This window comes from Phaenicophaeus curvirostris, chromosome 2, assembly GCF_032191515.1.
Source record: "Phaenicophaeus curvirostris isolate KB17595 chromosome 2, BPBGC_Pcur_1.0, whole genome shotgun sequence".
Lineage (NCBI taxonomy): Eukaryota > Metazoa > Chordata > Aves > Cuculiformes > Cuculidae > Phaenicophaeus > Phaenicophaeus curvirostris.
In genome coordinates, this window is record NC_091393.1 from 57974389 (window position 1) to 58551104 (window position 576716).

The following is a 576716-nucleotide window of genomic DNA, read 5'->3' on the forward strand; positions in this document are numbered from 1 at the left end:
TCTCGCCAAGACAGCATCTCGTCAAGCAGAAAGCAGACACAGCATGGGAAATCAAACTGCCCCACTGAGCATCTGATGCTCAGCTCCAGTCCTCCTGCCACCTCACAGCATCCCAAGCTGCAGATGTCTCGCACCCAGTATCTCCACAGACTACATTGAGTGTGGCAGCACAGCCAGATGGCACACAGGAGCAGCAGACACTCCCACCACACCATACTTCTCATGTCCATCTGATAACAGGTGTGTCACATTCCTGGGGACACAATTCCATGTGGCCTGCACCTCTGCATTGCAAATTTAGATGTGCTCCATGATGGAGCCCCAGGGACCCTGCCTCAGGTCTGCTCCCAAAACCCATCAAGAGACAAGGAAAGAGAATCTTTGATACCAGATATATTAAAAGTAAGAAGGCAAGCTTCAAAATTCAGGAAATTTAGCATGTTTTCTCTAAGATTTTAATTCCCCTGATTTCATCGCTTTGCACTGTTATCTTGGTTACAGCTTGAGTTCATTTACCAATCAATTAAAATATGAAAAGAAGCTATCATGGAAAATACTTTAGCGTTGAACTGAGAGGCTAAAGCAATTCTAATTTGAGGAGATATTTTCTAAACACACACAGTAATTGGAAGAAAATTGTCTAAAATTAAGCTTATGTTGGATATTTTTTACAAGTTTGACTTGCTTTAGGAACAATTACTTTTCACTTTTTATGATAATTATGCAAGTCTTCTATAGCTATCAAGTTCAGTCAAAATAATCTCTAACTGAACACTATTTAAAGAAGAAGCACTTACATTAACCTGCACATCTAATTTGCAGTCTCTTTTTTATAAAACCCAGAATTCAGAGCCTTATCATAACCAAGTGCTAACTTACATCAAACTCTACTACTTCCTTTCACCTAGTACAACAACAACCGTTAACTTAACAGCTTACAAATGTTTGCAGCTCACATTCTGTGCATTCATCCCATCCCCTGTGGCTATTGCCCTTATACATAACAGCAACTCCTGCAGAACCATAAATTAAGTAATTGACAATCAAGATAACTTTCAACTATACCTGATTTTAAAGGTATTTTCTCACAACTCATTCTGCATTGGCAGTGTCATTGGCCAAAGAGAGACACCATTTATTTGTACCACATTTTGCTCTTCTGTCAGTATAAAAATATGTAGAAAAAGGGAAGTGACTGGCATGCACAACAGCTCTCTAACAATCCTGCTAGTATTAGCAGAGCTATTACTGATACTTCAGAAATATTCATATAACTTCACAGCAAAGTGTTCATAGGAAACAGCATAACAGTTTCCAAAGGAGAGCTGAAAGCTCACCACCACCCAGATGCAGTATCCATAAACCAAAACCCAGAAGTGATAAGAGTTCGCTCTCTGTAGCCATTGCAGACAAATATTGGTTCTAGATGCTGCAACTGTGTTAGTCATTTGATTGCAGAAACAACCATACTCTCATTCTAATTACTGTAGTTTATTGAAGGGATTAGCAAGCATCTCCAGTAAGCAGAGTATGTGTTGTATATCTTAGCAGCCAGGAGACAAATGTTATGACATAGCTTCCTCAAGCAGGATACTGGCTTAGCTCTCATGCTCAGTGAGCAAGCATAACTCTTACTTTAAGCATTACCAGTGGTCCCAAGACTTCAAATACTATTACTAAGTACAACGAGCAATAGCCAAATAGTCAAGACAATAACTTTCTCCAAACAGTTCATTCACAGATGTACATATGTGTATCATGAAACCATACAAAAAATCCTGTAATGTCTAGCTAATGTTTGGGTTGCCTCAGAAAATATCACATCTGCCTTTGTGGTGAAGGTAATGTTAGCAATATAACAGGAGCATCTGAGGACACCACACCACATAACATGCAACTATTACCTTACCTTCTAATTTGGTTGTGTGCCATTTTTCTGATGTTTCCCAGCAGGGCAAATCTACGTGGAAGGAGGCGCACAAGGCTTGCAGCCTTCAAAATCATTTTTAAAAGTAGTATGGAACTCTTGCCTATACTCATAATAGTGAAAAAGCCAAACAAAACAAAACACCCAAAAACTAAAAATGCAAGGCATTAAGTATGGAAGCCCAGCTGACTTCTGCCAGCAGAGTGACTAATCACTGCTTGCCAGTGTGTGTGCACTGCTGAGTTAAGGGAATATAAGAGGTGATCTTCCCACTTCATTCCTGGAGCCTTGCAGAGAAGCAGCACACCTGTCTCAGCACAGCAGGCACTGTGAAAGTAAGAAGCAGTGATGCTGGGACCTCTGAGATCATCTAATCAGAATGCGACTAATAAATTAATTGACTGTTGTTCTGCTGCTGCTGGGGTACCAGTGTTCTTGGTACTATTGGCACTGCAGAAACAGCTGCAGCAAGTTTCTGTTTAAGGTCCTCCCTTTCATAGTCTCTTTGACTCTTCAGGATTTGCTTCTGACTCCTGAGAAGTCAGGGCATACTTGGCATGTGTTCAGGCTCCTTTCCCTTTGCCAGGTTCCTGTGTTACACTCTGCTTTCCTTACAGGCTTGGGGATGTGGACCTTGTGGCATGAACCATGGCTGTGTGCCCCCATGGCCGTGCCGGATACTGAAGCTCCAAGCACTGCCTTGCTCTCAGCAAGAAAGAAGTAAGCTCCTTTCAGGCACACAACCACTCACTTTGCTCTCTGCTCATGCGTAGATTACCTGCCCACACTCACTACTTGGAAATTTCTCATTTTAACTACAAAACTTAAGTGTAATTCTTTGTCCCACTTACTCACTAAATGTAGTATTTCTAACCCAAAACATTTTAGGCATCAACAGGTTCCTGCATTCAAGATTTTAGGATGAAACATAGATAAGAACATGTTGCTCATACACAGTGAATAACCAAGAGAGCAGAAGATAATGAATATTCACCAAATACAGCTTGAAGGCTAAACCACTCTTTCTATTTCTTTTCTTTCAACTCACCAAAAAATATCTCCCAGATGAGTTCTAACCAAATTTCAGCATGGTATCTAATACAATATCTAGCATAGATATCTATTACATTTACGCTAGAAATCTTTGAATAATAGGTTTTATAAGTAAAGGGTCTGACCTAACCTTACTCATTTCTATCCTCCAAAATCATATCATTAACGCAGAACAATAATCCAAGCTATATATTTTGAATTGGTGGGGGGGTGTTAAGTTAGGGAGAAAAAAAGTAACAGAAAATTAGAAGTCTTTATTTACAGTGTAAAGCACAGAGTGGTACTCCTTTCTAAACTTTCCTTTATTGCTTTTGCAGGAAAAGGTATTACACAAAGTGCATTCCCATCCATTCATACAGCAGGGCAGCTTGTTAGCATGGAGCAGCTAGTTACACATAGCAAGGAGAAGTATCTCCAGTGCCAGTATTTATCTACTGCTTTGGAAAAAGATTTATTTTTTCTAAGCTCTGGTATGTAAGTCTGTCCCTGGAGTGACCCAAAGACCACACTTCAGGCTCAGTGGTTCAGTGGCCACTCGATCTGATGAAGTCTGGTAGGCTCTGATCGATTCACAGCACATACTCCAGGCTTTTGTGCTTCTGCGTAACACTTAATAGACCACAACAAACAAAGCAAACTCAGAGCTTTTAAAAAGATCATACCAGCACCTTATTCCAGCTCTAGAACAGCCTGTAATATCAGCTTTTCCCAGCTCAGGACACTTTTTTATAATTTTTCATACATTTGAGGTCCTGCTATCTTTCGAGTGAAACAAACACTAAACAGTCCCTAAAATGCAAATACTTTTCTGCAATGTATGTCATACATAGCCCACATGATGATAGGTGTTAGAAACCTTTTCTTGGAACTTCTTTCAGGTTATCACTATAATTTTTATTCATCTCTTCACAAATATAAATACACAATTTACATTTATAGACTTCAACTGGAAAATGAAATGTTATCTTTCTATTCTATATGTATTATTCATACCCCCAAGGTAACAATTTTGACTTGATTAGACTACACTGAATGAATCTAGATCAGTGGAATTTAGACTTCCTAAATTAAATTTATAATCCATGAGGGACAATCTCTTTATCTTCAGTGCTGTCTTTTACATCAGAAGCATGTTTAAACAACCCTTAGGGGAATAAAGATCACAGATAAAATACAAGATAATCAAATCCAGCACCAAACTTCTCAAAAGTAATGGTCAGCTCTGACCAACTGAAGCAGTGTTACAACAGGCATCACTGGTCGTGAGCCCTCAGCGTGCAGCTTGGGGATACTGCAGTGCCAGCGTGGTGGTAAAAATCACCTGATGTTTATGAGAAAAGAAGAAGGTTTTTTTTCTCTAATGTGACTTTTGAACCAAGATAAGCTTTCCCAGATATCTAAACAGGGTTGCATCATACATCTCCCATCTGTTCTAGTCACTGCAGGGATCCAGCTTTAAGCTGCAGCTCCATAATCAGCTTCTCACTTCCCCCAGAAAACAGTGAAATTGTACCAGCAACACAGAGGAGACAAAAATTTGGTTGGGAAGGGCAAAGGTACGACCAGCACCACAAGCAGATGAGAGCCGTTATGTTTCATACAAGCCCTGACTGGGGCTGTCCCAGAATAGGAGCAGCTGGCCTGAGCTCCAGTTGCAAGGGCTCAGCCACCTCCCAGCTGTCCCTGATCACAGATTCACTAGGTTGGAAAAGACCTCCAGGATCATCAAGTCCAACCATTCCTATCAACCACTAAACCATGCCCCTCACCACCCTTCTTTTAAACACCTTCAGGGATGGTGACTCAACCACCTCCCTGGGCAGCCTGTTCCAGAGTCCAATGGTCCTTTCTGTGAAATACTTTTTTTCTGATGTACAGCCTTGGAGTGCAACTGCTAGAAGATCAGTTGTATATGTGTGGAAACGATCCTTCCCTTTATCTTCAGGAGAGAGGAGGTGAGGAATCAGTGTCTGCCTATACGTCCCTTATCTGAAACACTGGAGTCAAAGCTGAAAACAATCTGTTCCAACTGCAATAAATTCATGTTGTCTGTCATTATGGTTTGGGGCACTTCATGGCTTCAGATGCCAGCACTAATGATTCTTAAGGCTCACTAATATACAAGATGGCTGAGATGCTCTGTTCTTGTGGAATGAAGTTACAGAAACAGACAATATACTGTTGGGATCTCCAGAGATTACCTATTGCTCTGGGCAAAAACTGATAACCTTCAGGCTTTGCCAGTAATAGGCACAAAATAAATAGACTATACTAAGATCAAATCACCTTGTATTTATAGGCAGGAGCTGAGATTTGATAAAGCATGTGTTTAAGGAACATTACATTTTTCTCTAAAAACCTTTGGCTTGAAATAAGGAGCAGATAAGAATAGCTCCCTTTCTCTGAGTCTGAGACTCTTGAAACTGAAGCCACCTGGTAGTACTCATCGCTGTGAACTCTAAAGCCAGGTTCTCTGAATTTAACTTACAGAAAGTGCTGCAGTAATCAGGTCACACCCCTCAAACTTCCTCTGACAATCAAAGAAATCTGGAACTTGGTTCCTTTCCATTTTAAATGTGGGTATTTGCAGTACAGGTACTTCAACGGAATTTCTCAGTTTGTGCCAAATTGAACATGGAGATGATTTTTCTGTTGACTCTTTCACAACTTTGGTATCTTTCTCTATTTAAAAGAGAGCTGCAGCTCACAACTTTCAAAACTGGCAGCCCGTGAGGCTAAGCTGATACTGAGTTTCCCAAAAGCAAAGCAGAAATGCAATCTGATGAACTTTTTCTCAGCAATTTTTTACTGAGTGGACTTCAAAGACTCGAGTTGTTGTCATCAACCAGGGAAGACAGCAGGGAGACTGTAGGGATGTCTGTGACTTAAAATAGAATACTTTATTTGTAAAAACTTTGCAAAATATCAGCTCTCTGGGCGTGTTGCTGTTATTTTCCCCTTGCCAGTTCAATGGAAGGTATATCAAGCTGTATCTTAGTCACAAGTTAGAGGTAGGATGTTAAGTTCTGGCAGAGCCCAGAGGGGCATTTGAAGAGGAATGTTTTCAGCCTAACAGTTCTTCAGTGCTCTGAGGCCCAGGTAAAAAGAAGACTCTTAAATTAGTAATGTATAGTTGGTAGTGGGAATTGGGGTATTTGTTCTCTTTTTGATTTTAGTATCCCGCTTATTAAGATTTTCTCAAATTCTGAAAACATTTTATTTTTTTTATATTACCATCCCTCTTACATACTCCTGAACAATTTCTAGAGGAGTTACTGGGTTCATTTACAGCTGTGGCACCGCTGCATCCAAAATTGTTGAGTGAGAGGTGGATGGAAGAGTCTGCCTCACTCATTGTTAATGGCAAAATTATTGGTGTGTAACACACTGTTGGTTAGCTGTGCAGCTCTCAAGTATGAAGGTTAAAATAAATCCAATTTAAGTGCTCCATATAAGATACAAATGCATATATGAAAATCATACCAGCAATTTTGTAACTTTGGCAACCAGCACTCTTGGGTTATGCCACACTTCCACCATATATTGATGTTCAGAATCTTCCTCTCTAGTGAAGAGGAAGGTGAAGACCTTCCATGAGTGAAGAGCAAGGAAGACAAGGGCCAAAGAGCTGTTGTGTTTCCTGGATTATGAAGCCAGATGGATAAAATGAAGGATATGCAGTAGAAAGCTGGGGCAATGATTCAAATAACAGGAGAAAGAATGGCCTCTGTTTCTAGGAAGCACTTTATTGAAGTGTGATTTCATACTTCATTAGTTTTTAACTGTGTACAAAGGCTTATTCATAGTATGAAGCCTTCTGCTGGTCTAAATAGGAAGCTTCTTAATCTTAAAATACTCCCACAGACTCACAAGAGTGGTTGAGGTTAGCCCTCTGGAAGTCATCTTGTTCAACCTCCCCTGGTCAAGGAAGGTCACTCAGAGTCAGTTACCCAGGATTGTAGCCAGACAGCTTTTAAGTATCTCCAAGGATGGAGACTCCACAAATTCTCTGGGCAGCCTGTGCCAATGCTTTGTCACCTTCACAGTAAAAAGTGTTTCCTAGTGCTCAGAGAGAACCTCTCATGTTTCAGCTTGTGTCCACTGCCTCTTGTGCTGTCATTGAGCATTACTGAAAAGAGCCTAGCTCCATCTTCTTTGCACCCTCCCTCCAGGTACTTATACACCTTTATATACATATTTATACTCTCCAGGCTGAAAAGTCCCAGCTCTCTCAGCCTTTCCTAACTGGAGAGATGTTACTGTCCCGTAATTATCCTGGTATTTGTTGGTAGTGTATGGGTATAAAGTCTAGCATGGGTGGAAAGCATCTGATTCAGATTATGCACAGGAAAGATACAAACTAGTGAGCAACTAACTTGAAATAAGACAGATTAGTGAAGAAAGCTTTTAATATGCAGAAGCATTAAATAAATGCAGAGAAGAAGTGACTGTTTTGTGAATAGCTGTAGATGTTGGATGAAATAGGATTAATTTCTTTTTATGAAATGCCTGGACTCTTCAGTCTACACACCTGATACACGGGTTTTTTCAGGTCTTGCTTTCCAAATGAAACAAATAGATCTTTTCTCAGCAGTTATTTCTGCTAGGGGAGCATCCCTAATGGTTGCTGATGTTTACAGTAAGAATTGTTTGGTCATTTAAATGTAGTTTGTATTTATATATATGTATATATTTAATGGCATAAGGGAGTTTGTTAAAATGGGCTGTGTAGCTAGTAGAAAATTGTGCTAAACAAAATCAAGACTGTGTTATACTTGGTCATTAGTTTCTTTAAATTACTTGGTGATTAAGTACTTAACCATGAAATATCCTGTAAATACTTTGACACAGATTGCTAACCCTGGAGTGCATATGTCAGTGTGAGAAGACAAAAAAATATCTCACAGATAGGTAGAAGTCATAATTATCGTCACACTTCCGTCCTTGAGTATTTGCAACATAAGAGGGAAATATGGAAATATAAAGATTCTGAGATTAATTTCTTATCAGGAAAGCTCTGAAGTTCTACCAGATTCAGGGAGAAGAACAAGAGTTACAGGTATGCAAGCACCAGTGAATGGAAGGGAATCATTAACAGTTAAAAACACAGTACAGTGTTTCTACTAAAGACAGGGTAAGGTGTGTAAAAAAGCTTGAGAGTTATTGTATATCAGAAGCAGGAATAGTATAATGCTGTTCAGACTCTCTTACTTTTTTTCTTTTCTCTTCATACAAACATGTTGATGTTGTTATATGAAGTCCTGTTGAAGAAAATACACCATGGCTATGAAATACATATATGAAATCCATGTGGGGTTAACATCCATCCATGGATGGAAAACAGAGTGAAATTTGAGTGTCACCTTTCAGAGGGCTTCAGAACCTGAATGCTTACGGAGTTTGACCTATAATGAATATTAATTTCTAAATGCTGGCTGCCTTCTGGCATAGGTAGAGCCATAGGCAGAGTCTTTGAGAACCATGGTTTTAGCCAGTGCTGATTAAGTAATCTGGTCAGTGTATTTCTTGGTGCTTTTTTAATATTTCTATGTAAAGGTTTGTAGTGAATTAAACATGCTAGAAATTAACTCAGTGTCAGTCAGTAAGTCACAGGAAATCAGCAGGCACAGAGGGCAAGTTCTTACTGTTCTTACTGCACGCAAGTGAATAGTCAGGACCTACAGCAAGAGTGAATCTCTGCTCTTCAGAGTCCTTGTAAAAAGTGCATCTCTGAAAAGTCTGTCCTTCTGATGCCATATCAAAAATGCCTGGTTTATTTAAGAAAAAAAAAAGGCAAACAAAAAGATAGAAAAAAGGAGACTGAATTTAGAGATGGTATTATTTTCTTGTGTGCTGCCCTAGAGTTGCCTTAATCACTCACTGCAACCTAATTTTCTTGAAATTCTGCTTCTGCTTCTGCTGACACCTTTGAAGCTACTTTAGTTTTAAATCTGCTTAAATCTGCTGAAGATGTCATGGGTAGAGCGATTTTGCAAATTTATTCCTTGACTCTTACTGAAAGTATGTGTGTGCAGTATAACATAGTCCCAGTTAAGTACGAGGAGAAAGGAAGGAGTCTTTTCAGGTACATGCTCAGCCTGGCAGAGCAGCCGTATTCTGCCTCTTGTGTGCTGTGGGGGGGAGGAGGTGGGGAGAGATGTCCATTTATTCCCAAAAGAGTTCTGGGGCTTCTGGAGGAAGAGGAGGAAATTTCTAGCAAAAAACCACTTCTCTAGTGCATGTTGAAACTCCTGCTGTAATTCTTAAGTGAGCAGTTTATCCGGATGCTCTACTAACAGATATGTGAAATTTGCCTACCCAATCCTCTCAAACTAAGAGATTTTGGGAATCTAAAGGGCAATTCAGTCCATGACATGTCCTGGGCCTGTAAGTATAAAACATGGTTTGTGATGACAAAAAAAAATAGTCTTTCTTACACGTTCCCACTCACAGAGAGGTGAATACAGATTGTAGTGGCGTTAAGCAATAACTCTCAGATAAATTTTAAATGCAGAGGCAGTTCCTACCTGACACTCTAAATACTAAGCTGAAGGCTAAACATAAATGTTTGCAATCTTCAATCAAGAAACTTTAATGGAGATGTGGGATTAGGTAATTGGCCAAATTATTTACTGACTTTGATACGAATGCTTATTTGGTATTTGGTTCCCTAGAGCTAAAGAGCAAGATAATTGCCCCAACCTTCAGTCTCTGTTCTTTCTCCTGCTCTAAGATAAGGGCATATTTCTAGGGTGATTAATACTTAATTACGTACATTATGCTGCTAATACTCACCATATAAATACAGCCTTCCTTTTTAAGTGTTGCTGATGACAGATATTAACAGATATCACCCTTCCCTGCCTTGCCTCTTGGAGGAGCTGATGGAATGGGAGCTTTGCAAAGCTACTGGTGTCTCTCCTGGGAGGAGTGACTGGCCACGACCCATGGAGGTACCAAGGTAACTGGCTTAAGAGCCAGCTGTGATTTTTTTTTTTTTCTAATTTTTATTTCATCATGGATAAAAGTTTGTTAAACTGTCTTTGGCATAACCTTGTCCTGTGATATACAGTTGTCTCCAGTATATATATATAAAAAATAACTGAAATAATGCCAGGTCATCATCATTTATATTGCAAGGAAAGTCCACACAACTGAATTGTTAGATGTGCTTCATGACAGTATTAATATTTCTAATTTTGACTTGTCACTTCTGCCAGTCTAGGAGGGGAAGACTGATAGGTGTGGAGTATATTGGTTTTGATCAGGTCAATTAATCTAATTCTTTTGATAGGTACATATTGTTTGAGAGAAGTATAAGTACTACGATTAGGAACTAGAAAAAAAAAACCCAAACAAATTGAAAAACAACTCCTACTCTTAAGCATCTGTCTATGCCAGCTATTAGGGCAAAATATATTAAGAAAAAAAGTCACTCTCACCATTTAAGCTATTTACTGAATTAACTAAACTGCCATATTTTATCCAATATCTGTGCAAACAGATGTGCTATAATCTTAATTTATTGCTTGTCTTGCCTTTGCAACTGGGTTAAAAACTAATAAGTAAATGCAGCAAATGTAGATGAAGCTGACAGGCTTAGGCTGCGATACGTATGCTAATACATTCTGCAAATAGCTTTGAAAAGCATGATTATACCTTCTTGATTTGGTTTATATTGAACCATAAAGACCCCTAAAACCAACAGTGCCATGAAGAGATCTCATTTGAGAGCATCTGTAGTAGTTCTTTAAGAAATGTAACTTTTTTTTGCGTATAATGACATTGTACTATTTATAAAATTGTTGTTTTAAGTCAAACTATCAAAGAAGCTTTCAATGGTAGTGTTGCTTTGGGCAAAGAAATGGAAGGTGTACCAGTTTTGTCCACTTGGAAGTAATTTCTAAGGCATGGGAGATGTCATAAATAATAAAGTGAGCAACAGCATTGACAAGCTTACAGAATTTTTAATTAAAAATCTAGATGTGGTTTGGAGGGGGTTTTTGTATTTAAATGCTGATGAATCCTGAACATTTGAATGGAACAAGCCAACCAAACCCACACATGAGTCTATGCCCAGGAAAGCAAGTCTAGAAGAAAGAAAAGCAGATGAGAGTGACATTTTAGAAAATATTTACCTCCTAATCCTAATTTTCTAAATAATGTTACACATGCTGTGATTTAAGGAAAACAGAACAAAAGTGCTTGCAATAACAAGAATGTAAGCAGTTCTCAGAGGAATTCTTTGCCAAACACTGTTGAGTTCTATATTAAGTAAGCAGAGTAACCTGTAAATCAACAGTCTCATCTATGACCTACAGCCTTTTCCGTGGAGGCTCTCTTGTCCTGAGGCAGTGAGCCCTGGCAGCAAAGGCAGGGGCTGTCCTAGCAAAAGTATAATCCACAGATTAAAGGAAGTGACTATTCATTTTTGTTTAGGGAGACTGGAACTGCAATGCTGTGTCCGAAACTGGACGCAGCTCAGCCCCTTGCCACTGGCTGAGTAGCAAAAGCTGTGCTTGAGAAACCAAATGAGAGTTCAAACCCAAGAATAATTCTCTTTCACAAAGGCTATCACTAATTTTCTTTCCTCAGCAAGCAAATGGATATTTTGGGGAGGAAAAAAATGCAAGTGTAGGCAGCAGACATGTGGATACCATGGTGTACAAAGCCTAATTCTTATTTCATAGTAAGATCAACTGTTGTTTTGGTGCTTTACTGCCATTTCAAGTAGTTTTACTTTTCAACCTGCAAGCACCATCTTTATACCAACTGGATTTAGAGGATGAAGTAACATTCTTATTCTGCTCATGTCTGAGCCATTCAGGTTTTCCATTTGTTCACATCTGTATTTTTATAGAAAATTGATAGGCCCTGCAATTACAGCCTGCTGAAAGCAAGTCAGGCAGAGCTATACTTTCTGTGCCAGAGGGGCTGCTGGGACTGGAGAGACAGAAATACGTCTGGACAGTTTTTCTTCCTGTGTGCCTGTCTGTGTCGCAGCCACTCCTCTCATCTGCTCACCAAAATACTTTGAGTTATTACACTAAATCAACCAAAGTACCTGTATTCAAAGGTCCCTCCCTACTCATCTGTTATACTACTCTCAGCAAAAGATTTTTTCACAGCATCTTGCAAAATAGCACGTTGGCTCAATGATGCTAACTATCAAGGGAAAATTTCTTGGAGTGCACTGATTTCTTAACACAAGTGATCAAGGAGCTGGTGTGGGGAGAGACCCTGCTGCATCTAGTGCCACCTCTAGTGAAGAAAAGTGAGTTGTTGTGCTACCTGTTTTTACAGGGCTTGTACAAACCCGTGCCATCCACTGGACTTCCACTTCACATGGGATTAAGGAAGGTTACTGTATTTGGCAAAGTGGTTGCCTGCTTCCATACAAAATTCAAATGAATTATCAGTCTTTCATTCATGTGGCTTTTTTTCCCCCTAACTCCACTATATCTACATTATGAGACTCTCAAATTGTTGGTAAGGGATTCTGTCCCTTTCTCTATTCTGCTCTTGTTTTCCAAAGACGTCAAAGAAGCACAAGGAAGTCCATCATATGCAGATAAAATATTGCTGAAATGCTCCTATGTGATTTTCTGTTTGGTTTTGGTTTTGTTCCATTGTTGTGCTTAACACCAAGCTGGGATATACTCCCAGAAAATAAATTCATAAGCTGAAGACAACTTCCTTTGAGCTAGTTATCCTAGGCTCTCCTTCCATCGTCAGGAAGTAAATATGTTTTAAGTACAGCTTCTTCAAGGTAAAGGAGTTACTAGAGGTCAGAAAACTAGATATTTTCAGAGTGCTTAGCTGACTATAAAGAGAGTGACTAACAAGAACATGAATAGTTCATCTGTAAATACTGTGTTTCAGAGATGACAATGAGATAGGACAGATAACGTCTATGTTTTGTTGTGGTATTTTTTTTTTTTCCTGTGTATGCACCTAGGAATTCTACTCAGCTCTCCTAGGCTTGTCACTTTTAATAAGCATACTAACAGAGAGCAGTTTTCAATTTAAAAGATCCCTTTGTGTTGGCTGCAACAGTTTGATACAGTGCTGGGATGCCTGGGAAAACAAGCTGAATCAGCCCCCTCTTGGCAGCAGAAATGTGCTTGGAAAACCATTTGATGAAAACACAACCTTGCCCTTCCAAAGGTGGCTGCTGTGCTTGCATGCAGCTGGTCTTTCTAATGTACAGACTTAAATTGCAAAGAGTGTAATTTTGGCTGGAACATCATGAATACTTAAATGGTATTAAAGGCAGAAGATAAAACTCCCAGTGAAAAGAGCCAGGGAAGATTTCACCTTTTTTGGCCACAGGAACAACATTTTGGGAGGATCATAGCATGCAGCTGATGAGTACTGAGAGCTCTTTTGCTTGTAAGATGGAAGAGATCTCTTCCTGCTCAAATATTCTTTTTTCCTCCCCCAAGAGGTTTTTCTATACCCTGCTGTTACTAATTTACACCTTGGCTGGATTTCTAAGACTGATTTTGTTGCTGCTGTGGGAGCAGAATTCTCAGCCATATGGCATGACATCTTCATTTTTGCATGACAAGATCCACTACTCAGTTTTGCAGTGGTGTTGATGTTTACCTTCAGGAACTTTTTCTTAGGTTAACTCCATACTAAAGTAGAGAACAAAAAATACATGGAATAAGAAAACTCTCTCTGAAAGGCAATTTGTACTGTCGAAGTTTAAAAGAATATTTTGCTCTTTTCAAAAATACTAAGTTTTCCCATTACAGTAGTACATTTTTTTAATTTGGCTAAATTCAGCTTTTTTTTTTATTCCTTTTTCTCCTCATTTTTCAGATGTAGAAATAGCAGAAGAGAGGACAGAACCCCTGACCCAGGACACTCAGGTGGTAGGGAACCTTCATGTGCATCCTGGCAGTTTGTTTCTGGGTCCAGTATCTATGACCTAGTGGCACTAGTGTCTCATAACTTAACTATAGTATTACTGAAATTTGAACATCTGAAGAGCCTTGTCTTGGTCCAAAAAGAAATAGTACCACCACCAAAGAACTGTTCCATAATGGAAGTTCCCCTTGAAAATGAAGCCCCTAAGAGCATAGGAAATTCTGCCCTCTGGTTTTAATTAGATGCATCAATTTCACATCATCTCTGAGAAAATGAACTGATCTGATAATAATGCTTCATCTCAAGTATATTTTGTAATAAAAAAATTGCACAAATACATTCTGGGCTGTGCAGGAGGGTGTCTCTTCGGATTAGATGGATAGACATGCATTTTGAACTGAGAGCTTTTTGGTAGAGGAACCTAATTCTTCCCTTGAAAAGTATCATGTTGGCTTTCTTTTGCCTGAACAAAACAACAGTGTAAGAGGCTGTTTAGTAGTCACAGGGGAAGGCTGCAGAGAAGCGAAGGAGTGCTTCCCATTGCATGGGTCATCAAGGACCTGAGGTTCCCACGTCCTGCCATGGATCTTCCCCAGCACCCTCAAGAAAAGCCCTATTGGCAAGCTGGTGAGAAGTGGGCGCTACTCTGTTCCCTTGGACAAGAGCCAGGACCTTCACAGCAAAACACTGAAGCATGATTTTAAGCTGAGAGTACCTTCCTCACAGGTGACCATGACAGACCTCTGACACCTGCTATCTTAGCAGTCAAGGTACAGACAGTTGAAGCTATAAATTTGAGCACTTTCATTAATTGTTCTCAAAGCTGGGGCTAGGTATTGACCCCCACCCCTCTTGTGTTGCCTTTAACTCTACAAACATTGAATTAAAATGTTGACTTTTTAAAAAATAACAGCTTTGTGGTTTAATAGATTCTTTAATCTACCATTCTCTTCCTCTTTAACATAATTATTGTTGTAAATACAGAACTTAATTATAGAAATAACAATATATTGAGTCAAATAAAGTTGCTTGTTAATTGCTGAATCACAGAAACGCCACACGAAAGCCCCTGCTCTTCCCTAAAATTTGCTTGTTAAGCATCCTTCCACAAACTGAGGTAAAATATCACTACTTTGACACTCAAGTTTTACATGTCAGAGTTTGAAAAAAAATATTTTAAAAAATACTAAACATGAAAAAAAGCGCCAACTATTACTATAAAGATACAGAATTGGGATTGTGGACTTTTTTCCCTCTTTTAGGCACAGTAGTTATAACACAGTCATTAACACAATTTGCATCAGCTTAATGCAAATACCTAAAATCAGCACAAGGTAAGGCTAGAAAGCACGTATTTCCTGACTGAATAACTAAGGCTGTGTTTCACCTGAGCACATTGTCTGAACATCATCAAATATTGAAGACTAATCTACAGTTCTAATATTTGACAAGGCTTCATGCATTATTGCTGTTTTCTCATATGTATACATCACATTTTTAAAATAAAAGCAGTCTGTTTCTCAGTGATCAAATTTAATAGTTGTCATGAAACCAAGAAAGATTCCAGATTAAACCACTAAAGATGGAAAACTGGAGGAAAATAAGCAGAGATTTATGGGGAGGAAACACTGCTTAATCTCATTTATATAAATGCAAACCACATTCCAAAAATGCTAGCACATAGAAATAGAGTATCACAGTGCTCCTGTGTTAAAATTAATCTTCTTCAGAATGAAATTTTCAGCATTTAGCAATGAGAAGTGCCATCCTTGAAGATCACAAAATCTGAAAGAACTCCATACTTTCTCATGTTACTGCAATATATTCCTTTTATTATTGTCTCAGAGGAAGAATATTACAATGTAGTGTTTGAAGCAGCATTTACTTTGCAGCAGAGGACAAAGGATGCATACAAACACAGGCAGAAAACCAACTTTATACATAACCTCATATTCAGAACAAAAATAAAAGCCACCAAATTCACTAGAGATCTTTTTTTTACTTGTATAGGGGTATCTTTTAAAGCATTCTTTGCCTAGAGAAAGATGTAGCTTGATAAAAGCAAACTACTTTGCAGAGAAGAGAATATAAAGCTATTTCCAATACTACTCACAAAGATATTCTGAGGTAGAAAGGTGGTCATGGCTTTCCACTTCTGTAAAATGTGGGGTTTTTTCTTCTCAAAATAACTATTCTACTTTTTTAATAGATGAAGCTATAGGAGCCAGCATCTTCTCTTCCCACCTTGACAATTTTGCCCCACCCATTCAGGAGTAGCACTTAGCATTTATATAGAGCTTTTTTGACACTAACTAAGCAAGCTCTACAACATCTTTGAGAGGCAATTACTCTCATCCCCATTTTACAGATGGGAAAACAGAGGCAGCATGGTTAAATAATTTGCCAAAGGGGTTCAGAAAGAATTGCCACCGGAGCCAGCACTAGAATGTGTTCAGTGCTGTGTCCAAATCACTCCTTGAGCAGCAGCGGTCCAGGAGTGAATAATGTGGGTGCAGGACAGTCTAGTTGGCACTGCTTCACAAAAACACTAGATAATCCTGACCTGCTATCTTAATGTCCTTTAGCATTTTCCGGTAGCAGTAGAGAATGTACAACTCTTCCAACACCATTTTGAGACATATATTTTTCTTCAGTAATAATTAAGAACAACATAGTTTAGTTTCTCTCCACTATACATGAAATATATTGCATGCAGTATAACCAGTTAAAGGTATGTCCTGAAATTAAAGTAAGTATTCATGCAGCATTGTAAACTCTGTGAATGCTTTAAAATCTCTTATGATAATTTTAAAACTAGAAATCAGCTGATCAGTGACATAACTTTCCTGTAATTATGCCTTAAAGTACATAAATAAATGATTTCAAAGAGAAAGATGAGTTCCAAGATTACAATGCCAAATAATAATATCTAAACACATTGCGGTTTTGAAAAAAAGCATTCCATAGCTAATAGTATTGGAAAGGGCTTTCTAATTGTCTCTTCATTTCCAAGAGGCAGACAAAAGAAGGGGATCTCATGGAAATAAGCTTTACTTTACAGACTGTATATTCCAAAACTTGAAGCAATTTTGGCACAGAAGAGAACAGCAAAGCTTTGTCTCTGAACAAAGTTAGGAAAGATTACACTAACTTAGACCTTTCTAAAACAACTTAAGCTATCATCTAAGTCCTCTTTTTAGCAATCTCCTGATTTAAAGTAAAGCAAGGCTTAAAAAATAAATCCTCCAAATGGAGTGTGTTGGCTGGAAATAACTAAAAGAAAGTTAAAAATACCATTTCGGTGCATGAGGATGATGACTATGACTCAAAATGAGAGTTTACTTTGTTTAATGGAGTTAAAATACTACAGCCTGCACCCAACAGCAATTTCTGTTAACCAGTAACAATAATGCAGATTATGGGAACTTCATATACTGAACCTGAAAACAATTCAAGGCTATTCTGAAATCCGCATGGTCAGACGGTTAGGGTATAAATAATCAGTACAGAATATTAAATGTGTGAGAATAAAACTAAGGGTATTTTACAATGTAAAATCAAAGAGCTGAAAGGAATGTATAAATGTAACATTTTGCTCCAAACTCCTTATGCAGTTCTCTTTACGATTATCAAAAAGAACGTATATAAAGCCCCTGCCCCTTTTCCCACGGCTGTATATTTATACAAATCAGTGACAAATACTCCACTGCTCATTAATTTACAGTTGCATAGAAAGGGAAGAAGAAGGAAAAAAAAACAACCCATACCATAAAACCAACATCCTCATCTTTGGGTATTCAGTGTTTTACTATTTCAAGTAGAACACACAGTCACAGCGAACAGCATGTTCCAGGGTCCCATGTAGCCTTCTGATGAAGTGGAACTCATGATTGGTGGTTTGTAGAAAAAGGCTGTACTACATATCAGGAAGCACTGGTCGACATCTAAATGAACACTTCACATTGCCTGTCATAATGAGAAATAACCATGTTAGTGCCTCAAAAGCTTGAAATACTCCAAGCTGGGTTCTTCACTGATGTAATTTTACAAAACCCCTGTATTCAGAAAATTAGATGTATTGACCCAAGACTCACCAAATCACTGAGACATAAGACATATAGTTAAGAGAAACCTAATTTTACTGTACTGCAGTGTTTAAAATTCTTGTTGAGTAAGGACCAGATGATGTTAGTCTACAAAACAGTAAATATAGACTTCCTGTTGTTCTGCACTCATGGGAAAAAAGTTTAGGCAAACTGTTGTCCTACCAGAAGCCTAAGCAGTAAAAATGGAGAATATACAGAGTATGCACTTGGACTTGGCCCCTTCAAGTGTGAAGCTTATTTCTAGGCTGCCGTTTCACGATTCTGTTCCCAAACAGACAAACATGACTTCCCTAATGGTTCTGGAAGGGTAGATTTGCAGTGAGTCCATTTAGGAATCATCCTGGATACAGAAAAAAATCAAATGCTTTTTCAGGATTATTGGTATTATTCACTGATAGCACTAAAAGTCATTCATGCCTGCTGAGAGGAAGAATTTCTGAAAAATGCTTGTTTAAGTCACTAATTTAACTTATCAAGAGACTGAAACATAAACCCTGAATTAACTGACTGCACGGTATGATTCATCCCATTTCCTTTAGAAATTCCTGTTTGGATGGGCAATCCTACTACCTCAGATCTTACAATTTCATGAAAGTATTTGCAGAGCAATATTTCTGAATTTTTAGATATTCATTTTGGGAAGGTCTGACTTTGTAGACTGTAGATTAATGGACAAGACGAAGCTATTTGGGAGAGTGAACAGACTCTTTCCCCCCCACTTCGTTCTTCTGAAGTCTCACACAGGAATTTGTGTTAGTCTTTAAAACTTAAGTCACACTGAAACTTTCAAGAACTCTGCACCCACACATTATGTTGTTCCTTATTTGTCATACTGGGGCTCCAATATCAAGTATTTAATTCTTGTGAACTCTCGAAGTAGCCAAATTTCTGCTTCAGGTTTATAAAATCGTTGCCTTGTGGAGAAGGCAGCTTAATCTAATGCCTAAGATGCTGTGTGGGTCTTGATTCTTTTGTCCTGGTGTCCATAAGCTCCTGAAGTGATGGACACCAGGGCACAAGGACATATGGATGCCTTTGCAAGGACCAACTTTGATCGTGCAGAGCTGATGCTGCCTTGAAATAAATTTGCCTTGATAGATCTCAGATGGTTCCATCTAGTTAGCATCCCAGAACTGCACACTGTAGTATCCTTGGTAATGCCTGAACTAGCAGGAATTTTCTGTTAGCTGGGATATTCCAGAATCTAGCCTTCCCACTACATTGGTCTAGTTTCCAAATAAACGTCTAGGCAAAAATAACAGAAAAAGCCAGCCCTGTCACTTTGTTTTAGTGAAACTTTTCCACTTGCTTTACTTTGCTTCCAATGATTATGTAAGTATATAAACATGTCTCATACCTGTGGTCTGCCAGTGAAACTTGCTGCAAATAGAAAAGAACAAAAGTTACAAATCTACAAGATTCTGCATCTTGGAAGTTTAAGAACAAAGCCAGTGTCAGGAAAATAGGTACTACAAAAGAACAAAAAGACTCCTACCTTAAAAAAAAAACAAACTAAAAAACAAAACCAAAACCATTTAACCAGCAGTGAGTTGTAATGGTCTATACACAACATTTTTCACAAATTTATAGCATTTTCTTATAATAAATTTATAGCGTTATGAATATACAGATGATATAAATTATTCCTTTTTCACCACTAGCAACCATACAGACCTACGAGTGCTGTATTGTAGTACCACTTGTTCAAAATGCTCTGTTCCGGAACTCAAGACTGTTGCAGAGTGATACACACCTGCCTAGTTCTGAGGACCAACCTCAAACAAACCCCATCACCATTAATATCAGCAACTGGGGTTGGTTTAGCCTGTAGACAAGGAGGCTGAGAAGAAACCTTATCACTCTCTACATCTAACTGAAAATTAGCTGGAGTAATTAGAAATACTAATTTAAAGATGAAACTTGGAACCCATAAAAACAAATAGAGCAAATCAGAAGATTGGATCTATTGTACAGTTGAGATGGTATAAAAATAATCTGTGTAAGGCTTGTATGCTAGTAATGGTCCTTAATGACAGCTCTCTTACTTTTTTTTTTTTTTTTTAAGAAACAGACGTGAATGTTGAACATGAAGGCTGTTCTACATTACTTTTTAATGTCAGGAACAGAGTGATGCTCTTAGATTGCTTAGGGAGTCCGTGGAGTCTGCATCATTGGAAGTTAGATAATTGTCAATCCAGAAAGACAGATCCATCTCAAACAGCCACAGGAAAAGATGATGGCCTAGATGGCCTGTCATGATCTTCCCTAGCAAAGCTCAGAGTTTAATGCACTCTGCGGAGAAGGCCAGACTAATAATCCTCATTCCAGGCTTCTAAAACAGTATATGAATCTCACACAGTTAAAAAAAAAATACACTTCCAGTAAATCTCCCAAGGAAAACATATTATAGAATGACTGAAGAAGAGCAAACATATAGAGTAGTAGCTACTAATTAGGGTATGCCAGTTTCATTTGATTTCTGCAGCAGCATGTCAATGACAAAGAAAGATCACATGAAATTTGGAACTGTGACTTGTTTTAATCTTAAATGCTCAGACATGCTCCACAAGATGAAACAATGCAAGGCCATGGTTTTCAATTGCAGTCCCCTTCTACTTCATTTAGAGTATTGTTTCATGGATATTTGATTGGGGCTTTATTCATGTTTTCTGGTTGTGTTGAACAGCCATCATTATCAAGCTTACCCAGACACAGGAATGCAAGTGAGTATTTTTGCAAGCATGCTGTAAATTCATTTGGGCCAAATATCCAGTAGCTTCTATACTCCTTATGCACGCAAGACAGGAATTTGCAAAAACAAGAATTGATATTTGACTTGCATTTTCTACTCATTTGTATGCACATACATCTCCCCTTGAGTTGTGCTGAGTAGCTCCACTAGCAGCTGACTTCAAGAAGAGATGCTTCTTAGAACACAATCCTTAATTTGCAAAGTGATGGGCTCTGAACTATTGAACTCATTGAAAATCTCAGGGGGCAGCTGAAACAAAACTTATTTTGCTAGACCCTAGTTTGCTTTCTCAAAATGTGCAAAGTGATGCAGTTCTTCACAGCCAAGCAATGTATGTACAAGTGATGAAAAGGTATTTTAACAGGGTTCACTGAGTATATGAAATAGAACATAGTTCAATCTCAATGCTTCCAAGAGAACTAGGAAAAACACTTCCTTTTCACATATACCTTTTAAAAATGACCATCATTATTACATTTCATTTGAAAGAACTGTTGAAAATTTTTGAATATATCAAAGTTTTCACTATTGTTTGTCTACGGCAAAAGACGTGAAGGTGAAGATATATATGTATGCACCTATTTTTTTTAAAAAAAGCATCTTTCAAGGCATTTAAGCAGGGAAAGGTGTTACATTGCTGTGTTAACAGTTATTTCCTCTGGTCAATGAGTTTAATAACTAGTTCAATAATCAGTTCAGGCAGGCAGAATCAGGCTACAGTCCCTCCTGTCACCTAGGGCCTTTTTTTCAGGTTTTATTAGAGGAACAGCATTCAGAATTTCTGTATCCACATTCACATAAGTTCTACAAAGGGTTTACTTCAGCAGCAAATGGAATCCTAGACCTGTTTTGTGAATACAAACGGAAATTTCATACGGGGCTATGGGCTTTTCTCATAGTAAATCACTTCCATTTGAAACACAAGAATATTTGTTTAATCCCTTCACAAGCAGTGACTATTGAGGAATTTTAAAGAACAAAATTATGTAGTTTGCATATCAATAAGAAATCATATCAGAGAAAAGACTTCTCCCTAGTCAGTACCACAAGAGTGACTTGTTTCTTCAAAAGACTGCCTCAAATAGAGTACTATTCTCAGAGACATATTTTATTACACTTACAGCAGCAAGCTGGAAATGTGCTATTGATTTGCTCCATAACATCTGTTAGATCTGTATTGGTATCATGAGGTGGAACTAACAAGTCATCTGTAGATATGACAACAAAAAAGAGCAATTAATTTAGTAATAAGAGGAGGGGGGGGAAAAAAGTACAACAGTCTGAAAAGCATTCTCATCCAATCTTCCTTTTAAATAACCCTTTATACTTCAAGGGGAACCACTACCTGAAGCCTTTGTAACTTAATATGTGATAACTGCCAGCCTTAGGAGAGGAGGTTAAAGTTACACTGGCGATTTGCAACAGAACTAATTTCTCTTTTATTAAAGCTTAACCATTGCATCCAAGATTTAAACTAGAAAAAATTGCCAACGAGGAGCAGTACATAACAATTTATAGTTAAAATAAATAAACGGTTTACAAGATGAGGGAATTGTACTCAGTAGCAGCTCAATTAATACTCTGTTCCATTTTCAGATTTGTCATTTAACTTCCAGAGTGAATACACCATTCTTTTCTGAAAAAAAATATTTCTCTTTTAGATGGTCTTTATTCAATATATACCAGCAATTTCACTAGTGTAAAAAAACTCTTTGCCATTATTTTTCTTTTAACAGTGCTTAAAATTAAGCCAAGTGAATGGGTAGGGAATATGACTGGCTCTGTTCCTGGCAGTGTTGTTAGACAGCGACTCCCATAAATCTACCATTGCATTAAATCAGAATTGAAGACTTCTAGATAAAGTAAACCCACATGTCAATGCTGAATGAGAACTTTTCAGTATGCAAGGTGATATTTTTCTTGTTTTCCACAGAAATAAAATGATTTTTTAATCTAGAATTCAAAGGCTTGAAAACAAAAATCAGAGAGGAAATTGCACATAAGATAATTTGAGAAAAAAACTTATATTTTTTCCTCTAATTTTGAACATTCAAAGGTCTGTAGTTATTTCTGCTAATTCCCAGTGGAATCAATGAGTTCTGCTATTACATTATTTAAAATAATCTTTCAAGAGAGAAATTCCCTCATCTGCAGAGGCTGTACACAGACATAATAATTCCTAAAGATTAGTGAAGTCTGAGGGGTGGGGTCATCAAAATACCAGGATAAGCAGAGAATACACAAGAATTTTTAAAGCATCCTATGGAAAGCCTCAATTACACATTTTGGACATTTGATCCTGTATCTGATAGATTACTTGGGGGTATGCATATACTGTAGGACAAACAGCTGTTGGCCATTTCAGTTCAACAAAATCTCCTTTCCCCCTTCAGTAAGGGTGGATTTGCCCAATAAATTCGGTTGCTTAAAATGGGTGAGACCAAGGAGTCTGTTGACAGAAATCCATCATTCAGAGTCACGTGGATTCTTGTGATACCACAGCTGTTTGCAAGCATGGGGAAGCAACAGCTCCAGCTGCTGTAAGTCTTGCTCCCAGTACCATCACAAAGATCAGTTCCTTTGTATTTATAAGTCTTTCCAGAAAGATGCCAACAAATGTATTTATTCAATAGTCACCTATAGGCCCAAGCAGCACATTATCTAATCAAAACACTTACCTGTCTGATGACAATGTGAGCTTGTCTCTTGCTCAAGTGGGTAACCAAGGGCAGAGTGCTGGGGCGAAGCACAGGGGGAGGCGCCATTAACCCGGGAATCTGACTCGGGCTAAATTAAAGACAAGGATACTCAAACTTAGATAAATCCACAGAATTTAAGTGTGGGCTTATATGCAGTCATCCTGCTCATTTCCTTTTTTATGTGTTCTTTCTTGTTTGCTCTCCAAACTATAAAATATTGGCTTAGGTTTATACAACTTTTTAAAAGAAAATTTAGACTCAATGTAATTCAATGTAACGAGGCTCCAGTTGATGGTCTTGAAAACAATGTTATGTTGTGAACATGTACCATAGAAATACAATGTAATGTACAAGCCAAATAGTCTACCAAGGCTCTCAGTCCAGCTACAAAGAAAGATGGTATTATTGCAGTGGTGTATATACATATACACATACACGAAGAATATTCAGCCAAGGTTCCCCAAGAAGCTTTCCTAGGATGACTGGTCATGCTTAGAAACAACTGTTCTATCATGAACAGTTTTGCAAAACTCAAGAGAAGTCTGTTAAATCTAAAAAGTGGTAGCTAGACATCACTCCTGCTGATGCTGCTTCTCAGTAGTGTGGAGGACACTAGAGGTAGCATATAGAATGGCACTTAATTTGTGCACAAGTTTGATCCCTTGCAGCTCACAGCCTTAAGGATAACATTCCATTTTTTTGAGACAACTTCCAGTTAAAAAAAATCTTCAACAAAGTTGAAGATTGTTCAACAATGAAAGATAATTTTTCTTCCATACACTGTGGTGAGAAATAGAAGGAAATGTTCCCTTGAGCACTCAGCAAATCTTTTTTTCTCCTTCAAATCTCATCTCTCTTTCAGCATGACAATACCGACTCCCAGCTTTGACTAAAAGAATAAATCAAGAAATATTGCTCTGCATATAGCAGACAAAGAAAAACTGAAATGTTTTCAAGCCAGCCAAGGATTTAATTGTCAAGACACTCCTATGAACAGTGAATGCCTATCAAGTAGTTAAGTAATTTGCCATTCAATATCAAGCTTCAACTCAGCTACAGGGTTTATATAAAATGAGTGTGACGATTTTAGGGTAATTAACCCAAGGTAATTCTCTACAGTCAAGAACCTCTGTTCAAGATGATGTTAGAGCTGTAATGGTGAAGAAATGAAGCAAACTCTCCAAGGGTTAAGAGTTAATTCAGTATAGAACAACAAGACTAACTCCAGTGGCAGAGTAGCCACTTGTCCACCTCAAAAACAGATGGACAGAGAGAATTTGAATAATCCAAAATGCAAACTTGCACCTGGACTGGATCTCTGTTGCTCTTCAAGCAGTAACTGTGGGTAAATGGTGCAGAGAAGACTGAGAGTGACTCAGGAAGGAATATCAGTGCTGGACTTGATACGAAAGTTCAATACAGCAACACATAAGCTGGATAAAGGATAATAAGGATCTGCAAAGTCACGATTAATTAGGATAGAAAGAAGATGCCTACAAACTTAAATGATGAGTTGGTAGTGAAGGTTATTTAGTACCACTTAGGAGTGCTATTGTAAATGACAAAAAAAAGCCCTGCAGAGCATGAGCACTCTAACAGTGGACAAATTAAGAGCAAACAAAACACACTTAGAATACTTTACATTGATGAATCATATATTGCTGCAGCAATGGGAATGAAACACTGCAGTTGGATTTAAAAAATATAAATAAAAAAAGCCAAAAGCACACCACCTAAACATACATCCCCTTCTAATCAGAGGACAACATCTGATGACTTCATTTTCATTTAAATATACTGATGTTACACTAGATAGTTCCAGTGACTGCAACAACAACAATGCCAAAATAACCCAAACCCCTCTTCTTCAAAAATCAAGACGGTACAGTTAAGCAGATAAAGATAGGGTTTTAGACCAGAAACGGAAGGGTTATCGTAGCAGCATAAATGCTTTAATATAATAACCAGATACTGAAAAATGTTAAATGCAAAATTGTCGAGGATACAGCTGCATATATTTACATGATTTAAAAATTTTACTGGAAGAGAACTTGAGGAAAAAAATGTAGAAAATTGTGTTCTACTTGACCCAAGTTGCATAACACCTACAAAATCTGATCACTTCCACGCTTCCAGCATCACGAAGTTCATGAATTCTTATCCAAAACAACCCAGCAGACAATCCTTAAGCTGGAAACTATAAGAAAATAGCCTTACATGTTACTATCTGCCTGCTTCTTCTTCTTGACTAAATATAAATAGGGATACCAAGCACACCTCTATAGGGATGATGGGGAAGTTTCCAACTCCAGTTTCTGGAAGGTTTTCAAACTTCTTTTCATGCAAAGCCAAATAAAGATACAAAGAAACAGGTAAGTTCTCTTCCAGAAAATTCTGAAATGGATGGATTTTCTGTATTACAGCAGTTCTAAAACTATTTCAAAGGAGATATCTATTTTAAGCAGTTTCAATCTACAATGCCTTATTTCATCATGCCTCCTGCTGATGTCTTTGCCAAAGAAAAGCCTGAAGTATTCTGTAGCTTAATGGATAAACAAGACATGCCTTTTCTTCTCTTGATTTCTGCTGCTTTCAGTAAAAAAAAACAAAACAACACTCCTCCCCCCAAATTCTGAATCACAGGAAAGCTCATAAAGGCCAATTCCCTTTCCATATACATTATAGATGTTTCTTCTCATTCCAGTCTTATTCTTCCAGTTATAAAAGAAATAAAGTCTCTTCTGGCCTTTTGATAAAGCTACTCTGTTTTCAGTTGGAGAGGAAGCTTTTTCCTATTTACTATCTTAAGAGTCTGAATCAAATGGCTATTGAGAGATGATTTTAGTTTCCATTAACTTCAATATCAAATCTAATATGAAATCTCTATTCAGTAGCTTAGGCAAGCAGAGAAGATTCCAAACATACTTTAAATGTCCTTCATAATAGGTTTTACTACTCCTTTTCACATGCAGTATATAAAAGGGCTGAAGAAACAATGGAAAGAAAATGGATTCTTTATTTTTTTCTGTGTACGATTAACACGTTGGTATCAAAGCTGTCACAAGCCAGTTCTGTTTCACCTTCCTCTTTGGCACTATAATCAATCAGGCAGACAAAAATGACAACATTGTGTGACAACTACTAATCCTTTGGGCTTGCTAAAATAAAAATAGTATGATAATGTCAGAATTGTGACCTGAAATAGGCAAATGAGCAGTAAGGATGCACGTGTATTTCTGCAAAAGGTGCCTTCTAAAGAATGTCCTAGAATACTCTTATCTAGGCTAAAGTTACGACAGGGAAGTTTCTAAGTTTCATTAATTGTCTACACAGTTATAAGTGTGTAGGTAGACTCACTCTATAACTTTTAGAGAAAAACATCCTAGTATTTTAGATTCAGTGGCAAGTTATTAACCCAAACAACAGTCAGGAGACTGAGTGGAGAAGAGAAATGGAGAGACTTGCTGTTGACAGAAGACAGAAATAAAGACAGCATGAAATGCCAGTCATGGCAAAGAAATTGCTGCAAGACAGACGTGTCCTTTAATATTGGCAATTATTACAGGAATTACAGAGCTCTTGCATATTTTGACATTGGGAAGTATGAGAAAACACATTCCTTATATTCACTTAAAAAAATGATCAGAACAGCCAACAAAAGCAAATGAAACAAATATATTTAGGTCCTCAACTGGCTTCTGATAAAGTCCTTTCTCAAGCAGTGAGAGAGATAAAGAATTTCATAGATATTAATGGCATAGGAAGGCAGAAATCATTTGCCTTACTATACTCTGACCCAAGTGTAATGATTAGTTCTGAGAAGATATTTATCTAAATAGAAATACAAATTTCTCTTTATCATTCAAGCTGCCACATGCAATATAACACAAACTAACAATCTCTAACAACACCTTGTAGATGTTGCTGATGTTATTTTTATAATCTAGAGGTGCATAAACTGACTTAAAAAACAATCAATATTTCTTTCTCCAACAAAGAAACCCAACAATCTTCAGCTGCTGGCATTTGATAAAAGGCTCTTGCTTTCAGCATTTACTTGTGCACAGACCATTTTGCTGTAGCTTATTTGCTTATTTGCCTAAATATGCTACTGAAGAGAAACTGGATTTTTAATGGAATGAATTGCTCCTTTGTATTTTAGAGGTATCTTTGATCTCTGTCTCTGGCATGTTAAGAAAGGTTTCAGTGACTAAACATGACAACAAATAAATTATTTAAGGAAAGATTGAAAAACTTAAGTCAAATATAAGGTACAACTGGCACCTCTATTTGGAACAGGGTATATATTTTCCACTCCCTGCTTTTTAATTCAAGAAAAAACACGTACTTGTGTTATTCTCAGTGTTTCCTAAGTTATCATGATGACTCCAGCAATTGTAATCATCTTGCGCACATTTGACTTTAACTATGGATTGTACTAGAGGGTAGGAAAAAATACCTCTTCATGCTAGAAATGACCAAGGGCAACAGACTAAGCTAGCAGAAGCAACACAGGGCAAAGACATCAGCATACATCTACCTGCTCAAGTAGCTGCCGTAGCCGGTGAAGCTGGGACTCCAACTGTTTATTGTGATCTTCCAATATCTGCATCCTTGCTTCTAGGCGACCTTTATGCTGCCTCAGGAGTTTAGCTTCAGCAATGAGCTCGGCATCTTCAGAAGCGTGCTGAGGTGGCACAGCAGAATCAGGAGGTGATGCAAGAGGGTTTATTCCTCTCCGAAGATGTTGTTCTTTCAGTTGCTCATATTCTATCTGCAGATTCCTGGTATATTGCAAAAAGGAGGATAACAATGACTTAAGCAAATTTAAATAAAAATCTTTCTTAGATCAAATGACATTATCACCACACCTCCAAGTAAGAACAGAAGAAGCTCATACAAAGACAACGTCTTGACTTATCATTTATGGGGAAAACCCCACACAAACAATATCACAGACGCATCCCTTCCTCCTAACAGATTCAGGCTATGAACAATATATGGCTTGATTGATTTTTTTTTTTTTTCCCTAAAATCATGACTGCTAGGTCCATCTCATCTCCAACAATTATACATAGTACACGCATGGCTCAAACAACAATAAGGTGAGAAATCAGACAGCAGGTAAGATGATAATCAAACCTTTGCTCTTCTTCAAGGTCAGCGATGATGCGCTCCAACTCTCCTCGCTCTTCCTTTTCCACTGACTTCAGTATCTGTGCAGGACTCTGTGGCTGACTCGCAGGCGACTCTCCTCCCAGCGTCTGACAATACTGCTGGATAAGGGCATGCTCATCCTCTCTAGAACAATAAAACATTTATTATGTGAGCAAATATCCTTGTCAAGCTGAGGGTTTCTTTTTGTTTGTTTGCTTATGAAAAAAAGACTAAGAACAGGAAAGAAGCCTAAAAAATATACTGTAAAACCCCCCCATACAAACATACAGCACACAGGGAGAAGATTTATCTGTAGTAGTACAAAAGAACAGTTTACTTTAATGTATGCATAAATCCAAATGCTGCTGGTGGTTTGAAAAGAAATAGTGAAAGCAAGAATCTGAGAAAATATAAAACAAATATGACATCTCAAAGGAAGAGAACACCCCAACAAGGAAATCCAGGGAAAATGTCTTTTGAAATATCCTAATCTCTTTGTGGATATATATTTTCAAGAGGTCTATTCCAAAATAAGTATTATGCAAGGAGGAAGCAAGAGGCAAATAATGTTGCATATTACTTCCCCCACATCAAGACTTCACTGTAGAAAGAAAAATTCATATTTCCTGACAGTCACTTATCAGCAGTGTACTACTTAATCTGATTAAGAAAATTTATTGTTAAATTAGATTTCAGAGAGTAAGTAAGATATGGGTATCTGTGATCCTCCTTTTTTGATAGTTTTCATTTTTCCTGTGGTGCTCACACTAAGCGGCATGCATCCCAGTCCAGATAAAGTGTACTTTGACTTACGGATGCTATGAGAAATATTAGGATAAAATTCAAGAAGGTACTCCAAAATGCTTTTCTTTAACTTATCTGTTCTTCTCCTAATTTTATCATTGCATGGAACTACTTTCTTATTGTGGCAACATGCCTTTTAACCACTGACATGTCAAAGTATTAAGATACTACACACTAATTTACAACACACTGAGTGGCAGTGCCAGCTAAAAGTACCACTGGCCTTTGCTGCTTGCTCCTACTCCTGCACATGAGTGCACAGCTCCTTAACAAACAAAATTTTGTGTATGTTCCATCTCTGCTTTCAGCTGAGTGTGAAGTGGCATCAACAGTGCTGTGGATGGAAGGCTACAAAGACAATCTGAGGGCTGGAGCACCTTCCCTATGAGGACAGGCTGAGAGAGTTGGGCTTGTTCAGCCTGCAGAAAAGAACGGTCCAAGGAGATCTTATAGCAACCTTCCAGTACCTGAAAGGGGCTACAAGAAAGCTGGAGAGGGACTATTCATAAAGCCTTGTGGTGACAGGACAAGGGAGAATGGATATAAGCTGAAGAAGGGCAGATTTCGACTAGACATAAGAATTTCTTCACCATGAGAGCGGTGAGACACTGGCACAGGTTGCCAAGGGAAACTGTGGCTGCCCCATCCCTGGAGGTGTTCAAGGCCAGGTTGGAAGGGGCCTTGGGTAACCTGATCTAGTGGGATGCCCCTGCCCATGGTAGGGGGGTTGGAACCAGATGATCTTTAAGGTTCCTTCCAACCCAAACTATTCTATGATTCACCTCTATATAGAAAATACTTATACCATGCCCAGTGCAATTAATCTTAGTATGGGCTAGATATGATAGTTTGTACATTACAGGAAAAAGAGAGTTACATTGTTGTCCTATTTTCCTAAGTTTTCTTTGCGTTTTGATTGTACTATACCATGTTTTGTCAAATTGTGAGACATAGCTGTTAGGAATGCTATTTATCATCACTCTTTGTTGTGAAGACTTCATTTTTTCCTTATGCTCACCTTCACTTGTGAAGAGCCCAGTCTACTTTAAAGATATAGATGTTTTCACATGAATTAATGCCAAAGAAAATTAATCACAACAGCCTAGCCCAAACATTTAGAACTCCCTAAAGTATGGAGAAGATGACATAAAGGAAAACCACTTTTATTCAACATATTTATACTAGAAAACTCATGTACAACAGTGTATTTGGTAAGAAACGATACACACTACAGTAGGGACTATGATTTTTTTTGCTATCTCCAAATATTTTCCATTTGAGGAAAATGCATCTTTTAAATGGAACTCACACACCTTTAGGAGAGGTGAGGGTTAGAAAAGTTTAGTTAGGAAGACAGAAATCACAATGACATTCAAGAGAACAGGTTAGATAAAAATCAAGAAATTAATTTGAAGAATGTTTTCTTAATCATATGGTATATTGCAAAACACTCCTGCAAAAAAAACCCTCACGATGTTTAAATGACAGCAGAAGTATCCTTATTGTCATTCCAATGTAGACAACTTCTTACTTCTTTGGAGCATGAAGAGTGTTAGAAGTATTGTTGATGAACTTGTGAACCTCAAAAAGACCAAAGCAGTAATTTTTCAATATTACGTGCAACCGTGCCTCTGTTTTAGGTTCACAGTAAATTGAAGGACTCTTACCTGATAAAAATAAGATCACATAACACAACTCCAATTATGAAAAGGAGATAATTTGATCTCCAAACCAGTAATCATCTCCTGAATGCTTGAAAGAATATAATAAAAAAATGAGACTTTGCTCAAGTTTACAGCAGAGGCATCTCAGCTGAAAAAATGTCCATCCAAATTTCAAGTTGCTCCTTCAAATTCAGTCTATATAGAATGACTACACTATGCTCATTTCTATGTGAAATTGCATTCAACAGTAACAATAAAGCTGAACTATAATCTGAATTCCCAGTGTTCCAGTGGTAGGGTGACTTATCATCCAATCTTCATAGCTCTGTAGATTCCAGGAATCATTGAAAGGGTTGTCTAGCCCTGGAACAGGCTGCCCAGGAAAGTGATTGACTCACCATCCCAGGAGGCATTCAAAAGACATGTAGATGTGGCATTTAGGGCCATGGTTTAGCGGTGGACTTGGCAGTGTTGGGCTAAGGGTTGGACTCTGATCTTAAAGGTCTTTTCCAACCAAAATGATTTTATGATAACAGTTTAAGTACAAACTTTAAATAACGGTTTTTCAGATTTTTGTGAGTACTTCAGTATTTACCTTAATGAAAGCATGCATTGTTATCTGCAAATAAAATAGAGTGCCATTGAATATCAAGTTACTTTCTTGTCATCCTTGCCCCTATATCTCTGCATATTCTGTTTGTGTAACAGTCTTCTTTTGACAATAGGACTGAGACCCAAATTCAGAGGTTTCTCTCACATATTGGTAAAGTTCACCATGTTCATTCATTTTCTTACAATAGAGATAATTTTTTTATATGCATGCAGGGAAATTGCACTAAACTCAACAGATTAATTCCCAGTAAAAATTAAGCATACACATCCCCTTTTACCATTGGGATAGAAGGTTGTTTGGTAGACTCATTAACTGCAAGAAAAACAACTCAATCAAGTGTATGAGCATTTAGCTGCCTTCATGTTCTCAGCTTTCCTGCCAAAAGACAGTATGCTTTTTTCTTTTTGGAAGAGAAATCAAAAGGGAATATTTTTGCTGCATTTCCCTCACTGATGAGTGTACGAATAACAAACACATGAAAAGAGTTTTATTAGTTATGTAAATAGAGTTAGTTGAGCAGGAAAGAAGAAACATTTAAAAGTGGTCACACACTTTGAATGCAAATGCTATGATGCAAAGCATTTTGTCTCAAATTTTTAGTACATTCATAGGTAGAATATTTTCATGATTAGATTTTAAAACACCGAAAGTATTATTAAGAATAACAGCATTTTCTAACTAAAGCTGAAGAACAATTTTTGCTTCCTCTTTAAAAACACTAATGTTGTTCATTAATAACTTAAGAGGCAGAGTCCTACTACACTTATTTAATTAACAGAATCAATGATACAGTGAGGTTATATTAATGAATAATTTTTACATTGCAAAAATTGTATTTAATTCATCAGTAATTTGAGGCGTTCTATGATTTTCAGGTTCATCAATACATTCTATGAAGGTTTTTACAATAAGTGACAATTCAAAAAAGAAAGTGGTGTTGGTAAAATTAACGTAGGGCTACACATTCCCATTAACAAACTGATGGAACAGTAGCCAGCAAACTGAGATACCAACCCTTTTCTGTCTCAGAGGAACCTTAAAAATATAGATGATTCTTTTTTTCAAGAAGAAAATTGTCACAGAAGTTTGGACAAGCTTTAGACCTATTCTGTTGTCCACTTTGACACAGGACTTTTTTTTATTTTAGACTATGAAAGGAACCTACAGAGCTGTGACATTTTTCCAGTCACATAAAATATCCTCACTTTTCAAGCAGAATGGCCAACAAATGTTCCTTTACATCCTTGAATGAATAAACCAATTCCTACAATTGGCATCTGGAATAATGAAATTTATGTAGGCATGGGGACATACTTATCAGCTGCTTTCGTTGGGATTAAGTTGTGCATTACAGCTTATGAAGATTATACCCTGCATCTATAGTCAAAGTTCCTGTCAGTCTTAAGAAATATGAGTTACTTACACGCTTCCTGTGGTGGAGCTACTGTCTGTGAGGAAGGAGCCATTGGTCCTTTCCATCTGTGCGAGCCTGAAAGTCAGGGAAAGAATGTAACTTTCAGAGAACACAACTTAAATAGAGGCACTGTGAAAAATCAATTCCACTTAAACAGCTCAGATATGGCAATCTTGGTATACACAAATAGGAGTAAACTTCTAGATTTTATGACAAAAACCTATAATCCAGAGGACTTTCATGAGCAACTTATGCTACGATTAAGTAATTCTACTTGCCAAACAACAAAGAACAAGTATACTTTCTATCTGTAGTATAATTATCATTAGCACCACCACAACTCTCATGGTAAAATTAGTTAAAGATGTGTTTTCACAGATGGTTTTCTTTTAAAATTTTAAAAAGCTGGACTAACAAAAGAGGATGAATATAACATGTGCCATCTGAAATTATGCTTGGCAAATAACACCATGCTGTGGACAGATAAGCCCTGGAAAAAACCCAAACACAAAATCCAGTGTAGTCACAGGCAGTTACTGCCTATGGTTCCTCATTTTGGAAGGAATTATTCTAAAAAGGGTGGAATATTACAATGCATATATAAGGCCATACAGCTCTTTAAAACCACAGCGGAGATTTTCTGTCTATTCTAGGAAAGATATAACTTATGAATACACCTTATAATATATACATAAAAGTCTAGGAACACTCAATGCTGTGCACACGTACAGTACTGCACCAAGCACAGATGTTTCCTCTACTACAATGATATCTCAATATCATACATATTTTGACAAGTGTGTTATGCATTATTGTAGACAACTTCAAACTTCTTTTTGAAAGCAGTATGCAAGGCCTTAAAGAAATGGGAACTCCTTTATCATCTTTTTGCATGGACCAAGCTTGCCTGTCTGTACATTTGTTAATATTCCTCAGGGATGAAGGAGGATAAACAAAAGCACACATAGGATGAAGTTGTCTTGATCGCCTCTTCCCATCACATCTGGAGTGGGACGTTGTGCTCCAACACTACCTCTGACGGGAAGGACAAGCTCCTAAGTGACTAGAGTCAATGAGATCATCTCTGTTCCAGTGCTTCTCAAACAGATCACAATGCTGTTAGCTCAGCATCTTTCTCTATGAAAGAATTTTCAAAATTAGCCTTCATAGATGCTCTGTCACACAGGAAAGTAGTATGAGATGTAGTAATTTTCAGAGAGGTGAGCCTGCCCTGAATCTCTTTGCAAGTAGTAGATATCCCAAAGCACAAATGTTGATTCTACTATTACCATCACGTTCTCTTTCTCCATAATTTAGTGAGGATTTGCTTGGAATAACATGTGGAACCAGGGGACAGTCTTGATCAGGGAGCAGTGGGAGACACAGAAAGGATTCTAGAATTGCAATAAGCCTTCAAGGAAGGATTAAAAACTGAAAGCTGAGAAACTGAATTAGAAGCAACTCAGAGGTGCTGCATTACAAGGGAATGGGGAGATGATGATTGCAGGTAGAGGACTTTGTTAACAAAAAATGAGTTGAATGATCTTCAACCAGTGACAATAACGGTTTTAAGACCTTAAGACTGCTGGTCACAGTAGTGACCATTTGGGAAGCCTTGATAATATTCCTTGAAGGTTACTTAGCTGAAAAGATTAGAACAATAAAAAATTTTTAATAGTTTACTTCTAAAACATGCATAATAATAGATCCAACTAGAAAGCCCACATTAAAAACTATATAAAAGATACAGAATTGTGTCTTCAATTTTTACGATTTTATTACCAGAAGAAAAAGCGTCTTGAATAGCTTTAGATAGCTTAGTTCTATAGTAATTAGTATTTGTTGAAGTTTGTGACTTTGCTAATCAGTGCCTGCACACAGCAGGTACATATTTAGCTTTGTATCCTGAAAGAGCCCTGAGCACGGTACACCTTCAACAATTCCAATCCAGTACAGAACTGGTAAGGCCTGAGGCAGAGGAGAGGGAAAAAAGGCACTGCACATAGAATGTCCTTTGATCCTTAATGAGAGTCCAGAGTTTGAGCTTCATGTGGGCACAGAAAGCCACAGTATTGTGGCACCACAGGCTGACAAAAGGACATAAGAAGACAGAAAATCCTTGAGTCTTCCTATAAAAGTTTAATTTATTTGCTCCATGGGTTTTAATTGATTACTGCATGGCCTAAGTCACAGATTCAAAGAAATGCTGGGCAATTTATATGAATGGCATGTTCCACATAATTGAAAAGCATTTGACTATGTACTATGCTGCTAATAAAGGATGAAAATATTCATTGTTGGATTAAAAAAAAATAAAATATTGAGGCTGACAGTAGGTAGTCCTTCAGCATTAGTTTCCACCCCACTTCTCCCTTGCAAAGAAAATGAGTTGAGTATCCTAGGTATTTAACAAACTACTTTGAAGATTTCTTATGGTGCTCATAAATAAGAATTCAGTTAACTTAAACATAAGCTTTGAATTTTTATCCAAAACACTAAAAAAGCTAGGTTTTTTTATTAGTTGTGGAGATCAGAAAAAACAGTAAAAACACCAAAAGCAAAATCAAGTCAGTTCCCATGGTAATACGGATCAATTTCTTTGCAGCCTAAAAGTTGGGTGGTGATACTTATTTTTGAGACGGTATCTGTCTGGTTAGTGCTTAGCTGTCACCAGTTCTGAATGTACAGAAAAGAGTTCAACAAAACACAGAAGCATTGAGATGGACTTGGCATAATAGATATTTTATCATGAAAGGATGAGGGTGACCCCATAAAAGCCAGAACATAAAAGATCTGTAATTATTATACGCTCTGCTAAAAGCCAGTCATAATGGATAGCACCAACATATCATAGAAAAAATGAAAACTTGGGCCTAAAATCCTATAGGGAAAAATTATATATCCAACAAGTTCGGTTTATTTCAAAGCTTAAAAATGAAGAAGCAAAAAGAAAACAGCATATTTTAGACATAATGCACAGTAATTCTGCAATGGTTTCTGCTTTGTATGACAAATCAACACATCTATTTTGCATTTAATATGACTATATTCCAAAGCTAATGATTTACAAACATTTTAATTACTTTTAAATACAGACAATTATATCTTTTTAATAAATAATATGTAGCCAGTAGAGGATATTAAATTCTACAGGAATCAATCACAAAATGCAGCATACTAGTAAGAAACTGTACATCTCTTACCTAGTAGCATACTGCTCTATCCTGGAGTGTGTGTCATCATGGAACAGCTGTGGAGACTGGGAAGGACTAATTAAAAAAAAAAAAATCACATACATTAGTGGTGTCTAAAGTAATTCGTGACATAGAAAACATTCTTCAAGTAAGTTAGACAAACAAATAAATGCACAATATTGCCAAGGGAGTTATTGCTTTGGGTCAGCCATGCCCTATAGCTCATGCACATCAGATTAGCTGGAACTGGAGCTACTGAAAACCATCAGTGTACCAAGCTTTCCCGACAAAGGGGTTCTGCATACTCACTCATATTGCTCTGGCCACATACTGATGAGAGTGATAGGACTGCAAGGAAGACAAAAAAAAAGAAAAAGAGAGAAAGAAAGAAACAAACTATGAAACCAAAACCTTTAGTGCCATTTAAGCCAGAGAAAGCTGGAGAAGCAAAATATTTTTAACCAGTAATCCACTCAGACTATTTGAATCAGCAACAACTGAAGCAGAAAAGAGATAGCAACATATATTGCCATGTATCATGGAGAGACAGGAGACTGACTTATACACTTAATTCTGTTAAACAAAAATCAATTAAAAACAAAATACCAAATCAAGTGTTACTGACTGGACTGCAATTCATAAACTATGATCAGTTCATTTAAATTCTGCTCAAGTACTGGACCATTCATTTTAAACTAACTAGAAAATAGAAAAAAACAAAAAAACCTAGGAGGAAAAAAGCACCGACAATGAAAAAAACACCATAAGTCAAAGTTATCAATACTTATTTTCCTACTGCATAAAAATAATCAGGAGGATATACATACTGTATTATAGTCTGAGACTTAATACTATTTAAGATTTTTTAATTTTTTTTAAGGAGCATGTTACTGAAATTTGCAACCTGCAAGGGAGAGAACCAATACCAACAGTTTCCTTAACACAATGCTGGCCATTATCTGTATAATTCCCACGTAACTGAAGCAAGAGAGTTTTATCCTGACTTGTGATTACAGTTTTAGCATTGCCATTTCTGGCAATATTTTATCACATCAAAGCAGCTTTTCTTTCCTGCGTTGGTGGCAGCTGAAGACTGCCCGGGTGAGTATCATTTTAACATTTGAGTGTCTGTTTCTTTCTTAGAAGCCAGACCATCAATAATGCAAGTTTTCAGATTATTTCCTCCTGTTTCTTAAACTGCTAGTGAGCAGGGTTTGTTTATGTATTGTAAATAAAATGCACAGTCCTCCGGTCATGCAAACAGAGCATAGACACTTACACTGGGCTGTAGCATGCAAGCAGAATGCAGAGGTTGAAGCTTCACGTTTGCTTTTGCCGGCTAAGTGGTGCTGTGTTCAGACAGCACAGTAGTACCACAGACTCCAGGATGTCAAGGAGAGTCAATTCGTGAAACTACTTCTAGCGCCCTGTCAACACATCTTAATTTCGCTCTTTGAAGAGTGTCCTTTGCTGACAACTACCAAGTAAGTAAACAGAGTAGAGTATTTCTGCCAGCACCATAAGTAATACTGTAGAGACAGAGGGCTCTCTTTTAGGCCACCTATATTTCTGAAGCTTGTAGGAACCCAATTAGTTCAGACATTTCTATCTCCAGGGTCTTTCAGATAGCAAAATAAGCAACACAGTTCAAAAAGCTGTCTCCCCAGAGCTATAAAAGTGTTCTCTCTAAAGCAGCCATTCAGCCCACTTTATGATAAAATGCTTACAAAAATCAAAGTATAAAATGTGTTACTTTTTCAAAAACAGGCAAGACCTGCAAATAACACGAAACAATTAATAGAAAATAATATGGCACAAGGCTCTACAACCGCTATTAATTATTTCTTAGGTTTCTATAACCAAACTTACGTCTCCAGGTTGTCACCCTCCAATACTGTTTGCACAGGTAGGTAGCCAAGCCGGGGATGCTTTGCAAAATACTTCTTTGACCGGAACTTATTCTTTAGCACCTTTGTGAAGTCCCGTACATCTTCTCCAGATGTTGTCTTATAAAGTTAAAAGAAATTAAATTGAACGTTGCTAAATAGTATTGAGGTAATAGTGCTATTATCCTAAAAAACAGATACAAGGAAGAACTTCAAAATGTTAATGATGCTAAAACTGCCTTTTTAGTGTCCTGAAATATTGTACAATAATAATGGTAATGCATCTACAAATTCTCCTCCATTGGAAAAACAACTGAGGCTTCAAATTCCCAGCAATAAATGCACTGGATTTACCAATTACTTTATAAATTAGAGAAAAACAAGTCTTAAGGTAAACACTTATAACTAGTCTTACAAAACACAAATTTAATTTTGCAGGGGAAAAAAGGGCAAATCAGTTTGCCAGATAAGGCAATACTCAGTGACAGAAAGCAATCTTGACATCTTGACAGTTACTTATACACCTGAAGCCTGTGACTCATCCCACAGACAGAAAAGCCTTGTAATGCTCTGCTGAGAAAATACAGCTAACAGTAATGGCTTTGAGTTTTTCATATATTTTTAAAAAAAAAAGCTAACACAGCTCACTCTACTCACAAAGTGCCTCAAAATAATCATTGCCTCCCATTCTATACCTAAACTTGGAAACTTTAGCATGAGATGCGAGCAGTACATTTTAAATCACTCTCTGCTGCAAAGGCCAAGTTTTGCATAAGCATTTTCTCAAGTTACCAGATCTCTTACTGCAGGTTTGTGCCCTTATCTGTATCACTCCAGAGCCCAAAAACAACTCCACAGATGAAGTGACAGTCATTGTACAGGCACTGTTCAAAGGTGCAGTCAGAAGCAGGCCTGATGAGAACAATCAGTGCCTGAAGTAACAAAAATGCAGACTGGTTCAGTTGCCTCTTTACTGCCACAGGATAAAACTAGTACAAAAATCATCCAAAAGATTCTGCAAGTCTAAAGTTACAAGTTAAAATCAGCAGCTCCCAACCCTACCCCCCAAGCAGGACTTTTTTATGGTCCCCACTGATGCAACCTCTTCCAAAAGTGACAGGTGCTTAGCCCCACCCCTCAACCCCACGTGAAATTCTGTTCTTTAGAACAGAATTCTTTAGAACAGAATTAAAATTGATACGACTGCTTTAAATGGCAATAATGGCAGCACTGCTTTGGTAATACTATTCAGTGAACTTCTGCTACAAAATCAGGGATACGAGGAAAACATGCAGGCATAATTTACAAGGTGAAAATAGCAATAAAGAGATCTGCAAGAAGAAACAACAGTATATGATATGCCATTAAAGTATATGTGCTTACAGATTGTACTGAGTGTTTAAACAAAACAGTCCCCACGTAGCAGTTACTACTGGGTATTTCCTTTTGCAACTACAGTAAAGAAAAACGTTGCCATTCACCCCCTGCATTAGCTGAAGATTTGCAATGGTTTCTACTGATTTCCAGCCCAAATTTTGTAACAAATTACAGATTTTATTTCTGAACTCTCTGCTTTGGGAGAAGCCTGTTAATGTAAAAGAAAGCCAAAGTGGGTGGTTAACCATAGGGGAAACAGAAAGAAAGACTTCTGTTTCATAAATTTTTTCCACTACATACTACAGAGTGGCCTAGAAGCATATCAGGTAAAATACTCTCTGATTTTATTCTCTATTGGCAAAACATAAAAATACTTCCCTACTCACCTATGTATTTCAATGTGTATATAATATATTCAGTTACAAACTCTGTAATGCAGACAAGATGAGCAAAAAAAAAATTGTAGATAATGAAACTGACGGTGTTAAGAGCTTCTCACATCTAGCTTTAACAACAAACTCAGCAAATTCAGGATTTAGAGGTGCTTGTACCCCTGAATTTTAATACAGGCAAATTCAGGGATGGCTTTAAAAAAAAATTAATTTTTGGAAAGCATCTGGTCCAATCACTGTGTCATTGAAACAAGGAATACGTTGCAGCTCAAAGGGCAGCTTGTTCTCATGCAGCAGCAATTCCAGCAGATGGAACTCTGTCCCAAGGCCAAGGAATGAAAGTTTTAGTACCTACACACTACAGAAATAAATGTCTACTGACATGCCAAACTTCTCCACATATGTATTCTTTATTTGGTACCACAGCCTGACTTAGTTCCGTGGAAAGACTAATATGACTGTATACTGACTGAGGACAATAAATACGTGCTATAAAATTTTATTTTCGAGAAAGAATAGCCAGGCACCGTTGTACAGAACTGATATACTAAAGTAAAACCAACACATAGCTTGTAAACTTCCTTACGTCATGACATTATGACTATTTCCACACAACTCAAGAGCAAAAATACCACCATAATTACAGAAACTTCAAAAGCAAAGCAAAGAATCTTTACATTCACTGAAAATTTCAGCCAAAAGATCACGCTTTTGAATTCAATTTAAAATTTCAGTTCTTAGAACCAAAGTTCAGGAAGGAATTACTAAGATCCATGACTGACATATAAATAACTACAAAAACATCTATTAGAGAGAATGGAGTTATAAGTCTCAAACTAAAGCCAGATAAAGTACCTTGTAAAACAATAGACATTTAAAAAAATGAGTTTTACATGGAAAGTAGTGGAAAAAACAGAATATGTTGAGACATAGATTCCATATGTAGGTAAAAAACCCAGTTGCTATATATTTTTAAATATTACAAATACAAGTTTTCACCGGGAAAAAGTAATATCAAGAATGTAATAAAGTAGTTGGAGAGTTCTAAATTAAATAATAAATAATATTTAAAACTGTATAAATTAACAAGTATATAAAACACATAACATAGGAATAAATATATATATAATACTTAATGTTTATATATTTTTTCTCACTGTTTTTCTTTTTTGAAAGAAAAAAGAAAGTGATAATGAAAGCCCACACAATTTCCTATTTCTTTCACTACGCCTACATAAGTAAAAGGACAAGTCTGCACCTAAATCAGCATTCTTTTAATTACACTTCTTATGCTATATCTGACACAAACCCAAGACTTGTTCTAATATACACACAGGAACTGATTCCCAGGACAGATGTGAACCTCACTAGTGAATGCTGTCATTAACCCCAGCCAGATATTCATGGGTTATGAGGAACCTGAAGAGAAACATACAAATATTCAGTACTCACAATAATCAAGCAAGTTCCAAGGAAATATACTTTGGTTAATAAGACATGCTCAGTGCTGCAAAACACTGAACTGTCATGCTTGGTGCATTGATAAGCATGTCAAGATGAAACCACTGATTGACTTAACGTCAGCTTGTTGCTTATAAAACACTGAGGCTGCTTAATGTTCAGGAATGTATCTGTCTTCTCTGGATGTCCGCAGCTATTAAATTTTCAGATGAGTTATCTATAGAAGAAGTCTTAACAGGCACTATTGCAGATAAGCTTTATTGTGCCTGGAAAAAAAAATTCAGTCTATGGCAAACTATCATTCAAACAATAATTTCTGATATCTTGCCTATCATGTTCCAAGCTCGTTCAGTGAAATAAATTCTGGTCATCTGGAAGATGAAGGGGATAATCTTTGCTACAACCGTTTTCTACAGAAAAGGCTACAAAATAAACCCCACAACCTAGTTCCTAAAATAATGGGCTGTGCCAGGTAAGTATTGTAGCATAGAACTATAAAAAATTATTATACTTTTCATTTAGGTCAGGAAGTAACACTACTTGAAATGAGATAATGTTCAGAACTGCTGATTTGGTATTTTCACATTACCTCAGAAAAGATGCTTTTAAAGTTTTACTGTAAAATGTAGGTGTTGCAAAGTGGAAACAGTTTGGGGAAAGAAAACTGAGGCAGTGCCTATTTTCATTGAAATTCAAAGGGCCTGTTGGTACAGAAAGCTACATTAATATAACACAAGTACTCCAAGTACCAAGAAAACTAAAAATGAAATCACGTAGGTACTTATCTAGGAGTATTTCTGACTTAGATTCTAGGAAAAACTTACAAAATCTTCTACATACCTTTGTAGAATTCTACATTAAAAATCTTATTTGTTCATCTTTTCAGAGAAAGACTATTTAAAGATGAAAAAATAACTACAATAACTCCACATTTCTATTACTAAGAGCCAGTAATGTTTTCAGTTTCTTAACCCACCCATCTCTAAACCTTGAATGAAAGAAAAAAGACATAACTTAAGCCATTATCAAAATGTTTTATATTTCCAGCATCAAAAAAGGTAGTGTGCATGCTAAATAGCATTACAGATTAGGATTCAATGACTACATATAACTTGGTATAAACAGCCCTACTCTGAAACTATAAAATAATTCTCACCTGATGCAAATAGGCAAAACTCATTACAACAGCGAATCATTCCCTTGCAAACTTAATTTTTAAAACAGATTCCTTTAGCCATTCTCCAAATTAATTTATATTTAAGTAGAATTAACTGAGAAAACCTTTTGAACTCTAGACTGAACAGTTTATTTGAAGAATAGGCCTTCCCTTTATCTGACACTAGGCTGTAGTTCTAAACGCCAAATTACTTAACCAGGGAAACGTTTGTTTTTCTAATTATTGCTAGTATTCTTTATATTGATGCATTAGTATACACTAACAGTAAGACAGAAGCTAGATTTTATTAAGGTAGTTTGATAAGTACATGTATTTCTACTCTGCTTTGCAACACAGACTACAAAAGGAACATTTTATCAACAGCCTTTGAATTTGGTTGAAAAGGTAAAGTAGGTGCACCCTTCCTATTCAGCCTACCTGTACCGTAACATAATGGATTCCAAGGAACAATTCATTGGCTTCTTTTTTTTTTTAATTTTATTTTTATTTCACATACCCAGCTCTGTGCTGGTTTAGGAGAATTATTCCATTTAAACATATAAACCACTCTAACTTGCTGCAAAGAATTTTGTAATTCCTAAGATTTATATTGCATTAAACTAGGTCAATAAATATGGAGGTTTAGCAACAAATTAGTACACCGAACAGTGCATTATTACAGATACTACTTATAAATGACATGGATTATTTTTATGAAATCAATTCTTCATTCCTGATCTAATTCAGATGAGGTTAAAAGGCACTAGATCCTGATTATGGAAGTCAAACAGTCATATAAGATGTCTGTTCACGTAATGGGTCATTTCCTTTCACAGAAATGGAGCTAGCAGAGTGTACTTACAGCAGGATCCAAGAAAAATTCCAACTTCTATATTCAGTTCCAAATTAATGAATGTCAGTGCAGAACCTCTAATTTTATGCATCACCTAGATTATATGTCATCTCTTTCACTCTGCTCTACTTTCAAACTGTTCCAATTTTCTTCCTTTACCTCCTGTATACTTGCATTCCTTCACTCACTTTAATCAAGAATGGCAGGGGGGTTGGAATTAGATTATCTTTAATGTCTCTCCCAACTCAAACCATTCTGATTCTAAGAATGTCATTATTGTTATTATCCCATAGTGGATTAATCTCATTCCTTCCATATTTAATAGAAAGAATGGACTTCTGCCTCAAGTAACCTTATTCTGCACTTTATATTGCTTTAAAACTATATTCTTTTTGTAGCCATCGCTAGTCCCAGGGTCAGTGGGCATTCCAACCACTTCCAGAATATACTTTTCGGTACGACAGCCTTCACTTCTAAATGCAGTGGCTCACAGTTACACAATATAAAGATGTTTAACAAGAACTGAAATTCAAGCCAACAACCAGTATCACTGTATTTTTAATGATGTCTAATATAGGAAAGAAAACACGGTAGTGCTCCAGATCCTGAGAGTTAGAACAATCACAGGAATATGGGCAAAACGGGGCCAACATCACACCACAAAACCACTATAAAACAAAACCACAAGGTGACCTAGCTGCGTGAAGAAATATTTTTAAAAGGAATTGAACTTCAACCCAAACCAATTTTAAACATCGTAAGTGCTAAGAATAAACATTAGTAATTCAGGAAAACACAGGACTTTTCTTATCAGGTACTTTGATAAATTAACCCACAGTTGCTAAAGTAATAAGACTTCTTATTACATTTATAATCTTAAACAAATAAGAATATAAAAATGTTAGCATAGGCTTTGCTATACTTTGAAATCTGATTTCTAATCATACCTAGACAGAAATCTGATATACAATCATGTCCAGATCTCTGACCTGCAGAGTCTACACCTAAATTCTGACCTGATGTCTTGTCTCTTTTATACAGACTGCTCAGCTGCAGCTATTAAAAAACTGTAATTATTAAAGACTTGTTGATTTTAGGTTTCTTTTTCTTAATACTTGTGACTGCCCTACAAATCAGGCACTCATTTGTGAAAAAAAGAGTTTGTGGGTTTTAGGGCAAATGAGCATCATCTGTATAGCTTGTTGTAGACAGATACTGTCAGGTAAAGGGTCAATGAAATTGGCAAGTTAGGCTTCCAGTCAGTTAATGTAGAGAACCACACCCTCAATAATATAATTTTAAAAAGAAGAAACCAAGCCATGCTAATAAAAACAGAGACTTCCTTATGTTGAAAAAAAAATTAAAATCTTGTTGTATAAATAAAGTTACAGGCCAGGCAATACCCTGAATTATGCCAAGGATATTTCTACGTCCATGAAGCAGTACAGATGGAACATCTTTCTGTACATCTTCAGTTGCAAGAAGAAAATATTAGACCATATGTCAAGAAACATATCAAACCTGTAGCTAAAGCAGATAAGTAATCTATATTTCAGAGAAATATCATAGCCTGTTTTATATAATGCATTAGCCACTGCAATGTAAAATTATGTGCTTTGCACATGCAACATTCCCCACCCCCAATATCGGCTGTAATTTCAAAACAGCAAATAAGTGTCTTAAGAAGTTGAGAAGGGAAAAGGAGGCAGAAAAAGAAAACTGGTGACAGAACATAACAAACATTAGAACTGCCTGAAATGCAATAAACCTACTTCAAAGAATTTCTTCAGAATGTAGCCTGGCATGTCAAGTTATCAATCAACTCATAACATTAGGTGATAGAATTAATGAAAATAAATTAAGATAACTCATCATTTCTTCTGATCACAAAGTGAAAACACTACTTAACATAATTTTTATCCATTTATGGGACGTATAGTGGATGAAAAAGCTCAGGAACACATTGGTAATAAGCCCAGCTACTACAGCAAAAGACAGTCAAATAACTCAAAGATTTTTCGCTAATGAAAGAACCCACATAATATTGTTACGTGGTTGGAAATAGACTCTACTTCATTAGCTCAGGTTACATTCTGGTCTGAAGTTGGTTTTCTGAGCCTACAGAACTTTCACCACCGTTGTTCAAATTGTATACCAATTATCCCATTGATTTATTTGCAACTGAGTTAAAATTCTTAAGAATGTAAACAACTGTCAGATTAGAAAAGTGAAAGAGGTATTTGCACAAAGGAAGTGACCCACTCCTCCACTTAAGAAAATCTCCTAGAAACTTATTTACAAAGTGTTTGAAATTTGATTAGGAAATTCTTGTGTTGTAAAATTGATTTTGTTGGCCATTGCAGGCAAACCTCTCATACTGTTTTCTGTTAGAAATTGTCAGTTCTGCTTATTTTTCTTCCAGCTACACAATGATTTTTAACTATCCCAGTAATCAGTAATTACTCAGGGGAATAAAACATGACAGTTTTTCAACCATGTTTTCATGTGGCAACCAAAACGTTGGACCTGAAAGCAAAGATCATGTACCTTTAAAAATACGAAAGTGAAGTACTAGAATATTATATATTCTTTACCATGGTACAGCAATAGTAAAGTCCCTTTCCTCTAACCTGTCTCACCACTACAGTGTGTGTGCATGTGCAAGTATACAAGTACTGCAATTATATTTAATATTCCAGCTTTGTTTTAACAAAACAAAAGTGAAATTAAGGTCCTCTCAGAGATGGACACTTAGGAACAGTCAGTAAAATAGTACTCACAGGTATACAGTACTCCACCATTGGGTAATGCAATTTATGCCCCTTTGCTGTACGGCCAGAAAAAAAGCAGCTCTGACAGACGTCATAGTTGAAATGTTTTAAGCTCCGGTACCTACGGGGACATTAAACAAAGCGTTAGAGCTTCCTAGGTTTAGTTCTAATGTTTACTTGTTATTAAGCCTCATGAGGCAAATAGTGTCACCTGCTTTTCAGCAGCACAAATACAAGGCCATAGTCAGTTTGTTGGGATTAGCTTAGAAAGCACCTTGAAATGTATGAGTGCAACACTACTGGGACACGGCAAGACCAACACTCGTCACAGCTGCAGACCCAGAGGCACTTGTGCCACTGTAGCAGCTACACAGGACACACAGAAAACCCACAGCTCTCACTCCATTTCACGCAAACTTCCTACACTACACTGGTTACAGCATTGAGTATGTAAAAGAAATTCCTGCCTCCTATAGCTGTATAGGGAGCCAATGTCAATCATCCATTGCCCAAGCTTCTTTGAAGCAGAAAATCCTGCAGGTATCTGCTTCATATACAGAGTGCAAAGGGTTCATCATTTTAAAGTTCAAACTGACTTCAAATTATATTCCTGTTTACTATTGAGACAGTAGATCAGGATATAACATCCATGAATTAAACTGGTATACTTCTATATGCCTTTATATTCACCAGTTAGTTTAAATGGATTTTATGCCATTTTGATGCTCAGAAATTCTAAACACATTTCAGAAAATAAAACTCTTGTGAATTCTTTAATTATAAAAATAATATAAAATTAAGTTGAAAAACTACATTGACTTATTTCTTTTAAGAGCATATATATGTATAAACAATGTAATGAACTTAATGCCCTTCTATTAAACAGAGCTACCAGGAGCATGATTATTTTATTTTTTTTAATAACTAAAGCTGAACAAAGCAACAATTCAACTACAGATCTTGCCCATTTCTTAATGTTTTATGGTTGTTCTGACTGGATGAGGTTATATCATTTGTATGAAACTAAAAAGAGTTAACTGAGCTACACTGAATAGCTACTGAATAGTTAAAGTTTAAACTAAATTGCTTCCCAAGAGCAGTTTTCAGTACCAAACTGCATTTTTCCCCTGCTGAGTTTTATGTTTTGCTTTGAAAGACAGCATGTGCCTATAAATGTTAAGGTTCACTTTTAAGGTTGCTGATGCAACTCTTTATAATCCTTATTCAGAGCCTGCATATTAAATGGCCACATCTACCTTCTGCTAAGAACCTAGATGCTTTTGTTGCTGCAGATCTCTAACTTCATTGTGGAAAGTATTTAGAACGAGCCACTCTTTTGTGTTTCTTCCTCTTCTTTTCTATCTTTATGCCCTCCTTCTTCATAAAATATTTCAATAAAGACAAGATCCATCAGCCCCAACTTCAGCATCTAAAACAATATCTGAGCTGGAGCTTTGTCACCCTATGCTCCCTCAGGCATTAAGAAAAATAGGAAAAGTTAGAGGAATTATTTTTGGAAGAGCTTGCATAGCTGCATTAAAAGAAGAGGGTTGCTAGCTCACTCTTATAAGTCTGACTAAAACCAGCATGCCCAAAGCTAGGTGAGATGAATCTGACCTCAGGATTCATGGTATTATCCTTTAAAACAACAGAAAGCAGGAGAAACAGAAAACATGGAGATCAAAAATTACTCATCTGCCTAGATACCTAAAGAAAAGCCTTAGAATCACTTACAAGAAAGATTGCTCTATATTGTTCCTAAATAATACACACTACTTCATGACCACAATGGAGGAAAAAGCCAGTTGTGTTTAGCTCTAATCCCTAGGGGTTTTTTTTGCCATCATTTTATACACTGCAGCAATGACTTTGCAAATGTCTGTTAGTTTTAACAGTACTGAGTAAGGGCACCAGCTACCTCATGCCCGATGATGACAAATCATAGTAAAATCATACAGTATAGGAAGATAACATGGAGAATATACCAGAGTATTTTTTTCTTTTAGAAGTCACAGCTTCCCTTGAACAGATGAAAGTTAGGTTATGTTCAACCCTATAGACAGGAAGTCTTCAAGTCTAGTCACAGTAACATATTAATGTTCATGCTAAGAAAGGAAAGATTGCTGTTGAAGGGTGCTTAATACTGCCTGACATGAGTAAGTTTTCCAAGCCCTATGCAGCAAAGCAGACAAACAGCATTGTGCTTAGAGAACACCTGGGGTGCATTTATACTTCATGTGCTACCTATTGGATCACTGGGCATCTCACAGAGGCACTACAGGACTCAGAAATGCACTGGCTCAGGCCAAACTATGGCCTTAAGCATAGGTGGCAGATCTCATATTGAAGCAAGAAAACCAAAGAACTGTAGTTGTTGGAAGACATAAAAGTGTGTATATTTTCAGAGGAACCTTGCACCCAGCTCCCCTCCTCTTACCTAAAGCCAACAATTGGACACTCTTTACAGATGTTGCACTTGGCCTGATGTTTTGCTGTTTCTGCAGCTGCCACGCGGTGTAAAACTGGTAGCCATACCATAGACTGTGGTTCTAAGCGCATCCAATCTATAAATTGCTTTACATTTATTTCTGGCTTGTTATGATTCTGTGGAGAGAAGAAATACCCACACATTCAAATTAAAAAAAACCAAAATCAACACACGCACAAACAGATTTTCCTTAGAAAAATAATAAACCCCCAAATCACCTGTGTCAATCCTTTCCGTGCCAACTTAATGTTAAACCATTTACAGAATAAAAGAAACAATGTCAATTAAAATCAAAAAACACTCAAGTTAGTAAGAATATAGAAGACTAAACAGCTGTGATAGAGGAGACAGATGGTAACACAGATGGAGTACACGGAAAAGTAGTGATGGAGTCCACAGTAAAGCCATCTTTGAACTCAAAGGACTTGAGAAAGAAGGGACCATGAAAGGGAAGATCATTCCACAGTTCAGACACGCTAAAGACAATGTCTGTCTTTTGAATTAAGATGGATGCTGCTAAAAGTCAGTAGCACTTGCATGTGTCTACTTATTGCCAGGAGACTCACGCAATATTTTAATTGCATTCTGAGCCCACGGTATCCTTTCTAGTTGGCACATTAAGCTCATATAAACAACCAAGTAAATAAATAATGAGAGAGGAAGAAATCTGCCACTTATTGGCAATCACTGCAAGAATGTAGCAGAGCTAAAGAATTAGTATGATTGTTTTAAGAAGCAAACATGCTTCCACATTCTATTTAAGTAGTAGCCAGAGATGCCTAGCTGTAAAGGTATTCTGTTCACCAACTTTGTCAGCAATAAGAATAAAGGTCATCTTTCTGAGCTTACTGGAAGTAAGAGAACATGACTTAAAAAGAAAGCTATTCTTAAATGATAACACACGACAATAAGCAACATGAGACCTCTTAACCTATTGACAGTCCAAGTCAATTTTTGTCAGTAAGAGGAAATAGTATGAGAAAAAGAATAACTTGCTTTCCCTACCACTTATTTATTACTTATTTTCACTAGACTGAAATAACTCTCATGCAGCTGCACACTTTCTCTGTGCTCTCTTAATGACCAAGGACTGAACTTATGCTATTCACGTGATACAAGGGATGGAATCTCATCATATTTATTTAATGCACAATATAATATCACATCAGTATTAGTACATCATCTTGCTAGTAGTCCTGGGAGATGGAGTAGATTCTTCAGGAACATAAGGATGATTCCTCTGTGACAGAAAAAGTCTGCCACTAACAAATGAAAAATTTAAGTGTGACTTGAACCACTTGAGGTCAGTTATAGATACGTCAAGCACATTCCCTTATTGTCTGAATCAGAAATGTTAAGACCTCAGGGGAAGTTTTACATGGTTAATTTGTCAAACCAACTTCCATAAGTATCTACCTAATTATTCATGATCTGAACAAACAATCTTCCAATTCCCATCATCTCGGAGTCCAGAAATGAATCTAATAGTGCTGAAAAAAGCTAGCACAACTGAGTTTCTCAAAACATTGGTTGATAATGTAGAAATGTCTATGCAAGAATGAAAAAGAAAAATGCTCTGAAAGTTCACTATAACATTTAATATTCAATTCAATAAGAACAGAAAGATTAAAGTCAGTAGTTTTGTATATCTCATAATGAATTTTTAATCCATATATCGTTTCTGACAATGCTCAAAGCAACCACTTTCACAGAAATGATACTCTCAAGCAGTAGAGTTATCACTAGCAAACAGTCAGAGCCTTAGGCATCCTTGACAAAGTCTAAGTTAGGTTGTGCTCCATTACAACATCCTCTTTTTAATTTTCATCTTCTTTAAACCAACAGACGCTCCGTGCAGCCTCATTAACCCCCCCGCATGTAGCGTGGAGCTGAACAGCAGGCTGTAAGACAGCTTTATTCCATGTTCTGATCTGCAGCATAAAGGATCATGATATATAAATGACTATGCTTGAAGTTTCATGCAACTGCAAGCGCTTCCGTCAGTAAAATAATGCTAGATTATTTCCTGATGTCAAAATTACTATTGACTCATTCTCTTGTTGAGATCATGTCTTGTTCCAGTAGGGAAAAGCACGTTCTCTCAGTATCAGGTTGCTTTGAATGATGCAAAGCAGAATAATTGGCTGCTACAAAAATTTTTAACAGCTTTTAGAGCAGCCAGTATTGTCAAACCCACAAAGACTTATATGTTCCTTTTTGCTAAGAAGTAATTTGCTTGATCCTCTCCAAAACCATAAACCATCTTTTACAGCTGCATTTTCACAATACCTCCTTGCATTTAGTTGCAGCACCATATTCATTTCTGTTAAAAAAAAATCAATGGATATTTTAAAATCCTTCTCTTTCACCATGTAAAAGTGAATCTTAAGACTTCAGAAAAAAAAGACCTTTTACTACTTTTTTTTTTTTTAAATGAAGGCCTTTGTTATCTTACCTGCTGGAAGCAGCTGCGTACACTGGGTTCAATGTTGCTGCCACCGAAGGCTGCAACTTCCCCAAGCTGCCGTGGGATCTGGATAGCATCATGAAGCAGCAGGCCTAGCTGCCTCTGGTCACACATTTCTGTGGGGCTTGCCACCTCCTTGAAGAGATCTGCAATACCAACAAGAGGCACTGGATCATTTCATTCCTGTGCACACCCTCTTTCATTCAGTAATGCTGCAGCTTCAGCTTTATAACTTTTGTGGTTACAGAAAGTGGTTACAGAAAGCCACTGTACTATTTACAATCCTTTACCCTCATCTAATCTTGATTACTTTCACTATTTTTTCTTGACCCATAATCACACAAATGAGAAAAGGAAAGCCAAATGAAAGAAACTACACAGCTTCTAATGGCATCTCTTGGTAAAACTGTACATTGCAGCTCCTGTTTTGCCTAGAAGCAGACACGTGACAGAACAGAGATCACAAAATCAGAACAGCTTTTCATTATAATTCATCATTACTACACTGTCCCCCTAATATTTACCAAGCTTCCTATGCTATCATTTAGAGAAGAAGGACATATTTCAGAAATCCATATCTTATGCTAAAGCCTATGTCATTGTTACAACATTCAGCTCAAATTTCTAATGTTTCTGCCAACAGTCATTCATGAACTTTGTAGCTGTGTAGATTAATATTTAGTCATTAGATCAATCTCTATTGAAAGTATTTTATACACTGAGTTCATCTCAGAAATATTGGTATAAACTACAGAAGAAATGGAAGTTAATTCTGCATGTTCATTCCAGTAGGCTTTTGCATTCTCCTTTTGCATTCAGAGGCTGACTTGGACTAAAGCTACAAATAATTAAAAAAAAAAAATCCACTTATACTATTCCATTACTTTTCATGTTTCCCATCAGAACAACCCCTAATAGATTAGAAACAAATGAAATTTCAAAATTCAGTCTGACTGCACTTCTGATTGAGAAACAGACAAGCTTTGTTCAGAAACACTCAAGAGAAACTCTTTTATTACAGTCCGTAAACTGTTTTGCCCTCCATTTGGAGCAACTGTCAAGCCTTGTCATTGTGCTTCTGGAAGTTTGATCATACTTTTTTTCTTGGCAAAGGGGGTTGAGGCAGAAGAAAGACTTTTTACAAGCTAGGAATCCAGACGACTGAATTAATTTTCACAGCTTCTTGTATCTTTCTTGCCTCTTACCTAGTCAAACAAATGCTACAGCAGCTTCAGCACTTGGTGGTGGGAAAAACAAAACACAGAAAACAGCAGTGACAGATCTAGTGCTGCAGGGCTGTGGGTTCACCTTGGCAACCCCAGATCCTGGCTAGCTTCTTCAGCTGCAGCCGGGATAGTTTTCCAATTTCTAAGAGTCGGTTTAAAAAAAAAATTATACAAAAATATGCCTGTTTTATTCCTTCTGTTTGCATGAGTCTACAGTGGAAACAGGCACTAAAGTAAGAACAATTCATTAAATGCTGTAGCTGGGAGGAAGATGAAGTAATTTCCTAAGCCTTCAATTGATTGGGGAGCTAGTATTAGGAGAGGGAATAAGGAGAGAGATCAGTTAGGGTTGATCGAAGTAGGAAATCAGCAAATACCTCTGAAGAGCTCAAATGCCTCCAAAATATGCCACTTAAAAAACAAGGAAACTTAACACTGGCAGTTGTGGCATAACCACTGAGTGTCCAAGTGCAAGGATGTTCATGAATGGTATCCTCTTTGCCCCAAACCCTCAATATCTCCACTGTGACACACAGGAGGAGAAGCTTCTCAACTAGAGCCAAGGAAAGCCAAAATGTTCTTGCTATCTGGCCAATCTTCTCAAAGTAACCCACAAGCTACTTCTTGGCAAAGAGGGCATGGTGAGAGAAGCTCTCAAGTGGCAGACATATGGGAGGATGACTCATTTTAGGTCCAACAGGGTGCAGCCAGGCACCATGCTTGCCAGCAGGAATGGAGACCATGAACGTCACCCACCCATCACCAACGCCAGAAGGCTCAAACTCATAAACGAGTTTGTTAATATGTATATACATATAGTAAGAGTGTATCCATCCAATGCATTGATAAAAAGGCTAAACCTTACGAAGGACTCTACCAAAAGGACAAGAATAATGACTGAGGAAGCAAAAGAAAAGATTATTCAGATCTGAGTCACAGGCAAAAAAACCCAAAACAAACAGAAATAAGAAAAAAGAAAAACCAAACAGTTAATTTTAAATTCAATTCAGCCTTACACTAGTATTTTGAGGATTACAGCCAGTAGGACTCAAACTGCAACTTAACTGGACAACCCGAAAAAAGGTAGTTACTGGCAGGTATATAAACTTTAAATGTTTAAAAGTTTATAAAATTCCTATCAAAACAGTAATAATGTAGACAGCAGTAAGATGTCCATGACATACATTTTGTGTCTTTTGCTGAAGTTGCCAAGATGTCAAGTCATAAACCTAGCACTGTCAAAACCTGAACCACCCATACAGCTTGAACGAATTTTGTGATAAAGTCTTTGTAGTTACACCAAAATATAAATACAAATATACAAAATGGTGTATGTCCCATCATCTGTTCATGTGCATTGTTACAAACAGGATGCACATTCTTTTTTCTTCCCTTTTTAAAAAAAAAAAATCAGTGTTAGTTCCAACAGGTTTGAAAATTAACAACATAATAACAACACTTAAAATAAATCATATTCCAAGGATGATACATATTTTTGAAAACTGAGCTGCATCACAGCTGGTGGTAAAAAGGAGCAATATGTTGTTTATTCTGAGTATTTTGGAACTAAGCCACTATTATCTTTTGTCATGTGCAGCCTCTTCTCCTCTCTTCCATTTTTTAAGGCTACTTCTACACTCATGAACTGAGTAGCACACCAGGGCACAGGTGCAGGTAATGGAATACTGTCATCCATATCATCAAGCCACTAGAAGTGCACCCATCGTGCTTTTGGATCAAGGTCAACTAAATCTCACTCCCAGAATAGCAGGAACAATGTAAGAGTAAGGTAGAGTCTGGGATTATTTCCAACAGGTAGCTCATATATGGCCTCCCCTGTTTTGGGGAGTAAAGAAAGCATAACGTGGATACAGACAGACCAGGCCATTGACATCATCAACAAAGACAGACCCTGGGTATTTGCTTTACAACCATAAATGTAACCAGCTTACAGCAACTCAAGTTCAGTTGCAGATCCATTTTTATTCACAGAAGCATCCAGGTCTGTGCTTGAGGTTAAGCACATCTTAAGATTTTCAAGAATAAGCATTCTTTAATTGAGGCTTCAATGTTTCTTCTAAAGTAATGGGGAATTTTTAATTAAAGATTCATTCTCATGTCAACCTTGAGGTATAGTATCTTAAAAAGCAGCTTAATTAAATTAAAAAATAAAAAAAAAAAACTTAGAAATTTCTCTGGCAAAATGTATTTAAAAAATAAGTCATGTGAAAAGATCCTACCTATACTGGAAATGAAGGTACAGTTAACTGAACTACTTTACTGGAAGTGAATGTGATTAAAAGTGGTTGTTAAAACCAAATTATAAATAGATTATAAAAAGGCTTCATACTAAAGAAAGAAAAAAAGAACAAAAGCCTGATGTCCCTAAAAAGGTAAGAGAGAAAGATAAAGGCCAATTGTAATGGTAAACTGTCAGTTTATCATACTATCTCATAAACCCAATGTCTCAGCAGCAGCCCAGAAATTATATTTCTTCAAGTTGATCCCTGAAGGGCTGGTCTCAGGGAAGTCTGAGGAAGAAAACACTTGGGCAAAGAAGTCTGGTTAACCATAAGGAAGAATTTCTTCACCATGAGAGTGGTGAGGCCCTGGCACAGGTTGCCCAGGGAAGCTGTGGCTGCCCCATCCTTGGGGGTGTTCAAGGCCAGGTTGGACGGGGCCTTGGGCAGCCTGGGCTGGTGGGAGGTGTCCCTGCCCGTGGCAGGGGGTTAGAAAAGGATAATCTTTAAGGTCTCTTTCAACCCCAACTATTATACGATTCTATGATTTTGCAAAAGACTGAAAGGTTGACCCAAATGATTTAAAAAGCAAGAAACTTGCCTGTTTTAAAATCAACTCTCTGAGAAGAGCATGCCTAAGACTACAACATCTAAGGCGTGGCCTGTGCCTTGTTAAGGGCTCCAACTGCAACCACAGGATTACTGCCATGTTCATAGGAGCCTGGGAGTGACATCATCTCAGAAACGCTTAGAAGAAATACAAACAAAAGGAGAAGCAAGTGGCAGGATCTGGTCTGAGGAAAGGTGAAAAAAACCCCAGAAGGTGGGCAATTTGTATTGTGGAGTGCCCATGCCTGGGGCTACTGCTCTTCCTTCCAAGTGACATTTTCTTGAAATTACTTAGCATTTCCATTATGGTTTTCAAATAAGGATCTGAAAGATCAATAGGTGCAACAAAATTTCTCTCAACAGTTGTTGATTAGTATGGTGTGGCAGAACCAAAACAAGCAAGAGAGCTCACACCAAAGATCAGCCTGTGACACTGCTGGTGCCAGACAACCCCAAAACACTGACTGCATAACCACCACAGGACAATGATGAGTACCTGACACCCTATTTCCTTCCTTCTTCCACAAAATTTTTTTCAGACTAAAGAGTTTCGTTTCAGCTAACAGGTAAGATATGAAAGCCTGACCCACTGAGCGGAACAGGAGTAACCACAACAACAAAGAAAAAAAGAAGGAAAAACGTTGTGTTATCTGACTGTCAATTCTTTGCTTTGAGAAGACAAGCAACTATTTCAGTTTCAGATGTATTTCAGATTGAAGTTACGATCTTTTGGTAAAGTCTCCTGAAAGTTTTTCTGCACTAATATTATAGGACTGTTCACAGCAATCTTCAGGAAAAAGCCCACCCTGTTACCTTGTGTTATTCAAATCTGCAGCCACCATCAGTTGTCATTTTTATTTTTCTACTAGACACAAAGCAACAACAAAAAAATGAATCCAGCCTGTACTCGATAACAGTAAGTATATCAATTAATTACTGATAGCAATTTAATGTGAGCTTATTCCCAAGTTTTGTGGTTTTTAAAACCACCTTTTGATAAGGTTATCAGTCTGCTATGCATAGCTAGCTAACTCCTATAATTTAAGAAAGTTCTTTATTTCACACCAAACGGCCAATACCTCCTGAATTGTCATTACTGAACAAAGGTAGGTCCACCAAGTTCTTTTAGTTATGGACTAATACATAGATGTGTCAAATTTCACAAGGGAATTAAAAAACCCGAAGTCCTAGTATGGGATCATACTGAAATATGCCTTGGTGCATAAGATACCTGTACTTTAGCTTAATGTTAAAAACCAAGATTACCTACAAATTCTTATAAGGAAAGCAGAAATTGTTCCAGAGCTCCAGTACTACATAGCAAATAGAGTCTTCATACATTTTACATGTGTTTCCACAGAACTACTGCAAAGAATAGTAATTCTAGGATTATATGCATAATGTATAACTGTTCTCCACCCAGGATGCTTTTATACAGTGCTTGTTCTGTATTTATTGGTGGATTTTGCCACAAAGTTACTCAATTTTCTTTTGCTCCTGCAATTATTGATATGAAATGTTTTTATACTACTTAGTATTTCTCAGGCTTGTAGGATTACTTAAATCAACATAATGTAAAATTTCATTGTATAATTCTGGCAGGAAGCACAGATATTGCAAAACTACTTTCTAAGTTCAGATCAAATTTCTTGTGAACCACAAAATACAATTGCTATATTTATATGTATTTCCTTGCTTTATAAGATATATCAGCCTGTTTCCATCAACACCAACTTGCTTGGTTTTTCCCTAAACAAACCATACATGCATAGAACAATCAAATAGAATACTACTCTACCTTCCACATGGCAACATTCTCCTTTGCTTTTGGGGAGCATTATAACAATGCATAATTGACAATAGTTTCCAGTCAGGATATAAATTCTACTTTCTCCAATGTCACTGACAATAATGAAAACAATTCTATTTTACTTACAAGAAAGCTGTCTTACTACAGGCATCAGAAATATTTCTTTTCTACAAATTTTTCTACAACACGCATTGTTATTGTACATAATTATGTGTTGTAAGAATTTTATAAAACACATTCATCCTTACATCTGTACTTCTCTTCCAGAAGGCCCTTAGAAAGAGACATCAAGCCAATTTTCAGGGACTGCACTCGAATTTTTCCAGTTCGACCACTGAAATTATAAAGACAAGACAATTTAATACAGTTTAATTTTATTTCATTTCAACTCAAGCCTATTCAAAATGCAAAGGTAAAATGAAAAGTGAGTTCTACTCCAAATACACTTCAAATCTTAAAACAAATTAACACTACAAATCACATTACGAATGCTTCCCTTACAAAAGCTCAGCTCACCTTCAAAGTAGTTTACATGTCAAAACAGTTCATATTACTCCAAAAGGGCAGACTTTTAGTGTTGTAAAGCTCTCAACATGATTTAATAGTGAGATATACACAGAAAAAAATACATGAGCACACAGCAGGAAACCCTATTACCCAGTGTGAAACACAAGGATTGCAAAATAAAACACAGGAATTCACTTTTTCACTTTAACTTCTATGTTTAAAATACTCTGACATACATGTGTATCAGGACAAAAACAGCCAACCACATGCTGTAATTAAATGATGCGGAGCTGTTGTCCTTTTTAAGCAATGTGACTTCAGGTTTATCTTGTCCAGCATGAAAAAACATGCCTTACCCTCCAAAAATGCATATTAAACTTCAAGGAACTGGAGAGCAGATAAGCAGATATCAAAGCAAGTCATTTTAGACGTGCAAGACAAACACTGCTCAGAAACCAAAAGCAACAAAACCAGGGTACGTGGAAAGAGACAATTTTAAAACTCAAAAGATCAGTGCAGAAACATATCCTTAAAGGATTGGGCAATGTCTTCTTTCAAAGACCAAATGATACCACACAATTTGTCATTAGATGAAACATGGCAAACAAATCATGAGAACAAATCATGAGAACAAATCATGAGAGTAGGTAAATTGTACAGACTATAGATAAACCCCTGCGTTTAAGGTTAGCTGGGTCCTTCACCAGTAAGACAACACTAAAATTAATAGCACCCCAAACATTATTTTGGTCCATTCTATCACGCAGAAGTGCTATATCCTTTAGTTAATTCCAGAGTAGTTACTAGATATCTATTTCTGTCCTATCTATTCAACATATGGTCTGCTGTCTGATTTAGTTCACAAATGTGATGAATACAGAATTATTAATTTACTCCTGGGCTTTAAGTAAATTGCCTAAGTGCCTTAAAAATATTAATACATCTGGCTTGACTACCATCACCTAATCTCATGAGACTAGATAGTATTATCTTCAGTTCCAGCTTGTGGAATAGAGACGTACAGAGAAATTATTGCCAAATTAATCAAAAACACTCATTATTTTTACTGCCTAGTTTAAAAATCAGGACCCAATTTTCCAGAATGTTATAAAAGTGCCACGTATTTCACACATTGAAGCTTAGCTTCAAATTACCTCTTTCGATCACAGACACTACATCATTCTGGCATACCTGAATGTGAAATAGCTCATTTTGCAACCTTGACAAAGTTCTTTTATCGTGTCTTTCTATGTAGGGTTGTTTGTGTTTTAACTTTGTATTCAACAGAAAAACAGAGCAGAACAATTTTGAGGGTTTGATTTAACTCAGGACTGACTAGAGCATTTCTTTATTAAAGGCAGAAATTCAGAAAAAATTCACAGCTAAAAGGTCAGAGCACATACATGGAGGCTTCAAATTTCTCCAGATTTCAGCAGATTGTTATAGGGACTGTGAAAACATTTCCTCAATAAATTATAAAGAAGAATTACATATCCTACAATAGTATGGTTTTCTAAAGAGCAACATATTTTCCCCTAGCTTTTTTTTTGGAAACAGTTAAATACTAGCACTGAAATCATATATACAAATAGAAACTCCCCACCAACACGACAATACCACCACCAACATCCCACCAAACCTTTAGACTTTGTAGCACTCCCACTGCCAATTCAATTGTTTGAATTTTCCTAGCTTAGAGAGTCACAAATCCACTGAGGTTGGAAGGGACTTCTGGAGATCATCTAGATCAATGCCACTGCTCAGTCAGGTAAAGCAGGCTACCTTGGATGGTATCCTGTCAGGTTTGAGTATCTTTGAGGATGGAGACCTCACAGCCTCTCTGAGCAAGCTGTGCCTCTGTCGATCACATATTAAAAGAAAAAACCTAATAATCTTTTTCTTACACATTTAAGCATCATTTCCTATGTTTCAGATTATGTCCACTGCCTCTTGTCCTGTCACTGGTCACCACTGAGAAGACTCTGGCTCCATCTTCTCTGCTGCTCCCAGCAGATATTTAAGCACATTGATAAGACACCCAACACCACCACCCCACCCCCGCAAGAAGACTTCTGTTTTCCAAGAGGAAGAGTCCCAGCAATCTCAGCCTCTCCTTGTATATCTGATACTCCAAGTCCTTAATCATAGAATCATAGAATAACCAGGTTGGAAGAGACCCACCGGATCATTGAGTCCAACCATTCCTATCAAACACTAAACCATTCCCCTTAGCACCTTGTCCACCCGTGCCTTAAACACCTCCAGAGAAGGTGACTCAACCACCTCCCTGGGCAGCCTGTGCCAGTGCCCAATGACCCTTTCTGGGAAAAATTTTTTCCTAATGTCCAGCCTAAACCTCCCCTGGTGGAGCTTGAGGCCATTCCCTCTTGTCCTGTCCCCTGTCACTTGGGAGAAGAGGCCAGCACCCTCCTCTCTACAACGTCCTTTCAGGTAGTTGTAGAGAGCAATGAGGTCTCCCCTCAGCCTCCTCTTCTCCAGGCTAAACAACCCCAGCTCTCTCAGCCGCTCCTCATAAGACTTGTTCTCCAGCCACCTCACCAGCTTTGTTGCTCTTCTCTGGACTCGCTCCAGAGCCTCAACATCCTTCTTGTGGTGAGGGGCCCAGAACTGAACACAGGATTCGAGCAGTCTCACCAGTGCCGAGTACAGAGGGAGAATAACCTCCCTGGACCTGCTGGTCACGCCGTTTCTGATACAAGCCAAGATGCCATTGGCCTTCTTGGCCACCTGGGCACACTGCTGGCTCATATTCAGTCGGCTGTCAACCAACACGCCCAGGTCCCTCTCCTCCAGGCAGCTTTCTAGACAGACTTCTCCTAGTCTGTAGCACTGCATAGGGTTGTTGTGCCCCAAGTGCAGGACCCGGCATTTGGCCTTGTTAAACCTCATGCCATTGGACTCAGCCCAGCGGTCCAGCCTGTTCAGATCCCTTTGCAGAGCCTCCCGACCCTCCAGCAGATCAACACTTCCACCCAGCTTAGTGTCGTCCGCAAACTTGCTAAGGGTGCGCTCAATGCCTTCATCCAGGTCATTGATAAAGACATTGAACAGGGCTGGACACAGCACTGAGCCCTGGGGAACCCCACTTGTCACTGGCCTCCGGCTGGATTTCACACCATTTACCACCACTCTCTGGGCCCAGCCATCCAACCAGTTTTCCACCCAGAAGAGCGTGCGCCTGTCCAGGCCAGAGGCTGACAGTTTCTCAAGCAGAATGCTGTGAGAAACTGTGTCAAAGGCTTTACTGAAGTCCAGGAAGACCACATCCACAGCCTTTCCTTCATCCAGCAGCCGAGTCACTTTGTCATAGAAGGCGATCAGGTTAGTTTGGCAAGACCTGCCTTTTGTGAACCCATGTTGACTGGGCCTGATCACCCAGTTCTCTTGCATGTGCTTCATGATAGCACTCAAGATCACCTGCTCCATGACTTTCCCTGGCACTGAGGTCAGACTGACAGGCCTGTAGTTCCTGGGTCCTCCCTGCGACCCTTCTTGTAGATGGGCACAACATCAGCCAGCCTCCAGTCCAGTGGGACTTCCCCAGTCTTCCAGGACTATTGGAAGATGATGGAAAGGGGTTTGGCCAGCACATCCACCAGCTCCTTCAATACCCTTGGGTGAATCCCATCCGGCCCCATAGACTTGTGACTGTCCAGTCGGGCTAGCAAGGCTCTGACCACCTCCTCTTGGATCATGGGAGCCTCATTTTGCTCCTCTAGCTCCTGGGTTTGTACACAGATGGAACAACCCTCCTTACAACTAAAGACTGAGGCAAAGAAGGCATTAAGTACCTCAGCCTTTTCCTCATCCCCTGTCACTGTTGTTCCTTCTGCGTCCAATAGGGACTGTATGGTCTCCCTAGTCCTCCTTTTACTATTTATAGAAAGATTTTTTGTTATCTTTCACAGACTTTGCCAATCTGATTTCTAGTTGAGCCTTAGCCCTTCTGATTTTTTCTCTACACAGTCTCACTTCCCTCCTGTAGTCCACCCAAGAGGCCTGTCCCCTCTTCCAGAGCCCACAAACATTTCTCTTCACTGTACATTTCATCTTCACTGAACATTTCATCTTCACTGTACTTCAGGACTTGATCCAATTTGTCCATATCTGTCTTGTCCTGAGGAGCCCAGAACAGAACCCAGCATTCCAGATGGGTCTCACCAGTACTTATAAGAGGGGAAAGATCACCTCCCTCAGTCTGCTGGAAATGCTTTTTGGAATGCAGCCTGCGGCACTGTAGGCGTATTTTGCCACAAATGCACATTGCTGGCTCATGTTTAACTTGGTGTTCACCAGGGCCTTTCCTGCTAAGCTGCTTTCCAGCCAGTCAACCCCTAGCTTGAACACAGGGTTATTCCTCTTCAGGGGGAAGGATTTGACATTTCTCTTTACTGAGCTTCATCAGTCTCCTGTTGCTCCTCTTCACCAGTCTGTCGAGGTCCCACCGAATGGCAGCACAACAATGTACGTTGTATGTACAAACATCTAAAAATCAAGTTCTTACTGTGGGAAGGTTCAGGAAACTTCTTAACACTTGAAATCATACAGAATTTATGGATCAAGCATTTAGAATTAAGGGCCAGCACACTATTCAGATACACTTTATAGCAATACAAGTATGTTTGTCATTACAAAATCAATTGATAAGACCATTTTAAGTGGCTCAGATATTTTTTGCTCTGATCCTTATGAAGGGAAGTCTGAACTGTTATGCTTCTGTTAACTGGTTTAGAGCAAACTCACCCATTCTCAGTCAATAAAATAGTGAAAGGCAGTATAAAAATGGCACATTATTGACCTCTGATCTATCTTCAAGTAAAAAATGGCAAAACAATTGTAGCTGCTTGTCACTCACACTGTTCTTGTTTGCTGAAGTCCATTCATTCCTCTGCATAGATCTGAACCCTCTTTCCCCAGTCAATAGGAAGTCTAGGGATTCATTACCAATATAGTGTGGCAATATATCCTTCTCCTTCCCCAAGTGAACTAGAAATGTATTGCTTTAGTGGGGAAGAGGAGAGGAGAAAGGCAAGGGGAAGGAGGAAATAAAGAAATCCTTGCTTTTGTAGCTGATTCTATTGTCTGTACTTATGCACCAGACAGACTCTGGCCAATATTCCTTAAGTATGACCTCCCTGTTGCACCTTCATCCACTGCCAGTCAGGAGATGCATTACTTCTTGGTTCTATGCCAACTCTTAAACCTGCCAAAAGAGGCATTAAAAAAAACCAAAGGTGCACATCATTTCAGGCACAGTAGGATAGTCCGTTCAAAACGTTTACTACAGAGTACTAGCTCAGTGTAGCATCACCCAACTAGATCATTTGGTTGAGGGCATGGGAAGGTACCATGCTGCACAGGTAGAAAAACTGGATTGGGATTGGAGCACATACAACTTTGTTGCATAGTTTGAACTCTCCATCCAAACAAAGTGCAACCATTCAGCTGTTTCATGGATCCAACACAGCTGCAGAGAATATCAAAGAGCTACTTTATATAAAAGCTGATGACTGTCACTACCACACAACAACATGAGTAAATTAGGGGGGGGGGGGGAATAAAAATAGTGAGGTAGAAATGGCAGTAGTATCAGAAGAGAAAGGGAGAATAATTTACCCTACATCTTACAAGAGATGCTGGAATCAGGGGATGCAGGAGATGGAGAGAAGAACAGGTAACACAGGTAACAGGGAAAATAGACATGAGCCACATCTCATAATTTCCCTTGTTAATCCCATAACAACTGGACTCCAAAAAAAAATGAAACTATGATTCCAACCTCACTACATCAGGCACAAGCTGTGTGGAGCACTTGGGAATCACATAATATAATTTAACAACTACTCAGCCACAGAAACATCTCAACTGCGCAACAGTATGCTAAATCCTAAAATTAATGTTTCACTTTCTGCCCAAATATCTAGGGAACTCAATAACAGGCAGTAAAGCAGGGTTAAAATTATCTTTCCATGAAAACAAACCTAGCAAACGTACCAAAAACATTCTGTAATCATGCACCTGTCATATGCAACTTCATTCCTTTTCCTAAGTAACATTCCAATACAGACTTAGGAACTAAAACTCCTGCAACAGGCAAACAGAATCTACACCATACTCAAAACGGAGGCTTGTAACATCTGTAAACTATGAAAGCACTGATCAGGATATAATTAACACAAGACTGTTGAATAACTTACAAAACTATTGTTACCAACAATGGCATACAAGTAGCCCCATGATGGCATGGCCAGCCATAATATATAAGCATGAAAACATCAGGCACTAGCAAGGAAAAATGGAGAAGATGAGCCCCTTTCAGTTCTGACTTCTGTCAAAGAGCTCTCAAGCTTGGTAAATGTTGACACTACAATTAAGGACCAACACAGACAGTTGCTATCAGTTATCTACGTAATCCAGCAACAGGAGGCAGTCTGGTATATCTCTGAAGGTCTCACAGATGCCATCCCTTGATCAATAACAGAGGAGTCAAAAGGGCTCATTTTCGTGCCCTACAGAGGGCCATGTCCTTCCTAGAGCACTTCTTACTACTATCACAGTTTGCCAAGGTGCTTCAGCGGAGTCCTCTATTAATCAAGACAGCTACCATCAATACAGGGAATGCAAACGGAGTGCATGAAGATAAATTTCATCAGTCACCATCAAAACCAGGGCATAAAGTTAAGGCGAACTGAGCAGATATCTAATCTCTCTCATTCCTTAGAAGTTCAGATTTTGCTGAACTTAATATCCCAGGCTCTGCCAGTATGTTAACTCAACCTGGTGTTAGAATATGCCACATGTATAAGCGCAACAAAACTAATAGCAAAGTTTTAATTCTGCAGGGGAAGTGTTGGCCATAGAGAATGATCATGAATGACAGCTTAGATCATACGGAGAAGGTTAGCATATGTACTGTACCACAGATATCCTTTCCTAGACTAATGCACCAAAGAAATTAAAAGAATGCATATCAAAAGCATTATACCTTCACAAAAATCAGAAAAACTTTAAAGTTGAAATACAGGAAGTCATATAAGCATGGCAAGACTTTAAAACCAGGGCATGTAAAAGTTTCGTTATGGACACTGGGTAATTTTGATTAAAATATTGTTATCACCCACTATTAGTGTACGTATTCTGTATTATGTATGAAAGAATTTAAAATATCTAAAATAAACAAAGGGATGTTGAGTTATTCCATTAGTACTTAAGCCTATCAGTCCATTTCATATAAATTACTTTTGGAGATTTTAGCAGATATGACAGCATATACCCCAGAGCAATAACCACCAGCTACTGCATTTGGATGATTTAAACATAGGCCTAGTCAAATTGATTCATAGAGCAAAATTCGCTCACAGCTTCCATTGTAAAATGCAACACAATTATTTATAATTTCATTTAAAAAAAACACCAACCCTATTTCTGGACTAACCAAAACAAGGAACTTTAACTTTGGAAAATGTTTACAGGGCAGATGCTTCTGCCTGGAACAACCTTTGAATCCTTGAAGAAGTAAAAGTCACCAAGTAAATTTCACGTTTCTTTCCTCTGTTCAGCTTGAAGAATGAATCAATCATTCCTGATGTGTTAGAAAATACCAGAACACAACATACTTGTAGTATTTCTAAAAATAAATAGGTTCTTTTTAAGGGCCAAAGACAACTGTAGGTAAGTCTGAAGAACTATCCATTTTGCCATCAATCTGGGAATCAGTAATTAAATCTCAAGCTAACAGCGTATGACTAACAGATGCTTTTTTTGTAGGCAGTTTAACCATTTGAAACATTGTATAACCCCAACGCAATAAACAATGGAAATGCCAACACACAAATTAGTTCCTTCCTAAAGGCCAATTAAAGAAAAAAGGCAGTTCAAAATTGATGCCTGTTCTTTCAGGTTGTTGGGGTTTTTTTGGTTTTGTTTGTTTGTTTGTTTTTTCCTGGAGTGGATTTGAAAATAGAGCAAGGAAATACACTGTAAAAGGTAATATTATCTCAGAAAGCGTTCATCCTCAATTTTTCAAAATTTGACTGAAGATTAAAGTCTTTCATCAGCTTGAAGAATTATCTATATAAAAGCTTTCAACATAATAATCAAGGGGAAACAGGAGCAACAGCAAAGGTTATTGAAAGAAAGGTTTGCCGCATACTATGTGCATCTTAAATATGAACAGATTAAATAACTGACTTCTAACTGAAGTTAAGAAGCAAAGATAAGCTGAAAAAGAGATAGCGGATTTGTGATCAATCTGAAAAGAACTCTAACGGGTACCTCCAAAAATTCTCTGACATTATTAAGTCTCTTATTCTAAATAACCAATAGCATTTAAGTCAAGCAACCCATTTCATCTACTGCTTTATCTGCAAGTGATGTGTTTATTCATCCACAATGCAGAGCTCTGCAAAATAAACGTAATTGCATGAAAATGTCCCAGTTATTATTTGATGCACTCTCCGATTTTCCAGCAGTAATTATAAGTCCAAATAACAGAAGTGTCACAACATTAAAATACAATATCCGAGTGCCAACTCATAATAGGTAGTCAGCATATAAGTGATAAATGGTTGTATGTACTCTGTTCTCTCCTTCCCTCTCCCTATCACAATATCTAAAGTAAAACTAAAATAAAATTTAAAAAGCCACAAAGTATAGGACTACTGGCACATAATCCTCAAGGGGGTGGGGAGGGAACGTACATGTGAGAGAGGGAACTATGAACTGTTAGAATTCAGCACTAATTGAGTGAACATAAGTGAAGATAATGGATACATCAAGAAATAGCAGCTCTCTTTTGCAAAGCCAGGCACAATAATTTCTGTCATTACTCAGGAAATACTTTTGCTCTTTCCACCTTCTGAGAGGGAGAAAGGAAACAAATTTGCTAACCAACCTCATACAGCTTAGAAATTCTGGTTTGTAATTCTGTGTACAACTCTGAATTAAAGCATATATTAAATTAGACACACTGACATCACCACGTCATTTACTGCACTACTCTGCAGAGTCCCAAAAAGCTTTTGCCTAAGCAATGGATACACATTTTAGACAATGGAGAAACTAATGGAAACCAAGCCTTTTCCCAGTTTTTACTACAGACAGGAGATGAAAATAGTCAACACCACTAAGAAAAACAAGCAACAAACTCATGACTCAAAAGCACAACTAAATAAAAACACATTGATTGCAGGTGATGCAGGCTGACAGTGAGGGGCAGGGCAGAGAGGTCAGAGTTCAACACTCAGAGGAAGTGTCTAGGGGCTCAGAAAGGATTGGCCAAAACCAGAAGTAGACCTTTTCATATCCTTTGAAACTCAGTGCTCTCTCTGGAAATAGCAGACGTACATTTAAATACAACTACAAGTTCTTAATGTAAATTTTCTGAAGCATTCTTGATGCAAACCCACAATTCACCAAGGAAATACAGCTTTGCTGTGAGGACCAGGGCAATCGTATCACATAACACCAGCACTCAGAAGTGATACGAGGCAGGAGCTGTACATGCTGGAAGCAAGCTGGGACCAGGACACCACTAAGCCTCAGAATCAGAGATGCTTTAGGGCTGAGATCAACACAGCTACCACACAACAGAGGATTTGGGACTGGAAGCTCAGTCAGGATTACAGCATGCAAGCTATTAAGTGTTAAGTAAACAACAAAACTGTCCCCACCTTTGGCAGAAATATGAACTTATACAAACATGAAACACACTGGGCAGTTTGGAACATTTACAATAGGAACACAGCTAAAGCAGCATATTCAGTTCTCTGCTCGCACATACACTTCCTGAGACACTATCAATGTTTCTTTGTTAAGCAGTGCAACATTAGTTCAGCGTATCTGAGCAGGACAGCATAAGAAACTTCCCATTTCAAGGAACTGTGCTTCCATTACTAAGTCAAAATTATTAAAAGATATGACTTTTTATTAAAGAACTTCCTAAGGCTTTATCATTTTTATGTATCATCTCCTTAGGAAAGCAACTCAGAAAAAAACCCACAATAGTCCTATAAGTCTAGCATTTTTGACAAGTCACACGCAAATCTTACCAACTCTGTCTTTATTTATATGATTTATACTTTGTTACTACTACACTAAATTCCCAGGGTACGCTCTGTGAATAATTTTTTTTTTTTCACTTACCTATCATATACATTGAGTAGCCAATTAAGACACATGTCTACACAGAGAGGGACATTCACCATATCATTGTGTTTCTCTTCAAGTCCACTGTAGATGGTAGTGAGACAGATGATCACATCCTGGACACCAATAAGCTGGTCATTTTGACTCAACTTGTGCTGTTTGAAAACGTCACTTGTTGTGTTCAGGTCCAACAGGTCCACTAACAAAAAATCATTTTAAAAAGAAAAAAAGGAAAAAGGCATGAATATACTCTGAAGCATTGTATTCACAATACTTGTTCACGTGCATATTGTAGCAGACACTGCAGACAATTAGGCAAGAAGTAGCTTTCATTTATTCACATAAAGAAAAAATGTTCTCTGTTAGAAATCAACAACATTTTAGTAATGTGTATTTTAAAAAACATGAATCAACGAGAACACCATAATGACACTGCACCACTCAGAACAACATTTAAAAAGACACTGAAGTAGTCTGTGTAATTAGAGAATCCTAACTTCAAACGTACGCACTCTGGGAGTCCAATAGGCTTAGGGGGTTCTCCACAATTACCATAAAACGGAATCCCATTAAATCACTATCACTTTTGATTAAATGTAAAGCAAAGTAAATTCTTATGCAAAAATGTTCTCTTGAATGCAGTAGGAAACTACTAAGGTCTGATTAACTGAACATCAGTTGCTAAATTAAGGCCTAAAAGAAAGCAAAGGAAGACACAGGGAATTATCTACTGTAGTTTTCCAGAACACAAAATGGTACCTTTTCATGAAAAATATTTTGATTTTCTTTATTACAGCTGGTGATGCTGTGGATACTATGGATATCCTAGATGTGCAAACGTTTTTTTTCCCAAAACCACACAAATGTGATTGCAATTGTGAAAATCTGGGGTTTGCATAGTGAAAATAATAAGCTGTTGATGAGCTCTACTAATTCCTTTTGTAAAAAAGTGGAAAAGAGGAAACTTATTTTGATGTAAAAGAAGGAAGAATAATGTAAGTCAAAGCACTGTATGATCATCAGTGACATTTTTCTGACAGAAGCAAGGACTAGCAAAAAAAAAAATAGCTGCAATGTATCAGTATGCTTGCTACAGTGTATACGACGTGAAGTTGAAGTACATTCTGAGCTCAGGCAGAGCTGTTTCTGGACAGCCAGTAACACATTTACACTATAAATGTCATCTCTCAAAGGAAATGAAACATGACAATCTCAGATGTGTTGTAAATTGCTCTGTACCGATGATGTTAAATAAGGAACCCAGAAGAGCAGTCTCTGAAAATCAGGTAAGTCTAGTTTGGACTGAAAACCTAGAAGTACAGTAGAAAACAAGCAGAAGCAAGACAACGCTAATGACTATGAGGAATTCTGTCAAGAACTCAATGAGCATCTACCAAAATACAAGGTTATGGGCCAAAAGTTTACATTCCCAATCATGTTTTCCAATCATGTTTCACATCACTGTAAAATGAGAAACAGTACCTCAAAGCCCTTACTTTTTCATTCCCTCACTGACATGTGTACATTCTGTCCTAACTTTACAGTACCAGACTTGCAGAGGTTTTTATTTTGCTTTTCATTTACTTTTTTCAAGAAGCCCATCTCCTGGGCCTGCAAGCAAATGCCAGCCAAATATTTAACAAACAGGCAGACAGCTAATTGCAACAAAACACCGTGCCACTAGTTTGGCCTGAGTTAGCCGAAGTATTTGGCAGTACACTGCAGCATAATCTTCTAAAGGAGCTGGAAAACATGCAAAACACTGGAAAAGACTCATAGGCATATTTAAAACCAAATCAAGCCAAAAAAACTAACCCCACACCACAATGCAATATAGACTACTTTTTTGAGGAGTGGAGCAAGGGGGTGAAGCCAGGTGCAAACTACAACATCCTATTCAGCCATATAAATATTATTCTCAGGAGAGACAAGCACTTTTCACACTTTCCCTTCATGATCTACAGATGGGGAAAAAAAGCCCTCAAAATTATTACATCCAGTTTAGTGGTGGTATTTTTTCTCAATGTGTTTTTGTAATGTGTTCAACAGTTGGATAAAAGCAGATAAGGAGCTACTTAAAACAGACTGACAGCACTGAAAAATTTCCTTTTTTAAAGCAATGAAAACTTGGAATGCTCTGGAATGCCAGGAAGTTGTAGCCCGCTTGGTTTGGCTTATCATAAGCACCCTTGCACCAAAACCAGCAATTCAACAGACACCGGAGTAAGCCGGCTAACTTCAGATCTTGATCTGCTGGCATTAAGAGCTCACATTCACATTTCTGCCAACGGATTCTAAAGGGAATTGTGAGATATACTTTCAGTGTTTTGATACTAAACCAATACTCTGCTGCTGTACTATTGCAAATTAAGCAAAGTTTACAGTTTTGGATGACACCATTTATGGAGAACAACCAGAAGAAACCACTCTCCCTGCTTCCTCTAGTAGTCACCTAGATGAATGAACTGTGGGTGCAGGCAGTTACCCTGCTATAGAATGGTCAACCCACTAGCAGAGCTCCTGGATCAGGCTGATGTAAAGAGGCATTATTTTCTTGTTACGTTTCCATTGCTGGAAGATTTAAAATAAACTGTGTTTATGCACATGGGGAAAAGCCAATCCGAGACTCACACACTGTTGCTGGCAAGAAGTCTACTGTACACAGCTTTTTTTTGTATTTTTGCAGTACCATTCTACATCTGCTGAAATGTGCTGAAGGATCAACCCTGCTATTAACCAGAAAACGGACACATGGGTCCTTTCTATAGCAAGGAGACTTTCCCAAAGGAAAACTATAAACAGAAACCACATCATTCAGCATGGTTCAAGCAGATGTGAGTGACTGACTCAGAGGCAAGTAATGACATGCAGCTGCAAATGGCAAATTTGAGGATGCTATAACCACACAGCAAACAAGCAGGCATCACTATGGAGTTTTCATATTAGAAAGGCCTTGTGAACGATAGCAGTTCCTGTGAAAGTCACTATGGCTGAGAGAAGTCTACATGGCTCTCACTTTTAGTCTGATGTGCCCTAATGTTTGTTCATTAGGCTTGTGCAATTGATATTCCTATTAGCATTCTTAAATTTTAAATCACCTAGAGGAGCTCAGTGACAGATATTCTGAGTATACATGCTTGTTTTGTTCACTTTTTCCCTTCCGATACTACACTCCAGTATCTGGGGCAATATAATTTCTTGAAAATGAGCTAAAATATCCTGCACAAGAATAAAAATTATAGTTGGAGCTTGGCGCTGCATTGCTGCCCAGTACAACCGCAACACAGGATAGTCTCTCTGGACCCATTCTTCTTCTACTACAGCAGGAAAGTGCCCTCAGTACATCTGCCTCACATAGAGACAGAGAAGCTAATCAAGATTTTTTTCTTTCCAACATACAACCTTCCTCAGCTTCCTGCAAAATACACATAGGTACATATACACATATAATAGTCCCTGCAGGGATCTATCTTTCATAAAACTAAACAAGATGAAACATGACTCTACTTGCCTGCTTCCAAAGGAGGGTGGGGAAAGTAGAGGGAGTAACTTCCCCAAAACTATGGGTTTGACACTTACTGGGGGAAGATCTAGCAGAAATTCAGCATCAATAAGTTTTACAAAGTATGGTTCTCAAATTACATACTCCTGAACCTGCTTGTATAGCAGTACTATGTTACCAGTCGTTACTGCAAAGCCAATATTTATCAGGTGCAAGTGGGACTTTGCATCCTGTTTCAGCTGTACCCTTGCAGTTCTCACCAAAAAGCCACTGCAGTTATATAAACACTGTGGCTGTGACAGCGATGTCGCATTTTACAGTTTACAATGATCTCATTTTCTTGTGATTTGCTTTGACATTTACTTTGCCTTAGCACATAAGGCTTTCTGAAGGATTCTGCATCCAAATACCTTTAAAAAACATCCACAGTTAAAATTACTGGAAATGCAATAGAAGGCTAAAGCAAATCAGACAGAATGGCAGTGGCACAGAAGATGGCTCCCTACCTTAAAACACCAACAAAAAAAAAGTCAAGAAAATAATTCTAGATAGGAAGGGGAGAGCAGTAAGTCCTAAAAGAGGTGGTGTTAGCACATGCTGTGTGTTGGCTATCTCAGCATTCATTTACAGGACAAAAAGGCCAAGAATCATCACAATCAAAGGGAATTTAACCTGCTTTGTTGCAAGAAATAATCTGCTAAGCAAACAACGACAAATGGAATGGCATTGATTATATTTTTGAAGGTGGTCATAAAACTGTGCCAGATCATAATGAGTTCCTGTTCACAGACAGAAAATTCTTGTAGGGTTTAGCTTTCTGCATAATCTGTAATGACTTCCTAAAAATACCACAAAGTTGCCTTCTGACAGATTACACCAATCCTTGATCAAATATCTGCATGCAACATTTTTTTTTGGCTGTTGTCTCTTTCCATGAGATGGAGCAAGCAGACAGTTTCATAAATAATGAGGCAGATTTGGTCTGTAGAGATGACAGATTTACTCTTAGCTCTTTCAAAACAGAATATTCTCCTTATTTCTTACTACTTTCCTCTGTCCTCTCTCCACCTCCCTCCCCTGAAACTGGAGACAAATATTCACTTTGATAGGAGGATGCTTTTGAAATCTGTGAATGAGAAAAGCTAACCATTGCAGTTATTACAGAAATTGATATATTATGCAGTAAAAGCAAAGAGCAGGAAGTATGATCCTCCTCAAAGCTTATTAGGAGGAATGAAAGTGAAGCTTGTTCCATACAAGTCACTAGACATTCTGTATCCTTGTCAGAAATAGACAGCATGATTAGCATCCATCATATGCAATGTCTTTTTTCACTGTTTCCTGGGGAGCAGCATGCACAAGAAGAATTTTACTTTGCTTTCTGGTTTCTTGCTTTGCTCTTGGTTTTCAGGTACATGTTGATGCATACTTTATACCCTGCACATTGATAAGCAGAAAGCTCATGCTGGTATACAAAACGGGTATATGAAACTCCAGCCTTGGGTGGGACCATATCTCTCGCACAGAGAAGCTCTAGGCTGTGCCAAAGAAATACAGATTTTCTTCTAATTCCATCAAATAATCTTTCAAAGGACACATTGTGCTTTATGCTAAATGTAAGACCTTGAACTTAAGATCTCAAATTTTACTTCAGATTCTGTGAGAAGCCAGCATAGCACTGGAAGAAGTGGCGAGAGGTACTCCCACGAGTCTGTGCTGTTGCATAGATGCACTCTAGCTCTCTGTAGCAGCTAGCTACCATCTCAGGCAGCTTCATTAGATATAATGCATATCTGAAGCCCAACCAAAAAGCTACTGCCAAGATCGGGCTGCTGAATTCTAGGCTGGAGAGGAAACTAAACACCTAGAGGGCAGAAAGGGACCTTTCTTTGCACAAGTCCTTCCTTGCTTGCATCGTTAAGATGGCTTTGTCCTTCTTGTGTTCCTACTCAAGAGAACAGTATTGTACATCTTCCAAGACTGAAAAGTGCTTTCACAGAAAGGACTCCCAAGTTAAACATGAAAATTTAGTAACATTGAGTAACATTTTTATGCCATCTGCTGAAAAGATCTTTCAAAAGATCTAAAATCCAGTATATCCACACTCATTCACAACTCGCATCTTCTTCCAAAATTGCCCAATTTCCATTTTTTTTCTACTTCACCCTGTTTTCTTTCTGGTATATGTGTGTCTTTATGTATTTTCTTTTCTGTCCACAGTCCTAATAATTTTTCAAATTCATAGTCTCATCATCTCAACAACTGAATTTTTTGCACTTTCTTTTTGTACATCTTAATTTTGGAAATGAAGTAGTTTAGACAGCTGAGCCTACTTGTTAGAGATCTATCACTTCCTGCTGATGAAATCTCTGTACTCTTCAGAGTGGACTGTGACTGAACCATTAGATAGCTTAAGAACAGGGATAAATGCAATACATGTCTGGGCAGAAGGACCAGTATCCATAAGAAATGCATATTTATTTCCTGTCCAACTATAATATCCTTCCCCACATCTCCAGTAAACATACACAAACTGTTATTGTTAATAACAATAGTTTGTTTTGTCAGAGTAGCTTCTTCTGATTAAAAGTACAGCAATACCACCTATCCCTAATCAGCCATACAGATCTGTACCCTTTCCTCTCACACTTTGAGCAGCCGCCACTCCTCTTTAACTGGAATTCATACAGCAAGGTATTCTCTCTGTGAGGGAGGAACATTTTCAAAGTTATCTAGCAGCAGTAAACACAAAAAAATAGAACAGAATGCTAAAATTATCCTACAATATCTGAGTTTATGTTAAAGGTCAAGATTGTAACTCAGTTTCACACTAGTCTGATGAGTAATAGTACACAAAAGTGAAAAGGTTCAATATTTATTTTCCTATCACTTTTCAAAGTATTCTAAGTGGGCATACAATTTCAACTTACCTGCTGCACCACTATTTTTCATTAATTACTTTTGTTAACTTGCAATAATGACACCTACTATTGGGAATTCTTCCTGCCATTTTGTTGGATGACAATCTGTCAAGGATGTATCTGGTCCCTTCTTAGAGATTAATGTCATTACGCTTAAGCTGACCCCCCCGCTTCCCCGAGTACTGTTGAGAAGCAATTTGTCTCAAAGGCCAAACTCACAGCACAGTGCTTTCTGCAGTCTTCGGATTTTGATGGCCGTACGGTAGGCAGAGAAGCGTACATTGTTCAAGTCAGCTGAAAGACCAGAAACAGAAACGTGAGCAGCACTAAAAGGACAGTTCGTAAGTTTCCTTTACATAAATGTTCACATTTTGGTAAAAGTCTGATATCCTTTCTCTTCTCTGTGATGAGTTAATAGGATGAATCAGAACAAACAAAACTGAGAAGCTGAGACCTCAGTCCAAACCACATGCATGGAAAGCCTCACAATTTCTGACAGTCTGGGGCCTTCAGAGACTGGCAAAACAGAAATCTTAACATTATCTTGGCATGTGTAATACACGTACATATAGTAGAGTTTTATATACATATTATGAAGCATTAAGTAGTTTGTAGGTAACTGCTCAAAATTTTGTTTCTCAAAATATACAACTCCATCAAACAAAATACAGAAAACAGAGAGCAGCAAAGGTCACAGTAACAGATAAAAATGACATTTTAAGCTGTATTTTTTTTTTATTTTGTGCCAGGACTTTGAAAACAGTGCTTCAAAAGGTGCCGACAGACAGGCATAAGCTCTATTTTAGAAACTGAGGGTATAGTAACATTTTTCCTCACTTAACAGGATTCTACCCTTAAGTTCCTTAGAAAGGGATATTTCACAGTAAATGTAGATGTTAGCAGGGCACGTTGAACTAGTTCTATCATAATACAGCCTAGCCTTTACTGAAAACAGTTGCTCTGATTTATTACAAAAAAATTAGTGCCCTGGAAGCTGGCATCCTGCTTTAAACATACAAACAGAACATATTGTTCAGAATTTATATTACTGAAAAGCAATACACTTGATGTGACCAAGACAGTAGGTTTTGTGCAAAGTGTCTCATTGCAAAAGTGGGGAATGCTCTGTTATACACAATTCATGGCAACTTGGATGTGGCCAGCATACAAATGCAGCTTTTACTTATGGAATGAGCATCACATAATGGTTTATTTTAAGAAATGCACTCACCTAAGGACTGGAAGAGATCAGTCATTTTAGGATGATCCCAACAGGTTGTTTGTGTCTCATGACTACAAAGGAATGAGGTAATCAAAGTTTCAGGCAACACACACACACACACTTCCAAAGAGCAAAACCCTGAAGACATTCTGATTTTATAGTTATTTTAGATATCTTCTTTTCCCTCTTTGTGATTATTCCCTAGCAGACTACTGAAGGGAGGGAGAAGCCTTGCACAAAATTACATTTAAACATCTTCAATTAGACCTTGATTGACTCTGAAATACAATAGTAAACCCTCCCTCCAATTCAGAACAATATAAAGGCACATCTTCACATGTGAACATTTTTTTCTGAACTGACACTTTTATTTCGTTTCAATTTGATAATGATATTACATGAACTGTATTCATGCTTCAAATTCCAAATGAGGCGGTCGAGGCTCTGTTATGCTGAACTCCAAAGATAAGGCATACCAGTACCTAAATCAATGTTTTTGCAGTGTCTAGGAAGACACTTTAAAAACAGCACTCTGTTTATCCTTGTCCAGAAAAGCCATTTCAAAAACAAGCAGCTTGACAATTATTTCCCCGGAAGGGGCACACCAATAAATCATCACGAACCTAACAGCAATAAAAATGGATATATCTGCATCAGGCACTGTGCCAAAGTAAAGGCAACTGACTGTCCAGTATTTTCAAAAACCCATGTATGAAAAAGTCTACAGCTTATCAGAACGAAGAACAACATATAAAGCTTCAGTAAACAGGAAAAGAATATACATAATATAATGGCTTATCTCTCAGTTCTTTTGTATGCCACGTGGATTACGTGAGAAAGAAAGCCCAGTGGACATCATTTGGTGGGCCTGAAAAAAGGTGAGAGAATCCCTTCATACAGGGCTGTCCATAACTATCAGTCACTACTAGCTGACAACTGCTAAATGACTACACAGGTGAACACAATTGTGCCAGCCTCATCCCAAAACACCTAGCAAGAAGCCATCCGTAACAGCAGAGCAATCCTGTACATGGATCCAGCAGAGAAGAGGACTGGACTTCAAGTCAATCACCAGCTCAGCAGGTCACCCAGGTCAAAGGAAGCAGCAACTTCACTGCCATGGTCTGTGCTGCTACTTCCACTGAATACATTCCACAGATTGGCTTCATTTAAGACAGAAGACACCAAAGCCAGACTGTACTGAACAGAGCTGAGATAAAAAAAAAGTGACTACAATTTTAAAAATTGCTGGGGGAGAGAGGATGAATCAGTCTCAACAGCAGCAAATAATAATGCAAAGTTTTGTTTGGTAACAGTTTCACAATATGCAAGGACTTGAGGTGCTGAGGGGCATGGTTTAGTGGTTGATAGGAATGGTTGGACTTGATGATCCTGTGGGTCTTTTCCAACCTAGTGATTCTGTGACTTTTATGCAGACAAAAACTGATTTTCACAGGAAGAAAAGAATGAGTGTGCAGATTACCAGAAAGGAGTCATTTTATTAGGCATTCCAAATAAGAAGCGTGCAAGACAAAGTGCTTTCTGGTGATTCCGTTTGTAAACCAGCTTTTTGAAATGAGATCCATCTTTCCCTGCTGTAGGTAGAGCAGCATCTTCGTAATTGATGCAAGACTAATGTAAGCAGATCAAGCACTGAGAAATGTGCACAGAAACTTTACAGTACTGGATGTTGTTAACAGATGAGACAGACTTGATAAAACTGGGGAGATCTTTGTGATCGGGATCGTGTACCTCCTTTTTATGCAAGTTTATGAAATAGCAACCTATTCTAAAGCACACACCACAGAAGTCACAATTGCCAGTCAGTTATTGCCCTGAGAGTAAAAGTGAGCCTGGACATTCCTCTGCTTCTCTGATCCCTTCCTCAGTAAACACAAATAATATACAAGAAAGCTGACCTACAAAACCAAGAGAAACAAAGAAAAGGTTACACATTTTCTTTGTATGTATTCTACGTATATGTACGAAAGATGTCATCCTTAGAGCAAAGGACCAGAAATTGCTAAATCGCTAATTATCAGAGTTGCTAAAACAAGGTAAGCAACTAAAGCAGTACGCACTTCCGTCACAGAAGTGCTTCAATCATTTTCTGAAGATTTCCCAGCAAAATTATTTTACCACATCAAAAAGGAAGCTCCAACTTGATTCCTCTGGAGGCCATAACTTCTGGTAAGTCTCAGAACACAATTAAGTAGAATTGGATGGTTTGTTTTTACCACAGAGACACAAAAGGAAGTTTTCAGATAATTTGGCCCTGCTAACAACTTTTTGCTAAGAACATGAATAATAGACATTTTTCTGTAGAAAACAATCTAGCTTCCAGTGATGGAAAACTAAGACTGCTTGGTGCTAATGGAAATCTAAATTTGGAATGATGCTGAAGTTAAATGGAAAAAAAAATAATTATACATGATAACTTGTAAAAATACATCATTTTTAGTTATCTCACTTGAACTTCTGAAGACTCAAAACAGGCATTTAACCAAGACCAGACAAATCTACAGTATTCCCTCTTTGCTACAACTACTGTGGGAGTTCTGTCCCAGGTCACAGTCACATTCACACCAAGCAGTATTTTCTCTAGCAAATACTCTACAAGCTACAGGAAGACCACTTGTAGAGCGAGGTCATAGGTAGGCTGAGTGAAAGTGAACAGCTGTTGGGCTCACTATTCATCTTGCACGTAGATGGCACTGGATAAAAAGAACTTTCTGTGTTCTACACGAACTTGTATCATTGTATACAGTGGGTTGCTTAAGAAAAGATTACTGCTTTGATCTGGTCTACTGGACAGCAACACTAGCAGCATAAGCATGTTACATCTTCCTACATGAATCAGGGAACAATTAAATGTGTTTCAGTGACTAAGCCACAAGAGAATTCATTCAGTGGGGGTTTTTTTGTGTTGCTTTGTTTTAAATTTGCTCTTGTTTAACTTTTTGTCTACAAGAAATAAAACTTGAGACAGATTTGTGAGGTTATTCATAATTTCTTAGCACAGACAATGCCAATGTCTGTGTTGATAATTACTGCAAAACACCACAAGAGCACACACTGAAACAGTACTCTGGAGCTACGTTCAGTAGTTTTCTGTTCCCATAGTCATTTGCACAAAACTAAATGAAATCAGGATCTTTACTCATTTCTACTGAAATCAATAGGACTTGGAACTCTGACTTTGCCATGCTTGCCAAATTTCAAATGGAACAATAACATCCCCACTTTACAAATACATCAGTGTTTTATCTACATATCATATATTTTCTTTCTTTTTCTTTTATTTTTTTTTAAGTCCATTAGAAAAGACTGGTTTGTGCTGAAAAAGAGTTGGCATAATGCATTGCAAGGGTAATGTATTTACAGGTTGGTGGAGCAATTTATATGCAGATGTTTTGAAATCCCTCCAGAGAAAATGTATTACTGCATTTCTTTAAAAGAAAAGTAAGACCAGGACAGGAACTAGTAATTGAAGTAACTCAAAAACTGAAACCCGTATTATCTGTTTCAGCAAATTGTATTTTATTTTCCCTTCTAAGGCAAATACTCCTTAATACTTAATGGGATTACAAATATAACAAGGAAAAAAAAAGGTTATGTTTCCATGTTCCATTAGTTCTCCTGTCTCTTCCCCATACAGGCATAAATGAAACATCAGGAAAGACTTCCTGAAGTCTTATAAAAAAAACAGAGAAGCAGAAAGCATTTTATTCCTGTTCCCCATAAAGCTAAACATGTTACAGGAGGTGGTAAAATGGGATTTTTAAGATGTTGGTGATGCTAACCTCTTTGCAGGATTACAGAAAAGTAACCAGGGTGACAATGGAGTTGGACATTGATCAATTTAATGACTACACCAAGAAATTGCTCTTCCTATGTAATGTCCTGCATGAGATTAAACTCACTGTGACCCTTTCTGTATTATCCTCTTGTTTCTTCTGCACAGTACTAATATCTAATAACTTATAGCAGTGAAAGGTACACAAAGAACACTTAAATTACAGTTAAAACAACAACAGTGAGAAATGCCAGAGAAACTTTCTGCGTTTCCCTTTCCTTTCATTGTGTTTTCATCAAGATGTTTAACAATCATATGTAGCATCATTTCTTCCTTATTCTTTTGTTTCCCGTCAGAATGTTTTCATTGAAGTGCTGTGTAATACAGACTTTATTTTTCATATTCTGTTATAGAGGCCAAACATGTCTTATGTGTGATTCAAGTAGTTATAAATAAACAACAGCAGAAAACCTTCCTTATTAAATCCCAAACCTCTGCAAATCAACCTATGAAATATCTTCAATGGGCCAGTTTGCTAAACCTTCTGTCCAGGCCTCGCGCTTTGATTACCAAAAGTGCATTAGTTAAATACTGCACCTGCTGTGCTGTATCCTCCCTCATACTGCTCATTAGTCCCTTTCTTTTTTATAAAATATGAAAGAGTAAGCTTTTTTTAACAGCATCAAGATTTTACAGATCCAGGAATTCATTCATTGAATTCCACTGCAATAGAGAAGACTCAGAGTATAGAAATACAAAAACTTCTATCAATTGCCATTAAGCAAAAAAAAAAAAAAAATCAAACAGGAGGCAAAAAGGACTAAACTAAATAAGCAGAAGTAAAGACATTAGGCAAATTTGGTTTACATAGTAAGACAATACAAGAGGAGAAAAGAGACAGGCTAAATGATACGTGTATGTTCAGTTCAACCAAATATTTGCCATAGCACAGGGTGCATAGACCTTGATAAACCTGAGCTCAATGAATAAGCCCTTCTTCCAGTCTTCCATAACCATCTCTCCTTTCCAAAATACCCCAAACACAGGCTGCCTCTGTCTGAAAGCATAGGACAGTTTATACACTTGTTCTTTAAATTTTCATGTTTTTCTGTTACCTGATTAAACAGAATATGCCAACCATTAGTAAATAGGGTGGTGAGAGCAAACTAGACTCCAAAACTACGATGCTGTGCTGGCACACTAAAGACCTCTTTCTCTGAGACGCTGCTCTCTATGTATGTAAATGCAAGTTGCCTCTGGCATCAGGAAACAATCAGAATAAATGCTGCTAATCTGAAAATACAGATATCTGGCATTGTTTTGACGTACTCCTTACAGATTCATTGGTACTTAAAAGTGCCAATAAAGTCCCTCCTGCCTTCTTAGCTGCAGCTGCTTTTTGTTTTTTTAAATTCCGTTCTATGTATGCAATAAAACTGTGAGTAGTGCTATATTTTTTAAAAAATAATCTTAACGGAGATAAACCTACAGCTATGTCACTTCTTGAATATTTTATATTTCTTATTCAAGGACACTCACAAAAAGCCACCAAAACGAAGTACAGGTATGGGTTTATAGTTGCCTAAGAAAAGTGTTTATTCTTATTCAGAATTGAGGTGGCCTGATTTCAATTAGCATTTTTTTCCCTTTCAAAATTAATTAAAAAAAAAAAAATCTCATTTTTCATCCACCAATCATTGAATCATACTTTTATGCTGCTTATTCTGCTGATTGTCCCCTTTATCCCCAAAAGATGAACAATTGGTATCTTAAACTTTCTCTCTAAACATACAAGTCTTGCTGCAAAAACACTACATGTAAATTAGTGGAATGATAGACTCATCATAACCGTTCCTTCTACTCATGCTATAGTTTACAGGAGCACGTTGTTCAGAAGTTAGCACAATTAAACAATAAAGATGATTAACTTAAGCTTTTGACTCTTTCCCAGAATTTTTTCTACATAAACAACCACTATTCAATCCTGTTGACGATTCTCTTCAATTGTATTAAAAAAGCCCATTTAATCACTCCAATCATATGCCAGTATCATTTTACGCTCTTCTTTAAAGTAAATCTAAAATTAGGGAATAGACAAAGACTTACAAGAAGATTTAAAGCCAAGAGTATTGTCCAGCCTGGTCATACCAAACCAAATAAAGTTCAGAATCAGCTCTTTTCTGCTTTATTTTCCACAACTCTGTTTTATCTACCTGCTGCTGCCAACACTGAAATTTAGATCAGTAAGCAATAAGAAACGAAGAAAACTGCCACAATCAGCCTGCTTGTCAGACTGCAAATCTACTGAAACTCAGTATTCTGCTCAAACTTTTTAAAATAAATAAGTCCTACTGGTTATATGCAAGATTATTCTTTACTTTGAAGACATAAAAGTCAAGACATTGCTTCAGCAGTATGTACTATTGTTGAAAGTAGGAAAAGACTACTAGAAAAGTCTCATTTGAGATACAGTAGTTAATTGTTGACCTCATTCGAGGCATCCTCAAAATCCACCAGTGGTCCTTGTTTCTATAAAGGCCTCAACCCTCAGAGAATTGACCTACACTTCTGCCCCTTTATGAAACTTCCTGTGCAAGATCATTAAAACAATTTCTGTGAGATGCTAGGGTTTCTTTCTCAGCCCTGACTAGCTTAATTCCCCAACCCAGCCCCAGGGCAGCCAACACATCACTACCACAGCAAGCCTACAGTATCAGTGAATACTTTGTAACCAAGCTGTGTGCTTGCAGGGCTGAACCTAGTGTGCACACAGGAAAGACCTTCTGAATTAGTCATGATAAAAAAAGATTTCCCAAAAACTGAACTCTGGCTGAAGTGAGGCAAGGGAGATGCCCAGAAACTCAAACAAATTAAATAAGCAGTATGAATAAAGGATACGCACATGAAATATTCAACTTAAAAATCTTTGCTTTGCTCAGCACAGATCAGAAGTTTTAATCTTAGTCAGTTCCAAAAATTCTGTCTTTGTTGTGGTGGTAGGACTATCCATCCTATTCTCTATCCTCTGTCTCTGAATGTACCCAGGAGCCCTACAAAACCTTTTGCAGGCCAACCTGGAGCCAGTAAACACTCCCAACTTCAGCCACCAGCTCTGATCAGGTACAGCAGGAACGTGAATCGACAACATTCAACACTCACTAAGGACGTATCCCCAAGAAAAAATTATAAGACTGTTTTACTGTGGTTTTCCTCTTGCTCTCTGCAGTTTGATACTTCAGTATTTTCTTTGAATTATCGCTGTAGGCATGATCAATTTAATTGCACTGCTGCCAGAGACTGGGCAGTCAGTGTGCCTTCAAATCCAGCGTCTGGCCTTTCCTCCTCCACCTGGGGCTGAGGGAGGAACCTCTCCTCCAGCATATCACATCTTTCTGTTGCCAGCTGCAAAACTTTTCAGCAGAGGCAAAAAATATTTTTATAGAGAAGTCAAGGATCTTCACAGCAGGTCTTTCCTTTTTCTAGTTACCTACCCAGACCCCTTAAAAAATTAATCTTCATATCACAGTTTAAAACCAACCATCATACCTCAAGAACGATGACAACAGGCTTGAGTGGCACAGATTTACTGTTACCTGCTTTTCAAAGCTCTCAAGCCCTCAAGTTGTTTGAAGCACAAAATATAGCTCTCAGATTTACAACAGATCAATATGGAATGACACAAAGTCATCACTGATGTTCCTTTAGAATTAATTGTCTGCAGGTCCAATTCATTGTCATCATGCAGACTTAAAAACCTACATTTTTTCCCAAAACTCAAACTGATACCGTTTTAACACAGATTTCTTCAGCCTGAAATGAACTGCTCTGTGTCTGGCTTAGTATATACACAGTAGCTTCTTAAAATTTCATTTGTCTCTCTGGAAAAAAGTTATCCTTCTCTCAAAGCTGCAATCTTTACCCAAGGATTGCTCTGAGTAAAACACATCAAAATTTCCATGCCTCCATAACTAAATATTTCTTAATAATTTCAAAATAAATATCTTGACCATTCCTCTTGATAATCAAGGTGCTTGTAAATTTTCTTTTCAGTTTTTATGTTAATTTTACATTAATATGAAGTACTAGAACAACTTCCATAAAGTAAAGAAAATGACAGTAGGACAATTAACATGTCTACTTCCAAAGGAGTTTTTCACAAAATGATGAATGGGCTCTATATATATTAGTTGCCGCTGTTCTGCTATAGGTTATAAACTTTGCATTTTTATATACATTATGTATTCAGCTTTCTCCCCTTCACCCTGCAGTTTCTACTCTCAACCACACTTAGAAGAGCAAATGTAGTTTGAATAGCGATACTATATTACACTGGAGTGTCTCTGCTGTTTCTTATGTGTTTGAGCGCGGTTTCTAGTTAGAGCCTGTCATTGATTTCTTTTTACATATTTCCAAATTATACAGTATGCAATGCAATAAACATGAAAATATATATGCAGCATAACACTATGTAAAGAAACTCGCAATAACATTTCTAGTTACTACTCAGTACCTGTATTTTTCTGCCAGGTTATGGTGATAAGTCTGTCTGCTGCTGTGCTTAAGGAAAAAAGAATCAAAATAAACTTACTTGATGTAATAGGGCACTTTGTTATGTGAAACAGATCTTTGCCATGGAAACTGTACTGAGGCTGAGGAAATAAACAGAATGTAATTATTAGGAAGCACCTGTTTAAAAAATCCAAATTTATTTTCTTTATTTATTTTACAATTAAACAGTTATAATAAATTAAATGTGAACACTTAAAATTTCCTAGTCAACTTTTAGTAATTAGAAAATCAGCTAGAGAAAATGATGACAATCTATCAAAATGATTCTAGGCATCTATTTGATGCCAAGCTGGAAATAAAACAAATGTGGTGATTCTACTTCAAAGGAGGACAATAAATTCTGAGAAAGCAAGCAATCCATCCAGGGAAAATGGAGACACTGGGTTTTGTACCTCCATAGAATTATTATCACTTAAAGCTTTGAAAAGAAATGCTTCCACTAGTATAATTAATGCTCTGTAACAGAACAAAAAGGAGAAATATCAACCTTATTTTATCAGTTACATCCATTAACTCCTATTTGCAACTTGAATTAACAGTGATTAACACTGTATGACCAACAAAAAAAACCGCATTAAAACCTGCCTTTGCAGTCATTGCTGAACAGAGGTAATCTTTGCAGAATTTATAAAAGTCCGATACATCAGCAGATATCATCCAGGAAATAAAGAAGCCTTCTGCACACTGAGTTACAAAATGCATGAAGGCTTACACAACACTACAACTCTGCTTATATATTTATCCCAGGAGATAAAACAGGAAAATGTGTTCAAGTCAACAGGACTGCTGGCGCACAACTTAGAAGCAGCTATTTACCAAATAACCATACATCCTACCAGAAATTACCAGACTAGTGCCTGATTAATTAGGAGTTTATCATAAAAGAAACTCAGTACACTAGATTCAGTACATAAACAAAGATTGAAAGAACAGGTTGGAATACCTGATCATCTCACTGTGATGACTTTATATTGCACACACATGCCAACACTTCCAAGACAGAGCGCCTGCTCTTGGATGCTAATACACCTGTTTGAAAACCTGGTAAACTGCAACATAGCATTGATCCACATTGAATCTCAAGTAATTAAACCATCAATTAATGTAATTTTCTGCAAGCATGATCCACTTTAGAGTTCATCCCTCTTTGCCAAAAGAATTCATTTGAAAGCAACACTCTCTTCTTCCCAAAGATCCTTCAAGGCTGCAGTGAAGTCTTGCAAGCTATGTAAGTCCCATAGACTGGTGCAGCTCTAGAGAAGGGGCAGGTCTCATCCTGCCCCCAGGCGGCCTTTCCCCCAGTTCCCTAAGCAGTTTAATGTCTGTGACCTCTTCCTGAAATTATAGCTTACAATTTTCTGAACTGAAAGACAGACTAACTGGGAAGACTGTTTGGGAAACTACAGGAACTAAGTAAACTACATAATTCACTGGAAAAAAAAATAAATTCTGTATTTAAAGAAGCAAATAACATTTTCAACAGAGGCTGGCAGTTACCTGGAAAAGAAAAACATAATATAGGCTAAATGCTCAAATAGAGGTAGTTAACCAAAAAAATAATCATCAAGCATTCATAAGCTGGGGGAGGGGAGGAGGGAAAAAGCAAAATCAACCAGATAGGTGAAGGTGGTCATCAGCATTAGGGTTTCAATTGTTTCATGATGCATTTTGGCACCTATGGTGGCTTCAGTACTACTACACTAATTATGCCAGCTAACTGAAAACTGGCCCAAGTTTGCTTAGGTAAGATTTATGTGCTATGATAGACTACAGATATCCTGCACTGACACAGATATGGACTGAACAACATAATAAATTAAATTGTTAATTATTACAGACCAAGTCACTCTGTTTATTTGGGAACAACCTTTCTAAAAACATTGTCAGTTCTCTGCTGCACAGAACTCTGCAAAATTAAATTCTAATTTATTTATTTTTTAAATCGTTTTTTCAAAGAAAACTGAACAGAGTAGTTATCAACTCTGGTCTCAATAGCAGGTTTGCTGATATCAGTTAGACTGGTCACCACTACTCAGAGATACTTTGAAAAGCCTACTTGAAGACCTAGGCTATTTTTTAGGGAATATGTGGAGTCAGCACTGCATGGGATGTTCATGGATTCTTCCAAGAAAGCATACTGGAAATGCAACAGAGAAGAGTGGATCTTGGGCCTTAGAACATAGATTAATTACATAAAACCCCTCAAAACAGACAAGTTATGGTTTCTAAGGGCAGGAGACAGCAAAACCAATCTTTTTGCAATGAAGAACAGATGATAAAGATTTCTCATCTTTATAGGTATTAGGGATGTATAAAGTTCATTGATCAAAAACTAACTTGCAAGGAGCTTACTTTCCATCTCAAAAGCAGTGAAAAAGTGAGCAATCAAATTCCATCTAACAGTGATGGGAAGCGAAAAATAGCTCAGAAAATAGAGAGAACAGATTGTAATGTCTACTAACACTATTTTCCCTTAGCCTCTTACTGCAGGACATTTTAGGAAGGGCGAATATCATTCTGTTTACTAGCCTTCAAAAATATTCTGAAGTACTTTCTTAGTGATAGTCTGGATGAATCCATGTAATTGATGTTTTCAGAACTCCAACAGCACAATTAAATGCTGCACTGTGTCTTTTTAGTAGAGAAACATTGCTAGCCACTGCAGAGGTGAAATCACTGGATTAAGGGGCCTGGAATCAGGGTGTTAGATAATCTCACCTAGGCTCCTTTTCCCATTAAAGCCTGGACCAGATGATCTTTTGAGGTCCCTTCAAACCTGGGTTATTCTACGACTCTATGAATCTGATGAACAGGCAGAAATGGATGTTTTGCTAGCACAAATTCCTGATTAAATGACAACTGGGAGGTAGTCAGTTGAAAATATTGTGATAACAGGCTATGGGCTTTTGCTAGGATTTGGAGGAAGAGTAACAGGTAAGCGAGGTAAATTTAAAACAGCTGCTGTCAAATGAGAGTAGATAACTTCCTCTCTAATTCAGAAGTGCAATTTTGGAGATAAAGTTTGCATGAGACATACATATCAAAGCCAGTTTTAGGATTCCGAGGTTATTTTATTCAGGCTACTACTCTACTTGTGCGTCACAGTTAGAAGTCATTTATGGCTGCTAAAAAGGTTTGAAAAATTTGATTTAGAATACATACTATTTCAACCTGTCATGATAAAACCTTCATTTTCCCTGATTTAATGATTTTTTTATTACTTTCTTTTTGAAGTCACTATCCTTGATTTTCATTTAACAAACTTTATATAGGAAGTTATAGGTATTAAGTTCTGTAACTCCTTCTGGTTCAAGCTCTTAAAACAGTTTTTTTTTTAAGGAGTTTTTGCTGTAGTTCATGTTAAGAATGAGGTTGTTTGTTTATAACAAAAAAATTAAATGGATAACTGCGTGTTGTTTGGCTTTGCAGTACTGCGGTATTTGGCTATAGCTCTCTGTAGTATCAACCAACATGCACTGTGGAAAATTTCCCTTCTTGACTTTTGTATGTAATGTAAACTAAATGTACCCTTAAGTCTGGAGAAGATGCCCTAAGCAAGGCTGAGGCATGCTGATAAGGCACCACATAGTCTCTTTGGACATAATTATGAATGTTTTATCCAGCAACATAGCCAGTTCACCACTCAGCCTTGTGAATGCATTTGTTGTTGCATGCTGTAAGCCAAATCAATGAAACTATCCAGGTCCAGGAAAACAAAAGCAGCCAACCCTGCCTGGCAGGCTGCTTTGTTTTACATGTGGGCTCTTTCACTGATATTCGTTTGTTTGTTTCCAGATCAGTCATTTGAACATTTGCATTGGTCCAAGTGAGGAGAGGGGAACCACTTTAACAGTGACACAGGAGTGAAGTCAGGAACTTCTCAAACCAGCTACAGCAGGAGAAACTGCATCTTCTCTACGTTGCATCCTAATCTGTTTTAATTACACAGATTTGTCTGACTACTTTTACATAGTAAAATACTTCAAATGGGTTTAAAAAAAACAAACCAAAAACAGAAACAAAAAAAAACCCCAACCAAACAACAACAACAAAATCATATTGTGGGGAAAAAATAAAATAAATAAAAACAATGTTTGTTTGTTTGTTCTGTCAGTTTAAAAGAAGGACAAAGTGGTTCCAGGAATTGTTATTTTGCACAACAGTTGTAATATTTTAAATACACTGCATCTTGTTTATCGTGATGTTTACTAAAAAACTAGTCATCAATTTAAAATAAGAACATAGACATCACATAACTCAAGAAAAAATCAAGGTTTATTTGTTATTTTAAATTATATTATCTTTTTAGCTATACAGTGACACAGAGCACTCGAGAATCTCTGGGACAGAGCAGCTCATTTTTATGTTCACTTCTAAAATCCGGCAATAATTTTATCTCTATTATTGAGACCCTCGGTTAAAAAGGAGAAAGCTGATTGAACTAACATTTTGTAGCATGAGCTCTGATGATGGAACAGAAGGTAGAACGCCAAAAAATAAACATGGATCTTGAGATCACAACCTATCTATCTGTACTGAATAAGTCAAGCGAGAACAAGGGAGTAAAAGCATCTGCTTTTGCCCCCTTAGGATATGGGACATTGTAGGCTTACGTCTCTAAAACTTTCACTAAACAGAAAAAGATGCAAGCATGGATCTCAAGAGGAAGTGATACAGGTTTGCTTTCCCCACCTCTATATGTGAAGTTCCAGGAATGTATGACATGAAGCCTTTAATTAAAAAAACCAAAAACATCATGGCAGCTCTTCCTTTGTGTCATCCCAGCAAGTGTGGAAGTGAAAGGAAACTGAGGAAAGAGGTATCAGGGAATAAGAAGATATGGTCACAAACACAAAGATTCTGGAACAGCCACAGGTCAGACCTTAGAGTAAACAGAAGACAAAGGATAAACCAACCAGGGATGCAGCCATAACAGCAAGATATTGCTGTGATCCCCAAGAGAAGCATGATAGCGAGAATGTCAGTGGAGTTATGAAGATGAAACACTCCTACAAAAACAACGAGGTAGAAAGCAACATTGAAGAGGAACTTCCTGTTCTTCAAGCCATAGGGAAACTTGAGTAAAGAGCAGTCAGTGTTTGAGAAAGTCACATCTCACACACATCTACTAATTCAAAGGACTTACTGGACAGAAAGTGCTGTGATGTAGGCCCAAAATCTTGGTGTGCCTCCTGTAACTGTTTAAGACGGTCCTCTACAGACACCTACATATAAACACACATACACAACATGTAACACCAGGGCCACGATAATAAAAACACTTGTTTGCATTAATTTTTATTTAAATAAATGTAAGCTGTCATATGTCATAGCACTTATTTGGCATCCAGCTATTCAAGGCTACTTTTTTCCTTTCATTTGCCTGACAAAAGTAATTTTCATATCTTGCAGTGTTCTCATGCAAGCATTGTAGATCAATAACAAACAATAGTAGTTTCATGGTGACCATAGCTGACTGCTGAAGTTTCTGATGTCCTCCCAACCTTTCTGTGGCCAAAACTTCCAAAGTCAGCAGGTATCAGTTTGAGTGCATTGATCTCACCGCTGCCTCTCCAGCACAGAACCACTTTGGAAGATATCAGTTCACTAGCTGATATGACTCCTCTGCAGTTATTAACTGAAACTGCACTAGCACACACAGCAGCAGTTTGGCTGCTTAATTAACACAATTTGAGAGGACATGAAAAATGCCCAACCAAGCAACACCACACACCCACAACCCCAAAACACACTACTAAATTACATTAGGAGAGGGAAAGTTACATTAATAGTTCTGCCTCTCAGGCACAACTGATTCAAAACTACTAGTCTAGAAGCTGATGAGGTTTTGAACATCCGGTTCCACTGCCCTTATCTAGACAGGCAACAGATGCTCCATGCTTCCCTCATTTTTTTCAGACACTTAATATCACTGAGAAACCAGGTAAAGAAATAAATAGCAAAAAAGAGAGAGCAAGAAAGTGCAAAAAGGTATAAATTAACTTTAACTGATGTAAGAAACTTCATTAAACCATTCACTGTGAAACTGCATGAGCTTAAACTGTAATCAGGCACATTGATTTACCTTTCTTAGACAATTTAAGCACAATGATCGTAACTAAGCAATATGAATGTCTCTCACAGCATACCTACTTCTGTTGTATAATGCTAAATGTGCTATTGCTCACATCTTGTTATAGCTCTACTAATACCTAAGCCACTAACTTAAATTCCCTGCAGAAACTGAACATTCAAAGCCAAAATAAAACAGTTTTCACAGGAGCTGGAAGTGCAACAGAAATATGTACATCAGTTTTCAGTAAAAATGATTTATGCAGTAAAAATACAAAAAAGCATGCAGCAATGGTTCCCACAAGTCTCCAGAGATTAATGCAGTCTCCTGAGTGTGCAAACAGCTGAGACAGCTTGAAAGGAAAAGTCTTTGGTCAAATCACAGAAGGAAAGACAACCCCTTTTGTCGCTTTGGTACCACTAAAAGAACCACTTAAAGACAGAAATAATGAACACAAGACAATAATGCATCTTTTAAGGTAAGAGAAGAAAGTGAGATGCATCCTCCCCCTGACCTCTGTACACATTCAGAAGAATACCTGTAAAAGTTTCCACCGCATATTAAGATCATCCAGTTGACGAGACATCTTTAATGACGGATAAAGGTCAAGTGGAGACAGCTGACTGGACAAATCATTCACTGTTTTAACTTTCAAGTTGATGGGAGCAATTTCTTCTCTAAAAGCCTAAAAGAGTAAGAAGTATACATTTATGTTCAACAGACATCCGAGCAGCACAAAAGCCACCATAAAGTCAACATAGTGCTGACTTGCTAGATGTGACAGCTTATGCTAAACAACTATACACAATTCCGTTCTGCAGCAAAGAATGTTCACTGACTTCAATATTCATATTGACTCCTTCATATCCATCCTTAGAGAAAAGCAATATGAAATTTACCCAAAAGCCCACATCCCAGTTGTGCCTCTGAAACAATTTAAATAAGGTTTTCAGTGCTGCCATATGGCTTTAGAGGTTTTCTTTCCAAAAAGAAACACGCAATGCTCTATCAGAAGCTTTAAACAGTATACAGCCTGTCAAGTGGTCTTAAGAAAAAAATGTTTGGTAACTACAGTTTTCCTGTATTAAGCAGCTGACAAAAATCCAATTTAAAAAACTATTACTGAATTAGCAAAGCATGAAGGAACAGATCTTCTAAGGAAAAGCAGTACAACGTTTTACCTGATTAGAACTCTAGAGTTAAACTACTATAATGATTAGAAAGAACAAGGTTTATTGAATCAAATGGAACTAAATACAGTATTAAGACAAAATTGACACAAGTTTTAGTTACAGTTGAAAAGATGCATCAAATTTCTTTCTTGCTGTGAGCAGTTAATTGTTCAATCCTATAAAAGGTTTGATTAAACACCATGAAACAAATCCTTCAAAATCTCTCTCATCAGGCCCAGCAGCAGAAGGAAACTACTGGCAAGAAAGAAAGGTTTGGCTTCTAGACAGGCAGTAGGCCCCTACTACTTCAGCAGATGTTTCAGGTTTTCCATGGCAATGGAAAATCTAAGACTTTGCTTTGCTTTACAGAAAAAGCCATCAAGATATGACAAATCACTTTTTAACAAGAGAACAAAGATCTATCCAGCATCAGTATCTTACTGCTTGCTTTAGTATCTATATTAAAATGTAATAAGGGAGGAGATGGATTGTTCACTTCAAATTGACAGCAGTCTGGATATAAGCTTTGACTGCCTTTGTTTAAAAAAAGAAAAAGATTTTGATTCCATTAAAATTGAAAGTAACAACAAAATTTGGAGAATGAGGATGCTTATATCAACATATGCTAGATAATGCATTCCTGTGTTAACTTCATGAGCCCACAGGCTGTGTATACATGGAGAGAGCATTTGCAGAAAACTGGTTGCTGCCTGTGGGCCTTGATTCTTCTAATACTGGCATCCAATGATGCAGACAGTGCCAGGTACATGACCCCAGGGTCCTCTAATGTCTTGTCAGATTCATTCTTGAGCTTAAAACCTTAAAAGTTGTGTTTGCAAAACAGAAGCTTGGTGATAAGTGCTAGATTTGCCTGAAACAGCAATTTCCTCTATCTACACATGTGTACCCATATGTTCTCCTGGAATCTCTGAGAAATCCAGGCATTCTCCCAAACACTGCGCTGTTTCCATTCAGCTCTCCTGGATAATGTTTGTTATCAAAAGGTATTACTTCTTTGGGGAGCTCTGCATGGCTGGGTCCCTACCCAACCAGTGAAGCTAAGCAGGAAACAATTATTACCTATCATGAGCAGCCACGTCTTGAGGTGCAGAGCCCTGCATGATTGGCCTGGAACTCTGCCTGCAAGAACTAGTATGCCCAAGAGAACATTATATAGTAGCATGTGTTTTTCACTTTGAAATAACCCTGAAGAGAAGCCAGGCTAAATTAAAAGCAAATAAAAATTTTCACTAATACAAGCTAAAATAGACAATAGATGTGTGAAGTCTGTCAAAGTTAAGGAAAATAAAATTGTGTATATACTTCTGTATGATTAAAAGGCCTCGGAATGTTTTTCTAAGAAGAAAGCTATATATGATGGCCAAACAGATCTGAGAGCTCACCACTACAAAAAGGAGGGGAGCCTAATGCCACTTGCCAGCAGGATAACTGACTCACCTCACTCATACTCCAGTGCCTGGGCAGAGCTCCAAACACATCCATGGCCTAACTATGGTTTAGACAGAATTTTTAAGGAGGAAAATATTTAAATCCTATAACACAATTTTATTCATTTAATGAATGCTATACGTCATATGCATCTGTAGCTTGCCGATACACACACTTATGCAATCACTGCTGACCCACGGAATGTTGTACTATACTTTGAGACCACAGATCTAGTCTTTATAAAGCACTTCAAACTGTACATTAGAATTTAAGAATACAATGTATACATATCTAACCCAACTAGGAGTAGAGGAATGGAGGAGTCTGACTCTCACAGGCTAAATAATTCCCAGGAGTTCTGCACTTACTGTAGTTTTCTCCATGTGATCTGGTAAAGAATCTATGACCAAGTCTCCCACAGGTTTCCAGCCATTCCTCACATTTTCAGCTTCCTTCAAGTCAGCATCAAGGTCATCCATGGCACACTGCAAGTCTTTCAGTTTTTCTAATGCTTTCTCCACTTGCTTTTGCCAGCTATTGGCACTGGCATTTAGGTTCTCCCATTTCTCTTTTACCTCTGATGACTGCTTACGCATAGCTTTGGCGATCCTCATGGCTTTCTCCTCAGGGGTCAACTCTGCAGAGGGAAAGAAAAGTTACACTCCTGGGGTTTTTTTTTTTGCTGTTATTCATGTCTAGTTAAACAGAGGGCGCTTCTGAGTTACACACTCAAGATATTAAGTCTTCATTTGGGTCAGCTGGTGATTTATTTCAGCAGGTACATAGCAGAAGAAAGTCCATCTTGCTATAAGTGAAATAAACCTTAAATCACTCCTGATGACAAAAATAAAGCTTGATCAGAAGACAGAAAACTATTCCTGACTTTCATGTATTAAGACATCATCAAAAAAAACCAAAAAGCCAAAACCAGCTTACTGCTAATTTGTTATTATGGGAGGCACAGGAAAGGGAAATAAAAAAGATTATTCTTCCCAACTTGAAACTGCAACAGAGAATCTAGGTCCCTTTAATGTAAAAAGAAGAACAGTGTTTTGCTCCTGGATCACTTACCACCATGTCTCACTCTACCCCCAGGACATCTCTTCCATTTCTATTTGCTAGCAAAACTCAGGGTGTACATAGTACCACATAGTAAGTAGTTCTGCAGCTCTACATCCATTTTTCTGTGTTAAAACCATAGCCCTAGAAGGCTGGTTTAAAGACGTTTTGGAAATCTAGAAGCGTTCAATCAACCTGTTGACTGAAAAAGAGCCAGGCTTAGGGTGAACTATTCCTCACAAATTTCAGGCTCACGTCTAAATTCCATCAACCTAGCAACCATGGAAATCCCATTCATGTTAGGAAAGACCAGCTGCCACTGAATAAGCATAGCCAAAGGGGGTACACACACAACCTCAGGACATAGTCACAGGAGATGATACTGATTATATTAGCAAATTGCTTATTTATAAATCCCTCGTCTCTCGTAAGTCTGGAAGTCATCAGACAGAACTCCACACCATGGATATGTTTCAGCTTTCTTTGACAACAAGAACTGAGGCAGCTGGTGCTACATCACTTCTCCACAACAGATTATTTCCGCAAACCAGTCGGGTGGTCAATCAATAAAAGAACACACTGCCTTTCCTGGGTCTTCAATTTGGGATTGAGCAAGACCCAGACAGTCAGAAAGCTAAAAAGAAAACCCTAACACAACCCCAGCAGATCCTGCTGCTACCGCTCAGAGGGGTCCTGCTGAAAACAGTCATGGATAGATAGCTTCCTTCACCAGGAAAGAGTTGCTTCCATAATGACAAACAAAACCAGTCTCAGAGGAGTCTCCTTCTTCATAACAACCTGCAGTTTCTGCAGGCATAGTGAGCAGAGGAAACACAATATAGAGCAGAAAGGAAAGAACAAAAGAAGGGGTAAGAGATATGTCATACTCTGAAACTAAGCCAACTGGCCTCCTATTAACTCCTACATAAAGCCCGTGGAAGAAGTTTATCACAGTATTCTTGTGATTAAAAATTAAAGTGATTCCTATTAATAAATTATACACAATCATGTGAAGATGAAAGCACCATGTTTGTCAGTTTTGTAAAATCTTATTAGCCCATATCATATTTGATAAATGCTAGACTACAAATATTAGAAAAGCGTGTATGAGGGAGAGGATGTTGCCAAATGATGAAGTATTGCCCAAAAGCACAAGGCAACTAGATAAGAAATGGTTGTGTAAGAGAAAAAAGCACCATCAACGGTAATCAAACAAGAATGAGACAAGGACAATCAACAAGACACATCACCACCAAAGGAGGACAAATACCTAGGCTGCAGGTTGCAAAGCATATTTTGACTTCTTTTTGAAAAGCTGTTTTATAAAAAGAGAGACACTTGAGTGGAGCAGAGAGTGACAAAAGAAATTTTGAGCTTACCAAAATACTTGAGTGACTTGCTGGGTGACATAAGATATCACATGAGAGCACTGCTTATGTGCACTCTGCCTGCAAAGACAGTGGCTAGCCAGGCTTGGGGACAGCACAATGGCAAGAGGGTATCTGAGAAAATGAATTTGGCAAGGAACAATTGTTGCAAAAACCTGCAATGCTTAACTAGATGTGAAGGGATATAAATTAGATATGTAGCTCTGGGATATAGAGACATGGCAGTAACCCGCAATTTGCTACAGTGACAGATCAGAATAAAGATGAAGACCAAAGATAGGTTGTGAGAAATGGTACCTTGTCTGTGGAATTCCAGAAATTCACAGTAGAATAAACTACATCATATGACAACACAGTTCTGGGATGATCTTTACACCAAGGCTTGAAACAGATTTTAGAAAAGGGGAAAGAAATAAAACCTAAATTCTAAGCAAAAAATCCTTTCAGATAAACCCTGTGTTTTAAACAAAAGCAACAGCGACAAGATGCTTATGTAAAGATACCCAAGAAGTTGCTACTGGAAATACTTTTAGAATTATTCACCCTTAAGAATAATAATATACCATTCGTGAATGAAAAAGAACATTCTGTTCACAGACCCTTGGTCACAGAGGGTGTAATCTAAAAGCCAGGCTAAACTGCAGCATGCAGGACAACTGCACCTAGTGGCTGAGTTCAGTAAAAATATATACCTCAACATCAAAGGCAGAGGTATCCTATGATATTCTATTTTACAACTATACGTTGAGGACAGCCAGGTCTCAGGAATAAAAACTGAAGAACTTTAAATGAGGATTCAGGGAGCACCTGAAGTTGGAATATTTTGCACAAGAAAAGGGAATACTGAGCTTCATTGAAAGGAGACAGAAAATTGCAAACAGTGCAGGAAGCCTTCTTTGTTAGCATAGAAACACAGAATCGTTAAGGTTGGAAAAGACCTCCAAGATCAAGTCTGGGACATACGCAGAAACTGGTCTAAGCAGAAGTTACATACACACAAAGATGAAATCTGCCCTTTTTGTCCAACTTCATCTGCTTGCATCATCCTTTACCAGTTATCAGAGCCAAAACCTACCAAACCTGAATAAAAGAGTAGAAAGTTGGAAAGGCTTAACAGTTTTAAACTAGAGTAATTAGCAGGTCATTTAAAATGATCAGTCACTTGGCAAGGAACATGCTGAAGCTTTAGTAAGAGCTGAAAATCTTGCAAAACTTTTTGGTTGTCTGTAAAGGTACTGACCCAACAGTTTCAATGAGCGTTTCTTGCTCCAGCAGAAGAAATAAAGAGGCTGTAGCAATAAATGGGAACAGATGAGGGGAACAACACCTTGACTTTGGTCAGTTAAAACAAGGCAGCTTTACTTATGACAGACTAGACACATATTTTGGGAAGGAATTCCAGGTTGACTGGTGTGATAACAAGTATCCCAACTGAAACTAAATATATTTTAGGACCACTTGTCAAATCCTTGTCATTGTGCAAGGGTATCTGCCATATATTTTATTTGAAAAATATTAATTCATTGCAAGACTGCTTTATTTTACAAAATCCCTGGTAGTGCTTGTAAACTTGCCCTATATAAAAAAATTCTACGTTTTTTGAGCTATAAAAACATTCAGTATTTATTCATTTAACAGAGAAATACATCTTTATAAGTTCATGTTTTCCATCACGAAAATTCAACTTTACTAATGAACAACACTTTTCTTCTAAGCAGGTAACACATTCTCCCAGATACTGGCAGCAGAGCATAGAATTGTAAATCCTAAAAAAAAACATGTCTTAAAAGTGAGAAATTTCTTCTATGAGTTTGGAATTTGTTTCACCAGTCTGTTCATTACATATACTGGTAGACAGTTTCTTTTTGCTATTAAAAAAACACTACACAGTGGGTGGTGAGTTTTTGTCCCAGCTTAATATAGCCTTCTCAATGATCAGCTTTTTTTTTTCCCCTTCCCCTCTCCTTTTTTTTTTCTTTTTGAATGGTCCCTCTTACTCTATTGCCACTTCAACAGCTGCTCAGAACTCAAGAAAAGCCTATATTCACTGGACCACCTGTTTACCAGAGAGGAAAGATATTAAATGACCCAGCAGTCATGGAGAAGGAGCAGTAAAAAGTAGTCTGCTTCTGTAGTGGAAAAAACTTGATTTTAACAAGCATATTTTGCCACAAACAAAAGAAATATGTCCTGGTTTCAGCTGGGTTAGACTTTTCATCCCAATACATTCTGTGTTTTAGAGTTAGTGTGAAAATAATGTTGATAACACCTCTTGTTTTAGTTGTTACCAGGTAATGTTTATGCTCAGCTGGGATAGAAGTAATTTACTTCCCAGCAGTTGCTGGTTGTTAAGAGTTCGTATGAGAAGAATGTGGAGAATACACAGATGTTTTTAGTTGTTGCTAACGTGTTTCCCATGTTTTGGTAATGTACAGGTGCAGAGCCAGGACAGCTAACGAACTGGTTAACAGAATAATACATACCATAACATCATAAAGCTTATTATAAAAACCAGGAATTTGGACACGGGGGTAGGGAGTGGGGCTGACAGGTAATCAAAGTTCCAAATTCTCTGTTCTGCATTCTGCTATCGCTGCTTTTGCTGTGATCTCTCCACTCACTGCTGTCACTGCACTCACAAAAATCTATTAATACTACTGCATCTTCTTTCATTGTTCTATTAAAACTGTTTTTATTTCAATCCACGAGTTTCCCTTTCCTTTTCTGATTTTCTTCTCCATCCCACTGGCTAGCGAGAGGTGAGAATGCGGCTGTGCACTGTCTGTTAAGCTGCCAACTACAGGCTAAACTGCAACACAATGAAGACACCAATGGCTTTTCTGTGTCTCTAGCAGAGACAGTGACATGGAAGGAAAACTTTCAAGCCTAAATTTTACAGCATATAGCTGCCTTATGTGCTTCCCCAGAATACTCATCCAAGAAACTCGTCAATGGAGAAAATCTCTTCTTGCTTAAGAACTTTTTAGATCTCAAACTATCCTTAGCTCCTGCAGTTCTGATTCTAAAGAACTTTGCTTGATCTTCATTATGTGGATTTGAACTTATCCCTCTTCATCTTACCAGAATTACATTAATTTCCTTACACTTTTAATATATTCTTAGTAAAATACACCAGAACTGGAGCTGTCATCATGCCCCGCCCCTTGCCCATTATGCCAAACGTGGTCTCTTCCTTGGTTCAATCAATCTTTGCTATAGAAAAAACAATGAGTGACACAGCACTTAAATCATCATGAACACTCCTATTATTTGAACAGACACAAAGGCACACTATCAGACTCCAAAGAGTTTGACAGAATCAAAAGCATTGCTATCATTGCATGAATAAGTTCTTTAGCATCACTCCAGTGAAAGCATTCTCTGGGTTTCTAACAATCTGGATAGAAAACTTAGTGGGCTGGGAATAGGAAGTTTAAAGAATAAGCAGCAACTGAATAATTTGGAAACACAGCAATTAGTCAGACCTCAAGCACCCAGCCATGCAAGCATAATCCTGTATGTCACCTTTTCCTCCTCTTCAAATATCTACTGTATATGTAGTTAAAGCAAGGAAAAAGCACAACCATTTTCATGTTACCAATTTAGGTTTTCTTCTATCAAAACTGAAAGTTCTTCAAACCAAAGAAATATAATTAGAGTGAAGCAAGAAAGCCTCTGCAGGATAAAAGACAAATTACCTGTGGTCTGCAGATGACAGAACTGCAAAAGCACGGAAAATGAAAGCTGTTAACCTCATGTATGATGAATACTTCTGGCAAGAGCCCAGAGTACGGGCTCCAGATAAAGACAAATGAGAACAATACTTTTGCACAGTGGAAGCCTAAAGTTTGCATTGCTCCAGGAACCTAAACCAGGAATGAATTCAGTTTTAGTCTGCTCCTGCCACATAGCCAGAAAAATCCAGATATAACAGTACTGTTATAGCATCATCAAGCTACTATGTCTTGTTCCAGTTCCCGTAGAACAGAGAGTACTAGTGGAGAGAAGGCTATCACTACTGTATCCTGGTTACTCTAGGTAAGCATCAAATTAATGCTATGTTTCTTTCCAAAGCACTATGACTGCAGGTTGTAACAGGCTTTTTATTTCTTGCAAAGATCAATAAATTTTTTTTCTGGCACAGCACATATGGCAGGTAGCTCCTCAGCAAGGCTGCAGAAGACAGACATACATTTCAAAGCAAAACAAAGGCAACTATTTTATTCCAAAACAATACAAAAAAAAGCCAGGAAATAAAGGCAAGTCAGGCACCACAAAAAAACAGGGCTCTGACTTGATGGCATCCTATAAAAACACCACAGGACTTTAAAAAAAAAATAAAAATCCATATTCTGAACTTTTTTGAATCTTCTAAGAAAGTTTCTTCAACCTGTTTTCTCTACTACATACTTTCTTGTTTAATATTCTGAGACTTCCAACTCACTTTCTTAAGCCTCATTTACAATGTTTTTGAGCTATGTTTGCACTAGACTGCAAGAAAGGAATTTTCTTTCAAACAAGGTCCTAACCTTTGACATCTATCACTCTTCTATGTTGCTAGTAGCATAATTGAAAATTCTCTTGCCAACAAAGCTGTACTGGTTTCTGGAGTCTTTAAAACAAGGTAACAGTCAAAACTTAAGAAGATGGCTTCCACCTGGGAAGCATCCTGTGTTTCAGCTAAAATCAGGCCATAATATAGCATACAGGTCAAGAATTAATATAAATCTGCTTATATCCCAAGATTCTCATAGGTTAAAAAAACCAAACAAAAAAAACCCAAAAAACCCACCAAAACCAAATAAACCACTATGGCCTCAGGCCATCCTGTTTCCAATACTGAGCTGTTAAAAATTCAGGCTTAAAACTCCTTTAAATTTGCACTCCACACAACACAGCCAAAAGAAACGAATTCCTTGAACTTCCCTAATATGACTCTGAGCAGGCAACCATGCAAGACTCTGCAGGAAGAAGTTCAAGGCTTTACCCAGGTGGACTAAACTTGCAGTGTCACCAAGACATCTACTTGAAAAGGAGAGATGCTTAGTTTGAGATTCTCTCATGAGTAATGACACATATCTCTCATCTTAAATGTCACAAGTAAAAAGTCACATCAAAAGTCACAAGTAAACAAGCTCCAGCTAAAACAGGCAGCACCGTTCGAAATAGTGTAAGTAGTTTCTGAGCAAGATTCCACTGACCTCCAGTGCACAATTTCTAATTTTCACACTCAAGACTTCATACCCAGCCCAGCTGCACAGCAGAGAACAAAAAAAACTATTCCAGTGGTGTGTGATAGCTAGTGGACAGGCACAAGTAGCTGGGAAAAGAAATCTTGCCTGCTATATATATTAGAAAAGAGTAAATTGATTATTTCTAGTTAGATCTTCCATGCTAAGAGGAAAAACTACCGCAGAAAATTTATCTGAATGTGACAGTGGTAGGAAGCAAAGAAGTTTGACTTCTATTTATGCCTGAAACAAGCAAATACGTTGTGTGTCTACGAGTTTAAATAAAGTATATCCATGTACTTCACTGATACCTATTAATATATTTCTCTTAAAGAAGAGACATGATTTATGGGGCTTTCTAAACTTTCAGTGAAGAGGAGATAACATATGGTAAATACTTAATTTTAAATTATATGCTTATCACAACAACCTTTGCTACCAAATAACAGCTTTCAAAGCATGGTACCTGATTGCCATAAGAAAACTAAAAGATACTGAAGTACCTCAACAATACTGCAGATTCCTGGAAACATTCACTATTGCAGAGGGAATGAGTGTAGTGGTAATCTGCCAAGATGTTAGTTTATGTTATCTCCGAAAAAAATTATCTCCACTCCCTCAGTGCATCAGTAGAATTTTAAGGACAGAATTTCAGCAAAGCCGTATCATCAGTTCCTAGAACCCTGGGGACAGAAGACATTATTTCTACTTGCCTTTGTGTTTCCCATGGCCTGTAACCTTACTAACAGTAGAGAGATCTAAGAAGCCAACTGTAACTATACCATAGAGAATTATAATTAACTTCTTTAGATCTGAGTTTTCTCCTATACCACGGGCAAGTGACAAGCTAAAAATAGAAGCACTTCCAATTTTCTTATCCTATCCATCTATACGATTCAGCAGTTGGCCTGCTGGTTTATCAATCAGCTCCATTCCGATGCTGAAGCTGCTTAAAGGCAAGAAGAACAAGAAGCTTTCTTTTTTTGCCATGAGGCCTCCCTGTGGAAACAAGGCAAAACAAAATTGGAAGAAAAGACTGATGGGAGATAAAATTACGTAGAAGGAAGCTTCTTGGAGGCCAAAGAACTGTGTTTGAATGTATCAGTTACTACATGGCAGAGTAGAAGGCCAACACAGAAAGCTTAAGGGCTGCAGGGGAAAGAAGAAACCAAGGCTTGCTTATAACTCAATTTTACATTCTTATGATATATTTGAAATTAATGAGGACATTACAGACAGTAATGGGTTACCATAAGGCATCCTATCAATATTTTTTTAAAGACAGGCTGTCAGCTTACAATCCAAAACCACAGTCTTTTCTCTTTAGCAACACAAAGTGTATATCACTGAAGTTAATGGGTTAACTTTCATCTAGTGCAGAGAATACCAGACATTGAGAGCTGACAGAAAATAATGGAAAGACATTTTCAAAGCAAACATAAGCCTGCACCCACAGCCTTCACTGAAAATGGTTAATCAGAAGAAAAATTGTGTGTCTGGATGTCTTCAAATCTAAAGCTGTGGCTTTTTGGAGATCGATGGCATTACTTGTCAGAAAAAAATTACTAGACTCAGTCCTAGGTGAAATTTAACAGCTTATAAGAGATCAAAGCAGATGATTCAAAGACTTATTTTGGCCTAGAAATCTATAAAGCTACAGAAAGTGCAAAACCACTCTGTGCAGGGTGCAGGTACTCACTGCTGGCAAGCCGGGGCAGCACAGGGGCCTCTGTGTGGAGAGGCGAAGGCCACCCGATACTGGTGACAGTCAAGAGCAGATCATCTATCATAGGGCACAGCTGAGGCTCTCAGCTATGCTGGTGGTACCTCAGGGAAAGTGTATTTAAGAAACAGCAGAAAACATCACAGAGGGAGAAAAAGGAGGGAACAAAAAGGAGAAAGAGCAGAAGGAACACGAAGATCAGATGAGGAGGAGCAGTTCCATGGCAGGGCAGATACTCCCCATGCAGAGCCCACGCTGGGGCAGAAAAAAGATGTGAAAAGAAAGGAGCAGAGAGAAACTACTAGACTGACCATGGACCCACCATCTCCCCACCCTCTCGCACCACTCATTGGTTTGTTGAAGAGGGTGAGTGTGACCTGGTGTCATAACAAGGAGAGAAGGAGATAAGAACAAAGGAGTTAAGTTGAGCCTGAGAAAGCAGGGAGAAAAGCTGTCGTTTTAGTGTTTGCCATTTTGTTTCCCACTAATGAAACAGTAATTAATTAATTTTAAATTACAATAAATCTAAACCTGCTGGCTTATAACAGTAGTTTGTAAGAGATCTGCATCTGTCCCCACCTTGACCCATGACCTTTCTCACTTCTGGTCTTCCTATCTTCTGCTTCCACCGAGGCGAAGGAATTGAGTGAGTAGATGGGTGGGAGTTTGGCTGGTAGCCAAGACTAACCCACCACGTGCTCAAAAAAAGTAAGACTGTGGAACTGCTGAGTACAAAAAAGGAAGAGGAAAATATGTTCAATGCACAGCTATGAAGCTTCTCAGTCTGAGCATATGTGATTAATTTTCAAATATGTTGACTAGACAAGAGACTCTCGTACATCACTTGCAGACCATCTGCCTGGCCATTATTGTTCCATAGTTTACTATGGCCATCAAATTCCCTATTATTCTGTTATCACTAACACCTGTGTAGAACAACATAGTAGCAGTAGTAGTAGTAATAATCATAACAGATTGTATTCAAAAAATATATGCTGTAAATCATCTAAAGCTTGCTTTTGCACTCTCAGTCAACACTACACCATTGATATCAACCCCTGCCAGAATATGAACATTTTACTCTGGTAACACTGCATGCATTAGCATCATTTGGGCTGGGTGGTTCTATGGCTTTTGAGAGGAGAGTCTGTGACTTGAAACTTTTGTGTGAATGAATGAGTAGATATAAATTGAGCAGTCTTTATTTTTCAACTGCAAGCTTGCTTGTGATTTAGACCAACAAAAATATTAGATGTTAGAAACAAATATGAAAGTAAAGACACAAAGAATGCTTTAAGGAGTCAAGACTTTATAAAGGAGGTAGAAAGATACATTACAGCAGCTCGATATCAGAACTAATCACAGAGGCAAGCTGCGCATAGGTTTTAATCACCCACTATTCAAACTTTATGACAAATTTGAATTAGGAAGAAGAAACTGTATAAAAGTTTTCATAGAAATAACACAAAGTATGGGCACAGGAAAGATTAATTGTTTCCACTGAACAAACCTTAGAAGTTTGCTATGGAGATGTATAGGAAGACGTACGGGAAGAAAAAACTAACTCTCTTTATAAAATTACAGCATAGCTGTTTCTATATTATACAGAATAGTAAATTATTCACATCTTATAGCACCCAATATTTCTGTAAAAGCAGATGACCACATTTTCCAAGAATTATTCTTGTGTTACTAGAAGTAAGACTTCTGTAATGTCGTAGCTTATATATTATTTTGTTGGTGTAGGGTGGAAGAAAATTACCACCTCCTCGTTGGTCTCTGAATTAGATATATATCTCAACTAATACCATGCAAATATCTGGGGTAGCTGTGGTTTATTCCTTAGTAATAATTCATCTAACAGTGAAGTCTTTAAGATTCAGTAATGAATGCCTTCCTAAATCTGATTCTATATGTTTCTAATTAGAAGCACCACCAAATACATTTGTTTCTATTTGTGAAGCAGAACTCTGCAATAATGACATATAGACATTTGAATGTGAATTCTTAAACTACTATTCTTACTACATTTAAGGTACTGCATGTCACCATGATAAGAAAAAAGAAAAGAACCAATGACTTAAGTGTTTTGAATCAAAAATTGGAAAAGGAAGTAAAGATTTTTCTACTTCCATTAAAACACGAGTACTTGCAAAGCAGAGTAATACTTGGGGGCTAAATCATCCAAATAAAAGCAAGCAGGATGTGGTTTGGAAAATTCTGAAGTCTAAACAAGTAATAGGGATATAAAATATGTACTAGAGACATGTAAGGCCTTATTCTTTTCTTTTACCCATTCCCAAAAGAGAACATTTTCTGACCTGTTTTTGAATGCAGGCTCCTTCTTGGTTCCTCAGGCCCCTCAATTGGTTGGTCAGCAAGGAAAACTCGTGCCTGGTCCACAGCATTGAGAACGGTTTGCTCTTTATCCTTCAATTCACGCCTCAGTGCCTTTGGGAACAGAAACAATAATGCCATTTGTAATTTGATCTTGTGACCAATAGATATTATACCATTTTCTCCATTTTCACCTCTCTGACCAACACTGTCTAGTAAGTCAATAATAGTCAGCATGTTATTCAGACTGCAAGATAAAATGTAAATTTTACAAAACAGAAATGGCAAGAAATTAATTAAGGCTAGAAGGGTATTTTTTTATGTAACTAAACTGAAGAATTGAATACAAGACATTATGATAGGTTTTACACAGACTAACAGAAACCAAAACTAAAATATTCAAATTCCAAAAAAACCCCAAATCCGAGTAAAATTAAAGTTTTTATTGGTATATTACTACAACAGACTATTTTTTTTCCTTTATTTAGTAGATGGAATAACAGAAAGTTGCATAAATTGCATCTACTGAAACTTCAGAAAAAAAAAATCACAACTACTAAAAAGAATTGCTGTACTTTCCATTCTTTAGAAAATGCGACCTCTTATCTATCTTCTAACTATTAGTATTTGTAGAACTTGGAAAATATGTAACCATAACATCTATGATGAGAAAACATTCTGAAAAAGCATCCTTCAAATTAGCCAAAAATATCTTGAGCCTCATTATGCAGAAACAATTGAGCCTTATATACACAGAAAAAAAGAATCAATTTTTCTTTGAGATCATTTCTTGTTAATTGAAATAAATTTCAGGATATTTTGTTCTCTAGCAATTATGACTTTATTCAAAGGGTTAAGGGTAACCACCTTTTTTTAAAACAAGTGTTCATAATAGTCAGCTGTAACATTTCTTATAAAGAATTTTCTTCTATTCATTTTTTTTAAGTGTAAATCTGTTCCACCTAGAAGGAAACCGCTTTGGATGTTTAAGTTGTGTTACTTTCTACAACTTGAAATATAAAAGAAGATACTTTAAACATTATTGAAAGGCTATGCTTAATTTTTAGCTCTACCTACAAAACCACTCCTTATATTGCTGACACAATCTGTTCAGGCCCCATTCTAGCTCAAGAAAAGCAGTTAGTCAGCATTCACAGCACTACATAATAAAATGAGTGCTTTCCACTACAGAAAATGTGAAAGTTACCACGGAAGTCTCACAAATGGTACCTTACACTTCTCATCAGTAAGTCTCTTGATGCCACAAATGCAAAACACAACTACATATTGACTTCAGCTCAGCGAGAGGCAAGATGTTATTTTCCCTCCCTTCTCCTCTACTTTATTTCTTTATCCTCCTCATCTTCCCAAATCCTTTTATTCCTTTTCACTCTAGGTATGCTGCAAATGAAATAAAAAAAGCACCAAACCAAATAAAACCCGATCACTGAAAATATGCCAGCCTCCATTACATTTAGGAACACGCATTGTACAGTCTTATTTTCAGTAACCATTAACTATTGTCTTTATATAAAAAAAATTTTCAGAACAGTATTATCTCTACATGCTTTTGCACAGCAATAACAACAATAGGAAGAATAAGCCTTGTTCTTTGTAGGATTCTGTACATACTATGTTCAAAAAAAAAACAACCCTGTAATTCAAAGACCATGCCCCACTTTGTAAAAAAAAAAAAAAAAAGAAAAAAAAACCACACAGAAATTCACGAACGGTAAAAGCAACACTCCAAATCAGCACAGGATGTATCGATATTTTAATTTCACATTACATATATTAGAATAAGACTCTTTGAAATCATCTATATTTTACAAATAATGGAAACATTATCTATGCAGGAATTTGTTTCAGGAAAGAAGGCAGGAAACCATTATCACCACTGTACAACTAAGGCTCAAAAATTACCCATTTAAAGAGGTTTAGGTTAGTAGAGCCTGTGTGGAGGCATCATTAAAACAGAATCTTTACTTTTAATTTTGAGGAATTTGTCAGAAACAGAGGAATGATTCCTTTACTTCAGTGTGAAGTAAGAAATCTTTCAAGAATTCCTTTTTTCCTCCATGTAATTTCCCAAATATTTCCAAAGGTACAAGAAACAGGGGGCTATGACAGACTTGGAGCCTACTAAGGCATTTCAGCAGTTAGAAATAATCTAGAGAAAGATCTCGTTTGCTGTGTCTCTCCTGTTTATCTTCACATATTGTGTTCATCAATTTCTCCTGATTGCCCGCAATAAAATTTCAATCAGGTCTGACCTAGGAGACCTTGGATTTAATTCTCTGTCCCCCTCCACCATCCATGCTACAGAAGTTGTTCAAATTGAGGTTGACAACACAAAGATTTTAAGGCTTTGGCTCATCAACTCTAAGTCATCCATGGCCTTCCCTATTAATATATCTTGACAAAAAAAAGTTTTGGCATGAAAGAAACCTTGCACATGAAATAATAATATTGAAAACATTTACTAGTAAAGAATCTCTTGAGCAACCACAGACTTCTTACATTATGGCTTATATATTGCTTTCTTATGCCACTGGTGCAAAATTTATTTTTGGAACTGCCACTCAGACTTGCATAACTTTATTTCTTGTTTCTTAGCAATATTTAATATATCTCCCTGTCTATCTCTTTCTGCCAGTAAACAAGAACTGCAACGAGTGTACATGATGAAGAATAATGAAATATATCAATAATCTCTTGTTCTTCCAGGCAAAACTCTCTGCAACAGAATAAAAGAGAAACCCACTTATAAATCTAACATCAAGCTCAAATATCATCTGCCTAGAATGGGCTAAAGAAAGATTTAATTGTGAAAATCATACCTACAAGAATACTACCAAGTAAAACTAAGTCATAAAGTGCCCGGCAAAGAACATAAAAACTGCAATACTGGATTTGATTATTGCATTGAAGATTTTTACATAATAAGAAGCACAATCATGCATTTTGGTATTTTATTTAGTTTTGCAAAAGGTATCTCCCAAATGGCTACTCAGAGTGGAGTACAGAATATACTCAGTAGAGAAGTACATTATTGTGTTGCTTCATTCCCTCTTGTTTGTGATTAAGAACTAAAATAGTTCAAGTTTTCTTACACCTTTGAGTGTAGCACCAGTTCCAATAGAGGGAATTTTTTTTTCCCCTCTAGCTAGCTATACTTTCCAGGGAGAAAAAAAAAATCAGGAGAAAAATAATACTATAATATCAGCACAGATTAAATACATGATAAGTGAAGGTATGGCAAATCTTGTAAGTGGAACCGTCCACTTACATATGGATGGAAGCATTTTTAAGTGCAACTTTGGCAGTAATTCATACCATCATACCTCATACTACAATCCTAAATTGTACAATTACTGTATACTTTAGGTAATAGTTTAAAATGCAAGCTTCATTTCCCTCATTAATCTATAGATGACAGACTGCCAGATCCAATGTCTACAATTACAACAGTTTTATTGCATTTGCAAATTCATTCTTACTTCCTACATAAAGCATGACATGGATTTTGAAAGATTTTGAAAGATTATAAAGTCTATGTCTACAACACTAATTGTAGGCATACTTGATTCTTATAAAAGAAGCAGGGGGGGAAATGGAAAAATAAAATCTGATACGCTGATGCAGTCTCAAACCAAACAGTTTTCAGAGCTGACCTTAAGTAATACTAACCAAGAAGAAAAAAGCCTCTTGTGAGACCTGAAAGAATTCTTCCCCTAGTTTATGGACAAAGGCTCAAAAAACTGCACTCTTGAAATGTTATGTTTTATCCATTATAACTTTGGAAATTATACACCATTTATTCCATTATACCAGGATAATGTAACTCATTTGCCCTCTCTTCATCAGAGATGCTTATAATTTCTAATATAAAAACTAATTCTTCTTAAGATTTTTTAACTTACTGTCTGAATATAGAAAAGGAATTCACTTAAACCAAGGCCTTCCAAAATTTCTGTTGCTAATGCTTTGCAGTGGAGGCCTTTTCTTCTCTTGAAAAATCAGAAAGCTAGAAAATCTTCTGCTATTCATTAATTTCTACACTGTTTAGTGTCTCCTATAACCACCTATTTACTTCAGTTGCAACTTAAAATTATTTTTCAAGCACAGTAAGCAGGCTTCTAAAATTATGCCACTGTTGTTTTACAGCCTCTTTTTTCCTCTTTTGAATTGTACAAGCTTGTATAGACTAATTCAAAGGAGCAGATCACCTTAATAGTTCTAACAGATGAAGGCAAAGCTCGTTTCAAAGAAAACACACAGCATGTTTCTTAAAAACAGAACATATTTAAATCAGGTCTCATTATACACTCTTTCAAGAAATAAAGATGTATGTTATTGTAACTCTCATCAGTTTATCACATTATAGCTTTATGTAGCAATCAGCAGCTTCTGTAGCATTTAATTACTTAGTCATCTTTATTTCGCACATGGCTCTTGAAAAACTCCTGTTCCTTTTATACACTAAAATGAAATGAAAAAAAGCACCCGTGACACATAATAGGAAGGGAAGAATAAATGGGATGATTGAGAAATGGAAAGAGGAATTGTTTATAAAGATCACAGAGATCAAGGTCTTGACCAAGTCTCTGCCAGATGTCTGCATCATTGAAGAATCAACTAGAAAGAAAATAAGTGTAGCATGTTTAAAAGCTGCACCTTCATTACAGACATTCTTCACTGTAACATATATACATAAAATTTCAAAAGCAAGCATTTTGGTTTCCAGACACATCTACCTGTGAAAGTCCATTTTATAATGTATCTGTCCTAGCCTATATGGAACACATTCAAATAAAGGACAATATTTAGTTTGAAATGGTGCGTCTCACTATGCACCTACCTTTTATTACTTCATACGTCATCTATGTGGTAAAAGAAACAATGAAGGAGAAAAAGGGTGCCTAGTATACAATCATTAATACCTGGAGATACATGGACACATGTGCAGCACTTGGGACTTCAAAGACGACAACAAATCCTTCATGCTAAAGTACAGGGAGGTGATTTGAGACAGCCAGCATGGCTTCAGCAAGTGCAAGTCCTGCCTGACCAATCTAGTAGCTCTCTGTGACAGGGTAACCACAGCAGTGGACACAGGAAAAGCAAAGGACGTAATCTACCTCGATTTCTGTAAAGCCTTTGACACGATCTCCCACAGCATCCTTCTCTCTGAATTGGAAAGAGATGGATTTGATGAATGGACTGTTCAATGGTCACATTCAGAGAGTAGCGGTCAATGGCTTGATGTCAAGATAGAGGCCAGCAGCGTCCCTCACAGGTCCATACTAGAACTAGCATTGTTTAATATCTTCATCAATGATATAGACAGCGAGATTGAATGCATCCTCAGCAATTTTGCAGATGATGCCAATCTGAGTGGTGCAGTTGCCACACTGGAAGGACGGGATGTCATCCAGGGGGACCTGGACAAGTTGGAGACGTGGGCCTGTGTAAACTTCATGAGGTTCAACAAGGCCAAGTACAAAGTCCTACACTCGGATGGGGTCAATGCACTGTTTCAATACAGGATAAAGGAACAACATGATTGCAAGCAGCCCTGCAGAGAAGGACTAGAGAGTGCTCATGGATGAGAAGCCTGACATGAGCTGGCAATGCAAACTCGCAGCCCAGAAGGCCAACCATATCCTGGGCTGCATCAAAAGAAATGTGACTAGCAGGTCAAGTGAGGTGATTCTGCCCCACTACTCCACTCTTGTGAGACCCCACCTGCAGTCCTGTGTTGAGTTCTGGAATCCTCAACATAAGAAGGATATGAAATTGTTAGAATGGGTCCAGAGGAGGGCCACAAAGATTATCAGAGGGCTGGAGCACTTCTGCTATGAGGACAGGCTGAGAGCGTTGGGGTTGTTCAACTTTTTACAAGGGTCTGTAGTGATAGGACAGGGGGTAATGGCTTTAAATTGGAGGTGGGGGCTGGTGGGTAAGATTTAGATTAGACATTAGGAAGAAATTCTTCACAGTGAGGGTGGTGAGGCACTGGAAAAGGTTGTCCAGGGAAGTTGTGGATGTCCCCTCCTTGGAAACATTCAAGGCCAGGTTGGATGGGGTCGTGAGCAGCCTGGTCTAGTGTGAAGTGTCCCTACCCATGGCAGGGGTTCGGAACTGGATGAACTTTAAGATCCCTTCCAACCCAAACAACACTATGATTCTATGTTCTGATATTTGGTGGCAAACAGTGACCAACACTAAACAAGGAAAAGAAGGCAAAGATCAGAGCAGAAAACAAAGAGGAATCTGTTTGCCTCTAGAATAAGTATATAAAGGTTTTAAATTATTTTTTTTAAAACAGAAGAATCTCAACAGATGTTCTGAAGGTTTATTCCATTTGCAAAAAAATGTCTCAAAAAGGGCCAAAGACAAGTGAGAGTCAAAGATTGTGTTTCTCTAAATTGTCTCTCAATTTACCACTTATTACTTGCTGCCTCTATTGCTGTAGTGGCAGTACAAAGTGTCTAAATAGGGCAGCAACTATGAGAGTTCAACATGAGAGCAGACCTGGAATTCACATCCATAGCAAATTCCCTTTTTTGTCTGCATGCACAAGGAAACTAAACTGGCAGGAATAAAAAGTATAGATGTGGGTAAAAGAGAGAACTAGACTATGCATACCAGTGACCTGTTACAAGGAGGTCAATAAATCCTAGCTTACTTAAGACTTTCCCTTTGATTTACCAAAAAAAGACGCTTCAGGCTAGAAAAAGGTTTTTCCTTCACTGAAAGTATTTGTCTCTTGATAATTTCTCTTCCTACCCTGGTCTATGGATAATAGTACGTGGTCATCACTATTTACCAAAAATATCACCCACCTCTGAATATGCATTAATAGATATGTATTACATAAAATAAGCATGTAAAACATTCTTAAATGAAGTGATTCACAGTAGCACAGACAGAGATAAAGGATGGAAAGTATGCTTTATCATCTACTGTCCAGACTTAAAGACATGAAACAGGAAGCTGTTTCTAACACTTTACAAAGAAATTTACTACCTCAAATTGCATCTATGTATTTATGTGGCTTAATTTATTATGTGCCTTAATTAAGTAACTGACTTCCTTCTGAACTTGTTAAAGTAGTTAAAAAATAGTAAGGCTATTGCCTTAATTTTCTTCCAACAGCATTTTAAAATCAGAAAAAGATGCTTTGAAGCCTGTTTGGAAACTTATGCACAATAACCCTGTAGAGACTTTGAAAGGACTCCTTTGTGCACTAGAAAAGAATCCTGTACTACATCGTGATGGCAGAGGTAAGTTTAATTTTCATGCAGATTGCATCAAAAAAGACATTAAAAACCTATTCTTGAATTAAGGAGTACAAGGCTATACTTTTTCTGAAAAGTTAAGATAAAACCTGTTCTTCACACAGTTAATGATTTGCCAAGAAATAACCTCTCTAGTCTTTTCCAAAGGAAACACTTCTGCAGATCCTGCATTCCCTAGGCATGCTACAAGATCTAAATCCAAACAGGGATGAAGGGAGATGCTGCTTAATTAAGCAAAGATTACAAAAAAATGAGGCATAATGATGGTCATTAACATATCTTCCAGCACCAGTAATCTTACATAACTGGATTTCTTATTTCCTAGCCTACTGAAATGAGACTTTGTTATTTGTGTTTCTAGGTCAGTGATAACCAAGTCTTGGATGACCTGTAAAGTTGGAAGGGCTCAACAGAGCGTGGTCTTAGGCACTGGGAAGTTGGAATGCTTGCAGCTACTTTTATTTTATTTTTTTTAAAATATCATTTGGAACTAACTATATTACAAAACAACCCACACTGCGCATCCCTGAGCTGTTGCCGAAGACATTATCTTCAAAACATTTTTTTGGGCTTGTTTTTTTTCTAAATACATATGATAAATGTTCTTAACACAACAGTAATCGAAAAGACGGATCTCAGTATGCTAACACAAATTCCCCACTGAACGAACTACTGAAATCCTCAAAATTATAGCCAATCTTGATTTCTCCAGAAGTCTGTTGTGATGGGTTTGCTACACACTTGGCACATATCCACTGAACTTGCCTTGTTGGGTCTTTTTCCCTTCAAGAAATCAATTTTTTGACTACTGAACTCCTACTTCACATTTCACTGTATCTAGAAAGGGATCTCTTTTTGACAGCTAAGTTTTCTCTCTTATCAATGACAATATTGTACAGGACTGTTAAAGGGACAGCAATCTGTTTTTCTTTTGGTTTTATGTGCCCTAGTTTTCTAGTGGAAAAAAATAAATAAAAGTACCATATAAACAAAGCCTGCTACACTACAATGTTTATTTTCTTCATGCAGCCAGTCACTAAGCTATGTGAGCAAATTTTGGTCTAAAGTCATTGTCATATGACAGCTAAAAAAGGGTATAAGATTCATTAAATTTGATGGCTTGAATAAAACTAAACAAAAGAAGATTTAAACAGGCTTTGTTTACATTATTATGCACATGAAAATATTTTTAACCTTGCTTTGAGGAAAAAAAAACCCTAACTGTTTAACATAAGGATTTAATATATAAATTCATCCAGGTCGCAGCCCAAAGATAGCATAAATGCCTGAGTCAGAGTGCAGAGCTGACAAGTGAGGGAAGCTCACTCTTCAACAGCAGTAATCATCCTGCTGGCAGTGGAACCAATTCAAATGCCTAACTGCTTGTAAACACATATTCAGTTTTACGTCAAAGGACTACAGTGTGCTTTTGGTGAAGGTAAGTGAATCCCACCAACCTTTACTATGGAAACGTGAAAACTGGCCTGAATGAACAGCCTTGAAAGACTAGACTCTCCATCCCTCCTAGACCCGCTCTGAGGAAAGTCATGACTAGGTTTTCATGGCAGAAAAAAAAAAGACCATGCAACTTCTGGCTTGGATTTTTCCTGGAGAAGATCACACAGTTCATACTAAAATGATTAACTGGCAAATTGTGATTGCAACACACACGCTTGTTTTTAACAATTACATCCCTCCATTTTAGATCAGATCCAAATAACAGCACTTCAAAAGTGAAATAGCCTTGATCATTAAGCCAAGGGTTCAAAATAAACCGGAAAGAAAATGCCATCTGGACATCATCTATGCGCTGCACAAATATTTTGAGAGGTTCTTTGTAAGACACAAACATATGTACATACACCTGTAAAACTGTTCACTGTGACCCAGTGAATTATAAAACAGCAATATGCTCAATGAAGCCACATGAGTCCTACAGTTACCACTCTGGAAACACATTTGAGGCCAGAAAGATTGCAAGTGCTCTGCATCACTGATGAAAGATCAGGTTACGCAGTACTTACCTGCTCCTTCAGGAAAGGCACACTTAAGCATCAACCACTATATAAGCAAAACTGAACAGCAATTTGAAACTTCCCATTTTATTCTTGACTACATTAATAGTTTTCGGAATGCCACTGATGAGATATGTTCCCATAAGGACCCAACAACGTAAAACTGAGCAGTTTAACAAATAATGTAGGTTCCAGCCTGTCCTTTCAGGCATTCAGGTATTGTTTTGTCATTTACTAATATCAGCAGACTAGAAAGGTGACAGGTGGTGATGTAGCAATCACGCCAATTATTACACAATTCATATATTTTTACAGTTAGCTGAAAGGGTGAAGTCAGCTAGGGTGAAATCACTTTATACCACCTCTCCTGTCTCAATCACTTCAGTAGGACACTAGAGTCTACTTTTATAAAGGCTTCGCCTTTACAAGTGACTAGATGGCAAAAGCGATTTAAAAATCTGACATGAGATACAACTAACTATGAGACTTCTAACATTAGTGTGTGATCTAGAAACTCTGTATTACACAAAAAAACCCACCTAAATCATAAAGCAAAGTCAACCAAATGGAAACAGTATACAGGAAACCCTAATAGTCTCCTCATTCCTCCATCTTCTTTTTTTCAGCCTCTTGTTTTCAGAAAAATTTGTTGGCTTCCATTGTTACCACAATTGTTCTTATTTTAAAAATACAGGAGTAGAAACTTTTTACTATCCATGAAGTGCACTGAAGAAGTGCCAAAAGAAATAAGAGACTTTCTATGATTTTATGTGAAATATACGAAAATCAATCGTTCCTATCAGAAAAAAGTTTTTGTTTAACGCTGAATATTGGCAGCATATACAAACTGAAGGCATTTTCCTATTTAGAAGAAAACTAAAGTGATTTGATGGTATCTGTGGAATTTGCATGAAAATGAATTGTCAGTAATTTTTAAGGCAATTCTCCATTCTCTAAGTATATGAAATTCTAATAAACTCCACTATCTATGCGACTCTGGGAAAAACACATCATGTATTTTCATGAAGAACCTAATTTCAAATTTTTGAAAGCGCAGTCTCTGAGGATTCTGTAATCCAACGCAAGCATCATGGTCATTCAGGTACATCTCTGATTGACAAAAGGTGGGAATAGATGCAACCTGCTCCAAGAAGTAACTTACTCCGTTTCCTTTTGCCTGTCCCCCCAGTCTCTGCTACTGGCACCTGTCAGAAGCAAGACAACAGCTTATATGAAACCTGGAGACAAGCCAGACCTTGATTATAAGACACGTAAGAACTGGTGCCCAGACAAAGGGGACTGACACAAAGAAATCAGAAAAGTTGCAATGCCATTCTAAATTGTCACCCAATAAAACAACAACCAACCTCACAGGAAAGCATCACCATACAAATCCAAATAAAGCACTGCAGTGAGTCTATTTCAAAAGCATTTCAAGCGATTACACTCTAAAAATCAATCTGCAAGACAGGGCAATATATAATCAAATTTAGGACCCTTCCCTTTCAGATGAAACTGCTTTGTAGAGCTATCTACAGAACAGAAGTTACATTTCTTCCACAGTCCTCATCAAAGTTTTCACTCCTTTGAAGAAGTAAGGGAAATTTGTCTCCACAATGCTATCTCTAATTAGCTTCAAACTGTGAATCTGTGCAGTGGTAGTATATAACAGCATAGCTTTGAACAAGTTTTACTGCTCAGTTACATAAACTCCAACAAATGAGGAGTGTCAAATTTGTGACTCTTCTTTATGGGTAGCAACTGGTATATCTTCTGCTTTTTATATCAGAAAAAAACTCACAGGGAAAGCCAGGGGGGAGGATAAAGAACAAAAAAGGCATTACTTTTTTTTATGCATCCTAAATAGACAATGCCTTCAGCCTGACACAAGACACATAAAACATCTGCTGTATATTAAATGGCTTATTACTTAATTTAGCAAGAGCACTCAGATATTCTATTAGCATTATAACCACACATATCTGCAGTGCCTTGCACTATTTCTCTGCACCATGAAACAGTAACCACCTACCTCTTCAACACAGAGAGAAATTGTCTCCCTGCTTGCAAGCAACACGCAGCCTTGGGTTTGTTTTGCCAGTATTATTACCGAGCAGCCATGAATGGTCAGCATTAACAGGCCATAACATTTTTGCTTCAAATTGAGATGATAATACCATTAACAAGTTGGGTGCAGAATCATTGGTGAGAGAAGTTAAACTCTAAACATTTTGGATGACTCTGATTTCCTCCACATTTCTTCAAATAAACATCAATGAGACAAGACTAACATGTTTGGTCTTGTAAGCTATTTTACTATTAAATGGCACCATTTTACTGCAAAGATCTTGAGAAAGATTTTTAGTAACGGCAGATCAAACTCCAGACACTCAAGAACAACTTCATGGTATGCAGCACTATTAATATTCCTTCAATATATGAAGATAGGATGCATATTGTGAGCATGCCCATGTCTCACCTACAAGAAAAGTTTCCTGTAACACCAGCCTCCCTAGTACAAGTGTACATCAGGCTCCTCACTGATGAACTGCTATCATACAAAAAAAGACAGGCTGTACTACATGACATCATCTATGAATTACAAATAATCAGAAAAGTGAGATCACCGCAAAAAGTCTCAGAAGAACATCTCCTGTCTGACAGTTGCACACAGAGAAGAATACTTCCCTCTGCAGGGGAAAGTACAGGCACCAGAGCCCAGTTGAATGCTAAAGCATTAAAATGCTAGAGGCCAATTGCAATTTGAGATTACCTTTAGTGTTCTTGTTTTGGTTTTTGGGTTTGGCTGTTTATGTATTCATACATGAAGAGGACTGCTACTGGAAATCCTTTCAGAAGCAGAAAACCTGACAAAGCTAATTATTCCTCTTTCTTAGAAACAGTCACTTTGGTTTCTCTTCAGAAGCAAGCAGTCTAGACAGACAACTGAATAATTACTAAACAGTCAACAATCTGTCCTCTACTGATGGATTCTCCTTATGCAGCAGAACACCAGTGTAGAGGAGAGGCAGCAGCAGAACAGCTACACTGGCTCAGAACAGAGGTCCTATCACAAGGACCAGCTGCAGAAGTTATGTCAATCAAATGATGCTCAAAGTAGAGAAAAAAATGACTTAAAATTATCAGAACTAAACCCAGAAAGTCTTCCCTGTCAAACTATAATTCCTTGTCATGCTTGCACCATGACCTGACGGTTTGTGTTACATACTCCGCTCTCCCCAATTTCTTTATCATTTCTCCCTGAGTTATTTTATATCACCAAAGTACACCTCTCCTCCAATCTCTTTCAGCTCTCCACTTTTCTGCTATAGCTTCCTGGTTTTAGAACTATCTGACACAGTCTTACACCACATAGTCGGTTACTGCAATATTATTGCTTATACTGGACCCTTGGTTTCGGTCAGTTCTGCAAAATTTACTGTCTCTGGATCATGCACTAGTGATCCAACATCTGCTCAGTGGGGAAAAATTACTGTAAAACCACCACTACAAAAAATAAGCAGTGTTTGAAATGGGAAACATTCCACTCCACACAATTCTCCAGGCATATCTGGGAGATAAGTAAGAAGGAATACCTTAAGGGCAACAAGACTGTTTCCCTCTGGTTAGTCAGCTCCTTCAGCTCATTCTAGTTACCATCAGAAGTTACAGGAACATGAAAAAGCAGAACTTGACACTTGTGCCATGTTCATATAAGGCAATAGCATTTAAAAAAAAGGGGGGGGGCAAAGAAAAAAGCAAGCTCAAATTGTAACATGTCATGTTCTAAGGAACAGCAGCAATGCAGCAGGTGTCACAACATAGCTGTGGTGGGCTTGGGTTTTTGTTTTGGTTTGTTTGAGGGTTTTTTTGTGGCGTTGGGGGCGTGTGTGTTTGTTTTCAGTGGCAGAGGATGTTCCCTCATCACTAATAACGTGAGAAACATAGCAAAAACTCAGTTGTGAGTTTAGCCCATTGTCAACATCCCGGCTCATCACAACGTGCAAGAGTCTATATTAGTTCTACTTCTATATAGGTTCTACTTCTGCCTCCAAAAACTAATCTCATCCAACACAACATTGCCTAGGCCTTTGCATTCTCAAATAGGTGATGTAACAATGTCTTATAAAAACAACAGAAAACCCAGATAGACCTGCAAGTTAAACTAAGCAGATAAGCAAAATAAAATAAAATAAAAAAATAGCTCCTTTCAGTCAACCCTACCAAGAAGTAGCTAAGATTAAAACATTGCTGGGCATTTGGTATAGATACATTAATAAAAAAAATTGGGTAAATCTACTTGAAAATTGTCACTGTTCTGCAAATTCTTCCAAGTCACAGGGTTGCATCCTTCTGCTACTCAACAGTTTTTGTTTGATTTCAATTTAACTTGTGGGTTTTTTCAGTACAAAAAAGACTGAAATTCAAATAATCCAGAGAAAGGTCTTCAAAATATCCATGTATACAAAAAAGAAATCTTTGCCTTATTTTCTCCATCACAAGTTCTAATAGTAGCTGTCAACATAAACCATATTTGTTGGTTAAAAAAAAAAATTCTAATAGAATGATTAATTGTAATTTGTGAAAAAAAAAAAAAGGCCCTAGTGAACCTTACTGCAAATGTTGTCATTAACCTTTCTTTTGGAGGACTACAAAGTGGTTTTCTTTTTTGGCTGAGAAGTAATTTAACTGGCACTAATTTGGGATCAATTAATGAAAGAGACTGGTACTTAAAAGCATACTTCCATGAAGCAAGGCACATTAAAGTTAACTCAGCTCCACAAATACTTTCCCACAGAAAGTGGTCATACGAAAACACAAAAGTTATTTATGTTCATTCACTTTATTTCCTTTCTCTGCTTTCTCTCTTTTGTTTGTCTAGTATGAAAAACATTTTTCTTTGGTTGGTATTTTGAAGCTCTTCAGGTAAAAAACTGGAATACTTCACATGTAGTAAATACAGCATCTATTAAACACGATTTCTTTTTTCTTTAGGAACTACAAATTTGAAACTATAAGCAACTTCTCTTCATGCAGCAAAAAAATGCATACAATCAAATTGTTATTTTTAGTCCTCAGCACTCAGAAGCAAGCTGTATGCCATGGCAAAGTTATCAGGTAAAAGTATGGAAAGAAAGAGACACAGAAAGTGAAATGTGAAGGTGTAAATAGTAACACTGAGAATCAACACATGCCATGTTTTAATCCAAAAACTAGACTTGGACTGGATGCCATTAAGAGTAACAAAAAATATTCAGACATACCTATAACAGTAGTTCTCAGAAATATAAATATCTGTTTGAAGCCACTTAAAAAATGAAAACTTGCAAACAAGCAGATACCTATGCACTGGTCCCTTACCTCAGAAACCCTTAATGAAAACTGTACACTATAAATACATATTTTAAAAACAGTAAAATAATTTCACTTTAGTTCATTTATATTGTATTTTGCAATGGGGTGCTCTAGCTTCAGTGTTGTGCCTCAGGAAAAAAGTCATTCCTTTGTTAGAAACCTCTTCACATTCATCTACAATTATAATCAAAATGTGGTAAGCATGTTTATTAGACATATCTACACATATATATATATATTCTTAAACCAGACACATCTACACATCATCTTAGTACCCAAACATTTTCCAGAATAGCATTAAACAGTGATTCACGTCTCCCCTTCATTTGTTCTTTCATTTTCTTTCCAGTAAGAGAAGTACTTCGTTTTTACAAAGTACACGGGGTTTTGTTCATTTTACATACTGTTCTGTGTTTACCACCTGCCATTCCTACATGTAAGTTTAGCAGCCAGAAATGTGAGAAGGAATAATCTGCATGCTCATACAGAAGAGTATAAGATCACCAGAAAATCATCCCAGGTGAGGCTAACCTATCGAAAATGAGTAATTTCAACCAAACATGACTGTCTTGTAACTTCAGACTCCTCAGAGCGTTTCTCTGCCTGTACACATCACGTCTTGCCTGTTCAGCTCTGTCCACTGCATCTGAGCTCTGAGTAGCACAAATACAGCATGACAGAGAAAAACATTGACTGCTTGCACATCACTGGTGTTGGAGAACCTTCTACATGGTCACTTCCCATACTACCTTCATGCAGACAGCAAGCACCACTGCAGAATGAATTGATCTTTACAGAACAGAAACAAAACTACATGTTGAGGCACAGTTTTCAAGAAAGTCTAGCACACAATGAAGCACCTCTACCAATGCTCACAGAAGAGTAGATGTAGCATGGTTTATGACTTCTCCTTAATAAGCAGTGTGGGTTGGACTTGAATATTTATTATTGCAAATAGTTCATCTTCTAGCTTAGTTTCTCAGTGAAGTCCTTTGACGTGGACAACTGGATATAAATCAGGTATACACAGCTCTACAAGAACCTTTTCAGCTAGCTTATATTTGTATATGTCCAGCACTGATCATTTTGTCATTAACAAAGCAATAATTTCATTTAAAGTACAAACACTATTAAGGATGTAAACAGAGTTAATCAAAGTCATGGTGTTATGATAGCTTTGCTGCAGTGACAATGGCAGCCTAGTCAAAAACGTGTGTACTCTTCCTCCCTCAACATCCTTCATACTCCAAATTACTAATATCATACTAACACAAAAAATGGGAAAAAATGTTCTATTTACTTTCTTCCTTCATTATTCAGAGAACAAGCCAAACAACACATCCATAACATGGAACGGGTGAAAATCACTGTAGATTTTCAATTTTCTATTTACTGTTTGCCTCATAGGCATTAAAGATGTGCTTATTCTAAAATATTCCTTTACAAGTCCAGGAAATATAATGAAACTGTTACGCTATATCACTGAATGTGGCACTAAAATGAGGAAAGATGAAGCATCAGTGCCATAAAGGAAGCTCCTGGCTTTTGTTAGGGAACAAACAAAAAAATCCTAGTACTTATACGAACCTGGGTTTGAGTACTTCCGAGTGCCTCATTCTTAGCTCTCCGCAACTGGGACTTCACCTAACTCAGACCTGGGAACATGAATTTCAAATTTTGCATGGCATTCACACTCATTCTCATATCCAAAAAAAAATGAACTAAATAGAGAATATCTAATCAGAACAAAGCAATGCAGTGTGAATGGACCCAAGCTTGTGTATGCTGCAAGAGCACTATATCTGCTGACAGCTAGATCTCTACACGGGCTAATTTCTCTTTCTGAAAAACTGATTCGTTAGTAGCACAGGTATCTCTGCTGCACTGCTGGACAGACAAGACCTATCTGTTATGTATGAAAGGAAAAACAGAAATAGTTTGATCATCAGGAACTCACAAAGAGCTAATAAAGATAGTCTTCTTAAACACTCCTCAGCAAGAGAAAATACTTCTGCCTGTAAGATGCTGTTCCCTCTTCCGTCTGGGTTCAGGACCTCTCAACTTTTTAAAATCTCAGCAGCATGGAGCTTTACAGATTTGCCCTGCCACTAGAAATCTATCTGCTTTTCAGTGCTTCCTATGCCTCTTATTCCCTCCCTGGGGAAGAAGCCTGATGGTATGGCTACTCTAGCTCTGGGAACAGCCACAGGAGCAAAGCAGAACATGTAGATGCTGATCAAGCTTTACATGAAACTACTTTATAAGTATGACTTCGTAAAATTTCTAGAAGCCTCCCAAGGCTTCACATACCGAATTGGATCCTTTCAGCTCAATCCACAAGGGTAGTGCCAGGAACAGAAGCAGTGTGTGGATGTGGACAAGACCCTCACACACAGAGAAGGGGCAACCTTGGCCTCTTGGCCAAACCTAAAGAACTCATATTTGTCTGAAGGAGAAGCTGCACTTGACATTTCTTAAGTGGACATTAAGCAGTGCTGACTAACGGACAGCTGTCAAACCTCAGGGACACCAGGAAAGGGAAAACACGCCAAAACACACAAAGAACATGATTATGTATTTTTCGATCTTGGCTTCCAGTAATATAAAAAGCATGCCTTTAAATTAAATCAATTCAGACCCAAACACAACTTTAAGCTCCCTTAGCAAAGATATTATAAGCATATTTATTACTCTAAGAGTAGAGGTCCATATAACAGATTTTATACCATATGTGACTATTAGCTTTTTGTTTTTCTCCCTCCTCCCTCACTTTTTATTACTTCCAGACTTTATTATAATTTGTAAATACAGCCTTATATTTACAAGCAAGTCTACAGTTTTAATACATTCCAGTTTGTGCCACTCAAGGCACGTTTTGGAAAAAAACCCAACCAAATCCCACATACTTTTACAATTTCCCCTCCTGCTACCTACACAGAATTCACACTAGCCTCTTTCAGTTTTTTCTTTCTTCCAATAGCTCGAAAAAAACCCAAACAAAACCATCATCACGCTTTACAATATCAAAGAAGAAAACCAAAATTAAAATAGTATTTTCTGTCAACTTCACAGCATCTTTTGACAAGCAACCAAGCATCTGTTCTGCCAGTTACATTTTTTGTCTCAATTTTGAAAACATTAGCAGTTTGGGGCCATATTCTCTGTCAAAAGCATAACAGACAAATTTTAAAATATTGAAATAGAACTCAATCTTTATGATGAATATATACATCTGTGTATTTAACTAGAAAAATATGTAGGCTTCTATGTACGTTAAAGTGCTGTTGAAAATAAATCAACAGATCAATAGCACTCTGTGTAACCAATCTAAGAACTGTCTGGTTTTATGACTCAGGCCTAGAAACTTCCTAAATCCTCACAATTAGAAGAAATATATATCATCCCAAGTTTTCATTAATTTCTATTCATACCAAAAAGCTGTCGAGATTACTAAGCACTTAGCTCTAGAAAAAGCCTAATAAACTTACAAGATACTACTTCTCAGATACAATACTTAGGTTACAACTGTTCAGCATTACTTTTTAATCCAATTTAGAGCATTCTGAGACACTACTGCAGCAGAGAAAAAGGGGTTAACAGGAGTCTACTTTTTAGTCAAAGCCTGGGAACTCATTTCTATATCAAGGCACTGAAAGCATCTATCCCCAGTGTGATGGTGCATGCTACCCACAGCACTGATGTCAGTGTGAAGCACTGTATAGTACTTATCTGCTTCAGAGCTCTAGATGGAAAATCATGCACAGAGAATGTACACGGCACAACTGTTAGACATCATCGATAATTAGAAATGAAGCTCTCCCATCCCTTGCATTTATTTGATGCCAAAATATTTTCACATCAGTCTTCCTACTTTTATTTCACAGCATCAAAAGGTTATATTTTTAGCATTTTGTTCAGGCGGAAGGTTGCTTCCCTGGCTTGAATCTGACCCCTTTGAGGTTGTGAATGCTTTCAAGTACATCTAGCCTATCTCTCTGAAGGAGGTTCATCACACAAAAAGGAGATGGAACTGCAAAAGGAAAATGTACAAATTGCTATTACTTTAAAAGGCAACCAAAACCCAGACTTCATGTCAGGTTGATTCCAAGATGAATGAATATAAACTGTAAAAAACCTAGAGCAAGGAGGGGGAAGAAAACTTTAGAAGATGACCTGAAGTAATATTTAACAGAAAAAAATGATGTATTTGTCCCAGTAATTTCTTTAAAACTCTCATTTACTATTCTCTCTTCAATTACTTCTAATTCTAAATTCTTCCTCACCTGTTTCACTCACTTAATGAAAAATGTACCATTAAAAGTAATGATTTGATTCAATCACTGAAGTCTCTGTTGGTATCAAAAATTTTAATTTAAACCCAAGTGAATCACACGTTTATAACCATATGCATTTTTTAATGACTGTTTGTAAAATCATAAGCATAGTCCTTTCATTAATCAAGAGATTTAACTTTAGATTTTAGAAATCCTTCAAGCATCTGAGTTGCAAAACAGTTGCTTTGAGGGAGCTGTGGGGTTTTTTAATCCATTGTATTATCTATATTAGGACTTCTAAACTAAAAAAACCTTAGTAATACAGAAGAAATTTATAAAACTCAATCCAATATCAAACCAAAGTGAAAATAAATACATCAGAACATTTGCTTAATGATCTATGGCTTTAATTTACTACTGTCCCTTTCCCTCCATTTAAACATTCATTTAACAAGAAAGGTCAAAAAGACAAAAAATATACTGTAAAATAAATAAGTTACTAGTGTCAGCATATTACATTCTTTGAGAATTCTCTTTCGCTGCAGGCTATGGCCTCAACATTGGCTACAAGTCCAGCAGAACTATGCAGCTTCCAAAATCTGCCCTTCAAGCTTGTCCTGCAGAGAAACAGGGTATAGGGATACCCAAACAACAGCCAGCTATCATTAACATAGTAGTACCATGGCACTTCTGACAATCAAAAACTAGAGTGAAGGCTGATCTTCATTCACTGCAGGACCAGAAGAGGCTGCTCATGTCACAGAAGTTACTCCAAGTATATTCTCTCTTTGGCAGAGCGGGCTACAAGGCTTCAGAGCCAGTTAATATAAAGCGCTAGCAATTGCTTCACCACCAGCCTGCACAATATTACATCACCACTAAATAACAAGATAGAGAGAACCTTTGAGAAATCTTTGCTCTTGTACTGGATGCTTTTAAAAAGTCCTCACACATTATAGGAGAGTAAATTATAAGATGAGCAACCAAGAATATAAAATAGCTTTTTAGTAATAAATGTGTGATTGTGCAGACACTGTTGCACTCCTTCCAGAAAAGGGTGCCTAAGAAACACCCCTAAACCAAAACACAAAACAAGAAATCCCCAAACCCCACAAGGAAGTAACAGCCACCTCACATAGCAAATACTTTGTATGTAAATTACAGCACGCTCAACAGATTTCAGTAAACTATTGATTAAAACAGTGATGTCAATAACTATATGAAGGATGATTGCAGACATCGCAGACCTATCAGGCACTGCAGTATATAGAGGAATTGTACTTAATACTTCATTATTCATAGTAAGAGTACCCCGAGCCTTCCATTGTGGACAACCACTGATGATACTTCATGTGATGCTAGAAAAGGCCTCAAGATGAGGAATCAGGTTCCAAATCTGATTAAAAGCAAAAAACCAATCTTTTCCCTATAACAGCTAAACCATCTGGATAAAGCTGTAAGTAGCACATAAGACATCTAGCAGGTGAAAGTGTAGGAGTGGAATCCTGAACCCAGTGTGACACCTTTCTGAAGCACAACGCTGAACTTAATTTGAAGGAAACTTGTGTTAGCACAAACAAAGCCTCCAGCAGCTTTCTTAACAAGAAAGCTTCAAATCTTTAGGCACCATTTTATGTTTGGCTGCTACAGCTGAAAGACCAGAACTTTGGAAAACACAGCTGCTTCTAGTAACTTTCCTAACAGTTTCCCAGCACCTCGGACCACCAAGGATGAGAGAAATTCACTGAAACTCAGATCAGAAGATATAGTTGTACATAACTTTCTAGAAATACCCAATAACCGAGTTCTTGTTAAAAAAAACAAAAACAAAAAACAAAAACAAAACCCACAAAACCAAACCAAACCCAAAACACCTCCTGCAAAGTTACCTTGTCCATTAAACCAATACTTATCTTTTCATTTTTTCTGCATTCTAAAAAAGCATCAGAACAAAAATGGGAAAACTAACAAAAATATGAGACATAACAGAATCTTATTCCCTCCCTTATTTTGAACATACATTTCAAAGCCTAGCCTTTAATCTCAGGAATCTGCATGAAAACAGGAGTGGGCGGCTGCCATGGAAACACAATTTTTCCAATTTATTGCTGATGTTCCTAGGGTGGATTACTGGCTGTAATAACATGGGATTGAGGATCCAATAGTTCAGGAGTTAACTGGAATAAATATTCTTCTCCCCTAAACAGCCTGCCAGCAGCAACAAGAAGCAGAATCTAGACTGAGACATCCTTAACAGAAAATATAACGGATTCTTAGCCAGTCCATGACTGCAAATGCAGACAAAGCTTTAAAACAATTTTAAAGTGGCAGCAGGCTCTCTCTCACTGCATACTTAAGAACATGGAAATTATCAAGAAGCAATACTCCCATTCAGTTTTCTCCAAAACAATACTGCAGAGGGGACTCAGCTCTTTGAGGACATATGAAGGAAGAGGATAAAACTTTCCAGACCTGCACAAAATTCATATAGAAAAGTGTCAGTTAGGTTCTTAAAAGATTTGGAGTAATCCCTGCAAGCTTCATTCTACACCATGAATGACAAGTGAACAGCTTTTCTAAATTCAGTATGTTTCTTCTTACTGGTCCAATGTATCCAAACAGATCACAAAGAAAGCGAAGAGACCTGAGAAGATTCTATGATTACACAGGAAGTATCTCAAACTGGTTTCAGAATGAGAAAGGACAAATAGTTTTCAGATCTACCTAACACAAGCTATGAAAGCTCCTTAAAAAAAACCATGGCAATGGCCACTGTATTATTTATTGTGGCTCTCTAGCAGTACTTGCAGTTGGAAAAACAGATTCGCTGCTGTGTTAGGGGACTTTTCCTGGCTTTCTGTCTCTGGAAAAACAGACCTCAGTAAAAAAATATTTTCATTCAGAGAAATGCCTGTTCTCATTTCCTTGTACCAATCCATTTCTGTGATCCAGAGTGGGAGCTCTGTTGATGTACCACCCTTAGGTTTCAGCTAATAACCAGCATTTTTTAATGCAATTGAAACACCATCTGACCTTAAAGCATACACTAGATAATAATCCCTATACACTTTTTTGAGCAGTTACAGCTTAGGAAAAAGGTGTTGGGAGTTTTGCTGAAAGGGTTCTGAAATAATTTGCTCAAACTGTACCTACAACAACAAAAAAGTGCCAATAAAATGTTGAGCATCATGGCAAAGGATAAGACAAAAAGCTATTGTTTTCTAACACAGTAAAACATTGATTCAACTTCATCCTCTGTATTACATGCAATACTAGTCACGATGCCTCCATAAGGATATAGTTGAGTCTGAAGAGCACAGAGGCGAACAGAAGTAGTTAAGAGAACACAGTTAATTGTCATATTGGTAGAGACTGAAAATAAGTCACCAATACATTTGTGTTTCATCACTTTCACTGGCTATGCACATGGCTCACCCCTGAAGGTCAGGCCACAGCCACTCATGATCTTCCAGCTGAAGACACAGGAGTGGAAACAGATGGTCTGGTATATCCTAGTGCATCAAAATGTTCTGAGATTTCATTGGTAGTAGATTGGCTACTACTAATAATGATGGAAGCAGAGTGGTCTTTTGGGACGTAAGACAAGAAGCACCAGACTTATTGCACCCTTTTAAGGAACAGGGAGAAATCATTGCGCTGTTTCTGCAACAAAAGCCTGACTACTGTCACACGTTTCCCTCCATAGCAATGTTGGAACACCGTCTTGGATATTTGAGGCTAACTATAAACCTTCAAGAAGAACAGGCTTTATTCAGTGGTTTAAAAACAGAACCACTGAGGTCTTAAAAGTTTATATAGGAGTCTTTCATCGTAAAAAAAGACACTGGATCCTCAGAAAAGAGCAACATGAGATGCATATACTGATAAATACTTGTATGGAAATGACAGTATTAAAGAGGCAAGCCCACAGAAATATTTTATTGTACTGAAAAAGTGCTTATCAACGGGTTTTTTTTTTCACAGTAAGACAACCAGCTTTACTTTGCATTCGTGACAGAATATTTTGTTCTTTCACAGTTCAGTTATTTACTAAGTACTGCTCCACCACAAATTTCCTGACTTAATAGAAGACAACCACACTTCCGGGAACAAGCTGAAATACAGCGAAAAGTAACTTTTTTTTTGTCAAAGTTATAAATACACTGCATCGACATTCTAATTTTACACCTCATCCCTTGTGCCATGCTTTTGTTTACACATCATTGTTTCAGAGAAATAGCCCAGGAAAGCAGTGTAATACACACCTGAATCATTCATGTAACACAAATCAGTTTGAGTAAATCCTCAGCAAGGAATCAGCTTTAAGTCAGATATGTCTCTACTCGAGAGCCTCCATTCAACTTCAGGCATGAACTACACTCTTCCTTTCCTATAACAAAACATCCCCACCCACAATTTCCACCTCTTCCTCCCAAACACACCTCAAAGAATGACGAGTCACAGTTAAAGCTTCATGACTTATACTGTCCCTGTACAGAACAAGTTCTTTGTATAGTACAATCTCTCTCTTTCACCAATGTTCAGGATTCTCAAATATGCAGAGCGCTTAAAAATTCAAGAGTCCTGAAAAAAACTGCTATCCATTACAAGTTTCCTTAAGGAGCTCTCAAACCATTCAGTAATGCTGATTGACTAGTGGGGAGGCTACTCCCTCTCTTGAAAGAGCATATAGTTTTTTGAGAAGACACCCTTACTGCAAAGAGCCACTTCACAGCAGCGTGGTACAGATTGCTCAAGATCCTACTTCAATCACACCCTTGTCCATCAGATCAGGTAGCATTTCTTCCTCTAACCAACAAACTATTGATTCTCTCCTACCAACTACAGACTGTTGAATTCTCCTTTCACACCCTCTCACAGCTCGCTTCCCAATCAAAATTAATATTTCTGCAATGTAGCTGACCACCTCTTCTTAGCACAGATTTTCTGCATGCTTCATATCTTAGGTGATGAGATGTTTAACAAATTAATTTCTAGACTGCAATTAAGACCAGGGACTAGGCCAGCACTGACACCATAATACTCATCTTTTGATTCTTAGAGTTAATTTCTAATGTGGAAGCAGATTCTAACATTGAAAAAAAGGAAAATCTAAGAAAAACAAATCTAGAATAATTAAGTAGGAATTAATGTAGGAATAAGCCCATTGTCTGAAGCCAGGCTGGCTCACCAAACTGCACAGAGAACTTAAGGCCAGAAAAATGTATTCTCCTCATGGACTTTTCCTGCTGGTAAAGAGAACAATGGAATTAAATGTACCATGAAGGGATAACAAGTAGAAAGCAGTTTACATTTGGCTGTACTAACATTTTTGAAAAAATGGCAGTAGATAAGTAAAATAGAAAAGTTCTTGGAACTTCCAGCATTTCATTACATTAACAAACCATAGACAGTAACCCCCAAAAGTCTGAAGTATCTGAAACATTAATGACTCATCCACAGACATAAAATTACCAATCAAACATTCACAGGTCCTTGGTCAATTTATTCTGAGCTCAAATGGACTAAGTTAAGCAACTCTGTGATTCAAGATTCATGCATTATTTAGCATTAGCTACACATTCGTTCATTTATGCAGACAGATGCCAACGGGATTTATGTGAGAGGATACCCATTTCTGCTTAATTTGAAACGTCCTGTTCTCTCTCTGAAAGCTAAACCACAGTGATTTATATCATTTAGGCAGTTTTTGTATTTTAGCAAAAGCACACTTTCAAAAAGCTACAGTCAGGAACCCTTCCAGTGGAAAAGTGAGATACAAAGGTCTCAGCACATCTCCAGAGAACAAGGTGTCAACAGCTGCATCCCTTCCTCTTGTACACAGGTGTGACTCTAGATATTTCCGTATGCACAAAACCAGCCCACTGATTTTTCACACTTTTTGTAGGGGAATTTTGGCAGAATAAAATATGCACATAAGGCTGGCATTACGGGTGGGGGGTTAGGAGGGTGGCATTTTTGGTGGTGTTGGAGATCTATGCAGCTGATAAAAATTTGCATGACGTTTTAAAATCCTAAATGAATATTCGTAAGTAAGACTGGGAAAGAACCATATGTAAGGGAAAACCTGAGCTGGTAAGGACAGGCAACAGTGAGATAATGGAATTACAGAAAAAACACAGGCAAACTCTGAAAAGGAAGCTGCCTTCACTTTCTTCTCCATATAAGCCATTCCCTGTGTGAGTACTTTTGCAGATGAGTTTTCTGCACTTCAGAGTGTGACTGTAGCCTCAGCTATAGGTACACTTCATACCGCTGACTTTTTAACTTAGGTACTTTTAAACTTTCTCTCAGCAGCCCAAAGCATTTATGAATTTTCCGGTATTCTTGGGACTGCCACCATAGCCCATTCATGAAAACAAAGAAATTTTGAGAATAATTTAAATAGGAAATTCGTGCTCCCATACTCCTGTCTTGCAGGAGGCATGGCAAGGGGAATCTTTAGGCCCAACTCAACACCTATACAAGATGTGCTCATTGCTTAACTGCACTTAGCACTTAGTATAAGACTATGAAGTACTACAGTTTGCCTGGACAACACAAAAATCAGTCCAAAATGTACAAATATTTGCTAAATCATGAAAGAATTCTGTTAATCTGTAAAATACAGGCTAAATCTGTAGCCCTGATTCAGGTGACTGACATACCTGTGGGCAATGTTTGATTTTAAAGCACAGAAGGCTGACTTTTAGAACCAAAACAAGTTTAAAAATAAAACTGCAAACCATTTATTTCCTCCTGTCTAAATAGAACTCAGTGGCACACAAACAATGTGAGCTAACCCAAACTGTCTCTATCTAGCACAGCTGAAGCCAAGCACCGAGTGGAGGAAATACTAAGAGAAGGAGCTATAAAAATTATTATCATTAAGTGCTATAAAATTATTGCCATTAAGAGCTATAAAATTATTGCCATTAAGAGCTATAAAATTATTGCCATTAAGAGCTATAAAATCATTGCCATTAAGCTGAAGCAAACAAGGCATCATTTCATGTATATGAGGAGGAAAAAAGGAGGTTAACAACGAGAACGTTTACTGAATAACTGGAGGCAAAAAGCAATGCTAAGATAAGAAGAACCGAGGACCCAGGAAGATGAAGAGCAAGAAATGAGACTATCATGGGCATATATTTTGCAGAGCAGAGCCACTATTTCACCACTTACATTTTGAAGTACTAGCAAGGACAAGATCAGGTAGGCAAGCTGGAAGTAAGAGCAAAGGGATCACAGAGATGTGGAGATGCAGAGAGGTATTAACTGCTCAATTTGCATAAGGACATTTTCAAAGCAACATGCAGATGTGAAACTAAAGGAAAGAGGAGAGCAGAGACACTCAATCCTTGCTCAGGGAGGTCTGGGGAGACCCTTTTCAAAGCCAGCTGATGTGGGGCTGCAGAACCTCAACATGGGATCATAAAAAAGTGGTTCATTACAAATTTTCCAAATAACAGAAAATGCTTAGAAGGTTTAACATTTGAAAAAAATGTGGGCAAAGAAGCATTTAAGGAAGTACCAGGACAGTCAGTGATGAGAATAAAGTGAGTACTATTGGTAGTAAAAGAAATCAAGTCACATGTCTGCAATATTTATCTGATACAGTTGCACCTCGAATCTTGATTGAAAGCTTTCAGGTTCACACAGGATAAATATTCTAAAAGGAACACCTTAAATGCAAAGCAAGTGACACCAGCCAGTAATATGTCCACAAGGCACAGAGTGACTGACAGAGTGGACCTACATAAAGTTATGTTATGAGCAATCTGCCAAAAGCGTAGATTTGCCACAAGATTTTGAAAAGAGTTGGGGGACTGGGGGGGCAGGCAGGCAAGGAATCATCACAGGCATGAAAGTCGTGTCCCTCAACCAAGGGCATCTTTATTCAATTTCCTAAACACACCAATAAATCACTTAATGACGCTGAGGAAGCAAAAGAAGGACCTCCCATGGGTTTTGGATTCGATATTTTTTTTTTTAACTTTTCTCCAGTTTTAACTTTCTATCTAAAAAAGCACTTTTCAGCTTGATGTAGCTTATTAGTAAACTGCAGCTTCAGGAAGGAATGAATAGTTCATGCTAAGAAACACCACTAAAGCACTGCATGGACAATCAAACCAATGGACAACTGCAGTCCAGCTCCCCTTCTCTGGCAATGACTAATAAACAACACTTCCATAGAAAGTGAACTTCCACATGCCAGTAACTTGTTTGGTATGACACAGTATCATCACATGATACATAGGAATCTCTCGGTTCCCACCAAAATAATTAGAAAATAATCATCCAGTCATCGCATAAAATATTTGCCATTGAATACTGTGTTCTTGTTTGCATAGGTGTACAAAAAACAGTGATGCACAGAGCCACTTTAACTTTGTGCTGTTGTATACAATTAATACAGTTCATATTGAATACTAGATTGGGACACCTATATCAAATACCCAGTGATATTGCAAGAATATTGCCTTTTAGAAAAATGAAACAATAACCTCTAAAAGCTCCTGAATGCACATTAGAGTCTTAACCTCAACACGTAACAAAATATCAGTTATTCCTTAAACATAAGGGCAAGGATTAAACAACCCAAAAGCAATCTCTCCTTCACAATGCTGCAGTTCACCAGTGACCCAAATGAGTCATACAGCATCACTTCTCTCAAATTTTTCTACTTTGGAATGATGTATAAAACCCTATCATTTTATAAATTGTTTTGAGATCTTCAAATAAGAGGCACTGGCAGTATTACAGTATATGCATGATAATAACAAATAAACTAGCATGAGACACAAATAAGCCCCTGATAAATGACCTGTAGAGATCTATCATCTCCCACTGACCTCCTTCAAAACATATTTGGATCTGCTCCAGCTTTTTATTGCTTTTTGGCATTAGTAATCCACCATTTGATCATTTTAAAATATTCACAGCAGACTTTCCTGCAGAGCAAGGTGTTTTAAGTGGATAAGAATAGGAAGAGATGAACTCTCAAGAACCAAAGATCCTGAATTTATTTTAATAACTTTACTTAAAAAAAAAATTAAAGAGAAAACTCTGCAGATTTCTTTAAGCTCTTCTAGTTTAGAGTTAAGTCTCAAAAGTGCTGCTCGTGTCAGCTACTTTTCCTGTAGTTCCTCACAGTATTCTAAATCAGTATTTCTATATTACTAAGTATTTTGTCAAATTCACTTTCTCCCCTGACTAAACATCACAGCAGAAAAGACATCAGTGTTGTGGTGGCAGAGGGGAACACAGTTGTGATGCACTTAGCTCTAAAGCTGCATTGGTCTATTTCCTTGTATACACCATGCAGAAGAATAAATACGATGACAAGATGGAACAAGCTTTACAAGGATGAATTTGTCCAACAGCAAATACTTCCTGACCAGTAACGAAGCTGGAGCTGGTGAGACACATTCTACAGGAATGAAGATATGTTTTACATGCAATAGAGCTTTTTATTATCTAAAAATACTTAGGAATCACTACCTGATTACATACAAAAGCAGAAAAGAACTAGCAAAACTAAATAGCTGGAATAGCATGTTATAGTTACAACAGTACAAGGCATAGGTATGTTTTAGTTCTCAAAAACTCTTTTGAGTCATCTTTCCAGTATAAATCTGTATGGGGTGGAGGGCTGCTTTTACTGGTCAATTTAGTAACCTGTAGAAAGCTACTTACATCATTTTACTGAATTTACATTCAGCATTGCTTTCACAATTATTATCCAGTTCTTACTTTTGTATGCCTTCCTTAACTTAAGGAGTAAAATAGTAGTTTTACCTGCTAGGAAAATCCCAAGTATCACAAAACGTTAAAAACGTTTGGACTAAACATATCTATGAAAACTTTTAAATGAAATTTTATTCAGAGTATCTGAGTTGTGCTTTACTGGGCAAGGTGGGGAAGCAAAAAGGGGTGGAGACCTAGAGCTTTTTTCTAGAAATTAGGAAGTGTTCATCATTTCTCCTGCACTCAAGTTTTCATTATTCTATTATTGACAGTAGCACATTAACCTAATAAAACTTAAGCAACTTACTTTGCAGTGGTCATATTGTTGCTGTAAGGTTGGAACATCCCCTCCAATGGGCATTTGCTTTTTTAGTTCTTCATCTTTTGCATTCAGCCATCTGATTAACTCTTCCAGCGATGTCAGCAATCTATTCCATTTCTCTGCACTGGCCTCCAGGTGAGTCCTGTGAAACATTAAAGCATCTTTAAAGCTTCGAATAGCAAAACCAGCACGGGAATACAGTAAGCATAAAATTTCTCCACCATTAAGATAGGAACGTTTCAAGAGTTTAACTGCAAAGCAACCTTGCCTTGAAAAAGAAAAACATTTTGTACAACAAATCAAAACAATGAAGGAAGAGATTATTTGTTATAAATTACTAACCTAATATATACTTGAATATTACGTATGTTTTTTGGTGATTTTAGAAGAAAAAAATAGAATTAGCTTGAATAATAACTTTTAGCTAGCCTGTGCCCAGAAACTTATGCTTACATAAGGAATTTTAACAAGGCTGCAGTTAGAAATAATGGGAAAGAATGTGACTGCATCTAATTAAGCCATACAACTAGGGCTAGTGCAATGATAAGAGAAAGAAGAACCAGCTAGTACCAGATGCAATGTTGAAAAGACGTCCAAGGAGCTTAAGAGCACTCACAAGAAGGAAAGTTGAAAAGTTCAGCTGTGAGGAAGACCTACGGCCTGCATCCAGAGACCCCCTGAAGAAGACCTCCAGAGGGCAAAGCGCATGCGCCAAGGGGAGGAAACTTACATAAATAAATTCCAAGAATTGATTATAATAGACACACCTGTTCCAGGAAAAGTGATGAATATGTATGCTTTGACTGTATACAGCCCTTGTGAATTACACTGGAAGTTGCATGCACATTAGGTGGAGCTATCTCCTGCATGCCCAACGTCGCATGAAAGAATACCTTACTTCGTAATCAATTTGGCATTGATTATTGAGTCTGGCTTTTCACAGCATCAATAAGCAAAGAAAAATTGGAGGAACACAGAAAAATATGTACCTGATGCCTTAACTTATCTAAAATCTTGAACATTGCATGTTTGAGCAATGTAAAGAAATGCTGTGTTTTGCTGTGACTCCACCAACACAGTGCACAAATCACAAGCATCATTTTATGAGCTAAAGCACTGCAAAACTGAACTCTTGAATGCCAAAACATTGACTCTCCAGGAGTGAAAGCAACAAGTTCTCTCAGCAGTGATCAACAGCAAACTGCCTGTGCTGCTGAAAATCTCAGTGACCTAGATTATTTAATACATCATCTTTAGTCAGTGGTGATTACTAGAGAATTAACACAATTACTCTGTCCCTCAGTTTAACTGGCAAACCCTCCAGATTCCACAATACCCTTTCTATCTCTTCCAAAATACCTTGATTTGATGGCTTCTCCCTGCAGTGCCTACACAGCTGCAGTCGTTCTATGTTATAAATTCATTTAAGACCAGCATGTACTTAGTTTGTACCAGTAAATAATTTCTTTCTCCACACAGGTGATGGAGAAAAGATAAGTCCTTTTCAGTGTAGTTTGACATCAGCTCCGTATCTTCCTGTCTGGTTTCTGACAGAGGAATGAACTAAACTTTACTATCATTTCCTACACTTTTCCTTTACTATTTTGTGCATGGATTTTTATCTTTTTTTCCTGACTCACTATAATTAGCATCTTGAAGCTTTCACTTCACTTCTCATATTACCATCTCAAACGGCATTCAGGTGACTGTTTGGGACTGATATGATAATAGTTGGACTGAAGGGGTGATGTGCTGCAAGGTTAATTTCAAGGCAAGCTTAGGTTTGGGTACACTGGGACCTCTAAGCAATGCCAGGATAGATGAACCAAAAAAAGCTGTCAGTAAAAGTGCATGAGGGTAGGAAGATACAAGGGAAAAATAATCACATTTCTGAAAAGGATAAACTAGCTACATTCAGGAAGAGAAGCCTATTCTCCTTTAAATCATTCAGGAAAGTGCTTAGGTAGCTACTTGGTGGGGGGAAAGATTGAAGTACTTGTTAGAAGAAACGTTTTCCTTCCTACTGTTTTGTGCATCATTATTTCCATTGTCCCTGATTGCTCTCACTGATATCTTTGTCTCAACACTGAATTCAAGCAAGCTGCTCATAGTCCAGGTCTAAACAGCTGAGCCAACATCCTGTCTCAGCTCTCTTGGTCTCTTTTCAGTTCTTTAAAACGCACTAACCAGAACTACTTTCAAGGCAATGAACTTGTTCTTCCCCTAAGGATGGTGGTAACACCACAGCATATTCATGCACAAGGTACCTGCTTCATGGCTGGAACAGTCACTGTACTTGGCCCCTGAAGCCCCCAGCCACACATAGGGTCAACACTCCCAACATCACAGGGTAGTCTACATACAATGTAGACCTCCCTTCCCCTAGTTTAACATCCCATCAGAAATGCCTTCAGAAATAACAAAGCTTCATTGCATATGTGTTACCCTCAGGTGCTGGATACTCAGAACCAGCCCTCCTTTGTGGAAGTGACAGTTACAACTCCCTAATAATCAGTCAGACGAGAGACGTTGCTCTCATCTAAGCCAAGACAGCTCATATTTGAATGAACAGTTCTGTTGCTAGACTCAAACTGCTACAAAAATTAACCATCTTTATGAATTTCCAAGAGCAACCACAATTACTATGTTGAGATCTACAGCTTTCACAGAATCACAGAATAACCAGGTTGGAAGAGACCCACCGGATCATCGAGTCCAACCGTTCCTATCAAACACTAAACCATATCCCTCAGCACCTCGTCCACCCGTGCCTTAAACACCTCCAGGGAAGGTGACTCAACCACCTCCCTGGGCAGCCTGTGCCAGTGCCCAATGACCCTTTCTGTAAAGAATTTTTTCCTAATGTCCAGCCTAAACCTCCCCTGGTGGAGCTTGAGGCCATTCCCTCTTGTCCTGTCCCCTGTCACTTGGGAGAAGAGGCCAGCACCCTCCTCTCTACAACGTCCTTTCAGGTAGTTGTAGAGAGCAATGAGGTCACCCCTCAGCCTCCTCTTCTCCAGGCTAAACAAACCCAGCTCTCTCAGCCGCTCCTCGTAAGACCTGCTCTCCAGCCCCCTCACCAGCTTTGTTGCTCTTCTCTGGACTCTCTCCAGAGCCTCAACATGCTTCTTGTGGTGAGGGGCCCAGAACTGAACACAGTATTCGAGGAGCGGTCTCACCAGTGCCGAGTACAGAGGGAGGATAACCTCCCTGGACCTGCTGGTCACGCCGTTTCTGATACAAGCCAAGATGCCATTGGCCTTCTTGGCCACCTGGGCACACTGCTGGCTCATATTCAGTCGGCTGTCAACCAACACCCCCAGGTCCCTCTCCTCCAGGCAGCTTTCTAGACAGACTTCTCCTCGTCTGTAGCACTGCATAGGGTTATTGTGCCCCAAGTGCAGGACCCGGCATTTGGCCTTGTTAAACCTCATGCCATTGGTCTCCGCCCAGCGGTCCAGCCTGTTCAGATCCCTTTGCAGAGCCTCCCGACCCTCCAGCAGATCAACACTTCCACCCAGCTTAGTGTCGTCCGCAAACTTGCTCAGGGTGCACTCGATGCCTTCATCCAGGTCATTGATGAAGACATTGAACAGGGCTGGACCCAGCACTGAGTCCTGGGGAACCCCACTTGTCACTGGCCTCCGGCTGGATTTCACACCATTTACCACCACTCTCTGGGCCCGGCCATCCAACCAGTTTTCCACCCAGGAGAGTGTGCGCCTGTCCAGCCCAGAGGCTGACAGTTTCTCAAGCAGAACGCTGTGAGAAACTGTGTCAAAGGCTTTGCTGAAGTCCAGGAAGACCACATCCACAGCCTTTCCCTCATCCAGCAGCCGAGTCACTTTGTCATAGAAGGCGATCAGGTTAGTCTGGCAAGACCTGCCTTTTGTGAACCCATGTTGACTGGGCCTGATCACCCGGTTCTCTTGCATGTGCTTCATGATAGCACTCAAGATCACCTGCTCCATGACTTTCCCTGGCACTGAGGTCAGACTGACAGGCCTGTAGTTTCCTGGGTCCTCCCTGTGGCCCTTTTTGTAGATGGGCACAACATCAGCCAGCCTCCAGTCCAGTGGGACTTCCCCAGTCTTCCAGGACTGTTGGAAGGTGATGGAAAGGGGTTTGGCCAGCACATCCGCCAGCTCCTTCAGTACCCTAGGGTGAATCCCGTCCGGCCCTATAGACTTGTGGCTGTCCAGTCGGGCTAGCAAGGCACTGACCACCTCCTCTTGGATCACAGGAGCCTCATTATGCTCCTCTAGCTCCTGGGTTTGTACACAGACGGAACGACTCTCCTTACGACTAAAGACTGAGGCAAAGAAGGCATTAAGTACCTCGGCCTTTTCCTCATCCCCTGTTACTGTTGTCCCTTCTGTGTCCAATAGGGACTGTATGGTCTCCCTAGTCCGCCTTTTATTATTTATATATTTGTAGAAAGATTTTTTGTTATCTTTCACTGACTTGGCCAATCCAATTTCTAGCTGAGCCTTAGCCCTTCTGATTTTTTCCCTACACAATCTCACTTCCCTCCTGTAGTCCACCCAAGAGGCCTGTCCCTTCTTCCAGAGGCCATAAACATTTCTCTTCTTCTTGATATCCCTCAAGATCTCTCTATTCAACCAAGCTGGCTTTCTCCCCTGCTGGCTTTTTTTCCGGACCACGGGGATGGCTTTCTCCTGAGCTGCTAGGACCACCCTTTTGAAGAGCTCCCAGCCCTCCTGGGCTCCCTTGCCCTTGAGTACTGTCTCCCATGAGACTTCACCAACCAGCCTGCTGAAGAGATCAAAGTCTGCCCTCTGGAAATTTAATGTTACCGTCTTGCTAACCACCCTCTTCACTTCACCTAGAACAGAAAATTTTATAATCTCATGGTCGCTTAGTCCTAGGCGTCCACCTACCGCCACATCCCCTACAAGGCCTTCTCTGTTCACCAACAGCAGGTCCAGGAGGGCACCTTCCCTGGTTGGTTCATTCACCAACTCTGCAAGGAAGTTGTCTCCCACGCACTCCAGGAACCTCCTAGACTGCTTCCTTTCTGCTGTGTTGTACACCCAGCAGATATCAGGCAGATTGAAGTCTCCCACCAGAACGAGAGGCATTGATCTAGAGATTGACCGCAGCTGTTTATAGAAGAGCTCATCTGCTGCTTCTCCTTGGTTGGGAGGTCTGTAACACACTCCCATCACAAAATCTACCTTCTGGTGGGCTCCTCTGATTTTGACCCACAGGCACTCAACCTCCTGATCGCCACAATCCATTTCAATGGAGTCCAAGTCCTCCCTTACAAAGAGGGCTACCCCGCCTCCTCTCCTACCCTTCCTGTCCCGCCTGAAAAGCTTATACCCCACCATAGCCGTACTCCAGTTATATGAGTTGTCCCACCACGTTTCCGTGATGGCAACGACATCATAGGCCCCTTGCCCTACGACAGCTTCCAGTTCTTCCTTCTTATTCCCCATGCTGCGTGCATTGGTGTAAATGCACTTCAGCTGAGCTGCCGAGCCTTCAGCCCTCCTAGAGGGAACAGGGTTCGTTCCCAACTGCCTGGTAACTGGAGTAGTTAACACCAGAGTGCCTGCATCTCCCTGAGCACCCCGAGGTGTGTTCTCCCCCACTTTTTGTGCGGTGAGGTACTGGTGGTCCTCGCCCGCGCACCCTCTCCCAATCACCAATTCCCCACATCCAGGCTCGTTCCTGTCTAGCCTGGGCTCAACCCCCTCCCCCTTCACATCTAGTTTAAAGCTCGATTTATGAGCTTGGCTAGGTTTCTGGCAAGGGCTTTAGCCCCCCTAGGAGACCCATGTGCCCCGCCCTTAGCGAGAAAGCCTGGGGGTGCGTGAGCCCCCCCATGATCAAAAAAGCCAAAGCCCCTCTCCTCGCACCAGGCTCGGAGCCAGGTATTAATCGAATTCTTCATCCTGGCTTCCCCCTCCTCTCTATTTAGCATTGGGATGGAGCAGAATACTACTTGTGCCCCAGAGCCCTCCATCATTCTCCCAATGGCCTTGAAGCCATTCTTGATGGCTTTGGCCTTTTTGTTTGTTAGGTCATCATTACCAGTTTGGACTACTATCAGAGGATAGTAGTCTGTCTCGTGGACCAGGGAAGGAAGTTTTCTAGCTACCTCCTTCCCTGATGCACCCGGTAAGCAGCAGACCTCTCTGTGGAGCGGGTCCGTTCTGCAAATGGGTCCCTCTGTTCCTTTTAGGAGGGAGTCCCCTACAACAATCACCCTCCTCTTCTTCTTGATGGAGGATGTTTTTATCTTTTTCTGAGAATGGTGCAGCCTAGGGAAGGATTCTAGGCTGTGGGAGCCACCATCCTCATCCTCAGGGCTGGGTTCCACCTGCAGCACCTGGTACTTGTTCGCCAGGGGGATCTGGGGCTTTGCTGTCTGGGTGAGGGGAGCAGGTTTCCTTCCTCTGGCAGGAACTTGCTGCCACTCCCCATCTCTTGTTCCCCCAACCCTGCAGTTTGCAGGTGGATGATGTTCGGACACCCCAGCCCCAGCAGGCTGCTGAGTTAGTGAGAGGGCCCTGCTCCACTGGTCAATCTCCCTCTCACACTCCCTGATGGTCCTCAGTCTCTTCACTTCCTCTCTTAGCTCCTTCACCATGAGAAGGAGTTCCCCCACTCGAGCGCAGCTTTCACAAGTGGGGCCAGGACCAGAGGCACGAGCCGGTGTGGGAGGGGGGCACTGCCTGCAGCCCAGGGTCTGGGTAGCTGCATGCACCCACTGTGGCTCTGTCTGGGTGGCAGCATCCACCCTGCCTGCTGCAGCACACGGAGCAGTTTTAACCTTCTGCCGGGTGGCCACCATGGTCTTCAGTGTCTTCTGCCTATTCCCTAGGTCCTCTCTGCGCCCTGCCTTCTTGCCCTGCCCGCTCAAACTGCCCCACACCTCTTTGCCACGCTCCTCGTCGCCGTGCTCCAGGTGGCGGTGCTCCCAGGGGCGCAGTTTAAATCTCCCGCGGTAGCTGCCGGGACCGCCCCCTCCCGTCAGGCACCGCGCGGGACCGGCGTGTGGGGCTGTCAGGACCCCTGCCTGTTTTTGTTTTTTTTTTTTCTGGGATTTTCCCGGCTCCGGGAAGCTCCCACCGCCTCAAAAAGTCCACCCCACCACAGAACTCACCGTCCTGCTGCACACATTCGATAATGAAAGTCTGTATTTGTCATGATTTGTTACTATACCTAGGGCATTTAAGCAGCTCTCACTTCTAAAAACTGGAACTCTCTGAGGCTTCAAGATTCTGCTCTAATTATTTAGTGGAAACCTTGTATACAAGATGAATTGTAGCTTTGTAAGTGGGGGGAGAAGGGAGGAACCCCTGCAACTAGTTACAGGGCAATTTAAGCATAACTCACTGTTATTTTAACATACATTGTAATAATATTAATAGTGAAAAATGTAACCTGATATTAATGTGAGTGATGTGGCATATGATACTAGATTAAATGCATTGTAATTTACTAATGAGTACCAATGTGCATGCCAGATAATGACAGTAGCAAAACATCACTAGCACATTGTTTCAAAGTCTAGTGCAAGCTAAACTTGTAGGACTGGAGCACTAAGGGCTACAGAGGAAATAAGCAAGGCTAACAGGGACTTTGCAATTCTCCTCTGAACACAAAGGGAGTTAACCTCTCTCTTGAACGGTCAGAAAGACGCTGTGGCGGGAGGGCAGGGAACAACAACATACAGAAGAAACTATATGGCATCAGCTTGGATTTTCCCTTAATGTTATCCTTCTTAGTTTATTGAAGCAATGCAGAGTTCAGGATTGTGCTTAGCACTAGCTGGAACAATATTCCCCAGCATCAACTACATAGTATCCAGAAGCACTCCTAAGGGAATCCTGGAAGAGCCTGAAAAACACAGAAGGCCCCTCCAGCTGACCAGCCTGAGAGCACCCCTCCTCCACCCAGACCAAATAAAATCATCCAGGAGAGCAGGATCTCTGACATAACACCCCTTCTGTTGACCTGAGAAGCTCTCTTCACAGCTGGAGGCCTCCTCAGCTTTTGCTTCTGCTATGGAAGTAACACTTGCCCTGCTGAGCAACAAGGGAACACATGGAATCAAAAAGGTTACTGGGTGGTCTAAGTATAGAGAATCCTCCTCTGTTTCTCTCATACTTTTAGTTCTTCCCTCCTCCAAACACTACCATCGTCACACCTCCTGCACCAAGAGAAATGAATCTCTCAAACATTTGGCCTAAAAGGCAGACCTGCACAAATCTGCAGCTTTGTTTTCTTCCTAGGAATAAGATAATAAAGAGAGAAAAGGAAAGAAGCGTGAATAAGTCTATGAGTAATTTCGAGGAGAGATATCATCCTCTCAGGTGGTGTCCGTAGTCACTAAAAGTACAGGTTAAGTAGTTTGCAAGTATTTAGAAGTATATTGTGGGTGCTTCTCTTTCAGTTTGGAACTCCCTTTAGCTACAGTAGCAAGGGAGTATAGTCACAGTGACTAGCATCATCAGCTCTGAGGAACGAAGTGATAAAGAAAAATCTCATGCTGTCCCTAAGGAAGAGCAGTACTTTCAGCAACTAAAAAGTAACATAATCAGAATGTACACATAGCTGAAAATATTGGAAAAACAACTTAGAGAAACTTTAATTTAGAAGTACTATCCCAAGCTAAAACCAATAACAAAACAATCAGATTTTTCAATCATCAGTCCCAGCATCTAACACTGTTATATGCTGTTCTCACAAGACTCATCCATACAGTTTTGTTTTCCAACTCATCCCTGAAATAAGGTACACCAAGAAAGTAAAAGTTGAAGGCAAACAGCTACATCAACACACTGACTTCATATCAGTTCTATGCTTTGTTATTTCCCTATGAAGGCTTTCATCACCCTTGCGTGAGATAGAAAAGTGAACTGCAATCAAAGAATAGGGCAAAATACATGAACTCAGAAATGCTACGCTGCTTTCAGTGGTGACTGTGATTTGAAAGGTTAATTTACTTCTCTCATATTTTCTCCAGTATTCTCTTACCTGCCTATATTCTACTTGTACCTCAGTGATATGCAGCTCTGCAGCACTGCAGGTACCAGCAGAGTAATACAAGCATCAATGCCGCCCGCTAGGATGCACATGCCATAATGACATAGAAGCGAAAAGATGGGTCCATATTCAGAAGACCTGGTATTTCTACTTTTTTGAGCATTCACTGCACAATTGCTGTCTCTGTATTACTGCCTTGAAACTCACAGGTGGCCAGGGTAAATGGCTTAAAGGCCTTTGGTTTTTGGCAATCAACTTCTCTCCAATTATGATCAACCTCAGAAAAGGCCAAGCAACTAAATTGCTCTTGCTAGAACTCCACAGTTGCTAAGTTACTACCTCATAAGCATGTTTTTGTCTTTCTTTTGTGTTGACTTATTTGTGAGAAAAGCTCATAATAGCCCAAGTTTAACAGCTCTTTCATTAAACCACTTGTACAGTGCAGACAGTCTCTGCAAGACCCCACATAAAACTGCTTGGTTCCTCTGTCTCTCCCTATTAGCTTTCATGGAGCTGATTTACTTGTTTCACTTAACTGTTTAGCATGTTAGTGACGGGATAAGTGGAGATGAAAAGTAAATGTTCACATTTTCCCCTCAATCTTGTGCTTTTCAAAATCTTGTGCCTGAATTCAGAGCTCAACACATTTTTCTGGCCTTTGGAAAATTCATATGAATGCTTAACAGTGTTCTATTCTATTAAAAGAATAGTTCGCTTTAATCGACAAGTAAGCAGTTGCAATAAAAGCTCTAGAAAGTCTTTTCTCTGTAATTAATTTTAATACGGAATTTTATGCACGTTAATGAATATGGTAATATCTGCTTCCAAAATGACATCCCAAAGATTTTAACAATGACTACACTTGAACAGTCAGTTAGCTTAGCACTGGTAGGGTAAAGAAAAAACTATAAAATGCATTCCTTGATTAGTATGTATTCTAAAACATTTCTTAACTGAATAGCAGCAAAAGAAAAACAATTACTACCAATATGGCTCAAGACACTTAAGATGCATGTCCTACCAAACTATTCATTTCAGTGGTAAAAACAATAAACCCCTGCTTTCTCCTCATAGTAACTGTGGATTCACAGAATTACTTCATTGAAACTGCTATCTATTTGCAACAAGGAAGGATTCAATATAGTCTCTGGAAAATTTAGTACAGACTGGCAAGTTACAGCTGCGCAGCCCTACAGAGAGAAGAGCAAGTAGTTAAGCCTGCATGGTGAGCAAGCGTACCAAGTTTATATATTTGGGTTCAACAGTCCTTTACAGAAGAAAACAGAAATTTCACTTCACTGACACGGTCATATTTCTCAAGCTTTTTAGAAGACAGCAACCGTTCCGCATTCATGTCTTGGTGTTTTCATTACTTACCTGATATTAGCTGATTTCGCCTTCAGGTCATTCCAGCGCTGGTTCATGTCATCAAGCCGGTGCTGGAGCACAGCAGCTTCCTCAGAGTTTCCCAAGGCTTTCACCATCTTCTGTCTGTTTCCATCAATGCTTTTAAAGATATCATTGTGGGCATCAATCTCAGCTTGGATGTCCTGAAATATCAGCAAGAAAAGTCCAAACACCTTAGCTATTTAGGCAAAGGAAGGGAGAGCTTATTCTCATTAGCACTCCTAAGCACCAGTACGGAGAATGTAGTCTGACTTTCTTAGGTGAATGAAAAAGAGTCAACCTATTAACATTGCAACCCTACTATCGTTGCTAGAAAAGGAGTTTGAAAATCATCCTTGACACCTGAAACAGGACTTAGAACTACAAACACTAAGTTTTCTATGTGTTTTTGTAACACTGAAGTCAACTAATTTGTCTACTGTTCTGCCATGCAGTTCACACTGCAGCATTTGCAAATGCACTAGAAATCATTTCCGACTCAGACACTACAGATTCAGCCTTAGCCATGTTGTCTCTTTCCATTGCAGCAACCTTACAAATCCCAGTGAAATTCAAACTCTGTGTAGTGCTTTAGGTCATACTCAATGAAAGATCTTAACTACAATCTATGTCCTTAAACTAAATGACTACGGCTACCACAAGCCCATTTTCACAATTCAACTACTGTACACAATGGCCTACAATTTATGGAGAGGTAGACATAAACCAGCAGATTTTGTTATAATCCAAATTTCATAAAAAGTACTGAAAATAAAAAGAAGTGATTGTGATTTCAATTCAGTCTACTCATTTCTTCTCTGCTTAGAAATGAAACATCTCTGATCTACTATCTGTCCGAAGAAACATTACAGGTGTTGTCTTTGTCTAACCAAGCACAGTATTATTTTAAAAACATATTAGAAGAGGAAATAAAACTTTCTGCATCACCACCAATGCTTTCTAGTATCCATATGTCTATATACACTCCAACAGAGCAATGTAAACGTGTGGAGAGGCAGGAGGTGTACTAGATGCCGCAATAGGATTAATCAGCAAAAATTGTGACAGGAACTTGATGCAGTTGTAAATAAACTTCTTTCATGAAGGAAAAAATTCAATAACTAAAATGTCTTAGAAGTTTTTATTCTTCCAGACAACTCAGTATTCTCCATCTGCTCCCAGGAGCAGGAAAGGAGGGGGCTCTTGTACCTCCCCATTCTCAAGGTGCAGTTCTGCATGTCAGAACGGCTGCTTGCACATCTACAAATGATAGTTGGAAATAGCAGAAAAGTAGCTATAAATTTGAGATAGTAAGAAAGGTTTCTTCAGCTAGGGAAGAAAGCAAAAAAATCAAGGATACAGCTGGAGAACTCAGGGGAGGAGAAACAAAGAGGGAAAAGGGGTGGGAGGATGAGGTGAGAGGGAGGCATCAACAAAGATCTAGTACTCCAGCTGAGCTACTATGTGACTTTGGACGGCTACCTTTTCTTTGCCCTGAGTTTCAGTACTTTAAAACAGGTTAAAATACACTTTTGCTGTCTTTTTTAACACTTTTTGCTGTCTTTGCTGCATTCAGTCAATCTCCATTGATTCTCCATATTGTTCTCCATTGTCCTCAATGTGGCAAAAAGGGATAAAAAAGTTGATTATCCCTGTTAAGATTGCAACTAAAAATAACTCTCATAAGAGTTAAAGCCATTTCAATGTTTCAATACTTTAAAAGCAATTATAAACAATTCCCTGTTATCACATGGACACTCCCATATCCAGAGTCACAAGAGCAACATATTGTAGGATGCAGGAGAGAAGAGGAAAAATAATAATAATTCTGTTGCTTTTGCCAAAAAAAGGGGGAGGGGGATAGAAGCATGAAACATCATCATTGTTCTTATCAAAATGAAAAGGGACTCTAGAACAGAGTGCTCTCAGTGCATGCAAAACAAAAAAGAAAAAGGTGAAAAGAAGAAGAAAATAAAGTAACCTAAAGAAACATACACTGCAAACAGGACTTCGTCCAAAAGAAATTCATAGTTTTTAAAATGTAGTTACGTAGTTTTATCAACCTTTTTTTTTTGAGGTATTACTATAGAGATGCCATATTTTGCTAATTTTGTAAATATTTATGTGCATACATCCATTAAACAGGATTGATATCAACAATTGTTTACATGCCCAAGTGTTTGCAGGATTAAGGTACTAAATTAACATAAAGCTCTTTAAGGAAAGAATTCATCCTATATATATATAAATCAAGGTGTGAGTTTCAAAGTTTTGAAACATAGAAAGGAGAAGTAGTAACTAGGTTGACATTTATATATCTACTTCAGCCTAGTTGGGCTATCAGAAGATTGCCACTTTCCTTAAAAAGCTTTTAAGAACTAAGATCAAACTGCTGCCCATCTCTTCCACTTTGGTCTAGTGATTTCAAAATCCTCTTATTTCCATTCTGAATCTTAGCCTTCTCTGCTTCTCTTCCTTTTAACCCCTCTCATGGCAGATGATTTACCTGCAGGACTCAAACTTTCATTTTATGCTTGGATCTGATTTTAACGCTTGTCTCTATAATAAGAAACCTACTTCAAGCTTTAATTTCAATAAAGTAAAATACTAAGTTATCATATAATGACAACTAAAGAGTAAGTGTCTCTAAAGAATGTATAAATACAGTATGTGACAGTCAATAATGCTATAGATGGCAATTCTGAAAAGGACCCAAAGACATAGCTGGCTCCAGTCAGAGTTGCTACTGGAACAGCCCAAAGGCAGACTGGAATGACTTGCCCAAAGTAGAAGAAAACACATGACAAGGATTTGAACAGAACCAGAATTTGTGACTCCAACTTGAAGGTCAACCAGCTATCAAACGTTTTCTCCTTCTTCCCCTCACTTAACAGCTGTAAGCTTATTCTAAACTGTTACAACAGCAGACATAACTGTCCTTTGGAAACCATTAACCTATTAAAGGGGGGAAAAAAAGAAGTCCTTTACAAAGACTGAAAAGACCAACCTACTCACCCCCCTAAAACACCAAACCAACAGCATTCCCATGACAATGGGCATTCTAGTGCCTTTTTTTCCAATTATGAGTCCAGAGGGCCTCTAATTAACTCTGCAACCCCACAAGCTGTTAGCATATTAACTTCCCCCCATGTTTTGTCAGATTTTATTTGTTCATTCCATATTGATTGCCATTAATACAGGCGAAATATTTTCCTCTTTAAAGGGCCTAAACCTTTCTGTTGAAGGTAAAAACACAACAGCTGAGAGAAAACTCCACATTTCCACACCAAAATTAAAGTGGAAGAAACGATGCATTTTATAACATGTAAAATGTTAGTCTATTCCATTCACACAATTAAGACTCCTAAAGCACTTAGTTTTATGATACAAAGATCTAAAACAAGGAAGTTATTTTATTCTGCAAGGTAAATAAACAGATGTGCTTATAATACTGCAGTTTCTATCATCAAGATAGCTTAAATCAAGTTTTTACTATGTATGATGACACAAAAGTTAGACTCTTACAGAAAAAGTCAATAGCATTCTATACCAAAAGATAACTTAATGGTTGTTTTTTTAAAAACGGTTAGATACAGGATTTATCAACATTTCACTCCAATGCCTTTTAAACATGCTACACAGCAAATTCCTGTATTACATCCAAATTTTTAAGTATTTCTGTTTATTGGGAACAGAATTCCACCAAATTTTTCTAAATATCTGACTATAGGGCAGGGATGGCACATTATAGTACACAGACCACGGGTGGCAAGAAAATGTAAGAAATGGATTTACAGGTCCAATGCTGATGCTGTGCCTCAAGACTGGCAGCGTTTTGTTTTGGCAAACAAACTGCTATGTAATTTTAATCCCTAGGTACAAGCCACAAAACAGGCAAACCGCTGTGGCTTTTAAACCACATGAAGATCTTAAGATGAGTTAGTAGGGTTGCGGTTGACTCCTCATGAATGAAAAATAACTGGAAAAAATGCATTTTCCCCAGCGAAGGTTACCCCTGGTCTACTTTGCCAGGACAATTTTATACTTCCACCCAATAAAAAACATGTCTGTGACTGGAACAGGACACTAGACTTGATACACGTACAAGAATTGGAAGTCCCACAAAAATGATCGCTAATGGCCTTCTCAGACAAAGTTGAAGTCAGCAAAGACTGCACTTGTCTCTTTTAGAGGTCAGGAATAAAGATGATGACTGCTTACCAAAGTATATGCAGGAAACTCTTCCAGCTGGAACAGCTGGAACAAAAACGTCAATGACAAAAGAACGTAACTGTGAGCCACAGACATCAGCCAGAACATCTTTCTCTGAGGTCTCACAGCAGGCAGCAAGGGAATGGGTATTTTTTTTTTTTTTTTAAATAGTATACTGTTTAGTCTATATTGAACCAGATATATTTTACCTACTGCTGCCAACCACCTCTGGGAACACTGCTGTGTCAGATGTTCCCTTTAGCCTCTGCTTCACTCACAGGTTTTCCCTTTTTGTGACTTTTAAGGACGAAGTAAGAATTGGGGCATGATACAGGTGTATGAAAGTGGCCATTGTGAAAGGTAAATGAGACTTATTTCTTCCTTACAAATGCTGGGGGCAGCAGGGAGGGAGGTATGCTGTTGTAAAAAGAGACAATTGAAGAAAAGTCTCTGAAGAATCCAGGTACTCATCTAAACCAGGGAGTCTCCCCTCTGGTGTCAGAGGACAGTCACAACCTTAGAAAGGCTCATCCCATGTAGTTTTCAGAGGCCTGCAGTGGCAGTTGCTGTAAGCAATCAGTTTATAATCAATTTGTATTCAGAAAAGTACTACACATGCAAAACCCCTGGGCATAATTGCCATTACCATAAATCCTCCAGTGGAAGGAGCGTGTATAAAGACAGACATTAAACCTCTCTAAAGCATAATACACAAACCACACTGGGTAACACTAAAGCCACTGTGACAATAATGTAAGATCAAAGCGATTCACTCAAGCAATTGGCTTTAGATATGACAAAAATTTAATTACTACATAAGCTCTCAGACATTTCAGGAAGAAAAGAAAAGTTGGGGGAAAAAACCACTTTGGGATATTTTTCATATCTGATATTCAGATGCTTGGACTACCAAAAGCCTTGCACTGACACTTCGAGTTTCCAAAAAGCTGTCTTGACTTGCACTTAAACCTAATGGATAGTACCTTAACAGGTGTCATATGGTGTGGGTAAGGACTCATTTCATCACAAGAATGATGATCACAAGAATGATGAGGAAGGATGAGAATGCCAGCCCGCCTTTGAGCACACTTGCGGCTCTGTCACATGGCACTGACCCAAAATCTGAGGGGCATCATAAACCCATTAATACTAATTCCAGCAGTCACATTACTGCAACTGAACAAAGCCAAGGTGTCCATGCCCACTCCACTGTAACATGACTCTGGTTTTGCATAGAGAGGGAACACCATGCAAGCTTCTGCAAATGCCATCTGGCTTCTGCATTACAACCATAGTAACAAGACTCATAATTCTCTCCTTACAACATATACTAATGAATCCAGAAAGTTCAAGTAGTTTGCAAGCCAGGATCACTCTTGTAACACTGTTTCTCCTGGCAGTAAACTCCACAAGTTAAAAAGAACAGGATGGGTGTGTGGGGAATCATGAAAGGAAGAGATGAAGCAAGGGAGGAGGGGAAGTTGCTCAAGGAAAGCAAAAAAAAACAAACACCAACAAAAAAAAAAAACCCAAAAAATACACTAAAAGAAACAGAAAAAGAAAACTTGCTCAGATAAGCACAAATTATAATTTGTGGTTGAAGTTCACCACCCAAGATGTTAATTTTCTTCTTCAGTACCATAGCATCCTCCTACATTTCAGCACATTTACAAATTTCAGCACAATAGGCAACAAAATGACTGAGTTAGCTTCAAGCTAAAAAATACAGAAGAGCTGCAAGACCTGTAAATTTTGCTTTTGTTGAGAATTGATCAGTTCCTTTGAGATGAAGACATTGGAATATACAAAATCACAGGGGAGATGCAAATGCCAGGTCTTCTATAATATGAACATTAGAAACACTGCTTTCAAAACTTGTGTCTTAACCATGTCATGAAGCATCTCGAAGAGTCCAGGCACATGTCCTACTTTCTAAAGGCTACCAGCAACAATTACAGCAGAACAGAGAAGCCCAGCTGACAAATTGGGAGCAAGAGTGGATAAAGTCATCTACACAGTGAAGAAAAACTGTCACAAATACTGTTACTACTACTTTTGGAGCGGTCAGGCTGGTGGGATACTGAACAGTATCTGCCTTATTAGGTCCAAAGTTTGCTACTGTAGGAAAGTAAAAATAAGAGTTTAAAAGATCCAACAAACCCAAATCAGTTACAAGTCTTCCAAGGACCAAGGTTTATTATGATTCTGAAATTAGGTAAAATCGTTATACAAACCCAAAAGTAAACAAAAAAAGGGCCTAATTTTATTTTACGTGACTTTTAGGTCCAGTTAGTAATACCCATTATACTACTATTCAGTGCTGATTTGTATTTTAAGAAAGCAAACAAAACATATTGAAGTTTATACCTTTGGAAAAGAAAAAGGCTTTACAATCTGCTGTTCTGTTTTGTGACCACAGTATTTTACATTTTTCATCTCAATGTGTAAATAAATTACCATCTATTTTGTTACAGACTCTGGTCTTGCAGGAAGAATGTTATTAAAAAAAATAAATAATATAGACGCAAAGCCAAGCATACGAACATACAGTCCAGGTTTCATTAGAAGTGCTGACAATTAGATGAAAACAATTTGGTTTTGAACAGTCTCATGTCTCTTGCTAATCAATTCAATTACTGCAAAACCAACCCTCCTGCCTCCCAGCATTACTGCTACCAAATGTTCTGGTAAAGCAAAAAGTAACTAGCTTGAAAGAATAGAAGAAATAATTGGAAAGTGGCACATTCGTGGGAGGTAATTCTAGTTATAAAAGCCATCATGAGATTTTCCAGTTCAACTAAGATAAGATTCAACTAAATTTAACAGCAAACTGCAGAGTACTTCCTTTATGTAATTAGTGAAGTAAGGTGACAGACATCCCAGGAAGTCTCCTTATGCTCTTGACTTAGCAAAACAGAAAATTCTCTATCATTTCCTTTGGGAAGAAAAAAACCCAAAAGCACAAACCCAAAAAACCCACTATGATCGGAGTAAATGCTCTAAAACTAATCTTGTAGGGCCGGCAATGCAGATGGGAAGAAGCAGTAGGCTTCCACATTTGAGAGGCAAACAGAGGTCACATGAGCACCTTAACAGCAACACAGAAAGCCTCCCAAGCTTAACATCAAGCTGTCCTATTTATTGGATACTTTTCAAAGGCATAACCTTTTCCAAAAGCATAAGCATATGAAACTCATTATCATACCTTTTCAAATTTTGCCAGCAACTCACGTAAGCTGAAGTTCAGGCCAATCATCATCAAGCACCCCGGAAGCCTACATTTTCCTGCTGCATGTCGAAGACAGGTCTAGAGCCTTCAAAAGGTTTTTCTTTTCCCACCTATAGTGTCTTACAACTTTCCACAAGCTCCTGCACGTGTCCCTCTCTCAGGCTGTGCTTCCCCGTGGGCAGTTCATGCAATGTCATTGTTGCAGCCTTCCTGCCCCTGCTCCTTCCGACAGCTGGGCACCTGGGGACCAGTTGCTGACACCCGGCAATGCTCCTTGCAGGGTTAACCTGCTCCCATAGCACAGTTTGGCTCTCCTTGTCTTCACACCTGAACAGGACCACCTCCAGCTCACCTCCACAATGACCTGCAGGCTCCAAGTGCTTCTTGAAGGCCTCAAGCTCAATGTCCAGTCTCAATTACCCCAAGTAAGAGAAGCTATACTTTGCTGGTATATGACTGATGCAGAGGGTGGGGAGCAGGACCAAGTCCTTCTGTCTTGCTCCACTCAAGAGAAAAAAAAAAAATAAAAGAAAAAGGAAAAAAAAGAAAATCCACCAAGAAACTTCTGCTTATAGAAAGCACCAAAAGACAGCTTTTCAAAGAAGTTGAAATGAGATGAGGCAGACTTCAGCCTAGGAAACACGGCAGCATGACCAGACAGGAGGCCACCTCTCCTCTCCCTTCCTTCTTTGCAGCTGGCCACCAGTGGGCTGGTGTTGCTATGGCCATAACCAAGCCACCTCCAGCCCGCTTCGCTTTGCCCAGGGGATGATGCACTGCAGAATAGCCAAGGCCCATTAAAAGAAATCTAAGAAGTCACTTCCTTTGTCTAAGCAAAAAAAAACCCCAAAATTTCCAGCACATGGTCCTGCTGCAACCTCTGCAGCCTTAGCTGGGGATTACCTCCTTTGGTCCTGGCTGCTCTGACAGCCATGTGGTAATCTATCTCCGGTATTTGTTTATTATTGTAATCGGCATCCTCCCTTCCAGCAGCCCTGGTTCTGCTCTGAAGCCAAGCTTACTCCCCCTTCCTGGAGGCCTCCTCACTGGAAAACCACTGCCACCCCTGAGGCTGCACAAACCCCAGACCAGAAACCCTCACTCGCCCCTTTTCCTTCCCCTTGAAAGAAAAGGAAGCTATTTAGTCACTGAACAGGTTTTGGAGCTGGAAAATCAATGCGTGCTCCACAAAGCTGACACAGACCTGCTGCTGCTCATGAGGGCAGACCCAGGGAGGGCAGATTGTTTTCATAGGAACCTTTGCTCGCCAGAAACCCGACACCCCAGGGTGCCCACTAGGAAATCACTCCATTTCAAGCCATTCCTACTGGAAAACCTGTGTGCCTGGGAAGGCTTATTTAAGCTACTATTTAATGCTTTCCATACAACCACACATTATTCAAATACCAAAAAGAGTTTCAGTAATAGTTGCCAGCAAGTCAGAAAATTTATAACTAAAACCAAACTAAAAACTCATCACTTGCAAAACCCATTATAACTTACTCCTATGACATGTTGGGAATCACATACTGCTGTTGCTTTCTTAATAAATTGGTCAGCTGTCATTTGAAGTACCAATAAAGTCACCAATGACAAAATCGTCTTTAAAAATATTCTCAGCTACTGGATTACATTACACTACAGCCAGTATGGGTGGGGATTTTAAGAATAAACTCTGGAGAAAATAAATAAATATTGGCAGTAGCAGGATTTTTGCTTCTTTTTTTTGTACTTTGCCGCATGTCTGTATGTTTATGTGGGCGTATTACACAAACTGCAGAAGTGCTTGCAAAATAAACTGAGAGAAGTTTTTGCAATAAGGAAGGCAGAACTAAGCCAGCTCTACTGCACAACTGACAGGTCAGCACAAAGTGACTGAATTTATTCCACTGCTTATGGTAGCCAAAAGCCCAATTATTAATGCAACAGTATCTAATATCATGTTCACACACTCTTCTTTTCTAAACTAACCACTTACAGACAGAAAAACATCCATAAGATTGAGAAAGTAAAAACATCCTCCAAGACATTTAACTAAAATTTCTATTTGAGAATCTCTCCTTTTTTTTTCTTGCAGGACAGACACAAAGTAGGGATCCTGATTCCCATACACAGTAAGGCTTATTTCTGCAGCTCTTGCAGAAATAAACCCTGCAAAAATAGGAAGAAAACAGCATTTAAATCCACTTCAAGGGTACTAGTGCATATAAAATGAAAATGAGTATCAGTCTGGATTCATAACGAGGCTTCATAACTCCAGGACTGTATCCAAATATACAACATTAATTTCATATTTGTTCTCAGGATCCATACTTAGATAACTTGCTTCCCAATTTTCTGTTACTATCAAAAAATCTTACATTTTAGATCTTTCAATACTATTAGATGCAAATGTAAATACCCACTGAGGTGAATAGGTACTATTTTGCTGAATTCTATCAAAGGTAACCAAATATATACATAAATACAACGTTGGACCAATGCTTGCAATAAAACTGCATTGAAAATTGTACTGGATAATACGAAAGCATACTGCAATACTTGACAAAGTCTGAATTTGTAGAAGAGAAAGCAACTGAAATAATCTCTACCTTGCCATATATTTCAGAGAGCCTGTACAAAGTCAGCAGTTCATAGACATGACAATGTCTATGTAATCTTCAGAAATACAGCATATATTAAGACAACTTTACATTACTTATTACTACTAAAATTTTCCTGATCAGCTTTGTCATTGTTTTCCATAAAAATAACTCTCCATCCATCGTTGGCAATGAAAATGGTGTTTTAAAATGGAAACTACAGATCACATACAGACAAAATATTTAAATGCTAGAGTCCAAAGAAATTTACATTCCAAGGGTGTAAGCCCTCATGCAAAACCAGAATCTTCAGCTGAAAACAAGCAGAATATCAACAGTGTTGATGGGAATTTAAGACAGTGGAGATGCTGATGCATTCAAGGCACTGCCGCAGAAGATTGTGTGCAATGGAACTTCTTGTTAAAATTTGTATTAGCACAGTTTGGTGCATTTTCTCATGTCTTAAATAATAACACAGAACTGGATGAAAATAACATAACCAGCTAACAGCACTTCATAGCCCTTAGTAATGTTATTAATGGCAGCGTGCACAATGCAAGGACCATCATATAAAACCACTCTCATCAGTGGCAGAAAAAAGGAAGATCTGCATAGCAGCCTGGGACACACAACTACAATCACATTTGCTAGCACAAATCCACATTAGGAGTGGATTCTGAACTGCACATCCTGCAGATCCAGGGTTAAGAGCCTCATAATTTAGCAAGACACTTAATGCAGGGATTATAAAACTAATAGCAGAATTGTACATCTAAAAATTTAGAACTATAGGGATTCAATTATCACCTTCCCCCTCCCCTCCAACATTTTATCAAGTATAAATCCAGAAGTAACTGAATGTTAGGCTACTGCAAACAAGTGAACCAGCAGAATCAATGAAACCAAAACTAGGCAAGGAAAAAATGTTATTCCATTGCCTCTGGAAGGAAAAATAACTCTGCAATGGTCTTACACCCACCTCTAAAGCTCACTTTCAGAAAAGAAAAGTCTTTCAGATGTTAACCTGCAAAACAAGATTAAGTATGTGCAAGGACACTATAAAGAATTTGCTTCATACTCGAGATGATGTGCAAAATTGCACTAAATTGGTCACACTAAGTACAATTTCACTTAATAATACAAATGAAATAAAGAAGAAAAGTCTGGGGTTTTTTCTAGAAGAAAAATGGAAAAAAACCCAGCAGCTAGAACCTTAAGAATGAACGAATCAGGTAGTTTATACACTAAGAATACCTCTATTTTATGTGACTCACAACAACTAGTAATGACAATAAAAAGAAGAGTGCTCCCTTGCATGACCCAGATGTAAATGACACAGAGGTCAAAAGGTGGTTACAGTAAATCAATACATCCTGGTTTCACTCAAGACATGCAGCTTCAGGCAGGAACACACACACAAAAAAAACTCCAAAAAACCAAAAACAAACCACTCGTTCAAAAGCACTGTGGAATTTTCTCCTGCCTTGCTAAATAGCTAGTGTCAATCTGATGAGACCAGGTGAAAGAGCTGCCCTCATCCTTCCACGGCAGGTCAGCATTTACTATACAGAGTTAACACACAGGTCCAGCAAGGTCAGTCCGACACTGATGCTCATTATCAATTGAATCCAACACCAGGGTTTCACTAAGCAGAGGTCTTTCGGAACAGCCTTGCTGATAATCTCTGCCACAAACCAAATCACTCAAGCAACACAGTACCCCAAGAACCAAGATTTCATCAAGATAGATGGACAAAACAAGCTCGTGCAATAAAAAGAAACACATGGCAAGATAAGACAAAAGTCATATAAATATGATTGCCTAAATTATTAGTTAGGTATCTATTATAGTCATGACTACCAGATAGATTACGAATTACATGAAAGGGTTTGCAGAGTTCCTAGAGCTTAGAGTCAATGTACTGCACTGTTAAACTTTCTTCATTTCTTTCTTTAAGACAAAAGGGTATTCACAGTTTGCCTTGAAGAAAGTATTTTTACATGGATCAACCCATCCCTTCTAGCAGTCTGCCCTGTGCAATATCTACCATATTCAATGACTGAGTTCTGCATTAGGTAAGCACAGAAAGACTGTGGCCTTCCTCAGAAAAGACTTTAAATCTCAACAATAAAATTCATTATGATGCCAGATGGGATTACGTAGTCTTGGTGACAGGCAATGTTGCGCTGCCATAAAATATTAGTAAAGGACTGTGTATTTCGGTGATGGCTCGTCCCTGCCTCCTCCTCCCTTATTTTTAACTGGTTTGGACAACACATGGCTTTCAGTGTTACAAATCAACCATGTTTTTCTAACATTTTGGACCCAAATACAAGTTATGTGTTTTGATATCTTTGAAGTTTCCAGAAGCACGCAGCCCTACAAGCAGAATATTTAAAAAATACTTCTTTCTGGTTTTGTGTTCTGAGTATCTCATTCTTGGAGTTTACCTAAAAGAGATTAGAAGTCAAAGGGAAGTATGCATGGAAGTACCACCATGGCATCTACTTTACACATTCAGCCATTAAAAAATTTACTGCATGAGAGATTGAAATTCCACTTGCAGGACGGAGCAGAAAGAAAGGTTTTAATCCTGACCCTAACTGACAGAATGAGGGAGGCAGCATGGAATATAGTTTTCATGCCAGGCAGGAAATTCATCATCAGGTGTTACTTCAAAGTTATTAATGGTGACTAAATAAAATGTTCCTATTGGTAGACAGTTTACAAAGAGTTCACTGGGAAAGCCTCCTCCTAAGAATGTTAGCTGCCTTGCCTCCTTTTCAGATATATGATACTGGCACTTGCTTGCAACAATCACACTGGAAATCAGAAACCACAAAGCTTATAATGGTCTTGATCTTCAATAGCATCTTTAACTCTGCTCTCTTTGCGCAGAAAGAAAACAAATGTCTCAAATGTACTTATTAACATTTTCATTAGAAAGGGTTAAACTGAAAGCGGGGTGACAGCCTAGTGGCAATATAACATGACAGACTGCCAAAGGAGCACAAAGGAAAATATTCTAGAGGTAGCATTAACTCACACCCAGAGTAAGCATTCTGTTCCCCAAGTTAAAAGCATGGGACTTTCAGTATTTCAGCCCAACCTGGAAACAGAAAATTCATTAAGATTTTCTTGACTGCTGTGAGAACAGTTTTCTAGCTCCCTGACAACTTAGTCCAAAAAACCCCCTCATTAAATCCATGCATAATACATGGTACAATTAAATACACTTCTTTAAAATAATTAGCTACACGAAGAAGGGCTTATCTATGTATTTATTACTTGGTAAAGGATACCCACATCACAAGATACTAAAACTGACCAAGGAAGAGCTGATTAATTCAGCAGTTTTCAGACAAGTACTCAATCCAAATAGTCAAAAGACCATGAAAATTCTATTTTAAATTCAGAGTTTATCATAAATAATTGACAGAGCATCTTAAATTCTACAGCACGGACTCAGTATCTGTGGCTTAAAATCACATGCAAGTAACATATTGCAAACTCCTCCTACTTTACTTTTAAGCAGTGATGTTAGACTCAAGTACCTAACAAGGATACCAAGGTGCCATTGTAGTTATACTACATAATTTGTCATTTTGCCACATTCCTAGGATAAGTACCTGAGCACAACCTTATGACTCAATGAGCCTGTATATTATTTTATTCTCTACTTAGTTTTATATTCCTAATTAACTAAGTGGCCTTATCTTGCAGGAAGGAGAATTACTACCTGGATTTAATTGGTACTGTGGTTTATGATTTTTTTTTGTTTTCGGTTTTGGTTTTTTTTTTTAAAGCCACTGGGAACAAGCCTCTCCCCATCCAATGCAAACTCCAATCTCAGCCACAAATTTTACTTCAGCTGTAAACCTTTTGGTCATGAACTTTTACTTCTATATTTTAATACTAGCCAAGCATTTGCTATATGTAAACAAATGCATTTTTAATTCCTAGCACAAACATCAGCAAGATGATAATCTGTGTTTTAAAAGAAAAAGTATTAAGTATGTAATTTGTATTATTTGAAGGAACATTTTTACTATGAAGTCAGAGCCCTTACAACATTTATAAAGTGTGCTTTTATATCACCTTTAACATGCCATAATGGAATAGCCATAAGACGAGTACTCTTGTGAATATAGCAAATGAGCATGTACTAAATAGTTCTATCAAACTACAGGTCAATCTCCTAACAAGGCAAGAAATACCAATGTTTACCATTCTAATTTACCAAAAAGCTGCAGTCTTTTTTTGTTTTCCAAGTTCACTAAGAAATATCAATAACCCTGAACTACAGGGATATTCCATTAACATTTAATTTAAATCTTTTCATGCTGTGGATACTGCACCAAAGTGGCAACCTTCAGTGTCTCACCCAGGGAACTGAACTTTTTGCTGTGAGTGGATAACGAAAAGTAGTATGTAATGGAGGGCTTACTTTAAAAGGCTTATGACTGATACCATAGGACAACCTTCTCTTCATCTAAATTAATTTTCAAACCACAGGATTAAATTCTAAAAACTGGTCATAAAATTAGGGTTTAAATGTTGCAGCTTAAGAGGAGTATTCATTCTTTTCGCTAACTATATAATGATCCCCTGAGTCAGCTCTGTAGTTATGTAATTTAAACAAACAAATGATATTCCTTTTTACCACATCTAATGTTCAATGATAGCACTGAAGCTGTCAGATATGCCTAATCACTGCTTAGCAACAGCTTAAGGGAAAACAGAAGCAATTCAAAGTTTCAGAAAGTAACCCTCTAAAATGCAGTTGTGGCTTGTTTAATTGAGGTCCTTCTAATTAACTGTATAAAGCTCGTAAGAACAGGAGAAGACTGGAGAAGAGGAACGAGACTACAGAGAACAAAAGTTCCACAGCTCCTGTGTGCAAGTCACAGTGCTGTGGGTGCTGCTGAAAGCAAGTCCATCTAAATAGGAAATAAAAGGGTAAGAAACCACCTTCCTCTCAGGCACATGACAAGTAAGGGTGAACATTTAGTGTATCTTAAAAGCTACAGCAAATGCTTTCCTACACTGTGCTGCCTGTCCCCCAGTACCTGGTAGGCATTAGGATTTCCAAGTTTATAATTGCCTCCAGGCACCCATGTTCCACGGAATACTACTTCCCTACACCGACAACAGTTCTGCTGCAGAAGACGCATAATTGAGCTCTGGATGCTCATATCTGCTATTTTTCTCCTTTTTGAACTTTAATTGATTTAGCACATTTGACAGATCTTTTCCCTGAAGTAAGCTCTCAGTGACTGCTCTGACAGGTGACACCCATCATCTCTACTTCATCCTGAAAAGAATTTGGATGCAGTAATACGTTTGCATAGCTTAAGTATTACAGAGAAATACAGCTACAAAACTAAGGAGAGAAAACTGAAATCTCAACTCATCTGACTGTATTCCATTTCCTAGTATGTATCTATGTCTCTGTTTACCTTTTGATCCACATTGTGTCAATTTTACAGCCAGATGAATACTCTCAATTATAATTATCTCAGAAGAATCTTCTTTCAAGATTAAGCCCTATAAAGGGGAAGTAACTCATCTGGTTATTACTGAACTCAGTAAATGCTTCGCTGACAAGAAAAACAGTTAAGCCAAATTCCATCAATCACATTACCACCAAGTGATTTGGACATAAAACTCCTGCACAATCACAGGCCAGAAAATGAAATGACATCAGACCTGTGATTACTCAGAAAAGAGCTTTGCACCTCCTTGGGAACTTTGTTTCACTCTTCTCCAAAAGGCTCTTCTGCAACAATGAAATCACCTTATACCCTCACTCCAAACTGCTGCTGAAGTTAGATTTGACACTACGATGCACAGCTCAACAACATTTGGCTCTAGAGACACAACAGAATTGGAGACTGTGCAAGAAATATATATTTTAAGATTTCTAGGAAATTCACACTTGATCTTTGGTCATAAAGGCTCCCACGTACCACCTCATGAATATGAAGGTGATCTTACAGCTTAAACATGCTCATAATACTCAATACACTTATAGTTTCTAACTGCAAGATACACTTTAATTCATTTTGTATCTCATCATTTTTTTATTCCTCCTCTTCCTCAGCATCAGAATCTCAAAAGCAGGGCAGAAAGGTAAGGGAGTTGAAGACAATCCTAATAATAATAATCAATGTTAGTAAACAATTATAAGATTGATGAAATGAATAGACCTATTAGCTTTAAAATAAATAGTCATAAATATGCATTAGAGATTAAACTTGTGACAACTACTGATGACTAAGTGAATACATTCTGATACTAGTTGTTTGGCAGCACAAACAGCTTTTAAAACTGTAAAATACAAGTAGCTAATATGCAAATAAACATGACTAAATTTTTCTGGTTCAAAGGCCATCAAGCAGAACGTCAACAATTTTGTGAATGAGAAGGAAAATTAGAGGCTTTAGCATTCACTGAGTTTTCTGTTTATGAACTTTTAAAATAAGTGCAATTTTCTTAATTAGCTTCTCTGTTTTACATCATGCCTATATTTTTTACCTCTATCTCCACCAAACGTGTAAAGAGAATAATATTTTAATCCTAAAACTGAGAAAGTTACAGAAGCACTTAATATACAAGTCAGTGTTACAGTTAATGAAAAAAAGCCTTCAAAAGTTAAGTCTTGATCAAGAACCAAAGAAGCTCAATGTTGCTGAGAGATGAAATTGTTCTATTTTGTAGCAGAGAAAAATGGGAAGCGTCATTCTCATGTTCATTGCCTAGACCTCCAATGCATTGAAGTTATGTGGGAGAGATCTCCACATGCAGGAGTGACTTCTGCTGTTCATACCTTTTTATATGTGCATGTAATCAGAAATTAATTAATCCTGCTTTGATCAGTGCATCAAAAGTGGAAAAAAGTAACGCAACACCTCAAGTTGAAGAATAAACACCAAATTGCACAGATCCTCTTAAAAAAATGCCTTTGTCTGACTGAAAATAAGCTTCCAAGGCAATTATGAAGCACTACAGAGAGTAGACACAACCCTTATCCAAATTTAAGTACAGTAAATAATAGACTAGACTTTTCAGAAGGCATTGGAGAACCAGTCACTGTTTTCTCGTTGCTAGATTTTAAATCTTATCCCCACATTCAAGCTTCCAACAACCATCACCTAAGGGCTTCCAAGGAAATATCACATGCTCTTAAGTAATGGGATGATTGAGACCAGTCTGCCATGACATGCTGTTGATCTTTCTGGCACCTCCCACAGTAAGAAGCGTTCTCTGCTACAGGACATGAATGTCTGGCCTATCAACTTTGCCTTAGATGGGCTGTTTTGCTCTCCACACTCTCCATTTCGTTTTATTAAATTATTCAAGAATTCAGTCTCTAAAACGATTCCCAGCATCTACCAGAGTGAGAAATAAATATTAAGTCTCAGTAAGAAGCACTCATTTAGATGCACTGGCCAAAACCATACCATGCAGCTCTTATCTATTTCTTTTAAGGTTTCTATATGTGACTGCTAGTAGCAAATTCATGTTTGCTTAATTAAGTGTCAAATTTGAAAACAAAATTAATGAAAAAAGCATGTTTCTCTTTCATTTGTTTTTACCTTTCAGTGTATTGTGTAGTCTGTCAGTTTAATTTTTTGAGTGGTACATAAAGGAAAGACAGGAAGGTGCTTGGACAAATTCCATCCTTCATCATTCTCATGAGATAAATCTGAGCTCAGAAGGGTTACATGAACATGATAAATAAACCAGTCTCCTTTAGTGCCTGGTTTATAAGCGTACTTTCCAGTTCTTAATTTATTCCACTAACCACAGTCAGTTTACCGGATTCCTTTCCTGGCTAAAGGCTACTTTAAAGGCTACAAAACCCAGAAAAGCAGACAGATGCCAAAGACTAAGTCTGTGGCATCTGTAGACTTCACCTTTGGCATCTGTGGCATCTGTAGACTTCACCTTTGGCATCTGTGGCAATCCTGAAGTCAGCCCTCTCACTCTCTAAATATATATAATTTTTTTATTTATATACATAAATAAATATATAAAAGCGTCAAGTGTCCCTAGGCGTGTTACTAGGGCCATCCCTTTTGAGGGATGCAGGAGAACCAGAATGAATGTTTTCAATATCTTCTCCAAATCAACAAGCTGTTGATAGTAATTAATGTTTCAAAGGATGCACTCATAGAAGACTTAAAAACTGCAGCAAATCTGTTCAATTCAGAAGAAGAGAGAAGGAACAGAGGGAATAGGAAAGCCTTTATCATCCTCTGCTATACACTTAAAACCAAAGTGGAAAGCAAAGGCCACAGTGGGCTCTGCCTACCATATCTGCTGGCCCCAATTCCAGTCCTGTGCAACACATCAATGGGTGTACAAAAATCTGGTGCTCTGTTATCAGCTGGCATGGTCGCCCCTTCATCTGAGGTAACCCAAGCCCAGAAAACAAGGTGCTCAGGGGAATGGACACGTGTGCTAGACAAGGCTGCCAAGGGATGTTAGCTTGATCATACAGAGGGACTTGGAATTTACCACTGGATTTCTCGCTGCTACTGCCACAAGCATGCTTTTCTTTTGAAATATCCCATCTGACTAAAGTTATTAAGCAGCGAACCAAATTTCCTCACAGAAGGTTTATTATCTTTCGGCATGCTGTGCCATTTTGTCAACTAAGAGGCTCACATAGAGATCTTATCAGTGGCCTGTTGACAAAAGTAAAGAGCATTTACAATTGAAATTATGATAATATAATCTTTACTCTTGAAATAAAATGTAAGCTGCATTATCCATAACTGCAGCCCTAGCTCTGGCTTGAACAAGAAGCTTATTTAAACACAATGTGCCTAAGGCTTTTCTAGCCCCATTTTATTACTAGTTACTTTACAAGATACAAATAGGTTTTCCAAATTTATTCAGGCAGAGATTTCATTGTTTAATGTTGGTCTGAAGCTCTATTTCCACTGATTTATTGTATGCCTTTGTTCTCATTTAACTCTCATTTAAAGTCAAGGGCTCCACCCACTTTTCAGAAGTGCCTGAATTCATGCTGGAGGAAGGGAGCTGAAGATTTGCATATAAAAGCATGGAATGAAGGTCAGTCAGCTTCTCCAGGACACAAGAGCACTGGGTAACCCTATGTACATACAGGAAAATTTGAGGAAAAGAGAATTTTAAAAATATCCACTGCTTTACAGTCATTTATATTGTGTTTTTTAAAACCTGGAACTCTGATAACATAAAGACTGGCATTTACTGAGGATTCAGAAAAAGACTGTTTAACTGTACGTATGAGTAAGAAAAAATACACTTTAGCAGGATGGCTGCTAAAGAAGAAATATACTAGTCCATTATACACCCACTAGCATTTGATCCATGTAGGATCAAATCCTGTTGGCCCTTCTGCATGTTTAAAGTCCCAGTGAGGGAAGAAGAGGGAAAGGAAGTACGTACAATAAAAACATAACAGAACAAGAATTTCTATTAAGTTGTAGGGATGGGAGAATCTACTGTATATTCATCTCTGTGTGAAATAAATAAGTACTAAAATGGACTTTCTGCAGAAAACCAACCCAGAAGAGCAAGGCTGAGCAGACCACCAAGACACAGCACACAGCACCTGTGCTGAGCACACACATTTCAAACACACTGATACAAACAGCTGTGAAGGGAAGAGGCACTTGCCCCCAGCACTTCCCTGACCTGTGGCACGCAGTTGGATGAAGACTAAGAATTGAATTGTGACAGAACAGGTCTCTTCTGGCACTAGAGTTTCCCCTTGAGAATTCTGAGCCTAATAAGCCTTCCAGGGATAACAAAGAAGGATCAATGTAGCTAAAGTTAACTCACTGTAAAAAAAGCAAAATGAAGAAACATCAGGAAGAAGATGCAAAAATCAAAGTATATACAGCTGAAGAAGAGCCCCAAGTCTTTCGTATATTTAGTAAAATCAAGTTATAAAAATGTCAGGGCATAAGCAATAAGGCAAATGTGCAAGATGCATTTCTGTCTAAAATCCTTCTTCATCCAATTCTGCTTGTCCATCAATAAAAATACACTTTGATAACCAAAGTGACTTGTCCCTCATATTACTGTTCTCTCATCACTTCAAGAAAAAACAACAGCAAAAAAATCCAGAATTGACTTTATGCTTACTAACGCAGGAGGAAGGTTAAGAGCTTTCATGCTTAGCCATTGTTTCCTTGAAAAGCAAGGAAGGGATATGAAGACATACCAGCCTTGAATAGGTTCTTCATGTCGCTAGCCTTTCCATGGGCGCTGACTGTCATCACAGGCCAACTCCAAATTCATCTTTGACACTCCTCAATAACTACCAAGGAATAATATACATGTTTGTGCATATGCAGTTTCTCCTTCCTCTGTCCTTCTCACCCATATGTAAAAATAGTATATGCAAAGAGCAAATATTCTTAAAAGAGCAGATTTGTAAAAAAGCAACCTTGGATCATCTGTCAAGGATGCTAAGTACTTGCAGCTCCTCTTGAGACTGCATACCTTAAAGGCAACAAGCATTTCAGCAAAGCCTAGTGTTTATATAACTAAAGCAGTAAACACAAGTGAAAGCCTGCCTGCAAGGAAATGAAGCCCATCAATGAATGATATTCTATAGCTCCAAAAAGTACCGTAAATAAATGCTTCTTTCTATTGTATCAGACACTTCAAAAAACAAAGCCAACTTCACTGTTATTACTGCAACCTAACACCTGCTAAAGGAACCTCTCTCCTGCAACAGGTTGTGCATTTTCCTCCAGTACTTAATAAAAGCCATATTTTCTGATCTTGCAGCTCCCTCAAGGAGTGAGCACTTTGGTGGCTCCAGCCATCTAAGGCTAAGGAACATGTGATTTTGTAACTGAATGAAAAAGTACCAAGTTCGTATTGGGGTCCTACTGGGATTACGACAAAGTGGTAGTTCAAGCCCTGCTACACAGAAACAATAACTAGCCCCATGGTCGGTCATTTTTGAATACAAAAAACTTGAAGGAGTTGTATGCCACACCATCAGACATGCTCACAAATACTACTTTTCAGAGCTATGCTATATGCTGACAGAATTGGTGAACTGTGGTATTTCCATATAATATTCACCAAACAAAATACAGAAGTGGCTACCTCAGTAATGCTTAACATGTACAGCAGTCTTCTACAGAGTAGCAAGAAAAAAGATCAATGATGGAAACATGAAAACCACTCATTTCTCAGAATGGGGATTCAGGAGGGACAATGAAGTTAAAATGTTCCATTTCAAAACCCATGCACTTGTGTGCAGACGGAGCCACCTCACAGAGGATCAGAAAACAACAAACATCATTCACGAGTAGTAAATTTTCAAAGTTAGTTTTCTCTGTGTGACTATTTTCTGTCTGTCTAGGACAGTAGAGAGAAAAGCCATGTTAGCAATTTTCATCTAAGGTCTTCAGGGAAAGAGGCTCTGCCTTACTTTGACAATAGGAGTTGCTGAGGTAAATTAGGTCTCTTGACAGGGATAAAATGAAGTTCCACTGTTAGCACAACAGAGCTGCCATTGATTTTGGCCTCTTTTAGTGGACATAAATAATCAAGTAACCATATATTTGACAAGGAATAATTGTTGCCTTGTCCATTACACAGTGTACTCAAAAAAGCATTTAAAACCACCTTGAGGAGAAGGAAAAGGTTAAAGGAAAGCCGAGCTCAGACAGTTCCTCATTAAGCTCTATTCTACAGTATCACCTGCAACCATACAACTTTCAGTGAAAGTGGAGGGGAAAAAAACACAAAAAAAAACCTAGTGAAAGTTTTGTGGTTTGGTGTTCTAAGTAGTAGGTTTGAAAATCCTTGCTCTAACAAGTTCAATGGCCTCTTAATTCTGCCAAAAAAGGAATTTATAAAGTTTCATTTGATCTGCAAACAAGCTCATTTGAAGCAACGGTGATCTGCAAACAGCAGATCCAGTGATGCGTGGCTCCCCATAAATTTCTCTCAAGTCAAACTCCCACATGGCTTCCCTGAGCCTTGATGGGAGTTCAGCTTGTGTTCTTATAGCCTTCATTAATGACACAAGACAGAGTTTTATTTAACCTCCTGTCCTGTATGCACAGGACTTTTTCTACCAGTCATCTCTGTTTCAGTCTAGACAACCATTACTTTAGTTATATTAAGGAAGCACAACAGGGCTCTTGATTGAGACACAGTTTTTAAGTGCTAAGGCAGCAAACACCTTCCTCCCAAGTGATATGCCACAGACACCCCGCAAGATCCAATATACTGACTATTGAAATTGAGCTAACATCCATGCCTGAGGAAGCAAGTAAACACATCTTCTCTGTATAGACTCTGAGTACCACCACTGAAAAATTACGGTTTTCGAAAACGCAGATAAGTTCTTTCCTGGCTAAGAAATTTGTCCAACTTCTGGAAAGCTGACAAATTGGCCTGGCACAAAATGTGGTGTTGCCTTCCTAATTCATGCAAACAAGCATACAGAAAGAAAACTCCAAATAAAGGGAGTACAACAATTATCTATGTTATTTCGTGCACCTACAGACTTCCAGCAACCTTTTCTTCAATTAAAGTTGATGGCTCAAGTTTTCTACAATGATAAACTAGTTTTAAACTTACATAAAATAGAGTTTAAAACAGTTGCTGCAAAAAGAGTTGAAAATTAACATTTGTATGTCCTAGAACTGAACCTAAGCAAGAGGTTTCTTACAAAACCTGCAAAGGTCAGTCTCCCATAAAAGGACTATATTCATTAAACAAAATCACTACACCCCCACCTTCCTCCTTTTTAAATAACTGTTTTGGTGATCTCTGAACTTTTTTTTCCGTCTTCAAGTACATCATTTTGCTAATGAAGAAGATGGCAAGTTGAGTACTCACATATCTAAAATGAGTTGCTTTTATTTAACATAATAGCATTGATGAAACTGCTAAAGGGAATGGAGAACCAGAATCTGTTTCTAAAAAAAAAAGAGAGGACCATCATTACTCACTATTTTATGAAGGACACTTGGGGATGCTTTGTAATTTCAGAAGATTTTATACCCACTCAGCTGTTGCCTTTCAATATCTCGAAAAAGTGGAGAAAAACTGCACTGATAACTGATGAGTAGCAACAATAAAAAAAAGCACTTCTAGTTGTCAGGAAAAGAAAAACAGTGTTTATACCAGCTTTTGTGCTACAAAGCAATAATATCTCAAAAACATGCAATTACGAAACATTTTAGTCTATAATTACAAATGAAATCTAAAAGTCAGTGAGAATGAGGGCACCAGGATAAAAGCCCACCAGACAAGCTCATATGACAATTTCCATCATCACGTATTGCAAAAAACAACGCTAAACAACACACATCCATATCAGTTTGGCAGAGTTAAACAAGGCACTGGTACTGTGTGCTCACAGCCCAGAAGGCCAACCATATCCTGGGCTGCATCAAAAGAAAGGTGGCCAGCAGGTCAAGGGAGGTGAATCTTGTGAGACCCCACCTGGAATATTGTATCTTGTTCTGGAATCCTCAACATAAGGAGGATGTGGAACTGTCAGAAGGAGTCCAGAGGAGGTCCAGAAAGATGATCAGAGGGCTGGAGCACCTCATCTATGAGGACAGCCCGATAGAGTTGGAGCTGTTCAGCTTGGAGAAAAGAAGGCTCCAGGGAGACCTTATAGCGACATTACAGTACCTGAACGGGCCCGGGGAGGAACTTTTTACAAGGGCATTTCCCATAGGATGAGGGAGAATGGCTTTAAATTGAAAGGGGGAAGATTTAGATTAGACATTAGGAAGAAATTCTTCACAATGACAGTGGTGAGACACTGGCACGGGTTGTTTAGGGAAGCTGTGTGTGCCCCCTCACTGGAGGTGTTGAAGAGGTTGGATGGGGCCTTGGGCAGCTTGAGCTAGTGGGAGGCATCCCTGCCTATGGCAGGGAGATTGGAATCAGATGATCTTTAAGGTCATTTCTAACCCAAACCATTCTATGAAGTTATGCAGAAAATAAATTCAAAAAGAAGTATGAATGACACTTGCCCCTTTTTCAGTGCATGACATCATTTTGTTGTGAGATCTTGTGATAACTCAGGTCAACCCCTGATTCTCAAGACTAGGATACATCAAACAAGGGCAATTTGGCAGTCACAATTAATTACCACATGCAAAGTACTTCACCATTGTGGATGGAAGAATTACTTTTTTTGCTACATTAATTAAATAAGGAGATGAGAGCATAAGATGCTCGTGAAGGCTTGGGTACTGAACTGAGGTTTATTTGCTGTATTTTTGGTATGTCTAAAGAGGCTGGTTTTAAGGTAGAAGACTTACAAAACTGTTCAAATATAGGAACCTTAAGAAACAGGAATTTTTGTAGAGTTGTTCTTTTGCTATTTCTTTTTGAATTTAATTTACATTTTGATGCTTCTGCAAGTATTGCATTGTACTGACCATTAAATTGATAGAAGTCAATACCCACTGAATGCACACGACGCTTTTGACAGTTGCTTTCTGTTTTCAGGACGGAAAAGAGCTTTATGCTGATATGCAGTTGTTTTCCCACAATGAAAATAAACCATCCAAATGTCACATCCACGCTGCATAAACCTCAATGAACACCATGTTTCCCATGTCACTGTCTGCTGATGTTCTGGATGTCTAGATAAGCATTTGGCCTTGTCTAGAATAACATAGATTTTTTTTTACTTTTAATTTATTTTTTTTTAATAGATCTCAAAATATCCACTTGCAAAAATCCAGGGAACAACAGCAGCAACACCCAAGAAATAATCCTTCAAACAGACAAAAAATGCAGAATTGGTACTGCTTTCTAAATGAAAGTCCATGTGCAAGCTTCGAAATACCAAAAACCAGCCTAATTTCTTCTCCCCCTGTAACAGACTGACCTAAAATAGGGCCCGTGGTATGGCAGCTTTAACAAAAACAGAGATCTCGTGTGGGAAAAGCTGCTGAAACAACTGCAACAAGAAACTTCTCATTTATCATTGCATTACAGGAACTGAGATATTTTAACTGAGATATTTTAGTATTAGATTAATGACTAAAAAGCTTGTAGCTTGAACCCCCCAGAAAACACAACCCTGTGTTTTTAAAATGTCAAAGATAAGCATGCAACACAAGGACAGGAATAGCAGATCAGATCCCCCAACAGTTAAATATTAAAGCAGCAAAACTCAGCTGGCAGACCTTCAACCTTTAAACAAAACTGTTGTATCGATACAGTCTATGCTATTCTTCATAACAAAAGTGACCAAACAAGCACTGTTGGGCATCATCTGTGGGCTAGCTTGACTGACTTTCAGTATTTCAAATTAAAATGATAATTGTTGTAGAAAAGTACATCAACCTATCAAATATCTGCAGTGAATCAAAGGCAGAAAGCAACCACAATATTATCTCACATGTGACTAGCACAAATTGTAAGAATTCATTTCCATGCAATACTCTTCAGTATGAAAAATAGTAATTCTTGGGCTTTTTAAAACAAGAAATCTGCTTTCAATCAGAATTTGTAACAATGTACAATTGTACAAATGTACATAAAGAATGTTGTAAGAGCTGTACCTTTAATCTTCTTCAGAATTTGTACATTGTTACAAATTCTGAAGAAGATTAAAGGTACAGCTCTTACAACATTCTTTATGCATTTTAGACGCCACAACCCAATATCTTATATAAGGTTAAATTACCCCTTTGTTTATGCAAAATCCTTCCAACCATTTCTGAGAGTTTGCCTTTACTGGCTTCATAATTCATGTCTCTGCTTAAAGCTACCTTATTTTAGCTGGAGACAATCCTGCTGATAATTAATGATCTAACTAGATTAAGCTTAGTTTAACTATTTCTTATTTTTTTACTAATTATGCATTGTTCAATTAAACTTAAACTTACAAGCAGAAATACTGCAATTTCCCAGACAGATAACAGAAAAAAATGACAAAAGCATTTTGCTGCAGGAGCTAAGATTTGAACTTCTGACCTTTAAAACTGCTGTACCTTATGAAGTACTTGTGCTCATTTTGGAAAAAAAACAATATCCTCTTTAGAATCTGAAATTGAATAATTGATTATATGATGCAGAAACTGTCTTCAATCAGCTGTACCATAACTGTACTCTACTACTCTGAAAAGAAATATGTCCCTTAAGGCATCAAGGGCTAGCACCATATACTGACACAGGGTAGCATCAGCAGCTGATACAAGTGGTCACCGAAATGTGCACTTGTCATAAGAGCTTATAAATATCTGTCTCTGAGCATCTCCAGATGATTTTTTTCTGTTTAAATATACTAATAATTATTAACACACTTGTGCACGTTTTAGTATAGTAACAATAGTTTTACAGAAGTCCTATTGAACATCAATTACATTTGCAGCAAAGATGCATTTTGAATACACACTTTCTCACTGCCGTAAGTTGCTTGAATTATTAATTTACAAACCTTAAATATAGTCGACTCCTAATCTAAAATGGTTGTATAATTATGCAAACCAAAACGAAACCTGTATTTGAGTTAATTGTGTCATCCTTTTTTCTTGTTAACTACATTGTATTGATAGCATTTTCATTATTTGGTCCCTGTTTAGGATTATTTCTGATTTGAGTTAGGGTCTTATACCAATACAGAAGCAGGAAGCTCCAGAACTGCTCATGAAATCACAGTTCAAAAGAGTAAGGGGTGAAGTTTTATTCATATGTTCAAATTGGGAAAGAATTCTTCCCTTCTCCTCTGCAGCATCCTTTATTTAACAACCATTTTTCAACTTCTGGCAAGTGTAGCACTTACATATGCTTATAATAAAATTTCATTATTCAAATAAATAAAAGAATACAAATGTGCCTTCTCAATTACTTGTAGCAAGCTTCACTGTGTTCATAGCTCTCATCCCATAGAACCAGTTAGTAAGACTATTTTCAGTAACAGACAGAATTTTAGTAAGTCATGTGGGATATCTGCACCTATTAGGCCAACGTCAGTAACATGCTGCCCACTGGAAGACTGTAGAGCATAGCTTAAGGTTGTCTTATTAACAGAAGCCCCCCCGTTTGATCTTTCCTTTAACTAAAGTTATGCAGAAAAATCTACTTAAATATCCATACAATTTAATGTATACATCAGGGATGCTAAAAGTAGACCAAATTAAGGATTGCACACATAGAGAAGTATCATATGATATCAAGAATACTTTTTTATTAATGGCTTTAGACTGAACTTAAAATGTTTATTCATCTCTTTCTCCCTCACTTTCTTAGATGCCCTTATCTGTGGATTTGGATCAAATCAACCTGGTTTGGATTAAGTTTTAACCATACTTTATCACGCAGTTTAAATTTTCTCATTCGGAGATATGCAAAACTTCCCTTTCAACACTTAAATTGCCAAAACATTCACATCCAATTCCATTCTGTTAATCAGAAAGAAATCTCGTGTCTGAAGCAGTCACCAATTCCCATCCTTTCTAACAAAAGAGAAGGAGGGACAAAGGCTGACTCATGCTATCAGAAAACACAGATGATGAGTTAATCCCATGAGTGATGGAAAAACGCATTTTTATAGTGATTACTTTGAGCAGCCTCCAGCAAGCATTCCCCTCTGAGAAAACAGAAGCTGCCAGACACACTGGAAGAGTGAAGCTCTTACTGGAAATCTCTGCAGAAATTCTCTAGAGTGAATAATGACTGGAAGATTATGAGAAACTTTAAACCAAACTAAAAAACCTTTTCAACTTACAATTGTGTTTATTTCATGCAATTGTATTAGTCTATAAAAATTACGTTGAACAAAAAGAAAACAAAACAAAAGAAAAAAAACCAAACCCATGCTAAATTATATACATGACTTGCTTTTCAAATATTTACTTCCCAACTGGAAGTATTAACTGAACACATGGGCTTTCAAAACTCAAACAACAGGAAGAAGCACATGTTTTGGGGAGAAGTAGTTTTATAACTATCTTAAGTAAAAAGTTAAACTTGAGATCCACTCTGGTATGCAAACAGCAGGGTTACTGCCAATGTACTTATTAGAAGTGGCTTTGGTTTATGCGTTTTCAAGCTAATTCAGAATCTTCTGCATTCTTTCATTTACCAGTCTTACTTTTTGGAAGTGAAATTGTAAAATATCGATCTCTAAAACATATTTAACTACTATTGAAAAAAAAAAAAAGAAAATATTTGAAGCAAAGGAATGTTATTTAACATTTACAAACTTCAAAATATTTTCAAATTTCTTCCAGCAGTGAGCTTTATTTTGGTGGGCTCTTTCGGTTTTATTGGCATTGTGAAGATACTGTAGGCCGTGCAGCACATCAAATCTGAGCTAAATTTGAGAATTAAGCAAGTGAGGAAAAAGTTCAGCAAGTATTGTCTACTGACTACAGAATAAGTATTGAGAGAAGGACATAGAGATTAATAAGTGGCACAGACAAATTATTTCACTTAAGCTCCAAATTACTGATTAAATGAGAAACATCTGCCTCTTAATAGCTTCTGATTAAGCCTTTATTTTTTTAAAGTCTCAATTGCCCTGACATTGTGTGTAATGTCCACTGAGCAGAGTTTTCATGGTTGTCCTTTTCCTTGTTTAACTTGAGTGATTGATGATCCTGGAAGAGAGACCTTGCAGAATGTGGGGAACGTTATTGACCTCAGGCTGGAATAAAAATGCCTCTTTAGAAACCAGTGATGTAAATCATGTTTTGGATCGAAACTGGGAAGACTGTACCAAACACACCTACGGCGATACTTTGCAATGCCATTTGGCAAGTGTAGGCTAACAGAGCAGCTAAAAGCTTCACCACTTAAAGCTGCTGGACATAAGACACAATGGAGATGAAGTGACATCAATTAATAGGAAGAAAAGATGCAGCTGAATCCAAGCCAAGGGCCCAGTATCACTAAAAGCAAGATTATTCCTGGACAATATTGTTCCACATATCCAAAAAAGAAGCATGATCTGATATTTAAAGAAGACTTATAATGGAGAAGGAGAAGTACAAAATGGCAGGAGCCCAAGGCATTAGCCAGTCATCAGTCAATGACTCCACCTGAAAATTAAGGAAAGAAATCCTCCAGCACTGACACAAGGAGGATGAATTACTCATGTAATCAAGTAACTAACTTTTCAAAGGAGTTCTAGAAAGGCAGATTACCCCACCAATCCTAATTCAAGATATTTTGCAGTCTTTTGATTACTGCAGATTTAAGTGACACAGCAGACTTTGGCACAGGGATCTGTCCCTGGCTGATGAGAGCAGTATAGCTTGGGAGCACACCAAGGCAGAGAGGATGATGATAATGTAAGTTAATTTAGAGGAAAGCATCTCCACCTAATAGTTCTCCAATGTACAATAACAGCCTCTGTTCAGTCTGACCAATACAGTGACTTAACAATTTGTTCTTCAATATAAGTTCCAGATCTATACTTTCCACTGAAAAGAGAAAGAAAATCACCCCAATTTGTGTCCGCATTCTGCAAGTTATTACAGTACTATATTCACTCACAATACTGTGAGAACCCCTGGGAATTTTATCAGCCCTGCAGTATGGCATGATCTTGTGATGCAAATCCCCTCCAGAAAAAAAAAAATTCCTTTGAAACCAATTGTAGAGAAAAGAAATAGTAGCAACTTCAAAGTTCTTTAACTAAATAAGGACTACAAAAAATATAGTCTTCTGCTTTTACAGATGAGCTTCCTTGCCTAAATGATGCTCATCAATAAGGCATCAGTAAATAACATCAATTCAAAGGAGAACTACCTGTGATGTTTAATACCTTTATAATAAATATTTATTTTGTAAAGTTTTTTGCAATTAAAACATCTGAAAATCAAGTTTTCTACTAGGTTAAGACTTAAAAAATACACAAGCCTTTATAAAATGCTACATTACAAAATGTTATAAGCAAAGTCCTTGTATTGGCAGAGGTTGTAAAAATGAATTATAGAAATGACTGAAAACACAAAGCAAAAATACGTTCCTGGTCTAGTATGTTTTTTATTACGCTTATCAGTGGAAGATTCTGCTATATAGCCTGGTGAGAAGCACTGAGTTTACCAGTGCCACAAGCCCACTGCCAAATCACCTGATCATACATCAAGCATGTATAAAAAAAGGTATGAATTTGCAGCAGATCTACTCAGGCGCTTCACAGCAGCAAGACAAAATCAGGTATTGAGTAATTTCTATACTCCACACACTAGCTGCTTGTTGAAGTAAGTAGTTCCAATGAAAGTAAAAACTGCACAAAGAGCGATCACACATATAGCTACGATTTTTGTGAGAAGAGGAGGGATGTTAATTACAGCAGCTTAAGAAGAAAATAGCCTCCTTTTTTATTTACCTTGTGCATGATCAAATTTAACACCAGTGTATGGGGCTCTGACAGCTATGGATCACCCCTGCCAGACTCCAGACACCCTCTCTCCTGCCATCCCCTGTCTTCAGTGTAGGCTGGCAGCAGGCAGGAAAGTTAACAACAGTTGCGAGGAGCTCGATGACCCTATTGAGTGATGTCTTCAACAAAAAAAGTTGCTAAAGATGACCAAACTGTTAAGAGTGAATATTTTGCCTACAAAGAGAGAAAAACATTACTGGTAATGCAAGATGTAGAGTGGAAGCAACAAGCATCTGCAAAGGCAGCCCTAGACAGTCATATCAGGGATCAAGCAAAGTCAAGAGCCAAAGCAGGAATGAAACTAAAAAGAACAACAACAAATAATTTTTGAATGCTCCTAATGCATTTAAATGTGGAAAAACTGAATAGAAAGTGTTCCTTGTCACTGTGGAAATTCCATGTGTGAGCTTATGAATAATATTAAAAAGAAAAGACGTTTTTAGAACACAAAATACAGCCTTTACCACCAGTGATACAAAAAATAGAAAACTATTCCACAGAACAAGCATTGTTTGAAATGTGATCATATCTACTCTGGCTCATAAGCTACTTACAATGTACCATCCCCAAATTCAACTTCTAATGTGAGCATGGCAACTAAATGAACACAGTATTTGAACAGTTCAGGGTTTTGTCCATTTATAAAATCAAAGTTTTATGTATAAAACATAAGGATGCATAGCTTTGCTACTTCTCCTTTCATTTTCTTTTTAAAAACAAATTATTTCTACTATTTTTGATCATCACATATATTCCAGTAAGAGGTTCACATCAGTACATTACAGCCACACAATTTTGATTAAGAAATATTGTTAACCCATATAATTCCCCAAAATGCCACTAAAGCTTCCAAATTTGAAGAATCATCCTCAGGGCATCACATATCTGATGTTTCCCAATTAATGCAGTATTTATGGTTGCTTACTTAACTGGAAAGTACTAATGTGTTTTAGCCGCTCTGTTGGTTTTTTTCCTTCTTCCCAGCTTAGTTCTGTCCCCCCATTCTCTCCATCAGTTTGCTTCCCACAATAAACTCCTCAGTACACACACCCTATTGTAGAGTCCAGGAATCCAGCAAGAGCCTTGTACAAAAGTCTTACAACTTTCTAGGCCTGTTTGTTCAACACTACAGGCTTAGGCAGTATGTCTAGCTTTCTGTTTTATTAGTGTCATCAGTGCCAGACAGGTATTTTTTCTGGTACTGTGCATGCTTTAAAAATGTCAGATTAACACCCCCAGCAAGGATGGCAGAGGCAGAAAAAGTATGTTTATTACATCAGAGATGTGTCATGACCTCAGAAGCTACAATTTTAATAATGACGATATTTTATTGATCTGTTTTCTTCTTAAAATTTAAAGAGAATTTATGCAACTCATGCAAAAGAAAGAACGCCTTACATACATCTGAACAGGGCAATATCCTGCTCCTTTCTTTTCCAGCTATGAATCATTCCTGTCCAATAAACACTGCCTAATTATTTCAAAAACTAATGTTCATTATAGTGAATCACCAAAAAGGAAGTAGAAACCTCAGGATAATTTATACATTTGTTCTTACTTTTGTTTAAGCATACTCTGTGAGGATTCAGTATCTTTTAAGAGTCGGTTGCCTCCTAGAGAAAAGATTGTCTTCATCCACTGGACATTCCTACATCTAATTCCAGTACTACAGAGATTTACAACATTCTTCTCATGTGATTCTTGGTGTTGAGTCACCATCCCTAGAGGTATTTAAAAGATAGGTAGATGAGGTATCTAAGTACATGGTTTAGTGGAAGATAGATATGGTTGGATCTCAGAGGTCTTTTCTAACCTGGTCATTCTATGATTCTGTGTTATATACTGCAACAACAACAAAAAAAAAATCTATGTATCAGGCTTTTTTAGAAGTGTAATGGGTCATTTGGTCAATCACAAGCAGCAAATCAGTGTTCCAATCACATTTGTCTCGTTCAAAAGGACATAAAATTCACATTGCTTCTGTTGGGCCTTTTTTAGCAGCACTGATCATCCCACTAGAAAACTGCTGCTCTGTTGGACAGAAAAAGATTTGAGAGGAGAGACGGGATTTCAAAATAGCTTTAATTAATAGATCCAACCTTTCCTTACTCTCAGCATCTGTTTAGAAGCAACTGTCCAACCAGCACGTCAGAAAATAACAATATTTTAAAGGAGAGGGAATGAGACAAAGGGCAAACATTTAGAGTAGTCTATGCTGCACAGCTAATAAGTCATAGAGCAGAGTAGTGTAAGCTCGGGCTTTCATTACTTATTTTGTCTCTCAACTATCACTCAGTCTCCTCCACCCAAAAAATATTCAAAGATGAGGGAGTGAGGCATAGTGGGTAGAACAGCAAAAGCTCAGAAGTTAACCTTTCTAATATAAATCAAAACAATTTGTCCCCCACCCTGGGCTGGAAGCAACCCTAGCTTTCAACAAAAAGGTCTGTGGTTGTGTCCAGCAAGCCAGCAAGTTCTTCATTCTATAGCAGGTCTTTTGCCAACAGCAGTACTCCCCACTAGAGTAAGAAAAGCTACAGCTTACAGAGTACTTTGTGGGCTCAGCTTCACACAGACTATAAGCAACCACAGTGCTGCAACAGGAGGCGGACTGTGCCCAGCACACCAGATTAGCCCTTTGAGAGATAGGATTCTTCTCCTCTCCTGCTGTGAAAACAAATCCCATTCTGTTGAAGAGAAGCGCTGCATCCTCAGCCAGCATAACTCACCACTCCCATGGCAGTTTAAGTTAGCTGAGGAGGTTGCTCTTTTCTAGAAAAGTAGAGTTTAATTTCACTTAAAATTAAATTTAAATCAGAAAACACAAAATGTAATATCTTGAGATGTCACAGAACGGATCTGATATCGACGAATCAAGATACAACCACAAAAGAACTTCTAGCCAGGCTGAGATAAGAATGCAGAGACAAACAATACGATCATGCAAGTCTGCTTGAAAAATGTTAATGCTGACCAAGCCAATGTCCTTGTGTTATTTAGCAGATGCAATTGATAACTCTTGGCCACACAACTCTCTTGCCTGTCACCATTATGTGAAACCAAGAGAAATAAAAGATACACAGATAGGTTTGCACACCCTTCATGAGCTCTGGCTTTGAAGAACCATGAAGTACTTGGATCCTGACTGACTGATATTAAGTCTAACACCTAAGTCAGTGTTTGAGTGTTTCATTCATATGTCTTTATATAAATACATCTACACAATATACAGTGTGCATATACACACATATACATACAGGACAATGTAACACTTGCTCTGCACACCCAGAACTCAGTTTTTGACCTTTATCTTTAAGTCTTAATTGCAACAAGGGTTGGTTAGATCTATGACTACTTCTTAATCTATGACTACTACTTAACTAGTAGTACTACTACTACTTTGGGTGGAAAACTGGTTGGATGGCCGGGCCCAGAGAGTGGTGGGAAATGGTGTGAAATCCAGCTGGAGGCCAGTGACAAGTGGGGTTCCCCAGGGCTCAGTGCTGGGTCCAGCCTTGTTCAATGTCTTTATCAATGACCTGGATGAAGGCATCGAGTGCACCCTGAGCAAGTTTGCGGACGACACTAAGCTGGTGGAAGTGTCGATCTGCTGGAGGGTCGGGAGGCTCTGCAAAGGGATCTGAACAGGCTGGACCGCTGGGCTGAGTCCAATGGCATGAGGTTTAACAAGGCCAAATGCCGGGTCCTGCACTTGGGGCACAACAACCCTATGCAGTGCTACAGACTAGAAGTCTGGCTAGAAAGCTGCCTGGAGGAGAGGGACCTGGGGGTGTTGGTTGACAGCCGACTGAACATGAGCCAGCAGTGTGCCCAGGTGGCCAAGAAGGCCAATGGCATCTTGGCTTGTATCAGAAACGGTGTGACCAGCAGGTCCAGGGAGGTTATTCTCCCTCTGTACTCGGCACTGGTGAGACCGCTCCTCGAATACTGTGTTCAGTTCTGGGCCCCTCACCACAAAAAGGATGTTGAGGCTCTGGAGCGAGTCCAGAGAAGAGCAACAAAGCTGGTGAAGGGGCTGGAGAACAGGTCTTATGAGGAGCGGCTGAGAGAGCTGGGGTTGTTTAGCCTGGAGAAGAGGAGGCTGAGGGGAGACCTCATGGCTCTCTACAACTGCCTGAAAGGAGGTTGTAGAGAGGAGGGTGCTGGCCTCTTCTCCCAAGTGACAGGGGACAGGACAAGAGGGAATGGCCTCAAGCTCCGCCAGGGGAGGTTTAGGCTGGACATTAGGAAAAAATTTTTCACAGTAAGGGTCACTGGGCACTGGCACAGGCTGCCCAGGGAGGTGGTTGAGTCACCTTCCCTGGAGGTGTTTAAGGCACAGGTGGACGAGGTGCTAAGGGGCATGGTTTAGTGTTTGATAGCAATGGTTGGACTCGATGATCCGGTGGGTCTCTTCCAACCTGGTGACTCTATGATTCTATGATTAACTTATTAGACTTAAAAGGCAACAAAAAAAAAAGTTTTTTAATTCTTTTGTAAGGAAAAAAAATCTTACAAAACTAGGAAGACCACTTTTGGGGGCAGACTCCCTTTTAAATTTATGCCCTCTGACAGTAAAGCAGAGCTTCAAGTCTGATCACATTATAGCTCCAAAACATATTTATGAGCAAAATCCATTTGTGAGCTCTTATTATTCTTGCTGGTGTTTTCTTTGACTATTATTTTGAACACTTTTAGGCTGACATTTGATCTGAAGACTTCCAATTGATTGTGACTGACTTATCTTTAAAATACTTCAATCATTGCCTGAAGGACCTTTGGTTTAATATGAACCTAGGAGACTGCTCAAACTGTTTGCAAATAAGCAGTATCAAAATACACACACAGTGGTCTCCAGGCAGGAGCCTAAGAAACCAAGTTCAAGTGTTGAAGGTAGAGTGAAACCAGTGCTCTACTCCAGTCTATTTCGTGGCAAGCAGAGGACTACTAGAATAGGAGACATACCTTGGAAACTAAGCAAGACTAACTTTACTTCTACTGCAACTACACATAAAATCTGAATTCGGATGGCCACTCGCATGGTAAGTGGAAGAGGATTATGGTCAACAATAACCTTTTCTTATCATATACAGCTATATTTTCCTTCCATTTAGCAAGACGAATGTTTCAGAAAGTCTTGTGCATTTTTCCATTAACGAGTAGCAAGAGACAGTTATTATCATAATTTATGCAACTCGGACTAAAAATAAAAGGTTAAGATGTCAACTTGCACAATTCATCATTTTAAAAATAGCATTACTCGCAGTTCTCTCCAATTTGAAGCTCATCCTCCTCTCTACAACAGAATTTTTACTATTGGTAAGGTCAGCTACATACATCCAAAGAGACAAATTGATGGTAGGATGTACACTGGGGGGTGGGGGTCATTAGAAAAACAAAAACCAAACAAAACCAACCAATCAAAAGCCATTTTTGTAACTGCAATACTTAAAAATCACTCATGGTGAACCATCACAATAATTCCTGATCAACCACCCTTCAATTTTTAGAAATATCTCAGAAGGCCTCTAAAAAAGCGTGGGTAAACATTTGGAAATAATACTCACTTTCTACAAGAAGGATGCTATGATTAAAATGGCAATAGCGAAAACAGATTAAAAACAATTGCACAAGAGTTATACCTTTATTTTGATGTAAATAAATCTCCAAAACCAAGCTGGTTTTTGTATCCATGTACCCTGCTTTTACGTTTCTTCATTCATCCTGCTATATCAGGTTTACAGCATTTAACTGCTAAGATGTAGAATTACATGAAGTTATACTATGAGGACTAGTCATCCTCTTCACCCAAGTCAGCACACTATTAAAGCACCACCACCCCCTGCCCTCCCATCCCAAAAAATTCAGTTAAACAGTGCTAAAACCTAGCTAGGTGACCATGGCTATTCAGTTACACTTATCACAGTTTGATACATTTTTATCAAGCAGTTTCATTAGAGTTAAAACAGGGGCAGCATTTCCTTGGAGAGAAGTGAACATAAATTCAGCTTTAATAGAATGGCATAACTATTTAAGGTGGAAAGGAGCTCTGCAGGTCAGCAGCTCAAGGCAGGGCTGATTTTAAAGCCAGTTTACATTGCTCAGACCATTGCCCAGTCTAGTTATTTCTCTCTATGTTCCACTTCTAATTAGCAGTTTATAATGACTCAAAGTAGTTTTCCCACATCATATTGTATTCTGCATTTTATGCAAAGACTTTTACCAATGCACATTAAATATAGCACAGACTGAAAGTAATTTAGATAAAAACCCTAAGGCAACTATGTTTTTGATGACATTTGCTGTCATCTTCCCCTCCTTGCACTACATTCATATGAACTACTGCAGAAATGTTTATTACCGAAAACACTGCACATTAAAGATTATGAGTATGCACACAGAAGCAATTAACAAATGAAATGCCATGGAAAATGCCATTTGAAAGAGATGATCTGTTGCACTGCAGCATACTATAAGGCAATTAAAAAGAACATTACTGAAATCTTGGCAAATCTGTGCTAAGACCGTCACTCTTTTGACAATGAAGACATGAAGAGAAGTAACTCATTTTGTGAAATCAGTGAGTTGCATATGAATGTGTAAAATTTCTAGCTATATAAAATCAACTTGGCAAAAATACAAAGTAAAAGCTTATTTCACTGTAAATTAGTTGCCTTGTCATTTCTACCATTCATTTTGCAAACAACTTGTATTTGTGACCACCTAGCATTTCCAATGAATTATGAACCAATACACATTATAGTTTAAATCTTGAAGAAAATAATTCAACAACTCTAAATTTAGTGGAAATTCTTATTTCTACAGAACAATGCAGTATGTAGACAGGATTTGGCACTTAAAAAACAGTGCTAGTGATCATAAATGGGAACTATTTTATTCACAATATGATGCTCCTTTCAAAATTAGCTTCTAAAACAATGCCAGTGAGAAGTCAAAACTAGCAGCAAATAACATGTCTATATCATGTGTATAACACATTCATACTTTCTGAAAAATATTCTAAATTAAAGCTTTCTCAGTTCTTTGAGAAACAGAATCAAGGGAAAACAGTCGAATACACAGGTATAAAATAATTAACAACTTTTTTTCCCAGAAAATCTGTCTAAACAAAATACAAGTTTTTAAATAGAAATGTATTCTTATAAAATTATGTAATTTACTCTGCAAGAAAATATGGCTGCAAGCTGGTTCTATATCACACTAAGAACCAGAAGCCTTAGAATGAGAGCTTTCTGTATATCAAAATCTTTTGAGGTATAAATCCAGTAAGTAATTTACATGCAGCATCACAAATACAGTACTGGAAATAAGTTCTTGAATAAATTATAGGCTAAAGAATACACAAAAGACTAGAAAGAGGAATCAACTGAAGGCAACAAACATGAACCAAGCAACGTGCTATGTCTCTTATTAGTTCCCTTCCTTTCACAGGGGATTTCTGGCATATTTCACTGCCGTGCAAGTGCTCAATTCTCTCAAAAAAACGTGAGCATGTGGAAGAAAAGATGGTTTCTTAAGTCTTCTTCCTAAAAATGCAAGTCCATTCCCTCCCTTCAAAAGGCAATGAAGGAGACTATCAGCTTATAAGGAGTGGCTGAGGGAACTGGGGCTGTTTAGCCTGGAGAAAAGGAGGCTGAGGGGAAACCTTATTGCCCTTTACAACTACCTGGAAGGAAGTTGTAGTGAAGCAGGTATTGGTCATTTCTCCCAAACAACAAGTGACAGGACAAGAGGAAATGGCCTCAGGTTGTGCCCAGGGGGGTTTAGACTGGATATTAGGAAATATTACTTCACCAAAAGGGTTGTCAAGCATTGGAACACGCTACCCAGGAAAGCAGTGGAGTCACCATCCCTGCAAGTATTTAAGAGACATGTAGATTTGGTGCTTAAGGACATGGTTTAGTGGTGATCTTGGCAGTATTAGGTTTATGCTTGGACTTGGTGATCTAAAAGGTCTTTTCCAATGTAAACGATTCTACAATTCCATCATTACTCAAGCTAAGCCGAGAGCCAGTGCCTGATAGGAAATAAGAAGAAGGGAAGGCAGCTCAATTCACCTACTCACTACCAACGTCTACTTGAACCTCTCAGGCAGTCCAGCAGTAGCTTCCACCCACTACAAACTCCAGTAATTGCAAGAATGTTACAAGGCAATTACAAATATTAAATTATCAACTCAATTGATTAGGAGAGATCACATCCAACTGCTTATTTTCTTTCTGTTCATATAGAAGTATACACTCAAGAGGGCAAAATGAATTAACTTCATGTTCTTTGCCAGTTATTAATTTTGTATTTCAGATAAAGAAGCAAAGACATTTTAATTAAAAAAATATATATGGGCAGTAAGAATTTCTAAGAAAATAAATCTGGTAAGCCTGCTTTAATGAATTAATAGATATATCGTCCATTATACCAGTAGATATCTTAATTTTCCTCTCATTTCCTTCAGACATTAAAGAAAAATTCTAAGTCAAATATCAGTACCAGCTTAATTAAAAGAAGGTTTACATGTAAATGAACTCATTCCAGTCACATCAGGCATTTTATTTCCCTTAGACTGATCAATGTTGTCCCTAAAAGTCAGTTTTCAGAAGATGTAATATACTCTAAAACACAGAAAATTTCTGTCCTTGCATATTACTTTTCTAAAATCTTATATTTGCTGCTTTCCCCACATGACATTTACAACAATGGCTCACACTGCTGAGACATACACACACAGAATCAGCATTCTACCGAAAAGCAAAACAAACGAGACTAAGATCCAAGTCATCCCTTGAAGAGTTTCAGTTAATACACCATCCATTAGGCCTCTCTTTCATTATACAATGCAGACCTCTAGATTATAGCAGCATTAATAACTGTCCAAAGACTAAGACATTTACATGAGTTTCTATAATGAAGCCACTATGCACAGTGCAACCCTTGGTGATTCATTTGGCCTTTACCATCATATAAAAGTAACTTCAATTTGACAAAAGATTCAGGTTTGAATAAACATCCCGATCTATCACTGATGACTTAAAGTCCTCAGACGTTCCTATTCAGCATTATTTCAATTTAGAGGCATGAAAGTAAGGCAGAAGTGGGAATTTCTTTAAAATTGTTCTTTTACCAACACCAACTCACAGGCAGCTAATGCTTTCTTTGCTTTCAGTGGGAATTTAATGTGGTTTTTATTAAAAAAAAAAAAAAAAAGTAAAAATCTGGGGTATTACAAGGTACTCAAAAGATCTTATTCAGCCAGGAGTGCACTTGAGCACTCCGGTTCATCAAGACTTATTGACCAAGTTAGCTCCAGCTGCCATATGCTCATGTTCACAAAAAGCTCAGTCTACAAGAGGGCAGCACCCTGAGAAAGCAGCACAGGTCACAGAGAAGGCTCATCACAGAATAAAACAGCAGTTTCTTTCTGTAAGCAAACACACCATTCCTGCTGCTTTTTTCTCCATCCCACACAGGTTTGGAAGGGGAACTTCAGTGACCAATGCAGGCTTCTCTCCTGATCCCAAACATCCTGAACCTCACAGCTGTTACAAGAGATCCAGATCTGGCCTGCAAGGACCATAAAGAGAGCCTACTTTCGAGCAGTCATGTCGCTACTAGGAAGCCCAACTACTCACTGACGAGAAGCCTCATTCTCAAACACATTCCTTGGTTGAAATACACACAGCTGTCATGCCTTCAGACCAGCGAAAGCATTATCTTCCTAGGAAGAATATTGAGCAGGCAACTATCACAGTAAAGAATCGGAGCTCCTAGAACTCAGCCTGCATTACCTCCATTTATTCCCTTCTTAAGTAATCTTTTGCATTGAAGTCCAGTTTTCATGATCTTAGGAAGCTCAGCCATAGTTTTGCTAGAAAATAATGGGAATTACAATAAAAACCTTTAATTAGTAAAAGTATACCTCTTGTTCAAACAACAATCACATTTTTCACCATCAGCTTGTTTCAGTAACTCAAAGACATGCATCTTTTTACCCATTGCAGTCAAAAGCTTATATTCTATAGCTTATGGTTTCACAACAGGAAAAGATGATCAATTTCTAAATCATTATTAGTAATAAGTGAAGATTGCTTCTATTTATCAAATGTTTCAACATTCTATTTAAACATGGAAGAACTCGATCAATACTAAATAAGTAGACCAGAAGAAAGTAGCCAAAGTATTTCCATGGAATAAATCTTCCATAAATATGGCAACAAGCGTTGATAGATGGTGGGCTCCATCACATACAAAGCAGCAGAGAGAAAAATAGGAAAAGAAATTAATGATCCTATAAGACTTTGTTTGCTTTTAAACCTAGTCAGCCAGCTGGAGCATTCTTCTATAAATACACCAAACTTTGACATACTTTTACAAAAGCCTTATATTACAGAAAGCTTCCTAAAACAGCCCACATTTTAAAGATATTTAAACCAATTTCAACAGAAGTTTACCAAAATCACAGAAAAGCATTACAACACTACCTCCTCATGTTGGTGACCCAATTTTTTGTGACCACTCAGTTTCCATACGCCATGACTTGAAATTAAAATAACTTTAATACACTTTTCAAAATAAAAAAATAAATATATGCATGTTCCTTCCAGATGTACAATACTTGTAAAGTACTCCAACCAATGCATGAAAACTAAGGTGTTGTCATTCTCTCTGAAACAGAAAGCCTTTTTCTCACTCTGCCCACATATAGTCAGCAATTAAATTAGAGAAAACCCCTAGAGGGACCAAGAGTCTATTTATAATGATTGTTACAGTCTAGCAGGGATGATTAATGTCAGCTGAAGTCATTTAATAATTTGGGAGTCTTTGGAGCAAGATATGCAATTTCTAACAGCAGTAATTAAGCATTCAGCTCCTTTTTTGTTGTGTCTCTGTGACTGCCTTGCACAGTTTGAAGGACAAATCTTCATTTCACTACCAGTCAGAAGTGCTGTAATCACTGTAACTGGACTCATAACATTAATACTCTTCAAGCTAAAAACAGCAAATGAACTGTGCACTGGAATTGTAGGTGCTTAATTCTTCCAGTGGAATCTAGAGAATCAAATCCATCTTTTCTGTAATAGATGTTCCATCAGTATCAAGTGCCTATTACATTACAGGAAACAAAGTTAGAACAAAGCAGCAAGTACTCCAGAAAAACCCTATTTACCACATTTCTGGTAATTTTGTAATAGAGGTATTTATAGTTTATAAAACTCACATCTCTTTAAGGAAGAAAAGAGAGAGACTATGGTACTACATAAAATTAAGAGCTGCATACATACGTTTCAAGGTAAACATGAAATCAAGTTATTCAAATTCCCGTATTTAATTTGATTTCACAATCCTTTTTATCTTGCTTATATATGTGTATTGACAAAATATGACTATTAATCTTAAATTAGAATATTTCATGCTATCACACATTTATATTGCAGCAAAAGATGAAGTGTACCAAGGTTCATCTGAAGTTAATGAAAGAATTAACTAATGATAAGAATTGTGTTTTCCTAATTTTTTTCACATCGCCACAGAACCTAGACTTAAAACATCAAATTATGTACTGCTTTCTAAGAATCGACCTTGTTTAAAGCGACAATATTTCACCCTATTAAGCACTTTATTTAGTCTAAAATTAATTGGCAGAATATTTGCAAATTAATACAAATCTTATCGGTATACAATCTATTTTCTGTTCATAGTTTGACCCCTTGATATACTTTTTTGTATTCCTCCCATCACTGCTCCTCAGAAAGCTGGCAGCAATAAAAGGATGAGATTCTAATATAACTAAGTAAACATGTAAGCATGTATCTTATTTGAAGGAGTCCATGCTTACATTCAAAGGCAGAATCAGATCTTCAACAGGTGAAATAAGAGCACAGATGATATCAGCCTCCACACTTCACCAGAAATATCCATTAAAACTTAAGCTTCACATACATTATTTTGCTCAGTCTTGGATTTCAAGCTCTTGAGAAAGATTGATCATTTTTATTTAATAGGGGCAAATTTTTGTCAGTGTTCTTGTTTATTCAAAAAATCTTGCCACAGAACACTTGCTCATGTTAGTATTGCTAATGGTTTTACGTCAATTTTGTCCTGTTTACAATATTACATATAACAGAACTTTGTAGGGGAAGTTGTCTTTTCTTTTACTTGCTTAGTAAGTCTTCTCTGCATTACTATTAGTATGACTTTATTTTTCTTGAACATGGAAGACCAAAACTATCTATAAAACAACAGATTAAGTCACATCAGCGCCTAGCATAGCAACACTAAAGCATTCATATTGCTAACTCACTGATTCACTCAAAAATGCATTCATGTTTGCTGCATCACATTGCCGGCATACTGCCAAACAATGAGTTAAAATGTCCTGATCATCTTCACCTGACTACTCCAGTTCAGCTATTAGCATAAATTACTATCAGTCCTCCAGAACACCAAACTTGCACCGTGTGTTGTTAAAAAACAATGCACTGTTTGAGTCCTCAATTCATCTAGTTTTTCATGGATAATTTTCCAATTCTTCTTCATATTCATAACATCTCTTAGCATTGTCTTAATAAATTTAATCAGTGGACACCTTTTCAGGCCACATTCTGAATTAAAATACTTCCACATACTGTCCCAGTACTGACCCCAAATGAATCTCCCAAATTACTGTCAACAATCCAAATAATTTCCTCTTTGGCATAACTCATCATGAACGTTTGATTCATATTTTACTACTTTAATGTGCTCTATTAATCCAAACCAATAAATGGATGTTAGCATTGTTTTTTATATTTTCACTGCCGTATTTGAGCCTATGTGAATGACAAACTATCAGATTTTCCAAGTTTAAATCCTGCCACATTTTTTCCCTTTTGTTTTCTTTATTTAAAAAAGAATACATATTCTGTCTGATTAAAGCACACTCTGCTTTCCATAATTCCTCAAAATGGCCATGAATAAGTTTGGCTAGAATAAAAGGACTTACACTGAAAACCTACAACAGCAGTTTATTTATTTAATCAACTGAAACACTAATAATCATTCAAAAGGCAAGCCAAAACAATTAAGTTGGGTTCCTAAATACTGAATGTGAACTACCCTCTCCTAGTACTTGCTCCTTTCCGTTAACTACATATGTGAGACTATGCTTCATTTAACCATTCAGGCTTTGAAACATCAGAAGAAAACCAATTCTAGCATAGTCTTCTGATGGAAACGGTAGGAGTGACTGAGGAAACTACATTGTAATAAAGCTATACTATTTCATCAAGAAGCTATGCAAAAAGCCAGAAAAAAATCTCTACTATGCAGCACATGTCAGTATACTTTTCACCTTAGTAGCTCATATGTATAAATCTCAAAAAAATAGTAATTTTTAATGAAAAATTAGAAATAGGGAAACTTCTTTTGTGATGCAGAATTTCTGACTTCAGTCTACAGTTGAAGAGGCATTAAAGCTATGTTTCATCATAAACCCAAAAGAAATAGACTTTGTTTTCGTTTACGTGCTAGCACTTGCCAGGATAAAATGTCTATTTAAATTATCTACTCAATTTGCATTATTCTTTTCCCATGCAGTGTCTTAGCCAAATACTAAACTGCTGTCATTTAGAAAAACGAGGAGTTTAAAAATCTACATTCTCTGTGCAGTGAACAGTAATGGGAGGATTATCAGAATAACTTTTGTTCATTAAAAATTAGTTCCTGGATCTGAACTACTGAGACAAAGAAAACAATAGCTAAAAATTCCCACTCCTTTAATCGTTGCTTTGCCTTTCTCAGAGGAGCCAGTGGATATCTTACAGAAACATGGAAGATATGGAATACAATCCATATAAGGCTAAATTGTGCCTAAGAGAGCTCTGGCATTTCCAGAGCATGGTCTTAAATATCCCTTTTACCAGCCACAATTTCAGTTTTGATTTCCAGCTATTCAATTAAACAGGTTATTCTATCAGTTTGCAAATGTCAAGTACTATTAAAGATTCAAAACCCACCAGTCAAACATACAAGCTTAATACTCTTCTGTTTTGAGTCCTTTTAGGATGCACTTTGTTCCCTTCACGCTTTTTCTTTAACGCTTTTCAAATAAAAAACCTGAGATTATCACCTAATAACATGCTCCCAGAGGAAGAGTGCAAACATTCTGAAAGTCAGGATGGTGCTGGCAGTACTGAGCTCAGCAGTAACCCAATTAGGAAGGGATTAACTGAAAATATCTGTGCATGCACACATCCACACTTTTTTCCCTCCCCTCTGTGCCAAATACTCCTCAGAGACCTACAGACACAAGGCTGACTTCCACCTAGCAATTGAGGGCTTAGAAATTTCTTTGCTTAATATGGTGTAGGGGGAATAAAAAAAGATACAAACAAACAACTCAGATAAAGTAAACAGAGCAAGTTCAAAGAAGTTTTGTCAGCTTTTCCATTTAACTTCATTAAAGAGTATAAGTCAGTGTGTAAGGAACAACGAATGGGGCAGCTTTAGCAAGTGAGCAATTCCTTATTTATCCGTGTGTGTCTCTGCAAGTATTTTGCACATCTATGCTGTAAACACATTTCTAGATCATTGCAAATCCTTTTTCTCTTTCCTTTCTGCTTCACAAACTGTTTTTCAGCTGGTTAGATCACAGATGTCAATCAAAACATCTTTTATCTTCAGAAGACAAAAATAGCTTCCTAGCCCAAAGCATTGCAAAATCCCCAAAATATAGAAGACTTCAATTTGACCTATAACTATTTCAAAGCAGGAAGTAGTTTTGAGCAGAAACCATAGCCTGCATTTTGAGAAGATCAAAATAGGGCATTCTGACTATAGTGCTACACTATCAATTAAAAGCAATTAAAACAAATAATGGGAAATCTGAAAAAGTCCACCAAATGCCATAGTCTTGCAAAAACAAGTTCTACAATCTTATTTATAACCTTACCTGCTACATGATAAGGTACTTCCTTTTATTTAATAAAATGCTGCCTCATTAGATATCTCCTCATTCTCATGTTGGGAGACACAAAGAATAAAACATTTGCTCTTCATCTTCTCCTTGCTATTCAAAATTTTGTAGATTCAACGAGATGTGTAAGGGCACATGGCTTGAAATTTGGGAATCGTAGTTTATTTACTTCCAATCCATTCAAAAGCAATCCAGGACACCCGATTGCTCTTCTTGCCTTTCTCAGCATCTTATAGTTGAACTTCTGAGGATGAGGTGAAAAGAAAAATCACACGGTACCCAGTAATAAGATTTACCAAGGGCATGCAGTAGCATAAATAATGCTTATAATTTTGTTCTCTTATAAGAAACCAGTAATTACTTTTTATTCCTGAAATTGTCTTTGCATATTTTTTAGACAACTTGGTATCTGAATTGACACTGAACTGAAACCCTGAAGGCCTTTTTTTCAAGTGTAGCAAATTAAGAACCAATTACTGTTCATGTAGTTAGGACTGTTTCTTTTGGCAGTCTTTCACAAGCCATTTTAATCACCTTAGAAAGCATTACAGCTCTTCACAGTCCATTATAGTTTTGCCATCTTTAATACGCACGTTCAGCAGTACTCTTCAATATTCCACTATCCAATCTCTTTTCACAAATCATTTACTAACAGATTGAACTGTAGATGTTCATCTAGAAATCTCATCCAAAAGAAGATTCCTTCTTTTTCCAAGACAGTCTGAGGAGGGGTTTTGATGTATTTTTTAAACTATAGAAATATCAGCCACAGTGGCTTCCCTTCTGCCTCCCCACTGAGTGTTTTTGGATTTTTTTTAAATATAGGGACCTATCAATAATTTTTTGTAACATAAACATACTATGTCAACTAAATCATCCTATATAGTGGCCTTCTGACTCTTTAAAGAATTTAAGATTTTTGTGGCATCTCTTTAAAAGCTTGTGACTGTTTCTCAATACATAACAGTTATTTAATATCTACTAATTCTATGGTTTTCAGTGGTGTCATTGCTATCAAAATTGGATTCTCTTGTCTATAATTTCCAGTACACTGGAGTAGTTTCTTTAAAACCTACCACAACATTAGCCACCTCTCCACAATTGGATAAGCAGACCAGTGAAGGACAAATGTTGCACGCCACAAACACCAGTTTGGGAGGAAACAAAACCTACATATCTGCTCTTGCAACTCTTGTGGAAGTGGTTATAACAGTTAATGGCCACTAGATCAAGTGCTGTATGAATCACCACTATGTAAAAGGCACTTAGGTAGATGAAACAAGAGCAGCTATGCTGACAGGAGGCCAATAATGTCTGTATGCCTATTTGATTTAAACAAAAACCACATTGTTTGTTTTGCCATATAAAATTTGACAAAATCCTTGCAGCAAAATAATGAAACAACTCATTAAGATGCTTTATCATGTCATGGTGTATACACATTTCTTCTTGCAAATTTCTTTTCAATCTCCAGTATTGACCTGTGACAGAACCAGATTATGGGATCTGTAGTGCAAGTGCATTTTGCAGTGAAAACAACAGTTTTGAAATAGTAAAAAATAACAAATTACTACCCTCCCTCAATTTACCCCCAGCATTCTTTTCAAAGGGCTGATGAGCACACTTTCTTTACAGAGAATGGTAATTATTCAACAAACATTATCAGGTGTGCAGAAATTACATTTCTAAAAAGATACCTAGAATAATTGCTGCAGGTTTTATCTAGCAAGAGCACGACAAGAAGAATTATGTTTGCACCAGGAGCATATGACTATGGAAGGGCTTCATGCTTCAACAGAAATAAGAACTAAAACTCGATAATCAAGATTAATATTAAAGAACTGCAGCAATAAAAGCATCAGCAGTGGGTACTACAGTGCCACATAAACAAATTCTATAGCATTGTAAAGAAAGTGTCTAACAAATAATATTGCTCACAAAACAGTTTAGTTGCTATGATCTACAAGGAAATGGAGCCACATGTTGAAAAACAAGAAAAAAAAAACCACTGAGTGGGTGTTCATTAAGCGAGTACCCACTTTCACACATTAAATGAGGCAAGAGGAAAGCATGGAAAGATAGCAGAAACTTTTCATTAAGGATTGAATTTTAAGGCACGCACATGAGGGAGGCAAATAAGGGTTACATACGCAACCCTAACTGTAGCATCTCAAAACTTAAATATTTAAAATGACAATATAAATAATGTTTTCCTAAAATTTGGTGTGCAATTAAACTTTACAAACAGTAAGAAAAAATAGTGAGTTCTCCAACCAACATAGTTTCTTCCTTTCAATCTCAGAGCCAAAAGAAGCGAGGCTGATGCTCAGACTTACACTACCAAACTTATGTCATTTCATTAGCACAAAGCTTGAATAAAGGAGCACATGACACGGAGAAAGGCAGGTGTAGTGGGTTGACCCTGACTGGACATCAGCTGCCCACCAAAGCTGCTCCATCACTCATCACACATCTCCTCAGCTGGACAGGGGAAAAAATGTAATGAAAGGCTTATGGATCACAATAAGGACAGGGAGAGATCATTCACCAATTACCATCACAGCCAAAACAGTCTCAACTCTGGGAAAACTATTTATTTACCATTCAGACCAGAGTAGGATAATGAGAAAATAGAAACTAAATCTTAAAAACATCTTCCGCACACCCTTCCCTTCTTCACAGACTTTACTCTCAAATTCTCCACCTCCTCCCCTAGCCAGCAGCACAGGAGGTAGGCGAATAGGGGTTGTGGTCAGTTCATCACACAGTGTCTCTGCCAATCCTTTCACCTCAGTGAGTAGACCCCTTACACGCTTCTGGGCTTCCACCATGGGGTCCCTCCCATAGGAGATGGTCCTTGATCTTCTCCAACAGGCTACAGTCATAGACTGTTCCTATGTGGATACTGCCAGAGCCACAAGTCCTGCCAGTAACTTGCTCCAGCATGGGCTTCCTATGTGGTCACAGCCTCTTTCAGGTGCATGCACCTGCCCTGCTGTGGGGTCCTCCATGGGCTGTAGGAAGATATCTGCTCCATAGTTAACATCTGTGGGCTGCAGGGGGAGAGCCTGCCTCACCATGGTCTTTACCACAGGCTGTATGGGAATATATACGTGAGCACTAGAACACCTTCTCCCCCTTATTCACTGACCTTGGTGCCTGCAGAGTTGTTCCTCACATAGTCTCATTCCTCTCTCTGGTTGCAATTTTCTGTTGTACGGCAACTTTTTTCTGTTCTTAAATACATTATCACAGCAGTGCTAGCACCATCACTGATGGACTTGGCTTTCACTCGTGGCAGGCTCATCTTGGAGCCAGTTGACATTGACTATACTGGGCACAGGAAGTTTGTAACAGCTTCTCACAGAAGGCACTCCTGTGCTACCGCTATAAAAACCTCGCCACACAAACCTAATACAGACATCAAGGAGTGTCAGTATTTCTGCACTGAACATACAGATGAGTGTCAGCTGATCTGAAGTTCTGAAGCACAACTCATATTCAAATCTCAGGAAACAGGTCTGTGCTACTGTACTACTATGGAAAGTGATATTCTTCTGTTGTATGACATGATTAAATGTTTATCTATCCTATTCATCTGTTTCAACAAGGAGGAAGATCGCTCTGTCTCCTACCACTCTGAATAACTACATAGGTCTATCTGTATCCACCTGTCTCCTATTTGGCACTTCAGATTAGCCAAAGCAGGAAACACATTTTTATACTGTTTGCGCAGCACCTGCCTCAGTACAACTCCAGGATTCTGAGAGGCTGACCTGATAAGTGTGCCATAACAGAATCACAGAATTGTTTAGGTTGGAAAAGACCTTTAAGATAGAATCCAATCATAAACCTAACCCTGCCAAGTCTACCACTAAATAGTATCCCGGAGCACAACATCTACAGATCTTTTAAATACCTCCACGGATGATGACACAACCACTTCCCTGGGCAGCCTGTTCCAGTGTTTGACAACCATTTAGATGAAGTAACATTTCCTAATACCTAGTTTAAACTTCCCTAGGCCCAATTTGAGGTAATTTCCTCTCATCCTATCAGTTCTTACTTGGGAGGAAAGACCAACACCCACCTTGCTACAGCTACATTTCAGGGAGTTGCAGGGAGCAATACAGTTTCCCCCTTCAGCCTCCTTTTCTCCAGACTAAACATCAGCTCCCTTAGCTGTTCCTCATAAGAAATGGCTCTAGACCCTTCACCAGCTTCATTCCCCTTCTTTGCAGACACTCCAGGACCTCAATATCTTCTTTATAGTGAGGGACCCAACAATGAACACAGTATTCCAGGTGCAGCCTCACCAGCACCGAGTACAGGCTCACCCTTACTCCCCTAATCCTGCTGGCCACACTGTTTCTGATAAAGGCCAGGATGCTATTAGCCTTCTTGCCCACACGAGCACAGTGCTGGCTCATATTCAGACAGTTGTCAAACCAACACCTTGAGGTCCTTTTCTACCAGGCAGCTTTTCAGCAATTCATCCTCAAGCCTGTGGTTTTGCATGGAGGGGTTGTGGCCCCAGTGCAGGACCTGACACTTAGCCTTGCAGAACCCAATACAGTTGGCCTTGGCCCAGTGATCCAGCTTGCCCAGATCTCTCTGTAGCTCCTTCCTTCCCTCAAGCAGATCAACTTGATGTTGTCTGCAAACTTACTGAGGGTGCAATCAATCCCCTCTTCTAAATCACTGATAAAGATACTGAACAGAACTGCTTCTCCTCTTTGACTTTCATGGTCTCAAAACTTCTATCAGAACAGTGGTTCTAACATCATTTTTTCTTTTTACGCATGAACACAGCAGCCAGACAGAAGATTGACAGTGGTGACCTCCACATGAGGAAGCATAGAAGTACAACTGGAACAGTCCTGTGGAAAGTAAACATTTAAGCTGAGGGCCACACGTAATCTTTCAGTGCTCAAGACTTCAAACTAGCTCTGAACTGGCCCTCCAGATTGCATGCCCACCAGTACCTGGATTATACTAGATATGCCTTGGGACTGCATCTTCTAGCTCAGTTGCATCCATAACAGTATCCTCTTTCTCCATTCTAAGTTCACAGGATGATGTGAACCAAAAAGCAGGGACAAGCCCGCTTTGAAAGATTTTCCTCGAGAGACCATTTCTGAGCTGAACAAATTGCTAATAGATGGTCACATCCCACTGGTGCTGACTAGTGACTACCAGCTCCAACCCTCTGCCTCACTCCAACTTTCCAGTTTTCAGGATCATTCCCTTCCTTAGCACAACTTCAAGGATTCTGCTGATGAAGCAGGTAAAGTATGACATCCTCTGTACAGAAGAAACTCATTAAACTTTTGTTGCTGAATTTAAATGTTGTACAATCACCTACAGAAAAACACCACATGCTTCTGAACAGTTATTCTTTGTGTATGCAGCAATTACATACAACTCATTAATTTTCATGTGGGTTTTGAAATGCTTGTCAAATTAGCCATTTGAATGCCAGAGTCATTTTTACATGGAGGGAAAAAAAAGAATTGAGTTAATAATGAACAAAATTGCAGTAACAATAGTTCTTGCTATCTTTATAACTGTCTACATCCCAAATTTCTTCATGGATGTTAATACGCAATTCCCATTTTTTTTGCCAGCTGAACAGATGGTGCTTTATTACGAAAAAAGGGAAACAAACACATAATATTGAAAGAGTTGTAGGTTTACTTACAGAAACAGACAGGAGCTTTAAAAAAGAAAAATCAATTATATTGGTGAAAAAAAATGGAGATATTAACTTCATGAACATACTTTAAAGGGAAATGTTTTACTTCTATAGCAATTATACTATCCTAAATTTTAAGAAATTGTTTACTTCCAGAGTGGCTCTGAATTTGATATTTAGCTGACCAGTAATTACTTCTAGAGGCTTTGAGGGAGATAAATAAAATGGAGGGAGATAAAAATGAGATAAATTTATAGCAAAGCATAATTCCTTTGTACATGGAGCATTTGGAACAGTCTGGATAACTGAAAATAGCCTGTAGTTTACCAAGAAATTGTTCTTCATGTAAATTGAGTAAAAAGTAGCAGTACCACATGAAGCTCCAAGATGTAGGATGCCCACAACAGAACTAAAAAAGTTGAATTTCTGCTTTCAAACACAAAAGACTCAAGAACTGTATTCTATAACAAACAATATTTGACAAGACTCATGTTGATTCTCTTAAATGGTACAGTTTAAACAGTTACTACTTCTATATTTTCTAGTTACCACAGAGGTCAAAGCTGTGGCTTAAAGCTGATTCAGTAACAATGAGCAGACCAATCACTTTAATTCTACTCAGCAGCTTCATAAACAACCATTTCACCCACTCTGTTACCTGCAACTATACTATGACTTCTTTTAAATCAATATTGTTCCCTCCCTCTAGGCTATAGTGTATGTATATACTCCTCATCAGCTGTTAGAAAACAATCCTACATCACGTTTCCTCCTTGTCTTAGCGGCAATACTTCCTTTCTGGTCATCATATTTCAACTAAATCTAATCAATATGCCTAACAGGAAATACTTTCTCTTCTAGCGCTCAAACTAATACGGCTCAATTTTCCTTTCAAAGCACTTTCACATATTGTTTGAAGACTCTCTTCAATCTCCAACACACACCTGCTGCACAGATACCAGGATAGGATTCTTCTTCTAATGCACTGAGCTTTCCTGCTTAAAACTTGTTGCTATCTACTACTAGCATCACTTTTTTTTTTCTCTTGCTAAGAAAATTTTTAAAATCTGTCAACAATGTAGTTGCAATCTAGTGAAGAATCCTACACAGTGTGTTTAAAACCCCTTCTCTTTCATTATGTTTTAGTACATTTATCACTTGTTCTGATTAAGACTGCAAGTTCTTCAGGTTTTAATTTCTACTTCTGTAAAGTGCCATACTTGTTCACTATAAACGCTATATAATGATAATTAAAACCATTAATCTACCATCAACAGAAAATTGCGCCTGGTCTAAAGCAGATTAGTTTGTTCTAAATGTCAGTTTGTTATTTGGTGGAAAATAACATCTAGGATGCCTGCCATATTTCTAGATTGGCTTGTTGTGTTTCCTCCTTATCCCACAGATTATCTCCTATAGCTTAGTATTTTTTTCTTTTCCATAAAGAATCAATATTTACAGGAACTCAATTTTATAACGGATTAGCTTTTCCAACAGATTAAGCATTACACCTTCATCAACAGTGTACCTGTGCCACTTTTCACACAGCTATTTTCATATTAATCTTGACCCTTGGATAATCACACATGCCATCCTGGTTGTCTTTTCCTCCATATCTTTCTTCCTTTATCAGGTATATCCCAATCCCGAACTCCTCTTGTCTTTCAACTGTACAAGTCAAAAGAGGCCTGCATGCGAGTTGGAAGCCCATGGATCTAGGAAATACCCCCTCTCTTTTGACTGGGCAAGTTGATAGCTCATGGATGTGGGATGTGACTACCCCTTCCTTCTCTCTTACTCAGCCTTATTCTCCTCATCCTCTCCCCTTGTAAGTGTCACCACTACAGACAGTATGGGCTTGAGTTTTGGATTTGAGCTCTGTGACAAATGTTTAAGTCATGGGGTGGAATGTAAAGCCTGAGTTTGCTTCTTTCTTCGCCTTAAATGTCTTGTCTGAAGGCTGCCCATTTGTGTGTTTGTTTTGTGACACCAGCAACAAATAATGGAGGTGGTGCAGCAGCAGATCTCCCGAAGGACAGAGCTTGGGATATCACCTGAGGGCCTCGTCTGTGGCACTGGGTTCAGTGGAGGAAATCACAGAATCATAGAATAACCAGGTTGGAAGAGACCCACCGGATCATCGAGTCCAACCATTCCTATCAATCACTAAACCATGCCCCTCAGCACCTCGTCCACCTGTGCCTTAAACACCTCCAGGGAAGGGGACTCAACCACCTCCCTGGGCAGCCTGTTCCAGTGCCCAGTGACCCTTTCTCTGAAAAATTTTTTCCTAATGTCCAGCCTAAACCTCCCCTGGTGGAGCTTGAGGCCATTCCCTGAGAAGCATCCTGTGGCACAGCTGCGGCACTTGAACTTACTGCAGAAAGTCTAAGTATTGCAGTTTGTAAAACATTTCTCAAGATAAAAGGGTCACTGACAACCCATGATTGGTCAGCTAATCTGTAATGACATGGCAAGAAACTCAACCAGCCTGCACTGGATCCACACAGAAAGGGAAAACTGCGAGACAGAGGGCATCTACAATCACTTCATGATGCAGGTCACTGGGATGATGTGAGACAGACAGGGTTCTTGTATCAATTTCATCATTCAAAGCAAGTTGAAATAGCAGCAGGTGGCCTGAGAGAGGAAAGAATCAAGAAATACATACAATGGCAAAATAACTCATTAAATTGAGATGCTAACACTGGGGGGAAAAAAAATGCACAACTATAAGCTTTCCCAATACATTAATATGTAGAAGAATACACCAAAATGCTAACAGCTTCTTAACTTCAACAACTCTTTTTTTTAAATGACACAGAATAGACAAAGTGTAAAAATGAAAAGACCAAAAGTTGTTTTTACCTCCTTAGAAGAAATCAGGAAATGTAAACTGATGTTACCTGTTACACAACACGACAATCTACACTGCTTCATAAATGGACACCCTAAATCTAGAATACACATCATGTCATTTAGACATAGCTTTCACCTTTAATTACTCTCTCTGTGCTTACCTGTCTTAGAACAGGCAGCGCTTAATTTCACATGTTGTTTTCAAGTTCCAACAATACTATGCAAAAAAGGGTTGAAGATCAACTCGCCTATCTGACAGCAGGCAACAAACTTTCAATCAAAAGTGAGAGTAATCAACAAGACCTGACATTTCTGTCAAGAAAGACACAGCGATGACAAAGCAGATGAACCACTGTTTGACTCGTGTCATTGCAACAAAAATACTTCCTGAAAAATAGCTTCATATTAAAAATACATTTCTTGATGCAATTCCAGGATATCATTTTAAACTTAAAGACAATATTTAAAACTTCAATGCTGTTCACTCTAAGAAACTGGCAAAGAAATCAGATCTTACTATTTAGTTAGCGATTAAACTTACGTTAACACAAAAGAGCAATAAGGTTTCAATTGGAAGCCAGCAGATTCTCCATCAATGTTTCATTAACCTATACTGACACAGAGGACATTTTCTCCAGTCACTTCCTGAAAGTAAATCCTGCGATTCAAATTATTATTGGACTGCTTCATAAATTTTGGTTTAAGTAGAGAAGCCGGGAGAGAGGGAGGGTGGGGGGAAATCAATTATTTTTATTTCCAAAGATGATATTCCCTCTGGGTAGAAACTGTTGTCTTACATAAAGCCACTAGCAGATATTTGCTCAAGGCTAAGTATATATGACTTTAAAGTCTTACAAGCATCTTCATTTCCTTTAGAGGAGGCTGATTCACAACGAAGCTCTTTCCTCCACCAGAATTAACATGATTTAATAGTTACTATATTAACAAATTAGCTTTTACCATAAGAAGTAAAAAACTACTCTGTCTCTCTACCACGTGTGTCTCTTCCCAAGCACTGAGAGCATTGAACATCCCAGTGTCCAACTCCATTGTCATGGCAGAAGCAGCGCCAAGTAGCTCTAGGGATCAGGATTTGCTGACATTACGTAACATTCCTGCTTTGTAGGCAGAGTCAGGGCACCTACAACAGTGGATTTTTTCCCCAGGTCTTGCAACAGTCTATTTTTAATTCTGATTGGGTTTACAGCTTATGACAAACGTAAGTAAGTATTACTCATTAAAGACATGACAAGACACTGTTGTGGACAATTCATCAGAAAACTAAAATCATTTAGTAACAAACAAGAACAAAATTATTTCCTAGTCTAGCTAGACAGTCCAGCCAGGAAAAAGCCTAAAAAGTCAAGAATCTGAAAATGCATGTTGGGAAATTCATATCCTTTAAGATCACATAAGAGTATTTGTCACACATTGACAGGAATTGCACAGCTATAACTCTAAATGACAAAACAGCAATATTCATATTTAAAGCCTGAAAAGTTTTGAACGTTTAAACATTATGAATACCTTTGTGGAGTGACTGATTTGTTTTGGTGAGATTTTTTTTTTGACAAGTCAATCCACAGCAGTATCACAGCTCTATTCAGTTACTAAATCTGCACAGCACAGACCAAAGTGAGACAACAGCCCAAGCTAAAAGTAACACAGCTTTAGACAGCTGGGAGAGTAAAAGAGACCATCAATATGAGTCAACACGAGAGGTGGCAATAACACATTTTAGTAGAATAAGCTTTTCCAATGTATTATAGTATTTTATAAAACGTATCTGTTGAAAACAAAAACTAAAGACTATACTCCTCTGAGATGCAACAAAAACTGTCTTCCAGTTTGTGAGACAGAACATAGATAAAAGGTGCAAACAGCAGTCAGGAAGATCTAAGAACAGCAAACCATTTTCACAGTTTATTTGCACAGTCAGGTGCAAATGATGGAAATCTTTCTGGTCTTTTTGCTGTTTATTTCTGATAAATATATTTTTCTCAAATCTTCCCTCAGTTTCACTGCCAGACTGAATTCCCAAGCTTCTATTACAGTTAGCAAGTCGTCAATCAAAAAGAGATCACCTATGCCAAAAGTAGTTAGTATTCTCTGCACATCTCTAAGTGTATTTCTTGTTTAAAAGATCATTAAACCAGTCTTCAGAGGTTTTTTTCGTTATTATCAGGTTGCTGTACTCAAGTAGCATTTGCCTTAGTTTTCCTTTTTATAATTTCTTAAGTAGTTTGCATGTCAAATTTCTATTATGTATTCCAGAAGTTTATGAAACTATCATGAAGTTTATTTTAAATTTCTTTGAACGGACTTAAAAAGATAAAGTGCCTTCAAACATTTATCACCTGCCTAAACAATTTGCTGCTTAGTAGTAAGCCTTTCACAGTCTTTAAAGGTAAAAATGTACAATTTCGTAATCTTTTTTAATCCCTCCACTTCAGTTTTCCATGCTTAAAGTGATCAGGACAGAATTTTTGTTGTGGTTTGTTTTTTCCTTTGTGCCTATTTTCCATTTACCATTCAAAAGCAACACATGTTCCATGATGTGGTCTATTTCCAGTCAGCAAAACTGTTAAAAAGTGCCATCTTTCCTATTGTGGATAGAAAGGAGGCGCAATCTCTGCCTACTTTTCAGTGCCAATTGGACACTGCATTATCATTTTAACAAGGTCTACGCAGACACTAACCTTTCTTGGAATGGAAATAGGAAGGTCGCATTGTTACCAGACATCATTTATTTCCACTTCTTTTAAGTTTGAAGACATTGGCAAATCCTTGACCTAAGATACAGGTGGACTTCATTCCAAACAGGTGTCTCTGCTTTCCAACATCATAAAAACAGTTCTTTTTGAAGTTCATACTTCAAAAACTGGTTAAGGTGTAATTCCACTACTTACACTACATAAATGAAAGTCCAAGTATGTTAATATAAGATAGCAGGGACATGTATTGCCTAGCAACTAAGTAAAATTAAGTTATTTGGGGATCTACACAGTTAAATTAAAAACATTGAAGAAAATAAACATATGGCATGTGTAAGCTTAAACCAAGCAAGACTCAATCATTTATAACTTGATTTTTAGGTTACTCAGGAGAGGACTATCCTGCTCCTGTTTTTTATTCCCCCACTGACCCACTTGCCATTTGTCTTCCACAGATGAACAGAGAAATGGAATGAAAATGCTTTATGAAAACAACACATCTCCACATACTTCTGTTCCTTCCTATGAGCAGAATGCCACCAGGATATTTTCTGACCCTTAAATATAGAAGTTCTAATAGACTTCTCATATCAGTGCTATGGTCATACAGCAACTACTGCAGGTCCTCATTATCAGGAAGCTGAACTTAGAGTAGCTTGCTAAGCCCAGTCATGCAGCTGAGCCATTATCTCAATGGTACAGAGAACTATCTGAACAACTTCAATGAGTTTACTAAGGTGTCTATTCATAGAATCATAGAATAACCAGGTTGGAAGAGACCCACCGGATCATCGAGTCCAACCATTCCTATCAAACACTAAACCATGCCCCTTAGCACCTCGTCCACCCGTGCCTTAAACACCTCCAGGGAAGGGGACTCAACCACCTCCCTGGGCAGCCTGTGCCAGTGCCCAATGACCCTTTCTGCAAAGAATTTTTTCCTAACGTCTAGCCTAAACCTCCCCTGGCAGAGCTTGAGGCCATTCCCTCTTGTCCTGTCCCCTGTCACTTGGGAGAAGAGGCCAGCACCCTCCTCTCTACAACCTCCTTTCAGGTAGTTGTAGAGAGCAATGAGGTCTCCTCTCAGCCTCCTCTTCTCCAGGCTAAACAACCCCAGCTCCCTCAGCCGCTCCTCATAAGGCCTGTTCTCCAGCCCCTTCACCAGCTTTGTTGCTCTTCTCTGGACTCGCTCCAGAGCCTCAACATCCTTCTTATGGTGAGGGGCCCAGAACTGAACACAGGATTCGAGGAGCGGTCTCACCAGTGCCAAGTACAGAGGGAGAATAACCTCCCTGGACCTGCTGGTCACGCCGTTTCTGATACAAGCCAAGATGCCATTGGCCTTCTTGGCCACCTGGGCACACTGCTGGCTCATATTCAGTCGGCTGTCAACCAACACCCCCAGGTCCCTCTCCTCCAGGCAGCTTTCTAGACAGACTTCTCCTAGTCTGTAGCACTGCATAGGGTTGTTGTGCCCCAAGTGCAGGACCTGGCATTTGGCCTTGTTAAACCTCATCACATTGGACTCTGTCCAGCGGTCCAGCCTGTTCAGATCCCTTTGCAGAGCCTCCCGACCCTCCAGCAGATCGACACTTCCTCCCAGCTTAGTGTCGTCCGAAAACTTGCTAAGGGTGCACTCGATGCCTTCATCCAGGTCATTGATGAAGACATTGAACAGGGCTGGACCCAGCACTGAGCCCTGGGGAACCCCACTTGTCACTGGCCTCCAGCTGGATTTCACACCATTTCCCACCACTCTCTGGGCCCGGCCATCCAAACAGTTTTCCACCCAGGAGAGTGTGCGCCTGTCCAGGCCAGAGGCTGACAGTTTCCAAAGCAGAATGCTGTGAGAAACTGTGTCAAAGGCTTTACTGAAGTCCAGGAAGAGCACATCCACAGCCTTTCCCTCATCCAGCAGCCGAGTCACTTTGTCATAGAAGGCGATCAGGTTAGTCTGGCAAGACCTGCCTTTTGTGAACCCGTGTTGACTGGGCCTGATCACCCGGTTCTCTTGCATGTGCTTCATGATAGCACTCAAGATCACCTGTTCCATGACTTTCCCTGGCACTGAGGTCAGACTGACAGGCCTGTAGTTCCCTGGGTCCTCCCTGCGACCCTTCTTGTAGATGGGAATATGAGAATATTGGAATATGTATTGGAGTTTTGGAATATGAGAAGCCTGATTTCCGAGAAAACATAAAGCAGGTATGTCTAAATTATACTACTTTAAAAAAAGCACTTTAGACTAAGTGGTAAAGCACAACATTCCCTTTTTTCAGCCTCAGAAAAAAATAAAAGGGACAGCAACATATGAAAACAGCATGACAACAGCAATTCTAAAGTACCCACATCTGCTAGCTACACAACGTAGACAGAAAACTCATGCATTTAAAAAGCTAAATCTGGGTTTTGAATCTACGGTACTTCACAAGAACAGGAAGAACGAAGAAGTAAAAGCTGAAATAGTTACCCTACTTGCTTTATTTCAGAAGACAAAATTACAACTTTTATACCTTGCAGAAACAATGAGAAATTTGGACACTCAAAATACCACGTAATATTACACTAAATAATATACTAAACATGTTTAAGGCTCAGATCAGACTGTTTGGATTGTTATTTCTAGACTCGGTTCCATACTGTCCTGCCAAAGATTGCTCCCCTGTCTGCAGATGCACCTTCTTAACAAAACAAAGATGAGCTGTATTCATTTTGGTGATGAAAATATCATATAGGTCAAACATATCACTAAGGAAACAGTTAATTTCCTCTTTAGAGACAAAGCCAATAAATTATATTTTAATTCCTGTATTCATCTATGAAGTTGCTTTTTAAAAACCGTAACTTTCATTCAAACCAGTAAGACTGGAAAAGGAAGCTATTAATGATGTTGAGAAGGCATGTTCAATACTTTTCTTTGCTTCCAATCTCACTAATGAGGAATATTGTGCTTCTAATAATTATTTAACCACGAAGATAAAGTACCAAAAGACCTGAGCTTCAGCTAGTAAGAAGAGACCAAAGGGTAATTGGGTAAGTTTGACATTTTCAGACAGGGTGGATCTTAACGAGATTTGCCAAAGATTACTTTAAAAAGGCTTTAAGTCTCTAACAGCTATTAGCGGTTATCTCTGAACCCCAAGAGAAGATGGCATAAAATGCAAATATAATTATTCTTTTTAAATTATGGGTTAAAGGAGGAGCTAAGGAATTCACTGTCTGTAACCTTTACTTCAATTGCTGTGACAAAAATAGAAAGCACATCGTAAGCACCTTAAAAATAAGAAAATTGGCAACAGCCAACATGATTTGTCAGGAATCAATCATGTCAGACTAACTTAATTTCCTTTAGTGACAGTGTAACAAGCATTGGGAATATGGGAATGGTAGTGTCATTTATCTTGACTTCACTAATTGTCAAAAGCTTTACAAGACAATCCCAAGCATACCTACCTGGAAACTATATTTAGTCGTAAATACTTCACTACCAAGGTTCATACAAAAAAAAGAGATCATAGTGATTTGTCTTGAGCCCAGTACTTCTGAATATTTTCATTAACAACAGAATAACGGAAAAAAATCAACTTAGTGATTTTACAAAATCAACTGAGAGGGGAGCAGCTAGAAAGAATCTGGAAAAAAGGTAAGAATTTCTAGTGTGTTTACTTTAGCTAGACATCAGGTGACCATCACACTGCTCTATCATTTCCATTGACATCAAAGATACTTAGTTTAAGATATCATACGTCTTCTCCATAAATTACATGAAATAACAAGTGTTCTGGGCTTTTTCCTTTCTCTGCTCACCAGGGCAGAACAAGTAATTTAGGCAAAGTGACTTCTTTATAGAAACAGATTACCTGCCTGGCTATTACTACTACAATTTTTCTTACCTCTGCCTTTGTCTTAATAACAAAAAAATTCTAACTCCACAACCCCAGCCTCTGGATTACATGAAGAAACTTGACATAAAACAAACTTGCAAGAAGTTACGACAAGCAGCTTAATAGTCCAGCATTTTACTTCAACTGATGTCATTTTATCTTACATAGCGTCCTTTCTCCTCTGCATGTAATAAGTGTGACATTTTTAACTGAATCCATCGAGCTTTACTCCACTTACAGGCCCAAGAGACTGAAGCCGTCAGTAAATGCTGGTTCAAGTACACCAGAAGGTAGATGGGTACTGTGAAAACTGCATCAGAGCTCTCTAGCCACAGGTGTTAGAAGACTGGCTTGCCCTTGAATTACAAATTTTACATTTGTGCTTGAAAGATTAGCTTGGCCTTGAGTACATTTAATGTTTTCACTCAAAAAAAAAGGCAACAGGAAAATAAATACACGTTAATTTGCTTTTTAATTCTCTTTCAGGCAAAAGCTTGAAGCGGGAATTTTTCCTGCAGATTCGACCACTGTGAGGCATAGATCTTTACTTTGGAATTACACCTCCCAGCACCCCATCTCATTGCTGCCGTGTATAGATCCTCCATCATTTCAACAGCTGTGAGCAAGAGAGATGTGTACAACTGTTACTGGCAGACCTGGAACTGGCACATTTGGCAGGCAAGCTGCTGCACAAGTGACAGGGGAAGGAAAAGGTGAGAAAAGGAAAGGGTGAGTCACCAATTTTCCTTGGAGGATGTATAAAAATTAATTTCAAATGATCACACAAAGGAAGTTGCCAGGAGCCAGTTACAGTGACAGGGGAAATCAGCATTCAGAATTCCTACGGCTGTGATCAAATTACAAAGAATAAAATTAGCCAGAGAACATCAAATGGAATGGCATTTATTTACTTTCCTTTGTTCTGCTTTCTTCCACTGAGAGAAATCAAAGGGTACTTTCCTTTACAAAAAAAGTCACAGGCAGCGATGTCCCGTGTATCTGCACAGATATACAGCACTAGAGTGAACAGAAAGGAGGCATAGCATCTTTTATCTCTTAGTACTCTGAGCAAACCCTGACAGCCTTGCTGTTTAAAACAGTCAAATCACAGAAACTAAAAGAAAAAAAAAAGTCTGAAAAGAGGCTGTACCAGAAACAAAAAGTAATGTTCATTTCTTGTTAGTGGAACTTTTAGGGGTCTGAGGAAGGGCAAAAAAGGTTAAAAAAGAAATCAACACAAGTGTCAACACTTGATTAGGGATCACAGCTCATTTGTTCTCTGACCTGAGAAATTCTCCAGAGCAGTTACTTCATGCAGCCCCGTCTCTCACTCTTCACCTGCAGTGACACTAATGTATTTCTATAGCATAGAGCAACTCTGTTTTCTGCAGTTTTGTTCAGAAGAAAGGCAAGCTATTATTTTTCACCTCAGAGTATCTACTTAAATGTTTCATCACAAGAACAAAGCAGACAGTGCTACAGCAACCAGTCAGACAAGTGTCTTCCATAGCTCGGTGCCCAGTTGAGCTATTTAATATGACTTTGTCTTTCCAACAGGTTCATTTACTCTGGCCACCTTATCTGTAAAAGTTTCCAGCTCCCTTAGGCTCCTTGCAGACTGAAGCCACAATATTTCAAGCACAGTAATGACCGACTTCCAGCTCTCAATTTAATAGTGTATCGACTCCAACTTCAAAAAACATCCCAAGCAATCACCATTAGGTGAAGCAACAAGACCATGAAATTCATGCCATCACTATAAATTGTAAGCCAGCTGTTTTAGTTTCTGAAGTGTCATTTTATTTTTCCCTAAGTCACTACCCAAATATTATTGCCAAGGACTTATGTCTTGCAAAGATGCTGGGATAGTACCAAAACAGTCATAAAATCTGAACATACTTTATAATCATATTAAACAATGCTAAACAAGACAAATTATACTCAGCTTTATGCCCTGGGCTTTCTAAGATGATCTAAATCACAGCTCCCTTTCATGTGTCCTATGAAATTGGACTGAAGCCTGAAAAAGTTATAGTTTAGAGCCTATACCTTCCCCAGTTTGTTTAATAGATATAGCATGATGCACATATCATGTGTAGTTGTTCTACTTTTCCAGGAGCTTTTCTGGGGGCTCTGGGTTCTTTGTTTCCATCTATTTGTGATCATTCTTCCCCTCCTTTTGCAACCTAAAAATTGTGTAGTGTTCAAGCACTTATTTTCAAACTGGCCCTTAATCACTACTAAAAAGAACATCTTTATGTTGTTTACACATAGACTGGCATAATTTCTAGCAGCTCTTACCTAGCACAAGAGATTTACAGTGAGCATACTGCCAACCAAGTTTATTAAATATGCAAAAGTAACACAGAGAACTTCATTGCTTCTGGTTTGCAGCTGTTAATATTTTGCTCAACTTATGATTCCTCTCTTTTTCTACAACATGAATTTTCTAGAACATTCATTAAGCCTTAGCACCGACCAACTTGAACCTCCAGGGAACATACAACTTCTCAATGTACTGGCCATCAATAACTTTAGAGACTGTACTTGCTCACTAGCAAAATTTTTATCGCTTCCTTAATCTCTTATTAGGAATCTTGAATATTATCCATTAACATACTTAACCCAGTGCATCATACAGTCATCGTAGACTGAAGCATAGCACTGGATTATTCCTAAATTGAACTGCATTTTGAGATATTACCACACATTAGCCAAAGAAAATTTTATTTGGTTTTTACATTTTCTATTGTTTACTTGTTGCATGGAATCACCATACAACTGTTCTTTTGTGTTTCCTTCTAGTATGAACAGATTATCTGTTAATCTAAAACCAGTTTCATTAAAAATGCATGGAAAAATATTAGTTATTCTTCAGCCACACAAGGTCATTCCACTGAAACACGCTATTGATCACTGCTACCGTCTGCAGATCGGCATGTGTACCAACAGCTACTCATGTTCCCAAACAAACATTTTCTTTTATGCCACAGGAAGAGGACAGTAGCCATAGACAAGCTCAATTAGCTGTTGCATTACACAAGCAGGCTTTTTACAGTTCTACCCTCCTATTTGAGTGACTTACCAGCAGCACCAAAATAAAACCACGCTTTAAGTTTTAGCAACACTATTCCTATTGACTCTTCTCCTTTACCAAACTGACCCTAATCCATAGCTGAAAATAAGTTTTAGCTGGTACCTTCAATTTATGAGACTGTTTTGGAATACAAAAAGCACTCCTGACATAGAGAAAGCCAGTCTATATTTTAGACTTTTCCACTCAGACATATTGTTGAATGACAGATTAAATAGGAGGGTTTTCCACAGTGTAAAGTCTGCTACTCCTCAGAACCTGATCATGGCTTCTAAAGATTTTTTCACAATCTCAAAATCCATGGGTTGGTATGGGGTTTGTTGTTTGGGGGTTTTTGTTTGGTTTGTTGTTTTGGGGTTTTTTTAAATACTTCTTAATTAAAACAGTTGTTGGCACCATAATTCAAAGGCAGTTCATATTTTAAATGCTGTTTGCTAGGAACATCCCTGCCCTACATCCACCATTTCCATCACACAATCATCAGAAACACTTACAAAATGTGTATTGAGGTTTTCCTGGCTTTGAGCAACCTGATGTAGTGAAAGGTGTCCCTGTCCAGGGGAGTTCAAACTAGATTATCTTTAAGGTCCCTTCCAACTTAAACCATTCAAAAATGCTATGTAACCTGAAACTTTTAATAAGCCTTCATGCTAATATCAGAAGAATCCAAACATTAAGAAGTCCATAACTTTTATTTAAACTCTGAAGTTTCAGTAATAGAAAGAGGAGAAAAACATAAAAAACATATATTTCAACTACTTTGCAGTGTTGAAAATTGCAGCAGATGATTACTTCTTTTTGAAGAGACCAATTAGAGAGCATTTAGCAAGAGAATTACAGTATTTGATATGGAACATTCAAATTTAAACATGAAGAGTGATTGATTAGTTCATGCATGCTTCCTTAAAAAAAAAAAAAAGAAAAAAAAAAAGCATAGTTCAAACTGAGTCCAAAGATGACCTTAGATGACTGTTCTAGGACTTCATTCCAAAACCCAGCACAATGAAGCACTAATTGGTCTCTCTCAGAAGAAATGCCAAGAATTGTGTAAGCATTGAAAACCAAAGATTCCACCTCGCCCCAGGAAGGATTCTCTCTTCAGGTCAGAAATTTGTAACACTAGTGCAGAGAAGCCAGCACTTTCCCTATCAGCACTACATTGAGCCTATAGATCCAGGGCTCATCAGGGACTGAGGAGCCTCTACAGCATCAGCAGCATTTCAATTTGTTACTTTACTTGCAGCACCTACCATGTTTACTATACACCAGAAAGTATCAGTAAAAATAGTTCCACAATGAATATGAAGAACTGCTTTCTGTAACACAGGACATCAATTATCAGGAACACCATTGACATCTTCCACCCACATTCAATTATCCAGCTATGCAGGACTGCCCAAGTTACTTCTCTTTTGAAGTAAAATGCTTCGCAGTAAAGTATATCAAGAATGCTCAGCATGAAAACATCACAGTACAGCCAGAAAGCCATGCAGGTCTGCAGGCAACGGGTATGAAATAGGAAGCCTGCAAGGCAACTTTGGAACATGAAGTCTCATAGCAGTTTGTCTTGATTAAAAACAGAGGGGAAGGCAAAAGGGAAGACACAACTCTCCCAGAGTCCCTGGTGACTAGCAGCAGCAGAACAGCTTTGAACAACACTATTTTCCCAGCTACATAGTGAGTACAGCTTTCTTAAAAATAAGCTCAAATTATCTGCATGAGGCAGAAGACAAGACAGACTGTCAGTTCTCAAGATGGAAATTCATGAAGAACTATGCTGGTTTAGGCACCTACTGCTGCAGGACTTCATTAATTTGGCAGGGTAATTAAGCTTTAAGGGAAAGGGTGTGGGGTGCATGGAACGCTCCCTGAAAAATGGCAGCAATCAAAAAGCTTTATGGTAAAATACTACAGTAAGATGATCCTATATTTCAAATATTGATCCAGCTCCTGTAAACACATGGTTTATGGAAGCAAATTTTCCCATTAATCCTACATTCATTCCTTAATAGAACTACCTCATATTTTATACAAATCTTCATTCTTGCTGCAATAGCAAGATATTTTCAGCTTTAAATGTAAGAGGATTCTAAAAGCATGTCCTGAAATATTTCACTCATCTCTTCTCTCCTTTCTTCCCCTCCAAAATATTACAGAAATGCTATTAAAGTTATATCTCAGAATCCATCTTCTCTCCCATTAAGCCACATTCTTCTTGCAAACACAAATGATTGGTGCAGCAGTTAAAAATACCAAATTTATTAAACTTTGCGTCCTCTCCCATTTTGTTTCTCCTTGTTCTCTCACTTTAGAGGTAGAACACCAGAGAGCAGTCTTCTGTAAAAAAGGTATGTACAATAAAGTACCTATTTGACGAGGTGCTGAGGGATATGGTTTAGTGTTTGGTAGGAACGGTTGGACTCGGTGATCCGGTGGGTCTCTTCCAACCTGGTTATTCTGTGATTCTGTGATTCTGTGATTTGTACGGTTTCGTTTGTCACTGAGTATAATTAGACAAATAACAAAATTGTTGTATTTAGGTCAAGCTCATCACTCAAGTTGTGAACAACCTTCCTCTGAAAGAAGATAGTGGAATGATATTCTTTTTGAATTTTGCAGATATCTGAAAAAGTAAAAGTAAGGGGCTGAAAGTCTTACACTATATTGAAGTGCCTTCTTGTCACAGCCACAAAATTTGCATACGCACCAAATGCCTGACAGTACCACATTGTTACCATTGAAGTTACACTACAGCAAAAGGATTTGAAAATGAAAACATGTTATGCCTGCATAGCAGACCCAGATTTAGATGAAAATTCAGGAGAGTAGTAAGAATTTTCCACACAGGGTAAAAATACCTTCCTTTTGATAGGAAATAAGGCAACACAGTCACAGCTGAAAAGTGTCATGCTATAGTTTTGACCATTTTAGTCTTCACTCACAAGCTAATAGGGCACTAGCACAGAGAATCATAGGAAAATTGCAAGCTGGAAGACCTTTGGAGGTCACACAGTCAAACCTCCTGCCAATTTCAGGAACCAATTTCAAAGCTAGGTCTGGTCACTAAGGACATTATCCACTACAGTTTTTAGTACCTCTAAGGAAGGAAAGACAACAGTCTCTTTGGGCAACCCACTCCACTGCTCAGTTACACATGCTGTGAAGAATTGTTGCCCTCATGCCCAATTCCCTTGCTGCAGCTTGTTCGCACTGCCTCGCTCCTTTCACAGGGCACCTCTGAGAAAAGCCTGGCTCCACCTTCTCTAATAACAGCCCACTAGGTAGGCAGGGACAGCATTTGGAAACCCCTGGAGCTGCCTCCCCTCTAAATCAAATGAAGCCAGTTCCCTCCACCTCTACTCCTATGTCATGTGCTCCAGACCCCAAGCACTGCACTCTGCCGAGCTTCTCAGTATCTCTCAAGCTGGGGGACTGAGACCAACCACAGTATCCTAGGTGTGACCTCTTGAGTACTAAGCAGACAGGAATAATCATTCCTCCCTATCTGATTGCTACAATATTTCTCACACAGCCTGTACTAATGCATTGGGTTATTCTTTCTCAAGTGCAAGAGTGTACTTTGATGTCTTTTCGTTGTTTTTCAAAAACTTCATGGGGTTCCTGTCAGCCCATGCCTCCCAACTTGAGCTGCCAATGAATGGGCACAATACTGACTGTTCCTTCACAATCTGATATCATTCACAAACCTGCTGGAGGTGCACTGTGTCTCACTCTTTGGGTCCATAACAATGTGAAATATTACCCGTCTCAGTCCCAATCCTTAAGAACACCAACGACCCAGTCAGTTTTCTTCTCACTTTTTCACTCATCTATGCTGTTCAGATCCCCTCCACTCGACTATCAAAGACTGTCAAATGTGTTTCTCAAAATCAAAATCAGGGAACACTACTGCTTTCCCTTCATGCAAAGAGACAGCAATAACTTTCTCAGACCAAGCGATCAGGTTGGGCACCCTTTCTAAAATCCATGGTGGCTCTTCACAATTGTCTTGTTCTTATACACTTGGGAACAGCTTACTAAACTGAACCACGGCCTGGGGACCTACTAAAACATTTTCTTTTAGGACTGAGGACACATGGGTTCTTGAGGAAAAAGAAAAAGACTTAGTGAGCTCTTAAATCTCACTGTCAAAATGTCTCCCCAATACTATACCTACAAGTTTCTCCTGAAATTCGGTCTGTTCCTCTCAGCTCCATCTCTAATCACAACCTCATTTTGCATGTGTGGCAGTCACTTGTCTTCATGAACCAGCTCATTCAATACTCTAGAAGAAGATGGGATTTCTCCAAATCTCATCTCACTCAAGTTTATCAACACAAGAAGATACCCCTCCCTCCAATATATATATATATTTTATTTTTTTTTACCAGACCCCTCTCAAATTCCAAAGGAATCAATCCATAACATGCTCACAGTTAACAGCTGACACCTTGCCTACCCACCAAAGCCCCTAACTGCCCTTCCGTGTCACTGAAGCTGCATACAAAAGGCACAATTTTATACCAACGGAGAACTACATTCCAGTGTATCTACTATATTTCTAATCTGAAGTCAACTTGTTGTCCATATTTCTAGTTTTTGTCTTTTGACTTACTGGATAGTCATTTCCATCCTCCACCTTTTTTTAAACCTATTAAAAACTTTCACCCTTCAGCCTTCTATAATAGAGTAATCACAGCAACTAGAGAAGCAATAAATGCAAGAAACAAATCAATTTTTATGTCCCAAGACTTCCAGATGCCTATCAAGTATTCTCCCACCAGTTTTCAGCTTTCCAGCTTAATCCATATCCAAAGAGAAATTATGTCCATTTCATTAATTTTAGATGATCATAAAATTACGTGCATTCTTAGCCTATGCATGTTTCTCCAAATGATAAGGTTTCTTGTCCTTTCAGTCACTAAACACAAACTTTTAAGTTCTGTAAGTCAGTTGTACATTAAGCCTATGTTCTGCTTTCCATACACTTGAGTCATGTTTCATTCCATCCTTCCAACATATGCTATCTCAGGAAATCACTATGGATGCCAGTTCTACTACAGTCATTTTTCAACACAAACAAGGTGTAGGTGTTTGGAGATGGAGTGGTTACCATTTATACTTCGGTTTTCTAAAGCTACAAATCCTAAACTCATTGATGTTTATCATAGATATCATTCACTAACTGTTTCAAAACAGCCTTCCACCCCTCTTTTTTCTGTATTTCAGTAGTTAACAGCCACTATATAGAAGGTTCCTTTTAATTCTTGCCACCACTCTTCTACAAGGCTTTATGGTAGATACAGACATAATCAGAATGTCTCTTATACTACTAGTACAGTATCGAGCAGTTCAGACTTAACTTTCTCACCTGAAAAAAATAAAACGCATAATTTAGAGATGCTTTTATGACAGAGGCACTGCTTCATTTTCCAGCCACTACCTTTATAGGGCAGCCTTCAGGACACTTTTCCAAAACATTTTTTCTCATTTCTACTATCCACTAAATATCTACTGCATCAGTGATGCAATGCCTCCTCTTCAACCACACTTGATTACCCGTATTTCATACCGGAACGTGATCAAGTGGCAATGATTCCTTTTCTAAATCAACTTTAAGTCATGTAAACACCAGAAAATTCATCTTTGTTGAATTCATTGGAACGAGGATTAACCTACTCATTTCTTAACATAGACTTACATGTCTTTTTTTTTTGCCTCACCCCCCATGACCTTCACAATTTTCAAAATTTCATAGTGACAGAGCCTTTGCTGCTACTATAAAAATTCAAAATAATGTAAATGTCCTCTGGAATGCAATCACCAGTCTCCCAGCAAAAAAGGATTTTGGTTGACCTCAGCATTCACTGCACTTTTAACTTCCTGTGGTTTTATAAATTTAATACCAGTGATTAAAAAAGGAAACCACAGAAAATGGGTGAACTGCATTTTAAGTTATGTGTTCTTAAAAAGAACCACAAGATACATGTTTCCAATGCATTATTTCTCTTCACAGCTGAGGAAGTCACGAACTCGGCTAAGTTACCATGTATCACTTCAAGAGCAAAGAATCATGCTGGATCAGGTTTGAGATTATTTCATATGAAGGGTGATATTTATTTATATTTAAAGAGGGTTCTTAAGAAGTCATCACAGAAGAAATGAGAAAATACTTGCTCAGCTGCTAGCTACGCGCCTCAGTCTGTCCTTCCATGCGTGACTGCTCCAGTCCCTGAATGCTAGCAACGTGTTTCAAAAACACCAGTTCAAGTTCCAAAAGTCTGATACACATTTTGGGGTAATTTATCACCTACCTTACAGAGATGCACTATTTTTTCACTTCTGTCAGGGTAGTTGGATAAAACCTCCCAATTTTCTACTTCATTTTCATAAATTATATTGTAGTTCTGCTCTCTCATAAGAGATCTTATTGATTTGTACCTTGCAATGGTTTTTGATGTTCCCAGTAAAAATCTAAATTCACTCTTGTCTGAGCTAGTTGGATATACCTAATAAAAGACGTTCTTTAAGGAACAATCACATAGTAGCAAGAATACAGAGCAGAGGACAGACCCTACAAAGGATTTTTCTAGTTACAGAAGAGTTATGAAACAATAAAGCAAAACTTACTCCACATTATGCTGACAACATAATGCTAAGTACATGCATTTTGCTCCGATATGCCACTAGTTTCAGTGTGAAAGAATAGTAGTGAAAAGTTACATCTGGCAAAACTCACCTCTGTTCAAAGGAATTGTTGATAGAAAAAGCAGCAAAAGAAGAAATATCCTAAACATCGGGGTTTCTGTTTTTCAGCAATGCTGTGATGTGTTACCAAAAAGTTTATTTTTGTTTCTACTTTTAAGAAATTTTCAAAATAAAGGCTATGAATGCTGAGTATTGCTTTTACATGAAGCTGCTAATAAAAGGAACAATTATGGTTTTCCCCAGTACAATAATAAAGCCTTGGTTATTCTTTTATAACAATGCAGTTTAAAACAAACGCTATCTTCAAGCACTTCATTGGCACTCTATTATGCTTCAAAGGGCACTTCCCATGAAACAGATGCTAGTTCATGAAGCAAGTACCCTGTACTAAATGCAATAATTCACACTCAAGTAAATAACTTCTCGTTAGCAGAACTGAACTATTAAAGCATCCATAGAGTCACAAGACACGTATGAACTTGGGAAATTCTGAAGACGTAAGTATACAGAGCACTACAAGAAATCCTTCCTGACATGCTGTCAGTTGCTTTTAATTTGTAATTTCCATAATATTTGCTCATCTAAGTATTAACATTTCCATCACCAGACTTCCATATATCATTGCCTTACATTGACATCTGCTGGAAGTGACTGGGATTGTAAACCCTTCCTTTTCTCCTCAATGTCCATCTGTTTTAACACTACAGGCAGATCAACAATTCTACTTTAAGCAAATTAAGCCCATACATTTGAAAAAACTAAGCTGTGGGACTTTTTAACAAGCAGAAAAGCATACAATATATAATTTTAACCCATAGAAAAATTTCCACGGCTATCACTACATGGATTCTCAATCACAAAAATATATTTTAATAACAGCCTTTGAGAAGATATTTCTTTTATTAACCTTTGGGTAGATTTAAACTCAAAATATCCAACCATTTACTAGGCTCTCAGGCACTAAACAGTTCTTGTTTGACAAACATTGTTACAAACAAGCTCATGCACAAAGACGTGACTAAGTAGGTTTTAAAGCACTTTCAATTTCCTGGTGCTTATGAGAAGACAATTAAACCTTTATCTTTACATTCATAAAAAAAGATTTGCCTTATTCCCAAAAGCAAACAGAGCTGTTAAATGACAGAATTGTAAAAGAGAAGAATAACTGAGGCATGCTTGTTAAAATAGCTTGTGTGCACACATTATGAAGAATGACAGACAGTTTGAAGATACACCCCTTAGTACAGCTTTGTAAACAGAAGCACACTGAAACACCCATTTGAAAACAATGTGATTTTTCCCCATGTGCCAGAACTTGCTCTACAAGCTTCACTTTTATAAACCAGAATCTATCCTTTTCTTATTCCATACTATACTACAGACATGGGTTCTTTTACCTTGATGTCTTTTTTTGTATTTCTCATAATAGAAAACACAATTCTGATTGAAACAAGCATAATGAATGGCAGTGGCTTTGCTTGATCGTCAGAACAAGACATGAGCATGCACATAGGTTTTCACACACTTTGTACACAAAACTCAGGCATAGTTTCACCAGATAAAACTGACAGTTTTGAAGTATCACAAGCAGCAAGAATAAAAAAAAAAGTTGAGGCAGCCAAATAGAATTTCTATAAGGTTATGTCAACATACAGCTGAAGGAAGATCTCTCCAATTTTATATTTTCATAAAGTCATGTAGCAGGATCCTTAAAGTCCAATAATACATCACAGTATGACCATTCCACATAGGCATCAACACCACAGAAGCATTAACTCATGGACTTCACAGACCACTTGTTTTGTTGTTTGGGTTTTTTTATTTTAATCTACTGAGCGATCAACCTACTTAATTTGTTGCTGTTTTTCTATTTTTAATTTGAGATTATAACCACACTATTAAAGTTCTGAACCTGTTCAAAAGAAAGAAGTAAACACAGTCTTGGTGGAAGCAGAAATAGCCAGCCACCAAAACAGGTAACAGAAGAAATATCAACATCAGTGGCAACCTATGTCAACTTGTTTTTCCTCAAATTCTTCTTTATTTTTTATCTGTGGAAGAACTCTATAAAAACAGGCAAGTGAAGTCAAAGTATCATGGCTGCATATTAGTCTGCTGAACTTATTCCTAATTAAAAGTTTCTTGAAGCTCAAAAGCAAAAACACTGAGCATGTAAGAACGCAGTTATTCTACATAATGGGTACCCAGGAGTTAAAGTACTACATCCAGTAAAAATTAAGCAACTCCTTTGAAAAGGAGATGCAGTAGTATTTTACAAAAGATCACTGAACATTAATATTCTCCTTCTGGACACTTCAATGATAGGCAAGAGAGCACTTTTTAAAAAATGCATCACTAACTAGCACAGGGTAGTTTTGTATTGCATTCTTTAACAAAAAGTGCACATGAGAAAACGTCAGGCTTTAAAAACAGACTAGATTGTCATAAATATCTAGGCTCTCATCCCATTCGTACATTCTTTTCTTTTTATCTCAGAAAGACAACAGATTAGCATAAGACACTCAAGATTTGGGGCTTGCATTTCTTACCTTACAAAGCTTCTGGTAACGGGGAGAAGAAACTGCCATCCTCTGTAAACGATGCAACAACACCACAACTTTCTGCAGAGACGTTCTCACCACAGCCATCATTTTAAGTTTGCCACACTTCTGAAGACACCTCAGAATTTGCATTATAAATGAAGAGCAACTATCATTTCCTCCCGGCCACTGGACAATGATTTGCCAGCTTTCCGAGCATGCTCTCTTCCAGGACTGCTTTTGCCAGCCACGAGCTTTATATGTTTCAAAGGCAAAGGAGGTTGATATAACATAAGTTTCTCTCCCAAAATAACCCCACGAAAAAAATACAAAAAAAAAAACAAAACAGCTTTCACAGATTTTTTTAACTGGCACTGCTGAGCTCTGCTTGTGCAGAGGGTAAACAAAGTTGTTGAGCAGCCAAGCGTCTGCCACCGTTCAGGAGTGCACTAAATAGCCAGGAAAGGTTATTAATTTAAGCCTGAAAGGTGCAGGAACAAAAAAAGGAATTCCTTCAGGAAGACGGCGCCAGTGTATCACAACAGTTGCTCTCCCCTACTAGCTGCTTCCTATCGGCAGACTGAGCATTTGCTCCTTCAGTCTGGAAAAGGATGCTCTCGCTCTCAGACTAAATGCAGCTCTGGCAGAGCTGTAGAGTGAGTGAATAACAGACTGTGTTATAAATCTTGAGAGAGGAGCAGAGGGATACCTGCCCTAATTATATCAGCCATATGTTAAAGACTAATAAATCACATAGGCATGTCTCAAGATTAGATTACCCAATACAAAAGGAAAAACCACAGGGGGTAAACCTCCCTGCTATGAAAACTCTCTTAAAGCTAATTTAGTCAAAGGGATCTCAAAGGATTCTAACTTGTGCCAGAATGTAGGAATGTTTTTCAGGAGCCGTTTCCAATTAAAATCTTTTTCCTGAGTGACTTATTAGGACAAGAAAGAATAAGGTTTTGACAAATTAAGAGCATGCAGTTGTTCCATCACCCCTTTTTCTAGCCATTCTTGAATCCAAACAGTTAACATCATTTTGATGCTTTTCCCATGACAAAGCAGAATTATTTGAGCCATCTAAGAATGGCAGTAGGATGTCCAAGAGCATGGAATTGTTTTGCTACCAGCAAGGCACTCCCAATGCAATACAGCTATTTATTAACACTTCCAATGGAGCTACGATGAATCTACGTCAAATTGTATTAGAGGGGCAAAGTAGTAGCAAAGATTCAGGGAGACCGTTGCTAATAGAGTAGGTGGTAGACGCCATTACAAGTAATTGTATTATTTAACATCCATGTTGCCACATGAACAGGTCTATACGCACTTCAAGCACACCAATCAGCACAATATGAAGGCACCAACTACTGGCAGCATGACAAGGTTCATATGATCCTAAATAATGCACAGTCTAGATGCCAGTGGATTATACGGCAGCTTGCTTCTTTTCAGGCAATTTTCATCCGAAGAGACAAATGCGAGGTGCAGGTTCTTCACACAGGACATAAAAAACCTCTTACCATCCAATTCCGCTAACACAACCTTTACATTCTTAATTTTAGAACTGACTTAATATTTCTATCAGTCCTCAGGCAAACCCCTTCTACTTGTTTCCCACTACTCTGTTTTCTTCCTGCTCTGTCCAGCACCAATAAAACTATTTTGAGGAAATAGCCTTCATTCTACCCAGTATTATACAGATCTTACCACCTGTATTCTCTGCCTTGTCAGACTTACCTTTTTTCCTCATCTCCACCACTCATTTGAACTATTCCCTTGCAATCCATTGCTCCTGGAGCTACTCTCCTCTCCCACCAGAACTCTGTTCCTTTAACCTACCAGCTCTAGGTACCACCATTAACTGAATACGCTGTTACCAAATATCTTTTGAGGAAACCTATGAAGCAGAACACGTCCATTAATACTGAGGCATTCAAAAATAACTGTATAAGAGCACAAACCTCCTATGTAAGACAGAACCCTTGATCCACATCTACCTCCTCCTTTCAGTTCTGCTTTTCCCCTTTCCAGCTAACATACAAGTTTGAATCAAGCAGTGAGACAAACATCCCACCAATTAGTCACGTTGATTTTCATTCACAATAAAACAAAGCTTTCAAATTATTTGGAACATCTTTATCTCTGTAGGCATAAGACTTCACACACATTGACTTAGCATTACTTCTTACTATTACCTAACTCATTTTCTGCATCTTGTTTCAAATTAGGATTTAACCTCCTTCAGGTGGCTGCTAAACATTTTGCAACGCAGACTGGAGGGTTTCTGAAAAGACTGAAAAGAAAGTCTTCTGCAACATTTAAATACTTAAAGAATTATCTGAAAGACTGATGCTATAATTGTGCATTTCCTCCTTTACAAAAAGAAATCATTACCACATTCGAAGCTTGCCTTATTTGCATAGATCTGTTGCTAGCCTCAGGTGTTGCAATAGAAGGCAAAACGAGGTTTCAACACTGCCCAGCTCAGATTCCACTTGTGGAGCGATTCGAGCTGCACCCGTGCAAGTTAGCCCCAAAACATAATGAAGGATAGTCCTCCCATGCACACAAACAGATGCCAGTTTAAAACATGACCCTATTTTGAAAATGCATGACTCATAACAACAACAAATTTATCACGTTTTAAATTCAGCACATATTTACTACACCTTAAAACTTACAGCACAGTTTTACTCAGTGCAAGTGCCTTGGGGGCAGAGGCATCATAACACATGGTAGAGAAAGTAACAAGCCCTGTGTTCTTACAACCATTTAGAAGAAACACTTCTTCTCATGTTCAAATCACAAAGAGAACACTGTTACTTTATATCACTCAACATGGGAAGAACAGAAAATGATCTTTGTTTAATTAGATATTAAGCTTACAAACTTGCAAAGGAATGGGCTTGATATTTTTAAGGTATACCAAGATGAGAGCTTCATTTTGTTTTCAAAAATTCATTTCAACAAATACTTAAAACCAGAAACATTGATTTTGCAGTGTTTTACCAGTGTCACAATATGAATGTCTTTAGTTATATTTAAAGTGAGTTTGAAAGATGATGACGGGGAAAGTTCATTTTGGAAGCTATCACAGTACAACAGTCTTTGACATGCTCTAATTCCTTTGGTAGCTGAACAAAGCTCACGACATTATGTAAAACCTTGGGTAAGTTAAGTGATTATGCTTCAAGTGCACAGTGTGGAGAGGCATACAGTCACAAGAAAAGGTAGAGAATATCAGGTAACAGAACGCTAAACAGGGGGAGGTCAAGGCCAAGTAGCGACAGCAGTGGTTACAAGCTAGGACAATGGGCACGGTCAAGAGCTGGTTATAGACCTTCTCCACACAGCAGACAGTCCTGCCTAGCGGTTCTGTCACACAGCACAACTCCAGCAATTTTAACCAGACTGCAGCTCAATGAAGGAGAGCAAACAATCGTCTGTGATCAAGGTACTTCACAGCTGCATAGAGCCAACAAGTACATCATAAAATAATAGCTTTGTCTTGGTATGATTGACTACACAGAATGCAAGGTAATGCAGAAATAATTCTATTTACACACAGCACCACCTCACATTGTCGGCTTCCTTTGGCCCTGTTTTTAGCTCTTTCACCTCCATTACACTTGTTGTCTGGTTTTTTTTGCCAACAGAAAGTATAATACTAACTTCTAGGTGCTGCCATTATAGACTAGTCTCAGCTTTTCACAAAGAGCCACAGCTCTACAGATGAGCTGCCTGAGTGACCAGAATCATAGAAATATTGGTGAGTGACATGTTATCTTCAACAGACATGAGCTTCCATAATATATTTTCCTCTTCCTTGTGATTACAAGGAGCAGCCTGATGTTTGATATTCAAGCTGTCCTGTTTTATTTAAATCCAACGTATATATGTTCAGATTAACAGCACTACTGAAAGCAGCACATTTTTTCATTATAAGCTGTTCAAACTCCATGAATATAGACCACAGATGACATTATTCCAAATCCAAAGTGTCAGATGTAATGACTAATCTAGCCACACAGTTCTGTGCATAACCAAAGAACTCTACTAAGTGAGGCAATCCAACTGAAGGAAAAAGTATTAAAACGTTCAAGAGAAAGATAACATATGAATAGCACTTACATCAGGCAAACAGGACAAAGGAAAATCATGTATCACAGAAGCAAAATCCTTTTAGCCTTAAGGACATTCAACCTTCTGCTACCACAGACCCCAAAGATACTAATTTTTAAAAGAGCTGTCAGGTCTTTGCATCCTTTCCTCCAGTCTTCTCCCCTCAGTACACTGTACCCTTAACACAGACTGAACCCAGCTCTTGTCTCTCCCTCCTACCTCCCCAAAGGAGACAAACGGGATATGCAAAGGTAAAACAGCCAGGTGATAAGGTACTCGGCTAGTCCTTGCTTCTTAGGGAGAAGGAATCTCCCTTCTAGATTTTAGGAAAGCTAGGGTGTCCATATATTAAAAAAGACTGTAAGTGGTGTCAGTCTTAGTTCTCAGGTTTCAGGTCTGTGGCCTGTACAGAAAGGAAAGCCAACTGTGGAGCTACTGGGGAGCAGAAGAAGGAGAAGAGGTGATCCAAGCATGATAATTTCTTGGACTGCTGGAAAAGCAGGAGGCTGGTGGCAGACAGGGGCAGGAGACAGTGGAGTTCAGAAGGGAACTTGGAGGGAAGTAGACTAAATTGTTTGGCTGGACAATCACACAACATGACTTGATTTAATCAAGTACACACGTCCTGAATACAGGCATCCTCCAAGGTTTAATATACTTCCTGAATACAGTTCAATGACATTTAAGAGCCCTTAGTGCCACAGATGTCTGCAAAATATGTATTTCAAACCTTAGGAAGAAAACTCTGCTTCCTTCACTCAACTGACTTATAAACTACTGGTTTCCAATCACCTTCCAAGAGACTGCAGGTTTCCTCACTCTAGTAGATAGCTTTCCTTTATAATAGTTGCCATTGAGAAAAAAGCATGAATAACAACAGTATTATTTAGTTTCTCACCTGCATCTGCTTTCTGAGTTCCCTTATGCAGGCACTGTCCTGAGCAGTGTTCTCACGCTGGGATGCATCTGCTAGAACATTAATTGTTGTCTCTGCCTCTTGAAGCCACTTGAGGAAGCTCTCCATATCCTTGTGTGAGGCCTGTAGTGTTTTCAGCTCTGTCTCCAAGAAATTCTGCCTATCAACAGCTCTGAAAATGAGACAAATGTGAGAATACTTCCTTGTAACATACAGCATTACACACATCATGATGAAACCACTAAAAGGAAATTTGAAAGTTATCTCTACTAAGAAATCATACATCTGCCATAACTTGTTTTATTATTTATATCATTGTTTCTCTAGTTATTATATCTATAGCTACCCACAGATATTCTGAGCTGGTTATATATGTCATAGTCCTTTTAAAAAGCCATGTAGAAGAAATGAAAATACCTAGCTTTCCCTTTTTGCATATTAGCATCACAGACTTATGGTCCCCCAAAAGGTAGTGTCATCTCTGCATGTGAAGTGTGAATGCTTTTCCTCATCAACAGAAATCACACAGAGTAGAAGCACTGAGGGTTTGGGGGATCTTTTTTCCACCTCTTTAACAGTGAGCAGAAGCACTTCTCTGAATTTGTAAGAGTTAAAGCACCAAGGCATGAGAAGCCAAATACCTGGTTCTCTCTGCTAAAAGACAAGACTTTTGACACTATCACTCAAACAAACAGAATAATACACTGCGATCATAATAGTGAAGTCATGCTCAATGTGCTTAAATCTAAAAAAAGACTGGCAGAATATAGTCCAAATTTTCAATCAAACCAAAAGATCTCTGGTTGGTACAAATATAAAAGTTTGCTTATAAAAGGATTTTTTAGGATGTAAGGAAATAATTTTAAACCTTTGGATTATATAGTTGCTAAGGAACTTCAAAAGATTTCCTAGAAAAAAGCTCACGTTCTATTTCTGCGTAATGCAACTGTTTCCTTGCCATTGAGATGAAACTCAGATGGGAAACTTATGCCCAACAATTCTAAAAGCACTGATCAACAAGGTCAATTAAAGCAGGACAAACTAAACTCCATCCATTTGAGGCTGTTATTCTGTATCCTTCTGGATCCTTTTTCCCAAAATCAGGACAGAAGAAAGAACTAAGCTGTCCCAAACCAGCACACCGTACAGAAATCCCTAACAGGGCTACTATTTAGAATGCTGCTGCTAAACAAGTAGGAAGTTCAATTTCATTTTCACATCAAGCACATCATATTGTAAGGTTTCGTGGGTAAAGTGATATTTAATTTCAAGCAAGACAAGGCTAATACACTCAGCATTGGATATTTTCACATATATTGAACAAGTTTCTCCAGACAGGCCCATCACACTTCTGTTTTCTGTCTCCTCCTGTTCCACTTATGCTTTCTTTCTTCCTTGCCGTGCAGTGGCAACAGTACTGCTCAGCAGTATTAATGAATCACTGTGTTTAGAATCACAAATTTCAGAATTAGTTAAAAATTCTTTTTAGAAAAGAAGCTGCAGGTGTTCAGTACCAATCAGGATGACATTTCAAAGCAGGTATTCTGGTTTACTAAGTCATCAGAGAAGACAGATGCAAGGAAAAGCTGTTTTCCTTCAAGGGCAGTAAGAAAATATCATGCAATCTCAATTCTACCAGACTTACATTCCTGAGTACCAGCAAAACCAACTTAATTTTTCTAGAGGCTACTTACAAAAAGATAAAGTTGCAATCTCGAATTTAGGAGCTTAGATCTTAGATCATTTGTTAAGAATTGTTTTATCCAAAATAATGTGAATCATTAGGCTCTGGAGCATGTCCAGAGAAGGGTGACAAAGCTGGTAAAGGGGCTGGAGAACAACTCTTACAAGGAGCAGCTGAGGGAACTGGGGTTGTTTAGCCTATAGAAGAGAAGGCTGACGGGAGACTTTACTGCTCTCTATAATTACCTGAAAGGAGGTTGTGGAGAGGAGGGTGCTGGCCTCTTCTCCTAAGTGACAGGGGTCAGGGGACAAGGGGCAATGGCCTCCAGCTCCACCAGGGGAGGTTCAGGCTGGACATCAGAAAAAAATTTTTCATGGAAAGAGTCATTGGACACTGGCAGAGCCTGCCCAGGGAGGTGGTTGAGTCATCATCTCTGGAGGTGTTTAAAAGACGGGTGGATGAGGTGCTGAGGGGCAAGGTTTGATGGTTGATAGGAATGGTTGGACTCAATGATCTTGGGGGTCTTCTTTCCAACCTGGTGATTCTGCAATTCCTGACTTCATGCTTGCCTAAGTTTAGGTTTCTGGTAAATGATTTGTAGGGCAAGAAGCTGTCATTCTTGCTTCTCACTTTAAACTCTGGAATGCGTTACCCACTCTTGAGAAAAAAAATAAATACCATGCTACAGATAACAAATGGTTTGATAGATATTGCCTAGAAAAGATAACAAGCACCAGCTCAAAAATGAGAGCAGACCAAGGAACTGTGAGAAAAATGTAAAGTAAAAGCAGTTATGAGCCCTGACTTCAAAACCCGCTCCCTCTGCAGGGATTTTCTTCCCTAGCAGGGGGTTAAGGCCAAAGGTGGAAGAACAGTAGTACCATCAGGAAGAACAGACTAGTAATAAAGGTGACCTTCAAAGAAAAAGAAAAGCCCTAAAAGATGAAACACTAAGTGACCCAGATCTCCACGTCTAAGTACTGATGTGTTAGATGGGAACTGAGACAACCCAAACTTTGTTGCTAACAAGATACATTGAAGAGTGTCATCTTCAGCCTAAAGTTTTAATTTCTCAAACTGCTTGATTGAAACTAAAGGAAAGAATGAAATCCTATTACAGTCCCACTGCTGCCATATTTGAATTAAAGCTGAAAATCATTCCTTTCACTAAATAGGTACTCCAGTAGCTTACATTAACAGATTTACAACTTTCTAAGATTTCATGGGTGCTTTTAAAAAGGACCCGCACAGCAGTAGAGAACAACGCTTTTACAGAACAAATACTTTCATTTCCTTCCAGAAAAAAGCCACAATTATAAAACAGAAAACAAAGCATTCTGTACTACAGATTAACAACTACCCCACGTTAGGAAAAGATCACTGCTATTTTCAATGAATTCTAATACAATTAGAACAACAAAAGACAGAGGGCCCCTTCCAAATTGTAAAAAATAAATGTAAAGAGAATATGGATAATGTGTCACAAAGGCAGCTCACTTCACTTAACACAGTGATACTACAGCACTTTTCAGCAGATTCTCTTAACAAAGACACATCCAAGAAAAATAAAATTGTAACTCTAAATTTTCATTGTAGTGTTTCAGGTTTCTATTCCACCCAATTAGTTTTTTAAGATTGAAACTTTAAGTTTGCAATACATAAGTGTATGATCAAAAGTCAGTCAGAAAATAATGTCCAAGACAGCAACTGTAATCCATTACCGAGGCAGCAAAACTAAAGAATTACTACAGTTTCACCCTAAAGTATAAATATAGAACATAAACAGCCACTGGTCAGAGTCTTCAGTTTACACAATCCCAAACTTCAATCTCTTAATGGCAACAGTTTCAAAATAAGCTCCTTCAACTTTACAGACCTTGGCTATAGTCCTCCCAGTAGTGTTCTTGTGCTATTCAAGATTGATCCTCCCAGGTGATGTTACTAAAGTCTCTTTCACAACCTCCAAGCATGGGAACAAACTGGTATTTTAAAGCATTGTGTTATAGATACAGAACTGCAGTTATAGAAACCATTGTTTCACACGTGCTCCATGTACAACCCCTGCATGTCCCAAGATCTGCCACAAGAAGTAAACCTTGTCACTCAAGGATCACTAGTCTTTATTTATTGCGTTTAAGTATAAAAACATTCATTCTCTTGAAAAGGTGCTTCCACTGCACATTCTCCCCTTTTAATTCTACTCTGTTTTCCACAGGGTTAAGTCAAGCAGTTTTATGCTCTGGCTACTAACTGGCTCTCAGAGTTCTCCCTTATATTCTGTCCCTAGTTAAAAAACAAAGCAGATACTCATCTTCCTAAGGTCGCAGATTGAAAAACAGTAACCCCAGTGATCACTGTGGAGATTCAGTTATACATACAGTGCAATTGCTTATTATTCCAGACTTTAAGGAGATTCAAAAATAATTACAGGCTTCTAGGCAGGAGCTGCTCTTTCTAGTCACCTGCTCTGAGTGGTGGACAGGGTTATGCCAATTCTAGCCAAAACACTGCAAAATTTGAATGTGAATGAGTCTACTACAGAGCTGTAGTCTACTGTTACTGCTAATCCAACAAGGAGCCATTTCACCTCACTCTCACATTGAGATGAAGCAAATCGCATTTTTGGAAAAAATAGTTTACTTTGAGGAAAGAAGGATCTGGTGCTGAAAAGGCTGCAGTCCCTAAACTTAATGCAAACCAATTGTCAGGAAGGGCCATTTCAGGAATTGACCTCATCACTATGACCTAGTTTTGAAAAAGTAAAAGTAAAAAGCCCAAGAAGTTTTGTCATCTGTCAAAGTCTTTCCCAAAGTCTAGTGGATGTTTTCTGAAGAACATGAAAAGAAGTTTTCTGCATCACAATTATGAAATGTTTTACTTGCTTGAAAAATCCTACGTCCTACAAAAGACAGAGATGATAAATTTTATTCTCTCTGAAACGATCCTACGGAACGTGCCATACAAAGTTTTGCCTGTTTTGTATCTCATCTCTCTCATTAGACATCATGAGGAAACCAGTTATAACATCCATTTCGGAGGCATTACCACCTAGGATTATTATTCCCTTAATTGACATCAAAAGCAGTTGCCCCTTTCACATGCAGCAATAACACACATATACATATTTTGGTTGTCATCTCCCCCACTCCTATATACACAGGATCAATTTTGTCTTCTGTCCCCATAACCACAAAGCATATCATCCTTTAAGCTGCAGGCACTGAGTCAGGTACTATTCTGAATGTTAATTTGCTATCAAATCCTAAAAAGAATTTCTGTGGAAATAAGATTACCTCGCAGGAAAAAATATGTTATGCATATGAAACCAGCATATCTTCATTAAGACATATTTGCAAACGTGTCCTAATAGAGGATGAATAGAAAGAAGCTTCAAGTAAGTCTCAGTTCCTACAGCTCAAGTATTTTCAAGATGGGAGTGCCAAAAGCATCACAATCGGGAACCCAAATCACAGCCCAATTTATTAGATGAAAGGCCATAATGATTAAAAGCATTTTAAGACCAAGCTAAATACTTGCAGTCCTATGAGAAAAAAAGCGCACCGGCACTACAAATACACAGAAGTATATTAGCATCAAGGAACAGGAAGGGAACTGTTCAGAGACACTTAGAGAATAGCCACAGGCAAGTCCAAGACCAAACGCAAGAGAAGCTTGGGTTTTATTTCCCCTAAAAATAATCTCACATAAATTAGAAATCATATAGAAGCCTTCCATGAAGAACAGTGGGAATTTTCATCATCAAAACAGCTTCACTATAATGCACAAATTAGACACAGTAGCCCTGAATGCTGCAGTAATGCAGAGGAGAGATTGCAATATTCACATGTACACAGGATACAAGTTTATGACAGAAATAGCTATATGTGGAGTGAAACTTTGTCATTACCTTTGATTCAGATTAATCCAACAAGTGTTCATTTGGTCAGTGATTTCCTTCACCCTTCTTGTGTCATCCTCACGATACTCTCGAAGAAGTTTATTAGAAAGATCATTGAATGCAGCTACCGTGATGTCACCTCTATGCAAATCCTGTACGAGCAGCTAAAAAGCAATAAGAACAAACATCAGAAGACAGACAAGAGAAAAAAAATCAAAAATCACATTATTTTTCATGTTATGTATTTTATATTATAAAACCCTTTTTAAAAAAAGAAAAACTGCAGATCTTTGAGCTAGAAGAAAAATATTTTAAAAAAAACTCTAGAAATACTACATGTACTAACAATAAAACAACCAAAATACAAATAGGTGAGGGAAAATTACATTTGTAAGAACTGCCAAAGGCTAGAAAAATCCTCTACTGTATTTTACTGCCAAGGGTAGTAAACATTTCTGTATTTTTAGTACCATGAATAAGTTTAAATTATTATAATACTGATATAAGCAGCAGCTAAAGTGGCATAAGTGAATTGCGCAACATAAGAATTTCATTTCATTGTATTGTGGATTTGCTTTTAAATTAAGAAAATATATTAGATGTGTTTGCTTCTTGCAAATATATTATCGCCTTGCTCCAAATACTGCACTGATAAGAACCCCTCCTTGCTGATTTGTCTCTTTAGGTCTCATCCTATGGCATCTACAGCCTTCCCTTTTTCTGTCAGTCACCAGGACAAAGGATATCAGACTTATGGATTTACCACAGCAGGTTTGCAGTTGCACAGACTGCGTGGGACCAGGGCAAGGCAGAAGCATTGCATATGCTTGGCATCCATAAGAAGTGAAATTCAAGGCAATTTTAAATAACTCGGTCCATTTGTGGATTTACTAAACTACTGTCAATAGTCTTACATGAAGTAATACACGCTACTTTCTCTAGCAGTACAATTAAACTTTTATCGGTCCAAAGTTCAAGCTGTTTGTGTAACATCATTTATTTAATGCTACACTATACTCATTTTAACAACACTTAGAAAAAAGACACACATGCCACATGCTTCCCCCTCCCAGAGGGTGATTCTCACGAAGTCTAATATATGTAAAGAGACAATTTAGACTGTATCACATCCAAAAAGGCACATAATTGCCAAATCAATCTTACAACTAAATTGCATATTCGCACATCAATTGAATCTTGTAGAATTACAGAGACTGAGGAGACTAGCAGGGAAGAAAGGCATATATGGTCTTACTTTGTTGTCTGAAATCTGTTTGGTAAGCATCTCTTTGGGGGCCTGTGGGAGCATACGCAGACGGATCTCACACTGCTCCATGAGGTGTTCCATTTCCTGCCTTTGCTCATCCCACTGCATGCTGTCTGTCAGCATGTACTTCAGCTGCTGCTGCCGCATCTCCACGCCATGTTGGGTATTGTCCCACTGATTCTTAACCTTCTCCACTAGAGAGGACAATACAGATGATAGAAAACTTGAGGCAAACAAGTAGATATAAATACCTCTTAATTCTCAGGACCAGAAGTGATGATATAATTCATTCTCAAATACAGTAGTTTCCATGTTCAGTATTTTAGTTCACATAGTTTACACATTCACACAAGCTCACATCAAATGCAGGCGTTTGGCAGGCTCTTGTATATGCAGATCAGTATACAGATAACATTACTGGAACATTTCAAAGGTATTATTTTACTTTTAAAATACACACACTTGGAAGGCAAATCTGCCACAGCTGCACAGCAAATTTATGCCAGCAACAGGGCTCTAAGGAACACAAATTTAAAGTGATGGCTATACTAGCAAGTCACCTTTGTGTATCTGCAACTAAAACTACTACAAACAAATACTGTTTAGATTTGGATAGCTTATATAAAGTGAACTAAGCTTTCTAGACTACAGTGTCTAGTAGCACCTGTACTATAGTTTTGACCAAGATAAAAACACACTAGTAACAATCTACTTTGGCACTTTTGTTTCAGCACAGGTTTCTACAGGCTTATGTAGATTACACAGCAGAAGAGAGAAGTTATTGATTACACTCAGTTTCCTTCAAGAATCCCATTCCTTTCTCAGTAGAGTTACATTAGATGATCAATAAACAGGCTTTAACCTTTAATAAACAAAGGGTGAAAAAGACAACATGACAAGAGCCTAGGACAAAAAACCAGCATGCCAGGGAGAGTAGGAAGTCTGCCTTCAGAGATAAATTATGAGCATTAGAACTTTCTCTTATTACTTACAGACCATTACAAAGTATGTTATTTGAAAGTTTTTAAAGGTGGAAACAGGTTTCTCTGTCATGACAGTTATTAGGGATACATAGCATTACTGGAATCAAATAGTGAAAAAACAACTGTAAAAGAAAAAAAACAAAAACTAAAAGACCCCTAATCCGGATTTCTTGAGTATATCAGTACACTGAGCAGCAACAAGTAGGTAGCACGTAGAATTAAGGATACAATTCTATTAGAAAGCACACACTCGATACTCGGGTCATTGCAATCTTCCATGAAGTAAAAACACCAAAGGTTGTACTTGAGCTAAAACCATTTCAGTGAACTTTACCCTCCACTCTCTTTTTTTTTTTTAAAATTAACCTTTTACAAGTATACAAAGCCGTTATGCTTGATCTGCTTGGGAAGATCCTTTAACTTTAACACATTCAACAATACTCAGTTTCACAAAGTTTCCTACTCAGTTTCACACAGCTCTCTCAGACTGTGGCAGCAAAGCCCATTTGTCACAGTAACTGTGTTGCAGATGGACAAACCCAATAGTCTGTGCAATATAGATACATCAATTTCAACCCACAACTTTCAGATTAATTTTTAGACATGACATAGGTCATGCTAAATGAGAACTTAGCAAAAAGCTTCAGTACCTCAACAGCAAATAATGTTTTCTTATCAAAACTGAATAAAAAGAAACCAACCACAAAGATGCTACTATATTGAATAAAGCATATGTTCAGAAGAAACCAGCAGCTGCTGGGATATATCAGCAGTTCCACCAAGAAAGCAAAAGCAAAACCCGCAGGAGTGAAAAAAGGCTATAGCCCTGTGTGCTCACTTAATGAACTGCAGAGAAGAAAACCTCCGAAGTATTTAGGGCCTTAGCACAAAGGAAGGAAAAAACATCCCTGAGAAACAGCTGCCTACAACCGCAGCTTGGTCAAAATGCACAGATATTTGGTGTTTATACAGTAGTAGTTGTATAGAAAGAATCTCTTGATGTATTTTTTCCTACTAATAGTCAGGTTAACAATACTTTTGCACTGTTGACATATTTCCTGTCCTATTCCATCTCCATCAAAAGAGGACAGGAAAATAGTGAAATTCTTGGCACTCTCAGTGTTCAGTGTGGTCAATAGGTTCCTAGAAAAAATTGCCAGGAGAGCCAGTCTGGTATCAAAAGCAGGAAGACTGGAAAAAAACTCCCAATAAGACTGTGCTTCTGCATTTTTAACTCCCAACGTCCATGCAGTAATTTGAGACAGAAGTTCCAGAGAAGGAAGCTTTTCTCTGTATCTGTGCTCCTAGCTATTTGAGTAATTAGGCTTCACTTAAGAACATAAAAGGTCCACAGGAGTTTGCAGAACATTGGTATATTCCCCTCAGCATTTAAACAACAAGGAACATAAAGCAGTCCTGAGCTTTACTTCTCTTCAAAGAGCAAACTTTTCTTCACAAATGTCAGTAGCAACAAAAATATCAGTTTTTTCTACGTTTCACAACAAGTAGCAAAATCTTCACACACATCTAGCATATGTACTGGAAGCTTCATCCATGACAGCATACACAGCTTCTCTATTCTCACCTTGGATGGGCATAACTGTAGGGGAACTCAGATTTTCAACATACGGTTCCTTTACTTCTTGGTCACCTTTTTTGAAGAATCAAGAATGTCTTGTGGTTAACCAGATAGATCTCCCACTTGTTGAATGACTCTTATGGACTAAATAACCGCTATCCTCCAAGTTTTCACCTGACCCCTTGTTCTGAGTGGCTGCAAAACTCTGGCCTTTGAGGTTGGTTTTAAGCTTCTTTGGATCTTACTCTCCCACCACTCCATAGCTCCTGTGAACCTTAGGCAGCAGATGCCATCTCTTCAGACCCTTTAACATTTCTGTGGCCTTTCTATCCGACCCCATTATCATCTCCAGTGAGTCTTAAAGACACCAAAGAAATTCATGTAAGTGTAGTAAAGGAAAACTGCATTGCAGTGAACACAGGGAAATATTACAGAAGTAAAAATGGAAAGATATATTTCCCACTGCATGAATTTTTTTATTCTTAGCGGTTGGCAAAGCTTAAGTGTTCAAAGAACATGCAGAGTTTCTAACTTTGTCAGCTGTATGTTTTCTTTCCTTAAAACAGTAAAAGACATTTTCAAAGGGAATGGGGACCTTTAAACTGGAAACTCAATTTTCAAGTACATATCAGTGACTTAAAAGCTCTACTAACTCATAGTCAACAATTTCAAAAGCATGTACACAAAGTTAAGAATCGTAAGTCAACACATTCATGCTTTTCACTATCTAGTACACCACAGTTCAACAACAAAGACTCAAAGTTAGTTCCTTTTATCAATAGATAAAAATCCTCATCCCTTGATGAGGCCATCAGTTAACTCAAATTCTTCATAAGGTATTTTGAAAATCAAGCAAAAAGTATTTACCATTGTACTTTAAAAAAAATGCCAGTCAAGAAAACAAGTGGCAACTCTTGTTCCAAGAATTTTCATTAGATTGTTAGAGCGAAAGCCTCTGAACTGCTAAGTTCTCACTTTGTTCAAAGAAGGCAACTTCAGCTAGGCTCAAAATCAAGAGTGTAAGACAAAAGTATGAAGATCTTTATGCGGTCATTGAAACACTTTATTTGTAATCACGGAACGGAGAAACTTACATTTTTCTGTGATCACTGTCCTAATGTCTGAACTGGAAGTTTTATTTTTCAAATTCTGAGCCAATGTAAACACGGAATCAAGCTGTGGGTGCCGCTGTTCCAAGTCTGCCTTTGTTATCTGTTGAGAATTAGGATATGATTTTCAGTCCAAAACGCAGAATTTAGTTAATATCATCTGTATTATTTCTAGATAAATCAAAACATGTTTGCATCACCACAAGTATATAGTTGTTCCTATCATTATTGTAATCCTCAAATTGTCATGGTATCATAGCACTGCTTTAAAAAGCAAAAATGTTCTGAATTAGTTACTGAAAATCCAGAGGTGAAGGTTAACCTGTACAAACCACGGTCACTGCAGTCACCACACAGTATTTTCCAATATCTATTTTTCACTCTCCTGTAACTTATTTTCCTCTTAACCAAGGTCCGTTGATTTATGTTGGGGAGGAGGTTAAAAAAGAAGGGAGGTAGAACAAGAGAGAAGGAAAAGAACAGGTAGGAACAATCAGACAATATAAAAAAAATAGTTATTTCACTATGGCAATGTAACAGAAGCAGAAATCACTAGTATTAAACAGTTAGAAGAAAGCATTTCTGAAGTTACTGTGCATCACATTCTTTCAAATTCCAGATTATGTTAGACACCCACAGAAACAGTTTAGTACTTGTTTAGCCTGCAGCTTTTACTCTACAGTTACTCATTTTAATTGATATCAAGTCAAAATGAACCTTAATGAGAGCACACATTTCAAATACTGCCCTTAGTCATAGCTCAGCCTAACATGAGCTATCAACAGAAACAAACATTTACATCAAAAGCATTTATGTTACAACTTTTAATCATTTTAGCATCTCTATGGAAAACAGCTTAGTCTAACTACAACACAACAAAACCCATTAGAAACCACTAGAGTGGATCGTAAAGGTCACCCTCCAAGAAAACATAAAGCTACTCCAAAATCTTCAGCTGAAGCAAGCTCTGCATTTCCAAAAGATCGCATCTGTAAGATTTTCCTAAAACAAATAGCAGTGCTTGGCTCACATAGGGACATAGGAAATTACAGGAAATAGTACAGGGGAGACAAATGTAATAACAGCATTTAAAATGTCATTTTCAAGCTATTCATTTACTAGAGTTTTGTCTTTTCTTTTTTTTTTTTTTTATTTCTTTACTGAATGTAGAAGCTATTAAAGTGTAAGATGATTTTCCCATCCACTAGCCTTCACAAAAACACATACCTTCATTCGTGCAATAGTCCGATTGATCTCATCAATATTTCCCACAGTGACTATGTTTGACTTCAGCATCTGGTCAATCAATACCAACCAGTCAGCCAGCTCAGTTGTAGTTCTATCCAGATCAGCAGGTGCAGAAAGTTCCAAAGCCTGCTGAGTCTGAACAGGAATTTCCAATGAAGAAGATACTAGCACCACCTTTTGGACATCTGAAAGATTTTAAGGGTTTTGTTAAAGAAAAAAAGTCATGGCTTCATATGCAGTTGTGGGTATTACAGGCTTTTTGAAATTCCTATAAATATGCAACTGGATCTACAGAGAAAGCAGAGCAAAAATTTCTATTTGAGGCATTTTTACCAGAAACTACATAATTAGGAATTTGTTTTCCTTTTTTTTTAAGGCTATTATTTCATTACATGCCAAAGCATGTTAAAGACTCAGTCAAATGATTTAGTCTAGATACATAAACAAACAGGAAGAAAACCTGCAAAGGCAAAATATCATTAAATCTAATGGACTGAAGCTAAACACCTTGACATGAAAGATAATTGACCCTTATTAACCATAGAAAAAAAACCCTTTCATTCAAGATAAATATCTAAAATTGTCTTCTTTTGTATTGTGTGTCAGAAACCTTTCCCCTACTCTTGGCTCAGAATTCTCTTAATTACAGGTTGAGCTACTACAAAAGACACTTTATGGACCTGGCAATACACAACTGTCCTAAGGAGCAACAGATGCCAACTAGTTCAGCCCAATACTTTCTATTTTTCTAACCTGACACTGCAAAGAAGTAAGGAATGAGCTGAACAGTAAGATTCACTCCAGATGGTGTGTTTGCTGTCTTCTAGTTCCAAGAAAATACTAAATCATGTCAAGCTGGAGCATGACTATGACACACTTGCCTCAAGTAATGAAATACAGGAGCTTTACCTAACAAACATCATGCACAAAAGGAAAACAAGGTGAATCAAGGTTTTCAAAGGCTTAAACAAAAGCTGGTTTTCCTCCTCTAAATTCTGTCTACTGATGCTGAATTGAGGGGAAAAAACGGTAATTTACGTAAGTTCAAGCTGCAAATTCTTTCAGGCAGGGGCTGTCTTTATTACTTAGTTTTCTAAAGAGAAAACTTGGGCATCTTGTTCACATTCTATCTCTTGATCTGCTTCCAACAACTTGAAAAGAAGGCCAGTGTCACTGTCTGATACAAGAACTTACCATATTTAGACAGCTTGGCCTACAAGATTCAGGAACATAAGCATCTAGCTGATGAGAAAGATCTACCTGCATCCCCACTGAGCTAAAAGATGGAGAATAGCCTTTATTTATAGGGCTGCAGAGAATCTGCATGCAGGAGGTACTTTGCAAATTACCAGCTGTAGGAAAACCTTGTAGTGAATTTTAATTTCTAAAAGGCATGACCCACGAGACAAATCCACAAGAAAGCAGGCTGTCAGGTAAACAGCTATTTTGGTTTTTATTCTGTACCTACTATGCTGGATCCTGAAAAGAAGGCTTAAGTTTTAGAAAAATATACCCCCATTTCAAAAACTCTCAAGGGAATTCCAAAGGCCTCCTCCAATCCTCAGCTGTGGAGGGGTTTTTTTTTCCCCTAACCCAACATTCTCTCTCTCCCATAGTAACATGAAGGTAGCCTCAAGTACACCAATGGACAACATTTCTTATTTCCATCTGTCTAAATTCATAGGGAAAGCTTTCCTTTCGGGATTATTTTTGGCCGCAAACAGGATTAAACTCAATACAATTAAGAATAGAAGGACTAACCACTCACCAGAAGGCTTTGTCTGCGTAACAAGATGAGACTTCCCAAACGTCATCAGTTCTCTCACTCTGTCAGGCACTTCTCTGAAAACCTACAGCCCAGTAGAGAGTAATAAAAACAGTAAAATAACATAAAATAACATAAATTAACAGAAAAAAGTAATCACTTATTAAAAGACAAAAAAGTCTACTGCATGCTCAGTACAATGGCATGCCTCAGATATATTTCAATGAATTTTTTCCAAGTGATCATTTAAAAACAATAAAAATGCCAAGAGGTACACAGAGTGTTATTTCAATACATTCCAGTGTCTTACATAAATCTTGGAGAGACATGAATGAACTGTTGTAGACAGGTTGTTTACATGTTTGACTGTCTAAGCACCAAAGCTATGACTCACGCAAAAAGCTAACTAATAACTCACGCAAAGCTAAGACCACGCAAAGCATTATTTGTAGTTATCAGGGAAATAGAGAAATGGTAAATGAATTTACAAAGAAAAAAATATTACCTTTAAACTCTATTGTACTGAGGACAAATTTGCTCACTTCACTTTTAAAAAGTTTTTAAAAGGCAGTGGATGGGATGGAAATCCCTGGTTTTCATGGTGGAGTAGGTAAACTTTTTTTTTTTTTTACCTTTCCCTAAAATACCAAATCACTTCCCCCCAATAAAGTCTTACTTCCCTAATCCATAAAATAATCCAAGATAATCCTATTTCACTTATATGTCCAGGCTCTGCTTGAGAAAATCTGGTTTTAGTTCAACCAGTGAGTTTTCTTCTCATATTTACACCAACGAGATTGAACACTACAGTTACTAATTTACAGCAGAAGAATCCCAGAGACGCTTGTTTTTTTTCAGTAAGGTTTACCACAGATACACAGAAAGGAAAACAACCATTCTGAGTACACCACTATTTTCAACTTCAGATAGGTAATGCTGAAGAATTGCACACCTTATTCCACCTCACATTGAGGGACTGCAGGCAATCAGAAAGTCTGTCTTTTTCCTGAAGATCGACATTTTTATCCAAAAGCACTTCAGGTTCAGTTCTGTTCAGCCATTCCAGTTTGTCTCCCTGTACTTCCATTGCTTCCCTTAAGACCTAAAAGAAACAGAAAATTTTAGACTGAAGCAAAATGCATATATGCTTAACTAAAAGGGAGGAGCTTTCCTTTAACTTCAGTATTTAGAAATTTTCCTGTAAATTTATAACAAAAGCTTCTATTGAGGCTCCTATGCTCCATCTAGAAATTAAAAGATTTATTCAAATATCAATATTTATCGTCAGCTGTAAAAAATCCATAAGACTGCAAATAGCTAATACAGCTTTATACCATGCACGCTAATTCCCATCTGACAAGATGCTTCTGTTTGATCACCTCTGGATTTATCACACGTAGCCAAAAGGCAATAAATTGTCAAAATTGTTGCCTGAATTAGCAATTAAAAAAAAGGGCCCATTCCTGACACGCGTTCTAGAAGTACATGGTAGATCACTACAAGGTACTTTACTCTTAAGGAAAGGTACTCTCTAAAGGTATTTCAAACCTAAAAACTTGACAACTTTATTATGATCAACCTCCCAAAGCTTTCTTTCTCTTTAAACATGAAAGTGCAGGTCAGATCCTGCAATAAAAAAAGCTTCTTCTGGATTCCTAGTGATTTTAAATCAACTCTGCTTTGCCAATAGACCACAAGCACAGTGGAGCAGGAATCAAAAATTTTGTCTTTAAATCACTAGAATTAAAAAGTTACAATAGCAAGTACACAACATATTTATCCACTTCAATATTTACACTAATCTGTGTTACACAGCTATTGTGGAGGTGTGCATAGTAAAGTGACAGGAACACAGACCTGGAAGGGAGGTCACTGAACAGAGCACCCTGCTACAATAAACATTATACAAAAAAGTGTCCTTCCTAAATTTCAAAGTTCTACCTTAAAAGAATTACATTTTTAGACACTTCATATCCTTTTTGTTTAAAGGCTGCTCCAGAAGCTCTATTTAGAAATCTCCTTCTTATTCCCAAACTGTATTTGTTCCTGGCTAATCAGTTAATATCCGTTATTCCCACCTCCCTAATACAAACCTTTAGTAACAGGTTACCTTCCGTATGCTTTCTTATTTTCAAAATCATAACCTCTCTTCCCCTCCTTTATTTAACAAGGTAAGCTCCAAGTTTCTTTTCAGATGAGCTCTTCACCCTCCTGAACAGACCAGCAAGCTTACGTCAGAACCTATTCTATTGCAAACTCATCTTTACTTAATAGACACAAACAAAATAGCTCAGATATTCCTACTTTCACAGAGCCAAACTGGTAGCTAATTCCCTGCCAGTGTTTCTCAAGCAAATTCTGGGGTTTTTTTGCTTATTCCAGTTCTATCTTTCACTTCAGGCATCTATATTAAGGCAGATAAGAAAAATGAAATTTTCATGATAGTCAGACAGCCAATATTCAACTGCCTCAAGACAATTTGTTGACACAAACAGCTGCAACTACTTTAAATCACCTATACACATTTGTTGGAAGCTCAAGCCTTGCCACCTGATTTGGTCTAACAAAGGTGGTTTGGTGTCATTTTTTTGTTTCTCCTGGTGGCTTTCTGTTGTTTGGGGGTTTTGGTTTGTTTGGCTTTTTTTTAATTGCTAATCATTAAAAAATGAGCAAGCAGATTTTTGTTGGATTGACTGGTCCTTCCTTTCTTTTAGGATTCCAGAAGCATTCTCTCTCAAACATCCTACAAACCAAAAATATTCTGTTGTCAAAGCCAGACAAAACAAACAGGAAAAATACACACATACATATGCACCCAAGTTACTTGTAATGACCAAAACCCTTATAGTTTAAAAAGCAGGTTAAACAAAATTTTACATATGTAACAAAAAACTAAAAGCTGCCCAGTTAATGGGAGTATGGTACTCACTTGCCTTTTTAAGCTTATTGGCTTGTCACTAAAGTTTTGGCAATTATAAAGCCAACTTGGTGACGTCATCTCCAGAGAAATTCCACTTACTAATTTTTATCAGTGGTAAATATTTCTCACTTTCTGATACACAGCCACTATCTTCTGGCTAGTTAGCAACTCAAACCCAATTTCGTTAGGAGACGCATAGTGCCTACGTAAGTAATCTCACAAAACAGTCTCACACAAACATAATATTTCTTTGGCTATTTGCTATGTGAAAATTCCCCTCCCCAAAAGCCGTGCCCTGATGCTTTGCATAAGATATACACACTAATCAATCTTGCCTGTAACTCTCGCAGTTTTTCTTCATGGTTGAACATAAATCTTGTGTCCAGAGCATTTTCTACATTTTCCAACCAGCAACGCAGCTCATCAAGCTTTCTTCTGTACTCTATCAGCTGCTGATTCTCTCCTTTTAGCCTTATAAAAAGGAAAAAAAAAAAACCAAAAAACCCAACACATGCATTTCTGCAGCAAACACAGCATGTCAGTCCTACCTTACTTTTGACACAACATAGTCAGTGTTTTTCAGTGGTTGGAGCATTTTAAAGGTTTCATTCTGGTATTCAAAGAACCCTATACTCATCATTAAAATGCAAGATTCTCGCAAATTAATGCTACTCCCTTAAAACAGAGATAAACTTCAGTTCCAAACTCACAAAACTGACTTCAAAAGGTCTGTAGAAAACATTAAACATAAGCAACAGTACGACAACACCTTCAGGCCTAATCACTCTAAGCCACTATAAGGCCACTGTTAGGGAAATTATTAGAAATGTCCCTAAATGCTCCAAGGCAAAATTCCCTAAATTACGCAACTTTAAGGAAGCTTCCCAAGCCAAATAAGAAAAATCTTCTTGCATTTTTAAATATATCAGGTGATGTTAAAAATGTGTAGTTATATATACATCTTTCAAAAATACCTACTCATTGCAAAGATTTATCCTTATACATTTTCTAGCACTAAGAGAGGTATCTTCCTTAAATTCCGAGAAACACTGAAAATTTATATATTTATCTCAGGTAACCTTGCTTTTTTGAAGTAAATTTAAGACTTCAAAATGGATTTTAGTTTTGTTCAGAAAATACCTAGTCAGATGGATTAAACTGTTGCAAACCCAAACCTAAAGATCTTATAGTATTGTTGAAATTCAAGTGCTATACAAGTGTTTCAATGAGTGTAGCTCTGACAATGCAAAAATAGAAATCAAGGTAATGTTACTAATAGTTCAGCTTCAGACAGAGAAAGTAGCTGAGTTTTACTTCCTAAAAGAGTCTGTTTTAGCAATAAAATTATATTAAAAACAAAGGAAAATTGTAAGAAAAGAAATGTTGTCCTTGTCATTTGGTGGGTTGTGGTTAACACTGACTCACTAAGCAGTCAACTCTTCACTCATGAGAAATTGGTTCTAGAACACAGTTCAAAATACAGGTGTCTGAATAACAGGAAAATTCAGATTAATAACAGCATGCAACAGAATGTACTACCTCTCCCAGAGTCTTCTAAATGAGATTCTTCTCATTACATCTAGTCAGGCATCCAAATTTCTGATTAACTTATTACCTCTGTTGTCTGTCCATGACTTCCGTGGTGATTGCTTTCCAGCGTCTATTCAAGCCTGCCAGCTTCTCCTGCAGGAAACTCCCATCTGTAGCCGACAGTTTCTGTATGATCCCTTCCCCAGTTCTGTTCAATGCTGAAACACTGGTCTGATGGCTGCTGACTCCTTCTTCAAGTTCCTGTCAGAAACATGAAAGTCATACAGAATTTTATTGCTGACCTAAAGTGACTTTGATCTGCGGCTCATAATATGCAGGATGAATCCTGGGTGCATATTATTTTAATAAAACAGGCACTTAAAACCATCTTACTTAAAATTGGATGCTGTTGATTTAATTTATTAAGAGTCTGTCGTTGAACCTAGTTCAGTTTTATAATGAGTGTCAAAAAGATGACATAGAATAGGCTGTCGAATACTACTTAGGATCACAAGAATTTATTTAAACCATCAGTGCTAGAATCCACACTCAAGTTTGATTTCTTTCCTCTTAATATACAGCATTTACTGGTAGTGCTAACAGATGGTGCAATGGTTTTTTTAACCAGCTCTTCTCATAACTTATGCCATGACTATTTCCATAACTTAAACAGCATTTTACCTACGATAATTACCTAGGCTGTGCTGCCACAGTCCCCACACATCATAGAAAATGCATGAAACTGAAGGAAGTCAAAAGATGTCAGGATCAAACCTTCAAATATCCCTAACCACTATAAAAACCTTACATTGTTAGCTATAGTTTCTTGGGAACTAGATCAGGAATAAGTTGATTCAAAAAGGGAAATGCCCTAGAAGAAAACTTGAAGCAGCAACAAGGAAGAAACACAAGTTGTACATTAGGTAGAAATATTTCTTTAGCAACATATACCTAAATCTCAAACAACCATTATTCTTGAAGGGAAAAAAAAAAAAACACCCTAGTTCTTAAAGTCATGTTTTCTTCTCCTTCTTTAGAAGGAAGTAAAGTAGTTTAGTTAAACAGAAAAGTCAGCTCTTTCATAACGATAAGCTAGAAAAATTATCAGGGAATTAAATTCCAGAACTGAAGTCTGAAACAGTAAAACCTAAGACATCTGTAATTGGAATCTTCTTTTTCCTGATTGCTTATACAAGCAAGAAATTGCAGTCATTAGTATAAAAAAATAAATTGGCTAAGTTAGTTGACCATTGTAGGGTCTATTTTTTTAATTATGAGTAGAAAGTAAGTGAAGCAACATACTGTATTTTTAACTGTCTAACATTTTTAAAGCTGTAGCAAAACATAAAACAACGAAAATTATGTCAATGTTTGAATTGTCAAATTATCATAAACCTATCCATACTAAGGATTATATATTTAAAAATGCAAGAAGATTTTTATTTAAATATATTTTTAAATATAAATACCACACTATGAGCAGGAGTTAATGTCTTCCAATACTCATTTTAAACTGCAACTGAAAGAAATTTTAAAATGTAATTTCACAGCTTCATTTCAAATCTATATGTCTATACAGAGAAGCAGAATTTTAGACAAACAGGGTTTATTCCAGGTTGCTTGTTTTCTGCACAAATCACACATACCTGCTGATGCAGCCCAGCTGTCTGCAGTTCCAGGCTGCCGTCTGGACCACGGGCATCGGCTAATAACACTTCAGCTTCTGTTATCCAGTGGGACAGGTCATTGAGATCACAGTGGAACTGCCTCCACACCTCAATTGCTCTATCGAAGCAACTGTTTGAAAACAAAGCATTGAAGAATCATCTAGTTTTAGTGAAAAGTGTATGATTCATACTCCAATGAGTTTGAAACTTTCCTGCCAAAACAGAAAGGCTAGCATACAGCCTGGTTAAAGCCTCAGTACTGACAGCTTCCTGACATAGCAGCTGTAAAAAGCCATGAGCACAGACTGTCATTAACTTCCAGCTGAAGGAAAAAAAGGACAGACCTAAGGAAACTTTTGTTTCTATCACTTAAAAAATAAATATTGATTAGCCGCATCAAATTGGGCTGCAGAACTCTTTTTTTCTTTATTATAAACAAGTTGAGATATCAGCATAGAATATGGAATGATTAATTGCTCAGATTTTTTAATTCATAAACCATAGGGTACTGGTGGCTGGAATTTAATAAGTGAAGGTGATTTTGATTATATAGAACTGGCTGTATTAGCAGTGGGCCTGCATAAGTAGGTCTTACACAATTTAATCACACAATAATTTACCAGACTTTTCATTATTATTACCATCTTCACAGACTCAAATTAATGTGTAGCTTAACTTGAAGGGCAAATTTTCTTCCATGGAACAGGCTAAATTATCACAGTCAGAAGGTTGCTTTGAACTAAAATGAGAGTTCTACTATGCTAACAAACTAACAAAAACAGCCCACAAATGTTAAAGGAAAATCATGCCAAAAGGGCATAGAGAGAGGAGCTTGGTTTCTATTTTCCCATTATTAACTTCATGTTAGCATTATAAAGCAAAAAGGACAGATGTCTTGAAGGATAATATGAAATACACATCAATGCCAACAGACTGGATAATATCCCATGCCAAGCCATTAGAAATAGTCTTGAAAGACACGGGAAGGCCAGGTCTCCCACTTAGAGGGCCTCTAAGGTGACAGAGGAAAGATCTCATCTGCAGGCCATTATTTTTGTCTTAATTCCAATAGTAAAGTCTCCAGGACTGCTGCATATTAACAGATGCGACATGAAATTAGCAGCATAACAGTGAAGATATCGAAAACCAAACTTTAAAGATCTACTATTACACTTCTGTCTTTCACTAATTAAATTCAACAATCCAGAGTTCCCAGTGAGATGATTTTCATCAAAATTATCTGTCATTTTTAAAGATATTCATATTTCTTGGCACTTATAGGGCTTTATTGTTATTGTAATTCTTCATGTGGCCAATTCTAGAAAAGAAGCCTGAAAAATCTTTACTTAAATATTTCTGATCCTACCTCCTAGTTCTACCATTTCAATTTCTTGCACGCATCTCAATTCATTAAAGCAGACCAACCTGTAGACTGACCTCAAATTCCATTATTATTTTATTTTTCAGGTACATTTTACTCTAACTGAACATACTGTCTCACAATAGTATCTCACTCCACATTTAATGAGAAAAGATATTCTAAAGCTCTTAAAATAGCGCAAAATAATATTTTATTGGCTTCCTTCAAAATGCAAGTTTCTGGGCAAGTTCTTAACGTGTCATTTTTTCATAATCCAGAACTTTAAGAATTTTAGAGGAGAACGTGTTAGTATTCAATTCCTGCTGTTTCTGATGAAAGCATGCAGTTCCATCGTCATTTTGAACAACAAGGCAGTTTCCCTTTGGTTTTGATTAAGATGCACATACTGCTCTTCACTACAGACTTCTCAGATAAAAGATAAAAGTACTAAAGTCCTGTCACTACAGTATTGAGACTTGGCCACTCCTTGTCTCCTCTGCAGGAATCCACTTGCTTTCAAACCACAGCTCATTCTCAAGTCACCAACACATTTAGCACTGGGGGAAAGTCCATGGCAGAAAGAGAACTAGCAAACCAGCATAGTTACAAACAGCTCAAAAAAGCATTAAGTCTATACATATACATACAAAAGACAATTTACTTTATGTATATGTGGAAGCCAACCTGAAGTCAACTGGATATAGTCAAACATTTAAAAGCTTTGCTAAGCACAGTTTAATGCAACTTGTGCTCAGCTACCTCAGAGATTTTATCAAGGGTTTAAATACTTAATTGGGGCACTCAATCACAAAATCATGACTACCTCTGAAAACTAAATCAATTTTCCTACAGACTTCAGATGCTGTTTCTTCTAATTCTGTCAAAATTTCCACCCACTCCAGAAACAAAGTCAGAGACTTTCAAGAAGATAAAAGTTATCTAGCTTTCTTGCTTATGCTTAGGGCAACAATGGTAAAAGTAAGAATAAACTTGGTTAAAAATTCTTCTTGTAACAGAAAGGGTTTAAGAATACTAATGCCAAAATACAGCATTTTAATACTGGTACTAATATTGTCCTCAAAGTATACCCTTCTATTAAAATTGTAGCACTTCATATATTCAGGAAGCTACATACCACTTTATTTTACATTGCTAATCCAGTAGTCCCTTTTGTATGAAAACTGAGCCCAATATTATTCTCAATAAGATACAGAGCTTTACAAACTTTACAAAGTTCAGGATTAACTTGTATTCAGTGAACTAACTGAGGAGGCAACCTGGTGCATTTTGCCAGCTAACCAAACACTGAAATTACTCTGATATACTTAAGTTTTCCAATGGGAAGACTAGATTTCTGGTTAACCCTGGCTACTTAAAGAAGTGAAGTTTAAGTAGCAAAAGCAATTGTACTCATACTGATAATATCAGTTTAAGTTTTCCAATTAACGTTACAGGAATGAGGGGGGGACATAACTAAAGCTTACTGGATGTCATACCTATGTAGACAACAAAACAGCTGCAGGCATATAGATACAGACAGGCACCAGATTCTGGAGTAGTTGTCTCCAAGTACAGCAGGTGGCACATCAGCAGCCAGTAAGAGCACAGAAAGTGGTACCCAGTGGGCACTGTTATTTGTTCCCAAATGTAAAACAAAAAGTGAAAAGCATCTACTGTGTAATTAGAAATCTTGATGCTTCACTGGTCCAGTGGCCCAGAATTTCTGGAAGCCTCTGCTTAACCAATACCTGATTTTTATACTCCTACACCAGTGCTTTAAGAGCTGCAAACATCAGCTTATATAGCATGCACTTCCTAAAAACAACTTTTCGAAATATACTACCAAATGAGTTTTATATCAGGTTTTTGGCACTACAAACCAAGTGATCACAGCTAGACCATTACTTTGTTTTACACAATTTCTGTGTCAACCACGACCTTTTATCACTCATTAAAAAGCAAATACTGCAAAAGCAAATTAACTACAGTACTAGCCTTCAGATTTAATTTTAAGTTTTGTAAAATAATTTTCAGGCACTAAGGTGTTTTTGCATAACAGCAATCTCACTGTCTAGTGCTGTTTGCAGTGTGAGTAGCAGCAGCTTACGTGAACACAGTTTCATGCTTTCACCAATTCTCACGTAAAATGCCTGACACTTTTCCAAGTTTGACTAAGCAGTATTGTCTGTTTTTAAACACTGGAAGATATTTCAGATAAAGCATTTTCAGTTTAGAGCATCTTCTGTAAAGAGCAGGAAGAAATAACAGCTTAGTCTAACATTTTTCTCTCTACTTTTTTGGCGTAAGTGAAATTACAGCTATTAGATTTTTGTGGAAAAGAAACAGAAAATATATTTTTCACAAGCATTGATTTCAATATTCTTTTGTTATCTCAACCATAAAATCTTCTCATATTGTCAACTTTGATCTTCAATTTTTAGCAACAATAAAAAATGCTGTATTTTGAAGACCCCATCTTTACAAAGTCCTTTCCCTCCCTCAAAAATAGCCTTGAATTCTTTGTTAAAAGTTGTCCTATTCAAAACTTTTCTTCTAGAACCTGCTTTGTGATAGTTTTACAAAAGCAAAAGTGTTTTATAAACCAAATATTCTATTTTATAAATTAAAAAACAATCAGCTTCATAAAAGCACCCAAACTACAACTTGCATGTTAACTGTTTCAACACTCAATAATTCTGGCAAGCATTGTGCAATACTAGCATATTAAAGCTGATTACTCTCAAACTATCTACATCATTAGGATACATTCGTAAAATACTTAAGTACATAAAATAACATTGTCACAGAAACCAAACATACTTGACTTACCATTTTCGGTCATTGTACATTCTATTAATTCTATCCCATTCCGCATTCAGCTGGGTTAGTGCGTCTCCTATTTGTATTGCTTCAGGTCCAGATGCTTCTAATATAACATCAGGCTGTCTCTCATGTATAACTGCAATTTGATCCCCAAGTTTATCCAAAATATCTTTTATGTTCTGCAAGCAAAGTAATGACACAAGTCATTAGTGAAGTCAATGTCATCAGGAAATAAGAAAAAATTGGAAAAAATTAAGAAGTAATCAGTTCAAAACACTGTTGCAAAAACCAGTATCTACAATAAGAACACGACCATCATCATGAGCAGTTTACAGATTAAATCAGTTTTAGCAAATGAACTGAATTCTCCATCACTTTTTTTTTTGAGAACATCCTTCTCATTTTATGAAGAGGATAAAATATTTTGTTTATTCAATCTGTTTGAAGTAAGAGGCATATCATACTTCTCTAAATAGCCATATCTTCATTATTAAAGAATTATCCCATGTTATGAAGACACTGTATGTATTCCTTCATGTAAAAAACGAGCCACAGTGTGACTTCATTATGCTCCATAACCTCCCATATTCACAGAAGTACAAAAAAATAAGCTACAAAAAAGTTTTAGATTTAAATCACTTAAGTAAAAGCAATCTGGCTCAAATATCATTGAACTATGATGTGAAAATACCTCCAAACCATTTGCGGTTTTAAGACTGCCTTGTTTTTCAGAGGACAGTCCATGCAAATTGTGGAATTTACCTATCTTTTCAAATTTTAAACAGTAATATTTCTAAAAATCCTATTTGCTTCATGGGAAGTCATCCTTAGAATATAACAAAATTTCAATATCAGATATCTGAGACATGCACTGAAATGAAGTATTTTACGTGCCTTGTATCAAACATTCCTAATCACACTTAAGGGGAGCATAGAAGCAGAGTAAACAGGGACAAGAGAATCTCATCAACAAACAGAAGAGACACCCACTTTGTCAAAGATTAGCATCATTCCCCTATTTGCTGTTGAAAAACATGCCAACACACAAATGAAAAATGAAAGCATGTACACAGCACAAAGAAAAGCAGATCAAAAAACCGGACTGAAATTCTGAAAAGCTTTTAAAGGATCTTTATAACAGCTGCAGAAACAGCTGATCTAGCACTAGGGAAGAGACAAAGCCTGACTATCTCAAATGTAAGGACACATGGACCTCACTACAGTTCCCAACCCACAGAAGTACACCTACAGTGCACTACACCATTTGCAGTTCCCAATTCCAAAGAATGTTTTCTGTGGGAAATCTCTGTATCATGCTACTTAGCATGCTCAAGATGAATCAGGACTCCAGTTACTACAATAAATACTTTCAAGAATATGTTCTTCATCTCCTTTTGAAGGATAGAAAATCTTTAACTACTTCCCCATCATTAATCATACATGTAAATCCACTGGCTGGCAAGGATATGTGGGAGCTTAAAATTGAGCATATATTGATATTTTGCTAATCAGAACAGACACCCTTGTCTTACAGCCTCATATATAGCTTCATACAGAAAGCAAGAATCTCCCCCTTTCTCCCTCTTCCCATGTTCGCAATCATTTTCACATGACACAGAACAGCGGCTATATTAAAGGAGACCAAACAGGAGCATAAAGAGATTGGCTTTAGCATTTCTCTACATATAACGTAGACTACATGATGAAAAACAAGTTTCTCCAACAGAAGAAATCAAACCCTTCTCTCCCTCCTCCAACCTCCCACACAGCTTCCACACTGTTCCACTCTGTATCCCAGTTCTGCATAACAGAAAACTTTGTCACAAAACTGTCTCATCATTTAATTCTCAGCGCATATTGATGCAGTATATTCTGAACAAAACACACATACATACAGTTATGCAGTTGCAAAAGTGGTCTTTTTAATTCTGCTATTCCCTCCTCCCATTCTTTCCTCTGAATATAATGCTTAGGCATGCAGTACCTTCAGTGCATCTTCCTGAGTCGAAAAATCCTCATAGATGCCAGTATTCAGCTCTGGTGCATTCAGCAGCAGTTCAACATCAGCCATGGCCAACAAGACTTTATTGATTTCAACCAAGTATTCAGCTGAAAACGGCAAGGTCCTAACCCCTGCAAAGTGGCCTTTTAACCTCTGCTGGACAGGGATTGCCTAAAAACATGAAAGTTCATATTTCAAGTTCAAGCAATTTTATGAAAAAAAACTGAATAAGTAGACTATATTCAGAATAAGTACTTTTCTACATTAAAAGACAACACATAGGCCTTTCTAGCTAAGTTACATAAATGTCGAATGTAGCAAGTCTACCAGAGAAGTCTACTTTTTTAAAAAAAGAGACCATGCTTCACAATGAGACTGTATTATTTTTTATTAAAACTCTGGTGAGTGGGAAGGGCACTGCTGTTTGTCACCTTGATCCTCACCTTTTCCAGAAATAAGCTTCTTGATCAAGCCTGTATCTAGTTGTGATAACAACTTACTCTGCTTCCTTTCTCAAGGACTACCAAAAGTTACCAATTTAATGAAGCAGACTTCCTCCCACATTCTTTTCAATAAGCATCACCACACACACTTCCCAACAAATTTTTCAATAAATTAGTGCTCTACCAGTAACACAATATGTTTTTGCAGCAATAAGAGACACTAACTCCTCAAGAGCCTGGCAACTGTTATCTGCTCTGACTGTAAGACAAGGCTACCTAGCCAAGTACTATGTTAGCAGACAAGAAAGCAAGAACAGTAATTTAATGCAGCTTTTTCTTGACTCATAAATGACGGCCTGGATTTGAAGCAATAGGATGCCAGCTGCAAGAGGCTATAGTCTGCCATGTCTGGCAAAGACAGCAGAGGTAGATGAAAGACACTCCAAGGACTGAAAGCAGTTTTTTGCTGAAAAGGTTTGTTATCCCAACAGGATTCCATTACCATCTCTGAAAATGGCTCATTTTTTTAAAAATCCACAATGAGAAAGTAAACCCACTCCCAAATAATGAAGATTTCAAGCAAGTTCTAAGCCACCATCCTGTACTCCATGAGTGTGAGTCAAGCAAGACAAAGAGACACTCAACTGTACGATTTACTAACAGCTGAGAATAAACTTAAAAATGTGAAAAATAAATGTATGTTCACAGAGATTTCTGCCAGTGAATTTTACTTTGCAATCAATCTGGACTGGAAGCCTACAGGCAAATCACTAAGGCAGCTAACAACCGGTAAAATATTAAGCCCCACTAACAATGTCGTTTGCAAACACCTGCCTATCTTCCTCCCCCACACGCTTCTGAGCATTTCATATATGTCACACTAACTGGAATTTAACATTCACAACATGCATAGTGCAAAAGAAAAAAAGACTGCAGAAGAAGTACATTCACATATTCACCATTTCAGATTTCTTCAAGCACTTGAATGCTCCCAAGGATTTTATCTGTACTGTGTTGATTTGGGAGTTTTTTTTCCTTGGGTTATTTGTTTGGCTTTGGTTTGCGAGGGTGGGGGAGGTGGGGTGTTTTAGTTTTTAAAGCAGGCAGTCATACTTCTATTGAAACTGGAGACAAAGTTATGCTTCCACAAGACTTACACCAAACATGATACACTTTCAGTCATTCGTTGCCTAATAAAGAAAGGGGATGTACAGAGACATAAGCATAAATTGAGTCTACTGAACACAAGCATTACAGATAAGCATCATAAAATACTCAGCACTGCTTTTTGATTCAGTGACAGCAAGCAAGCACCACAGTAAAAACAATAAACTATTCCTTATTCTTTAGCTATGAATCCAGCATTTTGGTCCCTGATGCACCCAAAACACATTTTCTCGAGGCAATGTACATATTTTGTCAGCTAGTATCACTGAAATTTGAAGTTAAAGCCAAGGCTTAGACACCACTATGTTTTCTTTTGGAAGGAGAGGCCCCACAGCCACAAAGAAATTAGATAAAGCTTGTGCAACTCAAAGTATACTTTCCCCAGTAATGGAGAACAAGCCTGGGTTTGAACAAACACCAGGATGACTGCTGCAGCACAGTCACCTGCAACACAAAATATTTTCTCTAACCTCTCCATCACCCTAGAACTTCCATTCTCACACAGGCAACATGATGCAGTCCAGACCTCATCCAAATGAATAGGTCACTGGTCTTCAGTTTTCTACCACACACACATTTCACTCCCTCATTAGAAAAAAAGAACTAGCAGAAGATTTAAAACAGCATCTGCTAGCATGAAGCAAATTTGTTCTCCTCTTGTTGCCAGCACTGACATACACTGAAACTTTCTGCTTCCCCAGTACCAGCGTCCTGGTCCAGGCTGCTGCTCTGCAAAGCAGTGAATTCCTCCTGGTGCTGCTCCTGCAGAGCACACCTCTTTGCTAACCTCCTCCGGCTGCCTCCCATCACTGAGATGTTTCCTTCTTAAAGGTGAACATATGTAAGTGTTATAAATGCATTAGTGCTTTACTTCAGCAAAGTTTTAATTGTTCAGCTGCTCTCTACCTTGCATTGCAGACTGGCAGCTTCTAAGAGGCAGCATAATTTACTAAAAAACGGAAGAGAAGTTTAACATAGGTGTTTAATTTGTGTGAGACAGTTAAGTGTCACTAAAGTCAAGTTTTAGATGGGTTTGGGAGGTGGGGGTTAGTTAAAAAAACAGGCAAGCAAACTTTTCTTAAGCACCCACAAATATAAAGTTAATCAAAGGTTATTTAGGAAGAAGTCTGACTGGATTACTTATTACCCTTTTTCTACTTTAATTTCAGTATTGACAGAGCACTTTCATTAAATTTGATCACTTTAAATAGTAGGAAAAATGCAGGACTGGGAGGGTAGGAAGGGAATACTGAAGTTACTAGTGTACATTCTATAACTATGGCCACTCAATGAGAGCTGCTAAAAAAAATTAATTCAGTGTTCAAATAAATTTTCTTCCTATACTTAGCATCTAGTTTGACCTACAATTCAGAATCTCAAAACATCACGTATTACTTATATTTGCAGATAATAAACCCTTTTGATTGGAAATATTCTCTTTTTAAGCATTCCTTGTCCCTTTCACCATCACGCAAAATACTTCATAGCAAGTTTTCTAGGAAAAGGTTTGCCAAAGCTAAAATTTTATGTCAATTTTATTTGTTCTTCTAAGTTAACTAACACAGTCAGTAAGCAATACATTTGTGGGCAATCTAGGCAGTGGTTCATATTTAAGTAACCCAGAACCTTCCCTATAAAAAGGACAATAGGCAAATACATTTTCTTTATAAGAGGAATAATACTTCAAGAGCCTTCAAGATGGCTCCTGTGTTTCAGTTTATAAGAAAAACTGCACTGTGCCTGCAAAAGCAAATTCATTTACCATCTGCAGAATCATCATTTTCACTTCAAAACAGTTTTCTAAAACCTGGAAAAATCTCTCAGGAACTTATTCAGCTAATTACCTCTGCAATTTAAGGTTTAATTTTTCCTTTCCCTCATTCCAAGCCAAGTCAGAAGAAAGCAATTGAAATAAAATACTAAAGCAAGGTTAGACAACGGACTCGAGGAGATACAAAATTCTGATGGAGGCTTTTCTAGCTAATAAATTTGTGGCAAACAAAAAGGGTTATTCAGAAGCACCTGCTATGCAGAACGGTTACCAATATTTGAGACACTTAACTCCATAATCCCTAGAAGCATACACAAAGAATATTTATGATCCAACTACTTCCAGCAAATCAATACATAGAAATACATGACCTTCAAGCATTATAAGTCAGTCTTCTCCTCCAATCATTTACAAAAATGTAAATAATGTATTACATAAAACCTTAATTGGAGTCTGCTCCCCACCTCAGCAGCTAAAATCTTTCTTTCCCTGTGTGTTCATTCAAACTCTAGTTTATCTTCCTCAGTACAGTCTTTACATCCAAGTGATGGGTTGAGCCAGCTCCACACCAGCTGACCAAGAATTAATTTAGAGCTTCACAGTCCTGAGCAGAGAGGAGCAGAAACCACTGCAATTTGCTAGTTAGTAGCCTGGGGACCCTATGGATACAACCAGAGTTTCCCTTCCCCAGCATTCTTCAGACTGAAGAAGTTGGGGGGAGGGGTGTTCAAATAAAGAATCAATGGTAAAAATTGGGGGGGGCAGTTTCTGTTGCAGAATTTTAACATTAGGGTTGCCTCTGGTGCGGCCGAGGGTAAGTCAAGTCTGGCAGCTTCAAGAAAACTCAAAAAAACGTGTTTATCCAAAATGATAATGATATTTGGGAACATTATTTCTCCCATCAGAAATTATGCGGTCCCATACTATTTTTAGTGTTCAAAATCAATTAAGCAAAGCAGACAAAAGAACAATACATAAAAGTAAACTAAGGTCACCTGAGACAGGCTAGCTTACCACTCAAATATTGGAAAGCTAGAAGCACAGGCACACGAAGCAGTTTCAGAGTTTCATAGCAGTAATGAAAACTTCTGTGCTCCCTTTCTGATAGTTTAGCTAACTCAGCCAGACTATAAACTACACCTGGAAATGCAAGGATATTTTTCCACCACTAAATCTGATCAAAGATAACATTTCCCCCTCAACAGGCTATTGTAATTACTACAGTAATCCATATTTGCTTGATATTCTGCATTCAGCACCCAGTAATCCAGGAATGGGTGCAACAGTGCCAGGGATTAGCTGCCGTATATCCTTAAAGAAAAGGGTTTTATAGGAGGCAGAGGATCTTCCTTACAGGAAATCAATCTACAGCGAGACTAGCAGTGGCAGGAAGACCTGTTTGTGGTACAACTGGACAGCTCCCATTAGTAAAGAACCATCCAGGTTTTTTACCTTTTCAATCCACTAATTGATTCACTCAAAGCAGGTGACAGTGAAACAAAAACTGATTAATGTTGTTTGACTTTAAACATGTGTGCATTCCCATTTCCTTCAAACAAATCCCTGGCACCAGCCAGGTCCCAAGGAACTCACGCACAAACACCACACTACTCCAGGCGTAATCACTGGGGACCAAACAGAGCAGTTAAATGTCTGACAGTTAAACAGACCCTGGCATCATCTTAGAATTATAGAATCGTTTGGGTTACAAGGAACCTTAAGATCATCTAGTTCAACGCCTCCCCTGCTATGGGCAGGGACAACTTCGACTAGATCAGGCTGCTCAAAGCAGCATCCAACACGGTCTTTAACACATCCAGGGACGGGGCATCCACAAATTCTCTTGGCAACCTCTTCCAGTGCTTCAGCACCCCCAGAGTAAAAAATTTCTTCCTAATCTAAATCACCCCTCTTTCATATTAAAATCATTATCTCTCCTCCTATCCATACACTCCTTGATAAAAAGTCCCTCTCTCCAGCTTTCCCATACGCCCCTTTTAAACACCAGAAGGTTACTATAAATTCTCCCTGGAGCCTTCTCTTCTCTAGGCTGATCAAGCCCAACTTTCTCAGCCTGTCCTCACAGGGGAGATGCCCCAGCTCTCTCATCATCTCCACAGCCCCGCTCTGGACTCGCTCTAACAGATCCATATCCTTCCTGTGCTGAGGACTCCAGAACTGAACACAGGTAAGGTCTCACAAGAGCAGAGTAGAGGGGCAGAGTCACCTCCCTCAGCCTGCTGGTCACAGTTCTTTGGATGCCCAGGATACAGGTGGCTTTCTGGGCTGTAAATGCACATAACAGCTGCTTATCTGCCAGCACCCCCAAATCCCTCTCCTCATGGCTACTCTCAATCCATTCTTTGCCCAGCCTGCAAATTGTGCTTGGGATTGCCCATCTTTGCTACCCATGTCTGTGTGGGAAGGTTAGGATTTGAAAAAAGTCTCTCTAAAGAGAAACAGATTAAAATGTTTACTTCCATAGCTGACAGTGAATAGCCTACATGACCAACAAGAGCAGAGCATCCGCCATTGGTCTAAAGCTCCAATAGGCACCTGAAGATACATGGCACTACAGCTATGAATAAAGAGCACCACATTATGATTTTGTTGTGCAAGTCCTAAGGGAACCAGAGCATTTTACCTCTCCCTCCAAGTCAATTGTTGCTGGGTTAAAAAAGTTACAGAGCAGTCAAAAAGAGATTGACTAGTTTTAATTATGAAGCTTCATACACAGAAACTGAGAAGTACTTAACAGATTGCCTAGCCTTCAAACTTGTCCAAGAAATTACTTAATGCTTCACAAGGTTCCTCACTATTATCGCCTAAAATATTAATGTAATCATCATGTGGCCAAAGTGTTTTAAAGGATGAAAAGGAAAAATAAAAAGAAAAAAGAAAAAACAAAATACCCCCAAAAAAAAACACACAAACCCACCAATTTTATTAGACCTTGACACTACAATAAAATTGCAAAACTGTTTGTCAAGACCTGCACACACACATATAAAACTCTTCTCATCAGAAATACTTCAACCTTCTTCATTTTTACTCATCTTCATTGTGTACAGTAACATCAATCACGTGACGTTAGTTATCACTCCCTAAACATTTGAGGCAGTGAAGGGCAGCATCAAGGTAGCTACAACCACAGGATGCAGAGGCACTGAGTTTAAGCTTCAGATGAGGCTTTCATCATACCTGCAACAACCAGGCACTGAACTGGGCTGATTGCGCCAAGGTATCAGAAAGAGCTAAGCATAACCCCCATGAGCAAGACTGGCAAGAGAAACTGTCCTGATTGAACTACACCGCCCAGATCATGCTGCTCTAAGACATCTCTGATAACGAGGATATTCTGGACCTAGGAGTATGTTAGATGTCCCAAGCTAGTATATGCAGAAAATTTCCTAATGAAAAAATGAATGCTGTCATTTTGAACATACTTTTTTCCAAGGTGTCAAACAGCCATAAAACTCTAATATATGAAGCTCTAAAGCTCATTGTGTCCATTTTGTTTGCTCTAAGGAAAAAAAAAAGTCTCATTTACCTGTAGCTTTTGTTCATCTTCCACACCTTGCAGCCCTGGCAGACGGTTCTCAGCCTCATCCAGCCACTTCATTAGACTGTCATGTTCCTTCTTATACTGGGAAAATGCTGGAGAGAGTTCCACCATCTGCCTGCTTTGAAGTGACCTGTGCTCCTACAACGCAATTTATTAGGGAAACACAGTACAAGAGGGAATCAGCAAATAGATCATATTTATTTGAAAAACAAAAATACTTGAGGAATTCATTTGAAGAAGTTTCAAAACATGCAATAGTAGCCATTTTTTTTAAAAAAAAAGCTACGTTTTCTTTATCGGTACAGACATGTAATCAAAGCCAGCCTAAGGGTTTCACCTTGCCTTTGACCTACACCTGACTTATCAACTCTAATATGATTCAAATAGGTGGGCTAAAAGGAGTATAAAAACACAGATCCCCTTTATTCTACACAAAAGCAGTTTTAATATGGCATGTGTATGAGAGTATGAAAAGATAAAAGAGTCCACAATTGCTGATAATATGCTCTAAAGGAAGCAAGAGGAATCTCTAAGCAGATTCATATTCACACAAACCTCTCCAGCTGGGAGCTCAATGAACGTGCTAGTGTACATTTGTCTTTGTGGTCATGCTTCTCACAGCCTGGTGATGGAGACAAATCTCTGCTGGAGGGCTAGAGGCAAGTGACGCACATGCCCAACTGTCTGCACCCATCTGCGTTATTACATATAGGGTGGCCCTCTGTGAAGCTGTGAAAAGGACTTTAAGCAGCAAACCACTCCCCCAAAACTTTGGAAAGATAAAAAGTCATTTTGGAACTGCAAAGATTGAGAGTCAGACTGCGCGTATGCACATTTCACTCTTACCCAGAGAATCTTTTATGCTAAAAAAAGTCATAATAAGGTTGTAAGTGGGATACAAAAGGGAAGACTGCATAAATGATCTTTAACTATAGTAACTATCATAATCCTACCTGCACATTGTTGTATTTTTTCTGCAGAAGTAACAGTTGTATGCGGATCTTTTCTCTCTTATAGTCCTCCATAGGCTGCTGCAACAACTGCCCTCCTCTCTGTAAAACTTCTTCAATCTGAGCTCTTTCTTCATCCAGCTAAAATTACACAAGACTATTATCTACAGAAAGCTATGTTTTCAAAAACAAATGTATTAGCTGCTCATTTATTATCAGTAATGGTACTAAATTGTTGTTTCATTATCCAAACATGAGCTAAACAAATTCAAGTGGAGTTCTCCTCAACTGCAAAATCCTAGTGGCCTTTCAGTACTTAAAGGGGGTGCACAGGAAATATGGGGAGGGGTTCTTTATCAAGGAGGGTAGGGATAGGATAAGGGGTAACAGTTTTCAGATGGAAGAGAAGAGATTTAGATCAGATATTAGGAAGAAAGCTTTTACTGTGAGGGTGGTGAGACACTGGAACAGGTTGCTTAGAGAAGTTACAGATGTCCCATCCCTAGAGGTGTTCAAGGCCACATTGGATAAGGCTTTGAGCAACGTCATCTAGTGCAAAGTGTCCCCGCCCACGGCAGGGGTTTGGAACTAGATTTTGAAGGTCCCTTCCAAACCAAACCATTCTAAGGTTCTCTGAATGTACAGGAAAGCTGTGCAGCTTTCCCAACAACCTAGTAATTCCCTTCACCTTCTGCTTCTGTCTTAAAGGGGTTTTCCCAGAATTCCCTCTCAAGGTCAGGAGGAATTTAACAGATGTACAAAATACAAAACAAATTCACCAGTTATTTAATACTTTCATTGCTCACGAACCTTTTCATCTTCCCCACTCAATTCCAGGTGCCTTTCCACAACTTTTAGCATATTCTGTATGTCACACTCAAATTTTTCCAGGTCTGGAAAAGCTATTCTGACTTCACAGGGCTCTGACATGACTGGAAGTCGTTCTTGTCCAACAAGCATCTGCAAAGCAAAATAAAACACTGTTCAACCTGAAAATTTAGTCTGAGCTCTCGCATACACAGTCTAACTACTTAAACCAATTCTTTACGAAGACATACCATTTTGTAGGACTAAGATATCAGCATTATAAAAATGCAAGAGTTCAGAGCTGTTTGACATAACACAGAGTTAGCTTGGACACAATATTGACAGGTATCATCAAGTTTTATCTTCAAACTTCAGTTTGAGCATTTTGGTCTCAAAACAAAAATCCTCCAGTCACATTAGTTTACGGTGGGTTTTGAAGTTTATATAAATATGTACTGCAATATATACATTTTTTTGAATCTTCATAACACTTATTTATTAATTTTCCCTTGCAACTCAAGTTACCACCTGTAACTTGGGTAAAAAAAATCAGTTGGTCTAAAATGACAGTTATTTACACTTAAGAGAGAATCAAAAGCACAAAGTGCTGTTCTAACAAAGATCTGTTCCCTAAAGCTATGTGCCATCATTTTGGCATAGGCCTCCCCATAACGATATTCTGGGGCTCACTCATTCTCACCTTGGCACTTTTAATGTGCTGAGAGACCTTCTCAAAGTTCCGGTTCAGTTCTGCCAGTTTGGGTTCGACAAGTTCACGGCACGACACTCCTCGACCATTCATTAGGATGATAGCCTGATCACGTACATTGTCCACTCGAAGACTGACATCATCTAATTCAGATGTTAAGCGCTAAGAAGTGAAAGAAAAATGCAAATGGTTACCCCAAGAAAGACATTTTCAGAAAAAAAGCAGGCAGTAAACCTGACTCAACTTAATTTAGAATCCAGAAGCAATTACTTGACAGCAACATTTCCTACCTTAACAGTTTCCTCTTTTTTGCTTGCTGGCTTTTTCTCAATCTCATCCAGCAAGGCTTCAGCCTGATACAACCAAGTACTTATGTGGGCAACATTTTCATCAAAAATTTCCAGCTGACTCTGATGATTCTGGAAAGTGATAAAAAACTCATCGATCTGAGAAACTTAAAAACCTCCCGCAAAAACCATTATACTATAAACCCTGCCAAAAATCACCATTATGAGTAAAAAGGAGATTAATTGAATGAAGTATTATGGATACACCTTGGAAATGAACACTGAAAATTAGATTGTTCCTTTAACCTTCAATAAGTATTTACAAGAATTCAATTTTCATTCTAGACTCCTCAATTTTATTGTTCCCAGCTCAGAGACAGGGAAACAAATAGCTGAGGTGGTTTGTCCAACTAAATAAAGATAGACATTGCATTACAACATAACAGCCAGACCACATCATCTCACTTGACCAAGAAACCTGCAATTTTTTCAAATATCACTAGCAGATACAGGAGTATACATTTTGTGCAGTGTTTATTGCTTTGGCTTGTTATTTTGGGGTTTTTGGGGTTTATTTTTGTGGTTTGTTTGGTTTTTTTTACTGGAAAGAGATTACACCAAAGCTAAATAATAAGTAGACACAAAAGCTAGCACTATTGGTGTAGCAAATAAAACATTAACAGGGAAGAGGTAAAAGGAGATACATTTGTAAATAAGGACAAAAAATTAAAAATGTAATGTGATGGGACATAAAGGGGGCAGAGGGAGAAACAACAGATGTGTGAAATGTCTTCACTAAGCACTTGTTGGATTTTTTTTTTTATAAAAAAGAGGAACTGCATCACAAAGTTTAGAGAGAGGAGAAACCTAGAGAGTTCTAGCACTGAAGCCAGAAAGAGAAAGGCAAAGGAAAAAAGGTTAAATCTAGTTTTATTCTCTACAACTAGGCAGGTTGTTCCCACCAGGTGACGTTAACTGTCTGCCTGGAATATTTACATAATTTCATCACACTCATCCAGATTCTACATTTTCATCTCCTTCCCACTGAGCAACAGCCACTACTACCAAGCACGTGGCACCAGTGCCTCTCAGCAAATCTAAAACACTTGCAGAACAGTTTCCCAGCTTTCTCATTGCATATAACTTCGTGACTGGCCTCTTCATCTACAGAGTAACCACCTTTAAGTCCATGAGGCACCATGGAAGCTTCACATCATAGCAGTGAGACAAGTAAAAACTGCAACTGCTTCTGGTGCGTGAAGGGAGAACCACCCTTAACATTTCTCACACATGGAACTTACCAACAAGGTGTCACACCAGTCCTCAGTCCAGGTCCGAACTCTGCTCCAGCCAGCATTCAGGACACACAGCTTCTCCTCCAAGGAAGCCTCGCTCCCTTCCACCAGAGCCTGGAGGGCAGTGCAGCTTTCTGTGATGCTCTTCAGATCAGCTTTCCTCCTCTCCAGCTCCCTCAGCACATTCTGAAAGAAAAAGAGCCATTAACACTGCGCATTGCTCTCAATCACAGGAGCCAGGAAGCCACACTTTCACCTCTACAGACAACAAATGGTATCATAGATGATCTTCACTTGAGAAAAATCAAACCAAGTAGGATCATCTTCTGCTTATATTTTGTAGATACTTTTTTGTTGTTTTACAATATCTTCACAGTTCTTTTTCAAATGTAGATAAAGCAAATGCATCACATCACAGGTCCAATCTTAAAATTATATTTGCTCACAATTAAGGTTACTATATTTATGAACTGTGTTAGAGATACTGACTTAATTACCTAGTTATACCAAATACGTACTAATACCTTTAATATTTCACTGGTCATTTAAGTTTGAGGCAAGACAACCGAGATGAAACAGATCAGACTCAGTAAAGTACTGAATATGATCCACTGAATCTACCAACATCTCATGATATAGGTGATTTTGGACCAAGTTACAGGGATTTAAATTTACAACCACTTGTATATAGTATTGCTATAATGTTAAAAAATTATTCTACAGATTTTTAGAGCATGCTTACCTTGGCCCAGGCAATTTCTGAATCAAGATCAGAAAGCAAGCTCTCTGAAGTGGACTTCTGCACGAGCTCAGCCTCAGTGGTAGCTAGCCACTCTGACAAAGAGGCAGCCTCTTTTCTCATTTTGCGTGCCAGCTGGGATGCTCTTTCAAGGTCTTGTTTTCCTTCTGTCACCTAGAAAAGAATAAAACAAGGAAAAAAACAAATGTAGATTTGAAAAGACAGAAAAAACAGAAGTGCTATCCAGCTAAAATATTCACACAAAAATACAAAATTCTTGCATCTGAAGACAACTTGTATTAGGTAAAGAGTGAAAAGTTATTTATAAACATCTGTATCTTACTATACAAAGCAGAATATATAAAAAGCTTGAATAATTTTAAATTAAGATACACTTAAAGCAGACAAAACACCTTCATACTGACTTACTATAGCAAGTAATGACCAAATAGGTGTTTAAACTTTGTTTAATATAATCTTCTAACTGAAGTTCAAGTGGATCTAGAATCTAGTCAGTCACACGGGTAAAATTCAGTTCCTTTTTGTATTTTGACACACCTGCTAGCAGAAAGCTGTAAAGCAATTTCACTGAAAATCTAGTCTACCCTAGAAAACATCACAGTGAATTGAATATGAAATTTGATGTTTGCTGCAGTATGATCAATTCTATCTCACACTCGCTACACAATTAGTCTGATCAGACTTTAACACAGACTTTAGAATAAATCCAACCATAGCAGTCAATCAATTGACATTGAGAGATTGCCTTCTGTCTCAGCATAGCATTTGTATACATTAATTGAAAATAATGCACTCTTTGAAGATATAAAAAAAATTAATTCAGAGGAAAAGAAACGTTCTACTGTGAGAAAACCCACACCTTTCTATATGTCCCCCTTTCAATACGGGGGACAATGTGATTGCAAGCAGCCCTGCAGAGAAGTACTTGGGAGTGATCATTGACAAGAAGCTTGACATGAGACGGCAATGCATGTTTGCAGCCCAGAAGGCCAACCATATCATGGGCTGCATCAAAAGAAGCGTGGCCAGAAGGTCGAGGGGGAAGATTCTCCCTCTCTACTCTGCTCTTGTGAGATCCCACCTGGAGTATTGTGTCCAGTTCTGGAATCCCCAACAGTAAGAAGAACATGGAACTGTTTGAACTGGTCCAGAGGAGGGCTACAAAGATGATCAGAGGGCTGGAGCACCTCTGCTATGAGGACAGGCTGAGAGAGTAGGGGTTGTTCAGCCTGGAGAAGACAAGGCCCTTGGGAGACCTTATAATGAACTTCCAGCACCTGAAGGGGGCTACAAGGGGGAGGAAGGGGAAGAACTTTTTACAAGGGCATGTAGCAATAGGATGAGGATGCATAGCTTTAAATTGGATTTAGACTAGACATTAGGAAGAAATTCTTCACGATAAAGGTGGTGAGATATAGCCACAGCTTGCCTAGGGAAGTTTTGGCTGCCCCATCCCTGGTGCGTGTTCAAGGCCAGGCTGGATGGGGCATTGAGCAGCGTGGTCTGGTGGGAGGTGTCCCTGCCCATGGCAGGGGGGTTGGAACTGGATGACCTTTAAGGTCCCTTCCAGTCCAAACCATTGTGTGATTCTATGATTATCTTGCAGACTGATTTACAAGAAGTACAACAGCACTCAAAGACTTTAACAAATAGCAGGCCAGTTTTGCCAAAATGATGAAAGCTTTGTGAACCTTCCTTTCTTCAAGGCTACCTCCCCTTGAGGAACATGCTGAGCACAGGAGTCTGGCACGGCTACAGCACTGTTATGTGCAATCTTTAATCTCTCTGATTGCTCATGGATGTAAGCAACTAGTCTGTACAGTATCAGCTTCAGAATCAAACTTAACACGGCATCTGACATCAAAATAAGAAAGAAGGGAGTTTACATGCAGACAAATGTTCATGTGTACATTTGTTTTTCTTACCTGTGCCCCCAAGTCATTGTAAAGAAATTTCAAGGCTGTCAGTTGTTCATCCATCCCTTTCGGATTATCTGTCTGTTGTTTCTGTACAATTTGCCGTCCTGTCTTGATGACAGTTTCAACCTCCAATTTCACCTCACTGAGGGTCTTATAGAGTTTCTAAAAACACAAATATTTATTTGCCAATCCATTTGTAGTGCAGATTTTCAGACGGTGCTTGATCTGGAGACCTGATCAGATTTGCTGAGCTATGGATTAAAAGCAATGTCTGCCACTATTTCAAACTCAATGTTCCATATTTTATACTATTTAACTTTCACTCCAAAGAAGAATCATCCCAATAATTTAGCAATGTTTCCTCCATAACATCACCACGGGTGGCAAGTCTAATATTGTGATCTGTACTTGATATTATGCATACTATTTTTATTGTTCATATACTAAGAACCAAGAAAACTTGCCGCTGGAGTAAAACTTCTCAGTAACTTGAGGATGAAACCAGGGCAGAGAGTACATAAAAACTCTGCTGCTCTATCACATCTGTTACCAACAATCCAGTATTGTGTCTACATTCTCACCCAGAAGAATTACAGGCTTTTAGTTATCAATTGTTCTAGTGGCATTTTGTGAAAAGTTTTAACAGTTTCATCAGGACTTTAAGCAAAATTTCCTCAGGAGATATTTTAGGCAAGAAGAATCACAAAAGAGACACCCTCAAGCATAAATTAAGAATATTGTGTCCTTACCATGCACCTGTCCAGATGAGCTTGGATTATTTCAGGATCAGTATCCTTCACATCCAAGACATGAAGTTCTGCTTTTACACCATCCAACACGCGTTTGCAATCCAACATGCGCTGCTCAAAATTGGCTGGTTTCTGAAAAAGCTGATACTTTGTAGATACTTCACGGAGTTTTCTCTGTTTCAATAAATATTAAAAGATTATTTTAGATTAAATGTTTTTGGAAGTGCAAGTACTAAAGTACCCCATTTCCCAGATTCTACCTTGCCTCTCACGCCACCACAACTCAGTATACACAGCAACACTATGTGCTGAGCTAAATTACATCACCTATGCTTGATTTCCACCTGAGTTGCGAGAGCTCTATAACTTTGTATCATATGCTTTCAAAATACTCATTCTACTAAAACAGAGACCTTCTGACTTTCAGCATTTGTCCTATTATGCTTACAAAATTTCAACTTCCTTAAATTCCTCTAGTGCTACTTGTTTCCTAATGAAAGCATGCAGAAACATATCCTATTTACTTCTAAGGTTCGGTTGACCGCACCAAACAATTTACAGGTTGACAACAGCAGCATGTAATTGAAAACAAGAAGCTCTTCATGTGTAAATTCTTAGTGCAACTCTCATTTTTACCTGCAAAGCATCCAGCTGTGTTCCACCACGAGGAGACCTGCATTCAGGAGAAGCAGGAGGGAATGAGCGAGCACTTTTCTTGAGTTCCTCTAAGGTGGATTCATGAGCTGCAATCTCTGCTTGAATTTTCTGCCACGTCACAGAAACAAAAAAAAAACCAAAAAACACAGTACAAAAATGCTTCCATTGAGGGGAATAGGAATTTGCTGACCACCTACTACCTACCAGAAGTAAATCCACTTAATACAAGTTAAAGACTACCAGGTTTACTTTAAATATTCTGGCTCTGGTGACAGCTTGGTAAATTGAAATCAGTTAAGATTATTATTCACTACAATCTTCTTAAAATGGGAAAACAATCCAAATGACTAAAGATATCACTTAGCGGATCAGCACAAGACTGAATTCATGAGGTCTTCACAAATTACTAAGCCTAGGCTGAACACTGCTGTGAGATATTTCAAAATGTTTTATAGTAAAAAGCTATACTGGGATACCTGGGCCTCCTGGGGCATCTGAAAGGCATCTACCCTATCAGTCAGGTAGGATGTCAGTTGTCTATCCAACTCCACTAAGTTTTCTTGCAAGACCTGCAACATGTGGTCGGTTTCTCGCATGGTCTGAAGCTGCTGTTCTAAGGCAATCTGTCGGCTCACTGCCTGAGTGGGACAGAAAGGTAAGACAAGATGGAGCAGTAATTCAATACAAATTACATTACAATTTCTCAAAACAAGGCGAGATAGACAAAAAAAGAATCCTAACCAGGAACACTGTCTAAAAAGAGCTCTAGAGCTCAGCAATTTTTGAAGCCTGCTGTGATTCATACCAAAAACTGACAAACAGTGGCATGGGGGAGTTCTGCTGCTAGACATACAGGTCAGTGAAAACATGTTTTTAACAGAATACTTGAGGTGGTAGAGACCTATCAGTTTCAAAAACTATCAAATGGGAATAAGTGACTTCATAATGCACTACAGATCAATATTGTTTGATACGTAAACTTGCAAATTTTCTTTCAAAAAATAAACGATCTTTCTGTTACAGTGTGAAAACAGAGGTTCACAGTTCCTTTCTTCCATTGCCTCTCCCTTCAACAGCAAAAGTAAGTTCACCTGAAATGTCACTACTTGCACAGAACACAAAACCCCCATTATCAACACACACGTAGACCAGCGAGTGCATACATACACATAGATGTGGAAAGTCGTCAACAGCCTAGCATGTCAATGTCGCGCCAAAGCAGACAGCTTTTATAAGACAAAGTACTCTTGTAACAGGAAGACCAAGAGTGAATGCTAACTTAAAAGACAGCACACAGCCCCTGGCTGAGGGCACTCCATTCATGATGCTCATTGTAATGAGGACGAAATTTTTTTCAGGAAAAAAAATTTCACGGAAAGGGTCATCAGGCACTGGCAGAGGCTGCCCAGGGAGGTGGTTGAGTCACCTTCCCTGGAGGTGTTTAAGGGACAGGTGGACGACGTGCTCAGGGACATGGTTTAGTGGCAGATAGGAATGGTTGGACTCGATGATCCAAGAGGTCTTTTCCAACCTGGTGATTCTATGAAATGAAATTCCCCTCTATGACTGCACACTTTGGCAGCAAGAGAAAAGCACTCCCGTTCTATAATTTGGCAGGGGCCTGCATTACCATGATAGAGAACACAAGTTAAATTTATGCAACTTGAAACACAGTCTTCCTCTACTTGTTAAAACTAGAAAAGATTAGTCTAAAATATGAGAAGAGGAAAGAGACAACATAGACAGGGAATGAGAACGTTTTCCTTCCATTCCTTATTTCCATGTGACTTCTTTCTAGGTATTTCAAAGAGTGAAAATGTCACTTATGTTCCTCATTTTTACAGTTAGCGAGCAGCTCACCAATCTCTATGGCAATAGGGAGGTAATGTTAACCTCGGTTATTGAAATGTTCCCCTTGAGACTGAAATTATCATCTTACTGAAATTACTTGAAAAAATACCAGAGGGCCCAGCTGCACTGCAAGGGTGTGTGCAAGTGTGCAAAACAAAACCTGGGTGAAGTTAGGAAAAAAGGCATCTTGCTCTTCAGGCATTATTCCAAATTGAAGACAGCTGACAACATTGTGAAGGTTTTCCCTTTTTTCCTGTGTATTGCAGTCTTGAATATATGAATGCAGCTACCTAATAGGAATCATTTCAGACCACTGAGCTGAAAAACCCAGTCTACTTCAACCCTGCCCCCAAATTCTTACCAAGTGACTCAATTCCTCATAGCGAGCATTGAAAGCCTCCAATTTTTCACTGATGATATCATCAAGAATCCCTCCATCAATCAGTGTCTGTCCAAGTTCCCGAATCTGGGTTCGATTATCAGCTGGATGACGCAGGACTGATTCCAGGGACTAATTAGCAGAGAGAGAGTTTTAAAGGTCAAGACACTGACTATTACTGCATTTTCAGAGGTAGAAATGTGGCTGCATGCACAGAAGTTTTACACTTCAAATGTCTTCAGAGTGCACTAAAAGCATGAATTAGTTATGGCTTAATCCATGATGGCACAAGGCAAATAGTGGCCATTTTGCGTTAGATAATTAAACTTCACAGCACTTTTTGCCTATTTGTATCATTTCATACCATAGTACTGGAAGGAATCAGTTTACATAGCACAGGAAAGAACATAAAATTTTATCATGGTGCTAAGAACAGCACAATCCTGTACAGCAAAATTCAGTTTTTGGTGGAGGATCTTGCAAATATTCATTCCAGATTCAAAGAGTTCATTTAATCTGAAGAATCAGACTATTCAACACATTTCAGTATTCTACTGAAGTGCAGAATTTGTTTTTCTAACTGTAGCTACCTGAAAAGTTACTAATCCAATAGAATGACTACAATACCTCAAGAGCATCATTGACAGCATCCAACTTATCAGGCAGATTTTCTGTCATTTGCACCCTTTCTTCCAGATTGTTTAGCCAAGCTGTTTCTAAATCAAGATATTGAAGCAGCTCAATCCAACAGGACCACACCTCCTAGCAGCAACAAAAACATAAATCAGCCTACAATGTCAGACATAGCTCATCCACGCTAGGAACAGCTTGAAGAAATTATGTTTGAGACATTCACCTAAAATAGGCAAGCAGAAAAATATTCAAAAACTTGCCATGGCACAGTAAGCTCTAGACAGAAAAACTCGCAACTATAGCAGCAAGGTAAAAAAAAAATATGCAAAATACACATAAAAGTCTCTAAATTCATGCTAAAATTATCAGTTGATATACCGATTCTTACAATACCTTAAGAATTTAATAAAATTCATTCAGTCCTCTTGAAAGGTAGGTCATACACAACCTACCCCAAACTACAATCAACATATTCCAATTATTACTGCATTTCAACCTTTAATCTCAGAGAAATTTGTCATTTTGGAAGACATACAGATGGATAACAGAGCTGCGAGACAAGGTTACTTATTTGCACAAATGCTGATTACAGTACAAATTATAAAAGCAAAGTTAGATGATGTCTCATGGTTTCCAAGGAAGTCATGTCAAGGGGAAGTACCCTTGGAAAGGAGCCACAGCGAAACAAGTTCATGCTGAAGCTACTGGATTCAGTGACAAAATTGGGCATTTTCAGTGCCCTTCTCCAGTCCTCATGTCCCCTGCCTCCATTTTACTAAGCTGAGAACTAACATTCTTACCTCCAAAGTGTGGCATTTCCCCCGGATCCGATTGCACAGTAGCTGGTAATTCTCCAGCACAACATTCAGCTCAGTCGCCAGGTCCTGACCGCTAGATGGTACTTTGGTGGCCAACATCTTGATGTTGTCTTTGAGAATCTTCACCCGCACCTCCTTCTGTAACACATCCTCCTTTGCTCTCTGCCCAAAGAAACGTATTACACAATCATAGAATCATAGAATAACCAGGTTGGAAGAGACCCACTGGATCATCAAGTCCAACCATTCCTATCAAACACTAAACCATGCCCCTCAGCGCCTCGTCCACCCGTGCCTTAAACACCTCCAGGGAAGGTGACTCAACCACTTCCCTGGGCACCCCATTCCAGTGCCTGATGACCCTTTCTGTGAAAATTTTTTTCCTAATGTCCAGCCTAAACCTCCCCTGGTGGAGCTTGAGGCCATTCCCTCTCATCCTGTCCTCTGTCACGTGGGAGAAGAGGCCAGCACCCTCCTCTCCACAACTTCCTTTTAGTTATTTGTAGAGAGCAATGAGGTCTCGCCCCGCAACTTCCTTACGGTCATCTATTCACCATGCAAACCAAAGCTCTACAGCTTAACCTTGGAATTGTTCCTGTCAAAGTACTCTTGGGTGTGAGCACAATAAAATACGGCACTGACTTACATGGAATTCTGGTCATGAGAGTAAGGATTGAAAAATCTTTTTTTGTTCAACGTATAGGCGTATTTATCATTTATAGTTTGTTCATTAAAAATCCACAACTAAAAGCAAAAAAAGATTAAGTTCAGGGCTATTTTGATGCTAGGACACAGGTATGAAAAAAGAAACAAACCAGAAAAGAAAGAATTTACAGAAGTCACAAATCTCACTGTCCAGTAACTACCTCCCTAAGTTACCCAGGAAAGATGATGCAATTATCCAGGACATGTGCAACTACAAAGTTGGGACCTCTCACACAGCTGTTGGGTGCACTAGAGGAACACGCAAAAAATGGACAACCAGATCAATTCCTTCAACCCAATTGCACTCAGAGGAGCTCAGTAACAAATATACAGGATAAATAGTACAACTCCCAACACGCAGGCCCGCAGAAATATTATCAATTGTCAAATTATGCCCTAACCAGAATTCAGCAACCAAGACAACTGGAAGACAGATCACATAGACCAGCCTGAGCCTATCATCTCTGTTGAGACAATTAGGAGGCTCTAGAAATAGTGACTGTCCCACATCTCTTTCTTTTAATTTTTCAAGGACAGTTTTACTAATCGAAATACCTCCGATACATAAGGCATTGAACTTTATGATAGCATTTAGTACATGATGGCATTATCATTGCACGTATTGTTTGAGATGTCTTCTAGATCTATGGTAATCAAAAAAAAAAAGCCAGCTAATGGAATGCCAAAGAATGTAAAATCTGGGAAACATTGTTTTACAGCAGGATTATCAAAACCCACCTAACATCATCTTAAATCTACTCCCCGCAAACATGAGCAGTTCTATTCTCCATTCAAATGACAGCTGAATCAAGCTAGCTCACAAGTTTTTCAAAACCTTATGCAAAAATGCTCCTGGTCAAACATAGGGGTTTTTCCCAGTCCTAAAAGTAGTCCCAGCATAAATATTCATACTGCAAATGAAAGAAGATATGCAAACGTCACAGTAAACTTACTGGCTCAGGGGCATACTTGCTAAATTTAAAATTACAGGATGTAATTTGGATTTGACAAAGGTAAACATGCTCAAAGACTCTCAGATTCACCAATGAAAAGAAGGCATGTTCTTTTCCTGGCTTGTGTTCAGCAAGCTGTCAGACTGAGGTCTCAAATGGCTTAAAAGTACATGACTACATACACTTGTTAAAGACTGCCTCAGAAAGCCCCCTCAAAAAGAAGAATTCAAAACTTCAAGTATACTTGTCAAAGCATTTGTAAGGGAAAAAAAAAATCCTTTATTTTATGCTCCACTCAGTAATAGTTTAGTGGATACTCATTTAAATGTGTATACAAGTAGAAGTGCATACAAGTCAAAATATTTGTGAAGATGTATCTGGACACTCAGATTCAAAAGCAGAGAGAATTAGTGTTTATACATTAATTCTACACATACACCAAGAAAATTATCTACTCAACTGGTTACTTAAAGTGAGACAAAGATAGCTCCTTTCTTTCCATTTTTTGGCCACCAGTCCCAAAATTAAAGAAGCAGGGGCCAGCAGCATTGTTTGCAACAGATGAGGAATACAAGATAACCTTGTAACACAACTGTTTTAAATTGCTTTTTGAAATGTGGAGTTACCATATCTAGGGATCAAGAAACTGAAGCCAAACAGCTAGAGAAAGAATATTTTCATAATGACTAATTCAGACAGGTATAATATCACCTTTTTTTTTTCTTTCTCAAGCTCTGTCTCCTGCAATAAGTTTCCATATCCTTAGTGTTTATATACATAGCAAGCCTGGCTCAACAGCTGAGCAAGGTGCTGTTCATTCAAAAATCCCTAGTCCTCATGGCCAAATAAAACACCTGCTCTTGTAGTTTGTGCTTTAAGAAAAAAAATTCCACACAGCAAAACTGAAAAATACTACTAATCTTGTCATGACCTGAGCTGTTTTCTACATTGCTACTAATTCCACAAAAGCTCAACTCCTAAAGCCATTAAGTTTTGTTTCTCTTTAATCAGGTCTCAACAATAACCTGGTATTCCTCACCTTCATTTCCTCCACAGCATTCTCTAGCTCTTCAGGGGACTTGTACTCAAAATCTTTCTCTAAATACTCTTCTTCAGCTTGGGTCATCCATTCTTGCATCTCTGCCAAATCCTTCTTCAGATTTATGGCTTTTTCCTGACTTTCAGACAGGCGATTTTTTTGACTAATAATCTAGAATCCAAGGTGGAGAAAAAGCAGCAGTTTTGTTACATTCATGTCCTTGTATATGTGAGAAACCACAAGTCCTTGTTAAAACACATTTTCTTACTAAAACATTGTCAGGCCTTTTTAATTAACAACAGACTTCTACAGATATATACACACAAACACACGACCCCCTTTGGCAGGTCAACAAAAGCTAGAGTTAAGGGAAGGAAGAAATTGACCTTTTTGTATCATTACACATAAACTGGTAACAATCCCTGGAAAAAAGTCCCATGGAAGAAAACCTCTTCTGATCACAGGGATCATAGAGATATTTTTACGCAGAGCACTAAGACACCCTCTTCAGACCCCACTTCTTCCCAGAACCCAGGAAATCTGGATTCTGTATCAACAGTGAGGTTCTCCAACACAAATCCTCACCAGGCATTGCAACTAAATAGATGTTTCTACAGACAGCAGAAAACTGCCATACAAAACAAACAATAAAATATCACAGACTGAAGTGGAGTCCATTTGTAGTTACTCATTTTTCAAAGCTACTTTGAAGAAGGTAGAAGTTACACAGGGCCAGAATAATATCCCAAATTTCAGGGACAACAGAATGAAAGAAGTCAGACTTCTCTCCCATCCACCCCAGAAAGAGTAGCGTGACAAAATAATTAATTTATAGTTATAAACAACTAAACCAGAAGAAGCACAGTGAACTCTTAGGCACCAAGAAGTACCTGTAATTCAAACAAAACCCTTGTTACACAGGCACCCGCCTCAACATATTTGCCCTTCTGAAGAATTCACTAGGCCACTCTGACATTGGAACAAGTAAAACATATCCATCCTTCTATTTCACTGGTTATCATACCAATGCCACACATCCAAACAGCTGTAGTAATAAGCAAGCACTAGCAACATATGGAACACTCACCTGTTTGCTCAGTTTTTCCCATTGGGTCTGGCAGTCTACTAACCTAGACTTTGCCCAAGTATTTATGCCTGCAATAGGCTGAGCTCTTAAAGCAGACTCTACTTCTTTCATCTCTTTCAGTGATGGTTCAATCTTCTCCATTTCATTAACAAATATCTGAGCACACAGAAAATAAACATTGTTCTTTAGCAAGATATTACATAAATCTATAGGATACTAATAACTTTGCAACTTTTAATTATTCCAGAGAAACCCAGCAGACATAGAAACAATCCTTCAGTGGCCCAAAACATCAAAACTATGCAACTAAAAAAAAATACAGCTTGGCATACACATTGCAAACTTCCTCACCTGCAAAATGCTAACATTGGAACAATGCAAGTTTGAAGATGATGTGCATTACATACCCTGATGTTTCTGGCATACCTCAGACACACATTCTTCTCCCAGAAACAAACATTTGAAGATACACTGTAATCATTTACTATAAGACGAAATTCTACCCATTTGTGATCATTATGTGCCACTAGCTAGGAAGGAATCTTTCTTACTTACCCTAGGAGTTTCAGAGCTTGTTATTTTTACTGCCCTTGGAAGCTTAACATAGAAAACACTTTTACTCACAGATTCAATTCCCTAATCACAATATTGGGAGAAATATATAAACATTCTCAGATGAACTAGGGCCAACTCACAGACTATTATTTATAAATACAGTGAAGACCTTTGAAAAGTAAAAAGTGTTATGGCCATACACAAAGAATCAATTAAAATATGCCCAGAAGAAATAAGACGATTTTTCTGGCAGGTCTTATGGAACATGCCATGGACAGTATTTTACTCATAGAAGCAAAATAAAGAGATGCTAGTCATTTGTTTCAAAAGATTCCTTAAAAGAGCAAAACTCACTATGCACTGGTCAAGTTGTCTCTGAAGTCCTTCAGTATCTCCTTGAACAGCCTTTTCTGTCATTAATACATCTTTCACACCATCCATCCACTTCTGAATGACTTTGGAATCAGCCTAAATCAAACATAGTAGGAGTTGATACAATGCCATGATGAAGTACATACGGCTCCTGCATTTCAACAACTTCTAGCAGTATCAGAAGAATATTCTACAAGCTACTAGCATTGCCTTGGTTTTGAATCAGACCGTCATTGTTTTTATTTCTGGTTTGAGTTGGTTTTTTTCCCCCCCTTGCAATTTCTCTGCTCTTGAATTTTTATGAAAATTAAATTTGAAACAGTTTAATCAACACTGCACTGCTCCAAGCTATGACAGAGAAACATGGGAGCAAGGAAGCAAAGATGGCTTCAAGAAACGTTACTCTTCATATGTGGGACCCGGCTGAAGGCTGGGGATAGCATTTTCCTGACCACAAAAGCCATCTACAACTGCTTCCACCACACTCGGAGATATACTGCACTCCAAGGAAAAGAGAGGGGCCTATAGGAATACATGTGGAAAGAAGAAGGGGGTAATGCTAAACTTGCTTGACAGGTAAAAGCTATGCTGGGAAAGCCAGTTGCTGTACATAGAAAGACAGGCACAGAAGGAAAATACCACAGAGGATTAGACTAGCCAGTAAAATAATATCTAGCTGTTTGAGGTCAATAGCAGCCACTATACTCACTAAAGCTATGCACAGGGGACAAGAAATAAATACACACGACCGCAGAATCATCTGACCTAACATTTGGCCTCATATCCTGGCATGAGGTGGGTGAGGGGGGAAGACAGGAGGGTTGTTATCTCCTTTCCATTCAATTGCAGATCTTCCCAATTACCCTTACAAACAAAACCACCATAAACTTTGAGCGGGAGAAAGTTTTGTCTTGTCCTGTTTCTATCGAATTATGTGATCATCATTTTTTAGCAATTTAGTTGGCCTTTTTTAATCAACATTTTTGGACTGTATGGTTGGGTTTTTAACAGATAGTATCATTTTATTCTGACATAATTGCCAGAAAGCACTGCTATTGAGAAGCTGGGCCAATGCTCATAAGCTTCATCTTCTACCGTTCATGTCACCAAGAAGAAAAGCAAAGCTTCCTTTACCTAAAAACTTTGCAAGAACAGTTTATTTCAAGATCAACACATTAATCACTGTTTCTCAAAAAAAAAAAACAAAAAAGCCTGCACTAATGAAAACCCACTAGACTAAGATCATGTTTATTTTTAGGCCAATGCTACCATTAGAGGTCAAAGTCATGACATTTTCTTCATTCCTTTTCCATTTTGGGGGAATTTCCTGCACCTGATTAGCCTGAACATTTTCAAAAAAAAAAACCAAAACCCCGAACAGACACCAGGAGGTTTAACAGTGAGCTATGGCTTAAGGTAAAAAAAAAAATACATACTTATAGAGGCTGCCATTTGACAAGGCATTTTAGCATATGCCTAATTTAGCTTGCTTATAGTGAGCTACTTACAGAAGTAGCTGAGGTGAACTAAATGGGATTACTCATAAAGTTTGGCATGCAAGTAAATAACTTGCTGAATCACAAGTCAAGAATATAGAGGCTAATTAAGTAAATAGTCCTGTACTGCACAGGTAAAAACTACCAATGGCCAAATACTTAGTGTAGGCTGTTGATGTACAAGAGCTCACAATTTTTAGACATGAACTAAAACACTGGATCAGTTTTTAAAATTACTCCAGGCAGGAACAAAGATAGATTGTGCAGAATTTTAACTTGTTGACTCCTAGAAAAAACATGCAATGTACAGCCACGCAGTAGATTTAAAAGAATTGAAGGTGATACATAATCAAAGACAGAGCAAGCCACAAGTTGTTAGAGGTATGACAGAATACAATACAAGATACAGAAATTTTCTTCTAGAAAATACAAAATGCAAAACTGATAAAATGAGACTTGTCTACTTTTCCACAACTATTACAGACAGTCTCACTGTAAACAGAGATCATGTCACTAATGAACACATCAGCTTGGGGGAGCCTCTGTCACATCACAAATCACAGAAAGGCCGCTTGAGTGCAGGACCCATAGCAGATCTGCCACTGACTTGCTCATCAGCTTAACAAGGACATTTTAAGCACCACCACCACAGCTACTAAACCATGCCTCAAAGGACCGCATCTATGTTTTTGAAAACTTCCAGGGATGGTAACTCCATCACTTAACTATTTAAAAATCCTTTCAGAAATTTTTCCTAATATCCAATCTGAACCTCCCCTAGCACAAATTGAAGACGTTTCCTCCAACTCTATTACTTGTCACTTGGGAGAAGAGATCAGCACCCACCTCGCTACAACCTCCTTTCAGGTAGTCATAGAGAGCAATAAGGTCTCCCTTCAGCCTCCTCCAGGCTAAACAATCCCAGCTCCTTGAGCTGCTCCTCATAAGACTTGCTCTCCAGACCTTTCACCAGCCTCATTGCCCCCTCTGGACACACTCCAGCAGCTCAATATCTTTCTTGAACTGAGTGACCCGAAACTGAATACAGTATTCAAGGTGCAGTCTCACCAGTGCCTGGCACAGTCACTTCCCTGGTCCTGCTGGCCACTCCATTCTTGATACAAGCCAGGGTGCCTTTAGCCTTCTTGGCCACCTGGGCACACTGCTGGTTCATGTTCAGACAGCTGTCAGCCACAACCCCAGGTCTTCATTTCCCAGTCACACTTCCCCAAGCCTGGAGCATTTTCAGTTGTTTAACAATTATTTCCATTGTTCCTTCTGCTTTAATGTCTTTACAGCTTCTGTACTTCATTTTACAGGTAATAGTTTTTAACAACTCACTCAGAACAAAATTCTGTTCTCAGATATTTACAACAGTGCACAGTTTCAATGCTTTGCTCTCCAAAGCTCTTCAAAATTCCCAGGGGCATAAAAATCCACATCTTTTATCAACTGCTTCATACACGTGGTGGTACCAACATCACTTTTGACAGCTGTGGAGAGCAGAGCATTTCACCTTTGGCTGAAAAACCCGAGCAATTGATTACTAAATAAAAGCCCGCCATGCTAATACTGCATGCATGTATCCTACTCTCAGCAAGAGAAAATTTCAGTTTTCAGGAGCTATTCTTTACTCAGCTAAAGCTATGATTTAGAAAAGTGCATATACAGACCACTCAACTGAACATGATTCAAGTTCTGCACTTACATGAAATTAAGGGAGAGAAAGTGCTGCTAAAACTGATGAGGTAAGTAGGTATTGCTCAGTGTAGCTAGACATAATCAAGGAAACTGGAAAGCTGCAATCATTTGAAGACCTGATAGAAAGTTGTTACACAAAGGACACTGAGACAGGCTTACATGAGGAGTATTTATTCTGCCATGCTAATAAATGTAATCAGAAAGAGAAGGAATGGAATAGAATGAGACATGGTGGGGTATTGCACATTTAAGTCAAAGTCAGGAGGAAAAATAATGAGGAGATGGTCACTGGAAAGTAACCACCAAGGGCTTGACTGAGCCTTAGAATTTCTTTTAGGGTCCTGTACAAGCCAGGTCACTTAGGGCAGTCAGCTCTTACTGACCAGCAGCATCAGCTCCTCCACAGCTCCACATCAAACCGGCTGCTGCATGTAGCTATGGAATGATGGGTTTGAAAAAACAAGAGTAAAAGCAGAAACTTTCAATTGTAGGTGCACAAATACACATATTCATGAATATACTTTATAGGCGGGGGGTTGTGTGCTGGAGCAGGTTTTGTCTTTATGCTTCAGGTAATACAGCCTAACAATAATATAAAAAAAACTTATGTATGAAACATTTTCCCTCTGAAAAATCTGCAATTCCTCCTTCTATTCATAGATTGGTTGGTGGTTTCCATTTACAAATTCACTAGCCTGGACCGGACTACCATACCTATGCTATTCATACACACACATCACCAGGAGAAGCTCAAGTCCTGAGACAAGAAATTAGCAAACAACACTGAGTAGGAGCAAGTGTTTTCCTCAAACCATTTTCCCCCCCTAGGGAAACAAAAAATTAATGGAAGCATGGGTATACACTCTGCTCTTGTTATTTAGTTACAATCTGTTACCCCTACTATGACTTCTTTCAGCTTTGTGGTGGTTTGGGGATGGTGGGGGAGGTTTTGGCAGTTTGGGTTGTTGTTTTAAAAAAAAATTACTTGATTTTTACTACTTCTGAATCATAATCAGCACCTGCTTGTTCAGCTTTCACTGCAACAACATGCAAGGCAATTACCTGGCCTCACTAATAAACTTCAGTTTAAACACCTGTGTATATACTTCAGTAGTCAATAAAAATCCTATCTAGCTTAAAATATAAAAATAACCCCACACTACTTAGTTTGGAAGCTGTATCCACTATCAAATAATTTTTTTCCTCCTTCAGAGGGAGGAGAAAGCAAGATCGAAAGAAATTATTGGAGAAAATTGGTAGTGTTCATGGTACCAATGTTCTGAAGAGGGTGTATGTTGCAAGTTGTTTATAAGCTCTGCAATACATACACTCAGCTAAGTGGAAAAGAATGTAAATATTCCACACTAAAATGTTCAATGCATGTGAAAACATAGATCTGTGAGGTAATACACATCTGCCTCCATCCCAAGGATAATCACTAGAAGTACCTACTTGCTCTTAAAGTGTAAAATATAGTATGAAAATGAAAATAATAGAAAACAGTCTAGTTTAACATTACTTCGGGGGGGGGGTGGGTGGGGAAAGCATGGCAATATATTTGGGCTTCTATACTGCTCTGATCAACTTAGTACTTCCAAGCTGATACTGAATGATGGTTAGTGCCTATGCAACTTTTGGGTCACAGTAACATTGCCATAGGCTAGATCATGATATATTTTGTTTTCATTGTTTTTTCCTTTCCCCAGAGAAATGTAAATAGTCTAGAGAAGAGACTTAAAGCAAACAAGAAGAAACCCATCTAACCAGAAAATAGAGTCAACCTTTGCTAAGTTACTTAGGCACTTATTTCCCCTCTTTATCAATAGATTAAGCATCTAAATACTCTCCAAATATCCTTGGTTTTAACCCCTCCATTTTTAAAGCATCAGGACTTTCCACCATGTAAAATGTCCTATAAGTCTATATAAGAGCGCTGAAAAATCTTAATTCTTTAACTCTCCTAACAGTTCGGAAGCCATTTGCTGGAACTGGAAAACTTGCTATACCTAAGCATTTTATTTCCTTTTTTGACAGGCCGTACTAATTCTTTATTACAGAAAACCCACTTGAAGGATGTTTTCTGTAGTGGGTATGGAATTTCAATTTGAGATGTCAAACTAATAAGGCATTGAACATCTGACACCAACCACAATGCAGGGTCATTGGCCCCTAGAGGGATCAAGCTTTCAACAGCACAGGTGACATACCCTTGACTTCACTGTAACTTTTGTTTTCAAAATTGAAAGAGGAATGCCAATTTTAAGCAAAAATTAATTCATTACAAGATAAAATATCCTGAGCATGTTAAAAGTCCTCTGCTACCCTGCAACAAATACACAATATATGCTTCCAGCTTCTGCCAGACAAGTGGCTCATCAACATTTCACTTCTCACCCCATAACATCTGGGCCCCTGAAGGAACACAGAGAAAGCGCTCTAACTGTGTTACATAAAAAAAAAAAATCCTTTCATTTTACCTCAAATATTCTCAACTTGGATATAACTTCCTCCAGTAATTTAACATCTTTGAAACTCTTGATCTTTAACTTGTCCCATTGTCCTTGCACACGCTTGAACTCTTGTGTGTAGACCTTCTTTATATCCAAAGAAGCATGTTTCTCCAAAGCCTTTGTTTCTTCAGCAAGTTTATCCATTCCAGGCTTCTGGGCTTCCAGTGTCTCACAAATAGTCTACAACAAAAATAAGGAAAGAAAAAAATGCATCTGCTTCCAGTGTTAGGCATACACCTGGTACACACTTATGTACAAGTGCAAACACAAAGGTTTTGTCATGCAGAGCACAGATTTAGTGCAGAGTGACATTACAGTTGCTGCTGTTATTGCAGTAGAGATGTCCAAACAATCTTTTGGTCAGCAAAACCTTCAGCTGCTCTACCAGTGCAGTAGCAGAGATTACAGAATGGGCTGCAAAGCCTGACCATGCAGCTGCTAAATACACCTGACCTGTGCTGTGCAGTACTGGCAGGCAAGTTAACAAAGCAATGGCTACACTACACTGAAATCACAATTGCAATATACGCATACGAAGACCTCAGTTTTTAATTTCTCCCACAAATACTTTTTTTCAAAAGAAAGACAAATAATAAAGCCCAGACTGTGTCCTTCTGAGTTTTGTAACGTAAAATTATTATCATGTCTACTTGTCATAAAAGCACTCAATACTTCATCTTTGAAAGCTACTCTTCCAGCTGAAATATAGGGAATATACAATCTGGATATATTCACGATGGCATTGCTGATAAGAGCTACTAGAGCAAAAATGGCTAATTTCCTGATACTAAGGGAAAACAATAGCTGAAGGCATAAGCCAAGACATGAAAAACTGCCACTTCATTAAACTGGGCATTTTAGTTACCTTGCTTAAAATTCACTGAAGAGTAATTTGCAATGAACACATGAAACCACTACTAATTTCATGAATTTAACTTCACTAGTATATACATGCATATATTTTACTGAGGAATGATTTTTTTTTATAGATGTTCTCAATTTTCCTTTGTATTTACAGAAAGGAAACAGGATAAAGTGCACCATTTTCTCTAAAAAGGCAAGTAGTGAGGTAGCAATGAAACTGGGAAGATGGTTGTATGTTTCTGCAAACAAGGGCTCTCAGCACAGGAGGCCACAGGCCTGGCTTGGGTCTATGTCTGAAGCCCTTATCAGTGCCTGGTACAGAGGAGAAGGAGGAGCTGGACAATCCCACCTCCACAAGCATCTCATCACCTACTATTTGTTTTCATCTCCCATCACAGTCTTTAAAGCTCCCACACCGGTACAGCATGTCCTTTCAGGTTAATTAGAAAAGGAGGACAAGCCTCCAAAGACAACATGCCATTGCAATTCAGCCAGTGCATGAACCAGAAAATCTTCGGCAACTTTAAACAACACAGAAGCAACATTAAAGCAGAAAAAGAAAGAAATCAAAACTTTTACTCTGCTGCTTTAAAAAAACAGCAGTAACATCCCTGTTTACTCGGCTTTTAAAAATGCCTATTTCATCACTCTCCACTGAATAGCTAAAGATACAAAGAGAGACATGGCCTCTCCTCATCCAGCAACTGGAGCTCAAGAGCTCCTCCTGCAGCCCTCTTATGACACCACACAGGGAGAAATAAATTTCCAAATTAAGCATGATTCCACAAGAGTGATGGGGAACAGCGGAAGGACCAGGGAAGTATTTGTCTATGGTTTTGCTCTTGAGACATCACCTATAGTACTCCATTCAGCTCTGGAGTCCCCAGCAGAGGAAGGACATGGATCTATTAGAGGAAGTCCAGAGGAGGTCCACAAAGATGATCAGAGGGCTGGAACACCTACCCTACAAGGACAGGCTAAGAGTTGGGGTTGTTCAGTGTAGAGAAGAGAAGGCTCCAATGAGACCTTAGAGTAGTTCTTCCAGCACTTAAAGGGGGCTGCAGAAAAGATGGGGAGGGACTTTCCAGCAGGGAGTGTAGTACTAGGATGAAGGGTAATGTTTTTAAGATGAAAGAGGGGAGATTTATAGATACCAGGAAGAAATTTGTCCAGAAAAGTCATGGATGCCCCATCCCTGGAGCTTGACTCTATAAAGTAGGGTAAAATCTATCACTGACAGGCCACCATAGAGGTTTGGGCTGGAAGGGACCTTAAAGATCATCTAGTTTCAGCCTCCCTGCCACGGGCAGTGACACCTTCCACTAGATTAGTTTGCCCTGTCTCATCCAATCTGGACTCAAACATCTCCAGGGATGGGGTATCCACAACTTCTCGGCAACCTGCAAGTACCTCACCACCCTCATAGTAAAATTCTCCCTAATATCTAATCTAAATCTCCTCTTTCTGCTTAAAACCATTACCCCTCATCCTATCACTACACTCCCTGACAGAACCTCCCTGATAAAGAGACACTCCCCAGCTTTCCTGTAAGCTCCCTTTTAAGTATTGGAAGAGTGATAGACATCTCCCCAGAGCCCTCTTCTTCTCTAGGCTGAATGACCCCAACTCTCTCAGACTGTCCTCATAGAGGAGGTACCCCAGCCCTGTGATCACAGCCCTCCTCTGGACTTGCTCTAACAGATTCATGTCCCTCCCGTGCTGAGGACTCCGGAGGTGAACAGAGTAGGTGAGGTCTCACGAGAGTAGAATCACCTTCCTTGACCTGCAGGTCGCACTTTTGACACAGCCCAGGATACAGTTGGCTTTCTGGGCTGAAAATGCACACTGCCCACTCATATTGAACTTCCCATCTACCAACACCCAAGTCAATCTCTTCAAGGCTGTTCTTAATCCACTCTCCAGCCAGTCTGTACTTGAGCTTGAGATGTCCCTGATCAAGGTGAAGAACCTTGCACTTGGCCTTGAACTTCATGAGGTTAGCATGCCCATAGAGGCAACAAAATACTGTTTTCAACTGGAAAGAATTTGTGCATCAATTACCTTTACAATTTGCAAGCACTGTTTCCCTTTGAAAGGGAATCTGGAGGCCACAGAAGTATAGTTATTCTCTCACAACAGCTGAGCAGGATGAAACAGGATGGATTTGTTAATCAACTGAACCTCAGAGGCAGTTTAAGCAGGCAGGCTCTCTGCAGCTGGGCAGGCTACATCCAGAGCTTGTAGGAGAGTATCATAAGCCGGAGATCACAGCCTCAGTGGGAGGACACAGGCAGGGACAGGGAGTCCACTTTGCTGCAGGGGACAGACATAGCCTCCCCAGGGCAGCAAGCCCAAGCAGGCTGGGCACAGCTGCAGTGCACTTCAGGCAGGGAGAGCTGAAACACAGCTCTGAAGTGAGCTAAGGGCAGGTCCCAGCTCCTGGCTTTACTCACAAGTGCAGGCAGTGGCAAAGGAGCAGACCTTGGATTGGGTCACCAGCTTGATCCAACCATGCCCCTAGGAGGCAGATGCTTTCATGGCATCGACATCCATTTTGGGGCTCCACAGCACAACAGAGACTTGGGCACAGTGGAGAGAGCCTGAACAGGCCACCAAGGTGGTCAGAAGCACTGAAGCGCTTCAGAGAACATCCCTCAGAGCCTCCTCTTCCCCAAGCTAAGCAGTCCCAGCTCTCTTGGCACAGGCAGCAAAAGAAGCTGTGAAAGTCCGCAGGCTTGGAGATACCCCCAGCCCTCACCTGGACAAATCCCTCAGCAGCCTGCAGTGACCCAGCTTTCAGCAAGCAATCCCCAGAGGGTGCTTCCACACACCACTCCTAGATCAGCTTTCCTCTGAATAACATTTTAGTCACCCCACTGAAAAGAAGACAGAAGAAAGAAAAACGACAGTAACTGAGTAAGCAACTTGCTTCACCCCAAAGGTTCAGAATTACCTTTGCCTGCTGCAGGGCCTTCTCAATCTTACTGGGATCACTCAGCCCACTAGTGAGGGACTGCTGCTTGCACTCCAGCTCACCCAGAGTGAGCTTCAGCTGCTGCAGGGTGTCCATGTAGTCCTGGCTTGGCTGGCTTTCCATCTCTGGAATCATTAAAAAGAGCAATGGAACAAAATACAGAGTGAGGAAATAGACATGAGCTCCAAATAATGAGCAATGTGAACATAATCAAAATGCTCAGAATCATTTAGAAACAAGAAATCACACAAGATACACTTGTATGTTAACCTTCCAAGAGCTAAAGAAACTCTTTTACTGATGGTAACATTTTCCTTTTCTAAGATTGTATGATATACGTGTTACGTAGAATATAATAATAAAATCTACAATTACAAGCCTCCCCAAAAAATATTTAAGAATTCAATCCCAATTTTAGAGTTTTAGGTGCTTAGGTGTATAACTAATCTCTCAGAGTGGGCGGCGTGGTAGAATCAATAGTACCTGGGATTTTGCATGTCTAAATCCCACAGTTTATGATTTTTTTAAAAAAAATTTAGACATATCTACTATTTACATGCAAACATACAAATATCTACTATATATAGAACAAAGTATAGCATGTAATAACCATATATTAACTATACACATTACATAGAGTAACTACATAAGCTAGCGTTTTTATAATACATAAACACATAAAATACATTGCAGTGTAGCAGTAGGGTTTGGCTTTTTTATTTTCATATATATATAAACATACACAAATACATAAAAGTAGCAGCTCTCAGCCTGTTGTCAGAACAGAGACACTACTCAAGAAGACTGAAAAGAATTAGTTTGGATGGAGTATCTGCCTGCAATATTTGACTGCACCTCATTTTGCTGGAGTCAGCCACACGTGGAATCTGAGGCAGTAGGCAGCACCTCACTCTGGTGTTTCAGAATGAAATTATCAGATTTAGAAGACTGCAGTGAACAGGATTTCAGCTGCCATATCCTTTCTGTGGTATGGACATTCTCTAGCCCTGGATTCCTAACCAATTTCATTACTGCCACAAGTGAAAATTAATCTACACCTTGTTTTGACTCACCAGGTAGCTTTTCAACATCTTACTGTCAGAACTGTTACACCATTTATAACTGAGGAATGAGTCAACATTCTTAGTCAAAAAAATACATAGATACACTACTGCTAAACTATAGCAAATCCTGAAGTAGAAGAAAATATTTTAAGTAATTTTTTATCAGTGGAAGGCTAAGTCACGATTCCCATTAAAAAAACGCCCTTATTGATGAGACTGAGTAGCATTCCATGGGGGGATTTTCAAAGGCTCAAAGAGCCTTCATGAAAGGAGATGGACTTCTGTCAAAGCCTGCCCAGATGACAAACACTCAAGTGACACCCATCAGTTGCTTCTCCCAGTTAAATGGCTCTGGAAGTTCCTTTACCTTACAGCAATTCAAACTGTGCTGTAAATAAACAATCGAAACCCTGAACTGACATTTTCCTTTGTTCTTTAGCAATACACAGTCTGCAGAGAAATCTACTTGAAAAACACAAATATAAATTTAACATTACAATATGTAAGGTGTTTTACCAAGTAATAACTGGTTCAAATATACTAATAATGCCTCACGTGATGTGTGCCATGAAAGAACACGTATTTTTTCACACAATGTAAAATAAAACTTTTTTAAAAGTACGTGAACTCAGAACAGTCATAAAATAATCATACCTTCTAGCAAGAATGAAAGCATACCTTGTAATTTGAGTAAGGCAGACAGATGTATTACTCACACAATTTTCTGCATGGATACAATTCAAGGATGCAGGCCTTTTGCAACACAATATACAGATAACCTAACAATTTAGTAATTGAGTGTTTTTATTACACTGAATGAAGTGTTAATATTCTTCCACTTGGGGCTGTTAGCAAAACAGTTCCTTGAAATACTCAGAAACAAAATGAAAACTAAGAAAAATCTCTTTACTGGTCTGTGCTCTTGCTATTCAGCTGTAAAATATTAACAGAGCTACATACTTTCCACAGTACATTTAAAATCCTTTAGAAGCCAGCATGACTGGCTTGAATGCTTATAATGAAATTTAACACAACAAAAACCCAAGTAGAAAGTGCCTGAAAAGCAAGCCAGATTCCAAATCACTTCAAAGATAAAATTTCCTAAAGGAATTATGTATGACTAACATGCTCAAAGCAGCTATGAAAATATAAATTTCACATGCACACTTGAATTTTACAAGGTTCTTCTAACCTTCCATTTTTCATTTCTAGTATTATTTATTTATTGAAATGCCAGAGACACACGGTTTTCCAAACTATATTGCCCACCTTAAGTATGTTTTGCTAATTCTTTAAATGTAGTTTCAGGAATGTTGCACCCTTGCATAATCACTTTTAACACTGACTGATATATGGAACTGTATATTTTGTAGTGTACACAAAGGAGGTCACATGAATATTTCATCGGGTGGATAAAATGATTCGTCAGCCTGACTCAAAGCCTCCCAGAATCAGTAGGAAAGCTATACCAGAATTCACCAAGTTTTCAACTTGTTCAAAACAAACAAAAATCAGAACAAGTATCAGGAGGAATAACACTAAGTAAAATATATATATATATATAGACACACACACACGCATATACATATTTTTACCTTTCTTCAGCTGCTGGTGACGTTCCTCTAGTTTCTGACGAGTCAACTTGAAGTGATCAAGAAAACAATTCAAGCTCTCCTGAATGAAGCGCGGAGGCATGGGCTGAGATGTGAGTGCCTTGCAAGTGGCTTTCAGGTGTTCCAGCTGTGGACTTAGGCTTGCAAGATAACTTAACTCCTGCTGGGAAAGGTTGAAAACAAAACCAAATCTGACACTTGCCCTATTAACACAAAAACTACCACAACACAGCTCCTCCACATTACTAGGGCAACATTAAAGTATTCTGGTGACAGGTGCCAAATCTTCCAGTCAAACTGGATGCCCCAGACGCCTTAGAAAATTTGAGTTACAGTACTGGCTTGGCTAAGCTCCTTTGAGATATTCTGTGCTCATAACAGCTTCCAATCAAAATTAACAAGTTTTACCAAACTTACCTGACATAAGTCTTTCAGAACTGCTGAGGGCTGGGATGCTGAAGAAACATCATTTTTAAGCCAGTCATCTTTCTCAATTACAGTCTTCTCAAGCTCACTCATTTCCTTAAAATAAGCATTTATATCTTCCTGGTACTTTATCTTTCTGGCCACTTCTTCCAGATGTTGAACCACGTCTTTCCACTCCGATAATATTTTCTCCATCACGTCTTTTATATCCATTGTAGAAAGTCCCTCTAAAAAGATTATAGAAACCATTATACTAACAGTGACACATTTTGATTAATAGGCATTTAACCCTTCCTTTCTTCAGATACAGGTGGACATTTTCATTAACATGAAAAATGGTTTTATTCCAAGCCCACTATCCATAAACCTGTTTTTATTAGTGTTTAAACTTTAATTTCCACATGAAGAATAAAATTGAGCAAGATATTCATTTCCACATTTTGGTAACTTTTGAATTTATAACTATGAGCTGACCCTCGGCAATCATAACTCTTCATTTGTGCCTAAATGTTGATACATAGATTTTAGTAAAATGAGCTTTATTTAAGTAGGCTTCTAGTAAATTAGGGTTTTTTTTAACAATTCTAGATGCCACAAAGAAAAAAGGAAAGCAGCAAGAAATTCATTGAAAAGGTAGATGGAAATCCTGTCAGCATGGGAGAGTGAGGCAATGATGGCTAACAACGTGACAATTCATGTAGACACAATTAACAATGGGTAATATGAGTAGCTACAAAAGCAACAGGACAAAACATGAGGTCACTTCTCACTCACAGTGAGTACACCAAGCAGTTGCTACACTGCCCTGTTGACAAATCAATGCACTACTTGAAAATGCAGCAGCAGAAAGGAACAGATCTCCCACCTGTTCCTTGTTCATTTCCTCAAGTGCCAGAAGTAACCAATTATTTTGCCATACACAAAGAAATTTCAGCGCTATGTGCATTCAACAGTACATACTTGCTGTTTCAAGTTTCTGATGCGGATTCACTTTCAAGGCACCACTTTCTTTATATATAAGACATTTGGATTATTTTAACTTAATAGCTCTGTCATTTAGATTGGAGTATAAGGAGGAGAGTCACATGGAGGGGTCAGTGTGCTTCTGGTTATTTTCTACACATCTCAAACTTTAAGATGGCAAAAAAAACCCCAGCAAGCTATTTCTGTACCTTATTTTTCATTGATACAAAGCAACTTGAGCCATGCATTTCACATTATGACCAACAAATGCTGGGTTCTTAGCGATGGCCCATCTCAACTGGAGGGTTTTATAAAAAAGAGAGGGAGAGATGATCTCTGCCCAGATTTGAAGACAACAGATACAAATTTTTATAACCCACAGTTCTGGTCAAATCAGTAGCTTCCAGCCATCAGCTTCAGGGCAACGGCACCCACTGTAAAACACTTCAGCTGTAGTAGGCAAGGAGTGGAAGACTAGAGATGCTTAGTAGATTAGGGCATCCAGGCAAAGGGGTGGGCTGGATAATTCAGTGGAAATCAGCATTTTCCAGAAAGGACACTGCTCAGCACGTAGGAAAGCAATGCCACCTTTTCAGGTGTCTGAATGATACCAGTCATAGAAACTTCACCAAAAGACAAGGGCATAGCAGATCTGAAAGACTGTGCACTATATGAACAACTCTTTAATATGGAGAAGTCACATTCCACTGATAGGCTTTTGTCATGTTATGAAACAAGAATTTTGCAAGGCTTAAAGATTCAACTTTTACTGATGTTAATTATAAGTTTCTACGGATAAGTGCTTTAATTGACAATCATTCTCAAGTACATATGCTTTTCTCTTGCCTTTGAGCCATCAGTTCTGACTGCACCATCAATACATACTGGCAGGTCTTATAGAAAGAGTAAACTACAAATAGAGACATACATTTATGAAGCCTAAATTTGGTTTCAAAATTTTCACTTCAAGGCAGTTATATTTTAAAATTTTATATTTAAAATCTCCACCCAATTTAAAATTAAACCAACTTCTTCCCCAAAAAGCATGTCACTGTCATTCTAAGAAATTTAAGGGTTATTTTTATTGAAATAGATATGGAGGTTGCAAATGAACACACACATTAGACTATTAATAATGCTTTTCTATAAGCTTTAATAGAAAAAAACACATCAGTAACAGTAAAAATGACAAGTGTCCCTGAAAGAAAGACAACAGAGGGAGAGGAAAGGAATATATTGTGTTGCTTAACTGGAGGTACCCTATTTCACTATTATTTCATAGTAACTTAACTGATGAAATCACAAAACAGAAAAACATCCAAGTTGCTTACCCTTTCCCATCTGATCCAAAAGAATATGTCCACTTCGTTTCAGTTCATCTAACTTTTGGCTTTTTTCAAGCCTTTCTTTTTCGATCACCTACAAAGCAAACCCCAAAAGAACACAATTTCAGAGACTGTAATTTTACTTAAATTCCAACACCCGCCTCCAGGTAACACATTCTCCCACCACTATCCAAAACACATTCCAGTTTTCTTAGATACAGCACCTAAGGCATGTTAGTTCTGTTACCTGAGAGAACAAATGCAAAAGGAGTTAGCTCTCACAAGTACCAGGCAAGCAAGAGTAGTATAACACCAGGAACAAGACAGCATTAAATGGGTTAACAATCCTGTCACATGAGTTCAGATATTGGAACACTAGCTATAACAAGTCACCTGTGATGAAAAACTAATTATTTAATGATCCAGTGGAGAAAATACCTTTTTAAATAGCCCCTTCACTTCTACAGTCTGAGATTCTCAGCAAAAAAGGAACAACCAACTGTTGCCTAGAAGTCCAGCTAGCAAGAACTATAGCCTGCTTGTAATCCACTTAGTGCTTCACACATTCATAAAGAAACTCTGAGGGAAATCCTACGCGACTACCAAGATTTTTAGAGGAACAAGTTCCTCCCTGAAGTCACACATATCTGTGAATATTCTTGTGTGAGCCAAGAGGTAGAACACTTCCACGGAGGATCAGTTCCTTGGCCACAACATCACGATTTCAATATTTCCAGAGATTATGAAATACATTCAAATTAATTTTTTTCAAAGCTGATGTCCAAGTTCATTACCCTGGCTTAGACTTGCTACAATAAATTCAGAAGTAGCATGCATTTATTTACACAGTTGGGAAGAACAAACGCTGTCCTACCCACTCGAAGCCAAATCATTTAAAAGCAGTGCAGTTCATGGGAACTGTTTTAAAAAAGGCTAGAAATATTCATAAAGTTCTATAAATAAACCATTGGGAGAGTCATTTCGGCTTTTATTTCCAACAGCACTGCCATTCAAAACATTCCTACTGGAACCATTTTGTTCTACAGTACTGAGAAGGAGTATGCTTACAGATATTTTTAAGAATTGTCTTTGATTTCAAAAGAATCAAACTGAGCAGGTCCTGCTAAAGCTCCAGTAAGCCTTCATTAACAAAGCATGCTCAAGGATAATAAAAAGTCAAAACTACATTCCTGAAACAGAAGATAAAACGGTTATTTCATGGTCAATGGTATTTCGTCCCACAGGATCCTGTAGAATTATGTATTCTGCCTTGGAGATCAGTAATATGACACACGAGTTATAGCTATCAGGTTTTCTCCAAAATGAATAGAGCAAACAGCATGCCCAAACACTAGCAGATCACTTTGGACCCTGGGTGGTACAGTGCATGCAGAGTGTCACAGCATGATTGAAGGGATCTCTGAGCAGCCCACAGGCCCATCTCTGCCAAAATTATGCAAGTGGTGTCAGTCAAGTCTATCCCCGAAGGTGAAGCATCAAGCCAAAATATGCTGCTTAATGAAAAAGATACCAATCATGAAGGCAGACATGAGAACTCAAAAGGGGACATCAATATTACACGTTCTTAAAAATTCCTGTAGATCGTGCAACCCAACACCAGCAAAAGTTTGTGTCCAGATGGTCTGATATTTGCATGTATGTCCAGTTCTGAAACTATTGAACTAAAGGCCTTAATCCCTACGAAGCACATGGATCGGCCCACACCTCCAGCTGACAGTGAACTTAGAGCTAACATATACTATTCGTCAGAACACTATCTCCCCATTTTACCTTCAACTTTTCTTTCATGTTTGAAGTTTCTCTCATCTTCTTGTACTCTTTGATGTCTGCGGCCCGAATGGCAGATTTTGATTTTGAAATCCAGTTCAAGAGCTCAGTACTTTCAGCATCAAACCTGGTTTAAAAGGTCAAACAATTTTTTCTTTTTATCATTTTTCCCTATTCAATCACAGTCTCATAAATCAGAAGTCCTAAAGTTCATCACATTACTCAATCCCAAAACAGTAAGGCTGCATACAAGATTCATGTTTCTCACATTACTACTTATAGGTGGTAGGACAAAAACAGACTTTCCAAAACCTGCCACAGCCAAAATTCTTGAGAACATGTGGTGCAATTTATTTCTTGGTTTTTATGCATATCTTCATGCAAACTATTACTGTTTCCTTTAATAAATCACAAAAGAAATCTTAATGCCGAGTATTTTGAAAGTAGTAAGCCTAACCTCAGGAACGAGACAAATAAGAATTAGATTTCGTAAAAGTCTACAACACTATTCGACCTGAAGAAAAAGGTAGCAGCTTAAGCTCTCATGGCAGTGACAGTGGACACTTAACTGGCTGAACATTAGCTTATAGCTTCGTATTTTTTGTTACAGTTGGACACATCTATACTAACAACTTTCTTATGCCTAAAACCCCTAAGTTTCAACTACTTTAACAGACTGTCCTAAATACAGTTTGAACTCTAGGAAGAAAGATAACAGATCAAATCACTTTTGCTTTCAAAGTCTAAAATATTTTTTATGACTCAGAGAAGGGACAGGTGGGTTACCAACTGCATATTACTGCCCTGGGACACGCACATCCACACACCACTTCCACCAGGGCTTGGAGAATCTGACCAGAGTCCTCAAGAAGGCCTGGGCAACTTTCTCACACCTCCAAATCTTTCCTCCTCCTCAAGAAAAATGAACAGAACTCTGCTTTACTGTGCAAACACACATCACCTAGCACAGCAACTCCCTGCTCTTGACGCAGCTCTCCATCTTCTCCCTGAACAACCTGTCAAAAGTTTAAACTAGGGAGATCTCAAGAAATGCTTGTTTCCTCAGGAAGCAAAAGAAGCAAGATGATGATCAGTATAGAGAATTTACTTTCTTATCTTGACACAACTCCTTTACTTTTCAGTACACTACTTGATAAAGGCACTGCAACATATGTTATTAAATATTGTTTAGCCTAGAGAAGAGCAAGCTCCAGGAAGAACTTAGAGCAGCCTTACAGTACTTAAAGTGGTCTTACAAGAAAGATCAGGACACTTCTTAGCAGGGCCTGTAGCACTAGGGTAGAAGCTTTCTCTACAGTGAGGTTAGTGAAACACTGGAACAGGTTGTCCAGAGAAGCTGTGGATGCCCCAACCCTGGCAGTGTTCAAGGCAGATGGGCCTCTGAGCAACCTGATCTAGTTGAAGATGTCCCTATTCATTACAGGGAGGAGAGGCGGATCACCTTTAAAACGAATAGGGGATTGAGGCTCCACTGATCTAGTGGAAGGTGTCCCTGTCCATGGGAACTAGATGACCTTTAAGGTCCCTTTCAACCCAAACCATTCTGTGACTATGTACATGCAAATCAGTCAGCTGCTACAGTTGTGAAAGGAGACATCACTATAATATTGTTCTTATTACTAAATCCCAGGTAGATTAAATATGTCTGAGTCTCTTGTGCAGTTTCCCTCATATGTCCCATATATTTTATGGGGGTTAGAAATAAATCATAAAAATATTTGGCACTTACACAACCAAAGATGAGATGTTCTTCCAATAGAAAGTAAATATAATTGGTTCTATCTTTCAGCAATGGAACTGAGGTACAAAGGACCGAATACCTGATTTTTCATGAAAAGCCACCATTTCCCTTTGAAATTAATGGAAGCTGCAGGCTTTCTCTTGCTCTGAAAACAAGGCTGTACATTACATTTCCTTCCCATTCACCAAACCCACACTCACAGCCCCAACTTACATATCCCTCACACAGGAGAATCAAAAGGCAAGACCAGGAGACACCAGTCTATATCTAGTGAGCAAGGGAAAACGGCAGTAACATACTTACTTTTTCTTCGCTTCACTGTCCCCTGGGATTTGCCTTTTCTTTGGTGGTGGTGGTGGGGGCAACTCCTGTCTGGATTGTTTGACCACTATCTGTTCCTTCAACAGTGTTGTTTCCGCAGCTGCCCTCTGTGAAACCTGTGATATCCCTATGCTTTCTACAGCTTCAGTCACCTATACAAAATAATTAAGCAAAAGTGTTAAATGCATTTTTCCAAAACAAAATTAATTGCTTTTCCTTAGTTCCTTTTATTCATCAGTCATAAAGGCCCAATCATTCACTTCCACAAATGATGACACCTAAACATCATGAAGTATCATCATAGATGCGATCCACAAACTTCATTATTCTCATTTTACAGGTGCGAATCACACAAAACTCATTTCAACCAGAACTTCATGCCAGTGCAAGTGAACCAAAATCAACAAAACAAGCATTCTATTTTCCTTCATAATCACTTAGCTCATAGGAAGAATTAAGGTTCTTTACGTTTATTTACATACAATTCTATATTTTATACTCATATTCCATAAAATCAGGCCTAGATCTCAGAAGGAGCTGATACGCAGTGCATTTCATCTAAGAACTCACTCAAGTCAATACAAACCTTCCACATTTTTAACGGGTTATCAAGTTAAGTCCCATGAGAATCAACCTGTAAGTTCCAAGTAGGTGCTTCATATTTAGGATCATTGAAAGGATGAGGACAGGATTTGGCACTTTCCAGTACTTTGACTCCAACACAAAACCAAATTAAAGCCACATGGCTGAAATTCACCCCTACGCAGACTGCACAGCTCATTCCCTATACCCTAAACGGATCATGAATCAGTGCCACAGCCTTCACCATAATAACATTTCAATATCACAAAAAAGGGGCAGATGAGTCATAAAACTGTCAAACAAAATTTTCACAGAAGTCAATGGGAGTTCTGTCTGAATAAAAACATTACCAAGCACTCAAAGTACTAAAATAAACATTTAGCAATCCAGCTTGGCTATCATCATTACACATCTAACGAACAACTACTCTATTTTCAACAGATGAGAAATCATACTCACAGACCATAAATGCTTGTATGACTCCCATTTATTTATCTATTCTGGGTTTGAGGTTTTGTCTTTGTTTTCTTTTACTATCAGATTTAATCCAGTCCCAGCACTCTTACAATGTTTAAAGGCATTTGCATTGATTGATAATACATGGCAAGCCTGCTTTATTCATCAGAAAAATGAGGCTTAATCTGTGTGAGAAAGGAGTAATAGTACTAGTCAGGTTAACAACTTGGGGTTTTGATGACCAGAAAAGCAGACAGCTCTGTCAGCAGATAAAGTCAGCCCCACATAAAATAGCACTCGCCTACCTCTCCAGCCTGATGCCAAGAACTCACCTGGGCAATTTTGCTGACAGTACCAATGAGGTTTGCATACATGCAGGCATCTAAACAGCTAAGTAATAAAGTCTTTTTAAGTACCTGGTTAGAGTAATCCTCCAGTTTCTGCACCAAACTATCCCACCTCTGAGTCAGTTCTTCTTGATCCTGATCGATTTTGCTGGATGCTCTGCCATTCCCAAGGATTTGGGCCACATCCTGACCTAGCTCATTCAGCTGGTCTAGTGTTTGTCTTTTCATACCCATATCCTCTTTCAAAATCTGAAGTTAAAAAAAAAAACATGAAAAGACAACATCAAGTATTCTGCCACATCTTAACTTTTAATTCTGTGGTGCAGGGAGGGAACGAACTGGCTCAGGTAGTACATTCTGAAACCTTCATAGGTTTCAGAACAGTGCTCGTGTAGCAAAGCACTAACAGACACTCTTAATGAGCACATCCTTGAAACAGCCCCTAGAGCAGTCAGTAGTATCTCTTCAGTAACAGTTACTAATGATTAGCGCACATACGAGCTGCACAAATGTATTTAAAAAAAAACAAAACCAAAAACACAACCCTCAAACCCACACTTTGGAAAACACATCTGACTGGTGGCCTGCAATAAACTCCAAATGCTGTCGAAAAGCCAGGATAGATGTTTCAAAGTTTGGCACACCAACCTGGAATGACCACAGACTAAGTTGTACACATTTTTTAAATTCAAGTTAAAGAATCTGGCAAGGAGACAACATCGTCCTGGCTTCCAAAGTAACATTTATTCACAGCTCCTGCTAGGGTCAAACTGGTAATTTATCATTCATTTAGTCTATGAGACTTGACAGTTTAGAGCAGGATAGCAATACTCACAGCTAGTTTTCGAACGTTCACACTCAGGTCTGTTTGATCTTTGAAGTTGCTCGTCTGGACCTTACTCAAGGCCTCTTCTTTCTCAGTTAACCAAGCTTTCAATAAGCACTGCAGGTCATAAGAAAAACACCACAAGAAAACACGAGGTTTGTTAAACAGCTATTTACAATTCCTTCTTTAATAACGTTGCATTCAAAGCACTGTTCTGAAATCTTTATATGCAAGGCTTTCAGTTGGCATTAACAAAAATATAAAAGAGGACAAAAAATATCAGATCAGACTATGAAGAAATACTTTCCAGTGAAATATCAACAAAATGGTTTCTAAATATACCAGTGCACCCCCTCCAAGTTGTGTCACCAGATATCCACCATAAAGCTGATGAAGGACTTATATTAGAATTATATATATTAAAATAATACACTTTGTTTAATTCTACAACTTTCTTCCTCTTTGATTAAAAAACAGCCGTAACAGGTTTTTCTTACAGAAGCTACACTACTGATAATCCAGAAGTCTTTTATCCCCAGCAGTCAGTCAAAGATTTGAGCATCGATTATTCACCTCCCTGTTTATTGTACCTACTTGCAGTTGCAAAATAAATTCAGCCGATAGGGCCTCATTCTCTGAATAATACTAACTCAGGGATCTGATGTTGCAATACACTGCTGCTGCAGCCATCTCCATACACTAGAAAACCCAGCTCTCTACCAAGCTCCACTGCATAGCTGCTAGGATACTGCTACTCCTCTGTGTTTTAAAACGTAAGTAAAATGATATATCGAGGTAGATCTTTTTGTTCTTTGAGAAACACACTTTACAAAACAGGCACTGGGCTCCTGAGTCTAGCTGTATATTTTTGGCATTGTCCCAAAACTGACTACAGCAAATTTTGGGCCAAAGGGTTAAGGCAGTTTACATTGCCAATGTAAACCAATATGCAAAACATACAGACCACAAATACTATGGTGGTAGAAATGCCATAAGGCTGTGAGAAACAAAATTATAACACCACACACTCTCTGGAAAAATCATACTGGCACCTCAGCCAACATACTTTATGCATAAGAGAAGCTTAAAAACCCTTCAATGTATTCAACTAATTTCCGCTAAATCAGCAGTCAAAGATAAGTCTCCTTAGAAAACTGAAATATATTTCCCACTGCTAGGAGATATCTGGGATTGATTGAAGAATGTTTCCTTAGTGGCAAGAACTGTGTTGACTTGACAATGTGGTTTCCAAAAAACTTTCTACGCAGTCACAAAAAAGCTGACGCATCACTGTTGCTAACCTCTCCATCTCATTGGGTGGAATAAGAAAGTGATAGAACCTAAGTTTTTGTTACTTTTGTGTTAAAAGTGTTTGTGTTAATGTTTTTAATTACCTTCAAATTGTAATTTTGTAGGTCACTTAATAGTTCTTAAAGACAGAAAACTCAAAGCTGTTGTTAGTAATAAATGGACTATTCAGAGTTGAACAACAAATGCAAACATGGGCTGATCTGAAGCACCTAAAATGAACTTTTCCTCATTACTTATCTGACATTCTACATTAAATAAACATCAATTAATTTCAGTTTTACGGAGCAATGAAATTACATACAAATAAAGAAAAACTGAAAGCAAAGCAACTCCAACAAAAAATGACAAAATTAATCAGAGGACTGGAACACCTCCTGTGAGGAAAGGCTGAAGGCATTGGGGTTGGTCAGTCTGGAGAAGGCTGCAGGAGACCTTATCATGGCCTTTCAATACTTAAAGGGGCTTTTAAGAAGGATGAGGACAGATGTTTTAGCAGGGCCTGTTGTGATAAGACAAGGGGTAACAGTTTCAAGCTAAAAGACAGTAGATTTAGACTAGATTTAAGCAAGAATTTTATAGCGAGGGTCATAAAACACTGGCACAGGTTGCCCAGAGGGGTGGTAGATAGCCCATCCCTAAAAACACTCAAGATCAGGTTGGACAGGGTCTGAGCAACCTGATCTAGTTGAAGATGTCCCTGCTCACCACAGAGGAGTTAGACTAGATCTTTAAAGGTCCCTTCCAACCCAAACCATTCTATGATTCTATGACACTTGACAGTTTTGTTAACAGTCAACCACTTTTCCCCAATCATAAGGGTGGAAGAGGACAGAAAACACGTTCACATAGGCTCACCTAAATCGAATGCACTGGAAGCCTGTACCACCCTTGACATACAGAGCAAGGATTTTCAAAGAATCCTTATTTCTCAACTTGGAGACTTATCTGACCCAAGAGCTGCCAGAAAATGTTAGCACACAATTTTGTATATGTATGTAAACATAGGCCAACAAAGTTTTTGGAAGAAATATATATAAATAGATACTTGGCATTGGACAAACCAGAATTTGAACCTTGTGACTATATTAACAAGGTCACGAGTTGCAAATTCGGCTTATCAATATACTGCAAATAGATATGGGAAGGGTCATGGAGAAACACAGACACAACCCCCCCAAAAAGCAGACAAAACATCCCCATCAAAGAAATTGGGCTGTAACTGATAGCAACAGCTATATCAGCACTGTACTCCTACTTTCAAATGTCTAAACAATATGGATGTGCTGCAGAGTTTACACAGTATCTCACAGTGACAAATATCATCATTTAACAAAACAAAACCATTTAAGTAAAGCCTTCAAAGGAAATGCCATCAAATATTTCAAGTTGAAAAACAAAAGAAGTGCTAGCATTAGGCATGCAAACCTAATGTATAGTCATACTCCCATATTTTTTATGCCATCAGTTAATTTGTGTTTGAGCAGTATATTCTATGTTAAACATACACTATCACAGCAAGACAAAACTCAATACCATGCTCTTCACAATTCAACTTTTTGCCTAAACTCAGCAAAATTAGATGACCTACACGCTTCACTATAGTGACCAAATGTTTTGTTTTGAAAACAGTATCTGTTAATTGTGTACACGTACCCACGTTGGAAGCACGTACACCTTAATTAGGAAAATTTCTGTAACTAGCAAACCACCAAATACTTAGTGATTCATGGTTAATTTAAATATCATGGATATTCCCACTTCTTGGCTATTTTGCAAGCTATGTTGCCAAGTTTTATAATCATAGGATGATTTGAGTTGGAAGGGACCTTAAAAGATCATTTAGTTCTGATCTCCCCTGTGATGAGCAGGGACACTACACACTACATGAGGTTGCTTCAAAGCCTCATCCAGCCTGCCCTTGAATACCTCCAGGGATGGGGCACCCATGACTTCTCTAAGCAACCTGTTCCAGTGTCTCATCCCCCCCAAAGCAAAAAATTTCTTCCTAATATCCAATCTAAATGTCCCCTCTTTCAGCTTAAAAACATTACCCATTGTCATATCCCTGCAGTCCCCGACAAAGAGCTCCCCTTATCTTTCCTGTAGCCCTCTTTAAGTACTGGAAGGCCACTATAGTATCTCCTTGGAGCCTTCTCTTCTCTAGGCTAAACAAGCAAAACTCTCTCAGCCCATCCTTGTATAGGAGGTGCTCCAGCCCTCTGATCATCTTCGTGGCCCCCCAGTTACAACTCCAAAAAGAGTTAAATGTTTTCTTAAACCTGGGAAAATACTTCTCTTGTGCTGCACAGCTACTCCACCCCTCAAGAAACACTGTAACCCAAACTAACAACAAAACCTAGTTTTTCAAGGCTTTTTTTGAGGGCTGTTAAGCCCCAAGTTGTTTAGGGTTTTCTTTTTGCTTGGTTATTTTTCCTCCACCAATATACCAGTCACTCGGTGGAACTGAAGAGCTACTAACCTGCTCCTCCAGCAACTCCTGCCATAAAAGTTGAATTTCTTGCAACTTGACCCGTCGTTCCTCGGTCCAGCGACAAACTGCTGTCCACCGCTCGCCAAGCCTCTACAAAAGCAGAAAACTCATGAACATGCATAAGCTTCACGAGGAAACTCAAGGATCAGATATTCAAAAGCCTAATTTCTACTTCACAGTAGCCTCTTTCTACATTACAGCAACCTCCTTGCCCATAATCGCCATTGTTGTATTGCACAAAGCTAGAGGTTAAAACTTTCAAGAGCATTCACCTATGGCTTTATCTCTGCTCTTGCTGAAGTCACTGAGCTATTCAATTGCCTTTAAAGGAAGCGAACAAAGCATGAATTTTCTTTCAATAAGTTGCTTCACACTCCCTATACTTCAGGTTACAGTTAGTAATTTCTGACAAATATAGGAAAATACTTCAAACAGTATTCCCTAGATAAATTTTGCTCATGCCTTTAAGTATTATTCCCATTAGATTTTGACTTCCTAATGAAAATTACTTATGCAAAGTAAGAGTCGTACTGCATCCCTCCCATTTTAATATAGCTGCTGAAAGGATTTACTACAAAAGTGTAAGTCACTGGGAATGAAAACAGCTTGACTCGTCAGGAATTGAGCTTGAAAGTCACCAAAGCATTTTTCCAGGTTTCATCTTGAGCAAAAACTTAATAATTCTTCACGTTAATGCTACTTCTAAAAAAATATATTACTTCAAATTACTTTCTAGGATAAATTGTCTTGAAACAGAAAGGTTTTACATTTTGAAACATTTTACCTGCAATTGTTCCTCAAGAATAGCTGTTGCACTTTCCCCACTGCTTTCATCAACAATCACAACCATGTGTGTTAGGGAGTTTACCTTCACCTGTTCTGTCTCTAGGTCACTCTGCAGGCTCTAGAAAAACAAACCAGATGTTATCAACTTTGAGTACATTTGCTAATCTGCTATTTGGCCACAACGACTGACAACTGCTGTAGCAAAGTACTTTAGATCCAACAGTTAAGCACAGAATTTACCACTGGGAATCACTGCAAAGTTTAAATAAATGTAAGCAAAAGACTGCTAAAAATCAACCGAAAGCCATTCTGTCAATGTTGGAAAATCCGGAGTGCTTTAAGCTGCATGCACACCATACTTGACTAAGAGAATCATATAAAAACTGCAAATGCAAATGTCTACTGTGTTTCTATTAAAAATTATTATTTTTAATAAGAAAGTATCACACAGCACACCAAGCAGGGAAAAAACACTAAAAACTTTCATCTTTTAATAGTTGGCAATATAATTCTCATAAGTATTAAGTGCTATATTTGATCACGATGTTCAACGACAATAGTTGAAAAGTGAAGAACGTGTATATTTCTGATTATTTTGAAATAATCTGTATATGAATATACAGATATTTAAATATTCATACAAATTCTAGAAGAACAGATAGCACGGTTAAAGCCTACCTCTGAAATCTCTGCAACACCAATACACCTTTACATTGCTGTAAATATCACTTTTCATCCTACAATATTCTAAGCTACTCCGTGAACAACACACTTCAAACTCTCCAGACTTTGAAGACAAAGCAAAGAATGCAAATGTGGGAAAAGTAATTACATAGACTAAAAATATTCCATAGTTCCTGCCCTTTGAGGTACGTCCAGTGATGGGGAGAAGGTCAAACCTCAGCACTGAGCCAAAAAACAAAACTGCAACAATGACAAGTACCAAAATGCCATCTTTCACATTCTAAATGCTGCAGGCTAGAAAGGCTGGACTCCCATCCGGAAGCTGGAGACACAAACCACTGCCAAAACATTGTGCACATGAGAGAGCAGTGCCTATGCAACCCCTTAGGATGCCACATCAGGGTAACAGCAGGGACTAAAATCAGTGACTTGGGTGACCCTTCCTAATAGCTTTAACTCCCACATTATGTTAGTCTGCAAGTCACAAGCATGCTTTAGCAACGCCTGCCAGTAATTAAAGACAAGTTTGCGCACAGTACATTTTACACTGTCTCTCACACCAATAATTCACCTGGAGACACCTCATTTCCTTCACAAATTGTGGGTTACAAGTTTCCCTACAACTTCCACTTCCTGCATGGAGCACATAAGTTTCTGCTATAGTCATCAGTACTTAAGTGTTAAGTTTAGAAAACACTTGAGAAACTTCCAGTTCCTTTCTACCCCATCATCACCATTTTCCAGATAACAAATGCAGCCCTTCAGCATACAGCCACATGCGATTTCTGGCACAATCAAAGTTCTCTAAGGAACCCACTAACATACATAACTTCCAAATACTTCTCCAATACATATTATGTAAAAGGTTTACTTTGTGTTCTTCCAGCTGTTTTTGAAGAGATTCCAAGTCATCTGCTAAAAGCTGAGATTCCATCTTCTGAATGCGTTCTTCTGTGACTGTTAGCCAGTCGGACAGCTGCTGCAACTGCTGCTTCTGGAGCTCCATCAGCACATCATGCAGACTGCAGTGGAAAGCACAGGAAGTTATTTCAGAAACAGTTTTCCCAAGAAAAACTAAGTTCTAGTTCCTACAAGAAAGAAGCAAGGCCATTCATAAACCAACTATCACCAGGCTAAATTTCACCATTAAGCTAAGGAACACATTTAAGTATCCTTCCTTCTTTCTCAATAAAAAAGTTCAAAAAAGTTTTGGAGAACAAGTCTTACAAGGAGCAGCTGAGGGAGCTGGGGTTCTTTAGCCTTGAGAAGAGGAGGCTGAGGGGAGACCTCATTGCTCTCTACAACTACCTGAAAGGAGGTTGTGGAGAGGAGGGAGCTGGCCTCTTCTCCCAAGTGACAGGGGACAGGACAAGGGGGAATGGCCTCAAGCTCCGCCAGGGGAGGTTTAGGCTGGATATCAGAAAAAAAAAATTTCATAGAAAGGGTCATTGGACACTGGAACAGGCTGCCCAGGGGGGTGGTTGAGTCACCATCCCTGGAGATGTTTAAGGCACAGACGGATGAGCTGCTGAGGGGCATGGTTTAGTGTTTGACAGGAATGGTTGGACTCGATGATCCTGGAGGTCTTATCCAACCTAGGGATACTGTGATATTATGCAATTTATATCAGGGATTGTTTTACAACAAGGGTTTGCCACGAATAGAAGCTCTGCTAAGAGCTGCAACAAAAAACAGTTTCTCCCTTGATGTGCAGCTCTTAGCTTGATAACCTACAGGCCAGAGAAATTCTGAGTGCTTTTTAGACGTGTAAACACAGTTATCTACGTCTACTGTATGCTTTGTTGAGGAACTTAAACTACTGAAACAATATTAAAAACACATTAATGTAACTACTGCATGTAGATACTATATATTTTACCTGGTGCATTTATGTAACAGGAATCCAAAAAAAAAAAAACGTTAAATTAATGCATTTTGTTTCACATTGGAACATATGAGGAAGGTGGATTTTCATGTCAAACAAATGTCAATCCTGAAAAAAAAAATCTTACAAATGGATGCAAACCAACTCCTCAGAGGTGCAGTAAGCACCTCAGGTCAATCCTGCAGCTCCAGAAGAGGCTGCACACCATAACTCACCGGGATTGCCTGTCCATGCTCTCCACCCTGAGCTCCTCCCAGCGGGAGTTCAGCAGTAGCATTTGCTCTTGGATCTCAAACTCCTCTTCGGGTGACAGATTTCCCTGGGCCACCAGCTGGTTCCCAGCCTGCAGGACATTGCCCACGCTGCTCTGATGTGCAGTTAGTTCCATCATAAAACTCTGAAAATGGTATAACCAGCCACATCACTGATCTGTGAGCTCCTATAAGAGTCTAACAACTTACAAATGTACTAATAAACTGTCATGTTTGAAACAATGCTGCAGAATGAGCTGGCACCAAATGCTCAAGCATGGCAGACTTGTTCCTCTCTAAGACAGATTCTCCACGAGCCACAAAAGCTCTGGAGCCAGTAAAATAGAGCTAATTGAGAAAAAAAAAGTTGATCACCTCAGAGAAAAAGCTGCATAGAAGATGACAACTTTTGAACAAACGCACTAAGAAAATAAAACAAACTTATCTATGACCAACAGAATGTGAAACAAGATTTGAAATATATCATAAGAACGCAAATAGAATCTTACGAGTTAATCACACTAGAAATTCACATATTTTACTATACATCCCGTACACTTCTTCCTTCAGTTAATGGTTTTAAAATGTTAGCTCAAGAAATAAAATCTTTGTATTCATCAGCATTCAGATTTTACATTCAATTTTATACAGTAGGCTGGCAGGAGAAAACTAAAACTTCTAACACAACACTTGAAACTTCTAGCAACATTCAAACATTTGTTCAGACTTGAAATAGAACCGAAACAAAATAATTTAGAAGCAATAATTCGGAAGCAGTAACATATGTTTCTGAAATAAGCTATATTAATCATGACAGCGAGACTACTGAATTAAATTGACATGATTATCAATTTCAGCACTGCCCTCATTTAACAACAAGTGACATAAGGCTGACTAGGCCTTTTAGTAGTTGGCACAAATCAGCCTGGATCAGCCTTTGTATTATGAACACCAGTGAGCCAGACACCAAAAGCTGATGAAACAAATGCATTAAAGTCTCAAAGTGCGCTCGACTCTTAAGTTCTCCTGAAAAGTTCTATTTCACCTTCAAGAAGCTATTCTTTTTCAATATCAACAAATTCACGTGCAGTTAGAGGTGCTTTTAGTTTAGCAAAAGCACAGCCAAAGAAACAGAGTGGAAGGTTTGGGATAAGGACTAGGAAATGGAAGTTCTGCAGTGCACACGCAAAAGAAGAAACAACAAATGAATTTAAGAGAAGCTTACTTCATGGGTGGAAAATTGCTCTTTGACTTCTTCAACATCACCAGATATTTCCTCCTGTTCCCGAAATGCATCCTCAGCCGACAGCAACCACGTGAGAACTTCTTCCAGAGCAACTTGGTAGCTATCCAAGTCTATATCCACCTCTGTCACTGTGCTAGGAGTGTCTGCTCTAGAACCACCCTGCTCCTCTTCAAGTGCTACAGCCTAGGCAGCCAAGAGAAAAGTGATGTCTTGGAAGGACATAGAAGATGCCTTCCCAAATAATAAGTAAAAACAGAACAACCAAATTCCTTTTAATCCTTTTTAAGTTTTTAAAAGTAATCATTGTGTGTATTTTAATGAGAGGGATCACAGTTGCCACTAATGAACTTTAAATTTAAAATAAAGAATCTGAGTAGAAAACACAACTTTAATCTTGCTCATTTAACAGTGGAGATTCCACCCAAATAAAATCCCACCACTAACACAAGTCCTGTGGCAAACTCAGTTAAAGATTTCTGGCCACTGTCTCCAGCTTGCCAAGACAAACAAGAAAGAAAAGCAGAAGAAAGCAGCATACCACAGACAGAATTTTATACATAAACACACAGGATTTTGTATATGAAAAGAAGAAAAAGGAAGAAAGAACAATTTAGGGAAATCATGGAGAAGATACTGTGATTTTTCACATTTCCCCAGTTGTGTTGCCCAAGACAGAAGACATGGTCCAGAGAACTGAAAAGCCTAAAGATCAGTTAAAATCACAATTCAAGAAAAGCCAGGCAGACTTTAATGACAAATACCTGCTGCATGTTGAACTCTTCATCCTCACATTCCTGCTTGTATCTCCTTGGAAGGGTCTCCACCTCCCGGATGTCTTCCATGGTGACTTGCTTAGGAAGGACCTCAAACAAAGAGGTTAAATACATAATAATAGACTTCTTGTCTGGAAGCTGTACAGCAACATCTGCATCAAAAAGAAAATATGAGGAAAAATTAAGAAGTCTCTTTTCTAAATCATTAGTTAGAATACAGTTAATACTTCATGTATAAATCACAGGTTCTACTGTTAAGAAGACTTTAGTAAGCTTTAAGTTGAAAGCTCAGATTTGACATATTGAAAGCAGTATGAAAGAGAAAAAAATTAAATACATTTGCACATGAAATCACATTAAAAGTCATGATCTTTTTGAAGTAGGAGCCCAAACCTCCAGCTACTAAGGAATAAAAACTGCTCAGGGAAATTTATTCTGGAGCACCTCCCACCAAGAAACAGTATCCCACATAAACAAACATTTCCACTTAGGCTCTATCCCCACCCCCAGCATTGGTCAGTTCATTTTCTTACTGTCCATGTGTAAGAGTTTCACCAACTAAAGTTCACTTATCTCAGTTTATGAATGTGACACATTCAGTTAACACTTTAAGGTGGTGGCGCTTAAATCCATAAAGTTTAAGAGCTCATCTTATACAATGAATCTTTGGAGGCTCACTTTAAAGCAGAGCAACAGCTCAGGATTTTAGAAAAGAGACAAGTTTCCCAGTAAGCATTCCTACTTGGAAGCACTTGCAGCACTGGCAGCTACTGCTGCTCAGTGTACATCAAGAACAAAAGACCATGTGCTCTTAAGCTATTCCATTCTCCATAATGCTCTACTTCATCTGAAGAGAACAGACCTTTGAGGTACAACGCCTACCCAAAATAAAACAAAGGCAGAGTACCAACATCACCTTCTGTATACATACCCAATACCTGAAGGGGGCCTACAAGAAAGTTGGGGAAGGACTTTATAAAAAGGCTTGTACTGATAGAACTAGGGAGAACGGGTATAAACTGGAGAGGGGTAGATTTAGACTAGACATAAGGAGGAATTTCTTCACCATGAGGGTGGTGAGGCACAGGCACAGGCTGCCCAGGGAAGTTGTGGCTGCCACATCCCAGTAGGTGTTCAAGGCCAGGTTGGATGGGGCCTTAGCCACCCTGATCCAGTGGGAGGCGTCCCTGCCCATGGCAGGGGGCTGGAACTAGATGATCTTTAAAGGTCTCTTCCAACCTAAACTATTCTATGATTCTAAACTGTCTCTGAACAGTATGTCAATCCAAACCTTAACATTCAGAAAGATAAAGCACATACACACAGACATACTGTTACCCTACCATTTACACTCTTTTAAAATCATGTTTAAGGGCTTGAAATAAAATATTACTGAAAAAAACTGAACTTTTATTCATAGTAAATGTTAACAGAAGAAATTTCTTTAGAGAGCTCAAAAAAAGCTTCTAGTCAAGTAAAATAACTACATCCCACCTTCAGGGTCTAAGAGTTTCTCAATTCCTAAGTAGTTCTTAGCTATGCTGAAAGCATGCTCCAGTCTCTCAACGGGGGACATCTTCGTAACTTCATCCCAGCTGAAAAGCTCAGGTCTGAAAGTAAAGACAGAACAGGAAAGGAAGGAGTAAATTTCTCTGAAGAAAAAAAAATCCTACATCATGTAGAATACTTTGCTATGGAAGTAGCTACGGAAGTAATATAAACATAAGCGCACATACCCAAATGCATAAATCAAAAAGTGCTTTTTATTAGTGAGAATCTGGCTATCACAAAACAATTAACTGACTGCATGTACACAGCATCATCCACCTTCCAATCTACATATTCTATAAATACACTCATTGACTGCAACAGGAGATTAAGTACTACTAACAAGAAAATACAACTCTAAAATTTATTCCAGAATTATTTTTTTCAACTGTTTATTTCACATCATTACTTTCACACATGCTTTGTGTCATGCAATGCTGCACTAGAATCACACCATTTCTGGAGAGTCTCATTCCAAACTTGTGATGCAGTTCAGTGACCACCCCAGATCATTACAACCAGGAGCAGAGTTCACCACCCTTGTTTGATCATCCTACCCCAAAGCCTTTTCCCCCACATTAAAAAAAATAACCTACAAAAACTCACTCCATCAGAAGCGCTCATGAAAGCCAAAGTGCAAATCAGACCACAGAGATGATCAGCTTACAGCACCAGCAGCCTTCATTTCATGTTGGTGCTAACCAGACCAAGTCTCCAGTCCAGTTATGCCCCCAAAACATCCTAGCAGGTCTCCAGGGAAAAAAGGAAAGCCTAGTGCTACCTACACCAACAGGGCATTATCAGCCTAGTGCTGCAGCAGCACAGCTGTAAGACTACAAAGCCATCAAAATACTTCCCGTTCTCCTGTAATAGTGGCTTCCCATTAAAACAACGACATTGATTCTGTGCTTTATAGAACTTGAGGAGGAAGATAAGGTCTTGCCTTTAATTCTTTTAATAGTTAATTGAGTTGTTAATTGACCTGAAAGTATCCTTTTAACATTTGCCAAGTCATTACACTGTGAAACAAAGTCCATAAGCCAGTACATTGTCAGAGAAGCAAAGAGCCAGAAGGAAGGTAGGCTGAGCCAGGGTGATATGCAAAGATCCTGATAGAAGATAGTGGAATACTGAACCTCCATGCAAGAAGCAAAAAAGATTACCACAGATTCACATAAACCTTAACAGAGAAACCTATTTCGAAAAAATACATTAAATGTATTGTATATGCACTACCTGCACACTGCCATGAGAAGACAAGATAAAATGCAATCTAGGTATTTACCTATCAGTAAGAATATTGTACCAAAGAGCAAAATTCAATTTAAAGAGGAGTTAAGCTAATATTAAGAAATTGAAGAGACCAGCACAGTAAAACATTAAATGTCCTATTGCCTCATATAATCTTACCAAGTACTTCAAGTGTTAGAAAGTTACTAGATATAGCCAAGAGGTAGTACTGCTAACAACTGTTGATGGATGCATAAAGAGAAAAGTGAGCTACTAAACTTATTATATAGGAGAATTTTTGTGGATCCCATAAAAAAAAAAGTGTCATATGAAGCTAAACTAAAAAAGTAATATTGAAAACGCCCATTCATTAAGCAGGGAAGTGTTACCATGCGGGTAAGAAATAGCTTTGTTGTTCTACTATTTCTGCAAGTTGCCCAAATCCCCTTATTCCTTACAAAGGCCTTTTGAAGCTTCTCTTTCAAAGCCAACCTAAAGGTAAACCCAGCTCAAGATGTCCCAGACATGTCAGGAAAATGGTACTTCCCTGGCTAAAGGGCTAGTGTGTCCAGAGATAAATCTGAATTCTGATGTGCTGGCAGCTGCCAGGCTCCCAGGAAGAGGAAGTAAAATGTTCAGAGACCAGGAGAGCCACATAACACAAATTTTAGGAGGCCAGAGGAAAGCACATTTACTCAGTTAAGGTTTCCAGCAGAAGCTTTTGCTACTTAACAGTGCTCTGGAAAGGACAGAGCTCAGACTTCAGATCCCACAAAGCCCAAGCACGTAGTCACAACACAAAAGGATCAACAGCCTGAAACCAAGTGTGCTACCTCTAACCTCCTGCTTCACTTGGGTCATTTAGGTCTCACATCTAAAGCTGGCATTCTCTCCATTTACAAAGCTTCACACATTCAGCAGCAGAGCTGCTCCACTACAGGCAATTATGCCTGTGAAAAAAACACCAGCACAGCTCACACCATCCAGGGAACAGGCTGGGTAATACTTCTGATAAACTCCAGACCTTTGCTAGTATCAGGAAGCCCTCAAGGGTGGTGCCAGCACTCCCCATGCATCCATGCAGGCTGAACACAGGCCAGCTCTGGTCTACAAGGCACATAGGTGCATCAGGGCAGACACATCCTGAAGCCAGCAAGCTTGTGACAGAGCCTGTTATTTCAGTCAGCACAGGCTGAATGGGCACTTAACAGAAGAGGCTCAAAGCGAACATATGATTTGCAAACACTTTGTATCTGCTGGGTATACATATTATGGGTGTTTATAAAGCATTTCTAATGACAGCTACCTGGTAGCCAGGAGGTCTAGTTAAATTCTAATTAGTATCATAACCATAAATAACCATATTAACATGTTAACGGTAAGAACAGCCCTTACAAAACAATGGGCTGACCTCATTTAAACCATGCTAAATTAGAATGTATTGGCCAGAAGCATATCCAAAAAAAACTATTTTTAAAAAAAAAAACAACTAGTATGTAAGTTTCATAGGCACCTGTAATGATGGTTTCTTTAGACTACCAAAGAGTTCTCCAGAAATCAGAAAGAACACAAGAAATCTGTGCAAAGAAGCTTTAAACAGCATTCTTTGTAAAGTATAATGAACAAACTAATTTCCTGAAGTACTGTTACCCTTTGAATTTTCTGCTCAACAGTTCTCCTCAAAGAACTGCATGCCTTGTCTTTCAACTAACATACATTCAAAAGCTAAGAAAAGCTACAGAGCCTGTCATATTCCTTCATTTTGAAGTTTGTGTCTTAATACTAAAGTGATATGGCAAACTTGGATTTCAGAAATGTTTCATTTTCAGAGGAGGTAGAGCAGAAGGAAGGAAGTACAGGGGAAGGAGGTGGTCAACCCTTCCTGCCCTGCAGAGACCCATTCAGTACATCACTGTATAATGCATACTATTAAATGGGATGTAAACCCACTTCAGTTAGCAACTCTGTGTGCATGTGCAGGAACTGAGACTTACACTGCTGCCTTGGATCCATACTTTGCAAAGTTCTGGCAATATCCCTCCACTGCTATTGTTACCAAAACAAAAACAAACAATGAATCAAACTAGAAGCTGTTAAATGCTCAAGCATGAAGACACAGAGGGAAAAGAAGCTACTTACTCTTCACCAGGTTTAAAGTTAAGTTAACATTTACTGCTTACTTGTGTCGGTGGATGACAGCGTTAAAGGCAAGTCCATCTGTCCAGCTGGTGGTGAAGTTCAGAACATTGACTTGACTGTAAGGTCTTGTGGACTGTCGCACCCAGCTCAGCAGGATCTTCTCACTGTTGGTCTGCTGCAAGTCTGACATGATATTCTTCATGACATCCTTCACCTGCAAAACAGCAGCAACTACACCTTACAGACATGTTTTCTACTCTTTCTGCTTACAAAAACTTTGAGACAAGTTATTTCACATCGGGCCTTCCCCATGAAAAGCTATGAATCAAGCTCTAAGACCTCACATGAAATCTGTGAGCAGGAGTCTCAGGCCATCTTTGCACTCTACTATTCTAATTACAAGAACCAGTAATGGTCTGTGTCACTTATTAGTGACACATTAGTCTAAGAGTACTACAGTCCTCCCCCCTCTCGGTCTTGCCTATGCGTAGCATGGGTTATAATATTTCTCACTGTCTTGTGCTAGGGTTCCACCAGTAAGCAAACCCCTAAAAAGCAGCTTACAGAGGTTTTCTGCAAGAAGAGAATAATTGTTCAGCCAATACAAGTAGTCTGCTGTTTGGGTACTACACGTAAGCATCTGTCAAAGTCCCTGCAAGTGAATTCAATGACCTGGCTAACACAGAAATAATTCAGTCTATCAGGTCAAGAAACTAACTTCAGCAGCATGTAAGATGCAAGCCCACAGCTACTCAAATAGTAAAGAAAACCAAACCTAAAGTGCTGAAGTACATAAAAGTCTTGAGAAAGGAATATAAACATAGCACTTTAGCCTGAAAAGCCTCACTGGAATCAACAGCATCAGGAACTAAACTGAGAGGCTGAGTTCAACTGAGCACACACAAGAACACGTATCACGGGAGGCAGCCAATAGACAGAAATCAGAAACCAAACACTGGCCTGCCTTTATTTACCAGCCCAAAATAGAAACAGTATTTTCCGCCACCAAAACCCCTGGAAGGTTTGTGAGAATCCCAGCAGACCAATGCACACAATTCCTGGAAAGGAAGAGATCTCACAGCAGCCTCTCACCTGCCAGTGCAAAATAATGCTCCACAGCAGCCCCAGCGTCAGCTTGTGATTTCCATCAACAATGTCAGTTCCTCCAATATTCACCAACTCCACCTGGAGAGATTGTATCAACTCTATATTAAATACTTATCACAGCTTTAAGTTACAACTCCACCCCATATTCCCGCCTGTCCAGCCACGTATTATCAAGTGCTCTGAAATAAAAAGTAGTTTGAGAGTGAACTGGACATGACAGTACCAACTATGTGAATTTGTCATGACAACTGCTTAAATAACATAACAGAAGATGGCACCAAAGATACTCCTCCATCAGAAGAGTTTTATTCTCTCCTATAATATATAGATGCATACCAGCAGTCAAAACAGACCAACAGAAATCAATACATGAAGGATCAGACATTTAGAAGTTAAGCATTCCTGCTCCTAGACACACTCATAGGTATCCCAGAAGCATGAAAAATCCATAATTAAGAATAGGTTTGTCCTTTGCATGAACCAGCATTCAAGCAGAACAAGTTTACACAAGGAGAAAAAAGCTCAAGGGAAAAATACAATTTTCAAGTTTCCTATATTCATAGGACCTCGTATAGACTTGGTAACACCACTGAGATGATTAAAAAGACAAACATAGAAAGAGACAAGATTATTTCATAAGCAAGACAGCAGGAGAGCCTACTTACTCCTCAAGTATTAAGCCTTCAGAAGAAGCAAAGCTTAGAGCGGTGTACCAGATACTCACCCAGTGCTACTTTAGAGTCTGAACTGAATGGAGGCATCAAGTCTTTGTTCAGGGAATGCAGAGAAAGCACCACTAACTCTGAACCACACCACACCTTTTGGAGGGAACTAAGAGCAGCGCACTGCATTAGTCACTACCATGCCTATAGAAGTTGGGCTAGGAACAGCTATAGCAGATAAGACAAGTACCTCCCTGGGTGTTTGTACACATACAGCAGATGTTGTAATGCACTCCCACACAGGCAGGTTCTTGTAAATCACCTGAATCAGGAGAATCCTCTAGTCCCAGGGGCAAGCAGAACATTGCTTTTTATCACAATGAAGAAGCATTTTTCTCCATTCCTCACCCCTGCTCAAAAATACCATTATGCATAGGGCCTGTTAGAAACGTCTCCCAGTTTACACCAATCCAAGAAGCACATATGGGCATTGCTTGGAATCAGAACTGCTCAGAGAGAAAATGTGTACCAAAGAGATGGCTCACAATCAAACAATATAATCAGGGGACAGTAATGGAGCCCATGTTCTGGCCCCCAGTAGATGTAGCCTACAGTGAAAGAATAAACAGGAATAAAGTTTCATTTTTGTTTTAGAAGATATTGCTGATAGGTAAGAAAAGAATGGTTTTGCATTAATATTTTTCCTTTTATCACACACTCGCGGATAACTCCAATTCTACAAAATGTACTTGTAACCTCATAGCTTTCAGATAAGATCTTGACAATTATCAGTGCCCCAGAAGTCTCCTGGAGAATCAAACCAAAACTCTGTTGCAAGATTAACACGGAGCCACAAATTACACTTCAAAGTACTAAGGAAGCTTGTGGATTTGTGCATTGTCCTCTCCCAGTTTTTACAGCAGCTAGAACAGAATCTTACTGCAATAATCTTTGCAAATACAGAAGCAGAGAGTAGGACTAAAGGTCAAGGCCACAAAAATAAAACAATTACGTTGCAAGAGCTTTTTTTGCCAGTAACAGATAAACATTCCTGAGAACGGGTAACAAAAAAAACTTTTTAATCACACATTAATAATAGCAATAAAATACTCCACATGCCCATTTTTGTATTTTAACGATTCTGAACTAAATTGATGCTTTGTAGGATACAGTAGCAATCCACAAGGATGGTGACTGGACTACTGAGAATTAAGCACAGATAATCAATAGAAGAAAGCTAACAGTAGACTGTTAGTACTACTGTTAGTAGATTGATTTGGGCTAAATGGAATGATTTCCAATGGGTCTTTTAGTATTAGTTTTTAAAACTTTCACAGGATGTTCACAGGATCACCTGAACATCCACACACCCTAGGCTTGTCAGATCCTTGCAAAGATGTATTTAAACAGTTTTACAGATTATTTCACAAGTTACTAATATTGTACAGCCCACAAACTCAGGCAACAGAACACAACTGCTTCTCATTGGATGTATTTTCCTTTCCTCTTAACACAAACTTTATTAGACAGTTAAACAGTATGTATAAATCACGTACATGACCTTAACAACCTTCAGCTAACTAATACCATCTGTTTACTTCTAGAAATCCAGACCCTGCCAGCCCAAGGAAGAACTAATTAATTATTATAATTCAATATTATTTCATTAATTATCTTCATAAAATAAATCCATTAAGGCTCATTACTCATCCTTTGAAAAAATTAATCAAAATTTACAGTACCTGTAAAGAAGAAAGAAGCAAATAACCCACCACTAAATTTGGCCACTTCTTAGAAATACGACACTAGTCCACCAACACAAAGGGGAAATTGCAGCATTATACTAAATGTTCATATCTCTCTTCAATCAGCAGTTTACATAAATATGTCAGTGCCTTTTTGCATTAGATGGATTTTATTGCCAAAATGTTCTTAAGATATTTTAGTGCCCTGACATTCACAAACAGAAATTCTAATTACGGGGTGAGCTTATCAGGAGCTGATCTTCAGAATAAAAAAAAAACAACCAAACTCTTTACTACAGCACTACTGGCTTCCAGGCAGTAAACAAAAACAAAAAAAAAACCCAAACAATTAATGCCATTTTTCATAAATCAGGATTGGGGTTGGTTTGTTCTATTAATCAGTTAGAAAGCTCCAAATTAGAAACACTCAATACAGATTTGCCACAGAGCTAATAGATGTCAGTGGAAAGATCCTTCTGGATTTTAAGAGCAGGACACAAAGCAGATACAAAACCCACCATACCCTTACAGATTTTTGCACAAGTTATGCATTATCACTGGAAATTAGGTTTTTGTCCTGACAGGTTCATGAGCTATGCATAGCAGAGCTTCAAGTCACCTTTGTTTTGTGATGTGAACACATCACAAAGACACTGTTTAATCCCATTAAATTCGCATTTTAAGATATCGCTAAACTGCCAGACACAGAAATTCTACATCAGATAAGGAAAATTGAGAACAGTTCAACCATCTTCTCTGAATTCTCATTTGAGGTATCAAAAATATTCATTCTCTCCATTTTAAACTCATTTAGACAAAGGAATAAATTAAATGGTCAGTCAAAAAGTTGTGAATAAACATGCTCACATTGTTCTGATGCAAGACTTGCAGCACTCTGTTGACATTATTTAAGGCATGGACTCGTGTGGAACCTCGTTCTTTAGGCTGAAAATAAAAAGGTTACAGTGTGTTCACATCACAATTAACTTGACAGACCAAACAAAACAAATGATAGAGCAAACAACAGGAGATGTCTTCATTGTCTCTAGACTATTTTTTTTTCATTTGAAATTGTAAAAAAAAAAAACACAAACAAGATCATCCACAACAATTCCAAAATGAAAACTGGTCACAACAATATTCCTCAATTCAAAGTACAGGACAAGCCTTGTATTCAAAATGTGTTTCAATTCATCTTTGGCAAGTCCAGAACTTTTATTCCCAGCATACGCAGAACTATAAACTGGCAAGACAACAGCAAAGTGGGAGTTCCTGGGGAAAATCTGAGGGGTTTGAACATTTGCCAGAGTAGTTGAAATTTTTTGGCTCCCAAGAGGGAGCAAGCAGCAATTTGTTTTCTGGCACTAGAAGCCTGCTAAATCTTTGCATAGTGGGAAGAAGTTACCCTTCCTGACATTCCCTTCCTTTCAATATTTGGGGGAGGCAGCACAGGATACTGCAACTCTCAACAATATCTGCCACTCATTTGCTTTTAATCATTGCGATTTAACTCCTGTGGCAGATCATGATCATGCTGCAAGAACATCGAGTTGAACTTGGAACATAATCATCAACAAAATTAGAACCAAAAAGACTTGTATTGTATTCAGTATGATTCAAATCAGACCACAAATGATTAGAAGTACTAGTGAAATGCATTTGTTTAAAAACCAAGGTAAGCTTGCAAGGTGATGTTACAGATGGCTGAAGGCTCCCCATAAGGTCAACAAAAAAGATTTATTACACACATTGAAATTAAGAATTTAATCCTAAGGGATGGCACAGATTTCACCATGCCTCAATGTATTCTTTCTGAAGAGGCCTCAATATTAGCAGGGGAAGAGTTTTCAGCCCCATCCAGTTTTCCCAAACAAGACTTGAGCACTTTTTAGCCCTCTATCTGTAGATCAAAGGATTTTTCAGTAGTGATACAGATTTTTGCATTACCTACTAGCTGTTATTTTTCTTTTCTTTTTTAAAGGATCTTTTACAATCTTATTAGAACACATCCAATGCATTAGGTATTCAGCTAAAGGCTACTCTTCCAGACCATCCAGAAGCAGACCTTTAAAAGATCTCTACTAAAAATATGTACTATGTGAATAACACCACTGATTTTACATGCTTTGCTAAACATTGTTAACCATCAAGAATAGGTTACACAGCTATCTTTAGCCTGACCCAGCATTCCATGAGGGGAGTTCATGGGAATTTCACTGGAACTGTAGAGAGTAAGTACATATTACAAGCAAAATAGTATTTCTAAATAAATTAAAATTTAAAAAAATCCTGTGCTACTGTGATTTGTGCAGTTTGTTTATTTGGTTGTTTTAATAAAGGAGAGTGACTCATACAAATTGCTCTTACCAGAGATTTCCCTGTCAGACCCTCCAAAAGGTCCAAAAGCTTCCTTCCATCTTTCAGATCTGTGAACATGTCTTTAACTGGGGGCTTCCCACTCTGCAGAAAAAACGAACACTTATTATTGCTTAAGTAAAACCTCCATTAAAAAGGCACTTTTTCCTTTTTATCTTTCAGTTGATTCTTATTTAGTACAAGCATAGTAAATAGAAGCTAGAGGACTATGACAGCTATCAGAAAGACATCTTTCCCTTCAGCATTTTTTTCTCTCTCTGTGGCTCTATGCATCAGCAGCCTAATACCAAAAAACCAAATAGGCACATCCTGGCTCACACATTAGGGTAGGCATCATAACACGAAAAGATGACAAAGAAGAAAACTTGGCAAGTTTGAAGACATATTTGTGAAAGAAAGCTTTGGTCCGACTGCATCTAAAAAAGGAAGAAATTAGGACTTTTAATAAAGAAGCTAGTGGGACAAATTCTCTCAGATTTAAAAAGAGAAAAATCAAAAAAAGGATTTGGAATCGAGCCCTGTGTTAGGAGCTAATGTCCTTCTACAGGGACTAGCAGATCAAAAGGTGTAATATATATTGAAAGAAATTAATCATTTTCTTTACCCTGGGGAAAAAAAACCTCAAAATGTGAAACTAAGCACTACTCTAAATCACATATTTCTAATATTAATTTTCTCTAGGGGTAGAGGGACACTGTACAAGAATGATGGTACACGACAGCAGAATCACGTTACGATATTAACTTTTTGCATGCTCCCTTTTGATGTTATTTCTTCTTGGACCTGAAGTTAACACAGAAAAGGATTACAGGACAGGGGGAGAAGATACATGCAGACAACTAAGTGCATTTGCTTTGTAATAGTCATCTGCTGGCTGCCAAGAGACCAATTAAGCCACTAGTTTCAATGGCCCTTTGGAGTGCCAATTAGAGAAGAAAAAATGTTTTCTAAAAACTACCTAAAATTCCAACATTGCCTTTTTCTATCACCTTAGATTTACAACATCACTCTTCAGAAAGAAAGCTGTCAAAGGCCCATCTTATGTGACATGAATTAGCTGTTACAGATCTCTACCTTCACTTACCTCCTCCTGCCCTGACACCTACTAATAATTGTTGAATACTAGCTAATACATCAGACAAAGAGCACTGAACCACCTACTGAACTCTCTTTTTTGGCCAGTACTTTTCCCCCAAAATTCATAAGGGTTTTCCTTAAATGTCCACTTCAGATTTACTATTAAAATCATTCACAAGAAAACAGAGTTGAATAGTTGCAGAGTCATATTTTAATCTTCTATATAGAAATGTACATAAGTGTAACTTACAGTATCAACCAGCTAAACTAACAGCAGTAAGAGCGATATAACTAAAGTCATGTCTTAAAACACACACATGCCAGCCTTGGTGTCCAATATTAAATTAGTTTTGCAATTCATTTTTCTGACAAATTTATTCGCCAATTAGAGTCACAAATCATGCTTAAAAATGTGTTTGAGGTCCAGCAAATAAAACATGACTAACCCTACAGCTCAGGAATCAAGAGCGCAAAGGGAGAGAGAGAGATGGTTACAAAGCATTTCCTAACCTGTCAGCTCAGTTCGATTGTTTCACTCAGTCCAAGGGGACATGTGTTCAAACATAGGCATTTTCTTACCCTCAGTCAGAAAATGGTGGTGTGCAAAACTGAACAGTGAGTTAACATCAAGACAACATGTCAACCCACAATACTTTTTTATGAAGCAATTTTTAGCTAATACCACCACCATGCTTGAGCACCCACTCTATTCACCAGACCTGTCAGTGCTCAAAGGTACCCAATTTTTGTCAGCAGGATATGGAAAAGCAAAAGTGACAGTGTTCTTCAACAGTCTTTCAGAAAACAATCTGCAGAATTGCTTTGAACATTGGCGGCATTGTATGCATCTGTGTGTCAACTCAGAAAGGAACTATTTAAGAAAATTAACTGTGATCACCTTTATTTGTTAAATAAAAAGTCACAGGCTCAGGCTCAGTGGTTTTGTGTTAGACTTTATATACGCATGTTGACGCATACTTCGGTAAATGGTGTAGAAAGCTAAGTAGCTGTCAGTCCAATATCAAGAAGGAGCATTCATTAAACATTAGCATTTGATAACATTCTGCCATTATGTATTGCCGCTTCCTAAACTCAACTATAAGACAGCAAGAGATAAGGCCTTCCTCCCAGTGCACACACTTTTCACAGTTTCAGCTGTTTCACTGCTGCTCAGCAACTTAATTGAAGCGCACTAGAGCAGAACAGGAATACCTAAGAGTAGATGCAGGGAATCACCTTGTACAATTTATGGTGTACAATGGGAGGAGACAATCCACAGTGCAATTGATCTCAGATGCCACCAAAATTTGGTTTAAACTTAGTTTGCATCACCACACAAAAGGTATTGAAAGTAGTTTGGTAAAGGCATGAGAAAACTGTTCTTGGGTCCAGAGAAGCAGACTAAAGGAGCTAACAGAGGTCTCACTGGATGCAATACAACCAATTCTCATTGTGAAAGCAAGCACCCGTTAGACATTGAAGTAGTCTCACCAGAGTAGAGTAGATGGGGAGAATCACCTAATTCAACCTGCTGGTTAGGCTTCTTTTTATGCAGCTCAGGATACAGTTGGCTTTCTAGACGACAACTGCGCATTCCCATCACATGTCCAATTTTTCATCCACCAGTACCTGCAAGGCCTTCTCCACAGGGTTGCTCTCAATCCATTCATCCCCCAGTCTGTGTTGATATTGAGAAGTGGCCTGATGCAGGCGCAGAACCTTGTACTTGGCCTTCCTGAGCTCCATGAGGTTCACGCAGGCCCACTTCTCAAGCCTGTCAAGGTCCTTCTGGAAGTTTTCCTTTCCCTCTTGCAAACCAACTGCACCACTCAGTGTGGCATTATCTGCAAATTTGCTGAAGGCACACTCAAAACAGTTAGACGTCATTGATGACGACATCAAACACTATGGGTTACAATATGGATCCCTGAAGGGCATCACTTGTTACTGATCTCCATTTGCACGCCAAGCAGTTGACTGCAACTCTTTAGATGCAGCCATCTAGCCAATTCCTTACCCATCTAACATTCCATTCCTCAAACCTGTATCTCTCTAATTTAGTGACAAGGATGTTGCAGGAGACTGTCAAAGGCCTTGCAGAATTAAAGCCTTTAAAACAACTGAGAATTCTACAGCTATTCATCCTTCATAAATTTGTTGCCTTAGGTCTGAAAGTTAAGGACATTTTGGATCTACTGAAAAAGAAGAAAGATGCTTCATTTATACAGTACAAGGGTGTTGAGAGCATGTGGCCTTCTGCATTTCCTATCCATTTACTTCTCATGCATGAAAACAAGCTAAATTACTTCCTGCTTTCATTCATTCATTTAGACAGGTCATGGTATGTTCCAACCCTACGCAATGCACCCTTCTGTGGTAGTGGAAGAAATTCAGATTCACTTTCTCAGGAGCATGGTTCTTCCATTTCATGTTTCACCATGTCTTGCTGTCAGTTAAAGAACCAGGAAAAGCATATTAAATTATTTCTGCAAGTTAAGCTACTCCTTTCTGGTTTGTTAAAGTATCTGCTATCCTCAAAACATATGCAGCAACACACACAATGTTTGTATTTATTGAAGTCTACCAAAACATTTTCTATGGGAATGAATTCAGTTAAGAGGAAGTTAGCTAAGAAAGGCGTGTAGCCCATCACCGCCCTCTGCTGCGGCACACCTGTTAGGAAAGCTGGAAACCTCCTCCTCCAGCTTCACACACCCACCTGAGGAGCATGCAGGAACATGGTGGCAGCAGCCACCCAGGCAGCCCCAGCTGTCCCACCAGGGCACAGAGCCCAGAGTGCTGCTGTCGTAATGGGATTGGAGAGTGCACATGCACTGCACCCTCCTTCGCTCACACTGCCTCTTCCCACCTGTGTGTTTTCCTCACACCTCAGCACATATTTCCATACCAGATCTGCTGTCTGAGCCACATAGTCTGCAACCAGTAACATCACTACTCTGTCCTCCAGTGCATAGTGCTGCCAGATCCTGCCTGGCTTTCCCAGGATGCAGTTGGATAGCAGCCTGCCGCACTTCCAGAAGTCTTCTGCTTTCCTCCTTCAGAAAGGACAGCTATGCATCCCAACTGCCAACAGCTGTATGACTCAGTTTATTAAGCATATGGAAAATTGCTTTATAACATGGCAGCCCAAGGGATTGTCCCCAACACCCATTTCCCAAGAGCAGACAAGGAATAGCTGTGGAGCAATGCTGGCAGGGCAGCTACGGAAACCCTCCTATAGCAGGCACACGCCAGCACAGAGCCAGACCAGGCTGCTGCTTCCACCACTGGCCCCTTGTGAGAAAACAGACATAATGCTGCAACTCTCTGGATGTACAACTCACCACTGAGCCTCCGGTGAGGGGGCTGCTGTAGCAGTGCAGAAGCAATCGGGGAGCCACAACACATGACCGCTAAGGCTGGACCTGTGCTTCTAAGTCAGAGAACCTAATCCCAACCAGCAGGGCCAGGAGAATTCCAAGCCCTATCCCTGACCCCCACGGGGCACCTGATGGGCCCCATGCAGACAGCACTGCCCTAAGCCACGCTGGGGTGGAGCAGGCGGCCCTGGAGCCAGTTCTGTGCTAGGGCAGACTGACATGCTGCAGCAAGAGCTCAGGCTCTTGGGCAGAGCAGAAGTCCCTTCCCATCCTACAGGGTAAGGCACAGTGCTCTGCAGGTAGCTTTCCCTCCCTCTCCCACCTCTTCCCACAACCATACTGCTCAATAACCTCCAGAAAGCAATCCTGCCTTCTGAAAAAGTCTGCATGCACCTTGTATGTGTATATATATACACACACAATAAATACACATAACTGCAGTATATAAAAGCATATATATAAAGTACTGTATAATATTCTGTATGCTACACTAAATTAAATTTCTCCTCTTCAGAATGAACAATATTCTACTCATCTTCTACATATTTGAAGACTGAAGTTAAACCTCTGCCAGCATCCCATGAGGAGCAGACCATCAGTTAACATAATGGATCAAGAAACTTGCATTTTAACAGTGAATCCACACCGAGCCCTTCAAGGACAAGTGGCTAGTCACAGTTGTGTTGGTAAGTACTTAAGGAGCAGCCTACCTCATGCTAAGTACTGTACAAATATGAGGCAGATAATGGGTCCTTTCTCAAAGGCAAAACATAAAAGTTTATACTACAAAGATAGTATAAAGGAGAGGCAGGGACACACTGCATACCAGGAGAACTGTGCCAGTTCAGGGTGTAAAACATTCACATCTCTCACTGAACTATCACTTAACTATCACTCTCACTTAACTATCACTTAACTATCATTAATAGAATGAAGTTCTTCTCAGCTTTGCTTCTGTTTGCTGCAACAGCAGAAAAGCACTAGCAGAAACCTCTCCCCTCAGCCTGAGGGGGCTTTACCAGCAGAGATGCACACAAAGCTGCTGTAGTAGAGGCAAGGGCTTGATAAAACAGACAAAAGAATATAAATAGTACACAGCTTAGAAAGAGGCCACATTGGTTCCCCAATGTTTTAAACTGGCACTGACAGCTGGAAAGGAGCTGATTCATTGAAACAGGAATAAGGGAAAGAGTAAAGGTAAGGAGGAAAAGGAACAGAGTAAGAGAAAAAGAGAAATAAAAGCTGGAGACAGCACGTAATCTAGGGCTAGGCCTGCTTGTACACTTATAAATTTTGTGGTGGTACATCTGTTATCCACCACAGGACTCATACAAGGATCAGAACTAGATCCACACGGCTACATTTATTCCAACAAATGTTTTGGTGCCAGCCTTTGCCCTAACACAAAGGGAGGGGGGAGGGGGGTGTTGGGGGGAGTAAGAACTGTCACTAGTTATCCACAGCAGAAAAAAACAAGTGGCAAGAAGAGTCACTAAAGGTTTTGCATGCTCTGGCAAAACTCCAACACCATTTGGGAAGGAAAGCCCATGTACAGCGATGTCTTCACAGCAACAGTCCTCGTATGCCCACTGGCCATCTTTCAACCCTCTCTACCTGGATCAGGTTTAATAGGGTGACTCACTTCCTTGTGTGCGTCTAGAATTACTTGCAAAGGGTCATCCAGGCCAGCCAATATGACTGTGCAGAAATCATTTCTTCTCTTTGCCAAAAAGCGTGTCCAGGAAATACAGGAAGAAATGAATAAAATCTGGACCAGATTTTAAGAGTCATTCAATGCTAACAACACTAGAAAGACAAGCCATCGACATTCCCTGCCCCTGCCCATGACAGGGGAGTTGAAACTAGATGATCTTTAAGGTCCCTTCCAACCCAAACTATTCTATGATTCTATGATTGTTTGTTCTGCTGAAGCCACACAGCTGCAAGGCAGCAATCTTCCTAGAATATTTTACAGTAGAACATTAACTGTCCCTTTATTACTAATGGGAAACTGTAATTTTCTAACTTCGCTCAATTTGATGGAGGAAAGATCCTCAGTTTCACTAACTAATGCTGGCTGTCACCAGTCAAGTAATGCATATTGTAAAAGCATACACATGACCTTCACCAGCCACTGAGGGAAAGCAGCAGATGAGTTCTGGTGGCTCAGAGCAGTGCTGGGAAAAGCCCTAGCTGCCAGTTTAGAGCTGCCAGCTCAGAAACACCCTGAAAGGACAAGGAAGCAGTAACATCTCAATTTTCCATTACATTCTTCTGATTTTCCAGTGTCTCTTATGTAAGACAGTGTTGGGGGGGTTAAGTATTTTTAATCAATTTGCTACTATTTTTCATGTCTAGTAAGATGCTTAGTAAACAGGTCAAAATAGTAGTAGAGCTGCACAGATCCTTTCCCCTTTTTCTTCAGAATGGGGAAACATTACACAGGTTGGGCACTTAAAACTAGAACGTGAACCATTTGTAATGTTCAAGTCCATTTCTAAGAATTCATGGTAACCACCTACTTTGAGTTTAAACTCAGTTAGAAACACAAGGAATAAGAACTACACTTCATGATGAATACAGAGTTAAGAGACATGCCAAGTGCTGCTACATCATGAGGCCAGGACATGGGAACTCAATGTGGGAAAACACGGAAAGCAAAAGGGTCATTGCAAAAAGTAAACAAATATGTCAACAAATAATCTTGCCAATTTCTAATTTAGGACTACCACCATTGTTTACAGAAGTGTTTTTATTAAAACATGATGCTTTTTTCCATCCTCATTCCACTGATATGCGGGAGTTAGAAGACAGTACGTAACCACTAGGTGTACTGTGACACACGAGCCTTAGTTGAGAATGTCCTACTCTATGCTGACTATGCCTCAGTTGTGGCATCTCTACACCACACTAGTATCAAAACTACTAATTCAAATACAAAGTAAAACAAATCTTTATAAACATGGGAGGAAGGCACCATGTAGACAGAATGAAATATTACCATTGGAGCTTAAAAATAAAATTACAAGTAACTAGCTATTTAAAACTCCAGTCAGGAAAAAAGACTCACCTAAGACAAAGTTTGATTCTACTAGATGACAGACATGAGTTTAAGTTGCAGCAAAACTAAAAAGCTAAAGATAGCTCAATCCACAGAACTCCTGAAAGAATTGATTGACAACATGATAGAAGGAGGGAAAACATACAAAAGCAAACATTAGATACAGCAAGGCAGCAAAACAAACAAGGTATCAGCAATTCTGTGGGGGTTTTTTACTCCCAGTGTACCTATTAATGCATTTACTTAAGCTTACATTAATATTGTTACATTAAATGTGTTATAACCTCAACTTGTAATTAAGCCTTATTATTTATAATTACAAGCAGGGGAAGTTGAGACCATACTTGTTATCATTGTCAGTTATTTCTCCTGTCAGACACGGACGTTTTATATTTTTATTTTGAGCCAGGTATTTTCAGATTGTAACTTAGTTTCTTTATAAAAAATCCTGCTGACCAGGTTGACTATTGTTCTCATTAATGATTAACAACTAAATAAATGGATTTACTTCAGTGCCTTTAACGGGTTCTGCTGTAGTGCCTAAGAAGGTCACAAATACACACACTCCAAAAACTGGGGCAATAACCAAAACCAGGAATCAGAGAAACTAAACCCAGAGCATTCCCCAGAATCAGCAGTAATTACAGTATTACTATTAGTAAACCAAGCTTTTTAAGTCTAGTAAAGGGAGATGGCTGCTTGTACCCTGCTCTTGCAGCAGAAAACAGCTGCAGTTGAGAGGAAGAAAGAAAACTTGCAATTCTCATGCTGCAGCTAAATCTGGGAAGAATCCTGAACTGCTTTGTATTATTGGTTTTAGGCTATAAATTAGTCATCCTTACCATACAATAATGTATTAGAGAAGAGACTTATTTCTCTGCATCTCGGTTAATTCACATCCTATTTGGACTCTTCTCAGGAATCACAGAATAATAGAATAACCAGGTTGGAATAGACCCACCAGATCATCAAGTCCAACCATTCCTATCAAACACTAAACCATGCCCCTTAGCACCTCGTCCACCCGTGCCTTAAACACCTCCAGGGAAGGTGACTCAACCACCTCCCTCGACAGCCTGTTCCAGTGCCCAATGACCCTTTCTGTGAAGAATTTTTTCCTAATGTCCAGCCTAAATTTCCCCTGGCGGAGCTTGAGGCCATTCCCTCTTGTCCTGTCCCCCGTCACTTGGAAGGAAGGACTAACTAATTCAGATAAGAAAAAAAGGATAAAATTGAATTACTCAAGGCCAGTTCATATAAACACTAAATTTGTTTCCACCCAGGTTGCTCCTCAGGTTAAGGCCAAATATTTTATACTTTAGCTATCTTTGAGTAAGGTTACATTTTGCAGTTTAATTCAGCAGTGGAAAACAGCAAAACCAATTACATTGGAGAAAACTTTACCAGCAGTCTGGTAATTCCTTGCTCACACAACAAGAACCAAACTGGAAAAATGACTACAGACCATCTTAGGTGATGTCTCCTTAGACAGGTAAAATTGCCTTATCAATCTTTTTGATTGCTCTTCTTGTGTGACTAATACATTAAACTCCATAATTCTTCTTCCTAAGAAAGCCCTTCTGAAATGTCTTCGGCCTCCGGTATCTCGGGTCATGTGAAATTCATTATCTTGAATAGGCATGCTTTTGTCTTCGAAAAGATTTATCACATTTGCCAGGAGTCAGCACAGAACCAGCAAACTGTCTTCAGAAGTACAGGGCCTGACATTTACTATTACAGTAAAACAACCCTTAGAGGAAAGGAGAAAATTAAGGAACAAAAGCAGTGGAAAAGATCTATGCAGCATACCACCCAGAAAGTTAAGTAAGAATTTGCAGTTAGCAAATGAATTAATGCCTGGTATAATGGAGAAACTGTTTTAATTTTAAGATGTATATAAAGCTATCACATCACAAAGCACTCCATGTACAGCTCACCAGTTTGCCTGCAACCTCATCTTCTCTCACCTTTGTGTCCCTTGACGGGAAAGGACCGTTCAGAGCCTAGGAAAGGAAACACCCAGGAGCCACAGCACCAAGCATTTGCCTTCTTGTAGGCTTCCCTGGAGCTCAGTCTGCTCCCAAGCTGTACCTCAGCCTCTTCTTTGCTCTTTAACTATAAACTGACATGAATTTTGTAAGACTGAGAAGCAGAAAAGAGCCTAAGATGCTGTAAAAGCATGGGAGGCCTGGCTTCACCCACACTGGCAGGTGCTGGCTCCAAGCCCTGCCAGGGCTGCAGCTGCTGGCCAATGCAGATGTCTGGCACCAGCACAGATCCTGGAGGATCAAGACCAGAGAAAGACATGTGAAAAGAATGCTGCAAATGCAGAAATAAGACAGTCATCCATATGCAAGAATTAAATTGAGAGCTTGGATTAGAAAGAGATGGGAGTACATAACAAGGAAGCTCAGCTCAGGTCCACAAGGGTTTTGAATGCAGCTCCCAAGACCTTGCAACAATGTACTCAGCTGGCTCCTGTACAACAACCATTCATACCCAAGACTTGTGACCTGGGTTGAGGTGAGGTGTGTGGAAGGAAATCCATCTTTTCACTGGATGCCACAAGCATCTCTCCAGGGGTTCATGTTCTTTTTGCAGAGCACAGTCTTCATAGCAATAAACTGTTTCTACCATTCCTGTGGGAAAACTTTCCAAATGCAATGAAGACAACTCTTTGAGGAAAAGGAAGTCTCCGTTTGGCCATGATGGATCTGTGAACTTCCTCTAGAGTGACAGCCCTAAGCTCTGACAGTCTGTGACTGATCTCACTCCACAGATCTAAGAGTTAGGGCATCATGTTTCTTGTGCTGACTCGAGGTCCTACCTGCCAAATTCAGGAACAGCAGAAGAGGATAGTAACAAACCTGAAAGCAAACCAGAAAATAGGAACATGAAAGCCAGCAAAGACAGACTCCTGCAAGGAGATGAAGAAAGGGCAAGGCTAGGACTGTTTAGAGAGGCAAAAATAGGACCACCCACACAATAATCAAATCCTGCAAGGGCTGGGAAGGTTGAGGAGATGTAGAGTGGGAAAAAGGAAAAGGAAAGATAGAAAGAGCAAGTCTGGAGCTTTAACTAGAAAAATGGTGTCTTACTGGGTAAGCAACCAAGTGAAAAAGACAGAAATTGGAATGAAATAGGCAGGGTGATCAAAACTCCAGATTTGCTAGGCAAGCAAGCTTTTCAGCATGAGAGGGTGTAACAGAAAAGGGAATCGGGGGAAGACAGGGTCAGAAAGTAGGAGTAAAGAAAACAGGGCTGAAGAACTGTACTGGCAGGGTCTGAAGTAGAACACAAGACTGCTGAATCCCTCAATATGTCTATCAAGTCTTCTAGAAACCTTCTAGAGTTGCAAGTATCCAGCTACTATGCTATGTAATTATCAGCTGAAGAGTCAGAGGTCTGTGTGATGGATACAGAAGTGCGTGGCATATCAGCAGGCCTGAAAAACAGATTGAAACTATTTAGAAGTTTGGAAATTTCAAAACTAGGGTTGATGGCAAAATCTTTGATGACTCCTCTTTTACCCATTGGTAAGAAATAATATATGGTTAATGGAGCAGTAAGTTATCCCATGGATCTGAATTCAAACTCTACTTTTAGTTACAGGGCAACTCTTGGCTAAATCACAGGCAATCACTATGTACCATATTAAGAGACTTCGCTAGATCGTTAAGCCCAGTCCTTGCTCATACAGGCATCGTCTCAAAGTCCTTTCTCTATGCTAATCAAGCTTCATCTAAAAAGAAACTAGATATTTTAGATGGTTTGCTTGAGTCTGCAGAAGAGATGAACTCTGAGCTCCATCATAAGACTCAACAAGAGCTCTAGCTTATATGAAGATATTACAGAAATGTGAAATCCTCTGGATTATCTAATCATACTAGGCACTCAATTAGTAGCTACTTCTGATATTTATCTTCATTTGCAGTGGCTGTACACACATAATATCATACTCTTGCATTGCAGACAGGTGTTCTGAAGATATACCTATTAATATTTACAAAGTGGTAAGTATTAATTAAAAAGGATAGAAAGGGATGAATGGATAGAAAAAAGGATAGAAATAATTTTTAGTGTTTGAAGAGCAGGGACAAGAGAACGGAAAGACATTACTCTCTTTCTAGATCCGTTTTAAAACCCTACTGGCTTTATTTACATCAAGTTCACTGATTTTTTAATATATTATACAACTGTAGTTTGAGGATTTTTGGATGTCCAACTAGTTTAGAGAGGCTCAGCTGCTTACTTTGTGTTTAAATGAAGGTCAATTATATTGTAATTCATGTGGAAGGACAAATAAAATTCTTGGAGCAAACTTTGTAATTCCATACAAAAATCTTCAGTTACCATTTTGTTTTCTGCAATGCAAGTCAGATTACATTTACCCAGCCTCCAAAATCTCTGTATTCTGCTAAGAAGCTGAATCAATGTAGTTCACAGAAAATTAATTCTAAACAATGCAAGTGACTTGGAAAAGGCAAAAACTTGAATAAGACCGAAATCAGTCTTTTTATATTTTCAAGGCACAGTGGGAACTAGACTTTCCTACATGGTGATTTCTACTTAACACCAGACATTTACTTGCAATCTGAACATGCCAGTCTTCATAAACCTGTGTTTTATCATGGCAAAGTAGCCATACTCATGTTTGAATTGGATATGCAGTAGTATGTTCTTTATACAAGTCTCTAATCATTAATGTAGCTTTCATAACTTTGTTAGTTTAATGGGCCATGAAATTATAGAGTTACTTCAAATCCTAATATCTGACCATACCCTGTGGCAGGGAAATCTAGGAGCTAATCAGGATCTCTCTTAATACATAGCATAAAGGAAAAGGCACTTTATATAATACAGCCATGGATGTACAACTAAAGACTGAAAACAAATTTTACCCATTTCAATACAATGTCCATACACATACAAACAAGTCACATAGTATATTCTCAGTATCACTGTCATTTGTGTTTGTGCCACCTTTATGGCAGTGTAAGTCTCTACAAATAGGCCTTCCTTTATCACCATGTTTTCACTCCTTGCATGATCCTAGCCTGCCTAACCCTCCTCCCCCAGGAATGTTTTTCCTCTCAGTAGCTGTCAAAAGCAGAGCATAGAGCAACCAGCTATGCATGCAGTCCTCCCTTGAAGGGCAAACTAGCCAGGAATGCACTGGATTAAGTGTATGATATCAGCTTTCAACCAAAACAAACCTAAGCCAAAGTGAATCAACCAAGGCCACAAGCTTTGCATTTCCCAGTGTCTTGTTGCACAGGAAAGGAAGGTAAAAATTTCTTACGTTGCTGAGCAAGAACTTCAGAAGGGCAGCACTCCAGGGGCAGTCATTCATTGCTATAACACTACTGCTTTATTAAAAAAAAAAAAAAAAAAAAAAGAAAACTCCCCACGCCTCTTTCTTTCTATATTTATACCTTCTTTCAAGATTTCACATTCATATCCCTCTTCATCAACACAATGCACACTAGTAGGTATCCCACTTGCAGCACCGTACTGGCAAGGAAAAAACACACCCATGAGTTCTAACAGCAGCCCAGGTTTCTTCACATATTCAAACTATAAAGTAGAGAAACTTCCCACAAGCCGCCACACCCCTGGGCAAAGTATCTTTTTTCATTATCGGAACAGCACCATAAAAAGCAGGCTTTGAATAGCATCCCAAAGCAACCACTGCTTCCTTTCTCATCCTAGCACAAAAAGGATCCTCAGCGCATTTCAAGCTGGTCAATGGAATTAAAAACAACATACAGCACGACAGCCAAAAGTCAAAATGAGCTAGCAATTATACAGAATATCATAGTCAAGACTCTAGTAGCAACACCAAGTGGCTTCAACTGGAAGTTTACAAGTAGTTTGGGTGAGTAATGCAGACTCAGCAGCATTAACAATAAACAGACTAAGGTTTCAGAAAGCTGAGAAAAAAATCAGAAAACTGCATGTAGAAAAAAACCTGCATAAAGAGGACCTAAACACCAGATAATATCATGCAAATAATAGTATTTAAATATTAAGATTGATTCTACATATCTTGTTCAAGGAAAAAAAAAAAAGATTAACATTTATGCACATGGGGAAACAGAACAAACATTTTATCTGTTTCCATTACAGGCTTTGACATATTTCACCAGCAGTATTCTACAGGAGTAAGAGCAAAGTATATTTAACCAATATTGTTCTAAACAGCAAATCAATCAAAACAAAGGTAGTACTTTCAACCCAACATTACCTTGGAAAATCGAGCATTTATCCATTTTGTAAAGGTCTTTTTCTGTACATCATTATGTTCATCTGGAGAGAGAAAATAAAAAAACAATGATTGAAAATGCATTCTCAATTCTAGACTGCTCAGAACAGGTCATATTAAACATTATCCTGACTCAGCGGGAGAAATATTTGCCATTTATCAATAAAGACATTCAAACGTCTCCAAGACTTTGGTACTTGCAGAGTCACACAAATGTTTCAACTTTGATAGCAACCACAGCAGCTCCTTTGCATTAGAATCAGCCTCACCACACCTCCTGGGTAGGATATCAATGCATTAAATGCACAGGCTCCCCCCATCTGACGAAAAGCAACCTATGAAACCATGGGCTTTGTCAATATATCTTTTGGCCTGTATGCATTACTCCAAAAGCTGCCAAGGTCCCTGATTCAAGCTTTTGATGCAGTTAATAGACTCCTTCAGTGCACAGCACAGCAACTGCAGTAGCAAAGCTGCTGGAGTAACCATTGAAGCACTCACATCCTTAGCCACTCTCAGCTGGGTTTCACATCTGGGTTAGGAACCACATTAGCCACCCAGTAACAGCCAAGTTCAGCTAAAGGGCTCAGTAGCCCTTCTCTTATCTCTACTGATGTGGCACTGCAGCACCACTACACAGGGTCTGGGAGACAGCTAGAAGGACCCAATAGGACAAAGAGGAAGGACAAGCAAGCACTTGCAGGTTAAAGCAGATGGAGGAGCAGTGGCCTCCAGCTGTCCAGAGGAGAAGACAGCTTCCCAGGGTGTTCAAGGAAGCCATTTGGGAGTCTGTCCCTCTAAACCAGGCTGAGTCACCTCCAGCACAGCTCTGGACACCTTTTGGGTAAATTGCACTGAGCAGTGCTAAAGACAAGACTATGCCTCATTGCCTGCACTTAAATGACAGTGAATTACTTGCTGACAATAAACCAGGCAAAGAAATTGGCCCACCATGGATTTTCAGGCTTGCTTGCTGCAGCCAAGAAGAAAAGATACACATAGAGACTGTGAAAGTCTTTAACCTCTGAATTCTTGCAGCAGACCACAGCCAAGGCAAGAAGTGCCTTCCACCGGGCAAACTCAGTTTGGCAGCTGCAGCCCAAATCATCTCCAAGAGATCATTAAGACTCCACAAGCTTCTTGACAGATCAGGCTGGAGATATGCTTCAGGCTCAGAGCACACTGCTACCGTGGGTGCTCTGCTATGGAACCTCTGTGGCATTTGGCACTGATTTTTCCAAGCCCTTTACCACAACAAAGCATACCACACCATGGTATTCAGACTACCTGTCGCTGCAGTGGGATGAAGTCAAAAGAAAACTGCATTGAAACTCAAATAATCCAGTTCATGAAATCATGAAAAGGAAAAAAATTATACCATCTGAAAAGAAATCAGACTATGATTAAAAGGCACCACTTAAAATCATCACACTCCTCAAAAGCAACTGAAACTGTTGTACAGTGAAGTTTTACCTAGAAATTTCAGATGTTTAAAGTCACAGAACATGACCAGATGATTCCTTAAGGTAGATCTCAAAATTTCCTCTTTCTTGCCCAACATGCATCTGAAGCTGATGACATTCATGTCTAATACCTAAACACAGAGCTCTTACACACAGACAACCAGAGAAGTGGAGCAACCAAACAGGTGTTAACCTGACAGGAACAAGGAATAGCAGTGCCTAAGGCTCAGTCCAGGCAAGAGAAATCATCACATTCGTGAGAAATTAGATGTCACAACAGTTAATACTTAAACTTTATAAAATGTTGATGTCAGTTTAAAATAAACTACTGTTCTGGGCTCCCTTTAGGCTACAGATGAAAAATCTGCTTCCAGGATGCCAATGAGTGCACATCTGCTGCAACACTGCAGCCAGCAGCCATTATTTCAGTGTTCTGTGTTTCTCTTTGGCATGTCAAGCAAGCTGATCCAATATAGCCTACACAATCGCATCTCAATGCGGGATTGTTCTGGGGGAAATACAATTACCTAAAAATCTCATTAACCCTGCACTCTTCCCTCAGTGAAATAGAAGACATCGCCAACAGACAGACAGGATCTACCAGCAGGATACACTGTGCCAAATACTCATCTCACAGGAGACTGACAGGGTCAAGAGTTAAATTCCAAATATATTGAATATATATATATATACACACACACCACATTTTTTCCCTTGCAAGTGTTTTTTTGATAGACAAGAACAGACTAGATTAGCTGCCACCATTAGGCCAAAAAGCTAGCTTTGTACAAAACAATCCCAGACTGTCCACTTCTTGATAATGTTTTCCATTAACATTAATTACAAATACTATTTGTATTGAACGTATTGAGATTTAAACATCCTTCTCTTTCTTCAGTCATTCATTAACCTTTGTTCCTTTACTACCAACAACCCCAAGTACATACCTATGTAGCAAGACACTTTCCTAATCTGCCTTTTTCCTTCCCTAATCTTCCCTATGTGAGAACAGCAGCTCTAAAGTTCAACATCTCATTCTTCTAACATGTGATAAAGGTGAAGTATGAAGAGAGGCCAAAAAATAGTTGTACTGACTGTGTAAAAGAGTAACATCATTTATGAAAATGGTGATGAATTTACAAATCCTGCATGCTCAGAGCTTTATGCACCCCCGTCTTGGGGGGCTCTGCCTCTTCGCAAGTACATGCAAGGCAGGAATCAACAGCTCTTCTGAACGTTAAGCCAGCTCCAGCCTGGCAGGACTCCATCACTAGGCCGCTCCCCCCACAGACCTCGGGTCCAGTTTTTGGAAGCATAATGATATTTAGTAAGAGTCCAGGCCCTTTTCCCTCTTTTCAACAAGATCATTAATGGCCTCAAGCTCCGCCAGGGGAGATTCAGGCTGGACATTAGGAAAAAATTCTTCACAGAAAGGGTCATTGGGCACTGGAACAGGCTGCCCAGGGAGGTGGTTGAGTCACCTTCCCAGGAGCTGTTTAAGGCACGGGTGGACGAGGTGCTGAGGGTCATGGTTTAGTGTTTGATAGGAATGGTTGGACTCGATGATCCAGTGGGTCTCTTCTTCCAACCTGGTTATTCTATGATTCTATTTCGTAGGGAGGGGGAAAAAAAAAAAAAAAATCAACAAATCAAAGAAATCTACTGCAATAAAAACAAACTACTTAGTCTTTAATGGAGACAAAGAATGAGAATATATATATTCCTACTATGTCTTCCACAGAGCACCCTTTCTACTTCAGTTGAGCAAGGAATCAGAATCTCTACGACCCCCATCTTCCCAAAACATTCTCCTCAGTTATAAAACTTATACATGACACTTACCCAGTCAAACTACATTTTCATGTGTTTTAAGAGCCTCTGAAACTAGAATTTTTGCAGTTGGCCATTATAGCTAGGGTTATGTCAAGCTTTCTGCTATAAATTTATTTCCAGGGACTTATAACTGAAATACTGATGCTTTGTTAACAACAGTGACAAGTTATTTTAGACCTCAAATTAATTTTCTTTAGATTCTTACAAGCCTGTAAAGCTAAGCCCCAGAGGCTGACATTCTGATTCGGGTAACAAATTAGCCACATTCAGTCAAAAAACAATATTACCATTCAGCAAAGCACGCAGTCCTCCAGCCAGTCAACTTCACACACAAAACATTAAAAATCATAGCAAGTCACAGCCCAGTGAGAAGCATATTCACGCAGTCACTAAAACATTTGTTTCCTTTCACACTGCCACAGCCAGACGATAAAAGCCAAGAACTGACTGGAGGCCAAGTTCTACTTCATCGCCTACTGACTGTTTCCTCTGGCCAACATGGCTCTGCCTGCCCTCCAGTCACTTAATGGACTTGTAATGGTCAATGTTAGAACAGTTTGTTCCTTTAACAGGAAATAAAAAGAAACCTAAACACACAGTCACACAGAATTAAACTCCTGTGATGACAGAAGAAAAGCTTCCTATCCCGGATGCTTGTTTGCTGAAGCCTCTTTCTGTTATAAAACATGATGTATGTCCATGCATCTGGAGTATGCTCAGAACAAGAAGCTCTTTTGACCTGATGCCCAGTCTGTGTCCTGGCATTCAGTCACCCCAAGCAGCTGCTCTTCTAGCCTTATATACCTCCTCCACCCACAATGCTGTCCCTTAATTGTATTGGGCCATTTTGAAACTTCAGTTTAAGTCCCATCTATTACCTTATGAGTATCATGTTCAGGAGCAAAAAAAGGAATCTACAGGATCCAAAAATAGAGGTAATAAAACAAAAGTCTCACCAGATTGTGGTTTGTCCTTTATTCAACCTTTGCTTTATACTGAGCGCCAGCTTTCTTGTTTTGCCCAAACGCATTACATGCTTACATGACAGAACTGTGTTATTTAGTTTTGGAAAGGCAAAAGTTATCACACCCAAAACAGCTGGCAGAGAAGCACAATGAAAGTGCCCTGGAGAAGCATACAGTCTAGATTGGCAAATAACATACAAAAATTGCCCAACCATTCCAGCAGAAGTTACCAAAGGTCATCTCACATTAAGACTTAAATTTGCCTTCCCCACCTCATTATTCAAGTTCTCAGCAAAGGAATTTAGAAATAAAAGGAGGAATTAGCCTGTGGGTTTCAATTAAGACACCTGGAATGTAACAAAGTTTAAAACATCCCTTTGCCCAAGCCTGGAGGCTTGCAAGAGTACCTAGGATAGATACTGCCCCACCCAAGACCAGCATTCTCTGAAACCCTAATATTAACAAAAAGAGGAAGTTTTGTATTCTTGTATGCATGATTTTCTGGATAGAAAAAGCATTTTGAAAGTAACTATCATTTTGTCAAACTCAGACTAATACACATACAAAAAAAGACAATCAGCATTTAAAATTTGAGGATGGAAAACTGTGTGGTCTTTATTCCCACTAGTAAAAGGCAAAACAGTAAATAAACCACAAGGCACCAGAGTGACAACTAAGGTCACAGAAGAGCCTCCGGTGCTCATCAGGACAACTGGACCCTGACTTCACTAACAGAATAATCTTTATCCACAGCCCAGAGACTGAGTTGGGTTGGGCTTTTGTACGGGAGAGGGTGTTGGGTTTTTCAAAGAAACAGAAAGCAAAAGTTAAGACTGTTCTGCAGATCCCCTCTTCTCTTGCAACACCACAGTAGAACAAGTGGCTCCAGCAGCAAGTAATTCACTTGTAAGCTTTCACCTTTGCACTGCAATTTTAATCTCTGAATCAGTCATGAGCTCAAAGTTTGCCTTCATTCCTTCTCCTTCCCTCTCCAAACCGCAGCAGCTGAGCAAAACCAAAGTTAAGAGTGCCTGCCTATGGCAACTGCATTTTGTGTGGCAACTGCTTGGGTTGTAAATTCTGTATAGACCAAACTACAAAATACTAGCATTACAAAATAAGAAAACTTAAAAAAGACACCCTGCATCTCACTTCCTGGTGTTTCCCAACAGCAGACATCAAAAACAAGACACCAGACTAGTAATGAGGACCACCCTCTGTTCTCACTGAAGCGTGCTGTGAGTCTAAGCTAAATTCTATTTACTTCACAATAAAAAAAATCCCCCAGCAACTGATAACTTAGAAGGCATCCTCACAGCTGAAGCAATATTAAAATAGCTGTTGCCATACCTCCCAGCAAAAGCCATCTAACACATCATACTTACTAGTCTCAGAGCATTGGAATGATATTAAAAGGAAGCTAGAAGAGGACATCAAGCTCATGGGGAAGGTAAATCATGTGACACTACACACTAGGCCAGTGGCCCTACTGTTCCCACGAGACAAAAACACAAAACCAAGATTCCAGGGCAAACTATGCCAACACCTACAGGAGGCTGCTCCAGAGGGTCAGCAGGATGGGTCAATCCCACACATTCCAGCCAGCGACAGCTCACTAGCATTGGTCAAACCAAGCAGCATCAGTTCCCAGTACCAGACAGGCAAGCCTTTGTGGGCAATTCAAATATGTTCAGGTACATAGTTCACAAAATGCCAGTGATCACGCATCAAGGCTTGATTCTTGAAAAGCTTCTACTAAAATCTTCGGTTAGAGCAAAGGGTTTCACATCAACAAGTGCACTGCGGGGGGGAGGGGGGAATCTTAAATAAAGGTATCAGAAGTACTTCTATGATGACAGTGGATTGGATCATATCAACCCCGTAGGTATCAAAAGGACCAACTTCATCCACAAGGAGAAGACGCCCCCACCATCTCCCTGAGGTCCCAACCAACACGATTGAAACATGGAAAGAAAAAAAAGCGGGTAATTCCTGCCGAAAATCCAGCGATTAAGATATATTTAAGTACACAAACAGGAGCAGACTTAAATAGAGAAAATTTACAGACACAAATAAAAGGTAGGAACCACAAGCTAGATTTACTACTGCTCACTTTGTTGTGAACACAGATTAGATCTTTGCATTTCTGAGCAGTTACAAAGAAAACAGAATTACTTTCCACAAGTTGGTGTTAGCTATCTGGTCTTTTTTCTCTGCCCAAATTAGAGTTGTCATTATGCTCACTTGCATTTGTGGAGGTGATTCATGGGATATAAGGTCAGAGGGGTCACTGTGATCATCTAGTATAGTCTCTGCATAACAAACCCATCTGCATACCAGAAGGAAGCAGACACACAACAGATGTCAGAGACCCTGCACAGGCCCAAGCAAGCAACACTGCTTGGGCAGAGAAGGAAGCCGAGCCTTAAACTGTATAAATGCAAGTATCTCTTTCAGCTAGTTATGGCAATTTCAAATCAGTCAGACTAACAGCCTTGTTTGAACATCTTCAGGAAACAATGTTCACAGCACAAAAGATGCAATGTCATTTTCCACATACAATTAAGGAAGCTTGCTATAGAGTATTACATAAAATCTTGCACATAGGATTCAACTTTTTCAGAAGTTTTCATAGTTAACTGGGAAAGCAGACTCAATTTGGCAGACAAATGCAGTAATATCCCAGAGACAACTTTTCACCAGTACTGTCAGGGATGTGACACATTCCATGCATTGCTCTGGCCAGAGCTCCAAGTTCATGCGAGATTGAGGTTGACTTGCCACTTACAATAAGGACAAGTGGCCACATCCCACATAATTTAAAAAAAAAAAAAAACAAACTGAAGAGATTATTCTCTGTGACAAGCAGGTAAAGATAATAGCACTCTAAAGTTCTTATTCACAATACAATTTCTGCCCTGCCATACTCCGGTGTCTTTTATCCCAACGCTACTCATCCAAAGGTTTTCCTATTTTCCTTTTCCCAAAACCCTAAGGCTGCAATCCCAAATCCTCCTCATCCCCTATTCTGACTTTTGACTCCCAAATATTAAAACCTTTCCTGAGCCACCCCTTCAGAGCTGTCCCTCTTTTTCCCAGGCTCCTCCATCCATCTCTGCCCACCTTGTGCCAAATCTCCTTCACTACCAGTCCATCAACTCCTGCTCTAAACCTCACTAGGTCAACAGCTTTTCCCGACAAACAGAAGCCAATTTCTGAGACAAACTAATAATACCTACCTTCTAGACATTACTATATGCTCCAATTTCCCAAGAAGTCGATTAAGAATGCTTGGCTAACATGTCCAATCAGTGCCAGCTCTTCCCCACAACTTCTCTAGCCTCTCACAGTACAAGCTCCCACCCCATCCCAGTAATCAAGGTAAAGGGAACAGGTAGCTGGGTACCTCACATGCAGACACTGACTGGCCATTCAGACACCAGGAAAGACAATTTTTTAAAAAAATAATTTCTTTAGTGGAGGCACTGCATTCAAGGCCTCTTTGCCCAGCTCTTTATTTTCATGCAACCTGTAGCTATTTAGTTTTACAACATGGAAATTGGTTTAAATTTCCCACTAGTTAATCCAAATGGGACCAGTTTTGCAGGGGGAAAAAATGATATAAACATAATCAGTGTTCTTTCCTCATGAAAATAGATTCATCAGATTTAACAAGTGTACGTTAATATATTTTAAAAATCACATAATTGTTATTTAAATGTTTCTGCAAGCAAATTAACTATGTTTTTTCCAACACAGACCACAAAGGTGCAATTTCAGTGACAGCAGCATGCAGACTAGATTTATGTAAAAACATGCAATTTAAGTCTTTTGTAGCAGTCCAATGTAAGATATTCATAACATAGCAGCTTCAGCAGCTGAGTTACATGAAGTCAAGGTATTTGTTTTCTGGGTTTGATTGCCTCACAGCTCTGATGGTATTTAGAAATCTAGTTTTACGACCAAAAAATAGCATACACACAATCACCTCAGCCCCTCATGGTAATAAACATAATTTAAGCTTTCCAGTGCTAATTAAGCCAGAAATTAATAAGATAACAGTAAAGTGCCTTTAAAAACCCATAACGCTCTTTGTCACTTGGAACTAGATTTCTAGACACCCTCCAAAAGCTCCAAACAATGCATACATATAGTTTATATATCTGTTGCAATTCTATAATTGTAGTAATCGCTGCAATATCAATAAAAGTCTTCTAGCACTTTCATGTAAATGCCTCAAGCTACCTTCCAAGTATTATGCAACCTTCACCACCTGTATAAATCTACCAGTCTTTGCATTGCTCCCAAAAAGTTACCTAAGCTTTTACATCAGAGTGTTTTCACAGATAGTACAGCACAGCAGAGGTCAGAAGGCACCTATAAAGATCATTTGTCTAGTCCAACAGCCGTAGTCAGAGCAGGTTACCCAAGACCATGTCCAGTCAGGCTTTGAACATCTGCAAGGATAGATACTCCGCAACATCCCTGTGCAGCCTCTGGCGTCTGAAGTATAAATGGAATTCCCCATGTTTCAGTTTATGCTCATTTCCTCTTGCCCTCTCACTGGGCCCCACTCAAGAGAGCTTGCCTCTATCCTCTTGGCACCCTCCCTTCAGGTATTTGTCAACTTTGTACACCTCTGTATCCTGATCCTTCTCTTTTCCATGCTGAAAAGTCTTACTTTTATCCCTGGGTAGGTAATGCTTGGAAGACAAAAGCAGAGAAGCAGCTCAAATACAAAGTATTCCTCAACTCAAACTGTTGCATACTGATGTCAAAGTTGAGCCCAGTCTTCACAAAAATCAAATAGGCAAATAAAGTTGGGGTTTGGTTGTTTATTTTTTTTTAAAAAGGCAATAATTATTTGTTTTGTTTCCAGACAGGCTAAGTCTGAGCTTCATTAGTTATACCATTATTTTGCCAAGGATCAGTCACACTGATGCCTGTAAATTATCTACCTCAGCCTATTAACCTTTGTAATTAAGATGAAACCTGAAATGTGGAAGGTTTAAAGGAAGCCTCTAAAATTCACATAGTATAGTGGTGCTCTGAACATAAAGGAGAAGCAAGCAAGAAGAATTAATAGGATGGCTTAGGAATTTAAATCCAAAAATTTGTTAAGAAAATCACAAATACCTTCATTTCTATACTTAAAATACTCCAGCAAGTTCACTACAGAAATGATCACTAAATTAATCTGCTCTTAGCTTCATGCTACATACCCCAAACATGTTACTGTTTTGTACTGTCACCCAGCCCTAGTGAGGAAGATTAAAAGGCAAGTCCATTTCTTGAGACAAATTGAATATTTCATTTCCCAGTCACATTCCTTTCCAGGCAAAGGAAAATATTGTGCCACTGAGGAAGGGAGAACCTTTGTGCAGAAAACTGATGCTAAGCTTTAAGCAATTTCATGGACAGAGGGCTATTCTTTCTCTAGAGGCAAGAAAAAACAGTCATAAAGGTGTCTTATCCAATCCACGTACTTAGTGAGACACCTTAATGAGGAAAGGATAAAAGAGAAATTGAAGTATTATGAATAGCCCCTTCTTATGGCTTCTGGCAAACATGAGAGTTTTCTTTTGTCATTTGATCAGAACAGCAGTAGATCAAGGCACTGCTAATCCTATATCCTAATTAGACTCACATTTCCTTCCCTGGCTTAGTCATTAATCAGGCCCCAAAGTTGAGCCCCCTCCCTGATTAACTGCTCTGAAAGTACATAAATTGTTTGACAATCACAGGATGAGGATCTGGAATGCATTAAAATAGGTATTTGTGCAATCAAACAAGCCACTGATCACCATCGATGTGAGCCCAGAGAAGCCTTCCCACTTCAGTACAAAAAGCTCCTTCAGGATATAACACTCCAAGCAGTGTGACCAAAACTGGAAAAGATACAGTTGCAAAGCAGTCAAAAGGAGAGAATCAAAGTTCAAAGCCTGTCAAGACTTTGGCAGAACCTGAGGAAAGGGCTTTCAGCATCCAACTGTTTAGATAAAGCATTACATATACACATATCAATGCCCGTGCTTTTATTATTTAATGACCAATTTTCAGGAGGACTGTGATGAAACCTGTGCAGATGTGGTGTTTGAGGACTGCCACTCTAAGATATCAAACTGTTTTGAGGGAAAATGAAATACAGAACAGACATCACCTTTACACCTTCCTAGAAACCTGCTGTACAAAGAGAAAGATCACCTAAAAAAAAGCAGATAACGAATCAGATTATTGCTGTTGCATCTGACAACAACCCCAGCAGATCAGACGTACTCACAGGTGTTATCCTGTCCTGACTGCATTTTCAGAAAGGGATCTTGCCCACCCTCTCAGTGCTAAGGAATCAAGCACCACGCAGGCTCAGGATTCACAGCCCTTGCCCAACAGGCAGCTGCCCAGCTGAGGCAGCTTAAGAGCTTCAAGTCTTTGACTTTTAGTCAAAGGTCAGTGCCCCTGCAGCAAAGCTGGTGGTGTCTATAGCTCAGCAAGGCTGGAGTCCGCAGCCTGAATATTGCTAGCCTGAGCAGCAACATTAATGACAGTAACCACTAGTGAAGGCAAGACAGATGATAGCACTAGTATAAATGGGCTAAAAAGGTAGAGACAAGCTTACAGAATTAAGAGTCTACAAAAAGATGGATATAATTCACAGCTGATGATGACTTACTGTGTTCAGTTCTGGGCCCCTCACCACAAGGAGGATGTTGAGGCTCTGGAGCGAGTCCAGAGAAGAGCAATGAAGCTGGTGAAAGGGCTAGAGAACAAGTCTTACTAAGAGCAGCTAAGAGACCTGGGGTTGTTTAGCCTGGAGAAGAGGAGGCTGAGGGGAGACCTCATTGCTCTCTACAACTACCTGAAAGGAGGTTGTAGAGAGGAGGGTGCTGGCCTCTTCTCCCAAGTGACAGGGGACAGGACAAGAGGGAATGGCCTCAAGCTCCGCCAGGGGAGGTTTAGGCTTGACATCAGGAAAAAAATTTTCATGCAAAAGGTCACTGGGCACTGGAACAGGCTGCCCAGGGAGGTGGTTGAGTCACCTTCCCTGGAGGTGTTTAAAGGATGGGTGGATGAGGTGCTGAGGGGCATGGTTTAGTGATTAATATGAACGGTTGGACTTGATGATCCTGGAGGTCTTATCCAACCTAGCGATTCTATGATTCTGATGAAATCCCTGAACTGAAAACCACTGCTCCACTGAAGGTGTGCTCATAGAAGTATAAGCACATGGTATCTAGCTGTGGACACCACAACCAGCAGTGACTTAATTCACTAATTTTTAGGAAAAGAGTATAAATACATGGCAAATCAGCTCCTCCTGCCAGTAAGAAAGGGAAACTAAACAGCAGAAGAAATCAGAATACAAAGTACAACCTCTGTAGCAGTCAAAAGGATCTGATACAGTACAAATCATTTCCTCAATTCAAAGGTTTATCTTGAAAATCAGAGCATTTGGTCCAAGAGACTTTAATCAATAAAAGTCCTTACACCTTCCCAGCATCATACAGGGTTAAAAGATCAGCACTTAGCCTCCACCCCAGAAAAGACCAGGACAAGATAAGCACTGCTGGGTCACATAAGAGTGAATTTTCTTTCAAGGCTTTCACATCCTTAGCCGCACTACACCCCAGAAAGAAAAATTATTTGCAAATATCATCAAATAATGATTCTTACTATAAACAACTAGTACCAAACAAGTATTTCCCAAAGCTCCCAAAACAAAGATATCGTATAAGCACAGCCAGAACAAGAGCTGTGCTTAGAGGCAAGGTTCAGTATGAGATCTCAGCTGGATGTTGGCTATTAGCACATTATCTGCACATCCCCAGCTCTCCCAGGAGCCAACCACACATTAGTTTCTTCAGACTTGCTCATGGAAGCATTCCCAAGTACCAGCCAACTCTGCTGAAACAAAGCCCAATTGCTCCAACACATTTGAGCAGATTGTTAAAGGCCTGGATTAATGTGTAATTGCTCAGAGATGAAGGGTCAAATGAGGGAGAGAAAGGACATGGGGATAAAGCAGGGATGCAATCCCACAAGCATGCAAAAACACTGGCTCTTTATCAAAGAGAAACAAAACACTTAAGAGGTTCCTCAATGGGGTTAAGAGAAACTTGCTCTCTAGTTAAACATGTATCTGCACCTCTGAATGAGAAACCTACTGTAACAAGTTAACTTCATACACATTTACAAAAAATTCAAATTTCAAAGTCTCAATAAAATGGACTTAACTTATGGCAAACTACAAAGCTCAGTAGTAAAAAAACAGAAATCCAACAATGCACTTCTATTTGCATAACCTAACCTGAAGAGTATGAAATAGCACCTTAACAGAAGTAATAAAAGGAAGATTAATTCTGCAACATTAAAGTAATATTACCATCACAGAAAGAACAAGTGGTATGAACAGGGTGAAATACAACAAAATAGAAAACACAGATAATCTCAAACACTGTAGTCCTCAAGACTTCCTTTTGAATCTTTCTATATACCACAAACTAGATGTGGGGAGGAAGTGGGGAATGCATCTAGACAGTACTTTTATAATGTGATTTTAAATCCTTTCGTCCAGATACAAAAGCAAAAAAGTTTAGATTCAACATTCTGCATTCTTAACTATCGCAAGTAACTTCAGTACTTCTGCCAGTCTTATCACACAAGGCAAAACTACAGAGCAGTGTAATTGATAAAATTTGCTACGAGCTGTGACATTTCACTTTATTTTGCAAATGCAACCCGAGTTACTGCCTGATACATTCCAGGAGCACCACACACTGTCATTTTGTTTTCATAAAAACTAGACACAGCAGCTGTGGTCGTTCTCCAGATTGTCTTCCTTTAGTGAGGGGTCAGAGAACCTTGACTAAATATATATCAGCCCTGAAGGAACTTTTCACCAAGGTTTCTCCTGCCCTCTAAACTCAGAAAGGCAGTACAAGCAATATGGAATACTCTGCAACTTCTGTTTATTGGTAGGCATTTTTTCTTGATCCTACTCAAGTTAACAGCAATACGAATTTGCAGCAATACACAGACGTACACATTGAGAAAAATAAGGTGAATTAAACTGGCTGGGGCTAGTTAGTACTTTTGCCTTCAAAGACAAGCAGAGAGGAGGCTATGACATAAGAGATGTTCAAAGAGTCAGCTAGGGTCTGGCTCCTTCATAGCTGCCAAGCACCTATGATGCTTAATGTTACCATGCCTGCAGTTTAGTCAGATTCCATTTTCCACCTCCATAGGATTTACGTTGTTCCACTTTGAGCCATTAAAATAACAATATGGTTAAAAGTCTTGAATGGCTCAATATTAAACAGCCATTCCAAGATTTTTCTTCAGCTGTTTGTTACTTCGGACTAGAATTACAAAAACTAAATCACAAAACCATTTCAAGTTTAAGAGACACCACAGATGCGGTTTCATCCAAATGCAGTGACATTAGTTTAATTCTCATATGAACTAAATCTTCATATCTAGAAATGTCTAATTTAATTTGATGTCACCTACCACTTATGATTTTCTGCACTACTGCTATATTAAGGCTACTTTTCATTGTTAACGAGAACACAAAAAAAGCAGCAGTACAGAAAAGGAAACAGAATTTTTTAAACTGTAAAAGAGCAAGGAAATGAGAAATGATAGTAAATGGCACATGGAAGAGCATATGAACTAAAAACACAGCACTCTGAAGCATTAAAGAGGAAACTGCAATACACTTAATATTTCAGATTGTCCACTGCTGACATACAACCAGCCTGTAGCACAAGTGTGATCATTTACAAACCCCAAGTATTCATGAAGACTACTACAAAGTCACAAGGAAAGAATTCTTGCAATCACACATGAGCTGGTGTAGCAAGACCAAACACATTCCGAATATTGGTCACCTCTGTACCTGCCACTTGCTCAAACAGGACAAGAAACATCCCTGTCCAATAGGCTTCAAAACAAAAATTTCTTCCATAGAGTTAATCTAAATTTCCACTCTTCCAACTTTAAACTGTTACCCCTCATCCTATCACTACACGCCCTAACAAAGAGCCCCTCTCCATCTTTTCTGCAGACCCACTACGTACTGCAAGGCCTATATCAGACGTCCCCAGAGCCTTCTCTTCTCCAGAGGAACCTCAAGTCTCTCAGCCTGTCCTCATAGGGGACATGTTTCAGCCCTCAGATCATCTTTGTGGCCCTCCTCTGGACTCACTCTAATGGATCCACATGTCTTTCCTGTGCTGAGGGCTCCAGAACTAAACGCAGTACTCCAGGTGAGGTCTCACAAAGATAGATAGGCAGAATCGCCTCCCTTGACCTGCTGGCCACGCTTCCTTTGATGCAGCTGAGGACACAGTTGGCTTTATGGGCTGCAAGTGCATGTTACTGGCTCATGTTGAGTTTGTCTTTTGTGGATGACAAGTTAAACCTGAATAAAAGGAACAAGCGTAGAAGAAAGAATCACTGAAGTGTCAGAGAAGACTTCTAAAGAGGCTAGAAAGAGGAATATATGCAAAGATATTTGCTTTCAAAAGAATTATCATGACTAAGAGCTGACTTAGCAACCTATTATGCTAGTTTTAATTTTGGTGCATTTAATTACAACATTCGAAATGCAAGAGGCTTGCCTCCAGTCCTGCAGAGATAAGTATACAATTAAAAAAATAACAGCTTGCCAAAAACAAATAAAAGCTCAGAAGCTTTTAGTCTCATCTATAATCAGAGTCACATTGTTCCACTCTTTCTGTTCATGTCACAAAGCTTCACTATTATTCCTCCCAACATTACATGGTTATGGAAAGGTATAGCAGTGAAGGATGACTACCAGGCTTCATATTCTTCATTTGAAGGGTGAAATTCAGGCTCAAGAAGGCCATATTAGAAGTTGACCCAGAAGTCCAGCTGTCAGGCTTTATTGCCTACAGCTCCTGGACATGAACTTTATGGAAAAAAAAATGGAGACTTTCCAGAAAGGAATTAATTTCTACCTTTTATTCTTTACCTTTAGCACAGTGGAAAAAGTAATGCAAGAAAGCAGTATGTGAGGACATTCATTCTTGAGAAAGGAAGAATTACAAAAGGTTTAAGAATGAGCAAGGATGAAATAGATATCTGTATTTATGTCCCCAACCCTATAACAAGTTCATTATCAGGATGTCAACCTCCAAACCACAGGACAGCAGACAAGAATTTGGGGAGGGGGAAATAGAAAGCACGTATCTGGCAAGAGAGAATCTTAGAGTTAAGAGATAAATACAGAAGTGTCAGTAACAGCAGGAAGGAATGGGTGAAACGAGCCTGAGAAATGGAAGATATTTAAAGAATTTCAAAGAGATAATTAAACATAACAGAAAGGGAGGAAAGATGAACGTCTCACAAAATACCACTGTTACCTTAGCACGGCAAGGACATGGATCTGCTAGAGCAAGTCCAGAGGAGGGCTACAAAGATGATCAGAGGGCTGGAGCACCTCCCATATGAGACAGGCTGAGAGAATTGGGGTTGTTTAATCTAGAAAAGGCTCTGGGGAGACCACATAGCAGCCTCACAGTACTTAAAGGGGGCCTACAGAAAAGCTAGTGAGGAGCTCTTTAGGAAGAAGTGCAGTGATAGGACAAGGAGTAATAGTGTTAAGCTGAAAGTGGAGAGAGTTATTAGATAGTGGAAAAAATTTTACTGTGAGGTTGGTGAGGCACTGCAACAGGTTCCCCAGAGAAGTCATGGATATCCTATCCCTGCAGGTGTTCAATACCAGGCTGGATGAGGCCTTGAACAACCTGATCCACTGGAAGGTGTCCCTGCCTGTGGCAGGAGGCTTGGGGCTAGATGATCTTCAAGGTCCCTTCCAACCCAAATCATTCTATGATTAGCAATACCATACTTGTGTAAAGTTACACATACAAACTATCACTTACGTAAGCCAGAGAGCTTTCCTCCAAAAAAAATTGCTTTGAAAACACAGTTACCATTTCATAACTTTAACTCTTCCTCAACAGCACATTTCTTGCAAAGGTAAAGGCTCAGTAATCAAATTATGCTAGATTGGGAACACAACAGGAGAATGAATATGCAGAGAAACAAGAAAAGAGTTTCCGTGGTTTATTAATCACAAAACAGCACTTTTCCATTGTAAAGTAGTCAATAGTAAAAACAAGCTGAGATGATCCATAGTTGCCTCCAAAGTTTTCAAGAGCTACTGCTAAGCCAGTAAAGCATTTCCCACACCACCTGTTGCTTTGCAGGCTATCCAAGCCATTTTTCAGGAACTTCTACCATGACTAGCAGCAACCGTGCTCTGCTCCCATGGGCTACACTAAGAAAGATAGGATGGCCACAGACTTATTCTTAGTGCCACATCCAATTTTTAATTGAACTCTGAGCAGTGGCCATGATAGGACTGCACGTTAAACTACTGAATTGATGAAGAACACTTATTTTTCTAAATTCCTCCAGACACTGATAATTTGTGTACACACTCTGATATATTTGATTCTGTTGATTGGCTTTGGTGAGTTTTTTTTAAATGGCTAGAATGAAAATTTTTAGGCTAGCCAAAGAGTCTGTCTTACATATAAGAAACACCTCAACACTGTCAAAACAATAGCTATTTACCTGTAATGACTCTGCTGTGTATAATACTCAAGGTTATTCTTTAGGACAATGTTATCAAAAAAGGTAAGTTTTGCCACCATGACCTGACTCACCCTCTATCACTCCAGAAAGGCGCAGTTTGAGGCCTGCAGTTGTGTGCTGCAGAGGGGATTGGAAACTGGGCAGCATGCAGGAATAAAAAACCACCATGCCAAGACTTCTCCAAAAGAGGCTAGAAGACATCCACTACTTCTGCTTACACTGTCTGTAAGCGACCCTCACAGCTCCTACAGGCTACTTCAGTTGAAGCCATTAAAAGCAAGAGTCACGTTTATACAGAGCAGCAGAACACTACACTTGCTTAGCCGCTGATCAAGACATTTTCCAAAATGCTGCAAACATTTAATGCAGGTCTGCTTACCTCAACACAGGTCTCATCTGTGTTGGTTTACAGTAACATATCATAAAGGAAGCTACAAGAAAACAGTCAGCCAAACCTTACTCACACAAGCATTAGCATACCTACTAAATATTTTTAATTCTTTCCTAATACACTTGTTTGCTTCAAACCAGGAGTCTATTTTGTATTTGGAAATTTTTAGACCTTATGTTTCCAAGCTCACGCTCTTGCTGAGGGTTAACTGCACATCTGCTAAGGAAAGCCTTATTTGTGAGAAAAGTAAAGAACCTTATTAAGTAATATAATTTAAATAAGCAGTCTTTTTCATTCCCACTGGGAGTAGAGGGCAAGAATTCAGGAAGAAATGAGTGAAGTTGAGCCTGAGAAGGGGAGAAGTAAGAGAAGGTGTTTTAGCTTTAGTCTTCATTTCTCACTAACCTATTTCATTTTAATTCTCAATAAATTACATTAATTCTCCTTCAGACAAGTATGATTTGCCCAGTATTGAAATTGGTGAGTGACATTCTTGTCTTAATCTTGACCTATGAGCTTTTCCATCTTATTTTCTCCCTCCATCCTGTTAAGGCAGGAAGGAGCAGCTGGGTGGGCATCTGGCAGCCACCAAGGTCAACTCACCACAGGAGCTGAAGAGCAAGCCTGTTTTGCAGAGTCAATAAAAACAGTATTAACTGCAATAAGGCATGCTTAGTACAATGGATACAGAAAAAAGTTTCCCCTTAGCTCAGGGAAGAATGTCAGCTAAGACAGCAAACTATTTTACCCAACCATAAATAATTCCAGCTCATCTCCTAAGGGCAACAGTCTTGAAGGTATTTTTATTGCTTGAAAAAACAACAAAACACCCACAAGAAAACAAACCATCCAAATACATTAAAACCAGAGACACAAGATGGATGTTCTACTTACATGTATTATTATACATGTATGTATACATGTGTATTATAGTATTGCACACTGTCGATCAAATAATTTGATTCTAACACTGGTTTCTGATATTAAATGAAATCTCAGAAGGATAACCTATCTTGCATTGTCAGCAATATCTTGGTTTCTTTTTCAATTGCAAAACCAATAAAATTACTTACAACAAGCACTTTTTTCCCCTTAGTCACAGATAGGTAAATTACTCAAAACCAACAGCACTTCCAATAGAAGGTTGGCACTGTGCACTGAAGTGGAAAGTGGACTTATTTTCAAGAATATGCCACTTGACTATATTAAAGACAGGAATGAAAATACATCACAGTTGATGAAAAACACAAGAGGCGTATTGCAATTGGCTTAATCTTGCCTAGGCATCAACCAGTTGCAACTCGGACATTAACTTTCATATAATCAGTTCTGTCCACAGGTCAAAATCGAAAAGGATAAAATACTTGCTTCCATCTAACTGCCCAACACATTTACTGCTTGCTTACAGCAAAGTACATTATCAATAAGTCATCATTCAATGCTGAAGTTCATCAACATTTTCTCTCATTTTTACTAAATTGAGAAATTAGTTCAATCATTGTGGGAGGCTCTACACCAATTCAAGATTGCTGAACAAACGGGTGAGACAGGTACCCACAAGAAAGTTGTGTAACTCACATTTGGAACCTTTTTTTAAAGCTGCTGGAGTTACTCTTTGTTGAATAGATAAGGAACACTCACATCAGATCTCATGGCAACAGATCTGATGGTGGTGAGACATCATGTGATGGCATTTTTTGCCTTACTCTTACAGAGTGCTAAGAACTCTGGTGTATAGCCGTTAATCTCAGTTTGTCATCAGCAACTTGAGGCTTAAAACCTATTCACTGAAAGGAAAGCTACAAGAATTAGTAACAAGTTATTCAGTTAAAAAATAATACAAGACCTACATTATAGAAAATCAGAAAAGACAGCACATTATCCAGAACAGTTTTCAAATATTCAGTTCCAAGTTTACATTTATCTTGGCAACTAAAAAGATCATTATCTTATTTGCAAATAGCAAATAGCTTTAGAAAGGGGTATGCCTGACAAATTTGACCAAAATCCATATATAGACTGTATGTATGAGAGAGAAAATAGCTTTATTTAGAAGGGATGTATTTTTCTACTTCCAGAAAGTATCAACTTTACTATCTCTTTGCTACCTTAAAAGCAGCAGTGAAATAAATGCTTTCCTCTATATGTAAGATGACTTGGGTCACAGAGGCCAACTAAATATTGATTTTACCCTATCTAAGCTGGGACCAGAAGTTAATGTCAATCGTCTGCATTGTGCTTTATTAATTGCTTTAAAAATATTGTGTTACAAGGTATTAAACCAGTTATGAACCTTTTAAAACAATCCAAAGGCTGAAAGGATTGAGCTGTACTATTCTAGCACAGGGAAAGTATAGCTGAGAGAAAAAGAATTAAGACTAAAGACTTCACTAGCCCAGGAAACCCAGCGGGATACTCTTGACTTGAGACAAGCAGTCCCAAAATCTCAGTATCAGGGGACAGCTCAGGAGCAACCCCGCAAAAATTACTGGGCTGGAACCAGTCACCAGCACAGGAGGGAATAGGCAGGGACAGAACATGCCTGGTCAGCACATGCTATTTCTTTAAGAGGTTAGCCCTGTAGCTAAAAACTTGATGCAACTCCCTCAGTTAGCCAGTTTACCAGAACAATGGGAAATACGTGATCTTTGACATGGTCATAGTTTCAGTATCTGCCCAGCCCTCTTTGCATGCCAGGCACACAACTGAACACTGCATCTATACACTGAAAAAGTGTGTCATAGGCCCTAATTCTAAGTTAACTAGATCCAGAACAGTTAAGCAAGGCTGAACACTATTTTCTCAAAAAACAGATACTTTGTAACTGCAGAATGAAATCCACACTCCAGTGAGATTTAGCAAGACAGGTAGAACTATCCTGCTTCCATCCGCACAAGCAATACTAAACGCTCTTTTAATTGTCAAATATAACAGAAAGCTGTCAGTGAACTGCTGCGTGCCAGGTTTGAGCCGGGCAGACAAGGGGAAAGTTGTCGACTGTCACCTCTTCTGCACAGCACAAGTCAGCCACCACATTTCCAAACTTCTGCAAAAAAACCTTGAACTATTTGTTTCCCTGCTCTTCTGAATGCTTATAGATTCATCTCAGCACATAACTAGTGTCAGTCAGCATACAAGGCATCTCCTTCCCCTGCAGGGCAAGTGCGATTTTTAACCCACTGGAAAGATCAGCTGGGGAATTACCACAATTCACTTTCTCAGCCGCTCGCTTAATGAAGATTAGAGTGCGCTCCACCCAGACGCCACACAAATTAGGTCACATAGCAGACCATGCCGCTGCCAATTCCTGCCCTATTCATCAGGGATGAGGGCAGGAAGCATATGGAGCCCTCCAGTTAAGGGTCAGAACATTTCAGTGAAAACATAAAAGTGAACCAGCGGCAGATTATTCACTGGCCAGAGGGAACATGGTTTCCCCATATGGCAGAAGTGAGTCATGGGAACCTCTCCATCCGACAATGCGAAGGGGCGCAGCCTGCATCCAGCAGCAAAAAACTCACCTACAGTTTACAAAATAGACTACTGCAAGAAAATGGAAAAATATTTTCCACTTTTCCAATATGCATGTGCATTTACTATTTAATACACATAGGAAGAGTTTACCAAAAAGTCCTTCAGAACCCGAAACAGTTCACCTGAAGACTCAAGCGGCAACTATGTAATACAATGCAACTGCTATGTAATCTGTTCTAACACATTTCATCTACAGCTATGCTGTATTTCTGAACACACACTTCACCTGCTGCCAAGAAAGGAAATACACCATTTTCATGTGTTTAAAAGCCAGAGTTACTTCAAATCACACAGTTTTGATCTCCAGCACAGTTTTACTAAGCAAACTAACCAACTCAGGGCTTCACAACTGCTTACTATAACATGAACATTATAGTAAAAACTGTTTCTACTATTGTAACAGCTTGTGGTAGCACAATAAAATAATTTCAAGCTGCTATCAGTGTATATATCTTGCAGGAACACTAAAATTCCTTCCCGCCTAAAAGGATATTTTTCATTTGTAGGCAAGCACTCCTGGGTTTTCCAAAGGAAGGCTATCAGAGCAAGAAAGGAATCCTAAATGGGGATCGAAACTAAATGCAGGGTTTCAAAAGATACGCTGTCAAACTCTGGGTTTGTAAAATGCCTCAGTCACATCATTGCCATTATTTCCTAAAGCTATAAAAAAATTTTCCTTTGAAATTACTGGGATGAGGTGATGCTCAGCAATTAACTCACACAAAATATAAGTTCATCTCTCTTTTTTCTGTTGACAACTGTATAAAAAGCCAAAATAATATGTAGTGGCATATCACTAAGATGCTAACATAAATTATTCAATTACTGCAGAGTGCTTTATTGGCTTCAAGAGTTGACATTTTAGAGACAGTGCCACAGGACAAACCCCTTCAGGTTTCACAGAACTAGCATCTTTTTCTGCCTCCTTAATATAAGGTATGTAGCCTCCCCTCAAACGACAGCATGACATCCATCTGGGTAATAAAGCAATTGCTGTAGAAAAAATAGTTTAAAAAATAATCACACCAAATGCTGCTACACTGATAGAATATGTATATGTGGAAACTTAAATACAGAGTAGCCCAATGGTTTTCCTGGAACAGTTTCAGAAGTTTCCCTGGAAGAATATAAATTATCTCCCATGATATGGAATAGCAATGGATAACAGCCCATTTGTTTGATGAAGTGAAGACAGTACAAGATCCCTTTTTTCCCCTCCCAGTCAAAGATCCAGCTTTGGCTCCACTAAGGCACCACACAGCCTACCAGTGCCACCACACTCGCAGCACCTGTCACTGACTTAAGAACTTAAAAGGTTATTAAGAGAGATTAGACATTTATAAAGGACATCAAACTAGAAGAGAACTCAATATTTAGTATGCTTTTCATAGAATCATAGAATAACCAGGTTGGAAGAGACCCACCGGATCATTGAGTCCAACCATTTGGTCATTTTGGTCATAAGCTACTCTGACTAAACATACTCATGCTGTTTAGGCTTCAGAGGATAGAAGAGTTATCAAATTTGGCTTCAAACTAATTAATTATACTACATTCCCATACTTTCAGATATGAGCTTCAACATCCCTTCCTACTGACCCACTAACTCTCACAACAAGAAGCCAACCAACAATCAAAGCTGCATCTCTACCAACAGTGCAGCATTTACAGAAATAAACCACCCCAACACCTTCTAAGCCAGAGAGCTGCTCACAAGGTGCTTCCTACACGTCTCAAAAGTCTCTGTTATTTTCATTCTGATCTGTGTGAAAAGCAAAGGATGTGAAAAAATGATTACACACAAACTCCTCCCAACTCTTCACCTATTTTCTTCCTGCATGGTTACTTCCAGCAGTGCATCTCCCCCTACCCCCAGCTTCATTTATCTTCAACTTCTCTTGTTTTCACTTCCATGCCTCTTTCCTGCCTTTTCTTTCAGATTTTTTTCCTCTCTTCTTCTCTGTGCATTTCCAACACAAGTCCCTCACGGGCTTCAAATACAGAGTATTAAAAAAAGGAAAGTGAGCCAGCAAATGACAGTGAATTTGAAACACTCACTTTCCTGGAAAGTAAATGTACAGTCCTACACCTTATGAAGAGTTAGGGACATTATAATGCAAGGAATTACCTGGAAAAATCCTACTGCTTGATGAAGAAAAGTTGTAAATTCAATATACCAGCCACGATATACATATTTTTAAAAATAAAAGGGCTCAGCTCATAGGAAGTTAAACAGGCCTTAAGAAACAGTCACTAAGCACCAAGTGCTCAGTCATACAAGGCACCTGAGCAACCAAGTAGCTGCTACTTAACTAGGAGAGCTACACCTTAGCCTAGCCCCATTTGGGGCACACACCATCAGAGAAATCATGCATACACACAAATGAATATCAAATATTATCCCTGTACACATACTGGCACTTACACATTATTAAAACACCTGAAGGACTGAGACAGAAATCTCAACAAGATTGACCCCCATTGTCCTACAGATGAACATTTTAAAGGTTTCACAACTGCAGTGTTCAGTTTATTGCATGACTGGTTATAACACTTGCCTGAGTTCATGCTCTTCTAAAAATGTAACAATAAAAGAAGAAAGGAACAAATCTGAGAAATAGCCCTAAAAAAAACCCCACACTGATATTCAGCCAGAACAAACATTTTCCCTGAACAGCAGCCCAGGTTAAAAATCCAGCAAACAGATTTCCTCCTACTTCTAGCTTTCCAAGATTGATCAGCTGCAGCTGTACCTCATTAGCAGGTTAAATGCACACAGATCTTGAAGAACACCAGAACTGAGCCTTAAATTAGTGAGCTCTCTAGAGTCACTCAAAAGTAACTCCATTCACATTAGTGAGTTTTCTTGACATTTGTGAGTTTGAACAGAATTTGCACTGGGTCATAAAGGAAAAGTTTCTGCTTTCAACTAAAGTGGCACGTATCCAAATCGACATCATTGTTCTAGAAGAGAGCAGAGTCCCAGCCCATCTCTTTATTCTAAAGTTAGCCATTACACTGCTACGCATTAAGATTTTAGTTTCTCTTTCTAAAAATCACATATTCGGACTCCTGCTTTGTAATAAAAGCCAAATCAAACGGACCAAATTCTCTGTTATCAGCAGGTTCTGCATCCACAAATTTTGACACCAATTCACAAAATTATCAGCCCCCATCTGCCAATTACTGTATCTAAACAGCATATTCACAGGTACAAGTAATTCTCAAATTGCCTATCTACATTATTTGGTCCTGGTCACAAACCCAGCAGGAACAGTCAGTCCATGAAATTTCAGTTGGGATTGTTGGTAAAGGAAAAAGAGAAAAAGAGAAACTGAGCCAATTTCTTTACCTCCAAAGCACCCCTCCGCAAAACATTTCCTTTCAAATCATAGGAGTATTTCTCCCTGGAGATACCACCAAAACGGGAAAAAAAGTGTGAAGGGTAAAGGTTCTGCTCTAAGTATGCACATTCTAAAGTCCCAAACAACACGGTTATCGCAACTGTAGAGAATCTAAACTAAGTTGTGGAAGCATCGTAACTTAACACTTAGGTTAAGAAAATTTGGGGCATTAAGACTTTCAATCAGAGAGTAGCAGCAATAAAACTTAGGCAGTGAAATGGTAAGATGTTATTGCTGAAAGGAAAGCCCATGAAAAGCATTATGAAGAAGATCTTGTGGCTGCAGGTGTGACACAGCCAGGACTCACACAGCACTTGCAATGGGGCAGTGCCATAACACACAGCATTTCCCTGGGCTGTTTCCTGCAATGCCTTCCACAATCTGCTCTTGGTAAGAGTCAGTAAACTTGAACATATTTAAGCAGCTTGCATGAGGTGTAGATGACAAAGCAAACCACAAGGCTGGATCCTTTTATCCACTATAGTCTTAAAAATAGAGGTAAGCATGCACTCACCTAGCAGAGGGTAGCAGGTCTGCCTGTCAGTATCCCAAGGCACACCAACCTGGTACTTTTTCCGCATAACTTTTTTGGCTGTTTGAACGCTCATGATCATGCTCAGCTTTGAAAAACAGGAAAGTGAAGATGTAGAGGAAGTACACACTAGTACCTACGCCACAACTGCATGCTGGGACTCAAAGGGGAGGGAAGCACTGGTTTTCCTCAGAGGGTTTGACACATTCAGCCACACAGTGACTGACAAAACCGTTCAGGAAACAAACCTTTTAAAAGGCTGCACATAAGTAACAGACTTCAGGCTAGAGATGTTTTTTTCCTCTTTAAAAAGAGATTAATAAACAGCTTTGCTACTCCTTATGAAAACAGGACACTCCAGCTTTCAAAGCATCAGCAAATTAAACGCCATGTACAAAAAATAGGAAAGAAGACGGCAACTTTCCTCTTCTGTTCAAGTCAAACTCTCTCATCAAGTACCATATGCATTGTAAAAATCCTAAATGTTTTTAGTGTTTACTTTGCAAAAAAAGCTTGCAGTATTACCATAACACTTATTGCACAGGTTTCATACAATGTGAAACCAGACCAAGTCTGCAAGGTGAGCATCCACATCATTTCATGACATTTCAAAACAGCACAAAAATTTTAATGCAAGATTTCAACATAAAAAAAGGAAGTCCTACAAATAAACCTCCATATAAAAAAAAAAAATCACACTTAGGCATGCCATTTCCACTCTGCAGTAATTCCAAACAAGACAGAGCACAAGCCAGTAAAGCAGAAACCTAATGACATAACGCAAAGATATCAGAGTTTTTACAAGTGGGCCTTACCACCAATACAGAAGGGGAATCCAAGCCCTTGGGATCCTATCACCAACTTCATCATTAAATTGAGGACAATGAATTCTGTAGTTTTGAAAGACACGATTCCAGATTACATGCTTTAGGATATTGAACTGTACAAAATTTCAATAGCCACAGAAAAGTAACACAAAAGGAGAGTAACCATATAAAAAGTACAGAGGCTACAGAAGAGTTGTACACAGGAAAATTGGTTTCAAAAGCAGAAAGGCAGATGCTATTTGATTTGCCAGTCTTGTATTATGCCATTAGACAATTGTTCTAAATACAGCTTTTATCTCTTCATTAATATTCAGCTAGGATAGCTTACTGTGTCACACACCAGACAGACATTAGTAGGGGGAGGGGAGAAATCAATATACAATTTTTCTATAAATTTTATTTGGGCAGGACTTTCTCTTACTTTGTTTTGTGGGGTAGTTTTGCACTGGTTTTCTTTCAATTTTAGGAATTACTCAGAGTCAAAGACTGAAAAATGCCCTCAAAAGGAGTTTTGTTTCTATGAATAAAGGCAACCATACATTCAGGGAGCTAAATCAGACATTTGTATCCAAACATTTCTATGGATCATGCAAGCAAGAGCAATAGAAAAAGGTAATAAAGTTTTAAAGCTAGGATTCATATTTTAGAAACAAACATCAATGACGTATTTTGGTTTGGGTTTTTTTTTTGCCATAAATACAAATATAAACCTTACTGTGCCAAGTACTTCATGAGCACCAAAAAGACAATACCAGCTCTACCAAGAGTATAATGACAATTAGCAGGCAGCCATGCACATATGCCAGAAGTCTCAACAGCACACAAACTCCCTTTTTTCAGATCTTGACTAGACTGGTTTGCACTCCCTAAGAGCACCCTCCTGTTGATCCAATACATCACACCTGCTGCAGACAGTCCCTGACACTCCAAGATAAGGCCCACACACAAATTAATTGGGACTCTCCATCATACACTTGCCAAGATTAAAGGATAGATACAAGTTTTGGGAGTTCTCTAGTTTGTTACAACGCTGCCGGGTTTCCCACTAATCAATAAAGGGTATACAGTCAGTGAGAACAGCTAGAGCAACACCAGAAGTTTCTGAGCCTCACTCTTTTGAACTTCAGCATAAAAATAGAGAGGCTGAGATAAACCATTGATTCACCAGAGAGCTCTCAGAAAACCTCTGTTCTCATGCTTTGCCTGCCATCAGCAACTACGTAACAAGCACTAGAGAAACCACTTTTATCCAACAGTAAGTTTTACTTTGAAAAGCCATCATTTCAATAAGAATATAACGAGAATATTTATTAAATTATTTACAAGGGTCGGGGTTAATTTAAACAAAGTGCATTTCTTGCCTAAATGGAGATACACTTAACATTAATTAGGTTCATATCAGAACCTGTCTGCAAAGCAGCTAGATTTAAGATGGCAGAAATAGTCGAATTTTGAATAGTAAGGCTACGGCTTCTGCCAAATTCTAAAATATTGGGTGTGAAATCCATGTATTAACCACAGGAGCAGATAAGCAAGAGAGAAATGGGAGCTTTGGGGGAAAGCAATCTTGAAAGAAGATTTTTGCTTTTTTAAACAAACTCAAGAGGTTCGACACACTAGCACTCTACCATAAACCACTTCTTTCATTAGGAGAAGATGGTCTTATTCCTACTACTACTGTATTCAATAGGCCATTTATTTAGCAGCTCTGACTGGAGTATATGCCCTCTTTTATTCACTCTCGTGTTGACAGCAGTAATCAAATTTTGTACATACCACTGGCTCCATTATAGTTCAACAGCAGCTGGCTGGCTGCCTAGCCTCCTTATCATCATGTAAGATAAAGACCAAACAGACAAGCTGAAACTTCAGTGGGAAGAGAGAAGAGTGAAGCCTAAGCAGATGCCTAGTAAGTAGAAATTGTGGGTTTATGCCTCCCCATATATTAAATCATTAAAAACAAGGCTAGGCTCAATATACAAGATGATTTTAACATTTTTCAGAAGAACTGGAGCTTAGATGGCAACTCAGTTCTGGTAAAATAGAAGGTCTGAATGCCACACTTCATACACAGAGCTACCTATCAACAGCTGAGTCCACAAAGCAGGGAGCAGGAAAGTGGAAAAGCATAGAGGTGGAGGAAAGGGAAAAGAAACAGAACTGTATTATTTTTTTGAAAGTGAGCTCGTAAATGCTTAAGACCACTTTTCTATCGCAGTTCCAGCACATATGAAGTCAGCACCAGGTTCAAAGTAAAATTAAAGTTCAGAGGAAAACAACAATGGGAGTGGAGGGCAACATCCTTTAATTATAAAAATCTCCTGTAAGCAAGGCAGTGTAGAGTGAGATTGGTTTCCATTTCTTTGCCTTCTGGGAGCCTTCCAAGAGCCTTGAATGCCTTAACTCTGAGAAGAGGAAACTGCCTTTTTCACAGCCTCCCTCCTTCTAGCTTTGTTCCCAGTAGGCCCTGGTTAGCCCTGCTCTGAACTTCCACACTTCCAGACAATCCTGCAAAGAAAGACTTGTTTCATGGAGGAGGGAAAACAACCTAGATGATTTCTTATGGGAACAGAACAAGGAGATAGAGTTCCTTCTTTGCTTTACTACTTCATCACACAAGCCAAGAGCCTTCTTCCTAGATGAGGACCATTCTCTTCTGCAGGTTTTCTGTGCTACCTCTCTAGCCCTACTCTTTATAACACTGCTATAATGAGCTTCTAGTTAAGGACTACTTACACTTTGGGACTTTAACACTCCATAATTTTGTTCAGGGTGCTTTATTTCACCTCAACAACATGACAGGATTTTGTTTCCCTGGCCTAACAAACACGTTTTGAATTAGCAGATCACACAACATTTGCTTGAGCAAGCAAACAAGAGAGCTTAGAGGGCAATGCTAAAGAGAAAGATGCCAAAAAAAGGCAATGACAAGAACAAACAAAAAATAAGTTTCAAGTGCCTGCTGCATTTTGATGGCAAATGGTCATTAGTTTAACACCTACTTCCACAAAACCCACAGCAACACCAACTTCAGATGGATTACAAAGTTTGAAGCATTTCTATTGAAATCTCTTTTTACACAGCAGATTCACATGAGCATAAGGCTTTCGTTGGACTCAATGATGCAGTGGGTCTTTTCCAACTTGGTGATTCTATGATTCTGAAAAGGGAATTAGCAGTACCGTAACTGCCCTGCTGCTGTGGAAGAGGAACGTAGTTTTAGCTATGGCAGCTGTTGAAGCACAGCAGTATGGATAACAGCTCACAGAGGCAGCTCAAACGCCAAACCCTTCCAGCACGCAGTGCCTCAGCCACACTGCACTCGACACATGGTTCTTCTAAAGTATCATGTGCCTGGGTGCTGTAACTAACCAGATGGCTCATCCTGCATAAGTAGTAACAGCAGCAGCAGCTATAAATTGTGATACCTCTTAAGAATCTCCACAATTTTTGTTGCCTTTTTACAAAGTTCTTCTATCATCCTCAAAGACGGCAAATCAGAGAATCCCTTTTTCTCTTGTATAGATATTGAAGGGAATATTACTGTTCAAGCTGCATTATTACAGTTGTATCTGTGATACCCAACCATGACACACAACCAGTACAACCTTCCACAAGACACCCTGAGCCATCTCCATTTCCAGCAGCACACAGGAGAGAACAGGTCCACAGGGGACATAAGAGCCTTCTGCATTTTGCTTCTCATCTATAATGCCAAGCACACCTTCTAAAACAAGGTTCCTGCCTATCTGTGGGCACCTTTATAAAACAAATCCTATCAATCCAACAAAAAAGCACACAACTGTTGAGCCATGTACATTAAGGTGTAACAACATGTATTTTGGAAGAAATTCTGCACCTGTGCTGAGCTTTGAGCAGCAGCATGCAAGCCCAGGCACAGAGGGACCATCACTTCTACCACCCCAAGCCTCCGTGCTGCCATCCTGGTGGTTTACAGTTCTCAATACCACACACCCTGGCAGTAGGCATTGCCCTGCTACAGTGGGACAGACTGAAGAGGCTTTGGCTCAGCCTAGCAGCCAAGCAGCTGTGAGAGCTGCTGGTGGGCAACTCTACCCAGGAGACAGCCTTGCCCTCAGCACCCTCTACAACATCAAGAACCACTTCGGGAAAATTCGCTGCCTCCAAAACACATCACTCCCCTGCCCTCCGCATGCCAGGACACAACAGCTTAGGCAAACGTAAAACAATCTTGTATTTCTTCTTGTCATTCATTTTGTAAATGTCAGTTTGTACCTCCAATAAAATTCTGAATTTCTTCTTAGAAAGTACTGATACATTCTTTTCAAACTAGAAGATGTAAGCAGGAGGAATGGGAAATCCATAGGATTTAAGTCTTAATTGCTATTATGCAAGTTGATTTAATTTTGAGCCCAGCAAGTTACAAACCAATAAATACTCACAGAACAGCAGTCTTAACAGCAATAGAGCAACCTGAAACACTCCAAATAGCAAATACAGACTCCTACAGGAGACAGCACCTGCATGGGAGGAGTCTTCCTCCTGGTCCACCAGCTACAGTAGCAAAGTACTAATAACCTTCTAACTTTCAGCACCAGAAAAGCTGGACGAAGGAGAGGCTAAAAGCTCTAGCTGCAACCCTCCTATCCACGCCCTATATATTTTTAGATACACACTCCTAACAGCAACAGACCCTACTAAGCCAAAAGGAGCAGCCAACTCTCCCAGTTCTCTCCACACAGACCAAGCAGGGTTTGGGGGTTTTCCTCAGCCTAGGCAGAGAGGAACAAAAGCACATGGGGAAACCTAGAGCTCTGAAGCAAGCATATGGCCCTTTGCTTGCTAAAGGCTTCAGACCTTCACTGAGTACACCTGTACCAGCTAATGCTGCAACCAAGCCCTTCATCCTGAAAGTTAAACCCTCATCTCTTGACACTGAAGGAGAATGAGGGGAGATGAACCACAGTTCAATTTATCACAAGTACACTTCAACAGCAGTGCTCTCAGAGCTATGACTGAGGCTTTAGTGGTTAACAAAGTGCCATCAACAACTGCAGCTTCAAACATCTAGAAGCTGAGATAGTTTTTTTAATGCCCTGTGTTGATCAGTCTGGAGAAGACAAGGCTCCAGGGAGACCTTATAGCGACCTTACAGTAACTGAAGGGGGCCTACAAGAAAGCTGGAGAGGGACAGTTCACAAAGGCCTATCACACTGTCCTATCACAAAGTGATACGACAAGCAGCAATGGGTATAAATTGGAGAGGGGCAGATTTAGACTAGACATAAGGAAGAATTTCTTCACCATAAGAGTGGTGAGGCGCTGGCACAGGTTGCCCAGGGAAGCTGTGGCTGCCCCATCCCTGGAGGTGTTCCGAGGCCAGGTTGGATGGGGCCTCAGGCAGCCTGATCTAGTGAGAGGTGACCCTACCCATTGCAGGGCATTGGAACTGGATGATCTTTAAGGTTTCTTCCAACCCCAACTATTCTATGACTATGACAAAGCACAGGTGATCAGACAGCTCCAAGACATTCAATCTTCAGCTGTAGCCTTTAGATAATATTGTGTACTCACTGGGCTACCACAAGCGTACATTTTAAGTCTTTTTAAACTCAGCATTAAATTTCTAACCCAGACTACTCCACTTCCTATTTGCAACAATGTATTTTATTCATCCTTTTCAAAAACAAAAAGCCACAGAGGGCAAGAGAGACAGCATTGTGCAGAGTTGCTCTGCCTTCTAAGGGACCCTTTATTTGAGTGCTTTGGACTTCCCACAGACCCCTCACTGAAGATGGGGAATTCTGCTCACCAGACAAAGAGGTATCTACAGAAAACCTGCCTTAGAAGTCCCAAGTCTCCTCATTCCTTCCCTGAACAGCAATAGCACTGTAGGGAGCTCCCTAAGCTAAACAGGCTGTCTTTCCCCAGCCCAAAAAGCTAGAAGTCAGAAAGAAATCATCAGAGGCACCCTAAAGCTAAGTAAAAAAGTAGTCTGCTGCCTATGGTTGTATAGCTGACCCTAGGCAGCTCAGGGACAGCCTTCCTGCAAGGAGCTTCTTGTCCATTAGCACTTCTTGACAAATACTTATGAGAAGTTCAGCACATTTGTGCTGACTGGAGTTATATAGCAATTACAGAGGGCAGTTACACATCCACACAAACATCTGGGGTTAAACTCCACCCCTCCAAAGGATAAACCTGTCTCCTGCCAAGGACCCAATACAAGCATCCCTCTTTCCAAAACAGCATTGCTGTTAGAGTCAAGAACACAAAACTCAAAACATGCCTACTCAGCTCAGTGTGGGAAGGTTGCACTGGCTGTGCAGAAGCCAGTACAGTGACACAGCACAGAGCCCAGGCACATGCACTCGGCCCAGGGTCCCAGAGCAGCACCAAGGCCCCTGAGGTCCATACACTGCCCAGCATGAGGAGGAGAGTGTCACACCGTTCCTTCTCCTGCATGATGCCAGAGATATGCCTCAATTTTTCAAACTACAGAAAACCCATTTTAAAGTTACCCACTCTACTGCCACAGCATAAGGCTTTACTTTCATGAATGACTCCTTTACCAAAAAACACACACCCTAAAGAAATCACGTATGTTCCAGCTGAATCCACTCTAAAGAATCATAGAAACACTAGGTTGGAAAACACCTTTGAGATCATCAAGCCCAATCATACCTGTCCACTACTAAATCATATCCCTCCATCTAACTGCAGATTTACTATACATGCCTTTAATTTGTCCCAATAGTTAAACTGCATTCACTGCTAAAAGCTTACACACCAATTCACAACCTTTAGCCGCTGATCTCCTTTTAACAGCTACAATTGCAAATCCCTGTTTAAGGCTGCTAGACTGTAGTAAGACCAGAGTATATTCCAATAGATCATCCAATATCAGATGTTTTGGTGGCACAACACTACAAACACTATTAAAAAAGTTGTTGCATCACAGTTGTCAGATACTACAAGCCCACCTAAAACTATCATTAAAATTAATGACCTTTCTCCTCAACCTGGTCAATTAGCATGGCAAGAAAAACAGGGAGGTAAAACCATGTCCTTTGTTAAATACAGAACCTAGTGGAACCTGCACAACAACTGATTATTAAACCAGTCAGAGGCCAAGGTCAGTTTACAGAGGACTATCACTCAGCAGCTATGGCAACATACAGCCACCATGCCGCACTGCCAACTGGCAATGGGAATCAGATAAGAACAAAGCAAAGCAAAATACAGTATCAACCTGCTGTCTTAGGGCCAGAAAAGTACAATTAAAGCTCTCAGAGGAAGGGCTTTTTAGTTTAGTAGACTATTTCTGTGTAACAAGGGACTATGGAGAAAAGTGTGAAAGAGAAAGCACATGGCACAACTGAACCATTCCCTAGAGGGATAAAACACCAAACACCACCAAGCCTCTCCAAAAGCAACCATACAGAAACTCATAAGCAGAGATCCCAAAGCAGTAAAGAGACAGGTGCACATCCTTTCCCTAATGAAGCACACCACCTCAAGCCACCTGTCCAAGTTCCCAAGTAGAGGCTGGGGATCAGCCCAGCCCACATCAGCTGAAAAGGTTAAGCAATATCCAAGTTAGCAGGCACCTCACTCAGCTTCGCACTAGTCAGGGAAAGCTCAAACTGTACCATCAGCAGATACTTGGTGAGAAGAGGACTAGGCAGTGGCAAGCCGCCAAGAGGCAGAAACGGGTTCGATTTTGCAAACCAGCACAAAGTTGTGTGTTGACATCCTCACTTGTTTTCAAGAAACTTTCAGCAAGCTTTCTGTGTGTATCCTTTGCAGGCTTCTGCCAGGTCAAATGGAAAACACTGGGCTCAGTTATTTAAGCTCAAGTGTGTGGAGGAGTAATTACCAAAGCTCTACTGAACAGAAGGATTGCATTCTATTATTCAAATGCCATCACCCACTAAGAAATTACAATAAGACTCCAAGAAATCTTCTAAGCAAAGCCAGCAGGCACTGTGCAGAAGTTAGCCTGCAGTCGCATGGTGCCCATCTCAAAAACTTCATCTGTATTTCTCAAAGTACTACGGTGAAGTGATGAGCTCTGCCACTACTACCACCACCAGCATGGCTTTTGTCATCATTGCAACTGAGTGTTGGCTGAATTTAGAGCTTAAAACACATCTGAAGGTTGAGATAGAGGACATAGGTATAGCAAGTTCCAAGAACCCTTTTCCTGTGCAAGAGTAACTGGCAAATCAAACACACAGCCAAGCCAGAAAAATAAAGCCCCAAAACAATTCCTGCTTCAAAACTACTGCGAAGAAACACACCATTCCCACATAAATATTTAATGTCAATATACATGTTTACAGGTTGATTTTACAGTAGTTCGAGGGTTAAAAACAGCATTATTGATCCCCTTATTGAAGTATCGCATCTTAAAATTCGTCAACAGGTACAATCTCAACTACTGTCTTAACAGCTGCTTTTCTGTTATTCATCTCTCCCCATTTTGTACTATCAGTTATGAAAACATCTAACATTTACTAGAAAACCCTACAGACTTAAAAAATTTACATTACTTTTACAGAAACATTTGAAAGCTGAAGTCTTCAAATTCAAGGGGAAAAAAGCAAATTCTTAACAATCCTATCCCTCCCATTTGACTAAACAATGACTGCTTTCATGTATTTTAAAAATACGTATGTAGCGAGTACACTTACTACTGTAAGTATGTAATACAAGTAACTGAAGAAGAGTTTTCACAAAGTGGATAGACTGAGACTCTGAAGCACCACACACCACCTGGTGTGTTAGGGCCCTCATTCTATTACACAGAAGGGCTTTCATAACCCCACAATCTCCCTAGCACAAGCCAAAGTGCATACCATGTTTGCTGGATTCTTCCTTTGTCTTGTCTTTCCTACTATTCTAATCACTTTTGTTGCTGCTACCAAGCACCAAGTAGGTTTTCTCATAGGGTTATCTTCTTACGAGCTTACTTCTCATTCTCAAGCAGCAACAAGATGCTGCTGAAAAGCATGCTGCTTCTCTCTGCAGGCCAGTCAACACAGAGGCAAAGTCCACTTTAAACTTGCAAAGCCAATAATGAGGAAAGTTGTATTAAGCTTCTTTTTAAAGTACACATCTAAACAAGTCTTCAGAGGCTGGTAAAACTCCAATACAAACAAAGGAGAACAACAACAAAACACAGAAATAAGTCGTACAGCAATTGCAATTCACTAACACAAGTGCGGAACCCTACAGGCTTTGTTACTCTATGCTTGTCCTAGATTCCAGCAGTTCTCTACAACACCTATATTCAACCAGACAGACTGTGTTCATTACCAATAATTTAACATCTAACTGTAGTATTCACACACACAGATATACTGTCATAAAACTCCTCTATTATTTATAAGCAGTTCCCTCATTCTAAGTGTACTAGTTTAAGACAGTTGTACAAAAGAAGCATTATAACATCTAATTGCTGCTTCACTTTACTTTGTACCATGATCATAGAATTAAGCCGGTTTGTCTGTTTCCTTTAATCTGCTTGTAGTCACTTTTGTTTGTTTGATTTTAAAAATCACTGAGCTCTCAACATTCCACTCCCTGTAACAGAAGTTTGTCTCAAAAAAAATCACAAAAGTACTTTAGGTCAGCCACAGGAAAAAAAACCCAAAACAAACATTTTCATAAACTCCATATTTTCATAAACATGGGGAGGAAGGATTCCCCACAATAAAGACCTTTACAGCTTAGATTGCAAGATAAACAAGGCCATTTGGGAGAAGGGCAGCAAAGTTCAGAAGCAAAACTTCAAACAGATGAAATTAAATGGGTTGCAATGTTACTTAACAGAAAAAGCCAACAATTGTCTACCTTCTAAAACTGTTTAAGGTTTAGCGTCACTGAGAGGTGTGATCATTGTGCTGTACACCAGAGCTAAACAGTCAAGAGGCTACACTGCCTAATAGTTTCTAAAGAACTACTTTGATCCCAATTTCTTTACATCAAACTAACTGCCCCCAAAGTAACTGCTGTTTTCCATTACCGTTCTTCACACTTTCCTCCATATACCCAAATACTCCTCCCGAAAACAAACAAAAACCTCACTACTGTTAAAAAAAAATAATGATCAGCTCTCAAAGCAAATCACAAGACAGTTCAGTCTTCTCACTCCCACATGATCATCAGGTGTCACTAAGGATCTTGTATGTCCCACTCCACCATAATTACCTTCATCTTCCTTTTCTTGTTCTACCGCTAAGCTATAGAGCTGTTAATTGGCTTCTTTACTCAATCAAAATCAGTGAGGCAGGCGAGTTTATTGCATCCCAGTACAATACCAGTAAAGTGTGGATAAATCCCTACTAATATTTAAACTATTGCATGCCCCTACTTTCTCTCACATGCATCAGGCAGCTGGGACAGAAGCAAAAGAGAATAGGACATGCCCCAGGGGCAGCACCAGGTGGGACCACTGAACTCCTCCCACTAGCACACTAAAGCAGGTACAGGTAAATATAAGAAGCAAGAAAAATGTCACAATAAGTTTTACCTGTCCCTGTAATGGCATTACAGCAGGCAGCTAGACCATGACTCATAGCCATGGTCACCATTGCCACAAGGTTCCTGGCTAAGCCCAGCTCAGCCAGAGAGTTTTGCCAGCTCCATTTGACAAACACACCCAGAGAAGCATTGAGGGCCTGTCCCAGCCCTCGCTGCCTGCCCTGGGAACTAGGTGGTGGCATTGCTCTGAGAATTCAAATGCTGTATTTCAGTATTTGGTAGAGAATGAGGATAGTGCAAGGATATGTTCATCCATACACAGCTAGAGATTTGTGACTACTATGGGAATATATGGGGCTCCTCTCAGTTACCATCATGACCATTTATTCAATTGCCCACACTCAACAGCCAGTTCCAGCCAAAAATACCAAGGGCACTCAAATTATGCAGATGGTTTCATATTTGTTCCACTGTTTCAGAAAACCTGTATCAACAACATGCTACTTTCAAATTAAAACCTCTGCTCCAACCAGGAAGTCTGCTGAGAAGCTGTGCCACACCAACAGCAATGACAGGAGGAAGTCTTCACATCTAGCTCCTCAGCTACAAGCACGTGGCTGCAACTGATTCTACAGCCCACTCAACCCCCAAAGCCCATGGATGGATCACAGACACAGTGAGCAGATCAGAGCTTATTCATACTTTTTTCCCCCCCCGTCACCTAAATTCCATCTTCTGAAACAAAAGAACCAAGAGATTCCTTATCCATGAGGATAAAACACATGGTCCAGTTCCACTGCTGCTGGAGCAGGAAAGCTCAAGCAGTACCAATCTCAAAACCTTGCAGGGCTTCGGAAGTGGAAACAAAGAAAGTGAACATTTCCAATCCAGCCTGTTGCTTACAGAAATTACGCAGGGTTCCTGCAAGAATCAGGAGCTTCACAGCTCCAGACAGGCTTTATTCTGAAGGTTAAAAGGTCAAACTTCATAACTGACCTTCACAACTAATACCATTACAAAAATAAGGAAGTTTCCATTTCATTTGCTGCAACTTGGTCTTCCCTAGAAGTTGCCATTCCAGCAGTAAAATCACAGGAAGCTGCAATGTGGACAGGCTAAGAGAGTTTGGATTGCTCAGCCTAGAGAAGAGAAGGCTCTGGGAAGACCTTATAGTGACCTTACAGTACCTGAAGGGGCTACAGGAAAGCTGGGGAGGGACTGTTCACAAAGGCTTGTAGTGATAGGACTAGGGGTAATGGGTATAAACTGGAGAGGGGTAGATTTAGACTAGACATAAGGAGGAATTTCTTCACTATGGGGGTGGTGAGGCACTGGCACAGGTTGCCCAGTGGCTGCCCCATCCCTGGAGGTGTTCAAGGCCAGGCTGGATGGGGCCTTGGGCAGCCTGGGCTGGTGGGAGGTATTCCCTGCCCATGGCAGGGGGGTTGGAACTGGATGATCTCTAAGGTCCCTTCCAACTCAAACCATTCTATGATTCTTTACTATCTAAGAAATCTAATAGACAATTCCACTCTAAAGACTGCTGTATCATCCTAAAAAAACCACAACACACACCGGGATCATGTTATAAAGGCTTGGTAAACACTAACAACAGAATAGTGATTTCATCCACCATAACTTCACAGAAATGCAGAAGTGTTTCAGCAGTCAGCCAGAACAGAAGTTCTCCAAAATTACTTTGGAATAAGCCAACTGCCTTTTTTACATAATCCAGGTTCGAAAACATGCACTACCTTCCTCAAGATATTCTAGACAGCACTACTGTAATACCCAAAGTACTTTCCAGCTAAGTGCAGTGGAGAGTTTAGCCCTTTATAGCCAGTCTCTCCCCCTTTCTGGCACTGGAACAGTGACAATAGCAGCAAGTGACAGATAAGGAAGGAGAGAGGGAGGAAGGGATCACCACACACGCATTCCTTGTGCCTATGTACAAAATTCAAGCTAGGCAGACTAAAACTGTGTGTCTCCTGTTTGTACTAACAAGTTAACGCTAGACCTTTGACTAGGTTTTATGCATGCAGGAAACAAGAAAAAAGTCATAAAGCAATTACTTCTTGTCTAAAAAGCTGGGCACATGGTGGTGAACTTACAACATCGTACAAACAGAAGCCACAAGGAAAACATATAATACATAATGCTTAAAGGCTGAGCTAAGTCTTGCTTTCAACAAAGCCAGGCTCACAGGAGCAAGCACAGCACAGCCACCAGCACAGAACTGCACAAGCTTCCCCAGCTGGGTGGGAACCTCTTGCTGAGCATGAAACTAAGATTTTCCAGTAAGTTCATTAAATCATCACTATCCCTGCTCATTCAGTCAAGAAATCCAAACAACTTTCACACTAGCATAACAAATAAGAAAGTACACAGACAAGGAAAGAGAGAAACATACAGAAGGTCAGGAAAATAAAGCTATGAATTTCCAAACTCGAACTCTCACCATGAGAAGTGATCCAGTATATCTCACGTAGAAAAACAATTACAAGTTTTCCACAGTAGAACTGGAAGGAAGCAGTGAATCTACTTTCCATCAGAGTCTAGATGCCAATGTCCAGCCATTATATATATAAAAAGAGAAACTGACAGACGTCAGAAAATCAAGACACTTACGATAAACTCTGGGAATTAACCTTACCAAGCATAAATAGTTACAAGAAGTGTTTGAGATCGCTTTTCATTTAAGATATCAGAGCTGGCCAGGAAAGAGTGGGGGTGTGGAGGAGGAAGAGAAGCAGGAAAGAAGTGGCAATAAATATTATGGAGGCTGGATGTCTGAATTCCCTCTGTTTGCCCGAGATGTGCTCTTTCTTGTCTTCTACATAAAGTCTCTGACCACATGAAGCCAGAATACAGCAGGAAGAGCATCCTTAGTCTGCCACTTCTAAATCTCCTTCCTCCCTTATGAGCCTTTTTCTAGATGACTCAGAAGATTTATTACCTCAGTTATGGCATTACTTTTCAGAAAAAAAAGTGAATAAGCAAGAATACATATTCTCCAGATGGCATTCTTTCATTCTGAAGGAAAACATTTCAGTCAAACTGGATAACTACCATTCAAGTCCGAAGGTAAGCACCGGAAGGAAAACAAAAAATACAAAGGACCTTAGGGCAGTGTACATAAATTTTTATACCAAACTTCAGATGGTTTTTAAAAATGAGAAAATTGCAAATCATCGCATTTCTATTAATTATCTATTCAATTTTTTCAACAGCCTCATCTCCTCTATCCCCAATGCCCAGGAGCACCTACTCCTCACACAGTTTGGATGTGACAAGGAGGTAAATTCACCCCCTAAAAGAGGTCCAGCCATGTCAGTGACAGTCCCAAGCATGCACACGTGCCCTTGCTGCTGGCTGTCTCCAAGTCACCCTTTCTAGCTGGGGACAACTGGGCTGGAGGTGGAAAAGCTCTCTCAGCCACCAGCTGGTATGTGTGGGGAGGTAAGGACAGGCTGCAAGAACTCCACCCTTATACCTGATAGACGAAGCACAGACATATGTTTTAGTACGAACTGAGGATTTACCAATCTCGCAAGCAACCAACTGGAAACATCTCATTAAAGAGACTTCTAACAATCTGGTATCCATACACTGCTGTATAATTATTCTCAGCTAGGAAGGGCTGCATAATTTCTCAGGAATTTCACCATTTCCAAATGGAAGTCCCAGAAGGGAAAATATATAGAGGTCTATGTGTATATGTATGTGCGTAGACATAAACACTTACATATACCTCTATCTCTCTTCAAGCATATACAGATGACAAAAACCCAACCACCCTGCATCTTGTTCTATCACTTAAACAATGCCTTATTTTGTGGTTGTGCTTTCATACTTCAGGAGGAAACATCCAAGCCAGAAGTGCATAATTACACTTCTATTTATTTTAGCATTCATTTTGAGGGGAAGGGGGGCGGAACAGGAGTGGTTTTTTTTAAATATGTCTTTCCCTGAGGGCAGAAACTCATGAAACGTGTTCTTTCAGAAACAGTCTTTTACCCTGGAAATCTCTCCTCTCCATTCCCCAACTCTTACAATAACTTCACTGGGCACAACCAATCACCTTGCCTAACTAAAAGTAAGTTATATGATATTCAGTATTTTATTTGAGCCATTTCTGCATTTTAACAGAAAAATCATTGCCTTTCTCTCAAAGTTAGTCATGGGTGACACAGATGCACCCAGTCATTAGCTAGAACAAAAAGAAAACTATTTATAGGAAATGCTAATCTTGGAAAGCTCTACCTTCGTTCAGTTTTGAAGTCATTAGTCCACATCTGCAGTAAGAAAGGAGCAGGAAGTCAGGGTAAGCTTTTTCTTTGTTTTGTTTTATGATTTGTTTGTCTTCTTGAAGAAGACTAGGCTATAGTGCTAAAGATCAAGGCTGATCTTCCTGGATGTATATCATATTTCCCCTCACAAAGGCACAGATCTGAGTTATGGTTAACCTGAACATCCCATGCATCTGTCAAGCCCAAGGTCTGTGACAATCAATAACATAGAAGAGAGGCAAAGATGACACCAGTTTTACAGCTTTTCCTTCTGATTGAGAGAATGAAAACACTGTTCTGCAGTATAAACAGGCCTCACCTGCAGAGAAAACAATTCCTTAAAAATCAATTGTGATATGGTGAACCAAGGTTATAATTACAGCATAACAGGGTCTTCAACACTTCAAATTTCAGCAGTATGTACATCCTACGGAACACCTTTCCTCAAAAGCTTAAAAGATCTGTTTGATAAGGCAGCCCATGATGTTAGAAGCCACATAGGTTGAAAGACAGTCAAGCAAAACATTAAACCTTTGAAATACACAGGGTCACTCACTGAAGCAGCCCAAGACATCAGCCAGATTAGTAAAAGGAAAGACACTACTGTAAGCAGTTGCCTCCACTGACAGATTGCACCCAACTGACTTTAAGAGGTTTCTAAAGCAAGTCCGTGGCCCAAGAAATTCCACCAGCTGCAAAGCAATCTTAAGAAAACTGAGCACAAGGAAAGAGTGAAGCAGCAGCTGTAACTTACTATGACTCAGCAGAAATATCTGTAAGAAATAGCTGGGGTGAGGACAGGGGGATAACAAAACTAGTAGAGGGATGCAACAACACCACGCTCCAGGAAAAAGAAAAACTGGAATTCATACTGAAATTTACTACCTACATTAGATTTAAGTATGAAACAAGTGACTCTCAAAGTAGATTCAAGTTCATTAGCAGGTATTTTAAACATACTATAAGCACATGCCTCTAACATCCAGTTTCACTGCCCAATATCTGTTAGGCAACTGCTTATTAAACAAATTCATGTGTAGAAAATGTCTTTTTGCCCCACCATTGTGCTTCTGTACTAGGTTGAAAGGCTTCTAAGGCATTTCAAGCATCTCCACCTACACCCCATTTTTATGCACAAACACTGACCCTCATGGGCTAGGAAAGCTTGCCAAGAAGTCATTGCTCAGGGTTAAATTTTAACAGACCATGTTATATTTGCATAGGACTGGTTAATGAAAAAAAATGACTGGTGGAGGGTATATCCTGACCTTCTGTCACACATTAAATCCTTACACATGGTTAAGCTTAGGCCTACATTCCTACCCGAAAAGATCTGCACAGATAATTTCCCCCTCAACCTTATATAACAAAGATGGCATTTCATCGAGCACACTGCTGTGCCAGTGAGTTGCCTGCCATACATACTGCAGTGGGTGGAGTGCAGCAGTGGATCAGGGGTGACAGAAGAGCCAAGGTGGGTGCCAAGCTGGAAATTATTTTGCCCTTACCCAGTCGAATTCCACCTGACACCACCACAGCTGCGGTAAATCAAGTCATTTCTAACAGCTAGCCCTGTTCCAATTTTTACAATCTGCATTACTCTTCTAGATTGTGTTGCCACAGGTGAAGGTGGCCATTCTATGAAGAAGTCAGATCAGAAAAATTACAGAAAGGAAAAGCGCGCTCTTCAAATCTCTGTGAAATGAAGAATTTCACTTCAACTGGAAAGTGAGACCCTTTCCTTCTACAGCACTTTAACACCAACAACTTTGAACAGACCAAAGGATTTATCAAAGCTGAAGTCAACCTGCAATTCTTTTAAAAACTTATTAACAGTTTTTCATAATAAAACTATCTGAATTTCGGTGAACCATAGCTATCCCTTGGAGGAGGCACAAAGTTTCCCTCCACCATGTAAGCAGTTTTTAAAATAAAGGTCTGATTGAATGACAATCAATAACACAAGATGTCTTTGCAAAAATCACACGTTGCCAGATTCAACTCTCAACATTCTTACTGAGCATATTTTATGTGGATTTTTTGTTTTTAATATGTGCTTTTAAAAATAAGCCACTAACTTTGCATGGAGCAGCTTGTAAGATCCTGAAAGACTACCTGCCAAGTCTCTTTTACACTATTGCATTAATTCACCAAATAAATATTCAAAGATATTCTTGAGTAACTGCCATAAGGAAACATGCTTCTGTGGCTACATACCCACTTCCATGTTTAGCTCACTGGTCTAACACTTTGCCCTGGGATGGAAACACCAAGTCAGGCACTACAAATCCGAGAATTCTGCAAAGTTGCACTATGACAAGAGGGGCAAAAAATCCCTAGAAAAATCAAGGGATAGTGGCCACCCCAGGACACTTATCCGTATTATTTAGCTGTCTAGAGTAAAGCAGGAACCCAAATATTTTCCTTGTAAAAAGCTCCCTTGGGCTAGTGCTTCCATGTTTTTTATCTAACAGTCCAGAAACAGACCTAAAAAAATCATATCAGGATGAGTTTCATGTAGAATATTTGCAAGGGCATGCAGGGAAAAGTGACCAACTTATACTTCAAGAATCCCTCAGGGACTGACAAAAACCACCCAAAGACCATCATGAGAGTTTGCGATGTAACATGCAGCTAAGTAGGAAAGCTAAGAAGGCTAAAGACAGTGATTCATGTCTTCCACACCTGATGACCAGGTCAAGCAGTATAGGCACATCAGGTCAACCCAAAAATTAGTTTGGGAATGGACAGGCTTGATATACACTAAACAGTCTGGGAGACAAGAATAGGCATGAAAGAAAAAAATGTAAGATCAGATGCTGTTTTGTTCACATTCTTCATCTCTCATCAAGAGGCAACCTCATTTTAAAATTAGATTAAAAAACAAAACAAGGCAAAGGTGGTGCACTATTACATCACCAAATTTTGCATTATATAAATATATTTTCCTTGAGGATGTAATTTCAGAAGAAGTCTCTCTTGCATTTATATTCTTACCTGAAGAGGAATTTAAAATAAGTCATCCTTCTCAAAATTAAGTATGTTATTAATATTGAATTTAGTTGTTTATTCTACAGAAGCAAATTTGAAACAGGACTAATTTCTTAAAGCTGAGAGGATTTAAACTAGTTTCACTTATTATAATAAAAGACAAACTATAACCATTGAATCAACTCCTGATAAGTTTTTAGTAAAGAAAAATCACTCATTTTGTACTAATACACTACTTCTCATTGAGGTATAGTTAAAACTGCTTGCTCTTATTCAAAAATAAGCTTGCTCTTTAGCAAAAATATAGGGCACTTTTTAGGACTGGAATGGTAGAGCAGCAGGTTACCTATTCAAGCAACCAATATTTAAATAAATAGCAGATGATTATTTGCAATGAGTTGATGACTTGAAGATGTGATCTGGCCAACACGCTCACTCCCCAGCTGCATTCTTGACATTCCAAGTGTTGCAGAAAGAGGTAAAAAAAATGTCTAAAGCCTTTTAAGGAACACACTATAAAACAAAATTTACCTGGTCCCTCTTAAGTCAGTCAAAGGATGCCTTGAAGTAACTTAACCAGAAACTCTCTTTGCTCCTGTTTCATGCATTAACTGAACACTTATGTCTAAAAATAAGTCTGCAAAGCAGGTTTTAAAGCTTTTAATAATACCCACCTTACACAGAAGGTATGAACTCTACCATACTCTCAGTGAAGGCAGATTTTACAATTTGACAGACTCTGGAAAAGGCTTGAGATACCTTGCAGATTCCACACTGTAGTAGAGTTCAATTTATTCATCGAAAGGGGGGTTAATAAAAAGAAAAGGGGGAATATATTCTATTAAGTACGCCACAATACAGATACAAAGAAGATGAGTCCCACACAATTCACACATATTTTTTACCCTACTTACACCACACTGCATCCCAGATAATAGATCCCCATCAAAATCCATCCCAACAGCCACAGATTCTCACCAAGATCAAACGTAATTAATTCAATTGCTTTTTAAAGACTTCCAGTAACATTAGTTATCATAATTACAACTCATCTACTCCATCAGCTGATAACCTTTTGGCTCTGCTAAATTCAAGAGAGCCAAGAATGTACTATGTACTTTTCATCATTGTACTGTAGATGAGAATTGAGCCCCAAGTGTCTACAGCCTCTTTACATTTTTCTGGCAGCATTAAGGTTCTTTGAGTGCTGGAAGAATATGAAAGGAGTCTTATTGCAAATGAGAATACCAGACAGACATAATATCTTATAAGGAACTAAAAGCCTTTTTCTGCCTCCTGTCCTCAAGCCACTAGGAGAAAAACAATTGTGTACACTTCGGTATAAAGGAAAAAAATGTGTCAGTTCCGCGCACATAAGGACCCAAAGCCATAAGAAAGACTTTTCAACTTGTAAGAAACAAGTATAAAGAGTTACAATTCATTACGCAATTTCTCTCCTCCTCCCTATATCCAAATTAAGCAGAATACTTTCATAATCAGGTTGCAGTAGTTCTAGGCCAAATTTTTGTTCCAGATGACCACTACATAAGCATCTTTCAACAGTGCATTACATCAGGAGAACTCATGTTCTTTAACCCCTTCCTTCTTTCCCCAGGCAGAAAAAAAAACCAGTTCAACTGTTCATCTATTTTTATTATATGGGGACAAAAGTCAAAGCTAAAGCCTAAGACTGCAGGGCCAAAACAATAAGTTATAACAAGAGGTGGAAAGAACTAGTGTGGAAAATAAATCAGCAAAATATTTCTAAGCAGCCTTCATGTCTTAGTCAATTTATCAGAGCATTAGAGAGACAGTCCATTTTTACCACATGGCTAATGGTTTCTGCTCCATCCCAGCTCCCCCTCCCCGAAAGCAGCAAGGCACTGCAGTTGAGTAAAGGACATACTAGGACTTCCAAGGCACTCACCAAACTCCAAGTGTTCATTTTCTCTGCTAAAACAAACCCTCCATACAAGCACATTACCCAACATTAATTACTTTTTCCTAGCCAGGTCCAGTGGTGATATTTGCCATGGATCCTATTTTAACCAGTGACCTGTTAGACAGAAGGGACTTCACTGTCAACCACAGACTTCATCCCTAAACTAAATTTAACCACTTAAACTAAGGCCACTGAATCATTTAATGATAAATACAACAGCCCAGGACTTGAACATTATACTGGAGGGAGACAGAGCGCAAGAGTAAACCTGACATGCCTACAACAGATTAGGGTTTCTGGAACCCTTCACTGCTTTCACACCAGCTTCCTCGGTGCTAAAGACATCCTTCCCAGTCAATAGACAAAGAAACTACTACATTCCATTTGATTTTGGCTAGAACACCATAAATGTATTGGCACTGAATTATGTTCTCTACTTATAAAGCCACGAACTGTGGGATCCACCAGGTGTTGTGCTCCTCTTCCTTTCCTACCCCACTTCCTGTTGATAAAATTCATTCTGCCTCAGAAGTGGGCATTACATGCTAGAGTGATCCCTGACCTAACCCAGTAACCCCTAATTTAGGTGTAGCATCAAGTGAACCAGTGAGGCGGTTTCAAGAGCAACATAAAAGTAGCTACAAGAAGCAGGAGCTACCGCAATGTGATAGTGCCCTGGAGCAGGAGTACCACACTCATTCCTCTGTGAGGCGGGTACCTTCCACAGCTGCACCTATTGAAGCAAAGTACATTGCACATGATCCTGTGTGAAATGACAGCAACCTCACCCAGCAAACCACCAAGGATCAGACCACCAGCCACAGCATGCTGCATCATCACTTCATGTGATCAACTACACCATATAAATAAATGTAAAGCAGAGATCATAAAGCTAGGAAGCATTTGACCAGGATAATCGTGTATAATGATCACACTTGCCACCTCAGTGCCAGGTGCCAAAACTCAACCATGCCCAAGCTAACAAGCTCTGTACGATGCATGCCCTGCATGAGAGCTCAGAACCCATTGATAGCACCAGGTGAAACAGCTCTCCAAACATAACACCCACATTTTCTCCAGGCAAACATGAACCCAATTTCAACCATGTTGTGTGTCTCGCTCAATGCTCTGGTTTAAAAGATCAGTTAATTTGGGGATTTTTCAATCAGAAAAATCTTGTTCATTTGCCTGGGGGAGGGGCGTGTTTAAAAAATTAAAAAAGGTGCCTTCTGTTTCTGCATTTTCTTCACAGAGATGAACACACCCAATATTGTTAGTCACTATATAAGCAAAGTAACTACTATCCTTAAACAATGATGAAATATTTAACACTGCCTGCTGAGGACGTTATTACCATATAGTGACAGAAAGCCTGCTCCAGCAGATTACAGTAAGAGAAGGCCTCAAAGAAGTCATGAAATTTGGCTCAGAAAGACAAATAGCCTTCAAGATCTAGTATGGAAATTATTTCCTCTCTTAATGTTGAAGAACAAAATGAAACTTACATGGAATTAATTAACTTCAAGTTTCTTAAGTTTTAGGAACCACTCACTTCATTACAGGCTAAATGAAAACCTTTCTAAACAGCTGCTAAAATTGGTTCTTCTCAGGTCCATGCCTCACTTCTCTAGAGGGTCTACAGACGGACTGTGAGAAGTCAGTCCCGAGATCTCATAGCAGGTTTTCATGCTCCCTCCTGCTATATACATACAGATGCATAAGAAAGATGCAGGTGCATTAATCCTTTTTAGCATAAAAAGCATTTTTTCCAAACTCTGGAGAGGTGTCAAAGAGCCTGTGCTGTAGGACTGAGAAGTAACAGACACCACCACAGCTCATGCAGCAGCTACTCCTTCCCTGCATCTCAACAGCTCTGTAAGTCTCAACTGATCTAGTTCTCTTTGGATCAGAAAGAACCAGGAAAAGCATCTATGTGGAAACATGCCACAGACTGATGCCATCAGTTTCCCAATACCCACAAACAGAAAAGTTTTCCCACTAGTGGTATGATGTACCTGGGCATTTGAAACTTCTTGCTAGAGCTGGAGATTATTTGCTGCACCTATACTCATTGTTTATGTGTTGCTCTTCACCAGGGGAGAAAGGAAGAGAGAAAAGGAGCACCTGGCAAGGCAGCAGTGCTGAGTACCAAGTGAGGGGCCTGAGATCAACAGAGATCCTGTAAAGAACCTCACTAAAATTGCAGATAGTAGAGACTGCTTTCACTCTCCTTTCCTTTAATACTGCTTTTCCTGTAATCAAGAAAGAACTTTGTTAACATTCAGAGGACAAATAATGAACTTGAATTAGGTTTCAATAGCTTTCAGAAAAGCCACAGAGCACTATGACATTTGTGACAATGATTACAACCCCATTTGAACTCTTCCTTCCTCTTTCTTCTGCTCAGTTTTAAACATGCTGTTTCTGCACTTCAGTATAAAATGCATGTTAATACAACAGTCAACATCTGACTTATCCTATCAAGACAGCAATATAATCTTCCAAAAGTATATTTCATGTCTTTATTAAATTCTCCACCATCTAGTGAAACCAGAACATTGGATTTGAGTGGTAGTGGCAGCAGCTGTTTTTTAAATATATACTTTTGTCCTGAATCTCAATATTCAAACACTAATGCTTGGGGGCAGGTGTCTTCTCTCATGAGGGACCCAGGCAACAGTGAGAGGCAGGAGCACAGAGTCCCAGGTATGCAATAGGGCTTGTGGTCCCCAGCCCACCAGGAACCTGCAGCAGACTGGAGCATTTGATCCCATCATCCTTACCGGCAAGTACCTAGCCACTGAGTCTGACACTCCACCAGACTACTCTGAACAGATCATGAAGTGCATAAATGCAATTTTTTTGTAGGAAGACCAAAGCAAATACTTCAGATCTGTGTTGTAACCTTTAACAACTCTCATATCAAAGTTAAACCATATTTGGAATGAACAGTGTGTTGAATCAGCTAAAAATCAACTTTTGTAAAGCTCAGTAAATGAAATCAGTAAGCTCTAGAATCAGCACTACTGCCAGGTTCAAGAAAAAATAAACACAGAAGAAAATCATTCAGAGCAGAAAGATTATGTACTACCATACCAGAGAGCAAAACTACATTCAGATGGACTTTGAAATTCCACGTAGTCTTTTCCCAAGAAAGAGGCATGGTGTTAACATAATGTGTTCCCATGAATTTCCACAAGAAGCCTCATCCAAGGACAAAATGTACATGTAGACACCAGAAAAAGAGAGTAATGAACTCTCTGGAAATTTATGCTGACCATAGCTGCTGCTCATTATTAAGTTATACGTAAAGGATTAAAAAGAGGGAATATTTCTCCTGGCATTTAAACACTAGTTTATTTTCTTCTTTTAATACAATCATATCTTATATTATAACTATTAAAATAACACAGAAGTCAAAAGGCTTCACCCTATTCCCAGCATGCTTCTGTAAAATGTTCAAATAAACCTCCTCCATTTGTTATTCATGCACAGACTACTCTGCTCATCCGGGATAGCATGGTAAATTAGTAACAATAAAAAAAGCTAGCAAGACATTTCATAACACCACTTTTCTCTGATCAATAATTTGTAACATAACATTTTAGGAGCATATTCTACGTTTGGTCCTCTGCCATGATCCAAATCAGGAGGGGAGAAAAAAACTACATTTGATGCTAGGCAATAAAAGAGTACAAAGGAACTAACTAAAGTTAGTTGTGGAATGAATTACGTAGGCCCAAAGCATGTTGTTTCATGACTTAAGCGCACATTTCTCCACAGCTAGATGCACTGCACAAGTCAGTGACCCTGCTTATAAGTTTGTCTAACTCCTCTACAGAATCACCCACATTCCGGATGGTGGATCCTCCTGGTTTTCCACAAGGTGAGGGGAAAAGGCGTTGAAGTCCAGAAAGGACCTTCATTACCAATAATTTGTGGCTGAAAAGTATTGCTGCATATTTCTTATACTGATCAACAAAATAACCTTAAGAATATGCATCTAATCTGTCATGTATTCGTACCCTTTCCTACCAGGACATAGCCAGTTTGAGATAGAGGTCAGTCTTTCACCAAAACACAGTCACCATATCTACCACCGGCCAAAGACTCAGCAGGTCTTCCCCATTTCTTTCACACCCAGCAGGAGGCCCCTATATCTGAAAATGGGCTAGGCTGCCAGAGAATGCTTCGTGGCACAGCAGTTCCCTCATCAGAGGAGAAACTACCAATGAAGCTAGGCAATGCTCAAGTTATTCCTCTCCAGCATCTCAGCATGCTTAATGCATCTGTCCCATGCACTCAGATTAATATCTAAAAGTGAAAATTAAAGAGTGAACACATTCCTGAGCATAAGAAGCTTTCACAAGAAGATCACTGCCATGGTTATAGATGGGTCCCAATTGACAATCAGGCTCCCCTGCATTACTGCAGCTCACATCCAGAGCTGGTCAGACAGTCAGAAGGAGGGCATGGCCCGTAACATATTCTGACTCAACCCTACCCTTGGCAGAAAGAACTGCAACTACCCACACCCTCCCCATCACAGCTGCTGTCTTTTAGCAGCAACAAGAAGTGCCCAGCCCCTGCCTCTACAGACACTGTCCACCAGAGCCTCCTGACTGCTTGAACACACACCTGGAGTCACAGCCAGCGACTCTGTACCAACCCCAACCTGCTGGTCCCACTGGTAAGTGGCTACAAAAGAAAACTACAAATGTTTGTATTTCTGTTCAGGCTTTTTTTGGCTCCACTCAAGTCAGGTTCAATAATCAAAGTAAGTTTTTCTTTTTGCTCTCTCCAAAGGCAGTATCAAGTGGTTTAGATGTTCTTCCAAAAAAGAGGTCCAAAGACATCATATCCTAGTAAATAAGTAGCAGTTTCTGACTCCTGTTTCTTGATGGCAGATATTTTGCTGACTTTGCAGCTGTGTATATTTACAAGTCAGTAGTTTCTTGCCTCATTCCCCTAACTACAGCTTGCAACAGAGCTGTATCACTGTCTTCTGTCAAACCCACAGATGCCAGAGGATTCTTCTATTTCCTTAGCCTGTTATTTTTGTTGCTACCTTTAAAGCTCCCAGCTTTCTCCTGAGTATATACTGTCACTTTCTGAAATTACAGCTCAGCTTGCTTCCCTATTTCATTTCAGAAACACACTGGGGGAGGGAGACATAAAACAGACTTCTAACAAAGTACGGAGCACTAAAACTTATTCTTTCATTAACACAATGAAAAGTCAGACAATGTAACTCCTCCCTCCCACCTCATGATGTTTAAACACTGTTATTCAGTCTTCAGACTGTTAAGGCATCCAAATGAATACAGTTCCACCCAGCTTCATGCTAGGAGCATCTCAGTTTGTGGGATGGGTGTGAACAGCTGCACTCTTAATTGTGCATTTTCCTCCAAAGAAGGAATACTGTATGACACATGAAAAGCAGATCATGTGCACTCTGAAAGCAACAATCCATGCTGCTACCTGGCAGCAGAGCATCTATACTGTCCTGAAATTACATGAGTTCAGCTCAAGCACATGTGCTCTTCCCCTCGTCCCTTCACATCTACACCAATTTACCTATTCCTGTCTGTCTCCCCACTCACTTGCATTTGAAAGATGTTAACAATACTGCCCTACTCTTCACTGCTCACAAGAGTCAACCCCAATATGCACACCACAGAGAAATGATTCTGTTAGAAGGAATAGTAGAGGTGTGGAAGAAAAGTACAAGAAGTTACCAAGAGCTAATTCTTAGCTAAGCTGTCCAATGGTGTGAACTTCGAGAATTTCTTTGCACATAAAAATATTTTCATGATACTATGAGACTCTTCCTTCTTCCTCCAGACCTGAGGGGAGATGGGGACACACAGCCTGAAAGAGCACTGGGAGAGACATAGGCAGTAACTTCATATTACTCCTGGACTGTCCCTCACAGAGGCATCCATTCTCCAATGGACCTTCATCAGTGACAGATCCCACGCCACCAGCAGCTGCCTCCCTCCACTCCAGCTTTTAGACCTCTTTAGAAACACTTAACACTACATGCAGTGCTTCACATAGCAGCTCTTGCCCAGGGTTATGTCTTCATTTCCTGGCAGAGCACACGCAAATCAATGGACTGCTTTTATGGTTTGGGTTTTTTTTTCTCCTCCCTGAGGAGCCTCAATTTCTATTCCAAGGCAAAGTCGTGCTTCAAACACACAGAGCAGCATATGTTATCTTTTCACCTACCAATCAAGAGACTAGAAGAAAACAGCCTGGTACTTACATATCTGCCATTTCATAAATGCTACGCAATACCCTAGAACTGTCCTCATTGCAACAAACAATCTGTCCCCAGCAGACAGCCCAAGAATAGGAGGCAATATAAACAACAGAGAAGCCAGGCTATAGCAACCTAAAGGTTCAGTTTGAAAAATCAGTCATTTTAGATGCTAGAAATAAGGAGTATCAGATATGTCACTTGCCTTTAACACTTGTGCAAAACCAGCTATGCTAACTCTGCACCCACTTGACAGAACCCTAAGGGTATGCCTGCAACTATAACGACTCCTGGGCATTTCACACCGATGGAGCCAGAACGTCAAAAGGTAAGCAGCATGTTTGGCCCGTAGCAATCTGGCAGGGAGAGGTACAACTAAAGGAACTTGCTCCAAAGGCAACACGTGGTGCTGCAGGGCAGGGAGATCCCAGAGCAAGGGAACTGCCAGCCAAGTAAGCGTTGCTTCACAGGGACAGACACACACTTCAAAAATAAGTTAGTTTCTCAAAGCAGTCTTTCAGCCACATATGTTTATTTTAATTAAAAATGAAAGGTAGATGAGGAGAATTAAGTTCCTCTCAATTAAGACAGGAACTCATATCTTAAAATGCACCAGAGGCAAAGAGTAATCTTCCAGAAATGTTTTTCCTGTTGTGCCTTACTGTTTAATTATATATTACCATTCCAAACCACCGTGACAGATTTTAAGTGAGTTTGTCTTTTTTCCATAATTAATCATAGCAAAGACTCATCTGTTCTTCATGCCTGGTGATGACAGCACTGTTTTCACTACTGTAAAGCAATCATCCCACAGCATTCCTTCCTGAAAGCTACTGCAAAGAGAAAAGCTCACCTATCTGCAAAAGATGCCTGTCAAAGATATAAATCAGCTCCATATACATTACTTCCATACAAAAGGAAAGTAAAAGAGGGAAAACCCCTTTTCCGTGGCAAGCAATCATGCAGACATACAGCCACAGCACAGGCTAACAATGCTAAATAAATGCCAATTATAAATATATAAATGCGACATAACTACCCAGGAACAAGAATCCTACCCTTTAAACATCATACCGTCATCTGCATCCCCTACTGGTGCAGGAGGAAAGAAGGCAAAAAGACACCTGGTACTTCTGCAAACATAAGGCAGCCTCCATTGTAATTATCATAGTCAACGGTTGTTTTAAAAGGCAGAAGAGAATGCAATGGTGACCAAGGCTAAGTGCAGAAGATGTGTCTTAAAACTAACTTGTAGCTGAGTGCTGAAACTGCCTAATCAAAGAGGCATCCAACACAAAATAATAAATTTTAATTGGACCACAGAAAGAAGTCTTACTTTCTTATTTTAATATCGTAAGTCACAAAACTCATTACTGGGGAAAAAAAAACAATTCTTTGGCTTTGAAAAAATCGAGCACTTATGCTTACAACATCTACAGCATAACACATTCATAGAAAATTTTCTTGCTGACCACTGAAGGAAAAACTGTTCTGACAAACAGTATCATACAGGGATCTGTTGAAAGTGTTCACCCTCTCAGTTCAAACGCCAAAGGATGAATTCGACACTTGCAAAATTAATTTTCCCCCATCTGTGAAACCCTGAACACTTTATTGCACAAGCAACAAATAGAAATCTAATCCACCGTTAATTGATTGTGATTGCTCTATAGAAAAACTATGGGTTTCTGCAGTCCTCCTATATCCTTCACATGGTACCCTGGTAGCTTCACAATTACAAGCCATTAAGAAAAAAGCTCGTTCTGCTCAAAAACAGGCATGGGCTCCACACAACCCTGAGCTACTCATTAATAGTAGCTTTAGATCAAAGCTCAAATTTCCAATAACCAATCACTGTATTAGCAGTGCCACCTTTACAGTTTTCTAGCTACTTCCCAGTTTTCCACAGCAAGATACCTAAAGCAGCAATGACTACTACGTTTTTAGCAGTTTTAGACTGCTAAAGACTAAGGTTTACAATTGTATCCAAATATTTAGAAACACTTTTACTAGTACCACTTTTTGTTAAGGCCTAACCTCCTAAAGACTGGCATTCCAAAAGAGAACTTTCTTCCAAGTTACAACAAAACATAAGAGTTAGCTATGTATCTTAACCATCACTTTTAGAAAATTAATATTTTTAAATAATCACAATACACTGACAGCTCGGTGAACTCTTCCAAATAGAAGAACATGTTGAGAAAAGACAGAAAAATGCCCAGGAAAGCACAGAGAAAGCAACCCTTGCACAGGACACGATACATCTCCCTCACCTTTTATTTACTAGAATAGAATGAACTGTTTTCAGTGTTCTTATTTAAAAATGCATAGGACTAATGTGCACTCAAAAATGTTATGACAGGTTTAATCACTTAAAGATTTTCACCCACTAGAAGTGGGGTTTGTATTTTACTTAAGAGAAAAACATTAAATGCATATTTGTATGCTCTCTCTAATCAAAGTGTTAGAGCTACCCCATATCACAGGTGATGAACTCAGAGTAGCAAGAAATGGAATAACAGCACATTTTCTATGACAAATGAAAGGAAAGTGGAGAGTCTAAACCTTGTCTGCCTCAAAACACAAACAGAACCATAGTTACCCCAAAGAGTTAATTATGAGGTAACACTTCTTCACAGTATAAGTGACTGGAGCACGGAAGAGTACCCCATGCTAGACAAATGTTCCCAGCAAAAAAACTCCATATTGCTAAGTAATAAAATCAGCATTCCCTTTCCCAGATATCTTGGAAAAAATGGAAGCATAGCTCGTATTTTCTTTTTCTACAGTCCTGACAACTAGCCTTTAATTTGCTGCCATCTGTACTTCAGGAAACTTCAGCCCTTTCATTAGGAAATCCCTCCCACAGGTTTACTTGCAGGGAATGGTTTAGATCTGAGCTATGTAGTATAGTAATTAACTTGAAATCGCACATCCAGATCCAAACTGGTGTGCTATTTAGAAAAGATGAATTATTTTAAGATGCATCCTCACTTGCTATTAACTTAACGCACAAGTCTTTTAGCGTTGTATTAGAATATACATACTTTTCTCATTAACAGAGAATAAGAAAGTTAAGGGGATTGTAATAAGAGATTTAAAACCGTCTGCCCTTAACAAAACAGAACTTTCTGTACAGTTTGTTCATCCAAGGAAAATCTCAAATACAGCCGTGTTTCCTCAGACATCCCATGAAACTGTAGTGCTTGCGTGCATAACACGCATACAAACTGTCTACAAGCCATCCCCAAACTCAAAGGCCCTAGAGGTGCTGACCGCCCACTTGCATCCAATAAAAGTTTCAAAATAACAGCAGAAAATGTAAACCAGCACTACAGAATTCAAGATGGAAAACCACAACCATTGCTGTTCTGTTTACAAAACTTCCATACTTCCAGAAGTTAAGAGGAAGGCTGCCACCACCTAAGACCGTATTCCTTAGAAAGAGAAGGTCTAAGAAACAAACTTCAAACATCAATGGGATCCAAATTCAAACCCACATTCTACGTAATCTGGTGTTTTAAGCCACCAAAGAGCTACAGCTTTTAAAGTAGGGAATACTTCAAACAAACTTGGGTTTCAGATATTTAAGGAAAAACTTTTAATGGTTGTGTTCCACATTTAAGAGAGTAAAGACAGCCCTTGAGGCTAAAGCAGTGAGCATCAAGTCTCAGGATGTAGCACAAATTTCTATCAAGGCTCAAACAACTCCGTTCTGCCCATCCAAAGCCTCCACTTTCCCCTGTTAAAATGAGGGTACCTCCTTACCTCTCCCTAGCATCTGACAGCCTCAGAAAACTCAGACATGCAACAACCAAACAAACCCCCACGTTTTTCCAATAACCCTCAGATCTGTTACATGAACATTTTGACAGAGGAAATGCCTGAACAAACAGTCCTAGACAACTGTTTTACATTAAGGAGGAATCACATTAGTTTACTGCACAAGTACTACCACCACGCACTTTTAGGAGGTGCAGTATTGCGGCCACAGTTGCCATTTTCAGCATCTCAGAATAAACACAGAAGCTGCCAACACTAGCTTGCATAAGAGCACTTTAAGCACATGGTTATTTACAAAAGCAGAGGTAATTATAATGCAGGAGGTGGATCCCAAACAAACAGACTTAACTAACGATGTCAAAAAAAAACAAGAGATCTACAACTACTATTACTTAATTGCGCGACAGCTGCATGACAGTTTCAGCCACCCGCTGTACCACCAATATACCAACAAAAAAACAGTTGGAAGGGCGTCGTGTTTAAAAATATAAGCCACAGGTAGAGAGCAAAACAGGGAAATGCCGTTTCATAGAATCACCAGGTTGGAAGAGACCCACTGGATCATCGAGTCCAACCGTTCCTGTCAAACACTAAACCGTGTCCCTCAGCACCTCGTCCACCGGTGCCTTAAACACCTCCAGGGAAGGCGACTCGACCACCTCCCTGGGCAGCCTGTTCCAGTGCCCAATGACCCTTTCCGTGAAATTTTTTTTCCTAATATTCAGCCTAAACCTCCCCTGGCGGAGCTTGAGGCCATTCCCTCTTGTCCTGTCCCCCGTCACTTGGGAGAGTTTCTCTCGGCATCTTACCTGATCTGGACTTAATGATGTCGCTGAACTCGCTGTGTCCTGCGTCAGGTCCCTCCTCCCGGTCAGAGACGCGGGCCATGCTCCCGGGCTGAGGAGCACCACGGGCACAGCCGGAGGTGTCAGGAGAAGGCTCCCGCGGAGGGCCCCGGCTCAGCCCCGGCACCTGGAGGAGCAGAGCGGCGCCGTGACCCCCCCGGCGACACCAGGTGTGACCGACACGCACGGGCGGAGCCCACCTCGGCGGGGACACCGAAACCAGGCGCCCCCGCTGGACTCAGGGGGGAGGCCGGCGTGGCAAAGGGAGCGCGGGCGACGAGCGCGGGGGGCGCCGAGCCCCGCACACGGTCCCGGGCGGCTCCGAGCGAGCGGCGGCTCCCGCCGCGCCGGCCCCCGCCCCGCCCTCACCCGGCTCGGAGTTGGGGAACAAACTTTACCCCCCTCCCTTCTCCCGGAGAGGCTCCGGGGAGCGGCCGCTCGGACACGGTGGCGGGGGCGCTTCCCCGCCCGCGGACTCGGCAACTTTCCGTGCGAGGCCCCTCCTCCTGCTCCTCCTCCGCCCCGCGCTCCCGGGTCCCCTTTGTCGGCGGCGCCGCCGCGGGAGAAGCCGCCCTGACCGCGCGGGCCCTTTTTATAGGGGGCGGAGCCGCGCGCCCGGACGGGACGGGGCGGGGCCGGGTGAGCGCTCCCGCCCCCCCCCCCCCCCCCGCCCCGAGGGCTCCGCCCCGGCGAGCGGAGGGTCCGGCGGGGCGGGGGGGGGGCGGGGGGGGGAGCGGTAAATTTGTGCTCCGCTGGGGGTCTGCGCTCATTCCCCGTGCGCTAATAGATAATTACTGAAATATTTCACTCGTACTAACTTATTTCTTACCAGGTGCGCAGTCTGACACTGAACATAGAATCGTAGAGGGGAGCTTAAAGATCATCCAGTTCCACCCCCACCCCCTGCCACGGGCAGGGACACCTCCCACCAGCCCAGGCTGCCCAAGGCCCCATCCAGCCTGGCCTTGAACACCTCCAGGGATGGGGCAGCCAGAGCTTCCCTGGGCAACCTGTGCCTGTGCCTCACCACCCTCATCGTGAACAAATTCTTATGTCTAGTCTAAATCTGCCCCTCTCCAGTTTATACCCATCGCCCCATGTCCTGTCCCTACAAGCCTTTGTAAGCAGTCCCTCCCTGGCTTTCTTGTAGCTCCTCCAGGTACTGGAAGGTCAATATAAGGTCTCCTCAGAGCCTTCGCTTCTCCAGGCTGAACAAGCCCGACTCTCTCAGCCTGTCCTCATATGGAAGGTGCTCCAGCCCTCAGATCATCTTTGTAGCCCTCCTCTGGACCCGTTCCAAGAGCTCCATATCCTTCTTATGTTGAGGATGCCAGAACTGGACACACTGCTGCAGGTGAGGTCTCACAAGAGAGGAATAGAGGGGCAGAATCACCACCCTGGCCATGCTGGCCACACTTCTTTTGATGCAGCCCAGGACATGGTTGGCCACCTGGGCTGTGAGCGCACATTGCCGGCTCACATTGAGCTTCTCATCCACCAGCACCCCCAACTCCTTCTCCACACGGCTGCTCTCAATCACATCACCCCCCATCCTGTATCAAAACCAGGGATTGCCCCGACCCAGGTGTAGGACCTTGCACTTGGCCTTGTTGAACCTCACGAGGTTCTCACAGTCCCACTTCTCCAGCTTGTCCAGGCCTCTCTGGATGACATCCTGTCCTTCCACTGTGGCAACTGCACCACTCAGCTTGGCGTCAACATACACTTATTTGCTCAGGCAAGTAGTCTTTACTCACCTGTACTGTGAGGCTGCTGGATACATGGCCATTATATATCTTGGTGAACATTAGGCTGAAGTTTCAGCAATATCAAAGAGACACCATGTGAGTAATTCCTCAGTGTCACCTAAGGCCCCAGCCGCCCAGCCCAATATGTGTTCACGTGTCTTGCTACAAGAAGGTGCTAAATATTTATGCTTTTGTCGATTGAGGATGCCAATTAAATTTAGACACCAGAATAAAGGGCTAAACCTATTTTACTGTTGATATTCAAGAAAAAATATGATTACGCAACACAGGAAATGAGCAACAAAAAAGTATGAAATAGTGCACATAAGACAAACAATACTATAAGGTAATAATGTTCAAGATAATACAATCACTACAAGGCAATACACCTAAATGTTACTACACAATAAAAAAAACAATGGTTAAGAGAGAAAAACACATTACTACCACTTGCCCTAGTCAATAAGTTACCATCATCCAGATCTACAGCTGCTGGGGGCCTCTGAGATATGGCGGGGATTTGGAGACTTTTTTCCTGGAAGTGGGAAATATCCTGCCCAGAGCGTCTTCTGACAGGTGAAGCCTCCAAAGACCACAAGCCTTGGGGTCCGGCTTATAGCCATTGCCAATTGGCAAGTCAAGATGATTGCAGTTTCAGTTTGTGCAGAGACATCTGTTGGTACACCCTCCACCCTCCTAAAATAGAATCATGGAATTATAGAATCATAGAATAGTTTGGGTTGGAAGGGACCTTAAAAATCATTTAGTTCCCACCCCCCTGACATGGAAATATTTTAATATTTTAATATTTCTCCTAGACATTTTGCCAGCGGTGTATTTCAACAGTTAGTCGCTATCAGTAAAAACATCTCTACCATGTGAATAGTTGAATCTTATGGTATTAGTCTTTAAAGTCTCAGCAAAGATTATTTTTAGTCCTATTGTGTTAGTCCTTAAGTGGGCCAGGGTTCATCTTATAAATCATTCTCGGCCCAGGTCTCATCAAGGTTAGATGGATTCCCAACATCGAGTACCTCACTGCCTTAGTAACAAAACCAAATACTGCCCAGCAGCCCAGGCTTGGCAACACATTCATTTTATAATTCCAGGTGAAAAGAAACAGGTAGCAATGAAATGAGGAAGATTTGTCTTCTGAAGTCTTCCTTCTTAGCAGCATACTGCTCATGAGTTTACTAGGCACTAGAGATAACAATAATAAGCAATGATTATGTATCATTGCTATGTATCATAGCCTAAGCAAACTTTTATATTTACCCACATTTACTGTTTCCCCTAAGGAAAACAGAGATACCTCAAAGACACAAAACAAGCTACCTGTAAATTATAATTATCATAATTCTAACTGCATTTAACATTTTTTCCTCAACGTTTCATGTGTGCAGTATGTGTGTAACAAGGACTGGGACCTACTGTTCTGCATTCCAGGAGGCAGGGCCTCGCAGACAGTGTGATGTATTGTTGCATTCTGAAGAAGCCCTGAAGATGAAGACTCCCAGTTCTGATCATTCAATAAATTTCCTAGGTGATTCTCCTCACCTGTAAGGACATAGTTTCCACAGTGTTGTGATGACCGAAGTTGTGAACCTCTTGAGAATTGCAGATCACAGATGACAAACACTATAAAACCACCGACATCAATACCTATCACTGTCTAACTGTAACGCAGTAGACTGGTTTTGTTGGAAAGATATGCTCTGTGTTTATGCCAGTTTGTTTATACTCACAAACCTGTACTATGAACATAACCTTTGTGGTTAGAGGAGAACCACTTGTTCCTTGCCTTCTGCCTTGCTGCTCTTGAATGAAGCAGCAGCTTCTCTGCCCCATCTCATACATTCCCTCTGCGTGTTGGATTTTTAGTGCCCAGTGATGAAAAAACACACAAACACCACAAGCACAGAATCCAGATGTAACCCAGCTGTTTTTCATGCAGGTCTTCCATGAACAGGACAAGAGACGTACTGACCTGTGTAACCCAGTGCCCGCTCAAGAGTCAGCACAGACAAAAATCGTCATTTCTCACTGCTGGGTATTTAGCAGCAGTGCTAGGCCCAGGGATCCCAAAGCACCATTGCCTTGCCTAACGCAAAGAACGCTAAGTGGAAGAAAGGCTTTCCTTTTGTAGGCTGCACTGAGGGGATTAGTCATTTTGCAGAGATTACCCAAGACTGCTATCAGGTAGCAATAACTTTGATCACTTAAAGCTGCAGTCAAGCTGATAAGTAGAAGCAGAGAGCAGGTATATCCTGTTTCAAACCTCTGTGTGTAAGCCCCAGGTCCTGATTTTTATAGTCTTGCTCTGAAAACACCTATGAATTATTTCTCAGAAAGAAACACATTCCAGTTTAACCTGATAGCATTTCCTATTTTCTCTTTTTTCCTCTCTTTTTTTCTTTTCTGTTTTAGACAGAAGTAGCATCATTATCTTCTTTGAACTACAGTGCACCAGCAGAAGAGTAAAAGAATAGCGAGACTGCATACTTCCTCAGGGAAGCAGAAGAAATTTATTTCTTGGTGTGTTTCAAACACGCCTCTCTACAGAGCTGTCCTCACTCAGCTGCTGATCAAAGCCTAAGTTTTTAGAGCTAGTTATTTAGACTGTAGGCTTCTCAATGCAAGGGCTAGAAGCTTTATATCTGGGTCTTTAGTCACAAGTCCATCGGGGGGGTGGGGGGCGGAGGTGGAAACCCACCCTAATCTTGAATATTCTGTACATGTACATGCTCTAGGCCTCTCTTGTTTTGTATTCAACTGATTGGCAGAATTAGAAAATAATGACTACCACAATTGTTAAGTCAAATAACAAAGTGTCGACCCAGTCATATTTCTAAAATCTACATTCATCTACAAATACCTTGACTGCTGCAGACCATTAATATCACATGGATTGTGTGGCACAGTTTTTCTTTCTGTACAATGGAGGATAAATTACAGCAAGAAGGGAAAAGCCCATGAACTCCTTAGATAATGTTTAGATAGGAAAGATAAGGGGAATACAGAAAAAGAAACTGTGAAGAAGTGGAGCCCTTGAACTTTGACCAAAGTAAATAAATACTTTATTCCTTAGTGCATGAAAACAATGCCATCGTGGGGCTCTGAGCTCATCTTACCTTGTCTCCTTGCCTTTTCTTTCTTCTTAGCATTTCTAATTTTAGAACACACTTATAATTGATAGGATTAAGATATAACTAGGAATTTCATGTATCTCATTACCTTGAGATTCACTGCTATAATAATGCATGTGCTCATTCATCAATGTTTTGCAATGATTTCAGAAAATCATTCCATATTCAAACAGACACCGGATGCCAAATGGATAGCTTTGCAAGTAGGGTATCTTTATTGTCCCTTTCTGCATTGCCCATTGTGTTGTCACTCTCATTTAACCCATCAAGCAGGCTGTTAGTGGATTTCTTTTCTCTGTAGAGCTTGCATCTGAATTCAAATAACAACTCGTTGGTGCTTTGGTGCTGACATACTCTTTTGGAAGTACCTTTGAAAGGCTTTTATACACTGGGCAGACAGTGTATAGCTTGTTCCTTTTCCTTTCTTTTGCTGTAATCTAAGTGTGTTTGAGTTAGCTTTGTTGTTCAACTAATCATCTCATACTAGAACATTCAAAATCAGCCTTAGCGCCGTTTTTAAAGGTGGGACAGCATTTTCTATCTGCAACTCCTTAGTCTGGGATCTGATGTTAACATTAGATTGCATATTTTTATTTTAACCTCTCATGCCTTTGTGTGTCAGCTCCTACCAAGCTCCTCCAAGAATTAGAGCCTTGTTGTGGTAGGCACTGTAACATATCTTAAGAAATTCAAGACTGTTTTGCCACATAGAGTTAACCAAACATCAAGGGGCACCAGGTACAAGAAGCCAGAGGGATGGACTAAGGCAGATGGCAGCAGGAAATCATGAGGCCTGGGTGCAAGATGACCTCCAAGCAAAATGCCCATTGCCTGCACCACCGCAGGTGGACCTGACTGTCTCTATGTCACCATTCTGTGTCCTTCTCTACCTGTTTGACCTAAAGAGAAAACAGTACTTCCATTTTTACAAGTTGGGATCTGAATCTTCAGTAGATCCACTCCACTGTATTTTCATCTAATGAGATTCGATATCTCTATTGATTAGATCAGATTCAAGGGAATATTGTGTGCATAAAATACACTAGAACCTTGTATCTTAAGTTTCAGCAGTATTTTTTATAGCTTCATTATAAAACCCCAGAAAATTGCGTTGTATTAATAGAAATGCTGACATCCCTTTAGCTGCAGTGACATTAATTGAAGCTACCATAATTTATCATCATTCGAAAGAATATAACCTCTAAAAGTACATTAAATAAGAGTGCATTAATGAACAATTATAGTAATCAATTTACCTTTCCAACATAACTCTCTTAACTGCAGCAGAGGACTGGAAAAAAGAAAACCATCAACAGAAATGCCTGTACAAGACAGGAACCTTTGGCCAACATCATGAGGCAATCCTTTGCAAGGACAGGTGTGCGCTGTTTGTCAATGTCACTCCTAACACAAGTTGTTTTCTGTTTATTTATTTAGCCTTTCTATTTCTTTCTTTCATTCCTGGCTATTTTCTTCAGTGCCCTTCCATTCTCAGTTGAACAGCCTATGCTGTATATCAGCACAGGCTTGTTTAGTGGCTGGACATATAAATATCTAATGCTTGTACAATAAGTATACTTTTTCAGCAAGTCTATCAGTAGCTAGACTAGGAAACAGGATTCCTGTGTTAATGCTACACAGAAACTTGGTTAACTTGTTTAGTTTTTTAATACCTTGGTTCACTCTTTGCATTAGTGAAAAAAATCACATCTTCTGTCAGAGGAGCATTATTTACTGAGTGAAATAATAAGATAGTTGGATGAAGACAATTTGAGAACACTTTAAGAACAAATGCACTCACCACCACCTGCAAGAACAGTTATTAGTAGAAAGTGTGGAAAGGGTGTTTCTTTCTGAGTTTTTTATATTTTAGGGGCAGGCACTGGGATAAGACACAGTTTATTCTTGCCAAACTTAAAAATTAATTCCTTACTACATGTGAATCATCCCAATATGAATGAATACAAACCAACTTAAACAAAGACGACAAATGAAGCAAAACATATTTTCACAAATGATCATTACTTTTTACACTTGTCTCACTTTAGATCAAATTATTAGGTAGATGTCACTGTTTCTTTGCCGTCTTCTGTTAAATGATCAACGTGTGTGCTTTGTACTTGACCTCTTAAGAAGTTCCCTAATTAGAAGTAGAATTTAAGATTTCACATATGAGATTGAACAAGTGTTAATAAAAATATCTCTCTGCTGGAAAACACTATTCATTAATGTCTTTACTGGGATAACAGCACCCCTTGGGACACCAAAAGCACCAGCAAAAACCTGTGCTATGGACGGTGTGTCCCATTTTCCCATCTACTAAGCACTTTCCATCTGATTAAGCTCCTCCGTAGGCTACACTTGGCAGTCTGTGACTTTTGCCATCGTGAATCACATGAGGACATGGGTGGTTACCAAGACTGAGACAGGAGCTAGGTTTGAAATGCTTCAGCACTGATCCCTCCAGCTAAAAGACAGCTGCAGCCAGGAGCTGCAAAGCAGCACCCTCACTGCCCTGAGCAAACCCTCACATGTTCAGCTTCCTGACTACAGGTGAGCACTGTATGGCCAGGAGAAGCCTTGACCAGGTTTTGCCATACCTGCCACTGCAAGCGTGCCCTCGGATCATCTAGGAAGCCCCACTCTTAACCAACCCCGTGTAAGCTTACAAGACTGCCCTTAGCCTCATATTTCCAATACATGTAGAGTTCTGTTACTATGCTGAAAGACTAAAGAACTTCTAATCGCTACCACGAAGTGGGTTTTTCATTCTTTGAAATGACAAGGATTTTGGCTTTTCACTAAAATAAATAAAGTCACTGTGATAACATTAGATCTGAACTTTAAAAATGTAGATATAAATTTTTAATTCTGAGCAAATGAATTTTAGTCAACAGAATAAACTACATAGGTAAAGTTTTATGCCAACCAAAGACGAGTCGCAAGTTTGGTTTGCAGTGTCTGGGTTTCTGTGGCTACACCTGTAAAATGGAAAGAGATGCTCTGCAAGCCGTGGCACCTGACAAAGCCCACCTGTAGATCCCATACCACCTAGGTAATCTCACTCTGCACCACTTCACATTTTCACACTCATTTTACGAAAATTCAGTCTGAATGATATCCATTATTGCAAGGTACAGTGAAAGCTATTGCAGCTCATGGTTGAAATCATCCTGACTGAAACCTCTCACTCGTGTTCCTCCTGGAGCCAGCGCCAGTGGGGCTGCCTCCAGTGAGGTGAAGGGCAGAGTCCTGCTGCTTCACCAGGCTGCTCCTCTCCCTGTGCCCCTGGCTGGCCAGCAATGTGCTGGCTGTGCCTGTGGTGAAATTCCCCCTGCTTGAGCAGGGAATCTTGGCTGCCCTGTTAGGGCAGTCCTCTGTCTGCTTTGTGCAGCCAGGGCCAAGGCTGCGGTCTGAAACTACTGAGCACTGTGGGTTTCACAGAGGGATGAGTACTCTTGATTTTTTTTTAAGTCACTGAGAGGGTTTGAAAGGAGTGCACCACTAAGATTTCCAGAAGCAACAGGGAGCTACGCCACCCAGCACACTGGGCAGGGCTGACAGCAGTGAGCTTCATATCTCCGATAGGCAGGACTGCAACAGTGTCCTTGCTCTTCCCATGCCTGGCTGGGACAGTGGCTGCCATCTGACTGCCATAGGAATTATGTGCCCAGCTCAAGGAAAAACGTTTGGCTCAAAGGACACAGTTCTTAAGGGAACTAGAAATTTTCTAAGAGACATTTGCTGGTTCCTTAAATGATTTTGCAGCTAGTTAAATAACTGCTATACTAAAAGTTCTGCAGGCAATAATTATTGCTCCATTTTCTTCTATTAAGCAGTCCTGAACTAAGCCACTAAACTTGCTTTGAAATTGAAGACAGCAAAGAGGAAAGTTTTGGACATCATTTTTTTGGGGAAGTTCCAAACCAAAGCTATCTCCCAAACCAAAAAAAAAGAAGTCCAGTCCTGCCAAGTCCTTAATCACTGAAATGAAGAAAGAGACCACAAAACTGAATGAGAAGATGATTGAAACAATTTTCCTACTCTGAAAAAGCCTTTGGAGTTACTGTCAGAAGAAAATGAGGGAGCAACAAAAACCCTTAATACATCACTGATGTATCTAACTGGAGGTGACTTGCAGAGGCCAAGCATTTAAAAAGGGAGCAATGCTGGGGTTGGCACTACTGGGAAAGAACTCATGCCTGGACTTTGCATTTCAGAAAATAAAGCTTTACTAGCATTTCCAGAGAAATTTCCAACCATGTGAGAGCAAGAATCTTCTGAAGAGTATGCACTATGCTGCGCCACTATAACATGATTGTAATATAGCATCCAAGCACTTATGCTTCAAGCACTTACTGACTCATCTTAAAAACATTTAGCAGGTACAGGACAACAGTATTACTTACAGCACACAAGTAACAAAGGGCTTACTTAGTCAGGATCATTGAGCTCAACAGTATGTAAACACAGTAACAAAGCCCCTCGACCATACAGCTTGTCTCTGGCCCAAGACAGAAGGTACATTTTAAAACTCCATGAATGTGATCTGAGAAATGCCGTAGCTATTGTTAAAAGGATCAATGTGTATCTAAAATACAAACGTATGCAAGCTCTGGCAAATTCACGAGTTTAAATCCAGGCTGAAATATAACGCCATGAACATGAAAAAAAAGGCAACAGTAAACCAAACTGGGAAAGCAAACTGGCAACAAAACTTAATTTTAGCAAAACCTGTCAAACCTACAATCCCAGGCATCCCTATGTCTGCCCTCCCAGAGCAGCCAACCCTGCCTCTCAATACACTCTCAGCCAAGCTGTTGGCACTGGCCAGGAGAGACGCTTTTACTTCTGTTTAATCCATCACATTCATTAACCTTTTCTTAAACAATCTTCTACTTCTTTCTTTTTGTACTTTCCTTCCTGTCGTATGTGTGGTACTGAAGCCCACACAGTACTGTTCAGTAGCAGTTCTTTCCTCAGGAACTGTGAGAGTTTACTTTTCCACAGAATGAGCTTTGCTATTTTGAGCACGGAATGAGGTGCATGACGGCTCCTGCAGGTCCCACTCCAAAAAAGACAGCAAAGCAAAATCTTGGATGTCTCCCAGTGCAGTGCAGAGCCCAAAGGGGTCTTCTTTTCCAAAAAGGATCAGTGAAGCCTCAATCACATGTTCTTAATACAACACAGAGAGAACCATTAAAACAGTAGGCACTGAGACATGCATTATGGTCTGTCCACAGCCCACCACACTGACAACTATCGAGGCAGATGTGCTGCACGCCAGACTGCCTCCAGCTGTGTTGGTGGCAAGGTCTGCAAGGAGCAGGAACAGCTTTGAGATGACCAGCTGATACAGCTAGAAAACCAGGCGAGCTCTGGGCATATAAGTATCTCTTGACCTCCTAACATTTTGCTGTTTCCTTGCACTCCACTCCCTACCTCCATTTGTTATTTCTTCTCAGGTAAAAGCTTTAGGCCCTTTCACTCCTGCGTTTCAGCAGTGCCCGGTGCCTCAGCTGCCAAAGAACGCGACTCCTCTGTCCTACAGTTACACCAAGAGTCATGAATAATAATACTGAGGATGCGTGCGTCTCTGTTACAACTGCAGGTCAGTTAGGCTTGTTGTCCTATTGCTTTATACTTCCTAGGACATAAATTGTAACTACATCAGGTCAAAAATATAAAATAACATTTAAAAATCACAATTCTTTACTTAGATGACATTAAAATATTCTGCCCGCCTTGAACAACAGATGATTAATTTGTGAAAACTGATGATTTATTTATAAAGATGCAAAGTGCAAAGACGGACATGGATCTCAGATCAAGAGAGTGAAACAAGCAGTGTGTTATGAAACCCTCCACTGACACCCAGAGAAGATAAAGTATGAGGCAGAAGGAAGAATACAGCAGGCAGAACACCCCGAGCCTTAGAACAAAGCAGGTAAGCATTTCTTCGGACTCATCCATTTCAGCCAGAAATAAACCACTCAACTAGCTCTTTTTAAAATAGCTGTTGGCCTCATTTGTTAAATTATCAAATGTCACAAATCTTCCGAAGGGCCTTCCTCCATTTCTCCACTCCACATCTTTTTCCCACGAAAGCCTAAGCCTGGATTTGTTTTTAGGAACAGCAACCAATAAACAGAGGCATGGTAACACTAGCAACAGGAAAGAAACATTACCAAATTTGAATATGAAAAATGAAGGAAAACAAAACCTTTTCAACAATGTCTAAGGAAGCCTAGAAGCCTTAGGGCTCATCCAGAAACCCTGGTAATCCAAGGATTGATTTCCACTTTTAGGATACACTTTCAAATTCAGCCAAAGCTGTCACGTATAATTAACATAATGTTAATTTTTGTGTGCGCTCCCCTATATACATTGAAGATTACACCATTCCAGCATGAAATCTGTAACTATGAAACACAACTTTACTTACAGATCATTTTCATGGGTGGTGAAGTGATTCAGATGCTCTCTGCATTCTCCTTACAGGGCCTCCTCTCCACACACTAAACATGCTCACTTAGTTTCCCTGAGTTTCACTTGGCACAGTGAGAAGGAAACAACCAGGCAAAGCAGTGAGGAACCCTGATCCACCACCACCACTACCCCCAAGCCTGACAGCAGTAAAAGTATCTCTGCATCCCTCACAAACAGCAGGCACAGTCGGATGGCACCGGCCCATGCCCTGGCCTTACTAGGTTTGACCCCAACACATCACTACAGCCTTTCCCAGAGGTAAGCCTCTACTGTCACTCCCTTCGCAGGAATTTTCCATCGACTGTTTCAGCTGGAAACCATCCACCTTCCTGCACTAGGAGAGGCAGAAAGCAGTTAGGAAGAGCAAGCCCCAAAAGCCACATAAAGTGTGACATTTGCCAGATGCCTTATTAACTTTGCCAGTCTCCCTCAGCTGCTGGGTACAGGGTCTCAGAGCTACCAGTACCGCCAGCCACTAGCTCTCCCATCAGAGAGACAAACCAGTTGCAGAAGTTATTCCTGTTGTCATCCATAGTTCTGCTGCCTAAGAATTTTCCAGCCTTTGCAACATGGCACAACAAGGCTTTTCACAGAGATCCAGATAGCCTCCAGAGCCTGTCCCTTCTATTTACAGAAAGTCTCTTAGGTTTAGTCTGAGGAGCTCTGCAGATTGCCAGGGGCTCTAGGGGAAGAATTTTGTCAAAGAACATGTGTTGCAATGCATCCTCGAAAGGGTTTGCTTTCCAATTAATTAATTTAATCTTCTCTGGAAATTAACTTCACAGACCCAGCTCCATTAGAATAGAATCATAGAATTACCAGGTTGGAAAAGACCTCTGAGATCATCAAGTCCAACCATACCTATCTGTCCCTAAACCATCTCCTTAAGTACCTCACCTACCCGTCTTTTAAACACCTTCAGAGATGGTGACTCAACCACCTCCCTGGGCAGCCTGTTCCAGTGCCCAGTGACCCTTTCTGTGAAAAATATTTTCCTAATGTTCAGCCTAAACCTCCTCTGGCAGAGCTTGAGGCCATTCCCTCTTGTCCTGTCCCCTGTCACTTGGGAGAAGAGGCCAGCTTCCTCCTCTCCACAACCTCCTTTCAGGTAGTTGTAGAGAGTGATAAGGTCTCCCCTCAGCCTCCTCTTCTCCAGGCTAAACAACCCCAGTTCCTTCAGCAGCTCCTCGTGCATTGACTGTGCATGATTTATCTTCAGCAATATTTGCCTTTGTGATCCACTTTGCTCCTGAATAGATCAATTTCATTGGATTCCTAGAGCCAAAGACAAGACAATTTGCAGGGCCAAGCAGGTACCTAACCAGGCAATTCCATGACAAGACTGAGCCAGAGAGTAGCTGCTAGCTAACAGACACCTCCCTTTCTCACTTGTGAGTTCCTACTGGGTCAGTTTCCCCGACACTGCTGTTCAGCTGACTCCAAAGTAAACTGCTTCAGCACTGACAGGAACAGTGGGAAAGTGATGCCAAGGGCAAAGAATCATAGAATCACCAGGTTGGAAAAGACCCACCGGATCATCGAGTCCAACCATAAACATAAAAGCACTGCCCCCTTTGTCTACCAGTATATCTACTCAAGCATAAAGCTGCACCACAGAAGTATGATGAGAACAAGAACCCAATGTAGATGGCTGAATGGATCACAGAATCATTTAGGTCAGAAAAGACCTCCAAGATGATCAGTTCCAAACATAAACCGAACACTGCCAAGAAATACAGGCAACACAACCAGTGGTGGTGACCTTAAACTGTTCTTGGTTTTGTGTATTGTTTTCAGACGCAGGAAGAGGATTTAGTAACATACATATTGGTATCCAGTGCTATTTAGCCACCCAAGCAGAGATGACATATGGGGCTGATGAGACATCTATAGACATCTGAAGCATCTCAGGTGGCACCACATGTCTACATTTAGAGAGCAGAATCCCATCCAATGCTTCAGATACCAACCTAGAGCTGTTAAAAAACCTGGACTGCCTAGGACAGAGCAAAATTCCCTTGCAAACAGTGGAAGGGTCACTGCCTCCAACCATCTGGTTGCTGCTTTATGCAAGGGGAGAGAAACGGCAATATTATCAGCTGATAACAAGGTGACATTGCACAGATTTCTCTCTAATTCTACAGAGAAGGCAAATATCTATTATTTCTTTGAAATGGAACAGGCCTTCTCTTTCTGCTTATGTATGTGAAGGCAATGGGGCCAGCTACCTGCAGTAGGATTTTCTGACCCTGCTTTTACAGATTTTTCATGGGGATATAAGCGCAGAACGAGTCCTCAAGAGGCAGAGATATCAAATGAATAAGGGAGCACTGAATCCATGTCACACACCTCCATCAACAACATCCAGCACACATAAGGACAGCACTGCATTTAAGCAAAAACAATAACGGAGCATTTGGGGCACAGAGCATATAAAGGTGCTCATAATAGTAATGGTGGTGGGGTAGCCTAGGACTTCAAAAAATGTGAAATAGATTTTATTGGACCAACTGACACATTTAGGGAAGGTAGACAAGTCTTCAGGCACAAATAAAAAATCAGGAAGCAATTGCTCTCATCACAGAATGGCATCTGGTACAAAACACTAACAGAAGCAGTATGGAAATGAGGAGGATAAAATTAGGAATTACCCAAAGATTCTCATTAAATAAAGAAATCCTGCATTACCATGATGGGATAACTTGTGTCACTACCAGAATTTTGTGATCCATGTATATCTGTGATAAAAGTGATACTTTTTAGAAGTCCTGCTATCATGCTAGGATGGTTTCTAGTTTAAAATTACAGTGTAGCTAGAAAGAACTGCAGCACTATGGAGATTTCATTTAAGTGAAATTGCCATTAATGTTTCACTTAATGTAAGCCAATTTTCTCCTTCACTTAGGAAAATACATCCTTTCACAGCCTGTATTTTATTTGATTGCACTAACAGAATTCTATACCACCCATTCAGAGCAAATCAGCGACGCATTTCTTTTGTGCAACAACAGATTGAACAGCTGTCTTTTTTATAATTATACTACTGTATTTTTGTTAAGAGTAAAATAAAGACAGTTAAATACTAACTTGGCTGGATAAAATACCTTTAAATCAGAGAGATGGTAACACATAGTTCCATTGCTTATCTTGTTCGTGGATTAGAAGTCACTGTCATGCTGAGGTTAGTTTGGGTGGGACAGCACTACAAGTGCATGAGCCATCAGAACAGCATTCCTCATATAGCTGTTTGCAGCTAACACAGTGGGTGGGATTCCCAGAGGAAATGATCAAGTAGTGTTGCCTTATGTTAAAATAAGTTCCATTTAAAGCCCCATGAGCTAAAATCATTGATAGGATTCTGCCTTAAGAACTGAAGAGCTCAGGAAGCAATTGTTTAAATTACAACATCTTCACAGCACCAGGCATCAAATGTTCATATAATCAGTATGAAAAATAAGTGCAAAAGGCTTTATATCAAGTAGAAAAAAATAATAAAGGTATGTTGGCGAATGCAAACAACTACCATGCAAGGTAATTTTACAAATTACACTCTGATTCTCCTTTCTACAGAGATATGAGGGCTTTACCATATTCCTCCCTATTTATCTTCAGAGACTGGACATGCATGGAATGCAAAAATATTTTTATCTAGAAGGAACAAGTCCCTTAAAATACCAGAACTTTGATCTCTCTGACCTACAATGACAATAATAGAACTTAAGAGACAACACCTAAATTAGCCATGGCACACTCACAGTAATAAATGCATACATACAATGCAGCTCCGAATAAGTAAAAAAATTATGCAAGTGTAAGTCTCATCTAGAAAGCAGAATCATAGAGAATCAAGTTTTTTTCAAAGATGGTGATTAAATTCCTATTAAAAAAATGCAAAAAAGTTGTGTGCTATACTACCTATATCAGTTACTAACTATGAAGTTAAACAAAATACTGTGCATCTGTATTTAAAATGTCACTTATGGATACTGTTTAGTCTTATCCACTAAATTTTCTTGAGAACATTTCCCCACAAGTACAATATTTGACCAAGTTAGAGAGTAGACTCAAAACCAGCACTTGATCTTGACAGCTCTGGCACATGTGCTTAAGCTTTGTCCATGACAGTTGGGCATATGAGAACTGGATACACGTAGGCGTCGCATGCCACACCACCGCCCTTTCTGCAGGCACTTGCTTCTGTGATTCCCAGTACCAGGGAATCACAGCCTGCAAGGGACACAAACCTTCATCATCAGTCTCTACTTGGCAAGATATTTCAGGATAACAGCAAGGGATGTGATGAAGAAACTGGAGATAACAGGGCATTGGAAAGGGTAGGATCAAACGAACCACAACGCCCTCAATCTGAAGGCAGAGAGGAGGGGTCTGGTAGATGGCAATCTTTAAGCTGCTCGTCATGTACCAGAAGCTACCAACACTCAGTGAGTGAGGCGATTTTCAGTATGATAAAAGAGGAGGGCTACATGCCAGGAACAGACATTCCTCTAGGAAAACTGCAGATTTGAAAATCTGGAAAAGCTATATTTAAGTGCAAACAGATAGCGCTCAGAGCCTGGGTGAACAAGAGATAACATTCATGAGTCACAAGAGAAAATAGACAACCTCCCATAAATAGTTATGCTTTTAGCTGAGTCTGACTGGTTTGTTATAGCCCTCGGGCTGCTCTCTGGCTCTGCCTAAAGCAGGGCATGCCTGAAACTCTGCACGATTCCCACACTTTGTGACATCAGTCTTCAACCACAGGCAACCTTCAGACCCCTTGATGTGTGGCCATGCAGCCCTAAATCATACACGATGCTGCCAGTACCACCTGCCCACACTCTGCTCCTTTCTCTCGTGAAGTAACTAAAAACCATGAACTGTTCAGGAAGGCTGGAAGCTTGACAGTGCTTTCTGCTCATGACCAGACCCTGCCTGCCCTCCCCTCCATCCTGCTGTACTCTTTTGTTTTATCCATATAGATTTATGTACCTTTCCATCACACAATCTCACCTCTGTGAGACAGGAAAAATATTGTAGACCTGCACTTGCACTAGAAACCCTGCAGTATCCTGTACTCTTTACAGGCCTTAATAGAATTTTTGCCTAAAATGCTTATATTTTCAATTTCATTTTGTGCTGGTTTGAAGATCAATAGAGGGAGGTGACGCTGAGGCACAGTCATTTTAAGTATACAACTGTTATGCAGATGCTACAACTTTAATTATGCAAACAGGCTACTGTGGCTGTCCAAAACTTCAGTGATAAACAATCTGCTTACACGCTGTCAGCAACAGGATCAGGATCCAGGAATGTGTGTCCATAATCATTAGCTGCAGCAGCAGGGATAATTTGGTATATTCTCAGAAGCGCTTCACATATGGACACTTTGCTAAGGGAAGTCAGCCACTTCATTAAGAATTAACTAAAAATTAACTAAGTTATAGTATTCTACATTGATTTTCACACAGATGAAATAGAAGTCTTCAAATTGCTTTCCTGACCAATTTTTTTTAGCTGAATGTACATAATGAGCTAAAAAAAATATGAAAAAATGCAGTAATTTTTTTTACTCAGTTTTTACAATTGCCAAGCTAATGACCTATGGACCAGAGCAGGTCACCATAAAGGTTAATACAGAGGTGGGCAGGGATGCTGATTCAGAATGGCACCTGACTAACAGGTAAACAGCAGCTGGCAATTTCTCGGTCAGTTCCAATGTCTCCCTCCAGAGATACCATCTCTTGAGGTTTTGCCTGCAAAGGAAGTTGAACTGCTTTAGTTATACCAAAATATATTTACTACCTGGGGAGCAGCTGTGCCAAGACTGTTAATGACAGATAGTACATAAAAGAAAACAACGTACAATGCAAAGTATACGCATCACAGTTTGACAGTTAAGAATACCTTGGTATAATACAATTTTTGTTAAAAAAAACCAATAAGACATTCTGACATAGTTAAAATGACAATCTAGGCCCATTCCTGGCTATAAAGACAAGTCTGTTTAGTATTTCCAGATGAATGTGAGACATTGGCTCTAATGAGGCCTTATGAGGAGCGGCTGAGAGAGCTGGGATTGTTTAGCCTGGAGAAGAGGAGGCTGAGGGAAGACCTCATTGCTCTCTACAACTACCTGAAAGGAGGTTGTAGAGAGGAGGGTGATGGCCTCTTCTCCCAAGTGACAGGGGACAGGACAAGAGGGAATGGCCTCAAGCTCTGCCAGAGGAGGTTTAGGCTGAACATTAGGAAAATATTTTTCACAGAACGGGTCATTGGGCACTGGAACAGGCTGCCTAGGGAGGTGGTTGAGTCACCTTCCCTGGAGGTGTTTAAGGCACGGGTGGACGAGGTGCTAAGGGGCATGGTTTAGTGTTTGATAGGAATGTTTGGACTCGATGAGCTGGTGGGTCTTTTCCAACCTGGTTATTCCATGATTCTATGATTCTGGCCCAAAAGAACCTACAGGGACTCCTTTCAGGGGAGGGGGTTGTACCAACATGCACCTTAGGCTTTCCGGACACATTCTCTGCAGATCCCAACCTAAAATAGGAGTGCCCTGAAATCCTCCTGAAATCCTCCTGAAATCCATCTTTGAGGCAACTTACCAAGAAAAGCAACAAAAACAAGCACAGGAAAATAATTTCTAGCTGCAAAGATTTCTGCTTTTAGAGTATTCCAATGACAATTCTGAGATGCCCAATCCCACCCCATTCTTATTTCATAATACTCTCAAGTTTGTTAATATTTCAGCTGGACACAGTCATTCTACCTACTCTGACATACAGGCCCCTTTTCTTGAGTATGGAGAGGCTGAGCTCTCTCCATAACTACAGAGTATAAACTTTACCTCATTCATGATGTTTCTCTGTACCGTCTATTGGGAGGCATCAACTGCTTTCTCCTCTAAAAGAAATTTGCCTCCTGCATTCATACCATACAATTTTTCTCCTACCCAATAATTCTTTTTTGTAGAAAAATATTTCATGCAGAGGGTCCAGGCAGGCAGAGACATCACAAAAACTGGATACAGTTGCTTTTGGTATTTATTCTTTACAGATGTGTCAAATAACTTGAGGCAGGTCACCCAAATGAATGCAGTACAACAGGTTGGGCATGTCTCAGTCTGTTCTCAGTCACAGAACACTACAGGATTTGTTAACTGGCATAGATATAACCTGCACTGTCACAGTGCTATCAAAATACAGACTGTGAAAAACATGGCTAGGAAGCCAGCTAGATAAAAACTAAAACTACATTTAGCCAAGAGACCAGCTGTTCTAGGAGCAAAGCTAAGCATCCTGCCAAACAATAAATAATTAATCCAAAATATTATGATAAAAGATAGAAGTCATAGTAATTAAATATATCAATCGTTTCTGTTCTGAATATGAGAATAAAAGGATTTAGAAAGCACTACATAAATAGAATTTGTGAACTACATTGACTCCAATTCCTCATTCAGAAGCACCCTCTGGAACAAGGAAAAATGAGCCATAGTCAATAAGCAAAACTTGTTCGGGAATGAAACTACTAACACCTATGTAAACGTAGGGATAAAAATTTTTACCTGTAGTCATTGGATTGCTGGACAATAGCCCTGGATGAAGGTGAGTGCTACCAGTTGCATTACCTTCCCTCAACTCAGCAGACATATGTCAGTTGTTAATGCTGAAGCTCTCCGACTGTTTTAAAGGAAAACTCTGATCAAATTACAGTAGTCTAACCTGCAGATCATGAACTTTAATTGTGATATAGGAATGGTCTTCCAATGAGTAATACCCTAAAAGGACTCTGGCTTTAAATAAGCGAAGGCCAGACACAGGTGCTCATTTCTTACAGGAAACTAACTGTACATACTTATAAACAAAAGATTGCACTTCCTTGGTATTTATTTGGACAAAAAGAAATTTTAAGAATTACTTTATGTAAAATTAAATATCTGATTAGACTTTTGCAGGGCTTTTGTTATTTTCTCAATAGAACTCTCAGTAAAATGTGCATAGCAGTGAACCCATGTATCCAGTGAGTGTCCTCATGTGTTGCAGCATTTGCAGTTCATTTTATCTCAGGATGTTTAGTAACAAATATTTAAGCACAGAGAAAACATACAGTCATTTAAGACTTACAAGCAGACAGATATTTAAATGTGAGATAAGCTTAAATGTAAGAAATTGCCTTAAATACAAATAAACATTTATTTTTAATGCCACAAAACACTTATTTGAAAGGCACTAGAAAAAACTTCTTTTACTATGAGAGTGGTAAAACGCTGGCATTGGTTGCCCAGAGAGGCTGTGGAGTCTCCACCTTTGGAGATAATCAAAATCCAACAGCTCAGGCTGACCCTTCTCTAAGGTGAGGGGGTGGACTAGATGATTTCCAGAGGGGTCTTCCAGCCTCTGCTGTTCCGTGACAAAAAAAACCAGTTAGCGGATATGCATTATCTATGCAGGGGAGCCCAAAACATATAAGAAATTGTCTCCAATTCCCCATTTCTTCAGGGGAAAAAATCTTAAAATCAGATAATCTCAGCAATTAACTTTAGATCAAAGTAAAATGAAATTAATTGGCTTGTTCGTTACATATTACTTGACATTCAAAGACTGAGGGATGTAAGGGTGAAGCAGCGGGAATGTGCAGTCCAGGCAGGGCAGGGGTAAGACAGTCCCTGCCTCTCTCAGCAGCCACTAACTGCTAGACCAGCTGGATCTGTTTCTTGTTATTCACCTAAAAAGAAAAAGGTGGGACCATGACAGAAAATAACAACAGAGATTTAAGACAGGACAAGTGAAACTAAATTACATACTCACGTCAATCATAAAACACGGATTAGCCGGAAAACAGAACTCATTAACGCAGTCCATACTTTCCACCAGTGATTCTCCTGTGAAAAAGTTTGCAACACATGATGATAATAGCAAGAGACGGGCGTCACAAGTCCACCAAGTCACATAGTCAGGGAGTGATCTCTTGCCAAAAATTGCATGAACCATTTCAGCAAACACTTAAAAATGAGGCAGATGTGGTATCAAGGAAAGATCCTGTACCACTTCCAGCCCAAAAAGGTGGTCATGGTTGGGCACATGGTGAAGAAATAGCAATCAAAGAAAATGAAGGAATCTGGAAACTGCATTCTTCTCCCGAAATTATTAGAAAAAGCAATGTATTTTTGTAACTGTACACTTAAAGAGACCATCTCCAGAACAGTGTGTACATTTACTGTGGTCTTCAGGCAAACACTCCTCCCTGTCAGGAAGAAAGAATGAATTAATGCAGGTAAGCTTAATGAAACAAAAAACATCCCAGAAAAATGCATGTTAGTATTCTTTAAGCCCATGCTTTAAGATCCCTGCAACGTTCTGCACTCTTGCTGCCTTCATCTAAGAGTTCTCAGGGCCCCTCATTTAAGAGGTGCTCTGTTGAACCTTGCTGCTGCAACATAAGCTATGACTTGTCTGCTCTGTCCTTTTTCCAGAGGCTACTGCCAGCACAGCAAAGCCAGCACAAGGGAAAACGTTCCCAGTTGGAGGTGATGTAGTGCACAGACCGGACTTTAAACACCTTCATACATATCCTACAGTAATAACGCTGTGTTAATGTCAAGTGTTCCCACCTACTTACATTCCTCCTGATGAGAACTCACGAAAGGGAATGTGTGCCCATAGCCCTGTACTCCAGCTTGAGCTAAAATGCCAGACACTAACTGGTGCAGCTGAAGGCTGGGTCTCTTCTGATGGCAATAAGGGTAAACCTACCTCCAACAGCATTCTGAGTAAGCCGCAGGGCTTTCCACTTTAGCAAGCGATACACAGACCCTCGTTCTGTTCTATCAACGTTGTAGTCAGGACAGTTGACCTCCCGATACTAGGACAGTATGATTCCCTAGAACTTGCTGCTTGGATTAAACTAGCCCAGGAGAAAATCTCTTCTCTTTGCTCATCAAAACCAAGAAAAATAGTTATCAATAAAATGTTGCAAGGATCTACTTGGAAGTGTGTGTCGTAATATCATGGAGAAAGAAGCAGAACTAGCTAATGCTGCTAACAACACTTGGTTGCTGTAGCTATCAAGTCCAGTAGAAACAATTGTAAGAAAGTGTAGGTAAGATCAGATGCAGTCAGCAGATGAATAGCACAGCAGCTGTTGAAAATGAACACACATAAAGATATATGCACAACCATTGACACAGATGTCAATACTACATAGTGGCAATCGTTGAACAAGTAAGATAAGTGTTTTCTTGAATGACAAGAACCCAGAAAACAGAGCCTACCTCTCTTTTTTTTTACCACGCAGACCCCCATAGGAGAACTATTCAAGAATTACCAAGTATCTTACATGAAATCACTATTGCTATTGTAAGAGATTGATCTTAGGTTACAGACTTCAAATTAGTCTGCAGTAAGAATCAGAGGGATTATTGATCATCCTACATACAGCATTACACAAAAGACCAAGAACGTCACAGTCTTTTTACACCTGTTGCTTCAATGTGAGATAGTGGTCACCGGGAATGATGAGAAGATGGTTTAACAGAAGTAACAAATTACATGCTTCCATCACACACTAAAATGTAACTGAAACAAAAAAGCTGCTGAAAGTTTTAAAAAATAATTAAACTATACTGAAGTACCACCTCAATAATTGTTCACCAATAGGCTACTTTTTTGATTGATCTGATGTCCTGTTTATTAAGTGAGACATAATTTTGAGCTAAACTATGGCTTGCTGTTGTCCTGTGAGACTCCCACCTTGTTCAGCGCATATCATCAGATGCTTGCTGGCTGATGAGTTGTTCAATATATTGCGAGGTCTTCACAGCTCAAAATGGGGCTCTGTACCTAGTTTATTTCATGTTATTTTCTGAATTCATTGATATTCTACTCACGGGCTTGTCTAGAATGACCAAATTACATGTCTATCTGAATTCTTCACAAATGAGAATGAAGTTACTTCATAGCAAACCATTTTGCAGATGGTGTATCATACAAAATGTGATAAGCCTAATGTCAAATAGCTCCAGTAATTTTCACATATACGACAATTTTTTTTCAGAGACTGCTTAAAATACAGGTGACACATTGATTTCACCTGTGTTTGCAAAGTTGCACATCAGACTGAGGTTCTCAAGACGCATGCCACGAAATAAGGAACAAGAAAATGAGTGATTACTTATGAAAAAAACTGTTTTAAGCAACTGGCTCCTCATCAGACAGGAAATAAGCAGTGGCAAAGAAAAACCCCTGGTTCATCAGGGTAGCATTCAACTGTCTGCATACAAAGCTCTTTTTTAATTCCTTTTTTTTTTTTGCATTAGTCACTATATTTTTTTCCAAATTCTTCGACAAATTAGGCAAGGATCAGAGAGACAATGACCTTCTTAGAAAAAAACATCGTCCACAGAATGAAGTGCAATAGAAAGCAATACTGTTTGAACTTAGGCCAGGGTACAATGAACGCTTGTAAGAATGTCAATATGCAAAGGCAATAATTCATGAGGCCTTAAAAAGGAAGCTACTAAAACCAAAGAAAAATACCTGCTTAATAAAATTAAAATCTTAAATCAAAATCATGGTTGGCTCCAGAGCTGAAACACATTACACCACCCTGCTGCTTCACCTAAAATAGAAACAAAAAACCCCAGTGGATTCTTTAAGGAGAAGTGTAGGAAGGGTTTGGGATATACTTGTTGCCAGTTAATTCTACGGATATTTCTTGAAAGCAGGAAAGGTTCAAGTTTCTGTTCCACCCCACATCTGCGTGTGCTCTAAGAAGCCATTATGAAAAGCAGAAAACACGGATTCACCAAAGGACTGGAGATTTAAGTTTTCAGCCAAAGAAATCTCTTAAGGAAAGGACTGTGCCTGTAAAAGAAGCTTCTCTAACCAAGAACTCCCACTTTCTATATTACTCTATCATAAGACCTACATTTTCCTTGGTCAGTGATTACCGTTCTTGTAAAAACTCTTAGTATTTTCACTTTTCTTTTTCTTTCTCACAAAGCTGAATAGCTGCCAGTAATTCATCCTGCAACTGACATAGCTGGGAATAACTTTTCACCAAGATCAGCACTGCATCCACAAAAATCTACATAAGCATTTTTTGTATGTACAAACATGCTTGTAAATTAGCACATGAGCAGAATTACCCAAATTGTACGCAGAGATGTGGGTTTCTGAGGGCAGCATTTTTCCATTACATTACAGGTACAATGTGCAACCAAACAGTCACCCATTTTTTACTAATTTGTACCTTAATGAATAATAGGAACGAATGTTTACTTAATAAAACATTTGAACCTGGCAGCACTGCTTTTTAAAGTACAGTTCTAGGAAGCATGGTGTGTTTTTGCATTTGCAATTTAAGTGCGGGTACCGTCAAAAAGACAATATACATACTTGCATTTCCTAGAAATTCACCACCAAACCACACTACTCTCCATAACTCCACCTCAACTATTACCTATCCACATTTTTGATACCAGAGCATCTTATACCTCATTGCTCTCTACAACTACCTGAAAGGAGGTTGTAGAGAGGAGGGTGCTGGCCTCTTCTCCCAAGTGACAGGGGACAGGACAAGAGGGAATGGCCTCAAGCTCCACCAGGGGAGGTTTAGGCTGGACATTAGGAAAAAATTCTTCACAGAAAGGGTCATTGGGCACTGGAACAGGCTGCCCAGGGAGGTGGTTGAGTCACCTTCCCTGGAGGTGTTTAAGGCACGGGTGGATGAGGTGCTAAGGGGCATGGTTTAGTGTTTGATAGGAATGGTTGGACTCGATGATCTGGTGGGTCTCTTCCAACCTGGTTATTCTATGATTCTATGATTCTACGATTCTATACAGCATGTAATAAAATAGCCTGTCTGAAATATTTCACCTTCTATTTCACACGGCATCGAAGGCCCTTTAAGATCATCCAGTTCCAGCCCCCCTGCCATGGGCAGGGACACCTCCCACCAGCCCAGGCTGCCGAAGGCCCCATCCAACCTGGCCTTGAACACCCCCAGGGATGGAGCAGCCACAGCTTCCCTGGGCAACCTGTGCCAGGGCCTCACTGCCCTCATAGTGAAGAAATTCCTAGTCTAAATCTGCCCCTCTCCAGTCTGTAGCCATTGCCCCCAGTCCTATCACTACAACCCTTTGTGAACAGTCCCCCCTCCCGCAGACGTTCCAGCAGGCAGCACCGCCTCGGGAGGCGGGGGAGGAGGAGGGGGAACAAGAGCTGAGCTGTTTCACTTTCGGACGAGCCTCTTTCCGTGCGGCTTCTCCCTCCGTCCCCGTCCTCCCCCCGCACCCCGAGCTTCCATACGGCGGAGCCAAAGCGGCGCCCAACCCGCGCGCCCCGCGCTGCCGGTGAAGGCGGGAAAGCGCGCGCCGCGGGGGGGGTGCGGCGGGAAGCCTCGCGCCAGTCCCAAGGTCGGGGGCGGCCGCGGGGGGCGCGGGCGAGAGCGCGGCCTTGCATGTAGGAGCGGCCGCGAAGGCTGCCGGTATGTGCACCAGGATGGCCGAGTGGTTAAGGCGTTGGACTTAAGATCCAATGGACGCTTGTCCGCGTGGGTTCGAACCCCACTCCTGGTAGGTTCCGTTTTTTGGGGTTTTTTTTCCCGTTTTTTGGTTTCTTCCCTCTCCTCCGGAGCCCCGTGTTAGGGCGCGGGGGCTGGAGCGAGGCCGGGCGGCGGGAGCCACCGCCGGACCTCCCGCCGGGGTCTCCTGAGCTTCAGCCTCTGTTCAGCCTCTGCATACGAATATGGTTACACACATACAGCAAAAAAAGTATAAATATAGAATTTTAGATATGCCTTTATATGTTTATTTTTATATATTAGTTATAAATGCATAGAAATAATTATAATATGTTATATATTATACATGTTATTAAACATTATTAATAGATGATATATAATTTATTGTATATTATATATTGTACATTATATATTGTATATTATATATGTTATTAAACATTACTTATTAATATATAAGTATATATAGCATATGCATGTCTATATTAATATATATTTTATCTGTTTTTATATATACTATCACATATATATAAAAGACACTATTTTATATATTACATTTTTCAAATATATACAGTATATGCTCAATATAAGATGCTCTATACAGTCTTATATATAAAATATATTATTTTGCATCATATGTCGTTATAAATTAATGAATATAAATATAATTTTACACAGTGTGTATTTATATATGTATAAGTTTATATTTATATAGTTTATATACAGGCGCCATATAAAATATATTAACTTAGATCATATATTATTAAATATTAATATATAATTATATGCAGTATCTGCTTTTATATGTATATGTTTATATTTATATATTTTATATGAGTGTCATATTAAAATATATTAATATATAAATGTTAATTATATTAATATAAAATATTAATTTATATAGTATTTTATTATATATTTTATGTATGACACTATAATGTCTTAGATATAATTTATTAATTTGTATTATAAATTACTGTATATTAATATATAATTATATAAATTATGTATGTATATATGCATATGTTTATTTTTATGTATTTTATTTATATAGTATATATATTTCTCTATGTTTTAAACCCATTACTCCATGTCTTTTCCATGTGATTCCTCATAAAAAGGGAGTCGCCATCCTCTTGTCAGACAACCTTTATATACTGACGTGTGGTCATATGATCTTCCCTAAGACTTTTCTTCTCAAGGCTGAACAAACCCAGTTCTTTCAGCCTTACTTCATATGGAAGGCTTCCCTGTTCTCGGATCATCAATTTAATTTATTAACAATTTTATTATAAATTTTAATTATTTTTTTTTATTTTGACAGGGTGGTATCATTGTGTTTCAGCGTATACAAAAGTGCAAGGGTTACAAACCAACTGCAGACAGACACATTTTAAGATATTAGTGTTTGCCAAGGCATCCTGGTCTAATGCTAATATGAGTAAATACAGTTCTTCTTATCCAGGATGTGAAAAATTAGTCTAAACTTGCAGTCGAAATATATTGAGAAACTCAACATGAGCCGGCAGTGTGCGCTCACAGCCCAGAAGGCCAACCTTATCCTGGGCTGCATCCAAAGAAGCGTGGCCAGCAGAGTGAGGGAGGTGATTCTGCCCCTCTATTCCTCTCTTCTGAGACCTCACCTGGAGTACTGTGTCCAGTTCTGGAATCCTCAGCATAAGAAGGATATGGAGCTGTTGGAATGGGTCAAGAGGAGGGCTGTAAAGGTGATCAGAGGGCTGGAGCACCTCCCATACGAGGACAGGCTGAGAGAGTTGGGCTTGTTCAGCCTGGAGAAGAGAAGGCTCTGAGGAGACCTTGCAGTGACCTTCCAGTACTTGAAAGGGGCTACAGGAAAGCTGGGGAGGGACTCCAAAGCTTTCAATTATGCTTAATCAGGAAAAGAACAATGCAGAGGAAAGATTTCTTGCCAATCACTGAATGCCGGGTCTACGGAAGCAACTATTGCAAAATCCCTGTTTAGTGCCTTCACTGGGGGACCTCCCCTGACTTACAGAAAATAGTTGCTAGGTTGGAAAACAACTTTGAGATTATTGAGCCCAACCGTACCTGTCCACTACTAAATCACATCCCTGAGCTTTTCACCTCCCCAGCTTTTAAACACTTCCAGGAACAGTGACTCAGCCACCTTCCTGGGCAGCCTCTGCCACTGCTTGATAACTCTTTTGGTGAAGAAATTTTGAAATGGGAAAGTGCCCCGTCACCTCACCCCTGCACCAGCACCCGCTCTCACTGCCTTTGCTGTCCATTTTCCAGAGGAGAAAATGGGCATCCTCCATCCCATCAAGCTTAACCCACCTTTAAACCTGCCCCCGAGGGCCGAGAAACAAATACGCAGCACAGCCCGGGCTGGAGATGCTGGATTGGCAGCCTCCAGCAAAATGGAGGCGGCACACAGGGCCCTCTGCTTCACCATAAGAAGAGGAGCACGTAACCCAACCTGGTTGTTGGAACCCCTGGTTGTAGGTGGCCTTCTGTAAGGGGTCTGGGCCTCGAATTTGCAGGTGCAGGTGGTGGCTACCCTCCTCAGCTGTTAGTGCTCGGAGACGCCCAGTGTGCTAGGAATGCTTGTGAAGGAAAATACTTCTCACATACAGTAAAAATGAATTGTTAACATTTTGGTGTTTTTCCTTATTCACACGCTTGATCCCATGAAAGAAAGAACAGCTCTTTGACTGGAACTTAACCACAATATACCATGTGCTTTAAATGGGCATCATACCACAGCCAGCACTGCTCGCTGTTCACTAGGGTTGTGCCTTTCATCAAAGTACTGAGTAGAGAAATATCATCGGTTAGGTTCTCTCATCTCATATTATTTCTGAGGAACATAGTAAAACATTACTTTTTCTTCTTAAGACTCTGTTCCCTAACAATGTATGTGCTGTGTGGTTAGGTGTGACAGGGGAGCTGCCTTCTACTGTTACTGCCTTTGACTCAACTACTAGGAAGACACTATATAATATGCTAGAAACATGGAAGAAGATAGATCTGCTATTGCCTTATTACATATTAGATAAACAAATACCATGGCTCCATGTGAAAATCACATTGTGTTGGAAATAGATTAACTGTAATCACCACGTACCATATCTATTAAATGATACTATTTCCTGCCTTCATCGTATCTATGATATTTTGCTGGAGATAGTAACACCACCATGTGTAGCTATTTCCTTTCTCAAATCAATTCCAAATATCTCCCATGGTTCAAAAATCTGGAGAACCTGTTTTGTTTTCAAGAAACACAACTTCAGCTGTGCATTCAAAACATCTGTAATGTAGATTAGAAAAGAAGCAGTTTAGCTTAGCTACTCAATTCAGCATCCAGGAAAGATATCCAAGTCTTAAAAACTAGATACCTTTACTTCAAGATGTTTCTCCCAAGACGCATGCCAAGAGAGATGCCTGCTCAAGTGTGAAATGTCCGAGTCCTTCACTTTGAGGTAACAATCATTTCACTTATTTCTCTAAAATTAAAACCATGTTCCAAGAAAAAAGGAAAAAAATCCCACAAGATGAAATGGAGACTCATTAATATATCCAGGAAGTTCCTGCATATAGAGCGACATTATATTTTGTAATAGGGATTTTTTTTTGTCTTTTATATTTATGCAATGCTCTCTTACATTTTTAGATGGAGCAAGGTGTGCCTGGTTGCCTGTTCTCCTTTCTCCTCCTCAGAATGGGGTGAGATTCATGGGGGTGGGGTGAGGGGTGGTGAGTGAAGCTTCAGCTGCTTTCAGTAGGAAACAAAATCAAAGTGACAGCAGTCCTAAAAGCAAAAGCAGCCCCTCTCACATGTGAATTACTTCCCCCCTCAAACCTAGGTACAGGGTTTGCCACATGAGGGAAGAGGAAAAAAAATAACCAACCTATGGAATATGCTATACACCTCTCCACAGGAGTTGTGCTCTCAGCGTGAGAAGACAGCTTTCCTTAGCAAGTATGAAGGCCCTTCTGCAGCTTCTGTTATTATTATGCAGCTGCTTTTATATATATATATGTGTGTGTATATATATATGCTTATATTTATCATCATCTTCCAATCATCCTATGTGGCATGAGTCTTTGCAATATAGTGTCTTCATTTTTTTCAAAAGTTGGTTTAACTGTGACTGAGCAAGTGCATGGGTTGCAAAATCTTGAGTTCTTGCACCACTGAAGGCTGAAAAAAACCCCATAGTATTAAGCAATGAATATGTTTGCAAGGAAGAGAATTGCTTCTTTCAAATTTAAGTGCCTCTAATTCACACTGTGACTTGAAAACAGAAAAATTATGGTAAGTCTATCTCAATATGTAACACATTTTATTTACCGTGGCAACAAACATTAGAAGGACTTCCTTTTTTAGGCTTTGTTTAATCTCCTTTCACCAACTTATAGTCCAACAGCTTTTTAAACTAAAATTTGACAATGCAAGAAATTATTCAGAGCTGATGATTCAACGTACAGCACGCTGCACTTTCAGGTTTTCTTATTAAATCTTTTAATCCATTTGTAGACATAATGTGCAAAAAAAGAAACAAACAAAACCCCCCAAAATACATACACATTTTTATCAAAAGCATTGTTAAGTGCTAAAAATATGCAGACAAAATGAAATACGTGTCTTTTTCTTCATTGATTTATGCCCATATGCTGACCCTTGTAGGTTTAGGGTATTTCTCTACAAGTGCACAGTTCCATTGGCTTGAGTGACAGCTCCTATAAACGATTTCGTCTTCTTGAGTAGCACCAAAGCAGTTATCATGGTGCCAGCTCAACGCCCTCCTTTCTCCCACTTCAAGTTTGGATACTGGGTTGTTGGAGAAGTCCTCAGGCAAGCATAATACTGATATCATCAGGACATCCCTGAATATCAAAATTATCTTCTAGTTTAGAAGATCAGTGTTCTTCACTCTTCCATGTATCACAGACAGGTACTTCAGCAGAAGAGACTTCCAATTTCTGAAAGAGTTTTAGTTTCTATTTATGTAAAAAAGCCTATCTGGCTAAGAAGCATTTCCCACTAGGATATGAAAGCTAAATTGATTTTGCTATTTTGTTATATCAATATAAATAGTAAGAAATGTTTGTTGTGTTGTTTTGGTCTTTTTTTCACATATAAAATAAGTGTGCAAAAGATCAGAAGGGAAAAGTTTCTTTGCAGTTGGCACAGGAAAATGTCTACATGCATCTCCTGAGGAAAACTCCCAAATACAAAATAGCTGAAATGTTTAAATATACTTATTTTAAAAAGGTACAAATAGGATCAGGGTTTAAAAAAAGTCACCAACGTATTAAAAAAATGTCCTGCATTAATTCAAAGGATAGCAATAGATCACAGTGTATCAGGAAACCACCTGGAACTATAGTCGGAAAACCTCCAGAAGCACGAGCTATAATCACTCACCAGACCTTACATGAATACAAGTTTCACTGACAATGCTCAGTAGTTTCCAGGGCTGCAAACTTCCTATTCATTCCTCATATTCCAAACCTATTGTGGGTAGATTCCCTTACACAAAAGGAGAGATTACTTTTAAGCTTGAAAAGAGCACTGAAATGACATTTGTTTTCTTTCTTCTTCAGCTGTACTGAAGAAATATGTCTATTTTCTTCCCAGGTGGTGATTTCCTAATAATGGGAGAAAAATACTAATTTTTTACACCAGTAAGATTGCACATTAGTAAATTTAATCCTTCATGTTATTTAAACAAATATATTAAAAAATCCATATTAAATCGATGTTTATAAAAAAATAAAAGTCTATTGAAAGGATTATCCTCTTCCACTAAACTGTGTGTGTGTATATGGCATCACAGGAGTCTCTAAAATGCTTTCTTGACTCGCTCCAACTGTTGTCTTATGGGTGCTTCTGCAGAAGGCCACTGCATGCACCTCTTCTGGCTGAAGTGTTAATTGGCAGAAAAACATGTTAGAAGCAAAAAAGTGTGGCAGTTTTGAAACTGAGAGTATAGACAGTGGCCCAGTTTAAAAGTCAGTGAGATGCCTCAGTGTTGCAGTGCTTCTAGCCACCTTGACAAAGCTGTGGGTACTCGAAATAGAGAAAAGCAATCACCTGCACACAAATGGAGCAAAATGTACATATTGTCATTTAAGATGCTGTTACTTCAGTTAAGATTCATGACAGGTGGAAATAAAGTTGAAATAGAAACTACTTCTATGTCCTGCTCCTACCAACAGGCTCAGTGATTTGTCAAATGATCTGATTAGGTATTTGCATCACGCAGGCTCCAAACTAGTTAAATCCACAGCCTCCTGTTTTCGTGGTGTATTGTGTCACCTCAGGCAGCAAGGCTGCATTGCCTGCAGGCTCACTTTGACAAATAAGAAAAAATTACTTCTCAAAATGTCTTATCTTCCCTAGGCTGAGGTATCAGCTCATCATTCATTTCTCTTCTTGCTTATCTGAAACAGGTATCACTGCAGAGATCTTGCACCTTTAGTTACAGCAACAGAGTACATTTCAATTAATAAAAAAAACCAGCTTAAAAATAATTTATCAACATATCTAAGAGCTTTCAAATCAACAGTCTTCACCACATTTAGGAAAAAGACATTGAACAAAAACTGCAAAATAGTCCCCCTCCATTCCTAGGAGTTGTCATTAGAGAAAAGTCCCTGGAAAGAATGCCCGATTTTTAAGACATTTGAGTTGGTCTTTGATAGCTTCAGTGGGATAGTCACCTTCTGCAACAGGATAAGCAGCAGCAGAGTATTGTTCTGAGGGGGTGTTTTCTTCTGTATTCCAAAGCTTTTTTCATTTGCTCTTTAGCTTCTCCGACATAGTCCTCAACATTTTGCATATTTATCTCAATGACATCGAAGGTGTCTGCCTGCTCCTCCACTAGCAAGGCCACCTGCAGGAAGAGCTCATGAACTTCCTTAATGCGACCTTCTAAATTCACCAGCTCTTTATGACGTGTCTCTATCTCATTCAAGGCTGAGCGAGCCCCCTTAACATCTGACAACAGATTCTCAGAGAAGACATCCCACCTGCCTTGCTCAATCATCTCCTCAATCTGATTGCCAGAAACATCTTTGCCCATGATCTCCAGCTGCCGCTGAATTCGAATCTTGCAGTTCTCCCGCTGGTTCATCTCTGCTGCGTTATAGTCAAACATAGCTTCCTGAAATGCATGCATGAGGTCTACGTAGTGGTTCTTTGCTACCCTGGCAATGACAGACATAGCCCCATATTTTGTTACTGCGTCTTCGCTGAAATCTCTCATTATCTGGAGTTTCCTGTGGATGCTTTCTCCACGGGCCTTGATGTCTCTGGCAATACAATTAGTATCTCGTTTGATACTACTAAGACGGCGCATGGAAGTAAGGAAGCGGTTGTTCTGCTTTCTGAGCCGCTTGACATCCTCTTTTAGGTGGTCATTTTCTGTCCGCAGGCTCTCTATGTCTTTATGAAGAATTTCCAAAGTGTAATCAGTTTCATAAAGGAGAACATCGTGGGGTGAATTGTCATCATCCTCACTAACAGAAATCTGTTGGTTGTATAATCTGGCATATTCACGCAGCTCATTTAGCCGGTCTTTCATCCTGCCTGGAAAAGAAAGGAACAGGAAGAAAGAAATATACAGTAAATAAAATATTCATTTACAAGGGCTGAAATTTCATAATGAATAACTACATCATAGTTATAACTACATCATAGATAACATACCTACATCAAATATAACCCAAAATATCGGATTTTAAAATTGTCCCCAGTATTTTAGATGGTGACGGATCTCAGATCAAAACTCTGATACTAGAACGCTGTTCTAGAAACTAAAAAAGTGCAGAAGAGAAGACCACAAATCCTGAAGACAAATCCAAAAGTATAACAAGACAACACTCTGCAAAAATGCCAGTCTTTCACTTTGAGGAAAAAAAAAAACCCCTGAACTCGAGCAAATGATAGAATCAGGTATCAATATGTGTAGACATGTTAATAACTGAATGCTTCCCACAGCTGCACATTAGAGAAATCTCCTCAAGAACCTGACCCCTCATTACATCAACTGTCGCAAATGTCACAGGTCCTCTGTCATCCTAAGTCTGGGTTTCTTGGGAGAAGAGTAGGAAGCATCTCATAAACAGAAATGGCATTTAACAGTACAGCTGGGAAAGAATAGTTTTGAGAAACGGTATGGAAAATATCAAGGTAGAATTAAGAAAAAGAGAGGAAAGACAAATTTAGGGTCTCTGGATGCTATCATTGGCCACAGTGTACCAGGCATCAAACAAAACAACACAGCAACAGCAGCATTTTGTAAGTAAAACCATCCATCCAACCCTTCTTTTTTTGTATGATGGAAACGTCCCATTGAAGAAATAAAGTAACACCATTGTTACAGATCAGGATCTGTTTTCTATGGGTTTGCCTTAGATGCACTTAACTACAAATTTCATTTAAACGCCACAGAATGAGTAATCTGTACAGACCAGTTACGTGGCAACAAAACCTAAGTCTCCTTTACGTACGATGTTTACTTGAAACTCTAGACCTAAAGTCTTTGCAGAAAGTGAAATCTGAAAGCTTCAGCAAGAACTCTGAAACAAGTGTTACGGCAAGCAGGAAGCTGAAAATTTCTCATCACAAAAGCTGTACATTCCATGACCTCATTTAAATTGATAAGAATGTGAATCAAGTCAAGAAACAGCACCACGCAGGGCATTTACAGATCTCTGTATCTAGAGGATTCATTTTTGTTTCTTCAAGAAGTACCTTCACACCATGTACACACTATCCACTGTGAACGAGACATCCCGTCATAGCATGATCAGTTATTGCCAGTTTAAGAAAGCTGTGTCTGCACATACCCAATATAATAGACCTAGATCTAATGCGAATTAAAACTGGAAGTTTATAATTCATTTCATGGGACTGTTAAATGAATTAAAGATGTTATGGAGGAAACAGGAAAGATTCCATCACAGACACAGCCCTCTTGGGCTCACATAGTTCATTGTGAGTATATAATAGTCTTGAGAAGTGTCCTGATAAGGATCACATTTACATTGAAGCAAAAACGTGAATTTCAACTTAACCCCTTTCTTTTACAAGCAATATAAATCAAGAAAGTCCATTAATATCCTGAGAGAAAAGTTTTCATTCAGGAATCCACACATGTAAAATAATTATTTGAATTTAAAACATAAGCCACATATAGTCAACTCAATCATATAGAGGAAGCTTTAAGAAATGAAGGGCTTTCCACCTCCTCCCTCAGCAATAATAAAATCAAGGCTTTTACCTCATGCCACAACATCAAGGTGAAAAATCCTCATCTAAAATGAAAAAAAAACCCAAACACGTGGTGCAGCTTAAAAGTCAGGTTTACTGTATGGTCAAGTTTGCCTAGAGGCACCCTTCCTGTCTGGAAAAAGAAGACTGTTTTCCACACAGCATGGTGGAAAGGGAACAAACAAAGCATCTAGCAATCTCAGGACTATTTAGATCTCTTCCAATCACTGTTTCTGAGATGCTTTTCACCTGAAATGTAGATGTGGCTCTGAAAACCAGTCACATTGCTCGTCTGACTGCATTCGTGACTCTTACTGGCTTCCCTAGAATTGATGATCCTCCCACTTCTAGTTTGATCCTTGAACTTCCACATGCTGTGTTCAGCAGTTTATTCCTTTTGTGTTTAGCATCCACATTTGGAAACAGCAAACAATGTTTTTTATTCCTTTAAAATGACAATCCACAGCAGCAAGGTGCCATTCGTGTAAACTTAATCATGTGTGTTCAGGACTGTGTTGTCTTAGTGCTTACCATTACCTGAACTTGCAAAAAACTAAATTTCATCAGCCTTCCACAGAGAGCAGATTGACAACTGGCTCAATAATAACTACAATTTTGGGGTTTGTGTCTGACAAAGAAAACTAACAGAATACCACACTGAGTAAGAGCTCCAGCATAATAAACTCATAATTTTGTAGGAATAGGTCTACCTTTCCTTCTCCCTACCTTATCAAAAGCGTAGCTTGCATTTTGTCCTTCTCACCCACAACTATTTTACAGTGTTAGGTAAAAGAAAAATAAGAAGAAATGGAGAATCGAACACACAGTAATTCACAAAACAAAAATACTAATGCTGTAATATATGTTCATGTGCATACTAATTCTGCAGGAGCTCTGTAAAGATATCCCTGATTTTTTTACTACAACATGATATATTAAAGTCAAGCATTAAAAGAAGTCAGGAGCTGTCAAGTGTGGCCTCAGATTGCATCACAGTGTCGCCTACACGCAGGAAGATTATGCAATTGAACGCTGGCTTATGTCCTATCACTTCCACCAAGTCTCTGCCTATGGTGTGTATTTGTTGAATAGAAGTTGCAGAATGTAAAATGTAATATCCTCCATTCCATCCAGAATCTCATTTACTGTATTACTACTGTTCATTTCCTTAGGAATTTATCCTGTGAAATCCCTGCAAAGCTCCATGAACTCCTAACAGTCTTTTGGGGGAGGGCAGATCTAATAGCCCCATCCACCAACACAGGTTTTAGCCCAGAGTGATAAAGGAAAATGCTATCAGTCTTGATGAGTTATGATGCCCACTTGAGACACCTGAAGCACAGTTCTTTGTACCTGGTATGTTCAGAAGTCTCCTCTTTGGTCACTGCTGCAAGCCTCCAACACTTTGCTGAGTAAGACTGCGAAGTAACAAGCTGGACATCAGTGAGCGAACTTATGGATTGAGGCTGCTTGTGAGAAGCTTGTTTCCAATGATATGTACAGCATCATTCACTGTCTCTGTGATCCAGCAGATCCAGTAGAAACCAATTCTAAATGTGAACAGAGGGATCAAGTTACAGTTGCACTTAACAATTTTCAACCTGGGGTTTCCCAGTTTCCGAGTGCTTAGTTCTAAATTCCTACCTTCTTGGAAGCTACATACCAAATCTTACATTCAAGGTGGTCAACATTAGGATCTTTTAACTCTCCATTGAGGATCTGTAGCCATCAGGATAATGGCTCCATAGCTAAAGCGATCACACTTTTGTCCTAACAAACCCCTTCACGCCTGACTCCAGAGTCCTGCCAAATTAGGAACTTTTTGATGATTTCTTTCATTCTCCCCGAGTCTTATTTTTTATTTTGTTTGTGAAGTGCATCACCTCACCTGCTTCCATCTTCATCTCCACATTTCTGAGATGCTCTTCCTTATATACATACAATGCTTGGACAGGATGGAGGACAGGAACAGAATGACCTTCTGCATTTAGCATCATATTAGGCCACAAACACCACAAATTACAGAGGGCAGGTATTCAGCTTTATGCCAGACCCTGCTAAATTATGCTGTAGGTTACCATTTGGAATATTTGACCCAAGAGCACCTTTTGCTCAAGGATCACAGTAAATGTATTTGAGTCATTTGCAAACTCTTGCTCTGGGAAACTCACAATTTGGCAAATTTAGGAGTTTTACATAAGGAAAACAGCAGCCTCAAACGCAACACTGCCACAGAGGTATTTCCCCATTTAAAATTCCCATTTCAAGCAAAGAGGAACCAAGAGAGGACAATAACTTCCAAGCATTCTTTTAACAGTGACCTTCATTATCAGGTGCTGTCCTTGCTCAGAAAAGTTCACATCTACTTACATGCTGACAGCATTCTGCGCTACTAGGTGTTGGGCACAGCTTCAGCACTCATTCCTTAAAATGAGTGGCAGTCTCTCCCGCAAAATAAGTCCCCGTGCAGCAGTAGAAGTTTGGCTCCCTGGCTAGAAAGCAGCTCTGCAGAAAAGGACGTAGATTTGCTGATGGACATCCAGTTGGACATGAGTCAACAATGCACCCTTGTGGCAAAGGAGGCCAGCAGCACCCTGGGCCGGAGTAGCAAAAGTGATGGAGGGAAGTGATCCCTTCCCTAGGACTCTTGGAAGTCCACATTTGGAGTGTTATTTTGGTGCTGGGGCTTCCCAGCGCAAGAGGCACGGACACACTGGGGTGATTCCAGGAGAAGCCACCAAGATAGCCAGAGGTGCTGGAGCACCTGATGTATGAGGAGAGACTGAGATTGCTGGGGGTGTTCAGCCTGGAAAACAGGAAGCTCAAGGGAGATCTTGCTGTCACCTACTGCATAATGCAAAGGTAGACCCTTCATGGAGATGTACAACAGCACAAGAGGCAACAGACCCAAGCGGAAACATGGGAAAAGCCATCCAGATGCGAGGGGCACTGGGGAATAAACAAACACACGCACAAAAAAACCCTTTCAGGAACAGTAGAAAAGGTGCTCAGAGAAGTTTTGGAATCTGCATCCTTGAAGATACTCAAAACTCAACTGGACATGGCCCTCAGCAACCTGAACTACCTGTGTGTATTTTGCGTGGGACTGGATTAAACTACCTCCAATGGTCCAGTCTGAATTGTTCTAGTACTTAGCCTTAGGTCAAAAGTTTGCTAATTTGAACGTGAGTGCTAAATATATTCAACTACTTGCACATTTTTTTTAAGCTGCATCTAACAGATTAGAATATTAAGACACCAGCTACTCTGTACTCTGGAGCCTCAAAAGTATAAATACCTCCATTCTAAAAGTGTTTATTTTAATGGATTAGCTGTCAGTTCGATTTTCTTTTAAAATAATGTTTTATTCAAACCGGAACATGTACTTCCATGTTTGTATTTTTGAGCTAGATAAATCCATCCCTGTAAAAATTAAGTTCTTTCTTCAGTCCATCACGGTGTGTACACAGAAACACAGACTCACACAGGAAATACAGGCCAGGTAATTAACGACTGCAGAGGTTACAATTTTGAAGCCAGAGATCCACCAACACAGAGTCAGGTGAGGACATGCTCAATATTCATCTCTTCATGTTAGCATGCTGCTTCATGGTATTAATCACCACAATGACTACCTTTCCCATGATGCATGAGAAAGACACAAGCTGCCCTCTTGCAATGAGACAATAGCCCCACTCAACTGTGCATGATATGGGATTTCAAACAGGAAAAGAAATATACTCTGAAAATCAAAATTGTGCATACACATAAACCCCCTTTCTGTTTGTTACTTGTATACATACAAATACAAGCCCTGAATAGCAAATTTCCATCACTTTGCTAATGTTCTGCAGCCTGTTATCTATGTTGAAATAACTTAAGGATGGAAAGGTATTTCTATAGAAACAAACATACCACGCACCTGTATTTATTTCAGCTTTAAAATTTGTATGTCCACGTCAGTGAGTCTAGGGACAAATGGTGAAATAAAGCAGTAGCACATCATCCATATTTCATTGCCAGAAGCTGGGAAGGAACCCAGTGTACATTTTTCTTTGTACATCATTCATAAAAGGCAGCTACTAGTTACTACCAGCTTGTGGATAACCAAAAGCCTAGTCAGTAATCTTTTCAGCCTTGAGTAGGACTTTACAAGATGAAGCTTTTACTTCATTTGAAGCGTCCTATTTGCAGAACAACAGACAATTCAAAACATGCCAGTTTTAAAAATAATTTCTATCAACAATTCCTCCCCTCAGAAGGTTAAAAGTCCTTTTGTGCTCCACTACGAACCCACGTGGCTCATCCTGTCTCTGAATGACATGTGTTCTTGGTCGCATGACACACAGTAGATGTGACCCAAGAAACAAGTGGTGAACAATTATGAAATAACTTGCTCCTATGAAGAATTACTTCATAGCCAAGTGTGTGTCAACACATTCCAGTAACTTCCCCTACTGCTTGTAGAGGATGCAGCACTGATTAAGTCTACACAAATGGACTGGTTGAGTTGAACACTCTCCATTACAAAGGCAAATAGTGTGTTGCTGTTGCACAAAAGTGTAAGGCATGTATAGGTAGAAGAAAGGTCAAATGCAGCTAAAGCCTTTCAATTAAGAGTTAGAGTCTCAGATTTAATCATAATTTTCTAGTACCTTTCTGGTTTGGAAATAACTGTCTTAGACCAGATTTAATGATTTTGCCTGATATCTGTTGTCCAACAATAGATTTGACAATATTAATTAACTTGGAAAACAGAATATTGTTTATGATAACTTCTTCCTCTTTCCAAAAGAGCTTGCCTCATACCAGAGTGCAAGTTATCTTTTCTGACTAAATTCCCTGTGTCTCCAATCATGTCTATCACTGATAGAACAGCAGGCTTGAATTTCTCACATCACTCCTCTTTTTTCTTGCTTCTCATCTATAAGAGCTCGAGGAAATACAAAAAATCATAATGATTAGGACAGTTCACTTTCTGGAGCTCTTTTAATATCACATATGTATATTAACTGCAATATTAACAACTATGACAGAGATCAGCATTTCAAAATCTTTGTGTGGCCTCACTGAAAGGAAGTTATCTTCTCTGGAGTTTCTTGGATTGGGCAATGTTTAAAAACAGACAGAACGTATTCAGGATTTAAAATACAGCAGTTCATACAGAACACCAGTTATAAAGCTAAAGAAATCCAGCAAGAAGTCACAAATGTATCTGAAGACTATTAGACACAACCTACTTCATATTGCAGTCAAAGCAGAACATCTCCTTTATAAATTGTAACCCTAGTGAGGAGTCTATGGAGTTGCATGTCTCAGGGCAGATTTTTTTTTTTTTTTCCAAAAGCTTGCATGAAATGTCAACTTCTCCATTTGTACCAGAACAAGTTCTTTATTACAAGCCAATATATTCAGAGAAGTAGGGATGACTCCATTCTTTGCAGGCTATTTCCACAGTTGTCACAATCTCCAAGTGTCCAGTGGTTCCTTTCCTATCATAAAGGCTAGGAAAGGTCTGAGGAGGGTGGGGAGAATTAACATTCACATAGCTTGTTGCCTCTAATTCAAAGTAATAGGTCAACAATTACTTGAATACCAATAGCTTTGGAGGCTCTTCTTTGACTTATTCCAGTTTCAATCTCTTCAATATAAAGTAACTCGTAATTTTTGTACAACAGCATATTATAAGTTCAAGGATCTAGGGTGCATCTCATACTTCCCAGAGGTGTTCAATAAGGTTAACTATCTTGTGGTTGTCCGTAGACCGGTTTTCAGGTTTCCCAGACAACAGTATCAAAACTAAGAGAAGCTGCTGGCATGCATTAAATGCACAGATAACATGCATTGCATTTTTTACATACTTATGGTGAGACGGACAAAAACCCCTTAAGTTTTAACTTCTTACTTCACAGTAGCACACACTAAGTAAACATCATTCTTGCATTGGAGAGGACAGTTTGTTGTATATATGTTGACGGATAGTATTTACTGGGTTGCCTAAATTTTCACTGGAGAGCTGTGAATCACCATTGACAAATTTTCAGTCCTGGACAGATAATAAAATGGATTCTCAGTATCTCCTCTTGACATTTTCCTCGCACATTACACTAACCAGCAATTTTAACCAGATTTCATTTCGTTTGGCCTGGGTAGAGACAAGGGGAGTGTGAACTGTACCTCCACAGGTGTGACAAATAGTTAAGACAGAACCATACCACTAACATAAACAGTGAGACAGCCATCCATGCATTTCTTGGCAATTGCTACAGCTCAGCAATGCTATGAGTCACTGCGCAAGGAAATCAGACAGCACACTCACAGGTGGTGCTGTCACTACAGTGCGGTGAGCATATATATTAATTACATCTAATTAATCAGCTCAGCTTCCCTGAAACACATTGTCTCAGCAAAATAGCTATATACATACCGCATTTATATAACTACTATTGCTACTACACAGTGCTATTTATAAGTGATTAAGACATTATGTTAGCATCTGAGTAGAAATACGAGGTCACATGTGATCAGTAGTCAGAAGCAACTTAAATTAGCACAACAGCATTATTTTTTAAAATACATTTTTTAAAATACATATATCTGAAGCTCGTAACACAGTGTTACCATCCAAGATCAAGTACTCTTTAGTTTGAAAAAATCCCGTTATGGTTAAAGGTGGTTTACTGGTATTTGTTCACGTGGGTCAGTACACATGACGCTCAGCTCTGGATCCTACTCCAAAACCTACATAACTGTAACCAGCCCAAAATAGATTCAGTCAGGAAATAACCCCCCACAGCTACACGTGCACTCCCACAGCCCTAGTCCCAGGATATGTCAGGTGCTAGCAGGCTTTATGGCAATTACACCACTTAGCAGCCCGTGGGGGTTCAGAGGCCCACTCAAAGTACCAGTGGAGTTGAGACAAGATACAGATGTAATCAGGGACACGCTGGCTGGTGGTACCTAGAGAATCTCTTACTGACTGGGCATATCCAAAGCTCAAGCAGGGTTTATTCTTACTTTTAAAAATAAGCAATTTGTCACAGCAGGAAAAGCTGGAGTGTTCAGAACCTTGTTGGTTCTGTGAATGTAAGTTTGCGGATAATAATGTTGACAATTAATGGGTTAACTGTCAGAGTAGCTAAAGCAAAAGCTGCACACATGATAAGCATTCCGAAGTCAAGATACACAATATGATTCCCTCTTGATAAACTACAGTAACATGGGCTAGATGAGAAGCACGAAACACTTTGTGATAGGATAGATGAGATATCAAGACTCTCAACACAATCAGCAAAAGCTATCAAAACAGATGTAAAAATGGAACTGTGTTGCTCCTCTCAGACAGAACCCCCCGTCTCCCCAAGAAGGAGTTCCCAGGAGCCAGCCCTAGGCAGGAGCAGTGCTGTCTCTCCCTGGGAATGATGCCTCTCACCAGAGATAGCTCAAAGGGGGGGGCATGTCTTGTGGGGCTTCCCAAAAAGCAAGCATAACCAGAAATGGGTTCTCTGCAAAACTTCATAAAAGTGGCAACTCCACATTTGGTGCCGAGATGAGTTTATTGGATCAAATTAATGTTGCCCTAGTCATTTCTGCACTGTGCTTTGTCATCCGTGCACTACAGGGATGACCAAAAAGTCCAAGAAAAGCGTTGGACCAGATAAAAGATAACGGGAAGTGTATCTGGTGTAGCACCCTTCATTCCTGACACAGCAGTTGCCTTGTCATTGTCAGAACTGGTTTTGAATTTGGCAACATTATGATTGGTTTCTGTCACACTCGGAGGTTATTCGTATTTTCCATTAGCAACTTGGAGAGTGGAACCATACAAGAGCCTGTATAGTCTCCAGGTGACACTGAACTGGAAGGAAGTGGAAGCAAGTGTTTGGTGGTGGAGGGGAGAAGAAATGATGAGATTTTAAGATGGTCTTGGCAAATGAAAGAAGTACTAACAAAAATAAAAGGAAATTCAATAGAGACAAGCCTGGTATTTCACGCTTAGAAGAAATTATTCATACAGATAGAAAGTAGGGAGCAACTAGTTTATTAGCCAGAAAGCATTGGTGGGGTTAAAGCAGAATGCAGGCTAAAAAACAAGTCCAAAATATAATGCCATTGTAAAGAACCCTATGTCTTACATGAGAGATGGCATGAGAAGGACTGTTTTTACTCTGCTTGCCATAGGTAAGGCCTCAGCTGGAACAGTACATCCTGCACCAGTCATCACACTAGTAAAGCTGGAGCATACTGGGCATTGTCTCCAAATGGTCTAGAAAATATTGCCCTGAAGGAAGAGGAGTCAAAGGAATTACGTTCCTTTCATGCAGAACACCAGGGAGAGAGAAACAGCACCCCAATGTATAAAAGAAGTTCATACAGAGAGAAATAATCAGTTTGTTCTCTGTGTTGACACTGGAAACACAAAGTAATCCATTTCTTTCACATATAAGATCTATGTTGAACTAGCTGTGACTAGCTGAAAATTGGACCATTTCTCTACTGAGGGACCCTCTTCCTGAAAGGACGGAGAGAGGCTACAGAAACCTCTTTTAGGTCTGGTTTAAGCCTCCCCATGGCCCTACATTTCCATGATTTATTCAGTGCCCTCGCTGCCAGTCTCACCGTGTGTCCAGCTCAGTGTATGTGCTCACACAGGCCAGCACGGGCCCACTGCCCATGCTGGAGAGCAATTTGTGTGACAGTCTCCATCCAGCAGATCCTCTTCCCTCTCTATTATGTTTGGACTAGCTGTGACTAGCCTTTCTCCTTTTGTAGCAGATCTTGGCTACTGTTATATTGGCAGTTGTCAGACATGGAGCCCAATGCCACAGCACCCTAAATCTCCAAGACAGTGATAAAATAATACACAGTTGTGTTCCGTGGCATCATGTTTATCTGCAGTGTCCAGAAGATACTGTTATCACATTATCCTCATTTTAATATTGCAAGAGATCTTAGTCTCTGTAGGAAGATCTCTTATGACAACAGAGGTTATCATAAAGTTTTAGTCTCAGCCCGAACACCAGGCACATTTCCCACATGACTTCACATGCAATTTCAGTTTCAGAGCAGCAGTTGTAAACGGGACTCAGTGAAAAAAAAATAAAGCGAGAACAAGGTCACCAGAGGTGCTGGGCATCTAAACCATGCTTTCTACAGGATGACCTTCATCTGTTTAGACCCACAGTCTGTTTTGAATTAAAAAAAAAAGAGCTTACACATCTTATAGCCTCACCACTTCCACATACAAGTATTTAAGTAGTGTCGGCAAGAAAGCAGCATCCTTCAACTTGTGTTCTCATCTTAAGAAGTAATATATTTCCATTCTGATCCCTGACAGCTTAAAAAACAGTTCATGAAATACCAACCAAAAGAAGAGGAACCAGAAGCATGAATGTCCATTTTAGGCAGGCCATTATTCCCCTAGTCATTTCCTTCCCCGCTATCACCCGGCTGCACGCGGTTATCTCAGACCAACGCGAGCGAGCGCTAATTCGACTTGGCAGGACAGGAAACGAGCATCAATCAATAGGAAGCAATCAAAGAACGAGAACTTCTGTGCCCCCTCGCAGAGCCGAGACGATGCCCGAGGGAGGAGTAGCAGCAGTTATATTCGGCATACAAACCGAATTTGGCATATAAACCGAATTTCCTACGAAACCTGCTGCGGAGCTTGGTGAATGAAAGGTACCACTCGCTCAGCCAGACGAACCAGGCAGCCAGAGAGCCGGACACCCGCGGGGACGGGACACCCGGAGTCACTCTGGAAAGCACCGCTGGTTCTCCCGCATCCTGACACAAATCCAGCCCCTTCGGAGCGACCGGAGCTCCCCGAAGGCACCCACCGACCGAGAAGCCCGGTCCCCAGCCCCGTCTCCCGGCTTCACCCTGCTCCTCTCGACTCCGATACGGAGCGGGGCTCCCTCCCTGCCCGGCCCCCGCCCCCCCCCGATGCCGCCGGGCACTCACCGCCGGCCAGGGCAGCGCGTCCCGTCCCCAACGCCGCTGCAGCCACCGCGCCGGCCGGGAGAGACCCGGTCCCCGCGCCGCGCCCCGCCCCGCCGAACCCGCCCATTGGCTGAGAGACGGGAGATTTGCATATGGAGCTCCGCCCACTAGCGTTGTCGCCCTGACTATTGGCTGAAAGTGAGTTCATTTGCATGCGAAGCCCCGCCCCGCCGCTCGCCGCACCTCTCTATTGGCTGAGAGGGGGCAGCGCTTCTCCAGGGAGGTTGTTCTGCCCCTGTACTCGGCACTGGAGAGACCGCTCCTCGAATCCTGCGTTCAATTCTGGGCCCCTCACCACAAGAAGGATGTTGAGGCTCTGGAGCGAGTCCAGAGAAGAGCAACAAAGCTGGTGAAGGGGCTGGAGAACAGGCCTTATGAGGAACGGCTGAGAGAGCTGGGGTTGTTTAGCCTGGAGAAGAGGAGGCTGAGGGGAGACCTCATTGCTCTCTACAACTACCTGAAAGGAGGTTGTAGAGAGGAGGGTGCTGGCCTCTTCTCCCAAGTGACAGGGGACAGGACAAGGGGGAATGGCCTCAAGCTCCGCCAGGGTAGGTTTAGGCTGAACATTAGGAAAAAATTTTTCACAGAGAGGGTCATTGGGCACTGGCAGAGGCTGCCCAGGGAGGTGGTTGAGTCACCTTCCCTGGAGGTGTTTAAGGGACGGGTGGACAAGGTGCTGAGGGACATGGTTTAGTGTTTGATAGGAATGGTTGGACTCGATGATCCGGTGGGTCTCTTCCAACCTGGTGATTCTGTGATTCTATTATTCATCCCGTTGCCCCCAACTGGTACTCTGACCTGCCCTGCTGGCTTGAAGTGTTCATGCTCCACCCATGGAGATGTTGCCCCATCCCTGGAGGTGTTCAGGGCCAGGTTGGATGGGGCCTTGCGCTGCCTGATCCAGTGGGAGGTGCCCCTGCCCATGGCAGGGGGATTGAAACTGGATGATCTTTGAGGTCCCTTCTAACCTGAACCACTCTATGATGAAATAGGCTGTCAAAGGAGCTTCTGGGAGTGTAAATGAAAACGCTGCTCTGCTTAGTGTGGGCAAGTGAGGGTGTGCACTTGTCACGGTGCTTCAGAATGAGGGTCAAATTTAGTCCATTTTGGGGTTGCGACTTTGACTCATAATTTCAGCCATTCCTGGAGCAAAAACACCTTCCCCATCATTGGGGAAAAAAAAAAATCCAACAACGGTTAGGTCACACAGTTGTTAATACACTGATTATACACTGATAATACAAATAAAGAAGACACACAAGTAATTGCGGAGGCCATTAAGCCTTTCTATGATAGGAAGTTTTTGGTGTTCTTTAACATTTATTTGCATATGCCTTTCGCAACGTCGTCTGAGTAACAATTTCCTATATTTCTGAGACTTACCTATTTCTTTCAGTGTAGCTAAGGTACCAGTAGGAGCTGACACATTTTCCGTTCTATTGTTGTGTGTTCTCACAGTGGGAGTGTTACCAGAAATTGTAAAATCAGTGGGAGTAACTGTAGAGAGTTGATATCATATGGTGTTTAAATAGTTTAAATAGCACTGAATTATGAGTGAGTTTTCCCTTCTTTTCCAAGCTACTGCTTTTTGAAGACCACCTGCAGCATCCCCAAGGCAAGAGCAGCTGGCTTTCTCTTTGCCACTGGACTGCAGAAAGCAAGTGGGCCTTCACTACCATTAATGCAAGTGGAGCTGAAAATAAAGCTGCCTGTTAATGTAACTTTGTGGATAATCAAAGATATAGGCTGCTTTACATGGCATGGAACAACAATTACAAATTAATCTGATGTGGTTCCAGCACAAGCAAAGCTATAGTTGCATTGATTGGTGGGCCTGACCATCTAGTCAAGAGTGAAATGCTCATCTAAGAACATCTGGCATCTTCCATAAAATTTGTGAGGAGGGCATGGAAAACCAAATAGGTGAGCAGCGAGTCTCCTCTGCTTTGGGAGAGACTTCAGTAACCATTTCAGTAGTTAAGTAGCAGGCAAGGTAGCAATACTGTTAATTTATCAGCCTTCTAAGAAAGGAAATGGAGAGTGAGAGGATTTTATTATTGCTATTATTTTGGCACTTAGATTAGATGAAGTTAAAGAAGGTGGGAAAATTTCAGAGACAGATAGCTAATTAGGCTACATGAATAGGTAACTAAAAAAATATCACCATTAACAAACAAGGACCTGGAGTGGTTGAGCATATTATGTTTTTAGATCGTACAAAAGGTGTCCATTTACCCAGTGTTATGAGAAACAAAACCAGAAAAGTCATATGAAAAGATTGTCGTGTCATCATAGATACAAAAGACACTTGTTTTGGATTATTATGCTCATTTCAGTCACTTTTGAAATAACATGAACAGTGTAGATTGATAATGAAAATGATTAGACAGAGAAAAGTAATTTGCCCATAAAAGAGATTAAAAATTCTCAGTCTTGTCATTTAATCATTCCCTGAGTCTTGAGCAATATTATATATAAAGCTATAGAAGTAACAAAGTCATTTTTTTCCACTTTGTACTATCACTATATGAGAGACATTTAATGACAAATTGTCATTTCTTATTTAAATAGATAAAGGCAGAATTCATTAGTGAGGGAATCACTGCTGGCAATAACTTTTTTAAAGGAGGTTGAGCAACATTATGGACAATACATCTGGAGGCAGGAAGCCTCCCTTTTAGTTCTTTTTTTCCTCTGAAGAGATTTTTTTTCCTTAAAGATTTCTAATCCTGACTTAGATCTTGAGTGAGGCTGTGGTTGAGTGACGTTTTACTTCCAGTTTCCTCATCTCTAAGAAGAGGAAAAGCATAATTTCTTTCAGTGCTCATAATGTGTAGTGGAAAGTAGTATATAAACAATTTGGAGTCTTGTGTACATTAAAATACCTTGAGGATGTACATTAAAATACCCTGAAGGTGTCTAGTAGTTCAAGGACAATCCATAGAGCAGAGGGACTGTCTGCGCCAAGGAAAGTCTTCTTCTGATGCCTGATGTTTCTAACCAAGTTGCCTACCAGGATATTCACGGAATAGCCTGACTGAGTTTCTTCCAAAGCTCAAGAAAGCAGAAATTACACAGATGCAGATTTATCTTTGTTAACCACTTCTCAGGACATCTGGGAGTTCTAGGGAATCTCAGTTTTGGGGAAGAGCAGTTTCATCAGGCCCTTGCAGTTACACTTCCAATCCCCTACACTAATCTACTATATGGAAATACCCCAATGTTTGTCTCAAGTGTGTATACAGAACAGCCTGCAGTCCTAACACCTGTACTAATTTCAAGTATGGAGTTTTAGAGTTGTTGATCTATGATAACTGGCACTTGTGAAACTTTTAGCTAAAAAGAGAGCAAATTGCTACCAGTCCAGTTCTGTAGCACACATGGAGCTCTCAGACACATATAAAATCCATGTGCATTTTTCTGTATGTGCCATGCAAATGAGTCTCTTTTAAGGTAGAATCAGGTGTGATGTAATCTAGCACACATGGATTCAATGAAATTACTAGTTCATGGTCCTAGACAAATAATGTTATATTAATAATCAACTTTTTTTTTCTGTTTAATGTGCTTCTGAAATTAAACTTTTTATCAGTTGCTGAGTTAAGTGGAAGAAGGCAATGAAAGATGTGCTAGGAGATTCTTCCACTGTGTTCATTTACCAGGGAAACTGAGTATTCAGCTGCAGTACTGTAAGAAACACTTATTCACTGATAAAATATTGAAAAGGACGAAGTCTTCAAAGCAAAGACAATAATATTTTTTTACAATTCAGCACTAAATCAGATGCCCTTCTAAAGAAGGCATGTAAGTCCTCAAAGAATGTTTATTTTTTAGGTTATCCAACCATGTCTGGAGACTTCCTTCAGGTTATCTCTTGACCTAAGACAACTACATCTTACAAGACAATTAAGCATATCAAGAAATTCTTGCAACTCTGAGACAGGGTTTCTCCTTTCAGGTTATTCATCCATGTTTGGAGACTGTCTGCGCATTATCTCTTGGTACAAGACAGATTTATATTACAAGATAATTAAACATACAAACCAGCTGCAGCAAAACTTTTCAGTTAATTCTCACAGTACTTCCACCTTGAGTAAGGTCCATCAAACACTCCTGCTCTGAGCCTTTCACATTTCCTTGTAGCCTCTGGGAAAAGCTGCTGACACTACAGAACAGCCTCTTCACTAAATGTTGCTGAAGTAAAGAGATCGTCTTTGGTTGAGTGATGAACAGACTGCTGAAAAGAATTCATGAGCTGAGTGTCTCTACAGCTGACTAAATCCACCTTAATTCTTTGTTGAAGCCTATGGAGTTATTTGGATTTACAAGGGATAACACAGTGCTCTAAGTACTGAGTCCTGAAGATGTTTTCCTTTATGCTTTCCTTTTCTCTTCTTCCTTAGGAAGGAAGAAGGCTGTTAGAAAAGGAGTGTAATTGCTGCAGAGCCAGAGGATGCCCATGCTAGGGCTGGCTCTCTTGCTTATTTAGGAAAGGATTTAACATTCTTCTCCAATTACGCCTGAAGGGCATGAGAAGCCAGCCCTGGATATTATGCCCCGGAATCCCTTGTGAACCAGAACTTGGCCCCTGTGCATGGCTTTGAAGGCTCATTACCCCAAGAGTTCTGAAAGAGCTGCAAATATAGCTATAATTGTGTTAAATGCCAGAGCGGATGGACAGGAAATAGCTTTGGGACTTCTGTTGACTCAGGAGATGATGGCAGGTGCCATCAGGAATAATGGAAAAATATTTTCTCAGAAAGGATCACCGGGCACTGGAACAAGCTGCCCAGGGAGGTGGTTGAGTCACCATCCCTGGAGGTGTTTAAAAGATGGGTAGACGAGGTGCTCAGGAAGATGGTTTAGTGGCAGATAGGAATGGTTGGACTTGATCATCCAAGAGGTCTTTTCCAACCTGATGATTCTATGATTCTATGATTCTAAAACCCACCAGGTTTTGAAGAAATAGAACAATTCTATCCTAGAATCATGTAAGCATAAATTTTACACAGCCGGGTTGATGGATTGCCTTATTCATGCTGCCAGTGCTTTTCAACAAGCAATGTAACACTGTTCATCCAGAAAGGAGTGGCAAGCCTGCACAAACTACACAGCATTTTTCTGTACCATACAGGCTACCTGCCTGAGAATAAGTGGACTGAAGATGTGATTGAAAACAGTCACAAGAGTGTGCAATAGACAAAACAAAACATCCTGTTTGTCTCCTAAGTTTGGCAACTGAAGGGCTGGATAAAAAATCTGCCTGAAAATAGAGGCCAGAGTGTACTCTCTTAATTTGACTTCTGTACGCCATGCTGATTAAAAGAATATAGTTAGAGAAAACTGCGAGGTTTGCATTTCCTTCATCACCACACCTACCAAAAGGTAGCGTGTTACAGGTCTAAGAAGGAAAAGAAGACCTTTCTGGTTAGCTGGAGGTGAGGAAAGAGTCATTTGGGATCATTTAGCTAGGAATACACAGCCAGGGAGCAATAAATTTCACAGGTCAGTCATGACCAGTTGCTGTGTAGAATCCCCTGTGAGTGGCAAAGCAGATGGCATATAGACAAGTTATATATGACACAGTAACAGCATGACAGAATTCCATGGAATGAAACAAAGTCGTTGCTAATATTTTTATTTTATAGGACAGTGTTTTAGCTAGAAAAAGCTAAAAATTAATGGTACATGTCAAAATAGAGGGGTATTTGTCAAACAACTTGTAGAACTTATCTAAAGTAAAGGTTTGTCTTTGAAACCTGTCTGTTGACTGTGGCCAATATCTCAGGATTCTGGGAGGTCACTGTTACTGGCCACACTACAAGCCCCATAGTTAAGAATACAAAGGTAGAAAGTACTGGGGGCAGTGCAAAACTACAGTGATGCCATGGGAGCCCACGGGTCTACTTCCATTTACTGCAGCTCAGGACATAGCCAAGTGAGCAAACCCATAGGGAAGTCCCAACAGATGAGCCAAACCCAGAGCACACAGCCCTATTCCAATATATCAACACAGAGAACTATTTTGTCTCAAAAATGTGTTAAGTATTTATATATATATACACATACACACTTTACAAGTATTATCTCTGTGTAGGTTGTGTGTTACTATGGTACATAAGGAGGGCTGCACTGTGCATGCATACTCAGTTCTGATTTCTTCCTCGTACTTTTAGATTCAGCAATGCAACCTATCCTGGCTGTGCCTCTTTTTTAAGCTGGATAAATATCTGCTAGGACTAATGCAGGTATGGCTGATTTTAGATTGAAGTGGGGAATGGATTCGATGATTTCTTGAGCCTTATTTTAGCCTCATTTTCTAAATCTTATTAAAATGTGCTAAGGAGCACTTAAATATTTATAAAAATACAAAATATTAAAATACACTAAAACATAAGACTTCAGCTTCAGATGGGGTAAGTCAGTTCTCCAAAATTTAAGTCAAAGGTTGAAAGTGTCTATTTCTCATTAATCTAATTACAATTACAATGACATGGTGAGATTTTGAGAGATGACATAAAATCTATTATTAATATAATATTAAAAATGTAAGGTAAATCAGGTAGCTGTTCTTTTAATCTTGAGAAGTGAATTCACACAGCTCTTTATGGAAAGAAAATTGTTTCTGGAATGACATATCTTCTAATATACATTTGTACCGTACCTAACAAAACGAGTCTTGCTTCTTTGCCAAGGCCAGCAGACAGTCCCCTGAGAGAAACACTACACAGGTAAGGAACAAGCACAGAAAACAATGTTGCACACCCTCACACTACCTGGCCTTGAACCATTGGGTTTGCTGCAAACCTGGTCACTGATAACAGCAGTGTTACATGTGTTGGTAGGGAGGGTACAGTTTCTGTCACACAGAATAATTTTTTTACAACATGCTAATTAAAAGAAAGCTCAACTAACATATAAATATGCAAGAGAAGATCCTACGTAAATAACAACTTAAAATACTGTTCACATTTAATATTAACTCTACAGCATATAAAACTGCTATAAATACCAAGTTGGTGTGGATTTAAAATCAGGTATAACTTAACAAAATAATCAAACAGATAAACAAAATCAGTCTCCTGAAATATCCAAGAGCAAATTTGTTTAAAGCTCACCAATAGTCAGTTCTCAGAATACATCTAGAGAAGTGAATCCATGCCTCATTTCCATTCAAAACAATACACTGAATATCTGCAAATCAAATTTCATATGCTCACCGCTTGAAGATGACAGGAGATAGACATGTCAATTTGTGATGAAAAATATTTCTGTTATATGACATGGCAAGAAAATTTTCCAAGTGATGTTTGAAATCTTGCCATATCTACAGCTTTTGTGACTGTTAAATTCATTATGTGCAAGATAAGCCTTCTTTACTGAGACTATTTCTTCCCTCTTCATTCCTCGAGGGGCTCAGGCCACCGGTTCAATTGATGCTGTGTAGTTCCCTCATATTTAAACCCTGTAGCAAATGTTGGGGGGGCTGGGAGGCAAAAGACACACCAAGATGACAAATTTCACACATTTCCATCTCCAGCCACCCTGGAATATACAGTTTTCTTAAGGTTATTCCATTATCTACATTCCTCTGATGTGATTCTCCATATAGGATTTAACCCCTTATCAGTCACAGAGAAGATAATAATTATTCTTGCAATCCAAAACCACAGCAAATTGTTGGGCTACACTAGTCAGTGAGAATCTATGAATAGGAGGCTTGGAAACCTTAATAACCTTCTCTCTGCTGCCTCACACTTTGCTTATTTTGGGGAGAAGGCAAGCAGATAAATAACCCTCCCTGTTGCTGTAGAGCTACGTGATCCAGAAAGTATGTATGCTATAGGTATAGGAAGAGTCCTTGCTCCCTTTCCTTACCTTTTGTAAGAAGGTCAATAGTTTTGGGATTCCCAGTATAAGAAGGATATGTATGAACTTAACAAGTCCATTAGAGAGTTGCCAAGATGGTTGGAGGTTGGAGTGCAAAACCTGTGAGAAGAGGCTGGAGAAACTGGACTAATTTAGCCCAAAGAAGAAAAGATTTAGGGGACCTAGCAGCAGCCTTGAAGTACTGAAGAGGAGATTACTGGTACAACCCAAGTGTATGGCAGGAGAAGGAGAAACAGTGAGACAGGGCAGGTTCCAATAGGATATAAAGGCAAATTCCCAGCTATGAGGGCAATGAAGCATTGGAACTGGAGACTGCCTGGAAAAGTCATGCAATCTCTGTTCTTGGAGATTTTCAAGAACTGACTGGACAAAGCCTGGAGATGCCTGGTCAGAAATCACTGTTGAGTCTGCTTTGAGCAGGAGATTGGGCAAAATAACTCTTTGAGGTCACACCTAATCTGTGACTCTAATGTGGTCCAAAATCAACAATTGTAGAAGCCAGATCTTGGCGCTGAAATATGACTCTAAATAGGAAGCCCTTAAATCCCACATCCCACGGTGCAAGAGCAGCCAAACTCACCATCTAGTGCCTGTTACTACATGAACAGTTTCTAAGATAGGCTTGTTAGCTGCTACAGCAAAGCCAGCTCTTCGTTAGTCAACATTCTCACTGCAACACATGTACATTTCACTTTTATCTTGGTTCCCAATCTACTGAGTTTATTATTCAGAGATTTGTCGTTTCTAATGATACATATGTGCAGCTCAATTGTTTGTAGCTTTCTTGAAAAGGACTCTGTCTTCATTCAGGTTTCTCGGTAGACCAGTCTACCTCTACCCTGCCTGCCAGCGCAAGACATAAAACATGCTCACCTGGCACCAGCTAGGGGCCTGACAGGGTACATTGCCAAACTGATACTGGATTAGTAGGTGATAAGGTATATCCAGGCTGTTTGTGACTTGGACAAATAATCTTAACAAGCAGTTTAACAGACTAACAAGTGCTTGCAGCATATTACATGTCATAAAACAGATTAGTTAGATGCAAACAAGCACTCACCAAATTCTCTTGCACACCCAGTAATGGGCCCATCAGCCTTCAAACCTGTACTACATGGGAATATTCTGAGTCTTATTCCCTGAAGATGAAAGGAGATAGGTGTGCCAGTTGTTGAAGGACAACATTTCACTTGAAAGATGATTTCCTAAGTAATGTTAGAAACCCTGCTGTACATGTGGCTTTGTTGACAATTAAATTAAGTTGATGGACTAAGCTAGGTTTTCAATTTATGTGAAAACAATAATAATAATAGTGCATTACATTTATAAACTATGTTGCACTTCAGGCTCTCTAAATCTGTTTGAAAGCAATTACTTTAAAATACTGCTCTGTATATTGCTACTCATGCATTATAGATGAGAAAGAAATCACAGAAAGTGTCAAAATGCCTACAGGTGTACAGGAAACCTTGATCTAACCAGAAGTTGCATCCAAATCCCCTGAGTGCTAGCCCTCTCCTTTCAGGAAAAGATTGCAAGTCTTTTCATGTCTCTGCCTTTTTCTTACATTTATTTTGTTTCTCTTAAGGCTTATGCTTTATACAACCATCTTTCTACTTCTCTCCCTTAAATAATTTCTTAGGTGTGAGTGCTATAGAGTTGGCATAGAAAATATTGTGTGCTGCCTAGGAAGAAATCTATGACACTTAAAATTATCTGACAAATTCTACTTTCAGTGAAGTTAATGGAAGTTTGACCATGGCATCAAGTGAGACAGGCCCCATATTAACAAACGCTGGAAGCATGAGGGGGATGAAAGGCTGTTTAGAAACTGGTATAGAAGGGAATCGAAACATAATGATCCCGTGTCCAGGTGAGTGAATAGACTATATATGTCCTCTAGCCAATGCCCTTAAGACAAGAGCTGGAAAGCAAATTGAAGTTAATTATACAAATGCTCTGGCAACAGGCTTTGGGAGTTACAGCATGTATTTTTTATGAAAGGCTTCCCAGATCCTAGAGGCAAGCCTAAACTAGCCCCCAGAATTCAAACACTTGCACAAGTGCAAATCACAACCACATTTATGATTGTCCCAGCTTCCTAATGAGCTGATCCAACAATCTCAACTCTGATGCCCCAAACCTTGGGGAAGTAGAGATTCACACCCAGATGCAGGCATAGCAATCCAGTCCTGGAACCACACATCCATGAGACATGTTTTGCATTAGAGTGCCTTACTTAGACAAAAAACTGCTACCAAAGTTCTGTCTAAGCCCAAAGTGTGTTTCTTTCACAAAGTATTAACAACATTCAGGATAAACCTCTAAGGAATAAGCTAAAGGCGACCCTTGTCTTGAGACAGCCCCCTAATAACCAATAGCTGTGGGACTTCTGAGATGGAGGTTGCATTTGAGCAGCTGAAAAGATACTGTGAGAGCAAATGTGCTATTTGTTACTTGCATTAAGCATACTGGTAGAGCTACTTGTGTATTCACATGCAACACCACCTCGCTGCCCTGGCTCACCCTGGGCAAACCGAGTTTGATTTCGGTTTGAGTAAGGAAGTGGAAATTTTCAGATTTGCTATAAAAGTGGTAGAACTCATTGGAGTTAAATACACATGAAGCTCACCTGATAGCTCCACGGCATACAGTGTGAGAAGGGCAAGAAATGTGTCAGCATGAGTTTGGGCTCAGCTTAGACTCTGCTCGAGAATGTAGGAGGAAACAGAAACCTAATAAAATTTTCCAAAGGGCTAATTTACACAAAGAAAACCATTACAGTCATAAAAATGTTTCATCTAGAAATGATGTGCTAATCAGTGAAAAATCTTTAGGAAGAGCTGGGGGCACAGCTGGGCGGTGGGCACAGTGCAGCGCCAGCAAGGAGCCTGCTCTGCCACCAGTTCAGCACGGGGCTTCTGGGAAGGGATTTCATTGCTACTTGTGTCAACCTCCTTGTCTCTGATTAGGCCAGTATTTTCTTTCTTAGTGCAGTCATCAAGAGTTAGTACTTGTAGAACACTACACAGTTCTCAGAAGAAAGACTATTGCACTTCCTAATATGTTTTATAAAGGAAACGATGACATCCATAAAGTAGATAACTGCCCCAACTCTATTTTTTATCTCTAGATTTATGACTAGCTTTTTCTTAAAGCAGAGTTTCATCCTTCTGTTTCTTTGGCTGATAGAGCATCAGACAAACTACTCTTTTTCAGTGCAAAGTTTTTTCTTATTCCTCCTGACTATCAGATCTTCAGAGCTAAAAGGCCAATTTTTTCTCCCACAAACAACAGTCAAAACAATTTACCTACCTACATCTGCAGGAAGATTTTGACTTATTGTTTCTCCGCCACTGTGTGGAATTCTACATGTGCACAAAAGATCCACCTTCTTTCCTAACCCTAACTTACAATTGAAAATAGTTTATTGCTAAGTCCTTTAAATAGGTTAATAATAGTCCTTTACAAAAGGTGAAAAGCACAAAAGTTTTGACTTAAGCACCATCTGAGGAACTGTTAGCAAAGTATGGTGACTGGTTTTAGTAGTGGAGGAAAAGACAGATTTTTTTTCCCCTGTGTGAAGAATAAAAACACTTGGCCAGGTCCCAAGGGTTACAGGAGAGAGAATGAGACAGCAGAGTGTTTCAGAAGGAGACATTCCATGAGAACCACTGAAATGATTCAAACTGTAATTAACGATCCCTGCTATCCCAAAATACAGGTGCACGTGCGTTTGGGAGAGAGATGAGTATCAACCTGCAAATTGAGTCACTCAACAAGCTTGTTTTACCCTTCCAATTATGCAAGCATGTTTGTGACTCAGCATCTACGCAACTCTGTTCTGCACTGACAAGACTAATCACTTCTGCAGCTGAGTCAGTCAGAGCAGCCCTTTCCACAGTGATAAATGCAGCAGGCAGCCACAGTATGAAAAAGATCGCCAAGTCTTTATTCTTTGTGCAGTTACTTATGTGAGACAGAGTAAATTTATTTTAAAGGAGAATAATATTCAGCTCATCTTTACACAGGGAACTAATTTAAATGGGGTGAGAAAAGTTGTCATGGGATTATACTGACTGTTGTTCATGGTCTTTTAACTAAAAGAGAGGAGTTTTCCTTTCCAATAGCATTTTCTGTTGCTAGTACTGTGTGTTCATTCCTTGCTTATGAAAATAATCTAGCAACTTGCTGTAATTGGACTTGTAGTTGAGAATTAATTTATTTCATTTTCTTTGACTTGTATTTCAATTTTCTATGTTTTAGAGTATGAACAAGGACGGAAGTGTCATGCCAGTTACACGCAGTCACAGACACATGCACATGTTGTCATTGCAATCTCTGCCCCAGCCTGTTCCTGGAATGCTGATTTTTTTGCTGGTACATCTGGAACCAACAATAATCTTTCCTTACCCTTCAGGCTTGATCTTTTTGAGGTGCCAGGTATGAATGATTGTTGCTAATGGTCTTAGCACTTGAAATACTCAACCCTTAACACCCATGGGCAAAACCCCTAGGGTGCTTGTGGAGATGTAAGTGAAGAACCTACAGAGTACATTGCACTTCTCTCCCTGCATGTAAGAAATATATCCCATTAGTCCTGTTGAAAACCAGGTGTCTTCACACCCATACCCAGAGGTAAACCTCACCAACAGCCACATTAGTTGATGCTACAAGAACCCCGCTCTGAGGCCGTGAATGAGGCCCCACTGAGTGAACTGCAGCACAAACACTGTAGGAGAACACTGCAGCCAAGTAGAGCTTGTCGTTAAGTTACACAGGGCTGGAAAAGGCAGGGAAAAGAGAACAGAGAGTTATGGTTTTCAATGTTTTAATTTCATACTGAAGACTTTTCCAAAACGTAAAAAATGGGGTTTAATACACAGCTATATATGAATACCAAATTGCCTATTCTTCACCACAGCTACGCTGAGAGATGCGTCAGCCGTCTTCTACATGATCTATGCACATCCTGTTGGGGCTCCAGATCACAACCCCAGCATCGACATTTTTCACAATGACTGGTGCTTTTCCTAAAGCCTCTGTCTCTGCAGCCATTTGAGCATGTGAATATTTCAGCTTTAATTTTCTAAACTAAGCACCTTCAAACATCATACAAATAAATATTTTAAAAAATTTATGGAGAAAAGTGAATACAAACCAAGTGAAATACAGAATCTCAAAATTCAAAAAGGAAAAAGAAACAAAAATATTACTTAAAAATGTTACTTAAAAGCAACAGCAAAATAGAAATCACCGTTTTAAATGCTTACTTAAAAATTTTCAGGTTCAGGTGAGTTCTGAGTGCCTGTGTTTGACAACACTTTCTCCTGCAATTTTTAGAATTTTGTCCCATTTAAGGTTTCTCAGTCTGTGTGCTGCTGAGGAGGTGGGGAGAAATATTACAATCTAAAACAGATAACATCTTTCTGCTGTACTCCCTGCATATGTCTGCCTTTCAAAATCAGTAATTCTCTCAAGCTCTCAAATCACATGCCAAATGGCATACGTGGGATGACTGTCTCCATGCATTACTAACATTGACCAATCCTGACTACAAATAACTTGCTCATTCCTTGCCAAGTCTCAGTGCTCTGGGTTTACTTTTTTATTTTGAGGATCTGGTAAATCAAGCAATTTTCTGCTTGTGACAAACAAGAAACTGGAAAGCAAGAAGGTATTTACCTTGAGTTATCATGAGATGTGCTTTGAATATATACAATTCTCCATGATGCTTGGTGTCATGAAAAATTTTGTTCTATCTGCTTCAAGTGTAATAAACAATACTTTGATAAAGCCAAAAGTGCGATACATTGCATAGCCTTATTAGTGAAAGCTTTACTTTTATGGTAAATGTAAGAGGCTTATGTAAGTTTCTTATTTCTAATGAGGAAGTTCCTAACTCAAGTTGAGAAACAAGCAGTTAACTGGCTGTTAGTGGTTTGTGTTTTCTAGAGATGCATGGAAGGAGCAGTTATATTCTTCCTTCTGTAATGATGCTAATTCCCAAAATATCCATTGCCGGCCCCACTTTCCTTTGCTGTCTGCCCCACTAGCAATCCTCAGCCTTAAATTTCATAACATGAACTAGTACGACACACACCAAATAGACGAGCTGATGACTCCCTGGTATCAGTGACTCCATAGTTTTCCTCCTATTATTTTTTACTTTTATGAAGTGACTTGCTGTGCGTTAACAGATGAGTTTTGCCCTTGTGCAGAATACAGAAGATAGATTGTTGTCAAGATAAGGATGATGACACCAATGTCCTCTGTGCTTACTGCAGAGCAGTGAAATGATGAATACTTGTATACGAGTGTGTAGGGGGAAAGCTGGAAGGGGAAAAGGCTAGTTACAGATAGGCTTGCTTGTACAGAACATTTTTAAGTACCATCCTGAAGCACTCAGTATTTTTAAAACTTGATACTTATGTGGCAGATAAAAAAAACCAAAAGAGATGCATTAAGCAGCTTCAAGAGACAGACGTAAAAAAATGAAAGTCACCTCCTCTGTCCTAACTCTTCTCTGCCCATAGAAAGAAGACAGGGATATGATATACAGAACTACTCAATGGTCAAATCAATTTCTTCTAATTTAAGCTTGTGTACTTCTCTGATATCTTCTCTAGAGCCTATTTAAAGATGTATCTTTCATCACTGCTACTTTCATATACCTTCTTGAACATAATTAATAGCTGTATTAGCTGTGACAGTTTATCTCAGGTGAATGAAGGAAAGACACCCAAGGAAAAGCGTGAGCAGAATACAGCAGCACCTTGCATTGTCCTGTAGTCTTCCCTAGTTTTGTTGCATTTACTATTATCACTTAATTTTATTTCAAAACTGTTCTCATTACAAAAATGTCCATGGACACAAGCAAGTTCGATTCACATGGCAAGTTGTTATCAGCTCTATTTTCAGCCTGAAGCAGTATCTAATCACATTAGTGGAGCCTTTTATTTTCAAAGTGATGGTTTTAGGATAGAGAACTTCCCTCTAAACAGCAAGTGAGAGCTGCGTCTCCCAGACCTCTGTTGTGCTCTTCCTAGAAGTGCTCCATGTTCTCTGCATCATATTTCTCAGCACCACATTATTTCAGAGACTCATCTCTAAGCGCTGTGCTAGTGACCCCTGCTGCAGTCTTACTTTTAGGGTGGTGCTGCCTGATACTAGGAAATTCTCAGCTGCATCCAAATTAAGCTAATTAAATTGTGGCACTCACCTAAGGCATATAGCTGTTATTCAAACATCTGTGGAAGGAGGAGTAGTGTGTTATGGTAATATTCACAAGCACCCGGTGGAGTGAAAAGCTACTACACAGAATCTTTGTGCTCCATAAGCTGCTCCTAGGCAAGGGACAGTTCATGCAGGTCACAGATCTACTTTGTTTGACAGAGAAGAGTTTAATACAGGGTCAACTAACCTCATCAGGACTTTTAGGTTTTCAGTCTCTCATCATGCAACAATAGAGAACTGCAGAATACATTGTTTTAGAAATGTTTCAGAGAGTTTTAATACAGCTCAGTGCCTAACTCTGTTGGCATATTATGCAACAAGATCAAACCAAAAATATCCTAAAAATGTCGAAACTGACATTAAAAAGATCGTATATTCAATCCAACATTTTATTTCGTGCAAGCTGCAAATCATGCAGTACAAGAGTCTCCTGTCCCAAGTTTTGATACACCATAACATATGAAAGCCACATATGTGGCGCTACCTGACACAAAATGATGCCTGTCCTGAACCTAAGGCCCGGATAATTTTTCAGCAGTGAATTTCTCCAGTTGCAGTTTGATCAAACCAATATAATTCCCCTTTCTGAATGAGAACATGGATACACAGCAATTGTATGCTGTATTTGCCAGTGACAAGTGGGGTTCCCCAGGGCTCAGTGCTGGGTCCAGCCCTGTTCAATGACCTGGATGAAGGCATCGAGTGCACCCTTAGCAAGTTTGTGGACGACACTAAGCTGGGTGGAAGTGTCGATCTGCTGGAGGGTAGAGAAGCTCTGCAAAGGGATCTGAACAGGCTGGACCACTGGGCAGAGTCCAATGGCATGAGGTTTAACAAGGCCAAATGCCGGGTCCTGCACTTGGGGCACAACAACCCTATGCAGTGCTACAGACTAGGAGAAGTCTGGCTAGAAAGCTGTCTGGAGGAGAGGGACCTGGGGGTGTTGGTTGACAACCGACTGAATATGAGCCAGCAGTGTGCCCAGGTGGCCAAAAAGGCCAATGGCATCTTGGCTTGTATCAGAAATGGCGTGACCAGCAGGTCCAGGGAGGTTATTCTCCCTCTGTACTCGGCACTGGTGAGACCGCTCCTCGAATCCTGTGTTCAGTTCTGGGCCCCTCACCACAAGAAGGATGTTGAGGCTCTGGAATGAGTCCAGAGAAGAGCAACAAAGCTGGTGAAGGGGCTGGAGAACAGGCCTTATGAGGAGCGGCTGAGAGAGCTGGGGTTGTTTAGCCTGGAGAAGAGGAGGCTGAGGGGAGACCTCATTGCTCTCTACAACTACCTGAAAGGAGGTTGTAGAGAGGAGGGTGCTGGCCTCTTCTCCCAAGTGACAGGGGACAGGACAAGAGGGAATGGCCTCAAGCTCCACCAGGGGAGGTTTAGGCTGAACATTAGGAAAAAATTCTTTACAGAAAGGGTCATTGGGCACTGGCAGAGGCTGCCCAGGGAGGTGGTTGAGTCACCTTCCCTGGAGGTGTTTAAGGCACGGGTGGACAAGGTGCTGAGGGATATGGTTTAGTGTTTGATAGGAACGGTTGGACTCAATGATCCGGTGGGTCTCTTCCAACCTGGTTATTCTGTGATTCTGTGATTCTGTATGCTTTCAGTGGTAGGATACACAGTATTGTTTGTCTTCCTATTTTTTATTCCCCATTCTTCTTATCTGGCAGCTTTGACAAAGAATCAGCCATGCAACCCTAAAAGAAGCTTTCGGATGTCTGAGTATTTACACACTGTCAAATCAAAGCAATAGCAAAATACAGTTTCTAGTGGTGAAAGAAAGTTTAAAACTTAGTCAGGCTTGCAGGGACTGTATTTCCTCTGTCTCAGAAGCAGTTCCAAAAGCTGCAAGCAGCTGCAGTATCGAGGCATATTCTTACACTGGAGCAGAACCACAATTCTGACTGAAAGGAAAAGAAATTAGAGGAGCTTAAGAAAGACAGGGTATGTGATGACACAGGAAATCTGTGAAAAAAGTCCATATATTTAAAGAAAAGTAATTTTTGCAGTCCACAAAAATCCTAAGTGGTAATGTAATTGCTGCAAATAATGATTTAAGGATGCTGTTACAGTCAAAGCAATGTATTTCTAAAGAAAAGACATACTTTGAACAAAAAAATGTAAGTTTACATATAAAGACATCAATTTCTTAACAATTTTAAAATTTCTAGCACCATTCTTTGCAGAATAATATCAAACGCTGTTGTTGTTTGCTCTGAAATAGTATTTGTAAGATAAATCACTAATTCTTTTTCTCTTCAACTTGGAGGACCAACCGACTCCCGTTTTCTGGGCGAAGAGGTCCAATTCTGACATCAAGTGGCCACCGCCGTTCATTACATGGCCCTGGGGTCTCGATCATTTGAAGCTCGGCTTGAAGTAATAAAGTTTTACTTCCCAAATAGATTATTCCAGCACTTAAATCAACAGATTTATGTGATTCCCATAAATAAGCATTGGTTGTTTCAGAGACCAAGGAAAATACAAAATATTCTGATAATTACATTTAATGGTATTCAGTACAAGAACCTTGAAATATCCTAAAATGCTAAATTATTTAGGAATCCCAGTCACAGAAGCATATTGCCACTGAGTGATAATTCTATATAGATTTGCACCTGTGCAAACATACACATTTACATATATACTCCCCTTCTCCACAGTCACTTAGTTTTCCTAAACTTGAAATTAAATTGCACCCATTTTGCACAGACCTAGCAAGAAAGACAAGGCCTAACAACAGATTTTACTTTTGTGTGGAAGGAGCAATGAGGGTAAAGTGAATATAATTGAATATAATTCTTCAAAACTAGCATCTGAAACTCTGTATTCTTAAAGTGAAACTTCAAGTTCGGTAATTACTTGTAAATATTTGTTACTTGCCAATTGGCTGGTAATTTTACTACTTATTTTTACTACTTTTTTTTTTTTGTCCCAGTATTGGTAAGCTTGTCTGGTACTCTCAGAGGAGTTTTTAATCAAATACAACATAGAGGGAGGTTTTGGTGCATATTTTCCCAGAGCTCTGGATGGCTGAATGCATCTGGCCCGCTATCAGGCTTGCTGGATATTTCAGGTTTACATTTCCCTTTCAGGGTGGGTTTTTTTTAACTCTAACACCTGTTTGGTTTAATGCAGCTACTACTCCTAGAAACTCCTGCAACAGCTGCAAGAGGTGGGTAAGTTTTTTGGGATCTCTTCCTTTCCAAAGATGGATTGATTATTTTAATCAATACACTGCCTGGCTTAGAGTTTCCAAAATGATAATTTGAAAACAACTCTGGGATCAGCCCCACTTGTCACTGTGTTGGCACACAACATCAAAAGTTAGCATCCTTTTGGAGCATCCTGCTCTTTATAAAGATATCATTTAAAAAAGAAATTACAGTTTTCCCATGTTCAGAATATGTCTTTCTTTGTCTTTCTATATACCAGCAAACATAGAAACTCCTAAGGAATTGTGTGTGTGTGTGTGTACGTTTGTCTTTCTGGAAGCAACCACAGAATGCAATTGCCGTATCCAGCTGGGTAAAATTGCTTGCCGCTAAGTAAGCCTTGATAGCAATGACTGAACAGGTCCTCATGAAAATAATACTACTAATAAAAAAAATATAGTCCTTGTGTAGTTCTTTGCAGGAAAAGGAAAGGACACTTCAGGACATTGTTTTGATGCAGCTTTCTGCAGCCTTTGTTTCATAAGATGCTCGTTTTTAAACAAGGGGCTTAGAATTATCCAGTTTTTCACAGAACATTTCTGAGGATTTCTTTTGACTACAGGTTGTTTGCAAGGACAAGAAGAAATAGCTCATTGTCCTGCTGGAAAATTTCTGGCAATGTGTCATTCCTAATTTAAAACAAGTAATGAAAACCACTACTATCCTATAAAAGCATGAATCATTTAATGCATTTTAAACTTAACATTTCATAAGCTCTTCAAGAGAGCTGAAGAAGAAAAATGCCTCGTTTGATGGATGGTTTATTTCAAGCTCCACTTTGTCCAAAGACAATGCAATTTATAGTTTTTATATCTCCTTGTGAGTTTAACATTCATGTAAAATGCTACCTGCATGGTAAAAAAATCTTGTTCAACAGTGATAGTTTTGCTTAGAATCCCTTGAAGGTTTGTAGCGATAGGACTAGTGGCAATGGGTATAAACTGGAGAGGGGCAGATTTAGAAAAGAAAACGGATGAAAAGAAAAGAGACGAAAAGAGGGGAAGGGAGGGGAGGGGAAGGGAAAGGAGGGGAGGAAATTCCTCAAGGCAAGGGAGGAATCCCTTCCCTTCCCTTCCCTTCCCTTCCCTTCCCTTCCCTTCCCTTCCCTTCCCTTCCCTTCCCTTCCCTTCCCTTCCCTTCCCTTCCCTTCCCTTCCCTTCCCTTCCCTTCCCTTCCCTTCCCTTCCCTTCCCTTCCCTTCCCTTCCCTTCCCTTCCCTTCCCTTCCCTTCCCTTCCCTTCCCTTCCCTTCCCTTCCCTTCCCTTCCCTTCCCTTCCCTTCCCTTCCCTTCCCTTCCCTTCCCTTCCCTTCCCTTCCCTTCCCTTCCCTTCCCTTCCCTTCCCTTCCCTTCCCTTCCCTTCCCTTCCCTTCCCTTCCCTTCCCTTCCCTTCCCTTCCCTTCCCTTCCCTTCCCTTCCCTTCCCTTCCCTTCCCTTCCCTTCCCTTCCCTTCCCTCTTTCCTCCTCTTTTCTTTTCTTTCCTCCTCTTTTCTTTCCTTCTCTTTTCTTTCCTCCTCTTTTCTCCTCTTTCCTTCTCTTTTCTCCTCTTTTCTTTCCTTCTCGTTCCTCCTCTTTTTTTATCTTTTCTCCCCCGCTCTTTTCTCCCCCCCCGCCCCCCCGCTCACTCCGCCCCTGCCGCTGTCCCCGCGCGCGGCCGCGTCACTTCCGGCCGCCATTACCGCCGCCGCCGCCGCCATGACGGACCGGTACACGATCCACAGCCAGCTAGAGCACCTGCAGTCCAAGTACATCGGCACGGGCCACGCCGACACCACCAAGTGGGAGTGGCTGGTGAACCAGCACCGGGACTCGTACTGCTCCTACATGGGCCACTTCGACCTGCTCAACTACTTCGCCATCGCCGAGAACGAGAGCAAGGCCCGGGTCCGCTTCAACCTCATGGAGAAGATGCTGCAGCCCTGCGGGCCGCCCGCAGACAAGCCCGACGAGTCCTAGGCCGCCGCCCCGCCGGGAGGGAGAGGGATGGATGAAGAGCCCGCTTCTGCGCAGCTTCGGCTGCTTGTTCTGTACAACCGTTCCAGTGTTTTGGTTTTGTTTTTTTTTTTTTACTTTTAAATGGAAAATAATAAAACTTACTGGGTGTTTTGCCCTCAGGTCTAAACGGAGTGGTCATTATGCAGTATTAATCATTTCTGTTTTGTCAGAACCGCTGGGTGCACTTCTCGTAGGCTTTACGGATGGTGGACGCTTTACAGACGGCGTCTTCCTAGCCAGGCCGAGCGGTGCTTTCATACCGAGAGTCTGTTTTGAGGAGGGGAAGCTTGTTGGCAGTCAAAGGATTTGATTTATTATCAGCATTTATTCTGTGGGGTGATTTGGGGTACAGTGCAAGTCAGTCGCTTTAGTGCTTTAAAACTACACACCTTTCCTCTCAACTGTATTTTGAATTTCCAAAACTTGATTTTCTCTGATCCAACTTAGCCACTTTTTTTTTTTTAATACTGCTTTCTAGCCATCTAGTGATTAAAACTTTTCTGCATCGCACTAAAGTGTATTAGTGTGGGCTTACACACTGTTAGTAAGGAATAGGTGATGCAGAGGCTTGGGAAAAGCTAAACCGTTCTGCCAGATGACTTCTCCAAATTTACTTCCCAAGAGAAACATATGGGTGACTTACTACTATTTCAAAGCAAGATCCCTTGAGGTGACACAATCTTCAATGAAACTGCAAACCAAACTGATGTTGCTTCTGATTTGTCACTTGAAATAGGTTTTCTGTTCACTTGTCATAGTAAAAATAATTTTTGAGTTCTAATGAATGGGAAGGCCTCAGTAAAACTTAAGGATGTGTTGCTTGAAGAAAATGGGTGCTCTTATTTCTGGACAGGCTGAGAGACTTGGGGTGGTTCAACCTGGAGAAGAGAAGGTTCTGAGGAGATCTTACAGTGACCTCCCTGTACCTGAAGGGGCTACAGGAAAGCTGGGGAGGGACTGTTCACAAAGGCTTCTTGTGATAGTACAGGGGGAAGTGGGTATAAACTGGAGACGGGCAGGTTTAGACTAGACATAAGGAGGAATTTCTTCACTATGGGGGTGGTGAGGCCCTGGCACAGGCTGCCCAGGGAAGCTGTGGCTGCCCCATCCCTAGAGGTGTTCAAGGCCAGGCTGGATGGGGCCTTGGGCAGCCTGGGCTGGTGGGAGGTGTCCCTGCCTGTGGCAGGGGGATTGGATCTGGATGATCTTTAAGGTCCCTTCCAACCCAAACTGTTCTGTGACTCTATGATTCTATGATGTGGAGCACTGTTAAGCGTGGACATGTTTGTGGGTTTTTTCTTAGATTGCTTTGGTTTTGTTAGTTTTGTACTTTGGAGAAGAAAGTTCAGTGTTCTCTGATCCTATTAAAGCTCTGTGCAAACTTAATAAGTTTTTTTTGTTAAATCTCAAAATTTCTGAGTGCTGAACTTCTCACAGTCTTTATTGAGTATTATAAAACTAAGCTATTCATAATACTGTAGTAAAGTAAGAAAGAGGGTGTTAGGTCCGTGGCCTACGCTGAAGTCAGTGCATCTGTCTTCTGAAGGATTCGAAGATGGCATTTTTCCAGTTTTGTTGCACACATAGGGATGAGGGCAATGGTCCAGTGGTCCTAAATGAATTTTACCTGCAAGTTTTGTGGGGAACTACTGCAATTTCCAGTACACAAGTGGGATTTGTAGCAAACTCCTGGATTGCACCTTTTGTGTAAGTTCGTGCAGGTAATTTGAAAAGAATCAATTCCTCATATATTGAGGAATGTGGCTGAAAGATTTTCCCTAACCGAGTTCTGGCACTTAGCTAGTAGGCATGCAATGTATCAAAAACTGAGCAAAATTGGTATCTAAATAATTTCCTGTTAATAAAAGTTATAAAAGTGTGTTCTCTGACAAAATCTTAGAAACTTGCCTTTTCCCTGTACAAACAGGCAGCGTGTAGTGAAGAAGGGTGGAATGGGAGAGTCCCCACTGCAAAAGCTGCTGTTCCTGATTCTCTTGCATTGCATACACCATAGCTACTCTGTCCAGAGAGAAGAAAAGAAGAGTAGAAGCATCAATTACTTGATTGCATCGCCCCATGAGACGTTCTCTAAGGCATCTTGCTCGTCTGCTAGCAGCCAATGAGCAGCTGATATGTACAACAGACAATGATGCTGTGTTAGTTTGCTGATGGCAAAGGAGCTTGAGCCTCAGTGCTGGGACTCGGAAACTGGAAGATGTGGAGTGAGAGCAGAAATGCTTGTGTGATGGGTTGGAAACTGCACTTGTGTTGTTTTGTGATGAGAAGCCTTGATTCTTGCATGGGAGGTGAAACAAACTATGCAACTTAATACTCTCCTGCATAAAATAAAACTTAAAAAAATTTCAAGGAAGTATAAATTACTAATAATTAGCTCTATAGATAGCACTATGGATATCCTCAGTACTCACTAAGTACATTTTAAAATATGACACATTGTAGCGATGGAGGCAAGGGCTCCATTTGGAGGTGACAAATGAAATCCCTTTATTAAGCACAAGCGATCCCTTTTATACCCCTGCTTTGTTGAGGCAGTGCTTTTCCACTTACCAAAATAGCTCAGTTATACTTTTTTGTTTTCAAGCCTTGCAAAGTCTGGTTTTAGTCCAATTATCTACAGCTCTTAGCAACAACCAGGGTCCTGTGGTCTCCTCCCTTCTGTATCCCACGGTCTCCTGCCTACCAGGGCAATAATATCTTTATTGGTTTTGATTAACAAATCACCACCTGGCCTCACAACATGTAAGTAAAGATTAACGACCTTTTGCAGGCCATCTCTTTATTATGAAGTCCACACAGCCTTCAGGGACCAGCCTTACTTACACGGTGAGGGAGCTTACTGATTCTGCGGGGTGTACTTGCTCAGATCTCTGTTGAGCAGGTGCCTCTGTTCTAGTGTGGTTGGAAAGGGTTTTCAGAGTGTCTGTACTAAGTAATGACAGTGAAACATTACAAACACTTCGTTAAGAAACAGACAACCAAAGGGAAGTTTGAATTCCTACAAATACAAGACAAACTTGAGAACTGGGGGATGCTGAAGAGTGTGTTTCTGGACTATGGTATTCTTCCTAATTTCCAAGGCATTTGTAAAACCAGTGAAGGCAGTGAGCTTATTTAGTACATACATTTCAGTATAAAGAAAGGATAAAGCATCCTAAGAACAGAGCTTGTTACCCACCCCACTGGGGTGCATGTCTTTCACTTCTATCCTGACTGAAAGGTGCAGGGTACCATTTGTGTATAAATTGACTTGATATTCCTGTTACGTTCCTTTTGTACCCAAGCAGTATGGCTTTAACTGGGCTTCCCACGGTGACCTCTGGCTCATTTTCCTGAGTTTCTGTAGCTTAATTTCAATAGTACGAAGTGTGAGAAATATAAACTCTTTCAAACGTGACGTGTTATATTCGGTAAGAAGGAATTTCACCTCCTTTTGTTCTTCTAGTTAACATACCTTTGTAAATTCTCTGTAGAGTTGAACATATTCGAAAAATGAATTAGAAAAAAACTAATAGATCTTCTATATAGTATTTAATGACTTTAGCTAAAAATAGAATACTGAAATGATGCTAAGATTTCTGAATACAGTGAGAAGTATGAAGATGGCAGGTGAACGGAGAAAGTTTTGCTTCTGGTGCCTTAATTGTAGAATATTCAAGAGAAGAAAGGACAAGCTCGACTGTTACAGAGAAAGCATACCAAGCTTCATCTTAAGGTGGTTTATTTTACTTAGAAAAGGGATACACTTAATCTAGAGAATATTACTGTAGAGGTGCACTAGAACCTTCAGTTTTAATTATGTTTGTTACCATTCTCTTGGTAATGTGACTGCATTTTACACGGAGTAGTTTACCTCTGAGGATTAACAATAATTATATAAATTATGAAATCTTGGCTATTTACTCAGTTTATGTCCCAGTTACTTTTCGCTATAAGGGATTTACTTTTCCTTTTCTCTTGCTACACCAGAGGGCAGCAAATGATGCTGCTATTCAGCCCAAGGCATGACAAATAATAGAACTACATATGATCTTGCAAAGTTCCTTTGCAAAAATGGATGGGAACTTTTAAAAATTGCTAAAACTTTCCTATAGGCAGAAATGCTTGGCTTTTTCCAGTGGGGCAGTTCTGAGTTTCAGAACATATATTATACCTTTTATTTACCATGAGTGAATAGAACAGTATGGGACCCCTAGTATAATGCCATAGTTCTGTAGTTCTGAACACCTTAATTTTTTACATTTTCTGATTTATCAGGATGATCGCAGTACATTAGTTAACATTTGCACAGCAGAACAATTGCAGTAGTTAGGTATTTTCACAAAGGCTTGTAGTGATAGGACTGGGGGCAATGGGAATAAACTGGAGAGGGGCAGATTTAGACTAAACATAAGGAGGAATTTCTTCACCATGAGAGTGGTGAGACACTGGCACAGGTTGCCCAGGGAAGCTGTGGCTGCTCCATCCCTGGGGGTGTTCAAGGCCAGGTTGGATGGGACCTTGGGCAGCCTGGTCTGGTGGGAGGTGTCCCTGCCCATGGCAGGGGGGTTGGAATTGGATGGGCTTTAAGGTTACTTCCAACCCAAACTATTCTATGATTTTATGATTCTATTTTCTGCAAATGGTAGAATTTGGGCCACTTCTTTCACATTAGTCTTATTCAGCATAAATTAGTTGCTTTTTAGAATCATTTGCACATACTAAACATTCATGGATGATAGCCCATTTTAGCATCGGGATTTTACTTCAGCACATCAGCTATTTCCTTTTTTAAAGCTGAACTGTTTTAGGCATCACTTTCCGAATACTCATCAGAGCTTTGTTGGTTCTGTGCTGATGCACCACTAATTCCACAGATTTTCCTAAAGCAAAATGAAAACAAACAAAAAGCCAAAGATCTATTCGGTTTCATAGTACCCAAAGGGGGCTTAAATGTATATTTACAACTTTTTAAGTTGTTTTTCAGTCGTTAAAATTTAACCATGCAATATTTTTTTTAGTACTGTTATTATAATGCATTCATAAATCTACACTCTTATGAATTAATAAAAATGCTCATTTTCCACTGCCCTGAGGCTAGCTTGATTGCCCAAAAGAACTTAAAATCATTTAAAACAGATGAAACTGTGGCATATTTCAGTAAGTTAGACATCCTTGTTTGAAAATTTCATTAATGTTCACTTATTTCTCATCTGTTTGCCATTCTCCTTCTTTAGTCTTATTTTTTTTAATATAAAAAAACCTTTACAAATATGATACAGTACAGTCTGTTTCTTGGTACCCTTTCAAATTGAGCCATTGTTCTATGCTATCATGAAGAAATGTGTCAGGATGCTGACATACCTGAATGATTCTGACTGCTCTAAAAATACAACTAGAATAACATTTTTCTTGGGTTCAGAACTGTAAGTTTTTGCTTTCTCATTTTCATGCCAGCTCGGTAATTACTCTATTGCAATAGCACACAACATATTCTGGATTTACTCCCCCTTTCTCATTGACACATACCAGAACAGTCTCTGCCACAAGTAGTTCATGACCGGAATTTATTTTGAAACCCACCTCGAACAGCGGGAACAGTCCACCTCAGATATGTCTACTCAGACTCCTTGGGTTTTGCTGAAAAGTTTAGTCGAAAGAATTGATACTCTAACTATGGATGAATGACAGTTAAAACTTAATGTAAGTTGCAGGGGAAAAAATGAATAAAAGAAAATTCAATTTTGCAGTGATTTGTGTGAAATTAGAATTTTTAAACTGGTAAATTACAACAACGTTTACTCAGGTTCAAGCGGAGCATAGTTGCATAGTTGCCCCATCTTTTCTTCTGTGGCAAAGCTGGCTTAGAAGCTCTTCACAGTCTGATGCTTCTTGGGTAATGCCAATATTAGTCCTTGTGAGGCTGCAATGTAAATCATGTTGCTGAAATGATGTTAAGGTTATACTTCCAAAGTTAGGATTTGTAAACATCCTACATAGTCCTGAAGTTATGTCTAATGTCTCGCTTCTCTCATTAGGTTGACCCAGATGACACTGGCAAAACTGAATACTGAACTACTGTGGACAGACTGAGAATAACCAGCTGGATGCAAAAATAGCTTTAAATAGGCTTTGCCAAGGAAGAAAACCCAACATGCTTTATATTCTGAACCAAAAGCTCCTACAATCTGTGCAGACACTATGAGGTGATAATCTGTAGACTGCTACGCAATCTACATGCATGGCTAAGCACACATGAGTAGAGCCCAAAGAACAGAATTAAACATTGGTCACAGTGCGCAACAGGGTAGATATCCGGTGGCATAGGCATCCAAGTCTTGCATTTCCTCATGTTTAATAGAATGTAAGTATTGTTCTTGTCATATAACATCACAACCAAAATCTGCTGTCTAGTGTTTTAAAAGGGAAATAAATCTTTATATTTACCAGCCTAGCAATTTTCCCATCACGTAGCAGCAGCTACGCTTTTAGTATGCGTCACATGCTAAAAATTTGTTATTTTGCTTATCTAATGGAGAAGCCAAAGGATATTTAGGGGAGGTGAAATGTTTTTATTAAATGTAGTTTTCCAAGAACAAACAGTCAACTTCCAGTGTCAGGTTCAGGACACAGATTCAAAGGGTGTTTCTTCACATACTACCTTTGCCAGTGAGACTGTGGACTCAGTGTTTAAATATTCATCTTAATGTTATTATTCTGATAAAATTCCCCAGAGGAACATGAAGCATTAGGAAAACGGTGACTTTAACAGTTATGTACTAACTGGAATGAAGAGTCATGGAAGAAAATAAAGCAACCTCTTTCACCCTGTATTAGTCCATGTTGGAGGGGGAGAGAAATTAAAGATAAAGATATCCTTTTTAGTAGGGCCTGTTGCAAATGGAAAAAGACTAGTGTTTTTTTACTAAAAGAGAGTAGATGTGGACTAGATTTGAGGTAGATTTTTTTTTTTACAATGAGGATGGTGGAACACTGGAACAGGTTGTCCAGAGAGGTGGGAGAAACCCCATCCCTGGAAACATTCAAGGAGAGGTTGGATGGGGCTCTGAGCAACCTGACCTAGTTGAAGGGGTTGGACTAGATGACCTTTAAAGGTCCCTTCCAACCCAAACTATCTTACGTTTCTAATGTGTGTAGGGAAAAATCTGATATATCAAAGTGTTGTAGTCGGTACCTTTCAATCTGAGCAAAATAAAGAGTATTTTATTTTGCTCTAAAAATGTTCAAAGCAGTGCTGAAGTTATGGAGGTGATTTCAATGTCTCTCTCATGTCTTTCCATTGCAGAGAATGTGACAGTATTTATTTTAAACTGCAAGAAAAACAGGCTTAAATGGATTGTGTTGAAGGACACAGCTGTCTTCCAGTTGTCTTTCAGCTGTCTTTCAGCTGTATCATTCCCAGGACAACGCTGTTTGTAAAACATTCAGGCCTTTAGCTGCTTCTCTGATCTCCATTTTGAAGATAAAGCACAGCATGAAACTCAACAAACGTGTTAAAAATGATCAAGGTTCTAAGTATATGTAGCACCCCCTCCTTCTTGCCTCTTACTTTTGCAAAAATAATCTTTACATGAGTAAGAGTCAGAAAGCTCTTCTTCAATCTATGGAGTAGCAAAGCCACGATTACTGAAGAGGAACATGTTTCCTTAGTATTCTTTTTGTCTTTTTTGGTATGTCTCTGTAAAGTAACAGTCTGGTGAAAACCAAAACCTAAGCTATTTTCTGCTATTTTAGCATAAGGGTGTGATTTCCTGACGCACTCCTGTGATTGCAGGTAAGGCTGATGACTAGCCTTGGGCTGAGCTAAAGGTGGTACAGAATTTCCTGAACTTAGCAGCATTTGTATTTTATGGCCTATTTGGTGTAAATAAATACTGAAAATACAAATATATGCTACTGATTAATAGAGAATAGTAAATGCTTGTGTTTTTTGTTTGCTGCTGACAGGATACTACTAGTATAAATCAGTTCCCACTTGGATATCTTGAGCGACATGCCTACATCCAAGTTCAGTACTTATTATATTGCTTATAGTAATAATAACGTATATCTATATAATAAACTTACATATATAAAGAGGCTGTAGGTGCCTTTGGCACTATTAGATTGCTGTTCATGTTGCTTTAAGAGATGACCGTAACAAGACCAGCTAAGCTCACTGCTTCACCTCCAACTGCTCAACAGTGCCTTTGGGGCACCTTTCAAGGCATGGGGCTGGACTCTACAAGGTATCACTGGGTCAGACCTGGTTGAGCAGGACCTCCATGGACAGTCCTGAGAGCATGACAGACCCATTCTCTGGCTGGGAAAGTGACTTGCACCCACATCAGAGCTTTGGGACTTTGCTGAGGAGCCCTAAAAGGCCTTCATACGAGTGTTGTTTAAAAAGCTATACAGTGCTTTTCATTGCTTGTTAAAATGTTTTTCTTCTAAGACATCAGTTCTGAAGCAGCTGTTTGCAGACAAATCTGTTAGTATTTTATCCTGTTGCATTGCAGAGCTAACTGCAGCTATCCTGGGATGACCCTGGGAAGCTGGAGTGACAGAGTGCTTTGGCAGAAAGTTCACCTAATGCTCTGCTTTGTGATTTTATTCCCAGTATTTTGACTGCTTGTTTATGTTGAGACTTTAAGGGAAAGAAATTATCCATATGCTCATCAAGCAAGCCATAGAAAGCAATTAGGCCTGTGGGATCCCAGCAGTAGCATGGGATGACTGTCTTGGTGCAAAGTCAAGACTTGGGGCAGTGCGGGGCCACAGGCTGGCCCTATTGATGCTTTGGTCACTTGCAGGGTAGGACTTAGCAAACTGAGCAGGGCGCTTGGATATTGAGTCTATTAGTCATCCAGAGCTGGATCTTATCCAGCTTTTGCCATCTTAGCTGGAGCTTCTCACTGAATCACAGACAGAGCTTCAAGTACTCAGCATCTCTCTAGATCTGGTGATTAGCTGACTCTTCATATCTGCTGATCAAGCCTTGTACCCTGCTAGGTGCTTTGTAAGTAAGGGAGAAGCCCCAATAGAGCCTGCAATCTATTCAGAAAAAAGTATATGTGAAAGTTAGTGGAAAAGAGGGTCCCCTAGGAAAGCTGATGGAATAAGGGCCAGAGAAATCTCTTTCCAGCTGTATGAACTTCACAGCAAAATTTTGTATGTGAGAGCCTCATCCTGCCAAAGGTATCACTCTAAGCTGCTGCTTCCTTCTCAGATATGAAGCATGGAGCAGATGAGACAACAAAAAGCCAAATTAAAACTCTGAAAATGAATTGAAGCATCCTTCAAAGGCTGAGGGTTTGCAGTGCTTAATAATTCTTTGAGGAAGAGATTTCATCCCTCATGCTGCCCTTTTGGCAGTTAGCTATAAGCCTTTTTGCTGAAAGCTAAACTCCCCCCACCTTCCACTTCTCCAAAGACACTACCAGAAAAGCTAACATCATGAACCAAGAACAGAGCATTCTTCTTGGCAAAGCTGAGCAGAGAACTTCAGGCCTTGTCTACACAAAGAAAATAAGGGAGGATGGGGATGCGAAGTAAAATAGCTGTTCCTGGATATCACTCTGTGGGGATGCTCTTTTCCTGCAAAAAAGATACTTCGAACTGAAGAAAAGGACTCGGGAACAAGTTACTCGGGGTAAATTAACTGGGAGGACACATAAGCTGCTCTGTAGCTAATGACCATTTCATGTCTTTACTTTAGTGTCACAGATGACATCTTCTGCCTCTTTCCTTGGAGGCGCCTTCCTTGCATCACTGGGGCACTACAGAAAAACAAACAAACAAAACAAACCCAAAACACAGCGCAGAAAAAAACTCTCAGACAGCTGCCACAAAAGTTAACTACTGTGTGATGCAGCTTCAGACCTAAATTTCTCTTGCCATATCACACATGTCCCTGGTGTGCGCCATTTAGGAAACTAACTGTGCTAATTCAGGGTAAACCTCTCCTGCTAAAAGGTACGAGTGCTTCAGCAGACCAGGAGGCAAAGGCTTGCAGAGAATTTACCAGGGCCCTGTGACTGAGTTCCAAAGATGTAGGGGATGGCAGCCAAGACAGCACGGCAATCCTTGCTAATGGGAATCTCCCTCCATTTCTTCCCAGTGGGCAGGTAAGAAGATGGTTCAAGGGACCCAGAGTTAAATACCCACAAAATAATATTTCCCTTCATGTATGCCACATCTTCATCTGGTTGTTTTTGGAGGTGTTCAGCAGGTCATCCAAAGAGTTATTTTTAGGAAAGCAGTAGCTGCCAGTCACAATGGCGATGTGATATTTCTGTGGTTTTCCAGATGAGGTGGATCTGTGGGCTGCTTTTGGCCCTGCAGGATGGGCCAGGGGTGCAGTTGGGACATTTCCAAAGGCACATGCACCCCTGCTGTTCCCACGTGTGCCGCCAGCTCTCAGGTTACCCCACCAAACAGCAGGCACTCACCTGAGGCACCCGAAATCCAGTGGCTGACCAGTAAATCATTGGTATTGTTGGGAGGGGATTCACACCTCAGAGAGCAGCTGCAGCCTTTGGTGGCCTGTTCCACTTCCCTGCTCATCAAGCCCACTCTGATATTTGCCTCCTGCTGAGCTGCCACGGGGTGCATAGGATGAATTGAAGGAGTACTGGTGATTTCTCCATTCTTGTTGGAGATTATCCTCATGTAATCCTGCAGGTCTGCTTGCAAGTTTTCTTGTGTAACCTGCCCGGATTTCATCAAAGATAGGGTTTTTTTTAGTGCACGGGGGAATTAAAGCAAAGTGACTGTTACTGCTTCAGTAATGGAGACAGCACGGTGGCTGAATTCCCAGAGAGCAGAGCCAAAGTGCCACTCTTTTCCTCCAGACTGGGGAACTACTGAATTCCAGGCCTGCCTGTGACCTCCTTCGTGTATTACCTTTGATCACTATATCCCTAATATCAATGGGTCTCTGAGCCAGAGGTCAGTGCTGAGCTTGACTGTTGGTCTTGGTGTAGCCTCAGTGCAGACCACTGCGTCATGGAATAGTCGGGGTCAGAAGGAACCTTGGGAGATCACCTAGTCAAAACCCTTGCTAAAACAGGCTCACCTAGAGCAGGTTGCACAGGACCCTGTCTAGGTGGGTTCTGATTATCTCCAGACAAGGAGACTCCACGACCTCTCTGTGTAGCCTGTTGAGTGCTCTGTCACACTCACAGTAAAGAAGTTTTTCTTCATGTTCAGGTGGAACTTTCTGTGCTCCAGCTTGTGCCTGTTTCCCCTTGTCCATCCCCCATCTTAGTCTTCTGTCTGTCCTTTCCATCCCATTTTTCCCCTGTCAGCAGCTGTTTATACTGTGACACACCACCCACAGCAGAAGCAGTTTTGCTACAACTTGACATCCCAGCCATATAGCACTTATTCCTGGTGATGATACCTCAATTTCCTTTTATTTAATGATATTTGAGGAGAAAAAAAAAATCTTACTTTGGTAAAACCCATTAGCCAATGAATAAGTGCTCTACTTCAGGTTATCAGTGAGCAACTGGCTTGTGTCATCTGCCCAGAGGAATAATTTAGGGAAGACTTCAGCTCCAAATTAATTCTATATATACACACTTTGAGATATGCATGCATGGGAACCACAGACTCAGGCTGGAGAACTTCCAGAACTGAATTCTCCCCCACAGTCACTATGACTAAACAGTGAAATGCTATCCATGGAGTTTATCAAAGCAGTCTAGACTGGGCGCAGTAACTCCAAGCAGCTTTTATGTGGTGCCAGGGTCCAGGCGGTGTTAAACCCACACACACGCTGCAAGGTTGGGCACTGGTGTGATGCTGTGTGGCCTGTAGTCACTGGCTGATGTGCTGCTTCCCATGGGGACCTGCCCCTCTCGCCACACTGGACAGCTGGCGACTGCCTTAATGTTGAGGAGCACGGCTGCAAGGGGATGAAGGCCAGGTGCTTTGCCAGCTGTGGGTGCCCATGTTGGGATGCAAAGGCTGACTTCTTTTGGGAGGCTTGACTGGACGAACGGTGTGCAGCTCTAATTGCCCCTGGAGATCATCCCAAATCCTGCAGTCAGGCCCCTGGAATTGCAGTTTGTACTCCATACCATATGGCATCACACAGCATCTGCTTGCATGTAAGCCAGTCCCACAGGGCAGTGTCATTTCATAGAATCATAGAATCATAGAATCACCAGGTTGGAAGAGACCCACCGGATCATCAAGTCCAACCATTCCTATCAAACACTAAATCATGCCCCCCAGCACCTCGTCCACCCGTGCCTTAAACACCTCCAGGGAAGGTGACTCAACCACCTCCCTGGGCAGCCTGTTCCAGTGCCCAATGACCCTTTCTGTGAAAATTTTTTTCCTAGTGTTCAGCTTAAACCTCTCCTGTTGGAGCTTGAGGCCATTCCCTCTTGTCCTGTCCCCTGTCACTTAGGAGAAAAGGCCAGCACCCTCCTCTCCACAACCTCCTTTCAGGTAGTTATAGAGAGCAATGAGGTCTCCCCTCAGCCTCCTCTTCTCCAGGCTAAACAACCCCAGCTCTCTCAGCCGTTCCTCATAAGGCCTGTTCTCCAGCCCCTTCACCAGCTTTGTCACTCTTCTCTGGACTGCAGGCACATCCTTCATCATCCTGACTCATTTGCCCATGTCTTCTAGCTTCTCCAACAAGGGAAGCACAGTTTTTTAGAGTAATCTTCTCTGTGCACTGCTGGTAGGTGAAGTGCAGCATAGGAAAGGTAGCCTGTTTCTGGGAATCAGTCAGAAGATATCAGCGGGGAAATGATGCAAGATCATGATGCAAGCTAGAAGGGATTTTTTTTTTACTTCAGCAAGGATTTTCTGGGGCAATAAGAAGAAGCACTATGAGAAGGGGAGGAGTGGTGAGGACAAGGCTGGTTTTAGCCCTGGGCAACAGGCAGTGTAGATGGCAGTCCATATGGTGTAATGGAGGACAGTCTGCATGGTCCATCCCCATTGTCTCATGGGGTGACAGGGTCCAGCCTTTCTCCTACCTCAAAAAAAACCCTACCCAGATTTCTCTTTAACACTGTCTAGATTTTATTAGTTTTCCTTCCCTTGGCATAGGAGCAGAGAATCTTGGGGCTTTTAGGAGCAGCAGTGGTTAAAATAGCTCACAATGAGCTGAGACTTCAGACTGGACCAGAAGTTGGATAATGTATTTTCAAGTGCTACTCCTTCCAAGTGTCTTCTTGGCACACTCTAGATATCTACCTTTCACTTTCAAACCAAAGAGGACTGATTCATCTTGAAAATCTGTCTTCTAGACGCTATTAAGTTGTGGCTTATGAAAACACACTCTTCCCAAGGATGCTACTTTGTTTATAGTTCCATATTGCAGAGATGTGTTGTGGATGTGAAGACTCCAAAACCAAACCTTTTGCCTTCTTGCAAGAACGCAACTGCTTGTCAGATGTGCCAGAAAGAAAGTACATGCCAGAAAAAAAAACCTCAAAAAGGGCAGGAGTCTGCTCCGCAAACAACACAAAAGCTCAAACACTGCGATTCAGCAACAGCTCTTGTCCTTTTGTTTTTCCCCTTCTTTTTCCTGCAGTTTAGTCATTCACCAGGAGGTGGGGCTTAATGCCTTCTAAGTGAAGCAAAATCGAAAGGTAATTTTTACAAAATCCTTTGGATTCCAGGGCTTCAAATTTGTTTTCTCTCCTCCCTGTTTTGCAGAGGCGATCCTTCTGGATCACCATGACAGCATCCCAGCTCAGAAAACCTTAGCTCGTGAGTCTTAATATTCCAAGCCTGTCTGGTCCCAGCACAACCTAATTAGGCCAAAATATTATCACTTAAGACATATCAAGGGCCACAATCCTTGTACGAAGAGTGAAAATCATTGTTCCCCCTGCAGATGCTACTGACTTTCTTCAGGATTACTGGAAAACTAATGAATAGGAGAGAGAGGAGGGTTCACCTTGTGCTTCTGCCCCATTCCCAGCAGGCACCAAGCACAGTCCCTGCATATCTGCAGGCCAGAAGCTGGTCAGCTTTATTCCTGCATGGTGGGTCATGATGCTCAGCTCCGTGTTCCTCTTGTCAATCTCAGGCTCACATGAGCTCTCAAGAAGGCTGGCTGTGGTACGCAAACCACCGTTGCCTTGCAGTAGACAGGGCTCCTGTACTGAGCTGATAACTTGTCAACTGCAACTGTTAGGCTGCAGTAGCAAGAAGCCTTCTGGACAGCATGGACCCAGACCCCAAGCATCTTAGATATTGAACCTGAATCAGTTCTTTATGAGGCCACAAGAGCAACAAGGGTGGACGAGGGTGTCTGCAGTTCCCTGTGTTACTAGGATGCTGCATAGCAATGAGCTGAACAAAAAGGATCTTTCTCATGGCTTTCTGCTTGAATACAGAGTGTTGCTTAAGTCCACCTCGGGTCATGGTATGTCATATTTGGGCAGATAAGTGGAAGTTGGGTAGCTTTGGCTAGCTCCTGTATGGATGTGCTCAGGACTGAGACTTCATACTGAATGGTACTTGACTGAAACCGTAGTACCTCCCTCATCTTTCCTCAGCTGTAGTTTGTGAGGAAGGACAACTGCTTTCTCTGCATGATGCAGCGATTATTTGACTCAGAACAGCTCTTGTTCATGGTCCTCTTTACAGGCCAGACAAATGCAGTTTGGGTTCAGATATCTTTGGTGCAAGTTCATTTAGGTCTTTTACATGTAGGATGTGGGTGGGATGAGACATTGACACATTCCCCATGTGTCAACTTTCTACTGAAACCGGGTGACCAGAGCAGCTGCTCTCTGTAGAGACAACTCACATCAAAGCCACAGAAATGTCTTTTTTCAGGTCACACCGAAGTTTCACCCAACTCAGTGTTCTGTCTTTGGCAATGGTGAGAGGCTGATGCCTGGGGAAAAGGATAAGAGTAGAGTAATGTATAGCAATTATTCCCTATAGTACTCTTCTGATCAGCAGTGTTTTCCAGCTGAGGGGTTATGCCTTTATGTTTAATTGCCCTTTTAGAGACTTTGATCAGTTCTAGTGGGAAGTTTTCATAGCTCCTGTTTGTCAATTTAGAGACACCGTGAAAACTGTTTAGTTGTAATGGACCTGTGTGAAATCTCTTCAGTGTTGAACGCCAGAGATTCCTTTGATTTGCCATCAAGGTGCTGGTAACATTGCTCAGTGAAAATCCAGTTCTTTTCAGTTTTACTTCATTATGATGAATGGTACAAAATCATTTGCTCAAGACAGTAAAACCCTAGAGAGGTGGCCAAAGATTTGTCCTATTGAATTGGAATGAGTTGTTCCATGTCCTCTCATGAAAAAGAAATGAGAAATCATTTTCTGCATGTTTGTCTGTTTGTTTGTTTTTTTTTAAAGGGCGGTCTTATCTCCATTTCAATTCAATTAGTGTGTGGTTTATTAACCGTGAAGAGAAATCCTACTGTGTATTCAAAACATTCCTCGCTTTTACATCCTGAAAAGCAATCAATAGGCTTGTAGCAATATTGGCACTTAGCAGAAGTTAGCCACAGCTAAGAGTGAGGTTAACACAGCAAACCCATTTGCTCAGGAAGTTCTTGAGACAAATCTGAAACACAGTGTTCCTGTCTGGCAGCAGAGAACAAGCTAAGCATTTTTCTTAGCTCTTAAAATGCGTTTGAATGCCAGCATTCTCATGGGGAAAATTGGTTTCTGAAAAGAATTTTCATCAAAATTATCTTTGCACCCACTTCTCTAGAAAAGAGATGTTTGTGCTTTATTTTCACAACCTCTGTGCAGAGTGTCCCGAGTAGGAGGAAATACTGAGTTTTTCATCCTACTTGCAGCAACAATTTCCCTTCAGGCAGCCTCTTGTCCTGCCAGAAAACTGATGCCAGTTTCCCTTGTGGTGCAGTTTGGATGGGGTGATGCGATCCAGTGGAGCCCTGACTCTGAGGCACAATAGCTATAGATCTTGTTAATTCTGGTGCTGCCAGAGAGCAGTGGAGGTTGAGGTCTTGTTCTTCAGCAAGGAGAAAAGAGAGGAACCCTGCCAAGAAGTTCCCGCATGCAGAAAAAGGGGAAACGTACCACAGCCAGGCACTGGAGACTGCTGCGAAGTCACCACAATGTGGTGAGGGTTTTTCAAAGGTAGGTGCCTGTGGAGGTAACCTAGATTTCCTGGAAGTATAAATGCAAAGGAAATTAGTTAAATCTCATTTCCCTCTACCTGCATGGGTGTTCTCATTCAAAGTGAAGATGAGTTGGTTGATGTTATGAATTCACTTCACAATTTTCATGAATTCCACTGAACTTTTCTGAGTGTCTCAACGTGTACAGGCCGTGGTGCAACTCCATTTTCCATGCTGGTGCTGGGGCGGGGAAGGACAGAAGGAATAGGAGTCATTTTGCTTTGATAGGGTCAGAAATGAGAGAGATGAGTTAAAGAGATGCGGCTTGAGCAGAGACCAGCCCTTCACAGCAAATCATCACATGCAGAAGGTCTATAATGGGAGGAAACAAGGCAGTGTCAAAGGTTGAGGGATTATAGAGGCTGAGAATGGTCACCTTGGGAAGGTCTGAAAGGTGGAAAGAGAAGATGAGATGGAGTCAGTGGGTGCTAGGAAGCTAGAGTGTAAAAACAGAGTATTATCATGGGATGGCAGTGCCAGGATGGGGCAGGAATGAGAGTTGGATGAAGTGGTGATGATGGGAATAGGGCGAGTAACAGCAAGGAGGTGCTGGAATTAGTAATAATGAGAAGAAAAGTCTAGCAGCTTCCCTTCACTTCCAGTCCCTGGAACAGAGGACTAGACCTGTTTGCTAAGAAAGATGAGGGAGGGAAAAAGGAGTAAGAGGACCGTAAGGATGAAGAAATAGTGGATGAAAGGTAAAAAGGAAGGGAATACAGTTAGGCAAAGGAAAACTAGGGGAGGACAATACAACAGTGCTGTTGGAGATCTTTTGGAAATGCTACTTGGACGTCAAGCTGCTTGCAATTTCTAACAGAAAGGGAGGGAAACTGGTCCCTGAGACTCAGAGGGGCCTTCTGCAGCTGCAGTGTGCTCAAACCATCATGGGCTCTTCCTCTGCCACGCTGAGTTCCATCTCCCTTTGTGGCACCTGGATCCCAACAGTCCATAAACCACAGTTGCAAGCCACAACTCTCAAATAAATGTACTTTGTGCCTGAAGCAGAGAAAGAATTTAATCAGTGCAAAGCTGAATGATACAAATACCACAGAAGAGCTTTTCCAGGGTGTCCCTATGCTGTATTTCCAAACTGGCACTTAAAGTATGCAGAGCCATCATGTATGGAGAAAATCTTTCTCCTGAGGGAGCAGCAGCAGAGTTGTGCCCTTCACAGTGCAGTGGTCTCATGTTCATCCTCCTTGTTCTCAGGTCGTGGGTAGAGCCAGAGCATGTTGGTAGCATCTTCCAGTCCCTTCCAGTCCCATCCGACGGCCTCAGCTGTGCCTGGGGGCTACGCTGCCCTCCGAGCTGATTGCTGTGAGATCTTGCAATGAGTTGTGAGAGCCAAATAGGAGCAGTACCTGCTGCTGAGTGCTATAGCAGAAATAACCGGCTCTTGTAGGGTGGCAGCCAGGGCTTGGTGTGGGGATCTGCCCTTCCTCATGGCCCTTGTGATAGGAAAGCCATTCATGAAGAAATCAGGCACAACCCTTCAGGGTGTTGGGGGTTGGCTTGTGCAACAGCTGTATAGTTTCCAGTTGCCAGGCTGACATGAAGATCTAGGCAATTGGCATCTTGGTGGGAGGGCTCTTTCTAAATAGGAAGGGGAAACACAAACATCTCATTGCTGCAGGAGACTTATTTGAAGTTGTGAGAAAACGGCGGGGGGGGGGGGGACTGTTACTAATCCCTGTATGCAAAATGAGTAGAAGAGAAAAGACCTTGGCTAGGATCTTCCTTTAAAGCTAGAGTAAAATAGCCCATGCTGTGTGTGGCTCAGTGTTTAATAGGTCTGAGTGATACTTTGTGTATCATGTTCATCAGGTAGCACTTTGTAAAGCTCTTTGGGAAACCTTGGCTTGAAAATATATATAAAATCAATTTTATTTGGGAGGGGAAGATCATATTTTTGGGAAGATCTCGGCCTCAAAAGAGTTCATTTGTTCTTCTTGTCTATCTAATTAAGAAAATGTCATGTCTTGTCAACACTTTTTCAATTATCTGTTTAAGATCTACAACTAAAAATAACTCCAAATATTTTAAGTCCTTGTGAATTGCCCTGAAGGTTGAAAATCTTTTATCCTTCTTCCAAATGTCAGGAGATACACCCTCAATTAATTCCAGGTATTAAATACCATAGGTTCAAAGTTTCCTAGCTGCATTTTCCACCATCTGCATTTTACCATGTTCTCAGGGTATTGTTACTGAGGGATAACATGACCTCAGCAATGTGAATGGCAGCAAATTCATGGGGTCATGCTGTATAGAGGCTGGAAGAATTAGTCTTGACTAGCAAGATGCCTTGTTGCCTTGTAGCTGACAAAATCAAACACCAGTCTGAAATTCTTTGCACTGGGTCTTTGCCAGAAAATGCAATGAAACACAGTTTATTAGAATTCCAAGTGTTCTGAACAGGTCTGAAGCTGGAGTAAACAGTGTCCCTAAAAAAAACCCTGTGAGAGCAAAGTAGTTGCAGTCATTAAGGAAAAAGTAACTCCAAGCTACTGATGAATCTTGTTTGATTTTTTTTTTTCTTGCCAAATATAGCCATAACAATTGCTTGCTTTTTTTAGCAGAGGGACCTCAGAGAAGGAATAGGCTCTAATGCTGTAAAAAATACAGTTACCTTCTCGCTCTCGGGTTTCTGGGAACATGAACATCTTGAAATCATAGAATCATTAAGGTTGGAAAAGACCTCTAAGATCATCCAGTCCAACTGTCAGCCCAAGACCACTGTGCCTACTCTGAACCATGTCCCAGAGTGCCATGTCTACACACTTCTTGAACGCTTCCAGGGATGGAGACTCTATGACTTCCCTGGGCAGCCTATTCAAATGCTTGACCACTCTTTTGGTAAACAACTTTTTCCTAATATCCAGTCTAAACTTTCCATGGTGCAACATGAGGCCATTTCCTCTCATCCTATCACTTGTTGCCTGGGAGAAGAGACTAGCACCCATCTCACTACAACCTCCTTTCAGGTAGTTGTAGAAAGTGTTAAGGTCTCTCCTCAGCCTCCTCTTCCCCAGGCTGAACAATCCCATTTCCTTCAACAGCTCCTCATAAGACTTGCTGCAAATTAACTGAGGAAGCACTCAATCGCCTCATCCAGATCATGAGATCATAAAGTTATTAAACAAGATTGCCACCAACACTGAGCTTTGGGGAACACCACTTGTAACTGGCAACTAACTGAATTTAACTCTGTTCACCACAACTCTCTGGGCTTGGCCAGCCATCTAGTTCTTTACACAGTGAAGAGCACACCTGTCTAAGCCATGGGCCACTGGCTTCTCAGGGAGAATGTTGTGGGAGACAGTATCAAAGACTTCGCTGAAGTCCAGGTAGATAGCATCCACAGCCTTTCCCTCATCCACTGGGTGGGTCACCTGGTCATAGAAGGACATCAGGTTGGTGAAGCAGGACCTGATTTTCGTGAACCTGTGCTGACTGGGACTGATCCCCTGTTTGACCTGCACTTGCCTGGTGAGCTCATTCAGGATGAACCACTCCATAATCTTTCCTGGTACCAAGGTCTGGCTGACAGCCTTGTAGTTCTCCAGACCCTCTTTCTGGCCCTTCTTGTAGATAGGCATCACATTGGCAAGCCTCCAGTTGTCTAGGACCTTCACTGTTAACCAGGACTGCCTGTTGGGAGCAGGCTGTCTCTTGCTCCCTGGTGTGGGAGCAAGGGAATATGTCTCAGAAGAGTTTATATAGGTCCAGAAGACTTCTTTTAGAGCTGGGAGATGAACTTCCTGAGTATCTTCTCTTCCTGAAGCACATCTGATCCTGCAAGTGCCGAGTCTGGGCCCGAGCCCTTTCCTTGCAGAACTGGAGCTCCCTGTTCCTATCCCTATCCCTGCCCCAGTCACCATCCTGGGCCAGCAACACGAGAGCTTCTCTGCAAGAGCTGCTCTGAGATGCTGGCTGTGATGTAACCAGGCAAAGAGGAGCAATGAGTAAGGGCAGCCCCTCCTGTGCCCTTAATTTTTCTAATTTCTGGCAGAGTGCTGTAGCTCCTGCTGTAGGAGTTGAGGGGAAAAGGATGAAAATAGGAATATAGAATTCCTAACTCTCCATCATGCAGCCAGGCTGTGCTGCAGGGCCTGTCCATGCAACTTAGATGCCTGTTACCCCTTGGACCTGTGATAAAAATCCATTTGTTTCGGCTAAGTGGCATAGGTCAGGGTTTTTTATAGAACCTCAACTTCTGTCTCCACTTGAGCCTTTTTTTCAAGTGCTTTGCCTCAGTGTTACCAACAGCTGCAATGTGCATGTGAAAGAGCCATGCGAGATCTGCAGCCATGAAACTCACTGTGCCTTTCCAGTTCAGTGATCTTCCACTGTGGGGGTCTCAGTGCAGAGGGATGTGGCATTTTTTTCCTGTTATAGCAGCAGCCACGATCGTGTTTACTTTGGAAGAACCTGTGGTAAGAGTGGCCAAGCTGACACACCTTTTGTTAGACTGCTTCGTGCCAAGACAAAGCTTTCAAGACTCAATACTTCTTTGTGCTGACTGTGAGCTTTAGCAGTTAAAGTTGTCTTGAACCTCGTCAGTCAATGTTGCTTCTCTGATGGTGCCCATCATCCAAGTCCATGTCAGTCATTCTATCTCCTGACAGTTTCCAAGATGTAAACATTAATATTCAAGCATCACACTGACAAAGATCCCATACCTCTGGGGACTATGTGCTTTAGGCAATCAACAGTACCCTGGTTAGACAAACCTTTGGGCTTGCTTCATTTACCCATCTTCGATTTCATTGAGATGTCAGTCCCAGAGCTGGGCTCAGGTTTTGTGACAGCATGCCAGAGCCCAAGGAACTTGTCCTTGAGGCTTTAAATGTAAATTTTGCAAAGAGTTTCATAAGCAGCGCTTGTATTCTGCTATTTTATTGCTGACTAGCTGTAGTGTTGAAAGGTGTCTGGTGAAGCAGCAGAGTCTACAACTCTATGTGGCTGAATTACATCAACTCAGTCTCACCAAGAGATGAGGAATGGGGGATCATGACATCATATTTTTACAGTAACCATTCTGACAAAATCACATTTAAGAGCAATGCAGTGCTGTCTCCATATCCATAAACACTCCAAGAAAAATACTAATATGGTGTATAAGCTGAAGCTCCTAGGAGAGGAGCAACAATCTTTTACACCACCCACTCTCATCATATTAGATAATTAGCGTCTATATAGGCAGAGTACTGGAAAGATGAGATGGAGAATCAGGGTTTGGAGGTGGATGAGACACTCCTACAGAGGCAGACTGCTAAAAGAGCATGAAAAATGATCAGATCAAAGAAGCTTAGAGTAAGTAGACTAATATAACTAAATTCTGAAGGTGGCAGGCTGGGGTGCTGTACCTTCCTGAGCCCGTGATCGCACAAAGCACCATCTCCTGGTGCATTCTCACCATAAAACCATTGGCCCAAATGAAGTCATGGTGCTTCTCAACTGCTCTGCTCACACTGCTCTGCTTCCTGTGGTCAGCTCAGCCTTCACCAAAGTCCTCCTGGCTGGGTGGCCTGACTAGCTGTCTCAACAGCCATTTGCATGGTGTTTGCTTTCTGGGCCAAGGTGTGCTTGCATGACACGTTCAGGCAAAATGGTGTCTGCTCAGAGGAGAAAGTTACAGCTCATGTTGTACCATTTGGTGCCACAGGGCTGGAAAACAAATTGCCTTGTCTTTCTGGAAAGGACGAGCTGCTAAAATGGAGCCTAACAGAAGTAGTGCCTGGCATTTTGCCCCTGTAAGTGACAGAATCATTTAGTTTGGAAAAGACTCTTAAGATCATCGAGTCTAAACTAAGTCAAACACTGGCATTTCTGTGAGGAGGACGGCATGGAAGATATACAGTTTCAGACACAAACAACTCAAGAAGGGAATGCCAGCTCTACAGCTGCCTAAAAAACCTTTGCTGTTCTTCGTTTGTGCGCAGGCATTCTTTAATGACATAATCTCCTCTTCTTTAGTTTTCATTTAAATGAGTCTACCAGACGGGCACACAAGAATTCAGACTGCATTGACATTTGTCTGGTAGTTTAATTTATCTTAAACAACTTTTCTATTTCTCCTGAGAGTTTGTTGGTTTTTTTTTTTGAACTGTACCTAGAAAGTGAATTGGTAAAATATCCCAGATAGTTTCATGAACATTGGTCTGAACCGTTTCATTATTAGAACAACGGAAATCTCTCCTTTGTTTGCAGCAGGAGGATTATCAAAACATGTAAACAGAAGTAATTAGCGAATACAGTATAGAAACTGTTTGCAAACAAGTGACCACCAGAAGAAAAGGTGAAGTTTGGCAAACAGATTGGTCATTACTAGTGATTTGCCCATAATAGGTACATATTCTTCCTTACCTTCTTTTTAAAAACTGAGCATTTATTTTCTGTGATGCAGCGCTCTGTTCTTCTATCAACCTGTAATACCCACACTGAAACAAGACCAGTAAGGAAAAGTGGGTTACCAGGTGTTTGTAGGAGTTCTACGCAGCTGCAAGGCAGTTCCTGGCTCTCCTTCAGCCTCTTTTCTCCCTGTTAGTGGCTTTCAATGGAATTGCATACTTTAATTCAAAAGTATTCCGTGATTAACATGCTTAAAACTGTTTCTGTTCATACTGAAGTAAAATAGATGTTTAGGTTTAGGCGTATAAATAATCCTTGCACTTTGTGCAGATTTAATGTTGAACAGATGTGAAATGTTTACAGGACAAGGGTCTCAAATAATATAAACAAAGTTGTTCTGAGTGATGATTGCCATTAGAATAAGTGGTCAGAAACTCCCTTGGCAGTGTTTAATCCATCATTCCTACTTTCTTCTGCATAAATAGAGCAAATGTCACTGGAATTTAGTGAAAGGTTGCTATGTTTTCACTTGGATCCAAAGCTGTGATTGTAGCTTGTATGGAAGCTTTCTTAGACACTTGTCACAGCAGATGTGGCTTTAGCCACATTGTAGCCCATGCTGCCACATCCATACCTGTGCTGATGCCGGGGCTGAATTATATCCAACTAAGCTGCAGACAGCACTTTGGATTGTAGAGGAGAAAAACTCTCTGTACAGAATCCATGCGGTTACCTATAAATATCTAGGTAATTTAGCTTACTAAAATTCCTGTTTTACGTTCATCCCTCTCTGTCTACCTTTCTTATTCTACCTGCCTCTACAAACAGGTGGGATTACCATTTCTACCCCAGAAGCTCTAGCTGTCTTTCCTTTGCATTGATGACAAATATTCTATTAGGTTGGTGCAAAAATATAAGCTGTTTTTGCCACTGTAAACTGTGATGCTTATTTTGGATTAAGTTTCTGTTTAACTGTGTTCACGTGGCATACCATTTTAAAGCATAGAATTTGCTCTATGTATTTATGCTAATGGTTTTGTTTTCACTGTTTCCTCTTTTTTATATTACATTGTCAAATTAAAGATGAGGAAAAAAGCGAATTCAAGTGATTTTGTGGTAAGAGTTCAAAAGGGGATGTAAAGCAGTGGAAACAGCTAGCAATATCAACCAAGCATTTGGCCAGGGGACCATCATCCAATGTACAGCTTAACATTGGTTACAAAAATTTCACAACAGAAACAAAAATTTTGAAGATGAGGAGGGTTGTAGAGCATAGAATCATGGAATCATTAGGTTGCAAAAGACCTTGCAGATCATCAACTCCAACCATACCTATCTATTACTAAATCATGTCCCCAGGAACTTCATCTATTCGCCTTTTAAACACCTGCAGGGACGGTGACTTCACCTGGGCAGCCTGTTCCAGTGCTTGATAACACTTTCAGTGAAGGAATTTTTCCTAATGTCCAATCTAAACTTCCTCTGATGCAGCTTGAGGCCATTCCCTCTTGTCCTGTCACCTATCACTTGGAACATCCTTCTACAATAGATGACGACCAACAGAGGGTCAGTAACGAAGGGGACCCATGTGAAACAACTTGAGAGGCTGCAGAAGAACTAAATGTTGACCATTCAACAGTTGTTGACACTTGTACCAAATTGGAAAATCAAAAAAATTCAACAAATGGGTGCTCCGCGAGCTGAACAAAAATGAAAACCATCAACATTGTGAGTCTTCTCTGCACTTATTTTGTACAACATTTCTTGATTGCATTGTGACATGTGACGAAGAGTTGATTTTATACAACAATTGATGGTGTTCTGCACAGTGGCTCGACTCGCATGAAGTACGAAAACGCTTCCCCAAACTGAAGCTGGATCAAAAGAAGGCTATGATCACTATTTGGTAGTTGAAAAATAGAATTATACACTATAGTTTCTAGAATCCTGGTGAAACCATTACAGCAGAGATGCATTGCAAGAAAACCAACAAAACACTGAACTTGTCAATCAAAAATTACTAATTCTTACCTATGACGATGCCCAACCACATGTCTTGCAAACCACTCTGCAGAAGCTGCACAAATTGGGCTACAAAACTCTACCTCACCTAGCTTATTCAACAGACCTGTCTCACAATTATTACCACATTTTCAAGCATCTTGACAGCTTTTTGCAAGAGAAGGTTTTCCACAACCAAGAAGCAGCTCAAAATGCTTCCAAAGAATTCATCAGTTCCATGACTCCAGAATCCTATGCTACCAGAATAAATACACTTGTTTCCTGTAGGCAAAAATGTGTAGAGTGCAATGGCTCTTCTTTTGATTAATAAATTTTATTCTAAGCTGAGATAAGAAAGTCCTTGATGAGGAAATATGGCAATTATTTTTGCATCAACCTAATAGAATTCAAGCGTAAATAAGTTTGTTTACCAAATGCAAAAAGCTGTTTCATTAGCTGATATAATTAGCAGAGCTCAAAAGAGGATGAAAGGAGATGAGACAAGAAGCTCTGCTAGATTGTGCCATCTGAGGACCTGCTCCAGTGAGTGTTTTAGAAATGCAGAAAGCAAGCTGCTGGTGTGCTGCATCTTGTCTGCTTGGGGCTTCTTGACTGTGCAGTGGTTATATGCCTGGCCTCATGTGGCTTAAAAAAGAAGCAATCGCATAAATGAGAGATAAAGTATCAGAAATCCCAAATATCCCTTGTCTTGGTTTGGGCTATAATTTAATCTTAGAGGTTACACTAATGTCAGCTGGGCTAATTATAGAAAAATGCCTTTTCTGAAAAAAAAACCCAAACAAATTCCACATTACTGTAGGAATATAGCAATTACTCATTGAAACATGGCATCTTGGTCAATTTCTGAGTTGTCTGCATTCTCAATAGAATTCTGCCTTTTAAATGAAAATCCTCTAAGGTTGCACAGTATATGTCAATAAACAGGGTTGGTAGTTTCATCCAAGCGGATGGCTTCCCTCCTGCATATTCAGTCCTCTGTCTTCCATGGATGCACTTGCGCTGTATGAGCTATGAAGAAACAGAGGGAAACGCAAAACTTTTTAGATTACTAAACTCTGCAAAGATTCACCGTTCTTGATACATTGACATACCATTTTCCCTTTTAGCTGGAAATAGCATTGCTTTACCCTTTTCAGAGCTATTATTTAAAAAGCAGCAAGTGGGCTTAAGCCTGTTGATTGGTGTCAGCTTCCCTGTTGGGTCCTCTGCCACACATGACCAGCCTCGGGGAGGTGGGGGAGCATATCAGAGAATCATAGAATCACCAGTTTGGAAAAGACCTCTTGGATCATCAAGTCCAACCATTCTTATCTGCCACTAAACCATGTCCCTGAGCACCTCATCCACCCGTCTTTTAAACACCTCCATAGATGGTGACTCAACCACCCCCCGGGCAGCCTCTGCCAGTGCTTGATAACACTTTCAGTGAACAAATTTTTCCAAATATCCAGTCTGAACCTCCCCTGACACAGCCTGAGGCCATTCTCTCTTGTCCTATCACCTGTCACTTGGGAGAAGAGACCAGCACCCTCCTCTCTAGAACCTCCTTTCAGGTAGTTGTAGACAGCAATAAAGTCTCCCTTCAGCCTCCTCATCTCTAGATTAAACAACCCTGGTTCCCTCAGTGGCTCCTTGTGAGACTCTTCACCAGCTTCATTTCCCACCTCTGGACACACTCCAGAGCCTCAATGTCTTCCTTAGAGTGAGGAGCCCAAAACTGAACACAGTATTCGAGGTAGCAACTTCACCAGTGCTTAGTACAGGAGCAGAATTGCATCCCTGGACCTGCTGGTCACACAGTTTCTGATACAAGCCAAGATGCCATTGGCCTTCTTGGCCACCTGGGCACACTGCTGGCTCATATTCAGTCGGCTGTCAACCAACACCCCCAGGTCCTTCTCCTCCAGGCAGCTTTCCAGCCAGACTTCTCCTAGTCTGTAGCACTGCACAGGGTTCTTGTGCCCCAGGTGCAGGACCCGGCATTTGGCCTTGTTAAACCTCATCACATTGGACTCAGCCCAGCGGTCCAGCCTGTTCAGATCCCTTTGCAGAGCCTCCCTGCCCTCCAGCAGATCCACACTTCCTCCCAGTTTAGTGTCATCCACAAGCTTACTAATGGTACATTCAATTCCTTCATCCAGATCTTCATAAAGACATTGAACAGGGCTGGACCCAGCAATGAGTCCTGGGGACCACTTGTCTTCCTTTTGTTGTTGATATATTTGCAGAAAGTTTTTTTATTACCTTTCACAGAATTGGCCACTCTAAGTCCTGGTTCGGCTTTAGCCCTTCTGATTTTCTCTCTGCATAATCTCACTCCATCCTTGTAGTCCTCCCAAGATACATGCCCTTTCTTCCAAAGCTCCTATACTTTTCTCTTTTTTTCTAAGATCCACCCAGATGTCTCTTCTCAGCCAAGCTGGTTTTCCTCCCTGCTAGCGCATTTTCTGGCACACGGAGATGGCCTTCTCTTGCACTGCCAGGATTTTCTTCTTAAAGAGCATCCAGCCCCCTTGGGCTCCTTTGCTGGGGGCAGGGCATGCCTCCCACCTTATCAGGTACCTTTTGCTCCTGAAAGCAAGCTCAGATGTCTCTGTCAAGAAGTACTGGCACAGCTACATTGTCCAGTATCTGCAGTTCCTAAATGGCACCATGTTCAACAACACCTTCGTCGCACGGAAATTCTCTTGCTACAGATTTTAGGCTGGATTTGGATTTCTGTGATGTTGAGGTCCCAGCATCTAATATATATTCATCCAGTTCTATTTGCTAAAACTTTTGACACAAATATTCAGATCTCTAGGCTTGAGTGGGATTTATTTCCTCCCTAGCTGTCATGCTTTGCTAGTGTAGTTTACTTTCAGGAATAGCTGTTTCCCCATGTGAGAATTTCACATGCTGTTAATTGCTCAAATCAGTCCTTGATTCATCATCCAGAAAAAGCCTTTAAAAGGTGGCATTTATTACCCAAGGCTAGCTGAGCTCAATACCCCACTGCACGACTGCACTGCAGGCTCCATCCCAGAGCCCCTCAGGAAGGGAAGAATCAAGGCCAAAGAGAGATAATGAACAAGTGATGCTCAAGCAACAAGGACAGCACTCAGAGCAATGAGAGGAACAGTGAAAAGTGAGGAGAAAGGTACTAATGTTCCACATTTCAATGCAGAACCAATAGGCTGAAACAGGCAGCAATATCTTGGATGCGTGCTCTTACAGATGTGCCTTACCTTGAGCTGTCTGAACACCTGTCGTCTAGACACTCCTTTTTAATATGCTTCCTTGTTTTTAAAAGCCTCTCTCAGGCTTTTAAAAGCCTCTCCCAGGCTTATCCAGACAGGAAAGTGCTGGGACTGACTCCCTTTGCTTGTCATGATGTGCCTATACTGTCACGTGATTTGGCTCCCCACTTCAGTTCTGGGCTACCATCCCCAGCTCGTACATGGCTGCTTTAATCTCAGACTGTTCCCAGGCTCCCCGGGGTGCAGTGGTCACCTTGCTCTGAAAGAACACCAAGGTAAAGTTCTGCAGACAGCTTCTCAAACCCAGTATGGATGAGTGAGTACTGGGTTTGGGTCCCTGTGTCCCACAGAGCCCTCCAACACCATCCTCACTGTAACATCACCAGGGTGTGCAGCTCACAGCATTTTGCTACAAAAATCCCATTCAGCTCACCAGTTAATACTGAGTCTTCCCCTCATTTTGGACACTGTGAACTGATGAAAATGCACACACATAGTACTCAAGGCCCAAAGGAGTCTGCATGCCCACTGTGAGCAGCACAGACACCGCTGATGTTTTCCCATAGGCAGGGTGATCTGAGCAGCTTGGGCAGGAGGCCCAGAGCAGTGAGAAGGTCCAGAGTCCCTGGAGCAGGTATGCCCAGCAGTAGAGGTGTAGCCTGAGATGTTGGAGCTGGCTCTGTGCTGGTCCCCCATGTGCTCAGCCACAGGGCTGTGCAGCAGCATGCCAGGACAGGTGTCTATGCAGAAACAGGTACAGGGCTGGCACCTGCCAGATTCCTGAGCAAAGTCTGACTGTGTTATATGCCTTTTTTATTTTTAAATTGTGCTTTTGCTTGTTTGGTCTGTTTAGAACCTTTCTGTTTGTTTTCTTTCTTTTTTTTTTTTTAGCCAGAAAATATTCTGTTTATTTTTCCCAGTGCCTGCAGAAGCTTTTGTATCTTACCTCTGCCTCCGTAGCAGTCAAGAACTGTAATGCCTCCTTTTTTTTCTCGTTATTTTTGTTTGGCTGAGTTGCTGCAGCAGCAGACCCATTGTTGATTGTTGTAAAAATATGGGTCTCCTTTAGGAGTTCAAGAAAAAAGTAGGTGAGAGGGTGAAGAGAACCAGAGAAGTCAGACTGAGAAGTCCAAGACTTGACTGAAGCACACTCCCTCCACCAGATGTGAGGCAGAAGTACAGAAATATGTGAAGAAATACAGATGATGTGAAGAAGGAAAGACACTATGTAGAAGTCCTGAACAGTCATTCATATTCCAGCTGCCAGTTGTTGGTGGTGGGTACTTCTGGGCTTCCCTTCTGCAGCAGGAGAACCAGTGGGAACAGCTCCATGGCTGATGGCAGCTGCTGAGGGTATGACATCCGTGGGCTGGGGGAAAGAAGGGCAAATACAGTGAAGGCAGCGCTGTGTGGGCAGGACCCCTGTGCCACTGTGCTTCTCAAGCAGAGGCTGAGGCAGGACACGGCGTCCACACTGTCACCTACACCTAAGCCTGAGCCCAGCCTCATGCGCAGCCTCGTGTAACACCTTGATTGCTTGGGCAGGAGCTCAGGTGCAGGTGGAAGGGATAAGCACCCAATCCACGCATAGGGAAAAAGTGGTGGGCAGTGCCCGCTCCAGCTGATCAGGGTGGAGGACCACAAGTGATGAGACAGAAGGGAGCATGGTGCCTGTGTAACACATGTGGGCCAGCTGACTCTGCCCTGGCTGCCAATGGGCAAGCTCAGAGCTCATGATCTCCGCAGGGAGAAGTTTTCTGAAGGAGCTGGGTGAGCACGCAAAGGCAGAGGATGCTGCTGAGACCCATGGCAGGGATAAAGATGATGGTGCTGGACCCATGACCAGGATCCAGAGGATGCTGCTGAGACCCACGGCCGGGATACAGAGGATGTCGCTGGCCCCATGGCTGGGATGCAGAGGATGCTGCTGGCCCCATGACCAGGACCCAGAGGATGCCACTGGCCCCACAACCAGGATCCAGAGGATGCTGCTGGCCCCATGGCTGGGATTCAAAGGATACCACTGGTCCCACAGCCGGGATCCAGAGGATACCACTGGCCCCATGGCCGGGATGCAGAGGATGGTGCTGGCCACATGGCCGGGATGCAGAGGATGCTGCTGGCCCCATGGCCGGGGTCCAGAGGATGCTGCTGAGACCCACAGCCGGGATACAGAGGATGGTGCTGGACCCATGACCAGGATCCAGAGGATAATGCTGGCCCCACAGCTGGGATCCAGAGGATGCTGCTGAGACCCACGGCCAGGATCCAGAGGATGCTGCTGGCCCCATGGCCGGGATCCAGAGGATGCTGCTGAGACCCGCGGCCGGGATGCAGAGGATACCACTGGCCCCGCGGCCGGGATGCAGAGGATGGTGCTGGCCACATGGCCGGGATGCAGGGGGTGCCGGTGGCCCCGCGGCGGGGCGGGCAGACGCGCTGCGGGGCCCGCGGGGGGCGGAGGGCCGGCGACCGCCTCTGCGGGGCGGCCCCGCCGCAGCGCCCCGTCCGCCCGGGAGGAGGAGACGCGGTGGCGAGCAGGGGGCAGCCCCGCGGGTCCGGAGGGCGGCAGCTCCTGCCCCGCCGCTCGCAGCGCCGCCGGCCCCATGGCGGGGGCAGCGCTGCTGCTGCTCCTGGCCGCGCTGCTGCCCGCAGCCCTCGCAGGTAGGAGCGGGCCGGGGGCGGGCGGCGTGTCTGCAGAGCGGGGGCTGCTCGGGGGCACGGGGTTATGGAACGGCTTGGGTTGGAAGGGAACTTAAAGACCATCCAGTTCCAAGCCCCCTGCCAGGCGCAGGGACAGCTCCCACCAGCCCAGGCTGCCCAGTGACCCATCCAGCCTGGCCGTGAACACCTCCAGGGATGGGGCAGCCACAGCTTCCCTGGGCAACCTGTGCCAGCGCCTCACCGCCCTCATGGTGAAGAAATTCCTCCTTATGTCTATCCTAAATCTGCCCCTCCCCGGTTTATACCCGCTGCCCTTCGTCCTGCCGCTCCGAGCCTTTGCGCACAGTCCCTCCCCAGCTTTCCTGCAGCCCCTCCAGGCACTGGGAGGTCGCTGGAAGGTCTCCCGGTGCCTTCTCCTCTCAGCCCGGCCGTTCCCGGGGCAGCTCTGGCTGCGGGGATGCCGCCCGCCGGGACGCTCCCGGCCGAACGGGAGCCGAGGGCAACCGAGACAGGGCTGCTCCCCTCCTGCTTTTGCCCCCAAGTGCCTTATTCCCGCTGGCACCGGCTGCCCGGCCGCTCCGTCCTGCCCGGGACCCGGGGCTGGCGCCGCGCAGCCCCCGCGCTGAGCATCCCTTGGGAAAGCCAGGCGAGATCCCTCTTTTTCTCCATTCCCGCGGTCCGAGCCCCGCGAATCGGAGCCGGAGCGAGCCTGGGGCTGCGTTCAGGATTGCCGGGGCTCCCCGCCGCTGGGTTAAGCTTCTCTGGAGGTGGGACCGCGGGGTGATCCGCACCGCAGGCAGCGCTCAGCCCGGGGTGTCTCTCAGCTTGCGCCCGCAAGCTCTTTGCGCCGGGGCGGGTACAGAGGGACAGGGGGAGGCATTTCAGCCCCAGGTTTTGGCTGCTGGGGTGGTTTCAGGGTACCCGCTCCCCGGCTCTGGGCACGGCGGCTGCCCCATCCCCATCCTGATGCTGCAGCTGCAGAGGAGCCAGCAAGGTCGGTGGCATCTCGCACCCCTGGCAGCTCAGGGCTGGGCAGGACCTGATGTTACGCGTGCCTCCTGGTGCGTTTTGGTGGGTGGCTACGTAAACTGAAAAGATCTGCTTAATCTGGAATAAGGAAAAGATTTTTGAGCCTGCTTTGGAGACCCTCCTCGTGGGCTGCTGAAGGAACACGGCTTGCCGGGTGCACGGTCGCAGGGCAGCGGCAGAGCGCGTTTGGAGGAGGCTGAGTGCCGAGCACTTTTGCTGGCAGGTGCTAATGTATCCACTGCGGTCTCTCTTTTCGCTCTGTGCCCGTCTAGGTTAAGCCTGGGACCACTCTCCTCAAAGTGGATTTGTGGAAGCGCTGCTCTCCGGCCGTGGGAAATAGAGGGGGGATTGGTTCTGCTGCTCCTGGGGCTGCCTGCTCTCAGGTGAAAGAGGGAAAGGAGCAAGGGAGTTTATGTGCTGATAATATACTCAACGTCCATGGGAAGTGTTAATAGCCTTTGAGAAACAGTGTTAGCTGTTGAGCACAGACAGACTTTTGCTTCTCTGACTGTGTAATGTCTGAAGTTATTAAGGGGAGTTTGAAACTTTACGGACTTTTACATCCAAAATTTTCAGTGCAGCCTTTCTTCGTTTACAGTTCCACACCAATGTACTGTAAAGCCAAGCCAGTTTCTGAACAAACCCAAACATAGCACTCTGGACCTCTGGAGCGCACCAAAACCTGCCTGAGTTGGGAATATTGTGCTGTTAAGCCCTAGAGGATCTGGACAGGACTTGGGTGTGGGCTGCAGATGTGCTCTGGTCCCTGGTGGTGTGCTGGCCATGCTGAGTGATCACCACTTTTCTTCTCCAGCCTAGAGAGTGTTTTATAAGCCACTAAACTCAGGCTGTGCTCCGAAGAAGTGCACTTAGACAGGAGGGTTAGCAGGTGCTCAAGTCTTTTCTCATGGGTTAAAAGCTACTGCTGAGTGCCTTTTCTGCTCTCAGCCCTGCTTCCTCATCTTCTAGCGTTGTTTGAAATGTTCCCTACGTGTTCTTTCTCCTTTCCTCACCTTTCCAGCACGTGCTTTGTCTAGATAACCTGTCCCAAACTCACTCTGCACTTTGGTTGCCCCAGTACCCTGGCCGGCAGGTGGGGAGGCTGCCTTGGCTCAGCAGAGCCAGCAGAGGGACTACAACAAGCGAAATGAAAGAGACCTTCGCGTTTTGTCCGTGAAAGAAAGAAAAAGTTTTTTCCTCAGTGAAGGTCTGGCTCTGGGCTAGTGCTGTCATTGATTTTGCTTCTGTTTATCAAAATGGAAAGTCAGCGTGGGGCCCGTGCCTGGGATTACTATGTGCAGTCTCTGAGACCAAGAAAGCGTAGAGATGAGTGTTGTTCTGGACCCAGTCTAGGGGCAGATCCCATTTCTGTTTTGCCAAGAGACATTTTTGTTGCTTGCTGCCAGATCCTGCGTGTGGAAGGATGTACAGCACGTACTGACAGCGCAAAGCAGCCCTCCTGTAGCAACCATCCTCTGTTGCTTTTATACAAACAATATTCAAGCACTACCTGTGGCCAGCGGGAGAGAGTCAGGAGGAACGTGAAGAAGAGGCTGAGCCCAGAACAGAAGCTTTGCTAACAGCAGCAGTCACTCTCATTTTCCATCCTGGTCTAGATTGTGTGACATGAACGGAGAAAACAGAAGAATCTCCAAGGGAATTTTCCGCTTCATTTAGCTCTAAGGAATGTATCTTCTTCACCTTCCCTGGAGGTGTTTAAGGCACGGGTGGACGAGGTGCTAAGGGGAATGGTTTAGTGTTTGATAGGAATGGTTGGACTCGATGATCCGGTGGGTCTCTTCCAACCTGGTTATTCTATGATTCTATGATTCTTAGTTATTTAGGACAATGCCGTAACGGTTTTAACTCTATAGCTCTGTACCAGCCTGTGGGTTTGTCAGAGGTATGAAAGTCTTTGTACCATCCAATTCTGTGATTCCAGTTCTTCAGACAGGTTGGCTAACCTCGTGGTTAAGAAGATGCATTTAGAAGCTGAGCTGTACGGAAGCAAAATAGAGGGGGGCTGAGTAGATCATGGAGCAAAACTAAGACGTGCCATGCTTTCTGTCTGTTTGCAGAGAGAATAGGATCTTGTTTGAATGGTACAGTGCCTTGAGTGAACATTCATATGCCCCCAAAATATAACTCCCTCCTCAGACACATTCAGTGCTTAAGCGACATTGACATTTCTCGTGCACAACTCTGAATTGCTAAGTGCGGCTTCTGAGTCTCAAGATAACTGAGACTGGACTTCATGACTGCTCCAAGTTTTCTGTAGCCACGTACAGGTGGTCCATTATCTTCAGATCAATAAAGCAAAGCAGAAATTTCACCAGGCTCAATTTCTGGTACTCTTCTAGGTTCTATGGTTTCTCATGGTGTCCATCACTAGGGAAGCGCTCAGGTGTGTGGCTAAGGTGGCATCAGGATGTGCAGACATAAGGCATTGGGTCTGTTAAATTTACACCGCTATAGTTTAGGGATAACCAAGACTGGAACCTCTTCCTGATCAAAAACTCCAGAGTGAGCCTGGGTTTGGAAGCCTGATTGTGATCCCAAATATTCAAACACCTGCAGCAAAACCAGCACCTTCTCACTCACCCACCCCCACAGTTACCGCTTGTTGCATGTCTGATTTCTGCTAAGGGGGAGGAGGGAGCATGGATGCTTAGCTGTCCCTCCTGTAGACCACTCACGCACTCAGCAGGTGATGTGGTCACTTCTGCAGAGGGAATGGTGTAGGCATTGATGTGCCTTCCTAGGCAAGCTCCACACTGCTATTTTCTCCCCAAAACTACAGGCATACTGTGCCCGTATGCAGCCTTGAGAGGGCAGTTCCAGCCCTGCAGACACTGCAGAATCCCTCAGGCAGATCCCAGTGCTCCCTGTTGAGCTTTTCTCCCCCCTCCACCACTTGTCTTTTCTGTTTTACAGCCCTGCCAAGAAGCAATTATTTCACTGGTGTGTTACACTACAGGATTGTTTTTTATTCCTTTGAGTGCAGTTGAAATTTTATTTGCTTGGAACTATGGAACTATTATTGTAATTCCCCCAAATGAGAGGTCACTTCACGTCTGCAGGCTATGCCCCTGCCCATCAGAAAGCGATGAACCACTGGGTTTTGAGGCAGTGAAATCCAGAAGGATCTTGAAGATCTTGAAGCTGGGGAGATCCTTTCTTTCTGGCTCATGAGGAGACCAAGTATCTTGCTTTCACGTGGGCTGAGAACTTGCGTTTTGGCTGTGTTTTCACTGACATCATAGCCTCTGAAGACTGGTATGGCTTGCATTTTCAGAGCAATATAGGGGCAATGGATCTCTTGAAGAAATGGGAGGTCATCTGGAATATCTTTCACTGAGTGACCCAGTATAAAGCCTTTGAAATCACATTTACATTTTCTTACATGTGTTTGCTATACTGTCGCTGGTTCTGCTGTGCTGTTGGCTGCCAAACCTACAATCTGTGTTGAATGTTCACAAACTGTGGTGCCAGAATAAGCACTGCCAAGATCAAGACAGTGGCTTAAAAAGCACAAGATTTAAGAAACAAGAAGTACTGAGCATTTTTGCTTTGCTGTCTGTTCTGTGAGTCTCTGAAACATACGTTTCTAAGTTTTCCTCCACACCCTGGATATTTAGGAATTTAGAGGGATGGTATGTTTTAGTCTGCATCTCCACTTCTTGCCTCTTACCAAAGGGGCATTTTGACCAGCATTTCAACCAGGCAACTCAGTGTCTCTGTACCTGGTTAGATGGACTCCTGACACTCTTATCATAGCTCTTGCATTTTTTCTTACTTGTAGGCACCAGCAGCATTTGCCTGCAGCATCACCTTAGATTAATTGCCTTTGGGGATGTACAAGCACCTGGAAAGTGTCAGGTTTGCCTGGTTCCTCTTTAAACTTTAGACAAGCTTGTAGTGAAAAGGAGCTTTTTCTATGGTGGACCACGGGGCTGAGTGCTTAACTGCTACACTGGTAGCAGAGTTAACAAGAACAACATCAAACAGCTACACAGTAGCTCCGTCGTTGTGTGGTCTTGTCGCTCCTGTGGGGGAGAGGAGGTTGTGCTGATAGCCCATGTGCCTTTGGTCCCAGCAACACCTGAGCGGGCTGCTGAGGTCCCTCCTTTATCCTGGAGGAGATCCCAGTACCCACCTCTCTACAGACCTCTTGTCCTGTGTCCTGCCCTCCTAAGGTATACGACTTCTGGGTTTCTGACACATGTAACTCTGCAGATGCCATTTCCTCCTCCTTGGTTCCTGGGACTGCTCTTTGGGATTTAATGTAAGGTTTTCTCCTTTGCCCCTCAGAGTTTCTGCAAATGTATGTTCAGGCTTCAGTGTGTTTTGTACAGTTCACGGCATTTTTGGGATGATTAAAATTTGTGTATCCTATGTTTTCCAGGCAGCAGTCATCGTACCTCACTCTCATTGAACTTGTAAACCTTGGCCTGCTGTTAGCTCTTCATAGATTAAACCTGTGCCGTGGGACATGGGATCTCTTCTCGTGTGCCAGGTTGGGGTGCATAACCTGACTGTGTCAGCCCCATGCTGTGGCAAAAGATGAAAATGCTTCAGTGCCTCTGAAGATGGTCTCTGTACGTGGCTCCATTTTGATGTATGTGCTTGCAGTTGGCACGGTTGGTCTATATTTAAAGCAAATAGCACAAAAATGTGGAGAAACAAGGCAAGATAGAAGAAAGATTAAATTCACGTAGATATTATGTGCTCTAAACAGGGAACTTTTTGTTATATCAGATGGAATACTGAAATCCTGTTGGAAGGAAGGCAGTCCAAGCTTCTCAACCTGGAAGAAAACCCAAAAGCTATATCCAAATTTAACTATGTATGTATTAGAGAGCTGTCTGGAGAAGTGTATGCTTTAAATCACTCCTCTTCAGTGAGTAACTTGATCATCAAAATAGCTCATCATTAAAAAGAGCAAATTACCCTTTGAGGACTGTGGAGTGTGTTCGTATTTCATTGTTCCAGCACGACTATTTCACTATTAGTCAGTAATGAAGTCCTCTTGGGCATCTCACAATGGTCCTGGTTCCAGCAAATCTTTCTGACTGCTGTATTCTTCTGGCATTAAATGGATTATTTTTCCACTGGAAGAGTCAGTTGTTCTTAATATATACATCTGCTGTAAAATGAGGCAACTCTTCAAATAGTTATTTGTCGTCATGTTTACTGTATAATTGCCTGCAGTATTTTGGCTAAAACATTTTTGAGGGAAAAAGTACAGAACTGCTGGAGCTAGAAAGTTAGTTTTTTCTTGTCTCTAAAAAGAAGACAAAACATTGAATAGTCAATAGAATTGCTTGTGGCGCTTCGTAATGAAGTCCTTTATCCCTTCTCTCAGAGTGGCATCCTTGGAAGGGTGTACGTGGTGAGAAGGGTAATAGGCAACAACTACTGATTACAACAATAACCTTAAAATTCCTGCAACAGAAAGCAGCAGCTGTGACTGGCAGACTATGCTGCCGTTGCTGGCAGCTCACAGCACTCAACCCAAACTCTGCCACCCACCTGACCAGCCCTCACAGAGCCCTTGGATGCTCCTCTCAAGCCCTCCTCTGCTGGCAGCCTTGGAAGAAATGAGCCCTGGCGGTTTGCCCTCTGGTCCTTGCTCTCCTGCAGCAAAAGTAGCAGAGCCTCAAGTTTTCAGCCTTGGGAAGTCAGCATCTGCTTTTGCCTGTGCTGCTGAGGTCTTTGGGCTTGAGCACTCCAGCACGCACACTGTGGCCAGATAGATGGAGGGCTGGATTTAGATGCTGTTATTCCTGCTGGGTAGTGTCTACTTTCACATGGCAGCCCCGCTGAAATACCTAAGAGCATCAGAATTTGGCCTTGCATGAACTGTTGAACTGCACTTTTGCATGGTCTGAATGCCTTTCCCTTTCATCACCTTTTGAAGCCATGCCGTGTTTGGTGACATAATTGTGCGGTCTTTAGCATCGGATGCTTTGCAGATGGCCCCACAGCTCATGCACACAGGGGCTGTAGCAGCGTGAAGCTGATGGTGGTCCAGGGAATTGGCAGAAGACATGCTGCACTGTGCAGGAGTTACATGGGTTCTGTGTTTGCAGCCTTAGCCTCTGTGCCAGCTGAGCTTCCTGTTGGCTTTCTCCTCCGTATGATATTGGTTTGATGTTTCTGGTCTCTCCAAGTAAACATATTGTAAACAATTTAAGGCTGAATGGCAGTGATGGAAAGGCTCCATCTGGCTCAGCTGGATGGAGACTTCAGCCTGATTTCAGGTTGCAAGTATTTTTAATATGCGTATTTGGTGTCTGAGGTGGGCTCAGGATTACAAGACCTGGATTCATTCATAGGTTTGAGAAAAACTTTCAAAACGACATATCATCTTTCCTAGGCTCCATTGGCCCTATTTTAAAAATGAGTTGAATGCTTTTTTCCATGCTGTGATGTTGGAGAACTGCCTAACCCTAGCCACTGTTCTCTTCTACGTGAAACTTCCTAAACAAGAAGTACTGACTGAAATCTTTTGTGAGATGCTCAGTAGTATCTCCACAGGGTTTTAACAAACTTCAGTAAGAAAATGTTGGTTTTGTACTGTCATTGCACATAGCTTACCTGCAAAGTAGAGAGCTGACCATCCCCTGTGGTGGAGAGGGCTGCATATGTTCAAGTTCCCCTCTATAACTCACGACACAGATCCTGCTGTAGACTCCCTGCTGTAGACTCCCTCTTGTCTGTTGTGTATGGGACTGTGATTTGCGATATGCTTACACAAATGCTTATCTGCTGTGTGATGGTACTCCCTGAAATCACTGGACACAGCTGAAGGAAGAGTATGCATATGATTTTGCTGGATTGAACCTGCAGACTGATGTGGCTTGGTGTCTCCCTTCCCAGTCTGGAGGTGTTAATCCAGCTGTGCCACAGAATGGTGCTTGAGGATAAATTCATCTTAGTGATAAGGTCATGTTTCTGTGGTGAAAAGAGTTGTGGTTGAGCAGAGGCTTGAGGAGCCTGAAGTTGTAAAGAATCCCAGCTTTCCATTTATTCCAATCTACTTGGATCTATTTAGACAGTGATTTTTAATTTCTGCTTTTTATTGACTTTTGTGTTCTTTAATTTGTTTATTTTGTGAGTGAAAAAATTTACTATCAATCTAGGTGTTTGCTGTGCTGTAGGATCTTGCAGCAGCTTTGGTGATGCTGAAGCCCTGCTTTTCAGTGTCAGATCCAAAAGTGTATGTATGCGCAGGAGAGGGAAAGAGCTGTGCTCAAGAGTATGTGGTTGTAAATACCTGAATATCCTTTTCCTCCTTGATGGCCTACCATGGCATCACATCTTGAAGTGTCTGGTACTTGCAGACACTGAAGAAATAGCTCTCTTCCCAAAACACAAAACCCAACAGAAAATGAAATAAAACAGGAAAACAAGCTCTTCTGTGACAGCACAGCTACTGTATTGAAAACCTAGAAAGTCTAAGTCTTAAACAGCAATATCAGCAAGCCAAATTTTTTTTGTGATATGTACGTATTAATGTACTTCTTTTGTTTGCAATGTGATGATTGCTGTGTCACAGTGCTGAGTTCCTGTTCTTCACTCTTTATGGGTACTCTAAGTCAAGCTGGTGAATGTGTGCTTAAATTTGTGTTGGGACCATTCAGCACACCCCGTGTGTGTCTTCGTGAAAGCTCTCCCCTGTCAGGATCAGAGCTGTTGGGTTTCAGTTGCTTAACAAGGTAATATTTGTTTATTACCATGAGATGTCTCAGACCATATGTGCTTCTCAGCTGCCCTCAAAGCAGTTCAGTCCCCACTGCAGGATGTGCCGTGCCTATGGAAGTGCTGATTGCTGAGGGCCAGACACCTCTGCAAACAATCTCACTTTCCTCTCCAGAAACAGCTGTTTAAATTAATCTCAGGGAAGGATGATGAGTGTTATGAGACACTGTGGAGTTCTGCTCGTGTTTGGTACCATGCTGTGCAGGTCAGCCTGGAAACATGCAGCTGATGATGTGACGTGGGAATGGAAATGAATATGAAACCTTAGAGGTGTGGAAGTAGATTTCAGACCACCACTTTAGTAAAGTTAGAAGAGAAATGGCTTTGTACTGGTGTAAGTCTTCCTTTGCAGTGGCGACAGGCCAGCTGTCTCTCATTGCACTAACAGTGCTACACAGGAGGGCTGGTGTGGGCACAGCTGCATTTGCACAGTGGTGCAGTGGGAGTGCATTTGGGAGACAATGATTTCCACACTCCGCTGGGAATGGAAGGAAGCAATCACCTGTGTATATGTCAGGGGCAGGAGAAATATAAAAGGAATTCTCCAGTAGGGAGAGGGGGAGGTTGTAAGCCTGATGGAGAGTGCTGAGGCAAGTGCTCAGATATCTGATGAACTTCAGGGACTGATGGGGGTAAGCGTCAGGGTAGCTGATATGTCAGCATGGATGTTTCAGAAAGAAGAAAGTGTGTCTTAAAGAGCAGGGTATTATTTTTAGCATGTTCCCACCATTCTACCTGCTACTTTCCTTAGGGAGAAGCAAGTTTTTTTCTGGAGACTGGAGCTCTTGCAAATACATATTTTAAGCTGCTTGTGCTGTATAAATGCGTATTTTTATTTTAAAAAAACTTTTATTATGCTTGCAAGCAGTCCCTGTAGAAACTGATAAAGTAAATAGTGAAACTATGAAATGTCTGCAAGAGCTTTTGAGTAATTTGAGGCCCCTCTGTACAGAAGGAAATCACTGTGTATCAAGAAGCTTTGCTGCTCTAAAAAAGTGTTTGTGCTTCTGAACGGTAGCAGATGGCCAGCCCTTAGGACCCTAGCAAGTTGCTTAAGCTACTTGTAAAGCAGTGCGAATTTCTATGCCTTGCTAGTAGCAGCTAGTCTGAGGGATCCGAGCGAGGGCTTTGTCTCTGCTGTCATGATAGGTCTGCTTCTCCAGTGTTGGCCCTGTAGAACATCCAGATCCAGACTGCCCATAACTATGTTAAGCAACATCTCCTTGCATGCTATGCCGGTCTAGTCAAAGCCCTGTAGTGGTAGCAGATGTTATTGTCATAGAAATAAGGGTTGATTTTCAGCAGGAGCTCATTACAGGGACTGGCCAATGTTGGTGGTGGGACGTTCAGAGCTCACTTCATTACTTCTGAACAGCAGTGGTGCCAGCTCAGTGTCAGAGCATCGCCTAGCAGCAGTCAAAGAGCATATTGTACCAGTACACCCTTTTACTCCACCTCTATTTCAAATTTCCCACTTTGGATGTTCAAACAAGGATACATGAATAACAGAAAATAGGAGTCCCTGCACATTAGTACTGTATGGCTCTGGCAGGCTGCTAGCTATGGCTTGTTGAAGACTCTGTAAATCTACCATGGTCCTTCCTCAGACTTGCTCCCCTGATTTTTGCAGAGGCTTTGTTGACATGGAGGGTTGATTTCTTCCCTAGATGTTCCTCTTGTGTATCCCACTGATCAGAGATGTTCTGTGCTCCGTGGGAGAAAGTTGCAAGTTTTGCACTCAACATTGGAGGCCAAACTGTCCTTGAAGATATTTGTATTTTCAGTCCTAGATATCCCTGAACTAAACCAAGGAAGATGACATGGAATCTCATTTACAAGCTTGCAGAGCTGTGAGCACATCTTTTCAATATGTTCAGCTGCTTTTCAAGGCCATTAATTGGGTAAAACCTTTGCTAACCATCCCAGCTAGTAGTTGACAGACCATGAAGTGTAAATTGATGTGGTGATTCCAAGTGGCTGTTACCATTTGCCCCTCACCACAAGAAGGATGTTGAGGCTCTGGAATGAGTCCAGAGAAGAGCAACAAAGCTGGTGAGGGGGCTGGAGAGCAGGTCTTATGAGGAGCGGCTGAGAGAGCTGGGGTTGTTTAGCCTGGAGAAGAGGAGGCTGAGGGGAGACCTCATTGCTCTCTACAACTACCTGAAAGGACGTTGTAGAGAGGAGGGTGCTGGCCTCTTCTCCCAAGTGACAGGGGACAGGACAAGAGGGAATGGCCTCAAGCTCCGCCAGGGGAGGTTTAGGCTTGACATCAGGAAAAAAATCTTCACAGAAAGGGTCATTGGGCACTGGCACAGGCTGCCCAGGGAGGTGGTTGAGTCACCTTCTCTGGAGGTGTTTAAGGCACGGGTGGACGAGGTGCTAAGGGGCATGGTTTAGTGTTTGATAGGAACTGTTGGACTTGATGATCCGGTGGGTCTCTTCCAACCTGGTTATTCTATGATTCTATGATTTGCCTCAGTCATGTCTGCTCAGCTATGACAGGACTAGTTATAGTAATGTATTATATGTGTAATATAGCCCAGGGCTTTGCGTGAAACTGTTGCTTTGAATATGACTGCAGAGGTTTACTTTTTGAAAATAAAATTAAATAAGAAGGTTGTTCATCAGTAATGAAGATCTGTCTCTATCCATTTCTTATCTGAGCCCAACCTAGTGCAGAGCTGCCAAGGATAGCAAGAACACTACTCTGGCCATGCATGCTACTCCTTGGCATGCATTTTATCTGCTATCTATGAGTTTTGAACTTTGGGAGATGTGGAGTGTGTGCTGCCAGCTTCCTTTTCCAGGGTACAAATCTACGTATGTACTTGTTGAAAGATCTTCTACAATAAATAATGTGGAATAAAGCTATTTAGAAGAATCAGGGCTGGTGTTACTTCAAGACATGAATTGTGAACAGTTTTATATTACAGGTGGATAAATAATGCCTGAGAGTGTTTGCATTTTCTGTGAAGAGGAAGAAGCAAAGACTGTGTTATTTTAGGATGCATTTTTTCCAGTCCCGGTGAAGAAACTTAATCTCCAAAAGCTTCTAATGAAAGAGAAGAGAGCAATGTTGAGCCAGTGTCTTGCTGTTAGCAAACCTGTACTTTGGGAAACTTTCTCAAACTTTTCTGATTTATGAAAGCTTTGCAATGTGAAATAAAAATGGGGAGTTATAACTTCTTTTTTTCCTTCAATGCATGGTGAAGCTTGAATTCCAACTCTCTGACTTTGCAAGTCTGAGGCATTCTTGGCAGTTTCTAGTGGAAAGTTGAACGTGTACTTCAGCTAGAGATGGAATAGTAAGGCTTTACATAAACATGTGAATCTCTGGTAGATTAAAAAATCTGTGCTACTTTATAGGGCAAGGGAGCGGTTTGAGATATATTGAGGTGGCTTTAGGGAGAGGTGTGAACCAACCTACCTCCATGCAAGTAATACAGAGCTTTTGTGGAAGGTGATTTGGTGAAGTCTGTGATATGCATAAAAGAGTGAACCAAAGGTAGAATCACACCATCCAAATTGCCAATGCTTTGGATCCAGAGCTAATCTTTACTTGAGAAATGTCTCACTGACCCACCACCTATTTTTTTTTTTTTAAATTTTATTTTTGGTGAAAATCCCAATTTAGGTACCTGAAGAACATTTGAAGCCATAGGTTTTTAACTAGTTGTACCACTTGTCACTGTTTGCACAAATGACTGAAGTAATCCGTTTGTTGGGTGTTAAAAGTACCCAAGATGAATGCTTTTTTCAGAGGCTCTGAACAGTGGAGATATACAGGTGGCTGAGAGTTGTCAGTCTCTCGCTACAACCCAGCACCCTGAATCAACACAGACAATGTTAGTGTTTGTCTCCTATTTTGAGGATCTGCCATAAAATGTCCTAGCAGCCAAGAGTCGAGCAAGGTTTGGAAGAAATTAGGTGTTTGAATAGGAGTATTTCATTAAATGTAACTAAGCATATAAAGTGAATAATATGAACTAAGCATGTAAAGCTTTTTGCTTTATGGATGCGGGTAACCACTGCTTGATGACATTGAAGTGAAAGCTGATGCAGATAAGAGAAACTGTACTGCCTGCGGTGAATTTCCATAAGCCTAGTCCATATTTCCTGTCAGGATAATTATGCTCAATGTTTTCTTCAGCCTTTGAAAGATGTAGGGCCTCATTCTTCACTTGACAGCCTCTGTAACGTGCCATTGGTTTTAACAAGATTGCACCAACATGAAAGCAGAGCAATGGACTGAAGATTTAGGTTCATAAGAAGTAATCCAGGTGCACAGCATAAAGGTACTGCCACGGTTTAGTTAGCCTCCTAATGGGCAGTGCAATTTTCGTAGGTGTATTTTTCTCCCTGGAGATGTATGGCCATACCTGCAGGGAGCAGGACAGAGGTTGGCTCACAGGAGTGCATTCTCTAACTCTGACTCGTGTGCCCTGCCAACCCACTTCAAAGCTAGTCATGCTGCTGGGACGCAGGGCTGGGGAGCAGTGGTGGAGGGGATGCATGACAGCCTAGGAACAATACTCTCTCTTTCACTACCTTGCGGGTGAACGTCATTTGGGGCCCACCTACAGAGGAGCAGGCTGGCTCACCTGCACACTGTCCATACAGGGGTGAACATAAATGTGGGTACGTTGCAAAGCAATGACTCCCAGAGCCAGGTGCCATGTGCAGACTGGGCAGAGAGGCATCATGCAAGCTCTGTGCTGGTCAGTCCATGGTGGAGAGAAGGGCATCCATGGACTTGTGATCCTGCTCGGAGCTGTTTCACCTTCCCCATGGAGCCATACGTGTGTGGGCATCAGCTGTGGGTAGTGAAGTGCCAAGAAGACTTTCTTTAACTCGAAGATTAAAAACCTTCTGCATGTGTTCCCTTGTTGGCAATGTCTGAAGAAAGCTTTTTCTCAGTGGCGGCTTCACAGAATATGAGAAAGCCACTGACATTAGGTCAGCTGGAGCAAATTCTTTGTTTTATTTCATGTTTTCAGAATGAAACTATCAGAAATTACAGATAAGCAGAACAATCCTAGCAGATGATGTTATTTCTTCCTACTGCCATGGTGGATATCACCATGTGCACTTATACCAGTCCTTACGTTGTCAGTCGTTCTGGCAGGACCTCTGGCGGATATGGTTAAGCCATGACAAAGAGAAAAATACACCAAAAATAAAATTGTTTCCACCAGATTAAGAACTTCAAGTTCTTCAAATATAAGTAAATGCAAGCTAAAAATATTAAGACCTTGAAAGATGCATTGAAGAGAATCCCAAGGCAAAATTAAAAAGAACAGTTCTTGCAAGAACAACATAGAATAATACCAACATGAGTTAGTATACCATAGCCAGGTGGAGGAATTGTATCTAGACAAAAGGATAATTTGAGTGGCAGGTTTAAAAGCCACTTACCCATCCTGCTTTTGAAGTAGCCAGTTTTAAAAACACCTCCAAAATGGGTCTGCGAAAGATTCAGCTTTTTCCATTCTTTTCTTTACTGGGGAATAGAGAATAATTAATTTTTTATGACACACAAAGTGCTTCTTCACTAAATGTCACTCAATTTTCTCTTAGCAATTAAAGATTTTATTATAGAAGGGTTACAGCTGCACATACTGTACCTGATCTTACAGTGTATGATATATCCATCGCCATCGCACTACCTTGTGTTTGGAAGTGTTCAGAAGGCCTGATGTTGGACTGGATTTCATGTTTTATTCTTCCTCAAGTGGCTGCTAAGTCAAATAGTTGGCTCTAGTTCTCCAGGAACTGAAACAGTGGCCTGATGTAAAACATGTGTTTTACAGTCTGAGCTGTGTGCTTTGTGTGAGTGGCAGCAGGGAGACCTGGGGGCTGGAGCTGTGCAGCCAGGAGAGCTCATGACCTTCCTGCTCAATTCTTCTGAACTTCTGAGGTGGGTATTTTGTCATCTTGACGGATAGCTTGCTGCCTCCCTCAGTAACTTGCTGCCTTGCTCTCTCCCATGAGAATAGGAGTAGCTTTCAAAACAAGCTGGAGGCAGCGGGTGATACCAACGTTTCTGTTGTGAGTGTACAAAAGAGCTTTGGATGAAGTCTTGAGTCAAAGAACTCAAATGCATTTGGTGAGGGATATTTTTAAGTGCTTGTGAGAAAAATGTCAGTCTCCAAGTGATGATCATAAATGAAAAATATCTATTGTGGTGACACAATTATGTAAAATAAAGCTAAGGAGCTTTACTTATGACACAGGTCTTTAAAGCATCTCAAGAAAAGTGTGGAAAGGGAAAGATCAAAAAAAAAGGCTTTCCTTTCTTAAATTATAACAGTGGTGAATCTGGGAGCTATACGGCTCAGAATGGATGGCTTTTGCTGTTACTGCTCAGTGCCCATTTGGAGGAACTGTTTCCATTAATTTTTTGTGGCTTAGTTTAGCTGTACAGCAAAGCACAACCTACAGAGTCTCAGTTCTCCACTGCTGACTGCCATGTTTTTACCCTGTTGTCACTGGCTGCACGTGAGACGTTATCAATGCCTTTTGTAGTTCTCATTCTGCACGTAACTGGAGGCGGGCGTTAATCCACCCCGGTGTTTCTGTGCCTGGTACATCACTGCTTTTGCCTGGGAAGCTTGGCTGACAAGCCCTTCCCAAGGGGTGTTGTCTGGATGGCCACACTGATACAAATGAAGCTTTTCCATCTCCTGCAATGACAGTTCAAGTCAACCAGTCAGACCTACAAGACAGCAGGTTTAGAGGACAGCACTGTCTTTGTGGTGACTGACAAGAGAAGGATGTCCTGCTAAGGAGTATGTGAACCAGATACCTGTTGTCTCTGCCTCCCATGCAGTTGCAGCGACTGTACGCACTTCATCATTTTGGTGCAGGTGTTTGTAGTGCCTGTACCTGCTTGGTAATCACTGGTTCCTTCTTGCAGTTTGAAGTTTTTGGCTGTACAAATATACATGCAGGATTAGGTAAGCAGCAAGATACCATGGGCACAGTCTTCATGGAGAACAGACAATTAAAACACAATAAATCAGTGGAAAGAAGTGACTGCTCTGTCACCACATTTAAGTTAGTTCCAGGTTTCTGTAGGGCATAGGATGGAAAAACAACCTGATTCCTTCTGTGCTTGTCCCTTGGAAACAGACTTGGTTCTTCTGACTCAGAGATGTGCTAGTAGTTAATCCTGAGACAATCATGATCAATTTGAGCTATAGACCATCTTTGGTAAGCCTGGAAAGCTATAATCTTTAAGTAGAGAATTTGTAGAGGCAAAAGGGTAATTCTCCCCAGAAATTCCAAGGAAAGAAATGAAGAGCCTCAGAGTGACCCATAGCAGATGTAAAGGGCATAACTATTTTGTATTTAACTACCCCTGTACAACACAAAGCAGAGGACCAACTCTTTAAGTGGAAAACTTTGGTTTTGGAACCCATGAGAAGACTTAAGATTTTATGCAACACATGGGATATTTGTGGAGCTTATTATTGGTAGATAATATGATATCAAAACAGAAGGAGTTGAAAAGAAAGATATTTTTGTAGTTTGTGAATACGTTGGATTGCCTAGGTGATCTAAGGAATAGGGTGTGCTGTATAGAGCAGAAAACTCACGGTAACTCTGCAGAAAACACATGGATTCAATAGGAAGTGCCCTTTGCAAAGATTTTGCTAGTGCTCATCATGGGAACTCCATTTTTAATTTACATTTTCAGAGACAGCCCAGAGTGTCTCAGTCCCTGGAAGCTGTGATATTTCTCCCTTCTATCTCCAAGGTAATTTTAGATCTCCAAGGTCTTCTAAATCTGCGTTCATAACTCTCCTCTTGACTTTTGTCAGTGGGCCTGTAGCCTTCTTAAAACAGAGTGACTGGCTATGGAATACAGTTCTTACAGCAGTGAGTTAACACTGGACAGTAGTATAGAATAATCTCCAAGTGATCCAGCCACAATTATATTGATTTGTTTTGTGTAGCATTGCATTATTATTTTGGTTAATCTGAAAGCAACTGTATCCAGCAACCAGGTCCTTGTCTCAAATACTACTGCTTTGCATAATATTCTCCATTTCATGTTCAGCTTTGTGGTGTCTTTTTTTAATTTTTCCAGTGTGTGTTCTAAACCTCATCTGTGAGTCATAGATCTGTGATTTATGTCTGTGTATATATCACCATAGGGAAACGTTAGCGTGAAAAGCCTTAAATAATAGAAGTTCAGGAAACTCCAAGTTAAAGTTGCATTCTTGTTGCCACATTGGTACTGAAGTCTGCCCCAGAATTGCTGGGAGCATGGAGTCCTCTGCCTGCATTGGAGGGAACAGCCCAGTGCTGTTTCTGCAGTGATGCTCATGGAAGCTTGTTCCTGTGGTCGGTTAGTTAAGTAAAATGTCAGTTCAGGGTAAATGTTAAATTGTTATTATGATTTATGGACAAGCTAACAGGCTCTGTTTCATGATCTGGAATAGTATTTGGAGTGGTTTTTTTTTTCTGTTAGATACTATCATATTAAAAGCATGTACATCTATTGTTTTGGATCCACCAGGAAAGGCAGGGATGAAGATGTTCATACAGATGCCATGACATTCCACAGAGCAGTATTGATCGCAGGTTTTACCTTGTCTTGCAGGCTTACTGATGTTGAGCCATTAGAAAAACACCTCATTTTAGAGCATGGGTTTGACAATGGAGATGTGAAGATTGCAGAGCAGGATGCAGACTAGTTTTGACTTTGAACATTATTGCTTTGCCAAGCATGGAGGTAATGAACAGTGTCAGGGTGAAAAGGGGATCTGTGATGGAAAGTATTTTGAAATAAACTGGTTGTGGCCCCTTTGTCCTTCTGCCCCTAGCACAAAAGTGCTTCTTAATCCCCTGGCTCAGCCCAATGGTGAGGTCAGCCACAGTCAAAGCATCCCTGCACCTTTGTCACCTGCTTTTGCCTGCTCTGTTCCCACACAAAGCCCCCCAGACTCATATCCTTCCAGTACCACTTTTCTTCCAACTCAGTGAAGAGGCAGGTGTCAGACAACACCCTGAATGTCTGTTTATAGACCAGGGCCACAGCTGTGTTGTGCTCCCACTGGCCCTTCAGGGTTGATGGTTGTTTTTTTTGTGATGTGGTCACTGGAGAAGCCCAGATGGGAGGTGTCCAAAGGCAGTGGACATGAAAGAGGAGGGCAGCCGGGGCTTGACAGTCTTCCTTCAGTGGGCACTAATGCAGAAGGAAGCCTGTGCATGGTTGTCAGTTGGAGAATGTCAAGTCTTCAATAACTCATTGTTGGTTGTTCTTAAGTCATAATACATGCATTCAAAATATAGAAATGTGTTGTTGGGTTTGGAAAATGCCCTAGTCCTTCTGTACTTAACATTCATAGGGCTCTTCAAAGGAAGTACTGGAAACTTCTGTTAACACTGTGAATTTAAAGAATGTCCTCCAGATGCCAGGTAACTCCTCTACAGATGTATAATAAATCACTTAGCTTAAATCAGGTGTTACTGTTGGATACTGGTCCTCTGCCCAAAACTCCTGGCCGGAACCCAGTGAATTATGGCACTTTCTACTGTGCTTTGCGGAACTAAGGCATTCCAGTCCCCAGTTTTTACACCAAGCAGGGGTGTGTGGAAGTGTGCTGAGCAATTTTTTTTTTTTTCTGCCAGAAACAAAAGATTTATGTGTCGCTTGTCTCCACTGTTTAACTGAATAGCTTATTCCTAGGAGGAGATCTGATTCTGAGTGTATAAATTAGTGGCATTAAAAAAGTTGATCAGCCCACAGAGGGACAAGGTTGACAGTGTTTTAAAATACTAGAGGATCTATGAATCCAATATGCCTTAGGCTTTATTTGATATCCTGTTTCAGACCTACTTTCTTCGAATGTGTACTTGTGCTTTTACATTTATTTACTGCTGCAATGCTACCAATAGCCTCATTAGACATGGTGCAATGGCTGATCTGTAGTAAATGATTGAGCCCAGAGCTGTCTGGAGTGAGAGCAGCCAGCTCTCTTCGTTCAGAGGGCCACATCAGCACTGTCTGAGCTGGCTCTCTGACTGCAGGAAATACTTTGCAGAGTGAACTCTTCTTAGCAAGGCCCCAATCCAGCCCTCACTGAAACTCATGGAATTCCTCCCATTTTCTCAACTGAGCTTGGATCAAACTGTCAACTTAAAAAAAGAAAATAGTCCAGTAATAGTTTGCCAAAGTGACACGATGCATTAATTTTTGAGTGGAAAAGAAGTATCTCCCTGTGGTATTTTGTCTGTCCTCTTTCTTCTTTACTTTTCTGCTGATGTGACTTTGAGATAGATGTATGGAGGCAGATGAAAGTGAGGAGCAAACCTGCTGCCCCTCTGTGGATTGCTGCATGAGGGTGGTGGGATGTTCTCTTTCCCTTGTGTCTCTCAGTTATGGCAAAATGCCATTTTTCTTTTCCTGTTCATGAATAACAACTGGTTTTAACACCCTGCATTGCACAAAGGACTACAGAGCTTTAGACACCTGGCTTTGCTAGTAAAAGTTTTGCTTTACCTTTTTTCAAATCCACTCTTGTAATCTATTTCAAATCAGGTGAGAAAATAAAATGGTGTATTGGAATTGTCCCAACCCTTAAAACGAACACATAAAGTGATTTATCTGCTGGAAGATGGTAGAGCAACATGTAGAAAACAATGCCTATTGCAGGCATGAAGAAAGGATAGCTGATCATGTTGCAAAGTATTTTTAAAAACAATAAACTCCATTTTCTAGTGAAGGGCAGGTCATGATACAGCCTTTGGTAGATGAACACTGCCACCCGAGTGTAGGGCTTTCCCCCTCTGGCATCCTTAGTCATCCTTAGTGCCTTCTGCAGGGCTGGTGCCCCTCCACCTTTCTGCACCCTTTGGCAGATGACTGTCTTGGTTTTACAAGATGCCAAAAAAGGGCAGTTGTAGAAGTGCCCTAGGATGTGTTTGGCATGTGTGCTATGAACTTCAGTGTTGCCACTCAAACAGTTGCATTTAGGAGAGGCCAACACAATAGGTTTTAAGTGTGGATGTTTTACAAAGGGTCTTACCTCATAAATGGAATTAATTTTAGAGTTGCCAGCTGAAGACTCAAAATGTAGTCCAATTTTTTTCCTATTCACTTATTTACTATATTTTTGCTACAAGTACAGCTGATAAGTTCATGGTGATAGAGCTTGGACACTTATGCAAGTATGTAGCATAAAGGAGTGTTATATCCCAACAAAATAGCTCTGAGATCTATGAAGCACAGATTGCTGAGGTGCTCTTCTAGCCCTGGTGGTGCGTTTTGGGAGGGAAGCTGCAGGGCATTTGTATACTTGAGTTGCTCAGCTCTGAAACTGGATTGCTCTTGCATATTGGCAGTGTCATGAGGTTATTAAATCAAAGGACAATTGCTTGTGCCTTGGGAGCCATTAAGGACTTATTAAGACAAAGATCTCTTTGAGGAGGGTGAATGAACTGATCGGTTTGGCACATTTTATTCAATTTTCCATACTATTATGTTTGATAAAGCAGCAGTAGCCTCAAATCCAAGGTTCAGAGTCAATCAGTCTTATTTGATGCTTAGAACTTAATTTTAATAATAGAAACAACAACAACCACCAAACAAAACTACAACAAAACAAAATAAGTAAAAAACCCCAGCAGTTTGCTCTTGTACTGTAGATGATGATTTTTGGTCAAGTTGCCCATGAAAGGATTTCATTTGCCAGCTGGCATTTTTAGCCTTTTGTAATGAAGGCAGTTGATCACTTTCTGATGAGTTCATTATCTCTAAGCAGGTACAACTTCTCTTTCAAGATGTTACTGTGCTTATGGCTGGGTCACTGTGCTCAGCCTCACAAACTTCTGTCTGAAGTGCAAAGAGAGGTTGGTGGATGTTTGTAGACTGCATCAATAATGTCTGTTGGCTGTACCAAACGTGTCCTCCCTGCAGCAGAACACATTTTATAGGTCCGGTCTTCCAGGCCTGAAATACTGGCATACAGAAGGAAAACGTAGAAAACATTTTGCTGACTTGGGAAGGCAAAAGCAAACATTTGTACCTAGACTTATGGTGGTAAATTGGAGCGCCTGATCTTTTGTAACCTCATGCTTCGACTGCTTTTTTGCACTTATATCTTAATAGGTTCAAGTTACTTAGGTTTTATTTCCCCACAGTTATAGATTGATTAGTAGAGGTCAGTACTTGCCTTTTCTTCTGGAGCTATTTTATGTTTTCCTTTGCTAGATAATTGATGAGGCCCTCTGAAGAATCTGTGTGATCTGGCAAGAGCAAGCTGCCTCCCTGTGTGGTTGTTAAGGGGATATTTTACCCTCATCTTAGACCTCATGTTCTGGACTTACATAATTTGTAAAATGTTCTCCCACAGTCCTGACATGCACAGAAACTTTGGCAATACAAGTGGACGTTTCAAGTGCAAAAAGTCAAGAGTGGAGCTTTAATCATCACAGTGTTTTTGGGGCCAAGATACTATATAGAAATTCCTGCAGCTGTTGATAATGTTGGAATTCTACCCTGAAGAGAGCACAGGGAATGGATCTTTCTCATTTCCCAGAACATAGAAAAGGATTTGATTTTATTTCAATTGCAGGTAGCTCTTTAGACAAGGTCTGAAGATGTATACCAGTTGATTTATTTGGCAGAGCAGAGGTCCAGAAAAGTGTTAAATCAATTTTGGAACCAAAAGAGAAAACCACAGTGATATTCACAGGGGCAAATAATGGGGAGAGTGAGGAAGAAATGATCTTCAGTTCAATCAAGATCTTGATAGCTGTTCCCAAAATTTATTAGAAAAAAAGGAGTTGAGAGTAAATGCACCTGTAGACTTAGCTTTTTCATTGATACTGATTTGGGACCTCATCCAGACTTTGTGGAAAGTTTCTGGTGTGCCAGAATAGGTGTTAATTGGTGTTAAATCAGGCAATTGCAGTCCTATACACTTTCATAAAGGTCATACCTACTGCCTTTAGTAGGAGAAACCACAGGTGCCTTAGTAGGTATCATCAGTGCAGCTTTCATGCTGATCCAAAATCTTGTCTTGGGGCTTGTTAGAGCATCACCCGCTGAGGATTCAAACAACCTGCCCAAGTTTAAACCGTTGTAAAAGGTAAGGAGAGATGTCTGGCATGACCATACCTGCAGGGAAGTGGTGGAAATGTTCCCCACTGCTCAGCAGCCCTAAAAGTGACCAGTGTCCTGGGCCATTTCTGGATACCCATTTATTCATATCTGAGTTGGACTCAACTGATCTGGATGGAGCTGTGGTATTGATGCTGGGAGTGAGCAGTGGTGCAGTGTATCCATCCTGTGATACGGGGATGCATTATGCCAGGCAGTGAGCAAAATATTGGGGTATCTGTTTGTGCTGGGTCCTCCTGTTGGTAAATCAACGACCTTCTGCATCACTGGGAGTACAAACTCACAGATATAATCTGATATGTCCTTTTTCCCTCTGGGAGGATGAGGTTTTATTTACAGATCTCCACACAATTGTTGCTGCGATTAGTGCACTTGTATTCCCAGTGGATATTTTTGCTTGAGTCAGGCAATTTTTATTGTTACATCATTCTGTTTGGAGGAGGCTGGAGTATTTGTGCAAGGTCCTGTTGAAGGTGGGTTTCATCCATGCATGTTCCTATTTCCATGTCACCTTTAATATTATTATAGTAGTTCTTTCACTGACTTGGATCTCCCCTGGTTCAACTCTTCCTCTCCACACCCCTTTTCTTGGACCTATTCTTGTCTCCCTCTGTCTAGGGCTCAAGGGATGCCTTGATGCAAGAAGTCTTGCTTTCTTTAGCCCGGCATGGCAAAAAAAATCGAGTGCCTAGTCTCTTGAGCAGATTCAGACCTTGCCATCTCCAAGTTCACATCAAGTGAATGGGATCCTAGTGATGCAACAAGGTGATGGAATGTGCCCTCATAGTGCTTGACCTGTGGTCACAGCATCATCTAATTCCTTTTTCATTAGCTGTGAATCGTTCAAGACTATTGTTCCTGCAGCATTCAATGTCCCCCGAGGAAGGGGCTTCTTTGAGAACTGAAGGTTTTAAATGATGCATGGAATTTATGAATTTATTTCTTCCTCTTTCCATCTCTTCCCTGATGAGTGTAGGACAATGTTTTTATTCTTTTTTTGTCTTTTCTTTTATTTTGTTTTTTTTTTCTAAAGATGAATGAGCCTGGCCAGCAGAAACATACTCTTGTCCTTAGGACACAGTGAGCTTTTCTTGTTGCTCAGCCTCCACAATCCCAGGGTTATCCTCCCTGTGGAAAATCAAGCTCTTTCCTGGAGCTAAGACAAGAAGAGGAGGGCATGGCAGGAGAGCTCTCAGGTGCAGGTTCTATGACAACAGGAGGCAGTGACTTGCTGTGTCATGGGGGACTTAAGCAGTGGGAAAGGTCCTGACTGGGGAGTGCTGGTGCTATGTCACGGCTGAGCCTGGAGGGACAGGAGCCCTGCAGGTGCTTGTACAAGGTGGAGTGAGCCTAAGTTCACCTTCTTCCTCTGTGTGGCTGAGGTCAAGGCCTTCAATCTTACCCCAGACTAGCCTGATGGCTCTCAGACTGTGGCCTCCAGCGGGGTGGGCAAGCTTCTTCTGCTGCTGTTTGTTTTAAATGAGAAACCCATTTGTTGTCAAACCTGGCACAGACTTCATGCAAAAATCCTAGGTTTGATGGATCGGCAGTTACCAGCAAAACCAGTTTAAACCATTCTCTGACTGCTCCATCCTGGATGCTTTCAGATTCCTGCCAGACAAACCATGACAAGGAAAGAAAAATAGAGGCTGGAGCTAACTATCGAAATGGGAACAATGGGCAGTAAAGTGTGGTGGTACCATGAGGAAAGTAATCAAAGCCTTAGAAAACCCTGGTTTTAAAATCTCAGCTGATCTCCTGCATTCAGCATTCAGGTCAATAAACTCCTTTTTGCCTAAAGCCACCTTTGTTTTAGACTGAATGCTTTCTGAATGGCTCTCTGGATGAGGTAATTCCTTTTGTATCTTTTGTCCCTTGCAACTCTCTATTTTAATTTCTGTTGGAAGCTGTGGTTTTGACTGGGGGAACAGAGTAGATCAGCTGCAGTGTCCCTCCTGGCCACCCTGGGCCAGTGAGCTCTTGGTGCTTGTGGCATATGGAGCCACTAAAAGAAAACCTGAACAATATGCTTGCAGTGCAGCCTGACAAGATGCTGGTGCCTAGGAGAGCTTGGCTGATTGAGAGGTGGTGTTACTCTCCTCTGGCCAGGGCTGGACTGCTTAGGAAGAATGTTAAGATCTTGGGAGGTGATGGCTACTTCTTCCACATCAGCTACAAGGAGAGGCTGTAGGAGTGGGGCTGGCCCAGTCTGACAAACGGGAGGATAGGGTGACATCCCCCAGCAGCCAACTGCTACTTGATTGGAGGCTGCAATGAAACCACCTTTTTGGTGGTGACAATGCATATGTAATGCTGTAACACTTGAGGAGCAGCTACGAGTTGCTGTTTTGGAGGTTTGGGTCAGACATTAGGAAAACATGTCAGAAGTAATGTGGCCAGCAGGACTGGGAAGTGATCATAGCCCTGTACTTGGTGCTGGTGAGGCCACACCTTGAATACCATGTTCAGTTTTGGGCCCCTTACTCCAAGAGCTGCTGGAGCGTCGGCAAAGAAGCTGGTGACAGGTATGGAGCACAAGTCTTACAAGGAGCCACTTAGGGAACTGGGACTGTTTAATGTGGAGAAGAGGAGGCTGAGGGGAGACCTTATTTCTCTCTACAACTACCTGAAAGGAGGTTGTAGTGAGGTGAGTATCAGTCTCTTTTGCCAAGTAGCAAGTGATAGAAAGAGAGGGAATGACCTCCAGTTGTGCCAGTGGATGTTTAGGCTAGATATTAGATGATATTACTTTACAGAAAGGGTTGCCAACCACTGGAACAGGCTGCGCAGGGAAGTGCTTGAGTCATCATCCTTGGAGGTATTGAAAAAATGTGTAGATGTGGTGTTTAGGAACATGGTTTTGTGGTGAAATTGACAGCATTACATTAAGGATTGGACTCAATGATCTTAAAGCTTAAACAATTCTATGATAAAAGTTTTCACCCTAGGTAGCTGGTGCAGCACTGGAACAGGTTGTGCCATCTCCATCCTGGGAGGTTTTGAAGAGTGAGCTAGGGAAAACTGGAGCTGGTCTCATCCAGCGTTGGAGATAGTTGATCTTTGAGCAGGATAGTAAGAGACCAACTTGAATCTTACACTCTTTGAGTTCTCCATGGTGCTGTGAATGAATGCTGCATGCTTATATGATCAGTGACTAACAGGCTTTTGAAACTGATGTTGAGCAACTGCTCAGGGGAATGAGAAAACTAAATCATATGGGAGGGAGCAGGTGGATTTCTTTAAGAGTGCATGATGAGAACCTTCCTTGAAAAGCAGTCAAGGAGCCTCATGAAACAACTGTATTTACTATATAGCAAAAAGCATTTACTGTTTGTTAAACACTTAGGATCAAATCCACTGCAGTGATCCAGCTATTCTACACTGTTCTGGCAGCACAAAGTGCCTGGAGAACCAGATTAACTGGTTTATTAATCTGGGTTTATAGCTGCTTTGTTTTGCTGGGGTGGTGCGGAGCAGCCAGAAGAGAGAAAATGCTGAAGTCCATGTGTTTTAATTGATGATCCATCTCTCTGTAGGCATAATAGAAAGTCAAGATTTACCATGCTGAGCTGCTGCCCAGTGTTTCAGTAGAAAAGCAGAATTTCATAGGAATGTGTTGTTCCCTGTGTTATACACCTCATCAGCACTGCAGCCATGCATTTCTCACAGGGATTTTAAGAGAAGCTCTACAAACAGCTTTGAGAGGTGGTATGGTTTCTTCCCAAGGGTAATTTAATAGAAGAAAGTTTTTTAGGACTGTGTAAGAAGATGCAAACTTGTCAGCAGATCAAGACCTGTGAGCAGTTTGGTTGTAGCAGGTGTCACAGAGAAGAAATGTTGGAAAAGGCCCTTCTTGTGTATATAGGGACACGCAGTCATCAGTACATGCTTAAAGTAAAATGTTTAAGTGCTGTCATGCATAAATATGAGCTCCTGATTTGGTGCTGGAAAGAGGATCTCACTATTGCTCGGACAGGGGGTACTTTGATGCGTTGTCTTTCATTGTCTGTCCAGGTCTGTGGTGGCTGTTGCTATCTAAGTCCCTAGTTTTCTTGTCATTGCTGTGATTGCAATAAGTGGCTTAGCCAATGTGTGAGAGGGTTTGAATACAGTGCGTAAAATTTGTGCTGGCAGGTTCATGTAACCTTGCACTTGATGGGATGGCACTGCTAGAAGAGAATGGAAGTGACCCACTTTGAGTGTGAAATGTAAAAGATAAGAGGCAAAATATTGCAGCAAGTGTGGAAGATCTCAGTCCTGGCTGGCACTGCCAGCATCTTTCTTCCCTCTGTCTGCTCTGCTCGCAGCCTGCGCAGTAGCATGGTGCAGGTCATGTGCAATGGGGAATGCCACAAAACCTGGAGATGCCATTCAGAGCAACCAAATTGGTTGCTGGAGTAATGCTTGCATCAGTCACATCTTAAAAGAGGACTGCTAATTTGCAAGCAAATATAAAAATAAATTGCACACATAAGGTACCTGTTACAGTGCGGGATACTCAAGGGATCATTTAATGGGAGTTTGGTAAGTCAAGAGTTGAAGCACATGCAGAACAGAGCTCTTAAATAGGAGGCTGTCAGAGAGCAGAACTGCCAGTAGTGGGATTAGGGGAAGAGAGCCTGCTCTTAATGTATATTACTTTCTAAAAGAAAGTTTAAAAATAGTAAAACAGTTCTGTGCTTCGTTTTACACTGACCTTTAGCACTTGCCAATAAAGTAACATACTGGAATTCCTGAAATAGGGAAAGGGGATTTAAAGGGAAAAGGAAAAGATTAATCAGGAAAGCTACAAGATATCCCCAGTTTCTGGCAGGAGTCCTTGTATTACTATATGTTTTTGCTTTCAGTGTCTTGCACCAGTCTGTCTGAAAAGCCTGGGAGAAGATACTATTAAGTATTGTACATCCCACTTGGAAAACTTGTTACTGCAGTTGGGTTTTTAGCAAAAATTTAGAAACTATAAAATTATGCCCTGATGTAATTCAATAGATGTGCTTGCAACAGACATACGTGGACTGTTATACATCATGTGCTTCATAATAACTGTGATGGGATTTGTGTATTTGCTTATTTTTTGAAGAGAAGGACATGCCAAACAGACCTTTGAGAATGCGCGCCCAGTCCTCAGATGGCAAATTATCTTTTCGGTGGAAGCCACCTTATGGAGCAGGCTTCAGGGGTCCACGTGGCAGATCCCAAGGTTACCTTCGTGGGTATGGAGAGAGCAGCCGAAGGATGAGCTATGCCCCCCTGCTGCAAGAGCGACAAAACCAAGAAGCAAGAAAACTAGGTGAGTCGCATTTTCCTGATACCACCTAGATGAGCTAGCACACTTCTGTAATCCCCTGTGGCAGCTAAGTGATCACAGATCACGTTATTGTAGCCTTCAAAATTTCTACTTCCTAAAAATGAAAATGCTTGCTAGAATTATGTTGTGTAATATGCTATTAACAGAAAACTATGATGACCAGTATATAAACTGAAGCAGAAGTCGATACTGTCTTAAATAGACACCATGTGCGAGTTAGTCTTATGAACAGCAGGGGGAAGAGCATAGATCAAATTCTCCTTACATGTGGCTGGGCCACTCTTACCCATTGTTTTGTGTCCTCTTCTCACACTTTGTTCCCCTACATTACTTCAGACCAGTGAGAACAAAAATAATTCTTTAATTAAACATATCCGCACTTACCATTAAAACGTTGATGGGTTCCATACTAGAGTGTTACATTCACGTGTCCATGTTCTCTGCAGTTCCTTCATGAGGTTCTGGTCACTGAGGGCTCCTGAAACAGTCAGGTTAGCCTCTTGTGTGGTCCCAGCCCTGTCACGCTGTGGTGGTTTGCACTTCTGCCCTAGATCGTGTGCCCTTGATTTAAAAGGTTTCCCATCCAATTGTATCAACAGGGCTTGCAAGAGTTTTGTTTCCTCAGAGGCTGTTTCCCTTTTCACTGTTTCTGTAATTTGCCTGTGTCGTGGCTAACCTGTCTCTGTCCTGCTGCGTGATCTTCTCTCTCCCAAGGAGGCACTAGGTCTGCAGTCATGAACCTTACTTCGATCCTCTTCTCACAAGCTTTGGCTGCTCTTTGTTGTTTGAGTGTGTTTGCTCGAGGTTAGGCTTCTTTCTCTCAGAATCTCTCCTGTAGGCTGGAAACCCATCCCATAGATGGTCTGATCTTGGGTTAAAAATGGATGATGATTTTGAAATCACGCATGGCTGCCAGAATTCCTGGCTTTGCAATGTAAATGTCTATGTCCCCTCTGTTTTGTGGGTTTTGCGTTATTTTTATCTCCATTTATTGTAAGAGAGGGAACTCCCTAGAGAACTTACCAATTATTCTACCTTTTCCTAAAGGAATATCTTACCTGTTTCTCATCCTTTCTCTAGTATCTCTTTACTTTTTTCATCTTTCTACACACTGCATGTGGAGGAGTGGCTCTGGTGTCCGTGCCAAGGTGGGAAGCTGGACACACGAGTGGAAGATGATCCCAAATTTGTTTATTGCCAGCATGTACCACTGCTCTGAGGGATGAGAGCCTGTCCAGGCAGTACAGAAGTCAATGGAAATCTTCTCACAGACTTAGTGGGAGTTCAGTAATGTACTTAATCTTGAAAAGAAATAACGAGTAACATGGTTTGGTGCATCTACTTCCTGTTTTCACTGCTTTTATACTATGTTTTCTTAAAAAGGGAAAAAAAATGCTTTTTAAATTACCAGCTTATCTAGAGAGTAACTCAAAACTATTGTAAAACTATTGGGTTTTAATATTAATAATATGCTTTTCTGCTTCTAAAATACCAATCTTACTGTTCTTACTGTATGCATATTGAAACCTCTGGCATAAAAGCAATGTATCTTAATAATTCACCTTTTGAGGAAGCTTCTCCTTTTGTATCTCAGAAAATAATACAACAGAGTTCTGCCTGAAAAGACAGGATTTTTTTTTTTGATGGGAAAGGTTACAGGAAAGTCTCTATTTTTTTTCCCCACTTGTACAGCCTCTGAGTCAGTTCATGTGGTTTCACTGCCATCAAGGAACTCCCAAGGACATAGCCAACCTGTCTATAGGTCATCTTTAACAAAGAGGAAAGTGACAGGTATGTTTCTTTCACATCAGCTGTCAATTCATGGAGACACTTGAACAAAATGAAATAGCTTTATGATTTTTAGACTGCAAGCCTTTTGATGCTGGAGTTGCTAGGTTTTTCTCCGTATGTTTCTCTGTGCATGCAGAGCTGGGTTTTGCAGTAACGTGCTACCCACTGAGGAGAAAGGCAATCCTTTCCTGGACTTCAGTCATACATGAGTTAGGTCCCCAGAGAATGCAATCGTACCAGAGTTTACTGGCCTTCTCTGAGACATCAGTATTTTTTCAGTGTTACTCTTCTGTAAAACTTGGGCTGGAAAGTTGTACCTTGTGGATTCCGTGCCTCTGGGAGGTTTGAGAATGGTTACTCTGACACTAGTAGTGTCATGGAGTAGAAAATCTTTCATGGGGCAGTAGGCTACACTGGAAAAACTCTAATGGACAGATGGAAACAGGAGTCTCATCAAAACTAAAAACCTCAAAAAAATCAGATAAGTTTCATTTAATTTTAAAGTCTTGTAAAATATTTGTGAAGGACATTTTGATATGTCAGAACAGCCCACTTTAGTGTTTTGGTTTTTTTTTTAATTTTTGCCTATATACCATAAAACAATGAAAAGCTGAATTCAAGCAACCTGTTCGAAGCGCTGAAAAATGTAAAATATGCAAGACTTCTCCCTTGTGAAAAATTTTTGACAGTCCCTGGTTCTATTGCCCTTCAATGTGGAACAAAATTTTAAAATCCAGAAAGTTTCATAAGGCAAAATTTCTGATCTCCAAGCAGCTCTAACAGTGACTTTGCCAGAGATCACAAATGCCAGTATCTTCATAAGAAAGGTATTTGCTGTAAGTAACAATTTGGGCACTGATAGAATACTGAAGGTCTGTAGAGTATATTAGTATGCTGATCTTGTAAACTGTCGACTAACGGAAGAAATGATGGGGTGTCATCAATAATCAATGCACTTGGTTTTCCGCTAATGTTGTAGTTGTTATTTTTCTGTGCTGTGTGTGTCATAACATCAGTTGAAGACAGCTACTTTTTTTTTTTAATGGGAACTCCAATATTGTTACTGAAATGCTATTTTGTTTTGCTGTTTCAGAGGAGGAAGAGGTGGAGGTGGCACAAGACATAACTGTTCGAGTTATGTCCTCGCAGTCTGTGCTTGTTGCCTGGACAGACCCGCTGTATGAAAAACAGAAGGTTGCCGCAAACAGGTAGTTAGGCTTGTTTTCTCTTCTGAATACATACTGAAGGCGAACTGCTACCAAAGCACTACTGATTGCTTTTGCATTTATTTAATTACAGTTGGTTTAGGGGCTAATTTAGCGTATAGTGTAGGAATTTGCATATCCCTTCCTATGACAGTGACTGGTAGGGGATACTTTAAAGAAGCTATTAGAAACCTGACATGGGTGGTTGTGATGCACCCTACTCGTCTCTCTGCACCCTGGTCTCTAGTATTTAGTAATCTGTGTAAGTACTGGACTACAGGGGTTTAGGTCCCTTCTGAACGTTGTCAATACTAACCAGCAATATTTTTGCTCTTCAAGTGCTGGTATATCACGACTGTTGGCAAATCCCCATGTGTGGCTGATGAAAGAAGGGGTGGGGATGGGGCACAAACCACAAAGAGGCAAAGCTGAGGTGTTGAGTTAGTTTGTCAGAACAGACTATATCTTCAAGAAGACCTTAGTGTGGCTGCAGGAAGCATCACTCTGTAATGGGAAAAATGCCCATCAGTGCCTCCTGCGTCTGCTGACCTTCCAGAAACCTGGTGCAGCTGAGGCCGAGCAGGTCAGGGTCTCTTGTGAGTGGGAGAGTGTGGCTCGCAGCAGCTTGCAGCAGCAGTTGGAGACAAAAATAAACAGAGAAATGGGCTGGAAACTGCCAAAGGTCTGAAAGCACAGGATTATGTTGCTCAGCCTGGGAACAGCAAAAGTCTGTGCAGCCCGGGACTGAAACGCCAAGGGGCACAGCAGGAGAAGTGGTAATTTTAGATGTTCTCAGTTTTGTTGTGGAAGCCATTATCTGGGCAGACATGTGGGAATTGAGCTGCCAGCACTGCTCTGGGAGCAAGGAAATCCCAGCCATCCGGCCATGCTTGCGGCCATGGGGTGGTGGGATAGTGGTGGAGCCCCCTGGGACATCTGGCTTGGTTCAGAAAGCCCTGCAGCTACCCTTGGGGCAGGAGATGTTTTGAGTAAGACGCTGGAAAGAGCGGTCCATCCCTTGCAGTAAAGGCAGTAAGGTTCCATTAAAGTGAGGCAGGTGCTTGAAAGATAATTGGCTCTTGGTCGTAGTAGTACTTGGTTGTTTGCATTTTGGTAATGTCCGAAGTAAGTCTGGCTGAGAGGAAAGCAGTCTTGTTTCTCTCTGATTCAGCTAATGCTAGGTTTCGACAGGTGAAATTTTATTTTTGTGTGTTTCTAATACCAGACAGTACAGTGTTCGCTATCGGGAAAAGGGGGAATCAGCAAGGTGGGATTACAAGCAGGTGTCCAACCGGCGGGCGTTGGTGGAAAATCTGCTGCCGGACACCATGTATGAGTTTGCCGTCCAAATCTTGGAGGGAGAAAAAGAAGGCAAATGGAGCGTATCTGTTTACCAACGGACCCCAGAGGCTGGTATGTTTTCAAGAGGTCCTTGGAGCAACACAAATCTTAAGATTTGAGCTGTGAAATGGGGCGAACTTGAAGGAAAGCAGAACAAGTGGTTGCCTCGAGCAGCAGATGGTTTGGGACACGGGAAAAGCCTCTATGCTGCTGTGTGCATCCCTGCAGTAGTATTGTGGTTACTCTTGTGGAACAACGAAAAAAGGGGGAGATGGTTTGGGTATTTCTAGGGGATGGGTCAGTGCTGTGGACTCCAGCTGCAGGCTGTGCTCCTTCCTTTGAGAGGAGCCGCCTGGCTGCTGTCCCTCTTTATGGTCAGCAAATTTAAATCCTGCCTCCACCATGGAGAATCTGTGGGGCTCCATTGGTACAGGGAAGTGGTCTATAACAACCAAATTACCACATCATTTTAGCTAAGCTGTGGTAGCAGTCTTGTGTAGACAACCTGTTCCTAAAAGTATGGAATAAAATTTCACAAAATGTAATACAGGCATGCATGCACCTGAGCCATATGTGCTCTTCACATCTGTCTTTGAATGGTCATATGGGAATTTCTGCTATGAGAAGGAACAAAAGGTGTATGCTGTGTAGGTCAACTTTTCTTTCTTGCCTCTCTGGCAAATGGATATTTCACAGCTCCTGCCAGTGCACCTGAAAACTTGGACGTTTGGCCACTGAAGGGGAAACCAACCTCTGTAGCAGCATCCTGGGATGCTCTTCCAGAAAGTGAAGGAAAAGTCAAAGGTAAGCACTGACTGTCAGTTTTTAACCCCCTCAAAGAACTGGTCTTCTTGAAGCCAGACTGCCGCTCTGCAGCAAGCTGGAACTGCTGACTGTGCCAGGAATTTTTCACCTCTTAATGGCATACCCCAAGCAAGATTTTCTTATTTCCAGCCCAGTATCTCTGCTCTGCCACTGGGAAGCCATCATCACCGTATGCCTGGGATGTCAAAGAGCTTCCCAGTGTGCCACGCATGCATGATTACCTCTTCTTCCATTAATAAGCAGGTCGAAATGGAGCCCAAGAAGGAAGTTTCCCAAAGGATTTGTAACAGTTAGGTGAAAAAGGAAAATTTGGGTAGTTCCAAGAAACTCAGTGGATTTATGCTGTATTTTATTTCTAGTTTATCACAGAAGGAAAGCCTCAACTTAAGAAGCAAGTGCAAATAGTGATTTTAACAGATACCACACATAAACCTTGTGTACTATAGCATTATTGTACATGGTCATAAAGCTAATTTGTTAGCTATTTACTTGCATCGAATTTTTTTAAAAGTGGCTTTCTGGGATTTTTTTTTGAACAGGCTGATTTTTTGGCCGCTCCTGTTCTCCAGTGGTTGACAATATTAAGCTTAACACAAGTTTCTGGAGGTGCCTTATCAGCACTGTAGCATCTCAGGATTTAAAAAAACCTTTGGCTTGGAGGGAAGTGTACCGTGTCTGCATACAAGGCTTAGTTTATGTGTTCTTCAGGGCAGTGGTGGAATTCCTTCCTCTTTGAAGTTAGTAGGAGTCTTGCCAATTGCTTCAATGGAGCTGCAATTGTGTCCAAAAATTATTTCCTGAAGTAGGGTCATGCAGGGACATTATCTGAAATTTCAAATCTGCTCCTAATTTCGAGCATTCTGTAGCCCTTTGTCCATTTTTGACTGCTGATCTTGAGATAATTTATCTAAGGCAATAATTTTTAAGATACCTGATATTCAAGGGCTAAATGCTTATACACATCAAAAATATCATTGTTTTTCTTGAGCATGAAGTATTACAGGAGTGGTCTTATTTTTAAACTAAATACATACAAAAATTATATTTATTCTGGTAAATAAAACCACTGAATTAGCAACTCTTAGTAATTTTGATAGCATGTGATAATCACGAATTTTTGTCTTTTGGTCATTTTGTTTTTCAATCCTGTCCTTTTATATATTTATATCACTTATTAAAGTAGTGGAAGAAAATGCCTTCCGGTAGCCATTTGAGAGTTAACAGAACTTACACTAGTGCCTCAGTAATTAAAGCAACTCTTGTGTATCTTAAAACAAACAAACAAAACCATTCCCAGGTTTACAATGTCACTGATTTTTCAGTTGAGCATTAAATGCATTTGCATGTAAAATATTGATGGTTTTTTTTCTTGATTTTGGTGATCTGTGTGTGACACATTTCTTAACACAATGAATATGGGATGGTTTTCAGAAAAAAAAGTAAGCTTTCTGTTTTTAAAAGTGTCACTATGTTCTAGAGTTTTCCTGTCATGGCACAGTGACTCGTCAAATATTGTTCTATTTCTTTCTGTAGAGAGAGTGCTGTCAGCCCTTGGAATTTATTTTCAAGGTCCTGTTGTTTTCCAATACCTGTGCTACCATTTGGCAATATGCAGTGCCATTATTTAGTGGTAGAAGAGTCTTTTTTGAGTAAGAACCTCAATCATCCAGGCATGAATTTTACCTACTGCTAAAACTTTACATTTCAGCTAAAACCCCACTAAGCAGAGACTCAGCTGGAAACACTTATATTTGACTGCAGTAATATTGTTTCCAATATTAAAATGCTTTGACATTTTCATGGGGATACCTCTTGGGCTCCAGCACTGCTGAGTAATGAGTATATGGCCTTTGAAGCTGGTAGAGTTTCACCGCAGTGGACTGTCAGAGCAGCTTTTGCATGACTAGGGCCTTATGGTACAGTACAATTATAGTTGTGTCAAGGCTCTGTTGGAAATGTAGGATAAGGATGTAATTAATAGTAATGAATAGTGTAATCTGATTTTAATACTGATGTCTTGAACAATAATTATGTGAATACACTGTTTTGTCCTTCCAAATAACTTGTGTGGGAAGACAACTTTTAGCATTTTTATTTGCTGTGGACGTGGCTAGAATCAGCAACACAATTGTGTGTTGTCCGCCATTGTAACTGAGTTATGTTTTGGAAAATATTCTCTGGGTCATGTGTTGTTGAGTGCAAATATCTTGGTACCTAATAATTAAGTTAAAAATTTCTCTTTTTCTCAGAAATTCTAAAACATGCTTGCAGTCCATCAGCTGTAACATCATGGGTATTCTGATTTTGGAGAACCACACTATCTAATATTTGCACTTTCAAACTAAATTTCCACAAGTAATTGATCAGTGCATATTTTCCTAGCAGTGTGCATACATATTTTCTATCTCCAGTGCATTTTCTTTTTGTAGCTTTCCTCTACTATTTCTGATTCAGGGCAGTTAATTTTTTTTTCAGAGGACTCATTTTTCCCCCCTTTATTAGTAGACGTCCAGAAATAATAATAATAAAAAAGTCTCCTGGTGCAGCACACCAAACCATGTTGCTGCTGGTGCTGTCTTCTGGCTGCTACTGGTGATTCTATATGCCAATGGACATTGTTGCTTATGTATTTTTCAAACATATTCTGTCTTACTCATTAGGTTATCAGTGTGACTTAGTTTTGTCTGTTAAGATGAACAAATGTTCAACTTATCTACATACATGTGTATATGTATCTCTCTCATGTCTTTATACTCCAGCTTTTGACTTGGCGTGCATTGCTAGTGTATTAATTTTAGTAATGCACGTTCTAATTCATCCTACCCATACAGTCTATCCGCTGGAAACAGGACTGTTTTCAGTTTCCTCCTTCCAACCGTCTGCCAAATCATTTCAGAATACATTCTTTCATACGCCCCGGCTCTCAAGCCATTTGGAGCAAAGTCCATCACCTATTCTGGAGCTACAACATCAGCCATAATAGATGGTCTGCAGGCTGGGGAGCGCTATATTTTCAAAATTCGTGCAGCAAACAGGAGGGGGCCAGGTCCTCAGTCTAAAGCCTTCAGTGTCGCCATTCCAGCAGGTGAGAACCAAGCTATGCACCAATTGCGTGCTCTGCACATTCTTGCCTTTGCCCCAGTTACTTTCATTCTTACAGACTTTTCTTAGCTTTTTCCTCCGCTCCGTCTGACCCATGGGAGTTTATTTCCCTAGTAGTGTTTCTGTTACTGCAGCATGCAAAAAGACATTTTATGGACTTCTAAAATATGTTCATACTATACTCTATTTCCTGCATAAAAGCAATGTAAGCTCTTATTATCTAAAGGCCAAAGAATACAATGATTACATCTTTGGTTGCGCTTTTCCTGGCAACTCTCGCTTTGGCTTACTCAGGTTCTACTGCTTGCATTTGCTTCTTGCCAAATAGATGCTGTGGTGTGGACGTAAGATTTGCTGACTTAACTGAGAATGTGGGCCACAACCTTAGATAGGATAATGCAGCACCATGCCATCAACACGACTTAAGCTCTACTGAAGATTTGGTTGCATTGATACAATGCCGCAGGACCTGCTTTTAGATGTTTGATTTCAATTGCTTTAAGTTTCACCCAAGTTACAGTAATTCCATGTAGGTTGGTTAATACAGAAAAAATTATTGTCTCATATTCTCGTAATTGTCTTGTTCTTACTACCTGGCTGATTTCTTTCCTGAATCTGTTTTTTTGCACTGCTTCTATTGTTATGAATAAACACTTTTTCTTTTCTTCTGTTCTTATGAGTAAACCATTTTTTCCCCTGTAGCTGTTCATGAGGATTCAGTTGCTCAACAACAAACAAATATTCAAGATATTTCAGAGGCTAAAAAACCTGGTTTGTCTCCTTCTCAAACTTCCTCTGTTTCTTCAAAAGTCCAGCCATCACTTTCCTCTAAGCAGTCATCTGGTCATTCAGCTACTGTTAGTGATAAAAAGAATCTTCTTTCTGAATATAAGAATAAAATACTGACTCGAGGAGGGGCCATAAGTAAATCTCAGTTACCTTCTAGAAAAACAAGCGAGTTGGAATCTGATCTACAGTCCACTGAAGTAACAGATGATCGCAGTTCCTCCCAAGAAACTCCTACAATGCCACCAAAAGCCCAGGATCAGAGGAGGATTGTTAGACCCTTGTCCCCTAGTCGGCCAGTCCACCCTGTCCTTGCCTCAGGGAGGACTCCTGTTCAAACCCACACATCAGAAGTGTCACGACAGACAAGCACAGTGAAACATGAGCCACCAGCACTGTTACCAGCATCAGCACAAGATTCTTCTACCTCATCTGTTCCTAAATACACAGATAATGAAACAAAGCAACTGAGGCAAAGCAACATTCGTGTGCCTTCTAAAACCTCTTCCCATCCTCTGCCTGGTAATGTGGAAGGAAAGCCAGACACTATGCTGGTCAAAGTGTCTTCTAAAACTTCAGAGCCTATCCAGATGGCCTTGCCATCTAATAGACAGTCTGCTATTTCTCATGAGGTTGCCCCAAGCCATCCCAGTAGATCTCGTTCTGTAGGTCATTCGCATCAACCCTTTTCCAAATCAGCAGATTCACATGCTCGTGATAGCCGTAAGGAGTTTGACAGTGAAGAAGCAGAGGACAGAGCAGGACAGCCCAGTTCTAGGTCGCAGCAAACAAGGCTACCCTCAGGCTCCAATTCTCGCACATGGAAGGATTTGAAATTAGCTGCAGTGGCAGTTTCATCAAGATCTGCTGTTTCTGGTCACGCCTCACCTCAATCTCACTCCTTCACCAGTGTCAAATCTGACGGAAAGGATATTGATAAGAACTATAGGGAGGACTCACAAGATGCAACCCCCTTATTTCCTTCTCTTCCCTCTTCCAAGCAGTCTTCTTCAGCAATCTATTCCAAGAGAAGAAATCCTCAGGTAAATTCTGATTCTCACCTCAAGAAGACACAGGGTGAAACATCACTCGACTCTGACTCGGCAGAACAACAAAGTCGCGTGGCTGCTGCAGAAAAGCGTTCTGTTTTGCAGTCTTCTGTTTCCAAACATAAGCCAGAAGAGCAGGACAGTCAAGAGGTAAAAGAAACCTTTGATCGATCAAAGTCAAGGGTATCTTTACCTAAAAATACATTCCCCTCTCATCTTCTGTTGGAGAAGACCTCCCGCTCAGAGCCTCCGCAGATGGCACAAACCAGCTCTTCCTTACTGCATTCAAGGGGCCGTCGCCTCCCATCACACATCTCATCACAAAGTAACAAAGAATTGCAGGAAGATGATGAGGATGATGTAAGAGAAGGCAGTGACAGGGCAAGCAGCCACTCTGTGTTTCCTAAAGACGTGTCCTCTTCTAGGGGATCACCTGCAACTTTCTCTCAGGGAAGCTCAAGTTCATCTCTATCAAGGCAACAGCAACAAGGTTCTCAGGTACCTTCCTACAAACCAAAACTCACTCAGCCAGACTCCAGTTCTGCCAGTGATACAGCCAAAGACAACCAGTATAATGCAAGGTTGTCATCCAGCTCTTTGAGACAAGATCGTCCTTCACTGTCTAGTCGCTCAATGGTTGCTACAAGAACAGTGTCCCAAACAGAGAAAAAATATGGCCTGTCACCCTTGAAAATATCCAAAGCTGAACTTCCTGGAAAAGTTCCTTCCTCCTCTTCATCTAAATCTCGTCAGTCAGTTTCTAATGAAGAGGATGACTATTACAGTGAATATGATCAGAAAGAAGTGGAAGAGAAACCCACGTCTTTGGCAGCAAAATGGTCTCCTTCTGTCTCCAGAGGTAACAAAAATACACATGATGACACTAGTAGCAATAGAAGGAAATCTATGGACACTTTTCTACCTCACAAAGTAAGCTCTGAAGAGGAAGAGAAGGAAGAAACTCCAACATTAAAAATGTTTTCTCCTGAATCACCAAGAAGTTCTGCTGTAGCATCACAGGTTACTCAGTCCTCTAACAAGCATATCCCATCTAAACCAAGCTTTGTCTGGCCACGTTCTTCTGCATCTACGACACACACGATTTCTCCAACAGTTTCTTCTTCCACTTTGTCCCCTCGCCAGCGACTATTGAACTCCAGGCTACGGAGCCCTTCCCAACGGCAATTTGTTAGACCTCCTCACAGGCAAGGTATCTTGTCTTTGTTGTATTAATCTCACTGAACTGTTGTTTTCCTAAGTTCAGCAGTTAGATGAGAAGTCCTCCATTAGAATGTAGGTTCCGTTATTTAGTACAATGTATTACGTTTTTATTTTGGTAGATCTCAGCAAGCCCAGTTCTTGAGGGCATTGCCTAATCAGTGTAAGGCAGTGCCCCAGACCTTTGGTCCTATAATCTGACCTGCACAGGATCCCATGATCCAGACAGGAGATGACAGAGTTACGTAGTAAACTGGAAAAAGGGCTATATTCCTTATTTAGCAATGACTTCACTGAATGCTCACTGAAAGCACATTTGTACTCAAATCATGACAGCCTCTCAGGTATATTGCTCTTCATAATATGGATTACTAAAAGGCTTCTGTAGATTACACAGTGCTATTTTGTCCACACCTAGGCAGTAAGGTGTTTCCTCATGCTGTCCTGGCATTCTATATTGTCTTTAATTACCTTTTTTCAGCCATTTCTTTCTTTTTTTTTGAAGTGACAGCTCAGGGTTGCACATTCCTGTTGAGGACTGGTCACGTCACGGTCAAGCCCTCTAATACCTTTATGGCTGTGATTTACCCCAAATATTACAGGCTTGTTTTCTGCAGAATATCTGCTGAGCCTAGATAGTGGAACAGAGGGTCCACTACGCATCAAGTGTATCACCTTTCAATTCCCCATGTCACCTGTGCAGAATATCAGACAGTCTCAATGACTTTGCTAGGTAGAAATGTTTTTAATCCCCCCAGTGCACGTACATCCAGACTAGTATTGGGTGACATGAGTGTTTCAGTAAATGCCTTCTCTGCTATAAGCAGACAACAATATTTTGTTCCATGTGGCCTCAGTGTTATACAGAGAGGACTGTGCAGCTGGGTTTTTTTCAGACTCCATGTTGTGTAGAGATCCACCAGCTTGTAGAGCTTTAGGATGGGAGCAGACCTTGAGTAATAGCATGCAGGATGAGATGTGTTGCATGAAAGAATAGTGAGTGGATTTCTCTGGAGGTTGTATACCAGCTTACTGCTAGCCATGCAATTGGGTAGTTAATAGCCGAGGAGTGTTCAGTTTATATATATACATATACATATATATATGAATCAGTTAATATATGTATATATTTTCATATATGTTTTACTGGAGGCAAGTCTCTGAACTAGGATGTGAAATTTGCTGTCCTTTCTGAGCTGGGGCCCTGCAAATCAGTGCCACTGCTTCTCCGCTTCTGAGCTGAGTGTGATTCTTTGTAGCAGTGTTTTTTCAATTAGAAGTGGAGAGTCCTTCCTTTTTGCAGCTTAAAAAAAAAAGGAGGTAATTCCCATGCCCCTATCCCCTCTCCTTTCAGTTTGTCACTACAGCTTTGTATGAAGATAGGATTGAACACGTGGTTGTGTTTAATAATGGTTTCTTCCCTCATGTTACTTCTCAAATGTTTGTAAAGATCACAAACATTTTAATGGCTGTAGTGACATTTGGAAATGTTGCACTGCTTTCCTAAAAAAACATGAGGGAATACAGAGACCAAATAAACATGATAGAAACAAACCGTAAGTGTTTAGCCTCTTCAGAAGAAACCATTTCAGATGCTTGTGTCAACTGTGGGGATCTGACAGTGTCGTAACTGTTGCTCCAAGCAGAAATTTGATGGCTGATTTGCCAAGCATGGTGAGGACTCTTTTGGTTGTTGTTTATGTCCTGATTAGTCAGAAAATGCATTTTTTTTTTGCATTTTAGAATAAAATGTGATTTGTAGTATGCACAGCTTTCTTCAGAAAAGCATGTTTCTGTTCTTCTCAGTTTCAGGTCACAATGGCAGGCCTAACCTTACAACGAAAAATGGAAATGGAAATGGAAAAATACTACCTGGTAATAATGGAAAACCAAGTGGACAGAGAGTAATCAATGGCCCTCAAGGGACAAAGTGGGTAGGGTGACCTTCTTTACAAATTCAAGATGCTTTGACCTTGTATTGTATTTACGTTTTCGCAAAGACAAGAAAGAAAAGTGTCCTCAGTTAATGAAGCTGTAAAGTAAAGTTATACCTAATGATCTACTTTCCACTGATCCATTGAAATCTAATGACAAATTCTGTGTTTCATTATTTGACCATTTTAAATGACTAATTTAAAGCCCGTTGGCTTCTATTTTCAACTATAGCACTAGTCCTACAGATTTAGTGAAACATTTTTTCCTCCTCATTAGTGGAGTGACTCAGGGCTTGTCTTGTGGTGTGAGTGGGGGCTGCCCAGGCTAGCTGCTGTGAAAGATGTGTTCAGCAATGCTTCTCCCAAACTCACTCTTCAGAGAGGAGCTTATGAGCAAGAGCATCAAAATGTAAATTACTCCGTAAGTGGTCACAGCACTTTAAATGCACATGGGTAGATATCTTTAAGCATTTTGCCATTCCTGCAGACTTGTTTACAGTGGTATTTTCAGAAGAGCCCAACCAGGTACCTACATGCCCAGACTTTTTTTCAAAACCCTCTGCAGTGAGTTTATAACCAACCAATGTAGGGAGGAACTGCTGATTCCTGCTTTGCCCAAACGCTGATTAGGAGGAGACTGTGACCAGCCTCCTTCTTCAATCTTACTATTTGCATTGGAGGAACATAAACATTTTGAAAAGTAACTTTGAAAAGTATGCCTAAAGCCCTTCAAATAGACTGCAGAAAGTGGCCCAGAAAGGTCCTTGAGAGTCCACGGGGCATCTCTTTCTACCCCATGAGAGGAGGTCCTTGCTGCAAGCAGGACAAACACGCCGTAAAGCAAAAGGATCTGTGTCAACATCTGGGGCCTGGAAGGCTTCAGAGACTAATCTCAGTCTTCAGAGACTGTACCTCCTGCTTTTCCCCAGCACCAAATGTAAGTCTGTCTTGCCAGCTTGGAACTGCTACTCATGTCCTCTTCCCAGTTTCCTCCTAGCATTTAACACCTTTTGCATTTTTGTGTTCTATGGCTCACTGTCTGTTACTCCAGGTTAAAACAGCATACAATTTGGCTGGTTTGGGTTGAAACAGAAATGAGGACTGGATTTTAAGTTAAGTTACCTCTTGAATTTAATCCAAGGTCTCAGATTTGTTTTATGAGACAGAGGCTTTTCTCAGTCTCCTATTGCAATTAAAATCTTGGCTACTTTGTTTTTACTGCTGTTTCAATCTAAATTAACTAGTTTATTTTTTTCTTTTTTTCTTTTTTTATTAGTAGACATACTTTAAAATCCTGTCCTCAGAAGGACTCGGTCATATTCAAATCAGTTTTACAGGAATCCGCCTTAGTGTTGCCCGAGAAAATCAAGGGAGTTGCTCCTTTGCACTTGAGAGCTATAGTAAGCAATATGAATATGGATGGTTGCTGTGTAAGTTTGGAGCCCAGCTCCTGGCAATTTACTTTCTACAGCAATTACAGTGATTTTTCAGTGACAACTACACAACTAGTGACTCACTTTTTAAAGTATGTGGGTGTTGTAGCTGTTCTTGAACTTCACACTTAACATCTGAATTTTCCCAGGATTTCTGTTACTGTGAAATTCTGTTTTTCCTCTTCTTGTGTTAGCTAAACTTGAGTCCATCTATTGCTTTTAGATTGTAGATCTTGACCGTGGGCTAGTGTTAAATGTTGAAGGAAAATACCTCCAAGATTCCCAAGGCAACCCTCTCCGAGTTAAATTAGGAGGGGATGGGCGTACAATTGTTGGTAAGTGACAATTTCCTTCTTACAGAAAAAAAAAATCTACAGTTTTTGTGCACATGGTACAAGTCTTTGAGCTGTTGAATGTCTCAGGCATCCCCAGGTCCCATGCAAGCCATTTGCAGTTGCTTCTACCTCAGATCTCCATCAGGTAGTCAGCACATTGCAGGACCTGAGGAAGCTTTGGGGCATTCCTCTGGGGTTCCAGTGTATGAGGTAGCAAGAATCAACTACGTTCATCTCACATGTATCAGCGTTAGACAGGACTGCAGAACTGAGCTAGATTGATGCTTGTTTATATCCTGTTTCATAGAAATAATTATTCCCCACCACTAGCACTGTGCCAGCCATATGTATGTGATTATTTTAGTTTTTCGTTTGAAACTTACCACAAATTGTGGAAAAAAATGTGTATGAAAATATTGCTATTTGCATGTCAGTTCACCTGTATAGATCTCTGGAACACAAATTCAGTGCCTGCTGTTATACTGTTTACCATGAATATCTGCAGCATGTAGAATCTGGCACAGAAATTGATATGCAGTGACAGCTTCTCACCAGCTCATCCCAGTTTTTCCTTGCACAGGTTTGGCATTAGGAAGCAGAATATGGATTCATCATACCTTTCATCAGTAGTTACAAGACTGACTACAGGAAGGATGGGGAGGGGCTCTTTATCAGGGAATGCAGTGGTAGGATGAGAGGTAATCATTTTAAGCTGAAAGATGGTAGATTTAGATTAGATGTTAGAAGAAATTTTTTACTATCATAGTTGTGAGGTACAGGAACAGGTTGCTTAGAGAAGTTGTGGAAGCCCCATCCACAAAGGTGTGCAAGACCAGATTGGCTGGGGCTTTGAACAATCTAGTCTAGTGGAAGGTGTCCCTGCCCACCGCAGAGGGTTTGGAACTAGATGATCTTTATGATCCTTTCCAAACCAAACCATTCTCTAATCACTTAGATTAAATGTAGGCACTGTCTACACATTGTGGTTCTGCAGCGAAAGCTCCCTGCATTCTTCCCAAGAAGTGTTTGTGAAACAGCTGATAAAAGTAAACACCACTGTGGTTTATCTGATGTTCTGAACCATTTTCCAGCTTCCTTAGCCATGGCTCTTTCCTGGATAACAACCTTCTTCTCATTCAGTTTTGTAACAGGACACTGTAACCACACTCTCAAGGCTCTTGGGGTATCCACTGATGATAAATACCATGCTATAATCCTGAAATGGATTAATGGTGAGATTTTTTTTGTTGTTCTTCTCTCCTAGATGAAAAGGGTGCCCCAGTAGTGAGTCCTGATGGATTACCTTTGTTTGGACATGGCAGATTTAGTAAACCTGTAGCGAGTGCACAAGATAAACCAATAATAAGCCTTGGAGGGAAACCTCTGATTGGTCTTGAAATGATTAAGAAAACAACCACTCCCTCAACTACTACTACAACACCCCCAACAACTACCACAACCACTACAACAACTGTTGCTACGACTACCACCACCACTCCTGAACCAACTACCACTCCTGAACCAACCACCACTGAACCACCCACTGAGAAACCATCCCCAACCTGTCCTCCAGGCACCTACGGACAGTATGATGATGAGGGTAACTTGCTGTTGGGGGTTGATGGCCTGCCCGACTGCAATGCAGAAGGTAACTTCCTTTTGTGCTGTTTGAAATTCTTCAGTTGTACTGTTTGTACGATGCAGTTACACAAACGTAAGTCAGGAAAGAATCTGCCTCTTAAGATTTTGATCCACGTGATAAGGTAGGAGCTGAGATTAAAGCAGCTAAAGAAGGGTTTGGGCATTAAATGTTTTTTCATTGGAAAATGTCAACTTTCCCCAAAGCTGAAGTTTACATGGAAATATGTTGATTTCAGCAAAATTCTTACCATGTGCTGGATCCAGTGTTACCACATATATTCACGCACAAGTGTAGGCAGTAGCTTTGTGGTCAAAGCACTCACATATAAGGAAGTCCTCACTCCAGCTGAGGCCAGGTAGGGACCTGAAGGCACTATACGTTTTGTCTATTTTGTGTTCGTTTCTCACAATATATTCTGAAAAGTCTCTCTTTTGAGCCATGGTGGAACCAGCTTTTGCAAAATGAGATTCTTGTCCTCTTGCCAGCCCTTAGAGATAGATATTGTCCAGCAGAAATGTAGCACAGCACAGATGAAGCTGGGGAAAGACAACCCTGGCTCTCCATGGATAAGGTAGAGGGCTGTACACTAATTTATTTCTCATCTGAAAATGTAAAACAGTATTGCTACATGTCATTATCTCTCTGTTGCAGTTATACAAGCTTAGGATGCGGTGCCAAACTTAAATCCAAAGTAAACCGATACAAATGCACTGGAGTCTTTGGGTCTTGAGCCTGTTCCTACCACATTTTACCCTTTCACTGCAAAGCAGTTAGCTGATTATTTTGCAAAAACAGACCAGGGAGCACCATGGCAGTCCTTATCCTTTCTGTTTATAAGTAACAGCCTACTCACTCTACAAATGGACAGTAGGAGCATGGCCATTACCTAACCAACAGGTTGGCAGTCAGACATCTGCCAACTGTTGCAGCCAGCTTTCATGGGTAATGAACCCCAGTTATTTTTCCCCCATACACCTGTATCTCTGAAACTAAAGTAGGTTTACAAGTAGGTCATGTAACCATGGCCTAGGAAGCTGAACTATCTCTTTGAAGAGTGCTGAGATGTGGAAAGATGTGGCTTCAGCAACTCACAGGGAGTCTAAGGACAGCATCTTTGGAAAAGATCTCAGAAGTACGGGACTGAAAATTCTCTTACCAGCTGCTCTGGGTAAGTAAGGAGTCAGAGTTGTTAGTGGCTTGTGCAGGTAGAATTGCAATGATTTATAGTGTTAATAGTTACCTAACAATTAGTCCCGTGTTTGAAAGTGTGTATTTATAGAAGTGTGCTTGCATACGGACATATGCATGGATGTATACACACATACACATATGTATATAGAAATGGCCATCATTGTTAAATATTTCTTCAAAGGTTTTTGGTTTTCCCTTTGGTGCTTTCATTGTTATTAACTGTATTTACAGAAGTGTAACAAATGCTCTTATATATGGTCACCTCGGTATTTTCAAATTTGCCTGAAGGGGACTGCAATTTTTGGTAAAGTTAGAATCCCTCCCACTCCCACCAGCTCCTTTTGTTCACCTTAAATGTAGCTTGTATCTTGTAATGTCTCCTCCTTTTGGCCTGTGCTATTTGATACTTGACGGACGTCTTCTAAGAATAAGTATTGTAAGAACAGTTCAATGAGAACGGCCCTTAAGTCACTCCTAAACTTTCTAGGATTTTGAGTGTGTCAACAAAAGCATCACAGTGGAAGACTTAATGGAAAATATGGTGCTGGATTTTTACTTTTTACCAGTTATATACAGCTTGAGCAACGTTAGACCCTACCTGGCAATTATGCTGGTTTCTCTGAAGAGTAATTACTAGGGTTTTCTCAATCTTCTCTCTCTCTCTCTCTCTCTTTTTTTTTTTTTCAATTTTATCCGGGTGACCTGCCTCAGTATTTGACAAACACAGCAAAACAACTTGTCTGTTCCACAGAGAAACTTGCTTAGAAAGAAAGCATCTTTGTGGTATTTATTTAATGATGGCTGGTTGTTTTTAACAAGTGCAGTGACTCTTTCAAGAGGGATAAACAACTACTATATGAACTATGAAAATATTTAATGCAGTTTTCCCTTGACATTTTCCAAATCATATTTTTATCTTGTCTTTTCCTTTAATCTGAGTCTGGAAAATACTTCAGATTGTTTAATGAAATACTTTATCTGCCAAAGCTTGATATTTGTTGCTAAGCACTTTACTCACAAACAGTCGGGGGCTGCAAGTGCCAAAACCTGCTGCCAAACATTCTACTTAAGCCTTGGCAAATTCACTTACTCTCTGGCAGGATTTTTGCACGACCCAGCAGAATTTATTGTCAACATTTCACTAGATTCAGCAGTCTTTAACTTTCAAGAAGGAGTTTGGCCATGCAAGCATGATTTGTCAGTGAAATCAGCTAAGCTTTTTTCATTAACTCACAAGAGGAAAAAAAAAGATGTGGAGTCTTAACCACATGTTATGTGTGGTAAAATCAAGTTATGTTTGCACAGTCCACTGTCCTTACAGAGGCCAAAAGACTATGGCAAGTGGTCACAGCAAGACTTAGCCTCATTTGGTAGTCAGGGTTCTCTGAAGAGCCGCAGCAGAGAGTGGTGGAGCAAGCTGAAGAACTGCAGCTGATGTACGTACAGAAAATTATAAAGTGAGAGGTCTTTTGGGAAGTACCCCTGTCATCACCATGCCACAGCTAATGCTAAAGAAGCACAGACAGTGAAGTAGAAGAGACTGAACAAGTGCAAAAATAGAAAATAAAATTTGTTTTTGCTGGATTGTAGTAACGCCAAAAGCTGATTAGCTAATAGGTATGAATGAGTCAAAACCTACCCATGAAGGACTACAGATTTCTGCATATCTGAACCTCCTGTTTACTTGGATATAATCAAAGGTAAGTACATACATTACAGACGTTGGCTGGTGCTGGCCAGCTGTGGTGAGATCTGCAGAATTCAGCAAAGGATATACTTCGTCACTGACTACCCTCAGGGAATTCAAATGACTTCCAAGTGGATGATTTCCTGAAGAGTGGCTGCAGTAGTCTACATCATGAGAAAATGTCAGATTTGATATATGATAGTCTGATGAGAATTAACCCATTTCCTGTGTTTTCAAAGTTTATTTTGGCATTAAAATCACTACTGCGCATTTAGAAGAAACTAATTGTAGTAGAAAAAAAGTCAGTCTTGTACAATAATTGTTGGTTCTAGATAAAAAAGAGAACACCATAAAATGAAAATTTATCATTCAGATTATATTTGAGAACTGTTTAACATTGACAGTTGCATTTTTGTATTGTCTGTATTACTCGCTTAGCAAAACCAACATTGTTTTAAAGGAACATTAACAGTTGCTGTGTAGCATCCTGAAGTCAGAACTGTCTTTCTCTTGGCATTGTTTACCCACTGGCCTAATTCAGCACCACCATTGAAAACTACTGATTGTACCTGCAGTGGGTTGCAGCACGATGCTTTTGCTTTGTTTGCATTGCTTTTTGTGGCTAATCTGAGCTTTGTGTACCCTTTGACTTCCCTGAGTAACAAGTGGAGGAACGCATTTCTCAGAGTGTGTAAGGAAGCCTCTGGGATTCACAAAATGAGCTTCTGGATTTCTGATGTACCTGGTGCTGGATACATGACCTGCAGAGATATTAATATATAGGGATAGGCATATGGAAAGTCTGTGAGTGCATTTGCATTGGTTATTGGGGTGGATTTGATGCGCACAGTCATTTCTTCTTGCTATGTTTTCATTTGCATCATGGATCAGTCTCAGTGTGCACAAAACTGAATTCCTGCTGGATGAAGCTAAAGAAGAAGTTGTGCTTCAGGATGACATGTACATGCCCCGGCCTATAATGGGCATTCAGTCCACAGGATCAGACTAGAGTCAGTGCAAAGTAAAACCCCGGGCAACCAACACCAATAACTTAATTCTACTAATCCATTCTTTTGAGGCTACACTACTTGCTAGCATAGACACAGTCTGTAAATATCACTGTTCTGTGGGTTGTTTGATTTTTATTCCTGCACAAAAATATTTGAGTAGATGTTTTCAGTTTATTTGAATTGCTTGGTTGGATTTTTTGCATATAAATTTTTCACATTTACTGCTCCTGAGACCATAAAACAAATCCTGACATGAGCATTACATGGTTGCTGGCAGTTTGCCTGCGCTCCAGAGCTGCTGAGATGCAGGACAGACCTCCTGGAAGGTACATTATTCTCCATTTTGAGTAGCAGCTCTGAACTCTCTTTCCCCCAGTAAAACTCCTGGCTACTGCAGTTAGTTACTGGATTGTTATTCTAAATATGTAGAGTGGACAGTCACTGTGTTTTCTGGAAACTAAGTGGTTATCTAAATTCTTTACAAATCAGCTAGCTACGGACTTTTATTTTAAAGTTTATTCCAGAAGTATTTTACTAGGAGGGTAGAGATGAGACCGTTTAATTCTTATAGCATTTTTTTCTTTCTCCTTCAATAGATACATTCTCAGGACTGGATTCAGATGTGACAGCAACTCCAGAGGCATATGTGATATATGATGATGGTACTGTGTAACTGTAAAAGTCTATTGCAAGTGGCATATTTGGGGTTGTTTTTTTCTCTATCTTCTTTCTTCGAAATTGGGTTCAAGTGGGGAGGTTGGTGAATGGGAGCTCAAGCAAGCAGTGGGGAGCTGGAAAAGCTTTCTAGAGCCCCGTGTCACATGTGAAGAGCAAGGCTGGAATAGCAGCTGTTTCTGGATGTGAAAGTCCCTTCCTATTGGTCCTGCAATCTAACAGAGACTGATAATATATTTACTTCCTCTGGTACAACTTCTAACTCAAGCCCAATCAGAGTCAATGAACTCTTCTAAAACAGAAAATCCAAATAACATCTGAGCCCTGGAAACCTGAAATACCTTAGTGAGTTTTTAGCACTCTACAGCACTGTGTTGTTGGTGGGTTTTTTTTGTTTTTTTCTTGGATGTGTAGACTGAATTTGGACTAGAAAACTTGCTTATACTGAATGAGGTCACCAACATATGAAATGGTTAATCTGCTGAATTCATGTGGAATTCAGTCAAAGAGATTTGAAATCAGATAAAAGGAGAAGAGGGAAACTTTTTTACAGACATATTCATGCTATCTTAATATTCTAATCTAGGACGTGTAAAACTTAGCTAAAGAGGAAGCCTCAAGTCCTAGAATTTAATTATAGGTTTACATAAGGAATGCAGATTCTTAGTTTCTGGAACTAGCATTCACTTTCTGCCATCAATGATTTCAGTTATTCTGCTCCTTTTAATTCTCAGATTCCTGCTCCTAGCCCGTTTACTAAAGTGGATAAATGTAGACCTCTGTTAAACTCAAAACTTTTTAGTAGAATTTGTGGCTTTAGAATAATAAAAGTCTTTTTTCCTTGTGGGTGCAGTGCTAGGATCTTAAGTCAAACCACCACTAACGACAGAAAAGCATTTAAAAAGTGAGTGCGCCATATAGACTTCTGTGCTTTTTGTTCTGATTGTTGATACTGAGGCCAACATTTAGAACATGGGGGAAGAGGATGAACTACAACCTGTACCAATCCTGCAGATAACAAATGCTTTAGCATTTTAAGCAGAAAGCACTCGAAGTCATGACCTGAGTCCTACAGCCTGTATGAGGCCATGGCAGGCATGCCAAACGCTTCCTTACCTTCACAGATCTGGCAGCACAGAAGCTTTTCAAAGACTACTGGGTTTAATAGGACTGAATACCAAGGAGGACTGAATATGAGGGGATTCCTGTGGGCCAGTTTGTCTTCCCTCATGGCCCTAATGAGGTCACAAATGGCCGTACAAGACTCAATGCCTCTAAAGTTGCAAGAAGGTTTAAGAACAGTATGAACCAGCTCTAGGATTTTAGAATAATAACAGTTTTCTGAAAAATGCATTTTTTTCACTCCCTTATCACCTTCCTTTGGCATCTGAGGGCTGTGGCCAGGGATTCAGTCACTGTGCTGTCTTCTCTTGGGAGTTGTGAGGAGAGGTGGTAGAGCGTTCAGGATATTGTTGTAGGAATACATTTGTTTATTGCCATCCTTTTCCCCTGTGTGAGCGAGGCCTAAACCAGCAACAACATTAGTATTCTAAGTCAAAGAATTTGTTCTCACTTTCCATCACTTTGGTAGAAACACTTCAAGGCTGAGATGTGTCCAACCCTGATTTGGAGGCCTGTAAGGGATGTATAGCAGCTAGGGAATGGTGCGTGGAACTCCACTGGGACTGTGGCTGATGACAGAAATGTTTCCCCTCTCATAGTTAAGCCAAAATAACATGAAGAAAGCTAACATTTTCATCTTATGTTTCCTCTGAAGACTATGAGTTTTTTGAGAGCACTTTGCCGCCAACCACCACCACTGTCACCACCACCACTGCTTCTACAACGACTGAATTGGAAGTTGATTACCCAGAGACTAGTGTTGTTGGCACTGGCCCTGTGTCAGAATATGACATTGCTGGGAAGAAACGGTTCACTGGTAAGGATGTCCTTTGTTTTATGTAGCTTACTGTTTGTGTTGCAAATAAATCTTGTCCTGGCAAGGGCAGCCCTTAAGCTGAGACCATCACGTGAGTGTGTCCAACAGACTAGTGTGTGGTCCTTGCAAGCACTGTCACCTGGGAAACCCAAACAGCAGTATTTTGCTCATAGCTTTGATGCTTGCATGTCTAAATTTGGACCCACACTGATTTTGTTGAAGCAGTGCAAACTTCTTTGTACTTTTTCAATGTAAGTGCGCTACTTCGTGTTCTGCATTGTGTTTGGTTGAGCTGAAGTCAGTAAAAGAAGAAAGTGTCTACGCTAGTGCTCGGTTCAGTTCAACTGCATCATTTCAAGTTCACAGTAGTAGCAGTCATCGTAAGGCTCCATGAAGATGCGAGTTTTCCTCTGGGGGACCTAATTCTTTTCCGCTGGCCCATGCAACCCCTGTGACTTAACCAACTTTGCTCAAGCGTGTATGTCAAAGGTGTACTTCAAAGTCAAGGAACGAATTATATTTTGGGTATGAAGCCAAAACCGATTGAGATAAATTTGGCTTTGCTATTTTTATCATTGCTCTGTAGAAGGGACTTGGTGAAGGAGCCTACAGTATGTTGATATGAGCCATGAGGCTGGCTTCTGTGTACATGAGCCATTCAAGTGCATAGGTAGGTGTTGCAGCTCTGACTTCAGACCTGCTCTGCTTCTTTGTCAGAGGAGCAACTGGAGGCCAGACCAGAGAAACGTGGAGGAGGTTGAGCACCGCATTCCAACCCCCACCCCAGACTAGTGACTCCCTCCAGGCCCTTTACAAACCTCTGGCATTTGAACTGAGGGCAGGTCAGCTGCTGGCTCACCTGGCATTTCAAATGGGACTTCAGGGGATGAAGAGTCAGCTTTGACTCATATCTTGCCCCTTCCCTTCCAATATCCACAGGCTTCACATGGCTTAGAGTGGAGCTCTGCTGCTAGAGTAAAAAGGTTTGGTTTTATATATGTCAAGACTTTATCCAGTGCATCTTAAGTTTCTCTGTCCAAACAATTTCATGATGTTTCTATTCAGCTCTCTCACTGACAGTGCTTCTTGATTCATTTAGCTGGAGTTGCTAAAATTAACCTCATTGCAAGATCTGGAAAAAATCCCTTTAGGGCATGAAATCCAATAAGATAAACCAAGAAATGTTGGTTTATGAACATTTCAAGACACTAGGGAAATGGTATTACCATTTCAATGAATTGTATTATTGCAACTGAATAAACATTTCCAAAGCAAGCTTTATAGTCTGTACTTTGAATGTTACGGTGACTTTTAAGGCAATAAAAAGATGGTTTAATGTTTTCCTGAAATTAAGTACAATTCTGGTCAGCATAAAGCTTTCAGAAATAGAAGTTACAGGTTGGCAGCACATGCCTGGAAGGCAGGGGCTCATGGCTTCTGGTCCCTTAGTACCCAGGGGACCACAACTTTCATATAACCTGGTTGGACTTTGTCTTGGAATTATTACTCTTATTCTCTGTTGTTTCACCCTAGTTTCATAGAATCATAGGATGGTTTGGTTTGGAAGGGACTTAAAGATCATCTAGTTCTAAACCCCCTGCCATGGGCAGGCACCTCCCACCAGCTCAGGCTGCCCAAGGCCTCATCCAACCTGGCCTTGAACACCCCCAGGGATGGGGCAGCCACAGCTTCCCTGGGCAACCTGTGCCTGTGCCTCACCGCCCTCAAGGTGAAGAAGTTCCTCCTTATGTCTAGTCTAAATCTGCCCCTCCACAGTTTGTACCCATTGCCCCTCATCCTATCACTACAAGATTTTGTAAACAGTTCCTCCCCCAGTTTCTTTTAGCCCCTTCAGGTACTGGAAGGTCGCTGTAATGTCTCCTTGGAGCCTTCCCTTCTCCAGGCTGAACAACCCCAACTCTCTCAGCCTGTCCTCATACACGAGGTGCTCAGGATGTTTGTGTGAGAACCATCCACTGAGCTCTAATAGAGTCTTAGACAATCTAAGGCCCTGGCAGGGGTCTGATCCCACATGTGCAAAGGTGGAGTGCTTGGGTGATATTTCCACTCCACCTTCCAGAGCAGCTGGAGGTAGCATGCAACAGGTTCTCTAGTCAAACTGCTCACTTCTGCTTTTTGTAGCAAAGATGTTCCTTTTGGTTTTGCCTGACCTGGTACAGTTGTGAGTGTGGGGTAGACCTGAATATTGGTGTCCCATTGCTTTTGCTCATCAATCAAATCAAGCACAAGCCATGCTTTGTTAGCGGCAGTGAACTGTCTCCGGGCTGGATGGGGAGGAATTTTAAAATGCATCACAAAACTTCATTCTCTTCTTTTCATGAAATTGCCAGCCTGTGGGCTACTCTGTTACTTACAAACAGCTGACTAAACACCACCCTTCCTGGTCTTTTCCAGCTCCCTATGTGACCTATCTCAATAAAGATCCAGCAGCTCCCTGCTCCTTGACAGAAGCCCTGGAGCACTTTCAAGTGGAGAGCCTTGATGAAATCATCCCTAATGACCTCAGAGATCAGGAGCTGCGTCCCCTGAAAGCCCCTCACAACATCACTGTTGTAGCAGTTGAAGGCTGTCACTCCTTTGTGATTGTTGACTGGGCCAAACCTGCTCGAGGAGACATGGTAACAGGTACTCTCTCTTTCCTGATGGGTAGTGGGGAAGGTTCTCTTAAATGACCATTTGTACCTTAAACTGGGCCAACAACTCATGAATTTCTCATTCCTCTGCAGTTTTCTGAAGGAGGTGAGCTACTTTCTGAGGAATGAGAAAGGTCTCTTTGTTGTACTCACCAGCTCATGCTGGTCCAGATATTTCAAAGATTTTGGCACTGCTTTTGTCCCAGCAATTCTGAAGGCAGCACTTCTCACCTGGATGGCAGCTGGGATAGCGCTTTGCTTGACAAAGCACTTCTGTCCCAAGGTAGTGCCATCAGCACCACTGCAGGCATCTCCCAAGCCTGCCTTTAAAGCACCTTTCACACTTTCAATCCACTCCAAGCTAAGTTGCCTGTGTGTCTGGAGTCAGTCTGGTTCCCACCTGGCTGTAAGCATGCAAATGACTTCAAGACTGAATCTCAAAAGTTGCTGGAAAGACACTAGAATAAATAGATAAACAGAATATTTTAGAAATTAAACAACCTGTGTTCTTCAGTGGACCCAAAAGTTCTGAAGTAAGCATTGGAAAAGGCCACAGCTTTGGTTCTAACATTCAGTTTTCGAGGAGCCTCACCCAGCTCTGTGGCTGACAGCCGTGGCAGAGGGGTGGGAACTGATAAAGTCTTGATGCAGGGATAATGATTGGGAAGGGAAAATGTGGCACTTGAATAGGCTATGTGGTGTCTGCCCCACAGCATTTAATTCTTCAAGGCTGTTGATCCAGTACGTAACTGAATGGTTGGCCTAAGATTTTTTTAAATCTTAGTATTTCTAACTATGTTAGTTTATGCACAGTCAGTATCATGTAAAACAGTGAATGGATTGCTTCTGTCATCTTTTCACCTTCACTGTTTGCAAATCAGTATTTGCACTTGGGTACCATGCTCTGCTGTAATACTCCGTCATTATTAGCTAATGACAGGAAATTTGTGTAGCATGGGATTTCCCAGGAGAGTTAGGCATCAAATCACTTAAACATTCAAAGGTGCTTCCACTTCTTTTAAACCATAAAATTTATCACGATGCCTAGAAATATTATTTATTTAAAATCCTCACAAATAATTTTCTTTCTTATTTACAGGATATCTGGTTTACAGTGCATCATATGATGACTTTTTAAAGAATAAGTGGTCAACCAGGACTGCAGGGACTACTCACTTGCCAATTGAGAACCTGAAGCCCAACACACGGTAACGATTTGATCCACACTTTCAGTTCTGTTGGGGGGGGAAAAAACAAATTTTGAGAATTGTAAATTAGTTTTGTTGGCCTTAGTGTAAATGTTTACATCTGATCTAGATTTTAGGTATTCTGTTTGACAGCAAATTGTTCTATAAACTACACTGCTACTGATTTCTTTGCCTTATTAACCCTGGAGCAGATGACTCTGTGTGCAGGCATATATGTTTGTGTATATAAAATCACACATCAGTAACAGAGAAAATATTTTTTTAAAAACACATTTTCTAGTTTTATGCATAACTGGATAAAATTTTGGGGAGCAGTTGTGATGTCATGTGCCCATTCCCACATTCTGGCATGGCCAAGAGTTGATACCTAAGGACTGCTGTGGAGAGGTGCTGCTCTCTGGTCTGTTTTCACTGCCTGTTCCTGCGTTGTGCTGGAAGGGGAGACTTGGTGGTATACAATGAAGCTGTGGCAGTTGCTCAGAAGTCCAATTGGCAGGAACTTTAGGTCTTTAGGAAAACCTAAACTTAGGCTCTTTAAAAATGCTGTGCTGAGACATTTTACAGTAATCTTTCATTGTAATTGGTTTCTGTTGGACTGGATGAGAGAAAGAAAAGAAAGAAAAGAAAAGAAAGAAAAGAAAAGAAAAGAAAAGAAAAGAAAAGAAAAGAAAAGAAAAGAAAAGAAAAGAAAAGAAAAGAAAAGAAAAGAAAAGAAAAGAAAAGAAAAGAAAAGAAAAGAAAAGAAAAGGAAAGGAAAGAAAGAAAGAAAGAAAGAAAGAAAGAAAGAAAGAAAGAAAGAAAGAAAGAAAGAAAGAAAGAAAGAAAGAAAGAAAGAAAGAAAGAAAGAAAGAAAGAAAGAAAGAAAGAAAGAAAGAAGAAAGAAAGAATAAAATATTAATCTGGGGATAAAAATGTCAGAGTAGGCATCAGCTGAAAAATCGTTGTATTTGGAAATGAAATAAAAATGTATTATGCATATTCTTCTCTAAGAGAATAATTTTGCTTCTGTTGAGAAGAGAATGGAGTTCTAGTGGAGAGTCATGTGCTTTGAGTTAAGCACATGATTTAAATACTTAAAGGAATCAATAAGGAAACATGAGAAACTATCATATTACTCAAGTACTATGATCTTAATGTTGCTAGAGTTTTACAGAAATGCCAAAAGCTTAGCTCCTGATCTCTCATAAACCTGATCTAGTTTTAGTTTGCAGTTCATACCATTGCTTATGCAGGAGTTCATCTGAATTAAATTCGTTCCTAAGGTCAGAATTTAATTTCCTTAAATTCAACTTTTTCTTTTAGTCTACTGCTATTGGTTGTTTCATATAAAGTGGACGTAATTGTCTGTGTTTTTTAGAAGGGGATGATAAAAATAAATGATCTAAAAATATGCATGTGAACAGTTGCAAAATGGGGAAAATTTGTCTTTAATTGCTGGTTCATACCCTGGCTGAATATCCAAATCCATTTAATTCAAAGGACTGTTGAACTCAGTGGAATTCTGCTGGTTTGATTCTCACCTGTTTTAGTATTATTTGTAATTCGGTCATTGCAGTGGAATCAATGTTTTAATTTTATTTTCCCTCTCTTTTTGTTTCAGGTATTATTTTAAAGTTCAAGCCAAGAATCCCTTTGGTTATGGACCTGTTAGCTCTTCAGTCTCATTTGTCACAGAATCTGGTATGCTTTGCTTTTTATTTTCATCTCAGACCTAAATTCCTAATAACAGATGTGGAAGGGCAGAAGTATTGGCAAATATCTTGAACTCGTTGCTTTAAGATTAATTTCTTTTACTTTAATTATTTGTTTTTAGTAAAGCTAGGAAAATAATATGCACTCCTACTGCCACTATGAAAATACAAGTGGCATTAAAGCAAACTTCAGGGGAATCGGAAGCTGAATACAAAATACAGAAGATTACTGATGTTCAACAAAACAGAAGCAATGGAAAGTTTAATGTCTTTACTAGATTGACCAAATATTTAGTAAATTAGCTTCCTAATTGTGAGCAGCTGAGCAGTTGGAAGCGGTTGTCTCTGCAAGAAATATAAGAACCAGTTATTCCATCAGATGGGCAAAGTTCTCCATTCTTCTATTTCTTTTTGACAAAGCATTCTGCTCTTTCACAGGGCTAATAGTGCATCCAAAAGCAACACCCCCTTCTGAAAATAGTACATTAAATGAGCTATTTTTACCCATTTCTTCTTCTTCCACTGAGCCAGAGGCCAATGATTCCTCTGAAGAAGAAAAGACAATTTTTTTCAGTCTTTATTTGAGCTAAAAGTCTGTTGTCTCTTGCAAATTTTGCCCTTTTGACAACATGGGGTTTATGAAGTCTTTGCCTTTGCTCATTTGAACTCGCCTTCTAGTGCTCGCCTCGGGAGCTCTATTAAGAATCATGGAAGTAAGTCGTCATAGAAGGGAGACAAAAATGCAAGATAAGTAAATGGTCCTGCATAACATATTCAGAATCTTTTTAGAGGAGTAAGAAGCTCAAGCATAAATCCAAGCAGGATATTTAACATTGGACGATATATGCCAGTGTGCCCAAGTGGCTAAGAAGGCCAGTAGCATCCCGGCTTGTATCAGAAACAGTGTGGCCAGCAGGACTAGGGAAGTGATTGTCTCCCTGTACTTGGCGTTGCTGAGACTGCACCTTGAATACTGTGTTTAGTTTTGGGCCCCTCACTACAAGAAAGTCATTGAGTTGCTGGAGCGTGCCCCCTTCATAGAATCATTTAGCTTGGAAAAGACCTTTAAGATCATCAAGTCCAACCATAAACCTAACATTGCCAAGTTTACTGCTAAACCATGTCAAACCATAAGAAGGTGACTCTTAGGGACACGACACAGTGTCTTGCAAGAAGTTTGCTGATTAGCTGGGTGCCAATATATTGTCCTGAATACTTAGTTTTCTCATCCAAAATCAGATACCTTGTGAGCTTTATTTAAGAGATTAAATACACCAAATTTAAAGTCTTTTTTGCAACAGTGATGTTTGGTTTGTCATGTAGCCAAATGTGGCTTTCCAGCTGGCACAAGTGAAAAACCAGCTGCACAGTCTAAAGCCCAATGGTATAGTTACAGTGATGGAATAGGTCAAAAGAGACAGAAATTACTAGTTCAGACTGCTCTCCTAGTGCACCTGAAAGATTTGAGCTGATGGGAATATTCAATAAAGAATGCCATCACAGGGTCAAGCAGCATATTATATATGTTCAATCTTACCCCTGGTAACGCACTGAAGAGAATAGGAAACTGTTATTCTCTCTCATCAAACTGTAAAAACTTTCTGCAGTAGTTCTTCCACATTGGTAGACAAGCACTGTGCTTTGTCTTCAGGTATTTTATGTAAAATGACAGCTAGTTAAGAGATGACAGAAACTGCAATGTAGTGAATACAGACAACGCATTAGATCACGCTGTTTTGTTATCCTGACTCCACATTTATTCCATCCTTCTTTATTTAAAAAGGAGAGTATTTCAAGCAAGCAGAAGCTCACGAGGTAGTGGATAGTACTCCTTGCACTGCTCAGAAGGGTCCACAATGACAAAGAGTTAAAATGATAAATGTCACGTATTTATGAATAGCACTGAACAATTGTGCTAAATGTTACAGATGTCTGAAGCTGAGATTTTCATACAAGAGGTAGGTTACGTTTCCCTTTGGAAGACAGTTGGAAGATAGGCCAGCAGGTGTAACTTACACTATATATTCTGAGGTGCATGATGAAACTGTCCTCCTTCTCTGAGGACCTTCTGAGAAGAGGAAACTTTTTTCAAAGCTGGCTTTGAACTTTGGTACTAATCTCAGTAGAGTTTTTACAGTATCAGAATAAATCTATAGTCCTGTGTCAAGTTTCATCAACTGAGAAAAACAATGGAATAGCAAACAGTTAGGTCTGCAAATTGAGGAGACATGTAAATCCCACATTCATAATGTAGCTAAAGGCAGTTACTCTGCAACTGACATTCTCTTGAGTAACAATGTATGTTTGATATTATACAACAAGATTTGGAACAAAATATTAAATTTCTTGTTTGTTTCTTTCTTCTAGACAATCCCCTCCTGATTGTCAGACCACCTGGTAAGTCTTATTATGCTGTTTCTTTCACAAAGTGTATAAAACCTGTGCAAAACAGTTAGAGTATAGGTGTTAGATGCATACTAGTATGGAGTTTATGTTATGATTTTAAGCAGGAAGAGGTAGTAATTAATTGTGCTCATTCACAATACATTGTCTATCTTAGGGCCCCTTATTCTTGTCTTTGAAAATAAATATTTTAAACATGTGTTAGAATAAGCACTTGATTTTGGCCCATCTTTTGCTTGGTTCAACAGCTTTAATTGCTTAGTAGTAAGCACTAAACTAGTTTGCTTCTGTAGCTGTGTACTTCCGTAGTTTGAACAATGAGATCAGATTTTCCTGTCTCTAGCTGCTATGCTCATCTATACTGATCATCTTGCCCTCATAAATGCTAAAAGATTCAAGGATTTGTTACTGACCTGAATTATATGCCACAAAGCTGTTGAGCTTGCTTTGCATTTGATAATGAGATAAGATAAAAAAAGAGATGGCAGAGCTCTGGGAACCTGTGGAAGATAAGAACTTCTGAACATCCAGCGCAGCTCTTACAGGGCATGTTAGGTTTATCCTTCCGGTCTTTTGGAGGTGGGCAAAAGTGATGGACAAAACCAGACAGCAATGAAACTTAATTCAAGAAACAGTTCATTCTTTTATCCTAAAGAAAAAACTATGGCCAAAATCCTGCAATCCTTTCACTGTGCAACTAATTGTGTAAAGTTAGTCCAGTTATGTTTGTGTCCATATTAGTGGAATTTTGAGGACTGTTGATCAGTGATTGCTTCTCATATGCAAGTGTTTGTAAGATTTGATCCATGATGAGCGGGAGGAAGAATTACTAACAGAAAAAACTTTCAATCTCATTTATAAGTTATCTCAAAATAGCACAGTAAAAACAGGGCTTTGTGCTGCAGCTGGAGAGAAAAAAATGAGTTATCACATAGGAAGCTTTGTGTGGGTATATTTTGCTGCAACGGCAATTTCAAAAGAAATTATATCATTTAGGTAAGCCAATGGGAATATTTATTCTTTTGTGATATAATTATTAAGTCTTCTCCATAGCAGTGCTCTGGACAGAGTTCCCCAGGAACTTCTGTGCTATTGGAAACTCACCTGTTTTGATGTAATTTGGGAAAACAAACCAGAAAAGTACATTTCCAATTTGGTCTTTTTGATCAAATAGCAAGAATAGACTTCACTTCATGTCACAGGGTGCACTCACTGCAGAATTCTTAACATCTGTTCTTTAGCAAAAGGGTTAAGTTTTGTACTGAGTGTTAAAATGCAAGTGACTGTATTTAGACAATGTCACTTGCAGACATAAAATCAGGCTTTGTTGATTAAAGAAACCATCACTAGGTAGTAAAGATATCTTACTAAAAACAGTGACACTGTTTACTTAAAACTGTGGTTGAGTACATGAAATCGTGTTTTAAAATAGTTTTAACAGTTATTATTGTTTACTGCCTAAGAGAAATTTAAGCATGTCTCTTGCTTTTTTTTTTTTAATGATATTTATTCTTGAAGTGGTATTTCTGGATATAGAAAAGTCATGCATTAATCTGCTGCAGTGTCTCTTGTACAACATATTATCAGATTTTAACCTCAGTAAAACTCAGACTGAAATGCTAAAATATAACTTGAATTCTTTTTTTCTCCAAGGTGGTGAGCCTATCTGGATCCCATTCACTTTTAAATATGACCCCACCTATTCAGACTGCAGTGGCAAGCAGTATGTGAAACGAACTTGGTACCGCAAGTTTGTAGGAGTGGTTCTTTGCAACTCCTTAAGGTACAAGATTTACCTCAGTGATGACCTGAAAGGTAGGCACCAAGATTAGTTTCCTGATATATGATTGCTCGTGATCTCCATCTTGCTTTCTTCATGTCATCTGTGAAAGAACTGTCTGATGGCTTTCTGGGTATCCTTCTCTCAAGGAGGTCCAATGTGATAGTTGAGCCACCCTGCTTTTGTGTTACACTCACGCCCTGGTCATTAGCTTTCAAGCAGACATCTTCAGACAGAAGACTGGAGGAAGCATCCTTTGAAAAGCCTGTGTGTGTTTGTATTCTGAGGAAGCAATGGGATTTATACTGTGAAAACAAAGTGCTGCTCCCTACCCTTGCTCCATAGGCAAGTGAGCCCCACCTGCCAATGGTTAGACAGAGAAATACATCCTAGAGATCCTCAGGGCAGATAGATGTGGAGAACAGTGAAGGAAAGACTGGTATTACAGTGACTAAGTGAGCAGTACTCCTAAGAGTTAACAGTCGCCGTTATGCGGGTGTATTTGGGGAGGGATAATGAAGAAAACTTTCCACATTGTTTTTCTGGGATACTGGGGTTATCTTGATGACTTTCCAGATTATGCTAATATGTTATTGTAGCACATTAGTATAGTTTAAAGACAGTGTTTGAATATGCAATAAGAAACAAACACGGTGGCAGGACCCACCCCAACTGTTAGAGAAGGAGAGCTCCACAGTTTTTAGTTTTCATTTGAAACCTCAATCAAGCCAATAGTATTGACATATAGAGCATTTTTTACTTTTTCATTATATATTGCAATGACTGGTCCAGCTGAAATTCTCTTCACATGTTACCTGTGGTGCAGCATCTATGGACTTGCAAAATGGGGACTATTCCTAACCAAGCTGTAACCTATTTCTCTTTCCATAATTTCTTCTTTCATACTGCAAAGGTAACATTCTCCCTCTTTCCAGATGCCATTTATTCATTGCTAATACTGTGTTTGTCACTGTAATATTTCTGCATGCTACCTCATCTATTTTTGTGATGGTAAAGAGCATCCTAAATAAAAGTAATGCTGAGTCAAATAATCAACCTGTATCACCCTTCAGACACCTTCTACAGCATTGGGGATAGCTGGGGAAGGGGCGAGGACCACTGCCAGTTTGTGGATTCACACCTGGACGGAAGAACAGGACCTCAGTCGTACATTGAAGCCCTGCCAACCATCCGAGGTATGGCAATGCGGGAGTAGGATCCCATCCGTAGGATTAAGGGATGGAGAGTGGAGCAGAGAGTGGGGCTATTTGTGAGCAGCTGCTGGCAGCAATATGAGTCATCCAGCAGATGCAGTAGTGAAGCCTCGCTGAACAGGTTCCAAAAGCCCCAGGAGGACTTGTGTGTGTTGGAAGAGACAGAAAAGAAGAGAGGGGCATATGATGCAGGAACAAAATGCAAAACCAGAAAGAAAAAAATGTATAGATCTATGAAACCTTCTTAATAAGACCTGCCTCACTGAATTGACGTGCAAAAACTCTTACATGCACCACAAAAGACCAGCTACATCTTTGCAAATATGTCTTTTCAAATGGTTTCTGACCAGCTCATTCAATGCAAAACACATAGAATTATGTCTAGTGACAGGAGGTCAGACTGCAGGACTTTTGTTCTGGTAGATATCTTCTTCTCAGTAAAAATTCTCGCCTTGAAGGAGTTCTTCTGAGTAAACTGCTCAGCTCACATAGCCAAGTGGGTGACGTCTTGCTTCAACCCAATCATGAAAGTCAGCCAGTCTTTTCAATGAGTGTATTGTTTTGAATTATTCAGTTAGCTTTAATGGTTTCCATGTGAAATTATTTGTTGATATCCTTTTCACGATGATGTTACCAGGAAGAAACAGAAATAGTCACTGATATTTATGTATCACTGGGAAGTACTGCATTTCTCTGCTCCAAAGAGGGATGATTAATCCAGTCATGTATTACTGGGTCTAGGAGACAGATAGAGAGCACACAGAAATTATATTATTGGCACATGATATGAGTGTTTCAGATGTTCCAGTGCATGAGCTATGTGGAGAAGAACACTACACCTCTCCTAATGCTTTAAGCAGTTACATTCTTTCTGCAGATGAAGAAAAAACGGGGAGAAAAGGTTTAACTCCTTATTTACAGATTTAGTGTGTGAGATGATATGTTTTTGTTTTGTGAAAAGCTGACTGTTGTTGATAGTCTCTTGAGCTCTGTGAGGTAATATGATTTGATGGTATTTTTTGCCTGAGTCCTTTATCTATTTAAACTGACTCACAGACTTCATGAAGACAGCTGAAGTATAGCCACCTTTTGGAGTGAAATGCAGAAGTTCTTTGGCAGATGACAGCATTATGCAATAGTTCAGGAGATTTTGAATAGTAAAACCAATAAAAACTACAAGAAATATAATGGACCAGAGATAAATAATTCAAGAAAGATCTAGGCCAAATACCAGGGCTAGCAAATACCCTTTTGACAAAACTCCCTCCTAGACAGATTCTAGGTTTTCATTTGGGCTGTGGGATTGATTCACTCTTCATCTACTACTTTTGTTAAATTACCGTCTTTATTTTGAAACGCAAATGTTTTTTTTTTAATCCCAACAGGGTATTACCGCCAGTACCGCCAGGAGCCTGTATCATTTGGACGCATTGGATACACAACACCCTACTACTATGTGGGCTGGTACGAGTGTGGCGTGCCCATCCCAGGGAAATGGTAACAGTCTGCTTACCTGTCTTAGGCAGACCATGCTTGTCAAACTGTTTCTACCAGAGGACTCTGAGCAACTGATCTGGAAAAAGAAAAACAAACAAACAAACAAATAAAAGATAAATGAGGCAAACTAGTGAAGACCATCTGCTCAAGAAACCCTCAGGAAGCCAAACACGGTCCCCACTTTACCAGCCTAAACCTGTGGTGCTGCTTGATTTCTGCTTGGAAGCAGGGACAAGATATAAGTTTTGTATCCTACTTTCCTTCTCTGGGTCTTTAAGGCACTGAGAGGTGGTTGCAATGCATGCAGCCTGTGAAAACAAGAACTGTATTAGCCATGAACATTTAGAAGTTTCTTATATCTTGCAGGAACGACCTAAGCATGCTCTGCTTGCTTAATGGGATGCTAAACTGTCTTTTGCTGCCCATTGGGCCTCCCCTATGCAGTTGTGCCACATAACTGGCTGCCCACCAAAGGCAATATATTTTCCTGAAGACTTACCTTGTGGGTTTGCCGGCTGCTGGACTAATCACCAGATCGCAGTGTAAATTCACTTTGAGATATATATATCTGTATCTATATAAAGACAGTACTGTACATCTGCAGAAGTACTGCTTAGAGATGCTGAGTTTTTCTTGTTCACTAGATAAATATGTTTGGAATTTTTATGTAAAAGGTGCTGTTAATTCTTTGAGATATTGCTATGCACAATATATTAACCAGGGAAAGAGCTGTATTCTTTGTGTGAGTACTGTTGATCCAGCATTTGAATTACTGATCAAAGACCTGTGTCCCACTTCCTTGGAAGCCTTTGACCTGGACATTCAATGGGAATTTGTCCCTCTATCCATGTTAGACTGGCACTGTGTAGTCCAGCAAAAACATATATTCACCAATTTATCAGCATGAGTTAAACTTTCTATACTATTTAAAACTTCTAGTGCAAATTCTTTTCAATCTATTCTAATCTCATTTGATATGCTATTTATTCATTGTCAATATTTTTACTTCACTGTGCAGAGGCACAGGATGAGTAACTTGCAAATCAGAAATAGCTTTTAACTTATTTGCCCTCCAAAAAGATGCCCAAACCACCAATACAACACTCAACTAGCAGCAAACTCCTTTGACTTTGATCTATTCTGGGGAAAAACTGGGATACCATTCATTTAAAATACCACCAAAATCTCTTCCATTCAGGTCAGAAAGCAACAGCTGACAAGGATGAAAAGTATAATGATGATTTTTTTTTTTAGCAGGCATTTGGAAGCTTTCACTAATGTAGGATTTTAGTAGTCCTTCTGGGCAATTCAGTCTTAATGGTTTACTCAGTAGCTTTCATGGGCTTCCCATTTCACGGTAACATCTAAACAGCCTTTGCTTATTTTAATAACTCCACTGTTCTGACAGCTTGGGAGAGCAGCTGCATACCTCGGGAATGGATACAGTCTCTGGTCCATCTCCCACTTCCATTCCAGCTTACATGTATTGTAGGTCTAGCACCTTTTCAGTTGCTTCCTGTAGTTGCAAATTGTGTGGGGACGGAAAAAGGAAACTGAAGTGTTTAAAAGATCATTTTATTTTTCATGGTGATTTGGGTTTTAACATTTTAATTATTCTCACATACAGTGCCAAATATATGGTCTTGAAGTATAACTTCTTTCCCTAATAAAACTATGATACATGTTTCCATTTCTATTTCATCCTTTCTGATCATCTCTGTGAAGTAATCTGGCAAAGTGACATACTGTTAGCTTTCAGAAGGTCTTTTTTTGGAGAGGAGTAGGTGTCAGCTTTTTCTAAGAGACTGGAAGCATGCATGTGTTGTTCCCTTATGAAGATGATTAGCAGCTAGCATGGAGTTACCAAGGGAAAATCGTGCCTGACCAGCCTGATCATATTCTTTTTTCAGGTGATTGGCTCTGTGCACAAGGGGAGAGAGGTGAATGTCATTGACTTTGGATTTTGTAAGGTGCTTTTCATAGTCTCTCACAGTGTGCTTGTAGGTAGGCTAATGGGACTAGGATGTGTCAAAATAAGCGTGGCCAGCTGGTTAAGGGAGATGATTCCCTCGCTCTACTCTGTTCTCATGAGACTCTACCTGGAGTACTGTGTCCAGTTCCGGAATCCATAACATAAGAAGGATATCGAACTGTTGGAACAGGTTGAGAGGAGGGCCACAAAGATGATCAAAGGGCTGGAGCACCTCCCATATGAGGACGGGCTGAGAGAGGTGGGGTTGTTTAGCCTGGAGAAGAGAAGGCTCCAGGGAGACCTTATAGTGGCCTTTCAGTATTTGAAGGGGGTGTACAGGAAAGCTGGGGCATGGAGTGACTGGATGAGGGGGAATGGCTTTAAACTGGAAGGGGGAAGGGGGAAGATTTAGATTAGGCATTAGGAAGAAATTCTTCATAATGAGGGTGCTGATGCACTGGCACAGGTTGCCCAGGGAAGCTGTGGCTGCCCCCTCCCTGGAAATGTTCAAGGCCAGGTTGAATGGGCCTTGAGCAGCCTGGTCTGGTGGGAGGTGTCCCTGCCCATCACATGGGGGTTGGAACTAGATGATCTTTAAGGTCCCTTCCAACTCAAACTGTTCTATGATTCTATGATCCTGTTATTCGATTTAAAGATGGATGTTCCCTCTCCACAGCCAATGCATTCTGCATTTTCCATCTGCAGAAACCACGAGTGTGTTTTGATCGTTCATCTGCAGAGATATGGTTCCTTCATTCCTTGCTGAAAATATGCTTGGGGTGGGACAGTCCCATTCAGGGATGTCATCATGCATGAGGAGCTGAGACCATCATTGTTTTCTGTAGCCTCGGGTGGCGAGGAACTGGGGGTGCTCAGGGCAGCAGTGAAGGACACTGTGTACTGTTCCCCTCCAGTGAAGGTCTTCTCTGAGGCCAAACCAGCTGAGGCAGAGCCAGCAGTAGGACACAACAGGGAAATGCATGTGGTATGCAGTCTGTCCCCTTCACTTTGGGATATGAATAAGTCCTCTGTGCTGTATGAGGTGATCCTATCAACACATTTGCCTCCTTTGCCCATGCACAGGGTAACACGTTATCATGATAGAAGGTACTTTATGAGAATATGTTATTTTTGGATACTGCTCTTTGTTTATCTAAGACGTGGTGGGATTAAAGAGGCAACTAAGGCCATGTAGGTCAGGAAAGCCACTTTCCATACAGATACTGTCTCCAAGGCCTTGGTAGTGCCCTGACCACCAGGCCACCATCCCCTTTCCTTCCACACTTCCCACTGTCCCCATGACACACTGGTCCTGCTGTGCCACCACTGGAGAAGCAGTGTGTATGCTCAGACGTAAACCCCGTCCCCATCAAAACAGCTGTCCAGCTTTGTGACTGTGCTGTGTTACAGGGGACTTCATATGGCTCCAGACAGTGCTAATGGCAGAGGGACAGATCTTTCCCTCAATCAGCTCGCCTCTCGTGCTCCCTTTGCTGACAAAGCCACATCTGCATTTGGTCTCCAAGCCCTTAGCACCAGCTCAGAGAATGCCATGTCCCTTCAGAGGCTCTGTGGGGTGTTGTACCAACCATGTCTTGTCAGAGTGATCCTTGAGGGAACAGGATGGAGGAGAGGGAGGATCCCCACACAGAGAAAATCCACACAGCTTGTGCCTGCATCGCCTCTGGTCCAAGTCTCTTTGGGGTGGAGGGATGCCAGGGCCCTGCCCAGTGGGGAATTACATCGAGCTGGAAAAGAAAGGCAGAAAAACAGCAGAGGAAGGACTGGGGAGGAAAAGACAGGCGAAGAAGTTGCTGGAAGCATTGTCTGGCCCTGGTCAGTTCCAGATGCTAATCTCTGATCACTGTACCATATTTTTGTGTGAATTGGGATTTCTGCCTCAAAGGCAGCAGGAACAATTACCAGCATGTGAGAAATGCCAAGGGCTCTTGGGATCAGCCAAAGCTCAGCATGTGGACCCAGGATGTGAACAGAAGAGCTCTTTGGTGATGAAGGAAGCACTGGGCGTTCCCTGAAAAGATAATTAAAGGCCTTCACGGGAGGTAACCCCCACCCACTGAACAATGTTAAGTGTTCCTTGTGGTTCATTCCTATAAGAAACTACATGTTTTTCCATCCCCAAAATTCATGCCCTCTTTTCTGATCAGAAAGATAGATGTTCAAATGATGAGGGCAGAAAAGAATGAGGTAAGTGCAGAAGGGAATGAAGTCAATGCTGCAGCAGCCCAGCTCGGCTTCCCAAGATGAGGCTGGCATCTGTAGATGTCTAAAAACTCCAACCCATGGAGAGCTGCCAGTCTGCCTCAGGGTCCTGAGCTGGTAACATCTGAAAACAAAGCCATGCCTTGTATTGTTGCTCTCCTTCTCATCATGCTTCTGTGTCGCATAAAGCAGAAGCATTCCTGCAAGGCTTGTGCCACATTGCTGTACCAGTGGCACTGCTATAGTCAGTGAAAAGTACAAACCTGGTGGGGATGAGCACGTGGAGCAGAATAACACAAAAATTGCATCTGATTGAGATAATCAGGGTGTTAACATTGAGAAGTTGGGTGTCAAAGGTAATAGCCTGGGGTCCAGCTCCTCAGATGCTATCAGTTGCTCTGACTTCAGCACAGGTGAGCTTACACTTGGAATACCATTAGCCTTCTAGTGCAAGGCAAACTGGACTGGATCAAGGAGAGGACCACAATGGTTAGGGGGCTGGTGCACAGGATGTATAAAGGAGAGGTCCAGCACTGGATTTATGCAGCCTTGGGTGGGACGTTTAGCTGATAGGAGTGGATTGAACTGGTATCTTCACCAGCCTCATAGGATTGTAAAGAAGGTGGAACCACACTTTTCTGAGAGGCACATAGTGAAAGGAGGAAGGGCAATGGACACAAACTGCAACATGGGAAATTCCAATGAAATACTATGAAAATAATTTTATCATAGATGTGGTCAAGCACAGGGACAGCAGCCCAGAGAGGTGGAAGAAACTCCATCCCTGAATATGCTCATATACGGCCTGGAGGGGGCCGTGAGTAACCTGATCTCTAGCTTTGATGTTTGCCTTGTTTTGAACAGTAGGTTGGACCTGACTTCCAAATGTTCCTTCCAATCTGAAGCAGTATACAAGTCTGTGAATAGTATCATCATGCAGCTGAAGAAAACCAGAACCAAAATTTCACAGAGGCAAAGCACAAACTCCAGGAAATTTTCACTGCATTTGTTTATTGGGCAAAAATGATCATAGGCTCACAGAATAGCGGAGGTAGAAAGGAGCCTCTGAGGACCATCTATTCCAATCCCCTCTGCTTAAAGCAGGGTCAGCCACAGCAGGTTATTCAGGACTGTGTCATTTTACATTTTAAACATCTCAAATATGGAAACTCAACGGTCTTTGTTGGCAACCTGTGCCCGTGTTAAACCACAATCCCGTAACAAAAAAGGATGTTACTTTTGTTTAAATGGGCTTTTCTGTCTTTCAGTCTATGCTCATTGACTTCTGTCACTGGACACCACTAGGAAGAGTCTGGCACCATTTTCTTTACTTCCTTTATCAGGTGTTTATGCACATGGATGATATCCCATTGAGCCTTCTCTTGCCCAGGCTGAACAGTCCCAGCTCTCTCAGTCTTCCCTTATATCAGAGATGCTCTAGACCCATCATCATCTTTGTGGTCCTTCGATGAACTTTCTCCTTTATGTCCAAATCTCTCTCGTACTGCAGAGCTCAGAACGGAACACACACTACTCCAGGTGTGGCCTCACCAGTGCTAAATAAAAGGGAAAGATCACCTTTTTTGAAACAAGTACATTAAAAACAATGCTGCTTTTTTTTTCTTTCCTAGATGGATGTTGAGATCTGGCTATCAGATGAAAGCATGACCATTTGTGAGAGAGTGAGGTAGGCTGTGAGGGCAAGAGAGGGAAAATGAGTAGTCTCCTAGAATCCTGTGAAGAATTTCTGACCTTTGCTCCTTGCTGTGAGTAGTTCCTACACATGCTTTCCAAACGTGACTCGTGCGAGCTCGCAACTGCCTCTGGGAATCAGGTCACACATGAGGTGATGCCCTCATGCTTATGCAAAAAGCCTCTAGATGGCAGGAGATGCTATTCGACCAGGCCTTGCAGCAAGCCCCTATAGCAGGGGATGAATGGCAGGAGTGCAGGTGGCATGTGGGATTCAGCACTGCACACATATAGCGAGAAAATTGTTTTAATGAGAGCACAGGTTTGGTTCAGGAGCAGCAAAGCCCATTCCCAGGTCTTAGGAAGAATATCTAAGAAAGTGTCCATCCCTCATATGGCAAAACTTGCAGTCTGTTGTATCGAAAGCTTTGGAAGCTTCTAAGCAGAAGCAGAAGAAGCACAAATACATAATGTGCTGCTGTACTTTCTCAAGAGATAGTTTTGCTAAATTTGCAGGTATTGTGATTTTCCCTGGACTACTGTGCAGCTCAAGAACCAGTTTCTCTTGCACTAGTCATAAAAGCATTACAACCTGTTTCCAGGAGACTTCCAAACTCTTCTTGAATGTAATTACGATAGTGTTTCTGCCCACCTTATTTCTTTACACACTTCATTCTGCTGGGGGTTTTGTTCTGTAAGCTGCAGGTCCGCTTCATCCATTAAAAACATGAGCTGTGTTTATTTAAAATGCTAATAAAATCCCCATAAGCTTTATCTGATTCTTCATCATTAAACACCATCTATTTCCCTTCATTGACCTTACCCCTTCTGTATCTGGGGATTCTCTCTTGGAGCTGAGTGAGGCACTGACTTTGTCATAAAAGAGTAGTCTCAGATATGTCCAAAAATTCTTCCCATTGGTGCACTCAGAGGTTGGTGTATTCTCCTGGCACCCATGAGCAAGGTCCATCTTTTCTCACTTGATGTCTTGTATCAGATGTTTAACCTGCCTTGCCCACACATTTCTCTCCTGCATAAATAAAGCAGATGTTAATGCAACCTATATGTAAGTCCCCCCAAAAACACGCAGTAGCAGCATTTCCACCTTACGTATGGTTACTAGTATCATGAGGGAATGAAATATAGGCAATAAAAGACAGGAGGGAACTTGAAATTGAATCTTCTCCACTCCTTCAGCTCACCTAGCATCTCTCTCTTCATGCTGGCCCCCATCCTGGCTGGGCCATGCTGCAAAACTTCTCTTGTATGAGCCCTTCTTATGCTGCCCATGAGTGTCCATACCAACCAGGTGTGCTGGCATCACATCTCTTGCTTGTGGCAAGCTCATGGGTTGGACTCAGGCACTAGTGAGTCACCTCCTTTCCCCAGGCTACCTGCCCCATCACACTGAGCAGTGAGGATCATTCTGACCAGCCTTGGAAAGTTGATATTCATAGATCAGCTGCAGAGGGCCCCTCAGAGGGTCTTGACTGCCCTGCTTTTTGGCTGGGTCACCTTTGAGAAGGGCAGAGGCTATCTACAGAACTGCACTGCTCATCCCACCAGACCTCCTTGGGCTGGCAAACCCATCCCCCCAGGAAAGGGCAGAGTCAGAGCCAAAACCTGCATGGCACGGTCACCCATACAGGCAGAGCTGCCTAAAGGCACCAACATACAGATAAGAGAGGTCCACAGGCTGCAAAGAGCCAGTACGCTGTGTGGATTTGTTTTCTCTACCCCAACAGCAGAGGATGTAAATACAAGTCAGCTGAGGTTGTGTTTAGTTTATGCTGCTAACCAGCAATGAACAAACAAGAGAAAACAGTTCCAAGCTGTGAATTTGTTATCATTTCCTCTCCCTTAATCTGAGAAAAAACAAGACCTACAAAATATGTAGTATTGTCAACACCAGCTTTAGGCAGCACAACCTAAACAAAGCAGAGAAGTAACCAATCAGAATGGGGGTTTGTCCATTAATTTCAAGTAGTACTATGGGTTATTATTATCTCTGCAGTTCATTTTTTGGTGCTTTCCTGCTCTGAATGTTTACCCTTCAAAACTACACACTGATAAGCTTGTCTGAAGCGGAGTGGCCTCCTGCACAGAGCGTCTATGGTTATGCTGCAGCCCACCAGGCCTCCTGCCAGGTACTCTACCAATTCTTTGTCTGCAAAGGCTTAAAACTGCTCTTTCTGACAAATGGGACATGACTATCAAGGTGAGAGGGGATCTTCCTGGTGGTTTCCAGCTTTCCCGCTTGTTTTTGCACAGAGATTATTAGGTCAGAGTTTCTTATAACTGACTGTCCATTTTCCAGTTGCCTCTACTTCTGCCGTAGCTCTTATTTTACATTTTCAGGTTATGGTATTTTTCTGGATTTTTCAATTCTCCTGCTAGAAATATGCTTTAAGACTTTTTTGTTCCAAACAAAAATTTGCTTTGGTTCCTTCCTTTTGGAATTTTCTTTTGAAAAATTATTCTAGAGCCATGCATGCTGAGAAAAAAAAAAAAAAGTCCAGAGGTTCAGAAACAAGAAAAGCATTTTACTTAGTTATTGAATTCTTATGTATGTCTGGAGATTATTATAATATTGTATACATCAATTGATTTATTATATCACATCCCATTTGATTAACCTGTACTGAAAACAGGATTGCTTCAAAGAACCATCATCTAAGATACAGAGACAAAAATGTTTATAAGGATGGTTTGAATTGCACCTGAGGAGGAAAGTGTATAGCACAAAAATATAAAGTAGATGTACAATACACCGTACTATATATAATAAATTCTAGTGAGTCTTAGTGATACACTGATATTATTAACAAATTGATTATGTACATATTAGAAAAGTAATCATGCTTATGCATTTTGACCAAGACTGATTGTGTGTCACTGGACAGAGTGAGGGCACAGAGCTGCTGTCATGCTGAAGACCCACTACACTGCATTTATGCAGACTTTGCAAGACTCCCAGCAATGGGAGGAAAAACCTCCTACTCAGGCAAGGGAAAGATTTGTTAAGTGCCAACAGTGGGAGGGTGACTTAGTGCATATGAAACCCAAGTGCAAGTCACAAGAAGTTGGAAAATTCTGCAAACTTTCAGAAATCTTTCACCTGTCCACCTGCCATGGCACTGTCAAGAGACTGCACAATGTCCCTTGCTACTGCCAGTGACCCCAAACAGCTTCAGGATGGTTCAGTTGAGTGATAAAAACGTGATGCGTTTCTTGTGATCCTTCAGACTTCTGAGATTCTCAGTCCTTGGTTTCCTTTGCAGAAAAAGAGGGTTGAACTGTGGTCTGTCAATGCAAATACGTTTCCTTCATAGATCTTTGCTCTGCCATCAGCAAAAGCAAGCTGCTGAAGACAGGTGTCTAGTTTCTCCACGCTGAGGGCCATTCCTATAATTCTCATGCCTAATTGCAGTTTTCCATTTTTGTCATCCAAATTGTCATCCAAAATTCGTACAAACATTTTGTGCACCTGAGGGGTTGCAGCTCCAAAGAAGAGCTTTGGGCTTATGAACAAAAATTTCTTGAAATAACCATGGGAGGTAAAAATATTGTCATGTAGGTTAATCTCTGCAGCAAATAGATTATTGAGGGTTTTATAGCTGTTAAGTAAAACAAGTGAGATATTGCCTAATTTGTCTTTCCCCATTCAAGGCTTTATTTTCTGGCTTTGCTATAGTGGAGGGGAGTGTGATTCTGCACACCATGCATTCATTTTCCTGTAGCTATCAGCTGCTGTCAGCTGTATCAAACACAACATATTTGTTTTCCAAACAGGAAAAAAAGGTAAGAATCAATATGATAGCCAACTGTTCCCTGGGTGTTTTCTGACTTCGCCATGTCTCACTCATTCATCCTTCCATGATGCTAATATATGTGTTTGTCATGCAATTAAACCTGAAGTCTTCTTACAGTTCAACACCTGGCATTTCATTCGATAGCAGGACAAAAACCGAAGGCTGTTTTGGTCCCATTGGATCTTACCCTGCCAAGGAATAACAGGAAAAAGAGATTGCAAGAGTAACAATGGAGTCATTTCTGAGGGCTTTCTTGTATAAGAGAGTCCCTTGATACATATTATCCTTGTCTTAATATTGCATTATGCAATAACAGAAGTATAAAAGGGACCTTCTGGAATCCCCACTCACTCTCGAGGCTTCATAGAGCTAGACTCAGATATCTTGGGAATCTGTCAGCATGGGCCAAAATCTGGCCATAGGTCTCTCCAAGTTTCAGTGCTCCTGGGACATTTTTCTTAGAAAGCATTTCTTAGGAAGCCCAGTTATAGGAAAATCTCATCAGTATGGGGCCTTGTTTTCATTCTTCTGTCTTTTCCGCCACCTTTTTTTTATTTTTTTTGTCACTAAGCCTGAAAAACTTTATGAAAAGCCACTTTGATACAGGACCCACACGTTTCATGCATATGAATCTATAGTCCCTTTTCAGGACCTCCATTAACAGAACTGCAAGTTCCTCTGCCACTTGAATAGTTGGGATGTGGCTAGATGTGGATAGATGGCTGCTAACAGCTGCAAGGAAACAGGCTGGGGCTGGAGGCTTCAGAACAGCTGATTAATCCCCATGCCTTTCCTGGACTGCAGTAGGAAACCTTTTCACTTCTTGAAAATTCAAAATCTGCCTTCCGAAAACTGAGGTTTCCTACCAAAAAAATCCCATGGCATTAATTAGCAGTAGTTGGTCACCTCAGTACTGGGTTGGAGACAAGTTATGTTTTCACATCAGTTGTCAGCCTCAGGAGAAGAAAATTTAGTCATCTTGAATTTGAGTTGGTGTATAAAATTGGACAAATAACTGTTTATAGATGCAATAAGTGAAATACTTGCATTTGGGCTCACCTTGCAGTTTTTGCCTCTGTGGGCAGAGCAGCTGTGACAATGTACCCATGTCTTGTGTCAGCAGAGATGTCTCTGTTGTGTCTCAGCTATGAGGCTCATTATTTCTAGGGTTGGATGTAACCGTAGAAAACAATATTTTAGGAAGAGTGAACAATGTCATGTAAGGGCTTGTTTGCCATTTTCCCCATTCCTGACTGATAGTAGGAGTCTGTTCTAGTTGCACAGCAAATTCAGCTTTCTTTGTACACTTATTATCACAGTTTTCCCTATTTTATGAGAAATGTTTATTTGACTGATGTTATATTGCTTTGTGTTTTACGATGCTGAACTGGGAAGTGGTTTTCCTCCAGGATCTGAGTTGATCTAATGGGGAATAACACAAGCCAGAGCACACAGACATGGTTTGACAGAGGCAGTCAAACCCCAGGTGAATTGAAATTCTTCTGCTTAGGTAAGGAAAAGGGGATTTTAATGTCTGGAATAAACACAGAGAAGCCAGCAGAGCAGTGCCAGGTTTACATTTGGCTCCCTTGCTGTGCAGATGCTCCAGTTGTTGGACAGCTTAACCTGCTCTTGAACTCCAGAGAACATCTCAAGGAATGGCTTATCTACATCTGAACATGTCTTGCTTGCTTAGACTTGTCTTCCAGAGCTTTTAGCTTTTTATATAGAGCTTAAATAGGCCACATCAGACACATGTATTTGCTTATCCAGTTTGTCCCTATGAAACTAGCAAGAGCGAGACAGGTGTAGAGGAGCTGAAGGCCAGCTATAGAAGAGGCTGCTGTTTCTGAAAACAGTCAGTCACATGCTTTTTGCAATGTCATATGATGAATACTGCATTGGAACAAGCTACAGGGGAAACTCCATATAACAAATGTTGGCACAGTAATAGACATTTGATATTTTGCTCTTGTGAATGGTCTTTAAAAAAAAATGTACTGTACTTTCTCAGTTTCTGTGCACACAGGCTCAGAAAGTAAGTGATTATAATCTAGAGATGCAGGAGAAGGACAGGGAGAGCAGAACTGATTTTGTAACCCTCCAGAAAATAAAAGGAGAAAGAAAACAAATTAAGAAGTCTAATATGGGTGTTCAAAGAGACCTTTTGCAGGTCTGCCATCCAAGGGAAGTAGGGATGTGGGCTTGGATGGTGCTGGGGTTGTGTCACAGGGAAATGTGGGAATTGTCTGAGACTATGGGACTTTGCTTTACTGGAACCTCTCTGTGCTCCTGAAGCAAACGAAAAGAGCTGCCAAAATGCCAAGACCTTCACCAGAGCTTTGTTTTCATGAGCCAGAGTGTGTGTTTCTTTCTAAGTCAGTAGCATGGATGGCAGTAAGAGAGATAAGGGCATGTAGGTGTGGGTAAGTTATGTTCCCATATAAGAAATGGTTGATAGCAAGCAGATCTGAGTGTCCTTCAATGGCCAAGAATATTGAGACAGGGCCATAGCAGACCAGAGCCATCCCAGGAGAGATATGGAGATAAGAAGGACCCAGCAGAGCCCAAGGACAGGACGGCTAAAATCCTTTCCCTTTCTCTTGAGGCTGGTGTGAAAGAAGAGTAGCAGAAAAGTTGGCATTCGGTGTGTGGGAAGCTGACTTGTATGTAAGTGGGAGGAAGAAGAGTTAATTGCTGAATGAGAAGGACACAGAACTTCACACTGGGAGGTTTTACTTATTTTGTGTGGCTTGCTCTGGGCTGTAGAGCTTTTATGGGTCTCTGAGGAAACATCTGAGCTGGCTAAAAGTTCTGCTGAGCTGGAAACAAGACAGTGAGCTGGAGATAAATAAAAATGCCTTATTTATATTTACCCTTTTTTGCAACCCACACATTATTCATATGCCAATATTTTCTCTTTTCCCCCATTCCCCCATCAATAAAGCTTTCAAAGCACTGAAGTGTTAGAAGAATTTTTTTTCTAAAGAGCACTGCAAAAGTCCCTGGGTATCTTAAACTGAAAAAAAGTTGCATCCCTAAGCCCTGCCATTTCCAAGACAGGGACAGGGACAGGGACAGGGACAGAAATTCTTCAAGAAATGAAAAGTCATCAGCTCAGTTGGGGGTTTCAGTGGTTTCACTGTTTAGCCTGTGCTGAGAAGGCATTCCAAAATACACAGCTACTGCTAATGTCAGTGTCAGAGAACTGCTCCCTCACCAGTGTTCTGAAGAGCCTTCTCAAACATATGAAGTAGAAGAAAGGGCCAAGAGTGGAAAGCCTGAAGACTAAGCAGAACCAGTACATTTGTGAGGCAAGTACCTACGTGTTGCATCCAGACTATGGTTGCCTAGGATGAAGCTGTGTCTGCTCTGTACTGCCAGTACAACAGAGACTCGCATGAGGCAGCTCTAACACATGCTTTTCAGGCCAAATAATTTCCTTTTGTGATTGAGACATCCTGTTCCAGGTTCAGGTCTCCCTTACTTCCTGCAAGCCATAGGCAAGTTTTCCAAACTAAGTATTTTCTAACATTGTATTTCATTTTCCGCTTTACAAATCCAATGCAGGAACTAGAATGCCATTGAAATGCAGACCCACATTAAATACCCTGTTTAGCACTTTGAGGTATTATAGCAAGCCCTTTACACCTTCATGGAGCACAGCAATTACCAGCAAAGCTCCAGCTCCCCTTGTCTCTTCTAAGTCTCACTAGGAATCCACTGGTTATGAGAGACATAATCTGAGGGCAAAATCTTCTGAGAGGGAAGTGCTGAGCTATCTGAACAAATATACACTTTTGCAATATGATGTTTCCTTCAAAGCAGTGATGAGGAACAATTTCCTTGCTGAGAACCAGAGAGGCCCAAGCACTTTGGCATGTTAGGTCCCTTTAATGATATCCAATCATGTAATAACATGAGAATGAAGGGAAGATAGATGACTGAGGACCATAAGAATAATATCATAGGTTGTAGCTGTTCCCTGGACAACCTTGTCACCTGTGCCCTCTTTCACAATAGCCAGAAGAGTCTGCTGTCGTTGTTCCCCTTTGTGATCGAGATTATCCCTGTTTCCAACACCATATAGACCAAGCTGGTCTTAAAAGTTTGGTCTGTAAAGTGAAAAAAAACAGGGAATAAATACCTTCTGTGAAGAGAAAGCAATATTTCATTCACTCTGCAAGTATTTGCTGGCCCAAAGCTTGTTTTGCTCTACACCCAGGTCTGTGTCAGAAGAATTTGTTCCCATGGGTATGGGAGGTATGTATCATGCAAGCACAAGGTAAGAAATACCTGCAGAAGAAACAGCAAAACCACTGATGTATGTGATGTATATATGTGCCCTAAGGCAACTATTGGCATGTGATCAGACACAAATGGCTCCTGGTACCTTCCTTTCCCTTCTAGTGAAGCTTAAGTGAAGTTACACTGACATGAAATTGGTGTAGACACAAAGCTAGACAGTGTTTTTTAATTCACACAGCTCATTAGAGGAACAGTGGAGGCAGCTGGTTTTTCATAATCATTAATTAACTACCCAGGCTAATTCAGAATGACTTCCTCCAAAGCCAGCAATAACAAAAGCAGCACTAATAATGGCTTTGCTGCTGTGCCTGTGATGGGCATTGCCTCAATATGCAGGCACTGCACAGATGTAGAGTGAAGGACTTCACTTGTGTCCAAGACTTTAGAAATATGCCTATCTGTCAGCCTGTCAGTTTGTTGGTCCATTGACAGAATACACTCTGCCCTTGATCTGCACTGGACTGCACAGTATCTCTGGGCAACCTGCTTACCTCCCAGACAGTCCTCAGCACAAAAAAAAATGCTTCTCCTTATATCCAAACTGAACTTCTTTTATTTCAGCTTATGTCCATCGTCTTTCATCCTCCCACTGTGTACCATGTGAAGAACCTGGCTCCATCCTAGATGGAGGATGCTCTCCCTGTAGGTACCAGGGACTGCTGTCAGATCTCGCTGAAACCATCTCTCCTCCAGGATAAGCAGACCCATCACCCTTAGCCTCTCCTCATAAGGGAAGTGTCGCAGCCCTGACCACACTTGTGGCCTTCTCCTGAAACTTCTCTAGTTTATTCCTGGTATTGAGGCACCAAAAAATGGGCATGTTATTCTGGATGTAGTTTATCAAGTGCAGAGTAGAAGGAGCGGTCACTTCCCTCAACCTGCTGGTTGTGCTACTGCTCATGCAGCTCTGGGAGCCTCTGGCCTTCTGTGATGCCTTTATATAGAAAGTGCAGAATGGACAGTCCAGACTTTGCTCACATTTAAGTCTGTAATTTTATCCTGGTGGACCTGAGACCAGAATTTGGACCAGACTAAATAGCTTTCAGCCTCAGAACTTGAGCTTTGACTCCCATCATAAGCTGAAGAAGAGAGCAACAGAGTGATGCAGAAATGAATTTTAAAAGTAACGAAAACACACATAACCATAGAACCCAATGAATTTTTAAACTGCTGACTACTCAAACTTCCAGTGATGAAAGCAGAGCAAGCTGTTGTTCATCTGATCCACACAGCTAAATCCCACTCCCAGTAATACACTAAGACATTTCTAAGCAGGCACCTCCTCCTACCTATCATGAGACCAAAGTTCACTGTTCTCTCAAACTGAATCCTTAGCTGCTCATCCATTTTCCTGTACTTATATGACTAATGCACACATCACCAGTCATGAGCTTGCTGGGGCCTAAGGGACCTGTACCTCCCCTCTTGGTTTCCTTGAAAGCATTGCCCTGTGGGACCCTCAGATGCATGATGGTACAGAGTCTCTGGTCATACTGGAGCTGCATCCACTATTGCAAAATGTTAAACTGATACAGAAATTCAGAGATGTGGTGAAATGCTGACTTTATGAAGTCAGTGAGAGCCAAAGTTTGTATTCCTTCATCAAGCTGAGCTGCCTGTTTAGATCTGTGATTCCTTCTTTACATAGTTTGCACTTATAGTCCTGGTACTGCTGTGAAACATCTGCTCTGGCTTGAGATCAGCTGCCCACAGCATCCTAGAGGCTTAGGAGGACAGATGTCACCAGCCAGCAGGACAATGACAGTGGTGTTATTGTGATCAGTGATCTGGAGCAGCAACGTGTTGCATTTCAGAAAACAAGAATATTCAAGTTACAAATCTGCTGAAAGGTTGACTGGAATGCACCTGGAAAGATCAGCCATTTCCAGTAACATATCATATTCTTTCCATCTGCAACAAGCTTTTATTATCATTTCAGCAAAGTTTGGTTGATTTCATTTCCAGTGCTTTTTCTTCCCCGTGATACTCTCTGCTCGTCAGCTTCTGACTAGTAGTAAAGTGCCACAATTCTTTCCACTGTCTTACTCCTTGTAATTGCAGCCAAGTGTTGCCAATCCAGAAGGTTTACCTAAGTATAATAAGCACCCAAATCCCTGCACCGGACCCCTAACTTTTAGGGATTTTCCTGATCATTCCTTAAAAATCCTTTTTGGGGACCCAGCTCAGCTAACACTTATGGGCACAAAAAAATTCCATAGGTTTATTGACTTATGGGTATTTGCAGGATCTGATCATGAAATATTTATGTTGAATTCAAGAAATTTCCTGCTTAAACCCAGGAGATATATCTTCATAGATCCAGGGGAAGGTATGAAGTCATTCAAGATGAGAATTTTGAACTCTTGTCAGGGATGAGAATACGTTCCTGGACAGGGAGTCGACAAGCACATGGGAAACTGACTTATTTTAGAAGTTAGAAAAAGAGAAGAGTTTAGCCAGGCCTTAACCTTAGAGTATGCTGTTTAACTATTGCAATTCACATGAAATCACCAAGTGTGACACAGTACTTCTCACCCCAAAGATAGTCATATCAAGCAAGCTTTTTTTTTTTTTTGAACAGCAAATTTAGTCATCTTCATTTCTGTTCTTGAGTTGGAGCATTTTTCTTTCACATGGTTACCTCAAGATCACAATACCTGAGCTCAAGGATTTGAATACCTTTCATACACTTCTGCTATCTAGATTATAGAAATTACAGGCCTAGTGAAACATCAAGCACTGCAAAAAAAAGAGGGCAAATTTGTCCTTAAGATCTGACAGTGCTGCATCCAGGGAGCACTGTGCTCTTGCAGAGCAGCTTGGTGTTGCATGGTGCTAACTGCATCTATTACCTGTTGAGGGCTAGAGTTGGGTCAGCAGTCATGGAGAGAAGGATGTTTCAGAGCTTTCCCTCTTTGCTGCCTGTTTCTCCAAGCAGGAGTAGTGACATAGAAGACAATTAAAATAAGCCTGAATAAATGACTCCCTTTAAATGCAGTCCAGAAATTAAGTGATTTGTATTTTTACAGGCTGGATTAACTGTGGGCAGCCTGGCAGGTGTTGCTCACATCCCAACAGGTAGCTGTCAGCACACAAGCACAAGCTGAGGTGGCTCATTGCAGCCCAGCTTGTCAGCACCAGTTAGGGAGAGGTGTCTGGAAAGGAGCTTTCTCCCTCTCCCTTTCTTATTAGTGCCAGCTTAGAGTTTAACTCCTCATTAACCACTTCCTACACACTAATCTCTGTACCCCCAGGTGTTCCGGATGGGTTGGATCAGTATAATTTGCTGTGGCTTGTGGGAAAAATAGTTGGAGCTGCCTATAGTTAATGTCTTGGTAGCAGCGAAGTCTGGTCTTGCAGGCTCATTTCCCACCTGGTATCACACTGGCACTTCCCAAGTGTCATTGCTCTAGCTAGGAGCATTATGGTTCAGTCAGCTCTGATAGGGGCAAAGAGAAGAGCTATTCTGCTGCCCCTACTTTACAGCTCCCCACAGCTGTGCTGACATCAGCAATTGGTTGGGGCAGGAGTGTGCTTGTGAAATGAGTATCTGCCTTCCACACGCACAGCCTGTGAGGATTTGTACTGCAGACTGGCCTCAGGAAGCTCAAACTCAGCTTCTGCCAAGTGAAATCAGGGGGATAGTGCTCCCTGTGAGCGCTTATAGTGAGTTCCACCTCCTCATAGACACCCAGTCCAGGCTGGAGCTGGGCTGAAGAAAACTTGCAGTGTGAGGCAGGTCCCCAGCACTGACCCACCCTGCAGATGAGCTCCAACTGGGCTGCAATGCTTGACAGTGCAGATAAAGCTGTGGCCTCATCCAAAATCCATATCAGTTATCAAGCACAGCGTTTTGAAACTAGCTAAACGTTCCTTTGAGTAATTACATACAGCAACAGGAAAGCTAAGAAAGAGTAACTAAAAAATAATCCTGCACACAGAGAGTGAAGCTAGGAAATCTGGTTTGGATAAAGGCAGCACAGTCCTGAACTTTCACCCAGTTTCAAGATGCACTTTCATGCAGTTCAGAGAAAAGTCTTCAGTTGCCTTCCTCCAAACCTCCTCCAGAATAACTTTCACTCCTGACAGCTTCACCTGCTCTTCGTTGCTCTGTTGCTTTCCAATCCCCTTGTAGAATCCCTCTACAAGTGCATGGCATTTGAGAATATTTATGCCCCACTTTGAGATCTCAGAGCTACTTTAGTTTTCCCAGTGGTGGCCTGATCTACCCCAGTCGAAGATCATATGTTGGAGAAGAATTAAAGCTTGTGGAAATACTCTGACCACAAAAATTAGGGGTAAAATCTTGCCCTTACTGAAGTTCACAGAAGACTTGCCAACTTTTTTTAGCTGGACGAAATTTCCTCCTGGAGCCTTACTTGCATTTATCATCACTGTGAGGGATCAATGTCTGGTCACAAAGTTTTCAATAGCCTTGAAGCCTGAAATGAGCAAGAAACATATGCTAATTAGTGTTGAAGAAATCTGTCACACTGATATTTAATTTAGAACAAATAAAACCATTTCCCTCCTTCCCCTCTACCCCAAATGGTTAAAACATTTAATCAGAAAGAAGTCAACTCTTCCAAAGGATTTTTTCACATAAACATGAAGAGCCCCACAATGCTCACCTGGTGTGGTTGTGGTCCTGGAATTCCCTTCGGCAGGGTGTCTCCAACATCTGCTGCACAGCTGCTGACACCTGCCCAGCTGGGCAGATTTCCCATACAGTCAAACAAGAGAAACAGAGGCTTCTATGGGAAGACTTAGCTCATCCTGATGTGGTGGAGGGATCTAGCTCTAGGCAAACACCTGAGTGTCGGTGCCTACATACTTTCTAGAGGTGGAACTCAGTTACTTAAAGGTCTCTCCTTGAGATGCAGTAGCATATTTTGTGTTGTCACGAGACATGGCCCTGGAAGGCTCTGGGTTACCTGCCAGACCCATGAGTTGCCTACCCTTAAATGCCTATGTTTAGGCAAGGGAATGAAAATGAACTATACGGCCCTGTAGGCTCTGCGAGCTGGATGAGGTAGCACTTCACTCAAGGCTTGAAATGTTACCAGACACTTGGGGACCTGAAACACTTAGGTACCCAAATCTGGAGATAAATCCCACTGTTAGATACCTAAGTCAGTCAGATGGCTCTTATCCTAAGGTTTTCAGCTGTTGCCCTATGCAGGGAGGTTATGTTGTGTAAAATTACTTTTAGGCAGCAGTATAGCAGATGGCTCAAGTTAAATAAGATGAGTGCCTTTTGAGGAGACCTGAGGTCAAACTCTCTATATCTGGTCCTGGCCCAGGCCTGAAGCAATACAGATTATGAGAAGAAGAAGCTCCTCTAGGGCACCTTGCCATCAGCCCCTTTCTGCATCTGGGGTAAGGCCCAAGATGCAGTCTCAGGAACGGGGAGCTAATGTAGGCTTGGCCCTTGTTAGCAGTCTTTGCCAGATCACAGCCCACAGTTGGCTTCTTTTCAGTCTATTTTTTAGCTGTCACCTCAGAATCAGGTTAAGGTCATAACCTCCATGTTTGGGGATCAGGGCTTTGTGATGAGAAGTGAGTAGCTTGAGGTACCAGAAGGTGGCCAAGGAAGAAGGGCACATTTTTATTATTTTAGAAGAGATCATGCATTCTGAGCAAAGTCAATAGATTTTGGGGCCCTTTGAACTGTCAGGATGGAGGACATAAGATACCTGCTTCTGGAGGGGACACTGAGCATTCAGTGCAGCTCTGAAACCCTACAACATGTCATGGATTCCGAAGGTCTCATAATATTAGCAGAAGTAAGAGAACAGGGAGTCTGAGAAGCTGAAATCCTGCCTGGCAGCACCAGTAGTATGCAGGGAGTACTCCTGAGAATTCAGAAACCTGCATTATAGTAATAGCAAAGCATTTGTGATGTCTTCATTGCATTTAGGGTACCAGATGCACAGTGATAATAAAGGCAGGGTAAGTGAACCTGTACTCACTGACAGCCTTCTGAGTGAAACCCAGAGATGTCCCAGCCTTCTCAGGCTGCTGCCTTCACAGGGTCATAGAGAGGGCACCGCCAATACCTTAGAAATCCCCACTTGTCAGAAGATAACATTTGAGATGGAGATGTTTAAAAAATTATGCCAAGGACAACAAACATGTTAAGGCCAAAAGACAAATTGCAGAATGACTTTAGACACAGGGTTTCTCTTTTATTTGAGAAACCATATGCTGTAAGGATTGTTACCACTTTCAGGCTTGACTTATTTGATTTTTTTCTTGACTAGGAGAGGAATGATGAAAACCAAGAAATTACTAATAATGTTCTACATCTGTTTGGCAAACAATTTCTCCTCCTTGCTTTAAGTGTGTTCAGCAGCTCTACATCTCTGCTGATTTGACACTATTCAGTGAGCAGCAAGGGTGAAATATATTGACTTCTAAATAACTACATTAAAATTATGATGAGGAAAACAGCAAACTTCAAAGTTATAATTCTTGTATGGCTTGGCACGTTCCTTTTTATTTGTTATCTGTACTGGTATAGTGCCTGCATTAGGGAGCAGTAGCCTGCTGTGCTTTGGAAAGTGGGAAACAAATATATCCCTGCCCTGTGGACCTGACAAGCAAAGTCAGAGAAACTGCAGGGAGTGTAAAATTTATAGAATCCAAGAGATGCATAAATGGGAGAAAGATAAGCTTTAGGTCAAGCTTGTGGAGGAGAGAGAGTGGGATCTTTGTTTTCAAATTACAAAGATGTAGGAAATGGGATACAGTGGAAGCTGTTTTCAACACTGATTTTCTTTATCATGTTAAACAATAACTTTTGTTCTCAACATCTTTTTCTACTCTAGTGGTGGTTTCTTTTTGGAAGCAAAATGATCAACAGGCTTATGGTCCAAGGGCCTATTTCTCATATAAATGATGCACAGCACAGAAGGGCTGAGTGGGAGAGGCTCCTCCAGCCCCACAAGGACTGTCAGGATCTGACGTTCTCTTCTGACAAGAAAAGAAGAAATGTTGAAGCCCTGGAAAAAATACAATTATGCACAGAAAATGCAAAGGAAATGAGCCTTTCAGACTGGGTAAGCAGATTCTCTGTTTTCCAAATGTTTGTTTTGATTTTGACCTTTTAAAAATATTTCCAAATGTTTTTTCTTCGCGAATAATTTACCAAACCTTTCAAAAGGAAATACCATTTCAAAGGTTAGAAAGCAAATCCTTGGATGCTGGAGCATCCAAATATTTCAGCTATCCCCCAACTTTTCTCTTCACACTGGGACACTGCATGGCTGTGAGAGCTTTGTGCAGTGACAGCTCCTTGGTGAGATGTAGGGCTGACTAGAGACAGGAAGCGGTGGGGGCTTTGTCCGTGGCATGGCTCCAGTGGCCAGGCTGGGGCTGGCTGCTCCCACAAAAGCCAGCCTTGAAAGGACCTTCACCCCTTACCCAAGCAATCTCCCACTCCCTGCAGAAGGTATTGGGTGAGTGAGTTTTTGTCCAAAAGCCGTATGTACTCATCTTCCTTCCAGCAGCTGTGTGTCAGCAGAGACAGCTGGCAGTACTTTGGGTCCTCAACAGTCCTGTTTCATTCAGTTTGCTTCTGACTCCATCAACCCTTCTTAAAAGACACGTGTGACCTCCTGTCCCTTTCAGCCATGACTCAGATATTCACTCAGTTTAGGAATCGGGACTTCTTTGCTCTCTTCTCATGTGTAATTTGAAAGAAAACTGGAGAGGAATGGTCTGGCAACCTCCAGGACCATGTGGACCTGCGTGGGAAGGTCCTTGGTTTTGGGGGAAAAATAAACACTTGATGGATTTTAGTGATACAAAAAACTTCCTGAAGTGATTCTAGGGCAGGATTCCTTAGCTTTAGGCTTGCATCTCAGACTGATATTTAAACAAACAATTTAATTGGTTCTATTCACTTGCCCATCAGAAATTATGATTCTCCAGCTCAACTTCTCTGGAGCAAAATTCATGACAGCATGAAAGACATCAGCTAAGCACCTTCCAGGCATTCCAAATCTGAGTTCTGAGAACCTTTCTCCTCTAAATCCTTCCAAGCTGGGCTCCCTTACTCAGTGGTTTTGGTTCATACAGGGAATTTATGTCTTAAACTTTGATGGAGCCTGAATTCTGCTATCAATCAAAGGAATATTTTCCTGCCACCAAACAAAAAAAGAAAAAAGTAAAAAAAAGGGTGTGGCATGTTAAGTCTGAAAAGTTTTGTGACAAATCTAAATATTTAAGGAAAGCCCACACAATCTTTGTCACAATACCCCACCCTTCTGAACTGAAAAGGACAATATTGACATAGGAATCTCATGAGGAGCTACTTGCTCAGAGCTGTTTATTCTCATTTCATCAAGCAGGTCCATGCCAGAAGGACTAAGCCTATCTCTACAAGTTAGTGGGAGAAACTTGTCAGCCAAAGGAGGGTGACTTCTTATGGTATTCAGGAGTTTTGTAGCTCTTTATCTTTTCCTTTCAAATCTTAAGACTGTTTCCCCTATAAATATTTCAACATGCAGAAGAACACAGTGGGAAGCCAGAAGCATAGCATGCGTTCAAACCTGCTCTCATAAATTTGTCTCACACTGAAATTGTTCTGAAGCTTGGTCCAGCTCTGAGTATCATCTTGGAAAAGCTGGAAGAACGGGAGGAGAGCTAGCCACCTTGTTCCTTCAGACAACCAGTGTATCCAGTTTGCCTTAGCCATTTAGTCTGATGCACAGAGTTGGAGGGTAAACCTGGCTCCCATCCCTCCAACTGGGCAGCAGAAGTGAAGCCAGGCATATGCTTGTTGCTGCTGCTAGTAAATGGAAATAATATCATGCCCTTTCACGTTCTCTTGACACATCCACTCAGAAGCAAATAGAAGAAGAACTCTTGCAAATAGACTATTTCAGATGCATAGAAAGAAGCTTTACAGAGAAAAGGCCAGCATGCTCTTGCATGGAGTTGTGCTTGTTCATTTTCCCTGCAGTGGATACATTGCTCCTAAGGACTGCTTACAGCTGTTAAATACATAGGCTTAGGATGTATCAAGGGATATTCTTTATGATTTAGAGCTCTTAAAAATACTTTTTAGAGCTCTTAAAAATACTTTTTATCTCTTACCTCTTGCTCTGGCGTTCTTCATTATGCTTGTCTTTCTTTGCACAAGTATCTGAGTTTCTTCTCTGATGAGAGTTTCTTCTCTTCTCTGATCCTGTATTTCCACTGTGTATTCCTCTAAACCTTTGTACTCTTTGTTTATTGAGTTGCTTCTGTCTCTTCTTGCTTTTAATTTTATATAGTAATTCTTTCAGCCCCACTCCAGTCTTTCAAAGCTGAAGGATACATAGAATAACTCTGATACTTACAAGTTATTGCAGTGCTCAGGAGAAGGAGATTGCGTAGGTCTAGAAAGTGAACATGTCAAATACTGCCCTTGGAGAATGACTTGTTTGACTTACTGGCTGTCTGAGATTCATTCCTGGGATTTCTCACCCTCTGTGCATCATACAGTGTACATGGTGGAGGTATGAAATCCAGATCCACCTTGGGACCTCAGATCAGTTCGTTATGTGGGCTGATTTTCTTCATCTGTGGTAAACCAGCTCAAGTGCACATATGGTACAGCCGTATGAACTTACATCCCTTCTTTTGTCTGTGAGATAATCAATAACTGAATTATTTTTCACTATCACTTAATCTGCATGGTAAAAAAATATTGTATTCTCTAGGAAACATTGCCCCTGTTGCTTCTACTATTTCTCTGCCATGGAACTACAGAGGCTGGTAGACTGCTGGAGATGTGTAACATCGAGAAAGAGGCAGCAAAGTCACCTATTAATCACAAGGCAGGGGAATGTAGTGTGGCTGGACGGGAATATAACATACAGCAAGAAGTCCAAAAGATACAAATGGAAGAATCAACGTAGATTCCAAAAAATTTCTGGCATCCATGTTGACTCCACAGCAGCTTTTGGATGAGTTCCTGCATGGGCAGGAGGCAGGTAGGCTGCTCAGAGCATGTGGCACAGCACGTGGCAACTGTGCCTTAACAGCTATTGCAGAGATGTAAGCTACTAAGAGGTAACACAATGCTCTGCCCCACTTAATAACAAACAGATTGTCAGATTTCGAGCTGGAAGAGAAAGGAGCGCAGTCCTTGTGGAGCTGGGGTGGGGGATGTGACACCCTTGCCCTGCAGCTCAGGGCAGACGCTGGCAAGAGGCAGGGCAGAGGCAAATCCTGAGGGCTTGCTTCTGGCCAGGGAGGGTGATGGGCAGACTTGAGGCCTCCTGGGGTTTGCATCTGCCTGCAGAGAGGGGCATGGCATGTGGCAGCGCTTAGAGTGCAGCCTGGCTGGACACTGAGCAGACACGTGGGCTGGTCTCGCCAGGACGTTTCACACCGCCACGTCAAACATTTTGACAACAGCCCTGAAGAGAACATCAAGTTGTTTTTACAGCAGCAGCCCCTGTGTGCTAAGTAAGTCGATACTGTGCTAACCCTGTGGTATTTGGATTGAAAAGAAAAGAAGGGAATCAAAAAACCCAACCTTGATCATGCCTGAAGCACAGGGCTTTGAAGCACATTCAGATGCTGAGAACAAAGCAGCGTGGCCCCAGTGATGGCAGCATTAATGCACCACTCAGCCTGCCCTACAGACCTCATCAAGACCCCCACCACATGTTGCCTAGCCTGCCCCATGGACCTTGGCAAGACCCTATCCCGAAGCTGCCCACCCACTAACGTCGGGGAGCCTGGTGCTGCCCAGGCCAGGAGGACACTTGGGCTATTCCTGGCCCCAAGCAGCCCCTGGGGAAGGCTGGTTAGCCCACAGGAGTGTGGCAGGAGCTTCTTTCAGAAGCAAGGGGAACCCTCATTTTGGCTACGTGCACCAGAGAGATTCAATGTGCCTCATAGAATCATAGAATCATAGAATAACCAGGTTGGAAGAGACCCACCAGATCATCGAGTCCAACCATTCCTATCATGCACTAAACCATGCCCCTTAGCACCTCGTCCACCCATGCCTTAAACACCTCCAGGGAAGCTGACTCAACTACCTCCCTGGGTAGCCTGTTCCAGTGCCCAATGACCCTTTCTGTGAAAAATTTTTTCCTAATGTCCAGCCTAAATCTCATGACCCAGACACCCTGAGATATCAGTGGCCACACAACACATGGCCAGATGCCCTTGCTAGTGACAAGAGATGCAGCTCCTCATGGACTTCCTGCTCTTGTGCTCCAGGAAACAGGACATTGGTGAATGCAAAACCTTCAGGTAAAGATTTTTGCCAGTTTGGAGTGTGACCAGCTTCCCTGAATCCCTCCAGCCAACTGGATGGTGCACACCAGGCTTGGGGAAACACAGAGGACAGGCAAGTCAAGACATGAAAGCTTAAATGTGGCCATGGTTAGTCAGCCTGAGTGCCATCCCTCCCAGATTCCCTTCAGATCAAGGCCTGAATGTCTAGGTGTCCCATAGCCTCCCATTGCCACCTCTATTGTGTCAGCTTGATGAGGTACCCAGGAAGGGTGAGGAGCTGGTGACTGGGACAGAGATGAACCCATGCCAATGGGGTGCCTCTATCACTCATACCTTGTCATTCACACCATATCATTCAGCCTGCTTGGCTGCCCCTCTGCTCTTCATCTGCCTTCAAAGAGGTAAGATAAATCGCCTCCCTGGTGTGCTGGAGATCAGATGGTCATCTCCAGCCCAGTTTTACAACCAGGACATCATTCTGTGCTGCTCCCCACCTTGCCCTCTACCTTTACAGGGCAGAAAGGGGAAAGTAAAGCATGAGCATCCAAGGAAGAGGGTCAGGGTTTGCCTCTGACTTTCAGAGTTTCAGGAGAATAGAGGAACAGTAGCTGTCCTAAAGCCACATAGGGCTTATTCTTGCATAACTCCAGATCCAAACATGCAGATCAACTTGTAAATGGTGTAGAGTATGATGAGGGGCAGAGTAAAGAGCTGTGGTGTGTCTGTGCCCCAGTGTGAGCTTGCAGAATAGTCAATAGGACTAATAGCAAAATCCGGTAAGTGAGAGCATTCTGAAGGCTGCATTATTTTGATCAGTTTTAAATCAAGCCTGGACAATGATGGGAATGTAAAGGGCACAAAGGATAGTTTATCTCCTTTTAACCCTTTCCCATTTGATTTTATGGATAACTTGTTTTTTTCTGGATGTCAGCATGGGGCACAGGGACATAAAAACAGGCGCTAGTTTTAAAGCAGCTCATACAAGACTAGTCTGACCTCAGCTGGCAGCCTACTGTCCAGTATCCTGTTTTGAAGACACATAGCACTTTGGATGCCAAGTGCTGGATCCAGCATGGTTCTCTAGGCCAGATCAGAAGCTGAGGCTGGTTTGCATTGTCTTTGGCTGTTTCCATGCTGTCTGAACTCACACACGTCCGTGTTTGTGATATATTATCAGGCTTGCTTCTCAAGATTTATAGTACTAGATAAAAAATACATATTATTTTCATATGAGAAATATTGTTTGGAAAACTGCCCAAAGTAACAAAGGACTTTGAGGCTGTGAAGGGGAAATCCCCAGAAGCAGCTGAAAAGACGTGAGAGCCAAATCCACTTCTTCTTAAGAAGGTGATTATAGTGAGTAGACAGGGGTTCTGCTCAGTTCTGGGCTGTTCATGACCTCACCTAATCATGACAACCTTTTTTGCTCTTGTACCATCCCTGTGAATTTTCCCATTCTTCTGGTTTACAACTAATGGTCAACAGCTTGAGGTTGTACTTGTGTATTCAACATCAGAAAACAATAAGCCACTCACAGATTTGTTGGCCTCATCCCATTTACCATTGCATTTTCTTCTCCTTGCTATTTTATCCAAACCTCAAGGATAAGCAAGTGTTTTCTAAGATCTGGAAGAGACACTACAGCAACCGTGTTACCTGTTGGCCTAAAACAAGATACAGGAATTGCAGTGGATGTGGCAGTAGGAGGTGATGTGGTGGCAATTGATGTGGATTTCTGCACATTCTGTCCCATATATGGAGAATAAGGTCCCAAATATGGAGAATAAGGTCTCAGAGTTACTCTGGAAGGCTTTTAAGTCTGTTATTCATTAAGACTGATGTTTTATTTTACTAGGTTGGTCCACACTCTTTTTTCCACATTGCAAAGACCTCTCATGCCAGGATTTAGCTGCTATGTGAACTTAATGCTTAGAAAGAGCACACAGGGACTGTATACAGTGAGGCCATGAATACTGGGTCAGGATTTAAAGTCACAGCTTAATTTAAAGACAGATTTGAGCCAGGCCTTAGCTACAGCCAAAAACACCTGGCAGAGGAATTATACAGGAGTATTGCAGGAAGAGAACTCGGGGTTTCTTAGGCAAGGCAGTGGTGGAAGGTGTTCACAGCATCCAGCTTTGGGCGTCTGACCCAGAAATAAGATGGGAGTCTTTTAACAGAGTTTCCAGAGGACTAGTAAGACTACCTTGATGCTTAAATACCACCCTTTGTCCTCACACAACACATCCTTAAAGTTGTGTCACTGGTATGGGAATTATTGGTACAATAAAGGATCATAGTAAGTGAAGGAAATCCTGGACCCCAATGGTATCATTCACCCTTTGCCATCCCTTTTTACCTGGCAGAAGGCAGAGCATGCTGAGCCCAGTGTGTCTTGTGACTTGGAGGTAGCGCCCTTTTTCTAAGAGCTATTTTCTATGCTGTCAAGGATGGAACAGCTCCACGGTGAACAGCCATGCATGGATTTGGGAGACAGTGTAAAAATCTGGCAGACTGCATTGGGTAGACACTGCACAGGGTGTTAGAGACTAGAGTGCAAGTGTAAATGCCTAGGAGACCTCAGAGGGGATGGATGGATGGATGAGAGCAAGAGTCAAGGGGCAAGAGGGGCAATGTTACACAATGAGGGTGTACTTGCTGTTCACTCCATTTTATAGCATTCATTCACCAGTCAGAATTTGAAGTTATAGACTGTGCTCCAGACTTTGCAAAGCAGACGTGTGATGAGCTTTGCAGTCTTGTTCACCACGACCCATGCTGAAGGGATGGTCTGCAAAGAATAACACTGCCCTGGATGAGCCAGGCAGGGAAGCCTCCTTGCTTGTCAACTACCTGGTGCAGGAGGGCTGTACAGGGTGCAAACTGTACTGCAGCCTTAGTCAGGGCCTCACTCTTCTTTCATCCCTTTCCAATCCTGGATTTTTCACAAATCAGTACAAGCAGTGTTAGTCTTTACATGCATCAATGGGACAATGAGCAAAAAACTCCTCCCTACCAGGAAAGAAGAAAATGAACACCTGTGTTCCCAAAAGTTGGGAGGGTTATGTCAAACAGACAGCTGTGGCAAACAGAAATTTCCAAACCTTGGTAAAACATCTTACTTCTCATAACACAGATGGAATTACAGGGAACTTCTTGTGCTTGGTAATTGATCAAGCTTTTAAAAATATTAAGAGAAAATATCAGTTGCCATGTCAGTGAAAAACATTTACAAAAGTGCTGATGAATATGTTTTTAATCCCATATAAAATCATAGTGAGAAAAAGGAAATTTCTGTTGGATGGTCTCCATGGCAAGGCTTTCTTTTCAGTTGGGATTAAACCTCTCTGAATAGCTTGTGGTCTGATTATACTTTACAATTATGTGGAAAGGTACACCAGGCCAATCATGCACTGTATTTTGTCCAGGTAGCTTTTCAAATGAAAGAGGAACAGGAAATTAACACTGGAAAAATAACAAAAAAAATATCTTTACACTGATTGGACTTCCCTGACCATTTTAAACCTTCCACAGTCCTAGAGGTGTAAGGTAGTAATGATTGAGCTGTTCCCCACTGGGAAACTGTTGCATTTCACAAGCAAGACCTAGCCCTGCTGAATTCTTGAATGGGACAGAAATTCTGAAGGATAGTTTAAAGTTCTGGTTTGGTTTCTTTTCCTTGGTGGGGTGTAATTGAAACTTCAAATAAGTTTTTGCAAAGCTAATGCAGAACTAAATATAGCCAGAGAGTAAATTTCAATAAAAATTTTAGCTTGGCTTTCATTTTTATTATTCTAAGTTGGGAAAATAGATTTCCAGAGGAACATCTACATGCACTACAGCATGGTGCAGGGATACATAAGCTCACCTTGAATGAGGTGACATGAATACCAGAATTAGTGCAGCCACTGTGGCATAAAATTCCCCATCAATTGCTTTGCACATGCCTGACTCAGCTGAGGTGAAGGTAGCTGAGATGCCTCACCCTTCCCCATAGGTTGTGGGGCAAACATACTCTACTTCGGTTCCATCAGCCGTTCCCCAAAAGCAGAGGCCGGTATGCAGCTGTCAGTCCTTTCTGTGCAAAGGTCCCTGGGGACCTTACATGGAAGTCTGCAGTTCCTGGAAAGTGCTGTAATCATAGGATGCAAAGACAAACCAGACAAGTTCCTTAAATGCCAGGACTGCTTTTTTTGACCAGCACATCTGCACTGAATTCCAAAAATCCTGAACTGTTCATTCCCTTTCAACAGTGCTGTATTATTTAGGGAGCTTTCATTGGCCAGCCTGAATCTTTCTGAAGGCTCACTTGATGTCAAAGTAGGATCCTGATGTAATGGTAAAACAGATGCTGGGGCCAAGGAAGTAGTATGGAAAATAGGGAATAATGAAAAGCTGGGGGTTTGTTAACATTTGATCAATCTTGGTGGAAGACTTATCCTGATGAAATATAGTGCCTTCTCACTACATCCGTGTCCATACTCTACAGATGTCTGATTTGAAAGCTGTCAATTGACTACAAAAAAAACCCCACTGTTGTACGAAAAACAGGCCAATTATATTAGTCGAGTGTAGTTAAATCCACACAGTGTTTCGCACTGATACTTTCTTAAACGGCTGCTGGAAATTTTACTGGACTCCAACTGACACAAGAGAGTTTTAAACCAATGTTACAGACTGAGCTGGCAACTGCAGTCTTGGTCCCATTTAGTCTAAATGGAACAACTTAGTGTGCAGATCAGGCCTCTGGAGCAGATCATGATGTTTCTATTCTTCACTCCAAACATCTGTGGCTTAACTTCTTTCTAATCTGGTTAGCACTTAAAATCATTTACAAGTCAAGCAGCTTCTCCTAGAATATCAGGCACAAGCTGTTAGGTTTGTGCAGTAAATTACTTATAAAAGCAGAGCAAGGAAAGTTCTAGCCCAAACTTACACCATGGTCATACCCATCAAAAATGTTTTCTGCCACGAGAAACACTTGTCAGCAGTGACTTAAAGATCTTTCCTATGAAATTGGTGCCACTGAGTCACTTAGGCAGTTTTTGTGGCATTTACATTAGAACCAGCATCATTTAGTTCACTATGTATTGGGGCCCACTCGTTTTAATGATGCAAGAAGCTCCATTTGCAAAGCAGTTGGGATTTGGGTCTCTAAAGTGAAGATGAGAAACTTAAGTACACAAAATAAAAGAAACTCAGATTTTGCAGACTTAAATTCTTCTGACTTTATGCTTTGAATATGAAAAGAAAACTTCGAGAAGATTGGATTGGAAATAACAGTGCTCTTTCAAACTACAGATTGAATTTTGTAACAGGGGCACTGGAAAGATGTTATCAGCAGGGTGTCTTTAATTTGTTGACACGTAAAACAATTTGGAGTTATGCACATTTTTATACAGATACTCTCTTTGATCACAGTGTGCAATCAAGCATTTTCACGCTGGGATTTGACCTCTTCTGCATGAGAGCTGTGTTCCCTAGTATCAAAATAGCTTGCAAGGACTTTCAGCTGTCCTTATGGGCGGAGCTGATGATTCTGCACAGTGGTGGGTGGAAGGTCTGTGAGAAGTCACACAGGCCTGTGAAAGGCTCTTTGACGCCAAGGTCCTGTTTCCCTTAGACTTGTTTCTACACCTATTTGTGCAAAGTTTCAGTTTTCCTTTATTCCTCATTTCCTGCAGGCAAACAACAGAGTAGAAAAAAAATCTCTTTCATAATACCTCACTCTGTAATGTAGTTCATGATCACTTTAAATCCCTAAGACAAGCTGAGTTTTATCAGGTGAAACCGCAGGTGTTTCTCTTATTTTTTAAAAACACGTAGGAAGATGAGAGAGGGATGTGCAAAGCTGCATCTCAGATTTGGCAATGTTAGCATATGTCTGTAGGGTTTTGGTTTCTGCTCTCTATGGTTATTTTGTATTTTCATACACCACATTAAGCATTAGATCTAGTATTGGAAAGAGTACAAAGTGACCCATTTCATAATTTGATATGATTCATCTTCTGTATTTGTGTGATATACATTAAAACATATAGTTGGCCTACATTGTCAGAGCAGTGGGCACTGCACGTCACAAATCTGCTCCAGGAAGAGACAGATTCTGAAAGTCAGGTATGTGAGGGGACCAGCAATCAATGACATGTTCCCAATCAGTGACACGTGCCACCAAATAAAGGAGGCGGAATACGCTACCAGTCCACACATATGGAACAGCTATGAATGATCACAAAATCAGCAGGCAAAAGCCAGGAAAAGAAATGGCACAAGATCGTCTCTGATTGAGAAGTTTTTCTTAGAAATAGGAGAGCAAAAAGAGAAAGCTACTGGAGGCAGAAAAAAATCCTGCCTCGGCTATGTTCCTTAACTACTTGAAATGTGAAATTGCTTTAGAGGACATTTCTAAAGAAAGCTGTGGGACAAAACCAATGCCCTTTATAAAATTGTCTTTTTTCCCAAACTGGGATAGCAGGTCAACTTGATTTGCCTTGCTAAATCTCTGAGGCACCCCGAATCAGTGAAACCCACATCTGCCATTAGCTTGGACAATTAGGCAACACTAGGTCAGGAAAAGACCACCTGGGCTGCTAGATCCTATCCTTGGGGCTGGCTGGTGGCCAGGGCTGAGATCCTTGCACTGGGAGGGCTGGTAGACTCCACGTTCTACTTGCTGGCAGCAACAGCATACTGCTTAACAGCTTACAGCAAACTGCAGGACTTAAGCAAGTGAAACCAGAAGCCAAAATAATGATCATGTGCCTCGGGGAAGCAGAAGGCAAGGTCATAGGTACTTTCAGTGCCCTCAGTCCATGCAACAGCAGAGAATTTATGAAGTTAAAATAGACATTGGCATTTCCCTTTGCTCCACACCTGCAAGGAAGCCATTCATAAAACAACAGGCATTGCCTAGAAAGATGGCATTGCCATCTCTGTTTCAAGCCTTGAGGAAACAAATCTGTATTGCCAATGCCCACTGAGCTGCCTGTCACACTGGTCTGTTCTAAAGGGTGCTTTTTTCCCTTTCTTCACTTCAGAGGTCAGAAATAGTTGGCAGGGCTGTCCTGCAGGGACCAGGAGCAAGATGTTGCTCCACGTTAAAGTGCCCCAGGGCAGGTTATGACATACAATATGTGTGTGCATGCATACCAGGCTCTGGCTACTCATACATGGTGCAGCTTCATCACGTGTACCTGAACCTGCCCAGAGTGCCCCCAGTGCTGGATGAACTAGGAAGGTGTAGACATGCACAGGCACAGCCTGTTCCCAGCCCACTGCCCATGGTCTTCTTCTTCCCAGAGGCATGCCCCATCTGTGTTCCCTGCTGCATTTGGGCTCTCTGGGTACCAGAAGGGAAATGGAAGCTGGTGCTGTCTGCACACTCCCTGACATTGCTGGCGGGCAGTCTCTTGGCTTTCTGTTGTGTGGCCAGTGGGTGAAGTCATGCAATTGTCTGCAGCAGAGAGGAATTTGAGATACCAGCCCAGTTCTGGTTTGTAAACACATTTATCTTAGCGCTGTTGTCACCAGCAAGACTAAAAGGGGAAAAAGGCAGAGAGACAAAATGTCTGTGGAAAACTAACTTGATAAAAAGGGAGAAAAGAACAAAAAAGAGCTTGATTTATGGACTCAAATCTAGGCCAAGAGATAGATATACTTAAAAGTGCTTTGATTCATTCCTATTTACTTCCCATTTTGATGCATATTCACATTGAGGAAAGGCTTGACTGGTTTATGCCGTGTGCACATTGTTACTGTGCCAGTGATGACAAGAAGGTGCTTACACAGACGCATGTTGCCCTACCATCTGTCCTCCCTTGGCTTTCTCAACAGAGTTCTGGGATGGGAAAGGGGCCTTGATAAACCTTAAGGTATGTCCTGACACACTTGTTTGCACTTCCTTTTGTCCCTGAAGTGACTATGGCCCAGGATAAGCAGGCAATACTTCCACAATAAATCATGAAATGAAAACTGCTTTTTAGTCATTGAAAACTGTTCACAGTCACTTTTAGGCATCCTATTGCACCTCTCCAAGACTTATCATTAGTATGAAAAAAATTGACATGCTCTACAATGCCTCAACAGCAACAAAAGTGCAAAGCTCTGTGCACTGCTTGGGAAAACCTTCAACTCTACTGTCCTGAAGAAATGTTGACCCTTCATTTGGAGAAGCTTAGCAATACATAATCTCTCATTGGGGGGCTCTCCTGCCTACCTGGACATTAACAGCAATGGATAAGCTGTGTTCTTTCCTGTTCAAGAATTACTAAAGACTCAGAGCAACACCATTGAAAAGCTCCATGGGCAAAACTTGGCTGGACGGTGAGGGAACGACAATCTTCATCACAAAACTTTGGCTTAGTCCCCAGACAGCTGTTGAATACTTTTCTTTCTAGCCATAAAATGTAAGGTTCTAGTGTTACTAGTTGGAAAATGCCATCAGGGTTTTATTGAGAACTTTGCCTTGCAGGTTTGCCTTGTTAAAAGTTTGATTTGTTTTCCAAGTCAGGAGACTTTGCTCTAACACAGGTTTAAAGAGCAGCTAGACTGTTAGCAGTATTCAAAACTACTTTTCCAATTTGCCAATTACTAGAAGGACTGAATTCTCTGTGCTCTTCCTAGTACCTAGGGGAGTTCTACTGCTCGGATCAGCACAGGAGAAAGTTGTGGTAGCCTTAGAGTGAATGGACAATTCTTCAACACACTGTTCTTGCAACATCATGTCAGTAATACAGTGAAGGCCCATTTCACTAGCTGATTCCAGTACTCAAAGACATCAAGTCATTTTACACAAACAGCATTTCTTAGCTTTTGCTTTTATAGAATCCACAAATGGCCTGGATGCCCAGAACAGATGGTAAGGCTCACAAGTGGCTTGAAAGCAAGGAGTTACAACTGAAAGGCAGAGCTGTGAGAGATTAAAATAATGGGAAAAAAACCTAACACATTTTCCATGTAAAACTTCTCTGTTAAGTAGAACGTGACTGCGTGGATTTTTTAAACATTAAATAGTCTTTAAAATCCACTCCATGTCCCAGAAAAGTGCCAAGGGAAGTTGTGGATGCCCCATCCCTGGAGGTGTTCAAGGCCAGGCTGGATGGGGCTTTGGGTAATGTGACCTAGTAGGAGGTGTTCCTGCCCATGGCAGGGTTGTTGGAACTGGATGTCTTTTAAGGTGCCTTCCAGCCCTAACTATTCTATGATTCTATGATTCTATGATTCTAAGTATATGCAGGCCAAATGTTGTGAAGAGGGAGGAGAAGGAACTGGTGACTTGCAGTTTGGTTGCAAGGAGATCTTTGCAATCTGGGTGATCAGAGATATTTTGTTGAGCACACACTGTTGATCTGAACAGGCTGGACCGCTGGGCTGAGTCCAATGGCATGAGGTTTAACAAGGTCAAGTGCCGGGTCCTGCACTTGGGGCACAACAACCCTATGCAGTGCTACAGACTGGGAGAAGTCTGTCTAGAAAGCTGCCTGGAGGAGAGGGACCTGGGGGTGTTGTTGACAGCCGACTGAATATGAGCCAGCAGTGGCCCAGGTGGCCAAGAAGGCCAACGGCATCTTGGCTTGTATGAGAAACGGCGTGACCAGCAGGTCCAGGGAGGTTATTCTCCCTCTGTACTCGGCACTGGTGAGACCGCTCCTCGAATCCTGTGTTCAGTTCTGGGCCCCTCACCATAAGAAGGATGTTGAGGCTCTGGAGCGATTCCAGAGAAGAGCAACAAAGCTGGTGAGGGGGCTGGAGAGCAGGTCTTACAAGGAGCGGCTGAAAGAGCTGGGGGTGTTTAGCCTGGATAAGAGGAGGCTGAGGGGAGACCTCATTGCTCTCTATAACTACCTGAAAGGAGGTTGTAGAGAGGAGGGTGATGGCCTCTTCTCCCAAGTGACAGGGGACAGGGCAAGAGGGAATGGCCTCAAGCTCCGCCAGGGGAGGTTTAGGCTGGACATTAGGAAAAAATTTTTCACAGAAAGGGTCATTGGGCACTGGAACAGGCTACCCAGGGAGGTGGTTGATTCACCTTCCCTGGAGGTGTTTAAGGCATGGGTGGAGGAGGTGCTAAGGGGCATGGTTTAGTGTTTGATAGGAATGGTTGGACTCGATGATCCGGTGGGTCTCTTCTAACCTGGTTATTCTATGATTCTATGATTCTGTGAATGTCTTACCTGGCAGGTTCAGGCCATGAGACTGACTTCTGGTTGGTGTGAGACTGGCTGAATCAGAGCATGTTTGTGCCAACATGCAGAGTCCTTTATTTGCACATCTCAGTTATTCTTGGTATAGCATATGTGATTAGTCCTGCCTTCCTTTCCCCACCCCAAGGTACATAAAGCTATTCTTGTAGGCTCAAACGTAACTAAAGTGCATTGCCCAGCCAGCAACAGTGCCCAGCTAGTGTGACTGGAGGAAATCACTTGGAGGACAATTTCCATTAGAGAGAGAACCAGTTATACAAATAAAGGCTACCTTACATGACCTTGCCATGTTTCTCTAGGGAGGTATAGCAACCCCATCTCCCAAGGAGGCAGGGGCAGACGCAGTGCCAGTCAACTCAGCTGTTCCCATGCCTGCTGGCCATGCAACTTGTCAAGCTCAAGCTACACCCATGTCAGGCACAAATCCTCCTGGCTTTGTCTTTCCAATACACACCTGCAGTCCATCACCAGAGAAAAACTCTGTTTGCTGAGGCTGCCTGCAGCAGCCTGAGCCTCCCGTGCTTTTCCTTAGACAAAAAAGGTTTGACAGCTCTTCAGTCTGACAGCTCATTCTCCCATGGCTTTAATGAAGCCTGTAATTGCCTTGGACTATAGTAGTTAATTTTGGACTGTAGAAGAAGTCAGTAATTGGATAGGAAAAGAAAGAGTCTTTATATTGCCTGCCAAGTCAACCTCTCTTTCTCAGACACCCTCTTTTCTCCCACAGCTTCTAAATTACAACTTTGTTCTATTTCACCTCTCCTTACTGAAGCCAGGCATCTCCTTGTCCTCATGTGGAGGTCCACATGGCTCTCCCTTCCCCTGCCTCCCCATAATGCTTTCCCCTACTCTTTCCCAAGTGGCGCCTGACGCCATCTGTTTCCTTGATGTGTCCACTCTCCTTCTAGTACAGCCCAAGCCCTAGGCTTGGAGCGGTGCCAGGGTCATCCTATGCCCTGTCTGCAGAGCTGGGTCAGTCAAATGGGAGATGTCAGTCTGAGAACATTTTCTGATTGCCTTCTTTTTAAAATCTGACTGAATTGCACAGGCAAAGCACCACAGCAGGGGAGACTCATGCTGTTGAGCCAGCAACAGCCCAAGGAAGGCCAGGAGCCTTTCCAAGTGTGGAAAATGTTTTCACCTCAGTGAAGCCACCTACCAAGGCTCAGTACAGTCTACAGGTATTTCAAGTCAGGGGAGCAATTAAGTATTGTGCTGTCTCAAAGCCTCAAACTGTGCAATTTCATGAAGAAAAAAAAAGCTATCTCACAAAGTGGAGCCAATTTCATTTTACAAAACTTGTGACATCTTGGATACAGTCTTAGAGAGAAGCTGTAAATTATCAGGGCATATATGACTGCCTGTTGATACCAATATGTTCGTATATCAAGCACAAATTCCCTCATGGGGTTTTTTTGAGAAAAAAAACTTTTGCTTTGAGATGAACTTCATAAATGAGAATTTCTCACAGGAAAGACAAGTTTTGATTCCTTTTGAAGCACGTTATCAGAGCCAGAAGTAATAAT

General features: G+C 40.0%; 4 protein-coding genes and 1 non-coding gene across 12 annotated transcripts; 3 read left to right on the forward strand and 2 right to left on the reverse strand.

The window, feature by feature from the left end:
* Window positions 1-15657: 15657 nt before the first annotated feature.
* UTRN (utrophin) lies at window positions 15658-382037 on the reverse strand. Of its 7 annotated transcripts, none has more exons than XM_069852165.1 (75): window positions 381925-382037; window positions 325788-325849; window positions 312014-312106; window positions 310514-310591; window positions 307225-307317; window positions 306174-306346; window positions 302710-302825; window positions 301204-301367; window positions 300422-300625; window positions 299161-299342; window positions 297932-298082; window positions 296375-296494; window positions 295579-295680; window positions 291798-291905; window positions 291032-291211; window positions 289560-289729; window positions 287498-287621; window positions 285713-285800; window positions 283410-283645; window positions 282975-283155; window positions 280295-280440; window positions 276445-276657; window positions 270753-270866; window positions 269844-269999; window positions 268757-268927; window positions 266042-266221; window positions 265236-265370; window positions 264591-264740; window positions 262855-263016; window positions 262358-262486; window positions 261722-261895; window positions 260979-261134; window positions 259036-259206; window positions 258300-258479; window positions 257002-257130; window positions 256703-256873; window positions 256006-256155; window positions 255199-255336; window positions 254231-254383; window positions 247282-247470; window positions 245304-245476; window positions 241094-241244; window positions 239533-239708; window positions 238253-238388; window positions 235950-236099; window positions 235001-235082; window positions 233212-233417; window positions 231970-232087; window positions 228302-228507; window positions 227056-227210; window positions 221447-221636; window positions 143529-143701; window positions 133116-133272; window positions 104095-104224; window positions 92741-93009; window positions 90290-90436; window positions 88825-88903; window positions 83698-83758; window positions 75323-75384; window positions 74311-74385; window positions 67666-67867; window positions 57243-57328; window positions 51098-51255; window positions 48592-48758; window positions 46164-46275; window positions 38128-38264; window positions 36568-36606; window positions 36268-36333; window positions 33074-33139; window positions 28555-28713; window positions 27953-28196; window positions 23392-23500; window positions 21835-21921; window positions 19319-19341; window positions 15658-17821 (listed from the first exon to the last, which is right to left on the reverse strand). In XM_069852165.1, exons 1-75 carry the CDS (start codon window positions 382001-382003, stop codon window positions 17813-17815), a joined length of 10431 nt encoding a protein of 3476 aa, XP_069708266.1. In that variant the 5' UTR covers window positions 382004-382037; the 3' UTR covers window positions 15658-17812. The 7 variants fall into 7 exon arrangements, with proteins under 7 accessions (XP_069708266.1, XP_069708265.1, XP_069708264.1 ...); XM_069852164.1 differs by lacking the exon at window positions 381925-382037 and adding an exon at window positions 350534-350641 and having other exon boundaries at window positions 282975-283152; XM_069852163.1 differs by lacking the exon at window positions 381925-382037 and adding an exon at window positions 350534-350641.
* Window positions 382038-406842: 24805 nt separating this feature from the next.
* Window positions 406843-406925, forward strand: TRNAL-UAA (transfer RNA leucine (anticodon UAA)). The gene has a single exon. It is a non-coding gene; the product is annotated as a tRNA-Leu (tRNA).
* Window positions 406926-411201: 4276 nt separating this feature from the next.
* On the reverse strand, window positions 411202-426175 carry STX11 (syntaxin 11). 2 transcript variants are annotated; one of them, XM_069852179.1, is made up of 3 exons: window positions 426105-426175; window positions 417489-417685; window positions 411202-414449 (listed from the first exon to the last, which is right to left on the reverse strand). In XM_069852179.1, the coding sequence occupies exon 3, from the start codon at window positions 414442-414444 to the stop codon at window positions 413578-413580; it is 867 nt and encodes a 288-aa protein (XP_069708280.1). In that variant the 5' UTR covers window positions 414445-414449; window positions 417489-417685; window positions 426105-426175; the 3' UTR covers window positions 411202-413577. The 2 variants fall into 2 exon arrangements, with proteins under 2 accessions (XP_069708280.1, XP_069708281.1); XM_069852180.1 differs by lacking the exon at window positions 417489-417685 and having other exon boundaries at window positions 426105-426126.
* Window positions 426176-446146: 19971 nt separating this feature from the next.
* Window positions 446147-446594, forward strand: SF3B5 (splicing factor 3b subunit 5). Its single transcript, XM_069850986.1, has one exon. The coding sequence runs from the start codon at window positions 446180-446182 to the stop codon at window positions 446438-446440; it is 261 nt and encodes an 86-aa protein (XP_069707087.1). The 5' UTR covers window positions 446147-446179; the 3' UTR covers window positions 446441-446594.
* A 57312-nt stretch (window positions 446595-503906) lies between these two features.
* Window positions 503907-541417, forward strand: FNDC1 (fibronectin type III domain containing 1). Its single transcript, XM_069852181.1, has 19 exons — window positions 503907-504112; window positions 505823-505921; window positions 507015-507129; window positions 508352-508539; window positions 509164-509271; window positions 512189-512377; window positions 513097-515439; window positions 517260-517381; window positions 519038-519149; window positions 520414-520797; window positions 525276-525341; window positions 527132-527293; window positions 529709-529939; window positions 531047-531155; window positions 532756-532835; window positions 535214-535243; window positions 536903-537064; window positions 538103-538225; window positions 539629-541417. Exons 1-19 carry the CDS (start codon window positions 503911-503913, stop codon window positions 539742-539744), a joined length of 4941 nt encoding a protein of 1646 aa, XP_069708282.1. The 5' UTR covers window positions 503907-503910; the 3' UTR covers window positions 539745-541417.
* Window positions 541418-576716: the final 35299 nt, after the last annotated feature.

Coding starts and splice junctions, on each gene's coding strand:
- UTRN (XM_069852163.1), bottom strand. CDS start 350,633: ATGATCATGAGCGTTCAAACAGCCAAAAAAGTTATGCGGAAAAAGTAC. Junction 283,156..283,409: donor TTCTGAAAGACTTATGTCAG/GTAAGTTTGGTA, acceptor AACCTTTCCCAG/CAGGAGTTAAGTTATCTTGC. Junction 36,334..36,567: donor ATGTGGCCAGAGCAATATGA/GTGAGTATGCAG, acceptor TTTTTTAATTAG/TCCTTCCCAGTCTCCACAGC.
- STX11 (XM_069852179.1), bottom strand. CDS start 414,444: ATGAAAGACCGGCTAAATGAGCTGCGTGAATATGCCAGATTATACAAC.
- SF3B5 (XM_069850986.1), top strand. CDS start 446,180: ATGACGGACCGGTACACGATCCACAGCCAGCTAGAGCACCTGCAGTCC.
- FNDC1 (XM_069852181.1), top strand. CDS start 503,911: ATGCCAAACAGACCTTTGAGAATGCGCGCCCAGTCCTCAGATGGCAAA. Junction 517,382..519,037: donor GCCCTCAAGGGACAAAGTGG/GTAGGGTGACCT, acceptor TATTGCTTTTAG/ATTGTAGATCTTGACCGTGG. Junction 520,798..525,275: donor GCCCGACTGCAATGCAGAAG/GTAACTTCCTTT, acceptor CTCCTTCAATAG/ATACATTCTCAGGACTGGAT.